Genomic DNA, 564,682 nt, shown 5'->3' with positions numbered 1-564,682 from the left:
CAGCTCTAAGGTCCCTTGGAGCCTTCTCCTCTCCAGGCTGAATACCCTCAGCTCCCTCAGCCTCTCTTCTCAGCAGAGGTGTTCCAGCCCTTGGACCATGCTTGTGGCCCTCCTCTAGCCACACTCCAACATCTCTGTGTCCTTCTGATGCTAGGGGCACCAGAGAAGAGGAGACGATCTGCCTCTGGTCTGTGTGTGCTGATGAAAGAGCTGGCACAAGCTGCATGGCTATTCAGTGCTGTCTCATTTCTGGTGCAGAGGTCAAATCACACTTGCCATGGCTGGGTGAGTGGGAGAAATCCCTCCCACCAGACTGGAAAGCTTGCACTTTGGGGTCACTTTGCCAGGCAACAGGATTTGTCACATCTTGATAAATAGAAATGGTGACAGGAGCTGCACAGCCCTGCTTTCTTACCGAGCTGTTTCACTTGAATTCTTGAACCATCTTAATTCCTGCATTTCATCTGTGCTCCATCTAAACAGATTGGCAAGACTTAGTTGCCTAATGAGGTAGAATCCTTTCATCTTATATCTCTGGAAGCTTCTATGGGCAGGGGGAAAAAGAAAGGCTTTTATGAGCAACTATTTAATACATTTTAATCATAATTTTATCTTAATGAAATACAGAAAACATGACAGTAGTTTAAAGATATTTACTTAAATCTCTTTAAATGAGGGATTTTCTTGTAACTGATACTCTTCAAACTGAAAATTGGAGGATTATGTCATTGTAATAGCAAGACAAATAACAGTGTCGTTCTGGGTACACCCAAGTGTGTATGTCTGAATGTTGAGCTGAACACTTTGGGTCTACATGAGAATGGCAACATTTCAAATGAAGGATTTAGGGCTGCAAAGTTTAGCAACCACTCCAATGGAGCTGAAACTTCAACATTAGCAAGATAGTGAAGAGTTTCAAATAAAGCCCAGCTTGTCTCAATCCATCTCTATAAAGCAACTGCTGTGCGTGTGTTAACAAACTAAACCTTTACAATGGAGCTCTCAGACTTGTGTCCAGTTCTGGGTCCCTCAGTTTAAGAAGGATATTGAGACACTTGAACATGTCCAGAGAAGGGCAACCAGGCTGGGGAGAGGTCTGGAGCACAGCCCTGTGAGGAGAGGCTGAGAGAGCTGGGATTGCTTAGCCTGGAGAAGAGGAGGCTCAGGGGAGACCTTATTGCTGTCTACAACTCCCTGAAGGGTGGTTGTAGCCAGGTGGGGGTTGGTCTCTTCTCCCAGGCAAGCAGCACCAGAACAAGAGGACACAGTCTCAAGCTGTGCCAGGGGAGGTTTTGGCTCGAGATGAGGAGAAAGTTCTTCCCAGAAAGAGTAATTGGCCATTGGAATGTGCTGCCCAGGGAGGTGGTGGAGTCACCGTTCCTGGAGGTGTTCAAGAGGAGATTGGATGTGGCACTTGAAGCCATGGTTTAGTTAGTCAGGAGGTGTTAGGTAATAGGTTGGACTTCACAGCCATTTTAAAATGAGAGATTATTTAGCTGTGGAGCTGCTGCTCAGTATGAGCAAGTTGGATGAACTGCCTGCAGAAAGCATACCTCACACTGCTTCTCCCTGCCTAAGGATCCAGAGGGGATTCAGGCTGTAAATATGGGGTTTGTTGTATTCCTGCACTGATGGGTGGGATTGGAAGGGAAGAGGGTTTGGTGTACTCAGTCATAGGTGCTGGGGCAGAACTGAAAGCCTGGACCCTTACGACACTTGGGTGAGAATCAGAAAGTGTTTCAGCTCAGGATACAAGTCTGGGCTCAAGTCTGTTTAGTGTGTCAGCTCTTCTGAAGCCTTTCCTCATTACATGATTTCTCGCCACTTATTCCAGTGCCACAGGAAGAAGATAAGTTACACTCCCCAAGTGTAATTTGGGACCATGTGAAGGCACACAGGCTGCTAAGGCAAGAACTTCAGCAATTATTAAGAAATCAAGGGCTTTTCTTCCAGAAAGAGCTAAATAACTGATTTCCTTCTTGCATGCACTTTCCAGAGTTTCTGCAGAAGTGACAATTATTCATTTGTCTCATGAAAAAAAAGAGAGAGAGAGAGAGAGAGAGCGCTACACTTCTGAGTAACTGAGAAAGTTATTCAATGTCAAATAAGAGCTGCATTCACTTTTTGTTGAGCAGGAATCAAGTCATTTTTATTTTATATTTTCTTTCAGACAAAGTAATGGATAACCCAGGTGAAGGGAAAAGAAATGCCCAATAAGCATGTCTGTCTCTGAGCTGTTTTGAAGGTAATCACTTCAACACCTGGCCGTTGCTTGGAAGAAAAGCTCCTTTTAATACATTCTGCCAACTCTCTTAAAAGTTTGGCTTCTCTTCTGAAGAGATGCAGGAGTGCAGGAAAATCCTTCTTACTTTGCAACTCCAGGCCATGTTTGCTTTGGATGTGATGATTAGTGGGTTTGATTGACTAATATGGCTTTATTAATGGGCTGTACACAGCAGTCCCACAAAGAACAGCCTGCAAAGCACAGAGAGGCAAGGATGTACCGCAGCAGAAAGTGGGACACAGGACCTGTGCAAGTTGTGTTTACCATGATGTAGTGAATTGGGGCCTTTTTAAAAAGAGGGATCTAAGTCAAGGGGAAAACAAGATTTGGTTTTTTCTCTACCACTCTCTGAGGCAGAAGGTAGAGGCAGATGGCAGCTGCTCCAATCAGGAACCTAGAGGTGCTTTCAGTCCCCATGTTTTTTTCTAGTCCTTCATAGTAGGCAGGTTCAAACCTGTCCTTTTTGTCCTTTTTACGCAGAGGAACTAAATAGTTCTGCCCCTGCACCACAAACTGTTTGTGACAATGCCTGCTTAAGGAGATGCTTTCTGCATCCATTTAATCTCAGAAAATATAGCTGTAATATATTTAAGCAGTGTAAGATAGCACTTTGTTCTCTGGTCTTAGAATCATAGAATTGTCAGGGCTGGAAGGGACCTCAAGGAGAGCCTGGAATCAGTGAGCAGTGCAGGGTGTGCATGAGGAGCATGTTATTTGGGATACCTCAAATTTCCTATCACTACAGGAGCATTTGATCCAGTTGCCTGAGTCTTTGCAATAAAATCATAGAATCATAGAATTGTTAGGGTTGGAAGGGATCTCAAGGATCATCTAGCTCCAACTCCCCTGCCATGGACAGGGACTCCTCACACTAGATCAGGTTGCTCATAGCCACATCCAGCCTGGCCTTAAAAACCTCCAGGGAAGAGGCTTCCACCACCTCCCTGGGCAACCTGTGCCAATGTCTCACCACCCTCATGGGGAAGAACTTCTTCCTAACATCCAATCTGAATCTACCCATTTCTAGTTTTGCTCCATTCCCTTTACTCCAGTCACTACCCCACACCCTAAAAGCAAGCAGATCTAACCATTGGTTGTACAACCATAATGATTTAATTATTTCAGAATGGAAAGGCATGTACAGTGTTTGTGTGAGCTAGAGCTATTCCACTTACCACAGTCAAATGTGGCTCACATCCACTGTTAGCTAAACTCAGCTCTTTTGTGCTTAGACAATAAAAACAGGATCATGAAAAGCATTATTTATATTTTTTTTCTCTCCTTTGTTTTAACTTAAAATCCTTTAATTGGACATATTACATCTGCTTTTGTTTGGGATTGAAAGGAGGGAGACAGAATTACCTGCTTGACCTCAAATAAACGAGTCTCTTCAGAAGGAAAAGCTGATTTTAACCTCTGGCTTTGAATTGGAGAGTGCTCTCAAGTTTTCCTCTGTGAAAGATCTAAACTCTTTGACTGTCACAGCTGGAGTTCCTTGCGCCCTTCCTGATAGAGTGAGGGGAAGTTTCACATCGGGTTAAGCCCCTTCGGGCTCTGTCCATCAGTGGCTGCAGCAGACTCTGTAAGGAAGGTGGCTTTGTGGCCACGGGAGGGGCACAGAACTTCATGCCAGGCAGATGCAGTTAGCAAGTAACCAAGCCAAAGCTCACTCTCTTGCCATAGGCAAACAAAACCCAGTGCCAAGTCTTTCTGAGCACAAAGGCATTGGACTGAGCGGGAAAATGTGAAGTGTTTACTGCAGTTGACACAGAAGAAATACTTTGCTTCTCTACTTGAAGCATATTGGTACTATTTTAATCAAGCAGTTAAAAGGAACCCAGACTGTTGACTCAAGGTAACACCAGTAAAGTGACCCTTGGACTTAATCTGAGATTATTACTTGTTTCTTTGCTCTTGCCATCAGAAGGCAGGCATTAGTCATTGCCCTTGAGCTTCCTTCTGTTTCCAGCGGCAAAGTAAACCTTGCTGATAGGAGTTCCCAGTTTGCTGCTCCTAGTAGTAATCCCTGTTTTCTCCTCTAGCTGGGAATGCATCTCCAGGACTGAGATAGCTCATTTGCTGCTCTTTCATGTTGTCTGTGACCCCTTTCTACTGTGAAGACAGAGGCTGACCTCGGGGAGGCTACAATGAAATAAACCTGCAAATCAAGGTATGTAGCTGTGCAACACCATAGAATCAATAAGGTTGGAAAAGACTTCAAAGATCATCAAGACCAACCTGTCACCCAAGACCAGGCCAAGCAAGATTAGAATCAGGCATTCACTGAAAGATTCAACCTTTCTTCACAGAGAAATTCACCAGACAAGAGAGCAAGGGAAGGAGACCAACACATTAGCATAACCCAGAAAGCCTTCGGGCAACCAGACTCCTGTCTCTGAGGGCTCAAAATTCCCCACCAGCACAACCAGCAAGCACTTCTGGGAGAGAGAACTGAAAAACCAGTGGCTCTGAAATCTGAGCTTCCACAAGAGCTTCTCTGGCTGATGCTCAGTGTTGCCTTCAGGGGAATGCAATGGCTGCAGCAGGATGTTGGGTGGCTGAGTTGGCTCCCAGGGCTGTGGCTGTTGCTTGGGCAATGCAGAATGGTACAGCTGAACTGAAACTAGTTTGTATCCAGGTTTTCCTCAGCCCATCTTGCCAAAATCACAGAAAAATTCAGGTTGGAAAAGTCCCTCAGGATCGCTAAGTCCAACCCAGAACCCTACTTTGTAAGGTTCACCCTTAAACCATATCCCCAAGCACCACATCCAAACCACCTTTAAACACATCCAGGGCTGGTGACTCCACCACCTCCCTGGGCAGCACATTCCAATGGCTGGCCACCCTTTCCCTGAAAAAGATTTTTCCTGATGTCTAGAAGCAAGAAGATTGTCTTGCTCTGAATGGAGTAGTGTTTTCCCTCACAAGTCTTTGTCTGAAGGCTGTAGCTGTCATACTGAGGGTATTTCCTTTTGCAGCAGTGACTGTCTGCGCTGGCAGTGGTGCAGACAGGTTCCATTTTACTTGCCTGTGGCAAATGAATTTTTCAGTGGCTCTTTTCTTCAAAGCATTTACAAATCTGAAAGAAACAAATAAGCCGTGGACATGTGAAGAATACCAAGCATAAACATTAAATCATCATTAAAAAGAAATGTTCAAAGTAAGACACATCTTTTCATGCCTGACATGGGCCTGAAGATTGCTTTTATACTTTTGGGCTTAAGCTGTATGACTGAAGCCCAAGTACTGGAGCCCCCATTACAGGAAGGATCTGGAGGTGCTGGAGTGTGTCCAGAGAAGGGCCACGAGGATGAGCAAAGGGCTGGAGCTGCTCTGCTCTGAGGACAGACTAAGGGTGTTGGGGCTGTTCAGTCTGGAGAAGAGAAGGCTCTGAGGAGACCTTATTGTGGCCTTCCAGTATCTGAAAGGGGCTACAAGAAAGCTGGGGAGGGACTTTTTCAGGTGTCAGGGAGTGATAGGACTAGGGGGAATGGAACAAAACTAGAAATGGGTAGATTTAGATTGGATGTTAGGAAGAAGTTCTTCCCCATGAGGGTGGTGAGACACTGGCACAGGTTGCCCAGGGAGGTGGTGGAAGCCTCATCCCTGGAGGTTTTTGCAGCCAGGCTGGATGTGGCTCTGGGCAACCTGCTTTAGTGTGAAGAGTCCCTGCCCATGGGAGGGGATTTGGAACTGGATGATCCTTGAGGTCCCTTCCAACCCTAACAGTTCCAGGATTCTGTGAAATCCTGAGTGGCACCACCCCACCAATCAGATGCCCTCCCACAAAGGGCAGTTCTAAAATGTGCTTTTTGAAGAAGGGTTTTCTCATCCATTTCAGGTTTTACTCAGAGAAAGGGGGACTGCATGATTTTCAAAGTCTGGTGGAGAGAAAGGAAAGGAAGCCTTTCTTTATAGCTGGGGGTAAGAACAGAGCCAAATGTCCTACGACTTAGAATTTAATATGGATTTGTTTTATTCCTTAGGCACAGGAGAGGGAAAGTGAATAAAACAAATTTATACAGAACAGCTAAGCCCATGTATGACAAACGAGCCTCAACTCATGCTTCTTGCAGTGTGTCTTCAATCATGAGGAAACATAAAATTGTCTTTTCCTCCCTCTTGCTTTGTTATTTCTATAGCTTTCTTCTTCCTGCCTGAATAACGCAGCGCTCCTACCTCTTTGCAGCACAGCTCAGCAGTGAGCCGTCGGTAGCAGTGAGTCAGCATCTTTTCCCACACGTTCAGCACCTGGGAATTTTCAGGGAAACACTGCCAGCTTGTTATGCCTCAGTGGGAGTTTTTTTGGAAAACACCTTGCATTTGGAACTTAACAAAAACCAAACAACACACCACCGCTGAGCATTGTGTAGAGGACCACCAAGGGCCCAGCTTCTCCCTAAACAATGCTTTACCAAGAGGGTGGTTAACTACTCAGGTGGTGAAGAAATTACTCCCAGCCTGCCTTCAGTGTTGGCAAGAGGTTCCCTCCAGGCATCTCTGAAATGAATATTGACTTACTCTGGAGCTGAGGGAGCTGGGGCTGCTTAGCCTGGAGAAGAAGAGGCTCAGAGGAGACCTTATTGCTCTCTACAGCTACCTGAAGGGAGGTTGTAGCCAGGTGAGGGTTGGTCTCTTCTCCCAGGCAACCACCAACAGAATAAGAGGACACAGTCTCAAGCTGTGCCAGGGGTGGTTCAGGCTGGATGTTAGGAAGAAGTTCTTCACAGAAAGAGTGATTGGCCATTGGAATGTGCTGCCCAGGGAGGTGGTGAAGTCACCATCACTGGAGGTGTTTAAAATAAGACTGGATGAAGCATTTAATGCCATGGTTTAGTTGATTAGATGGTGTTGGGTGATAGCTTGGACTCAATGATCTCGAAGGTCTTTTCCAACCTGGTTAATTCTGTATCTGTAAAGAGCAAATAGTGTCTCTTGGGATGAATTTGAAATCCAATGCTCTCCTACAAAAGAGAAATCCAGGTGGCTGTGAAAGAAGTGCAGACATTCTTATTCAGTTCATTACAATTATTGCAATTTACTGTTCAGCTAGCCAGCTCTTGAGGTGCACATTTATTCCTACAATTAAACTTTCTGTGGGAATGGTATTTCTGGGGCATAAGAGTAAGCCCAGGAAACTGCTGATGAAGTACTTCCTGTGCTGAATGAGCTTGTAGGTATTCTGGTCTCAGGCAAAGCTAACCAGGGAGCAGTACTGATGCTTTTTGCATGTGTGTCAGATTTATTATTGCTCCAGCAAAACCGAGGCATGTGTCTTATAATACCTGCACCATGGGAGCAATGGTGATTCTTCACAGCACTGTATTTTCCTAGCTTAAGGGTTTTCCTAGTCATTACCCTTCATACAATCCAGGCTTTTTGGCTGTCAAAGTCCTTTTGCTCTGCATTCTGTGGGTGTTGGAGTTTGTCCTATATTCTTCAGGATTACATTGGGGGATGTCACAGTAACTGCCCTCTCACTGTGGTGTCAGAGGGAGCAGGGACATTTGTGTGGGAATAGATGTAATTTCTGCCCTTCTAAAGCAGCTTGTAAACGCAGCGTTGCCCGGAGCAATGGCATGGTGCTTTGCCATTCCATTTGCTGCTGATGCAGCCTTTGCACTGCCAAAATATTTTTCCTAGGGTCAGTAGTTTGAGGTGGAGTGGCTCCAAGGCTTTCTGCATGGTTTTCTGCATGGTAACAGAAGGGTGGCAGCATGGCTGGACAGGGAAGGGGTGAAATGCAATGTAACAGCAGAGCCATTTGCTCTGCCAGAGCAGAGGAAGGAATTGCATCAATAAACTGTGAACACTAGGAAAGCTGAAACAGCAGTAACACAGGGCTGTTGTGTGATCAGAATGGTGTTAAGGAAATGGGAATGATAGGACATGAAGAGTCAGACCCGTGTGTGTCTCACCCAACATTCTTCTTCTTGAAGCGCCTCTCTTTGTGCACATAGAAATACTCTACAACTACTTTAATTGGAGAGAACCTGAATTAATGATAGCTGACTCAGAATTTGGATTCACAGTGCTGTACAGAGAGGTTTTTATTGAAACATAGAATTGTTTCAGTTGGAAAAGACCTCCAAGGTCATCAAGTCCAACTGTTGACCTAACACCACCATGGCTGTTAAACCATGTCCCAAAGTGCCATGTCTACCTTTAGCACCTCCAGGGATAGTAACTGTACCTCCTCCCTGGGCAGCTCACTCCAAAGCCTGACCACTCCTTCAGTAAAGAATTTTTTCCTACTATCCAAACCTCCCCTGGCACAACCTGAGGCCATTTCCTCTCATTCTGTAACTTGCTGCTAGGGAGAAGAGACCAACATCCACCTCACTCCCACCTCTGTTCAGCTTCACTGCTGATAAGTTTTGGTACTTCCCTGGGCAGAACTGCAGCACAAACTGAGATCTCATTACAATCTCTCCCAGTACTGCACGTTTGGTCCTTCAGACTACTCTGCAGATTGCACCAATAGAGGTTTGATGGGATGCATGATTGCAGGGAAAGATTTGCTGCTTCTAAGAACTTTCTGGAGTTATTTTGAGGTTATTGTGCTTAAAAAAGGTTTAGGTTGGACGCAATGATCTTGAAGGTCTCTTCCAACCTGGTCTGGTCTAGTCTGGTCTGGTCTATTCTATTCTATTCTATTCTATTCTATTCTATTCCATTCCATTCCATTCCATTCCATTCCATTCCATTCCATTCCATTCCATTCCAATAAAAGACATTTTTAATTCATCTTTGAGAGAAAAGAGCAAGCTTGCAGGCCTTAGAATCCTTCCAGGTCTGTACAGTGGGGTAAAATACAGAATTTGCTGCCCTGCTGCAAGCCCTAAGTTAGGACCTCAGAACTCTTCTTGTGGAAGTTGAGTAAAACTTCCCAGGCTCCTTTGAAGAGGCTGTGCCATATGTCAGGGAATTATTAATGCAAATTGACTGTCTGGGGTGGTTTTAGGTTTACTGTCATATTAAAGTTATAAAATTAGCTACAGAATCAACTGTTTGACTGATAAATGAATCCACTCCTCCTTGAGTGAAAGATACCTTTCCTGCTTCTGGAGAACCGCTGGCCACCTGGGCTCTCTGGGATAGAATTTCTGCTTCTCCTGCTTTTCTTTTTCCATTGACTTCTGGAGAGTCACTCCAAATTTGTACACATAGAAGCCATTGGGGAACCAGGCTCATGCCTCCAACAGCACCCAGGGGGTAAGTAATGTGGTCCTGGAGATGCAAAGTGGTTTGGGTGAGCACATGTCACCCCATGCACTTAGTGCCACTGCATGGACTTGCTCCATACCCACAAGCCCCATGGCTCAAGTCCATCCTTGCAGGAAGCTGCATCCTCATCACAGGGTCAATGGCCACAGCCCTCCAGCCCTCTTTTTGGAGGCTGAGACACTCTACAGGTGGTAAATGCCCAAGTGGTGGTTGTGTGGGGAGAGACATTTCATAGCCTGCAGTTTGCTTTCCTTGGAGGCTGAGGAAGAGGAGGGAGGGCATTGTGGGTCTTGGCCATCACTTTCTGTCTGAGCAGGCACTTTTTTCTATGGCTGTTTAATTCAAATGCAGTCACTGCCTGCCTGGATTTCTATGACTGTTTAATATGCCCTTGGCCGCTGCCATGGCCCCGTTCCAGGCTGGAGGCTGCATCCTGCCCTGTCTCCAGGCTGAGTCAGGGCCCCTTCCCGGCAGCCTGTGGGTAGGAGCCCCTGAGGCTAGGAAGGAGGAAGTCCATCCCTGCTGCCACCTCCCTACGTGTGTGTGCTGCTGGACAGGGAGAAGTGGGCAGTAGCAGCTTCTGGTGTGGCAGAAAAGTGAAGCCGTTCTCTGCACCAAAGGGATGACTTGGGTGGATCGCACCAAGAGGGAGAGCCACGGATGTGGTGGTGAGGAAGAGACCCAGTTTCAGCACACAGACTTTTGCAGCAGTCGCTTTGGCGTGGCTGAGCATCCTTTTGCTGAATTTAGTGTGTCCAAGTCCTTGCAGGGTACAGAGAGAGTCTGGGAGCATCTCCAGGTCACTGCTTCCGCAGCTGGGCGTTGAACTGCTTTGACGATGCTGTCACTTGTTTGTGACGATCTCTGTCAACACAAAATCACCAAAGACTCCTACGGGGCCTTGGCCATTAGATGCCAAAGAAAGTCTTTATTTGTTTGGTGTGGTTTTTTTCAATTCTTGGGGTTTGTGGCTGTTTCAAGAGAGGAAGTCTGATTTTGAGGTACAAAGCGTAAATAAATATCCTGCATTGTTTCTCTGGCTTCTTGAGGTTTCCTCATGTCAGTCTTCTTTAGGCTTTCAAGCACACATCTCGACAGCAGTAACTACCCCTTTCCATTTCTTGTATCTGCGTGCCGGGGCCCAGCCCACGTGGCGTGACCCAAGCTGCTCTTCCCTACCTCCCGCAGACGGGAATAGCCTGGTTTCCCGCTGGCCTCGCCGGCCTGCCAGCCACTCGCCCCTGATTCTGGTGCGCTCCAACAAACACAGCCTCCTGCAAGCGCTGACGAAGCTCCAGAGCGCGGACACCCTTCCCGACAGTGTGGCTCTGTGGTAGTCTTCCCTAACCCCTGCCGGGAGAGAGAGGCTTCTGCATGCCTGCTGCTATTTAGGTACCTGGGTTTTGGACATCTCTGTCTCTTCTCTTCAAAGAATGTAAAGGCCTGATCCATCCTGTGCTGGCACTGAGTTTCCATCCTGTACTGGCGCTGAGTTTCCAACCCATTCCATGGGACTAATCATCCTTCAGGATGTATCTCTTTGCTCGCTTTAAGTGCCATAGGCAGAGCTGAAGCACAAGACAAATACCAACCCATCGACACCATCGATAGACAGGAACCCTGTTTTGTGGGCTGAGTAAGTTCTGCACGTCCAAAATGGTTTATCTATTTAGAAGTGGATTAAGACTCTCCTTCTTAGATTAAAAAAAGAGGGAGAGAGAGAAATAGCCTCTAGAGAGTTCTGTCTTCACCCTTATTGAACCACACCCTGTTCTCCTCATATAAGAAATATTGCCAAAGCCACAATCTTTCATCCTGTGGTTCCTTTTAAATAACCTCCTAGGTGGTAAAGGTCAGGGTGATTTAAAACAAAAAAACAATAAAAATCAAAAATAGCCTGGTAGTATGAAAGGACTTTTTTTAAATGTGAAAAGACAAACAGAGGAATCCTACGCAAGCTTGCCATAAATACAAGGGGTGAGGATGATGAGGAGGGGAATAAACATTGCCTTCCCTTTGTGTTCACCTCTCTCACTTGGTTTGCTCAGCTCCAGACTCGAATCTATGAACAGCATTAGGCAATTCCTTGCAATTCGGAGTCCGTTCCTGCGGCCCTTCCCCATAGCCTTGCCCTTCAGCTATGGGCTACAGTCATTTATCTACAGCTTTAGCTATTCAGATGTTTGTAGCCCTCCTCACTACTGAGCTGATTGCCAATATTGGTTCTGTCACCTAATTAAGGTGAAGGAATAAAAATGGAAAACTCTTTTTTTGTTTGGTATTTTTTTGGTTGTGTGTTTGGGAGATTTTGGTTGTTTGGGGTTTTTTTCGGTTGTTGGTTTAGGTTTATTGTGTTTTGGGGTTTTCTGTTTATGTGTTTGGGGGTTTGGGGGTTGGGTTTTGTTTGGTTTTTGGTTGGTTTGGTTTTGTTGTGGTTTGGGGGTTTTTGTTTATGTGTTTGGGGGTTTGGGGGGGTTGGTTGGGGGATTTTTTGGTTGTTGGTTTGGTTTTGTTGTGTTTGGGGTTTTTTGTTTATGTTTTTGGGGGGGTTGGGGTTGTTTTTTGTTTAGTGGTTGGTTGGTTTGGTTTTGCTGGGTTTGGGGTTTTTTCTTTATGTGTTTGGGGTTGGTTTTTGTTTGGTTGTTGGTTGGTTTGGTTTTGCTGGGTTTTGGGGGTTTTCTTTATGTGTTTGGGGGGTTTGGGGGGTTTGGGGTTGGTTTTTGTTTGGTTGTTGGTTGGTTTGGTTTTGCTGGGTTTGGGGGGTTTTCTTTATGTGTTTGGGGATTTTGGGGTTGTTTTTTGTTTGGCTAGTGGTTGGTTTTGTTTTGTTTTGTTTTGGGAGGATTTTGTTTATGTGTTTGGGATTTTGGGGTTGGTTGGGTTGTTTTGGTTGTTGGCTGGTTTGGTTTTGTTCTGTTTTGGGGGGTGTTGTTTATGTGTTTGGGGGTTTGGGGGTTGGTTGGGTTTTTTTGTTTGGTGGTTTGGTTTTGTTGTGTTTGGGGTCTTTGTTTATGTGTTTGGGGGTTTGGGGGTTGGTTTGGTTGGTTTGGTTGTTGGCTGGGTTGGTTTTGTTGTGGTTTGGGGTTTTTTGTTTATGTGTTTGGGGGTTGGTTGAGGTTTTTTTGGCTGTTGATTTGTTTTTGTTGTGTTTGGGTTTGGGATTGTTTTTTGTTTGGTTGTTGGTTGGTTTGGTTTTGTTGGGTTTGGGGGCTTTTGTTTATGTGTTTGGGGGTTTGGGGGTTGGTTTGGGTTTTTTTGGTGGTTGGTTGGTTTTGTTTTGTTGTGTTTTGGGGCTTTTGTGTATGTGTTTGGGGGTTTTGGGGTTGGTTTTTGTTTGGTTGCTGGTTGGTTTGGTTTTTGAGGGGTTTTGTGTATGTGTTTGGGGGTTTTGGGGTTGGTTGGGGATTTTTTGGTTGTTGGTTTGGGTTTGTTGTGCTTTGGGGGGTTTTCTTTATGTGTTTGGGGGTTTTGGAGTTGGTGTTTTGGTTGTTGGTTGGTTTGGTTTTGTTGTGTTTTGTTTGTTTGGTTTTGTTTTTTGCTTTTCTTTTTTATTTCAGCCATTTTTTCCCTTTTTTTGTTATTTGAATCTTCATGTTATTTCAACAAAGAAATATTTTGGGAGGTGGATGTTTCCTGTATTTGGCATTTGACCCAAACTGAAGAGTTTCTGAGAGCCTGCAGAAATGGCTGGTCCTTTTTTTTCCCTATAAGTGTTTTCTTATTCCTGAGTCACCATTTTCAATCACTCTCAGGCTGACTATTTGGGCACATTTAAGATGGTTCACAAGCCAACCAAATAACTGTTTCTTGGAGGTGGCAATGCTGGCACATACTAGGACAGGCAAGATGGGTGTTTGAAGGGGAGGAAGGGTTTGGTTCAATTTAATTCATGACCACAGCCCATCAAAGCCCCCAGTACAAGTAATATTCATGGCATATGGTGTAGAGGGGGGGGGGGCAGGCAGAGGGTGTTTGGTTACAGAGATTTGTGCAATCCTAACTAATTCTTTGAACCTTCATTATATGGCTAGCTAATACCTGGCTTCATTTTTACCCCCTCTGGTCTACCTTGGTGAGGCCAATATTGTGTCCAGTTCTGGGCCCCTAGTTCAAGAAGGACCTCAGGAAACTACTTGAAAGAGTCCAGCACAGAGCCACAAAAATGCTGAAGAGAGTGGAACGTCTCCCTTATGAGGAGAGACTGAGGGGGCAGAGGAGGAGCCTGAGGGGTGAGTGCTGAGAAGATGGAGCCAGGCTCTGCTTGGTGATGCCCAATGACAGCACAAGGGCCAATGGGTGGAAGCTGAGGCATAGGAAGTTCCATGGAAACGTGAGGGTGATGGAACACTGGAACAGGCTGCCCAGGGGGGTTGTGTAGTCTCCCGCTCTGGAGATACTCAAAATCTGCCTGGATGCATTCCTGTGTGACCTGGTATAGGTGCCCCTGCTCTGGCAGGGGGATTGGACTGGATGATGTTTCAAGGTCTCTTCCAAGCCCCAACATTCTGTGATTCTGTGACTTTTTGAGATGTTCATTCTACAGCAGACTGTACTATCAGTTGGTGATTTCCCTATGAGAACATCCACGAGTCACAGTCAGGCACCATGAATCTGTAGTGCTTGGTGACGTAAACAGCATAAAAGGAGATGATTAAAAGGCTTAATATCTAGTTTCTTCTTTCATTTCCCTCCTACTCCAAAACAGGATGTATTTTCTGGGACACAAGAGACTGCTTCACTGGAGGACAAGTGTACACAAAAAAAAAGGATCTAAAACTCAGAGGTGCAGAAGATGTTGAAATTGTAAGTTCCTGCTTTAAACCCACGGGTTGGTTTTTCTGTGTGTGGGGGGTGGAGGGGTGGGGTGGGGGTGTTTGATAGCTGAGGGTTATTTCCACTCCTTGAGACCACAGCTGGGCAGGTGACAGCTGAAGAGTCTGTCTCACTCAAATATTCCTGCAGCTGCTTTATGCATTTTTGCAGCAGAGGAGAAGCCAACACGACAGGATAAACCCTGCCCCTGCCTGCTGGCAGCAGGAGCAGTGAAGGCAGCACACTTCTCTCTCCTCCCTGCTCCTCAAAGCAGGGCGAGCTGAAAAACTTGCCTGCCCCAAGTCTGGGCCACAGCCAGGCTGGGAGGAGGGTAGGCATTGGCAACCTGGCAGGTCAGAGTATCCTGAGCACAGCACCCCTCTTCCTGTCACTCCCAAAGGTCAGATCTGGCTGTCCCCAGCCCTTACACCTCCCTCCTTCTCCCCACCTCTGCCTCCCCATGGTGGCTTTTCCTCTGAGCCACAGACACGGGGACCCCTCTCCCACCTGCTGCCTGCAGCACATCTCTTTCGTCCTGCAACCTTCCCTGAAAAACAAACAACCACCCCCAAACCCACATATTTTTTTCCAAGCAACCCTCCCACTTTCTGTCTGCCTCACCCTCTCCCTCATTATCTTGGGTCTCGCTTTTGTTTGTCTTGGCTATTTTGGGCCCGAGGCTCGTTGGGGAAGGGAATATGGTTTAAGTGTCGACTGCTCAGGATGTGAAGTGTTCGATTCCTTCCAGCTGAGTGGAGGTGAATTGATAAATGAGGCGTAAACTGGCTGAGATGTGGCCACCTGAGCATGGGTACCTGGATAGCCGAATCAGCTTTACCAGGTAGAATTCACTAAACAGGTGTAACTTTATGTTTAGGAAAAATACCCTGTTTTAAAAGGCACAGGTAATAGCTTCCCAGGAGGTGTTTAGGAAGAGACTGGATGGGGTGCTTGGTGCCATGGTTTAGTTGATTAGATGGTGTTGGGTGATGGGTTGGACTTGATGATCTTAAAGATCTTTTCCAACCTGGTCTGGTCTGGTCTATTCTATTCTATTCTATTCTATTCTATTCTATTCTATTCTATTCTATTCTATTCTACTCTACTCTACTCTACTCTACTCTACTCTACTCTACTCTGTTCTATACAGCAGTGACGCATAACAAAGTCAGGTGCTAGCCATAGCATACACTATACTCTGTGGCTCCAAGCACCTTGTTCAGTATCATCATTTGTGAAGGACCACAAACATTTAGTGTTATTTATAATGAAAGCTGCATATAATGATCTGGAATGTAGAAGTATAAATATACACATTGGAAGCAGTAACATGTACTCGGAAGCAGCTGTGCTTTTCTCTAGCCAGCAGCTCTGCTGAAGTGATTCCACTGATGTGTGCTGTAAATCTAGTACTAGTTCATACTATAGCTACATTACCAGTTGCTAAACTGTTGTATTGGAAAGTGCCAACTTAAAGAGGATTAGGATGCAAATGTTTCCTTTGTTGCCAGTAAGATAATTATTCTCATTTTAATACCTCCAGCACCCTGGATCTACACACTCTGTGTCCAGTTCTGGGCCCCTCAGTTTTAAGAAAGATGTTGAGTTGCTGTAACGTGTCCAGAGGAGGGCAACAAAGCTGGGGAGGGGTTTGAAGCACAGCCCTGTGAGGAGAGGCTGAGGGAGCTGGGGTTGCTTAGCCTGGAGAAGAGGAGGCTCAGAGGAGACCTTGTTGCCATCTGCAACTACCTGAAGGGAGGTTGTAGCCAGGAGGGGGTTGGTCTCTTCTCCCAGGCAAGCAGCACCAGAACGAGAGGACACAGTCTCAAGCTGTGCCAGGGGAGGTTCAGGCTGGATGTTAGGAAGTTGTTCCCAGAAAGAGAGATTGACCATTGGAATGGACTGCCCAGGGAGGTGGTGGAGTCACCATCACTGGAGGTGTTTAAAAGAGACTGGATGAGGCACTTGGTGCCATGGGTTAGTTGATTAGATGGTGTTGGGTGATAGGTTGGACTTGATGATCTTGAAGGTCTTTTCCAACCTATTTAATTCTGTACCTGGTGGAATCATGGGAACATCTGGTTTCTGTTTTACAAATATGAGGCTGTTGTTATCATCTTCTAGTTATATGCAAAACCAGTTTCTGTTGTGAAAGTTTGTAAGCTGTTTCAAATGAATCAACTCCAAGCTAGGATTGTTTCCCATGCTCAGCACCATGTCTCAGCTACCCTGGTAAAGGAGATGCTTAATATATAGCATGTGAAATATAAAAGGGATATAAAAAAGGGAGGTAGGAATTCAGTGAGAAAATGACACCCAGTGTTTTAAAGGAATACTTTCTATTTGCACTCTCTGTAAGGACAGCACTTCTGATGAGCAGCTATCTACCAGGAATCTCTCTTTCACTCTTTGCTTAAAATCCTTTCATCTGTAATAGAGGAGTATTTGTCATGCAAGGCTAAATGCTGATAGCTTTTCCTTGCTTTGCATAAGGGTAAAGGATATGTTGAATTCTCAACAGCTGTTTGAACAGCTCTGAGACAAACAACAGTGCAGTCTCTCTCTGCAGCCACCCAAGCCTTTGGCTTGCACTGTGAATGATCACTGGTCCTTAAAATTATGTGGGCTTTTGATGACACCACTCCCACATGCCCTGTTCCCTGGTTTGGGGGCTCATCTCTCTATGAGTGCCTCCTTCTGTAGCTGAGGGCGATGATACTGTGGTGGTTCGTGGGTTTTTTTTAATGTGACCTCTCCATGCTCCCTTCCTTTAAACACAGTAGCAATATGTGAAGCTTTCCAAGCCCATCAGGGCTGTGCATCATCTTTCCTCCATGAAATTACAAGCTGTGGTTAGGGCAAAGGTTGTGAGCTCTCCAAGAATGACGCTGGGCAAAGAATGATGCCGGGCCAAATGTGTCTATGGAGTTGTGGCCAGTTGTATCCCAACCACTTGGGCCCTCTGCACTAGAACCTTTGATACCTTTTACCTTCTCTTACACCTGTACAGTGACCATGAAAATCTAGTGCTGGTCAATATCTGTTTGGCTCACATGCTGACTACTAGACCAGACAGGGTGCAGCAGAGACCCAAGCCCAAGGTAAGGCACGAAATACACATGGTCTTGTCTTTATTATTAGCTCCTCCTTCAGAGTCAGGAGTAAAACACCAGGCAAAGAGTAAACTGAAAAAAAAAAATGCAATGGTTTTATAAAACAAGGTTATGAAATTCTATATAAAAATCCAGCTTCTTAAATATGATACATTCACTTCCTCACAGGACATTTAAATACTCGGGTCACTTGCACTGTTATTTTCACCGTGATTGAGTGGAAAAAAATCATTGGATAAATTAAAACATCTCTACCAAAAAAAAAAACCCAAAACAGGAAGACACCACAACTTATACAAATAAAACTAAAGCAATAATACTTCTTTAAATACAAAATACAAAGGTAAAAGGATTCATAACTCTTCAGAGCATGCTATAAAAATTTGTTCTTGCCAGAAAAATATAAGGGGTCATTTCTGTTTAACTAGAAAATATACAGTGTGTGCTTTGCACTCCTCTTCCTAAAACTCACTCTCACCCAGTTCCCATTTAACTTAATAAATATATACAACAACACCACCAAAAATGTTTATTCCTCAAAGAACATAAATAGCAAAATACTGTAGTGGAGCCTGGGCTGGCCTTCTCCTCTCAGCTACTGACTATAGTGGGGCTTTTTCAACTCTGGATGTGCAAAAATGCAGGATCAGGCTCTTTAGTGTTACCAACAGGTTGATAGCTTTTACAGAAGTTATTTTTGTTTTGTTTTGTTTGTTTAAAAATAAAATAATAATTATTAATATTATTATTATTAATAATAATAATAAATCACTCCCAAAACATTGCAAAAGACTTAGAACTATTCCAGTCAGGCGGTTCTATAAATAGTTAAGGCGTAAGGCAGGGAAACGACGTTCCAATTTAATTACTGCTGGCAGTAATTAGGGGGAAAATAGTCAGTGGAGAATGGGAAATACCTTGACTTAGACATGTCTTACTTTCTCTGCTTTATTGTGGTTCCCTATCATCTCTAACAAGCGCTTCTGGTGCAATCTATACATTGCAAATCTGTGAAGGAACTTAGTCATCTTCTTCAGGCTTTGGATGGTTCGCTTTGGAAAGTGGTAGGTTTTCAAGTGCTTCAGTCCATATGTTAAACCTTTAATGGTGTCTTGGTCACCATTCTTCAATCTCCACAGACTGAGAAGCTTCAGAACTTGCTCTGCAGGCTGACATAGTTTCATTGTGTGCTCAATGTCTTCTTTTCCTACTTTCTTGCCTGGTAAGCTTGTCATCAGCGTGTTGAGATGTTCAAAGGTAAGGTTCAGGTGGCCAATGTGCTTTAAGACACTGTTTTCACAAAGATCAAGCTCTGTAGAAAGTGAAAGGAAGAAATAAATGAGTACAATGCATGACAACTCTACCCTGGCCCACACACAGAGTACAATGCATCACAACTCTACCATGACCCACACACAGAGTACAATGCATCACAACTCTGCCATGGCCCACACACAGAGTACAATGCATCACAACTCTGCTATGGCCCACACACAGAGTACAATGCATCACAACTCTACCATGGCCCACACACAGAGTACAATGCATCACAACTCTACCATGACCCACACGCAGAGTACAATGCATCACAACTCTACCACGGCCCACACACAGAGTACAATGCATCACAACTCTACCATGACCCACACACAGAGTACAATGCATCACAGCTCTACCATGACCCACACACAAAGAAAGAGTACAATGCATCACAACTCTACCATGACCCACACGCAGAGTACAATGCATCACAACTCTACCACGGCCCACACACAGAGTACAATGCATCACAACTCTACCATGACCCACACACAGAGTACAATGCGTCACAACTCTACCATGACCCACACACAAAGAAAGAGTACAATGCATCACAACTCTACCATGACTCACAAAAACCCCACCCCAAACCCTTCCAAAACTTCAAGGTTAATATTCCTTCTCCATTTTTTGCTTGATTTCAAATAATCTCTCAGCAGATGTTACTTTTAGACTCCAATTGTGAAAAGCACTTAAGAATTTTAATGAACTTTACAGATACTAACAGTCCCAAATTACAAACAAACCTCATAGCAAGTGTTTGCTGCTGTGCACTCATTTCACCTGGCTTGTGAGATGTTTTGTATATATATGACAGGATACCTATCATAGCACTTGACTCCAGGGAATGAAAATGTTGCTTTTCTTCCTCCAAACTGCCTAGGCAACATTTGCTAAAGTAGCCATTTTGGTTTGTGAAGTATTCTAGACCCTTGACAGTCTGACATAAGCATACCTAACTAAAAGGAAGAGGGGAAAGAAAACATTTCTGCAGTGTCTTTCAGCTCTGTTCTGAGTGGACAGAAGGTCATTCACATGTGGTGGTTGTTGACGGTGGCTTACATGGAAAGCGTTGGCCTGACTCTCACGAGAACCTTGCTGTTAACCCTGCAGCACTGATTCATGTTTGACACCTGTCTTGGCAGATTCAGCACAAAGCAAGCAGTGAATTGGCATGACAAATAAGTACTGGAAGGAAAAAAAGAAGGGAAAGCTTCCCTGTGCATTCCTCACTCCCATGTGTCCCCATTCGGGCAATAGAGGTCTGAGTCTGAGCTGTCAGTCTCCTCTTTACAGAAAAACTGCACTCTCAGTTGCAGGCATCTAGCTCCCTCTAACCTCAACAGCCACTGCTCAGATGTAACAGTGGAGGACACTGCTCCCACTTGAATGAAAAGTTTTCATACATTTTGCAGCCTCAGAAGCAGTTCTTGTCTGTGACACAAAGCATGCTCCCAAGGGCTGCCAGTCTGGGACTCAGCTAATCAGAAGCTGAATTCTCTTCCTGCTTTTCCTTGCCTTCACTGTGCTTACTGCAACAATACATCTCAGTCAGGCTCTGCAGCTCCTCCTCAGAGCATAATGTATCTCCAGAAGGTATTTGATCCCAAGTAATTTCCAAGATGCCCTTCAGAAGCTTGCTTTTAATATGCATGCTGTTAAAACTAGATACCTTGAATGATCTTTTTGCCCATATCCTGTTCCTTGTTTTGCTGCTTCCACAACTTCAAAAGCTGGAAGGTCTGCTCTTGAGAACCGTGCCGGCTTTTAATCCTTTCGAGATTTTCTGTGCTAACCTTTGTCCCAGGCAAGCTGTCTGCTAGGATGTTCAGCCAGTTAGGTGTGAGCTGGGTAGGAACAGCAAACCTGAACAAAGCCTCCTCACACAGGGTTACATCTGAAATGAGAAAAAGAACATGTCAGCTGCACAGATCTCTTACCTTGCTTGTCTCAGAGGACAAAAGAAAAAGAGCAAGCAGCAAGGATGATAAGAAACAATGTCTGAGAAACAAACTACAGAAGTGGTCTTTATAGTGCTGTGGCTCTTTGTGCTCCACTTCCACTTGGCCTGACCCACAATAATCAAACCTCTGCTATGGCCATCACCAGAGCAAGCAAATGGCTAACAAGCTGGATACCTTTACCATAAATACTGGCACACTAATTTAAAGTATAATCAAAAGCCTGTTCTCAGGGCACTATTCCACAACATGATACACACCTATGCCACATTTCTGAGGAAACCCTGCATCTGCATTCTCCTGACAGATGTTGTCACGAACTGTGTTTCCCTTCAAAGCTATTTTGAGGCCCAGTGCACTGCAGTTCCTGTGCTTCAGGCAGGCCGCTTTTGATGATGTTTCATTCGAGAAAAACCCTTCTGGACATCTCTTACAGACAGTGTCACTCTCAGGGGTGCCTGTGGAAACAGGGAAACAATGCATCTGGTTACAGATAACCTCAGCTCTGGGGGGAAGAAAAAGAAGAGGACAAGAGAGAAGACAAGACTACAACAATAAAATATTCCTCCCCAAATCATCGGGATTCTGTTGGGTTTTTTTTTTCCACGTTTCTTATTTATGAGTGAATTGGAGAACAAACAAACCAACAGCAAGCAAAAAAGAAAGCCACAAACAACAACAAAACCCACAAAAAAACAACAACAAAACCCACAAAAAACAACAACAAAAACCCACCCCAAAAGCCAACAAACAAAAACCCAACCACAACAAAAAATAATCAACCAAAAGACCACCACCACCACCACCCAAAAAACCCCTAAGCCTAGCCCTTTAAGTTGTAAAAGCAAAGAGAGTTATGTTCCTGCTGGAGTACCTTTACCTATATTTGTGACCAACTTTAAAATCAGGAATTGCTTATTGAATCAGCAATGTAGTAAAGTAATATCTTCAAATCAGGCATTACTTGAGTCTGTTCAGACCTCACACGGTGTCTAACCTTCCTTCTTTAACCTGTACAGGCGGCCTGTAACATTACTAAGTGGCAGAAGAAACCACTCTAAACTGTAGTCTGTAGTACCTGCCCAGAACCTTACCTGGATGGTTTACTTTAGCTCTAGCTAAAAATATAACCCAACTAAATATCATCTAAAGACCCTCTGAAAAGAACTTTCCCTACTCAAATATTAAACAGCACAGGAAAAGAGAATTTCAGTTGCATTTCTGATCTGTTTCTTTTCCTGGGGTTGAGTACAATGTTATTACAAGCACAAAGAAAGTAGAACACTGAGTACAGCACAAGCATTTAATGCACATAGATTTGTTTTGCTTGGTGTTTTGGAATGCACAGTTTGACTTCAGGATCAAATGTATGATACAACAACAGAATGGCAATATATGGTTCTATCACAGGAGGGAAATTAATCCAAGCAATGCAAACAGTCTAACCATCAGGGGCAGAAAAATAACAGCCCTGGCAACTCTTAATTCAGCTTTATTCAGTCAACATTTAAACAAGTCAAACATTTAAACAACTGAGCCCCTGTACTCAGCACTGGTTAGGCCACACCTTTTGTACTGTGTCCAGTTCTGGGCCCCTCAGTTTAAGAAGGATATTGAGACAGTTGACTGTGCCCAGAGAAGGGGAATGAGGCTGGGGAGAGGCCTGGAGCACAGCCCTGTGAGGAGGGAGATGTTGAGGGCATTGGGGTTGTTTAGCCTGGAGAAGAACAAGAGGACACAGTCTCAGGCTGTGCCAGAGGAAGTTTAGGCTAGAGGTGGGAAGAAAATTCTTCCCAGAAAGAGTAATTGGCCATTGGAATGTGCTGCCCAGGGAGGTGGTGGAGTCACCGTCCCTGGAGGTGTTCAAGAGGGGATTGGATGTGCCACTTGGTGCCATGGTTTAGTAGTCATGAGGTGCTGCGTGACAGGTTGGACTTGATGATCTTTGAGCCTTTTCCAACCTTGTTGATGCGATGCTATTCTATTCTATTCTATTCTATTCTATTCTATTCTATTCTATTCTATTCTATTCTATCCTATTCCATTCCATTCCATTCCATTCCATTCCATTCCATTCCATTCCATTCCATTCCATTCCCCCTAAAGTCTAATATAGGATTATTGAAAATGAACTTAAGCACATGTTTAGACTTTATGGTTATTATTATTTTAAATAATTGGAAACTCCATTTGACTAAGAAAATGCCTCCATCTAGTGTGCTTTGGAAGTGTTTACACTGGTGCTTATTTTATGTAGATGCTTATTTTAATGGCAGCTTTCAAGTAAATGTTATTTATTTGGGGCACCTCCTTACAGAAAAAGGGTACGGATTTCAACCAGCTGTGAAATAAAGGACTTGACACACTTGACCAAGCACTTCTTTCACCAGACAGCAAGTGAAATAAAGTTCTAGTTGTCATGTATCAGGAAAATTAGAGGCTCTGTCTGTTGCAACCCCGCCCAAAATCCTCTTATTTCTGCAGCCAGAACCCAGCCTCCAGCAGCAGTTTTCTTGCACAATGTGAGGTGCTTGCAGCTCTGGGCTGTATGGAACTCCAGCAACACCTGCACCTGAGCGGGCAGCAATTAGCTCTCCTGGGACGTCTGAATTTTTAGCAACTTTCCCTGCTACAGACACGCTGCTACTGCCTTCTGGCAGTGAGGAAGGTGGGGAAAGAGCATCCCTGCAATCGGTGCGCCGCTCTGCTCAGACCTTCCCCTCTAACCCTTGGGGCACAGGAGGGAAATAAAGCAGGTAATCTCTCAGCGTCTCAGGGTTGAGCCTGAAGTCACCTCTCAGCGTTGCCAGCTTTTCACTCTTGCTTATCCGGCTGCCCTCGCTCAGGGCACAAATCCCTGCAGCTCGGTCACCCTGCCGCCGCTCCCACCAATTTGCCCGGAATTGCTGCTTCCCCGGGGCACTGCTGCTACAAACTCTGCCGTGCACAGGGCAGACCGCAGCAAAGGAACAGTACCTTAATCTGCACTCTCAGAAGGGGAATACCGAAGCAAAGTGATCTGCCCAACTTAATCACGAGCATCTGGCAGCGAGGAAACAGATTTCTAACGCTTTAAGCTTTGGAGGAGACACCGGCCCACACCATCTCCCTGTGTGGCAGCCAAAGCATACTTTTCCACTCCTAGGAGGTTTTATTTCACCTGAATTTACATGGTGACACAGTTCAAGGCTATCACATGGCAGAAAGCAGGAACAGTGCGGTCCATGCTTATTAAATTCTTAGTCGATGCCTCACCTCAAAAATTGACTATTGACACAGGGGAATGCAATTATTTTTACAGTGTTTTCATGCCTTTCCTGAGGTCTGCTGTCGGGTTTAGCTGGTTCAGTCTGATGGTCTTCTGGAAACCAACTTTCCAATAAATGACACGATTCAACAATTTATCTTCTTCCAGACTGAGGGATTCGTGTTTGTTCGCCACAGCTTCACTGTGCTCCCAGCCATGCAGCAGGCTGGCTGCTCAGACAATTTGCACTCCATTGTTCATCTCCCAAATGGTCTTTCTGAGAGCCTTTTTTCTGGCCTCTTTTGACTTGCTGCCAAGGTATGGTAGAAACTCATTAACCCAAGCCCCTGGGTATAACGATTGAGGTTAATGAAGGTTTATAATATGGAAACAGGGTAGAAATGCTTCACATTGGCAAGGGCATCAGGATAATTCTTAGTTAAACGATTACTCAGGGACTAATGAGCAGCTACAGCAGCGACATTACTCCTTACGTCAAAGGAGTTCTCCAATGAGATGTTCATAGTCCAAGAAGGGACTTCCAACTTGTCATCCAGCATTGCTGTAGAATCTACAGCCCAGCCCTAGTGTTTCTCTCCCTATAGACATAGCTCCTAGAGAAGTAGTTCTGGAGTCTGGAGATCAGTTGCCTATGGATTCGTGTCTGAGACACTTTGATTTTCTATACTGGCTTTCTCAGTGCTCTTCTCTGAGCATTTATCAACCTCCAGTCAAATGACAGCTTAAAAATCTTTCAGACTGTATTAAATACTCGAGCTGAACTGGGCCATGAGATTTGCCAGATGATAAATCATGGAATCATAGAATGGTAAGGGCTGCAAGGAACCTCTGGACATCATTGAGTCCAAACCCCCTGCCAAAGCAGGACCACCTAGGGCAGGCCGTGCAGGAAACATATCCAGATGGATCTTGAAAGTCTCTAGAGAAGGAGACTCCAGCAACAACCTGGGTAGCCTGTTCCTGCTCTCCATCACCCTTACAAATGATATAGGTTGTTTTGAGAGAAGAGCTTCCTATTGCTTTAACCATTTCAGTTGTTTTAAATTAGGAACACACTGCACTGAGAAGCTCTGCTTCCCTCTGTATCCCCACCAGACATACAGCACAGTGCCAGCCTGCTCACCAGTGGTTGGTTGGTTGATAATAGTAGCAGTTTCCCAAAGAGCTCCACTTAGGATGCTGATAATTAATTATTGTCCCATATTGCCGTGATGGTAAAGCCATATTAATATTGTTGTAATTACACACTTGGTGTCAAAGACATAGTGCTCCTGGTGTTTGTCAAGATATACAGTTGCTTGAAACAGCAGATCTTAAAATGAAAAACATTATTATTTATCACACATACATATACTACACTCCAGATAATGCTCCTTTAAGAGAGGCAATCCATCATGTTGCTCATTAGAGTGCAATTGGCTACATTTGCTACTGCCATTAAGATATATATTACAGCAGGAGCTGGGTATTCCACTGAGAAAAGGTCCTTTGGCGACAATCCAAAGGACACAGACTGAGAGCAGGTGCAATTGGCTTTGCAATTTACTGTCCTGCAATTGCATCTGGACGAGCCTCCTTCCTACTCTTGTGACTGCCCCCAATCATCAATGCGCAGCAGAGCTCTAATTGAGTCTTTGCCTGTCGGTGTGTGGTACATACCTGGCTGTGCCACGCCGAACCCGGGAGGACACTCGGTGTGCTTCAAGCAGAACTCCAGCTCCAGGTACCTGCCCTCGACGCACTCGCAGAGGCGGTTCTGCCTGCTGGTGCACTCCTGCTTGACGAACTGCAGCTCCTTGCAGACGGTGCTGCAGTACTGGCATTCGTCATTGCTGTTCCACTCCTCGGCGTAGTACTGATCCGGGCACGGGGCACACTGCGTCGGGCTGCTGGCGGTGCAGTGCTTCTTGACGTAGCTTCCAGGAGGACACTGGTCACACAGCAGCTGACGAGATGTCCCTGGGTCGTAATGGGTGTACTTGGGGGGAGAGTCGTCCTGGATGGTCCACCCAACAGAAATGTCCAAAAGCTAGCAACGGGAAAATAAAACATTGCTTGCTTCAGTTCTGGGGAGCACCGTGGTCCCAAAGAAACCCACATTCTAGCAAGTTTATGAGTCCTACCATGTCTTCAAAAAGCATGTTTGTATTAGAAATTGATAAGACATTAGCCATCCTTTGGCGTCTCCCATGTCCATTTTCCAACGGGAAAATTTTAGGATGGTGTCCAGCAAATCTTCCCAAGTTAAGTACTTCCTCCTTCCAAAGGTGTAGATCCTACTCTCCTGTTCACACCCTTTTACTATCACTGAGCAATGGCCTTTTACTGCCAGGCACCAGAGAACGTGGGCTATTAGCTTCATTTGCAATGCATTTCACGGACAGCAAGGTGGAGATTATGCACTCACTGTGTTCTTAAGTATCAGGTAGTTCAGATGCAGCATACAAATCTGACCACCAGTGTGCCGCACCATTACCTCAGATACCTTCTAAAGGTGATTACCTATAATATTTCTTTTCACCACCAGTGGATGACAGAAGGATATAGGTTACTTTTTAATGCTTTGCATTTAATCTTGCACTGAAATGCAGGTCTGGGGCTAAAAAGTGGCAGCTACATTAAGTATGAAGATGCATCTTTGGACAGAGCTAAAGAGTGTTGCAGTTTATGAAGGGTACATTAAGAACTTAATGGCATGAGCTGGAACAGGCCGGGCTCATGCTTTGACTTTCCGTCTAAAACTGTGGCTTATGACTGTCGTGAGGACGTGGTTTAGTAGCGGCACATATGACAGCTGCACTCCTTCTGCTTCCTGCCACAGTTTGCTTTGATGGTGCAATTTAGGATCTAGCAGTCTGAGATGATCCTGCCTTTCTGCAGAGACAACCTCCATATCTTGTAACCAAAAATCTGGCACTGTACTTCACCAGCCTCTGAAGAAGTAACTCTCAGGTAGTCCTTGATTACTGCTGCCAGCCTCATGGGATCTGCGGGCAGCTCACTCGCACCACTGAGAACCAGGCTCTGTGCCACTTCTCTGCTAAAACTTGGACATTTCCTAAATATGGAGTAAACTGTCTCTGAATTAAGACTCCTTTTTATATTTAATGCATCCATTCAAATTATAGATCAAAGTGACTTGTCTTGGTTGCTATTTTAATCCCAGTCAGCTAGCACCGAGTTGTCAGGTCAATTTCAAGAACATATTTTCCCCTTTTCCAATGAGGAAGTCCCCAAAGTGTAAGTGGAGCTAGCTCCTCTTATTAATTCAGACTCCCTATTTCCTAAAGAGGCTTCATCTAAGGGCATTGCTTCTGCCACAGCATGGTACTTCTTAAGTCCCAGTCTTACTGAGGGTGGAAAAGACAATTTAATCATTCATTTGCATTAATACAAATGGCAGTCCTTTCCCCAAGCAATATTAGGTGCCTAAGCTAGGAACTCTTACAGCACAGGAAAATATTCTAAGGTTCATTCTCCTGTTGCCTGTCTATGAATACACTTTTTACAGCTATACTTAGACATGCTGAAGAATTAAATGCAGATAGTATGGATACTCCCCACAGCCTCTTCTAGCTACCTTTGATCCTATAACTTCTCCTACAACTGTGATCTCTGCAGGTGAAGGTCCCATTTGCTCTTGTGGTTTGAATGCACTGTCTCTGCCACTGTGAGAAATTCCACAGTCATTGACAGCCAGGTCCCACTCCAATTTTCTTAAATGCCTGAATCTGTTTTAAATTACCTATTTAGCAAGAGGGTGCAGCACCTTTTTTGATAGTGAATGGCTTTCCACCGATGAAAAATGCACCCACCCTTGGTAAATCTGCAGGTATTGCTCTAGCACTAAGGAAGTCCTGGTAATCCCATTAATTGTTGATGTGAACAGTCAGGTTTTCTCCTGCATCAGTGATAGCTGATGTAGCATTCCAGAGTCAAAGACTTCCCTGGATGTACATGTTACCTTAACCTAACAGACTGCAACACGTGGCACAGATATGACAAAGACAAGTGTCTACCCTGCAGATGTCTGTGGAAACCCGAGACAATGCACAACACAGATGAAAGTCTGACTCTGAAAATTATTAGGGACAGCAACCAGACATGTGGGCAGCACATCCTCATGCAGAAACTCCATCTCTGCTCCTCTGCAAAGCACAGCTCACAAGGAATCTCAGGCTTTCACTGCAGCAGAATTTGTGCTCTTGGTCATGTCTCTGCCCTTGGTGAAACATTTTCAGGCTGAATGGTTAGGTGGATCATTTAATGACTGCTCAAATCTGCTCTGCAACATGCAGGAGCAAGAACAAGATGTGCTCTATATTCCTTACTCAACCATTTACATGGGAAATTATAGATGAGGCAGGTGAGAAGTTTTGCTGCAGGGGATGATTCAGCATGTAAAGTCATTTAATTTCAATAATCGGGGTGTGGGAACGTGGGTTTCATCAGGAAAAAACGGAGGCACTTCCTTCAGGAAGAACCTACAGCTGTGTGAAGCAGGCCAGTAAAGAATGAAAGCCATTGAACACAATTTGAGAGGGATTGAATTTAAAAATTGAGCAAAATGAAATAATTATATAAAACACTTGAACAATATGCATGTGAGACCACGGGAAGTTTTGCCTTTGGAAGCTATGAGCTATTAATGACAACCAGAAGGCTATTCATCTAAATGAGCATAGCCAGCAACTGTACTAGGATTAACAAATCAGCATCCCTAAAAGGGCAACCACTCTTTGCATCTGATTTTTAGTTTGTGGGGATGTTTTTTAAAGCACATCACAGCTGTCTTGCCTTCTTTCCCAGAAGCACACATTATCTAGCTGCTGTGATGCATCAGCCAGTGGCTGAGCCATATGTCTGAGGGAGCCAACGCTTGCAACAGTTATGGCCAAAGATTATTCAGTAAAACTAAAGCTATAAATGCAATCAGCATCTCGGTACTTTATCAGAACATTTTGTATAACATTTTCAACATAGAGCTAGTTCAACATTACTAGGACATTGAGACTCCTGAATGTGTCCAGAGAAGGGCAACAAGGCTGGGGAGAGGCCTCCAGCACAAGCCCTGTGAGGAGAGGCTGAGGGAGCTGGAATTGTTTAGCCTGGAGAAGAGGAGGCTCAGGGGAGACCTTATTGCCCTCTACAACTACCTGAAGGGAGATTGTAGCCAGGTGGGGGTTGGTCTCTTCTCCCAGGCAACCAGCACCAGAGCAAGAGGACACAGTCTCAAGCTGTGCTAGGGGAAGTTTAGGCTGGAGGTGAGGAGAATGTTCTTCACAGAGAGCACAGAGAGCACCTCCCTGTGCTGCCCAGGGAGGTGGTAGAGTCCCTGTCCCTGGAGGTGTTCAAAAAGGGATTGGATGTGGCACTTGAAGCTATGGTTTAGTTGTCATGAAGTGTTGGGTGACAGGTTGGACTTGATGATCTCTGAGGTCTTTTCCAACCTTACTGATTCTATGATTCTATGATTACTATTACTGTTTGACTACTGTGGTCCTATCAGTATAGTGAGCTCATTGCCACAGGACACCGTAACTGCTTGAGTTCAAAATGTTACTTGAAATAGTAACAACAAACCCAAAACCAACCCAAACAAAACAAACCAAAAACCCAGCAAAAACCCAACCCAACCTCCCACCCCCCCAAAAAAAAAAAACATAACAAACAAGCTCTTAAGTATTTTAATAATACTTAAGAGATCTGCAAGGCTGTCTTCTATGCAGACTGAAAACACCCAGCACAGATAAGTAACTGAAATCATACAGTCTAAAAATCAGAAGTTATCTTAAAGCCTCCATCAAGTGCCAAAGTAAAACCAATCTGTTGCACCAAGATGTGCAAAAATGCAGGAAGAATCATGGAAAGCAATGAGAGGAGCACCTCTGCTATGGAGACAGACTGAAAGAGTTGGGGTTATTCAGTCTGGAGAAGAGAAGGCTCTGAGGAGACCTTATTGAGGCCTTCCAGTATCTGAAGGGGGCTACAAGAAAGCTGGGGAGGGACTTTTTAGGATGTCAGGTAGTGACAGGACTGGAGCAAAACTAGAAATGGGTTTATTCAGATTGGATGTTAGGAAGAAGTTCTTCCCCATGAGGGTGGTGAGACACTGGAAGAGGTTGCCCAGGGAAGGTGGTGGAAGCCTCATCCCTGAAGGTTTTTAAGACCATGCTGGATGTGGCTCTTGGAAACCTGCTCTAGTGTGAGGGGTCCCTGCCCATGGGAGGGGGGTTGGAACTGGATGATATTCGAGGTGCCTTCCAGCCCTGACAATTCTGTGAGTCTGTCTATTTTTTACTAGTTTTACTGCAGTAACTTGACACAAAAAGATTGTCCCCCAGTGCTGTCTGTATATATTATTCCAAAACATTCAGCCAGAGTATCCCAGCACTGTCCCTTTCTTCAAGGCACATCCTCAAACGGTCACAAGCCTCTTCTTCTCCCCCAGTAAACAGAATAAGCTAGAGGGGAGCACAACTAATTTGCCCTTTTTCCTGACCTAAACCACACTGAATTTGTGCTTACATGAGCAAGTTGGATCACCTGTTACAGCAGACTTGTAGAGCAAAACAGATGGAGCCAAACACCTGCCATTCACATTATGCATGATTCACAGGGCGGGTATTTTGGACTCCAGTCTGCTGTCAAGAGCTGAGCATGCATTAGTGTCACAGTGCACCTGGTGCACCTCTGGAGCCCCTGTCTGGATCTGCTTTCATCAATCCAGTTTACCTTTGTAAATCCACTTTGTGCACTCCAGGACTGCTCTGATATGCAAACTAAAATACAGTAAATTAAGACTGTCAGGAGAGGTCCTTCAAAAGTGTGCTCCCAAATCAAATTCAAATGGTAATTGAATGCATTTTATGTCATTCCTGACATTGCTCCTCCTAAACTTGGTAGCAGATTCTCAGCCACATAAAACTTATGATTGGCTTGAGTGCCCTTACTTAAATATGGGCTATGTACTAGACACCTGAATCTCTGCTGTAAGAAGTAGCACTATTTGAGCACATGAAAATGTCATGATCAGAACTTACTAGCTCTGAACATTGGTTTTCCCAAAAGCTTCACAGAAAGCAAGATTTCTCCTGTAATCATGCTGGCACTGGCTTGTTTTGCTCTTGCTAGAGAAGAAGGCATGCTCCAATTTTAAAGGAAAAAGTATACTGAAATCAGAAGTAGGGGTAATGAGCATGCTCACCCCTTAACCCCTCAGAAAGCAAAGCTGGAGCACTGACAGGTGCTACACTTGGCCAAAGTCATGGATTTGTCATTCAGAAGATGGTGTAAAATTCCCTTCATCTTTCTTTAGGAAAGGTTAATTAAGATCAGAAGAGGTACAGAGAAAGTTTAGAAGCAAATGGAGAGCTTCATCTTGAACATGATCTTGACTGGTTCAATAGCTTGGTGAGTCAACACAGTACCCACAGATTCAGTACAGATAGCGAACAGAGGGAGAACTTTCTCTGTTAAAGGATAATGCTGGCAAGTGAAAAGGGGATTCTCTCATTAGGGGAAGTTTAGGAGCAGCCTTTTACTGCAAAGCAGGTGCAAGAATCCAAGTAGTTTAAATATAGCTCCCAAGCATTTCTAAAAGCAAAGACACCATTTGGTTTCCTGGAAGAGATGGGGAACAGATGAAGAGACCTGGGCAGTTTCTTTCAGTTTTAAACCCTAAGTAAACCCTTTATATCCCAACACCAATGGAAGACAGTGATGCTCAAAATCTTATTTGTCTCAATGAAGTAACTGTTAGTCTGATCAGAGTGCAATCAATGATTTTCCTCAGGGTAGTGAAATGCAAGGCTTAATTACAAAACCCAAACAATCCCAGAGGCTGGGTTTTTTTTGTTCCACGAGTATGAAATGCAATCAGTAACAAAATAGCTACAACAAACCCGGAACCAAATAACTTATTAATCTCTTGAGTGAAATTCAGGTCTAGTGTCATGGGGTCCTTTCTGAAAAGACTGAAAAACTCAGTCCTCATCCACCTCCTTGGGCCAAATCCTGGGTGCCTTTCAGAACTGCTGTCTCTGTGTGAGGAATCTGGAGGAACTGTGGATTAGATGATCTCGAAGGTCTTTTCCAACTGGTTAATTCTATTCTATTCTATTCTATTCTATTCTATTCTATTCTATTCTATTCTATTCTATTCTATTCTATTCTATTCTATTCTATTCTATTCTATTCCATTCCATTCCATTCCATTCCATTCCATTCCACACTGAAATATGAATCTAACATAAATCAGTGTCATGCAAGTAAATACTGGGAGCTTATTCAAAACTAGTTACCCAAGGTTAAAAGGCAATTATTTGACTGTGTCACTCAACACATTAGGCCTGATAATATATTTTTTGTATACCATCTTTATGTCAGCACACACAATGCTTACATAAAAGGCCTGTGCAGTCCATTTATCTGAGTCCTTAGAAGATGCTGTTGAAAGAGGAACAACAAGAGTGTAAAATTTCATCTCAGATCTTGGGCATGAAACAAAAGTACACGCCCTTTTCTTTCATCTTTAAATGTAAGGCAAAGAACCACTTGCTTTTTCTTGTTGAATTAAAATGAATACAAAGCACATAAAGCACAAATCCTTCAAGCATCATCCCCTTAAATCACTGCTTTGAGAGAGAAAAGAAAGCGGCTTTTCAGCATATGAAAATATTATTATATAGCTTGGCTTTGTGGTTCTGGGATGTAGACCAAAGGAGAATGTTTAATTTGCTGAGAAAGATAAATCTGTTTCTGTTTTGCATTCCACAACTATTCCAAAGCATATTTTCCTGTGTGATAAATAATCGTTCAAGGCATCTGCCACATTGCTCCTAGTGTTTGCATTGGGTTCAAAGTGAAACCACACAACTCGCCCACTTTGTTCTCTACACAAAGTACTTGGACAAAGCTGAGGCAGAAGGCCTTCACTTACCTTCATCCTTTAGGCAGAATGCCTCACTGAAACTGTGCCCAGACCCCAGAGAAATCCCAGTGGCAGTATGTAGCACTGGATGATACTAAAGAAGTCCTCCTAACCAATACTGTCCTGAAGGGTCAACCCCCCAGATATGCTCTAGCCAAGACAATGGGCTAAGCACCTGTGAATGTGCAAAGCTGGACACTTCCTGGGGTGCAGATAAACATGTGCCATGTGTGATTGACTTTGTAACACAGCTGTGAACTGTGTGTGTGCCCCTGGACGTGTTTGGAGATGCCTCATAGGTCCAGTTATCAGGGTTCTGTGTTACTAAAGGGCATTAATTATCTTGGGACAGTATTTAAACCAGCCAAGAAGTCAGTGCCTTGTCCTCACCCAGACAGCAACAAGAGCCAAATGCTGCTGGAGTAGCCACTGTGGGCCTGCTTACCACAAAGAGACAAGAGCCAAATGATGGCTGAGTAGCAGCTGAAAACCTGCTCTAGCAGACCAACAACTTCACCCAGGCCTTGCACCTGGACCGAGGCAGAAAGGGGAAAAGCTCCAAGGGAATTAGATCCCAGAAGAGGCTGCAGTGATATAGCACACAAGAGAGAGGCTCCCTAGCCCTCTCTGAGCCAAGGACTGCTCGAAATATAGCCACAGCATCTGGGAAGATACCAGAGAGAGGAGCAAGTCCTGAGTCCCTAGCTAATCTGCCATGGAATCCCGTTTGTGGGAAACCCACAGATCACAGCACCTGCATTTCCAATTTCAATTGCTGTACTGGAAATGTTAGATCTGTCCTTAAATCATTCAACTGTCTTGATACGCGCAGTGTCAAACCCACAACCCAATACTTGAGCCTGTGAATACCTCTTGTAAACCAGTGAACGGTGGGGTTTGAAGATACCACTGCCAGGAAATACTAATTATAAAACACATTAAAAAATCACATTTTTGTTACAATAGCTTGCCAATTCAAAACAGCATCTCAAAATATTAATTATGAAATGTGTAAAACCACACATTTTTACTGCAATAGCTTGCCAATTCGAAACAGCATCTCAAAAATCCAGCACGTGACAGTGTCATGCTGAACCGGATCCATGGCCATCTATTGCAAACAACCAGCATAAACTATTTGTCATCTGGGAAGAAATTACTCCTCTCCATCTGGGTGGCTTAATTTTCATTCTCCTCATCTTGCTAGGGTGCCCCATGCAATCACCAAATTTAGTCTGTTTGGGCCAGCAGCTGTGCAGCACTTCTTATGCTGTGAGTAGCTGCAGGCAGATGAGCATCAGGTACACAGTGGAAGCTAAAACTGAGTCATTTTTGGTGGCTGGAGTTTAGCCTGTAAAGCTCTTTCAGCATTCTGCCAACTGCTTCAACACAGTCCACCCACTTGGGCATAATGGGACCTACCTTTGTATGGAAGATGCTTCACAAATTGGAGGCTACTCTTTTATATAAGGAATGTAAGCAGTGACTCTTCCAAGCCACCTGTGTGCAAAACCAATGCTATCAACCACTGTCTTCATTTCTCTGTCAGTACAGTAACATGACAACCATTCAGATATCACAGAGACTTTGGGAAGCACCATTAGCTGTCATTCACAAAGCAGTTTAGGGGGTCTAAACTACTGATTGGTTTTCAGTGGTAGGAAAATGATGTTCAGCTGCAGAGCAGCTTTACCTTGTATCAGCAAAGCGCTAAATTGAAAGTCTTCCTTTATATTAGTTACATTTGCTGTGAAGCCTGTGGAGTGAGGAAGCAGGAAAAGACTAGCAGGCTTCTCTCCCAAAGATGCATCTTATCCATAACTTATATTGTGAAACACTATTCACCAGAGTGGCAGCAGGATTTACAGGATCACAGGCTGTTAGGGGTTGGAAGGGACCTCTGGAGATCATCGAGTCCAGCCCCCGTGCCAGAACAGGGCCATAGACTCTAGTGCAGGTTGCACAGGAACACATCTAGATGGGTCTTGAAAGTCTCCAGAGAAGGAGATTTAGAGCTCATCCAAGCCTGGGATGTTACCACCATGAGTACAGTCTGCCTTTGCACCAAGAGAACTGCTAACAACTGACTGTCTGGCTAGAAAAACAGTATGTCCAGGACTGTGTGCAAACAGGTGCTTTTCTCCAGGAAGACCACGACAGCAGGAAACCTCCTAGCACAAACATTAAATACAGAAGGAGCCAAAATGAAGTTTCTGTGAGATTTGAGCAGTGGCTGCTACTTTAATTGCTACAATATATTTCAAAAGTTCTCCTGGTAGCCTTGGTGTTTTATTTTTAACCAAAAAACATGCAGACAGACAGAAAGAACGTCAGACAGAAAGATAACTCCTACCCTCATGGGCTGCAAAGCCACTGCTGCCTACACACAGCAAACCCAACAGGCAGGCCAGAAAAAGCGTGTCACATGCACCCAGAGATCAAAATAGAGAAAGGTCAAGTTTAAGGGTCGAGATAGTTACGTGACAAGTAACAACATCCAGCTCTGGGGAACTGCTTTCAATTCAGACCCATTTCATAATGCCGTGCTGTTTGTAAGCAGTTTCAATGTTCCAGCAATCAACACATACATGCATGCCCCACCACAGCAGGTCCCCTTTTCTTAAACTTTAGAAAGAGGCCAAGACTAAATGTACATCGTGTCCAAAGAGGCTTTTTTTAGCCATGGTGTCTTCAAACTAGGTTTAAGGTACGCGAGCCAAACGCGCACAACTTTGAACTGCCGTTGTGCCTCCTACAAGTGCTCCAATAGGTGCTGCAGCTACTCTTCTGAGCTCCAGCACATCTGACAGTAGCTCAACTTCACTGATACTGCTTAAACATCACTACTTTTAACCAATTGCTTTTAAATAGTAATAATTTGGAAAAGGGTGGAATGATGCAGCTCTCAAGTATATGCTCCTGCCACTGATGTGTTTCAGACCCAAGGCTCATCTACCAGGGGATCGGGGTGAAACTCGACCAAACACTATTACTTTGTGGGAGAACACGAACAAGGCACATTGCACGGAACAAAATCACAGTATCAAGGTGATTATTTAATGACAGCCACAGACAAGAAGCCAAGCTGGTAACAGTCTGCTGCTGAAATTCCCAGATTGACTGCCTGTGCTTCCATACGGACAAAGAAGGCGCAATATCCCCCATGCAATGAAAAACTTGTCCTGCATTTCAGTTTGCTGAACCACAAGCCTGGCAATTTTTGCTTCCCTTGCACTAATAATCTTTTTTCTTCCCCCTCTCCCCCTCAAAAGGCTCTTTCAGAAAGTTGCACAGAGAGCAATAAACATGCATTACTCATCAGATCCTGGAAATCTCGCATTTATAAAGAGCTTTCCGAATAAATGGAACTCAGTTCTACCCCTCTGCCACAACATTAATGCTACTGTACTCACCAAAACAACCCAGCAACAAGTTACTGTGCAGGCATGTACCACAGCCTGCTCTGAATATTATTTCAAATGCTTTTCTTCAAATGTTTTCTTATCCAGAGGATGAATAGCCTCCAAAGAGACTGTAACAGAGGTTTGAATTAATCTGGCATCATACCGAATTCAATACAGCTCAATGGCTTAAATGGCATTTGGAAAGATTTGCTGCACTGCTGACATCTGCATCTGGAAGCATCCTGCTAAATTATCAAGTAAACAAAAACTTACTAAAGCAGGGGCTTGTACCAGATTTAATAACACAGCATTTTCTGTAATAGCTACTGACACAGCTACTAATTCATCACTTTCTTGCATATGAAGTTGGATTTGTATAAGCCAAAACAAGCACCACACACTTCTGTCTTCCTTTTTCCCCCTCCTTCTTATTTTCTGGAGTTTCTAGTGGCTTTCACTGGTGAGAAAGCCAGCCCAATATCTGAGATACTGACCAGCTCCACTGCAGCAGAGATTACAGAAACAGGCAGGGTTGGGAGTTTTTGTACATTGAAACAAAACATCTCAGCCTCCAGTTTCTAAATTCATTCCTAGATACAGTGCTGTGCATCAGCCCAGCAACAAGGAGAGAGGAAGGTAATGTAAAAGGCAAAAAGCAAAGCAAATCATGACACTACCTTAAGAATGGGATGCCTCCTTGGAGCTGGATGTGTTCATCCCGCTCCAAACTTCACCAGGAAAGCCCGATGTGATGAAACAAAAAGGCTTTACCAAGAAAATGGAGAGAAGACAAAAAAAATCCCCAAACCCAAAACAATCACCAAAAAATCCAACGGGAAAAAACCGCCAAACAGCAAAACAAAGAAGACGCCGAAGAAAAGCCGTGTGTGTTTACAGCCTGATCTCTGAGGCTGGAGCGCATCTTAAAGCCTATCTACCTCTCTGAAGGGACTTACCACAAGCGTGCAGCACAGGAACTTGTTCATTGTGGTCGGTGGAAGAAACCTCAGCGAGCTGGGAAATCAGGCAGAGAGTCAGCTCCCGCTCCAGCCTCCTAGCAGCCTGCTTACATCCCCCAACATTAAAGACTCGATATATATATAGTCCCGGTGTAACAGGAAGCTTTGGCTCAGCTTTGATCACTCATTTTTTACCATGACCAAACTTTTCTCTCTCTCGCTCTCCCCCTGCCTTTTTTTTTTTTTAAAGGAACCTGTAAAACTTGATGACTTAATGGAACCCTTTGAGTGCTGTAACCACAGAATGGAAAAATGCAGAAGGGCGTATCAGGGGCTGGCCAGGGGAGGGTTTTATTTGGCTCTGGCTGGCTGTCGGCTCTCCCCTCCTCTCCCCTGAGCAGCTGGCTTGGAGGGGAGATTCACACCCCGGGGCTACAGCAGGTCCCTCGGCGTCCCAGGGGGCATGGTTAAAAATCACTGTTGGGCTGAGCCCAGGGCTCTGTGGCAACCAGCTCTGCCACCCTCGGCAACACCCGGGGCTGCCATTTCCCGGGGAGGGAGAGGGGACCGTTTGGCTCGCCAGGGGTCTCCAAAAGTGGGGCTGGCTGGGAAGCGCAGGCAAGGGAGGGGGAGGCTGAAGGGAAGGAGGATCCCTGTTGCTTTCTGCCGAGGCAGGAATGCAAGGAATGGATGCATTGTTGCTTGCCAAGGCTGGCCTGCATGATATGGGGGGGGGGGGTGGGGTGGGGGGGGTGTGTGTCTGGCTGCCCAGGCCACCTACCAGGCAGCATCAGCCAAGTGGGGCTTCGTGTGGAGGAGACCTGGGGGAATTCTGTGCATCTTCTGCATGTGTTGTTGTGAATTTCCAATGATGTTCAGCGTTTTTCTCCCATAGGACAAGCCCCACTCAGAGTCTGTTCTTCCTTCCCCAACTTCTAGATAGAAAAGGGCACTCTTCTACAGCCCTAAGGATCAAAGCCTGCTGGTCTTGTCTCTCTGAATTGCTCAGAGGGTTCCCCCAAAGTCCTGTGGGACCTGTGTGTAACAGGCATGGAGTCAAGCATGGCTTTCCAAGAAAAGGTGCAGAGAAAGGATTTCTTCTCCCAACATGCAGATATTCAGAAAGTAGTTATGGGAGGCTGTGGGATCCTAGGGTAGAAGCCAAACCCAAATCTGCCTCCAGTTTTCACAGATGGCTTTCTTTCCCTTTCCACAGGCCAGACCAAAACCTCAGCTCTGGTTATTCAGGCTCTCGAACATTAGAAATCTGGGGCCCACATTGGCTCTGGGTTGTGAAGTTTTGCCCCTTTGAGTCACAAGGCTGTGCAGGACTGGCAAAAGAGTGCAGTGGAAAATGTCTGTATATTGTTTCACAAAAATTCAGCTATGCTAAGTCAGGAAACCATCATCTTCAAGGATGGCTGACGGCCTGGCACATTCCTGCTTACACATCTGTAACCATTTGAACACCCATCAAGCACAATTTAGTATTGAAACAGATGCTGAATACACTCATAAGGACAATAAAACCTCCAGACAGTTGAACTTGTGATGAGTTCTTTGCAAAAGCTGATGTGAAAGCTGGCATGAGAACCCTAACACCTGAGGTAGTATTGCTGGCACATGTTGGGTAGCAGTATTGCACCCTGAATGGATGCTGTAACTGTTCCTGTAATCTGGTCAGAGCCTTTCACTACTTTAGCATCTGTTCTTATATATCTTTATGAACATACTACACAGGAAAAAGGACAGCAGTGCAGATAAACAGGATCTACCCCTGCATTTCTACATTTTCATTGTGGTACAGGGGGAAGGACTGTTGTGCAACTGGCCATCTTTGACCACGTCAGGGTAACTATGCACATCTAAGGTATTCATAGAATCATAGACTCAATAAAGTTGGAAAAGACCTCAGAGATCATCAAGTCCAACCTGTCACCCAACACTTCATGACAACTAAACCATGGCACCAAGTGCCACATCCAATCCTTTAATGAACACCTCCAGGGACGGTGACTCCATCACCTCCCTGGGGAGCCCGTTCCAATGGCCAACAACCCATTCTGTGAAGAACTTCCTCCTCACCTCAAGCCTAAACTTCCCCTGGCACAGTTTGAGACTGTGTCCTCTTGTTCACTCCATAGAGATGCCAACTTTGTCAACCTGAATGCTACAGCAGCTTCATTGGCAGAAGTTATTTAAGCCAAACTAGCTTTATCATCTCAGAGGCCAAAAACTGGACTTGGCAATGTGTCTCTTCTCCTGTTTGGGAACAGCAAGCTCCAGTGTTGGTTGACTCAGAGGTCCCTGGGAGGTGGTGAGGCTGATTTCTTCCCACTCAGATGCAGCAGAAAGAAAAGCACTGAAACAGTAGCAACTAACCCTATAGTTAATTGAAGTGTAACTGAATTTCAATGAGCTTTGGATTGGGCTGCATTTTCTGATTGCTTGTGCTAGCCATAAATATGCAACAGCTGGCTCTCCAGAGAAATAAAAATGTAGCTCATAAACCTGCATTTACGTGCATAGAGAATATTGTTCACATCAGAATTTTGTAGAGATTGAAATATGTCATGCCATTATACAGACCAGAAAACAAATTTACAAGCTATTAAAATGCTTTAGCTGAAAATGTGACTATGGTTAAGAAGTGGCATCCCCTTCAACAGATCAGTTTGCTGTGCCTTTGCGTTCAGAGTTAGATTTGCTGGTCTGCCTGCAAAGATGTTTTAGTCCCTTAAAGCAGTGAAAAGACTCATACAGGTTAATGAGAAGAAAGCATCCTCCTCGAGCTTGTTTGGCTAAATGAAAGGGGGGGGAGGTCAAGCTGTACCTGTTTCAGTGAGGACAGCAGGTTTGGGCAGATGCTAAGGAGACTATAATCTTAATCACAATGACTATGAAAGTTTCAACTCTCTGATCTCACCAGAGTCTGGGGAGCTGGCTGTGGGTGTTAGGAGGGAGCTATTTAGTTGTACTTAGCGTGTTTGATCTGGAAATCACAAATAGACAATAAATATAGAATCCCACCCTGTCATTTTTAGTGCCACTCTTCTGGGAAGAACTGTGCTTTAACAAGGTTTAAACTGTAGTTTGAGTGTTTTCACAAGTGCTTCACAGCATTGCCACTTTGCCTTTGGGAATTAGTTAAGATGTGCTTTGCAGAGCATGGGATCATAGGACAAGGCAGTAAACCCTGTAATAAACACTTGTCCATGCTACAACCAAGCTGTTCCCAGCAGTGTTTAAAAGAACCACGTTTGTGACTAGATGCCATAACAGGGAAAGGACACAGCCTGAGGTTATTATCTAAAAGTTAAGTCCTTTTAATTATTCCTAAATAGCAGGATACCTTCTTATACTTCCAAACCTTAACTGGTGAATATAGGCATTAAGTAGCCTGTTCCATGTTACAGGAATGTGTCTAGCTTGTTTTAAAAAGCATTAGTTAAGAATGATGCAGAAACAGCCTTCTAGTTAACAGAAATGGTGCACTGCAACTTGCAACAGTACCTAAAACTGGAGAAAAAAGGACCACTTTCATTGGGCAGACTGAAAGTTATTGATACCACATTGCTTTCAATCTGTAACGACATGCTTTTGGCAGGGCATCAGTTTATAGATTCAGCAGCAGTATTTCCAGACAGATATTTATCTTTCCCTGTTTTTTTATCCTCACTATTTGTATTGCTGTCCTCGATGTTATGATTGTTATAAATCTATTTTTGTTCCCATGCATCATTATAATCACCAGGTCTATAAATGGCTTTGCTCTTTCAGTCTGTCTGCTATCTGGAAAATCTCACAAATCCAGACCAGTAAGTTGGTACTGGCAGGTGAACGCTGTGTAGCTGAGTCATCTCAATACATCAGTGATGTTTATTGAGCCCAAGCAGCAAACAGTGGGAAGACTGTGGCTTCAGGCTTGGGACTCGGAGTTCACCACACATTGCACTTAGAGAACACTCAGAGCTTCGTCATTAACAGATTTCTCTCACACTGAGGGGAAGAGGGATTTCCAAAAGATCAGTTGCCTCTGAAAGCAAACATATTAGGAGCTGCAAGAAGGGAACAATCTGGCAATGCTGTTACAGCCCTGTCTTAGAAATTAATCTCTCTATTTAAATTGTAAGAGTTGATGATATGAACTACCCTGGGAAAACTTTGTAAGTGGAGGCTTAGAGAAACCTGCTAATCTGCAGGCAGCGTAGTGGCGCAGGGAGGAGGGAAGCATGTTTCAGATCTTGCCCGAGTAGGTGAAAACCCCCTGCAGACATTTCCCCAACCCTTTTCTCTCCTATAACTCAAGAAAGCCTCAGGAAAAGATTTCACACCAACGTATACTGAAGGAAGATAGAAGGTATTAAGCTCACAATGTTGTCAAAAGAAACTGCATCCCCAAGTGGTTATCTTTGTTTCAACCGTGTGGCTTGTTTGATCTTGTAAGTGACTTTGCCTCTTTTTTCTTTCTTATCTGATGGGGACCTTGGCTAATTTTGCAAATCTGAGGCATACACTTGTCAAACTGTGCATCCAGAGAAGGAAAGATGGAGCTTGTCCTGTCAAAGCAGGACTTGATTTGGATTATAGGATTTGAAGGCCACAACTAGAATCACAGAATGAGTATAGAGTTACTAGCCATAAACAATTAAATGCCAACATCTCCTCCAGCTTCAGTGTGAGCAGGCCACATATTCTTAGCTGTTCAGGCTTGCCTACCTAGGGAATTAAACTTGTGAATCTGTAAAGTACTTGTTCCCTGTGTAGGCACACCCTTAACCTGCAGATAACACTATTTTCTCTAGTGCCCTGTCAAAGTGGATTCATACCACACCACACATCTGGCTTTATGAATTTTTCAGGTTGTGTAAGCAACCTGAATCAGCTAGGGTCAGACTCCTAACTTTCACAGATGGCTGTACTTTTGTAAGCCCTGTACCTCTGCATGAGGATCACCAAACTGCTGCACTGTATATTCACACCCCAGCCTACTTCACAGTCACTCCAACCAACAGGAAAACAACCATGAGCATAAGGAATCATGGAGGGCTGGGAACTGAGAAATGGCAGTTTCATGTAGTGATTCATGCCCTGGCCATTTTTGGGCTTGATTGCTTCCTAGCTTGACCTCTGTGTCATCAGGAAGTACCTTGCAATGATTCAGACCCTTTAAGCACTCAAGAAGAGCTTAGGGCCTTCTGAAAAACTCATTCTGAACCCCAACCATTTGATAAGGAGGAATTGCTTGTTCCCAGAATCAACATTTCCAGTTAACACCAGTGCCAACCATGGAGACAGCACATTCTTTACCGAAAGCTATGGAAACTGGAACTGAAACAAGACAAGCTTCAGCCAGTACGATTTTCTGGCTAACAGGTTTTTCTTTTTTGTCTCTCCTAATTTGCTTGCTACTCTGTAATTGGAGGTCACTGGTTAAGGAAAATGGCCCTGTTAGCTCATGGGGAGCAGCTGTAATTTCACTGCTTCCAGTCTGACTTCATTGTGTATATTTGGGTGGTATTAACACAGCACCAATTTTCCCTCCTTCTGGTTTTCCATATACGCAAGGATGTCAGGCCAGGGATGATGCTGTGCTCGGCCTTCAGTGAATTTTGCATGGACATCTGAGAGGTTTTTGCAACATGCTCTGAATGTAAGCCTCTCGGACATGGGGTTCATTCAACTGTGAACCACCTATTGGCTTGTGCAGCTGCATGGACAGCCTATATAATTTACATCAAAATGGTTTTACCACCTGTGGGTTGCTAGGCTGTCCCCCTTCCAACCAGGAAAGTAGTTAAAGGCAGTCATCTATGAAAAGACCTTGGCTGCTTCTTGAGGCAGTGAACCTCTGCATTATGGCAGAGACTTTGAATGCTGAAGAATCTGAGACACAGGTAAGATAAGAGATGAGAACCACAAGTATAGACTTTACTGAGGCTGGTGAGAAAAATCACTGTGAGAGTGCAATCATTTAAGGAAATCAACCAACCACAGTAAGAATATTTGGTATAACACTTTTTTATCTTGCAGCTCAAATATCAAGCAATCTTTATGTCAGTCCTACAGGTGTGTTGATAGCATCACAAATCCAGTAATTTCAGACACCTACAGTATTGCTTTTCTCATGCCCTCTGGCATATGAGTGCCATGATCCTTTGAATTTCTCAAACAGCCTCTCCTTTTCCCATTGAATGGAGTTAAAGCATCTTGACTACACCTTTGAGAGAAACATGATCCTTTCCTTTCTAATTGGCCAATTTCCCTCCTAATTATCTTCATTTTTCTTTTCCCATGGGTTCTGTTTCCTTCACCATGCCACCCAGGCCAGCCTCAGCCTGCCCACTTTCCCCAAACCCTCCCTGTGTCTTTATGTCTTTCCTGGAGGTGTTCAAAAAGGGATTGGATGTGGCACTTGAAGCCATGGTTTAGTAGTCATGAGGTGTTGGGTGGCAGGTTGGACTTGATGATCTCTGAGGTCTTTTCCAACCTTATTGATTCTGTGATTCATCTGTACTGTCCTCTGCTGCCTGTGAGAAATGAGTCTGAAGGGCAGGCTCGGCTAGGAAGATTTTTTTTTGTGTAACATCTGTGTGTATAATTATTATAAAAATGGAATGTACTTCTCTGCTGCCTTCTTGCTGTACTTTCAAAAACGTTTTGAAGTTTGTTAAGAAAGCATCCTGCCTTCCTCAGACTTTGTGCAGCACCACCCACAAAAAGCCTTGCGTGTGACTATGGACAGAAACAAGCACAGGAAAGTAACCAAATCAATAATGAAGAGCCAGTGTTTCCTCCCCAAAATGGCCATAAGAATTCATTTGAAATTCTATGTACAATGTCAGCTCTTCAGCTTCTGGCTTCAAAGGAGGTGCAGTGGTGCAAGCAAAGAGAAAAAAGGAGATCTTCGTGAAGTAACACAGAAGAAATAAGCACTTTGTGGATGATGGCAAAAGTCACTCAGAAAGCTTGCCATAGTCCTGCAGAAATAGCACAAAGCGCTCTGAAGCACCTTTTAGGTTCTCTTGCTTGTGGCCAAACTTCAGGCATAATAAAGCTTTTGTCCTTTTCTTGGCAGAGAAGGTCGAAAACAAAAAAAGGCAGAGGGAGAAGGTGGAAGGAATTTCAGCCTCCTCAGGAGATGCATTCCAGCCGGTGTGGACTGCACTACATCCTCCTTGGATGCTCCAGCACATTCCTTTGTTCCCTCTGACCAGACATTTTCTTTTGTTTAGTCCCTCCTTGGCAAAGCAGAGTGCATTGCACAGTCTTTGTCTCCCAGCTCTGAAGTTTCCCCAGATTTAGCATTCTTACTGCATGCTGCTCTTAACTCTCTGTGTTAAAAGAACTATTAATTATTGCTATTAATTTCTCTTATTCAGGGCTGAGAAGTGAGCTAAATTAAGCTTTGGTGGAAGCCAAACTGTCGACTTCATGCTTATTTGCTCTCTATCACCAGATGCCCAGCAGGGTGGCACCCTGAGAGCACCAGCACAAATTCCAGCACTTCACCCAGCAGGGACCTGGCTGTGACAGAGATTGCCTAGAAACAAACGGCTATTGCCCACGAGGGAATGCTGCCGATTTAAAGACTTTGCATCTACCATACTGTGCCTCACTGAGCACCGTGTGTTTGCTATATTTCATGCAATGAGGATTCTAAACATTGAACAACTGACATGTGTGTGTGTGTGTGCAAGATGCAGCTCTTCCCTTATTCCATCTTTATTTGCTCCTCTAAAATATTCTAAGGTTCCCTCTCAGCTTTCTCCTAAGCTTGGCTGCTCCCAGTGTTTGGATGATTTTGTGTTTGATACTTCCCTTCAACTTTGTAGCTTCTGGGTTGTTTGTTTGGGGTTTTGTGGTTGTTTTGTTTTGTTTTGTTTTGCTTTGCTTTGCTTTGCTTTGCTTTGCTTTGCTTTGCTTTGTTTTGCTTTGCTTTGCTTCGTTTTGTTTTGTTTTGCTTTGCTTTGCTTCGCTTTGCTTCTGTTTTATGGAGATCTCCAGACACTGCTGTTTCTAGAGCTCCAAGAATTCTTCTGACCTGCTCTCAGAGTAGGCAATACATCTTTGTAGTGTGAGAAAAGCTTGTGTTTTACCATGCTCTTTTTTTTCTTAGATCAGAGTTCAAGAATATCAGTACTAGGACAAACACTGAGGAAGGACTCTAGAGCCAGCAGTGGTGGGCCATGAATCCTGCTTGTCTCAGTGAACAAGGAACTAAAGGCTCCTCCCTCCAAGCTATCAGTAAGAAGTAGGATTCTTTGTGTTTTTTTTGCAGGAGCAAAGCAACGCTTGCTTGATAATGTCATGTATTGCAGGTGGTCCTGTCCACTTGATCTTTCATGAAACTTTGCGATAAATGTTCCTGCAGCTATGATTTGAGCTTGAGGAGACAGCAACACGGCTCTTTGGCTAGGTCTGCTGTTGAACTGGCTTGGGGCTTGCAAAATTAGAGATAAAAAGGGAGGAAGTGAACGTTCATCCTATTAACAAGGATAAACAGAGAAGATTGAATGTGGCACTTGGTGCCATGGTCTAGTCATGAGGTCTGTGGTGAGAGGTTGGACTTGATGATCTTTGAGGTCTCTTCCAACCTTGGTGATCCTGTGATACTTTTGTCAATGTAAATGCAGGTAATGCCAATGTTAATAAAAACAACCACAAGAATAGAATAGAATAGACCAGACCAGGTTGGAAGAGACCTTCAAGACCATCGTGTCCAACCCATCAACCAATCCAACCCACCCAAACAGCTAACCCATGGCACCAAGCACCCCATCAAGTCTCCTCCTGAACACCTCCAATGGGCAATCACTCTCTCTGTGAAGAACTTTCTCCTAACCTCCAACCTAAACCTCCACTGGCGCAGCCTGAGACTGTGTCCTCTTGTTCTGGTACTGGCTGCCTGGGAGAAGAGACCAACATCCGCCTGTCTACAACCTCCCTTCAGGTAGTTGTAGAGAGCAATAAGGTCACCCCTGAGTCTCCTCTTCTCCAGGTTAAGAATAATAACAAGAATAGCAAAAGCAGTAACACTACCAATAATAAGAACTGAAAGTGTCATTTCAGTTAAAGAACTCAGTTATGCTGCTTTAAATTGTTGATGTTGCCTGCACAAGGAAAGCTCACAGCACTCTGAGTTGTTGTGAGAACTTCTCTCTGACATGTTACCCCCCTTTCTTATCAGAGGAAGCCTTTCCCTTCTCTGCTTCTGCCATCATTTTTTTGGTATTGCTATACAAAAGCTAATAGTCAATGTCAATGAAAGTGAAGGCCCTGTGGAAACACACACAAACTGCTGCTCTGGATAATTTTTGTTTCCCTGTGAATTCTTTGAAATAATTTTGATCTGCATCCAGAACAGTTTATGGAGGCAAAAAGCAGTGCATGTGGAAGAGCAGGCGAGAATGTGGAGTGAATACTAATGCACTCAAACACCCTCCCCTCCCAAGCTCTCTGAGCCTGAAAAATCCATCTGCAGCATAACTACCAGTTCCTGTAGGGCCTGCTTATATCCTCAAGGAGGAAAGGCCTTTAGCATTTAATGGAAAATTATTACCTTTTCATACCTTCTTTTTTTTTTTTGAGTTGTTAGAATTTAATACAAAGTTATATCCTTGCCATATAGTCATGTGGAAAGAAAAAGAAACCTCCAGACTATCAGGAATAAATTCTGGAAGGTTTTTAGGGCAGATTTTGCAGGAGAATGATACTTTTCTTCTTTTTTATAGGACCTGCCTGAATAGCGCTTGTTAAATTTGATGAAATTTCTTCACAATAGCAGAATCCTGAGCTAAACACATTTTTACAGGTAAATTTTTCAGGCCAAACTCGGACCATTTAATGCAGGAGGAGAACAGAAAAAGGCCACCTACAAAATACAACATAAAACTGAGGGGGAAAAGGGAAATTGGCTTTCCCACCCCCACAAATACAATACCCGCTCTGGAAGCCTAAAGGCATGAGATTTAACACATCCAAGTGCCGGGTTCTGCGCGTTGGCCACAACAACCCCATGCAGTGCTACAGGCTGGGGTCAGAGTGGCTGGAGAGCAGCCAGGCAGAGAGGGACCTGGGGGTGCTGGTTGATGGTAGGATGAACATGAGCCTGCAGTGTGCCCAGGCGGCCAGGAGGGCCAATGGCATCCTGGCCTGCATTAAGAACAGTGTGGCCAGCAGGAGCAGGGAGGTCATTCTGCCCCTGTACACTGCACTGGTTAGGCCACACCTCGAGTACTGTGTCCAGTTCTGGGCCCCTCAGTTTAGGAAGGATGTTGACTTGCTGGAACGAGTCCAGAGAAGGGCAACGAAGTTAGTGAGGGGCTTGGAACACAAGCCCTATGAGGAGAGACTGAGGGAGCTGGGGCTGCTTAGCCTGGAGAGGAGGAGACTCAGGGGTGACCTTATTGCTCTCTACAACTACCTGAAGGGGGGTTGTAAACAGGCAGATGATGGTCTCTTCTCCCAGGCAGCCAGTACCAGAACAAGAGGACACAGTCTCAGGCTGCGCCAGGGGAAGTTCAGGCTGGAGGTCAGGAGGAAGTTTTACACAGAGGGAGTGATTGCCCATTGGAATGGACTGCCCGGGGAGGTGGTGGAGTCGCCGTCACTGGAGGTGTTCAGGAGGAGACTTGACAGGGTGCTTGGTTACATGGGTTAGTTGATTAGGTGCTGTTGGATGATAGGTTGGACGCGATGATCTTGAAGGTCTCTTCCAACCTGGTCTGGTCTATTCTATTCTATTCTATTCGATTCGATTCGATTCGATTCGATTCGATTCGATTCGATTCGATTCTATTTAAACCTGTTGTGCACAGAATGCCATAAAGAACCTTTCTTGTCCTTCTCATTTCAGAAGAGATGCTGACTGAAGTCAGGGAGGTACACAGGACCCAGTTTGCAGCCCAGCTGGTCTCAGAACAATACGATTCTTGTCGGAATCACAGAATGGTCTGGGTTGGAAGGGACCTCCTCTGGCCTGCAATAGCAGAAGACTGCTATCAGGGACATCCCCTTTCTTGCTCCCCCCACTTCATATTTCTCATAAAATGAGAATTCATTTTTCCTCCCATCCTGCCTATAAAGTGAACCTACATCTTGAGAGTGGAAACACATTTTGGTAGACACCCAGGGCAGACACAAAATATCAGCATAAGTGCGCACTGGACACCTCTCTTCTGCAGGAGACTCGAGCAGCTCCAAGACAAAGTGGCTGCTGTTCCAGCTCTCATGCCAAGTTTGAAGTTGTAAAAGGGATGAAAAGCATCACAGTTCCGTAACTAAACTATTTCTAAGCCTCACATGTGGGTGGTAGGAGCTGTTTGCAAATGTTTGCTAAATCCAACGTTCGGCCTCATGCCCACGGGGGGACTGGGACTGTCTGGGAGTATGGACGTAATAGGAGAAGGGAGAAACTGCACGTTACTTCCCCAAGGCCATTTCTCCACAAAAGGATGAGTGGCCCTGTGTAAGGCTCTTGAAAGAGCTGACTTCAGTTCTCTGCTGTGGCACCGTCTCGCCTACGCACTCTCAGCACGACATCTCCAGTGATCTCCGAATTATTTTGGCTCTGCAAGCAGGGATGGGATGTGACTGTGCTGCAAGATGGAGCCTGTCATTTTTCTTTTGCCTTGCCTTTCTTCTTTTTAATTCTGCTTGGGTAAAAAGCCATAAACCAGGGCTGCTAACGGATTAATACCTCAAACTGGGATGCAGTCTGAGTCTGCAGAGAGAAGTGCTATATAATTACCTCGGGTAGGTAGCTAAGAAGTGGTGCTGACAGGCCTTGGCACTTAGTGCACTGACTGTGACAATGGAAAGATTTATTCAAAACTACTGCATCAGTTAGAGTCTGTCTTTTATTTCACTGCAATATGTTTCTTGGTGTTTTGCTCTGTAGCTTGTTTAGCAAAATAAGTTCCCTGCTGAATACATCAGCTGACTGTTAAAATGAGTCAAAATCTGTGATCTCCCAGAACAGCACAGAAAAGAAAACTAAAGCCAGACAGGCAGATGAGCAGGGTGGCAGAGGAGATCAGACACTCTGGCACCAACAAAAGCTGGCCACCATGCTTCTCTATCCATCTCCCCTTTTCCTGCCATGCAGCAATAGGGGCTGGATTCAGCAAGAAGGGGAGAATGAATCATGAAATCATAGAATTATAGAATGGCTTTGAGTTGGGAGGGACACTTCCCATTAGACCATGTTGCTCAAAGCTTCATCCAGCCTGGTCTTTAACACTTTCAGGGATGAGGCATCCACAGCTTCCCTAGGCAACTTGTTCCAGCATCTCCCCACTCTCCATTCTGCACTGTTTATATGGAGCAGAACCTAAATTAAGGACCTCTGAGCTCCCCTGGGTGTATTTCCTGCCTCATAGTGAAGAGCTGGGGTTCTTCCATACTTTTTCTCAAACTCCACATCTTCAAGCAGCCTTTCTACCTTTCTCTTACCTCACCCCTCTCTCCCCAGCCTTACCCCATCTTCCATGCAAAAAGGAAGAGGCATAAAGCTAAGATATTGCTTGCTGCTCCTACCTTATTAATTTTCCTTGCATGTTGTGACATTTCCTTTTGGAGCCTGTCTGGAGTATTTGCATCTTTTATTTCCCTGTTTTACACTACTCACAATGAGGCTATTTTACACTGCTCACAATGGGGCTGTGGCCTCATGATGGTTATTAGAATAATTAACAATAAATAAAATCAAGATGAGGTCAGGTATGAGGAAATGGCATCCCACACACCCCTCAAGAGTGGCAAGCACTATCTTAGACATCAAATCAAAACTTAGGTGAGACTTAAATCATGTGTTCCTCATTCCTGAGATATGTAAGCACATGTCCAGCTCTTAAGTGTGGTACTAGCACACTGCTTTGAATAGGGTTACTCACACTATGAAGTACTTGGAAAGGGACCTGGGGTTACTGGTTGACAGCCAGGTGAACATGAGCCAGCAGTGTGCCCAGGTGGCCAAGAAGGCCAATGGCATCCTGGCCTGAATCAGGAAGAGTGTGGCCAGCAGGAGCAGGGAAGTCATTCTGCCCTTGTACTCAGCACTGGTTAGGCCACAACTTGAGTACTGTGTCCAGTTCTGTGTCCCTCAATTTAAGAAGGATATTGACACACTTGAAGGTGTCCAGAGAAGGGCAACGAGGCTGGGGAGAGGTCTGGAGCCCTATGAGGAGAGGCTGAGGGAGCTGGGGTTGTTTAGCCTGAAGAAGAGTTGGCTCAGGGGAGACCTTCTTGCTCTCTACAACTCCCTGAAGGGAGGTTGTAGCCAGAAGGGGGTTGGTCTCTTCTCCCAGGCAAGCAGCACCAGAACAAGAGGACACAGTCTCAAGCTGTGCCAAGGGAAGCTTAGGCTGGAGGTGAGGAGAAAGTTCTTCCCAAAAAGAGTAATTGGCCATTGGAATGTGCTGCCCAGGGAGGTGGTTGGGTCATCGTCCCTGGAGGTGTTCAAGAGGAGATTGGATGTGGCACTTGAAGCCATGGTTTAGTTGTCATGAGGTGTTAGATAATAGGTTGGACTTGATGATCTCTGAGGTCTTTTCCAACCTTGTGGTTGATTCTATGATTCTACTTTCCCGAACTGGAGCTTCAGTATTGAGTTGAACAGCACAGAAAAGTTCCCAAGGTCCATTGAAAAGATGCTAATTGAACCCTCATGTGAAATGTGGACTATTCTAAACCAGTTACCTCATTTCTCAATAAAAATATACAGCCATCTGGGCAAGGCTCACTTGTTGCTGAATTCATTTTTACTCTGCAAGTTACGGGAAATGAAACAATGCCTCACATTTTTCTTTGTTACAGAAACGACATGAAAATATTTCAGGATAACAAATGCTCACACCCTTTACTAGTCTTCAAAACATAACTAGCAAATGAATATTTTTCTTTATGATGGTCCTAAGTAAATGTCTCATATAAACACAACTTCCTTCCCCCCCAAAACAATGATAAACCTTTTAAAGTAGGGTGTATCAAAGAAAGAAAATGGCCTGCATCAGGAACAGTGTGGCCAGCAGGAGCAGGGAGGTCATTCTGTCCCTGTACACTGCACTGGTTAGGACACACCTCGAGTACTGTGTCCAGTTCTGGGCCCCTCAGTTTAGGAAGGAGGTTGACTTGCTGGAACGAGTCCAGAGAAGAGCAACGAAGTTGGTGAGGGGTTTGGAACACAAGCCCTATGAGGAAAGACTGAGGGGGCTGGGGTTGCTCAGCCTGGAGAAGAGGAGACTCAGGGGTGACCTTATCACTCTCTACAACTACCTGAAGGGAGGTTGTAGACAGGCAGATGTTGGTCTCTTCTCCCAGGCAGCCAGTACCAGAACAAGAGGACACAGTCTCAGGCTGCACCAGGGGAGGTTTCGGTTGGATATTAGGAAGAAGTTCTATACAGAGAGAGTGATTGCCCATTGGAATGGGCTGCCTGGGGAGGTGGTGGAGTCGCCGTCATTGGAGGTGTTCAGGAGGAGACTTGATGGGGTGCTTGGTGCCATGGGTTAGTTGTTTAGGTGGGTGGATTGGTTGATGGGTTGGACACGATGATCTTGAAGGTCTCTTCCAACCTGGTTTGGTTTATTCTATTCTAAATAAAGTAGATGAGCACAAGTTATCCCTGGGGAGATTCCCATTGGACACAAGAGGAAGATTTTTTTCACAATGAGAACAATCACCCACAGGAGTAATCCCCAGAGGGAAGTGGTGGAATCCTTGGGCACTTTAAAGATTCAGCTGAGCAGGGGGCTGGGCCATCTCGTCTAGACTGTGCATTTCTCAGGAAAGGGTGATCCAGATGGTCCTTGAGGTCCTTTCCAGCTTCTGTGATTCTAGGTTGCAGCTCCAATAACATCTCTATGCAAGTTTTTGTTTCTTTTCCTGCCAAACCTTGTGGCAGTCCTTTGCTTTCTCACAGGCTGGCTGGTTGCTTGGGCTGTGTCACTCTTTCTGAGCTCTCTGTGTTTGTCCCCCGTTGCATTTGTCCCAATGGCTTTCCTGTGAAACCAGTTTGTGGCACCTCCTAAGGGTATTCACAGGGAAAACTTTGTGCATCATTTTAGGGATGTTGAAATGCCTGACATGCAGTGAGTAAGAGCCATACAGGAATTTCCCTCACCAGTGGGGATGAAGTAAACAAATAAGAAAGTACAATTTTACCACAAGCCCGTGGAGGTCGGAGTTGGGTCACTATGTCAAGCAGTATAGAAAGAATATCTTGTTTGCCATGTTCATTAAATTCTCCTCTCTGCTGAAACTGGAAGCAAGAATTCTAATTAGCACTTGCCACTGGCTGACATTGTGAGATATCTAAACATTCACCTGGCTACAAACCTGTAGTTTCTTGGGACCTCAGTCCTTTTTGAAGAAATTATTTGGAGGTAAACAATTCTGCCTCCCTTTTCCAGAACCTCTCTCTCCATCCTAGGCTGTTCCAACAAAAAAATGTTGCAGTTAATTCTTCTTAAACCCACAATCAGTCCTTGCTACAATAGTTGTATATTGGTCAAAGGATCACAAGACATATGTATAATTTTGCCCTGAAACTATTGTCTTGGCTAGGTTAATTCTGTTAGCCAGATGAATGGATTCCAGAGACAAAGATCACTTGGCTTAGCAAACCTGACTGCTTGTAACACAGATGATGCAAATGATCTGAATTTAGAGAGGATCATATGTAACTGAATCATAGAATCAGCCAGGTTAGAAGAGACCTCCAAGATCACCCAGTCCAACCTACCACCCAGCCCCATCCAATCAACTAGACCATGCACTAAGTGCCTCATCCAGGCTTTTCTTGAAGATCTCCAGGGATGGCAACTCCATCACCTCCCTGGGCAGCACATTCCAAAGGCAAATCACTCTCTCTGTTAAGAACTTCTTCCTAATATCCAGCCTGAACCTCCCCTGGCACAACTTGAGACTGTGTCCCCTCGTTCTGATGCTGGTTGCCTGGGAGAACAGACCGGCCCCCACCTGGCTACAACCTCCCTTCAGGTAGTTGTAGAGAGCAATGAGGTCTCCCCTGAGCCTCCTCTCCTCCATGCATCCCATTTGATTGTAGAACCACTCCCTGAAACCTTAAGGTATTTTTCCACTGATTTACTAGCAGCATAAAAAAAGCATGTGTGGCTTATCTTGACTTCTCTTTTATGCCATGCACTTCACAGAGCACCACTCTGCTACCTCAGTATTGAACTCAGCAGCTTTTGTCCACTTTTTGCAAAGCAGCATATTGAAAGACATCAAGAAGTGGAGAATACACCAGTATTCTTGGTATTTTGTTCCAATGGTTAACCACCACTAAAATTATTTCCTGACTGTTTATTTTCAGTATCTGCTGATTTAAATTACTCAGACAGTTCTTCCTGATGTCATTTTGAACAACTGAAGCCTCAGTCCAACACCTACTTAAATCAAGGGAAACATCCCTATTGATTGCAAAGAATATTGAACCAAGCTCTGAATTATATATAACACTGCTCTGTGCTTTATGAGATGAATGTTAAAGACAGTCTTTATTCATCTCCCATCAGAAAGAGAGCATGAATGCTAGAGAGAGTGCTGCCCTCTCATGGTGTTATGGATGGATGTGCTGGCATACATTAAAAATACAGAAATGCTATTTTTAGGCTGCTACATGCTGATCTGCTCTTTTTTGTTTATTCCACTGAGAGGCAAACTTGAAGCAGGCATCACTGCTGCCACAATAAATGATATAAAAGCACTAAAGCCACAAGACATTATTGGCAGATGTGGAGGTAATGAGGCACAAGGGAAAAAGGTGATGCAAGAGAAAAGTTTTGGATCACCGTTTCTCAACCAGCTTTCTAAGCTGCAGCTGGCTGGGATGCAGCTGGGTACTCATTTTGTTCCCCTGCCTGAAACTGTGGGACCTCCTATGCTTGCAGGACGATGGTTCATCCATTCTGCAGGTGAATTGTTTCACATACCATGCTCTCCCTGCTGGAGAGGTGGTGGTTACCACTGAGTAAGAGATACAGGAAGAACTTTGCTAGTTTAAGAGCAAGTCAGTTCAACAGTGTGCATCCAAATGACTGGAATCCTTTCCCCCTCCAAATGAGTAACCTCCTGTGCATGTATAAAGCAGCAGAAATAGGTACAAAAAAGCAAACTGGGGCTTCCTACATGTCCTTGGGAGCTGTTGAGCAGTATGGAATGTATCTAGCATTCCAAATATATCCAGCATATGCAGGGCCCAGGGCAGCTACAGGACTAACCACAAGATCAGGGCTGCCATTGGCCGTCTGTGCCCTCCATGAGCACTCTCTGCCCAGCTGAGACCTTTATTGTTTTCGTGAGCGGTTGAAATTTCACAATGAAAAACATGACATCAAAGGAGCAGGCCCTGTGTGGTGATCTCCCTGGAAAAAAGGACTCCTGCAGTCTATTCAAAGAAACCTTCTAGTTTTTGGTAAGAACTGGCCATCATACCATAAAACCGCAGACCATGAGCTCAGCTGTGTCCCACATTTTGCAGAGCCCTTCATGTGCAAAACCATGAAAGAAACCACATCAAAACGTGCAGACCATTGAAATCTTCAAGTAAACATTACCCAAATTTATCTATCACTTCCTCACTAGGAAGAGCCAAATTCTCTCTTGACTAACTGCTAAACTATATTGAACTGGGGGGGGAAAAAAATGCATAAACCAACCAGTTATATTTAAACAATTCATATGCCAGAATAGACCACTAGGTCATGTAGCCTTGTCTCCTGCATAACATGAGTTACTGAGTTTCACTTCATTCCTGCCAATAAGTGATGTCTGACTAGAACACAGTCCTCCAGGAAAGCACTGATGTGAAAATGTCAAGAAAAAGAACTTCTCTCTTCCTTTGGCAGTTTGTGAAGGCTAAATGTCTTCCATTTGTGTTTTGAGTATTTCCCCTTCACTTCTCACTGAAAGGTATCTGTCTGCCTTTCAATCATCATTTCACAGCCCTGTTGACAAAGTATATCTTAATTTTACAGATGGATCTTCCCAAGAGGTGTTGCTCAAAGGATTTGTTTTCTCTTCTACAAGATTTTTCCAAAAACTGAATGGCTTCATCTCCCTGACGGTATTTCTTACTAGTGAAGGGTGTAGGAATAACATTCATAGGATGAATAAGGTTGGAAAAGACCTCAGAGATCATCAAGTCCAACCTGTCACCCAACACCTCATGACTACAAAACCATGGCACCAAGTGCCACATCCAATCCCCTCTTGAACACCTTCAGGGACAATGACTTCACCACCTCCCTGGGCAGCACATTCCAACAGCTAACAACTCTCTGTGAAGAACTTTCTCCTCACCTCCAGCCTAAAGCTCCCCTGGTGCAGTTTGAGACTGTGTCCTCTTGTTCTGGTGCTGCTTGCCTGGGAGAAGAGACAACCCCCACCTAGCTACAACTTCCCTTCAGGTAGTTGTAGAGAGCAAGAAGGTCTCCCCTGAGCCTCCTCTTCTCCAGGCTAAACAATCCCAGCTCCCTCAGCCTAATCATGACAATGTAATGCAAAATAAGCTTCTGTTCCAATGTGGGGTGGTAAGCTCCTGAAATTATTGGACTGAATGGGGATAGCACACTTTGAATGATAACAGCTTCCCAATTTATTTAGCATAGCACTGGGGAGATTCAGTCTCGCACATCAAGGTTAGAAGATGTCTCGGATACCAAATGTGAGTATTCAGCACATTTCAAAGCAGCTCCGGGGAGGCCTAACAGCAGCCTTCCAGTACCTGAAGGGTGCCTACAAGAAAGATGGAGAGAGACTGTTTACAAAGGCCTGCAGTGATAGGGCAAGGGGCAATGGCTTCAAACTAGAAAAGAGCAGATTTAGATTGGATGTAAGGAATAGGTTCTTTGCTATTAGAGTGGTGGAACACCGGAACAGGTTGCCTGGGGAAATGGTGGGGGCCCAATGCCTGAAGATGTTCAAAGTGAGGCTTGACAGGGCTCTGGGCAACCTGATCTAATTGAGGAACTTCGGAGGTTCCTTCCAACCAGACCATTCTATGATTCTATGATTCTACAATTCAGGCTTCACCAGGTCCTTGTGTCTGTCTCTCCTTGGTGCCAACATCACATGTTATGCTAAGCAATTCTGAAATGGCAGAATAAAGGCAGAAGAAACACACACTGTAAATGTTTTTTCCCCTCTGTTTCTCTGTTATAGTTTGCTGGGCTTCAAAAGTCAACTCACATAGAACCATATTTCAAAGATCACTTGAATGTAAATCCCTGTGTCCCTCAACAAAGTAATTACATCAGAAAAAGAACCTAAACCCCCAAGAAAAAATGGGACAAGAAAAGCTTATGACTCTTAATGTTTCTGTATAGATCAAAACAGGGTAAATACCTGCTTGGTACATGTCTACATAAGAAGAAGATTCAGACTGGCTAAGCAAGCTTACCTCTTTAATCCCTCTCAAGAGACTCAAGTGGAATATGTGCCTGGCAAAGTTATCAAATAAGGTCCACTTTAGGGAAGATCAAGGACCTCAAATTTCCACTCCACAAAGAGATACTACGGTGGCAAAGAGAAAGAGATGCACCTGTAGGAAATCCACAGATCCAAAGGGGAATCTTCACAGACTTGCATCCTCTCTGATCTGTATGATGGTGTGAAGGGCTTGTAACTCATTCAGATGTGCAGCCTGCTAACAAGGCTATCTTGTTAGCCACGTTCTCTGGGGTGTTCATGTTTCCCTAACAGAGGGTTCTAGTGAAACATAACCAGTCTGCATTTCTCATACTATGTTGGAAATGCTTATAAGCAATGATGCAAGATAAATAATGGTTGTCCAAAACTACCCTGGCATTCTGATTCACCCAATCTGTTCATAAACATTCTTTCTTCTTCTCCACAGCTATGCTAAGTACAGCATGGCACATTTTAGATATTTGGGCTTGGAAAACATTTAATTGTTTACATTAGGCATCTTCAGAGCCTTAACCAGAAACATACCTTGCCAAATATGTATATTTATGCCAGTGACTAAACCTGATGTTGCAGGGAACAGCTTCAGAAGACCATGCAATCCTTGCAAATTATGCAGCCTGCAGCTTTGGAGAAGTGGCTTATGGGCAGTATTAAAGACTCTCCAACTTCCAACATTACGTGTAGCCAGGCACAACTGCTACTACCAAGCCCCCAGCTGACAAGGAAAACAAATGATGTTGCTCCAGAATGTATTTTCAGTCAGTCACTATTGTCAGAGGCCAACAAAGTTTCAGATCTGTTGCTCTAGAGGACACTGAGCTAGCCCTGAAGCAGCCAAAATTAGATGCCATAGAGCTATGCATCACTGTACATCAGTGTAAGCTCTGAGCTAAAATAAATGGCATTTACTTGTGGCTATCTTTGGGGACACTGATCCCCACTTTTTCCTCACTGTTGAGCCTGGTGAGGTGACGGAGAGCCTGCAGTAGAGAGCTGTAAAAGACTCTCATGCTCTTGATGTATTTCAGAGCTGCTGCTCTCCTCTGTGGAGATCTGTTTACTAACATAGCTGTACAGCTGAAACAGCTTCAGAGCTCCAGAACACTTATCATCTCCTTTACATGTGCTTTGTATTATCTGTGCCTTGGGCTTGGTTTTTTTTCACCCATGCCTCATCCTGCCTTGCTTATATGGATAAAGGAGATGATGACTACAAAGATTACTAGATTTTTATTCAGAATCCCTCAAGGGTAATTTTGAGTATTTTTATAGCTATTTCTCTGCTTAAAACAGAAACCAAATGGACAAATAGAAGAGAGAGGAATGAAGCATTATGCAAAGAAAGGACTGAAAGAACTGACTCTGAAATCACAAGAGCTGCAGCAGCTGTGAAAGCCTCAGGAAAGAACCAGGCAACATTTCCGTAAAGCCTAGGGAGAGGCTTTGCAAGCGCACCTGAAGTCTTTAGGTCCATTATGCCCACTGCCTCCACCCTGGGAGAGAGGGTTAGCAGAGGTGGAGGGATGAAGTCATGTGGTTAGAGGACATTGGCTATTGGATGTTTACACCAGCAGACAGGAAACCAAATGAAGGAAGTCTTGGCAGAGTTACCAGCGGAGAGCTTTTTATTTATCGCTCATGCTGTTTGCTGCCCCTCAGCCTGGGTGCTTTTTCCTCTGAACACAGCTCCAGCAGTGTCCTGTACATTTTCACACTTGGTGGCAAAGCTGTGTTGTGTCTTAGGGGTCCATCAGGAGGGCATACAGTCGGCAAGAGCTGGAGCTGGGGATGTTGGTTTGGAAGGGAGATCCACCCAGGAGCTATTTAAACCTGTCCCTTGTTTTTGCCAGCAACAACCAGGAAGACGACTTACACACAGAAAATCAGTCTCTCCTAATACTGGCCAGAGGCCTTTCTTTCAGGAAATAAAGGGAAAAAACCCTCTCCAAGTAGAGCATCTTTTCATGCCTCCTTGATAGTGCTTGCCTACCAGGTCTAAGAAGTAGCAAGTGGTGCAGAACAGGTTTGAAATGCTTGATTAGATATGGGGAAAGTAGTGAAGCCCAGATTTTCAAGGAGCTTAAAGTGCAGGGGTGAGTTTGAGACCTATTATCTGCAAGAAAGTAGGGAAGGTATCCATGTCAACCAGGTGAGGAAGTGCAGGGGAATACACCTATGGAGAGCTACAAAATTAATGTGTTTAAATCCTCTGAGCAGCTTTGCAGTGGCAGGGGAGCATCTTCCAATACACCGTTTGTTCAGGAGTGGCCTTGAGAGGCTGAGAGAAGACACCAATCCCTTATGGAGAATCAGGAAGCGAGATTACAGGTGGTTGAGGCTCTTAAATACGCCACAGTGCTTCTATCTAAGCATGGCACATCCTCTGTCCTTCCCCCAGGCACTATCAGGCACCAAATTCCCCAGCAGTCATGTAGTGTTCTATTATCAGCAGCACCCAGACAGCTGGGATTGCTTAGCCTAGAGAAGAGGAGGCTCAGGGGTGACCTCATTGCCCTCTACAACTACCTGAAGGGTGGTTGTAGCCAGGAAGGGGTTGGTCTCTTCTCCCAGGCAACCAGCATCAGAACAAGGGGACACAGTCTCAAGCTGTGCCAGGGGAAGTTTAGGCTCGAGGTGAGGAGAAAGTTCTTCACCGAGAGAGTCGTTCGTCATTGGAATGTGCTGCCCAGGGAGGTGGTGGAGTCACCGTCCCTGGAGGTGTTCAAGAGGGGATTGGACATGGCACTTGGTGCCATGGTCTAGTCATGGGTCTGTGGTGATAGGTTGGACTCGATGATCTTTGAGGTCTCTTCCAACCTTAGTGATACTGTGATACTGTGATTTTTCCTAGTGGGCCTTTTCATCCCTTCCAAGCACTTTAAAGTAAGACTCAGCCTTTCATTGCAGTCAGACATCCCTTCCAAACTTTTCTAGGATTTCTCTTGTGCACTGCAGACTTGCTGTAGGCTCTGCTCCAAATCATGTTTCAAGGATCATTTGTTTTAGTAATTTCTGGGTTAGCCTCTATCGCCCAGCACAGCCCAGTCCAGGCAGTTGCTCTCCCTACACAAAACCAACTCACTGTGCCAAGACACTGTATTCTCCACCCCTTCTCTCCTGGGTGAACTCACTGTCCCCACATCATTTAATCTTCCCATTTGGCTGTAGGATAGCAGCAGCTTCTTTCAATGAAACTAAAGCCACTGGCAACCAGAGCTTCATTCCTGGGAGGAAGACCAAGAACAGTCCATCCGTCTGTTTCTTGATCTCTTGGGACTATTTCTAGCAAGTAGTCAGAGGCAGGAGGTGGAAGGAAATACGGTTTTCAGTCACAGGAAATTCAGGGGGCAGGCTTGAGGAGAGAAGTAACTCAGGGAGGGAAACAGTAAAACATTAAAAAAAAATTGAAATGAGATGAAATGAAATGAAATAATGAAATGAAATGAAATGTTCAATGCCAGAGTCTGAGTGGCATTTATGAGTGTACAGGAAAACACCAGGACTAGCACCTGGATGCTCTCAATGTTTTGTGAGTGCAATAAAGCTAATATGGATACAGTAGGATCTCTAAAATTCTGCCACAGCATGTTATTGCTAATTCTTGAAGATTAAACCAGCCTCTGGCTCTCCCCCAGCGGCCCAGGCTGTATTTCCGGCTGCCAGAGCATAAGCAAGCTGCATTAATTGCCCTCTGTGGTGATGTTTCTTCCAAGAAAGGCTGGCAGCAGTGCTGTAGCCATTGTGAATTCTCCACAGGGGCCATGACTAAGAAGTGGATGGATAATTGTGGCCCCTTTTGTTTCTGGTTTCCTACATTTACCATGGGTATGTCACAGACAGTAAAAATGGTATGAAAGACTGTTCTACATCAAACATTTCTCTTCAGGCATTCATTACCTATAATAAAAGTATTGAACAAGGTATCCAAGATTAAACTTCACCAGCAACCAGCGAGGATTTAAATTCATCAAGTAGTGGAATTCACGCTGGAATCACAACAGCCTTCTCCTTTCCTGCACAGAATTTTGACTCATAACAGGTTTTCCAGTAAAGAAACTCAACATACCTTCAGTCTTTCCAGTTGAAGACTCTCTTAATTGTGAATCAGCTTACTCAGTGTCCTCCATAATAGATTCCTTACAGGAAAACCATAAGTGTAGACTTGGATGCAGACTTTTTAAATGCTTGTGCTCTTTCCAATACTCAGGGGAAAGAACACATTTCCAAAGCTCCTTCAATAAAAACATAAATAAAAAAGCCTGGAGAAGAGGAGACTCAGGGGAGACCTTATTGCTCTCTACAACTACCTGAAGGGAGGTTGTAGACAGGTGGAGGTTGGTCTCTTCTCCCAGGCAGCCAGCACCAGAACAAGGGGACACAGTCTCAGGCTGCACCAGGGGAGGTTTAGGCTAGATGTTAGGAAGAAGTTCTACACAGAGAAAGTGATTGCCCATTGGAATGGGCTGCCTGGGGAGGTGGTGGAGTCACCATCACTGGAGATGTTTAGGAAGAGACTTGATAGGGTGCTTGGTGCCATGATCTAGTTGATTATATGGTGTTGGATTGGTTGATGGGTTGGACGTGATGATCTTGAAGGTCTCTTCCAACCTGTTCTGTTCTGTTCTGTTCTGTTCTATTCTATTCTATTCTATTCTAATATTTATATTTTAGAGTTCATAACTGGTGTGTGAGATCATTGCACACACCCAGCCTTGCCACTCTTAGGATATTCGTGTAAGGCGTAACAAAGACAACACGTTTTGCAACCTGCATTGTTCCCAGGCCCAACAGGTACAATTTTTCACACTTTGGCTAGTACTTTATATATGGCATCAGGGGATGTGGAATATTGACATAATTTTCTGATGACAGAAGATGGAAGGCTTGTGAATGTAGTCTGACAGCTCTGAGAAATTACATGGGCAGAAGGGGGAATAAAGATCAGAATATTGTATTTCCATTGCATTTCATTTCAGATGCAAGGTGGGAAAAAAAGAAACTGCTGAGACATGGAAGCTGTTAATCATTGCTGACTACAGCACATACAAAAATATAAACCCAGTGCTTTGCATAAGATTAAAACCAGGTGCAGCATTTCTCCAATGTAATAAATAAAGTTGAGTAAATAACCTCTAGTGTACAAAGTTCCCAAGACGCTAGTGTTGAGTAGGCTCTGTGAGGATGAACAACATGGCAATACTATATTCCACTTACAAGATACCTGAGTATCCTGGACAAAGGTGAATCAGCTCCTGCCCCTGGGAATTTCAGCCTAATGTTATTCCATAGCTTCCCTGAGGGGGACAACAGACAGGGCAGATCCTGGTCCTTACATTCCAGTTTTGGCTGTGCTATTCTCTCATCATTACCACTGGAGCCAGGGTTTGAGCTGAGAGAATTTCTGGAATTCGGTGTTGATGAGCTGTGTACACACTCTCTTACTTTTCAGTAGTATGTCCTTTCCCTGATTCATGACTTGAGACCAGTGGTCTAAGTAGAGAGATGGGAAAAGGGAAGGTGTCATCCCTGCCTCACCAGGAGCTGTTGCCTCATACAGACACAGCATGGCAACGGTTCCCAGCTCTGACTGCATTCCTCTCACAGCTGAGCACGTTCTGGCTTTGGAGATGACAGTGGAGATCCGGCCCACTGGACATCACTGGCAGGACCACAGAGGCACAGCTTTGCTCACTCATATGCTGCTTCAGTGCAGAGTAGCCAACCTGGAAGGTGGTTAGTGTGCAGCCTGGAAGCCTTTGATGGCCAAGCCATTCATTCAGGCAGTGACACCCTGCTGTGCTCCGTGGACTTGGAGAGCGGATTGGGAAGATTATTCACAGTAGGAACGCAATGAGGATATTTGCAGCAACAACTGCTCTAATGAGTGCACTGTGGGAGGGCAGCCATAGGCTTCCTTGCAGCTGATTTTCTCCAAAAGGAAAAACAAATCTCCAAAGTCAGAGGAAATGGTTTCTGTTGTTCAGTTCTCAAACTCCCTCGAGATTTTGAAGAGAATTACCTAAAATGCTTCTTCTGCTTTGAAGATCCAGGTTCCGTACACATATTCACCTTTTCCCCACTAATTTTTTGTGGCTAAACCTTTGCTTTCATGGGCAGGCAACCAGAAGGTATGCTACATGTTCTCTCTTGTCTACATTGTTTATCATAATGGAGTCAATAGATATTGGCAGATCCTCAGATGCCCCAAGGCTCTTCCGTTAAATGATTTTGTGGGGGGGTTGTTTCTCTCTTTTCCCTCCCAGTGATAATGTGGTTGTATTGTGGGACCTAGACACAAAGGTTTGTTGCTGCAACATTTTCTCTGTATGACCTTGGGGAATGTAAGGAGGCACTGAGTCACCAAATAGTTCTTTCTTTTACTATTGGGGAAAAAACATCAAAACCCAAAGACCAATCCAAACCTTCCTTCTCCTAGATTTAATGAAATTTAGCAAAGGAGGATTTTATTCAGGCTCTTCTTGGGCCAAGAAAGACTTTTGGTTGGCCTGGTTTGGGGAATGAAAGTGGAATGCTTATGCAGGAAATTTGAAAAGGTTAAGATTGAAATATATTTGTTTTTAAATCACAAAGGTATAGACAGGCTCACATACACAGTGTCTAGCAAGAAATACTTATGGTCTGAAAAGTAAAAGCCTTTGAACTAACCCCAACTCTCTTGCAGCAGAAGTGAGAATAATTCCTGTGCTCAGCAAAGGAAATACTTTGTGCTTTTTTTCCTTAGTGGAAGCAGCACAAAGAACAACCCGTACCGGACTGAAATTTTGTGGTGTCTCAACTTTGTTTAAAACACTTTGCAGAGTCCAACTTTGCACTGTCTGGTAAAAAAATCTATTTTTTCAATCATTTAGCTGACATTGTGTGGTCTCCTTTGAAGCAGGCAGAGCAGCCAGACCAGTCAAGGAGCAATTGCCTTTCAGACAGGAGCAGGTTTGATTCTTTCTTGAAAGGCCTCATCCCTTGCTTATTGAAGCATGGAACATTTCTTTCTTAGATGATCCTTGGGCCTCAGAAGTTCTGTAAATAGTTTTGTGTTTTAATATCTAAACAAGACAAATTAATACAAATCACACATTCTGTGGCTAACCTCCTCTGCAATGAAAAGGAGTCCTAAAATTCAACTAAATACATGATTTTGACTTCAAGTGATGAAGGAAGGCTACATTTAATCTGTACACACACCTTCAGCTGGATGGGTACCTCACAAGAACCACCACCTTGGCTGAGCTTAGCTTGCAGAAGCTGTTCTCCTGCCTAGAGTGGTTTGAGGTTCATACAGAAGCCACAAATTGATTGATTCATTGGGTGGGCTCACAACGGGATTGTACCAAGACCTACAGCCACCTGAAGATAGTTCTTTACAATGAGGGCAGGCAAATACTAGAACAGGTTGCCCACTGAGATGGTGGAGGCTCCCCATTTGGAGTCATTCAGGTTCAAACTTGACGGGGCCCTGAGCAACCTATCTAGTTAAAGAGGTCCCTGCTCACTGCAGGGGGTTTGGACAAGATGACCTTGGTGGATGTTTTCCAACTTGATGCATTCTGTGATTCTATGACAGTGGGAAGAGGCAAGCTACATATAAACTTGGAGGTTAGGGTGCTTGCTTAGGTGGGAGGCTGGCTTGTGGACCTTCTATGATGATAGAACCCCAATCCATGGCTCCATCAAGTCACAGGACACTCTGGAGTAAGAGGTGTGCTATTTCTTCTTCTTGAAACTGGGACACTCTGCAACCTGAATTTGAGATCCATGAGTCCAGAGAGCCAACAGTGAGGAAACCTACAGCTGGTAACTCAGCAGTGAGGGAGCTCTACTTCTGAAGCTTTCAGGTGGCCAGTATTAAAACACTCAAATTTGGTTTTGTCTTTTGACCCTTTTACCTCATGAAAAGAGAATGAATCTTCCAGTAGTGCTATTTCTGTGTAACCAACCAAAGTGTGCATTGAATGGGACTGGACTGAAGTGAAGAGCCATTGCAAAGCACCCAAGTTAGGTTCATATAATTGTCCTTTGCCCAAAAAAAAAAAGTTTCCACCTCCTCCCCAGAAGAAGATTTGTGTTTCTCTTTATGTTTGTTAGGGGTATTACAAAATACTCAGAGACAGCTGCAGACTGCCTGTGATTTTCCTGCACTGGGTAGTTTAGCCACAGACATGTCAGCATGAAGTTTCTAACAATATAAACTTAGAAAGTTCATGGGTGTGTTGTTCACTTACCTTACAACATAGCCAAGCATTCTTCCCTGTTATTGCCATTTTATTACTGGGAAAATGCCTGATCCTTCTCGTTCTTACAACTCAGCAGGTTCTTTTAGGCCAAAAGAGTGTTTCAATGAGAGATGAGCTGGCAAATTTACTTCTAAGTTTTTGTTAACTAATTTCATATGATCTTGGCAACAACACACCTGCTAAATAATTTCACATGACTATAATGATCAACACAGGACCAAGATTTGCAGACAGTGAGCTGGCAGAAACTGCTGGACATAACATTGAAACAGACACTTATACTTCTGGGGGGCGGGGGGGGGGGGAAGGGAGACTACTTTGCCATCCCTCTGGTTTTGCAATAAACTTTTCCATTTGTGCTGTGCTGTTTGTGTCTTCTGCACTGGTGATGAGTTGAATTCCACAGACGACAACAACAACATGCTGAACATTTCAAGCGACATTTTACTTGTCTTTAAGTCTGTTGCAGTAGATAGTATTAAAGGTGAATGGAAGGAAAGGAATATAATACACTGAAGAAGCAACACCTTTGAAAGCAATGTGGAAACAGAAGCTGCTACTAGGCATGCTTTAACAGCAGGCTGGAGAGAGCATTACATAGACACACAGAACAAATGGAGAGTGCATCAGGGACTCACTGCAGTGAGGCAGGCAGATAGGCTGATTGGGTATTTCCAGCTCCTGAACTTTAGTCATTCAGGGTACTACCAGAAGAATGACTTTCCTGAAGCTGTGCTAAAGGATCAGCAAACTGAGCCAAATGAATTTAGCAGGAAGAAAGTCTGTAAGCAAATCCCCATTACGTGCACTCCTCCAATGAACCACTTGATAGAAACTGCCTTCACAAGAAGGTGACACCAGTTCTGCTATACAGCTTTCACCACAACGGTTATGACTACTTGATTTCACTGATAAGATAAGATAGGTAAGATAGAATTAACCAGGTTGGAAAAGACCTTTACATCAGTAGTTTCTCATTGGATTATGTCCACATCCATTCAGACCTTGTTGCTTCCCACAAGACAATAGTGACAGGGAAGTTCTTTCTAGTCTTGGGACTGTTTCAAAGACAGGAACTGGTCTGCACTGCCTGGGCAGAATTTGGGTATGGGATCTTGGCAATAAGAAATATCATAAACCCACAATACAGGTTTAGGTGATCTGTAAGTAAAAAAAAATGCATTTGACATCTAGTTTATTCACTTTAATGGTTGCTCAGGAAAGGGTATAGATTAAAACCACTCACTCCTTCCTCAGTTCCTCTTACTGGAGGCTGTTGTTTCTAATCTTGTGTAAAAAGTAAGCTTTCAGGCTAGAACTGATGTGTCTTGGTTTAGCTTCTCCCTGTTACATGTCAGGGTTAAGCCAGAGGTTGCAGGGAGTTCAGCTATAGCTCTCCTTTAGCCTTGGCACCAAAACATCCATCAAAACAGAATTCAGTGATGACAAACATAAAGAGAACCTGCCTTCTCAGCACCACAAAGAGGAATATGCTTTCCGGTATGTGTGACAGACCTTGGACCTCCCTGGTTTTCAAGATCTAGATGAAGGCTAAAACACATGGCAGGATATGAGGACATCATGTAGAATCATAGAATCATAGAATTGTTAGGGTTGGAAGGGACCTCAAGGATCATCCAGTTCCAACCCCACTGCCATGGGCAGGGACTCCCCACACTAGATCAGGTTGCCCAGAGCCACATCCAGCCTGGCTGCAAAACCCTCCAGGGATGAGGCTTCCACCACCTTCCTGGGCAACCTGTGCCAGTGTCTCACCACCCTCATGGTGAAGAACTTCTTCCTAACATCCAATCTGAATCTACCCATTTCTAGCTTTTGTTCCATTCCCCCCAGTCCTATCACTCCCTGACACCCTAAAAAGTCCCTCCCCAGCTTTCTTGTAGCCCCCTTTCAGATACTGGAAGGCCACAATAAGGTCTCCTTGAAGCCTTTTCTCTTCTCCAGTACTCCAAGCACTACTCAAATTCTCCATGTAGAATAGAATAAGAATAGAAATAGAAATAGAAATAGAAATAGAAATAGAAATTAGAATAGAATAGAATAGAATAGAATAGAATAGAATAGAATAGAATAGAATAGAATAGGAATGGAAATGGAATGGAATGGAATGGAATGGAATGGAATGGAATGGAATGGAATGGAATGGAATGGAATGGAATGGAATGGAATGGACCAGGTTGGAAGAGACTTTTGAGATCATCGAGTCCAACCTATCACCCATCACCATCTGATCAACTAAACCATGGCACCAAGCACCCCATCCAGTCTCTTCCTGAACACCTCCAATGATGGTGACTCCCCCACCTCCCTGGGCAGCACATTCCAATGGCAAATCTCTCTCTCTATGAAGAATTTCTTCCTAGCATCCAGCCTAAACCTCCCCTGGCGCAGCTTGAGACTGGGTCCTCTGATTGTAGCATTGAAGGAGATCTGAGGCTGTACCATTGTCTGCCAGCACCCTGGGCAGGTGTGCTTTCCACCCTGGCTAAAGGACATAACATTTGCTTAACTCCTGACAGTTGTGGAACGCATTGCTAACCTCACCACAGCCCGCCACGGACGCGAGCACCAACCTACGGCAGGGTGACGAACCTTCCTCCCTGTCTAGCTGGGAGCCTTTTCTTTTTTTTCCCTCCTGCCTGCCACATGCAGCCTGGCAATCATTCAGTCCCTTACTGTCCCTCACCTGCTTTTTGTGAAACCCATGTCGTTTTCATTCCTGGCATCCGAGCCCCAGCCGTTATAAATATAAAAGCCAGACGGCTATTCCCTCTTTCTTTATGGGATTTTCCAAGATTGTCTTGGCTATATTTAGTATTCATATGTCATGAGTCAGAGTGTCCACCTGTGGTCTCACAGAAACCACTTTTGTAAACAGCATTGACTGATGTGACTCAAAAAAAAAAAAAGGAAAAAAAAAAGGGGAAGGAAGAAAAAAAAAGGGGGGGGGGGAGAAGAAAAAGCAAAAAAGGGCAGTTTCTGTTTTCCTGTTTTAGTCTGAATTCAAACACTGTCTGCAGTTCCAAGAACTCTGTGGGTTTCATGCTCTGGGTCAGTGGGTGGGGAATACTGGAAAAGGCACACTCCATCCTGTCTCCCGGTTCCGGTGGGCTGCAGGCCTGCAGGGAGATGACTTTATTTTGTAGCACAGTAAACCACCTTTGCATTTAGAAACTGTTTAATATGCAACCTGCAGATGAGGCCCTGGCACACGTACTTTCCTGTGCCCATTCTTCCTGAAAAACACTGAGTTTTTGCATCCAGCACAAATGACTGCATCAAATGACCTGTGGTCTGGGTTTTATAGGTGCTGAAAAGCTTGGAAGGATGTAAGCCTCCCTGACTTTTCAGCAACAGTTTCACAGATCATAGAATCATAGAAGTGTTAGGGTGGGAAGGGACCTCAAGGATCATTCAGTTCCAACCCCCATGCCATGGGCAGGGACTCCCCACACTAGATCAGGTTGCTCATAGCCACATCCAGTCTGGCCTTAAAAACCTCCAGGGATGAGGCTTCCACCACCTCCCTGGGCAACCCATTCCAGTGTCTCACCACCCTCATGTGGAAGAACTTCTTCCTAACATCCAATCTCAATCTACCCATTTCTACTTTTTTCCATTCCCCCCAGTCCTATCACTCCCTGACACCTTAAAGAGTCCTTCCCCAGCTTTCTTGTAGGCCCCTTCAGATACTGGAAGGCCACAATTAGGTCTCCTCAGAGCCTTCTCTTCTGCAGACTGAACAGCCCCAACTCTTTCAGTCTGTCCTCATAGGAGAGGCACTCCAGCCCTCTGATCATCCTCGTGGCCCTTCTCAGTTTGAAGAATATAAGAGATCAAAGGCCTGTGGGGATAGGACAAGGGGCAATGGCTTCAAACTAGAAAAGAGAAGATTTAGATTGGATGTTAGGAACAGGTTCTTCACTGTGAGGGTGGTGGAGCACTGGAACAGCTTGCCCAGGAAGGTGGTTGGGACCCCATCCCTGGATATATTTGAAGTGAGGCTCAACAGGGCTCTGGACAACCTGATCTAATTGAGGATGTCCCTGCTGACTGCAGAGGGGTTTGGACTAGATGAGCTTTGGAGGTCCCATCCAACCCAGACCATTCTATGATTTTAGTGCTATCTAAACTTGATTTGGTCTCTTGCTAATGGAGATGGCTACACTGTGATGTAGCACCTGGACTGCTCACTTGTGACTGGAGTCACCTATGTATGGTAGAAATCCCTTTGGGGCTGCAGGACTTGTTATCGGTCTTCAAACAGCCAAACTGTGTGTCAGCAATGCTCCTGTGTGAATTGAGAGAGATTTCCAGGCCCTTTTGGTGCAAGGGAGAAGTTTTGGGCAGACAGTGAAAGACCAGCAGCAAAGGAGAGGAGGCAGCTTGTGTCCTGTTAATAACTCCAGAGCTGTGTTAGCTGAAGCTTAGATTAGCTGCTCTGGCCGATCAATATCTCACATTAAAAGCACCATTGTGCATAATGCAGGGATGATATATAGAACTGTAGTTAAAGTTAACTGTAAGAAGATAACTGAAACCAGCTCTGCAATGCACATAGGCCTCACCTCCATGGAAAATATACCCTGGAATGGGAATCCAGGTTCCATTTGAAAATCTGGCATTTCTTAAGACATTATCACTCTCTACAACTACCTGAAGGGAGGTTGTAGACAGGCGGATGATGGTCTCTTCTCCCAGGCAGCCAGTACCAGAACAAGAGGACACAGTCTCAGGCTGTGCCAGGGGAGGTTCAGGTTGGATGTTAGGAAGAAGTTCTATACAGAGAGAGTGATTGCCCATTGGAATGGGCTGCCCGGGGAGGTGGTGGAGTCGCCGTCATTGGAGGTGTTCAGGAGGAGACTTGATGGAGTGCTTGGTTGCATGGTTTAGTTGTTCAGGTGGGTTGGATTGGTTGATGGGTTGGATGTGATGATCTTGAAGGTCTCTTCCAACCTGGTTTGGTTTATTCTAAATAAAGGTTTATTCTTAAGGCTTGTCTTGTGTTAAGATCTAGTTTCATCTGCAATCATTGCACTAAATGAGCAACTAGACAGCTGCCCTGTGGATGCCAAAGCACAGCATAAACCCCGTTCAGTTTAAGGTATTGAAAGGACACAGACCATGCTGTAAATGTTCAAAAAGAATGACAGTTTAAAAAAGTAAAGAGGCTATGCTTGCTGACTGCTTAAACAGCCTGCTGCCTTTTAGGTTTGGCAAAAGCTGAAGGCGAGCTGGCCCCTTACTAAACAGAACTGAATGAAGTAGCTGCTGATTAGGGCAATATCAGCTGCGTTTCTCTTAGCTTTCACACAAAGTGTATTGTGTTTGGGGCTTTGAAAGAGATCCCTAACTCACAGCACATGTATCAAAAGGTCCAGTAAGGCTCACAGAGTGCTTGAACCTGCAACTTTACTAACACTGCCTCCTTTTCCTGCACCATAATGTTATTAAATATACAGCTAGAATGTTTTCACAACCACAGTTAGAAAATACAATACCTTGACGGATTCTTACGTTAATACTTTAGTAGCACTTGAATCTGGAGCTCAAAGCAAACTTCAAGGCTTGCAAAACCACTTAGGTTGGAATGTGTAATACAATAAAAGACAACAGTCTGCAGGACTCTGCCAGCTGAAACCACCGAGCGCCACACAGATCGATCAAGACATGGTTTTGCCAGGTGCCAGCGTGCTTTGTGAGTCACTGTGTACCCTCAGCTCTTTGAAATCAACAGAACCAAGTCAAAAAACACACAGTGCTTACCAAGATCAGGTTTCCAACAAACAGGCAAAAGACTGTTTTCTGCTGTATGCTTTGAATAGAAGAAGAAACTCAAAACACCCACTCTCAGACATGAAAATTAACAAAATTACCAGGAACCAGCATGTCTTATAATGAATTCAAGGCAAGCAGCTGAGCTGGTAGATAGCATGAGCTGGTGAGAGGCCTTGAGCACAAGCCCTATGATGAGAGGCTGAGGAAGCTGGGACTGTTTAGCCTGGAGAAGAGGAGGCTCAGGGGAGACCTTATTGCTGTCTACAACTACCTGAAGGGAGGTTGTAGCCAGGAAGGGGTTGGTCTCTTCTCTCTAGCAACCAGAACCAGAACAAGAAGACACAGTCTCAAGCTGTGCCAGGGGAAGTTTAGGCTGGAGGTGAGGAGAAAGTTCTTCACTGAGAGAGTTGTTCACCATTGGAATGTGCTGCCCAGGGAGGTGGTGGAGTCACCGTCCCTGGAGGTGTTCAAGAGGGGATTGGACGTGGCACTTGGTGCCATGGTCTAGTCATGAGGTCTGTGGTGACAGGTTGGACTTGATGATCTTTGAAGTCTCTTCCAACGTTGGTGATACTGTGATACTGTGATACATTAATTGGGAACGACAGCAGCATTTGATGGCAAGGTGATAGCTAAAGTTCTATCAGCTTTTCCATTATAAGCCACCATAAAAATCTACTGAAAGCAGGTATTTGGAGTGTGGTTGCTGAGCCTCAGAATCCTTCTAAAATTTGCATTTAAGTAAGCAGGGAGGTTTCCACTGAAATAAAATCAGTGATTATGATGGCATTCTAGACAAAAATTAAATGAAAGTTGAGGAGAATTAGGTTTATCTGTGCTTTTATTACCTAGGAAACTTTAGTCCTTAATATTCATTGCACTGCTTATTATTCCATAACTGTAAGAAAGAGCTCCCTTATTTTAACAATAACCTGCAAAGGAGTAGAGTAATTGCTCATTCTTTGTGAGTATGAGCTAAGTGCTCCAGATGTGCATACATGTGGCTGAAATTTTGGTAGTTGTGCTAAAATATTCACTAGAAACAAAATGTAATAACTGACTCGAGCCAACTATGTCTTCTATGTGGTGTCTTCTGCCTATTGTACTTTGTGCTTTCTGGTGCCTGTGATGCTGTGCCTGTAAGTTCATTTTAACTTACTGGCATAGCACAAATTTCCACTGCCCCTCAGGCTAACAGCATTCTTATTTGGGTATGAACCCCAGTAGATTAGGTAGGCACTTTCCAAACAGAAAAGGAAGGTCAGCTGTTGTTTCAGTGGTACCACAAGCTAAACAGGCATGACACAGAGGCAGCAAATCAGAAATCACTGAGATCCAGCCAGGTTCCCTTGGGCATCAGGCAAAGCCAGTGACCCATAGAAACACAGCAGCTATTTTAACAAGTGCCGGCAACATGACACAGACCAAGCGGAAGAAAGTACAGAAGAAAGAACCAGAGGCAGTTAAAGCAACCAGAAGTTTAAGGTAATTACCCAGTTTGCAGTATAGCCAAAAGCCAGGGCAGATGCTGCTATTATTGTGACTCCCATGTCATCCAGCATTTTACGTCATGGAGTGGTCAGGACTCAGAGCCTCAGTGCTGGGATTTACCCACAGGAGAACACCCCAGTAGGGGGTGAGTGGCTCAGGGTGAAGAATGTCATCTTCTGAATCACCATGGCCCTTCTTTTGGCACTTTGTTTTCCCTTCCAGGATTCCTCTGACTGCTTCATACTAGCTAGGTTGTGAGGTCTTGGAAAACTGAACATATCTAAAGCCTCAGACCAGACCTGTGCCCAGTGCAATACTGTTAGCTTTGCTGACTTTGACTCCAGGTTGAAGGTGAATCATTTCATTTCCTCCAGGTCTTATAAAGGTAGGAATGGTAGGCCTGGTTTTAAAATATCCTCTTGTTTTTGTTCAGTGTTGCCTAGACTTACAGTTCCATGGTCATTTAAGCAGCAGTCAGTGTTTCCATTACAACCTCTCCTTTCAAGGATTTATCATTGTAATAAAACCCATATTTGTATGGCAGAAGTACACAGATTCACTAGAGAGAAGAGGTGAGTTTAAGCATCAAAAATTTCTATACCAGAGCAAAACACAAGGACTAATGACTTGATTCTGAAAAGAATACCAAGTTCCAGAGCTTTGTTTACAGTACCACAGTAACACCAAGGTTGGAAGAGACCTCAAAGATCACCAAGTCCAACCTGTCACCACCAACCTCATGACTAGACCATGGCACCAAGTGCCACATCCAGTACCCTCTTGAACACCTCCCGTGGTGGTGACTCCACCACCTCCCTGGGCAGCACATTCCAATGGCGAACAACTCTCCCAGTGAAGAACTTTCTCCTCACCTTGAGCCTAAACTTTCCCTGGCACAGCTTAAGACTGTGTCCTCTTGTTCTGGTGCTGGTTGCTAGAGAGAAGAGACCAACCCCTTCCTGGTTACAACCACCCTTCAGGTAGCTGTAGAGAGCAATGAGGTCTCCCCTGAGCCTCCTCTTCTCCATTCAGAAGAGGGATCAGAGTAATTAATAGCTGTTAAAGGTGATCATAAACCAAACTAAATAAGCAAACACCATACACACAACTAACATTGACATAAGAGCCTGTAGAAGAAAGGCTGACAATCACAATTCTAATGCAGAATATAATGCCATCTCAGTTGTGTAATGAATTTCAGGTGTGCTTTTTAACCTCAGCTCTTGTTCAATTTGACTATAAGAAGCTCAGTCTAGGAAGAAAGAGGATTTTGAACACATTTATATAGTTTATTCATCTTAATTGAATTCTCTACTGCAGTTACCAAAACCCCCACATCAAATATTCAAAGAAACTATCATAACCAACAGATTTAATGAACTGTAGGTCTTCTACCCTCAGAAAAATATAGGTTTGATAATGCATCTTCCTTCTACCTGCTCATAATACCTGTCTGAAAAATTAATGTATAGGACATTAATATATAATAATATATACATTGAGGTGAGAGTTTATATTATATTGAAATAAGAGCAATGTGTGGCAGAGAAAAAATGAGTGATGTTTCTGTAGATAAGCAATTATTCTGCTGAGGCTAGAACTCAATCCAGCATTTCAGCAGTAGAAATTGTTCCTTCCCTCTGTAGTATCTCTTTCATCAAAAGTATTTCCCTACAGGAATCTAACAGAACCATATCTGCATGATTCTGTGACACAGCCTTAAAATGGGGACTGAAACTACTGCCTCGTGATGCAGAGAGCTACTTACCAGCACAAATTTTACTGTGCATATAGGATGTTAATGGAAGAGCTGAAACTCTTGCCTACTAAGAGAATACTTTCAATCCTAATTATATCCTTAATGGAGATAATAAAATACTGATTTTTTTATTTTGGTCTACTGTGCCTACAAAAATTGGATAAGGCATGCTACAAAAATCTAACCAGAACAGATGCACAGTATTACCTCAAGATGAAACTAAGAGATGGAATATGGAACTGATAGTGAATATATATTTCCTGAATATTAACATCATAACTACAGGCACTGCAAGAAGCAGAGATCAAGAGAAATTGATATAAAAGTGAACAGAAGCCAATGGAGAAAGAAAGATCCATAGACATTTTGAACATATTTGTGGAGTTTGTGTCTCCTAATTGAATTCTCTGCTGCAGTTACCACAACCCCACATCAAATATTGAAACTGTCATACTCAACAGATTTAGTGAAGTGTAGGTCAAAAGCATGCCTGTGGAAGTGAAAGAAAAAGGGGGTTTGGTGAGCAAGTGGTATCAACTTTTTATCATCTCCTTTCCTATTGAAATGACATGTAAGTACTGCTAAACAAAGTTGTAGCAGCTGTTGGCAAATAGCTTTGAATAAACTTATAAAAGACTCACAGTGTTTTTAACAAATAAAGAAAAAGAAAAGTAAAAAGAAAAATAAAAAGGAGAAAAAAGGAAAAGAAAGAGAAAAGAAAAAGAAGAAAAAAGGAAAAGAAAAAGAAGAGGAGAAGAAAAAGAAAAGAAAAAGAAAAAGAAAAAGAGAAAAAGAAAAAGAAAAAGAAAAAGAGAAAAAGAAAAAGAAAAAGAAAAAGAAAAAGAAAAAGAAAAAGAAAAAGAAAAAGAAAAAGAAAAAGAAAAAGAAAAAGAAAAAGAAGAAAAAAGGAAATGAGAAATAAAAGAAAAAGAAGAAGAAGAAGGAAAAGAAGAATAAAAAGAGGAAAAAGAAAAAGGAAAAGGAAAAGGAAAAGAAAAAGGAAAAGGAAAAGCAAAAGGAAAAGGAAAAGGAAAAGAAAAAGGAAAAGAAAAAAAAAGAAAAAGAAAAAGAAAAAGAAAAAGAAAAAGAAAAAGAAAAAGAAAAAGAAAAAGAAAAAGAAAAAGAAAAAGAAAAAGAAAAAGAAAAAGAAAAAGAAAAAGGAGAGAGTCACCTAAGAAATTTTATAGGAGCTCTTCAAGACAGAAAGAGACACCTTAATAACTAACCAATATTTTCAGCTCATCTTCTTTATTGCTAAGGGAAAACTGAAAGGAAGAGCAAAACAGATAATAAAGCTGACAGGGTAGGATTGTTCAAGGTTGAGCATGCCAATCCATCCTTGACAGGCTGTGAAATCAGGCAGCCTTTATTTCCCTCAGTTAGGTAGAATAAAGATGTTGGCTTTTCACCTGCACTTCCTAAAGGAATTTCACTTCAGAGCCAACTTCACTTTAAATGCTTGCTCAGTACAGTCCCTGCAGAGATTTCATGCATGCGGTACCTGTTACATGAACTGGAAGCAGTACCACCTCTCTTGCCATGGCATGTGTTTCTCCAAGTAAGAAAACTACCTGCACTTGTCTTGTCCCAAACATGATGAGGAAACTAAAGATGAAATTTGTAAGAGTTGCTTCGAAGCATAAGGCAAACCTGCCTGAGTGCTGTGTTCTGCACACAGTCTCAAGATGTATCCCCAAAATAACACAGGGGTGCAGCCATTCTGCTGCAACAACAAAGAAAGCAGTGAGGATAGTCTGGTGAACAGAAAAAGTCTGAACATTCTCCCCCACTGGGTACTAAGCTGCTTCTTTAATATCCAAAGTTATTAAAGTGGTGCTTAGGCACATTCAGTCTGAAGATGTTGTCAAGTGCCACAGTGCCTCAGTATAAGAAATATTCTACAGTAATAGCTTCTCAAAATTCATTTCACTTTTAACCAGTGGTTCATAATTACAAACAGCAGGAACTCACATGCCTTTGGGCACGCGCATCAAAAAGCTTTCACTGAGAAGGGGTCAACATACTGAGACCTGCAAAGCACCACTGATGCAGGAAACACTGTCATATTTAGTCCATGTGTAAGAATCAACTAGAGCTGTTTGGGAAGGGCTCTGTCTTAGCAATTCAGCTGCACCTTGGGGAAGGGATCTGTCTCAACAGTTCAGCTGCATCTGCTCACCTTCACTGACACCATGATACACAACACATCAGAAACAGATTCTTTGTAGAAACAAAAGAAATATTTATTTATATCAGTTTTATAACTATTAAAGATTATTATTAATAGTATAAATGTTTATAATGTTATATATATATAAAGGAGGGCTGAAAACTTGCAATATATTGTTATTATTTTGTAACCTTAGGAGTAGACATCCACAGGAAGGAAAGTTCATAGGAAAGCGACAATCTGTCATAAAAGCCTGCTCGGTCACCAAGCAAAACACTGAATGTCTGGCTCTGCTTGTGTTAAACAACAGGTTGATGGCAAAACCAAAAGCAAGGAGCAGGTTTGCCAAGCCTCAGCTCAGCAGCCTGGTGCAAGACCCAAAATAGTAATAATAATAGTAAAAAACAAGTGTCTACAATATTTAGTCTTCTTTATGGCCAAAGCAATGGCTTGGACTGGAAGGCCCTTTCATATGTTCATTCTTAAGTTCTTCTACACGTACTTGATTCCATTGTGAGTTGATGTCATGCCATTGAAGTGAGCATGGTGAAGGGGTGGACTAGGCTTTTCACATTTCAACATGTGATTTTCCATGCTGTACAATTCACGAAGAATTCGGTACAAGACCCAGGGAAGTTGATGGGACTTTTTCTATTCCTTCACCACAGATCTTTTATGCTTTGTTGCCTTTCTGAACATTCACCTGCAAAACTGCTTCCTTGAAGTCATGCTTCCTCATTTATTTACAATCAAAGACCCACTGAAGAAGCTCATTCCAGTTCTGTAGCTTGCCTTTATTTTTCTCTTTAGCCTACTTCCTCCTTTCAACAGAAAGACATCTTGGGATATTCTCTATTGCTCTCTTTTCTTTCCCAGTTGCATCATGCATCCTTTCTAAGCTCTTTATCATATGCCTCTCCAATATAACAAGGTGGGACTGGCTTTCTTAGTCTCATTCATGGTGGAATTTGTTTCCCCCACCTATGGGTACAAAATCAAATGTTTTTTGTTAATCCTTTAGCATAAACTCTCCACTCTCCACAGTTAAGAGATACCACAGCCAAAGGAAAAATACAGGCACAAATCCTTCTGGACCTAAACTGCTCTTGGACACCACTGCTTAAGTAATATTGTGGTATTCTGCCTGAACTCCTTAGCTTTGCTGGCCCTAAACTGACTCACACAGGATCATCTTAGTTCTCTGTAACCACTGCACTGGTTGATCTGCAAACCAAAGTCTTCCCATGCATAATGGAGAGATGACTCTGCTTTATCAAGCAAAGTGGTTGTCTCATCTAGAAGTTTATTCAGGGTAAATGTTGAGGTTTTGTGGGAAATATCTGAACTCAGGGTCTTGGGGTTTTTTCAAGAGAAATTTCAAGAGAAATGTCAAGGAGCTTCAAATGAGAGCAATCAAGGTCACTAAGGACAGCCAGGCAACATTTCAGCCACCTCCCTACATGAAAGACAGTGGCAAGACTAAAGCCTCTAACTTCAATAACTGGAGCTTGTCAAGAAAAACATGCTAAAACAGTGGACCCCAGGACTGCTTTCTAATGGAAAGCAAACCAAGAAACATGCATTGTGTGCTGAAAAGTCTCACTGGCAAGACTCCAGGATGAAAGGGGCTAACTGTGATAGACCATGCCATAAATCAGCTTTTAGGATACAGAACGTAGAACTAGTTAGCATTTGGGCTTAAGATTGATAGAAAGGTATAAATACTTCAAATGAAAATGTTTATTTACACAGATGCACATATTAAAGATACTTTACTATATATGCATGGCAGGAGAGCTAGCAGGTTATGGAAGCAGCCATTTGAATGGGGTACTTGTGCTTTCACTCACTTGAAGTAGTTAAAACAGAGCTGATAGGTCTTCCCATCACCACCAGCAGCTGTGAGCAGGAATCCTTCAGTGAAATTCCAAGGCTTGTGTTATGTAGGAGGCCAGCCAGGATCATCATAATGATTCCTTCTGCTTCTAAAAGCTCTGAACGCTATACATAATGCCCGTAATTAATCTAGCCCCACAGGCTTCTGGTTACGAGTCACTTATTTTGGCTGCCTGGATCAGGAGAAATAAGTAGTTGCAGGCAGTCAGGGTTTATTGAAAGTAGGGAATGACTATTTGGAGCAAGGTCTGTTTCTCAACAGCCTGCTGTGTAAGCCCATGCTCTTTGGAAATACCGAAGCTGATCTCTATGACACATCCTATTTGCCAAAAGTTTACGGTAGGTTGACTCATGCAGTTGTATGTTGTGCTCTGTTTAAAATGCTGGTTTTTTGCTTTTCTTGGTGGAGTGGTAGCTGTTTCAGTGGTTACCTTTTGGTTTGATAGTTTGTTTTTATAGGGCACAGAAAGTTTACCCAAATTACGAGCAGTTGCCAGTACTGCCCAAAGAGAAATGTCATCCTGACATTGATTTCTTTGGGGAGTGAATCATGTGGCTATGTAACTTTTACCAGTGCTGTCTGTCTAGATTTGTGATCTTTTCCCTTTCTTTTCAGTACAAGGTTTGTCACTTGAAACAATGCCTGATGTCTCGTCTTCAGCATATTTATAGTTTCCCCCGTGTTTACTAACAGTTCTGTTCTGTGTGTCACTCATGTCTGGCATATGCATCATCAGTAGTTCCATTTCAGTATAGAAACCCATAATTTCACTTCATATTTTGTCCATATGCATCACTTTTGCAGCTTTTTTGTTGTTTTTTTTTTCATCCATGATGGGGCATGACAAGGAGGCCTCCTTAATGGCAGAAACCATAATGTGTCCCAAATATAGCAGAGTGTGGGGAATTGCAGACAGGAGTTTAGGGGCGTTCTGGGGGCTGACAATTAATGGCTGTCTGCATGAAAGTTTTAAGGCATTGCATCACACAGAAAACCACCAACAGAAAACCAAAGGCACGTTCCTTTGGAGAGTTCCCTTAAACTCAGCTAATCCAAAGAAAATCAAACCACCTAGCTCTTTAAATCAGCACAAACAGAAAACCTAAAGAGGGAATACAGCTTTATGGATTTCTTCAAGCCGGATCGCACTCACTTGAAATGTTCCACTTAGGAGCAAAGGGCTGAGGAATCCCAGGAGCAGCAAAATGAAAGCAGCAGATGTTTCTATTCTGGTTCTAATCCCATGTAATTAGAATAACAGACAAATCATAACTTCTCATTTTCTCATCTCTGCTTTCTTCTTATGGTTGCTCAATTCCTTTGTTTCCTCGATCTATCACTGGGTGTCCTTGTTAGTTATCGTTTATTAACTGCTGGTTTGGAGATATAAAGCCAGCATGGTTGCCAGGATGTATAGGGGCTCTAGTCAATACAAGTCAGCTCTTGCCCTTTGCCTTCTTGAAAGAGGGCAGTTCAGCAATCATTTTGTGCCTCCATCATTCTCCCCCAACACAGCATGGACAGACACTCACTGAACATGCCCCTGTCCATGTGGAACATCCCGATAGTGGGCATGGTCAGCACATCTGTGACCGTCATCGCTGTGGTGTCCCCTGGCATTCACACACAGGGAAAGACTCACAGGTACTGACTCATTCCATGCCACAGATCCTCCTTAAAGGAAACCACGTGTCTGTGAAGCTCTTCCTAGTGCTAACAGGCAGTCATTCACTTGCAGATCCATTAAGTCTGTATTTTTAAAGTTATCATTGAAATGAGGCCACTTCCAGCTGGGGAACGGGTATAGGTAGCATCAGGAAGGCTGCCAGTTTAAATCCACTTCCAGTGCTCCTCTGTACCTTTGTGAAATTGACTTCCCACCTCTGTGGGCAGGCACCATGCCATCCTACTGCATGGGCGCTAGGGTGGTCAGCCAAGCAATTGTGCATGCACTGACTGTGGGCAAGAAAGGCATGAATCCAAGCCCAGGAATGTGGATGCAACAGCATGGCTGGAACCTCGGCACACATCCAACAGTTAATGGATTGTACCAACAGCATAAAGCAGGAATCACCTCCAAAATCAGCCAGTCTCCTCCACTGTGTGAAGCTATTTTTGTTGCCAAGGGATCATGACATCTATTGCACAAGAGAAAAAGAGGTAGGAGAGGAAGGAGAAGAGCAGTTGGAGATTTCTTAATGCTGGGTTGTATGTTCACAGAATGACAGGGGTTGGAAGGGACCTCTGGACATCATTCAGTCCAACCCCCCCCACACCAGAGCAGCTTCACCTACAGCAGGTTGCATAGGATGGCATTCAGGCAGGCTTTGAATCACTTCAAACATGGAGACTCCACCACCTCTCTGGGCAGCCTGTTCCAGTACTCCACTACCCTCAATGTAAAGAAGTTCTCCTCATATTTGGGTGGTTCAGTTTGTGTCCATTACCTCTTGTCTTGCCCTGGGCAACCTGATCCAGTGGCAGATGTGCCTGCTGACTGCGGGGAGGTCAGACTAGATGAACTTTGGAGGTCCCTTCCAGCCCAGACCATTCTATGATTCTATCAAAAGACTGCTTCCACCCTCCTGATACCTGCACTTTATAAGCATTGATAAGATTCCCTCTTAGTCTTCTCTTCTCTAGGCTAAAAAGTCCCTGATCAGAACTTCAGATTTATTCTTAACTGGTTGTGACCAGTTATGGGCTAAGGGGTGAGATCCTTCAACCACAGCAGAGCACAAAACCCTGCCAGATCTACTGTCTCCTCCCAGCACATGCTGCTCAGCCCAAACTGTAAGCACCTAGCATGTTCTAGCCATTTCCTGTCCCTTTGACTGGAAATGATTGTGAACTCCTTAATCAAGTTGGAATCACTAAAACCCTGGGAGCAATAACAACGAGACATTATGGTTTACTGACAGTGTCCAACACAGTCTGACATTGTCATTGGAAGTGATTTAATGCTAATTCTAAATTCACAAATTCTTTTGAATGCTGTCATGAAAGCCCACACATGAAACAAAAACATGAACCAGGTCTGGGTGATGAGAAATGCTGTGCTGATTTATGAACCTTTCTTCTATACCTGTGCCCACACTGCTGCAGCCACAGAGCAGGCAGACCAAAAAGCAAAGCATTCAAGACAGTGTCACCTCTTGTGTGGGGATGAGACAAACAAAAATTTGAAGTCTGGGGGAATCTGGCCTTAGGGAAAAACACTGAAAACTCAGTGGTTCCAAACAGTTCCTATCAATGGCAAAGTAATTACTATGCAGGAATTTTTTTATAAACCCTGTAGCTCTACTTTTTTCCCTGCCAGGAATGGCTCAGCAGTAGTTCCAAGTGATGTGAATTACTCCAAATGATAGAAGTCACAGCAGCCCTTTTATCCAGTCTGCTCTATCATACTATCATAGTATCATTCAGGGTTGGAAGGGACCACAAGGATCATCTAGTTCCAACCCCCCTGCCATGGGCAGGGACACCCCACACTAGATCAGGCTGGCCAGAGCCTCATCCAGCCTAGGCTTAGACACCTCCAGGGATGGGGCCTCAACCACCTCCCTGAACAACCCACTCCTGGGCTTCACCACTCTCATGGTGAAGAACCTCCTCCTCACATCTAGCCTGAATCTCCCCACCTCCAGCTTCATTCCATTCCCCCTAGTCCTATCACTACCTGACATCCTGAGAAGTCCCTCCCCAGCCTTCCTGTAGGCCCCCTTCAGATACTGGAAGGCCACAATTAGGTCACCTTGGAGCCTTCTCTTCTCCAGGCTGAACAGCCCCAACTCCTTCAGTCTGTCCTCACAGGAGAGGTGCTCCAGCCCTCTGCTCATCCTTGTGGCCCTTCTCTGGACACGTTCCAGCACCTCCACATCCCTCTTGTAATAGGGGCTCCAGAAATGGATGCAGTACTCCAGGTGGGGTCTCACCAGAGCTGAGTAGAGGGGGAGGATCACCTCCCTTGACCTGCTAGCCACACTTCTCCTGATGCAGCCCAGGATCTGATTGGCTTTGCGGGCTGCAAGTGCACATTGAGAGCTCATGTTGAGCTTCTTGTCCACCAGCACCCCCAAGTCTCTCTCCTCAGGGCTGCTTTCCAGCCAGTCACTGCCCAGCCTGTATTTGTGCCTTACTTTAAACTAAAACCCAGTGCTTTACTTTAAACTAAAACCCAACCATAATGACACTACATTATATAACTAAGCCAATATTCACAATTCAGAGACATGCATATGAATTAGAGACTGGAATTCAGCCTGCCGATTTCTGAATCACAGTTCAAAAGCTGCAGAGGTCCTAGCAATAATCAGAATTGAGCAGCATATATCTTCATTTTGTTATTTTTCTTCATCACACAAAGCTTGAAGTAACAAGAAGTCTCATTCATTAGTATGTTAAAAAGAAATCCAAACAAACAGCTTCCTGAGCATAAACCAAGTGAAGGGTTCTTTTCCTTTGCTTTTAGGCTGTCAAGAAGAAAATACACTACCACCATCACCCTGCATCCCCTCCACTAGCAAACAGTCTGGCAGAAAGGCACCCACACAGGTATGAAATCAGTGTTACCACATACATTATACAACACTCTGCATCCTCAAACACCAGGGAAATAACTCAAGAGATAAGATAGAGTTCACTGTGTGGTGCAGGTGTAGTAGCGGGGTTCAGGCAGTGACCAAGACCTCTCTCTCAGCTTCCTTGCACCCTTGCCTTCCCTTTTTGCTGGATAAGATCATAAATCTTCCAGGACATGCAGCTGCCTCCTAGTTTGTTGGGTTTTCTTTTGCAAAGTGCTGAAGGAAGTGCTAAAAGCTGTTTGGCTCTGGCTCTGGCTCTGTTTGGAAAGTGTGCATCAGAGTTTGAAAAAGAAGGAAAAAAGAGAAACTAAACAATTCTAAATCTATGTAATCTATAAATACATGTGTTCAACAAGAAGGTCAAATGGGTAATGTGAGCCACAGCAGCTGAATGATAGCATCAGGAGACTAAGATCCTGTAGGAGTGAGAGAGCTTGTGCTCTGAAGGTTTATCGCTGCTCTGCATGACAAACAGGTTTCATATAAAATCAGCACATCACCTAGGTGCCACTTACTCATTTCCATGCTTTATCTGTGGCACAAGCTTACTGTCTGCTGTCTCCTCTGACTGTCTTCCACCCATCACACAGCTTTCTCCAGAGTGTGGCACACAGTTCACCACTTCTTGGGAGGTTTGTGAGTGTGTTGGTAAGAAAAGCTCAGCTTTGCACAACTGAAGGGCTTTGTGCAAGATTCTGCCCATTTGTACTGCAAGATCAGTGACTTTTTTGCTCTGCTATCAAAAGTTCCAGAGAGAACGATCAACCTTTACTAGTCTGTCACAGCCAGGCAGAGAGGGACCTGGGGGTGCTGGTTGATGGTAGGATGAACATGCGCCTGCAGTGTGCCCAGGTGGCCAGGAGGGCCAATGGCATCCTGGCCTGCATTAAGAACAGTGTGGCCAGCAGGAGCAGGGAGGTCATTCTGCCCCTGTACACTGCACTGGTTAGGCCACACCTCGAGTACTGTGTCCAGTTCTGGGCCCCTCAGTTTAGGAAGGATGTTGACTTGCTGGAACGAGTCCAGAGAAGGGCAACGAAGTTAGTGAGGGGCTTGGAACACAAGCCCTATGAGGAGAGACTGAGGGAGCTGGGGCTGCTTAGCCTGGAGAGGAGGAGACTCAGGGGTGACCTTATTGCTCTCTACAACTACCTGAAGGGGGGTTGTAAACAGGCAGAGGTTGGTCTCTTCTCCCAGGCAGCCAGCACCAGAACAAGAGGACACAGTCTCAGGCTGCGCCAGGGGAAGTTCAGGCTGGAGGTCAGGAGGAAGTTTTACACAGAGAGAGTGATTGCCCATTGGAATGGACTGCCCGGGGAGGTGGTGGAGTTGCCGTCACTGGAGGTGTTCAGGAGGAGACTTGACAGGGTGCTTGGTTACATGGGTTAGTTGATTAGGTGGTGTTGGGTGATAGGTTGGACGCGATGATCTTGAAGGTCTCTTCCAACCTGGTTTATTCTATTCTATTCTATTCTATTCTATTCTATTTTCTTGGGCAACTTGTGCACAACCTTGCTGCTAGCCCCCACTATAAACTTAGAAAGCAAACTCAAAAGACTGCACAACAGTTCCATTTTGGTTCACAGCAGTGTATTTAGGTTGTTTCTAAAAATAAAGCTTTTCATCATCTCTGCTACCCTCTGTTTAATTATTTAGATGATTATTATGTTTTTTCAGAGAGGAACCTCAAACTGCAAAGGGGAAGAACATAACTGAGCAGGAGAGAAGTGTGATTCCAGGCAGAACATTATATTTGGTCCCTATTTCAGCAGCCCTAAATAACAACTCTCCAGAGAGCATCAGGGATGTTCAAATTCCAATGGCAGAGCTAAGCTCTGTGATCTCTAGGAGGAGGGTGAAGGAGAATTCTAAAAGACAGAAATGCCTGAGATGAGGATGTAGAAGTCTGAGGCTGGATGCTTGCCCATAATCTCTCATGTGTAAACAAACAGTTAAATTTGTGTCAGGGAGCAGCATGTTCAGTTTTCTGAAGAAGACATGTTTCCCAGAAGGAATTACATAAATATTTATGAAAATGAAGCAGGAAATATTTTCCCAGGGTAGGACACTCTTCAGCTCTGCATCAGGTCAGTAGAAGCCGTGGTTTATTTTGTCAGTCTTCCCCTGGAACTGAATCATTGCCCTCTTGTTTGCAAGAAATCTGTTCTGACACAGGAAGAGGCTGCACTTAGATAAACACAATTACAAACCACACTGAGTATTTCACTTTCTATCACAGCTCTGAATACATAGGTGAATGCCTTACTCTTTTGGACAGCTTCTCCAAATGATGGCATGGAAAACAATAGCAATAGGTATCTGTCTTAGGCCTCTCAGGAAAGCTGATGCTGTATGAGTAACGTCAAAAGTGTCTTCAGCAGAACTGAAGGCTGAAGGCTAAATGTCAGAGAATTATCCTCTGAGAAAGTGCTCACAATCAAAGTGCTTGTAACATATTCAGGCTAAGCTGCTCTCTTCTTGCAAAGCAAAAAGCTAGAAATGCAAAATCGCAGTGCAGAGTGGGAGTTACACACAACTGAGGTCTGCTGGAAAAATGGGCTATAGGGCTGAGTACTGCACCTCACAATGTGCCCTGCAGCTCTCTGAATCTGTGGTCTGCAGCTCAAGCTCCTTAGATTCTGGTGCTGACCGGCCACTCTGCTCCCTGGACACCAGCTGTCTCCAAATCCTTCCTGCTTTGCAGCAGACAATTCCATCTGGAATCTGGGTCAGCTTTTGTGTTTAAGGGCTCAGAACTGAGGGCATAAGAGCAGGAAAGGAGAGGCAGAGTAAGGTAAAAAGGGGTTTAAAGCTCTAATGCTGACCTAAGGTTCTCCTAGAGCACCATCTCTGTGTCAGATGTTCAAACCTCAAGGTACCCTAACTCAACAAAGAGTCAAACTCACTAGCAGGAAGCCAGGGAGATTATAATTGACAGGAGAACACACATTTCTACACTGCTGGGGCTGATTAAGCCACTCAAATATCCAACAAGAATTACTTAAAATCATTAGAGTCCTCCAAGCTGTTTACTGAATGTAGAAACAAAGAGATTTTGGAGAATTTGGTTTGTTGGGGGGGTGTTGGTCAGTTATTTGCAGGCACATCAAGGTCTAGCCGTTATTTGTATCTAACTCAGAGGAACAACAACGGGTGAAGACTGTGTTTAGAGCCTCCAGTAATCACTGCATGGTGTCAAACCCAAAAATTACATTTCACAAAAGAGCTCTGGGATTACTTTCCTCTCTACTCTTGGCAAACCACATTACTGCTTTTCCTCTTCTGCTTTGCCATTGTGATTGATGTATCCAGCACAACAGGATGAAACACTCCAAATCACCGTGACCTCTGGTACCTGGAGAGCTGAAACCATCTAGGCTCCCAAAGTGGACAATTCTTGCACTGCTTTTTTCTTCTTCTTTTTCTGATGTCTCCAGATTGATTCAGTACAGTAAAGGACCAAAGAGGAAAGTTCTCCTAAATACTACATTGGGGTTAGAAAGGATGCCAGTGGGCACTCAGCAGTTCTGGCTGAATCAGCCCATGGTTATAAGCAGGAAGGATTAACCTGGAGTCCAACCACAGGAGCTGGGACTCTACAAATTATTAAAATTGGCTGCACATCTGAGCACATTTTGATGAACACTATTTCAGGATGTGGCCTGTACTCCTTACAGTCTACTGACACTCAACTGCCAAAGTCTGAAGAACAAGTAAGTGAGGGTAACATAAATCACCAATGAAGCACTTGGGAGTCCAAAGAGGCAAAGGTTACCTTATTACTGCTTATCTCAAAGGAACAGAATCTCTCAGGATTTTCTTTTGTGTATTCCCAGGGTTTCCTTGTAAACCATTCAGGCCTTAGGAAATATTTGTTGGATGCCTTTTATGTCTGGACAACAGTACCTAGTTTGTTTTCCTCTCTTGCCTACAGCCATTTTCCTAAGCCTGATTCCATGAGAATTAACATGCACAATAGGCACTGCACCTTGTTAAATCTCCATCAGCAACGAAGCCGCTTGAAGAGTTTTCAATGAAACTGGTTTGCTACCTGCCAATTTGCCAAAACCCAAGCTTTTTGTGCTAGTGTATCACTTTTGATGGATTGCCTGTTAAGGCAGGTTTCCTAGCTCCAAGGCACATTTTTTGGTCCAACATACTGAAAGACATAACTTACTAGCAAACAGCCTTGTAATAAGGCAATATAACCTTAAGGCTCTAGTGCAAACACTGGTTTGATTTAGGTAGAGAAAGAATTTGAGTCTGGATCTCCTACATTTTAAGTAAGTGCCTTCATTACCAGATTCTTGGATATAGAATCATAGAATCACTCAGGGTTGGAAGGGACCACAAGGATCATCTAGTTCCAACCCTCCTGCCGTGGGCAGGGACACCTCACACTAGATCAGGCCGGCCAGAGCCTCATCCAGCCTGGTCTCAAACATATATTAAACTTCATTTCTCACTGTGTGTTTAGGGGGGTTGTGTCTGTCATGGAGCTAAAAGGAAAAATAAACAAAAAAAAAAAAAAAAAGGAATTAAAAAAAAAAAAACCCAGGGTCTTAATTTGTTTTCTAATGTGGGATTAGAATGCTTGTAAATTACCACAGCACTAGTCACACATATACAGCAATAATAGTATCAGGAAAAAAAACTGCTCCCCCCTTAGTCCTGGTCAGTAATGAAGTGGTTAAATAAATGGTTTCCTCTCTCACATTTACCCCTCCTCATCCCTGATAAATAACAAAGAAGTCACTGTAAGTCTCTCAGTACTGTGGAACAGATAGCATCACTGACATCAGTTTGGCAACCCTTCCCAAAGTGCCTCCTCCGAAGCTAGCTTCCCACTCCCATGTTCTGTATTCTTGCTCTTACATTGACCTTCTGCTCACAACATGGAAAGTGATGAGAAGAAAGAGATAAATAAAACAGGTTCACAGTGTACAAGTCATAGGCACAGTGCCCAATGCAAATCACAGAGGAACAAGTTTATTCCTGGTACCACTATCCATCTGTAATCCAGCTTTTTCTTTCCTCCCCCTCTAGCTGTGGCATATCTGCTATGAAGGCCACGTTTGAGGGTGTTAGATGACATCTTTAGGACAGAGACCACTGTTTATTTCTGAAAAATACTGTACGCACTTTAACAAAATAGAAAAGTGCTTTGAAAAGTGGGACAGGCTGTGACCAGGCTAGAAAAAAGGAGGGAGAGGAATGTCTTGACCCCTCTTGGGACTTTGGCCAGTATTTCATCCCAGATGAAAGCTTGAACTCAAAGCCCTCCTTCAGCCTTTAAGAAAAGGTATTCACTTTCACATTGGTGCTGCTACTTATTCTGTCTACCAAAAGGCTGAAAGATTGTAGGACTGAGGAAGCAATAGTCTTAAATAATGAGGAAAGCATCTGAAATGTTATTATTGTAGGAAAGACCTTTTTTTGCCTAGTACAAACATGCCCTCACATACTAGGCAGTTCAAAAGTATAGTTCAGCTTTTGAGTAGCTTTCTCCTTTGTTGTGTGAGGTACCAGGATTCAACACAATTCCTGGAAAGATTACAGATACTCATCTCCCCTTTTTCTTCCTGCCAGGCTACCTCAAGCAGTCTGCTGTCTTTGGTTACTGTGCTCTCCCTACAAGAAATCTAGAGGTTTTTTCCTAGGAATGGATTGCACATAGATGGATCTGTCACAGTTCCTTTCAAGAGGATATGCAGCAGTTTTGCATACTACCTTTCTTCACCCAAGAGATCTATGATACCTGTTTTCCAAGTCCCAGCACCCAGCTGCAAACCTGAGTGCTGCAGCATGCAGATTTGAACCACCAGCAGCTCCCTGCACAACCTAAAGAAGACATTCTGGTTGGATCTGTGTCATATCCCTGTCCTGATATATGGCCTCTTCCAGTGCTAGAGAAAGGTGACCTGGGAGGAGATACTGCAGTCATTCAAGCTCATCCTCTCAGTAGCTCTGTACTGTGCCTAGTGGCACAATCTGGGCTTTGAAGTAACTATTGTGGAGTAATTGCTAAACATAAAAACACCATTGGTGGCTTTTGGGCTCAAACACCCCTTGATAACATGAACTTTTCATTTGCTCCTATGTATGTATGACACCCAAAAGATGTGAAATGGCACCAGTGACTTCTACCCACAGCAGACTGGCGGATTGTCCCTGGCATTGTCACTAAGTCTCCTCAGAGGAGAGCTTTTGTGGAAAACTCTCTCCAAATGTTCTGTAGAGTCTGCATTACTCTGCCAGCACACAACTTGCCACAACTATCCTATAACTAATTAGATCTCACTTGGATACAATGAGGATCCCACTTGGATACAAGAGACTCAATGTCTCTTGAGTAAGTTAAAAGCTGTGTGTGAAGAATCAGTGGGGAAAGGGGAGGAGGGGAATGACAATAGAGATATTCCCATATATTGAAGAAATTTTCCATGGCAAAAGCAGCCAAGCATCTCACAGATAAGAGATAAATTGGAGTAAACAGCTGTCAGTGTTAAGTAAATATCCTGGACAATGTGCAGGACAGAAATAAGAACACCACTGCTCAACTCTTTTCTTCCCTTTATTTAGCTGTTCTTGCACGTGGCTCCCAATCTTTGCACTGCCTCAGTTAGAGGAGCATTTACTTGTAAGTCAGCTGCATTTGTTAAGACTGTAACAGCAAAAGGCATTTCCTGAGATTCTGCAAGGATGAGCAGCAAGAAAGAACAGCTATGAAAATCCAGGACCCTAGTAGTGACTTTTATCTTCCAAGTTCAGATTTTTGGGTTTGATGTTGGCAACCGACCTACAACAGATATCTGCTCGACACACACAATTTTACCTGGACCATAAGGTGAGAAAAATCAGGTTGCTAATGCTGAGAGCAGTACTGGTGAAGGCTGACTTTTTAAAAGAGAGATGTGGAGGGCGGGTGGTAGGGGCTGGGAGTGTATGATGTGAATTACTGCAGACTGTACCAACACCTAGAAAAGTGGAACTGTGATGGGGATAGTGATGAGCAAGGAGATTTGAATTTGCTTTTCTTCAGTTTCAGGAACTGTGTCACACAGTCTCATACTCTCTGCATTCAACAAATCCAAGTGCAGGGTGCTGCACTTTGGCCACAACAACCCCATGCAGAGCTACAGGCTGGGGTCAGAGTGGCTGGAGAGCTGCCAAACAGAGAGGGACCTGGGGGTACTGGCTGACAGCAGCTGAACGTGAGCCAGCAGTGTGCCCAGGTAGCCAAGAAGGCAAACGGCATCCTGGCCTGCATTAAGAATAGTGTGGCCAGCAGGAGCAGGGAGGTCATTCTGCCCCTGTACTCTGCATTGGTTAGGCCACACCTTGAATCCTGTGTCCAGTTCTGGGCCCCTCAATTTAAGAAGGACATTGAGACTCTTGAACGTGTCCAGAGAAGGGCAACAAGGCTGGGGAGAGGCCTCAAGCACAAGCCCTGTGAGGAGAGGCTGAGGGAGCTGGGATTGTTTAGCCTGGAGAAGAGGAGGCTCAGGGGAGACCTTATTGCTGTCTCTACAACTACCTGAAGGGGGGTTGTAGCCAGGTGGAGGTTGGTCTCTTCTCCCAGGCAACCAGCACCAGAACAAGAGGACACAGTCTCAAGAAGCACCAGGGGAAGTTTAGGCTGGAGGTGAGGAGAAAGTTCTTCACTGAGAGAGTAATTTGCCACTAGAATGTGCTGCCCAGGGAGTTGGTGGAGTCACTGTCCCTGGAGGTGCTCACGAGGGGATTGGATGTGGCACTTGGTGCCATGGTCTAGTCATGAGGTCTGTGGCGACAGGTTGGACTTGATGATCTTTGAGGTCTCTTCCAACCTTGGTAATACTGTGATACTGTGATACAAGCTAGGGTTGTCCTTTTGCACCATGTACATCATCTTTTACTTCTATTCACCACACAACCAGTGCAGCTAACAGCCACAAACTGAGTGACTTGGGTCTAAAAGCAGGTACCTACTGTGAACTGCTAATGGGTCGCCTTGCACCCACAGGTAGGTTTGTTTGAAATGACCCAACTGTCATAATTTCCAGTGCTTTGCTGCATTCATCAGACCTGATCCAGCAGCTCTTACTGCCCTGAACAGGATGTTAGCTACAGATTTCAACGAGAACTCGATGGGCTCTGGCATGTGCAAGTCTTTTATCTTCAAAGCATTTTGCAAGTATCTGAAACCGAATTTTCGGCATTAACTTACTTTTTGTACAACACAGAAAACGTCAGTGGAATTGCCTGGAGGCTGTAGCAGTCAAAAATGAGGTCCATGGCATCCAAATCTATCTTGCAGTGACAGATCTAACGTATCCCTTCCACACACTATATCTACTGCAGTTTGAACTGCTGCTTTCTTTGTAGCAATTCGTTGTATTTTTCTATGGGCTACAGACCGAGGGGAAAAAATGCAACTGGTTTAAATTTGAAGCAGCTAAAAAGATTATCAAGTCAAAAGCACTGCTACAAGCTCATTTGTTTTTATGATGGATTGCTCAAGTGCATGTTACTTAAAGGACCATTTTAAACAGCAAGTTAATTTCTTTATGATTACAATCCAAGGTCAAACTTTTGCTGCCGCAGCACAAATGCAGGCAGATATAATGATCCCCAAGGGAGCTGCTGGGAGTTTGTTTAGTTAGCATCTGAATAATGGCAGGCTGGGGAGCAAAGTTTGACAGAATTGTGTTTAACAAGTCACAAGGCTTATGAGGTGGTCTGGTGACAGCACAAGGCAGCTGGGACTCCAGCTGGTTTCTGTGGTCTAGGTTGTATATGGAGCACTTAAAGGTTAGATATTATGGTTCTTTGCAAAGGTGATACTGCAAAAGTCAGGATTTAGTCATCACCAGCACTCATCCTGCTGTCTCCTGGCTGACACCAAGACAAAAGAGGTGCCAAACAGTATATTGTCATGGTCCCCACTACCACTTGAAAATTAGACTACCATACCCTTGATCCATGACTGGTAAAAGCAGAATCAATTAAATCACCTCCAAGTTACTGGCTCATATCCACTGAAGGTCATCACATACATTTTGCCATCGATGTGATATGATCCTATAGACTAATTTCAGTTACCACCAGAGCTGAGCTCATCCAGGACAGTTACAACAGCTCTCAGTGGCACTGGATGTTTTGAATGGTGGTCAGCTGGGCAATCAAAGGCTGAGCAGGCTGGGTATGTGAATTATCCTGCTAACTCTCAGGCATACCTTGCAGTCTAGGTTGAAGTATCCTGACCTAATATGGCATAAGAAAGTCTATCCTGTTGCCAGTTTTTCTCTATCCACCTTAGATCCACAGACTCAGAGCAGAATACCCAGCTTAACCACCTCATAGCCACAGGAAACACATTGATGCTCAAACTTTAACCCTAATAATGGACAAGCCTCTGACTTTTGCTGCTGTAAATTTTCTGTGCCACATCTGTTGTTCCTCTTTGTCTAATGCTATCCCCAAATGGGTTTTGACCAACCCTGCACAAATTTCACCCCCTTATCTTCATCCCTCCACGTTTGTTTGGCTATGGTAGAACACAACAGTGGTCCCACAAGACAGAGGTGTTTAGGTCTATAACCAGAGGTTACATTCTTGTTATGGCAACTTCCTCCTTCCATGTGATGTAGGAGCTTCTGATGGGCCAAAGTAACTAGAATTGCAAGGAACTAAAAGGTATTTCTTGCACTGGTGAGGGCTGCATTACCCACTTCATCACCTAGGCATTTGCAACTGCTAGAGGAGCAAGGACCTGAGTCCCTGCATGCTCACTGTTAAAATCACCTGGTCAAAAGGGTCATTAGTGTTGTGAAAATTGACCACTTCTTGTCCAGGCCACGTGTAACTTGTTCAAGTTACTTGGTGCAAGGAGAATTCTTCCCTTTCAACTCTTTGTTGTGCTGATACCTGAGATGTCACAAGAGAAGTATGAGTGATGGGATGAAAAGAAAGGGTAATTCCAGGCTGCTTATCAGGAAAGTCTTTGAACTGGTTGTGACAGTTCCTCCAGTTCCCAAATAGCATCGGGCAAAACCAGAGGCAATTGTGTGTAACACCAAGAGCTAGAAAATACCCTGGAAGGATGCAGTCTCTCGGGAACAGAACTGCAGCAAATGTCCCGTAAGCTTTTCTGTTGCAATGATAGAAGTCAGCCTGAATTAAACTGCTCAACAATAGAAACGAAGAGGAGTTTAACTCTGACCTCTGGTGGCTTTGTGTGATGCAAACCAGACACCTGGCAATCTCCTCCATCTGTCTGCTGGTTTTCCATCACTAGTGCAAGCAAAGAAAGGATGAAGTCTGGAAAGAATGATGCAAAGAAATTTTCTAAACAAGCACTCCAGGAGAAGGGGGGAAATGACTAGGAGAAAAGCAGGAGCTGGCAAACCAAACAAAAAACCAACCAGAAAACCCCCAAATCCACCACAACCAAACATTATTTGTAATTAGTGACTTCTGGTGTGTAGGAACAACTTTGTCTTATCTAGACTGCTGTGGCACAGCACCTCTGAAAACTTCCATTAGGTAATGCTGATCCACAGCTCAGTAACTAGGGCAATAAAGGCCAAGTTCTGTACTCCATCAGCTTCTTGGGTCCACAGAGACTCAGACCAAGCCTAAACAAGACAACAGATTTACCAGGACAGACAACTGCTTGGCCTAACAAAATTAGTCATGGTCCTTATTGCTTACTTTCCACACATCCAAGCCTGGAGGCAGGCTGACTTTTGCTGCTGCTGAAAGGAGACCTGGGACTGTGGAGAGGCAGCAGTTAATGTAGTAAGAGCAAAAGAATAAGTTGTTGGTCTCTGCCACTGCCAGGGGCACCAGGCTCTGCTCCCCTAAGCTGCTCCCCTCAACTAGTGTCCTGGCTCTGTCCTTTCTTTTAGCTTACTCTTACTGGGAGACTGCAAGCTCAGTTTTGTCTAACCTGCAAAGGAAATTTTAAGTAGGCTGTTGGCAGAGATTATATGGGATCTGATTTCCTCTGAGTAAATCAATAAGCAGCAAAATGAGGGCATAAATAAGTAGATGACCAAAACCTCTGACTCCTAAACCCCCATTAGAAGTTCTGAGGCACAGGGGGGAAAAGATTAGGGTAGGAGCTGGTTTCAGGTGGACTTGTGGGAACTCAGTGCTTCAGAAAGTTGGCTCTGGATCTCGCTATCTGTCCCAGGTCACTTCCTTTGAAATTCAGACACAGAAACTTCAAAGGTCCTGAATCAGATCCAGGTTGAGAAACTGGAATGAGCTGAAATCAGGAGGATACCGGGAGTTTCCCATAGCAATTCAGATGCAAAATGCTTCCTCCTTATTTGTGAGGAGCCATTGAGGCTTATGAACTCCCTGACACCGGCCGGGGCCTCGAAATAGCCTTTCCTGTGGGCCCCACAGCTGTCCACCTCTCAGCTTTAATTGTGCTTACGCAATTCCACTCCTGGAAAATCTCGAGCTCACTCAGAAACCAGATATGCTGTTATCCACATTTCCTTCCAAAAATACAAAATGCCTTACCACATCCTATAGGCTGTTCAAACCTATAACTAAACTTCCCTCTCAGCGCCTCACATCTGACCCGAGGAGCCCTTTCATTTCCATGTATAACCCTAATTTCCCTGCACTTTTCACTTCCTCATTTTAAGTGTAGGATAAGTTTCTGCAAAGCCTGTATGTAGGGACAGAGTGGTTGGAGAGCAGCCAAACAAAAAAGGACCTGGGGTACTGGCTGACAGCAGCTGAACATGAGCCAGCAGTGTGCCCAGGTGGCCAAGAAGGCCAATGGCATCCTGGCCTGCATCAGGAACAGTGTGGCCAGCAGGAGCAGGGAAGTCATTCTGCCCTGTACTCAGCACTGGTCAGGCCGCACCTTGAGTCCTGTGTCCAGTTCTGGGCTCCTCAATTTAAGAAGGACATTGAGACTCTGGAACGTGTCCAGAGAAGGGCAATGAGGCTGGGGAGAGGCCTTGAGCACAGCCCTGTGAGGAGAGGCTGAGGGAGCTGGGGTTGTTTAGCCTGGAGAAGAGGAGGCTCAGGGGAGACCTTCTTGCTCTCTACACCTACCTGAAGGGAGGTTGTAGCCAGGAGGGGGCTGGTCTCTTCTCCCAGGCAAGCAGCACCAGAACAAGAGGACACAGTCTCAAACTGTGCCAGGGGAAGTTTAGGATGGCGGTGAGGAGAAAGTTCTTCCCAGAAAGAGAAATTGGCCATTGGAATGTGCTGCCCAGGGAGGTGATCGAGTCCCTGTCCCTGGAGGTGTTCAAAAAGGTATTGGACATGGCACTTGAAGCCATGGTTTAGTTAGTCATGAGGTGTTGGATGATAGGTTGGACCTGATGGTCTCTAAGGTCTTTTCCAACCTTATTGATTCTATGATTCTATGACTTAAACACATAAATTCAAAAGATATTTATTGGGGTCTCTATTTCTTACCAGTGTCAGTCTGATTCCTCACTGAAGCCAACCTAATTCATGGGTCTCCAAGATCATATTAAAATGCAGGGAGATGAGTCTGGGAATATTCAATTGGGCAGACCATGTGCAAAGAGAAACAAGAATAATTTAAAGAGTGTCTGTGTCATGAAAGAAATAATATGTGCCCCAGACAGGCACAAAGGCTCACACAGGTCAGCAGCTCTTCAGTGAGCCTGCTGATGGCTTGGGTCTGGCTCATGCCATGCAATAGAAGAGAGTATTCCCACTGAAATCAGTGGATGTTTCTAAATGGAAGGCAGAAAATCGAGTCTGTTCTTGAAGATTCTTTCTGTTTCACCAGCAAAGGGCCCCTCTTGTCTAATTTGGAGCTGAGTGAAACCAGACAAGTTTGAGAACTTGAATCTGGATATGGAATCTGTGGAAGCCCTGAATGTTCCTGTAGGACACCTGGGAGAGTGACTACAGGTGCAGCTGCACACTACCTATGCACTCATCTGTCAAAATCTTATTCTTCCCCAGCTCTGACCTTCACCTTGTGCTGGCTCAGCTGTTTACTTGTCAGACCTCTCACTGAACTGATTCAGCTCACTCCTACAAATGGCTACCACTTGCTGTATTGATATTCCTCCGTTTGGTGAGTGGAATTCCTTCAACACAGGGTCAGAAGAGTGCTCCACACCAGGCAGAGGAGAGGGAGGCATGTAGGCTGGGGACTGAAGGTAGGAGAAAGGTCAGGGAAGAGGACATCATGTCAGACAGGCAGAAGACGTCAAGAAATCCTGTCCTCACTAGCCAAGTACAGTTTGAAAGCAAGAATTCCCACTGCTATGAGAAATTTGCTAAGGATCTAAGACAGTGGAATTAGAGGAAATCTTGAGGCTTTCCATTGACGTGGCTGTGACGTGCTCTCACACTGGAAAGACAAACTGGGCTGCGTTTGCTTACTGCCGGGAGTCTGCGACTCCCTCTGCTGACAAAACCTTGCATAGAGATTGTGCATGTACAAGTGCTGCACAGGTTCACTGCACGGTCAGGGTCACTCAGTGTCCCTAGGCTGCAGACTGAATGATGCTGAGAGCCAATTCTGGGCTCTCTGCATGGCTTTTCAGAGGGCAAGGCATTGAGTGGCTCCTGCAGGCTCAAGGCTTCAGAACGATACACATCTTGTTGTCCCTTTAGTTTAACACTCAGGGCAGGCATACATCGCCTGTGCTCTTCATACTCTGGAGGAGAGGAGGGTCAGGTGGGACTGTTGAGCATGAAGCATGGAACTCAGCAGAACACTGTCTCACGTGACTGAAGGGTAAAACCACAAAGCAGATTCCATTCAAAGCCCTTGCGGTGGGATGCTGCCTGTGCCTAGAAATGCTGAGTGCGTCCAAGACAAGCAGTGAAGCCATGCCCAGACTAATCATGGTTAACCATCCTTCCCCTCCTCACAGCACATCAGTCATGCCCTCACAGTGTTTCAAGGACTTTTTGGCTGGTGGTAGACTTTTTTTGATTCAGAGCATCTGATGTAGGAGGACAATTGTGCAAAAGTTGTGTTTCTGTCGAGTGGAAGGGTGAGCATGTCCTTGGTGTATGGGTATAAGAAGGTACATGGGGCTGTGGTGTGTGCTGATCCCACAGGGGTGGTGGTAAAGCGTGGAGTATTCACTATTAAGCCTGAAAGCATCCTCTGTTTGTGAATAAAAACCTGATAAACTGACTACTGAAGACTCAGCAGGAAATTTTAAGCCATTTAAAGGTCAGCAAATTCTTGCTAGTTAAATCATAGAATCAAAGATTCTGATACAGGCCAGGATGCTGTTGGCCATCTGAGCACACTGCTGGATCATGTTCACCTGCCTGCCAGTCAACACCCCCAGGTCCTTCTCTGCTGCCACCTTTCCAGCCATTATTCCTCAAGCCTGTAGCATTGCTTGGGATTGTTGTGACCCAAATGCAGGACCCAGCACTTGGCCTTGTTGAATCTCATGCAACTGGCATTGGCCTATCAATCCAGCCTGTAGAGCCTTCCTCCCCCAAGCAAATCAACACTTCCTCCCAGTTTAGTGTCATCTGCACCTCAGGGTGCACTCAATCCCCTTGTTCAGATCATTAATAAAGATATTAAAGAGAACTGGCCCAAATACTGAGCCCTGGAAAACACCACTTGTGACTGCTTGCCAACTGGACTTAACTCCATTCACCACCAGTCTTGGGGCCTGACCATCCAGCCAGTTTTTAACCCAATGAGGTGTCTACCCATCCAAGCCAGGAGCAGCCAGTTTCTCCAGGAGGATGCTGCAGGAGGCAGTGTCAAATGCTTTATTAAACTCCAAATGTAACCTTGCAACATTGTGTTATTTAGTGAAGCTGCTAAGGAGGCAGACACCCTTTCAATTGCCTAAAACTCCTGCTGTTTTAGGCAGCTCCAACATTTTCCTGAGTTTCTTTGCAGGGAAAGGAAGGACTGGGATTCCCTTTCAATTACGATTTTTTAACGGCTGCAAGTGATTTACTGCTCACAGCCTCTGCTGTCCTTCTGTCCCACGCAATGACAAGCTGGTAGAGTCTAATAATTTATTGTTTCATGTGTTCAGTTTAATTGTCTGGTGTTTTAAATCCATGAAAGAAGAAATTTACCAGCTTGAGGGAATGCTAACAAGGATGAGGAATGGTCTTGTTTCAGCTGCTGGCTCCAAGTACTTCACCCATGCTTCAGAAGCCAGTGCAGCGCTTCATCTGGCATACTTGCAACCGCAGTTTTAAGGTGACAATCAACTGATTAGGTTAAAATTCAGTGTGACATTGCCCCAAGCATAGGCAGCACAAAGGAGAGTTTAAACTCCAGGTATAAACTACAAGCATGTGACGAGAGGGATCAGAATTGGATTTTTTTCCTGCAAGAAAACTCACCTTGCACAAAGCACAGTAGTACAAATTCCCACGACCTAGTCCAGAATACTGGCAAGATTTAGATTCAGTTTTCTAGCCACAAAAATCAGCTAAACAGTGGGGTGGCCTGTCCACGTTAAGACCAGAGGAAAGGGGGAAAGATGCTTATTATAAATTAGAGAGAAAGCCAGCACGACGGCGCCCGAAACGAGGCCATCCGACCTCTCACAACGCCTCCTATCTGGCTGCAGATCAAAGAGCGACCACAAGAGGGGAGCAGAATCCAGGAGTTGGCATGCTCCTGCCCAGACTCTTGAGATCACTGCACACAACATCTGGAGGAGGACACAAACCATTTATAACACTGTATTATAAAGCACTGGGCGTATTCCAGTCTTAAATCAACGATGAGATGGTTCCACAAATTAATACTGTTTGCTTTTGCACTTGCTTTATAATGGCCTACCTATCCTGAGCTGTAATGTGAGGAGAGAACCAGGATTTCCCTCCCTTACAGAAAGGCAAATTCTTCTTCTTCCCGTTTTCCCAGGCTGCAAAACTAAGTTTGTAGGCTGTTTAGTGCCAAGATGAAACAGGTGAGAGATTTTGCTTCCCTCTCCCTTAGGCTTTTAGAGGGCTTGCACAAAAAGTGGGACCACATGCGAAGTCAGTCAGCCTTCAATTTGAGACACTTCCTAACCTCTCAAAATGTTCAGGCCAAACTTTCCCATACTTTTTACTCCCTTCATCTGCTGTCTCTCAGTCTGACAGCCCACATAAAGCAACCTAACTTCAGCTCCAGTAACCTGCGGTGTGAAAAGCTTGGCCCAAAGACTCTCGGTAAGAAATGTTTCAGCCTTTAATGGTCCAAAAGTTGAAAATGAGACCATCAGAAAGTGATCACAGCTTCTGCACTGGTATATTTGACTTTCTTTCCTGGGCTCTCTTTCTGTCTTTCTAAGATCAACTAAATAATGACTCTTACAAAACAAAACAAGTCCTGTGTTTCATTCTGGGCCCCTCAATTGAAGAAGGACATTGAGACTTGAAAGTGTCCAGAGAAGGGCAATGAGGCTGGGAAGAGGCCTTGACCACAAGCCCTATGAGGAGAGGCTGATGGAGCTGGGATTGTTTAGCCTGGAGGCTCAGGGGAAGCCTTATTGCTCTCTAGAACTACCTGAAGGAAGGTTGTAGCCACAAGCAGATTGGATGCTTCTCCCAGGCAATCAGCACCAGAACATGAGGACACAGTCTCAAGCTGTGCCAGGGGAAGTTCATACTGGAGGTGAGGAGAAAGTTCTTCACAGAGAGAACTGTTAGCCATCAATACAATCAATAAGGTTGGAAGAGACTGCAAAGATCATCAAGTCCAACCTGTCACCCAAGACCTCATGACTACTAAACTATGGCACCAAGTGCCACATCCAATCCCCTCTTGAACACCTCCAGGGACGGTGACTCCACCACCTCCCTGGGCAGCACATTCCAACAGCTAAAAGGCTGGACAAGCCCAACTCTCTCAGCTTGGCCTCATCTTCTTGGCCTCCTCTTGATCCACTCCAACACCTCCTTGTTCTTCCTGGCCTGGGAGCCCCACAGCTCAACCCCACACTGCAGCTGAGGTCTCATGACAGTTGACTAACCATGGAGCATCACCTCCCTTGACCTGCTGCTCATGCAGCATCTCATCCCTTCAGCCTGTCAGCCACACCACACAGCTTGCTGTCATCCACAGACTTGCTGAGGGTGCCTTGATCCCATGTCACCAACAAAGACCTTAATTGATCCTGCTCCCAAGGTGCACCTCTGAGGGACACCACTCGTTACTGGTCTCCACTTGTACATCAAACCTTGGACCACAACTCTTGGAGTGTGGCCATCCAGACTATTCCTTATCCACCAACCTGTCCACCCAGCAAGCCCACAGCTCTTCAGTTTAGAGACTTGGCTGTTGTGCAGGACACTGACAAATGCTTTGCACAAGTCCAGGTAGGTGACATCAGATGCTCTGCCCTTACCCACCAACACTCCAACCCTCTTGCAGAAGGCCAACAAATTTGTCAGGCACACTGAGACCTCCGTCAAGCCATGCTGCTTGTCACTGAGCACCTCTCTGTTCTCTGCTCATCTTGCCACAGTCTCCAGGAAGATCTTCTCCATCGTCTTGCTGGCCACAGCGCTGACACTGTCAGGCCTGTAGTCAAGCTCAGTCTTCCTCTACAGCCTCCTCACGTGGCCATCACCTGCTGCCACCTGGCTGCTGGGCACTCTTTCACATTACCCAGGGGATGGAGGAGGATGTCCAACACTGGGCCCCACAAATACGAGTTCTGGGCTACGCCACTTGAGACTTGCCCCAGCCAGATTTGGGGGCACTCATCAGAAGCCTCTGGACCCAGAGCTTAAGCCCTTTGCAGTCCACCTCACTGGCCACTCACACAGCATGCTCCTGGCCAGCTTCTGTAGGAGCATGCACTGCAGAAAGTGTCTCAGCTTTCCAGAGTGGAACATCAGCCACAGCTCTCTGTCCATCCACAAAGCCACTCAGTTCAATGGAGACGATGTGGAGGATGGCCAAGGACAGCATCCCTTCTAGAATCCAGGCTGACCACTCCCCATCCCCTTCTTGGATTTCAGGAGCCTGGCAGAACTTTCCAGGAGGATTTTCTGGAGAACCTGCCCTAGAGACAATGTCAGGGTATAATAGCTCAGATCTTCCTACTGAAGGCTCAAACACAGGAGGGCTCTGAAATTTCTCACACTCCTCAAGAACAGCTCCAAGGCACCATGGTCATCCCAAGCTAAGGCACAGTGACCTCCCAAGGTCAGCAGTCAGCTCCCTCAGCATTCCTGCCCACACCCAGTCCCACACCACTCCTTCCAACCTCCCTTCATCTTCCTCAGCATCCACCACTGCTTGCCTGACAAACAGCCTGGAAATGCTCACCTGGGCTCATGGCCATTGCCCAACCCTTGGCAGGAAGCCCCCAGCACCAGGGCCTGGGCTCTGCAGCCACATGCTGCATGCTGGCCACCAGGGAGAAACACCAGGCCTACACACAGGCTCAGCTGCACCTGAGCCTGGCTAAGTCTCATTCTCTCTGTTCAGCTAGGCTGCTCTTCTTCAGAACCTGCTTCTCTTCAGGAGCATGGGGACAGCCTGCACTTGAATCCCCAGCACTTCCAACGCACAGGTTGCTTGCCCTTCCGGGCACTTTGACACTCATGTCTGACTCCAAAGGGACTCTTGTACACCAGGCTCCTCAAAAGGCCATCATCTGTGTTCTGAAAGTGCAGGGTGGCAGAGCTGCTGACCTCACTGCTTACTCCTCTCAGAACACAAGGCTCCACCACTGAGGAGCTGCTGTGCCCAAGATGGCCTCCAGGCTCCAGCTCACACACAGGTGATCACAACCAACAGGGCCAGAGGAGCCATTGCAGGGCCACCAGGAAATGAGACCCCCCGGCCACAGGGCACCCACAAACCACAGCACCCCAGTGCCACGCCATGACCTCACTGCTGACACCCCACCTCTGCTGGGCTGGGCTCACCTCTGCTGACAGCCCTGCCAGCATAAAGCCGGCCCAGCGCCTCTCTCCCTCACAGTTGCCTCCTGACGCCTTCTCCTGCGCTCTGCTCCCTCCACCAGGTCAGCCTCCAGACCCTCACCCTCCTGCTCCTGCCCCAGGGAGCCCCCCTCTCTCACACCCCCTGCCATTCTGCGCTCCCTCCACGTCCTCTCTCTCTTCCAGGGCCCCTCCACCCCACAGCCATGGCCTGCTACGACCGCTGCCGCCCCTGCGGACCCACCCCGCTGGCCAACAGCTGCAACGAGCCCTGCGTCAGGCAGTGCCAGGACTCCCGCGTCTTCATCCAGCCTTCCCCCGTGCTGGTCACCCTGCCAGGACCCATCCTCACCTCCTTCCCCCAGAGCACCGCCGTCGGATCCTCCTCAGGGGCTGCCCTGGGCACCGAGCTCAACGCCCAGGGAGTGCCCATCTCCTCCGGCGCCTTCGGCTACGGCTACGGCTTGGCTGGCCTGGGCGATGGCTGCGGCGCCGCAAGAGGCTGCTTCCCCTGCTGAGGGCCCTGCACACCGCTCCTGACCCCACACACAGCCTGCAACAGCTCCTGCAACACAAGCCCCTGGCCTCATGCTCGCCCTGCTTGCCCCTCGCACCGCCTCCTTCCCCTTGCTGCTCCTGCCTCTGCCCTCTGCTTTGCCCTCAATAAACTTCTCCTGCACACCAGACCCAGAAGCCTCCTCTGAATTTCTTCTCAAGCCTCTGCCAGCCTCACAGGGGACAATGTCTGAGCTCAAGAGGCCATGGGGGTGGGTGGGAAAGGGCCAGAAGACCTCTCACAGGAAGGAGTGACCATTATTACCACTCGACACTCAGTCTACCACCTGGACGCTTCCAGAATGTGCCACAAGTCCACCACTTGCTCACAGCCTTCAAGCACTCTCCTGCTCCAGGGACTCTTGGCTGAATCTCCTCCCACCAGCCAGGCTGGAGAAGCCCAACTCTCTCAGCTTGGCCTCATCTTCCTGGCCTCCTCTCAATCCACTCCAACACCTCCCTGTCCTTCCTGGCCTGGGAGCCCCACAGCTCAACCCCACACTGCAGCTGAGGTCTCATGACAATTGACTAACCATGGAGCATCACCTCCCTTGACCTGCTGCTCATGCAGCATCTCATCCCTTCAGCCTGTCAGCCACACCACACAGCTTGCTGTCATCCACAGACTTGCTGAGGGTGCCTTGATCCCATGTCACCAACAAAGACCTTAATTGATCCTGCTCCCAAGGTGCACCTCTGAGGGACACCACTCGTTACTGGTCTCCACTTATACATCAAACCTTGGACCACAACTCTTGGAGTGTGGCCATCCAGACTATTCCTTATCCACCAACCTGTCCACCCAGCAAGCCCACCGCTCTTCAGTTTAGAGACTTGGCTGTTGTGCAGGACACTGACAAATGCTTTGCACAAGTCCAGGTAGGTGACATCAGATGCTCTGCCCTTACCCACCAACACTCCAACCCTCTTGCAGAAGGCCAACAAATTTGTCAGGCACACTGAGACCTTCTTCAAGCCATGCTGCTTGTCACTGAGCACCTCTCTGTTCTCTGCTCATCTTGCCACAGTCTCCAGGAAGATCTTCTCCATTGTCTTGCTTGCCACAGCGCTGACACTGTCAGGCCTGTAGTCAAGCTCAGTCCCCCTCTTCAGCCTCCTCACGTGGCCATCACCTGCTGCCACCTGGCTGCTGGGCACTCTTTCACATTACCCAGGGGATGGAGGAGGATGTCCAACACTGGGCCCCACAAATACGAGTTCTGGGCTACACCACTTGAGACTTGCCCCAGCCGGATTTGGGGGCACTCATCAGAAGCCTCTGGGCCCAGAGCTTAAGCCCTTTGCAGTCCACCTCACTGGCCACTCACATAGCATGCTCCTGGCCAGCTTCTGTAGGATCATGCACTGCAGAAAGTGTCACAGCTTTCCAGAGTGGAACATCAGCCACAGCTCTCTGTCCATCCACAAAGCCACTCAGTTCAATGGAGACGATGTGGAGGATGGCCAAGGACAGCTTCCCTTCTAGAATCCAGGCTGACCACTCCCCATCCTCTTCTGGGATTTCAGGAGCCTGGCAGAGCTTTCCAGGAGGATTTTCTGGAGAACCTGCCCTAGAGACAATGTTAGGCTTACCAGGGTCTAATATCTCAGATCTTCCTACTGAAGACTCAAACACAGGAGGGCTCTGAGATTTCTCACTCTCCTCAAGAACAGCTCCAGGGCACCATGGTCATCCCAAGCTAAGGCACAGTGACCTCCCAAGGTCAGCAGTCAGCTCCCTCAGCATTCCTGCCCACACCCAGTCCCACACCACTCCTTCCAACCTCCCTTCATCTTCCTCAGCATCCACCACTGCTTGCCTGACAAACAGCCTGGAAATGCTCACCTGGGCTCATGGCCATTGCCCAACCCTTGGCAGGAAGCCCCCAGCACCAGGGCCTGGGCTCTGCAGCCACATGCTGCATGCTGGCCACCAGGGAGAAACACCAGGCCTACACACAGGCTCAGCTGCACCTGAGCCTGGCTAAGTCTCATTCTCTCTGTTCAGCTAGGCTGCTCTTCTTCAGAACCTGCTTCTCTTTAGGAGCATGGGGCAGTCTGCACTTGAATCCCCAGCACTTCCAACGCACAGGTTGCTCGCCCTTCCGGGCACTTTGACCCTCATGTCTGACTCCAAAGGGACTCTTGTACACCAGGCTCCTCAAAAGGCCATCATCTGTGTTCTGAAAGTGCAGGGTGGCAGAGCTGCTGACCTCACTGCTCACTCCTCTCAGAACACAAGACTCCACCACTGAGGAGCTGCTGTGCTCAAGATGGCCTCCAAGCTCCAGCTCACACACATGTCCCTCTTTGATCACAACCAACAGGGCCAGAGGAGCCGCCAGGAAATGAGACCCCCCGGCCACAGGGCACCCACAAACCACAGCACCCCAGTGCCACGCCATGACCTCACTGCTGACACCCCACCTCTGCTGGGCTGGGCTCACCTCTGCTGCCAGCCCTGCCAGCATAAAGCCTGCCCAGCGCCTCTCTCCCTCACAGACGCCTCCTGACGCCTTCTCCTGCGCTCTGCTCCCTCCACCAGGTCAGCCTCCAGACCCTCACCCTCCTGCTCCTGCCCCAGGGAGCCCCCTTCTCTCACACCCCCTGGCATTCTGCGCTCCCTCCACGTCCTCTCTCTCTTCCAGGGCCCCTCCACCCCACAGCCATGGCCTGCTACGACCGCTGCCGCCCCTGCGGACCCACCCCGCTGGCCAACAGCTGCAACGAGCCCTGCGTCAGGCAGTGCCAGGACTCCCGCGTCTTCATCCAGCCTTCCCCCGTGCTGGTCACCCTGCCAGGACCCATCCTCACCTCCTTCCCCCAGAGCACCGCCGTCGGATCCTCCTCAGGGGCTGCCCTGGGCACCGAGCTCAACGCCCAGGGAGTGCCCATCTCCTCCGGCGCCTTCGGCTACGGCTACGGCTTGGCTGGCCTGGGCGATGGCTGCGGCGCCGCAAGAGGCTGCTTCCCCTGCTGAGGGCCCTGCACACCGCCCCTGACCCCACACACAGCCTGCAACAGCTCCTGCAACACAAGCCCCTGGCCTCATGCTCGCCCTGCTTGCCCCTCGCACCGCCTCCTTCCCCTTGCTGCTCCTGCCTCTGCCCTCTGCTTTGCCCTCAATAAACTTCTCCTGCACACCAGACCCAGAAGCCTCCTCTGAATTTCTTCTCAAGCCTCTGCCAGTCTCATAGGGGACAATGTCTCAGCTCAAGAGGCCATGAGATTGTGTGCACAAAGGGCCACAAGGTCTCTCTTAGGTGTTCTGTCCTGAACAACAGCTCCACAGGATAGCACAGCAGGGCTGACATGAGGAGACTAAAGCTCTTCCCTCACCCGTAGCAATGCCTGGCCTCACACCATCAACGCAGCCTGCGCTGACCCCTCTGTAGAACCTTCCTACTCTCATGCTGCTCAGCATTCCTACTGATGTTGGTGTTGTCTGCAGACTCACAGAGGGTGCCCTCGATGCCTGCACTCCAAAAAGTATAGAGATACCAAAGAGCTCTGCCCCCATGTCTGAGCTCTGCAGAACACCGCTTGTCAGCGGCCACCAACTGGAATCACCTCCATCCACCACCACCCTTTGCGCTGGGCCATGCTGCCAGTTTGTTACCCAGTGCTGAGGAGGCACGTCCAAGGCAGCAGCAGCCTGGTTCTCCAGGAGGGTTCTGTGGCTAATGGTGTCAGAGGCTTTGCTGAAATTCAGATGAAAACCATCCGCAGCTGCTCCCTTTTTCACTCTGTGGATCACTTTCTCACACAAAGGATCTGGTCACCCATGCCGGACTTGACTTTCAAGACACCCTGCTGAACAGGGCCTGGTCTCCTCCTTGTCCTCTACATTGCCTTCCATAAAGTTCTCCTGCACACCAGCCTTAGATGTCTGCTCTGCCTTTCTTTTACCAAGCCTCTGCTAGGCTCAGCCAGCACAAAGCTAGGCTTACCAAAGGACATTGGTATGGCTGAGAAAGGGCCACAAGGTCTCTCCTAGACAATATGTCCTAGCAGACCAAAAGGGGCTTCCATGATGCCCTTCACTTGCCCACAGAGCAGCTCGACCATGCCCATGAGCTTCTACACAGGCATCTGACACAAGCTGCCAGGGCAGCAGACACCTGGAATCACAAAGTCACTTTGGTTGGAAAAGTTCCTTTTCATTCTCAAGGCCAACCCTCAAGCCAACACTAACAAGCCCAGCACTAAGCCACGGCCCCAAACTCCAGAAACAGGAAAGGGTCTGCTTGAACCTCTTCCCGTTGGCCTCAGCTCACCAATCCAGTCTGCCCACAGCCCTCTGTAGAGCCTCCCTACATTCAGCACATCCACACTCTGCCCTCGTGGCATCATCTGCACACTGAAGGAGGGTGCCTCGATCCTCTTGTCCTGAACAACAAGAAAAGAGGTTAAAGAGAGCAGGCCCCAGCACTCAGCCCTGCACAACACCTATTGAGACTGGCCACCAACTGCATTGAACTCCACTCCCCACCACTCACTCACCCCAGCCACACAGCCATTTCTTTAACCTGCTCAGAGTACTCGAGCCCAAGCCAAGAGCAGCAGCCACTTCCTCCAGGAGAATCCTGTGGACACAGTGGCAAAGAGTTGACTAAAGCCCACGTAGAGGACATCCAAAGCTTCTCCCTCATCCACTAACTGGGTCACCTTGTCACACAAAGAGATCAGGTCAGGCAGGCAGCACTTGGCTTTCAGAGAGCCTTGCTGGGTGAGACGGATTGCCAGTTGTGCTGTGTGCTCAGTGGTGGCACTCAGGATGATCTGCTGCATGCCCTTCCATGGATCCAGGGTCAGACCAACAGCCCTGTAGCTCCCCAGATGCTCACTCCAGCCCTTCTTCTACGTAGGCACCACATTTATTCACCTCCAGTCAGCTGGGACCTCCTCAGTCACTGAATTGCTGAGAAATGATGGAGAGTGCCTTGGAGAGAACTGCTGCCAGCTCTGTCAGGAGTCCCCTGGGGGGCACTCCAGGAGGTCCGACAGACTTGTGTGTGTCTAACTGTGTCAGGAGGGTACTGAGCATTTCCTCTTCAACTCTGGGGGATTCATTCTGCTCCCATCCCTGTCTTCCAGCTCCAGGAACTGGGTACCCACAGGACAACCCCTCTATTGTTACAGCCTGAGGCAAGGAAGGCATCAAGTGCCTCAGCCTCTTCCTCATCCGTGGTCATGGTCTTCCCCACAGATCCAACAAAGGAAACAGATCCTTAGTGCTGCTTTGGCTGTTATGGCAGCAGAGAAGGATTTTGTATTGCCCTTTACAACAGCAGCCAGATTCCGTCCTAGCTGCGCTTTGGCCCTGCTCATTTGCTCCCTGCACAGCCTCACAACATCTTTGTAGGCCCCCTGAGTCGCCTGTCCTGTCATCCCAAGGTCACCAACTCTGCTTTTCTCCATCACTCTGTTCAGCCAGACCAGGCTTCTTCTGCAGCAGCTCCCCTGAAGGCACAAAGAGGAGTCCTTGCTGCAGAGCCATCAAGTGTTGTTTGTGAAGCACATCCAACCTTTGGAGTCCTTTGTCCTTCAGGAGGGACTCTGCCAGCCAGTCCCAAGGGACTCTGTCAGACAGGCTGCTACAGAGGGCAAGGCCTGTCCACTGGATGTCCAGCTCTGCCACTCCCAAATTCCCTATGAAGTGAAAACACCATCCCTGTGTGATTGTTGTACCCAAGATGGCCTCCAGGCTCCAGCTCACACACAGGTGATCACAACCAACAGGGCCAGAGGAGGCATTGCAGGGCTGCCAGGAAACGAGACCCCCCGGCCACAGGGCACCCACAAACCACAGCACCCCAGTGCCACGCCATGACCTCACTGCTGACACCCCACCTCTGCTGGGCTGGGCTCACCTCTGCTGCCAGCCCTGCCAGTATAAAGCCTGCCCAGCGCCTCTCTCCCTCACAGACGCCTCCTGACGCCTTCTCCTGCGCTCTGCTCCCTCCACCAGGTCAGCCTCCAGACCCTCACCCTCCTGCCCCTGCCCCAGGGAGCCCCCCTCTCTCACACCCCCTGGCATTCTGCGCTCCCTCCACGTCCTCTCTCTCTTCCAGGGCCCCTCCACCCCACAGCCATGGCCTGCTACGACCGCTGCCGCCCCTGCGGACCCACCCCGCTGGCCAACAGCTGCAACGAGCCCTGCGTCAGGCAGTGCCAGGACTCCCGCGTCTTCATCCAGCCTTCCCCCGTGCTGGTCACCCTGCCAGGACCCATCCTCACCTCCTTCCCCCAGAGCACCGCCGTCGGATCCTCCTCAGGGGCTGCCCTGGGCACCGAGCTCAACGCCCAGGGAGTGCCCATCTCCTCCGGCGCCTTCGGCTACGGCTACGGCTTGGCTGGCCTGGGCGATGGCTGCGGCGCCGCAAGAGGCTGCTTCCCCTGCTGAGGGCCCTGCACACCACCCCTGACCCCACACACAGCCTGCAACAGCTCCTGCAACACAAGCCCCTGGCCTCATGCTCGCCCTGCTTGCCCCTCGCACCGCCTCCTTCCCCTTGCTGCTCCTGCCTCTGCCCTCTGCTTTGCCCTCAATAAACTTCTCCTGCACACCAGACCCAGAAGCCTCCTCTGAATTTCTTCTCCCAAGCCTCTGCCAGACTCACAGGGGACAGTGTCTGAGCTCAAGTGACCAGGAGGGTGGGTGGGAAAGGGCCACATGATCTCTCTCATATACTAGAGCCTCCCAGCAACAACAGAGAGCAGTAGAGGGAGGCTTCTAACTGTAACCACTCCTATGGTCAAAGTCCAGCTTGGACACACCAAGGCCCTTCTGCCAGCACCTCTCCCACAAGCTCTCCATGGCACCACACTCCTCACCAACTCTTCCCCACCACCACCCCCTGCCCATCACACCAAACAGAATCTTTAGCAGACGGCCAGCCTCTGCACATCTCCTTCAGCACAAAATGCTCAGCCAGGCCCAGCTCAAGCAGGCCATCCATGACCATCTCCAGTTAGGTTTTCAGTATCTCCAGGATGGATTCCCCAACACCTCCCTGTGCAGCTGGTGCCGCCCTCGCACTGCAAAGCTGTTGCCTTCTTTGCCAAGGCAATGGCATTTCTTGGCAGCTTTCTCCATGCCTGTCCATGTGCACTCATGAATACAGTCTGGCTCCTCTCTTCCCATGCCCTCCCATCAGGCACTTTAGACACATTGATGACATCTCCCTGGCGTGGCCTTTCCTCCTGCCTGAAAAGCCTCCCAGCTGTCTCAGCTTCCCCTCACAGGAAGGACTCTCCAGTCCCTTTAGTGCCTTGTGGCCCTGCACTGGACTCTCTCTGCTGAGTCTGTGGCCTCCTGCCATGGGGGAGTGCACACAGGACTCCACACAGCTCTTCCAGTGCAAATCCACTGGGCCACACAGCTCTGGCAGGGCCACCCAACATTGTCTTCTGGTTCTGGCTACAAGCGCACTGAGGTGGCACCTCTGGGACTGTCTTGTCCTGCTCATGGGGATGGGAGAGACTCCCTAATTGTTCCTGGAACTGCTGTTGCCTGGGGACTGCAGCTGCTGCTGCCTGGATCCTGGCCCTCCAAGGTCTCAGAATCACTCAACATGAATGGTGGCCACAATAGAAATGCACTGACCACAGGCAATCACCTCCTGGTCCTCAAAACACCAGTCCCAAGGCAGGGGTTCCTTGCCCTCACCATTGATTCCAGCAGACCTAAAGCACTGACTAGGCTTGGGACTCCATTTGCATCCAGTCCCACCAGGATTCCTGAGAAGTTCAGAAGCAGGAGGCTCCATTCTGAACCTCCTGCCTCAATGGCACGCTCTTCCTTAACCTTTGTATCCCTTCCATTAGGCATTATCCCTTGGCCGAGTCAGGGACTAGGAGTGGATCTAGCAGCACCTGAGCACCATCAGGAGCTTAGAGAGCAACGAGGTCCCCTTGGAACCTCGTGGCTCAGCAGGAGGCTCTGCAGTAGCTTTTGTGTCTCTGCTCTCTGTGGGAATCATCCTAAATCAGCTCCAACTCCATGTCCCTTGTTGTGTTCCCTACATGTAGTCAGGAACAGACAGACCCTTCCACGACCTTGCTTCAGGGGCACCTTGCTAAAGTCACATTCATACCTCTTGTTGCTAAACCCTTTGGCAGGGATTCTCTATGTGGCTGGAAGTGCTCCTGTGGCATATGGGGCTCTCACCAGTGCAGCAGAGAGAATAAGATCACCTCCCACAGCCTGCTGGCAGCTCTCCTCGACTGGACTTTGGGCAACTCATCACAAACCTCCAGGCCCAGACCTTCAACTGCTTTGCAGTCATCTCACTGGACACTGACACACCCCACACATGATGGACTGCCCAGGGGCATGCAGTGGAGGCAGCATCAAAGGCTTTATCATAACTCAGGGTGAACATCAACCTTGGTTTATCCTCTTCCACGGAATGAATCGCTCCAATGCAGCAGACAGAATAGTTGCTCAAACCTCATTTCTTCTTCCTAAGCCCCCACCAAGCACTCCCCATCACCTTCTTGTCCTCCTGAGGCTGGCACTGCTTGTCTGCGTGAACCATTCCATCCTCTATCCTGACAACAAGGTCAGGCTCACCATCCATTCGGCCCTGAAACCTCAAGACTCATCTTCAAAACACAAGAGCTATGAGCACACTTCAAGTCCTCAAGAACAGCTCCAAGGCACCATGGCTATCCCAAGCTAAGGCACAGTGGCCTCCCAAGGTCAGCAGTCAGCTCTCTCAGAATTCCTACCCACACCCAGTCCCACACCACTCCTTCCAACCTCCCTTCATCTTCCTCAGCATCCACCACTGCTTGCCTGACAAACAGCCTGGAAATGCTCACCTGGGCTCATGGCCATTGCTCAGCCCCTGGCAGGAAGCCCCCAGCACCAGGGCCTGGGCTCTGCAGCCACATGCTGCACGCTGGCCACCAGGGAGAAACACCAGGCCTACACACAGGCTCATTTTCTCCCTGCAGAATTCATAACACCCTTGGAGTCCTCCTGAGTTGCCCACCCCATATTCCAAAGATCATAAACTCTTCTTTTTCTGCTGAGGTCCAGATAAAGCTCTCTGCTCAGGCAGGTTGCTCTTCTTCCCTCCTGCTAGTCTGACGGCAGATGCACACAGTCTGCTCTTGAGCCTATACAAGTTCAGGGCACTCTACAAAGCGGCTTTGTGTTCCAGGCACATCTAAAGGTCAAAATCTATCCTCCCAAAGTGCAGGGTGGCAGAGCTGCTGACCTCACTGCTTACTCCTCTCAGAACACAAGGCTCCACCACTGAGGAGCTGCTGTGCCCAAGATGGCCTCCAGGCTCCAGCTCACACACAGGTGATCACAACCAACAGGGCCAGAGGAGCCATTGCAGGGCCACCAGGAAATGAGACCCCCCGGCCACAGGGCACCCACAAACCACAGCACCCCAGTGCCACGCCATGACCTCACTGCTGACACCCCACCTCTGCTGGGCTGGGCTCACCTCTGCTGCCAGCCCTGCCAGCATAAAGCCGGCCCAGCGCCTCTCTCCCTCACAGTTGCCTCCTGACGCCTTCTCCTGCGCTCTGCTCCCTCCACCAGGTTAGCCTCCAGACCCTCACCCTCCTGCTCCTGCCCCAGGGAGCCCCCTTCTCTCACACCCCCTGGCATTCTGCGCTCCCTCCACGTCCTCTCTCTCTTCCAGGGCCCCTCCACCCCACAGCCATGGCCTGCTACGACCGCTGCCGCCCCTGCGGACCCACCCCGCTGGCCAACAGCTGCAACGAGCCCTGCGTCAGGCAGTGCCAGGACTCCCGCGTCTTCATCCAGCCTTCCCCCGTGCTGGTCACCCTGCCAGGACCCATCCTCACCTCCTTCCCCCAGAGCACCGCCGTCGGATCCTCCTCAGGGGCTGCCCTGGGCACCGAGCTCAACGCCCAGGGAGTGCCCATCTCCTCCGGCGCCTTCGGCTACGGCTACGGCTTGGCTGGCCTGGCCGATGGCTGCGGCGCCGCAAGAGGCTGCTTCCCCTGCTGAGGGCCCTGCACACCGCCCCTGACCCCACACACAGCCTGCAACAGCTCCTGCAACACAAGCCCCTGGCCTCATGCTCGCCCTGCTTGCCCCTCGCACCGCCTCCTTCCCCTTGCTGCTCCTGCCTCTGACCTCTGCTTTGCCCTCAATAAACTTCTCCTGCACACCAGACCCAGAAGCCTCCTCTGAATTTCTTCTCAAGGCCAGGGCTCTCCAGGCCTTTGTGGTGCATGAAAAATGTCCACAAGCACTCTCCTCAGAAATATACCACCAGCAACACCTCACAGTGGTACCTGGGGATGTCAGGGTTGTGATGCAGCCCCAGTAGTGCCTCACACAAAGGCTCCCACACCACAACGTTCCTCTGCTGCGCCTCTGGCCAAGTCTCTCTACAGGCTGTCCAGCTGACCACCAGGCTTGCTGTGGAACCCTCAGTTGATGTAGTGCTGCATCCTTGTTGGACCATCTGCCTGGCCAGTGTCCCCATTCCACGCAGGTGGCTGTCCCAGGCCATGCTCTTGCCTTCCTATGGCATCCTCAACTCATTCCCTGGGGAGTAGCCTCAGGACACCATCTCCTCTTCACTGCAGGGTCTGGACTAGCATCCTCCTAGCTGCAAGGTCCCTAGAGCACCTGTGAGGGGTCTCCAAGCAACCATCTCTCTGATCTGAGGTCACACAGAAAGCTGCCTGTTCAGTGTGGGCTCCCAGAGGTCCTGAGGACCAGAAGCAGGAGCAGGCTCTTGGCCCTGCTTGGCTGGGCTGGCGAGGCTCCTGTGGGGCTGTGTGGCCAAGAAGGTGGCAGTTTGGGCACATTCCCCTCTGCCACCCTTTTACCTCTCTGCCTTCTCAGGCTGGGCACTTAAACCTTGACTGAAGATCTTTGGTTGCCTCCCACTTGCTTATCACCAAGGAAAAGGACCTAGAGATGTTGGTCAATATCCAGCTGGAGATCAGTCAGCTTGTGCTCAGGTTGCCAAGGCATCCTCCAGCCTCCTGGCTTGGATCAGCAAGAGTGTGACCAGCAGGACCAGGACAGTGACCATGCCCCCACACTGTGGGGCACTGTGGAGGCCACACCTCCCATCCTGTGTTCACTTTTCAGACCTCTCACTCCCAGAAGGACATTGAGGTGCTGGAGCAGGTTCAGAGAAGGGCAATGAAGCTGGTGAGGGGTTTGGAGCACAGGTCTGGTCAGGAGCAGCTGGGGGACCTGGGCTTGTTCAGCCTGGAAAATGGGAGGCTGAGAGAAGACCTTTTGAGTGTGTGCAAATCTCAGAAAGGAGGTTGGAGACTGGTAGAGGTTGGTCTCTTCTGCCAAGGAACAAGGCATAGAGCAAGAGCAAATGGCCTCAGTGTGCACCAGAGGAGGTTTAAGTTGGATATGAGGAAGAATTTCTTAATGGAAAGGGTTGTCGAGCCCTGGACCAGGCTGTCCAGGGCTGGAGAGATGGAGAAGCTGTGCAGATGTGGTGCTAAGGGACTTGCTTTAGTGGTGGCCTTGGCACCACGAGGATGCTTCTTCTCAATGTTTCTCATCAGCAAGCAACCATTCTGTTGGCCAGGTGAGTGGTAGAGAAAGCTCTCCCAGGGCTTGCCTTTAAGGGCATGCCCATATCTCCATGCAAGCCCTGGCTGCTCCCAGAACATCTCAACACACTTCAACACCATGTTTGACAAGGAGATGGCAGCACTCTTGTATCACAGAGTCACTTGAGATGGAAAACTCCATCAAAATAACCGAGCCCAAGCTTTAACCAACACTCCAAATCCAACACCAAACCATGTCCCGAGGCACCACAGATAGGGCAGCATTTCAGTGACCCTCATAACCTTGTCATACCATTGCCAGCTTGGTACCCAGGGCAGAGTCTGCAGGTCCCAGCTGTGAGCAGCCACTTTCTCCAGGAGGAGGCTGAGTGGCACACTGGCAAAGAGCTTCCTAAAGCCCAGGTGAAAACCACCCAAAGTTTCTCCCTCATCCACCACGTGGGGCACTTCTTATGAAAGGAGATCTGCTCAAGCAGGCAGGACCTGCCTTTCAAACCCCTTGCTGACTGGGCCTGATGGCCCAGTTCTCCACCTGTGTGATGGCACTTAAGATCATCTGCTCCACGACCTTCCCTGGCACCAAAGTCACACCAACAGCCCTGTAGCTTTCAACATTCTTGTTCTGGCTCTTTGGTGCCACAGGCAACACCTTGACAAATGTTCATTCAGCTGGGCCAACCAGGACTGCAGCTAAACAATGGAAAGGGTCTTGGTGAGCTCCTCCACCAGCTCCCTCAGTAGCCTTGCCTGTCTCCATCCAGCCCCACAGACCTGTGTGTGTCTCACAGGTGCTCCTCACTGACCATTTCCCCTTGGAGAAGACAAAGGCACTTCTGCTGTGCAGAAGCAGGAGCAATTCTAGTTGGTTTTGCTCTCTCTAATTTTCTCCCTTCAGAACCTCACAAAGGCCTTGGAGTCCTCCTGTGTTCCCTGCTTTGGCATCCACAGGTCAGGAACTCTTCTTGTGAGGAGCTCCAGCCAAAGCCCTCTGTGCAGCCAGCCTGCCCTATCCCAATGCCTTCTCTTTCTCCAGGAAGTTTTCCAGAAACCTGTGCACATGACACTTTGGGACGTGGTTCAATGCCCATGGTGGGGCTAGGTCAGTGGTTGGACTTGATGCTCTTAGAGGTCCTTTCCAATCAAAATAATTCCCTGATTCTGTGACTCTATGACCTGCTGCTGAGCCACCAAGAGGTCCTGCTTGAAGAATGTCTGGTCATGCCTGGTCATGCCTGGTCATCCTGGACTCCTGTGCCCTTCAGGACGGCCTCCCAACATACTTTGTCACACAGGTTACTAAACAAGGCCAAGTGTGTCCTCTGCAACTCTAGGGTGGCAGAGCTGCTGACCTCACTGCTTACTCCTCTCAGAACACAAGGCTCCACCACTGAGGAGCTGCTGTGCCCAAGATGGCCTCCAAGCTCCAGCTCACACACAGGTGATCACAACCAACAGGGCCAGAGGAGCCATTGCAGGGCCACCAGGAAATGAGACCCCCCGGCCACAGGGCACCCACAAACCACAGCACCCCAGTGCCACGCCATGACCTCACTGCTGACACCCCACCACTGCTGGGCTGGGCTCACCTCTGCTGCCAGCCCTGCCAGCATAAAGCCTGCCCAGCGCCTCTCTCCCTCACAGACGCCTCCTGACGCCTTCTCCTGCGCTCTGCTCCCTCCACCAGGTCAGCCTCCAGACCCTCACCCTCCTGCTCCTGCCCCAGGGAGCCCCCCTCTCTCACACCCCCTGCCATTCTGCGCTCCCTCCACGTCCTCTCTCTCTTCCAGGGCCCCTCCACCCCACAGCCATGGCCTGCTACGACCGCTGCCGCCCCTGCGGACCCACCCCGCTGGCCAACAGCTGCAACGAGCCCTGCGTCAGGCAGTGCCAGGACTCCCGCGTCTTCATCCAGCCTTCCCCCGTGCTGGTCACCCTGCCAGGACCCATCCTCACCTCCTTCCCCCAGAGCACCGCCGTCGGATCCTCCTCAGGGGCTGCCCTGGGCACCGAGCTCAACGCCCAGGGAGTGCCCATCTCCTCCGGCGCCTTCGGCTACGGCTACGGCTTGGCTGGCCTGGGCGATGGCTGCGGCGCCGCAAGAGGCTGCTTCCCCTGCTGAGGGCCCTGCACACCACCCCTGACCCCACACACACAGCCTGCAACAGCTCCTGCAACACAAGCCCCTGGCCTCATGCTCGCCCTGCTTGCCCCTCGCACTGCCTCCTTCCCCTTGCTGCTCCTGCCTCTGACCTCTGCTTTGCCCTCAATAAACTTCTCCTGCACACCAGACCCAGAAGCCTCCTCTGAATTTCTTCTCAAGCCTCTGCCAGCCTCACAGGGGACAATGTCTCAGCTCAAGAGGCCATGGGGGTGGGTGGGAAAGGGCCAGAAGACCTCCCACAGGAAGGAGTGACCATTATTACCACTGGACACTCAGTCTACCGCTTGGACGCTTCCAGAATGTGCCACAAGTCCACCACTTGCTCACAGCCTTCAAGCACTCTCCTGCTCCAGGGACTCTTGGCTGAATCTCCTCCCACCAGCCAGGCTGGAGAAGCCCAACTCTCTCAGCTTGGCCTCATCTTCCTGGCCTCCTCTCAATCCACTCCAACACCTCCCTGTCCTTCCTGGCCTGGGAGCCCCACAGCTCAACCCCACACTGCAGCTGAGGTCTCATGACAATTGACTAACCATGGAGCATCACCTCCCTTGACCTGCTGCTCATGCAGCATCTCATCCCTTCAGCCTGTCAGCCACACCACACAGCTTGCTGTCATCCACAGACTTGCTGAGGGTGCCTTGATCCCATGTCACCAACAAAGACCTTAATTAATCCTGCTCCCAAGGTGCACCTCTGAGGGACACCACTCGTTACTGGTCTCCACTTATACATCAAACCTTGGACCACAACTCTTGGAGTGTGGCCATCCAGACTATTCCTTATCCACCAACCTGTCCACCCAGCAAGCCCACAGCTCTTCAGTTTAGAGACTTGGCTGTTGTGCAGGACACTGACAAATGCTTTGCACAAGTCCAGGTAGGTGACATCAGATGCTCTGCCCTTACCCACCAACACTCCAACCCTCTTGCAGAAGGCCAACAAATTTGTCAGGCACACTGATACCTCCGTCAAGCCATGCTGCTTGTCACTGAGCACCTCTCTGTTCTCTGCTCATCTTGCCGCAGTCTCCAGGAAGATCTTCTCCATCGTCTTGCTGGCCTCAGCGCTGACACTGTCAGGCCTGTAGTCAAGCTCAGTCTTCCTCTTTAGCCTCCTCACGTGGCCATCACCTGCTGCCACCTGGCTGCTGGGCACTCTTTCACATTACCCAGGGGATGGAGGAGGATGTCCAACACTGGGCCCCACAAATACGAGTTCTGGGCTACGCCACTTGAGACTTGCCCCAGCCAGATTTGGAGGCACTCATCAGAAGCCTCTGGGCCCAGAGCTTAAGCCCTTTGCAGTCCACCTCACTGGCCACTCACACAGCATGCTCCTGGCCAGCCTCTGTAGGAGCATGCACTGCAGAAAGTGTCTCAGCTTTCCAGAGTGGAACATCAGCCACAGCTCTCTGTCCATCCACAAAGCCACTCAGTTCAACGGAGACGATGTGGAGGATGGCCAAGGACAGCATCCCTTCTAGAATCCAGGCTGACCACTCCCCATCCCCTTCTTGGATTTCAGAAGCCTGGCAGAGCTTTACAGGAGGATTTTCTGGAGAACCTGCCCTAGAGACAATGTCAGGGTATAATAGCTCAGATCTTCCTACTGAAGGCTCAAACACAGGAGGGCTCTGAAATTTCTCACACTCCTCAAGAACAGCTCCAAGGCACCATGGTCATCCCAAGCTAAGGCACAGTGACCTCCCAAGGTCAGCAGTCAGCTCCCTCAGCATTCCTGCCCACACCCAGTCCCACACCCAGTCCTTCCCACCTCCCTTCATCTTCCTCAGCATCCACCACTGCTTGCCTGACAAACAGCCTGGAAATGCTCACCTGGGCTCATTGCTATTGCCCAACCCTTGGCAGGAAGCCCCCAGCACCAGGGCCTGGGCTCTGCAGCCACATGCTGCATGCTGGCCACCAGGGAGAAACACCAGGCCTACACACAGGCTCAGCTGCACCTGAGCCTGGCTAAGTCTCATTCTCTCTGTTCAGCTAGGCTGCTCTTCAGAACCTGCTTCTCTTCAGGAGCATGGGGACAGCCTGCACTTGAATCCCCAGCACTTCCAACGCACAGGTTGCTTGCCCTTCCGGGCACTTTGACACTCATGTCTGACTCCAAAGGGACTCTTGTACACCAGGCTCCTCAAAAGGCCATCATCTGTGTTCTGAAAGTGCAGGGTGGCAGAGCTGCTGACCTCACTGCTTACTCCTCTCAGAACACAAGGCTCCACCACTGAGGAGCTGCTGTGCCCAAGATGGCCTCCAAGCTCCAGCTCACACACATGTCCCTCTTTGATCACAACCAACAGGGCCAGAGGAGCCATTGCAGGGCCACCAGGAAATGAGACCCCCCGGCCACAGGGCACCCACAAACCACAGCACCCCAGTGCCACGCCATGACCTCACTGCTGACACCCCACCTCTGCTGGGCTGGGCTCACCTCTGCTGACAGCCCTGCCAGCATAAAGCCGGCCCAGCGCCTCTCTCCCTCACAGTTGCCTCCTGACGCCTTCTCCTGCGCTCTGCTCCCTCCACCAGGTCAGCCTCCAGACCCTCACCCTCCTGCTCCTGCCCCAGGGAGCCCCCCTCTCTCACACCCCCTGCCATTCTGCGCTCCCTCCACGTCCTCTCTCTCTTCCAGGGCCCCTCCACCCCACAGCCATGGCCTGCTACGACCGCTGCCGCCCCTGCGGACCCACCCCGCTGGCCAACAGCTGCAACGAGCCCTGCGTCAGGCAGTGCCAGGACTCCCGCGTCTTCATCCAGCCTTCCCCCGTGCTGGTCACCCTGCCAGGACCCATCCTCACCTCCTTCCCCCAGAGCACCGCCGTCGGATCCTCCTCAGGGGCTGCCCTGGGCACCGAGCTCAACGCCCAGGGAGTGCCCATCTCCTCCGGCGCCTTCGGCTACGGCTACGGCTTGGCTGGCCTGGCCGATGGCTGCGGCGCCGCAAGAGGCTGCTTCCCCTGCTGAGGGCCCTGCACACCGCTCCTGACCCCACACACAGCCTGCAACAGCTCCTGCAACACAAGCCCCTGGCCTCATGCTCGCCCTGCTTGCCCCTCGCACCGCCTCCTTCCCCTTGCTGCTCCTGCCTCTGCCCTCTGCTTTGCCCTCAATAAACTTCTCCTGCACACCAGACCCAGAAGCCTCCTCTGAATTTCTTCTCAAGGCCAGGGCTCTCCAGGCCTTTGTGGTGCGTGAAAAATGTCCACAAGCACTCTCCTCAGAAATACGCCACCAGCAACACCTCACAGTGGTACCTGGGGATGTCAGGGTTGTGATGCAGCCCCAGTAGTGCCTCACACAAAGGCTCCCACACAACAACGTTCCTCTGCTGCGCCTCTGGCCAAGTCTCTCTACAGGCTGCCCAGCTGACCACCAGGCTTGCTGTGGAACCCTCAGTTGATGTAGTGCTGCATCCTTGTTGGACCATCTGCCTGGCCAGTGTCCCCATTCCACGCAGGTGGCTGTCCCAGGCCATGCTCTTGCCTTCCTATGGCATCCTCAACTCATTCCCTGGGGAGTAGCCTCAGGACACCATCTCCTCTTCACTGCAGGGTCTGGACTAGCATCCTCCTAGCTGCAAGGTCCCTAGAGCACCTGTGAGGGGTCTCCAAGCAACCATCTCTCTGATCTGAGGTCACACAGAAAGCTGCCTGTTCAGTGTGGGCTCCCAGAGGTCCTGAGGACCAGAAGCAGGAGCAGGCCCTTGGCCCTGCTTGGCTGGGCTGGTGAGGCTCCTGTGGGGCTGTGTGGCCAAGAAGGTGGCAGTTTGGGCACACTCCTTTGTGCTCCCTCCTCTTTCATCTCTGACTTCCAATCTTCCAATGTTTAAGCCTTGACCTTTGGTTACTGAAGGTGTTTGGCTGCCCTGCAATTGCTTATCACCAGGTCCAGTCACTCTCTCTTCTCTTTTGTATTTATTTCTCACGCTCTGTGAGATGTCTGCTGCAAACCAAGTGAGACAGGAGCTCAGTGTCCCCAGGGCTGTTGGAACCACCTAAATATTCATCAAAAGAGATAAGATAACATCTCCAGAGCAGCTGGAGTTCAGAGAGCCACAGAGCTCAGTGCACAGCTGGAGTCGGCTTCCCTTCAAAGAGGAGCCTTTTGCCTAGGAACAAAATTCTTCTCTGAAATCAATACCAAACATAACCTGCCTTGAAGCTTCCAAGGAGAGGAGGGGAAGGGCTTTGGAGCTTTTGTGCTTTTCTTTCAGTTATTTAGTGCAAAGAAGACATCTCCCAGACATGCTTCATTGGCCTTGAGGGGCTTCAACTCCTCTTCATCTGTCATCAAAGGATGGTTGGACTCAGGTGTTTGAGAAATGTATGGACATGGCACTTTGGGGCATGGTTTCATGGCTGTGGCAGTGTCAGGTTGACGCTTGCACTTGATGATCCTAGAGGGCTTTTGCAACCAAAACGGTTCTATGAAGACAAACTCAATTAGTACCTGCTCTTCTGAGGCATGGTTGCTCACCTTGAAGCTCAGATAGCTTGATCCCATCCTTAGGAGACTGCAAGCCAGGGATGTGCTGGTGAGCTGCAGGTGAAATGGGTGGCATCTCACCCACTGCCTGACTCCCAGTGGGACTCTCAGTCACCCAGTCAGGACCCCACTGCATTCAGAGCAGTTCCAAACTCTATGGAGCAGTCACATTTTGCAGCCCCTCTGTCACAGAATCCCAGCATGGTGAGGGCTGGAAGGGACCTCTGCAGATCATCCAGTCCAACCCCTCAGCTAAAGCAGAGTCATGACGAGAACAGAGACAGGGACGACAGCACTCAATGTGAGTGATAGTAATCATCTGCTTTATTGTTCCACACTTCATTATTTATAGTCTTATCTTATGCACAGTTAATTCTATTCTAATTTAACACATAATATTGGTTTCTCTCTAAAAGGTTACATCATTGTTTTCACAACTCTGTGGAATTTTTCTACTCAGTCTATTTGCTCTTTTTCCCAGATCTCGCCTCCTCCTTATCTTGCTTGCCTCCCTTCTCAGGGGCAGCTGGACTTCAGCATGCCAAGCAATCAGCACTTTCCCACATCTCCTACTCCATTGCTGTATTATCAACAGAGAATTCTTCAAGGCCTGAATTGCACAGGTGTTCCTGGGACCCATGTCCCCTCTTGCTCAAAACAATCCCTAACAGGGTAACCCACAGCAGAGTCCCCAGGATCACAATCTCCTTGTGGGTTTGGAAGCTCTCCAGAGAACGACACTCCACAACCTCTCTGGACAGCCTGCTCCAGAGCTCTGAACCCTTCAAGCCAAGAGGTTTCTCCTGATGAACTTCCTGAGTTCCAATTTGTGCTCATTGCCCCTTGTCCTGTTACTGGGCACCACTGGCCCCATCCTCTTGCCTCCCACCTTTCAAATCTTGTTGAGCATTGATCAGATCCCCTCTCAGGCTGCTCTTCTCCAGGCTCAACAGCCCCAGGGCTCTCACCCTTTCCTCCTCACAGAGATGCCCCAGACCCCTCAGCATCTTCAGAGCCTCCACTGAACTCTCCCCAGTAGTTCCCTGTCTCTCTGGAACTGAGGAGCCCAGAACTGGACCCAGGACTTCAGATGTGGCATCACCAGGACATCATAGAGGGGGAGAAGAACCTCCCTCCACCTGCTGACCGCATTCGACTTCATGCACCCCATTGTCTCCCTCCTTCAGGAGGTCTGCCTTCAGCCAAAAGCCAAATGTTCACAGAATCATAGAAACATTCATGTTGGAAAAGACCCTTGGGATCACCAAGTCCAACTGGTAACCCTACTCTACAAAGTTCACCTCTAAACCATATCCCCCAGCACCACATCCAAATGACCTTGAAACACATCTAGGGTTGGTGACTCAACCACCTCCCTGGGCAGCCCATTCCAATGCCTGATTGATGACAAGGATGTACCAGAGCAGCAGCTCCTCCTGATCCCATGAACCAGGACTCTGCAGAGGGTCCAATTCCTTCCTGTCCCACTCCAAGTCAGAAGTTTTCCATTCCAACTGCTCCTGCTTTATAATTCCCGTGATAGAACACCCCCCATTGTTAGGATGAACAAAGCATCTAGAAGCCATGGCTGTTGGTCCTACTCCCATCCCAGTCTCCACTCTCTGTGGCTGTTCCAGATTGTCTCATGATTTTGGACCACATTAGTGAGAGGACCTCCCATCCCCTATGGAATCCGGTGGGAGTTGAGTGTCGTGGAACAAAATGAACCTTAGCTGGCCAAAGTCACACATGGAGGGAGGACATGACCTGGAAAGGGACCCACTGCGGGTGTATGGTCTACCTAGAAGCATAAAAAAGGGACCACAAACCTGAAGTCTAAGTGGGAGAAGGATGTGTAGAGATGGTGTGTCCTCACCTGGGTTCCTAGAGCTTGGCCACAGCCATGCAGCATCATCACAAGCTAGCTTCTATGCTGGGATGGGCTGCTTGAAGTTGCTGTATCCTCATCTGGGCTTCTGAAGCTTGGCCACAGCCATGCAGCATCATCACAAGCTGGCTTCCATGCTGGGATGGGCTTCTTAGAGGTGGTGTGTCCTCATGTGGGCTCCTGGAGCCTGGCCACAGCCATGCAGCATCATCACAAGCTGGCTTCTATGCTGGGATGGGCTTCTTAGAGGTGGTGTGTCCTCATGTGGGCTCCTGGAGCCTGGCCACAGCCATGCAGCATCATCACAGGCTGGCTTCCACACTGCATTCAGGCAGCTTGTGCCCATCTGCCCCACTTTCCTTCCCAGCTGACCTAATGGGTCTCCTGCAGGCTTTCATCCTTAACTCAGAAGGTCTTGCCAGATAATATCAAAAGCCTGGGTGATATTTCATTAAAAAGAAAGTCCTGCCACATCCATGTGGTCACCACAAGTTTACTCCTCGCCCTTGTGATCTTCCCTCATGCTCTAGCGTGTCTCTGCTAATTAGCTCCACAATTAACATATTTTAATCTGGCACCATCATTATTCAGCTGCTGTCACAGCAGCTCTGGCTGCAACACTTCCCAGTGATTCCCCAGCTGAAACAGGGCCAAAGGAAGACTCCAAAGTTCACAAGATGCAGAAAGCAGCTTTTGTGCTCCTACCAGCTCCTGGAAAATCATCCTTCTTCGTACTTCTGTACATCTAATGGTTGTCCCATTGCTGGAAGCGTTCAGTGTCCCATTAGGTGAGGCTCTGAGCAACCTGGTCTAGTTGAAGATGTTCCTGCACATGGCAAGATGGTTGGACTAGTTATCCTTGAAGTTTTCTTCCAACCCAAACCCTTCTACTCTCTAATTTTACCAGGTGAGCTGGAAGCGTGGATGCAACTGGACATGGTGGGGGTGTATTTCATGAGGAGTTAGCCTGCATGGAGAAGGATCTTCAGTGCTTCATCCCTGGCTCCACATGTGAGATCAGCCAGGACATCCTACATCATGGCAGAAGAAATGGAATCTGATCAGGCTGGATCAAAGAGTCAAGGCCACTGGGGAGAGGTTCAACTAGACCAAGGGCTGGGTCCTGCACTTGGGTCACAACAATTCCGTGAACATTTCAGGCTTGGGGCAGAGTGGCTGGAAAGGACCTGGAGATGTCGGTCTACAGCAGATGGAGATGAGCCAGAGTGTGCCCAGGTGGGCAAGAAGGGCACCAGCATTCTGACTTGGATCAGTACAAGTGTGGTGAGCGATCATCTCCCTGCACTGGTGAAGCCACACCTTGAGTACTGGGTAGCTTTGGGCCACTCACTCCAAAAAGGACATGGAGGGGCTGGAGCATGTGGAGAGAGGGCAACAAAGCTGGGGAAGGGTCTGGAGAACTTGTGAGGAGCAGCTTAAAGGCCTGGGGTTGTTCAGCCTGGAGCAAAGGAGGCTGAGGGGAGGCCTCTTTACAGCTCCCTGAAAGGAGGCTGGAGACAGGTGGGGCTTGGTCTCTTCTCTGAAGGAACAAGCAGTAGCACAAGAGGAAACAGCCTCAAGTGTGCGACATGAGGGACAATTTCTTCACGGGGAACAAATTGCTGCTCTGGTGGAGTCCCCATCCCTGGAGGGGTTTCAAAGACGTGGTGCTGAGGGCCACCGTTCGGGGGTGCCCTGGCAGTGCTGGATTAAGGGTTGGACTTGAAGACTGTAAAGGTCTTTCCCACCCCGAGGACTCGGTGAATCTGTGCTTTTAGGACTCCTGCACACCGGGGCCATCTCTCTCTTGGGGGCAGAGCAGGAACTCCTGCGGGGCTGTCCGTGAATGCCATGGAACTTCGGGGTAGTGCAGTAGCCTCACTGCAATCCCGATGGAAATCCAGCTGGAGGGGGGATGTCTTTGAACGCCCCCGGCCATCAAGCCCTGCTCATTTTTAATCTCATGTTCCTTGCCCCAGAGGTGACTGAACCCTGTCGCAGCCAAATCCGCTGTGAGGAGGCTTTTGCCTTGGGGAGGAGGGGCAAGACCCTGCACGCCCCTTTCCCCTGCACCCCCTTCCCATGCGCCGCTGCTCAGGCTTGCAGCAGCACGCCGGGTGCGAGCGATGGGTGTAAGCGATGGGTGGCGGCGGCCCCGCTGCTGCGGCAGCTCCCGCAGAGGCCCGGCCGCGGACTCCATTTCCCGAGGAGCCGAGCGGCGGCGCCTAGGAATGGCGGCGGCGGGGGCGGCGGGAAGCGAGGCCGAGCCCCGCCGAGCCCGAGCCCTGCCGAGCCCCGCCGGGCTCAGACGAGTCCGACCGAGCCCTGCCGAGCAGAGACGAGCCCCGCGACCGAGCCGTGCCCCGAGCCCGAGCCGAGCTCCGCCGAGCCTCCGTGGGTCTGCCCGAGCTCCGCAGAACCGAGCCGAACCCAGGCGAGCCCCGAGGAGGGGTGAGAAGGGAGCCCCCAGACGCGGCGGTGCTCGGAGGGGGTTGTGGGTGGGAGGGAGGGTGCCTAAAGAGGGAGGACAGTACGGGGGGGCTGGACCCAGGGCGTTTGAGAGGCATGGGAGTGCCTGCAGTGTGTGGCGGGGGAGGGGGAGGGGGGTCAGGCTTGGGGTTTGGGGTGCAGGAGAGGTGTGGGGTGCAGACCTGGGTGCAGGCCTGAGATTTAGGGTGCGGGAGGTGGATGGGGTGCAGGAGATCTAGCGTGCAGACCTGGGGTCCAAGGGGAGATTTGGGGTGCGGGAGGTTTGGGGTGCAGAGCTGGGGCTTGGGGTACAGGGAGAGGCATGAAGTGCAGGCCTGGGATTTGGCGTAGGAAAGGTGTGGATGCAGCCCTGAGATGCAGGTACAGATTTGGGGCACAGACCCAGGAAGATAGGGGGTGAACCTCTGTTTCCAGAGGCTGGGCTGTGCCACGTGGTGCCACGTGGCAGGATCTGGCCCTAGCCCAGGTGCCACCTGGCCACCAGCCAGTTTCATTTAGTAGAAGCTGCTCCTGCCAAGTTCCTGCTGCTGTGGCCAGGCTGTGTCACCTCCAAACACATCCGTGCCACTTTACTTTTTGGGTAAAAGCCCCCCCAGGTGACCCCACCAGCCTGGCACATGAGTGATGCTCATGGGTGCCCAGGCCCAGGGGTGAGGCTGAGTTTGGTGGTTCCTAGCAGGGTGCACCCCAGCTTGGCTCTTGACTCTCCACAGGGTTTTGGCCATGACGGAGGTGACAGGGCTGGTGGCCAAGCGCATCTTGGTGACAGGTGGCAGCGGTTTGGTGGGAAAAGCCATTGAGAAGGTGGTGGCTGATGGAGAGGGGCGGCCGGATGAGGAGTGGATCTTCGTGTCCTCCAGAGATGCTGACTTGACGTGAGTTGACTGCTCGGGTTTTCATTTGGGAACCCTCCCCAGGCTGCTCCCTCAAGAGCACTGAACCCCAAACATTTCCCATCCCAGGAATGCTGCAGAGACCAAAGCCCTGTTTGAACTGCACAAGCCCACCCACGTCATCCATCTGGCTGCCATGGTTGGAGGCCTCTTCAAGAACATCCGCTACAACCTGGATTTCTGGGTGAGCTCCTGGCAAAGGGGCAGTATGGGGGTTCCTGAGGATGCTGCAACTCCCCTGCCCCTCCCCTGGTGGCATATGAGGACATGGTTTGCTCTTCTCCTGGGGTCAAACCAGGGTTCCCTAGGTTTCTGGAGTTCTTAGCCATAGTAGGAAAGAACTTGTGAGTGTCTCCCCTGCTGACAACTCTCTCCATCCCCAGAGGAAAAACATGCATATCAATGACAATGTCCTGCACTCAGCCTATGAGACAGGGGTGCAGAAGGTGGTCTCCTGCCTCTCCACCTGCATCTTCCCAGACAAGACAGCCTACCCCATTGATGAGACCATGGTGAGCATCTGCATCCCCATGCTCAAATTCAGGAGAAGTCCCTGGTCCCCTAACTCTGCTTTCCTGCCCCCCAGGTTCACAATGGGCCACCTCACAGCTCCAACTTTGGCTACTCCTATGCCAAGAGGATGATTGACATCCAGAACAGGTGTGTGAAGGACATGGGAACATCCTTGGAGGCTGTGAGCACCCTCTAGTTACCAGGGCAAAAAGATTCCTCTGGAGCTCCCAGGAATAAAATGAAGCTGGGAAGATCCCCAGCCTCAGCAGATGGAGACGCTGCTGGCTAGGGTCTTCTGGGGAGAGCTCTGTGCTGGAGGGGTGGGTGATTGGAGCTGGTGGGTGATTGGAGCTGGTGGACAGCCTATTTGCAAGCTCCTGCTTTCACCCAGGGGTTACTTCGAGCAGCACGGCTGCCGCTTCACTGCCGTCATCCCCACCAACGTCTTCGGGCCCCACGACAACTTCAACATCGAGGACGGTCACGTCTTGCCAGGGCTCATCCACAAGGTCTACCTGGCCAAACGTGAGCGTGGCAGAAACTTCTTAGAGCTTTTCTTGGAAGGGTTGGGTTGCCTTTTTCTTTCCCTGCCTGCTCCATGAGCTGCTGTGCTGGTGGAGGTGGCTCCTGTGCTCAAGGATGTGATGTTCTTCCTGCAGAGAGTGGCTCCGCGCTGACCGTGTGGGGCACGGGCAAGCCCAGGAGACAATTCATCTACTCCCTGGTATGTGTGGCCTTGGGGACCACTCCCCTCCCACAGCTTTGGGAGGGCAGGGGATGGGGCTGGGAGGGTCTTTGCCTGGACCCCAGCAGCTTCTGAGCCCACCTGGGTTGTCCTGGGCAGCATTGGTCATCCTCAGGGTTGGGTCCCCTTGTGATGGGAGGGCAGGGGGACAGCAGCTGCCCCCCAAGAGTCATCTGCCCCTCTGCAGGACCTGGCCCGGCTCTTCCTTTGGGTCCTGCGGGAATATGATGAGGTGGAGCCCATCATTTTGTCAGGTAGGTCCTGTCCCCCCACCTCAACTACAACAAGGGGTTCCAGCCCCTTCCCAAGAAGACAGAAGAATGGTCACCATCATGCCCTTCTCCACAGTGGGAGAAGAAGAAGAAGTCTCCATCAAGGAGGCAGCAGAGGCGATTGTGGAGGCCATGGACTTCAAGGGAGAGCTTCTTGTATCCTTCACCACAGGCTGGGCCACTCACTCATGAGGCTTTCTGGGGGGGTCACCCCACTTTCCACCAGCAGCCATGGGGCTGTAGGGAAGATGGTATGGTCCAGAGCATCCCTTCTATTGTGCCAGCTTTAGTTTCCCTTAATCCTTGCTTGCCCAGTTTGACACCTCCAAAGCAGATGGGCAGTTCAAGAAGACAGCCAGCAACGCCAAGCTGCGGCGCTACTTGCCCAGCTTCCAGTTCACACCCTTCAGGCAAGGTGAGATTGGGGGGGACTCCATGGCACAGAGGTCCTACCCACTGTGATTAGCCTTGGTGGCATCAGGGTAGTCCATCCATCATGAAACTCTTGGAGCAGGTCCAGGGGAGGCCACAAAAGTGATGAGAAGTGCTGGAGCACCTCTATTGTAAGGGATAGGCTGAGGGAGGTGGGGCTGTTCATTATGGAGAAGGCTCTAAAGAGACCTTCTGGTGGCCTTCCAGGACTTAAAAGGGGCTTATTAAAAAGATGGGGATGGTCGTAGTTAGAACCTGGTGGGACAGGACAAGGGGTGATGGTTTGAAACTAAACCCAGGGAAATTTAGGATGGATCTAAGGTGGAAAATTTCCATGAAGAGTGTAACAAGCCCCTGGCCCAGGCTGCCCAGAGAGGTGGAAGATATCCCATCCCTGAAACCATTCCAGGTCAGGTTGTATGGGGCTCCGAACAACCTGCTTTAGTTGCAGGTGTCCATGCTGATGGCAGGGAGGGTGGACTAAATGACCTTCAGAAGGTCCTTCCCAACCCAAACCATTTGATAACTATCAACAAATTCCAGTCCCAACCCTCATCCCATCTTCTCCCTCCCCAGCTGTGAAGGAGACCTGTGCCTGGTTCAGTGCCAACTACAGCAACGCCAGGAAGTGATGGGCCAAGGCAGAGCTGGGACCAGCAGCATCTTCTTCATCTCAGGGTTGTCCTTTGCTGGGGCAGAGGACATGGCCGGGCGGGTGGTAACAGTGACATTTCCAAAGCAAAATGGGGATGAGAGCCCAGTGAGGAGCCTCCAAGTTCCTGCACACTGCTGGGAGCAGGGTTGGGGGGGAAAGCATTGGGCCACCCCCAAAAGGGTTCCCAGACCAGGTAGTGCAGTCAACTGGAGCCACCACCATCACCCTGACCATGTCCAAGATTGTGGGGATGGTCCTGAAGCTCCTCCCAGCAAGGCCTCAGCTTCAGGATGGAGGGGACCAGAATGGGAAAAGCTCCAGCTGTCAATTGAGCATTTATTGAAATATATGCAAATGGAGTAAAAGTGGTGGGACAAGGAACATCTGCCCAGCAGCACCAGACCATGCCCATGGTGAGTGGCACCCTTAGGGTTTGGGCACTGCCATGTATTCTCCTCCAGGATCTGGAAGGGCCAAAGAAAGGGTTTAAAACCCCTCTGGGAGGGGGTATAAGGTCAAATATGAAGTGAAAGAGTCCACAGCCAGGCTGCTGCATGAGGTTCAGCTGGTGGCATGGATGTGGCAGAAGCCCTGCCTGGGGGTGGCTTTGTTCCAGCATTGCTGCCCAGCCCTGGTGAGCCCCTGGCATGAGGACTGTGGGAACAACAAAGACCTGCAGAGGAAAGAGACCCATCAGCACCTCAGGAAGCCCCCAGTGGTGCTGTCCGCATGCTGTCAGAGCACTTTGCCCCCTGAGGTGACACCAAGCCCCTGTTGGGATGTTCTCTGTGGTTGGTATTCACAGGTCACTGGCCAGAGACCTATTTGGGCTGCAGGGTTTGGGCTCCTAGTGCTTTCCAGTGCCCGTGGCTGGCTCCAGCATCACCTGGTTGGAGAGAAGGGCATGCCCCATCTCCAATGACCCTCCTGTCATGCAGGAGATTTCCCCAGTTGGTGTCCATCCTGTCCCAAGGTGGGTGCCTTGGCCATCCATCCTTGAAGGACACCCAAAAATCTTCCTTGGGCATCACATCCCCAATCCTGGCCCTTCTCTCAAGAGGGTGTCCAGCACCTAGAGGTGCAGCCACAATGTGGACACCTCAGCCCTAGAAGGCCTGACCCTCAGAGGGACCCAGCTGGTCCCCAGGAGCAAGGTGTGGCCCAACCTGTAGACATCCCACCCAGCACCTATCTCCAAGCTCAGGTTTACCTCACCACTCTGCTTTGTCCTCCATCTACCAGAGATGGGTGACTTCTGCCTTTCAAAGCCAGGAAGGTCTCTTGGCATCACTGGGGACCGCTGCCGCCATGAAATGAGAGCTCTGCAAGAACATGACCTCAAGGTGGTGGCACTCCCAGCACTGCTGTCCCCAGGGGCTGGATGGGGACATCCTGGCTTGCTGCACATGTCCTTGCACATGGGAATAACACATGGGACCCATCACAGGTTGGGGACATGCTAGGGTCCCAAACCCTTGTCCTGAAGCCACCACACCTCCCACCTCTCATGTTCTGCTGCCTGGCCAGCTCTCACCTTGCAGGCAGCTCATCTCCATCCTGCCCAGCTCCTGCAACAACTCCAGTTCATCCTTCTTATGTGGAAATAAGGAAACCTGAAGTTCCATCACCTTGGTGACTCCTTCCTCACTCCCATAATGATGGCTGCCCCATCTCCAATCTTCCCACACCCTCCTCTGGGCAGAAATAGGGCAGGGAGCTGGGAGGAGGTGCCCAAAAGCCGCAGGCAAACCTTCAAGATGTGCTGCACCTTCCTGAGGGCCAGCAGCCCACCCTGGGACCCTCTGCCATGGCCCCACAGTTGCTCATGTTCCCTGTGGGGAGGCACAAAAGATTGGGTTGGTCACCAAAGTGGGACATGAGGACGCAGCAGGAACGCGGTAGGTGGTTCTTAACCCATTGCCTGGATGATGTCCTCCCATGAGCTGGGCCACTTGGGTGTTGGCTCATGGGATCAACAAGAATGTGGCCAGCAGGACTAGGGCAGGGATTGTCCGCCTGTACTGGGCACTGATGATGCCACACCTTGAGTACTGTGTTCAGTTTTGGACCCCACAGTACAAGGACATGGGAAGAACAATTTCCTCATGGAAAGGGTTGTCAAGGACTGGCCCAGGCGGCCCAGGGCAGTGTTGGAGTCCCCATCCCTGGAGAGGTTTGAAAGCAGTGTAAATGTGGTGCTGAGGGCCATGGTTTGGTGGTGACCTGGCAGTGCTGAGTTAAGGGTTAGACTTGATGACCTTAAAGGTCTCTCCCAAGCCAAACTATTCCATGATTACTGCAGAAATTTGGGGTGTAAATAGAGAAAATAGGATTTGGGGTGCCCTGTCCCAGCACCTTACCATGTCTAGGGTGCAGGGGTGACCCTCAATGCTGGCCTGGCAGTTGAAGAGGTCCACCCTTAGCTTAGTTGCCTTCTCCTCCTCTTCCTCACTCAGGTCGATGCCCAATGAGTGGAGCCCCATCACAATCTGATGGCAGCACCAGTGTCACCAGCACCCACGGGTGCTCCCACCACCACAGTTGGGGGTATAGAGGGTTTGGTTTGAGTGTGAAATAAGGAGAACAGTGAGAACCTACCCCAGCAGTTGACCTTCACCCCCAAGACCATCCCATGCCATCATCCCACCTCAGACAAAGCTGCTGCCCAGGGTAAGGGGTCCTGGGAACCTCCATTTTGCAGCTGGGGAGGAGGAACTCCGTGGCCACCCATGATGGTGGTTGGAATCTCAGGGTAACAGCTCCCAGCATGTGGCTTCAGCCTGGAACTAGTCATCTCAAAGAGGATGTGTAGGAAGGTGCCCAACTCTGGGGCAGGTGGGCATCTAGCTCTTGGGACCTCCATCTCCAGGGGGGTCCCCAGCTCCATGAGGGGTCCTCACCTCCATGAGAGCCCCCAGCTCTAGGAAAGTCCCAATCTCCAGGGGGTTCTCACCTCCTCCAAGGGGTTTCCCAGTTCCTTTGTAGAGGTGCCAAGGCCTAGCCACCCAAAAAAACCCCACCAGTGTTGCCCACCAGCTCCAGGTCATCATTATGTGATAGTGGTGGAATGCCCTGTGGGGACAAAAGTGAGTGGGAGATCGCCCCAACGTTGGAACCACCTCCCAAAGCCCAGCATGAAGTTTGGGAGGGAGATCAAGGGGGTTGACCCAATGGTGAAAGGAGGTCACCTCAAGGTTGTAAGCACCCCACCAAAATCCAGGGAAAGGCTGGAGTGACACACATGCACACACACACACCAGGGAGTTCCACCCGATGTGGGGGTCACCCCAAAGTTGGGACCACCCCCCAACAGCCAAGGAGAGGTTTTTGGGGTGGTGGGGACCCCCTTATTGAAGGGACCCGCCCGATGGGGAACGACAAAAATACACCAGAGGGGCGGAGGTGGCTCAGTCACATCCCTGGGACCCCTCAATGCTCCCCATTCATGCAGGATCCCCCCAGACCCAGGTCCCCTCCCCGGCACATCCGCCGCCCCCCACATGGTGCGGCCGCACCTGCGCTGACTCCGCCCCCGTGGGAACCACGCCCCCTTCTGTCCATATCAACCAATAGTAGGGTGGGGGCGGGCATGGCGCAGCCAGTGAGGGCTTTGGGGCGGGGTTTGGGGGTCAGGGGGCGTGGCCGGGCGGCGATGGAGGCGGCGGAATCTCGAGAGCTGCGGGTCGGGTTCGTGGGGGCCGGGAGAATGGCGGCGGGCTTGGCCCGGGGGCTGCTGCGGGCAGGTAGGGGCTGGGGGGGACACTGGGATGTGGAGGGGGGTGGGGACAGACCTGTGCTGTCACCCGCTTCCGGGTGCCGGCTATGACCCCGTGGAGCGGTGTGGGGACATTTCTGTCCTGCCCCCCTATCCAGGGTCCCTGCCCTCCACAGGGTTCGTGTCCCATAGAACAGTGTGGGGACATGGGGGCAACTCTGTCCTGTCCCCTTCCCAAGGGTCCCTCTCCCACAGAACAGTGTGGGGAGATGGGGACAACCTGTCCTGTCCTGCTCTCCATGACCCCGTGGAGTGGTGCGGGGACATGAAGACAATCCTACCCCGTCTCCCTCCCCAGGGTCTCTTGCCCTACAGGTCGTGCAGCCACATCACTGTCCCTCTGCTCTGAATGTCTCTGATTGTCCTTGCCCCACAGCTTGGGGACAGCCCACACTTAGAAGCTGGGAGATGGATCTTGCTTTTGGGGTCCCCTTGTCACTGCACCTTGGCACAAGTGGGTGCCCACAGCTGACCCCAGCGGGGTGTCACCCTGATGGTGCTGGGGTTGGAGGAGAGAACAATCCTAGCTTAGCTTGGGGTGTCTCTGCTGCCCTGGGGCCACCCCAGCCTCTCACCCCTGTGTCCATGTTCCTTAAGGGAAGGTGCCAGCCAGCAACATCTTGGCCAGTGCTCCCTCGGACAAAAACCTGGATGCTTGGCGGGTGAGTGGGGACACAGGGTGACAAGTCACTCTGCTTGGTGGTGGCCGTGGTGGTAGGAGTCAAGTTGGGGTTCTCTTCACCATGATTTTTGGGCACCCTTTCACCCCATAAAGGGCTTTGGCTCATCCTTCCCAGGTCTGGGTGAAATCCAAGTGAAGTCTTGGTGGCTTTGTGATGGGAACGTATCCGCAAGCCATGACTGTGTGTGGAGATGTTCCTGGGGCTGGTGGGTGCCAGGGGTGGGTGGCATTGGGTTGTGACACCTCTCCCTGCCCATGGGCAGGAGTCGGGCTGCCGGACTACACACTGCAACCTGGAAGTGCTTCAGGACACCACCTTGGTCTTCCTGGCCACCAAACCCCACATCCTGCCAGGTGTTCTGCAGGAGATCCGTCCTGCTGTGGGACCCCACCACATCGTTGTCTCGATGGCAGCTGGTGTCTCGCTCCAGACACTGCAGAGGGTGAGCCTTCTCCTTCTTCTCCATTCTCTTTATCCTGCTCTTGGTCCTGTTCTTCCTCCTCCTTCTCCTCCGTCCTCCTCCTCTCTCTCTCTTCCTCCTTCTCCACCTTGTCCTCCTTGACCCCTTCTTCCTCTTTCTCATCCCTTTTGCACCCATGGAGAGGGACACACTGCTGTAGCTCTTTCCCCATCTGGGTTGCACCCCCAGGTGCTTCCCCATGGACCGTACTTCTCCTCCAATTCCAATGGTTGTCTCAGGGCATCCATGGGTGTAGCCTGGAGCTGGTATCTCTTTCCCACCCCCATCTCTCCCCAGCTTCTCCCTGCTGGGACCAAGGTGCTGCGGATGATGCCAAACCTGCCATGTGTGGTGCAGGCAGGGGCCGTGGTCTTCGCCCGGGGCAGTGCTGCTGGTGATGGAGAAGCTGCCCTACTGAAGAACTTGCTGTCCTCCTGTGGGCTCTGTGAGGAGGTCCCCGAATCCTACATCAACATCCACACTGGCCTCAGTGGCAGTGGGGTGGCCTATGTAAGCACCCATGCCTGTTGGGACACAGGGTGCCATCAGACATCTCACCCATGTGGGGTTGAGGTTTGGGGTCCTCATCTTTGGCCATGCTCATCCTTGATGTTCTCCTCCCTCAGGTCTACCTGTTTGCTGAAGCTCTGGCTGAGGGAGCAGTGAAGATGGGCATGCCAGTTGGCTTGGCCAGTAGGATTGCAGCTCAGACACTGCTGGTGAGTTGGTGGCATCACCTGGGGAAATCCATCATTGCTTCTCTCCCTCCTGAACCTCCCATATGACTTGAGTGCCTCCTCACCGTCCTTCCCTGGGCTCTGAAGCACCTGGCAAGATTGCAGAGTGAGGGAGGAGAAGCTGGATGATGTTCCAAGAATCATGGACTGGTTTGGGTTGGAAGGGACCTTAAAGATCATCTAGTTTCAATCCCCTGCAGTCAGCAGAGACATCTCCAACCACAGCAGGTTGCTTGGAGCCCCAAACAACCTGATGTGGAATGGTTCCAGGGATGAGACATCTACCACCTGCCTGGGCAACTGGTTGCATTGTCTCAGCATCTTTATGGTGAAGAACTTCTTTGTTGTATCCAGTCTAAATCTCCTTCTTCCATTTTTAAACCATCACCCCTTGTCACTACATCCCCTGATCAAGAGTCCCTGCCCAGCTTTGCTTGGGAATCAGTCATCAGAGTCCCCAGCACTGGACACTTGTAAGGTTCAGATGGACAAGGTGCTGGGTCAGCTTGCCTAGACTGTGCTTTTGCCAAGAAAGTTCAGACCAGATGATCCTTGAGGTCTCTTGCAACCTGAGATTCTATGGTTCTGTCATTCCTGTAGTTACCTTTAAGTCCTGAAAGGCTACCAGAAGGTCTCCCTGGGGCCTTCTCTTCAGGCTGAACAACCCCAACCAACTCAAAGCAGAGGTGCTCCAGCCCTTTGATCATCTTCATGGCCTCTTACAGACCTGCTCAAGCAGGGCCTTCTTGTGTAGGGAACCCAAAGCTGGCCCCAGCACTGCAGGTGAGGTCTCAGCAGAGTGCAGCAGGGGGGCAGAATCTCCTCCCTCCACCTGCTGCCCACACAGCTGGGGATCAGCCCAGGACAGGGCTGGCTCTGGGCTGGCAGTGCATGGTGCTGGCTCATGTCCAGCTTTCCACCCACCAGCACCCCCAGGTCCTTCTCCACAGGGCTGCTCTCCAGCCCTTCATCCCCCAGCCTGGATTTGTGCTTGGGGTTGCCCCAACCCAAGTGCAGCACCGTGCTCTTGGCCTCATTTCTCCTCTTGAAGCCAAGAATGAGGCCACCAGAAGACAGCCAAGAGCATCACGGTGGAACAGATGCTTTGGCACCATGGGCAATGGGAGGTCGCTGCCATACAACATCTGGATAAGGCGAAGGGAGGTTTGGGAGGTCCCCTTTCCCCTGGCCCACTCTGGTCTCTTGTAGGGTGCAGCTAAGATGATGCTGGAGACGGGGGAGCACCCGGCGAAGCTGCGAGGAGATGTCTGCACGCCCGGAGGCACCACCATCCACGCGCTGCACCAGCTGGAGAAGGGTGCGCTGAGGGCCACCGTCATGAACGCCGTGGAGGCGGCCACCAACCGCGCCTGCGATGTGGCCAAGGACTAGCAGCCTGGCTGGGGATGAGCCCTTCTCCAGCCTGTCCCCACCCCATGGGGCAGGAGGGACAGTGAGGGACCAGACTAAAGCGCTTCAGGGACCCCGACAGCCCCAGCAGACGCACGGTGGGAGGCAGTGTGGAGACGGGTCTATGCCTTGTGCTACCTCTGAAGGGCTGGGACTAAATAAATGCGCATAGCACCATGCTAGGCTTGGCTCTTTCTGGTCCCTTCACTCCTGAGTGGGCTGCTGTACCCAACATGAGGTCACCTCCATGAAGAAGTGACAGCCATGGGTCCCTGGGTCAGCAGGGATGGAGATGAGACCATGTTGGCTCTGCACTCACCATGGATGTAGCTGGTGCCGCATTTGCTCTGAGCTCACCAGGGATGGAGCTGATGTCATGCTGGCCCTCTGCTCACCATGGATGTAGCTGGTGCCACTTTGCTTTGAGCTCTCCAGAGGTGGAGCTGATGCCATGCTAGCCCTGTGCTCACTGTGGATGGAACTGAGACCACAATGGCTCTGAGCTGTCCAGGGATGGAGCTGCTGCCATGCTGGCTCTGCTCACCAGGGATGGAGTGGAGGCCACACTGGGTCTAAGCTCACCAGGGATGGAGGTAAGGCCACCCCTGGTCTGCACTCATCAGTGCTGTGCCAGGATGTATGACACTGGGGGCAGGGATGGCATGGGGTTTTGGGGATGGTGTGACCCCAAACCAAGTCTGTTGGGTCTGGGCAGAGCAGCCACATCCCTGTGGCAGGAGGTGAGGCCAGCATGAAGATGCCAAAAGGTCTCAAGATGTGCTGAGCCATCAGGATGAAGTTCTGGGAGTGAGCATAAAGGAAGCCTTTGGTTTCCCAACTCGGTGCCAAGCAGGGGTGGCTTGGTGCTTGGGTTACAGCTCAGTGGTCACTTCTCTGCTTGGCATGAACACAGAGCTGCTGTCCACATCTCAGAACCATGTCAACCAAGCAAAAACCCTCCATCTGCCACCCTGGCCAGACGCTAGCGCAGCAACACAGGTCCTTCTCCAGCATGGGAGAGGTGAAATAGAAACTCAGGCTCACTCTTGGACCCACAGTGCTGCACATCAAGGGAGAAGAACCTCTAAGCTTGTCTGGAGAGGATCTGTGCCTTTTCATGCCCTAATTAAGCTTCATTCACCTCCAGGCACCTGCGTGGCTGAAGTTAGTGGTGATTTGTGGAGCACTTTGAAGATCAAAGGCTTTTTTTGCAGGCAGAACACAGTTGGTGGAACAGCTGGATGCTGACCCTCAAAGCGCTTGTGGCTTTGATCTGGTCTTCAGGGATGTTATCACTACAGATGCTGGTGGCACCAAGCTGCAACCCAAAGGAACTCCCAGGTCACACCAAGGCATGGCCTTCTTGGGCCTGCCCATCTCTATGCTTCATGATAGGGAAGGAGCTCATGGCACCTACACTGTGGAAAGAAGCAGTGGTTCTCAAGCTTTCCAAGCCACCTGGTAGCTCCTTTGTCCTTCTGCTTTCATTCTGACCCTGTCCCCAGCTGTCCCCCCAAAGTGATCTCCGCAGCCTCTGGTATCATTCTTAGGCTCCTCTATCACTTCTGTGTCCTCCACACTGTTTAACGTATCTGGCTGAAAATCCTTGGCCAAATCAAGCTCCACCACCTGTGCTGTGGCTGACTCCAGCTCTTGTTCATTCCCCATCTCCATGTGTCCTCCTAGAGGCTTCTGAGCCTTGGGGTTTCAGCTCATCTTTCAGAGCCGTGGCACATTCAGCTCCAAAGACATGTCAGAACTTAGAGAAGGCAGGGAGGTGTTTGGTGACAGCCAAAGTGCCTTCACTAAGGACAAATCCTGCCTGACCAACCCCGTGGCCGTCCACAGTGGAGTGACTGCATTGGTGGACAAGGGGAGAGCTGTAGATGTCATCTTCTTAGACTTTGATATGGTCCTACACAACATTCCTGATGCAAACCAGGGGAGGTTCAGGTTGGATGTCAGGAAGAAGTTCTATACAGAAAGAGTGATTGCGCTATGGAATGGGTTGCCCGGGGAGGTGGTGGAGTCGCCGTCATTGAAGGTGTTCAGAAGGAGACTTGACGGGGTGCTTGGTGCCATGGGTTAGCTGTTTGGGTGGGTTGGATTGGTTGATGGGTTGGACACGATGATCTTGAAGGTCTCTTCCAACCTGGTTTGGTTTATTCTAATAAAGTTTATTCAAAATCGGAAAGAAGGTGTTAGAGGGCACTCCAAATCCCCCTTCCCCCACCTCCCATCAGCGGAGATTTGGTGGGAGAAGACAAAGGCGTGAAATTGCCTTCCCCCGGGGGACAGGTAAAAGGCGCCCATTCTGCGTGCCGGGAGCTGAAGCCCTTCACATCTATTCACCGCGGGGGAAGCCCGCGCTGCGCTTTGGAGCTGTGATTGGCTGGGTTCCTTGCGCTCAGCATCTGGAGCGGTGAGGGGCCGGGCTCTTCGCGGCCGGTGTACGGAGCGGGGAGGGGCCGGGCTCTTCGAGCTGTGATTGGCCGGGCTCTTCGCGGCCGGTGTGCGGAGCGGTGAGGGGCCGGGCTCTTCGAGCTGTGATTGGCCGGGCTCTTCGCGGCCGGTGTGCGGAGCGGTGAGGGGCCGGGCTCTTCGAGCTGTGATTGGCCGGGCTCTTCGCGGCCGGTGTGCGGAGCGGTGAGGGGCCGGGCTCTTCGAGCTATGATTGGCCGGGCTCTTCGCGGCCGGTGTGCGGAGCGGTGAGGGGCCGGGCTCTTCGCGCCCGGTGTCTATTGGCACTGGACACATTGTCTAGGAAAGTCTTGAACAGAGTGACCAGGAGGTGGTCTGCGCTCTGATTTGGGGATTATTCTGGTGCTCATTTTGGACTCGCGGCAGAAGTGGAGAGGTCAGCACTCGGACCTGGCCTCCCCCGTACCTGCCTACCCCGGGGCCCTGCTCGCTGCCCGCTGGGGGCGTGCCCCTGCGGCTGTTGGCTGGCACAGGCCGGCACTGCGGCTCTCTCGCACTGCTCGGGCAGTGCTGCTGCACAAGTTTTGCCTCACGGCAGCTGTGTCTAAGTCCACTTTAACTTTGGCGGGTGCCTTTCCCTTTGGATTGTGCCGCGTTATCCACACACCGGATTATAAACTTGCGTTCTGCAGCCTGCCACCGGAGAGAGACCTGGGGACTGTCTCCAAGTTCCTGCTTCGCCCTGGTGAGTACAACTGGCGTTCTCATCGGCTTTCCTAGGCTCCTGCCTTGCCTCCGTTTTAGCAGGGGGGGTTTATTTTGTGGCTTATCCTTTTCCACGTTCTGAACTGTCTAAATTGTACTAAAGTTGCCCATAAGCATCCTGGTAGAATTTGCCACCGAACCTGTAACTAAAATCTATCTGCTTGGTACAGAATTCCGGGGTGGGGTTTGGGGGAAAATAAAGATAACTAATTCCTGCCTCGTTAAGTTAATCCCAATTAAAACAGATGGGTTTGATGGGTGAACTGTTACACGGATCAGCATCAATCCAGGCTGGGGATGAAGGGCTGGAGAGCAGCCCTGAGAAGGACTTGGGGGTGCTGGTGGGTGAGAAGCTGGACATGAGCCAGCACCGTGTGCTTCCAGCCCTGTCCCGGGCTGATCCCCAGCAGTGTGGGCAGCGGGGGGGGGGGGAGAAGATTCTGCCCCTCTGCTGCACTCTCCTGAGACCCCACCTGCAGTGCTGGGGCCAGCTCTGGAGTCCTCAGCACAGCAGAGACATGGACCTGTTGGAACAGGGCCAGAGGAGGCCACAGCAGTGAGGGGAGGACTGGAAGCCCTCTGCTGTGAGGCCAGGCTGAGACAGTTGGGGTTGTTCAGTCTGGAGAAGGCTCCAGGGAGACCTTCTGGTAGCCTTCCTATACACAAAGGGATTGATAAGAAAGCTGATGACAGACTTTTGAACAGGGCCTGTTGTGACAGGACTACAGGTGATGGGTTGAAACCAAAAGAGGGAGATTTATACTGAAGGGAGAAATTGTGCTATGCTGAGGGTGGTGAGCCCCTGGCCCAGGTTGCTCAGAAAGGTGGGATATGCCCCATCCCTGTGACCATTCCAGACCAGGGGTTTTGGGGCTCTGAGAAACCTGCTCTAGTTGGGAATGTCCCTGTTCATTGCAGGGGTCTTGGACTGATCTCTGAAGGCCTTTCCAACCCAACCCCAAATCAATGATTCAATTTTCTCACCTTCCAAACCAAACAGTGCCACGAGCCTACCTAGGCTGAACTACACAAGAAGCAAAGAGCTTCAGCCTGGTTCTTCTGCTGAGCTTGGTAGTGTACTTCTCAAACAAGCCAAGTCTCCTTTAATTGACAAACTCCTGCTTGAAGTGAGCCACATCCAAAGCTATTAAATGTTTATATTTAGGATTTTTTGAGATGCAAAAGATGATAAAAAACAAACAGAAATGTGCTCTCGAGGATGACATCCCCTTGGTGGATAAAAGCTGAGGAGAAGCCTGCAATGAGTGAGACACCAAAACACGTGCTGGCTGTGAGCATGGCAGCCAACCAGCAGAAACTGAGCTTGGTTGGGTTTGGGAGAAGGGAAAAAAGGACATTTCTCCTCTAAACCAAAGCTTTTCTGGATGTTTTTTTTGGTGGAGTTTCACAAGCTGTAAGGACAACCTTCAGCTCCAAATGGGACTTTTGGAGTGTTTTTTTCCCCTTCTTATTCCTCCCTGAACTCCCCAACAGACTAATTTACCAGGAAATTCATCCAACTAATAAAGTTAAAACTCAATTTGGGGAGCAGCCAAGGTAGCTCCAACACCTGCAGTGGAGAAACCCTACCAAGAGGATATAACCACATGGAGATCTCTTTTCTGCCACACATAACCACGGGTGGGATGGCACTGTGTGACCATTTAGAGAAGACAACCCCAAAGTGGGAATACAACTCCATTTAATTTCCATAAACTCTGAAGGGATGAGACAAAGATGTGACAAGTAAAAGCCACCTTATGGGGCACAGCAGTGCTGAGGAGCTGATGATATTCCCCCCCACCTTCTTTCAATAATTTGGCTGAAAAGGCTAAAATTGAACCCAAAATCAGGTCAAGAGTTTCTAAATTCACATCTGATGTCTCCAGTATTTCAAGGCAGAGCCAGGAGCTGCTCCCATCTTAACTCGTGATGTGCATCATTCCACCAACCATCTCCCCAGCTCCACAAAGATGTGTCCTCCAGCCCCAGCCACCCCACAAACCCCAGAGAAGATACCTCAGCCTTCATCCCTGAAGCCTTCAGCTTCATGAAGATGCTCAGATGATGGTACCCGTTTCAGGAGGTCTCTGTAGTCCCACGTGTTGTTATGGGAATGATGGAGGTGATCCCCTGCGAGAAGCTACAGCTTGGCACCCAAGTGCCCTTGTCCCAGTCCAGTGCATGAAGAAAGTTGTCTCAAACAAGCACCAAACCTTCCCAGTTTAACTGGACTCTATTTTGGCAGTGGAAAGGGTATCACCAGCCTCTTCCAGGGCAGGATCTTTGCCATGAAGCACCTCAGGTGTGGACCCTGTCCCCAGTCTGAGATGCAGGGAGTCACTTCTTGTGACTTCCCCCATCAACCCAGCTCCTCATGGTGACACCAAGAATGTGCCTCCTTTGTCCCTTCTCCACATGGGGTCAGGGGGGACCAGGTGGCCAATCCCAGCTCAGGCTCATGGGATTTAAAATATAGCACCTTCAAATTATACCCAAGGGTGAGGAAAGGTCCTCAGATACACAGCAGATGGGAGGGGTTGTCCCTCCATTAGCCCTAAACTGTGACACCACCCCCTCAGCAGCAGTACCTCAGGGGCATTCAGGCCTCCTGAGCCTGTGACAAAGGGGTGAGGAGAGCTGGCACCTCCACCACCAGCCCCATGCGACAACCAACGTGTCCCCAACCCCACATTCCATCCTCCCCAACCCCAAGCGAGGCGATTGGTAGCCAAGAGGTCACGGGTGGCCTTGGCCTAGGAGTGGGGGCTGCTGGCACCACGGTGCAGCCGCTGGGCCATGCTGATGAGGGAGCGGAGCTGCACCAGCTTCAGCGGCCCCACTTGCCTGGGGTCTTGACCCTCCAACCACCGCAACGCTGTCTCCAGACCTTTGATGGCTTCCCGAGCTGTGGGTAGCAAAGCATCTCCTCCTTCCCCACCCCTTCTGCCACCCCCATCTCCAGATGCTGCCTCCTCCTCCTCCTCCTCCTCCTCTGTTTTGCAGACCCCGAGGCCTTCCTCCTCAGTGTCCTCTTTCCCATCGTCCTCCTCCATACCTGGGGCTGCATCGTCCAAGTGCAACCAGCTGGCCACCTCCTCGGGGGCCAAGCGCTTGTAGGCTAATGCAGCCAAGTGGGTCAGGTCACTAAAGACCTTGCTGTCCCCACCACCTTCCTCCCCGTGTTGGGGATCTCCATGCTCTTCCTCCCCAGGCTGGGGCTCAAAGGCAGCGCGCAACCCCAAGAGCCAGCACTTCTCAATGGAACCGGCTGGGATGAGGTCCCAGGAAAGGCCAGTCAGGTACAACATGTCCTTGAGGAGGAAGGACCTCACAAAGTCCATGGGGCCACCTGAGCCACTGCCACCACCAGCCGCACAAGAGACGGCCAAGCGCAGCAACTCCCTCTTGTAGAGCTGCTTGAAGGTGGACACCACCCCCTGCTCCAGTGGGGCTGGGATTCGGCCGCCTCCTCCAGCTGAGCCGCTACCGGCGGGTCCTTTCGAGAGGAAGAGGGCACGGATGGAGCCATCAGGCGTCTGCAGTGGAGAGTGGGAGTCCTCGGGGCTTGTCCCAGAGTGGGGTGGCGGGGAGCTGAGCAGCAGCACGGCTTTCTGCTGCAGGCAGCTCCGACGCAGGTACCGTTTGACACCTGGCACAAAGTCCTCAAAGAACCAAGCCTGGAGAAGCGCTGGTCCCAGCCTGGCTTCGGGGCTGTAGCGGTAGCAAGCAGGGAACTTGTCCTGGTTGTGATGGCGGAGGCTGGGGGGATCATGAAGACACCCAACCACCAGCGGTTTGAGTTTGTGGGAGCCGGTCAAGTTGGCGGCCAGCAGCACGGTGACCCGCTCGCGGACAGCTGGTCGCCGTCGTGCGGCCGTCGTGGGGCCACCAGTCTGTCCCGGCAGGAGCTTCCAGTAGAGCCCGGTGATGTTGGCATTGTAGATCTGCTCGTCGCTGTAGCCTCCGGCGTCGGCAGCGGGCACGGCCAGCAGGGTCTCAGAGCTGGCCACGGGAGCCCGCTCGGGCTCGGCGGGGAGGCCACCCTCACCGTAGATACGCTGGCTGGAGATGCCGTGACGCTTCTGCCAGCGCCAGAACCAGCCGTGGCTGGCCTTGAAGGTGCACTCGGGGCCGTAGATCTGCCGTGCGAAGGCCTCGGCCTGGGCTTGGATGAGGGGCCCGGAGAGGGGGATTCCGTGCTGACGTAGAGCGAGGAACCAGGCGTAGACAGCTCGGTCAATCTCCTCCTCGTTGGCCAAACGCATCTTCTTACGTTGGGTGCCCACCTCACCCCCAAGCTGTTCCAGGAACCACCGCAGCTTGGCTTCATCCTTTAACCAACCCCTCAACGTGCCCCCGGGGACCCCGAAAGCCCGACACACCGACGCTTGCCTCTCGCCCTTCTTCACCCTCTCGATGGCCTGAAGTTTATCCTTGATAGAGTAGGCTCTTCTCAGCGCCATCTTCACCGACACCCCCCCGCCTGAATTATTCCCACCCACACCCCCTTGTCGCCCTCCCGCCATACCCACCGGTCCCCCACCATGCTCCGGGCACGGAGCAGTCCCCGCAGCCATAGATCGGAGAGATAACGGGATAAAGAAAGGGCGGGAGGGGGGAAGCGCGTTATAACCGGGGCTGGAGGTGGGAAAGAGTGAAAGGGGGAGGGGGGTCGCGGCGCCTTTGTCTCCAGCCCCGGAGCCGGCCGGCAGGGCGGGACGGAGCCTAGTGTGCATGCGCGACACCCCCCCATGATCCCCATTAGTTTAAGCTGATTCCTCCCCGTCCTGTTACTCACTTGGACTCATCCATGCGGCTCCGCCACGGCCCCTGGGTTGTACCAATTTTAAAAGAGGGGGAACCTCCTTGCTTCCCCCCACTCTTCTCCCCTTCCTCCTTTTCACCTCATTCCACCATGCTGTGTCGTTCCGCTGTAGAAAAGCCAAGAAGAAGAGTAGGGGGAGGAGGTTGGTATTGTGAGTGCAGCGCCTTGTGTCTCTCCCCACACGTTTTTTCCTCCACTTTTCCCCCACCCCGTGTCCGTGGCGCGTGGTTCGTGCCGCTCCCACAACCCCCTGCGCGCGGCGCGCCGCCTCCCTTTGCCTGGTGGAGGCTGAGCGGAGCGGCGAGGCCTGAGGCCTGTCCCGGGCCCAGCGCTGCCGGTGAGTGCGGCTGCCCCTTCACCGAGCTCACCCTCCCTGCGCTCCCCCACACCTTCCTAAAGGCGTTTCGGACGTCTCTCGGGTCCATTGTTCCTCTCACAGGCCTGGGGAGGGCCCCTCGTGGTCTGCGGTTCTTTCCCGCTCTGGAAAAAGGGGCTGGGGGGCTCCCAACTCCCATAGGCTCTGTTTTTGCTCTCACAGGCCGCAGGAAGGGGGTTATGACCGTTCCCTTTGGGGTTCCTTCGTGCTTATCGGCTGTGGAAGGAGGATTTGGGGGTCTACCTTAGCGCGGTGGTGGGAAGAGGGGGAGTGTGAGAAAGCTTCGTTATGTGTGGAAGTCCCTTCCCCTCTCAACAAAGGAATGGAGGTTGTGGGGGGTTCCCCCATCGTCTGTGTTGCCCCTCCTTCACCGGCTGCTACCTCCCCATCATCTGTGTCTCTTCCACTCAGAATCCTGAGGGAGAGGGCTTAGCGTGCCCTTGGCCTTTGGAATGATTTTCCTCCCTCAAAACTCTCAAAGAATAGTGGGGTGACCCCCTCCTTCCATGCACCCCATCATCTCTTGGGTCCCTTTCTGCTTAATAGGTGCAGGAAGGGGGTTGTGGGAGGTCATCTCCATTCCCTGTGGGATTTCTTCTCCCTTTACACCCCAAGAAAGGAGGTGTGGAGGGACCCCTCATTAAGTGGGAGATCCCTTTTCCCCTCCCAAGCATGGGAAAGGGGGGTTGTAGGGATCTCCTCTGTCTGTGGCGTTGGATCTCCTCTGTCTGTGGCATTGCTTCCCCTTTGCAGGCTCTAAGTAGGTGGCTGCAAGAGCCCCTGGTTACTGGTGTAAGAACTGGATGGGCTGATGCTAGAAGTCTCCTTCTGGGAGGGGGACAAGTTCCTTCTATATTTGGGGTGCTGGTTTTGGGGATGCTCTTGCTACATGGAGTCTCACCCTTTCAAATCTGGAGGTCTGTGTGATTCTTGCCATGGTGGGGAGGGGAATTTAGGGGACCCAGTAGCTCAGGATGCCTCAGGGGATCTGCTCTTGTTCCCATTCCTCATCTTGGCAAGGGTTTCTTGTCGAGTCACCTGCTGCAAAAGGGAGCTCCTGGCACAGAGCCCTCTGTAACTAAAGCAGTAGCCTCATCCAGCCCATGGCTCAGCACCTTTAGCTGCCTCTCTGCAAGTTTGGTGTGGAGCTGGGAGCCCTTTGAGCCTCCCTTGTTATTCTGTCCTTCCACTGTAGGTGCACCTGAGCTCTGCTCATCTCACTTCTCCACATCCCGGTGTTCCCAGCCTCCTTTAACCTTGCAGCCTGTCCTCCTCTTCCTTTCTTCTTTATGTTTCTAGCTGGCTCAGGAGGTGTCTGCTTCACAACTGTATTTGGGAAATGGGGGGCGGGGAGGGGGGCGGCTAGGTGGAGGCTGCAGATATGCTCTCTGGGTGTGTGTGTGTAGGATTCCAGTGCTCCCTGAAGTTTGTGAGGGCACTGCAGGCTGTCATCACCTCCCTTTCTGGTGTTCCTATTGATTTATGGATTTGTTCTTTTGCATCTAGATGGTGGATGTTTTGGGATTGATTGTAATCTGATGTTCACAGGCCTGTCGTGCAGAGGAGAAAATAACTTTGCTGGGTTGTGTGGCTGTAATTCTCTCCTCTCCTTTTCTAGGTGTGCCCTCTTTTCTCCCTGACCTTGCAGGTAATGCCTTTTTTTGTTTTGTTTCTTGTCCTCTTCACCTATTCTATTTGTTCTCAACCACTTTGCTTTTTCTCCTGAAGGTGACTTCTTTCCTGTCTTTCCCAGCTGCTGATTCCCCATCCCCCCGCCCCGTCCTTGGTTATTTATCATTAGCAAGCAGCAGAATTGTTGCTTGGAACAAAAAAAGAAAAGTCTTGTTTGAGGTGGGGAGTTGTTGTTTTCCCTGGCTAAAGATTAGTGTGGAGCTTTGTGATGAAGGTTGTCCCTTTTCTGCCTATGTCCTCCACCATCTCATGAGCTGGGGGAAAGCCAAACCAGCAGAAAGGCAACACTACATCAGCATTAATATTTTCTTTGGCTTTAGCTGCCTGTCTTGACTCAGTGTTGAGGAGGAGGAGGTGGATTTGCTCCCTTCAGCTTCATCAGACCCTCTGGTGTGAAACCAGTCTTGCTTCTCATTCTGAATCACCAAAAAGAGAAAAAAGGAGGAGGCAGGGAGGAGTTTGATGCCTTTTCTTTGTTGTTGAGAAGGTGGGAATGAGGCAGCTGTGTCTAACAAAACTCCTAGATAAAATGGGTCTTGCTTTTGTTTAAGATTCTGGCAGCAGCAGTTTGGGGAAGAGAAGCTCCTTTTTGCCCCTGGGAGAAGCTTGTTCACTAGGGGAGGCCTTTTTTCCTTAGGAGAAACATTTCTTGAGTGTGGCATAACCTAGGTACCAGTCTTTAGGCTGGTGCCTTTGAGTCTTTCTCCTCTTTTTGACATGAAATGGGCCCTTTCTGTGTGTTCTGCTGTTTACTTTTCTGGCTGCTGCTGTTCAGGAGCTTCTGGTGAGGAGGGTGGCATGACATGAGGGGACAAGAGTACTAAATATAAAATCAGGTTGGCCCGGTCACACTCAGCTGTTCCAGGGCTTGTAAGCAAACAGTCAGATGGAGAATTGAGATAGAATCTCTCATAGTGAGAACCCAGTGTTGGTTTAATTGCTGCAGAAATCAGGATTTGCCTGCCTGGCCTTTGGGAGGTCAAACCAAAACAAGCTGCCCCAGGACACTACCACCCCATGTCCCCCAGTGCCACCCAATTTTTGATGCTTCTTCTGAAGAAAGGAGTTTGAACCATGACCATAGTTCTGTCCTCTTGGTTATGGCTTGCAGAAAGCAGCTGTCAAATCCCTTCAGAAATCCCTGATGGATGAGATCTGCTGCTTTCCCTCATCTGAGGAGACTTTTCAAGCCTACTGGAAATATGTAAAGCCACATCAAACTTCAAATGCTATCTAGGAGAGCTGCTTTCAAACTGGTGCTTCCTGACTTGTTGGGGGCTGACAGGTCAGCCTGGCATGAGGCTGAGGTGAAAAATCACAGTTCCAGTGTGGGGACTGATGGCATTTAGGTCTTTGGGAGGCTGTGACAAACATTTACAACCTGATTCCCGCCTAGATTTTAAAGTTTTTTTGTTTTGTTTTCCAGCCCTCTCCATTCAGTCATGGGCAGAATTGTCCCTTCCATTAAACCAATATAGGGAATTAACTTGCTTTTGGTTGGCTGTAGCCTTGGGCGATGTCACTCTTTTGTTTTATGGCCTTGAGGGGATAAAGAGGCCTAAACGGCTTATTTGTGGATTTCCAGCCCAACAGCAGAGACCTTTTCCCTGTCTATTTTTAACTTGGTGCATTTCCCTGCAGTGCTGGAAGTGTTTAGTTCTGGCTTGAATTAGCCAGGATGTGGTCATGAGACCACCAGCAAAGCTCTGAAGCAGTAGCCACCATTAAAAATGACTTTTTTTTCCAGGCTTTTCTGAACCCTTTTAAACAGTCCATGGGAAGCCTAAACATCAACCTGTGATTCTTTAATTGATTCTTTGGCATCAGTAATTATTAATAACACCTTCTGCTTTTCCAGTGGCTTCATGCTTGGGCAAACACCCAGTAGATTGTCTTCACTGCCACTGGAAAAGCAAAATTGTCCTGGGGACACATGAACCAGTCTCTGGATGCAGCAAAAGCTCTTGCATTATTTTCTGCTCCAGTCACAGATTTGTGGGCTTTAAAGTCTTGGTTTTTTTACAAGGTTTTCTGCCTCTGTCTCCAAATATTAATGTATCTTTGTGCTAGAAAGACTTGGTGATTGAATGAAAAACTGCCTCACTTCCACAAGTTAACTGGGCAGAGGGTGAGAGTGGCCTCAGGAGTGGTTTGAGGGAAAGAAATGAGTCTCTTGATGTCACCTTCATTTTGAGCTCAGACTGAAAGGTGTCTGAGTTCAGCTCCAGTTTCTATGCTCTAATTTTTGCCAGCTCTGCAAAGTAGAGCAGGTTCAACTCGGTCTAAGTCCCTCCCAGAACCTCTCAAGAGGTGAATTTGTCCCTCCAAACTTTGTCAGATCAGGTAAATTCCCCTTCTCTCATCATACTTGAAAGCTTGTGTCTTGTCTGGAGTGATACTAGGAGAACTGGTGGTGCTCTGCTATGAATGGTTTGCATTATCTCCTGATTTGTGTAATAAAAATCCTTCTGAAAGCCTTTTCCCTGCTTCTTCTGGGACTACTTAGGAACACAGAGTGGAAATAACCTTTTTATTTCATGTTTTGTTTGTGTACTTCAGTGAAAATCTGCTCCTCAGCATAATAATTGGGCCTCAAATTTGGCCCCTCATGGGAACAAAAAGGTGCTGGAAGTATCTTGGGCTTCTGGGAAGGTGATATTGGTAAACTCTTGGGGTGAAGTCCTTTTACTGGTGAATTCTTAGGGTAAAATCCCTTTATGATGATTTTTCTCTGGTTATAATCTTTGTTAAAACAACACTTTGAGTTCCCCTGAGCTGGGCTGGATGGCAGGAACATTTGTAGCTGCTTTGGCTTTGGGGATTTGTGTTGCTTCCTGAAATGCCCTTTTTTGGTGTGTAATGGTCGGTTGGTGACCTGAGAAGCTGCATCTCATCAGGCTTCACAGGTACAGCTCTTGAGTCCTAAATTCTCCTGGGAGAGAGAATTTCACATCTTGTATTGCTGCTTCTCCTGAAAAGTCAGTGGGCTGACTATTTAGTGGTTTATTTCTGTTTCCTTCACAGCATGTTGTACAAATCAATCTGTGAATTAATTATTTCACCTCATAATTGTTACACTTCAAGAGTTCTTTCTGCTTTTGCTCTTTGATTACCTGAAACTGGGCAACCTGAGCCTTGCTTTTTCACCCCCAGTGTTGCTACAGCAGGTTTGGAGCCACATGGGCTGGCTCCCTGCCCTGATGGGTCAATCCTTTTTTTGGAGCTGTATCTTTGTATTGCTTTTTATTTAATAGTAAAAGTAAAATTGAGCATCTGTGGTGCTGGCTGGTGAAGATAAGGTTGTTCTGAAGAGGTGTAAGTGTAATTAAATGTATTATGCATGGGAGGGGAGTTAATTATCTGATAACAGATGGCTGTTGGTCTCTAGAACTGGAAACTTATCTCTCACTGTCTCTCTTTTCTTAATGCTGTCATAGGAGATCAAAAAGTAAGTACTCCTTAGTTGTTGTGGGTGGGTTTTGGAAGGTCAGAGGTCACTGATCTGACACGTGGTAGACAGATCGTTGCAGAGCTTTCTGATTTCCACTGGAAATAAGTCTAACTTGACAGCTTCATCTGTTCAGTCCAGCTCTGTCTCACTTGGAGTCAAGACAATGGTTTGACCTGGGAGAACCTCCTGATACCAGGAGCCCTCAGTGGTAGATCTTTGATCTGGGAGAACCTCCTGATACCAGGAGCCCTCAGTGGTAGATCTTTGATCTGGGAGAACCTCCTGATACCAGGAACCCTCAGTGGTAGATCTTTGATCTGGGAGAACCTCCTGATAACAGGAACCCTCAGTGGTAGATCTTTGATCTAGGAGAACCTCCTGATAACAGGAGCTCTCAGTGATGTACCTCACTGAGAGATGAGCAGCATTGAAACTCCAGCTACAGCTCTAGAAGGTGTTTGCTTAAAGACTTGAGCACAATCACCTCTAAAGTGTGTGGGGGGAAAACCCAACAAACCACAAACCCAATTAAATCCCAAAATGTAGGGGTTTCTGGTCAAAGTCCTGCTTTTTCTATTTGAACTGTGACTAGAAAGTGAACTCAAATTGCAGAGTTAATGTTTAATGCAAATGAAATATTTAAAGGTGTGAGAGCTTGAGCTGTGTTGAGTCATGTCCAGGTTTCTTGTAACACCTTCCAGAGATTCTTCCTGAAGTAGCTGAAGTTGTAACCTCAGAGTCTAATGCCACCAGTGCTGGGTTAAGGAGGTTTCCTCAGGAAAGGATCTCCTCAAAGCCTGTGAACTGATTTTTCCTTGGAATAACTCAAACCAAGGTAAATGTGGAGCCAAGCAGAGCATGTCAGGCAAATGGCGAACTCCAGTCTTCTGTTCAGGAGTCCTTAGTGACCTAAATAACCTAAAAAATCTTAACTTTACTCTGACCTGTGCAGCTCCAGTTGTGTATTTTGCTTTCCCCAAGGATTTTGTGCTGCCAGGTTAGTCTTCCAGATCCAAGTGGCCACTACAAGTCATCTTGAAATGTCTAAAAGTACTTCATCCTGGGGGACAGATTGTGGCCAGCAGGTCAAGGGAGGTTTGCCTTCCCCTCAGCCCTAATTGAGGCCACATCTGGAGCCCTGTGTCCAGTTCTGGGCCCTCTAGTTCAAAAAGGACAATGAATTACTGAAGAGACTTCAGTGGAGGCTACTAAGGTGCTGAGGGTCCTGGAGCATCTATCTGTGTGAGGAGGAAAGGCTGAGAGCCCTGGGGCTGCTGAGCCTGGAGAAGAGCAGCCTGAGAGGGGATCTGATCAATGCTCAGCAAGAGCTGAAGGGTGGGGCGGCAAGAGGCTGGGGCCAGACTCTTGTCAGTGGTGCCCAGCAGAAGGGCAAGGGACAGGAGAAACCTCTTGGCTTGGAGGGTGCTGGAGCCCTGGAGCAGGCTGCCCACACAAGTTGAGGAGGCTCCTTCTCTGGAGAGATTGTAAACCCACCTGGTCATTGTGATGCTGGGCAACCTGCTGTGGGTGACCCCACATTAGTGGAGGAGTTGGACTGGATGATCTGCAGAGGTGCCTTCCATGCTGGGATTCTGTAATAAGCAGGATGAAGCTGCCTTGAGCACTGTGTGGTTTTTACAGCAGGAAGTTCTCTTTGTATCTCAAAACTCAAGCAGGCTCTTCAGTGGCACTGGCATGCCGTAGGTGATGTCATCGTCCACCTCTGGGTGATAACACCGTGGAAGCTGTGTAGCAGAGCTTATCCTGAGGAGCAAACTTGAGTTCCTGCTTGCTGGTGTGCTTCCAGCTGAGGTGATTTTGATGTGGATGGTAAAAACTAGATGAATATTGCAAGCACTGAGTTGCCTGTGGTGAGAAGAGTTTTCTTGCTTCACAGCTGCTGTAAAACACGAGAGAAGACTGTAAACTAGAGCAAAGACTTCAAAATCTGTTAATTTTTTTGCTGGTTTACAGTATTTTTAGCCCTCTCCCAATGTTTTCAGCAGCTGGAGGAGCAATTTCACAACTCCAGGAAGAGAAAGAAAAATCTAGTTTTGCTTTTCCTAGTGACTTTTAGACTCAAAAGGCAATTTCATGTTGCTTTGATGGTTCAGATCCTACAAAGTTGTATTGAAAACTTAAAGTAGCCATGCTAATGTTTGTATGAAATCCTTTCACATATTCATGTGAATATTTTGTCTGTATGAAAGAGTGCTGACTCAATAATTTATTGATCTTAAGCCCCAAACTTGAAGCTTGTTGGAAGTGGAAGCCATCACCTGAAGTCTGGAAGCTGTTTTACCTGCACGGGGATTTTACTTAGCAGCTTCATTTGGTTATCTATGACCTTTTATTGGGTCAGATTAATTTGCAGCTGGAAAACTCACAGGTACTTCATTTTTGGAGCTAGTTTTGATCTGCCCATGTGAGTTTTGGCAGAAAGGAGCACCTGCTCATTAGACATTTGAATAATTTCTCTGCTTGGAAAGGTGTTTCCTGACCACCTCCAATAATCCACATCCCAAGACCTGCTTGATTGATTTTTCTTTCTGATAAAGGTCCAACTAGAGCAGGAAAACACAGAGCAGGAGCAGAATGTTTCACTTCAGTGGAAGGTGGGGTTTTTTTGATAAACTCTATTAATCATTGGGTTCTCCAGCTCTTGGTCAATTTTGATTTGACTATCACTGAGGATTTTAAGTGAACATGGAGCCATAGTTTTTCAGTCAGCTCCCTCTGCTGGCATCACAGCACTGAAACACAAATAGGTGCAAGCAGTGACCTCAAAAATAGTCCAGAACTGGGCCATCTTTCTTCTTTTAGCTTCTCTTCCCAAATCATGGCCTACTTGAGAACATCTAACAAGTAATTAAGGACTAATCTGGTAATGAGGAGGAAAATCTTACACATTGCAGGGGGTTGAACATAACCTGTTGAATTTTTTTTTCTGCCAGTTTTCAGAAGGGAAATTCAAAGGGATTTCAGCCAGGGCCTTGAGTATTAAATAGAAGTGAGCAGAATGCTTGTCAGAACAGAAGGAGCATGTTGTGACAGGACAAGAGGTGATGGTTTCAAACTACAACAGAAAGATTTAGACTGGAGAGAAGGAAGAAATTCTTCACTGTGAGGGTCATAAGGCCCTGGCCCAGGCTGCCCAGAACAGTGATAGATGCCCCATCCCTGGAACCATTCCAAGTGAGGTTGTTTGTGGCTCTGAGCAACCTGATCTAGTTGCAGATCACAGAATCCCAGCATGGCTGGGGTTGGAAGGGACCTCACCCAGACCAACACTGCCTGCTCAAGTAAGGTTGCCTACAGCAGGTTGCCCAGCATCACAATGCCCAGGTGGGTTTGGAATCTCCAGAGAAGGAGATTCCACAACATCTCTGGGCAGTCTGCTCCAACGCTCCAGCACACTCACATCAAAGAGGTTTCTCCTGATGGAACCTTCTGGGTTCCAGTTTGTGCCCATTTCCCCTTGTCCTGTTGCTGGGCACCACTGGGAAGAGTCTGGCCCCATCCTCTCACCCCCCACCCTTTAGCTCTTGCAGAGCATTGAGAGGGTCCCCTCTGGGCTGCTCTTCTCCAGGTTAGACAGCCCCAGGGCTCTCAGCCTTTCCTCCTCAAATTTATGCTTCAGGCCCCTCAAAATCTTCAGTGTCCACTGGACTCTCTCCAGTAGTTCCCTGTCTCTTGACCTGGGGAGCCCAGAACTGGATGCTGTTTTGCAGTGGTGGGCTCACTAGGGCAGAGAAGAGTGGGAGGAGAACTTTTCTTATCCTGCTGGCCACACTCTTCTTCATGCACCCCAAGAGACCATTGGCCTCCTTGGCCACTAGGGCACATTGCTGGCTTATGGTGAATTTGTGCACCGGCACTCCCAGGTCTTTCTCTGTGGAGCTGCATTCCAGGACGTCACCCCTCACCTGTACTGGTGCAGGTGGTTGTTGTTCTTTTCCAGCTGCTGGACCCTGCACTTGGGTTTGTTGAACTTTATGATGTCCCTGCTGACTGCAGAGGCATTGGACTAGACCTTTAAAGGTCTCTTCCAAGCCAATTGACAATTGTGCTTACTTTAGGAAGGCTATTCTGCCTTCAGAAATTGGACATTTTTAGGCAGCTTAACTTCTTTGAATTAAAATGTATAAAAAAGAAGAGTCTGGGGAGAGCTTTGGCTCTTTTCTGTGATGAACAATAGCTTCTGACTCTCTCAAATGAAGGATGGTTTGGTGGTGGCCTGGCAGGGGTGGGTTAATGGTTGGACTTGATCTCGAAGGTCTTTTCCAACCAAGATGCTTCTGTGATGTCTACTGCATGCCCTTGCTGTCTTGAGTCCTGCTGCAACTACATTGCTGTGCTTATCTCTTAATGCTGCCACTCTTTGGAGGATGAGGACCAGGAAGCCTCCCTGCCCTGCAGAAAAGGTGTGGGCAGACAGCCACAAATACACCGAAGTCGAGCGTCTGCATTGTGAGAGGGAAGCCACTATGGCTGCCATGGCCCCTGAGGAGTGTCCAGAGGTTGAGGCTGTCAATGGGGTCTGCAATGATGACTCTGGTGAAAGTGAGTCCAAAGGAGACCTGAAAAGAGCAAGGAATGGGAAGAAACAAAGGAAACGGAAGCGTTCTCCCAAGGCCAAACCCCTGGCCTCCAAGTTAGACTCTGTTCTGAGTGGGTTGTTAGCTGACCACGTGTGGTTTGACAAACCTTTCTATGACCGTGCTGAGACCCTCTACAGGACAAAAATAGCTGAGTGTCAGCTCCAGGAGGCACCTGAGACTGCACCAACTCCTCAGCAGTCTCCTTTAGTGGCCAGGTCAAAAGCTGTCCAAGATGTTCCCAAGCCCAGGATGGTTTCGTCAACCCTGCTGTGCTCCCATGGTACTTTGTCTGCGTGCCACCATCTCATCCAGGGGGTCTGGGTCAACAAGCTTGACTTTGATAAGGCTGAAGAGATGTTTATTGAGAAGTCCCAGTTCTTTCTTCCTCCAAATGTCCTCACCATCCCCTCGGTGTGCTCAAAGGGTGGCAGCGTTGGGCTGAGGACACCAGATGAGGGCTACGTCACAGCCCTGCCAACTCCTGCTACGCCGAGCGTGGCTGCAGAGGCCGTTGCTGATTCTGCCGTTCCCTTTGTTCCCAGCTTGCCTGGCTCTGTCCACCAGACAGTAAATGGTAAACCCCAGATTTCAAGCTTGCAGGCTCTCATGTCCGAGGTCTGGTTGGAGAAACCTCTCTATGATGATGCTGAGAAGAGCTTCTACGAGAACATGTTTGATGGTCACCCATCGGGCAAAGGCAGGCAGCAGCAGCTCAGCTACCCTGAAGCACTGAAGAGCCACCCCGAGGACAAGAAGAGCCATGGTGCTGGGAAGCAAACAAGCGTCAAACCCATGGAGATGGCCACCAACATGTTTCCTGGTGTTGAGCAACCTTCACCCACCTGCTTTTTTCTGCATGAGGGCAGTGAGACTGTGTGGCTTAATAAGATGACATACGACAGTGCTGAGTCACGATACTATGCAGCCGAAGCTCTGAAGATGTCCAGAGCAGGAGAGAGTTTGGAGAAGCAGGAGTCTGCAGTAGGAAACCCTTCCCAGCCAGCTACTGATGCTTCAAGCATCCCTGCACCAGAAATGAAGTAGGAGAGGTTTATTCTTCTTTAAACCCTGCTGGGTCAGGATTGAGCTGAAGGAATTTTGTGTGTGTAGGAGACAGGAGCCAGCATCTCATTGTAGGGAGAGGTTGCTCCAGAGCTGAGGAGCCTGATTGTGGACAGAGAAAGAGAGAAGCTCCTTCCCCTGAGGAGTCATGGTGGTTTAAAGTTGGTGCTGGAAAGTGAGCTGAGGTTTGACCTTCTCTTTGCATGGGGGGAACCTGCCCCTTTTGTCTTGGAGAAGACAACAATGGTGCCACTGGGTCATTCTCTTAAAAGACATGAGGTCCTTCAGAGAACTGATTCTCTGAAGGAATTTCTCCCCATTTCTGCCAAGCATTGAGGCTGGTTGTTGAGCTCCATGCCAGAGGTGACTACATTCAGCATTACCCCCAGCATTCGTCTTGAGGAAGGCGTGGAGATGCTGGTGCAGATGCAAGTCCATTTTGGGGCAGGGTAATGATGCTGACCTAATTAGATCATTTGGTCTGGAAGCTGCTGTTGATTGGGGGACAAGACACTTCTGATCCTTTAGGGGTCCTGGAATTTGTTGGGGAAGGTTTTAAGATCCTTCTAGAGAAGCTTTAGAGGACACATGTCTTTCACCTTGTCCTGCCTGGGATAATCTCCTCTTGAGTTGGACAGAACTTAGATACTGGGTCACCCCTCCCCAGCAAAGTCCTTGTGGTGTTGTCAGATGCTTGGCCTAAGTTTGTCTGTAAGTGGGATTCTCCATTAATGGTGCTGGTTGGCAGCTCAAGCAAGGTTTGGAGGGTTGGGTGCTGGGAATGGCTTCAGTGTGGAGGACCTGTGGTGGCCTCTGCTCTCTTGTGGATGAGACGGTGCTTGTTTTGCAATGGATTCATCTGCTCGTCTCTGTGGAAGTGTTTTACTGCAGAGCTGTGGGGTTTGGAGCTGGTAAAGGAGGGGTTTGTGGGTTGCTGATGCTCTCTCCATGTTGGGTGGTGGTGGTTTCATATCCCTGCTCTCCTCAGCTCCTCAGCCAGATGTGGGCTCTGTAGTTGTCCCCTGGCTTGAAACAAGAGCACGTTCTCTTTTCCCGTGATGGTTGTGAGGCCTTCAAGCTAAGAAATGAAACCTTTGAGAGCTGCTGCACTGAAGAGCAATGTGGACCATTTCACAAGGTGGTTTGTGCTGTTTCTTGGTGACATGACATGTGTCTGTCCCTTGCAGGCATCACATTGCTGATACTTTTGATCTCCAGCAGTTGCTGCAGCTTCTTAAAGGGCATCTGGACAGTTGTTGGGGGTGCTGTTGTAAGTTGGGTGTGTATCTGGACTCCTGGAGGCCTCATCTTTCTTAGCAGTGGAAGAAGTTGTGGAAGAAGGTGCAGAGGAGGTGATTTATCCCATCCTCACTTGGTGTGGGGTCAGGCTGGGCAGATGGGTGGGTGATTAGACTCGTCCTGCTTTCTTAAGAGGATCCTCTTGACTTAAAGCTTTCCTCTGGAGGGGGAAACCAGGCAGAGAGCTGCAGGCAGAGCTCTGCGGGCAAAAAAAGCTCTTCTGAGGAGCTCATTACAAACTCCTCACCTTCTAGGACCTCACTTTGGGTGGTTTTTGTTCTTCCTTTCTGCAGAAAGATGGCAGTTGAGTACTTCATGCAGGAGAAGATCTGGTTTGAGAAGTACAAGTACGATGATGCTGAGAGGAGGTTCTACGAGCAGATGAATGGGCCGGTCGGGGGCTCCTCACGCCAGCAGGTAAATGCTGCTTCTCAGGTGGGTGTTAGCAGGGGGCTGGACCTTTAGGAGCTGGTACAGAGCAGGTTGAAGGACATGATCCACCTGGACATGCACTCTTCCCCTCATGGTGCTGCTTTTCCAAGTGTGGGAGTCCTCACGTGAGAGCTTTCTCTGGAGCTCTCCCCTTACTTCTGACCCTTTTTGCCTTTTAAAAGGCCATTTTTGACCTGTGGAGAACCCTCTCCTGTGTTCAGGAGAGATCAGATGCCCTTCTAACAATGAGATTAGGTTGCAGCAGCTACTCTTAATCTTTTCAGGCTGCTGTAGGAGGGCACCATGCTCTCTGTGGTCTAACAGGAGCCCTGTTTGAGCTGAAAAACCCTGAAGTCTGTGGTTTTGCTGACTGGGCTGAGCAAAGACTCCACCCAGCCCCAAGGAAGATGATGTCTTGCTGCCACTTTGGAGCAGTTAAGCTTTCCTTGAGGGATGTACATGACGTGGTGCTTGAAGAGATGCACCATGGTTCCAAAAATCCCACAGGAATGATGTTCTCCTCTTTGTACCCCTGAAGTCATCAGTGTGCTCCTGCAGATGATTGCACCACAGCAGTGGTGAGTTGTGGGGAGCTGCTGAAGTCATTCAAGATTTACTTTCAGCCCCTAATGATGATGATTGAAAGCTTCAGAGCTCTGATGACCTCTTCCTGCCCTGTCAAGAGCTGTTAACTGCTGCTTTGTCTGGCTGCTTGTTTAAAAAGCTGCTTAGAGTTTGAAATGGCTGTGGTGCAAGTGTTGAAGGAGAAGCTTTTTGCTGAAGTCAGAGCTCCTAGGCACACTCTTGGCTGTTCCTGCTGCCTGCCAACATCACCTGGGACACCTGCTTAAAAATTAGTGCTTGAAGTAGATGTTGAAGTGCAAACCTCTGTGGTGCTCTTAGAAGAACAGTGTAGACTATTTCACTGTACATCAGGAGCTTCCACTGAAGTTCTGCTTTTGAGAGGTGGTGTGAAGGCTCTTGGAGGGGAGATTCTGCAGCAGTTTCTCAGCCAATTCTCCAAGGGGAAAAAGAAATCCAAGCTCCTTAGAACCTTTCCTGCGACTCAGAAGTGAATGTGGGCAGGTTGTTGATCTGTAGTCTGTTTGAGATGGGGGTTTGATGTCTCAGATACTGCTTGTAGGGTGGCAGTCTGGGAGAGGCAAGGAGTGAATGGATGATGGCAGTGGGGAATTTGTGCCCTGGGAAGGGAATCTTCCAATCCAGGCTAAAGAACCCACCTTATGCTCTATCCTCTGGGTCAAGAAGCCTTCAGTCAGGGCTGCTGCTCCTCACCTGAGTAGAATGACAACCCTAAAGAGCTACTTCACGCTAGATCTTGAGGGAACACTGATATGAGTCCAACCCTCTGCTTGCCTGGCAGCTTTCTAAACCCCTTCAGACTGATCAGAAAGAGAATTTCAGAGCTCCTTGACTTGGGTGATCTCAGGCACACGTGACCCTGATCTCCCCAGGGGCTGCGCTCGCTGTTGCTTGATTTAGAACCAATCCTTCCAGCAGGAAGGATTCCCCCTCCCCCCTTATCTTCTTTTTTTTTTTTTTTTTTAAGTAGTTTCATCTGTTTCCTATTTTTAAACCTTTTTTTTTACCCAAATCTTGGTTCTTTCTGCACTGTTTGCAGGAGAACGGAGCCAGCACCATCCTCCGCGACATTGCCAGAGCCAGGGAGAATATCCAGAAATCGCTGGCCGGAGTGAGTACCCAAGCTCTCTCACCAGCTGGCTGCCTTGCAACCATTTTTAGCTCTGATGGCATCTCACAGAAACCAAACCCGAGCCAAGCCCTGCTTGTCGGTTGCCCGCCACCACCTGGAGAGATCTGACCCGTGTTGGCTTCTGGGTTTTGTGGCCAGGAGCAGATGGAGGTGCGCGGCGCCGCGCCTGCCAGCAGGGCTCCATCCCCTCACCAGCATGCTGGGGCTTTGCACACTCACTGCCTTTGCCCTGCAGATCCCTCCAGCTCTACATTCCTTTGGGCCTTTGGCCTTTACTTTTATTTTCTCTTTTTTTTTTTTTTCCCCCCTACCCTCATTATTTTTCTCTCTTTATTTTTTTGCCTTTTTTTCCCTTTTTGCTTATTTTTTCCTCTTTTGTGTTTTAAACATTTGGCTGCTTTGGGTTTTTTTTAATTATTTGTATTTTAATTTTTTTTTTCAATTTTTGTTGTGTTTCTGTCTGGTGCTTCTCTGTCTCCCCCCCCCCCCCTCCCCTTTGGGTGCTTCTCTGTCTCCCCCCCCCCCCTTTGGGTGCTTCTCTGTCTCCCCCCCCCCTCCCTTTGGGTGCTTCTCTGTCTCCCCCCCCCCTCCCTTTGGGTGCTTCTCTGTCTCCCCCCCCCCCTCCCTTTGGGTGCTTCTCTGTCTCCCCCCCCCTCCCCCTTTGGGTGCTTCTCTGTCTCCCCCCCCCTTTGGGTGCTTCTCTGTCTCCCCCCCCCCCCTTTGGGTGCTTCTCTGTCTCCCCCCCTTTTTGTTTTTCTCTTTTTTTTATTCCTCCTGGTGAAATCGGAATGCTTTGGGTTGGAAGGGACCTTAAAGATGTCACATTCCAGCCCTCTCACCATGGGCAGGGACACCTTCCACTGGAGCAGTTTGCTGAAGGCCTCACTCAGCCTGGCCTTGCATGTTCCCCCAGATAACCTCCCCGGGGCAGCAAAGCCCCCGAGCTGCCAGCAGGGGAGGATCTCTCTGTTGGGGAACACTCAGCTGCCACTTCCTCTTTCCTGGGGATGCCTTCAGTTTTAGGAGATGTGCAAAAAAATGGTGCCTCCCATCTGCTGCACCCAGGGAATTCAGCCTGGCTGCTTGCTCCAGGTCCTTCCCCATCCTCTGCAAGTTGAGGAGTGGGCTGTTTTGAGCTGGTTTTCCTGCAGCCCAAATGTGTCACTCTTCCAAAGTGGGTTTATGGGTGAGGAAAATTCACAGAATCTAGCCCATGTGTCTTGGTTTCCCAACTCTGCAGTGAGACTGCTGCACAGATCTTCCACCTGAGGGCCTCCATCCTTCACCTGGAGTGGTTTGGTTCCTTTTGGGGCATTTAACGCCCTCGTTTCTATCTAGAGCAGGACAAAACTAGGGGATGGAGGCTTTCTCAAGGGGAACATTTCATCCTCCTCCTTAACAGCAGCAGAAGGGGCTAACACAGTACTTTGGGGATGAATGGGAAGGAGTTTGGTTCATTTCTTTCCCCCTGGTGGCCTCACTGAACTTGACACAAACTTCTGCAGCTGCTCCAGTCAGTGATCTGAGAAGAAATGTGGAGTGGGTGCAGGGAGGTGAGGGTACATTTGACCAAAGGGAAGTGGGAGAGGATTAAGTTTGCTTTGGTGGTCCCAGAATTACAGCAGAGGAATCAGGGAAAGGTTGGGACAACTAAATAACAGGAAAACCAACCCAAGATACTGTTGAGGAGGAAAACATCTGGAAGCTTTCTAATCCTGGTTCCTTATTTCAGCCAACAACCCAAGGTTTTCCTGAACTGGCTCATTTTAAGCTGAAATGTGAACTCCTTGGGCTCTCAGGAGGGGACCAGCAGCTTCTCAAAGACTTTGAGTAAGGCAAAAATATGTAGGGAAATTAATCCCCATCCCAAAGAGGGCTAGAAAACTCTTGGCACAAAAGTTAATGTGCTGGGGTTTGTTTTGGTCCTGTGAGGACAGCTTGGTGGGCTTGAGGATTGAAAACCTCAGTGAACCATGATCAGATCTTCTGTATCAAGTTAGGACAGAGGTGTTGAGAAATAAGCTGGAAGCATCAGTTTGTAGCTTGTGTTTCTGAAGGATCATTGTTACCTTGGACAACCCTATCATAGACTCCTTTAGGTTGGCAAAGACCTTGAAGGTGATTGAGTCCAACAGTTCACCCAGCACTGCCAGGTCACCACTAAACCATGGCCCTCAGCACCACATCTCCATGGCTTTGAAAGCCCTCCGGGGGTGGGGACTCCACCACTGCCTCAGGCAGCCTGGGCCAGGCCTTGACAACCCTCTCCATGAAGAAATTGTTCCTCGTGTCCAACATAACCCTTCCCTGCTGCAACTTGAGGCCATTTTCTCTTGTCCTATCATTTGTTCCTTGATGGAAGAGACCAAGCTCCACCTGGCTCCAGCCTCCTTTCAGGGAGTTGTAGAGAGCCAGAAGGTTTCCCCTCAGCCTCCTTTTCTCCAAGCTGAATAACCCCAGGTCCCTCAGTTGCTCCTCACCAGACCTATTCTCCAGACCCTTCACCAGCTCTCTTATACTTCTCTGGACCTGCTCCAGCACCTTAATGCTTGGAATGAGGGCCCCAAAACTGAGCCCAGGATTTGAGGTGTGGCCTCCCCATTGCCTGGCCCAGGGGAACAATGCCTGCCCTGGTCCTGTGGTCAAGCTATTGCTGATCCCAAGCCAGGATGCTGGTGGCCTCCTTGGCCACCTGGGTGCATACTGGGTCATCATCAGCCAGCACTCCCAGGTCCTTTTCTGATGGGCAATGTAGAGCAGGCTTGACTTGAGAACATGCTTGAGTTTGGGTCTTTTGCTTCAGAAAGGCAAATTTGTGCTGTCTGATGGACAGAAAAATGGAGAAGCATGTTTTTGGAGCCAGGACTTAGTCTTTCCTTCCACCTGAATAGGCTCTGTCAGGAGCCTAAAGACCTAAGATGTGAAGAAGTGACTCTTAAGAAGATGGGGAGATAGAAGATTGCTACCTTTATTTGCTCTGGAATTCATCCAGGGCTGGTTTCAGATCTGCTTTGTTCTTTTGAAACCTGTGTAGGAGCCTAGAGAAGGGTTGAGGAGATGGCTTGGACCTCCTGAAGGAGGTTACAAAGCTGTGATGCTGGAAACATTTGTTTGCACATACCTTCCATCTTGCTTTGCATGGTCATCTCTGCTTCAGCCAGCCTCTCCAGTTGACATCTGCTTGATGATGAATGCTTCCTTGGAGCTAAGGTTGTTAACATGTGGGATTGGATCCATCCAGAGGGACCTGGACAAGTTGGGAGAAGTGTGCCTATGAAGGCTAAGAGCAAGGTCCTGCACATGGGTTGGGGTGATCCTTGGTCCTCATCCAGGCTGGGGAATGAAGGCCTGGAGAGCAGCCCTGTGGAAAAGGACCTGGGGATGCTGGTGGGTGAAAAGCTGGAGCTGAGCCAGCACTGTGCACTCCCAGCCCAGAGCCAGCCCTGTCTGGGGCTGATCCCCAGCAGTGTGGGCAGCAGGTGGAGGCAGGAGATTCTGCCCCTCTGTTGCACTCTGCTGAGACCTCACCTACAGTGCTGGGGCCAGCTTTGGGTTCCCCACACAAAGACATGCTTGAGCAGGTCTGGAAGAGGCCATGAAGATGATTAGGGGGCTGGAAGCCCTCTGTTGTAGGGCTAGGCTGAGCAAGTTGGAGTTTTTCAGCCTGGAGAAAAGAAGGCTCTGTGGAGACCTGGTGGCCTTTCAGGACTTAAAGGGGGCTATGAGAAAGATGGAGACAGACTTCTGAGCAGGTCCTGATGTGGGAGGACCAAGGGTGATGGCTTGAATCCAAAGAAAGGAGATTATACTGGAGAGAAGGAAGAAATTTTTCATGATGGGGGTGGTGAGACCCTGGCCCAGGTTGCCCAGAGAGGTGGGAGATGCCCCATCCCTGGAACCATTCTAGGTCAGATTGTTTGTGGCTCTGAGCCCTGCTCAGTGCAGAGGGGTTGGGCTAGGTGAGCTGTGAAGGTCCCTTCCAGCCCAAACCTTTTGACGACTCCATGACCAGGACTCACTTCTCCCTGAATTAACTTAGTCCTGATGATGTAACTGGAAGAAGAGGAGGTCAGGCACCCAGTTCATCTGAGCTTTCATTCTTCCCTTCCGGTGTCCTGAGGGACAGTCCTGGTGGTGCTGGCAGCCTCTGGTGGTGCCAGTGAGGATGGAAGCCCATGTAAGAGGTTTCACCAAGTTCTCAGTGCAGACCAGTGCTTTGCTCCTCCAGCAGGTGGCAATTTGGGCTTGTTAAGGGCTTGGCAACCTTGTGTGTGTTTCTTCATCTGTCAGGTGTTAGATCATCTCAGTGCTCATCACTGTCTAAAGGGTGGACATCACTAGGAGAGGGCCAGGCTCTTCTCAGTGGTGCCCAGTGACAGGACAAAGGGGCAGTGGGCACATAGTGGAACCCAGGAGGCTTCATGAGGAGAAACATCTTGGCTTTGAGGGTTGAGAGCCTTGGAAGCTGTCCAGAGAGGTGGAGTCTCCTCTGAAGATTGCAATTTTGGCCACCTGCTTTAGCCAGGAAGGTTGGACTGGATGATCTCCAGAGGCCCCTTCCACCTCTGCTGTTTTAGGGTTCTGGGATTACAGGAGAACCATCCGAGAGCACGGTTGGTGCCACAGGAACGCAAGAATCTGCTTCACCTCAGGTTTTACAGATGAGGAGGTGGCTGAGACCATGGTCTAGCTATCTCCCTGTGCTCCTGCTGTGTGACCTTTCTGCAGGCACCGAGCCGTGCCCCGAGCGGACGGCCCAGGTCACGCCTAGCTGTTGCTGTGCAGGCTGTGGTTGCTGTGTGGTTGGTGTGGAGCTGCATCTCATTGCTTGACAACTCGTCCTGCATGCGGATCTGCTGCCTGAACTTGAGCTCTTCCAGCATGAGTGGAACCCTTTGCTGTCTTCCCTGTTGACCCAGACGCCCCCCACCCTCTTGCCCTTTGCAGCAGAAGACAGGTGCTCCTCGTAGCAAGGAAGCTCCTTCTGCCCGTCAGAAGAGGCAGTCAGGAGGCCGCCCAACTGTAAGTCGACGACGCGTGGATGGAGCTGCTTGTGTGCTTGGAGAGGGTGGTGCAGAGCCAGGCAGCCCTGCCCTGGAGAGGGGGACCAAGTTCTCCTTCCCTTTGATGAGAACTCCTGTGGCACATGGCTGAGACTCACCCTATGTAATGGAATCATAGAGTCATTTTGGTTAGAGAAGACCTTTAAGATCATCAAATCCAGCCATTCTCCACCAAGGCTGGTGCTAAGCCCTGTCCCTTAGGATCATCTAGCAGGACACTTACATCTCCCAGCTTGTCCAAGAGCTGCAGATCTGCACTCACATCCCTGAGCCTGCTCTACCTCAGTGGGTGCATTGGAGGTTGATCTCATGCTGCTTCTGACCTCTGCCCCTTGCCACTTTTTGAGTGGGTGGAGAAGGGTCTCTTTGACCTTCTTGCTCTGTGTGTGCTCCTGTGGCTCTTCCAACCTTCTTTCCATGTGCCATATATTTTTCCTCACCCTCATCTTCCATCTTGAGTGACTGCTGAGATCTTCAAAGCCAAGGACCACCTTATGATTCCATCCACTGACAGGGTGTTAATTATTTCTTGGCACCTCACCAGTTCCTCCATTGTCTTCAGGTCACACCCTGAAGACCTCTTTTTTTCCCCTTTTCTTTTTTTCCCCCCTTGGCCAATCTGAAGCCTCCTTTGAAACCAACCACACCCCCCCCACACACACCCTTTTTATTGACTGTTAAGGTGCATCTCTAGAATTTCTCCTTCAGGATGTCTGGAAGCAGGGTTGAGCTGTTCTGAGAGAACTTAAACCTGGGCTGGGGGAAGTGGAAGTGTAGAGATGTTGGGATCTCCTCCCAGCTTCCATAGTGAGGTTAGGTGGGTCACTTCTGTGCTCTGTCCCTCAGCTTGTCTCTGGAGGAGAGCAGTTGTCACACTTAAGAGGTTTAGGGTCACACTTTGTGTTGTTTAGTTGCAGTCTCTGACCTGAGCCTTCAAAGAATGACTTTATCCTTTTTCATTCTGTAGAGCTTTTTATACAGCCTTTATTGCTGTAGATGTCCTATTGTCTTCACTCCTGTGGGTGATTGTCCTCTAGCTTCTCCGTGTTTAGATTGCCTCTCAAATGTTTTCCTTCCCTGGAGGCATGACTCAGCTTCACTAAACCTCACCAAGCTTTGGCCAGCAGGTGAAGAGATGATGAGTTTCATCTTGGTTTTCCTTGTTGCAGAGCACCAACACAACCTCTCCGGGGTCTGCTGGTGACCATAATGAACTCCTGGCCAGAATTTCCCACCTGGAGGCAGAAAACCAGAGCCTTCGCAGCGGTAAGTCGGAGAATCTTGGTCTGTTGGCAGGTGAGACCACGGCGGGGGGAGGGCTGATCAGACTTCTAGGCTTCTAATTGGAGCAACCGGTGGTTTTAAAGCCCACTGTTGAGCAGGAGCAGCTTTGTCCTGATGTTAAAGCCGGTGCAGTGCCCACAAGATAAGGTTGCCCTTCCCCTCGTCTCTTCTCACAGTTGTTTCAGACCTTCAGATGGCCATGCTCAAGTTGGAAAGTCGCCTGAACGCGCTGGAGAAGTCATCTACCTCCCACCAACCCTCACCAGTTCCTCCAACCCAGGTAAGCCTTGGCAAGATGCTGTTCTTGAATGCTTCACCAAGTGCCAGGTCTCCTGAGGTCTCTGGCTGGCTGAAGGTGGAGAGCTGCTCACAGACAGGATGAGTTTGTAGGTTCTCCAGCAGTTTTGGCAGCTGCCTTCTCATCTTTCCTTTCTGCACACAATGCTGGGAGTTTTCTGCCCTGAGACCAGCAAAGTTGGAGACTTCTGCACCAGCTCTCCCCACCTGATCTGCAGAAGTTCAGGGTCTGATTCTTGTAGGTTAGGAGATGGTGATCTTGGCAGTGAGCCTCCAGAATGTGTAAGCTCCTCTGCATGCTGGGGCAGACACTTGGTTGTGTTCTCAACTGCTGTCCTGCTCAGATTTCTGATCTGGATGTCCTGAGCCCTGTAGAGAAGGATCAGCTCTTGGCGGCGTGGTGGATGGTGTTCACTCTAGGATTATAAGTATGGCCATGGTGGGCCACTTAAAAGGTCCATCTGGTCAAGTGTCTTACTTTGATGGTCAGTAGATGCTGCTTCACCCAAACCACATGGTGTGGGCCATACTCAGTGCCTTGAGCAGTGTAGACTTTGAGCTTGAGTTCTGCTCTGATTGAGGTTCATCTTCTCTTTTTTCTCCATGTGAACTTGAATCCATCTCACCCTGCTGAAGAAAGTGGAACCCTTCAGTGTTCCCTCCAAGAAAGTGGAGCTCCCATCAGCTTCACCTGCAAAGAAAGCTGAGCCAGCTGCTGCAGAGGAAGATGGTGATGATGACATTGACCTTTTTGGTAGCGATGATGAAGAGGAAGACCAAGAGGCTGCCAAAGTCCGGGAGGAGAGACTGCGTCAGTATGCAGAGAAGAAGGCCAAGAAACCTGGTCTGATTGCCAAGTCTTCTATCCTTCTGGATGTCAAACCAGTGAGTGGATCAAGTGGGGGCAGCTCCTGAGGGAGGCTGAAGGGGCTGCTGGAGGTAGGACCTCCAGAATTAGAATCATGGTTTGGGCTGGGAGGGACCTTCAAAGATCATCTAGTCCAACGCCCCTGCAGTGAGCAACTAGAGCAGGTTGGTCAGAGCTCTGTCCAGCAGGACTTGGAATGGTTCCAGGGCCTCAGCTTCCTCCACTTCCCTGGACAACCTGTTCTGGTGTCTCCTCACCCTCATAGTGAAGAATTTTTTCTGAGTCTCATCCAAATCTCCCTCTCCCAGTTTAAAACCATCACCCCTTGTCTTAGCACTACACCCCCTGGACCAAGAGTCCCCTCCCATCTTTCCTGTAGCCATCTTTAAGTTCTGGAAGGCCACAATAAGGTTTCCCTAGAGCCTTCTCTTCTTCAGGCAGAACAACTCCAACTCATTCTGTCCTCACAGCAGAGGACAGCCTTCCCATCCTTTCCATGTCCTCTGGCCCCACTCCAACCGGTCCATGTCTCTGCTGAGGACTCCAGAGCTATCCCCAGCACTGCAGGTGGGGCCTCAGCAGAGCAGAGGAGCAGAATCAGAGCTGAAAGAGGAGGAATGTTGAGTTATGAGTCACTAGGAATCTCTTGGGGCTGGTGGGGCCCTCCAGGACACCTCTGAAGGTCACACTTGCTCCTTTTGCAGTGGGATGACGAGACTGACATGGCCAAGATGGAAGAGTGTGTCCGGTCTGTCCAGATGGACGGGCTGGTGTGGGGAGCCTCCAAACTGGTGCCTGTGGGTTATGGCATTAAGAAGCTCCAAATCCAGTGTGTGGTGGAGGATGATAAAGTGGGGACAGACATCCTGGAGGAGGAGATCACCAAGTTTGAAGACTATGTAAGTTTCGGGGCACGCTGGGTGACGCCTGACCCGTGGGGTTGTTTCTAACTACGTACTGGTTTTGGTACACTTGGGAGTTGTAGATGATGCTGTCTGCTGAGACAAAGGTTTCACCCTGAGTTTTCTCCATCTCCATCCTTCCTCTTTCCATGGAGCTCTCCAGCCCTGTGCCAGTAACACTCCCAGTCTTGTTGGGAGAGTAGGGGGCCAGAGACTTATTGTTCCTGACCTTCTTTGCCTGATCTTTGGTTACATTTGGAGTAAAACAGGAACTCTCAATGTTCCTGCAAGTTCCTTAGATGTTCTTCATAGGGTGGACTGAGAAGGCTTCACAGAATCATGGAATTGTTTTGGTTGGCAAAGACCTGTAAGATGATTGAGTCCAACAGTTCACCCAGCACTGCCATGTCACCACTAAACCATGGCCCTCAGCACCACATCTCCATGGCTTTGAAAGCCCTCTAGGGGTGGGGATTCCACCAATGCCTCAGGCAGCCTGGGCCAGGCCTTGACAACCCTCTCCATGAAGAAATTGTTCCTCGTGTCCAACCTAAGCCTCCCCTGGTGCAACTTGAGGCCATTTCCTCTTGTCCTATCACTTCTTCCTTGATGGAAGAGACCAAGCCCCACCTGGCTCCAACCTCCTTTCAGGGAGTTGTAGAGAGCCAGAAAGTATCACAGTATAACCCAGGTTGGAAAGGACCTCGAGGATCATAGAGTCCAACCTATCACCACAGACCCCATGACTAGACCATGGCACCAAGTGCCACGTCCAATCCCCTCTTGAACGCCTCCAGGGACGGCGACTCCACCACCTCCCTGGGCAGCACATTCCAATGATGAACGACTCGCTTGGTGAAGAACTTCCTCCTCACCTTGAGTCCAAACCTCCCCTTGTGCAGCTTGAGACTGTGTCCCCTTGTTCTGGTGCTGGTTGCCTGGGAGAAGAGACCAACCCCCTCCCAGCTACAACCACCTTTCAGGTAGTTGTAGAGAGCAATAAGGTCTCCCCTGAGCCTCCTCTTCTCCAGGCTAAACAATCCCAGCTCCCTCAGCCTCTCCTCATAGGGCTGTGTTCAAGGCCTCTCCCCAGCCTTGTTGCCCTTCTCTGGACACGTTCAAGTGTTTCGATGTCCTTCCTAAACTGAGGGGCCCAGAACTGGACACAGGACTCAAGGTGCAGCCTAACCAAAGCAGAGTACAGGGCACAATGACCTCCCTGCTCCTGCTGGCCACACCATTCCTAATGCAGGCCAGGATGCCATTGGCCCTCCTGGCCACCTGGGCACACTGCTGGCTCATATTCAGGTGGCTGTCGATCAGCACCCCCAGGTCCCTCTCTGTTTGGGAGCTCTCCAGCCACTCCGACCCCAGCCTGTAGCTCTGCATGGGATTGCCGTAGCCAAAGTGCAGCTCCTGGCACTTGGACTTGTTGAATGCCATCCCATTGGACTCTGCCCATCTGTCCAGTTGGTCAAGGTCCCTCTGCAGAGCCTTTCTACCCTCTAACTGACCAACATCTGCTCCTAACTTGGTGTCATCTGCAAACTTGCTGGTGACTGACTCGACCCCCTCATCCAGATCATCGATGAAGATGTTAAAGAGGACGGGGCCCAGCCTCCTTCTCCTCTCAGCCTCCTTCTTTCCAGACTGAATAACCCTAGGTCCCTCAGCTCCTCCTCACAAGCTCTCCAGACCCATCACCAGCTTTATTGCCCTTCTTTGCCCATGTTCCAGCCCCTCAATGTACTTCTTGGAGTGAGGGCACCCAATGCTGCACCCAGGACCTGGGCCATGCTCAGTCCCTTTGAGCATGGTTTTGAAGACATCCCTGATGTGTTTTCTCTGGTTTTAAATGTCCAAAGCCACCTTGATGACCTCTGTCTGCTGCTTTTTTTTCCCATGCAGGTGCAGAGTGTGGACATTGCTGCTTTCAACAAGATCTAGAAGTGTTAACAGTGTCTCCTCAAACTCTAACTAATAAAGATCAAGATTGGACCTGCAGATGGGCTGATGGTTTTCTCTGACAGGTCCAGCTTCTCCAGGGGGTGTGGTTGTCAGAGTTTGGGATATTTCTTGTCCTGCTTCCTTTCATGGAAAGGCCTTGAGATGCCTTTCTCTGAGTTGGATTGAAGGTCTGAGGGGCCTGTTGAGGGTGTCTCTCACCTTTTCCAAGGTGGGACCTCAAGGTAGGCTTTACACAAAACCCCTGGGATGAATCAGCAGGAAGCACCCAGGAGCTGCTGGATTTGGGCTGGATGTCCTCCCCCTTCCTGTTCCTGAAACCCTCTTTTGGAGCTGAAATGTGAAGGGGTGGTGACATTTCTAACCACAGGTTGGCCAGGGTGGCAGAGTCCAAGGTCCAGGCTCAAGTTACACAGTGCCAGCACCAGGAAGAGGTTGGGCTGCAAGCTGTGAAATGCTGCTGTGGTTGGTGTCCACCGTGCCAGTTGTCCCTGCTGGCACTTGTCCCAGTGTTGGTGTGGTCAGTGTTTTGTCGTGGTGGGTGTGTGGCACGTCTCCTGCTCCATCTTGGGATCCTGGTGGTGGTGAATGACCTTGTTGGTGATGTGGACAAGAGGGATCAAGTGAACCCTCAGTGTTAGATGTGACATTAAGCTGAGTGGTGGGGTTGACACACCTGAGAGATGCAGGAGGAGGGACTTGGACAGGCTGCAGCTGTGGGCCTGTGTGAGCATTGTGAGGTTGGACCAGGCCAAGCACAAGGTCCTGAACACGGGTGGAGGCAACCTCGAGCCCAAATCCAGGCTGGGGATGAAAGGCTGGAGAGCAGTGGGGTGGAGCAGGACACGGAGGGTAAGATGCTGCCACCTCCTTTCTGCCGTGGCCCTTCTGTGTTGCCAAGTGTGGTGCCCTGCATCCCTTGTACTGCCCATGCCCAGTGCACCCCTGTCCCTTCTGTGGTCCATGTCCTGCACCCAGGTGTCCTTTGTGCTGTCCTCAGCCCTGTGCCACGTGTCCCTTCGGCCACCAGTGTCCCATCTGCTGCCATCACCCCAAGGTCTTCCCTTGTCCCCTGTGTGCCACACTCCCTGGTGTCCTGTGTCCCGCACGTCCACTGTGTGCTGGGTCCTGTGTGCCGTTCCCGTGCCCAGCAGCGCCCGTGCTACCCTGCCTATCTCCGCTGCCCCCCTCCCTCTCCACATGCCCCCGCTGTCCCACCCTCGCCCTTCCTCCCCTCCGCTCTCCCCTCTCCCGCGTCCCTGCCGGTCCCTCCCCCCGGGCGCCGCCCCTCCCGCGCTCCGCCTTTCCCCGCTCCCGTCCCGTCTCCATGTGCCCGAGTGCGGCTCGGGCTGCGGCTGGGGGTGCCGGGGGCGCGGATGGCGGCGCTGACAGACCTGTACCAGCTCTCCATGGCCTGCGGGCACTGGCGCAGCGGCCGGGCCCGCCTGCCCGCCTCGGCAGAGCTCTTCTTCCGCCGCGGGCCCTTCGGCGGCGCCTTCGCGCTGGGCGCCGGCCTGGCGCAGGGGCTGCGCGGCCTCCGCGCCTTCCGCTTCTCGGCTGCCGGTGAGGGACGGGGCACAACGCGGGCAGCCTGGGCAGGAAGGAGGCGCCCGAGGCTGCCTCCAAGCGGGCTGGAGGGCACCACGGTGGCCTTTTCAAGCAGGACTTGGGGCAAGGGGAACAGGCGGGGGCCCTCGGAGCGGCACTGGGAGGGAGTCCTTCAGGGGAGACCCGAGAAGGAGAGGGGAAGTTGGAAGTGGCTGCTCGAAGGGAGACTTGGAGCCAGCGGGGAGCCAAGAGGGTGTTTGAAGGAGGACATGGGGCCAAGGGTCACCCATGGAGCTGGGTGAGAGGGGAAAACCCCGGGAGACTTTTGAGGGGCACCTGGGGACAAGGAGGACCCCAAGAGACCCTTTGGGGGAACCTGGAGCACAAGGGGGATCCTCAGAACAGAGGGGCACCTCCGGAGGCCTTCACGGGGGACCTGAAGACAAGGCAGAACCCTTGGGGTCCTTCAGGGAGCACTTGGGAGACACGGGGGATCTGTACTGGGGGAAGGGGACCCCTCAGGGTGTCCTACAGGGCACAGGGACATGGGGGATAAAGGTACCTCCCCGTGGGACCCACGAGGGGACAGAGACAGCCCTCACTGTGACCCTCCAGTGGGACCAGCAGGGAACAAGGACATCTGAGAGGGATCTGGGGCCCAGGGCAACCCTTCAGAGGGACGTAAGGGGGACAGGGACATCTCTCAGAGGGATCTAGGGGTCACAGACAGTCCTCAGAGAGATAGGAACATCTCAGAGGAACCTGGGTGACAGGGACAGAGGAGGGAGTGGATGTGGCCAGCCCTTAGAGAAACTTGGAGCACACTGGGACACCCTTTAGGAGGACAGTGCTCCCATAGACTGTCCCTCAGAAGAGACTTGGTGGACCATGGCACCCTTAAATCTGTGTTGGTGGGTGTGTGAGGTGTCCCTTGGCCACAAGCTGTCACCCACCCCCAGCACAAGAGGCTTGGCCCCTCCTGTGTGCCCAGGTGGCTTGGGGGGTCACCAGCTTTGGTCACCACTGTGCTCTGCCCCGCAGACATTGCCTACCTGCGCTCTGTCCTGCCCAGCACCACTGAGGAGGCCTTCTTCGACTACCTGGCCACGCTGGACACCTCGGAGGTGACCGTCTCTGCTGTGCCTGAGGGCTCCGTCGTCTTTGCCAGGGTGGGACATGCTTGGTCCCTGCCCCTGCTCTGGCAGTGTTATGGGGCCATCAGTTCTGATGGTCCTGAGGAGGATGAGGACATAACCTTCCTGTTGTCCCCTGCAGGTCCCATTCCTACAGGTGAAGGGGCCGCTGCTGGTGGTGCAGCTGCTGGAGACCACCTTGCTGTGCCTGATCAACTATGCCAGGTAGGACAGATCCTGATGTGGTCCACCGGAGTCCCCTGCTGGTCCCATCCACGTCCCCACACAGCTTTTGAGCTGAGGATCCTGGAGCTCCTTTCACCCTCGGCTGCGTGCTGGCGTGACCCTGGTTGGTTGGTGTGACCCATCCCTTCCTCCCCCCAGCCTGGTGGCCACCAATGCCTCCCGCTTCCGACTCCTTGCTGGTCCAGACGTGAAGCTGATGGAGATGGGGCTCCGTCGTGCCCAGGGGCCAGACGGTGCCCTCTCAGCCTCCAAGTACTCCTACATCGGGGGTGAGTGGCGGCCTGCAGTGTCCCCTGGCACCGTGGCCACCCCGTCACCGGCGTGTCCCCCCTTGCAGGCTTCGACTGCACCAGCAACGTGCTGGCAGGGAAGCTGTACGGCATCCCGGTGCGCGGCACCATCGCCCACTCCTTCATCATGTCCTTCACCACGCTGGAGGAGGTGCAGCCCCGGGTGAGCATCTCCACGGGGCGGGGGACGAGGGGCCAGGGAGGGTGCCACAGGTGTCAAAGTCTGTGTCCTGCCACGCAGGAGCTGGCGCCGCTGGCGGGAGGGGAAGCGGTGGACCTCCCCAGCCTGGCCGAGTCGTGGCTGCAGCAGGTGTGTGAGCTGCTCCAGACGCCCCTGGAGAAGACAAACCGGGGCGAGCTGGCCGCCTTCGTGGCCTACGCTGTCACCTTCCCACGAGACTTCCAGGGGCTGCTGGACACCTACTGTGTCAGGAGGTGAGGACACCGGCTTCTCACTGCTAGGCTGGCACTGCCACCGTGGTGCAGGGGGTGACCAGGTGCCCCTTCACTTGGTGGCCTTGAAGCAGAGAAATTTCCGCCTGGGAGCATTCTTGTGCTTCACTGTACCTTGTCAAAGGGCTTGGATCCATCCTGGGTCCTTGTCCCACCATGCAAGGGACACTAACCTTCTCCTCACCCCCACCAGGAGCGGCTTGCCCAACTTCTGCGCTGTGGCCCTGGCCCTGCACCAGCTGGGCTACCGGGCCATCGGCGTGCGGCTGGACAGCGGGGACCTGTCCCAGCAGTCCAAGGAGATCCGCCAGGTGCTGCGAGCCTGCGGTGCTCGGTAAGTCCAGCTACGTCCATCACCAAACCTGGGCCGGTTGCCACTGGTCACCAGCTTCTGCACCTTGGGCACCTTGCCCTGCCGGGGTGGGAGCCCTCACAGCTCGGGAGGGTGCCGAGCGCTCCAACCCCACATCCTCACCAGCTTCCAGGTGCCCTGGTTTGAGACCATCCCCATTGCTGTCAGCAATGACATCAGTGAGCAGAGCCTGGAGAAGTTCATCGAGGAGGTGAGGTGGCTGCTGCTGGGGCTGTGAGTCACTTTGGCTTTCGCTGGCTGTGGGTGGGACACCTTCAGACAGAGCACAAGCAGGGCTGTGGTCATGACACTGGTGGCAGGGCTGGGCCATTGGTGGCCTCCATCTTCTCTTCCGCACCAGGGGAGTGAGATCGACATGATCGGCATCGGGACACACCTGGTGACGTGTCCCCTGCAGCCATCGCTGGGCTGCGTTTACAAGGTCAGTGGTGGCAGCAGCTCTGGCCTGCTCAGCTTTGGGCACCACCTGATTTCTCCCAGGCTTTGGGTGGCTGGGGCTGTGCAGTAAAGGGGACCTGGCCCTGAGAGATCACACTCTGAGGGCAAGGGCATCAAATGGTTTATGTTGGAAAGGACCTTCAAAGGTCTCCTGGTCCAACCCCCCTGCAGTCAGCAGAGACACCTGAGGTTGCTCAGAGCTCCAGACAACATCACTTAACTCATGTCCGGCTTTTCACCCACCAGCAACTCCAAGTCCTTCTCACCAGGGCTGCTCTCCAGCCCTTCAGCACCCAGACTGTACTGGTCCTGGAGGTTGCACCAGCCCTGGTGCAGGGCCTTGCACTGGGCCCTGTTGAACCTCCTGAAATTCACATGGGTCCACCTCTCAGGCCTGTCCACGTCCCTCCCCTCTCTTAAGAGACTCAACAGGTGACGTCTGTGAATTACCTCGTGGCTGCACCACCATCTGTGTTGTCCTTGGCAATAATGTTGATGAAAAGCTTGCAGGCAGGGGTTGGTGGGATGTCCAGCTTTGGGGTTTGTACTGATTTCTTCAGCTGCTTTGTGTTGGTGGCTTCCCCACCATGTGGGGAGACACAGAGGACAGAGCTTAGCAGCAGCAAGTGACAAAACCCGAGGTGCCCATCTCCTGCAGCTGGTGGAGGTCAATGGCTCACCGTGCCTGAAGCTCACAGAAGATGAGGAGAAGATGACAATCCCAGGGACCAAGACTGTCTATCGGCTCTATGACACTGCTGGTGAGTTGGCAGAGCCTTGCCACGGTGCTGTGGACCTGCTCCATAGCCCTGTCCTTGACGTCCCTCATACCTGCTGACCCCTAACCCGGCATTCCTGCAGGTCACCCCTTCATGGACCTCATGGCCTTGGAGGAGGAGCCTTCACCCAGGGCAGGGCAAGAGCTGGAGATCCGTGTCCTGGGGCGGCTTGGTGAGACCTGCAAGGTCGTGGCCAGCGCCGTGGAGCCCCTCCATCGCACGTACTTCAAGGATGGTCAGGTCAGGGGCAGCTCTGCCTTCTGGTATCCTCCCCTGTGCTGGGTGAAGGACCAAGGGTAACATCAGCACCAAAGGGCTAAACCTCAGCGTTCCCCTGCATCTGAGGTGTCCCTTGTCCCAGTGACTTGCCTGCCACCCTGGACATGGTGGCCTCAAAGTCCAGGTTAAAGCTGGTTCACTGGGGCTTTGGGGTGGGTGGAACTCACATGGACCTGGTTATCTCCTTCCCTGCAGCTGTGTGAACCACTGCCCAGCCTGCCAGAGGTTAGGGCCCACGCTCAGGTGTCCCTCAGCCAGCTCAACCCTGCTCACCGCCAGCTCCATGACCCTCAGCCCTACCCAGTACGTCTACCTCTGCTGGGCACCACCAGTACACACCTGAGAGCCTGGCCCTGGTGGCCTGAGCAACGCCAGCGTGGCTCCACCGTGGAGCTGCAGGGAGACAGGGCAGTGGAGAGCAGACACTCACTGTCCCCTCTTGCTCCTGTGCCAGGTGGCCATGACGGAGAGGCTCCACCAGCTCCTCACCAAGCTGCAGGAGGCCAGCCAGTGAGGAGGTCCACACCTCATGTTGTGCCAGCCTGGGGCCAGCTTTTCCTCCATGTTCTTCTGAAGACCAAGTGACTAAGTGGGAAGTGATGGTTGTGAGGTTGCTGCTGCATGGTGCTCGTATGAGGATCATGCAAGAACTGGAGGAGCACCCTGAGGGCCCAGTAGCAAAGCTGGGCACGGAGGGCTGGGGCTGAGTGAGGTGGGAGGCAGCTGTCCCCACAGCTTCTGGAAGCAGTGGTCCCTTCTTGCCCTCCTTGATGGTCCTACCAACCCTGTGCCTTCTGCTGTGGCAGCCCTTGCCCGCCTTGGTCTCTGCCAACCCTGCACTTTCCGTGATGGTAGGCCATGCTGAAGCTCTGAGACCAAGAGCTTGACCAGGACCAAACCTTGAGTGCCTAGGTTGAGGTCCTACCGTGGAAAGAGCTGGCCTGTACCACTTAGGTCCTGTGGAACATCTGTGGCAAAAGGACTTTGCCTGTCCTCTGGCTTCATCTTGCCACCTTCCACTTTGTATGCAAGTCCTTAGGGTATGGAGGCCAGCTCCAGGTTGATACCTGCACATTAGCTTCATCCTAAACAAAAACAATCCCAAAATAAAGGTCTTGACCTGCTACAACCCCACCCCATGGCTGCCCTGCTCCTTCAAAAGCCTTGCTGCCTTCAGCTTAAACTTCAACATCCCTCACTTGATGGATGAAAAATCAAGAGGTGATCCATGAGAGCAGCTGGGGGTGGCTCCAGTAGGCACCAGGTGGCATCAGATGACCTTTACTTGTTGGACTTGATGACCTTAAAGGCCCTTTCCAAGCCTAACAGTTCTCTGACCCTCATTCCAGGGGACAATCCCAGGGTAGCTCCATGTCCAGACAATGCCTGTTTGAAGGCTCTGTCAAGAGCCTGTCAGTCAATCTTTTCTCCTGAGCCCCGGAGCCTGAGGCACAGGGAGGAAAGCCCCTGTGAGATGCACCTCAACAGCCCCAGGAACAGACTCCCAGCACTGTGGGAGATGATCCAGTCCCACCCCCTGCTAAAGCAGTCACCCATAGTAGGGTGCTCAGGATCAAAGTCCAGGTGGGTTTGGAAGCTCTCCAGAGAAGGACACTCCACAACCTCTCTGGGCAGCCTACTCCAGGGCTCTGTTGTCTTCAAAGCCAAGAAGTTTCTGTACATGTTCAGGTGGAACCTCCTGGGTTCCAGTTTGTGCCCATTGCCCTTTGTCCTGTCACTGGGCACCACTGATAAGAGTCTGGCCCCAGCCTCCTGCCCCCCACCCTTCAGCTCTTGCTGAGCATTGATCAGATCCCCTCTCAGGCTGCTCTTCTCCAGGCTCAGCAGCCCCAGGGCTCTCAGCCTTTCCTTCTCACAGAGATGCTTCAGGCCCCTCAGCATCCCTGGGGCCTCCACTGGACTCCAGCAGTTCCCTGGGAGTCCAGAACTGGACCCAGGACTCCAGATGTCACCTCATCAGGGCAGAGTAGAGCTGGGAGGAGAGCTTCCCTCCACCTGCTGGCCACACTCTTCTCCATGCATCCCAACATACCATTTGCCTTCTTGGCCCCAAGGGCACGTTGCTGGCTCATGCTGAACTTGTCCACCAGCACTCCCAGGGCCACCAGGCCTGCAGCAGCTTTTCACACCCCACATTGTGACCATTGGAAGTTTACTACTCAAGGGAACATTTTTAGAGCAGGAGCACCAGAGATACAAAAGCCCAACCCATAGCATACTTGAGGGGACATTGTCCTGAGCTCTTAGGGAAGGAAGAACAACTTTGGGTAGACAAGGAAAGACAGCAACACCCTCCAACCCTCTCCATGGCCACAGAGGACCAGCCAGAGGTCAATAAGTCCCTAAGCAGGAACAGAGTTAACCTTCAGATGATCCACTGCTGGATCTGCCACCATCTCCTACCCCTAGGAAGGTTTGTCAACCACTTGAGCTTTGATTTGGTCCAAAACCACTTTGAGTATTCTAAGGATGGAGACTCCACTACCTCTTCTGTGCTGTTGCTTGTCATCCTCACAAAGAGGTCCATCCTGATGGTCAGAGGAAACCTCCTGCGTTGTGCCCAGAGCTTCTGGTCCTGTCATGAGACCATGGAGAAGACCCTGGATGTCTTCTTTGCACACTCCCTTCAGGTATTTATGAGGTCCCCCCATGAGCCTTCTTCAGGTTGAACAGTCCCAGCTCTCAGCAGTCCTTTCCTTATTTTCATGGCCCTCTGTTGGACTCTCTCCACCTCTCTTGTACTGGGGAGCTCAAAACTGGAACCACTACCCTAGCTGTGGCCTTCCCTATGAGAGGAAGGATCCTCTCCTTTGACCAGGCCATTGTTCACCTTCTGTACCATGAGGAGAACTTGGTGTTGAGGCTCAAATGTTCATCAAGGACAGCTGGAAACTGGACAGCAGTGTTCTCAAACCTTAACAGTCTGGGTGTTTCAGACACCAGCTGTCCTTTGTGGCCACTATGTACCAAGATAAGGGACACACCAGAAAGCTGATAGTACCATCAAGCTGATGAGATCCCAGTTGGCCTCACAACCCTCCAGCAATGATCCCACACCACATCCTTCATGTGGGCCAAGCCAATGGGTCTGAGGCAAAGCTGCACGTGACAGAGGGGAAAAAAAGAGCAAGAAGATTTGAGCTGCACATTTGGAGCTCTTGGAGGTGTACCTCAAAGTTTTAGTGTCCTATCAGTGCAACACGGAATGTGGGCAACTCAGTTCGTCACATTGACTTCTCTGAGGCTAAGGGCAGAGAACCCCCAGCTGGACAATTTAAACTTCACCCATTCCAACCCAGAGACCCCAGACCACAGCTGAGAAGCCCAAAGTGCTCATTTTTAACATTTTGGCCTCAAAATTCAGGTTTTGGTCTCCAAAGTGGCTTCAGAGATGGGACAGGAAGTGCTGAAAGTGAGGTTCAACCACCCCATCACGTAGCAACAGTGCAAGCAAGAGGAGGCACCATGAGGTCATCTGCTGTTCCTCTGACCCATCTGTCTGCCAGTTTTGTTCCTACCCAGAAAAGGTGGTCTTGAAGCATCTTCAAATTTCAAGATGCCCAATTCATCTCATGGTTAAAATTGAGAGAGGGTGCTTGAAAGTTCTGAAGAAGGGGAGGCAAATCAAGGGCCCAACTTCATGTGGGTCCTAAAGACCACAAGGCAAACCCTTGTCCTGACTGTGGTGGGTTTAGGTTGAAGGTTGGACTGGATGATCTTGGAGGTCTCTTCCAACTGAAATAATTCTATGATTCCATGACCCACCTCTTAACCACACCACAGGGTCTTGGTTTTCTCATTCCACAAGTCCATGTGAAGGTGTCTTAACCAGGTGAGGTGGTGGTTTCCTTGTGCTCTTTGACATTTGAGGAGGATGAACAAGCTTTTGGTGAGATGCTGCTCCTCAGCTTTGGAGAAAAGAGCTGGCAGAGAGAAAAGGATGTTGAGGAGGACTCTGAGGTAGGACAGAGCTTCCTGGGGAGGAAGGAGGGTGGAAGTTATGGAATGAGAATGAAGATGAGTGGAAAGAAGTGAGAGTCCAGGTCTGCTGGAAGTACAAAGCATCACTTGGGAAGACCAAGAACGCTTCCAGACAGGCTGATGTGGACCACTTGATAGCAGATGCTGGAGGAGGTAGGAAGAACCAAACTTGATGCACCTCAACTTGGCTGCTTTCACCAGTGATGATATGTGGGGGTGGATCCAAGCTCAAGTTTCTGCTGTCTCACTGCTTGGTGGCAGCAGCCCCAGGCAGTGTCACTTGTACAGGGCCATCTTCTTGCTCTGGTACATGTACATGTAGGCGTCGCAGAAGAGGCGCTTGGCCACTCCATCCATGTCCCGAGGTTGCTCCAGGGCCAGCACGGCCAGAGGCAAGTCCAGGTACTTGGCCACTTCAGGGCAGAGAGTCACAGTGGGAATGTTGAAGCCATTTTCATCACCTAAGACAGAAGAGAGAAAAGTCCAAGTGAGTAACAAAGAGATCATAACTTTCAGCTCAAGTGAGACCTGGGGCTGTTCAGCTTGAACTGATGATGACTGTGAAGGGATCTTCTCAATACTCATCAGTATCTAATGGGCAAGTGTCAAAAGGATGGGGCCAGACTCTTCTTAGTGGTGCCCAGTGGCAGGACAAGGAGCAGTGAGCACAAACTGGAACCCAGAAAGTTCCATCATGAGAAACCTCTTGGCTTGCAGGGTTCAGTGACCTGGCGCAGGCTGCCTGGAGAGGTTGTGGAGTCTCCCTCTCTGGAGAGCTTTCAAACTCACCTGGACATTGTGATGTTGGGCAATTGGCTCTAGCAGGGGTTGGACTGGATGATGTCCAGAGGTCCCCTCCAATCCCCACCATACTAGGATTCTGTGGTACCATCACTCAACAGTAACACAGCTGAGATCTGGAGGCCAGTGAAGTAGGGAAGGTCCAGAAGAATGGTCCTTGCCCACGCAGCAACCAGTCCCAGCCAGATGACAGCACCAGGGGGAACTCACATGTGCTTGGCACAGCCATAGTCTTCCCTAGGGTATACTTAAATGGTCACTGTTGGAAGTAGGGTCCAGACAGAGCCTAAACTGTGCAGGGGGCTTCAAGGAAAAGACCTGGCCCAGGTGTGCGTTGCAAACCCACCAGACAGCAGCCAGCTACGGCCAGGGCTCCCGCTGCCACCAGAGGCGCGCTCACCGTGCCTGTCGGCCATGCTGTCGAAGAACATCCAGTGCTGGCTGCCGGGGCCGTACTTGACGAAGGAGACGTAGTGGCTGGTCTCGATGCAGAGCACGGCGAACAGCTCCAGCTTCTCGCGAGGCACCTGCCGGCCGCCGCGCACGAACGCCTCCGGCACCTGCAGCCGCCTCGGCTGGTGCGAGGCGCGGCGGTGGTGGGAGTGCACCTGGGGAGAGGGTGATGGGGGCACCGCTGGGCGGGCGGCACGGAACCTGGCCGTGTCCCGGCAGGGCCTGGCGGGACAGGACAAGGGCTTGGAACTAAAAGAGGGGAGACCTCGGCAGGCTGCAGAGTTGTGGGAGAAGAACCTCATGAAGCACAACAAGGGCAAGTGCAGGGTCCTGCAGCCAGGAAGGAACAGCCCCCTGCACCAGTACAGATGAGGGGTGACCTGCTGGAAAGAAGCTTCAAGGAGAAGGACCTGGGAGTGCTGGTGGGGAACAAGTTCACTATGAGCCAACCACATGCCCTTGTGGCCAAGAAAACCGATGGTATCCTGGGGTGACTGAAGGAGAGTGTGGCCAGCAGGTGGAGCAATGTTCTTCTCCTCCTCTACTCTGCCCTTGTGAGGTCACGGCTTGAGTTCTGGGTCTAGTTCTGGGCTCCCCAGTCCAAGAGAGACGGGGAACTACTGGAGAGAGTCCTGCAGAGCTGCTGAGGGGCCTGGAGGATCTCTGTGAGGAAGAAAGGCTGAGAGCCCTGGGGCTGCTTAAACTGGAGAAGAGCAGCCTGAGAGGGGATCTTCACAGTGCTCAGCAAGAACTAAAGGGTGGGGGGCATGAGGCTGGGGCCAGACTCTTCCCAGTGGTGCCCAATGACTGGACAAGGGGCAATGAGCATAAACTGGAACCCAAGAGGTTCCATCAGGAGAAACCTCTTTGCCTGGAGGGTTCAGAGACCTGGAGCAGGCTGCCTAGAGATGTTCTGGAGTCTCCTTCTCTGAAAACCTTCCAAAGCCACCTGGACACTGTGATCCTGGGCAGCCTGGGGTGGGTGACTCTGCTGGAGCAGAAGGGTTGGACTGGATGACTTCCAGAGGTCCCTTCCAACCCCTACTATGCAGGGATTCTGACTTTGACTAAATCTAAGGACAAAATTTTGTACACTGAGGTTGGTGAAACACCAGCCCAAGTTGCCCAGAGAGGTGGGAGATGTCCCATCCCTGGAACCATTCCAGGTCAGGTTGGATGGGGCTCTGAGCAAGACAAGATCTGAGGGGCAGCCAAAGGAAATACCTGTCTGGAGCAGGAGCTGCAGAACTGCTTCAGGCCTGTAGCTGAGAACATCTTGTCCTTGAAACACTCTGAACACTCCAGGGTGGCAACGTCACCGCACACGCAGCACTCCCTGGGACCTGCAGGGACAACAGGGGCTGAGAGGATGGAACTTCTCCAGGTCTCACCTGAAATCCAACTCACTGTGCCAAGACTGCCATTCAAAGAAGAACCACATCCTGATCCCACCTCACACCTGCTCACAACTCAAAGAGGTGAGAGCTATCACCTGGTGGCTGACAGTCCCAGACAGAAGCTTTACCAGAGCCCAAGAACTTACTGTCAAGCAGCAGATCTGTTATGTCCAGCTCCAGGGAAGGAATGATTTTGCTGAACATCTTGTACTCCTTCCCAAAACGTGGCATCTGGATAATGAAGCAAGATGGGATCTGGGAAAACAAAGACAAACAAGTCATCCTGCCAGAAGAGACAACCTCCAGAGACTCTTCTGTCTCCATGGGACTAAAGGCCTTCTGCTCTGGTCATTCCCAAGACACAATGGCAGCAGGAAAAGCAAAGGCCTCATCCCAATCCCCCGCAGATTCCTCATGACCTCTCTCTTGTGGTTGCCTCCTAATGTGTTCTTAGGCTGATGGTTGGACTTAATGATCTTAGAGGTCTTTTCCAACCCAAACAGTCTATGATTCTATGAGTCTAATGGTTAGGAGGGTTGGATGCAAGAGCAGACCCACCACCACCTCACTGGCAGGAAGAGGACCGTTGGAGGAAGCGAGAAGAGGCAGCAGAAAGCAGGAAGGTGGTAGCTGGGCTCACCTCCACTAGCTTCAGCTCGGAGGATAGGAAGGAACGTTCCACTAACTGCTGCACATCAGGCACCACCAGATCCTCCTGTTTGTCCATAAAGATCTGGTAACAGTAACAGTCCTGCTCCTGGCCTCCTGACCTGCAAGGAGTTGGGTCATGGGGCTTGTTTATGTGGTGGAACAAATGTCTTGGCTCCCAGAGGACACACTGCATTTGTCCTGCAAGAAGCTTCTGGGCCCAAGGCATCAAGGGCTGCTTGGTGGAACACAAAGCACTTCTTCCACCTAGAACTACTGTGTGCCACGAGGGCAGACTGCATCTTCAGTCTCCTTACCCCTCAAACAAAACTCAGATTTCTCCTTCTTGATGTAAATTTTGAAGGCCACTTCAATGTTTTTGAAGCAGACTCCTTCTCAGCTGGAAGCTCTACTCATAACTGCACCCACAAAGGCCACCAAGCAGAACTGGCTGCCTTCAGGAGGTGAACTGTGTGCAGAAGACCTCCCACAACCCTGCAGAGAAAGGATTTCCTTCAGCTGACCCTCTGCAGGGGAGCTGGAGGACAGAGCCCTCTTTGTGCTGGAGGCTTTTGGAGCACTCCACAATCTACCAGCTTGGCTGATGTCCCAGCAAAGACCCACAGAAACCCAACAATCCCCTTCTATGCTCCTCAACAGTGAGGTTATTTTTGGCTGCCTTCAGCCTCTCGTCCTCTTTGTAGAGTCCTAAAAAACTGGGACTGCATCCATGGACTGCCTGGTTGAGAGGCTGCAGGATCTGAGCCAGCCTGAATGTCTGGACACCACCCAAAAGCATCTAAAGGCTGTCAGATTCTGCTGGCTCCACACTGAAGTTGGGATGCTACGTTTCTCAAACCATTTCTGGCTCTCCCTGAAGATGAGACAAGGTTTTTATCACCATTTTATCACTTTCAGGGAGAGCTTAGAAGTGTCCTGAAGGTGTCACTTGGGAGATGATGACAACAAGCAAGATCACATGGACAGCAGAGAGGAGCTGTGGCTCCAAAGCCTGTATGAGAAGGTCCAAGTCACACACAGTGTGAGTGACCAACGAGGTAAATTGGGTCACCTTGAGGTGGGAACTTACTGGAGTCTCAGGAGTGGTTCTATTCCTAGGAGCTGGTGCATTATGAGAGTGAGGAACTCCTCAGGATCTGGAATGGTGACAGAGAAGCACAAGTCACACACCACCAGGAGGGGGTCACAGCACACCAGTGCCCTCTTACAGAATCCCAGCATGGTGGGCTTAGAAGAGACCTCTGGAGATCATCCAGTCTAACCCCTCTGCTAAAGCAGGCTGCCCAAGATCACAATGTCCAGGTGGGTTTGGAAGGTCTTCAGAGAAGGAGACTCCAGAGGTAGCCTGGAGCAGCCTGCTCCAGGTCTCTGAACCCTCCAGGCAAAGAGATTTCTCCTGCTGGAACCTCTTGGCTTCCAGTTTGTGCCTGGAGCCCCTTGGCCTGTCCCTGGCACCACTGACAAGGGTGTGGCCCCAGCCTCTTGCTCTCCACCTTTAGCTCTTGCTGAGCATTGATCAGATCCCCTCTCAGGCTGCTCTTCTCCAGACTCAACAGCCCCAGGTCTCTCAGCCTTTCCTCCTCGCAGAGATCCTCCAGGCCCCTCAGCATCTTCAGAGCCTCCACTGAATTCTCTCCAGTAGTTCCCTGTCCCTCTTGAACTGGGGAGCCCAGAACTGGATCCAGAATTCCAGATTTGGCCTCACTAGGGCAGAGAGGAAGGAGAACCTCTCTCCACCTGCTGGCCACACTCTTCTCCACGCACCCCAAGACACCATTTGCCTTCTTGGCCACAAGGGCACATTGATAGCTCATGGTGAACTACTTGTCCACCAGCACTCCCAAGTCATTCTGTGCAGAGCTGCACCCCCTGACCTGTACTGGTGCAGGGAGTTGTTCCTCCCCAGCTGCAGGACTCTACACTTGTCTTTGGTGACCTTCATGAAGTTCCCCTTCCCCATCTCTCCATCCTGCCCAGGTCTGGCTGAACAGCAGCACAGCCTGGTGGAGTGTCAGCCACTCCTCCCAGGTTGGTGTCACTGTTACAATCCCAGCACCACCTCAGAGACCTTACTGGACACTAACAGCCAACACCAAAAGTGAAAACTCAAAGAGGAACTGGGGACAACCATGGAAATTCAAGAAACTGCAAATCCCCTCCCAGTGACAGCTGCCATCAGGTAGAGCCCCCCCCAAATTCCCAGCTTTCCATCAGACTTTGGGACAAATCCCAGCTGAGAGCAGAGTTTGATAAGCTGAGATGATGGAAAATGTGTCAGTGAGGTGCTTGGATGAAGCAACCCAAAGTGAAGCAGCTTGAGGAAGACCCCACAAAGCACCTTACCTTTCTCAGCATTGGTGAAGCTGGAGCATTGCCCCTTCTCTGTCAGCTGCTCCCTCAGGTGCATCATGCTGCCAGCATGGACAAAGCCAGTCCTAGGAGGAAGCAGCTGCAGATGACCTCTCCAGGGATCAAAACATTATGGAATCACAGAATGGTTTGGAAGAGACCTTTGAAGGTAATCTTATTCAACCCTCCTGCAGCCAGCAGGGGCATCTGCAACTACAGCAGGTTGCTCAAAGTACTGAATAACATGACCTGGCATGGTTCCAGGGATGGGACATCTCCCACCTCTCTGGGCAACCTGGGACAGGGTCTCCTTACCCTCACAGTGAAAAATTTCTTCCTAATAGCCCATCCTAATCTCCCTTCTTCCATCACTCATTGTCCTATCACCACAATCCCTGATGGAAGGTTCCTCCCCAGCTTTCCTGCAGTCCCCTTTAAGTCCTGAAATGCCACCAGGTTCTGGAGCCTTCTCTGCTCCAGACTGAACAACCTCAACTCTCTTAACCTGGCCTCACAGCAGAGGGCTTCCAGGGTTCCCTGTCTCTTGAATGGGGGAGCCCAGAACTGGACCCCTGAGAGCAGATGTGGCCTCACTAGGGCAGAGTAGAGCAGGCAGGAGAACCTCCCTCCACCTGCTGGCCACACTTAATGCACTCCTCACCATTGGCCTTCTTGGCCACTAGGGCACATTGCTGGCTCTGGTGAGCTTGTCCACCAGCACTCCCAGGTCCTTCTCTGCAGAGCAGCAGGCCACCCCTCACCTGTACTGGTGCAGGGGGCTATTCCTCAGCAGCTGCAGGACCCTACACTTGCCCTTTTTGAACTTCCTGAGGTTCCTGTCCCCTGGCTCTCACTCAAGAGCAGCAGCAGCAGCAGCTCCTGTGGCCCACACTCACGTCCGCAGCGGGGTGACGATCTCATCCCGCAGGATGCTCTGCACGTTGCGGTCACACAGTGGGAAGGGCTTGAAGAGCATGGAGTCCACCACGGATGTACAGGAGAAGAGGCTGTGAAAAGAGCAGGATGGGTCTAAGCCTGATGGGTCTGCAGCAAGTTAGAGCCAAACATTTGTGCCTGGTGACGTTTGGTGGCTTCTGCTTCCACCAGTCCATGCATGCGGTTAAGAGAGAGGTGAGTGGCCAGGTGTCTCCACAGCGAGAGCAACCACATCTGCTCCAACCAACACTGGTGCTAAGCAAGGACACAGCTCAGAGAGAACTACATCTTGTACTCTGCAGCTAAAACTGCTCATGGAGGAGGCACCAGAGTCTTCTCCTCTCCCAGTAAGTGCTGCAGAGTGAAGCTGGGACCTCCTGTGTGCTTTCTGTGAAAGGTTTGCAGCCATTACCTCTACTGTCAGTCATCGTGGTCCAAGTGCAGAGGGACTACCATCGCTCAGCATCCTGCATGACAGACACAGGGCTACCTCAGGTACTCATGAGCATGTTTCAGGGCTTCAGAACCTCAACCATACTAGGAAGGAGATCACAAAGCAGCCAAGTGTTGAGGCTGCATCTCCAGGACTCTACACTGGGTAGGTTTCCAGCCAGCTTGGAGGTTCAGGGGAACACTGGACTCTTCATGAGGGCATTTAGGAACTAGACAAAGGCAGCACCCAAGCAGGTCCTTGCCTGAAGAGAGCTGCATCCATGTAGCAGGAATTACAGTGGCCTTGGATCCCCTTCATCCGCCCCCGCAGGACACGTACTGCTGCCTCGTTCCTCAGAGGAGGAGAAGTGTCTGGAGCCTGGGGAAGAACCTCTTGGCCTCCTGCAAGAGAACAAACAGAAGCAAATCCCTTTAGCTTCCCAACTTTGCCCTTCCCTGATGCCCCAAAAGTCTGCTCAGAGGTCACCACCTGCTGCTGCTGAGACCCAACCATTCTGGAATGAGTGTTTGTCTCTAGTAATTCATCTGATGAAAATGGAGACCAAACCTAACCAGGCTCTTCCAGGCTGGACCAACAGGCCAAGGCCAATAGGATGAGGTTCAACAAGGCCAAGTGACAGATCAGGCACTTGGGTCACAACAACACTGTGACAGCTCCAGGCTTGGAGCAGTGTGGCTGTAAACTGCCTGGTAGAACAGACCTTGGGGGTGCTGGGTGACAGCAGCTGGAGATTAGCCAGAGTATGTGCAGGTGGCCAAGAAGGCCACCAGCAGCCTGGCTTGGATCAGCAATAGTGTGGCCAGCAGGAGTAGGGCTGGGCTTGTCCCCTACATTGGGCAGTGGTGAGGCCATATCTCCTATCTTGGGATCAGTTTTGGGTCCCTCACTCCAAGAAGGACATTGAGATATTGGAGCAGGTCCAGAGAAGGGCAACGAAGCTGGGGAAGGGTCTGGAGAATAGGTCTGGTGAGGAGCAACTGAGGGAGCCAAGGTTGTTCAGTCTGGAGAAAATGAGGCTGAGGGGAGACCTTCTGGCTCCCTACAACTGCCTGAAAGGAGGCTGGAGTCGGGTGGGGGTTGGTCTCTTCTCCCAAGGAACAAATGACAGGACAAGAGGAAATGGTCTCAAGTTGCACCAGGGTGGGTTTAGGTAGGACAGAAAGAACAATTCCTTCATGGAAATGGTTGTGAAGGCCTGGCCCAGGCTGCCTGAGGCAGTGGTGGAGTCTCCACACCCCTGGAGGGCTTTGAAAGCTGTGGTGTTGTGGTGCTGAGGGACATGGTTTGGTGGTGTACTGGGTTAAGGGTTGGACTCAATGATCTTGGAGCATTTTCCAACCTTTTTGATCCCATGCCAGTGTTCCCATGTCCCCCCTCGGCTCCATCTCCTCAGAGAGCTCACCATAATCCACCAGGCTCAGCTCGCTGTCACGCGGCCACTGGAAGCGGACGTCAGGCTGGCAGGACTGGAGCTTCACGAAGAGGCCACGCTTTGGAGCGCACTGGAAGTAGTATTGGCCCAGCCACTCACCATCAGTCACCCCCTTGTCTTCATCCTGGGCAAAGAGCAGCAAGGAATAACATCAGAGCAGGCTTTCCATGAGCGAGGTGTCATCTCCAGCAGGGCCATTGCATAGCTGAAGAGCGGTGTAGAGGCTTGGTCCTGTTTCATCGAGTGTTTTCCCTTACTCTGGTGGTGTTTTGAGCCTCCTGATGATTGTTACACCTCAAGTGCCAATAACATCACTCTAGAAGAGACCATGCCAACCCTCATCATGGAGTCTAACAGAACTGTTTAGGTTGGAACAGATCTTCAAGATCATAGACTCAAACCAGTAACCCAACATTGCCAAGTCCAGCACCAGACCGTGTCCCTCAGCACCACATCTCCGTGGCTTTTAAATGCCTCCAGAGATGGGGACTCCCACCACTGCCCTTGGCAGCCTGGGCCAGGCCTTCACAACCATTTCCATGAAGAAATTGTTCATCATGCCCAACCTTAACCCACCCTGGTGCAACCTGAAGCCATTTCCTCTTGTCTTATCACTTGTTCTTTGGGAGAAGAGACCAACCCCCACTTAACTCCAACCTCCTTTCAGGGAGTTGTAGGGAGCCAAAAGATCTCCCCTCAGCCTCCTTTTCTCCAGGTTCAACAACCCCAAGTCCCTCAGCTGTTCCTCAGAGGACCTCCACAGCTTCACTGCATCATCATTCCACACTCTCCTCCCCAGCTTCAGGAAGGGCACATCTCACAGTTCAGCCCTTACCTCTCAGAGGCCCAGGCCAAGCTGTGAGATAAAAGCTGAAGGTCTTCAAAGAGAAGAGCAGCCAAGACCTGCCCATTCTGATGCATGATCTCCCGTGGGTTGCTCCTTACCAGTTCCACTCCTGCCATTTTGTGCTTAATCTGAGGCAGGTAGCCCAACCAGCGGATGATGCCTGACACCTGATTTCCCTTATCCAAGGTGATCTGGACCATGGAGTTGACCTCCAGGGATGAATTCCCACTTGGACACTCCGCACTGCTCTCGCTCATCTCATGTTTCAATTGGTTTGGGTGTCCCAAGCCCATGTTGGACTCCAATGGTGGAAATAAACCTAGGGGGTGACACAAAACGATGGGTGAGGGAGGAAGTCAAGGCCTGATGACATGACACGTTTGGATGTCATCTCACACCAGGTCTGCTTCAAATTATAGACCACATGGACAAGGAAGCTGGGCACCAGAGACACAAGGTGTAATTCCCAGTAATATGACCAAACTGGTCTACCAGGACAATCCTGCTCCTTGATTTCCTGCCCACTCCAGCTTCTCATTGGCCATGGAGGTAATCCAACCCTTCTCAGAGCCATGTTGGGCTCCTGAAACGACAGCAGTGGGGAGTTGTTCCCCAATTATTCCCCTCAGGCCCTGAAAGCTCTGTGGTGTCCTCTGAAGGCATCAGAAAGGTTCCACTAATTTCTTGTCTCAGAATCATAGAATCATTTTGGTTGGAAAAGATCTTCAAGATCATCGAGTCCAACCATTCTCTTACCTCTGCCAAGGCTGGTGGCCCTCAGCACCACATCTCTGCCTCCCTTCAACACCTCCAGGGATGGAGATTCAACCCCTTCCCCAGGGAGCCTGTCCAAACTTGAATTTCTCTTGAGTAGACCAAATGTTGAGTATGCACTGTCTTAAAGAGGCCATGGTCTTGTCCAATGACTCAAACCATCCTCTCCAAGTTTGTTTGGCTTCTGCTCCACCTTCTACAGCTAAATTAAAGACTCTTAAACCAGTGGTGCCTTCTCCTCTAGGAAATGTCTCTGCCCTTCAATGAGACTCTCTCTTCTTCTGCCTTATGACTGGGCAGACTCAGCTTTAGTTGCCTAACACAAAGAAGGTGAGACATGGAGCTTCTCTTCCTCCTGATCAACTAAGCTGGGACTAGCTGAAGCTTTTGTGGGACTTTCAGCTTTGTAATAGCTCTGCAGAGATGAAACACAAGTGAGCCCTCCCAGAGATGTCTGGTGCCGAACCTACTTTGCAAACTTTCCTTCATGATGGAGTCCATGGGGATGTCCCGGAAGATGTCCGTTGTTCCTTCTTCTTCCTGAAAGGGGAGGAAGAGCTATCAGCTCCATCTATGAGACACAGGACAAGCCCTGGAGTATCAACTGGTATTTCAAGGTCTGGCAAGTGTTGGTCCCTTTGATGTCCCACCACAAGACAGTTTGGTTTGAAATCCTCCCCAAAGCCCAAGCTGCTCTTACCGGGCAGACTGTAACGAACCATTGGGTTCCCTCCTTGTAAACTGCCATGGCTACTCCTTTGGTGAGGACATCATCCACATAGAAGCTAACTGCATCTCCCACTTTCACAGGAACCTCCTCCTCTGTGTCCAGTTTTGGTTTCTGTTTCATGTAGTCATCATCCACTACAGGACTAAACTGGATTCTGCTGAAGGGTAGGAAAACCCCACAGTTCCTCTTGCACTTGAAATACTCGGTGCCGTGGTACGATCCATCGCTACGTCCTCTGTTTTCACCCTCACCCTGAAAAAATACCAAAGGAAGCACTGTATAGACACAGGAGTGAAGGGAAAACCAGCAACTTACTGGCCTCAACAGCACACCACAGCTTTCAAAGCCCTCCAGAAATGGGGACTCCTCCACTGCCCTGGGCAGCCTTGGCCAGGCCTTCTAAGCCTCTCCAGGAAGAAATTATTCCTTATGTCCTACCTAAACCCACCCTGGTGCAACTTGAGACCATTTCCTTTTGTCCTGTCATTTGTTCCTTGGGAGAAGAGACCAACCCCCACCTGGCTCCAACCTCCTTTCAGGCAGTTGTAGAGAGCCAGAAGGTCTTCCCTCAGCCTCCTTTGCTCCAGGCTGAAAGACCTCAGCTTCCTCAGTTGCTCCTCACCAGCCCTGTTCTCCAGACCCTTCCCCAGCTTTGTTGCCCTTCTCTGGCTCTGCTCCAGCATCTCAATGTCCTTCTTGGAGTGAGGGTCCCAAAACTGATCCCAAGATTCAAGGTGTGGCCTCACCGGTGCCCCATCCAAGTGGACAATCCCTGCCCAGCTCCTGCTGGCCACACTATTGCTGATCCAAGCCAGGCTGCTTGTGGCCTCCTTGGCCACCTGGGCACGCTCTGGCTAGCCTCCAGCTGCTGTCACCCAGCACCCCCAGGGCCTGTCTCACCAGGCAGTTTCCAGCCACTCTGTCCTAAACCCGGAGCCTTCATGTGTTTGTTGTGACCCAAGTCCCATATCCACCCCTTGGCCTTGTCCCACCTCATCCCACTGACCTTGTCCCATTGATCCGGCCTGGCCAGATCCCTCTGTAGAACCTTCCTACCCTCACCATTGACTTCTCCCAAGCCAAGTGGCCAAGCATCACCTGCAGCTCCACCCCGAAGAAGCACGGCGCCAGCGCGGCAGAGCTCTTCCCGCAGACGCTGCCGATGTAGCGGACGACCCCGGGCAGGCGCTGCCGGTCCACCTCCACCGTCACTTTCTGGCCGGGCACCGCCCGCAGCGCCGCTTCCAGGCTCAGCCTCTCCAGGAAGTAGTTGAGGCGCTCGGTGTGGCTGCTGACGGCCAGCAGGAGGGCAGCGGTCTCCTGGCGCAGCGGCTGCAGGAGCTCGATGTTGACGGTGACGGTGGAGCTGTCGTCCAGCATGACCACCCTCAGGAAGCAGGCCGGGGGCCCCTCGCTGGAGAAGTTGCGCAGGTAGCTCCTCTCGCTGCAGAAGCACATGTTGCCGGCTTGGAAGTACTTGCTGCCGTAGGTGCAGTCCTCTGTCAGGATGTAATAGCAGTTCCCATCTCCTGCGGAAGGCAGGAGGCTGCTCAGCATCATTCCCCTGCCTGTGAGAAAGCAGAGAGGCACGACTGTGAGGAGGTGACCGGGGCTGTGGACATCAAGGTGCCCATGAGATAGCAACGTGCCCCTGTGGCCAAGAAGGGCAGTGGGGTCCTGGGTGCATGGAGAAGCATGTGGCCAGCAGGTCAAGGGAGGTTCTCCTGCCCCTCTAACTATGCCCTAGTGAGGCCACATAGCTGGAGAACTGAGTCCAGTTGTGGGCTCCCCAGTTCAAGAGACACAGGGAACTGCTGGAGAGAATCCAGTGGAGGCTACGAAGACACTGAGGGGCCTGGAGCATCTCTGTGAGGAGAAAAGGCTGAGAGACCTGGGGCTGTTGAGTCTGGAGAAAAGCAGCCTGAGAGGGGAGCTCATCAGTGCTCAGCAACAGCTAAAGGTTGGGGGGCAAGAGGCTGGGGCCAGACACCTCTCAGTGGTGCCCAGTGACAGGACAAGGGGCAGTGGCATAAACTAGAACCCATGAAGCTCCACCTAAACCTGAGAAACTTCTTGATTTTGAGGACAACAAAGCCCTGGAGCAGGCTGACCAGAGAGGTTGTGGAGTCTCCTTCTCTGGAGAGATTCCAAACCCACCTGGCCATTGTGATCCTGGGCACCCTGCTGTGGGTGACCCTGCTTTAGCAGGGGGTTGTACTGGATGATCTCCAGAGGTTCCTTCCAGCCTCCACCTTTCTGGGACTCTGTGATATCACAGGATCTCAGAAGAATTCAAGCTGGAAGAGGTCTCAAGCCCAACCCTGCACCCTCTCAAATCCTCATGCAGTTGAGTTTTCAGCATCTGCAATAACAGAGATCCCACAGCCTCCCTGCTCCCTTGTTCCTGGTTGGTCACCTTCGTGGTAGAAAACAAAACATTAATCTAACCAAAGTTTCCCACATTCTTTCTTGTTCCCATTGCCTCCTGTCCCCCCACTGTGCACTCAAAGGATGAGTCCAGCTTCTACTAAGCCCTTCCAGTAAGAAGTTGCCCCCAGCAGGAGCTTGTCTGTCCTGTTCTCTACAAGACTAGAAAGGCCTCATTAAATTCCACCCTCTTCCTTCTTCTCACAGAAGTAGGACAAAGACTCAATTCTCCTGTTTAACTTCTCCTGGACCCAGATGTTTTGTTCCAACCCAAACCCAGGGGTGAACATAGAAACTTCCTCCTGCAGGTGGACAGAACCTGGCCACTATTCAGGTAACAAGAGACATGCTTGCTCTTGCTTCTAGGTCATGGAGGAAATCAAGGAAGCAATAATGATGCCTCCACTGTGGGCCACCTGGTAGAAGTTTGTTAGAAGACTGGAGAGGTCAAAAGAGGAATTGAAAGGATGCAGTTAAGGGAAGTAGAAACATGCTCGAAGCTTTGAGGCAGGAAACCCAAATGCAGCTGGGGTGGGTCCAGAGGAGAATGTAGGCAGAGCTTGGGCAGAAAGGCTGCAGGGAGCTCCACATGGAGGAGGGTGGTGTTCCTGGGGGCTTCACTGGAGGTTCTCACTGGGAGAGCTCACTTTATAAACTATTAGGAAAGAACCTGAAGGTCTGGTCTCCAAACCCCACAAAATCCCCTGGATCTCCTCAAGTAGGGTCTGCCAGTGTGGCTGACTCCACCATAGCCACAGAGGCAGAGATCCAACACCCAAACACCCTACCATGGTGGCTCAGACCACACTCTTCTCCTTCAGCAACATTCACTCTGGGATGACCACCTCAAAGTCACGAGGGAGCAACCCTGACAGGGCTTTGCAATGAGCTGGGAGGTGACAGTGGAAGTGGAAAAATCCCGTGGTAAGCAGCACTTCCCTCATTTCCCATCCACACAATTGGCTGCTGAGGTTTGGTAACTCGGCTGTCAGAGCAAAACCTTCAAATTCTGTGAATGTAAGGGACAGAACTAAAGGGTAACACTCTGTGTCCCAACCCCACCCTGCTCAATCTTCTCTTTTTAGGACCTTGGGTTTATTTTACTTGCTGCTTTAAAGTTCTGTATCCACAAGGAATAAAATAAACCTCACTCTGCTTTAAATGCCCCCAAAAAGAGGAAAACCAGAAGAAATCATTTTCCTCAGCAAAACAAATAAACCCTGCTCTTCAGCAAAACCCCCCAAATAAACCATTTTCCTCACCACCCCCCAAGAACAGTTTTCCTCATTAAAACCCATGAATAAAGCTATTTCCTCATCAATCCCCCCCGTGAATAAACTGTTTTCCTCATCAAACCTGAAGAACAAACTGCTTGCCTCACCAAAACCCCAGAATAAAGCATTTCCCTCATTAAAACTCCAAGAATAAACCTTTTCATAGTTTCATTCAGGGTTGGAAGGGACCACAAGGATCATCTAGTTCCAACCCCTCTGCCATGGGCAGGGACACCCCACACTAGATCAGGCTGGCCAGAGCCTCATCCAGCCTGGGCTTAAACACCCCCAGGGACGGGGCCTCGACCACCTCCCTGGAGAACCCATTCCAGGGCTTCACCACTCTCAGGGTGAAGAACCTCCTCCTCACATCCAGCCTGAATCTCCCCACCTCCAGCTTCATTCCATTCCCCCTAGTCCTATCACTACCTGAGATCCTGAGAAGTCCTTCCCCAGCCTTCCTGTAGGCCCCCTTCAGATACTGGAAGGCCACAATTAGGTCACCTCGGAGCCTTCTCTTCTGCAGACTGAACAGCCCCAACTCCTTCAGTCTGTCCTCATAGGAGAGGTGCTCCAGCCCTCTGATCATCCTCGTGGCCCTTCTCTGGACACGCTCCAGCACCTCCACATCCCTCTTGTAACAGGGGCTCCAGAACTGGACACAGTACCCAGTATAAGGCAATTTCATCATCAAAACCCCAAGAACAAACTATTTTCCTCATATAGAATGGAATAGAATAGAATAGAATAGACCAGACCAGGTTGGAAGAGACCTCCGAGATCATTGTGTCCCAACACCATCTAATCAACTAAACCCCCAGAACGAACCATGGTCCTCATCAAACCCCAAGAATAACCCCCTCTCCTTATCACAACTCACGAATAAACAGCTTTGGTGTTTTTTTTTTTTCTCATTAAACAAAATGAAAATCAGTCATAAACCATCTCTTGAACGCACGATATCCCAAACTCCCTCCCACTTGAACAGAAATAAAGGCACATCCCAGCCAGCCTGCGCTAGTTGGGCTTGTGGTGTTTTAACTATCGCTGAAAGCTGATGGACTGTGCTGAGGGGAACCTGCAACGCGCCGGATAATTAAAATGAAAGCCCGATCGAAGCAGTAAAGTGAGGCCAGGCTACAGGTAGGGTCTCCAGGGGCTTAGCCCTGAGGTAATGGGGGGCTGAGATGACCCCCAGAGGAGTCGTGGGGCGCCAAAGTCGGGGTAAAGGCCCCGCTGTGGGGCGATGGAGAAAGCGCAAGGGGAGGCAGAGGTGAGGGGGACCCCGACCAGGCCACCCCCGTCCCCCCCCTCCCCCCGATCTCACCGTCTCCTGCCGCGGCCCCGGCCCCGCCGCTCCCCCAACACAGAGTCACGGGGGGGGGCAACCCCGAGCGGCGTAGCCACAGCGCCCGGCACTTCCGGCCCGCCTCGCTACCGCCGGCTCGTCGGCCAATGGGGAGAGGCGGAGGGTCAGGAGAAGAGCCAATGAAAGGGAAGGGGGCGGGCGCGGGGTGATGGGGTGGGGGGGGGGCAGATGGCGGGTGTGGGGCGGGGATCTGCCGCCTGCTGTGCGCCGTGCTGGGGGCAGGGCTTCTGCGGGCTGCGGCGCGGCTTCGTCTGCGTGGGCCTGTGCTTGTGCCCCCATGGCTCCGTGTCCCTGTGGTCCTGTGTCTCCACAGCCTTGTGTCCCCTAGTCTCCATGAGTTACTGCTATGTCTCCATGGCCCCGTGTCCCCACGGACCCGTATTCCCCCAGCCCTGTGTCCCTGGGTCCTCGTAGCCTTGTGCCCCCATGTCCCCGCAGCCCTGTGTTTCCAGAGCCCTGTGTCCCATGTACTTACAGCTCTGTCCCCACAGCCCTGTGTCTCCAAACCCCGGACCTCAATGGCCCCCTGTCCCCATCACCCACTGTTCTGCATCCCCACAGTGTGCTATCCATTGTCCCTGTGTCCCCTTGGCCCTCTGCCTCGTGGACTGTGTCCTCTGGCCCTGTGCCCTGTGTCCCATGTTCTATGTTCCCTCCTTGGGTGGCCCTGCCTCACACACTCCTCATGAGGCAGCACACCCTCACACACTGCCCAAGTGTCCCCATCCCTGTTGGGACAGGTGATGGGGTCAAGGCTGACACACTGGATCCACCAAGGCACCACCCTGGGGGGACAGTGGTGTTGGGGATGTGACACCAGACTGTGGCAGCAGGGTATAAATATTGGCTAAATAGATTTATTTTCATACAAAGAATACACAGATCCCACCCTGCCGGGACCCCTCGACCCCAGGGAACACCCTGAGATGTCCTCAGCCACCACCCCACCAGGCACCCCCCTCCACTGACAGGATCCGGGGACTCCATTCCCAGGGTTTGGGGCCAACACTGGTGTCACCTCAGGGACATCTTTGTCCCCTTTGGGACCACCTCGTTGACTGCGTGTGCTTGCTCAGGGCACCCTGTCACTAGCCACGCTGCTCCATGGGACACTGCCATACCTTGTCCCCTTCTCCCTGGTGACCATGATGGGGACATCTCAAGACATTTTGGGGTCCTCACCATGCCCTAATACTGCAGCTGGTGCAGACCCCCACCCCACCCCAGGCCGTATGTACAGGCTGGATAAAAGAAGAAAATACAGATATTTATAGCAGGGGGACAAAACGTCCCCCTTGCCCCACGCAGTGTCCCCTTGTGTCCCCATCCTGCTACCTCACTGCCAGCTGCTCCTGACCCCAGGATGGAGGTGGCTGGTTTTTGCCCCATCCTGGGCTGGTTGTGCCTCAGTTTCCCCATAAGTCGTAGGGCTTGTGGTAGGAGATGGAGGACACAGGATTAAGAGGAGCTGTGGTGGCCAACCCATGGGGACAGGGATGTGACCATGAACCCCAGGGGACAAAGGATGAAGCTGGAGGCACTCAAGATCTACAACCGGAGCGTCCCACCTCCTACCTCACCCAGACAGAGAAACATCACAGGCAGAGCTACCCAAAGTCCCCTTTTGTCCTCAAATTTGTCACGCTGCTGTCACCCAGCCGTGGGTGCGGTAGGGGTGGTCCGGATCCAGCCACCCCACCTCCAAAGGTGGTTGCAGACGAAGAGGAGGCAGTGGGGAAGATCCACAGCAGGCTGGTGGGCTCGTATCCATCCAGCTCAGCTGCGTTTGGTGACCATCTGCCGGTCCCTCTTCTTCTTCTCCATCAACCTGGTGGGAAGCAGAGTGGTGGCCTTAGGGACCCTGTCGAGATGGACCTCCCAGAGGCACAGAGAGGGGACGGACACTCACTTGCGGTTGCGGACTTCGGTGAGCTCCATGAGGCGCTCCTGGGCTGCCCGCAGCTCGTCGAGGCGCTGCTGATAGCGCGAGTCGCAGCCGTTGGTGCGCTCGTAGCTGGAGACCTGGCTGGAGAGCTCGCTGGCGCGGTCCCGGAGCTGCTGGATGGAGGAGTAGAGGTTCTCCTCATCTTCCTCCTGCTCCAACACAAGGGTATGAGCCTGGTTAGGTGGAAGGACACCCCAGGGTGCTGTTTTCCCTTGCTTCAGCTGGGGAAACTGAGGTACAAGGTTCTCCCAGCTGCCTGGGCCACCTGCCTTGGCGTTGATGATCTCAATGTGGATGAGGAGGGAGGCGAGCTCCAGGTCCTCGGTGTAGCTGTTCTTCAATGGCACCGAGCGGTAGCCTGGACACAACACCACAACATGAGCTCACGTCAGGGGCCAAGCCCCTCACCACAGCCAGATCCCCAAGGAGATCGTGATGATTGTCAGAGGGCTGGATTAGATAACCTTTGAAGATCTATTCCAACCCAAACCATTCTAGGGTTCTATGAGTCCATGATCACAATCCTGATGTTGATAATGGTGCAGATGGAAGGACTGTACCTGTTTTGAGGCCTTTGACAGGGAAGGTGGCTTGTGCCAAGAAATTGGGGTCACTGAACATGTCCTCCTCGTACACCACGAAGCGGAGGAAGGCAAATTCAGGGTTGTTGATGTCAAAGACAAATTGCTTGAAGATCCAGACGGGGTTGAAGCCATTGTCAGCTTGGGGGACAAGGAGAGAGCAAGGAGGTCAGAGTGGGGCTAGACACATGGACATCACCAGCATGGCACCAGCTCATTAGGGAGATGCTTGTCCTCTTCACCACCCCACAAAGCCCATCCCCATCACCTACATGACCAAGAGGACTACAAAAGACACAGCTGGGGTTGTCCTGGTGTCCCCACCTGTCCCCAAGGCACAGGGGACATATGGAAACATCACCCATATGGATCCTCACCTACAACGTCTGTCTTGTTCTTGCTGTTGTCATACTCAGAGCCACAGACCTCCACCTCCACGAAGGGACACACAATGCTCCTCCCATTCTTGGGCAAGTGCCGGGCACCAAGGATCTGTGGGAGGAAGAGGAGGAGGAAGAGGATGAGTTCCAACCATGCTAAGCAATAAAAGACTTCTCAAACCAGCCCAGTGGCTCAGTTGGCTTGGGCTTGCCTACTTGGCCATCATTAGCCGCATCACACCTTCTGCCCTCCACCTTGATCTCACTCATGTTAGGCTTGGCTTTGTGCCATTGTGGGGTTTGCCTCCACAAAAAATGATGCCACATGTGGAGAAGGAGCCACAAACCAAAGAGATCATGGGGTCAGAAACTCCAGGGGGCAAATTTCTGGCTGGAACATGTCAAAACCACCCCTAGCTGACCCAAAAACTAAGCTCCCATTTTGATGGTGACCACCTCAAGGTGGACCTGCTGTCCTTGCCCACTTGCCTGCAGCTGGACTGTGATGGGCTCCACGATCTTCAGGCTGTTCTTGTCAAAGGGGTCAAAAGTCTCATCCCTCATGATGTCAGGCTGCAGGACGTAGCCGCTGCGACCACCGAGCATGAAGAGTGCCTGGTTCAGCTGCATCGGCTTGTCTGTGGCCACGAAGACAGAGAAGCTCTGAGCTATAGGGCTGTGGGTCCTGCCCTGGCAAACCCCCAGCTAAGAGTCCCTAACCCTGGTTGTAGAAAAGATGCAGGTGGGTTTTGTATGAAGCACCCAAGAACTGCATGGAGATGTCCCCATGAGGATGAGAACAAAGGCTGGAGAGATCATCCACACCACCTCTAGCGACAGGACCCTGGGCAGAGCCACTGGGGATGGTGATATTGAGGCCACCTGTAGGGACAAGCTCAGAAACCAGCGCAGGAGCAGGACTTACCGGGTGTCTGGAAGTTGAGGGCCACGAGCTGGCTCCCGCAGATCCACATGGGCAAGGGGTCATAGTTGGAGGAGTCCAGGCGCTGCCCTTTGGGGTAGATGCGGCTGAGCTGGCGCCGGTTGTACTGCAGGAACTTCTTGCCCTTGCTGCGGTTGGCGTACTTCTCCGCCTTGGTCTCCGGGAAGGAGGACATGTCCCTGTAGCACGCCTTATCCGTGCCGATCTCTGAAAGCACCCAGTGACCATTAGTGGACAGCAGGGAGCTGTGTGGTGGCCTGCAGGTGGCTCACCAGGACTGCTTGGTTCCCTCCCCCCATCCCTTCCCATGCTCATCCCACCATCCCGTTTCTCCAGCTCTTACTGTCCTCGTCGAACGGCACCGGGCGACAATACACCACCAGCTCGGAGAGCTCCAGCGCAATCTTCTTCCTCCGCTCCATGATCTTCCCCTCTTGCATCTACACAAGGGTTAAGAGGAGCTGAAGGTCTTCCTCCAGTCTCATCCTTTGGAGACGTTGAAGACCATCCGTGGAGGAATGGAACCATTCAGCCCCTTTCTGAGACACTAGAACAGGTTGCCCAGGGAGGCTGTAGATGCCCCTTCCCTGGAGGTGTTCGAGGCCAAGGTGCTCAAGGATGAGGCCTTGAGCAACCTGGTCTAGTGGAAGGTGTCCCCACCTATGGCAGAGGGGTTGGAACTAGATGATCTTCAAGGTCCCTTCCAACCCAAACCATTCTATGATTCTATGACTCTATGAATCCTCTTCACCCTGGCGCCCCTCACCCTGGCGTCGGCGTTCTGCGTGGCCTCTCGGATCTTGGCCACCCACTCGCTGAGTTCCTCCTGGGTGTCCGCGGCCACGTCCAGCGACTGGGCTGCGTGGGACATCTGCTGGGAATGGATGGTGAAGACAAATGGTTTGGAGCTCCTCCCGTCTTTGGAGATAACTATAAGGACATCAGAGGGGGGCTTTACTTGAAGACATTCCCAATGGATGGCTCTGTGGAGCAAACGAAACCTCAGCGGTCCCGCTCCCGGGCCCCCACCAGCCCCTCCTGGCACCCCACCACGCACATCCCTCCAAGCCCAGCTCCATGGTGCTCCCCACCACACTGTGCCAAGCACAAGCCCAGCTGGCAACTGCCTGGTATGTTTGAGGAGCCTCAACTCATGGCTGAGCTTCAGCAGAGGCTCCCATAACTGCAGTGAGGATGTGGTTGGGACACTCACCAACGTGGCAGGATGGCACATCGATGAAGCCCTTCAGGAAGTTCCCCAGGGGGCTGTTTTCTGATGACTGCAAGAGAAGAAGGAAGAGAGGGTGGTGGAGGAGGTATGTGAGGCCAAGCCTGGTGCCTATGCCATTTGAAAGCCTCCCTCCAGCCCACCAAACTGGTCAAGCCTAAGCAAAAGTGGGGAACATGATCTGTTCTGCTCTGCAGGTGTGCATCCTCCAGCCTCTGGAGAAGCTTCTGAGCTAGTCTAGGCTGGTAGCATCAACCAGCTTCTGGAGAAGGATCTGGGCTCAAATAGGACCATGAGCATTCCCCAGAATTCAGATAAGGGTCCAAGCTGTAGCAGGACCATGAGTATTTCCCAGCCTCTGGAGAAGGATCTGGGCTGCAGCAGGGCCATGAGCATCTTCCAGCCTCCAGAGAAGACCTGGGCTAGCACAGGGCCAGGAACATGCCCCAGCCTCTGTATTGCCCAGATTGACACAAAGCTGGGAGCATCTCAGGTGACCTCAGTCCACTGCACTCACAGCCTCATCCTGCTCCTGTGCCTGTGTGCTGACGATCTCCTCCACGTAGTTGGCCGGGAACCACAGCTGCTTCTTGCCCCCATAGTCCCCTCGCCACCTGCAAGGGGTGAGAGGATCAAGGCAAACGGAGCGATTTGGGGCGGAAGGACAGGGGTCACCATGCTGCATGCCATGTCAGGGGGTGGCTGGAGAAGGGGTTGGCAGGGTGGGGGGGGTGGGGTGGGACAGAAAAGGAGGCAGTTAAAACCACCACGGGCTGAGAGCTCAAGGTGTCCCCTCCACCTTCCCCCCGCAGCGATGTCCATGCCAAGGGCCCCAGCCGCCCTCACCAGCCGCCGTCCTGCTTGTCGACGTTGTGGATGATGGCTTGCTTGCAGAACGACAGCTCGTCCTCCCGCTGCGCTTTGTAGTCGTACAGAGCCTTCACCGTGCACTGCCACACCCACAGAGGGACAGGTGTCACCACCCAGCGCTTGGAGACATTGGTGGGGAGTGTGCCCCACTCAGCCTAGCTTCTCAAGCCCCCACAGTGGAAGATGGAGGCTCCCAAGGGTCCAAAATCCTAAACAAGGTCCCTAAGTCTCTCATGGCAGCAGGAGGGTGTGTTAGAGGGGACAAGAGGTCTGGAGGTGTTTGTGGTCCTATGGACCACCATGTTCAGAGCAAAGCGGGTTCTTCTGAGCCCCTGAGCAGCCAAGTCTAGTTAAGAGGCGTCCCTGCCCGTGGCAAGAAGGTAGGAGCAGATGATCTCAGAGGTCCCTTCCAACCTAAGCCATTCTATGACTCTTCTGGGTCCTCCAGTGGTTTCTCCTGGTGCACTGAAAGGATTAATCTCATGATGCCACCATCCCTTTAGGTTAAGCTTTCCCATGTTTGGTCTTAGCCTGAATACTGCTCTGCTGCACAAGGGACCTTGAAGGCTGGACAGATGCTGGGTGATGGCATTGCAGGATCACGGTGGAGGGACCTTGAGCCTCCACAGTCCAGCCTCCTCCAGGGTTAGCTCTAAGATCAGCCCAATCTGAAAACCCTCTGAGGACACAGACTAAGTCAAGTCCAAGGCCATGCTGGTACCAAAAATTTCCAAGGATGAAGGCTGGGTAAGTTGCAAGACCACCTCAGTCCCCAAAACCTTGGAATATGGAGACTGCACCACCGGGGAACTGACCCTAAAGCTGCTCTCCTTGGGGTTCTCCAGTGCAAAAGGGTCCATGGGGCTTTCCTTGCTGCTGAAACTAACTTGGGCCAGGTCCTTACTCCAGGCTGGGCTCTCACCAGACCTGTCCTACCCACCACATTGTGGCAGTGCTGTCACTGGGGCTTGGATTGTCTCCAAGTGATGGTGATATGGGGTCCAGCATTGCTTGAAGGCCAGAAAAACACCACAAAACATCATCACTTCTCAGGTCAGTGGTGGGAGATGTGGGGGGTCTGTGGGGGGATCACCCAGCACCTCCAGCACTAGAATGGTCATGTCCCATCCACCCTCCACCACCTAGGGACACCATCTCAGCCCTCCTTACCCTGGCCATTGGCATCTTGTTGGCTTCTACATAGAAGTGGGGGGTCCGCACCTCATACAGAGCTCCATAGTCCAGCTCCTGCAAGGAGAAATGCCTGAATGGGTCACTAGGATGTGGACAGGGCCAGCAAGGGGATGTGGTGGGAGCTGGGCTACCAGAGCAGGTTAAGAGGGACCTAATGTCCCATTGCAACTTGGAAGGGAATTATGGTGCAGCTATAACCATGGACAATGGCTGTGGAATGAGCTTGGCCAGTTCTGGCTGGGCTTCAACTAGGAGGAAGAAGGAGACCTTCCAACCATGATGGAACTGGGGATGGGTCTTGGTTGCCTGTGCCACAGAGGCCCTGTTCCCACCATCCCCACCACTGGGAGCACTCACAGTGGTGCCCATCTTCTCCAGAGTCTCCTCATTGATGGGGTAGCGTAGCTTCATCTTGCGGTAGAGTGGATGCTTCTCATAGTAGCTGATGAGGTCCACCAGGCTCTCAAACTCAGCCGAGCTGCCCAGCATGAAGAGACGACCCTCCTGCTGGATGCGGCAGTGCTTGATCTTCCCCTCTGCCCTGGGACCACGAGAGACAAGGAGGGGACATGTGAGCAGTGGCTGGACCTTGGCTCCATGATGGGGACAGGCCAAGCATTGGAACAGGTTGTTCAGGAAGATGGTGGAGTCACCACCCCTGATGGTCTTCAAAAAATGTGTAGACATGGCACTTAGGGACATGGTTTAGCGGACATGGTGCTGTTGGACTCGGTGGTCCAATGTGGTTAGTCTTGATGAACTTAAGAGGCCTTTTCCAACCTTAATGATGCTACAATTCTGTTCTATGGCTCTATGTGATGCCACTAAGGATGTAGCTTTCCCATCACTGCTGCCATGAGATTCCACCATGACAGCACCACGCACCCCAGCATGTCACCTTATTGACCCAGAGTAGATCCTTTCCACCCACCAGGGACTCACGACAGACATGAGCCAGGCAGTTCTCAGCTCGGTTGGCAGCCGTGCCTGAGTCCCGCCAGGCTCGTGGTGGTGCCGAGGTGGCCATGCTCACCGGAAGGAGATGGCGTAGGAGTTGGGCTCGCTGCGCTTGCGCACCAGGAAGGCTCCGTCTCGTGGGACCCTCATCAGCATGTGCTCGGCCTGCAGGCGCGTCAGGCTGGCGTGGTACCACCTAGCGAAGCAGAACACGGAGGTGGTGGCTGAACATCGGCGTCTCTGTGCCCCGGCAGGCACCCACATCTGACAGCGGGGACAGAAGAGGCTGGCGAACCCAAGGGACCACCGGGGTGGGGTTGGGGAGCATCCTCACTCTTTGCTCTCATGGGCATTGGGCTGGGGGACAGGGTCGGTGAGGCGCATCTCAAACTCATTGCAGCGGAGGGGCACCTCGCGGTAGTGGCAGATGAGGCTGTAGAGGCTGTCAAAGACCAGGTTGTCCGTCAGGTAGAACTTGGTGGCACCAGCTTCTTGCCGTGAGTGGATCCGGCAGTGCTGCACCCGGCTGGACCTCCTGCCGTGGTGGTGGAGAGAAGCTGAGTCAGTTCAGGGCCACGTTCCCACCATCCCCTGCTCAGGGCTCAACAGTGTGGCAATGCCCTCCCCCAGAAGCCGTTCCAGCCTCCACACTGGGGACTGACTGGTGGGCCAGCCCTTGGTGGGGTGCCCAGACCAGCCTGGGGAGGGTGGGATCCGGTTTCCACCACGGAGGCCCTACCAGAAGGAGAGGGTGTAGTCGCCCACAAAGGTCTCGCTCTCGCGCACCAGGAAGGTGCCATCCTTGCCGCCCGTCTCGGTGCAGTACTCGTGGAGCAGCTTCTCGGCGATCTGGCGCCCGTCACGGCCACCTCCCAGCTTCCCATGGAACCACTTCTCGGTGAAGTGCAGCTCGTTGTTGTTGAACTCCTACAAGTTCACCCAAAATGGGTGTCACCAACCTCTAGCACTCCCCATGGTGTCCTCCCTAAATCCCCCTGCCCCATGGCAGGCATCCTGCCCCTCACCCACCTCCTTCTGCTCCACCTCCTCTTCATCCTCATTGAACTGGTAGCGGGATGTCTCCTCTGAGTAGTAGATCTTGTTGCTTGTCAGGACAAAATAATGAGGGCTCCAGGTCTGCGAGGGAGGAAGAGCACCACCAGGGTTGGGAGGTTGATGGCAGAGGAAGAGCAACACCAAGGTTAGGTTGATAGCATAGAGGGATGGGACTTTGAGGTGCTTGTTTCTGCTCCCTCCTGTCTCTCACAGCATTGCAATGGTCTAGCCCATAACCCATGTCCAACCCAAACCCCAATGCTCATCCCCTTCTGACCCCTGGCTGCCCTTGGCAGGGAGTGCCTTACGTGGTCGATAGGGTCTTCAAGGTAGAGAATGCCATTCTTGATGGAGTTGCTGATGTCATTCTCTGAGTAACTGGCAGTGGAGACCTCCTCGTACAGGTTCCCTTCGACCAGCTTCTTGTGCTGGGGACAAGAGAAGGGAGCTCTTCATGGTGTCCAACACACTGATCTCCTAACCCTCAGGCCGTTTGTGGGTTCCCACAGATTGCTTTCCACCACCCCATGATCCCCTTGACTATCTCTTGCAGGAGAACGTTGAAGATGCCCTACTTCTACACAGAGGGATATTGCTCTTGGGTCCCAAGATTTGGGAGAATCGCCATCCCACCCAGCCCACTGTGGTCTTTGTGCCTCCTGCAAAGGCAGGCTTTGGGGTGGTGTCCACTCCATACCTTGATTAGGATCTTCTTCTTGAGCTGTGTGGGTGAGGGCAACTCATCAGCATTGATGTCCACTGGCTTGGTGAGCAGCATGTCCCCAAAGACCTTCTTGAAGTGGGAGGCCATGTTCCTCTGCTGCACAATGCTGCAGTGATCTTCAATGGAGAGGATGATGGGGAACCTGGAAGAAGTAGGTGGGAATGGTGACCTCAGATGAAGGTGAGGGGGAGGTTGCCTGTTGGGCCCAGAACTGGGGGGCTGCTGGGGGGCTGGACCCTACTCAGAGGTGACGAACGCGTGCTCCTTGATGGTGTGCAGCACATCCAGAAACTTGATCTTGGAGGTGAGCGTGTGGCCATGGTAGATGATGGGGAGATCATCTGGACCATCCCAGCAGTCCACTGAGTGAGGAGACACCTTGGTTAACACATTATGGTCACCAACCATACACATTCTGGTCAACAACCATGCACTGGGGACCATGTTTTTGGGCCCCTAAACATGGAAGACCCCTCTCAACCCCAGTGCCATGGCATGGCTGCAGAGGATGGTCTGTCTGATGCACCATGAAATTCTGGGGGAGACTGAGCATCACCAAAGGGTCTGGTGGGACTCACACTCAATGCAGCGACAGCCCATGCGCAGGCAGCGGGCGTACGCCTCCAGGGAGGACTCACTGGAGAACTGGTCCCCTGTTAGGTACCTGCAGAGGAGTGAGAAGGACCATCAGTGGCCAAGGCTACCTTGATGAAGGTGATGAGATGCTCAGAGGACCCCAAGGAGAGCCCACCCTGCCCTTACGTGTTGTGGGAGGAGGAGATCCAGTACTGGGACAAGGGGTGGTTCATCTCCTCAGGCACCACGCGCTCATACTTGGAGTCCATCACCATGTTCTCCTTGGAGAAGAGGTACGTGAGGAACTGGGGAGGGAAGCAGAGAGGTCAGAGCCTGATGGGGACAAGAAGACACCCTTGGGTGGGTGCTGTGTGAAGCTACCCACCTCATCCAGCTGGAAGGAGGGGTCTGTCGCTTCATTGCAGCCCTCCTTGAGGTAGCTGCACATGTAGTCCCTCACCATGCCCACGTCGCTGGCCCAGGCTTCCTTGGGTGGAAACATGGCCATTGTTACAGGAGGAACAGACTGAAGCTAAGGGTGATGCCATGGAGGTGTCTCAGAGCACCTACCTTCTGATCATGCAGCAGGAACTTCTGGAAGTCATAGAGGGAGATTTGGCACAGCTCAGGGCGGTCCACGTTCCTGGGACATGGAGCAGCCATCAGTGGGGACCAGGACCAGGAGTTGGGATAGACCCCATGAAGAGGTTGAGGCCACCAATGTCCACCTGAAGCTCAGCCCCATGATGCCCCCCAGTCCTGCCAGCTGCACAGGGGGCCTGGGGAGAGTGCAGGTGACGTGTTCCTACATCCCTAGCACCCATCCCTGCTCCCATCTCCACACGCATTCCTGCTCAGATCCCTGCTCCCATCTCCACTCCCGTCCTTGTTCATCCCTGCTCCCATCCTCACTCCCATCTCCACTCTCATCTTTTGCCATTCCTGCTCCTGTCCCTGCTCTCAACCTCACTCCTGTCCCAGCTCCCATCCCTATTCCTATTCCCCACTTCCATATCTGCTCATGCCTTCTCCCATCCCTGATCATCTTCTCTCCCATCCTTGCTCCCATCTCCACCCCCATTGCCACTTCCTTTCCTGCTTCCATCTCTGCTCTGATCCCTACTTCTATTCCCATACCCATTCCCATTCCCTTTCCCTCTCCCTTCTCCCATTCCCACTGCCATCCCTGCTCATCTCTGCTTTTGTTTTTGCTTCCATCTCCACTCCCATCCCTTCTCCCATCTCCTTTCCCATCTCCACTCCCATCCCTGCTCATCCCTGCTACTATTCTTGCTCTCATTGTTAATTCCCATTCCCCCTCTCACCCCTTCTTCTATCCCTGCTCCCATTCCTGCTCTCATCCCCACTCCCATCCCCAGCTCTGTCCCACCACTCGGCTGCATTGCCCACCCAACAGACCCAACTCCTGGAATGTTGTTTGGAATGGAAGCCATGGAATTCCCTGGATATTCACCTCAAAGGGAAGGAGAGCTCCAGCTGCTCAATGACCTGCAAGACAAGGGAGAGGGCCAGGCTTAGCTGGTGAGGGACACGTCGCACTGGGGGGAGATGCTTTAGAGGACAAGTCACGGCTCTTACCGACTTCTGTGCGTCAAACATCAGGTTCTTGTAGAACTGGATGAAATGGGAGAAGGTCATCTCGTTCCTGGCTTCCACCTCCTGTGGGAGATGGTGCTTCATGTGAGTGGAGCCACCCAACCAGAGCTGGTGACACCAGGGATGGCTTGAAGGCCATCTCCTTGCATAGCTAGGAAGTCCTTACCACGAGTTTGTCCCTCAAGAACCTCATGTTTGGGACCCGGTAGTTCACCTGGGGCAGCATGGCCTTCAGGTCCTTCACTGTGATGCTGCAGGAGGGTGTACATGGTGTCAGGGTGCTGCCCAGACCCCATAGAGAATGGACAACCCCTGAACGGGTCTCAGCTCCCAACACCAAGGGTCTCACCCTAAAAGCTGGTACAGTGTGGTCTTTGGTGTGGGGCTCCCACCCTAACCAGGCTCTAGCCTGCCACTGTGGTACAGCACACAATTACATGGGTCCTGGCATTAGGCTGGGGAGAAGGAGCTTGTCTGAAAACCATGTGGAGATGATGCCCACCCCCATAATAATTTTGGACCAAATTCATTTGATTTGGGGGTTTTGCTGTCCTGGGGAGATGTTTATGGGCTGCACTGACGGTCCACCCCGTCCTGGCACTGGTGGAAATGCAACAGCAGGCATGAGGACATTGGGGTCCAGATTTCTTGGCATGAGGTGGTGCTCACCTGCCTTCCCGTGACCGGTCCATCCCATCAAACTGTTTCCGTAGCCACCTGGGAAGGAAGGGATGGCAGACGGTGCTCAGCCCCATGAGGAACCAAGCCCAGGGTGGGCTTTGTCCTCCGTATGCTGACCATGAAAGGGCACCTGCTGGTCCTTCCTCACCTCTCGATCTGCAGCGGGGTCTGGGCTTTCTGGGTGTCCACCACCAGCCAGTTGAGACCTGTTATCCACAAGTTGATGTCCTCCTCGCAGAAAGCTGGAGGAGAAAGGGGAGGGTGGTGAGATGAGGGTGGGGGAGATGGGGTCAGCAAGGGGATGAGAGCCCAGGGGCGGCCGGGTGGGAGGAGGCCGGAGCCCACGCACCGGCCACGCTGAGCGTCCTCAGCCTGAAGTCCATGCCGTAGAGGATGATGAAGCACATGCTGAAGTCCAGCTTGCGAGCGTCCTCGGGGTAGCGCTCGAAGTCCCGCGAGTTCTTCCCCAGGCGGATCTCCTTGATCTCCCGGATGTCGACTGTGGGCAGACAGCAACACGGGATTGTCCCCTGCCCTCACCCCCTGCCACCACCCGCTTGGGCAGCAGCCGGTGGCACTGCCAGCGGACCATGGGGCATCTAAGAGCCTTGTCCCCGGGATGGGGCATCCCCCTGGCACTGCCCATTAGTGGGTGATGTTCTTGTGGGTGCTGTGGCCATGAATCCTCCAGGAAGACATGTCCCTACTGCCATCCAGTGATGTGGCACCATGGCTAATACATGTTCTTCATGGAACTGTGTCTCCAGAATGGGGCATCCCCATGGCACTGCCTGTTGGTGCATGATGGCCATGGCCAGTGATCCACATCCCCAGGACAGGTTGGCCCTGCAGCACGGTTGCCCTTGCATGACAGAACCATGGCTGCTGTGGCCATGTGTCCTCCAGGGACCCAGGTCCCTAGCATGAGGTGTCTCTGCAGCACTGTCTCCATGTATGCATCCACTGCCTCCACTCCTATGTGTCCTCCACAGACTCACATCCCCAGGACATGGCACCCCAGCAGTGCTGCCCACTGCTTTCCCAGCTTTGTGGGTGCCACGTGTCCTCCGGGCTCAGCCTGCCCTGTCCCAACCACCTCATCTCCAGCCGTTTCTCCTCCCCAGCTCTGGGGCAGGCTGAGCTCATCCTTTAATTGAAGACATCTACTCAAAGGTGCCAATTTGGAGCTCCAGCAGCCTGGACCACAGGGTGGTTCTTTCCTGCCACACTGCTCTCTCATTATCCCGCTATATAAAGCCCCATTGGCAGCAGGAGGGTTGGGTTTCCGGACCGTGGTCTTCCTCACCACTACACTACCAGGGGACATTTTCAGCCCCTCCTTGGCCAGGTGGACACATTCCACAAGGAGCAGAATAGCAATATGATGAGATGATTAACAACATCCAAAGCTGATCACTGTACCGTGAGCATCAACCCTTTGGGCAGCTTCACGATCTGGAGCTGAACCATCGGCACCGGAAAGGACCTTTGTATGGGCAAGAGTGGCCGGATCCCGGCGCCGGGGTATTGTCCTGCCAGGAAATGGCTCATTTCCTGGAGAATGTCCAGCCCAGCCGTGCTTCCGAAGCTGTGCTGCTGGTGGGGAAGGGCTGCTGGTGCCTTGACTGTAGAATCGTGGAATCGTTGTGGTGGGAAAAGACCTCTGAGATCATCAGAGAACCATCAACCCAACACCACCGTGGCCATTAAAACATGCCCTGAAGTGCCATCATGTCCACGTGTTTCTTGAACACCTCCAGAGAGGGTGACTCCACCCTAATCCTAAATGCAGAGTCAATCACAGAATTGTTTTGGTTGGAAAAGATCTGTAAGATGATCTAAGAACCATCAACCCAACACCACCGAGGCCATTGAACCATGTCCTTAAGGGCCATGTCCACACACCTTTTTTAACACCTCCAGGGGTGGTGACTCCAGCCTCATCCTAAACCCAGAGCAAAGCTGGACAAGGAATATGGGATGGGGGGAGAAGCTGGGCTCATGAAGCAAGAAAAGAGGAGGGGTAAAAAGGAGTCTGGAAAACACTGGAGGCTTCATCCAGCCTGGATGACCACAAGCCAGATTTCATGGATCTGGGTGGGGTTTTAGCATAAGCTGGACACAGGAGGTCTGTACCCTTGTACAAGCTTTTATTTAGGACTAGAGCCTCAGAAATGAAACTGCAGTGATGACTCTCTGCAGCCTCCGTGGCTTGGAGCAAACACTCCTTGGGACAAACAGGGAGTATCTGGGGGGAAAGAGAGCTTTACTGGTTAAGAAACAGCTGCTTGGCCCCAAACCTGCCCATCCAGAGGGTGACAGGGAGAAGCAAGAAACCAGTGGCTACCAATGTTCCACCAACAATGTAGATGCCCCCCAGCTCAATATCTTCACGATCCAGCTTCAGACCTGACATCTGGGTGCTGACAATTATCACAGGATCATCAAATCATCAAATGTTTCCGAAGGGACCTTCAAAGGTCATCTCATGCAACCCCCTGCAGCCAGCAGGGACATCTGCAACTAGAGCAGATTACTCAGAGCCCCAAACAAACTGACCTGGAATGGTTCCAGGGATGGGACACCTCCCATTGCTCTGGGCAATCTGGGACAGGGTCTCACCACCCTCACAGTGAAGAATTTCTTCTTTAGATCTAGTCTCAATCTCCCTCTTTCAGTCTCAAACCATCACCCCTTGTCCTGTCACAACAGGCCCCTGATAAAAGATTGTCTCCATCTTACAGATCCCCTTGAAATGCCACCAGAAGTTCTCTTTATAGTATCATAGCATCAGTCAGGGTTGGAAGGGACCACAAGGATCAGCTAGTTCCAACTCCCCTGCCATGGGCAGGGACACCCCACACTAGATCAGGCTGGCCAGAGCCTCATCCAGCCTGGTCTTAAACACTTCCAGGGATGGGGCCTCAACCACCTCCCTGGACAACCCATTCCAGGGCTTCACCACTCTCATGGTGAAGAACCTCCTCCTCACATCCAGTCTGAATCTCCCCACCTCCAGCTTCATTCCATTCCCCCTAGTCCTATCACTACCTGACATCCTGAGCAGTCCCTCCCCAGCCTTCTTGTAGGCCTCCTTCAGATACTGGAAGGCCACAATTAGGTCACCTCGGAGCCTTCTTTGGAGCCTTCTCTTCTCCAGGCTGAACAACATCAACTCTGGCTGCACAGCAGAGTTGCTCCAGCCCTCTGATCATTTTCATGGTCTCCACTGGACCTGCTCAAGCAGTTCCTGCTTGTGTTGGGACTCCAGAGCTGGCCCCAGCACTGCAGGTGAGGTCTCAGCACAGCACAGCAGAGGGGCAGAATCCCCTCCCTCCACCTGCTGCCCACACTGCTGGGGGATCATGAGCTCTGGGTGGCTCATGTCCAGCTTTTCACCCACCAGGACCCCCAAGCCCTTCTCTTCAGGACAAACATCCCAGCTCCACAAAGAGCTGAAGGAAGAGGGAGCGGCGCAGGGCTGCACAATGCACCAGGGCTGGTGGCTTCCTGGAAACCACATCTGCAGCGGATTTGCAGCCATCATGTCACAACTATGTCTCCAAACTCCTCCCCGCATTGTCTCAGGGGTCCCGGGTGATTAAAAACACTCTGGAAGTTGGTTCCAGCTGTGAAAATCCCTCTATTTTTTTGCCCCCTTCCTCTTCTAATGCAAAGAAGATTTGCTGCAAAGAAGATTTGAAACGGTTGGGAGATGACAGAGAAGCAGGTTCTGCCCGGTGGCTTTTAGGGATGTTGAGAGCCTGGGAGTGCTCTTCGCCCATGAGGAGAAAAACAAAGTGAAGTGGCTGGAGGGAATGGCTGTGCTGGGAAATCCCAGCCCTGCTGGCTCAAGCCATGCCCCCTCATCTTCACCTTGCTCAGCCTTTCTGGTAGGACATGTGACAGCTCAGATTCTCTTCTATGGGGGGAAATTTCTTGGAGTTTCCCCCCAGATTTTCTCCTTGTGCTGGGGTCTGCTGAGGGTGATGAGTTGGAAACCCCTCATGATGAGGTTGATTTTGGAGGTGATACTCCAGGTGAGCCCATCAGCATGGACATGCTTCCACTGGCTGTGTGATGAAGCGTGGGATTATCCTGCATGGACTGAGCAGAGCCAGCCTCTGTCCTGTCAGGCCATAACAGAGACATCAGAGCTGCCACTTGTCCCCACTAATCCCTCTGCAAGTGGGAGGTCTGGATGAAGAAGGGATTTGAAATGGTCTGGACAGGCGTGAGGTTGGACACGGGCTTGGAGCAAGACCCTGAGGATGAACCAGAGTTCCCTGCACTTCCACATCATGGCTAGTGGGAGGAAGTGTGAGCATGGAGCAGGGCTGGAGCAGGGGGTGAAGATGCTCCATCTCACCACCAGGACAGAGGAATGAGTCCCATCCAGGGCTGAGCAGTGGGGATGGATGGCAGGATTGTCCCATTTCCAGGGGGATGCCCCTGGAGCATGGTTAGTTGTATATTTCCATGGTGGGTTTTGGGCTGTCAAATGGAGAAGCCAGAACACTGGTGGGGAAACTGAGGCAGGACATCAGAAGCAGCCCAGCTGCTGAACGTGTTATTTCCATAAGTGGAGAATGAGCTCTTCCACATGAGGACCACTCCAAAATTGGATGCCCTTCCTCCTCTTGCCTATCCCTCCTCCTCTTCTTCCTCCCACAAATCTGCTCCTGCACTCAGCAGGTCCAGACAAGCATGGATTCTGCTCATGGCAGTGCTCATCTCCAGGTGCCACCCTCCTGCTTCCCCGTGGCTGTCAGCCTGGCTCAGGGTTGTCCCCTCTTCAGTGGGAGCAGATCTTGCTTCATCTCATACAAAACAAGTGGTGGGTGGTGATTTTTAGGTGGGCAATTTTTAAAGACACCCCCCAAGACCCCAAGGGAAATGGCACCTGTCAGCTCTCAAATCTCCCTGATGGGCTTTGCCATCATCCAGGTGAGGTGATACCCTAAAACGGGGTTCCTCCTCATACAGGGAGGGTGGATGAGGTGATGGTATGGATCCACAACACCCCAACTTCATGCCTTCATCCACTGGCTCTTTTTAGCTCAATTTAAGGGGAGGTGCAAGGCCTGAGGTAACGAGCAACCAGGTAGCAAGGACCAAGGCATGGCCCTCCACCGATGACAGGTGGTGGGAATATGGCCCAACAGCCACTGGTGAACCCACAAAGAAGGGTGACCCTGGATGCTCCAGTGGGAGCATCTCCTGTGCTGGATCCCAGGGCCACCAAACTTTGCACTGATGTTCTTAACACACATGGGTCAAAGCCCAGCTGGCCAAGTTCTCTCTGGGCTGCATGGGTTCACCACCACATTCCACTTCATGCTGCTGCCTGCCCCAGCAGCCTGAGCTCCCCAGTTTTGGGGTTAAAAGAACCATGAGCAGGCAAAGTGGTAGCCAGCTCCTTTATTTCCTTGCCAGGAAGGACCTAAAACCTCAGGGATGAAATGGCAGCAGCTTGACCGCCATGGCAACTTATGGACTGCATGAGCTGGGATGGAGGAGGTGAGGGTTGCTCAGCCCAGCAGCTCCTACATTTGTATCTCTGGACACCCCATCATGGTTGGACATCCCACCACAGTAGAACATCCCTTTGGAACTGGCCATCCTGCTACAGCAGGGCACCCCATCATGGCCAGGGGTCTCAATATGATTGGGCACCCTACCATGTCCAGGCCTCCCACCATATCTGGACATCTCATCACAGCTGGGCACCCCACCATGGCCAGGCACTCCACCACAGTGGGCACCCTACCACAGCCAGTCAACTCATCACCACCAGGTCCTTCACTGAGGTTGGGCATCCCACTACATCCAGGAATTCCACCACCGTAGGACATCTCACCATGGCAGGGCACCCCATGACAGCCAGGCACCCACCCCTTGACCAGATACCCCACTGCAGCTCAACATCTCACCACAGTAGGGCATTCAACCATAGCCAGACACCTCACAGGCAGTCCCCCCAGCATGGCTGGGCATCCCAACATGTCCAAGCATCCCATAACCAGTCACCCAACCACGGCAGCATGGTAGGGCACCCCATCACATCCAGGTATCCCACCTCATTCAAGTACCCTATTCAAGTATCCCACAGCAAGGCACTCCACCACAGTAGGACTTCCTAACATGGGTCACCCCAGCATGGTCAAGCGTCCTAATACATCTAGGCATCCCATACCTGGTCATCCCACCACAGGAGGACTTCCCACCATGGCCAAGCACCCCATGACCAGGCACCCCATCACAGTGGGACATCATACCACAGCCAGTCACCCCAGCAAGTCTAGGTACCCCACAGCCTGTCACTCCACCACAGCAGGACTTCCCAGCACGGCCACACACCCCACAGTCATCCCACCATGGAAGGGGACCCCACCACAGCCAGACACCAAGTAGCCAGTCACCTCACCATGGTAGGACATCCCAGCGTGGCCAGGAATCCCATAGCCAGGCATCCCACCATGGAAAGGGGACCCCACCACGGCCAGGCACCCCATGGCCAGTCACCCCAGCACAGCAGGCCATCCCAGCACGACCAGGAACTCCACAGCCAGCTACCCCCACCATAGGTGGACATCCCGCCAGCACGTCCCCAGTCCCCAGTGCCGCAGCCATCGATACTCACTGTCCCCCTCCACCTTCTCGGGCGTCCGGCTCCAGATGATCTGCCGGGTCTCCAGTTTCACCTGGAAGGTCCTTCTCTCCGGCCTCTGCGACTTCTTCTGATAGAACAAGGTGAGGACGGTACCCATCTCCAGGCAGCGCAGAATCCTGCCCATGTCCCCTGCCTCCATCCTGCTGTCCTCCAGAAAGCCATTGACGCTGTTGAGCCTGGCCATGGACATCTTCAGTGCGCGGCCATCGCCCGGCGGAGCCGCAGAGCCGAGGTTGTCTCATGCAGGAGAGGACAAACCCAAGAGCCGAGAGCTCCCTGGGGATCTTCTCCGCTCGCCCCGGGCGTGGGTTTCCTTTACGGCCGACGTCCCCACCGCCACACCGCGGCCACCACGCAGGCTTGGTGACAGCAGGGAGGAAAAGGGTGGGCTGGAGGTGCCGTGACCTTCTCGCCGAGGTTGAATCCGGCCCCGGCGTTGGCATCCAGCGATGGGGGGAGAGGAGACGTTGGGCAGCTCCGCTCGTGTTGGCCTTGTGGTTGAGAGCTGGGGGGGAGAAAAACCATCCGGCCGCCGTAGAGAGATGGTGGAAACACCTCTGTGGGTGAAAGAAGGTGGTGTGGGGAGCTGGGGAAAAAGCAACAAAAAAAGCCAAGTCACCCCGAAAGTGTCTGCGCGGAGGCGGTGAATCCCCCCCACCCCGGCCGCCGGGCCAAGCGGGGCCGGGGGCGGAACTGGGGAGCGACGAGGGGGGTGTCGAGGGGGTTGTTCGGCCAAGCTGAGGAAGCGGTGAGAGATCCTGGTGGGATAGGATGTGGGATGGTGGAGAGCGGTGGTGGTAGATGAGAAGGAGGAGGAGGTGGAGGAAGAGGAGGAGGAGGAGGAGGAGGAGGTGAAGGAGGAGGAGGAGGGGGCCTCCCAAGCAGCCGCCCGCCACCCCTCTCTCCTCCGCTGCTTCTTAATTTTCGGGCTGATGAAATGGACGCCCAGAGGAAACGGCAATCACACATGGCCGGAAAGGGATCAGAAAGGGATCGGAAAAAAAATGCAAGATCTTGGAGAAAGGAAAATCCCGGCCAGGGGGGAAAAAACGGCTGAGGGTGACATCTAGAGGCACTCAAAACGGGGACCGGCTTTTGGAGAGGGGCTGCCGCCACCATCCCGGGGGGCACCGTGGGATCGGGTTGTCTGGGTGGAAAAGTTGGGCTAAAAGAGGGTTAAAGATGAGGAAAGTATCTGCTGTGGATTTAACTCCTGCTTGTCCTCGCCGTGTCAGGACAAAACTCATGACACCAGTGAGTCCAGTCCTGGTCACTCGTGGAGCTTCCTGCCTCAAATGTACGGGGAGAAAGGGGTAGGGGCTGCAGTGAGGGAGCTGAAATTCATCTGGAGAGAGGGGGAAAGGCATCACAGGGCAGGGTTTGGTGTTACAGCTCCTGTTCGGTCACTCTGATGGGTGCTGGATGGGCAAAGACCTAACAGTGCTGTGGGGACAGGTGCTTTGTGGAGGAATTTGGGAGGGTCTTGGAGAAAGGGAAATCCAAACTTGGGAAAAAATACGTGAGGATGAGGTAGAGAGGAACTCAAGGTCCCATCCATGTGCACACCCACGTGAATTTCAGCCAAAAAAGCTGAGGAGCAGTCATGATCCCAACAGCAGTGGCAGATGTGAACTCATGGAAACCAAGCCCAGTGTCAGGGGGTGTACCCACACATCGTGATGCTCACACATGTGAGGGGCTGCAAATTAAAACAGTTTGGACCTTCATCTCTCCAAAAATACAATGGTGAGTCTGGAGCTTCAGAGCAAAGCGCAGAGCAAAGCATCTTATTGGGTTTTGCTGCAGCTGTCTCCAAAGGCTGTTGCTGGGATGTTTGGCCCATGTGAATCTCATGAGGTGCAAGAAGGCTGAGAGCAAGGTCCTGCACATGGGTTGGGACACTTTTCAGTAACAAAACAGGCTGGGGGATGAAGGGCTGGAGAGCAGCTCTGTGGAGAAGGACTTGGGGGTGCTGGTGGGTGAAAAGCTGGACATGAACCAGCACCCTGTATGCCAGCTGTGTGCTGGGCTGATCCCCAGCAGTGTGGGCAGCAGGTGGAGGGAGGGGATTCTGTCTCTCTGCTGCACTCTGCTGAGACCCCACCTGCAGTGCTGGGGCCAGCTCTGGAGTCCTCAGCACAGCAGAGACATGGACCTGTTGGAATGGGGCCAGAGGAGGCCACAGCAGTGATGGCAGGGCTGGAATGGTGTGAGGACAGTTTGAGAGAGCTGGGGTTGTTTGTACTGGAGAAGAGAAGGCTCCAGGGAGACCTTCTGGTGGGCTTTCAGTACTTGAAGGGGGTCTGTAAGATTGGGACAATCTTTTATCAGGGCCTGTTGTGACAGGACAGTGGGTGATGGTTTGAAACTGAAAGGGAGATCTAGTCTAGATAGAAGGAAGACATCCTTTACTAAGAGGATGGTGGGACACTGGCCCAGGTTGCCCAGAGTGGTTGTAGAAGCCTCATCCCTGCAACCATTCCAGATCAAGCTGTTTGGGGTTCTGAGCAACCCACATCTTATTCCCAATGTCCCTGCTGACTGTAGGGGTTTGTATTAGATGACCTTCAACAAGGCACTTCCAACCCAACCCATTCTATGATTCTGACTCCAGCATGGCTCTGTGTTCAGAGAGCCACCTGGCAATGGCTCTGTGAGGGCTGAGACGTTGAGGCTTTTATCTCCATGGTGGTTGGTCCTACACTAAGGGTCTTGATTGGAGAGCAGGGAGAGGTCTTCACAGTGAGGGTGGTGAGACACTGAATGAGGTTGCCCAGGGAGGTTGTGGATGCTCCCTTCCTGGAGGTGTTCAAGGCCAGGATTGATGAGCCCTTGAGCAACCTGTTCTAGCAGAGGGTGTCCCTGCCCAGGGAAGCAGGGTTGGAACTAGATGATTTTCAGGGCCTCTTCCAACCTAAACCTTTCTCTGAATCTCTGAATCTTTGCCCTGGCCCTTTCCCAAAGAATTAGGGGACAGATGGGGTTGGAATGAGATCCTGAAGGATTCTTTTTTCCTTCTTTCTTTATCCATGAATTAACTTCTGTTTTCATTCTCCTCTGGAGCAGAATCAGCTTTTGTTGAGGGCAACAAGGCTGCTGAGATACTGGCTCCTTGTGTTTATGTTTTCCATTTCCAGGCAAATCCCATTTTGGAGGCCCCCCCCCCCCCCCGCCCCGTTCCCGACCACGAGTTTGGGAACTGAACATCCCGACCGCAGCGAGCCGCGGTGCACCGAGGAGCAGAACAGAAGATTGTTTTCACACAGGGGATTTAACAGCCTGGGGTTGGCTTCTGATGTCCATCCAAAGCGCGCGGGCGGAGAAGGAATGCTCCCTTTGCAGCCCCAAAAGGGCTCACTGCTTTAATTTTAGCTTCTCCAGAGCAAAGCCTTAAGCAGGGCGGCACCAAAGCAAAGCATCCCACAGAGGCTGGAAGGGAGAGAAGAACTGGAGCCTCCTGCTCACCTGCCCCATCAAGCTGGTAATGATGAGTACCCAAAATCTATGTGTTCCTCTTAACACCCCTCATGTGACCTGTCTGTGTGGGTTAGAGGAGGTGCTGGGATATGGTAGAGCTGCTGGGAGGGCAGAGCAGTGCTCACTGTTTACTGTGGGGGTGGTGAGACACTGCAACAGGTTGCCCAGGGAAGTTATGGATGCCCCCTCCCTGGAGGTGTTCAAGGCCAGCTTGTGACAAGGCCTTGAGCAATCTCTTCTAGTGTAAGGTGTCCCTGCCCGTGGCAGGGGGTTGAAACTAGGTGACCTTTAAGGTGGGTTCCAACCCAAACCATTCTACGATTCAGTGAATCAGAGAGAAGCCATGAACCCAAAGGCCAAGAACAAAACTCCACCAAGAGGTGCCAACAAACTTCTAACAGAATATTGAGGAGCTTCAGTGCAATTTATGTGTGTGGCAGGAAATAATTCATCCCAGGAGGAATCAGGCAAGCTTAATTTCCTCTGTGGCTTTCTATGCTTGATAGTTGATAGGGATTGTCCCCCTGTACTCAGCACTGGTGAGGCCACATATTGAATCCTGGGATCGGTTTTGGGCTTCTCACTCCAAGAAGGATATTGTGGTGCTGTAGCAGGTCCAGAGAAGGGCACCAAAGCTGATGAAAGTTCAGGAGAAGAAGGAGAAGGGTCTGGAGAACTTGTGAGGAGTGGCTGAGGGAATTGGGGTTGTTCAGCCTGGAGGCTGGGGGAAGACCTTCTCTACAGCTCCCTGAAAGGAGGATGGAGCCAGATGGGGGTTGGTCTCTTCTCCCTAGTAAGAAGTGATGGGACATGAGAAAACAGTCTCAAGATGTGCCAGGGGATATTTAGGTTGGATATGAAGAACAATTTCTTCATGGAAAGAGTTGTCAAGCCCTGGTCCAGGTTGCCCAGGGCAGTGGTGGAGTCCCCATCCCTGGAGGGCCTTCAAAGCCCTGGAGATGTGGTGCTGAGGGCCATGGTTTAGTGGGTGCTGGGTTAATTGTTGAACTTTGTGATCTTAAAGTCTCTTCCAACCAAATTGATTCTATGACTATGGACTCTGTAGTTACTGCTGGACATGAATATCAACCTTTGCTTTGCTCACAGCCCACTGATGTCCTATCAGGTCAGTGCTACCCACAGAGCTCCTAGAAAAGCATCCAGATCCAAACAAACCCAGAAACATCTCAACATTTCACCACCTTCTTCCTGAGCATCCTTTCCTCCTCACCAGGGCTCGTGGAGAAATAGCTGATGCCTTTTTTTCCTTCAACAGCTGCTGTAAGATCCAGCAGATGCCACCACTCAGTCACTAACTCACAAGTCAGGGTTTGAGGAGAGCAGATTTTTTCCCCCCCCCTGTTTGGTGGTGTTGTGAAAGTCCCAAGCCCTCGTTATGTTGGCAGGATTTGCAAATGTTTTGAGCAATGAACCCCTGAGCAGCAGGTCGGGCAGCGTGGGGATGTTGAAACAGCAGCTGGTGTTGCAACGGTGCTGGCTGAGGACAAGCAGGGATCTCCAGCTGGGAGTGCTCTCCATCCAAATTCCACCACACCACAGTGGTCAGCAGAGCAGGTTGAAGCTCAGCTAACTGAGCTTCTAACTCAAACATCTACAAATGGCAATGTATGGATTTCTTTCACAACCTTTCCCTGTAGGGAACAGTCCAATGCCCAAGTGCTTGAGGAGCAAAGTCCTCTGCAAGGTCAAGCAGTAGAGCAGAATTTACTCCCAGGCTTCCCCCCCCGCCCCCAAGAGGTTTAGGCTGGACTTGAGGAAAACTTTCTTTCTTGCAAGAGTGGTCAGGCATTGGAACAGGCTGCCCAAGTCAGTGGTGAAGTCACCATCCCTGGAGGTACTTAAAAGATGCATGAACGTGGTGCTGAGGGACATGACTTAGTAGCAGTAGCTTAGCAGTAGTGGTGGGACTGTGAGCTCTAGGTGAGCAGCTGGACTTGATGATCTCAGGGGCCTCTTCCCACCTCAACAGTTCTGTGAGATTCTATGAAAATAATCACCCCAGCTGGGAATGACAGTGATGTGGAAGCACACAGAGCATTGCTCTGAGTTCTCCAGAGAGGTCTGGGTGCAACTCCTGCACCAGCAGTGAGACTGAAGGCAAGAAAGAGGGCCAACAAAAGAGACAAGACAGCAGAAAAGTGATGCCCACTTGATACATGACAGAAGCTTTCCCTTTAGGATCATGCAGCACTTTCTTTTAGTCTCTGTTTTCCATCTAACCCAGGAGACATCTCCTTCCCTTGAGCCCTGCGCTCCTGAGTCTTGCTATTATCAGCAAAAATGAGATTTTAGAGGGTTTTTGCCCTTGGGAAGCAGGGTTTTTTTTCTCCCTCAAGTTAAAACAGCAAAAAGTTACTGGAAAAGAAACTTTCTTCAGTGTTAAAGAGCTGCTGAAGCTCTTCTTGCTGCTGGAGGCTGAGCGTGTCCATGGGTTTGGAGTATGCTCTGAATTCCAGCAGCACACAGAGCCTAAGATGATGTCAGGAAGGGCTGAGACTCTGATCAACTTGCTCTAGTTGCAGATGTCCCTGCTGACTGCAGGGGGGTTGGACTAGATGACCTTCAAGGGTCCCTTCCAATGCAAAACAGTCTATGACTCTGTGATCCTCCTCTCATGCTCATTAGGGTTTCCCTGAGTGCTCACCACCAGAAGAAATGTGCTGAGGTGGGGGCATCCAGTAGAGCAGGGACACCATTTGAAGCATGAACTGGGACTTGTGAGGAGCATCTAGCCTTGGGGCAAGCTGTCCTTGCCTGTATCTCCCCTGAGATGTGTGCAGAGGGCAAAGGAGGGCCAAAGATGCTGCCATTCAGCTGCTTCACCACTCCATGCCCCTTGCAAGCCACACATCAAAGAGGTGCAGGAATCCACAGTGCAGGTTGTTTGTTGGCAGCACCACACTCATGTGGCACTTGTTTGTGAGTCTAATTTAAGTAAAAAGCCAGTAAAAGGTAAGTGCAGGGTTTTGGTGCTGCACTGGCAGGGTGAGAAAATGCCTGAGGGAGACTGAAACATGTAAAAGAAATTAAATTGCCTGATTCAGCCCAAAATAAACATGGAGCTAATCCCTCTAATGGCCTTCAACAGCCCCCATAATGATGTATCCAGTGACAAGGCTGTGACAGGACCCAATTAAGGCACTCATATGTTCAAAATCGTGGCCTCATCATCTTTGGTTTCATCTGGAGTCTCTCAGTGGCTTGCTGAGACAAGGTTAAACCATCAAACTTCATCACTGCACCAGCAGATTGAAGAGACCTGATGACAGGCTGAGTGGGAGGCACTGGTGTTTCTGCTGCCTGCTCCTATGAGTGGGTTTAGAAGGCACAGGGATCTCCTGGGATCCCCAGATCCTCCAGCACTGCCTGGGATCCATTTGTAGGAGCATCTTGTATAGGGCAGCAGAGTGATTCTTCTCTCTGAGGGTACCTGGGAGTTTCAGTTGGAGCATTGCATTGCATGAAGCTCTGGGGAGGGCTGAGAGGTTACCTGGGGATGATGGGAAGTTTTAAGGTAAGCTTTAAGGTAAGGTATTCACCATGAGGGTGGTGAGGCACTGGAACAGGTTGCCCTGAGAAGCTGTGAAGGCTCCAACCCTGGGAATGTTCAAAGCCAGGTTGAATGGAGTTTTGAGCTACCTGTTCTAATAGGAGGTGTCCCTACCCATGGTGGGGGGTGGTGGAACTAGATGATCTCCTTAAGGTCCCTTCCAACCCAGACCATTCCATGAATCTGAGTCTATGACTCCATGATTCTAAGTGTGTTCCTGAGGGGTCAAGAAGTGTGAAGCTCTAATGTGGGTGTGCTCATTTTGTTTTCAACCTCTGTTTCTGCAGCCTTATCATCTCCATGACAGTCCAAATTTTTAGTGGTTGTGTCCTAAATCCTTTTGCTGAAGCATTATGAAAAAGATATGGAGGTAGATTGCCCAGGGAGGTCATGGATGCTCCCTCCCTGGAGGTGTTTAAGGTCAGGTTGGATAAGGCCTTGAGAAATCAGGTGGGGATGGTGTTCCTGGCAGGGAAGGTGTCGCTGCCCATGGCAGGGGGGTTGGAACTAGGTGATCTTCAAGGTCCCTTCCAACCCAACCCATTCTATGAATCTATGGATGCCCAATTACTGCATCAGTGCCTGTACAGCCGTGGCAAGGACTCCTGAGCTGTGGATCTGAAGTTGGAATTTAGGTTGAGGAAGCCACGACGTTGCTCAGCCTCCAGCAGCAAGAGGAGCTCAGTGGCTATTTAATTTTTCCCCCCCTATGCTTTGCTTTTTTCTAGTTAGTTATTTTGGGGCAGATTGGCAAAAGAGGACCCTCTGCTTTTAGCTCGCTCTTTCCCAAATCTGGGCTTTGTGGGAGTGCTGGATTCATGGCTTCCCTACGTTAAAAATTAGCTTCTCTTCTGCGTGCCTGGAATTAATTTTAATTCAGAGCAGCTCGCTCTGGCTCATTTATGCAAACCACTCAAATCTTTGTGCCAGCACAAGGGAGGGAACGAGCAGCTGGGAGCGGAGGAGGATTCTTTTTGGCAGAAGTGCCAATTTCTGCCAGTTTAAAGAGGTTACAAAACTTGGGGGTGGGGCTTTTGTGATCAATTGAAACTGATCTGAGGCCACCCAAAGGGAGGAGATCTGCTTTCCTTGCCTGCCTTGTCCCCCATCCTGTTCTTTTACATGCAGGATTTTGCAATAAGAGAGGATGTGAGGGTTAGGGAGGGTTTTTTGTTTTGTTTTGTTTTCTCAGTCGTAGGGCTTGAGGGGAAGCTAGTAAGGACCACACTCCCCAACTGCTTTGTATTTTGAAGCCTTTGCTACCGTCCATGCAAAGTGGTTTACTCCTGTGGCGTGGCTCTTCCCCATATTCCACCTCTGAGTCCCTTTAAAAGGCCACTAACATGTTGTAAATAATTTACTAAATCTACCTTGCCAAGCAGGCAAATCATGAGCTGCCCCCAAGGACATCATCTGATCAGCGCTGGGACAGGCAGTACTCCCCTAACTGCAACGGGAAGTGAGATGTCCCAGGGGACAGCTTCTGTTTCAGATGATTCGAGGTTGATGATGGGTTGCTTTTGTGAAGTTCTCATCATGGGAGTGTTCAGGAGGAAATTGGGTTGTGCTGGGACAGCTTCTTGGCTCAGCCTTTTCTTTCCCCCCAAATTGTTTCAAAGAGCCTGGGTTTTTATCTCCTTTGCAGATGTGAGGTTCAGATATGAGCTTTGTTTAAGGTTATGGAGTTTGGTCTGAAATTACTCAGAAACCAAACTCCTTCAGGATTAGAGCCCATGGAAGTTATGTTCTCTTGATTGGATGTATACACTTCAGGGACACTCCTGATTTGCACTGGTAACATGGGGCCATCTGACTTTCTGGCATCATAAAATTGTTGAGGATGGATAAGAACTTTAAGACCATTGAGTCCAATCATTACCCCAACACAGCCACCCCAAATCTGCCACTAAGACATGTCCCTCAGCATCACATCTACACAGCTTTTCAATCCCTCCAGGGGTAGGGACTCTAGCACTTTCCTGAGCAGTAGTTCCAGGGGTACAGTTCAGGCCAAAGAAAGTCTTTTAGGGGGTGGGGGCTTAGATCAAGCCAAAGAAAAATGCCTTCTGTGCACAATTTGCTCCTGCTTTCTGGGAGGAATTGAGAAATTGGGGGGGGGGGGGGGGGGGGGGGAGGGGGACATGAACTGCTCTGAGAGTTGCCCATGAAATGTGTCACAAAACATGACTAAGAGTCACTTAACTCATTTTCTTGCTTAATTAGAAGGTGCAAACTCTAATGAACCTTTGCAGCTTCAGGACTGGTTCATTTGCAAAACATTTCAAACAATTAAGTACGAGAAATAAGGACTCACAAAGCTAATGTGTGAAATGAAATATTCTTGCTGGAGATAGCCCTATGGGGCCAGCAGGAAATCCTTCTCCTCACACCTGCAGGCATAGGCTGGGGTGTTGGCAGTGGGCTGTGGGGAGGCACTGGTGGTGGGAGAGGGCAGAGATGGGCAAGGGACAGGGAATGGGGACATGACAGCTGGATGGGATTGACATGGGACAGAGGGTGGAGACTGTTGGACCAAGCTGAGATGGGGACAGGAGATGCAGACAGGTTGACCAGGCTGGGCTGGGGACAGGACATGGGGACAGCTGGACCAGGCTCATTGCAAGACAAGAGGCAGATGGGACAGCATATACTAGGGAGAGAGGATGGAAACAGCTGGACCAGGCTGAACTGAGGACAAGAAACAAGACAGTCCAGACTGGGGAGAGAGGATGGGGAGAGCCAGACTAGGCTGTGCTGTGGACAAAAGACACCTGGGATATTCTAGGCTGGGGACAAGGGCTGAGGACAGCTGGAGCAGGCTAGGATGAGGACAAGGGATGGCTGGATGAAGCTGGGCTGGGTAGAGGTGATGAGGACAGCCAGATCATGCTCGGCTGGGGGAAAGGGTATGGGGAACGACTAGACTGAGCTAGTCTGGGGCCAGGGAACAGACAAGAGAGCCCAGGCAGGGGCTGAGGACAGCTGCACTGGGCTGGGCTTGGAGACAGGAAATGGGAACAGGAAATGGGGACAGCTGGAGCAGGCTGGGCAAGGGACAGAGGCTGGGGACATCCGGGTTACTCCGGGCTGGGGACAGCGCGGGGACAGAGGCGGAGAGAGCCGCAGCCCGCCAGGCTCGGCGGTGGGCATTCGGCCCGGGTCCAGGCTCAGGCTCAGGCCACTGCGGCGCGCGGGCCTCAGGAGCCTCTGTTGCTGAGCAACGGACGCCACGGGATCACGTGGGGGTTGGGACCACATGACCGACCACACGTGCCGTCGCAGAGTGATGACGTCAGCGGATGCGGGCGGTGACGCGGAGCCGTTGCGGGGATGGCGGAGAGGGAGCGGCTGTGGCGGCAGATCCGCCTGCTGCAGGGTATGTCTCGGCCGGGCAGTGGCTGCTGAAAGGAGACCACGGGGGGCTGGGGCCGAGGGGAGAGGGTTGTGAGGCGCATTCCGGGGTCCTGGGGGTTAGGGGCGGGTTGTGAGGGGACCCGGAGGTCCGGGGCGGTGGCGGTTGAGGAGGGTTGTGAGTGGAACGCAGAGTCTGAGAGGGAGCGAGGGGGCGTAGGAGGGACTCTGGATCCCGGAGCGGGGGATGTGAGTGATCCCGGAGACTTCGGGTGGTGGTGGGGCATCCCAGGGTCTGAGAGAGTGAGGGTCGGGTTGTAAGGGGGCCCTGGGGTCCGGGCAGGGGGTGTGAAGGTATTCCAGAATCTGTGGCTTGTGAGGGGACCTAGGATTCAATGAGGAGAAGTAGCTGGTGAGAGGCTTCCTGGGAGTTCTGAGAATGTTTGGGGCTCCCCTTGTGAGGTAAGCCCCCCACTGTGGGTCCCTACAGGTCTCGTGAGCCTCCTGGCTGGTGGGGGGAAGTGGTATTCTCTGCTCCACAGCCCCTGGGGCTGGTGGCACAGGGGTGGGATGTGCCCCGTGACAGAGGAGTGTGGTGGAGGGATGTTTGTCATGCTCTTTCATAGCTCTGGGCAGCTTCAGTATTGCTGCTAACACCAACTTCTCTGTTTATATGCCCCAAGATAATTTTTCCTCATTAGGAAGGCCACACACTCCCCAGGATGAGGCTTAGAGCACCTTGGTCTAGTGGGAGGTGTCCGTGCCCATGGCACAGGGGTTGGAACTGGCTGATCTTTAAGGTCCCTTCCAGCTCAAGCCATTGTGTGGTTAAGAGCCATCCACTTCTTCTCCTCAGGTCTCATCAATGACCATAAAAACGCCCATGGGGACGCCCCACGGCCACCTCCTTCTGCAGCCCCACGGCCACCTCCTTCCACAGCCCCACGATGGAGCAACCCTCACCAACCTTCCTTCACCAGGAGGGGCACATTTTCCACCAGGTACCCCCAGCAAGCTCCCAGGGATTTCCAACCCCAGCAGAGTCACTCCTGGAGGAAAAAATATTCCCTTGTCAATCATCCACCAGGATCAATGTGCGACGGTGGAAGTGGTGGAAGAGCCAGCACCTCTCAGGTGTTTGGAAGCCTTGAGGACAACCAAGGACCTGAGCTACCAGAGCCCTCATCTCCAGAGAGACATGTGGACTTAACCAGGGATGGCAACATCGTTGTGGGGATCCAGCTGCCCCAGAGGGCCGGTCCTTTTGTGAAGGCAGGGGCTTTTGGCGACGGGGGCTCCTGCTGCGAGTTTGCTGGGCTGCAGACGGCGGTTGGTGCCGACGGGGGGTGACGGCAGAAACACGCCCAAATCTCAGTCCAGGAGCCAAAACGAGGAGAGAAGAGCTTCTCTCTCCGTTTCCTTCAGCTCCTCTCACCGCTTCGTGAGCTCGACGCGCGTGAGCCTGTCGGAGAGGCCTCAGAAGGTTCACCTGGCTGGCGACCGCTCCTTTGTCCCCTGCGGCGGCAGCAGCGAGAGCGCTGTCACGCTCAGATCCCAGCCGCAGCAGCATCCTTTGGTCCTGCCGGGTCACGCTCCACCATCTGGACACCTGGGCAGGAGAAAGGCAGAGCCTCCAGCCCCTGCTCAGCCCGGTTGTGAGCAGGCCGGGGATGGTTTCAGAGATCCGGAGCTCTGTGGAAGCGGTGAGATGGGCGCCAGAGGTCCTCGGGCTGCCAGTTTGGTGGTGGGGATGACTGCAGCTAAGAGCAGGTTTTCTGTAGCCCCCAAAGCCACCAGTCTCCAAAGAGCTGCCTCAACATCCATCTCCAGCAAATCTCCAAAGTTCAAGAAAACTAATTACACCTGGGTTGCCAGCCCTGGGAAGGGCTCTCGTGCTGTGAAGAGGTGGGCCAGCCCTAGGGCTTTGGAAAGCACAAAGAAGGTTGTTGGTGGAGCTGACAGAGGTGCTAAGGTGTCACCAAAAGCAGATTTGGGGACAAAGCTGAAGAAAGCGGGGCTGCAGTCCAAAGTGGGTGTTTCTCCCAGCAAATACAAGTGGAAAGCCTCCAGCCTGCAGACCTTGCCCTCCACCTCCAAGTCTGCATTCAGGTGGAGATCTGAGGATCAGAAAAAGCCTCCAGCTCCCAACCTCCCTCGAGCTGGGGCTGCTCCACCACCTCCCAGTGCAGCAGCTGGTGGTCTTGGTGGGCCCAAGTCCTTTGGTGATGCCACACTCTCCAGTTACAAAGTGAAGAGTCGGACCAAAATCATCAAGAAGAAAGGGAACTTGGGGTAAGTTGGTGGTGTTCTCAGAGTGCTGTCATTGCTGGTCACATTTTGTGTCCTGTCACCTGTGCCATGGCTAGAAGTGAAATTTATAGTCATAGAATGGTCTGGGTTGGAAGGGACCTCAAAGATCATCTAGTCCAACCCCGCCCTGCAGTAAGCAGGGGCATCTTGGCTCTGGGCAACCTGATCTAGTTGATGATGACCCTGCTTACGGCAGAGGGGGTTTGACTAGATGGTCTTTGGAGGTCCTTTCCAAGCCAGACCATTCTATGATTCTATCCTTGGCCAGATCAGGTTGCCCAGACCCCCACTGGGCCTCACTTTGCATATCTCCAGGGATGGGGCCTCAACCACCTCCCTGGGCAACCTGTTTCAGTGTTCCACTACATTCATGGTAAAGAACTTGTTCCAAGAGGGTTGTTATATTCTGGAAGATGTGTTTACCTTTGTCTTTCCAAGCGTGGTGACTTTGTTTTGTCTGGAGGCCACTTTCCAGGGTTGGAAGGTCTGAAGTTTTAATTGTTGACCAGTCTATGTAACTCTGGACTTCAGCCTTTCACACAGAGCTCTCCCATCCCTGTTCTCCAAAGGCTTTGCTTCAGCACTGAGGAGAATCCTCCCTGACCTGAATAACAGCAAAATATTCAAAGGAAAGGAAGAAGCTGTTTTGATTGATTTCCAGACTCTACCACCTCTCTCTGTTGGGGGATGGGGAAAGGAGAAGTGTCTTAAACTGCTGGAGAAAGCGTGGACCTTGATGATCCACCTTCCATCTCAGCTCTGGGCAAAGGGACCAAGTGTGTTTTGGTCAACTCTACTATATACTAACCCTGTGGTGTGCTCCTTCCCAGCTCTCCAACAGATAAGAAGAACATCTCTTCCACCACACCTCTGAAAGGTCACTTCCACCTCAGGAAGAAGAACTCCTTGAAGGGGAAAACTTCTGTGACACCAAAACGTTCCTCACCCAAGGGCCTGGTGCAGATTACCAAGCACAGGCTCTGCAGGCTGCCTGCCACCAGGATGCAGGGCTCCACCAGGGAAGGTAGGAACAACCAACCCATGGTGCTTATTGGCTGTGTGCTGGTTCCAAGGGAGACTGTTGGATTTGGAAATGGTTTTGTGGGTCCTCCAGGAGGGGAATCTGTTGTTGTTGGTCCTGGAGGAAACATTGAGGAGTTTGTTTGGAGTAAGGCTTCTACCTTACCCCAGAGCTGTCCTGTGCTTGGTCACCTCCATTTTAAAGCTGTGGCTTGGTTTTATTGTGGTTTTGCTGGACTTGCTCAAGAATGGAAGAGGTGGGAATCCATGTGTGAGACACATTGAGGAGAACTTTGGTTGGAATAAGGCTTCTGCCTTACCCCACAGCTGTCCTGTGCTTGGTCACCTCCATTGGTTTTATTGTGGTTTTATTGGACTTCCTCAAGGAAGAAAGAGGATGGCAGAGGTAGGAATACATCTCTAAGACCAGTCTGTCTTGTGGTGCCACAAAAGCTGCCATGAGATGTTCCTCTAGCAGCTACAGGCCTACCTAATGGACCTGTGCAGCAGCTGCAGGTGTCCATGGAATTTGCTTTCAGCCACTGTAATTAGAGGAATGTGAGATCCATCATATTTGTGAACAGGTTGGTTGTGTCCATGTCCTGCTGGTTTGGGTTGGCAACAGTCAGAGCAGAAACCACCTGGGTTTGGTGCTTTAGCAGGTGGTCAGTGCCTCATGGAAGAGGCCGTTGATTAAGAGACGGGATGCAGCCTGATGCAGGCCAGGTGTCCACTTTATTATGCAGAATCCTTCTTTACAAAACTAATACAACACAAAAGCAGTTTACAACAGGAACCAGGGACTCTGTTATATCAGTCTGCTGTATGCCTGAAGTCTTACCCTCTCAGGTCATAGCAACCACTTCTAATCAAATATCTGCCCTCCTCCAACAGCACTGCTGCACTGAGTTCCCATAGTTCACAAGCCATCAAGGCCAGCACTGTCTCCTTATCAGTCCAGCAGTGCTTGGAGCTCAGCTCTCCACGATTTAACCCTTCATTTCCCCCTTCTGTTATATTACAAGAATCCCCTTAACAAAGCAATTAATCAACCTCTCTAAGCATTACAATAAACAAGGTAAAAAAGGATAGCAGAAAGAATAAAGCAGTAAAAGCATGCATAATTGTTCTAAGAAAACTACAAAGCCAGAGAGAAAGTCCCCAGTTACCAAGCAATTTAAAAGATGAAGGCACTGGCCACTTAGCCAAAGTGTTTTCACATGTACATTGATCTGTAAAGACTGTGGAACAATTGTTTGGGTCTGAATTCTCCACCCTAAGTATTTCCAAGGTGGTACATTGTGAATTTTCTCAGATGCTACACAAAACCCCACTTGAGTCACAGTGGATACAATAAGGGCTATGGCTTTCTCCATGAGCTTGGGGCTTTGTGCTGCCACTAGGATGTCATCCATGTAATGATATATCAGAGCATCAGGAAGTGCCTCTCGAACAGGACAAAGAATTTTTGCTACATACCACTGACAAATTGTAGGACTATTTTCCATTCCCTGTGGAAGCACAACCCAATGATATCTCTGCAAAGGTTGTTGTATGTTGATGTCTGGAACTGAAAAAGCAAATTTAGGAGCATCATTTGGATGTAAAGGAATGCTAAAGAAGCAGTCTTTCAGGTCAATAACAGTTAAATGCCAATATCCTGGTATCATTGTGGGTGAGGGTAGCCCTGGTTGGAGGTTCCCCATATCTTCCGTAACACCATTAATCTTTCTGAGATCATGGAGTAAGCGCCACTTGCCTGTTTGTTTTTTGATGACAAAACCAGGAGAGTTCCATGGACTCGTGGAGGGAACAATATGCCCTTTCCCCAGTTGCTCTGTGACTAGTTCTTGGAGTGCATGAAGCTTTTCCAATGGTAGGGGCCATTGATCCACCCAGACAGGGGGATTTGTTTGCCATGTTAACTGGAGGGTGTCGCGCACCGCCATGGCCCCCTCCAAAAATGGGTGTTCATGGTCACTCCCCATTGTGAAAGCACATCACGACCCCATAGCACCATAGGCACAGATAAAACAAAAGGTTTCACAGAAGCTATATGTCCCTCTGGTCCCTGAATCTGAATGAAATTTAGGCTCTGATGACTTTCTCCAGCTCCCCCTATGCCTACCAGCGCCTGAGATGCAGTAGCTACAGGCCAGCGGGGGGGCCATTTAGCTTTGGAAATCACTGTGATGTCTGCTCCAGTGTGGTGGTTTGAGAGAGAAGGCCTAAGCTTTCTCTCCCCCACAAAGAGGAAAGAAAAACCACAGCTAACTCAGCCGGAGAAGTGGAAGGGATGCTGTATTTTACAAGCAATGTGGAAAATGCAAGATATGTACACAATATACATTACTTACAATATACATACAGAAATATACAGCAAAGTAAAAAAAAAGCAAGACTACAGGAATGAAATTCCCTCCTCTGGAGGAGGGTTCCCCCCCATACCCCCTTCTCTCCCCCCACCTCCCTTTTTTCCCAAAGAGGGTTAGAAAGAGAGAAAAAGGCAGTTATTAAGAAAGCAGAATCTTAGTAGGCCTCATGCGAATTAGTTGCTTGTCTGTTCAAGGTCACTCTGGCAAGGAGCCCAGAAGCAGGCAAGCTGGAAGAAGGAAGGAAGGAGACAAACTGAGAAAAAGTTCCAGCGCTGCTAAAACTTAAAACTACCTTCTACCAATCTACCAATGAAATTCGTTTAGAATATCTGATTGTTTTCCTTATTATTCCAAAACATTCAGCCAGAGTGTCCCAGCACTGTCCCTTTCTTAAAGGCACAGTGTCGTAGTTTGGGCTGGGTGCCCTCTGCTACAGGGGTGTTTCCTGTGTCCAGAAGTCCAGCCCAGTGGGTGGACACAGGAAATTAGGTTATTTCCTACCATGATCCCTTGCACCACTGTAAGTTTCACAGTGGGGTCTGGCACTTCCTCCTTCCTTCCTCTCTGCCACCTGGTAACTGGGGGAGAGATCTCCCGGCCATGGGTCTGGTTAGGCCCAAGGCCACGGGGGGATGGGCAGTCTCAGATCTGGCCAGCTGAGGCTAGCCTAGCAGTAGGGGGGGAAGGAGGAGCCCTGGGGGTTTTGGGTGCACCCTCAGGTGGGGATGGGATCTCTCTGGGTCTGTTTTGGGGTTTCTTCTTGTCACTGTATTTCTAGTTCTCTGCACGCACTCACTGTTCTATTTAAACTTTCCATCACTTTTGCAATCTGTTTGTCTGAGTCGTCATTTCTGCGAGTGGTGGGGAGGGGGTTTGCCCCAACCCATTACACACAGCCTCAAACGGTCACATACAGTATCAATAATACCACTAAGCACTATTTTCTGCTGACAATACATCAGGACACATTGACAGATAGGATGTTTTTGAGAGATAGTCTGTACCCACAGAATCTGTGGATCCCCAGTAGACCCGAATCCTCCTTTATTTCTTAAAGGTCCCTTTGCAGCGGGATGTTCCGATCCCAAGGGAAGCAATAATAGCTGTGCAATACGACTTCCCTTCGGTACCGTGCAGGGAGGAAACAGAGTCCATGCCATGATCTGAATTTTATCTGTGCTGTCAGAATCGACAACCCCAGGAAGCACAAAAAGCCCTGATATCATTGGTGATGATTTACCGAATATTAATGCCTGAGTTTTAACTGGAAGAGGACCTGACACACCTGTTGGCAATAAATGTACCATGGTATCAAGTAAAGTTACGGTGTCGGAGGTTGCCAGGTCCAGCCCTGCGCTGCCTGCTGTTGCTGGGCGGAGGTCAGAGATGCGTGTGCTGCAGCATCTGGCTGGCCAGTGGCAGCTGGATGATTTGTGTCTGTGTGCGGCGCCGTCCCGCGCTCCACATTCAGTTTCCCTGCGCAGGCTGCCCTTGAAACTTATACTCGGATCAACATTGGTTAGCATAGTGCCTCCCCTTCTGGCACTTAGGGCAAGTCCCAGGTGCCTTAGGTTTGGCTCCAGTATTAGCTACCAAACAATTCTTTCTGAGATGACCTGGTTTCCCACAGCCGTAAAAAACTGTAATGGGTTGGGGCAAACCCCCTCCCCACCACAGGCAGAAACAACGACTCAGACAAAGGGATTGCAAAAGTGATGGAAAGTTTAAATAGAAAAACAATAAAAAAACCAACAATGAAAGTTTTACAGAGAACCACAAGCACCGTGACAAAAGAGAGAGATCCCACAACATACCCAAGAACATCCCATCCCCACCTGGGGGTACACCCAAACCCCCAGGGCTCTTTCCTCCCCCCCCCCCCCCGCCCCCGCCAGCCTTGGGCTGGACTGGGCCCACCCCTTGGCACCTCCAGGTGTGGTCTGTGCAGTGGCATCCGGGCCAGCACTCAGCCTAAACCACCACACAAACTCCTGTATTCATTGGAGCATTCATAGCTGCAAAAGCTGCAGCCATAGCTTCATACTTATATTCCATCGTACCTATCTTATTACGTGCCTCAATCATTTCTAGCAAGGTGGGGTTTTGATTAGGCAAAGATTTTAACCACTTCTTACAATCTGCATTTGCATTTGCCACAGCTAATTTCAACAGTAATATTTCCCTGGCCTCCCCATTATCGATTTGGCGTTCTAAGACCAGTTTAAACCTGTCTATGAATTGCATATAAGGTTCCTGTGGTTCCTGAACGATATTCATAAGAACTTTTTGTGACTTTTGAGAGTCTGGGACTTTAAGAAAAGCCTTTCGTGCCTCTTCTCGTGATGCTTCCAGGGCTTCCCGCGGGCGGTCGCAGGCTTGCACTGCCGGGTTGGTGTGTTGACCCATGCCCGTGAGGTGATCCAATGTGAGTGCCGCTACGGCCTGATTGTTATGTCCCACATATGTAAGTAAGAGCGCTTGGAGCCCTTTTCTCCACTGGAACTCCCATAGAGTATACTGAGACGGAGTTAGCAACAGTTGTGCTAGAGATTTTAAGTTGTATGGTGTCATTACGTGATTGTTGAGTATAGATGTTAAAAGATTAGTGAAACAAGGAGAAGAGAGCCCATGCTCAGCAGCAGTACGATGGAGTTCTTTAATCACTGGGAAGGACAAAGCCTCCCATTGAGGGTTACCGCCTCTTCCCGCAGACAGTACAGGAGCCACGATTCTTGCGGCAACCTCAGTGTCTCCATTCCGCAAAGCTTGGTGCTTAATAGCAGCCCACACATCGTGAGGATCCCGGAGATAAAGGTCTGGTTCCCGTTCAGGATAGACAGGACCTGGATCTAGGAGGTCGTTGTCGGGGTGTGTGTGTGTGGGGGTATTCTGCTGCGTATGTACCCGAAGTCTCAGTCCGCAGCTTCGGCTTTGGTGGCAGCTTAGAGGGTAACGGAGGAGGAGTCTGAGCTCCCTCAATACTTTGTTCCGAGTTCCCTTCTTGTGCTTTAAGCATCTCAAATATAATCCGCCACCATGAAAGCATACGCTACGCCTCAGCATTCCCTGTGGTAGCAGCATCCCATAACTTCACCCCTACTTGATCCCAGATTTCACTCGTAAACATGCTAGATATTGTAACTGTCGGGATGTTCTCCTGCACCCACTCCAGCATCTCCTTAAGATCAGGGCCACAGATAACCTTGCCATGCTTTTTAAGGAGTTCTTGCATTAATTCATGAGCGTCTCCTTCTGAGGAGCTCTCCTGGTTCCCCATGTTTCCCACGGCTCACCTCTCGTCCAGCAGGAGGGATTGCTCTGGCTGGCCGGCTTTTCCTGCTTCCTTTCAGCAGCTCATTCAAAGTTCCGAGGGAATACGCGGCAGGACGCAGCTTAGTGTTTCATCGCCCCTATCACGTCGGGGTCACCATTCGCTGTGACTAAGAGACGGGACGCAGCCTGATGCAGGCCGGGTGCCCACAACACAAAAGCAGCTTACAACAGGAACCGGGGACTCTGTTACATCAATCTGCTGTGTGCCTGAAGTCTGACCCTCTCAGGTCATAACAACCACTCGTAATCAAATATCTGCCCTCCTCCAACAGCACTGCTGCACCGAGTTCCCATAGTTCACAAGCCATCAAGGCCAGCACTGGCTCCTTCTTATCAGTCCAGCAGTGCTTGGAGCTCGGCTCTCCAAGATTTAACCCTTCATTTGACGTTGCCTTGATAATCCAGTATTCTGGTGGTAGCCTGGTTTTGGGGCTGAATTTTGCTCCGTTTCTGGATGTCAAGAAACTCTTTGGTGTGTGGAGAAATGTAAGGAGAAGCTTCTTGACTTTGAGGGTGCTGGAGCAGGTTGCCCAGGGAGGTTGTGGAGTCTCCTCTGGAGAGACTCCAAACCTACCTGGACATTGATCATCCTGCTGTGGGTGACCCTGCTTTAGCAGGGGGGTTGGACTGGATGGTTTCCAGAGGAAAATGGTCTAGCACTGGGGTCCATTCACCTGCAGCTTTGGTGGACTCTTTCAGGCTGCTCTTCTCCTCTGCAGGGTGGGGGGCAGGAGGTTGTTGCTGCTTTGTCCAGTCTCTCCACAGTGCTGAATTAAACATCTTTATGCTAGGAGGACCTTGTGTAGTTGAGATCTCTTGCTGGGTCTGTTGTTTCTTGACATGGGGACTTTGAGGACTTGGGTGTGTGTCCTCTTCTGGAGATGCTCTCCATGACAGAGTGCAGTGGTGTAAGTTGGACAGTTCTTGCCAGCTTCACCTCACCTCCAGGCTGTCTCCTTGCTGCTGGGACATGGAATGCTCAATGCTGACATCACACGAGTAGCTGATCGCTGGTAATCCAAGCTGTTTTACCATCATCCAGGGGATCCCAGAGGGCTTGCTTTCCTTCTCTTTGTGCTGCTGGCAGCTGCTGAGCGATGCATGGCTGCTTTCCTTCTCCACTTAGCAGAGAAATTCAGTCTGAGAGAGTCCTGACTGCTTTAAAATGAATTTTGGCAGGGTTGGTGCTGCGTGCTGGGCATCTGGCTGTGGTTGGGGACCACCCAAGGTGCCTGCCCTACATGTTCCTGCTTTTCCTTGGGCAAGCAGCATCCTTGAGATGTAGGCCAAACAACCAACTCCAGCAGAGCTTGACCCTTCATAACTAGCTGTGCATTTGGTTCCTTTGTGTAGAATTGAGCTTTTGGGCTTGAATCCTTGGGACCTGTAGGCTTTTCTAGGGTTTAGTCCAAGGTGGTGTGGTGTTGTTATCCTAGGTGTATCCTGGGGTGACCAGCAGCTCGAGGGAGGTTCATCTTCCCCTCTACTCTGGTGAGGCCATAGCTCGAGTCCTGGGTCCAGTTCTGGGCTTCCCAATTTGGGAAGATTTGCTGCAGAGGATACAGAAAAGGGCTACAAAGATGCTGAGGGGACTGCAACATCTCTCTACTGAGGAGAGACACAGGGGACTGGAGCTTTTTAGTCTGGAGAAGACTGGGGAGGGATCTCATCAATACTTATAAATATTTAAAGGGTGGGAGTCAGGAGGATGGACCAAGCTTATCTCAGTAGCACCCAGTGGCAGGACAAGAGGTAACAAGAGCAATCTTGAAGACAAGAAGTTCCATCTAAATGTGAGGAGGAACTCCTTTTAATTTAATGATGAGAGAACACTGGAACAGGCTGCCCAGAGAGGTGGTGGAGTCTCTCTCTCTGGAGATATTCAAAACCCATCTAGACATGCTCCTGTGTGACCTTCTCTAGGTGAACCTGCCCTGGCAGTGGGGTTGCACTTCATGATCTCCAGAGGTCCCTTCACAGAGTGTTAGGGGTGGGATATGTAGCTTAATGTGTTGGACTCTGGGCTTTTACAGCTCTTTAATTATTCCTGGAGTATTCCTACACTTTTTGCTCTAGGAGGTGTGTGTGATCTGGGACAAAAAGGTTGTTAGATGCTGAATGGGGCAGGGATGGTTTTGCAGCAGTAGCTCAAGGTCTGCTGAGAGAATTCAGCCACTGGTAGGGCTTGGAGCAGCTCTGACATCACTTGTGTTTGGTGCCTCTGAATGTCTGGCTATGTATGTAGCAGTAGGTGTCTTCTGGTTTCCCTACAGCAAGATGGGCAGGTTTGTGGGTTCAATTCTTGGCTCTCAGGATTCAAGAGGGTTGGTTTTATTTGACTTTCCTCTGCATAAGTGTGAGGTTTCATCCTGTGCATGGGGTTTAAGTGCTGCCATTTCTCACAAAACAAGTGTGTGAGGGAAGTAGATGGGGTGTGGAGATGTTACTGGGGGCATCTGGGAGCAGTGCAGGGCTTGTGAGACTAGGAACTCCAATTTGTCCTTCCCTCCAAAAGAGCCCAAGAAGTTAAATGGATAGAGAGAAGAGAGGAGGGGGAAGAGGGGGGATTAGAGGAGAGGAGCAGAAGCTGGGAGCTTTCTGGGGCTAGACTGGTGACTGTCCTGGGATGACTGAGTGGTTTACCACCAGTTAGTGTGAGTCAGGGCTAAAGACAGAAGGACAGCTGGGGAGGAGCATGTCCTGCTTGGTGCTCCGCAGTGTGGGTGTAAAAAGCCAGGTCAGTCCCTTCTGTGGTGACACAGCTTTGCTCTCTCCTGCTGGTCCTGTTCAACAGGCTTTGGGGATATGTGGCATGACTGAAAATGTTGCTGCTGCTATTCCCAGGGATGCACACAATGGTCTCTCCATCTCCTGACTCTCCAGTTCCCCTTGTGGACCCAAATGGACCTGCTTGATCTCCTGTAGTGGGGCAGCTCTTCAGCAGTTAAATCCAAAACACCCATGTGATGAAGTGGAACATTTAATAACCACTCAGAAATCAGGGCATGTCCCACATGGAAGCTGTTCTGATGGGACAGGAGAATGATGAAACATTTCTGGCACAGTTTGTACTCTCTCCATCATCCAGGTACTTCCACACCAAGCAGCATGTGTGTGTAGGAGGAGCTCAAGTGCTTGGCCAAAGCAGAGGAATAGAAAATGTTCTGATGCTTAGCAGAGACAAATTAATGTTGATGAAACATCCTTCAGATGTTGGACTTCTTGACCACTTAGTATTTAATATTGATGTGCCATTAATATTAAAGAATTCTTTAGTTTTTGTGTTCTTCCCTCCCTCCTCTTCCCTCCCTCCTCTTCCCTCCCTCCTCTTCCCTCCCTCCTCTTCCCTCCCTCCTCTTCCCTCCCTCCTCTTCCCTCCCTCCTCTTCCCTCCCTCCTCTTCCCTCCCTCCTCTTCCCTCCCTCCTCTTCCCTCCCTCCTCTTCCCTCCCTCCCCTTCCCTCCCTCCCCTCTCTATCCTCTTCTCTCTCATATAACTTCTTGGGCGCTTTTGGAGGGAAAGAGAAGTTGGAGAAAATGACTTTGGGAGTTGTGACTGCACTCAGGTGCTGCTTTGGGCCCACTCCTGAGCCTGATGAAGCCTTCCCCATGTCTGACTTGGTTTCACTGGATTTGTTTCATTGGGCACCTGCATTTTTTAAGCCTTCTGGTGGAATTTCAAGGTTCATAGTGACCTTATCTACTGAACTGGAAAATTCAGGCTTGAAGCTGGACTATTTAAATCTGAATCAGGGAGCTGGATCTGGTCCAAGAGGGATAAAGGGCAGTGGTTGCAGGAAAAAGCTGGAGGATCAGCAGGGGATCATCAGGATGCTCCTCCGGCCACTGGCACCACAGTGTTGCATCAGAATGATTGAGTGCAAGTTACCTCTGTGATTTCTGTTCCTTTTCTGTTTCAAAGGAACTCTTTAGGTATTGTTAACTAGATAAAACACTGGCAACACTAGAATGAGGTAATTAAGGGATATCTTATATGTTTATTGTTTTATTGTGATTTGCCATAGTTGGAAGAGCTCTTAGGGGTAAGAATTGGAGGTTCAGGCTCTAACTGTGTGGGAGTCATGCTGGGGATGGTTCCTGGGCTCTGCCCTCATTTTGCAATTCCTTCTTGGATGCAAGAAACAGGTAATTAAGGATGGGAAACCCCTCAACCATCTGGTTTTGGCTTTGGTTTTTTTTTGGCCTCTGAGAACCAAAGGATTTGATTTGGAGGCTAAACACCAAGCTCCTGCTCTGTCATTTCTGAAGTGACTTTTCTACTTTAGCCTGGAGAAGAGGAGGCTCAGGGCAGATCTTATTGCTGTCTACAACTACCTGAAGGGAGGTTGTAGCCAGGTGGGGGTTGGTCTCTTCTCCTAGGCAACCAGAACAAGAGGACACAGTCTCAAACTGCACCAGGGGAGGTTTAGGCTGGATGTTAGGAAGAAGTTCTTCATGGAAAGAGAGATTGGCCATTGGAATGTGCTAGCCAGGGAGGTGGTGGAGCCACCATCACTGGAGGTGTTTAGGAAGAGACTGGATGGGGTGCTTGGTGCCATGGTTGAGTTGATTAGATGGTGCTGGATGATAGGTTGGACTTGATGATCTCAAAGGTCCCTTCCAACCTGTTCTGTTCTACCAATAAGGGGTTGTGGCAGTTTTGTTGTCTACATGGCAAAAGTCTGCCCTGAACTGGCTTTTCTTTGGTTGCTTTTGTCACAGAAACCAGCTAATGCAATACAAAATACAAGAAACTGGTGGTGATATGTTGGGCCAACACCACCTTTTGGCCCTGTCCTGGCTTGGGCTGCCTTTGTCTGTTTTCTCCATGCTGGAACTGGGGTTGTGCCCAAAAGCACAAGGGCGAGACCTTTTTCTCACCAATTTGAAGGGAAACTAGCACTTCTGAGTGAGGTTTGATCTAGATCTGATGGGAGAGGGATGTGCTTGCTCCTCCTGTCCTACAGGTCCTGTGTGAGCAGTGTGGATGTGGAAATCCCCACCTCTTTCTCAACAGCTTGTTTGGCGTCTTGCAGGCTGAAGCCCTTTCTTGTTTTGGGTGGAAAGCAGGTGAGTGCCTGCAGGCATGGACCTTTAACAGATCACAGAATCATTTAGGCTGGAAAAGACCTTTAAGATCGACCATTAACTGGACTCTACCAAGGGTGCTGCTAAACCATGTCCCTCAGCACCACATCCACACAGATTTTCAGTTGCTCTGAGGATGTGACTCCACCACTGCGCTGGGCAGCCTGGGCCAACCTTGACAACCCTTTTGTGGAAGAAATTGTTCTTTGTGTGCAACCTAAACCTCCCCTGGCAACCTGAGGACATGTCTTCTCCTGTCACTTGTTTCTGGAGAGAAGAGACTGACCACCTGGCTCCAACCTCCTTTCAGGGAGTCGTAGAGACCCAGGAGGTCTCCCCTCAGCCTCCTTTTCTCCAGGCTGAACAATCCCAGTTCCCTCAGCTGCTCTTCACAAGATTTCCAGACTCTTTACCAGCTTTGTTGCCTTTCTCTGGACATGCTCCAGCCCCTCAATGTCCTTCTTGTAGTGAGGGACCCAAACCTGAACCCAGGGTTTGAGGTGAGGCCTCACCAGTGCCTCGTCCAGGGGTACAATCCCTGCTCTAGTGTGGCAATACCAGTGAAGAGCAGTGTGATCAATCTGGCAGTGCAAGCCTAGAGCCTGGCATGGTGGTAGGCTGTGCTCAGCATAAATGCAGAGCCAGCTAGCAGTGTAGCAAAACAGTGCTGTGCCTGCAGCATGTAACTAAAACAGGGCACTGGTAGCTATAAACATGGAAAGTTATCTTGGGACAACAGGACATGCACCTGCATCAACAACCTCACGTGTCGTTAGTAGCTGGGCCAATAATCTGTAATAGTGCAATGTGTGGTCACTCATAGGGAACCAATGGAGCCATGCCAACAAGGCACTCCGAGTTTAGATAAGTTGTAGAAGTTCCCTTGCTACACACTCCTGCCTTTCCTTTCCCTTCTTCTTCTGTGCTTTACTTTACTGTGCTATACTTGCACCACAGGCCTGCACCATAGGCCTGCAACACTGGAACAAGAAAGGAACAATACTCGATCATATTGGTCAGCTGTATTGACTCCAATCTCCACACCATTACTCTAGTCCTGGCCACCCTGCGGCTGATAGCTTAGGTAGCTTCAGTGGCTCAGTTGGTAGGGGGTAGAACTAGGAGTGTTGAGGTCATGGGCTCAAACCCTGGAGGAGTAATTGGAGTTATCATTTTCTCAAGGGAGACCTCATTGCCCTCTACAACTACCTGAAAGGTGATTGTAGCCAGGAAGGGGTTGGTCTCTTCTCCCAGGCACCCAGCACCAGAACAAGGGGACACAGTCTCAAGCTGCGCCAGGGGAGGTTCAGGTTGGATGTTAGGAAGAAGTTCTATACAGAAAGAGTGATTGCGCTATGGAATGGGTTGCCCGGGGAGGTGGTGGAGTCGCCATCATTGAAGGTGTTCAGAAGGAGACTTGATGGGGTGCTTGGTGCCATGGGTTAGCTGTTTGGGTGGGTTGGATTGGTTGATGGGTTGGACACGATGATCTTGAAGGTCTCTTCCAACCTGGTTTGGTTTATTCTAATAAAGGTTTATTCTAATAAAGGTTTGGACTCGAGGTGAGGAGAAAGTTCTTCACTGAGCGAGTCATTCGTCATTGGAATGTGCTGCCCAGGGAGGTGGTGGAGTCACCGTCCCTGGAGGCGTTCAAGAGGGGATTGGACGTAGCACTTGGTGCCATGGTCTAGTCATGGGGTCTATGTTGATAGGTTGGACTCGATGATCCTCGAGGTCTCTTCCAACCTTAGTGATACTGTGATACTGTGATACTGTGATCCAAGCCAGGATGCTGTTGGCTTTCTTGGCCGCCTGGGCACACTCTGGCTCCTCTTCAGCCAGCTGTTAACTTCACCCTTCCAAAACATCTGTGTTGTGTCCCTCCTTGGCAGCCTCAGTGCCACTGAGGATGTGTTCACCCTGCTGGGGCACAGCAGCTCTGTCAGTTCTTATCCCCTCAGCTTTTCCTTCAGGAATAACTGGAATGAAGTGCTAAGAATTAAGATTATTTTAACTGTGTTTAACTACTTCTTCTAATGCCAAAGCTATGGCCTATCCATGGATGAGGAGCTGCCCACCCCTGTTTGCTGTGGGTCTGGTGCTCCAAAAAGAAAGGAAATTGGGAATTTGGGGGAATCTCTCCCTGCCTTTCCTCACAGGGAGGGCAGGATTGGGAATTAGCCTGGAGAAGAGGAGGCTCAGGGCAGACCTTATTGCTGTCTACAACTACCTGAAGGGAGGTTGTAGCCAGGTGGAGGTTGGTCTCTTCTCCCAGGCAACCAGCAGCAGAACAAGAGGACACAGTCTCAAGCTGTGCCAGGGGACGTTTAGGTTGGAAGTTAGGAAGAAATTCTTCATGGAAAGAGAGATTGGCCATTGGAATGTGCTGCCCAGGGAGGTGGTGGAGTCACCATCCCTGGAGGTGTTTAGGAAGAGACTGGATGGGCTGCTTCTTGGTGCCATGGTTTGGTCAATTAGATGCTGTTGGGTGATAGGTTGGACTCAATGATCTCTGAGGTCTCTTCCAACCTGGTTAATTCTGTTCTATTTTCTGGCTTTTTTTTTTTTTTTTTTTCCAGGGAGGGCAGTAGTGGGAATTTTGTTCCCTTCTTTGCAGGGAGGACAGAACAGGAGTTTTGGGAGATTTATTCCTTTCAGTGTGGGCAGAATGTGGAATTTTGGGGAAGAGAGCAGAATTGGGAATTTCAGGGTATCTCTCCCGGCCCTTATTTGCAGGGAGGGCAGAACTGGGAATTTTGGGGATCTCTTCTTCCAGGGAGGGCAGAATTGGCAGGTGTTGGGATCTCTTTATTTAAACCTTTATTTAGAATAAACCAAACCAGGTTGGAAGAGACCTTCAAGATCATCACGTCCAACCCATCAACCAATCCAACCCACCCAAACAGCTAACACATGGCATCTCTTCTTTGCAGGGAGAGCAGAATTGGGACGTTTGGAGAATCTGGCTTTGCAGGGAGGGCTGAACTGGGACGTTTGGGGAATCTCTTTGCAGGGAGGGCTGAATTGGGACGTTTGGGGAATCATTCTTTGCAGGGAGGGCAGAATTGGGACGTTTGGGGAATCTGGCTTTGCAGGGAGGGCTGAACTGGGACGTTTGGGGAACCTCTCTTTGCAGGGAGGGCTGAATTGGGACGTTTGGGGAATCTCTTTGCAGGGAGGGCAGAATTGGGACGTTTGGGGAGTCTCTTTGCAGGGAGGGCAGAATTGGGACGTTTGGGGAATCATTCTTTGCAGGGAGGGCAGAATTGGGACGTTTGGGGAATCTCTTTGCAGGGAGGGCAGAATTGGGACGTTTGGGGAATCTCTCTTTGCAGGGAGGGCTGAATTGGGACGTTTGGGGAATCTCTCTTTGCAGGGAGGGCTGAATTGGGACGTTTGGGGAATCTCTCTTTGCAGGGAGGGCTGAATTGGGACGTTTGGGGAATCTCTCTTTGCAGGGAGGGCTGAATTGGGACGTTTGGGGAATCTCTCTTTGCAGGGAGGGCTGAATTGGGACGTTTGGGGAATCTCTCTTTGCAGGGAGGGCTGAATTGGGACGTTTGGGGAATCTCTCTTTGCAGGGAGGGCTGAATTGGGACGTTTGGGGAATCTCTCTTTGCAGGGAGGGCTGAATTGGGACGTTTGGGGAATCTCTCTTTGCAGGGAGGGCAGAATTGGGACGTTTGGGGAATCTCTCTTTGCAGGGAGAGCTGAATTGGGACGTTTGGGGAATCTCTCTTTGCAGGGAGGGCTGAATTGGGACGTTTGGGGAATCTCTCTTTGCAGGGAGGGCTGAATTGGGACGTTTGGGGAATCTCTCTTTGCAGGGAGAGCTGAATTGGGACGTTTGGGGAATCTCTCTTTGCAGGGAGGGCAGAATTGGGACGTTTGGGGAATCTCTCTTTGCAGGGAGGGCAGAATTGGGACGTTTGGGGAATCTCTCTTTGCAGGGAGGGCTGAATTGGGACGTTTGGGGAATCTCTCTTTGCAGGGAGGGCTGAATTGGGACGTTTGGGGAATCTCTTCTTTGCAGGGAGGGCAGAATTGGGACGTTTGGGGAATCTCTCTTTGCAGGGAGGGCAGAATTGGGACGTTTGCAGGCTCTGTCTTGCAGGCAGCCCTGCAGAGGGCACTCGTGCCCCTCTCATCTCCTCGGTCCACCTTTTTCTGGTTATTGATGGCCTAATTTCTTCTTTTATGTGAAAGAAAGCAGATATCAAGTAATTTGCAGCAATAACCTGCTAATGCCGGGCCAGTATCAAAACTCCCATGTTCATTTCAAGTGGCAGATAAAACACTAATATATAATTATCCTTGCAAATTGGATTGTTTTAAATAACCAAAAGGGCTATGGCCAAAGGAGAAAACTATTCCCATTTCCCTTGAGTTACTATTGAGGTGTAATTGCTGCGCTCAATCAATTTCCCTGGCATTAGAAATTCCATCACAATCAACATTAAGCTTTATTCATTGTGATGGTTAAGAGCTGGGCTATTTCTTCTCCTTCTTCTTCTCCTTCTTCTTCTTCTTTTTTTTTTTTTCTTCTTCTTTTTATTTTTTCCTCCCTCCTCCCCCCCCCCCCCCTCCCCCCTTTCCTTAACTGGCAAAATTAATCAGGAGAAAGATTTTAAACATTTACCCATGTGAAAGAGGTCAGCTCTGCCACTGTATTGCTCAGCAGATAAGGGGGCTAATAAAAAGAAAATTGAATTACTAATGATCACCAGGAACTGAGTATATAAAACCTGGCAATCACCTCCTCCCCCTCCCCCCACCCCCCCACCTTCACTCCCCCCTCCCTTCCTTCTTCCTCCTCTCCAGGAGGGGAGGGTGAGGGGGGGTAAGAAAGGGGGGGGGGAAGAAAAGAGAATCAATTTTCTTCAGACAAGGTGTGCTCATTTTTTTTTTATCTCTTTCTTCCCTGGATATTTTTTTGTTTTGTTGCTTTTGGGGCCCTCATATTATCAGCAATTTAAGTTGAAAGCAGCATAAACAGGAGGAAACAGTTAGAAAATAATGAGGCTAAAAGGTGTAAAAACTGCTGCAGGATAGATGCTGGACACAATTTGTGGGTGGTTTTTTTTTTTTTACCACAACAGATAATCACTTTAATTGAATTTCAAACTGCATTGTTCAGCAGCAGCAGCAGCAGCAGGGTGAGGAGAGGAAGGGGGGGGTTGGAATTTAGAGGATATTACAAAGATGCTGCTGAGAGGTTCCTCTTGGTGGCTTTTCCCCTCTGTAATGTTCCCCTTGCAGGCAGGACTCCTCAGCTGTGTGCTGAGGGTTGCTGAGGCACAGTCACAGCTGGCTGGAAGGAGGAGGTGGACAAAGCAAGAGGTGGATTTCTCTAGGGAGCTTTTTTTGTGGTCTTGGCTCTGGTCCTGAGATAACTTGGTGTTCACCAGGTTTGATGGTTCAAGATCACCCTGAAAATGGGTTGTGCCATCTTGAGATGAACTTCTTTCAGAGAATCAGAGAACTGGTCTGGAAAAACCCTCTAGGATCATCAAGTGCAGCCATTGACTGAACGCCACCATGGCCACTAAACCATGTCCCAAAGTGCCATGTCCACAGGTTTCTTCAACATCTCCATGGATGGTGACTCCACCACCTTCTGGGCAGCCTGTTCCAGTGCCTGACTGTTCTTTCAGTAAAGGAATTGTTCCTCGTGTCCAACCTAAACATCCCCTGGTACAACTTGAGGCCATTTCCTCTCCTTCTGTCACCTGATGCTAGAGGGAGGAGACCAACCCCCACCTCACTGCAGCTGACTTAATAGAATTGGAGAACTCTAGGGGTTGGAAGGGACCTCTGGAGATCATCCAGTCCAATCCCTCTGCCAAAGCAGGATCCCCTAGGGCAGGTCACACAGGGGCACATCCAGATGGGTGTTGAAAGCCTCCAGAGAAGGAGACTCCACAACCTCTTGGGCAGCCTGCTCCAGGGCTCCATCACCCTCGCAGCAGAGAAGTTTTCCCTCGTGTTGAGGTGGAACTTCCTGGATTCCAGTTTGTATCCATTGCCCCTTGTTCTGTCACAAGGCACCTTTGAAAACAGACTGCCCCCCTTCTGCTTACAAGGGGCAGCTGAGGGAGCTGGGGTGGTTTAGTCTGGAGAAGAGGAGGCTGGGGAGAGACCTTCTGGCTCTCTACAGCTCCCAGGAAGGAGATTGAAGTGAGGTGGGGGTCAGTCTCCTCCCTCTAGTATCAGTTGATAGAATGAGAACAAATGGCCTTAGGTTGCCCCAGGGGAGGTTTAAGTTGGACATGAGGGAAAATTTCTTAATGGAAAGGGTTGTCAAGACCTGGCCCAGGCTGCCCAGGGAAGAGGTGGAGGCCCCAGACCTGGAGGAATTGAAAAGCTGTGTAGATGTGCTGCTGAGGGCCATGGTTTAGTGGTGAGCTGGCAGAGCTGGGTTAATGGTTGGGCTTGATGATCTCAGAGGTCTTTTGCAACCAAAATGTTTCTGTGATTGCCATGCTGCCAGGGATGTCTCTCTGGCTGTGCCATGCAGCTTCATCCTTTGATTTCTTTTGCTCCCTGGGTTTGGAGGGTGGTGTGGACTTGTGGTGGGGTGGAGGAAGCACCATGACTCAGCACACTGCCTGTTGAGAGAGCTTTGCAGGCTTTGACTGGTGAACTGGTACTTTGGTGAGGTGACAGAGCTGTCACACTGCCATCACCATCCACAACATGCCTTGGCAAAGGAAACCAGATTGATGAGAGTCACAGTTAGGAGAGATGCACAGCTGTGAGTCTTTAAAATCAGAGACTGGGTTGAGTTGGAAGGGACCTTAAAGACCATCTAGTTCCAGCCCCCCTGCCTTTGGCAGGGATGCCTTCCACTAGACCAGGTGCTCAAGGCCACATCCAAGCTGGCTTTGAACACCTCCAGGGATGGAGCCTTCACAGCTTCTCTGGGCAGTTTGTTCCAGTGCCTCACCCCTCCCGCTCAAGGGGAAGACTTGCTTCTTAAATCCAGCTTCTTCCAGTCTGAAGCCTTCACCCCTGGTCCTGTCACTCCATGCCTTTGTAAAATGTCCTTTTCCAGCTCTGCTGTAGCTGTAGGAAGATTGAAGTAAGGTCTCCCTGGAGCCTTCTCTTCTCCAAGCTGAGCAGCCCCAACTGTCCCAGCCTGTCCTCACAGCAGAGGAGTTCCAGCAGCTTGCATCGTTGCTGTGCCCTCCTCTGTTCCTTCTCCAACAGGCCCATATCTTTGTTTTGCTGAGGTGGAGCATCAACCACATTGGAGTGGTGCTCTAGCCCTTGTATGGGTCCCTTCTCTGGACCCCCACTAACAGTTCATAGATTCATAGAATGGTTTTGGTTGGAAGGGACCTTGAAAATCACCTAGTTCCACCCCCCTTGCCATGGGCAGGGACACCTTCCACTAGACCACCTTGCTCAAGGCCTCATCCAACCTGGCTTTGAATGCCCCTAGGGAGGGGGCATCCACAACTTCCCTGGGCAATATGTTCCAGTGTCCTCCTTGTGTTGGATACTTGTGGAGGCTCCAAAGCTGGACACACTACTCCAGATGGGAGAGCAAGTAGAGAAAGAGAATCACCTCCTTTCCTATTTATCTTTGCTTTCCTCCTGACTCAGTCTGAGATAAGACAGGGCTTTGTGTTGCCAGCTTCCTGCTTGTCTTCTGCCATCACCAGCACTGAAGTTGCCTTCTGTGAAGCTGCTGAACAGGAGGAAATCCTGTTTGTATTTCCTTCTTCCCAGAGAGAAATTCCACTGGGATTTTTAAGACCTCTTTCACCCTGCCACCTGGAATTCTCACCTTCTAAAAAGTCCCTAACCCCCAATTTCTCATTTTCCTTGCCCAACACTGCAAGGGTGGTGGGATGGGCCAAGGAATGCTGGCTTGGCAAAAGGCTGGTAGCAGAAGTTAGTAGAAGGAGCTGGTTTGTGTTACTGATGCCCAGGCATGAGTAAATGGGGTGTAAATGGTGAGGAGTAAGTTATGGCTGGCAGCTGAATGCTCAGCTGCTGTTAATTTTATTGCCACTGCCTGCTTGGATCCTTCTGGCAGCTTTGAAAACCTCAGTGGTGGATTTTTGCTCTCCTTCTAGAGTGGTGGCCAGCCAGAAAATGTTCCTCATGGAGAAGTTCCTGGTGGGGTTTTGTTTGGGTGTGTGTTTTACTTCCAGCTGGGTTGCTTGCTGCTTGTTTTTCTGTTCCTTTTTGTGACTTGGCCATAGTGCTGGTGCTGCCTGGGAGGTGACAGATCATGTTACAGGTGAGCTAAGCTGCTGTGATATCTCTCTTATGTCTTATTAGAAAGAGTCAGAGGTGATGATCCACTGCCCTAGGAAGAGGTCCTTGTGCCCCAGATAGCACAGCTCAGGACCCCTTGGAGCTCATCATGCATTTTCTTCTCTCCTCCATCATAAATGTTGTCTTTCTAAGATTCCTAGGTAATTCCTAGGGCCTTTCTGGGTCCTTGACCTGGACAAGCTGGAGAGTTGAACCTCTCATAAGGTGCAAGAACCTCATGAAGGTCAAGAAGGGCAACAAGGGCAAGTGTAGAGTTCTGCATCTGTGGAGGAGCAACTCCCTGCAGCAGTACAGGTGAGAGGTAACCTGCTGGAAAGCAACTCTGCAGAGACAGACCTGGGAGTGCTGGTGGACAGCAGGGTCACCAGCAATGTGCCCTTGTGGCCAAGCAGGCCAGTAGTCTCCTGAGGCACACAAAGAAGAGTCTGGCCAGCAGGTAGAGGGGAGGTTCTTCTCCTCTACTCTGCCCTAGTGAGGCCATATCTGGAGTCCTGGGTCCAGTTCTGGGCTCCCCAGTTCAAGACAGGGAACTACTGGAGAGAGTTGAGTGTAGTCTCTGAAGATGCTGAGGGGCCTGGAGCAGCTCTGCGAGGAGGAAAGGCTGAGAGCCCTGGGTCTGCATAGCCTGGAGAAGAGCAGCCTGAGAGGGGATCTGATCAATGCTCAGCAAGACCTAAAGGGTGCAGGGCAAGAGGCTGGAGCCAGACTCTTGTCAGTGGTGCCCAGTGACAGGATAAGGAGCATAACCTGGAATACAGGAGGTTCCACCTGAACATGAAGAAAAACTTCTTTGCTGTGAGGGTTCAGAGCTCTGGAAGCTGCCCAGAGAGTTTGTGGAATCTCCTCTGGAGAGATTCCAAACCCACCTGGACATTACAATCCTGGGCACCCTGCTGTGGGTGCCCTGCTTTAGCAGGTGGGTTGGACTGAATGATCTCCAGAGGTCCCTTCCAACCCTGACCATGCGGAGATTCTGGGATTCCTATCTTGTTCCTAGCTCAGATGAACCCTTCCCAGGCTCAGCAGGCCAGCCAGCCTCCTGTCCTTGTGCTCTCACACAGAGGTTTGACCTTGCCCATAGATCATTGTGTTGTCAGGCCTCTCTTCCCTCTGTTGCTGGGCTTGTCCTTGGGGGCCAGGGGTGGAGCATGGGTGGCCCAGTGGCTCCTCTCCCTCGCAGTAATTGGGAAAAGTTCACATAGTTGGCTGCTTGCCCTCCAGGGTGACGTCAGTCTTCGTAAGTAACGGTTTTGGGTTTCTGCCTCTGCTTGGCATTTACAGGTGACTTGTCCCGAGCTGCCAGAGGAGCTGCAGGCAGCCAGCAGTGGGGATTCTGCTGTCAGAGCCCTCTGTTAAAAATAACAGGCTGCTTCCAGCCAGGGAAGTCGGCCTTGCTCAATGAGGAGGTGTCACCACCTAGAGAAACCTTCTCCTCGGCGCTCAGCTCCAGCTCCGCAGCGTTTGTAGAGTCACAGAATTGCTTCAGGTGGAAGAGACCCTTAAGATCAAGTCCAACCTTCAGCCAACTTCACCATGGCCATTAAACCATGCCCCAAAGTGCCATGTTGGTATGTTTCTTAAACACCTCCAGGGATGGTGACTCCATCACCTCCCTGGGCAGCCTGTTCCAATGCCTGACCACTCTTGCAGTGAAGTTTTTCCTAACGTCCAACCTCAGCGTCCTCTGGTGCAACTTGAGCACATTTCCTCTTCTATTACTTACTACTTGGGAGAAAAGACCAACTCCAGCCTCCTTTGAGGGAGTTGTAGAGAGCCAGAAGGTCTCCCCCCAGCTTCCCTTTCTCCAGGCTGAACAACCTCAGGTCCCTCAGCTGCTCCTCACCAGTCCTGTTCTCCAAACCCTTCCCCGGCTTTGTTCCCCTTCTCAGGACCTGCTGCAGCACCTCAGTGTCTAAGCTGAACACCGAGTCTCTCATTCCTTTTTTCCCTCCTTTTCTGTTGTCTTTCTCCTCATGCACAAACTGACTGCAGGTACTCCTGGCATGGTCACAGCTGAAGTCTCTGATGCTTCCCATGCTGTGAGTTGATGATGGGAACACTCTCCACAGAGCTGTCAGGCCTCCCTAATTCCCACCTCAGCAGGTGCTCAGCTCCTGGTAAAACCTGAGTAGGTTTCTCCGTTCTGCTCTCTGCTTTCTGTTCACCAAATCCCTCTGTGCAAGCCTTTGCATTTTCTTTTCCAGACACTTCCCATTCTCTCTACTCTGTCCAATGGAGGCCACATCTGAAGTATTTGGGCCAGTTCTGGGCTCCCCAGTTCAAGAGAGACAGGTAGCTAGCGAAGAGGGTCCAGGGGAGGCTCTGAAGATGCTGAGGGGCCTGGAGCAGCTCTGTAAGGAGGAAAGGCTGAGAGCCCTGGGGCTGTTGAGCCTGGAGAAGAGCAGCCTGAGAGGGGATCTGATCAATGCTCAGCAAGAGCTGAAGGGTGGGGGGCAAGGGGATGGGACTGGGCTCTTCTCAGTGGTGCTCAGTAACAGAACAAGGGGCAATGGATACAAACTGGAATGCAGGAGGTTAGCTCTGAAGATGAGGAGAAACGTCTTTGCTGTGAGGGTGCTGGAGCCCTGGAGTAGGCTGCCCATAGAGGTTGTGGAGTTGTTTTCTCTGGAGGCTTTCAACACCCATCTGGATGCATTCCTGTGTGACCTGCCCTAGGGGATCCTGCTTTAGCAGGTGTGTTGAGCTGAATGACCTCCAGAGGTCCCTTGCAACCCCTATCCTTCTGTGATTCTATGATTACCCCAGTGACAACCCACAACCTTCGTATGTTGGTTCCTCTCCATTGCTGCTGAGCCAAGTCAAAGCAGGACTTCTCCTGAGTCCTGCAAAACTTGTGCTGTGGCAGCAGCTTTTGTGGTTTTGAGTTTCTTCTTCAGCTGAAGGAAAACCTGTTTGGCAGCAGGGACTTTGTGCTTGCCCCCAGGAACTGGGGGTTGGAGGAACATTTCCCCCTCCCTCGTCCCTCTGCACCATCCCCACGCCCGCGGCTTTCAGCAGGCTTCTCTTTTGGATCCTGCCTGGGGTTGTTTTGAGTTGTATGAAGGAAGGGTGCTGTGTGGGTGTACCCTCATGGCTGGTGAACTCTAGGTCCAGATCCATTCCTGGAGCTGGTCCCAGGTGTTATTACCCCTTAAGCCTGTCCTCAGGGGCTCTCCAGGGGAAGGGCATGAGCATACTTGGAACCTCAGCGCCGGTTGTGAGCCCCAGCGCCAGTTGTGATGCTGAAGCACATGTTGTTGCTCAGTGCACCAGCAAAGGTCCTGGGACATCTTGTTTTTGGATAGGACAGAGAGTGCCCAGGCAAAGCACCTGTCTGGGGCTGGGACATGCCACAGAGCTTTAGTTTTTCCTTGAAGAACCTTCCAGAACTTGCCTTGTGAGGTCTCTGTGTTGAAACAATCAAGCTGGTGTGTGTCAGCATTACTTCTGTCTTCTGGGGATAAGCAAAGAACTCTCATGGCAAAAGCAATCACTAACTGCTGGGATTCATGGAATCCCAGCATATTTGGGGTTGGAAGGGACCTCTGGAGATCATTCAGTCCAACCACCCCTGCTAAAGCAGGGCACCCACAGCAGGGTGCCCAGGATCGCAATGTCCAGGTAGGTTCGAAATCTCTCCAGAGACAGAAACTCTACAGCCTCTCTGAGCAGTCTCCAGAGCTCTGAACCCTCACAGCAAAGAAGTTTTTCTTCATGTTCAGGTGGAACCTCCTGGGTTCCAGGTTGTGCCAGTTGATCCTTGTCCTGTCACTGAGCACCACTGACAAGAGTCTGGCTCCAGCCTCTTGCCCTGCACCCTTTAGCTCTTGGCTGAGTATTGATGAGATCCCCTCTCAAGCTGCTCTTCTCCAGGCTAAACAGTCCCACATCTCTCAACCTTTCCTCCTCACAGAGAAGCTCCAGGCCTCTCAGCATCTTTGGAGCCCTCCACCAGACTTTCTCCATTAGTTACCTTTCTCTTGAACTGGGGAGCCCAGAACTGGACCCAGCACCCCAGATGTGGTCTCACCAGGGCAGAATAGAGGGGAAGATTGTTGGAAGGCTCAACACTGTGGTATAATGAACACCTTCTGGTTGTAGGAGGGAAGCACCCATGCTTTATGGAGAAGCAAGAGAAGGTCCAGCTCAGGAACCACTTTCAAAAGGTACAGATGTATGAGAAAGACATAGATCTGCTTGTGCAAGTCCAGAGGGGACCACAAAGGTAATCAGGTGGCTGGAGCACTGTGAGGGCATGCTGAGAGAGGTGGGGTTGTTCACGCTGGAGAGGAGAAGGCTCCTGGGAGACCACCTGGTGGCCTTTCAGTGCTTGAAGGGGGCTACAGGAAAGATGGAGAGGGACTCTTCATCAGGAAGTGGGGTGATAGGCTGAGGGGGGATGGTTTTAAACTGAAAGAGGGGGATTTCGAGCAGATCTTAGGAAGAAATTCGTCGCTGGGGGCAGGGGAGACACACACAGACACAGGACCAGGTTGCCCAGAGAAGCTGTGGATATCCCATCCCTGGAACCATTCTGGGTCAGGTTGTTTGGTGCTCTGAGCAGTGTGCTCTAGTTGCAGATGTCCCTGCTGACTGCAGGGGGGTTCAACTGGATGACCTTTCCTTCAACCCTTCCAACCCAAAGCATTCTATGAGAAGGCCCAGCGTGGTGCCAATCATCCTGAGGAGCTGTAGAGCTGCTTAAACCACAGAATGCTCTGGTCCATCTCGTGGTAGCTTCAACTCTGAGGTTTTTGGGGTGAAAAGGACACAGTTAAGCCCAAGGGCCCAGATAGAACAACTTCAAATACTGCTTTTGGAAAACTGAAGAGATGAAATCTTTTGAAGAAGAGACCAACTTCTCACCCAAATGATGTTTCTGCTTGGCTGGATCCTGGTGATTGGTGAGCTTAATCTAGGGATGATGACTGTGAAATGGTTTCCTTCTTTGCTTGGTTATTAGGAAGGTGCTTGGTGTGGAAATGCCCCTTATCACCACTCAGATCAGAAGGGGCTTTGATAGGATGGAAGAAGTTCATCAGAGATATCACTTTAAAACAAGATTTACTCCACCATCTCCAGCTTAACTGGGGCATTTTACAGCGCTCCACCATCTCCCAGGCTTCCACCATCCATCCATCATTTCCCTGCCTGGAGTTTTACTACCCCCAGCCCTGTGAGAGGGCACTGGAGCAGTTAAATCTGGAGGCTTTGCTTTCCTAAGGAAAAAAGAAAATGCTGAAGGAGGCAAGGGAAAAGGCAACCACAGCGATCCTTTAATCTTGCATAAATTATTAGGAGAGGCAGGCTGGTGATTTTCTCTGTTGTTAGAGCTCTGTTAATTAATGACTCCAGACTAATCAATGCTTAGAAGAACCAAAGTTTCTTCGTGATGTTTCCTTTTAGTGATGTGATGGATCCTTTTCCCCCCCAAATGCTCAGTGCTAATGGAAGCAGGAGGTGAACCAGTGTGCATGAGGCTCTGCAGCTCCTCAGGATGACTGGCACCATGGTGGACCTTCTCATAGAATGGTTGGGCTTGGAGGGGAGTTCAAAGGCCATCTAGTCCAGCCCCATTGCAGTCAGCAGGGACTCTGCAAGGTGGCTCCTCTATTTTTATATATCTGAGGTGCCAGCACTTTAATTTCACCCCCCCTCCCCCATGGGGTGAGTGAAGGAGCTTTCCCAAATACCTCCAGAGCTTGCATGAGAACCAAGCATGGAGATGTCACTCCTCCAGTTGTGGCTCTGGCCCACTGCCTTGGCTTTGGATGTCCAGGGAAAGTTGAGCCTCCACCATAAATACCTGAAGGATGAGGTGCTCTGAAGAAGCAGAGGAATTATTTAAGAGGGAGGGGATTCTGCCCCTCTGCTCAGCTGAGACCTCACCTGCAGTGCTGGGGCCAGCTCTGGGGTCCTCAGCAGAGACAGGGACCTGTTGGAGTGGGGACAGAGGAGGGCACAGTGATGATGAGAGAGGCAGAAGCCCTCTGCTGTGAGGCCAGGCTGAGAGAGTTGGGATTGTTCAGCCTGGAGAAGAGAAGGCTCCAGGGAGATCTTCTTGTGGCCTCTCAGGACTGAAAGGGGGCTGCAGGAAAGATGGAGAGGGACTTTTGAGCAGGACCTGTTGCAACAGGACAGGGGGTGATGGTTTGAACCTAAAAGAGGGAGACTTAGACTGGAGAGAAGGGAGAAATTTGGTATGAGGATGGTGGTGAGTCCCTGGCCCAGGCTGCACAGAGCAGCAGTAGAATGCCCTAGCCCTTGAACCATGCCAGGTCAGGTTGTCTGGGGCTCTGAGCACCCTGCTCTCATTGCAGGTGTCTCTGCTGCCTGCAGGAGGGTTGGATTAGATGACCTTCCAACTCAAACCATTCCATGCTTCCCTTCAGAATCAGTGTTTTCCTGTTCCCTGTCATTAGAAGTTTTGACCTCCAAGGTTCCTCTGTTTGATGAAGGCTGGTCCTCACTGAACCCTGGTGTATCACAAACCAGTGAGGATCCCTCCCCTTGCTGCTGCCTGTGGATGCTGCTGAGATCAGTGATCTCAGGTGGATCCACACAGGCCAACTGGGCTTGGACATTTCTTCCCAGAGCTGGGGAAGCATCTGCTTTAGCTGGGTTTAATTTCTCCTAGGACAGCTTTTCCCCCAGCAAATTTCAGGGCTGATGAGGACATGTGCTGCAGACAACAGGGCAGAATCATCAAATCATTAGGCTGGAGAAGAAATTTAAGCCAATCAGCTATAGGTGAACAAACACTTGTTGAGCCAAAGGGATTCAGAAAAGCCTGGACAGAAAAAGCTCAGCCCCAGTGACTGTCACCACATCCTTGTGGGGCCAGGCAGGCTGTGGGGGACATGGCATCTCCTGGGCATGGGGTGGGGAAAGCAGCTTTGTTGAAAACCACCCATCATTTGATACCCTTGTTTATCTCCTCCCAGGCCTTGCCTGGCCCCTCTAGATAAACAGGTGCTGGTGTGTGTGAGTCCCACCAAGAGCCACTTGTGTCTGTGTGGGGAGCTATTTCTGCCTCCCCTCAGGGCTGGAGCATCCCCATGGCTAATGGGCTGTGACTCAGGACCTGGATTTGGCTCAGGGAGGTTGGTCCTGGAGGTCTCCTTGATGTAAGAGCTTGTGGGCTGTTTATTTTGGAATGGTTGGAGCTGGGGGAGGCAGCTTTCTGCTGAGGATAAAAGCTCTGCTGGAAAGGTCTTGTGTGTGACTCGAAAGGGTGCCCCGAGTGACAGCCCCAAGGGTTTTCTGGGACAGCAGAAAATGATCTGCAGTTGTTGGTCAACAGCTGCCTGAAGATGAGCCAAGGTGTGCCCAGGTGGCCAAGAAGGCCATCAGCATCCTGGCTTGGATCAGGAAGTGTGTGGCCAGCAGGAGCTGGGTGGGGATTGTCCACCTGGACTGGGCACTGGTGAGGCCACACCTTGAGTAAAGGGTTTAGTTTTGGGCCCCTTGCTCCAAGAAGGACATTGAAATGCTAGAGAGTGTCCAGAGAAGAGCAACAGAGCTGGTGGAGGGTCTGGAGAACTTGTGAGGAGTGACTGAGGAACCTTGGGCTGTTCAGCCTGGAGAAGAGGAGGCTCTGAGGAGATCTTGTGGCCTTGCAGTACCTGAAGGGAGCCTATAGGGAAGCTGGAGAAGGACTGCTAGTAGGGCTTGTAGCAGTAGAACAGGGGGCAATGGCTTTGAACTTGAGAAGAGGAGCTGTAGGTTGAATATCAGGAGGAAGTTCTTCACTGTAAGGGTAGTGAAATACTGAACGGGTTACTCGGAGAGGTGGTGGAGGCCCCATCCCTGGAGGCATTCAAGGTCAAACTTGATGGGACCCTGAGCAGCCTGGTCTGGTTGGGGCTGTCCTTGCTGTCTGCTGGGTGGCAGGGGCAGGTTGGACAAGATGACCTATGAGGATCCCTTCCAACCTAAACCATTCTAGGATTCTGTGGGAGCTCAGTGCCCTGCTGCCAGGCTGTTTAATGTCTCTACTTGAAGACATTCCTGACTGAAACCTCCTTGAGCTCCCACCTGAAGGCTGTGGTAGCCACATAAAGCCCAGCAATAAAACCCTAATGAAGAGGAGCAGTGTGAAATGGAGATGTTAAAGGTCCTCTGGTGCCAGGCAGTAAATCTGCAGCCTGGGGTTTCCCTTTGCTTTTAAATAGAAATTAAAGTCAACAGCTTGGTTTATGTCTGCTTGTCTCAGGGGCTCTGAGCAGAACAGAGCTCAGCCTTGGCTGAGCAGGTTGGTTGATGTTCCCTGTTCCTTGTGCTGTACCTTGCAGCTTTGGTCTCCTCCTTCAAAGGCTTTTTCTTTCTTTTTTTCCCCCCAGCCTAGGGACTTGTGGCTTTCAGAAGAGCTGCTCTCTGGCCCCAGGGTGTTTTAGTGGCTGTGGTGTGTAGGAGCTTTCATTGTTGCTGCAATTTTATGGTATGGTTTAATGACCTTGGTGGTGTTAGGTTGATGGCTGGACTTGATGACAACCATAGGATTGTTTTGGTTGGAAAAGGTGTCCAAGGTCATCAGTTATCATCAATGATCTTGGAGGTCTTTTCCAACCAAACCAATTCTATGATTCTCTTAAGTTTCTTCTTGGAAAATTAGAGAGGCCATGTTGAGAGAGCTGGGGTTGTTAAGCCTGGAGAAGAGAAGGCTCCAGGGAGACCTTCTGGTGGCCTTTCAGTACTAGGCACTAGAGTTGTGGGCTTTTCCCTGTCCCTGCAGAAGTGGTTTGGAAAGCTGAGGAGAGGGCAGCTATCTCTCCATGGATTGCATGTACTTGCTGTAGGATGCCTACCAGAGAAAGAACCCATTTCTCCTGCCATCCAAGTCCACATGTCTGGCAGAGCTGCATGGACACCATCTCCAGGTTACCCTCCCTACCCTTTATGTCTCATCAGGGGGAAAAGGAGAAGATAGCCTACCTGGAGCACTGCATCTAGTTGTGGAGTCCTCAGCACAGCAGAGACAGAGACCTGTTGGAATGGGGTCAGAGGAGGCCACAGCAGTGATGGGAGGACTGGAAACCCTCTGCTGTGAGGCCAGGCTGAGGGAGTTGGGGTTGCTCAGCCTGGAGAAGAGAAGGCTCCAGAGAGACCTTCTTGTGGCCTTTCAGGACTTAAAGGAGGCTGCAGGAAAACTGGGGAGGGACTTCTGAGCAGGGCTTGTTGTGACAGGACAAAGGGTGATGGTTTGAAACTAAAAGAGGGAGATTAGACTGGAGAGAAGGAAGAAGGACTCCATGAGCACATGGAGTTTACCTTCCAGCCCAAAGGACATTTTCCTCTTTGTTATGCCTCCCTTGATGCTGGATCCACTTCCCGTGGCGTGTCACCAGCTGCACGGGCCCAGGCCTGGTTTCATACTAAGTGGTGCAGGAGAAGACTTTGCCTTTCCCACTCCATCCTCTTAATAAAGCCTCAGCAGCTGGACATCACACCAGCCACTTTGTGTCTCCTGACACTTCCTTTGTGCTGCTCTGAGTGCACATCCCCAGGTGATGCTTTGCTCTTTCTCTTTTAAATATTCATGGCAGCAGAGTGGTTGCTTCCCTTAATGGAGCAGCATGGTGTTTGGGATCCAGAGCAGAAGTGGACTTGTTGTCAAGAGCTTTTAAGAACCTCTCACTAATCCTGTCACTTTGACAGATTGTCCTTCTTTTGAAGCTGAGAGGAGTCCTGCTGCAGGGAATGTCACAAAGATGGCCTTGATGTGCTATGTTGGAGACAACCTCTGTAAAGGAGAGGAAGGCACTGATCCTCGCCACCCAAGGAGATGATCCACCATTGAGAGGATCCCTTCTTTGGAAGTCTTGTTTTAACATTCGTTCTTGGTGACATGGACAGTGGGATTGAGGGACCCCTCAGCAAGCTGGTACCAAGCTGACTGGTGCAGTTGACACGCCTGAGGGATGGGATCCATCCAGAGGCATCTGGAGAAGCGGGCCTGAGAACCTCATGAGGTTCAACAAGGCTAAGTGCAAGGTCTTGCACACGTGTTGGGGCAATCCCTGCTATCCCCCAGGCTGGGGATGAAGGGCTGGAGAGCAGCCCTGAGGAGGAGGACTTGGGGGTGGTGGGTGAAAAGCTGGAGATGAACCAGCACTGTGTGCTGCCAACCCAGAGCCAGCCCTGTCCTGGGCTGATCCTCAGCACTGTGGGCAGCAGGTGGAGGGAGGAGATTCTGCCCCTCTACTGTGCTCTGCTGAGACCCCACCTGCAGTGCTGAGGCCAGCTCTGGAGTCCTCAGCACAGCAGAGACGTGGACCTGTTGGAGTGAGGCCAGAGGAGTCCACAGCAGTGATGGCAGGGCTGGAATTTTGTGCAACCTCCTGATTTTGTCCAAGGCTGAGCCAATGCTGAATGACAATTGCAGAGGGTTTTCACTTGCACTTCCCCAGGGAAAACTTTGGGGAATGGCTCACTGTTGATGCAAGGATTGAGAATGAAACAGGTTCTATTAGTAGAATCATAGAATGGTTTGGGTTGGAAGGAACCTTTTAGATCCTCAGCTTGGAGAAAGGATGGTGAGAGGTGAAGTTATAGGGAGGGATAGTGATGAATGCTAAGAGGAGTTGGAGTCTCATTGTCCAGATGTTTCAAGCCCATTTCTTAGAATCATGTAATCATTAAGATCCTCAAGTCCAACTGCTGGGGGCCACCTCCTGTGCCTCCAGGCTACAGAATTACTGTGGTGCCACTGCTGATCAGCATGTGCCTGTGTGGACATGGCACTCTGGGACATGGTTTCATGGCCATGGTGGTGTTGGGTTGATGGTTGGACTTGATGATCACAGAAGCCTTTTCCAACCAAAATGATTCCATGATTCTCCTTCTCAGAAGGGATAGAGGTCAGAGCTCATGAGCCTAGAAGGAAGGATGCTGAAGGAAGAGCCATCTCTCCTTGTTGGACAGGACCTTCTCATGCAGGAGCAGACTTTGCTTCTGGCTCTGTAACTTTGGCTGAATTAATTAATCTTGATGTTTTAATTGCTTTTTCTCCTCTCTGTGGAGACCTGAATCACCTTTCCAGGGGCCTTGAGCTCAATCCTGTGATTTGAGGAGCTCTAGAACATCCCTTGGCTTATTCCTGAATAAAACAACAGGCTGAAGGAATGTCCCAAATTATTCAGGGAATGTTTTTGTTTCTTCCAGCTCCTGCCACCCAGTCCTACTCCCACTGCATTCAGGTCACTGGTGGAATGAGAGCTGGGGAGCCTGACTCTCCTGCTATTAGAGCAGCTCATAGATTTAGGAGATCTTGCTTGACACATGGCCTGGAGAACATAATTTGAGGTGGCAGCTGAGTGAAAAGTGCTGGATGTGATTTTTATTTCAGCGCCTGCAGATGCATGGAGTTGATTGAATGAAATAAATAAAACAAACTAAAAGGAGACAAACAAACAAAAAACAGGAAAAAAAAACCCCACCCAACAGCCACAACCAGCTACAGCAACAGCAAAACTTTGATGTTGTCACGGGTTAGGGGTGGCCTAGTCACTAAAGCGGTGACAGAAGGATCAGTGCTGGGCCCTGTGCTCTTTAACATCTTTATTGATGATCTGGATGAGGGCACTGAGTCCATCATCAGTAGATTTGCTGACAACACCAAGCTGGGGGCAGGAGTTGATCTGCTGGAGGGTAGAGAGGCTCTGCAGAGGGACCTGGACAGGCTGGACAGATGGGCAGAATCCAACGGCATGAGATTTAACACATCCAAGTGCCGGGTTCTGCACATTGGCCACAACAACCCCATGCAGTGCTACAGGCTGGGGTCAGAGTGGCTGGAGAGCAGCCAGGCAGAGAGGGACCTGGGGGTGCTGGTTGATGGTAGGCTGAACATGAGCCTGCAGTGTGCCCAGGCAGCCAAGAGGGCCAATGGCATCCTGGCCTGCATCAGGAACAGTGTGGCCAGCAGGAGCAGGGAGGTCATTCTGCCCCTGTACACTGCACTGGTTAGGCCACACCTCGAGTACTGTGTCCAGTTCTGGGCCCCTCAGTTTAGGAAGGAGGTTGACTTGCTGGAACGAGTCCAGAGAAGGGCAACGAAGTTGGTGAGGGGTTTGGAACACAAGCCCTATGAGGAGAGGCTGAGGGAGCTGGGGTTGCTTAGCCTGGAGAGGAGGAGACTCAGGGGTGACCTTATCACTCTCTACAACTACCTGAAGGGAGGTTGTAGACAGGTGGATGATGGTCTCTTCTCCCAGGCACCCAGTTCCAGAACAAGAGGACACAGACTCAGGCTGTGCCAGGGGAGGTTCAGGTTGGATGTTAGGAAGAAGTTCTATACAGAGAGAGTGATTGCCCATTGGAATGGGCTGCCTGGGGAGGTGGTGGAGTCACCGTCATTGGAGGTGTTCAGGAGGAGACTTGATGGGGTGCTTGGTGCCATGGGTTAGCTGTTTGGGTGGGTTGGATTGGTTGATGGGTTGGACACGATGATCTTGAAGGTCTCTTCCAACCTGGTTTGGTTTATTCTAAATATTGTTTAAATATGTTTACCTTACGTGAATCATGACAACTTGATTAAAACCCAAGCCATATATTTTTGTGGGACTCAAATAGTAAATACCAGAGGCTCCCTGTGAACTTCTCTCCATTCCCAAAGGGAACGAGGAAGAGAGTCTACTAGGTTGGGAGAGAAACCAAACCATGTGGGATGGGCCTGAGAACAAGCTGCTGGAATAGGTTACCCAGAGAGCAATTTTTAAGCCAATTCCAAGCTAATTTTCAAGGACAGCAGAAGACATTTCAATTACCTCAATAACTGGAGTGGGGAGGACACACTTGTGTGGGGAAAGGGGCTTGGTGAGGTGGGGCTGTTCCTGTCCCTCTGATGAAGATGCTTGGGGTGGCTTTGCTTGGTGTGTGGCCTGGAATGCACACAAGGCTGTGGATGTGTCTCCAAGCTCAGCTCTGTCTGTTAAACAGCTTAATGTTCCCCTGCTGGTTTTTGGACTTGGCTGATCTCAGACAGCATCAACAGATGGGCAGAGGTGGTGGAGATGATGTCTAAAGATTTAGTGGAAATCTGCTGGGCATAGATAAGTAGCCTGTAAAAGCAAAGAGCTGGTGCCCTTCTCAGAGATGTGGTGGAGTCTTCATCTGTGGAATCACTCACAATCTGCCTGGATGCTGTCCTGTGCAGGGTGACCCTGCTCTGGCAGGGGTTTGGACTAGATAATCTCCAGAGGTCCCTTACACCCCTTCTCATTCTGTGATTCTGTGGTGTCCCTGCCCATGGCAGGGGGGTTGGAACTAGATGATCCTTGTGGTCCCTTCCAACCCTGACTGATACTATGATACTATTCTGTGGTTCTATGACCTTCTCTGGCCATGCCCTATTATGACAACAGGCCCTGCTGAAAAGTCTGTCCCCATCTTTCTTATCAAACCTCTTTAAATCCTGAAAGGCCACCGGAAGGTTTCCCTGGAGCCAGGACACAGCTGGCTTCTGAACTGCAAGCTGCAATTGTATCCAGCTTTTCACCTTCCAGCACCTCCAAGTCTTTCTCCACAGAGCTGCTTTCCAGCCTGTCCTGATCCCTCTGCAGGGATCCTGCCCCTCAGGTACTTCAGCTGCACCACTCAGCTCAGTGTCATCTGCAGCCTTGCCGAGGTTCCTTGGAGCAGACCTCCTTCTTGAGAGTCCTCTGGGGCTTTTCTTGCCTGTGCCATGTGGCCCCGTGGCCGGGTTGTGTTCAGCTCTGGGAAGCTTGCTGCCTGCATCCAGCATGTTCCTCAGGAATGTGGTAACCCCATTCCTTGGGAATACAATTTGAGCTATGACATAATCCCTGGAGCAAGTGAGGAGCCATTAGCAGCTTCTTCCTTACGGCAGTTGGTGGAGCGGAGCTGTGCGTCTTGGGATTCTGCTCATTCCTGGGTATTTTCTCATGCTCCAAACACTGACAGGTGGCAGCCTTCATGGGGGCATGGGTGGGGGTGAGTGATGGTTTCAATCATTCAACACCTCGGTGTGGCTTCCCCTGTTTGTCTGAATTATGGCTTTGACCTCTAGAATTTGTGAGGAACATGCCCTGAACCTCAGCTCAGATGGGAGACCAAAGTGCAACGTGAGAGCCTCATCCTGGAGCATGACATTACCTGTGTCCCATCTGTCCAAAATGGCTTGGCTTGGGAAAGAGGGAATGGGGGAAAATGTGAAAGGTGAAGGTGGGTGAAAAGCTGGGCATGAGCCAGCAGCAGAGCCCAGAGCCAGCCCTGTCCTGGGCTGATCCCCAGCAGTGTGGGCAGCAGGTGGAGGGAGGGGATTCTGCCTCTGTGCTGCACTCTGCTGAGACCCCACCTGCAGTGCTGGGGCCAGCTCTGGAGTCCTCTGCACAGCAGAGACATGGACCTGTTGGAGTGAGGCCAGAGGAGGCCACAGCAATGATCAGAGGTCTGGAAGCCTTCTGCTGTGAGGCCAGGCTGAGTGAGCTGGGGGTGTTCATCCTGGAGAAGAGAAGGCTCCAGGGAGACATTCTGGTGCCCTTTCAGTACTTGAAGGAGGTGTGTAAGATGGGGACAGTCTTTTATCAGGACCAGTTTTGACAGGACAAGGGGTGATGGTTTGAAACTAAAGAGAGAGATTTAGACTGCAGAGAAAGAAGAAATGTTTGGCCCTGAGGGTGGTGAGACCTTGGCCCAGGTTGCCCAGAGCAGTGGTAGGTGCTCGTCCCTGGAATCATTCCAGGTCAGATTGTTTGGGGCTCTGAGCAACCTGCTCTAGTTGCAGATGTCCCTGCTGGCTGCAGTGAGGTTGGACTTGATGACCTTTAAATGACCCCTTCCAACTCAAACTATTCTGTGAGGTTAAGGTAAAGGAGAAGAGGACAGTGAGGTATCCACCCATAGTTTGTTGCTTGCCTGGGATTGCTGCCTGCAGGCAGCACCCTGGTAGTGGAGCATCTCTTGGAGCTGGTGTAGACCACGGGAGGTGGAAAGCAGCAGAAGCACCTTTGCTAATAACCCTTCCCTAGCTATCTCTTGGAGCTGATTCCATGGGTGAAAGGAGGGGGAGTGGATTAAAAAGGAGGTAATTAGTGCAGATAGAGCTCTGTGTTAATTAGCTGTCCTGGTAATTATTGCATTGTTAGGAGGAATAAACTCATTACAAGCTCTTTGTTTGGGTTTTGTTTGGCACTTGCTGTGATGAGATCCTGGACAATGAGTCCATAATTCCTCTGCTGCTTTCCTTCATCAGAAAGCCCTGGTGAAGGCAGCATCCTGAGTGATCCCTTGGAAGTAGATCTAGAAACCTTGCAGCCAGGGGCAGTGTGATTGGTGTGGGTTCAGGTTTTAGAGTGTGGCAGAGCGGCTGAAAAGTGCCCAGCAGAAAATGACCTGGGAGCGTTGGTCAACAGGTGGCTGAAGATGAGTCAGCAGATGCCCAGGTGGCCAAGGCAGCCACCAGCGTCCTGGCTTGGATCAGCAAGGTCCAGGGCAGGGATAATCCCCCTGGACTAGGCACTGGTAAGGCCACATCTCAAATCCTGGGTTAAATTTTGGGCCCTTTGCTCCCAGAAGGACATAGAGGTGCTGGAGAAGGTCCAGAGAAGGGCAATGAAGCTGGTGAGGGGTCTGGAGAACAGGTCTGGCGAGGAGCAGCTGAGGAAACTGAGGTTGTTCAGCCTGGATAAAAGGAGGCATCTTCAGCATCATCCTAGGAGAGTTGCTGGCAGTGCCACAGCTCTGCATGGGTGTGCTCATCTGTGGTCACCCATGGTGTCCCTCCCTGTGGCACGGGAATTGTTACTAGATGATCTCTAAGGTCTCTTCCAACCCAAACCATTCTAGGATTCTGTGAACTCTGGTGTTGGAAAATGAATGAGGAATGTCCTGAGCTGGGCTGTGTCTTGGGTTTGTCTCCTGCAAGGTGGCTTCTCTGGGTTGGGGAAACATTTCAGCTGAAATCCTTAGGGGAAGCACCTGCTGCAGCTCCATCCCCTTTTCCCTCTTTCATCTCCTGTGTCCATATTTACCAGCAACTGCTCCCAGCAGGTGATGAAAATTCCCAATTAGCTGCCTGTGAGAACGCCAGGCAGCACCAGCTGTGAGCAAGCCCCAGCTCCCCAAGTAACCCTATCCCCTTCCCAGTGTGCTTCCCAGCATCCCAGCCCGCTCTGCCTGACCCAGGTGGGCAGAACAGGGTGGTAGCACACCAGCAAGAAGGGAGATGTGGAATGAGAGAAACCTCAACTGAAAGTTGATTCTGCTGTGCAAAAGCTATCTTTACCCATCTTGGCTGGTGAGGACACTTCCACGTGTGAAGTCCCTCCAGAAGCATCCTGCTTGGCATCCCACTCATGCCAGGCATCTCCACCCTGGCTTGGCCTCCTTGCCGCAGCTTCAGGAGGCTTCTCGCTCCCCTCGCAGGTGCCCTCCGCCGCGACCGCTCGATGGAATTTGGAATCACAAACCCTGGGCAGATGCAATTCCACCAAAAGTCAAGAAGCATCCAGGGGCTGCACAGAGAGCTGTTGGCTTTGGGGTGGCAGGGCTGGAGATCAGGGCTTTTGAGGCCAGTGGTGCATGGTGTGGCTTGGAAAAGGGATTCGATGCTTCACACCTCCCTGGGTAATTTTTGCTGTGATGATCTCACCCAGATCCTCTTGTTGATTTGTCACTTGGCTCATCTGATTCCTTGGCTCTTGACACCTCCCCACCCTTGTCTGTCAGTCTCCATGGGCTGTGAAGGTTAATTAGTTGCAGGAGCTGATGGAGGACACTGTGTTATTGCTGCAACCGTGCTCCCTTCTCCTCCTCCCTGGATAAAATCCCTGCCTGTTGGTAGCACTTCCTGCACGTCTTCCTCAAGGTACATCTCATAAGGTCATGCCACCAGGGCTGGCTTGGGTGCAGATGTCTCCTCATGGTGCTCAGAGCTCCTCTTGGGCTGCTGAGCTTCCAGGTGAGTCTGCTCCATGTCTAGAGGCAGAGGAATTTCTCCTTGGGTTTGGAACTTTATCTGCTCTGTGGTGGATGTCTTAAGGAGTGGCCTGAGGGGCTCTGCTCCCTTTTCCAGATGTCTGCTTCTGCTTACTCTCAAGTGATCCCTCAAGATCAGCTCCTAAATCCTTCTTTTGAGGTAGGAGTGGGCTGTATCCATAGGATCATGGAATTGTGTAGCTAGGAAAAGACCTTTGATGTTGTTGAGTTGAGCTGTTAAACGGGACTGCCAAGTCCACCACTAGACCATGTCCTTCAGCACCACATCTCTGTGGCTTTGAATCCCCTCCGGGGATGGAGACTTCACCACTGCCCTGGGCAGCCTGGACCAGGGCTTGAAAACCCTTTCCACGAAGAGATTTTTCCTCATGTCCAACCTAAACCTTCCCTGGGGCAACTTCAGGTCATTTCCTCTTGTCCTATCTCTTGTTTCTTGAGAGAAGAGAGCAGCTCCTACCTGGCTTCACCTCCTTTCAAGGAATTGTAGAGAGCCAGAAGGTCTCCCACTTGGCTCCTTTTCTCCAGGCTGAACAACCCCAGGCCCCTGAGCTGCTCCTGGTTCCAACCCCCTTGCAGCAAGCATCTTCAACTAGATCAGGTTGCTCAGAACTGCATCCAGCCTGACCTAGAATGTTTCCAGAAGGAAGCATCCACAAGGTCTCTGGCCAACCTGGTCCATTGTCTCCCCACCCTCACAGTGAAGAATTTTCTCCAGGCATTTAATCTAAATCTCCCTCTCCCAGTTAGAAGTCTATAATGTAGCATGAGATCAGCCTCACCATAAGAAAAGATGCTATGGAAAGGCTCCTGTTTCCTTTCTTCAGCCTCAATGTGTCCATCAATGACCATTTAGTATTTCTTTACTGCAGGAGAGGTCAGGCATTGGAGCAGGCTGCCCAGGGAGGTGGTGGAGTCACCATCCCTAGAGGTGTTCAAGAAACCTATGGACATGGCACTTGGGGACAGGGTTTAATGGACATGGAGCTGTTGGGCTGATGGTTGGGCTCATTGAGCTTAAAGGCATTTTCCAACCAATGCAATTCTATGAGTCTATGGTCTAGTGGTCATGGAGGTGTTGGGTAGAAGGTTGGACTTGATGATCTTAGAGGTGTTTTCCAACCTTAGTAACTCTCTGATTCCGTGATTTGAAGGCCATTTTGGTCCAATTTGGGTACCGCCTGCTCAAGGCTGGTGCCCCTTGCTCCCATGGTGTCAGGAGCTGCCCAGCTGCCCTCTCCCAAACACAGGTTATTGTCCCCCAAGATGGAGCTCTCCCCATTTGTCATGTACCTGCAGATCTCCCAGCTTTTGGGACCAATCCAAAAGTGGAGCAAATGGGAAGCTCTGGCTCCTCTGCACCCGCAGCTGTCTGTGTGCTATGCCTGGCAGCTTGTGATGAGCTGCAGCTTGCAGGAGGCCCAACAAGTGGTGTGGGGTTGTGTGGGGGGGGGGTGGGTGGGGATTGGTTATTTCTCCCCCTTTTCCTCTTGGGAATGCAACAGGGCTGGAGAAATCTGAGTGTCTGATTAGCCACACTTAATTAAAAGCCTGATACTCTGGAGTGAGGCTGAGGGACTTGCTGCAGAAGGGAGCCTGGAGGTCAAGGTTCAGTTTTATTCCCACTCAGATCCAGGCTGTTCAACCTATCAGGAGTGCTCTGTCCCAACTCTTCCCAGTGGGAATAAAGCAAGCTGGGAGGAAATTCCTTTATGGAAGGTAATGTTCCCATGGTAAATCTTTTTTGTAAAACCTTAAACAAGGCTGCAAATAAGGAGATGGAGCAGAAGTGTGGCTCCTGGCTTTGTCCAAAGTCAAGTTGGCAAGTAAAGAAGCTTGGGGAAAGGGGAAAAAAACAAGGAGTTGTGGTGACTTGGCAGAGGGATGAATCTGGAGCCACCTCAGAGTCTCTTGGTTGCTGCTTTGAAGAGCCACAAAGCTGGTGGAGGGTCTAGAGAACAAGTCCTATGAGGAGAGGCTGAGGGAGCTTGGGGTGTTTAGTCTGGATGGGGTGGTGATCTTCTTGAGGGTAGGAAGAGGGATCTGGCCAGGCTGGATCAATGGGCCAAGGCCAAAGGCGTGAGGTTTGACAAAGGCAAGGTTTAGGTTGTATTGAGGAAATATTTCTGACCTGAAAGAGATCTCTGGCACTGGAACAGGCTGCCCAGGAAGGTGGTGGAGCCACTGTCCCTGGAGGTGTTCAAGGAATGTGTGGACATGGCATTTTGGGACTGCTTTAATGGCCATGGTGGTGTTGGGTCGATGGCTGGACTTGATCATCTTAGAGGCCTTTCCCAACCCAAATGATTCTCTGTTTCTCTAAGCTGTCCCTGGAAGTGACCAAGCAGCTTCTTTCTGCTCCCTGTGGGAAGTGTGGCTGTGCCCTGGGTTGTGATTTGGGATGAAGGAGGATTTATCCTCTGCAAGCACAGCAATTTTTGGCTCCTCAAATGGCACCAGGAAAACCCCATGGCCCTGCCAGATGCATCTAAGTGGAAGCAAAATCTCTCTCCCCCTCTCTGGCTCACTGTCACATCAGGATACTGGGATGCCATCCCTGGTGCTCTTCATCCCAAGGCTGGGATCCTTCACCTTGGCAGCTCCTTCAAGCAGGAGCAGCCTTTCTGCCTTTTCTCTTTCTGCCTCATTGCCTCCCCAGCTGTTTGCAGTTGCTGCCTCCAAACCTACCTTTATTCCTTTTGGCTTTTCCCTCTTTTTCCCCCTCCTCTTCCCAGTTTTCCATTTAATTGTAGCTGTGTTGTTTAACTCAGCATCTTTCCAGCAGCCAGGAAAAAGCTTTGCCAAGGGGAAGATGTCAATGAATTAACCCACTCTTGAGGTTTGCTTGCTGGGAGATGCCCCTAAAGGCAGAGGAGCTGCTGGTGTGGGGGTGTATGAGAGTGTAGCCAAGAGGCCAATGAGGGTGTAGCCCAAACCCATCATTTGGGGGATGATTTTGGGGAATACCAGGGCTCAGCCCACCCCTACTAGCTTCTAGAATGGCTTTGGGGTAGGAACTTCACTCCCTGTGTGTTAAACAAGAAAGTAGGGGTTAACAAGAAGGGATCCTTCTCTTAATTCAGGATCAAGCAGAGGTTTAATCACACATCTCCTAATTGGAATGAACTTTCTCTTTCCTCTTCAAAGTTTTCTCACACCTTGTTGCCCCCACCCTGGCCTTGACCTCCCACCTCCTGCCTTGTTCCCCCCATCTAACCTAACCCTTCCCCTCTTTCTCCATCTTTTCCCCTTCCCCCCCCCCCCCATCTTTCCCTCTTTTTCCTCTCTTTTCCCCATTTTCCCTTTCTTTTTTTCCACGTTTCCCCCTATATTTTCCCCTTTTTTCACACCTTCTCCCTTTTCATCTGTTGTCTCCCTTTCCCCCATCTTTTCTCCTTTCCCCCCTTTTTGCTCTTTACTTCCCATTTTCCCCCCATCTTTGCCCTCATTCCCCCCTTCCCCACATCATTCCCCCCCTTCCCCACATCATTCCCCCCTTCCCCACATCATTCCCCCCCTTCCCCACATCATTCCCCCCTTCCCCACATCATTCCCCCCCTTCCCCACATCATTCCCCCCTTCCCCCATCATTCCCCCCTTCCCCCATCATTCCCCCTTCCCCCCATCATTCCCCCTTCCCCCCATCATTCCCCCCTTTCCCCCCATCATTCCCCCCTTCCCCCCATCATTCCCCCCTTCCCCCGTCATTCCCCCCTTCCCCCCATCATTCCCCCCTTCCCCCCATCATTCCCCCCTTCCCCCATCATTCCCCCCCTTCCCCCCCATCATTCCCCCCTTCCCCCCCATCATTCCCCCCTTCCCCCCATCATTCCCCCCTTCCCCCCATCATTCCCCCCTTCTCCCCATCATTCCCCCCTTCCCCCCACCTTTCCTCCCCCCCTCAATTCTCCCCCCCCGCCCCGTCTTTCCCCTGCCTTTTCCCCTGCTGAGCAGAGCAGCGCCCAGGGCGCGCAGAGGATTCACCTCCAGGCCCCTCTAGGTGGCACGATGCTCCTGCCTTCCCATCCTCTCCGTTTGGTTTTGGTGGTGCTTTTTGTTTTTTCTTTTTTCTTCAGGGAATTGCTTTTTATTTCCCTTTCCCCAGGAAAACCACGGCAGGGAAATGAGCTGAGAGTTACAAGGAGCAGCAAAATATCCGTGTGTTCAGCAGGAATAGAGCAACCTGGGCAGAGCTGGGTGGGCTTTTTTTTGCCCATCAGGGATGTCCTCTGCTTTCAATTTTGGCAGGGATTTAAGACCTGAGGGCTTGCAAATGCTCCTGTGCTGGTGGTTTTTGTAGCTCGGGGCGGGGGTGGGGGTGTGGAAAATCACCCAGATTTTAAAAGGTGGCCCACAAAACAGCTGGGTTTTGAAGCATGGGTGTTTGAAAGCAGCAGAAGTAAAAAGGGGCAACTTGGTCTCTTCTCCCAGGCAACCAGCACCAGAACAAGAGGACACAGTCTCAAGCTGAGCCAGGAGAGGTTTAGGCTGGAGGTTAGGAAGAAATTCTATAGAGAGAGAGTGATTGCCCGTTGGAGTGGGCTGCCCAGGGAGGTGGTGGAGTCACCATCACTGGAGGTGTTTAGGAGGAGACTGGATGGGGTGCTTGGTGCCATGGTTTAGTTGATTAGGTAGTGTTGGATGATAGGTTGCACTTGATGATCTCAAAGGTCTCTTCCAACCTGGTCTGGTCTGGTCTGGTCTTTTCTGGTCTGTTATTCTATTCTATTCTATTCTATTCTATTCTATTCTATTCTATTCTATTCTATTCTATTCTATTCTATTCTATTCTATTCTATTCTATTCTATTCTATGGAGATGATCTGGCTCTCTGCAGCTATGTGAAAGGAGGTAGGAGCCAGGTGGGGGTTGGTCTCTTCTCCCTAGGATCAGGTGATAGAATGAGAGGAAAGGGCCTCAAGCTGAACCAGGGGAGGTTTGTGTTGGAGATGACAACTTCTGTCCTGAAAGAGTGGTGAGGCTCAGCCTAAATCTACCACAAAAGCCCCTCCAAAGTATTGGAAAAAAAAAACCCAGACCAAACAAACCACAACAAAAACAACCAAATGATTAAAAGCCCCCAAAATGGCTTTAAAAAACATCCAATATAACATAAGGAAAACCCCCAACGATTGACCCCAGATTGATTAACCTCCCCCCAATTATTAAAGACAACAAAACAAAACAAAATGATTAAAAACCTGCCAAAATAATGAAAAAAAGCACCCTAAACACATGATTAACAGGACCCCAAAATGATCAAAACCCCCAAATAATTCACCCTCCCCCAAACCAGTTTGGCAGCCCAGTTGTAGCAAGCAGGAGAATTCTGTTTTTCTAACATAAAACTCCTTCACCTTCAACACCACTCCCCCAACCCCCAAACCTCCTCCAAACCTTCACTTTTCCAGGATTGATCCTGTTGTATTTTCCCCTCCACTTTCTCTTTTACACTTTGCCTGTGAGGATTTTGTTTTGAAGAGGCACAGTCCCCCCCCCAGCTCGAGCCTGACGCTGCTGCAGCTGCCTCCTCCCCATCGCGTCCTTCTCCACTTCTTTTCTGCTGGTTCAGTTTTTCTCCTGCGGGTAATGGATGGAGCAGATGGTGGGATAAAGTGATGCTGACCAGGAAATTCCCTGTGAACTGGGAGCCTTTATCCATCACAGAGCACCAGAACTTACTTTTTTTGGCACTGCTTCACTCGTCCAAGGAGTTAAAATCCTGGGATCATGGAGTTGTTCTGGTCGGGAAAGAGCTTTAAGAGCATTAAGACCAATTATTAAGCCAGCCCTGCCAGGTCACCGCTAAGCCACGGCCCTCAGCACCACATCTACCCTGCTTTGAAACCCCTCCAGGGATGGGGACTCCACCTGGGCAGCCTGGGCCAGGGTTCTGCAACCCATTTGGGGATGAAATTGTTCCTCACATCCAGCCTAAACCTCCTCTGGGGCAACTTGAGGCTGTGTCATCTTGTCCCATTGCTTGTTCCTAGCTCCAACCTCCTTTGAGGGAGTTGGAGACAGCCAGAAGATCTCCCTTCAGCCTCCTCTGGGCTGAAGAACCCCAGGTTCAGCCTCAGCTAGACAACCCTTTCCATAAAGAAATTTTTCCAACCTAAATGATTGTGTGAGCCTGATTCTGTGATTTCTCCCATGCTTATAGCATCCAAAAGTGAGGTGGGGGGTGAGAGATGAGATTATTGCATTTGAGTAACCTCTTCCTGTCTTGTGGTGAGACCCTGGCTGAGGCCACCCAAAGAGACAGTAGATGCACCATCCCTGGAACAGTTCCAGGTCAGGTTGTTTGGGGCTCTAGCTGAAGATCTCTGTACTTACTGCAGTGAGGTCGGAGTAGGTCACATTTAAAGGTCCCTTCCAACCCAAACCATTCTGTGATTTTATGAGTCTAAGGTCAAGGAGAAGAGGACAATGGTGTATCCACCCATAGGCTGGTGCTTGCCTGGGATTGCTCCCTGCAGGACACTTCCCTTAGTAGCACCCTGGTAGTGGAGCATTGCTTGGAGCTGGTGTAGACCACAGGTGGTAGAAAGCAGAAGCATCTCTGCAGGTCAGGTTGTCTGGAGCTCTGAGCAACCTGAAATGACTTCAGGCTGCGCTAGGGGAGGTTCAGGCTGGATGTTAGGATATGTTTCTTCCAACTAGATGTATTCTGTGATTTTGTGATCTCATTGAAGATACATTGAATGGTTTGGGTTGGAAGGGACACCTTAAAGATCATCTGGTTCCAACCCCCCTGCCAGTGGCAGGAACACCTCCCCCTAGACCAGGTTGCTCAAGGCTCTGGCCTGCAACACCTCCAGGAAGAGGGCATCCATAGCTTCCCTGGGCAACCTGTTCCAGTGTCTCACCACCCTCGCTTTGAGGGTGCAGGGCAGGGGGGTTGGATGAGATAACCTTTAAAGGTCCTGCCAAGCCAAGGCAAGGCATTCCACAATTCCATGCCATCAGGCGGGGAGCCGGAGCTGGGCTCCCAGCTTGGCAGCGTGGCAGAGGCAGCGCTGGGCAGGGTGGCAGTGCGGAGAGGGAGGCGCTGGGCGGCTCGGTGCATTGTGAAGTAATGAAGTGGAAATGAAGTCCCTGCCTGGTGAGCAGGGGCTGGGGGGGGATTAACTCCCGACAGCGGCACTCGGCTGCCGAGATTGATGGGATGTGCTGACGTCGGGGACCAAACACGACCATCTCACTTTGGAGAGCAATTAATCTCAAGGTTCGGTGATCTGTCATCTGCTGCCGCTGCCGAAGAGCCGGGAAATTTGTTAGGAGGGCTTGAAAAGAGCTTCCACAGAGCAGGCTTTGGGCTGCTCGCTCCTTTGCCTCTCTATGAGGCCGCTGGAAGGAGCTGGGAGCGAGGTGCGGGTCGCTCTCTTCTCCCTATAGTATCAGGTGATAGAATGAGAGGAAATGGCAGTCTGGGGGGATTTGGGCACTCACTCCAAGAAGGACATTGAAATGCTGAGGCAGGTCCAGAGAAGGGCAATGAGCCTGGTGAGGGGTCTGGAGAACAGGTCTGGTGAGGAGCAGCTGAGGCACCTGGGGTTGAGCCTGGAGAAGAGGAGGCTGAGAGGAGACCTTCGGTCTCTCTGCAACTCCCTGAAAGGGGGTTGAAGCCAGGAGCAAGCAATGGGACAAGATGAAACAGCCTCAAGTTGTCCCAGGGGAGGTTTAAGTTGGACATGAGGAACAATTTCTTCTCCAAGTGGGTTGCAGAACCCTGGCCCAGGCTGCCCAGGTGGAGTCCCCACATTGCCAGGTGAGGGTTGGTCTCTTCTTGCAAGGAGCAAGTGATCGGACAAGAGGAAATGGCTACAAGCTGCACCAGGAGAGGTTTAGGTTGAACACGAGGAACAGTTTCTTCATGGGAAGGGTTTTCAAGCCCTGGACCAAGCAGCCCAGGGCAAAGGTCAAGCCCCCACCCCCGGTTTGGGTTGGTTTTGTGGAGTTTTGTCCTTGTTTCTTTGGTTGATCCGTTTCTCTGGTGCAGAGGAGTCTGTCTGTCTTTCATCCCCCCAGTTTACTTCTCTTTTAAGTGAGGAAAAAGCTTCTGGGAGGTTGAGAAGCGATGTTAAACAATTCCTCTGAGGACAAAGTGTCCTCCATTGGGCTCATCCCTGAAAGATTTAGCACCTTGAGGCAGGAAAAGCTTGGAAGATAATGTGCAGATGGGGAAGAGTGCTTCAAAATGTGCAAAATAATTAAGGAGGGCGGGGGAAAAGGAGGAGAACTCAGTAAGGGTCAAGGAGAACCCCTTTTTGTGGGCAAAGCCTGGTTGTTGGAGGGCAGAGTGGTCCCTGGAGGCTGGGACTGGGGCTAAAACACCTTTAAATATCAACTAGATGTTGTTCTGTGTGAGTTTGCAGCAGCATTAACTCCAAGCACTGAGTAAGGCTTCAAATTAAGCATGTTTTATGGGTGCAAAGCTTGAGTTATGGAGAGCAGAGAAGTCCCTAGACTTCTATGACAGTGTTTGAAGGACCTTTAAACCTCATCTAGATGTTGTTCTGTGTGGGTTTGCAGCAGAATTAGCCCCAAACAGTGAGTGAAGATCCAGATGAACCATGTTTTATGGGCCAAGCTTCAGCTATAGAGGGCAGGGAGGTGCCTAGAACCTGAGACCTAGCCTTGGGCTGGTACAGGTGTGACTCGCAGACTAACAGGGCCACAGGTCCAGGCTGCCTGCTCAGAGTTGGTACAAATCCCATGGCACAAGTGGCATGCCACGTTAATATCCTGGTGTTTAACCTCCCCCTGAGTATTAATAGCTGGACAGTTTGTGAATTGCTGCACTGGAACCTGACACTGGCCTCTTGCCCACGTGGCACCCAGCAGATGGACAGAGTGACACTGCCGAGAGTCACCACCAGCCTGAAAGCCCAGTGTGGGGAGGGAAAAGTGCAGCTCTGCTGTTTACATCCCACTTGAATCCTCTCTTGTTTCAGTCCAGTGTGTGGAGGAGGGGATGGATGTGAAAGTAAAGCAAGGTGGGTCCCAGAGATTAGGGTATCAGTGATGTTCTCTGCTAGTTTTCCACATTGGTTCTCACCAATTGCTGCCTCAGTTTCCCCAGGCTGTCACCTTAATGCTGCTGTGAGGTCCTCAGAGGCTCTGGATTGAAAGACAAAGGAACCTGTTGGGGTGGAAGAGCAGCATCATAGAATTCTTTGGTTGGAAAAGACCTTCAAGATCATCCAGTCCCTGACTGCCAAGGCTGTTGCTAAATCATGTTCCTCAGCACCACCTCTCTGTGTGTTTGAAACACCTCCAGAGGTGTGTGATTCAACCACCTCCCTGGGCAGCCTGTTCCAGTTTAGGAACCCTTTCAGAGAAGTTTCTTCTAATATCCAACTTAGAGATCTCCTGGGGCAACTTGAGGCCATCTCCTCTTGTCCCTTGGAAGAAGAGACCAACCCCTACCTGGCTTCAACCTCCTTCCAGGGAGTTGTAGAGAGCTGGAAGGTCTCCCCTCATCCACGTTTTTTTCAGGCTGAACAACCTTAGTTCCCTCAGCTGCTCCTCAAAAGATTTGTTCTTCAGACCCTTCACCAACTCTGTTGCCCTTCTCTGGACCAGCTCCACTGCCTCAATGTCCTTCTTGAAGTGAGAGTCCCAAAACTGAACGCAGAATTCAGGGTGCAGCTTCACCAGTGCTGAGTGCAGGGGGACAGAAGTTGGCTACTGGGATGGCTGGTTGGTGAGGACTCACTTGGAGCATGCTGAGGAAGCTGAGGAGCCTGATTTGCCATGTTTTCCCTTTAACTTGGCAAAGTGAGGGCCAAGCTCTGCTTTTATTTTGCTCCTTTGTATAGAAACAAATAGGCTGGAGTTTTACCAGTGGTGTTATTCAAACCAAATATGGTGCAAGCTAGATGATCTTCAAGGTCCCTTCCAACCCAAACCATTCTATGAATCTATGAAATTGTTAATACTGAGCATTATGAATTGCTTCCCAGGTTGTTCTAAATTTCCATGCAGCCAAATACTGATTTTCCACTCTGTTTCTAATGAGAGGTGTCCTCCTGGACTGTCATATAGGTCCAAACAAAAAATCAGAGGTGGTTCATTGGTTTAAAAGCCTTTGAGCTGTGTTGTGTGGGTTTGCATCCCAAAATCCTTTACAGTGAGGGCAGTGAGACACTAAAACAGGTTGCCCAGGAAGGTCATCGATGCCTGGTGGTGTTCAAGGCCAGTTTGGATGAGGCCTTGAGCACCCTGCTTTAGTGTTAGGTGTCTCTGCTCATGGCAGGGGGGTTGGAACTAGATGATCTTTAAGGTCCCTTCCAAAAAACCACTTGGGTTTCTCAAGGGAGACGTTCAGGATTTATTGCTCTGGAGACTGAGAGTGTTCATGGAATCACAGAATGGTGGGGGTTGGAAATGACCTCCAGAGATCATTGAGTTCAACCCCCCTGCCAAGGCAGGTTCACCTAGAGAGGTCACACAGGAACATGTCCAGGTGGTTTTTGAATGCCTCCAGAGATGGAGACTCCACCACCTCTCTGAGCGGCCTGTTCCAGTGCTCTCTTGCCCTCAAAGTCAAGAGGTTCCTCCTCGTGTTTAGATGGAACTTATGTTCAAATCTGTGCCCTTTATTCCTTGTCCTGTCACTGGGCACCACTGAAAAGATCCTGGTCCCATCCTCCTGACATTTACCCTTTATATACTGATCAGCATTAAGAAGATCCTCAGACTTCCTTTATCCAGATCAAAAGCCCCAGATCTCTTGGTCTTTCTCTACCTGATGTTACCAAGTGGAAGAGAGGTGCTGAAGTCACTCATTAATTCACTCAATCAGTGGATGGTGTTACCCATGAGTAGCTAAGGAGTTTGCAGGCTCTGGATATCTTCACCCACCTGAGAGCAGCACTGACAACTGCTTGGGAGCCTGCAGGCACTGCAGAGCGTTTTGTCTCATCCTTGTTTCAAATCTGGAGGAGCTGCTGGAGGCGCTGGTGGATCCCCAGGTGCAGATGTAGCTCCACATGGAAGGTGCTGCTCCCTGGGTACCTCTTCACATGTACCTTGAGGCTTCTCAGTGAAGCAGCTGGTGATCCTGAGGGCAGTGAGATGTTCTCCCTTCTCATATCTGCACCCAGCAGGAAGGGAAAGACCTAAGAAGCAGAGGATAAGAAGAAGAATCTGCCTTGTGCTGCTCTGCTTGCTCTTCCCAGCCTCTAATTGCTTGAAGAGATGTCACCAGCAGTGTCTGTTCCTGGGAGCCACTGCCCTGAAGGAAGCTCGTTGCTTCCCCAAAGAGCCAGCCAGTGTCTAGGGACCTCTGTGCTGCAGCTGGGACTTGCACAGGTACATCAAGAGCAGAAAATTCATCCCCAGGAACCATCTTTGCAAGGTTTTGCTGAGCTTGTAAGAGGTTCTGCTTAATTGATTGTCTTCAGTTCTTTTCCAGCTCCTGCTGGTTTGTTGGACTGGAGCAGGGCAGGTGCTGGGGACAGCATGGTTTTAGCTTCTGGAGGAGTCACCAGGAATGTGCCATCCCAGTGCTACAGCTCCAGGGGGGTTGGCCTTGTCTGCAGTGGAAGGTGCAGCCTGCAGTTACTGGGCAGATCTTTCTCCAAATGTTGCCCCAGGTCTGGTCTAACAGCAGTTCTGCTTTGCTCTAAGGTCACACCTGCTTGGCAGGACGTCCTGGGGTCTTTGGCTGCCCTCAGTTCATTTTGATGCTCTTATCCATCTACCATGAGGGGTGAGTGTTGAGAGGGTGGGGAAGCTCTCAGCTCTGCAGAGGAGGACCTGGGGTGCTGGTGGACAACAAGTTCACCAAGAGCCAGCAATATGCCCTCATGGCCAAGGAGGCCAGTGGTCTTCTGCAGTGCATGAAGGAGTGTGTGTACAGCAAGAAGAGGGAGGTTTGGGTGACAGGTTGGACTTGATAATCTTTGAGGCCTTTTCCAACCTTATTGGTTCTATGATGCTGTGATTCTACTGCCACTCTACCCTGCCCTAGTGAGGCCACCTGGAGTATTGTGTCCAGCTCTAGGCTCTCCAGTTCAAGAGACACTGGGAACTACTGGAGACAGTCCAGTGGAGGCTACAAAGAGGAGCCTGGAGCATCTTTGTGAAAAGGAAAGGCTGAGAGACATGGGGTTGTTTAGTTTGGAGATGAGCAACCTGAGAGGGGATGTCCTCAATGCTCAGCAAGAGCTAAAGGGCCTGTGGGGGCAAGAGGCTGTGCCAGACTCTTGTCAGTGGTTCCCAGTGACAGGACAAGAGTCAATGGGTACATACGGGAGACTGGGAGGTTCCATCTGAACATGAGGAGAAACTTTCTGCTGTGATGGTGCAGGAGCCCTGCTACAGGCTGCCCAACAAGTTTATGGGGTCTCCTCTGGAGAGCTTCCAAACCCACCTGGGCAACCTGCTGTGCGTGACCCTGCTTTGGGTTGGACTGCATGTTCCAGAGGTCTTTTGCAATCCCCACCATGCTGGGGTGCCCAAGGCTGGTTCCTTCCTTTAAAGCCCTAATGCTGGTAGTAAAGTTATCATGGAATCATTAATATTGGAAAAGACCTTTAAGATCATCAAGTCCTACCTTAACCCAATTACAGTGACGATGCACTTGGTTATTTCATCTCAAGCCAATCTTCGCAGCCAGCTCTGGGTCTGCTTTGCAAGCACAGCAGCAGCAGCAGCAGCAGCTCCTCCAGCTCCTTTTGCAGCCACCAAGTTGTAATTCTCAGCTTTTTTTTTGCTTTTCTTTTTTCTCCTTTCCTTGTTAATTGTTAATTGTTTTAATTACTTCTCAAACCTGGCCCCTGATAAGGGGGCGAGGTAGACACAGTGCCTGGCTTTTATTACTGAACCTGCTCTTACTCAAGAAGTGATTTCTGCTGAAGGCTTCCATCAAACTGCTGAGTCAAGACAACTGCTTGATGGGATAACATCTTCCCTGCTCCCTTCTGTTCAGACCCTTGAGCCCCATTTGCCTGGGTTGTGTTTCTTGGAAGGCAGCTCCTGTTAAAGGAGCCCTCGAGCAAACATGCCAAGCTCTTGCTGGAGGAGCCAGAGTCTGTGTCTATACTTTGAGGGTTCACTCCAGATCCCTGCATGATGTACCCCAAAGCTGGGGGTGCTGTCAGGCTGCTGAAAGTTGATTCCTCATGTTGACCATTCCTTGGGGTGCAGCAAGTGGTTTCACTTAAGAGAATCACAGAACCCCAGCATGGCGGGGGTTGGAAGCAACTTCTGGAGATCATTCAGTCCAACCCCTCTGCTAAAGCAGGGCACTCACAGGAGGGTGCTCAGAATCACAGTGTCCAGGTGGGGTTGAAATCTCTCCAGAGAAGGAAACTCCACAATCCCTCTGGACAGCCTGCTCAGGGCTCTGAATCATCACAGCAAAGTTTCTCCTCATGCTCTGATAGAATCTCCTGGGTTCCAGTATATGCTTCTTGCTCCTTGTCCTGTCCCAGAACACCACTGACAAGAGTCTTGCCCCAGCCTCTTGCCCCCCACAGGCCTTTTAGCTCTTGCTGAGCATTGATCAGATCCCCTCTCAGGCTGCTCTTCTCCAGGCTCAACAGCCCCAGGGCTCTCGGCCTTTCCTCCTCCCAGAGATGCTCCAGCCCCCTCTTTGTAGCCTCCACTGGACTCTCTCCAGTAGTTCCCTGTGTCTCTTGAACTGGGGAACCCAGAACTGGACCCAGTTCTCCAAGTTTGGCCTCACTAGGGCAGAGTAGAAGCTGCAGAGAATGGACCTTAAAGATCATTTAGTGGCAGCCCCCCTGCCATGGACAGGACACCTTCCACTAGACCAGGCTGCTCATGGTGTCATCCAACCTGCCCCTTCTCTTGGAGCTGCTCAGTGCTTTGCTTCTCTAGGTGACACCACCTTGGACCTCATGCCCCTGATTCAGCTGCTCTGAACTTGACTTTATAAGCAGAGAAGATTGGCCTAGAGGTTTCTCAGCTGAATGGAACCATCCAGGAAGGGCTTGCAGAGAGGCTTGGAGGGGGTAGGGGAGTGGTGGGGCTGCCACCGAAGGAGTTACTCATCAGCCTGGCATCATTAATGCCCGTTGCCTGTAGAGACTAATTAAGGAGAGCTGCAGCTGGTTCTGGAAGTACTTTGTGGGGATTACACTCGGAGCCTGTGCTGGAGGAGCTCTTGGAGTGTGACACATTAGGCAAGGCGAGTGCTGAGCCCCTAGAAGCTGGTTCTTTGGTGGGGGGGTGGGACACATGGGGAGAGAACAAGGCAGGATTTCCCAAACTGTTTGCGTGGAGACAGTTTGGTTTTGGTCAAACAAGAGTCTGGGAGTGGTGACAACCTGGCTTAGGCAGTGACATGTTGTGATATGTGGGCAGCTGGTGGAGAAGGCTAAGAAGGTTCTCCCACCCCCCCTACCCCCCCCACTCCAAACCTCCTGCCTTTTCCTCAAGATAACTAAAGAAAGGTTATTGCAGGAGTGCAGCTTCCCAAATTCAAGAGGTTATGGGATATAGATTAGAAATTGTGGCCAGCAGGACCAGGGCAGGGACCCTCCTCCTTGTACTGGGTGTTGGTGAGGCCACACCTTGAATCCTGGCACTGAGGTGCTGGAGCATGTCCAGGGCAGTGAAGCTGGTGAAGGGTCTGAAGAACAGCTCTGGTAAAGGAACAGCTGAGGGAACTGGGGTTATTCAGCCTGGAGAAGAGGAGAATGAGGGGAGACCTTCTGGCTCTCTACAACTCCCTGAAAGGAGGTCAGAGTGAGATGGGGTTGGTCTCTGTGCAAGGAAGAAGTGATAGGACAAGAGGAAATGTGCTCGAGTTGTAACCAGGGGAGGTTTAAATTGGATATGAGGAACAATTTCTTCCCTGAAAGGGTCATCAAGACCTGACCCAGGCTGCCTAGGGCAGCAGTGTAGTCTCCATCCCTGGAGGGGTTTCAAAGCCATGGAGATGTGGTTTAGACATGGTTTAGTGAAGACCTGGCAGCAGGTTTCATGTTTGGGCTTGATGATCTCAAAGGTCCCTTTCAACCTAAAGCAGTCAGTACTTGTATGATTTGCCTTGTGTGAGCAGCAGAACCAGCAGCACTGCACACGTGGTGGGGGCATCTCAGGGCGTTGCTGCTTTGCTCTACATCCCTTGTGTCTGTAAACAGCCCAGGGGAAAGACCTCAGGTTTGATGTGGCCCTTGGTTACCAGCCCATCTGTGTTAGGACAGTGCCAAAATATCTGTGTGCTCAAAGTGGAGGGGCAACAAGTCTTCCTAAGATGGTTGTGCACCTGCAGCAGCAACGCCTCATGCCTGGGGGCAAATCCTGCTTGCATCTTCACTGTACTGGCTGAAGCTCAAAGGCTCTGCTGCGTGTCATCACGCGCAGCTGCATCTCTGCAGGGCTCAGCCGCCATCTCAGGAGAGTCCAGCACCATGCTGAAGCGGCAGACCTGCCTGCTGGTCCTTTCACTCCTCTATCCTCCTGCCAGCGGGCGGCTTTACCGCTTGTAAACCGCGAAGAAGGCTCCCGAGATGCGTGTGCGAGGAGCAGTCCGTGCCGGTGCTTGAGGACAAGGAGTATGGAAGCTGCCTTCCTAATCCCTGCAGTTTCTAATTTCAGTCACTTTATTTTAGAGCTGCAGTAATGCGAGTGCCCTGCAGATCCCTCCGGCGTGCTTTCGAGGGGGATCTGCCTCCCAGCCCACCCCTGGCTCCTTGTTGGCGTTGCTCAGCTGCTGTGTGGGGCTGCAGAGGTCCCCTTCGCGCATCGTTCATCTCGGCAGCGTTGGCAGCTCTTGGAGCTCTGCCCCGGCGGCACGTGGCCGTCCTTCCCCCAGCCCCTCTCCCAGCCTGCAGCTCCTGATGAATTTAGCCAGAGCAGGACTCGGCCTCGTTTCCAAGGCTTGTGTTGGCTGGACACCCTCAGCCCCATTATGATTAAACTGGGTTGGGACAAGTCGCCCAAGAAACGTGGGGACGTGGCACTTCAGGACATGATTTGATGGCCATGCTGGTCTTGGGTTGACAGTTGGATGTGATGATCTGTGAGGGCTTCTCCAACCAAAGCAATTCTATGGTTCTAAGATTTCCTGTATTCTTCCTTCTGATAATTTTCTCTTCTCATCTGCCTTGGCCTGCAGAAGGTTGTGCTTTCTGTGTTGTTCTCCACATCCACGGGTCACAGTGGGTTATTGTGAAAGAAATCATGGAAGCATAGAATGGTTTTGGTTGGAATGGACCTTTGAAGAGCACAGATATCTGCAACTAGAGCAGGTTGCTCAGAGCTGCAAACAACCTGACCTGGAATGGTTACAGGGGTGGGGCATCTGCCATTGCTCTGAGCAGACTGGGCCAGGATCTCACCACCATCATCATACCAAATTTCTTTCTTCTCTCCAGTCTAAATCTTCCTCCTTCAGTTTCAAACCTCAACCCCTTGCCTTGTCCTGTCACAACAGGCCCTGCTAAACAGACTGTTCCTATTTTTCCTGTAGCCCTCTTTTAAGTCTTGAAAGGCTACCAGAAGCTCTCTCTTCTCCCTCTCCCCTTCCTCTCTTCTCCCTCTCCCTCTCCTTTCCCTCTCCTCTCCCTCTCCTCCTCTCCAGGCTGAACAGCACCAACTCTCTCAGCCTGTCCTCACGGCAGAGGGGTTCCACTCTTTGGATCATTGTTTCCTCTGGTCCCACTCCAAAAGGTCCATGTGCCTCCTGTGCTGAGGACCCCAGAGCTGGCCCTGGCCATGCAGGTGGGGTCTCAGCAGAGCTAGAATCCTGATACTGATGAGGATCCTTGGAAAGATCTTGCACCAAGTTGTGTGGGACTCCAGATCCTCACCTGAAATTGTCATTCCTTTATCTTAAACCCTCTCAAAGCAGTGTGGGGTTCATTGTACTGGAGCAGACCCAAGTCCACATCACCTGGCCCCGTGCCCAAGCAATAACCAGGTCAGGGTCCTTCTGGGAGCTATTGTGAAAAGTTTGGGAGGTGTTAGTGAAGTTGAGAGTCAGGTTTGGGCTCCAGCTATTCACACGCCTTTGGTGAGCTGTCTGGTGGCATGTGCAGAATCCCAGCATGCTGGGGGCTGCTGCTTTATGGACTGCATGTGAGCTTTGCCCTGAGCTCCTGGGGCTTTTTATAGAGAGTCTATGCCAGGGGTATTCCAGTGAGGGGATTTCTGACCTTTGAGTGTGGAGCAGTGGACAGCATCCAAAGAGTCTTTGCTCAATGGCCCTTGTGATGATTCATCCCTTTCATGGTCTTGGATGTAGCTTATTGGGGTGATTTGACATTGCCATGTGTTTGGAGCTGTGCCCTCATGGTTTGCTGCATCTTGGTGTTGGCAGAGCGAGTGGAATAGCCCTGACATGAGATTGTTCTCCTGGAGCTTGCCCAGAGAAGCACCTCCAGGTGAGCTGAAATTGGTAAAAGCCCTTGGCAGAGCAGAGTTGTGGGACAGGGCAGGAATTTGGAGGTGTGGAATTGGCTATTGATCCAAAAGGGCTGGTGATCACAGAATCCCAGCATGGGGGGGTTGGAAGGGACCTCTGGAGATCATCTAGTCCAACCCTCCTGCTAAAACAGGATCACCCACAGTAGGGTGCCCAGGATCACAATGTACAGATGGGTTTGGAATCTCTTCAGAGGGGGAGATTCCACAACCTCTCTGGCCTCATCTGGTTCAGATGGAACTTCCTGGGTTCTAATTTGTGCTAATTGTCCCTTGTCCTGTGACTGGGCACCACTGACAAGAGTCTGGCCCCAGCCTCTTGCTCCCCACCCTTTAGCTCTTGCTGAGCACTGATCCCCTCAAGCTGCTTTTTTCCATGCTAAACAGTCTCTCAGCCTTTCCTCCTCACAGAGATGCTCCAAGCCTCTCAGCATCTTCAGAGCCTCCACTGGACTGTCTCCAGTACTTCCTTGTCTCTCTTGAACTGTGGAGCCCAGAACTGGGCCCAGGACTGCAGATGTTGATGAAGAGCCCAGCCAAAAGCCCTACAAGCGGCCCAGACTTGAGTATCCTCATTGCCTCTCCTGCACATCAAGCTGAACATTCCTCCTCAGCCACTTCACAGGTGGTAGCAGCTTAATTAATGTTTGCAGAGTCTCCTGAAGACAATTAGTGCTGAGTGGTGGTAGTTAATAAACTATCGCTCAGCTCCCTTCATATTTGCATAACCCTCTCTGAGCGTTTTATGCCTGCCTCATCTTCTGTCATCTCCTTTAGAATGATTGTCCCAGTGAGGCTACAGCTGGAGTCCTGGGTCCAGTTCTGGCCTCCGCAGTTCAAAAGAGACAGAGAACTACTGGAGAGAGCTCAGTGGAGGCTACAAAGTTGCTGGGGGGCCTGGAGCCTCCCCGTAAGGAGGAAAGGCTGAGAGCCCTGGGGCTGTATAGCCTGGAGAAGAGCAGCCTGAGAGGGGATCTGATCAATGCTCAGCAAGAGCTGAAGGGTGGGGTGTGAGAGGATGGGTTCAACCTCTTGACAGTGGTGCCCAGTGACAGGACAAGGGACAATGGGCACAAACTGGAATCCAGGAGGTTCTGTCTGAGCCTGAGGAGGAACTTCACTGTGTGAGGGTTCAGAGCCCTGTGGCAGGCTGACCAGAGAGGTTGTGGAGTCTCCTTCTCTGGAGACATTCCAAACCCACCTGACCGTTGTGATCCTGGGCACCCTGCTGTGGGTGACCCTGCTTTAGCAGGGGGGTTTGGACTGGATGATCTCGAGGTCCCTTCCAACCCCCACCATGCTGGGATTTTGTGAAAGTGGAGAGAAGACCTGAATGGTCTGTCGTGGTCATCCTGACCATTATGGTGTGCCAGTGCTGCAGGGACACACACACAAGGGAGGATCAGCAGCGCTGCTTGCACGCCATGGTGATCTTTAAGGCTCTGTGATTGTGGGACACCGCTCTGCAGCAGGCAGGCAGGCTGTGGTAGAACCGCTTGGCCTGAGGAGCCGAAACCACCTGTCACATGCTCGCTGAATGTCAGGAGGCCAAGGATGCAAAGCTGGCCTGATAGATATGAGGGAGAGAGCAGCCAGTTTTCATTGAAAGATCTGGAGAAGGGGAGACCCGAAATAACTCTGCGGTGAACTGGGACAGTTGCTGTTACTGGAACGGGAGACTGGTCTGGGAATGTGGAGCATGGCACTCCTGCCGTGGTGTCAGCTTCTCATTTGTTAGTGTTCCCCTTTGCAGCCAAGTTTCTCCTCTGACTTTCTGGATGAACTTGGTGGATGGGGTTTTCAAAATTGCATCTCTGGGGGGGTTTGCTGATCTGCCTCTCACAAGCTCTTCAGGAAACCATGGCTGTCCTCACTGGATGTCAGTCATCTTAGCCTATGTCTCTAGTGTCCTGCTTGTCTTCACAAGCTGAAAACATCTAACAGTCAGGAAATGGAAAAATAATATCTAGCAGGGCTTCAGCTGAGCCCATGCTGGGGAGAAGGTGGCTGTCCTGGATCTGCTGCTTTAAGTGCTGGTGGCTGGGGTAATTCCACACTGATTTCTGTTTCCGGGTTGTCCATGTCAAACCTGCTTCTCTTCAAATGCTCTGGACAAAACAACTTGCTAAAAGTGATGAAACTGAACAGTCCTACCCAAGGTGGGCAGCAGATTGCAAAGGTGGTTATGCTCACACATCTCTGGAGTCATGCTCTAGTTAGGCTCTGTCTCTGGAGACTTTCAAAACCTGCCTGGGCAACTTGCTGGATGGGATGATCTCCAGAGGTCCTTTCTAACCCTCATTCATTCTGCTGGGATTCTGTGATCTGTGCAAATTAGCCGTAGCAATGTCATAATGATGGTGAGATGCAGTCAGTGCATCTATCTCACCATGTCCCATGCTGTCAGCCTCACCACTGAACAAAGCCTGGTAGCTCCAGAAACAGATCCTGCTGCTCCAAACTGCACTGAGGAGGCAATTTTCTCCCCCAAAGCTATAAAAAGGGCAGTTCTGCTGCTTTCAGTATGGAGTTTGGGTGGTGTAAGGTCCTTCCCGACCTTCCTCTTGTAAATAATTGTCAAAGGCAGAGGTCTGAAGGTGTTGTCTAATGATGTAATGGAGGCCTGACAGTTTCATGTCAGGTTCTTGCAGGTGTTTTCTCACTGGCACTGTTATTGGTGGTATTTCTGGCCCTGCTATAGTGTCTTTCACTGGATCAAAAGTTCATCGTACTGGGAAGTTGGCACCTTGGGCTTCTCTCCATGTGACCTTCCTCCAAGTGTGGTAATGGAATAGCAGGGAAAGAAGGGCTTTAAGGGAAGAGTCCTGCAACTTCCATGATCTTCATTTATCAATTCAACCAATAGAGAGCTAGAATAGGTTGCCCAGGGAGGTGGTGGAGTCACCACCCCTGGAAGTGTTCAAGAAATGTGAGGACATGGCACTTTGGGGCATGGTTTAATGGCCCTGGTGGTGTTAGGTTGAGAGTTGAACTCAGTGATCTTGGAGATCTTTTCCAACTGAAACAACTCTGATTCTACAAAAGAGAAACTATTTGCCCTGTCCCTCTAAAATGGGTCAGTATTTCCTGACCTGCTTCCCCTCTGCAGGGGGACACTGACAGTGTGGTGGGAACATCACTGCCCTTTGGAAATACTTCTTTCTTTTCCCTTTTTGATAGTTCTTCCTTTTGTCAGTGGGGTTCTTCAGCAGGGCCTGGAAGTGTTCAAGGACAGGCTGGACAAAACCCTGAGCAACCTGGTCTGGTGGGAGGTGTCCCTGTCTATGGCAGGAGGGTTGGAACTAGATGATTTTTAAGGTCCCTTCCATTGCATCCCAAACCATTCTATGAATCTGTGCTTCTGTGGTGGAGCTGGGTACATTGGGACAGGGGCTACCACATGCTTGACTGCCTGCTGCATTTCCTCTGAGGAAGGCAGAGGGGCTTGGTACCAGGATGGAGCCTGACTCAGACCTATAGAAATCATGGGAGGATGGGTGTTTGGTTTAGCAGGACTTGCCTTCACCCAGCCCTTTGGGCTTGTGCAGAGGCTTTACTCCTTGCAATGTGGAATGTTGTTTTTTTGGCTGGCACAGGGTGCAAAGAAGTAATATCCCTCTTGAGAAGCAGAAGTCGTGCCCCTTTGTGGACTTGTTTGCAGAATCACAGAGTGGTGGGGGTTGGAAGGGACCTCTGGAGATCACTGAGTCCAACTGCCCTGCAAGGCAGGTTCACCTAAAGAAGGTCACACAGGAACATGTCCAGGTGGGTTTTGGATGTCTCTGGGCAGCCTGTTCCAGTGCTCCCTCACCCTTAAAATAAAGAAGTTCCTCCTTATGTTTAGATGGAACTTCTTGTGTTCAAGTTTGTGCCTGTTAGTCCTTGTCCTGTTACTGGGCACCTCTGAAAAAAGTCTGGTCCCATCCTCCTGCCTGTCTTGCTTCTGGGGGAAATTGAGTGTTGTCCTGGCCTCCTTCTACCTCATCCTTTAGTGGAGAAGCAGGAGGAGAAAGCTGGTTGGCCTTCACCCCAGGTTTGCCTTCCCTCCATCATCAGGATCTGGTGGTAGCAGCTGTCCTGGGTCAGGACAGGAGCTCTTCATCCGTTGCAGACAAGTGTTGTGCTTGAGGACGAGGGCTGGTGGGACTCCTTGCATGGCTGGGAGCTCAATCCAATGGCCTCACATGGTAGTTTGGGAACCACCAGTGAGCTGTGACTCTGGTGGGTATTATTAGATATGATGTGGTCACGCTTCAGCCACAGAAACATCTCCTGGCATTTGAGTTCTACTCACTGTAAAATTATCCTACTAAGAGAGGGGGAAGCACAGGTGCTTGGATGGTGAGTGGAGACCCACATCTCACCCTGCTTTCAGCTCTCTCTGTGTGCTGGGGAGTTTCCAAGTGTGTTGTGTGGTGGACCAGGCTTCGATGCATCTTCTGTGGTGGTGCCAGAAATTCAAGAGAGGTGATTCTTCCCCTTTGCTCTGCTCTTGTGAGACCCCACCGTGAATACCGTGCTCACTTCTGGTGTCCTCATCATAAGAAGGACACAGAGCTGTTGGAGTGGGTCCAGAAGAGTGCCACAAAGATGATCCAAGGGCTGGAGCACCTCTGCTATGAGGATAGGCTGAGGGAGCTGGGGTTGTTCAGCCTGGAGAGGACTCTGGTGGGGTACATTATAGCTGCCTTCAATACCTGAAGAGAACCTACAGGAAGGCTGGAGAGGGACTTTTCTTAAGGGTACCTAGTGACAGGACAAGTAGGAATGGTTCCAAGCTGAGGGAGGTAGGTTTAGACTGGACCTTAGGAAGACATCTTCAGTACGAGTCTGGTGAGACTCTGGAACAGGCTGCCTGGAGAAATTGTGGATGCCTCCTCCCTGGCAGTGTTCAAGGCCAGGTTGGATGAGGCCTTGAGCACCCAAGTTGAGAGGTGTTCCTGCCCATGGCATGAAGGTTGGAGTAGATGATCATGAGGTCTGTGGTGACAGGTTGGACTTGATGATCTTTGAGGTCTCTGCCAACCTTGGTGATTCTGTGATCTCTTAGGTCCTTTCCAACCTAAGCCATTCTATGATTGATTCTACGATGTCTGGAGTTACTGAAGACCCATACCCAGGGGATTTATTTGTAGGTGGAGGTGGCTAGAAGCTGTTTCTCCATCCCAAATCTGTCTTTGGTTTGCTAACGAGCAGGAGCACGTGTCCTTTTCCCTGAGACGACAGAAAAAGCCCTGCAGAGCTGTCAATAAAAAGATTACCTGACAGCCTCGGGTGGGAAATGAAAATGTATCAAATATTAGCACCCCCCTGGCTGGGCTGGCTTGTCAAATGCAGAGGCAGGAGAAGCGAGATGTCTTGTTCTTGTCTCCCTCTCCCAGGCTGACATCCATGGGTGATCCCGAGGGCGGCGCTCGGCTCGCCTGTCACTCAGGGCTTAGAAAATCAGCTTTATGGAAAGCAGAATCCAGAGGTTTGGTGTCTCAGAATCCTAGAATCCCAGCATGGTGTGGGGGTTGGAAGGGGCCTCTGGAGATCATCCAGTCCAACCCCCCTGCAAGGTCACCCACAGGAGGCTGCCCAGGATCATAGTGGCCAGGTGGGTTTGGAATCCCTCCAGTGAAGGAGGCTCCACAACCTTTCTGGGCAGCCTGCTGCAGGGCTCCAGCACACTTACAGCAAAGAAGTTTTCCTTCATGTTCAGATGGAATCTCCTGGGTTCCAGTTTGTGCCCGGTGCCCCTTGTCCTGTCACTAGGCACTGCTGACAAGAGCATGGCCTCATTCTCTTGACACCTGCCCTTTAGGTATTGATCAGCACTGGGAAGTTCCACAGAGTTCCCCAGAAGAAGTTGCAGAGGCAGATGCTGGTGTGATGTCAGTGAGACCAGGGTGACTTTTCTGGGCTGTAGGGATGGAAACCTGACCATAAGTGTATCTCAGTGAGAAGACAGGGATAAGATCTTTGACTCATCAGGTAAATCAGCATGCACTTTAAACCATGTATGGAAATCTTCCTTCTCAATTTTGCTTCCTTCTTCACTAGAAACCTTGAGTACAGCAAAATTGATTGGATCCAACTGACTTGGAGGTCTGAGCTTTCCTTATTGTGATGTCTCTGTCATTGACTTCATGAGCAAAGAAGCCACCAAAAGCCAAAGGTTTCCTCTTGCCTCTCTTGTCTAAAAAGGTGGTGTGGGGTCATGTGGCTTCTCACTCATGGCTGGAAAGGCCTTGAGTCATGATCAGTGCAGAATCTCATTTTGGTGCAGTCCTTATTTCAGATTTCCAGTGAGAAATGGTTTGCTTCAGCCATCTAGGTCACCAATGGAAACATCCTTCTTGTAATCCTCTCTTGTTTTCAACACCACAGATGACCTTAAGTCCCATGTGGACTTTGACCAAGTGAAGGTCTGGCCATCATGTTTCCATGGTTTGAGCTTTCTCTCACTGCCTTCACCCCAAAAAGGATCATTTATTTGGATCAGACCCATCAGATTTCATCTCTGCTGCAGGAGCAGTGATTTTGGCTATTTGGGTTCCACTTATGACCTACTGGTGTCAGTTCCTGCAGCTCTAACCATGGGTTGGGATGGTGGGGTAGAGCTTTGGTGCCTTTCAGTGCCACCTAGCCCCACACTGAGCATCCAGGGCTGCCTGTCAGTGTAATGCCAGGGGGTCCCTTCTCTTTTAGCACAGATGGCTTCATCTTTGGGGTCTTTGGGGAGGTGGAAGAGGTGGATGTGTGCCAAACTCACCCAACTGTATCACCCAGATGGGCAATCCAAGCAAATCAACCACATGCTCTGATGCTCCTGCCTAGCTTAGGCTGTGAAAAGTCTTATTTATAGCAACTTTAATGGATCCTGTTGCTGCTCCAAGCAAATGAGGACATTTTAAAGCAGCAGTGATCTTCTTTCTTGTCCCTCAAGTTGCACCGAAGGAGGTTTGGATTGGACATTAGGAGAAGCTTCTTTCCTGAAAGAGTGGCCAGGCATTGGAACAGGCTGCCCAGGGAGGTGGTGGAGTCACCATCCCTGGGGGTGTTGACAAAATGTGTAGACATGGCACTTTGGGAAATGCTTTAGTGGCCATGGTAGTGTTGGGTTGATGGTTGGAGCAGATGATCTTGGAGGTCTTTTCCAACCTTAATGATTCTATTCCTGTGTATGTCAGGCATGGTCAGGCATTGGAACAGGCTGCCCAGGCAGGTGGTGGAGTCCTCATCCCTGGACATGTTCAAAAAACACATAGAGATGGCACTTTGGGACATGGTTTAATGGCCATGGTGGTGTTGGGTCAACGATTGGAGTGGATGATCCTAGAGGTCTTTTCCAGCCAAAAGAATTCAATGATTCTGGGCTTTGTAGAGCAATGTATAAAACAAGTGGTGGTGAGGGGGGGTAGGAAAAGAAAAAATCCACTCCCTGACCTGCCCCCCCCCCCAACCCCAATAATCTATAGCAAGTGTCAGGCAGCAAACTACTCCCATTTGGTAGGGCTGGGTTGGGTGTCAGCGGGCGATCGATGGCTCCCCTACCATAATTATAAAACCTGGCGGGTTGTGTTGCTTGAGTGAGTTTCAGAAGAGGAGGGTCTCAATCTTCCCTCTAATAGGCCTTTGACAGTCGGCGGCGCGAGAGGCTTCGTCTTAGTCTTGACAGTGTTGTCATTAACCGCCAAGGTAGCGTGGAGCGGCGGAGAACACGAGTTGGGAGCGCCGGGGAACACGCGGCCTTGACAGCAGTGATTTGTCACGGAGGAGCTGCCCAAACTCCTCAGCCTCCACAGCACGGGCGGCTGCTTCAGGTGACTTATGGCCCCTGTCTGAGGCTGCAGTTGTGATTTGATAATCGGTAAATGTTTGTCAAAGATGGATTCCCTCCTTGATTCAGGGCTCTGCTGGAGAAGCAAATGAAAAGCTATGTGAGGAAAAAACGCCCAGAGTGAATGGATTAAAGGCTGGAGCAGAAGGAAGGTGATGGGAACAACAGGTTACCCCTCTGAGTTGTTCTCTGTTCCTTGGGGAAGTGGATCGTGGAGTCACACTTTATTCTGCTCTTGTGAGATCCCACCTTGAACAGCACGTCCAGTTCACAAGAAGGACACAGAGCTGTTGGAGCGAGTCCAGAGGAGGGCCAGAAAGATGATCCATGGAGCACCTCTACAAGGATAGACAGGGGGAGCTGAGCTTGTGCAGACTGGAGAAGAGAAGATTCTGGGGGCACCTTATAGCTGCCTTCCAATACCTGAAGGGATTCTACAGGAAGGCTGGAGAGGGATTTCTCATAAGGGTGTCTAGTGACAGGACAAGGGGAATGATTTCAAGCTGAGGGAGAGCAGGTTTAGACTGGATCTTAGGAAGAAGTTCTTCAGTACAAGGCTGGTGAGACTCTGGAATAGGTTGCCTGGAGAAGTTGTGGATGCCTCCTCCCTGGCAGTGTTCAAGGCCAGGTTGGATGAGGCCTTGAGCACCCAAGTGTAGTTGGAAGGCATTCCAGCCCATGGGATGGAGGTTGGAGTAGATGATCTCTAAGGTCCCTTCCAACCTAAGCCATTTTATGATTCTATGATCATAGAATAGCTTGAGTTGAAGCATCAAGGCTTGGGAAGTGGCTGCTTTGTATGACCTTGTCTAGGTGAACCTCTCTTGGCAGGGGGGTTGGACTCAGTGATTGCCAGATGTCTCTTCCAATCCTACTATTCTGTGATTCTGTGTGCTTTGGTGATGTGGTGGGATGGAGGTTCATTCATTCAGTATTCATTCAGTATCACTAAGGTTGGAAGAGACCTCAAAGATCAGTTGTCATCAGCATGGCTGAATGAAAGCTTTCCCTTGGCATGGTGGGATGGAGGTTGTTGTTGGCGAGGTGGGATGGAAATTTGTACTTGGCGTGGTGGGACAGCAGCTTAATGCCATCATGGTGGGATGGAGGTAGCTATTGGCATGGTGGGATGGCAGTTGTCATTGGCATAATGGGTTAGAGATCATTGTTGTCATGCCCTTCTTGGGTTGAGGTCCCCAATTCTTCCTTGTTAAATGATTAATAAGAATGAAGTCAGTCCTGAATCCATGGCAGGGGGCAGGAACTAGATTCATAGAATGGTTTGAGTTAGAAGGGACCTTAGAGGTTGTCTGGTTTCACCCCTGGCATTGTGAGGGACACCCTCCTTTAGACCAGGCTGCTCAAGGCCTCATCCAGCCTGGCCTTGAACACCTCCAGGGAGTGCTCCAACCCTCTGATCATCTTTGTGGCTCTCTTCTGGACCTGCTTCAGCAGTTCAGTGTCCTTCTTATGCTGGGGCACCACAACTGGAGGCAGTACTCCAGGTGGCATGTGCATCATGCGGATGAGCTTCAAGGTCCCTTCCAACCCAACCCATTCTGTGAATCTATGAATCTGAAACCCAAATGCAAATTGACTTCCAGCCCGCTTCCCACCGCAGAGCCACCTCTCTCTGTGCCACCGGCGCCACCAGACGTTAACAGGAGATCCCTGAACCCCTTTGATTAGAAGTGGGGTGGGGTTTCTTTCCCCTCCTCGTTGTGTCTGAAGTGCTGCAAACGATGAAGAGCAGGAAAAGTGGAGTGATTTATTAGACTCATAAAAATTCATACTTTGTTATTCTAGTCGTCTTCCATCTGCAGCTTGTTAGAACCAGAACCCCTGGCAGCTCCTGCCGCGAGGCCGGTGGGGGGAGGAGGACATTTATCAGCCTTCCTCCTGCCATCCTGCTCTCATTTAGAGAAATGGACCCAGCTCCTGGAAGAACATTAATAATCATTCCTGGATGGAAGCGGGGGGAGAAGACAAAAGAAAGCCCACCGCCCTCTTCTGTTATAATAATAAGGGTTGTGTTTGAACAAGGTCCCAAGCTCCAGAGACCCATTCAGGCTCTTTAGCTGCAACAGTGTGTTTAGCACGTGAAGCGTGACCGCCTCTTGCTGGCCCCGGGGGAGGGCTGGATAAACGTGGTGTCTCCCCATCCTTAGCAGGCTTGGCTGCTCCTGTCATGGTTAGATAATTGTAGAACGGTAGGGGCTGGAAGGGACCTCTGGAGATCACCCAGTCCAACCCCCTCTTGCTCAAGCAGGGGCACCCACAACAGGTTGCCCAGGATCACAATGGCCAGGTGGGTTTGGAATGTCCAGAGAAGGGCAACAAAGCTGATGAAGGGTTTGGAGAACACCTCTGGTGAGGAACAGCTGAGGGACCTGGGCTTGCTCAGTTTGGAGAAGAAGAGGCTGAGGGGAGACCTTCTGGTTACCTATAGCTCCCTGAAAGGAGACTGAAGGCAGGTTGGGGTCGGTTTCCCTAGTATCAGGCCGTAGAACAGGAGGAAATGGCCTCAGGTTGCACCAGGGGTGGTTTAGGTCAAATATTAGGAAAAATTTCTTTCCTGAGACAGTGGTCAGGAATTGGAACAGGCTGCCTAGGGAGATGGTGCAGTCACCATCCCTGGAGGTGAGGTAGAGACATGTGGACACGGCACTTTGGGACATGGTTTAGGGGCCATGGTGGTGTGGATTTGACATTTGGACTGGATGATCTTAGAGGTCTCTTCCAAGAGAGAGAATTCTGTGATTCCATAATTGTCTGATTCTATGATTCCATGGTTCTGTCATTTTAATACCTTTGCCTGCTCAAATGGGTAGCTCCTCACAGTTGATCTCCAGCCAGTGCCACCACATGGTGCATGGTCCGTGATGGGTTACCTCATCATCCGTGCCACGGGAAGGAATTAGTGAAGCTGACTTGGCTTTAATTCCCCAAATGTTTCCAATTGAAAGCCTCTAAGCAAGTACCACCTTGGGTTTGGAAGCCTTTAAAATGTTTCAGTTCCAAATCTGGCGCTTCTCTTGTCCTTTGTGAATATTCCAGCAGCTTCACAGGAGGTCACAGGTAGAAGGCTTTTGATCAATTGAATTTATTTGCTATTAAGCAGCGGTTGATGATCATAACCCACCGTTTCCATGCTGGCATAAATATCTGTTGCTCTTCAAAGACCTCAGGAGGGAATGAGTGTGGAAAATTAAATTCTCCTCTTCAACTCAAGGATGGTCCTTTTGGAAGCTGCTTCCAGCAGCAATATCATTAACCTCTTGCTGTGCCATTCTGTGGGAGCAGATTGAACGTGCTGGGTGATGATCCATCCTGTAACGCTGGTGTCTGCTTCCACATTGCATCCCTGATGGCATCACACCCAGCCCAAAGCTTTTCGTTAGCTCCAGGGACCTGGCTAACTTGGTAGCCAGAATAAAATGCATTGGAGCCACCTGCCTGAGGGCTGAGATCTTGCAGGTGGCTCCTGCTGTGATGGGAAACACCATAGTTGGTTACTTTGGGGTGTAGGAGCTGTGAGGGAACTTTATTCAGGTTCATACAATGAGGGTGGTGAATTATGGGATGAGGTTGCCCAGAGAGGTGGTAGATCACAGAATCTTGGCATGATGGGGTTGGAAATGACCTCTAGCCAGCAGGTGGAAGGAAGGGATTCTGCCCCTCTGTTCCCCTCTGCTGAGACCCCACCTGCAGTGCTGGGGCCAGCTCTGGAGTCCTCAGCACTGCAGAGACAGGGACCTGTTGGAGTGGGGCCAGAGGAGGCCACAGCAGCGATGGGAGTGCTCGAAGCACTTCTGCTGTGAGGCCAGTCTGAGAGAGTTGGGGGTGTTCAGCTTGAAGAGAGAGTTTTGAGCAGGGCCTGTTGTGACAGGACAATGGATGATGGTTTGAAACTAAAAGAGGGAGATTTAGATGAAGAGAGGGAAGAAATTCTTCACTGTGAGGGTGGGGAGAGCCTGGCCCAGGTTGCCTAGATAAGTGGTAGATGCCCTATCCCTGGAACCATTCCAGGTCAGGTTGTTTGGGGCTCTGAGCAACCTGCTCCAGTTGCCAGTGTCCCTGCTGACTTCAGGGGTGTTGGATGGGTGACATTTGAAGGTCCCTTCCAACCCAAACCATTCCATGATTCTCTGATTCCCAACGTGTGTTAGAAGTGTGGTCACAAGCAAGGATGCTCCTCAGCTCTGGGTGTGCAGGGACACCAAGGTAAGCTGGCATCCAAGTGATCTGTGGCTAGAGGTGACTTTCTGTGTGGAAAGGAGGGAAATTTGGTCCTGTGCTGTCTCAGAGCACCACCTCCTGTGGGTAATTTTCCTTCTGGTGCAGCATGGGCTGGCTTTGGGGGATAGATGAGAGGCAGCTTCATGCTTGGACTCAGTAATCTTAGAGGTCTTTTCCAACAAAAAAATTCCGTGGTTCTATGACATGGTCTAAGAGTTGTGTACCAGAGATATTAGATTATGGTTGGACTTGATGATCTTGAGGTCTTTTCCAAACCAAACAGTTCTCTGATCTTCTGGTCCCTTCCCAGCAGGCTCTTCAGTGCCTGTGTGCAAGCTCCAAGCTCAGCAGTGTTCCCCGCATGGCGCTGGGCGCAGGCTGATAAATGGAGCTCATATCGCCATTCAGAGATGATGGCAGCAGTTTGGGGCTGGTATGGGTTTGGTGGGGGGTTTTGTGTGTGTGTGTGTGTGTGTGTTGCAGTTTGTCTTCCATTGCAGTAGTAAAGTTTTTAATTAGGCAAGCTAATGAGATCGATTAGTCATTAGAAGTGACCTCTGGATCTCGACGAGGAGCTCGGCGTGTGTGCGGCTGGCTGATAACAGGGGGGACGCCAGGGTATTGTTTGTAATAAAAGCAGCAAAGTGTTTGAGTTGAGTGAAATGTGCCACAGGGAATACATCATGAGGAGAGGAGAGGGAGGGGGAAAAAAAAAAAAACACCCAACCCAACAAAAATTACAACCTTGGGAGGCTGTAATGAAGGGAATTAAACCAACCTTCCTATCTAAATAACATGATTAGCTACACAAAACCCCTCGGCTAGCAAAGTCATAATAGAAAGCTGCCAGCTTTTTGCAGAAGCTCTTTCAGGAGGTGGTTAATGCTGGAGCCCCCACATCTCCTAGGCTTTCAGAAGAATACACCATCCAATTACCACTGGGGAATAGAGTTTACCAGGTGCCAGCTTGTTTGGGTAAAGAAAGGAGGGGGGACACATCAACAAGCCACGATAATTTGGGACCTCGATGTCTTGTGCGAGAGTGAGGCGGGGGGGGGAGATGTTGTCAAGCAGGAGTTTGATGAGGTTCTGGGTTGATTAGTGGCAGCTAGAGCTTGGGTGAGGGCAAAAAAATAATCATGTTCATTATGTAGTCAGTGAATTCCCAGCTTAATAATTGTGTGAGGGTGGAGCGGCAGAGGGAAAGGTCAGCTCCTGCTTGTTTCTGTCAGGGGAGGATGTGAAGTTGTGGATCTCATTCCATTCCTGGTGGGAAAGAGCTGCTTTGGGTCTCTTCTCTCTAGTATCAGGTGATAGAACGAGAGGAAATGGCCTGAAGTTGTGCCAGCAAAGGTTTAGGTTGGATATTAGGAAACACTGCTTCACTGAAAGAGTGGTCAGGCATTGGAACAGGCTGCCCAGGGAGGTGGTGGAGGCCCCATCCCTGGAGGTGTTCATGTGGACATGGCACTCTGGGACATGGTTTAATGGCCATGGTGGTGTTAGGTTGGCAGTTGGACTCGATTATCTTACAGGGCTTTTCTGTGATGTGGTGGATGCTGTATCTTGGCAAAAGAAAGACACGGACCTGATGATTTTCAGAGGTCACTTCCAACCCCTACCATCCTCTGGTTCTGTGATTCTGTGACCTCTTGGAGCAGGACCAGAGGAGGTCACAAAGATGATGTGAGGGCTGGAACCATTCTGCCGTGAGACTGAGAGAGTTGGAGTTGTTCATCCTGGAGAAGAGAAGGCCCTAGGGAGACCTTCTGGTGGCCTTTTGGTACATAAAGGGGATGGATGCAGGAAAGCTAGGGACAGACTCTTGGTTAGGAAGCATAGTGAGAGGATGAGAGATGATAGGACTTGATTTCAAGTTTCCAGAAGCTCCTTAAGTTTGTTCAACATTTACCAGTGCACAGAATCACAGAATCCTAGAATGGTTTAGGTTGGAAGGGACCTTGAAGATCATCTAGGTCCAACCCTCCTGCCATGGACAGGAAAACCTCCCACCAGACCAGGTTGTTCAAGGTCCTGTCCAGCCTGGCCTTCAACACCTCCAGGGAGGGTGAGTTAAGTTGACTTAAGTCACTCCTACTTTGCATGTACTTTGCAGCATTGCTGGTTTTATGGTTGTTCACTGGGCACTGCTGGTTTTATGGGTGCTTGATGGTTGTGAACAGCCTCCTGGTCTGGAGAGCATCATCAAAACTTGCTTACTGCAACTCCACAGGAAATAATTTGCATGGAGGCGTAATTTTGATGGTTAATGAAGCAGAGGTCCCATACTGGAGTCTCTTAACACTTTGGTGGGAGGATCTGGCTTCATACATGGTGGTGTTGGGTAGAAGGTTGGCCTTGATGATATTAGAGGTAATTTCCCACTTTAATCATTCTGTGATGCAAGGAGGGATCGGAGGTCCCACACGTTGTGTTGTAGGCAGACACAATGTCACATTAGAGCTGTCTGGGCTCTTGACACCCAACACCTTCCAGATTTGATTGCAGCTGTAGAAAAGACATCATTTGTGGGATGTCAGGAGTCTACTTGGGGCTGTAGAGGTGCTGGTGGATCCTTCCAGATGCTCTGTGCTCAGTGATCATTTGTCTTACCGTGGAGTATCAGAGAGTCCTGTGATCATCATCTTCATTAAGAACAATTCCAGTGATTTATCTGTTGTGGCACAGGCTGCTTTTCTCCTTCCCATCTGAAGTGGTAATTATCTGGCTGAGTCTGGGAGTGGAAGTTCCTGCTGCTGGATTCTTCTGGACCCAACAGTAGATGCTAGCTCACTTTGGAATGCAGAAGGAGGAAAATATTCTCTGTTTGAAACTAAAGCAGAATCCCAGCATGGTAGTGGGTGGAGATCATCCAGTCCAACCCCCCTGCTACAGCAAGTCCCTGAGAGCATGTTGCCCAGGATCGTAATGTCCGGGTGTGATCTCACTACTCTGCTCAAGTTAGGCCACATATGGACTCCTGGATCCAGTTCTGGGCTCCCCAGTTCACAGTATCACAGTATCACAGTATCACCCAGGTTGGAAAGGACCTCGAGGATCATCGAGTCCAACCTGACACCACAGACCCCATGACTAGACCATGGCACCAAGTGCCACGTCCAATCTGCCCTTGAACGCCTCCAGGGTCGATGACTCAACCACCTCCCTGGGCAACCCATTCCAATGCCGAATGACTCGCTCGGTGAAGAACTTCCTCCTCACCTCGAGTCTGAACCTCCCCTGGCGCAGCTTGAGACTGTGTCCCCTTGTTCTGGTGCTGGTTGCCTGGGAGAAGAGGCCAACTCCCTCCTGGCTACAACCACCCTTCAGGTAGTTGTAGAGGGCAATAAGGTCACCCCTGAGCCTCCTCTTCTCCAGGCTAAACAATCCCAGCTCCCTCAGCCTCTCCTCATAGGGCTTGTGTTCAAGGCCTCTCACCAGCCTTTTTGCCCTTCTCTGGACACGCTCAAGTGTCTCAATGTCCTTCTTAAACTGAGGAGCCCAGAACTGGACACAGGACTCAAGGTGCGGCCTAACCAGAGCAGAGTACAGGGGCACTATGACCTCCCTGCTCCTGCTGGCCACACTATTCCTAATGCAGGCCAGAATGCTATTGGCCCTCCTGGCCACCTGAGCACACTGCTGGCTCATATTCAGGTGGCTGTCGATCAGCACACCCAGGTCCCTCTCTGTCTGGGAGCTCTCCAGCCACTCCGACCCCAGCCTATAGCTCTGCATGGGATTGCCATAGCCAAAGTGCAGCACTCGGCACTTGGACTTGTTGAATGCCATCCCATTGGACTCTGCCCATCTTTCCAGTCGGTCGAGGTCCCTCTGCAGAGCCTTTCTACCCTCTAATTGACTAACATCTGCCCCTAACTTTGTGTCATCTGCAAACTTGCTGATGACTGACTCTACCCCTTCATCCAGATCATCAACGAATATGTTGAAGAGGACAGGGCCCAGCACTGATCCCTGGGGGACACCACTGGTGACTGGCCTCCAGCTGGATGCGGCACCGTTCACGACCACTCTCTGGGCCCGGCCCTCCAGCCAGTTCCTAACCCAGCACAGAGTGTAGTGGTCCAATCCACAGGCTGACAGCTTAGTCAGCAGTTTGCTGTGGGGGACGGTGTCAAAGGCCTTGCTGAAGTCTAGGTAGACCACATCCACAGGCCTCCCCACATCCACCAGGCGGGTCACCTGATCATAGAAAGAGATCAGGTTGGAGAGGCAGGATCTGCCCTTCCTGAATCCATGTTGGCTGGACCTGAGCCCTTGGCCATCCTTCAGGTGCGCAGTTATTGCTGCCAGGATAATCTGCTCCATCACTTTCCCTGGCACTGAGGTCAGGCTGACTGGCCTGTAGTTTCCAGGTTCCTCCATCCGACCCTTCTTGTGGATGGGGACCACGTTGGCCAGTTTCCAGTCATCTGGGACCTCACCAGTGAGCCAGGACTGGAGGAAAATGATGGAGAGTGGCCTAGCTAGCACATCCGCCAGCTCTCTCAGCACCCTAGGATGGATCCCATCTGGTCCCATGGACTTGTGGATATCCAAGTGGCTCAGCAGGTCCCGAACTAACTCCTCATGGATTTCCAGGGTATTACTCTGCTCCCCGACCCCAACGCCCAGCTCCGGAGACCACTCGTCCTGAACTCCTGCCTTGCTGTTAAACATTGAGGTAAAGAAGGTGTTCAGGACCTCAGCTTTATCCTCATCCTCAGTAACTGTGTTCCCCTCCAGGTCCACTAGGGAGTTCAGGTTCTTCCTGCCCTAGTTCAGGTTCTTCCTGCCAGGGAAATACTGTGAGGAGGAAAGGCTGAGAGACCTGGGGCTGTTTAGCCTGGAAAAGAGCAGCCTAAGAGAGGATCTCCTCAGTGCTCAGCAAGAGCTAAAGCGTGGGGGCAAGCGGCTGGGGCCAGACTCTTGTCAGCGCTGCCCAGTGACAGGACAGGAGTCAGTGGCCACAAACTGGAACCCAGGAGGTTCCACCTAAACATGAGGAGGTGCCTGATGCACACCAGTGGGTTTTTTTTTTACCCCTTTTGCAGGTGCTAAAGAGTTGGATATAGGACCTACACTGATGAGACCCCTTCTTATTCATAGGTTCATAGAATGTTTTGGGTCAGAAGGGACCTTGAAGATCTTCTAGTTCCAACCCCTTGGCACTGGCAGGGACACCTTCCCCTAGACCAGATTGCTCAAGGCCTCATCTAGCCTGACCTTGAACACCTCCAGGGTGTCCTTGAATACCTCCAGGATCCTATTTCAAGCCCTTTTTTCCCCCATTTGCTTTCTCCTAGGAGCCAACCTGAACTTCATCAGGAGCCCCAAGGTGATAAAGACACGCTACAGGATAGTGAAGAAGAACGTGGTGTCTCCAGCCTTATCATCCTTCAGCAGCCCTGTTCCCAACTGGAAGATGAGGCGCCCTTTGTCACCCAGGTAACTCTTCCATCCCTCAAAGCCAGCTGGGGGGGGAGGCAGGAGCTGAGGGAGCTCCTATGTTGGCTCCATGGTCGTTGCTTAATTTTTCTCTTTGTTTAGGTTCTTCTTCTCAGGGTTTATTGACTTAAAGTGTAAAATCCTGTTAGTAATCACGTTAACCCGAGGCAGCCAAGAGCTTACTGCAGCTGCTGGCTTCATATTTATCCCCTGGTTGAATGAATTGTCTTTGTGAAGCTGTAAAGAAGATGAATAGTCCCACACAGGGCTACAGCAGACCTGAGGAAGCTCAACGTTGCAGAGATAGAGATGGCTTCTTAGTTAGGGGTTCATAGATTCATGGTATGGTTTGGGTTGGAAGGGACCTTGAAGATCACCTAGTTCCAGGCCCCCCTGCCCTGGGCAAGGACATCTTCCACTAGACCTGGTTCTCAAGGCCTCATCCAAACTGGCCTTGAACACCTCCAGGGAGGGGGCATCCACAGCCTTCCTGGGCAACCTGTTCCAGTGTCTCACCGTGCTCACTGTGAGGAATTTTCTTCCTAATCTCCAGTCTAAGTCTTCCCTCTTCCAAGTCAAAGCCATTGCCCCTTGTCCTATTACAACAAGCCCCAGTACAAAGTCCCTTCCTGGCTTTCAGGTACTGGATGGTCAAGCTGTTAATGAGGCCAGACCTTTCCTCTGCTTTATCACATCATGGTGCACCCTTGGTGCTCTGGAGGAGCTTTTTGGAAAGGTGTTGAAGGTAGATGCCCCAAACCTACACCAGGAGGTAGGTGCAGGCCCAAACATGCTTTTTTATGGGCTGTTACCTAGATGAGTGGAACATCATCCTAGCCTTGCAGGTGTGCCAGCAGCCATCTGAAGGTGTCACCAATGGATGGTGCCATACCTTTGAGTCTGAGTCTTCCTAAAACCACTGTGCTGGTATCTGTATTTCAGCTACAAGCAGTGTGCAGCCACCTTGGCTGGTGGAGATGTTACTTCTGAGTACACCTGCAGTGCTGGGTTCAGCCTTGGAGTCCTCAGCACATGAGAGACATGGACATGGTGAAGTGGCCTGAGCTAGCAAAGGCTACAAAAATGCTGTGAGGGCTGAAAGCAATCTGCTGTGAGGTCAGGGTGAGAGAGTTGGGGTTGTTCAGAAGGGAGAAGAGATGTCTCCAGAGAGATCTTCTGGTGGCCTTTCAGTAGTTAAATAGGGCTCCAGGAAAGCTGGAGAGGGACTCTTGATGAGGTGACAGAACAAGGAGAGGTGGTTTGAAACTAACAGAGGGAGACTTAGATCAAATATGAGGAAGAAATTCTTCACCATGAGGATGGTGAGGCCCTGGCCCAGGTTGCCCAGAGCAGTTGTAGATGCCCCATCCTGAAACTATTCCAGGTCAGGTTGTTTGGGGCTCTGAGCAGCCTACTCTAGCTGCAGATGTCCCTGCCCATGGGAAAGGGTTGGACTAGATGATCTTTAAAGATCCCTTCCAACCCAAACCATTCTACAATTCCATGACCTTATAGAGGCCATGATAAAGTCTAGAACTTGCTGATTAGCAGAAAGCTTGTTAGGGTAATTGATACTCTAAAAAAAGGGCCTGTTAGAACTGATGGTGTTGTTTGTAACCCAGGTTTTGGATATTCTTAGGTTTAGAATGTCTTCTCCTCCCTGTCAGATGCTGGTTTCTCACTGTCTCAGGCAGTGTTTTGGGCCAGGAGAAGCCTCACTCTGGGCTTGCTCATTCTATTACTTATTCCAGCATAGCAACCTTCAGGATCTGGGGGATGCTATGGGGCTGTCCTCATCATCAGCTCCTCCCATAGTGCCTTGGTCCAGGTGGTTTCTTCCACAGGTTATTTCCTCCAGCAGTGCCCCAAAGGTTGGTGGCTTTGATGGTGGGTGCCATGTAGAGACCAAGTTTGTGGTGATTATTTTTATAGCCTGACTCTGTCTGATTTTTTCCCTGTCCTAAGTGAAATCTGGCTTTGAGTTTCACAGATATTGGGGGCTGAAGGCTTTGGAAGGTCTTCAGGGGGATGAGTCCAAGCAGCAGGTGAACAGAGAGAATTAAGAGAGGTGTTAAATCATGTTTTAAAATAGCAAATTCAGGCTCTTATTTTGTCTTGGTTGAGAAACTCCTCATCTCATGTTCTACACTGGCCTCAGTTTCAAAGTGCTGCTTCTCCTGTGGGGACTGCTGGACCCTTTTGGGCTAGTGTCTGATTTCCACCCACATTTTTTGTGGTCAGTCTTAACCTTTCCCACCTTCTCCTTTTTCATCACCTTCTACTTTTGCCTTCGGTATCTTCCCACCTGCACATCATGTCCTGAGATCCACACATCTCCTTTTACTCCCCTCCAAAAGCAGTTTGTGTCTGTCCTCCAGTCCAATTACTGCTCTGCTTGTGGGTGCCACTGCCATTTGCACATCCTTGGGGCCATCTTCATGCATCTCTCTCACCACAAACAAATCCCATCTTGTTTTTTTTGCTCATTCATCCTAAGTTTTCCCTGAATCAAGGAGATGTTTCTGCATCTTCCCTGCCCCTCAGTGCTCTTGCCTGCTCACTGCTATGATAGAATCAGAGAATTGTTTCATTTGGAAGAGACTTTTAAGTCCAATGTTCAACCTAACACCACCACAGCCATTGAACCACATCCCCAAGTGCCATGTCCACACATTTCTGAACCTCTCCAGGGAGGGTGACTCCACCTCTTCCCCCCAGGCAACCTGTTCAATTCCTGACTGCTCTTTCAGGAAAGAAATTTTTCCCAATGTCCAACCTAATCCTTCCCTAGCACAATTTCAGGCCATTTCCTCTCTTTCTGTCACTTGTTCCTTGGGAGAAGAGACCAGCTGGCTTCAACTTCTTTTCAGGGATTTATAGAGAGCAATGAGGTCTCCTCTCAGCCTCCTCTTCTCCAAACTAAACAGCCCAGGTGCCTCAGCTGCTCCTTACAAGGCTTGTTCTCCAGACCTTTCACCAGCTTTGTTGCCCTCCTCTACTGCTGATTCAGCACCTCAGTATCCTTCTTGGAGTGAAAGGCCCCAAACTGAACCTGGGATTCCAGGTGTGGCCTAACCAGTGCCCAGCCGAGGGGCACAATCACTTCTCTGGTCATGTTTGCCATGTTAATTACTGATGCAGCTCAGATTGCTGGTGGCCTTCTTGACCACCTGGGCACACACTGGCTCATGTTCAGCTGGCTGTCCTTTTCCACTGGGCAGTCTCTGGCCACTCTGCCCCTAGCCTGGAGCCTTCATGGGGTTGTTGTGATCCAAGTGCAGCACCCAGCACTTGGCCTTGTTGAACCTCATCCCATTGACCTCAGCCCATCAATCCAGCCTGGCCAGAGCCTTCCTACCTTGAAACAGCTCAGCATTCCCACCCCATTTAGTGTCATCTGCAAACTTACTGAGGGTGTGCTCAATTCCCTCATCCAGAAAGCTTAGAGCATCAAATCATTAATTCTTCTGAGTCCTATTTGGCCCCAAAAGCAGCTTTTTAAACAAGGTTATTGTTAATTTTTTCACAGAGTGGCTTTTGCATTGTGAGGGCTCAAATGGGTTACAGGAAAATCTTCCATTGTTTGGCTTCTTAGAGATTCCTCATTTGCTGCTGCTAATTATGGTGCCCTGCAAATGAAGATTTCTTTCTGGTGGCTTTTTAATCTCCTGTTTTCTCTCCTGCTGTGTTGAGCTAAAGCTGACTCTGGTTCTGGTCACTCCTAAAGCTCCAGCTGCTGATGTGCAACTTCAGCTGTCCCACATCAACATGCAAGTGTAAAGTCGTGGCATCTGGGGAAGAGCAACCCCATGGATCAGTACAGGTTGGGGGCTGGTCTGTTGGGGAGCAGCTCTTGGGACAAGGACCTGGGAACAGGTTGCCCAGGGGGTTTCTGGATGCCCACTCCTTGGAGGTGTTCAAGGCCAGGTTGGATGAGGCCTTGAATAACTTGGTCTAGTGGATGGTGTCCCTGCCCTTGTTGAGGAGGCTGGAACTAGATGATCTTTAAGATCCCTTCCGACCCCAACTGTTCTATGAATCCAGGTGGGCAACAGGATGAACATGAGCCAGCAGTGTGCCCTTGTGGCCAAGAATGCCAGGTGTCTCCTGGGGTGTACCAAGAAGAGTGTGGCCAGCACATTGAGATCCCCCCTCTCTTTTTGGGTGTTTATCAACCAAGAAACCTCACTGGGGCAACCAGAACATTGCCTTCACTGCCAACAAACTCTCTCAAATCATGAAAAAAGATGTTTAGGAGATCCCTTCTCTCTCTTTGGGTGTCTGTCAACCAAGAAACCTCACTGAGGCAAGCAGAATGTTGCCTTCACTGCCAACAAACTCCCCCAGATCATCAAGTAAGATGAAGAGGGATGTGGCTTTGGGTAATGAGCGACAGAGAGCGTTGCTGCAGGTCTGGAGTCGCCAGTCCTGTGCTGATGAGTTGTCTTCTCCCCTTTCTTGCGAGGTTGCATTAAACTTCACCCTGCTGCTGACTTTTCTTGGGAGACTTTAGGTGGGAGTATATTTGAAATTAATTTTTCTTCCCCTTTTTTTGGGGCAATATTTTTGTTTCAGAGAGATTTATAAGCAGCTTGGGGGCTGTTCCTCCCAAATTTATGAAGATAATTTTGCCTCTCTTGATAAGGTGAAATTTACACCTGCTATTTCCATATTAATTCACCTTGCTAAGTGGATCTAATTTTCTTCCCTTCTTCTATCTAGTGAGGGTGGCCTTTCCTAATGCAATTTCCCCCTCACTAAATCACTGTGATCAGGAGTCATGATCGAGTTAAATTAACTTAAATTAATTTACTTAATAAGAGCTCCAGATCATTGTGAATGAGCTGAAGATTTATTGATCCTCCTCTGTTCACTCCTCCCCCTTATCTCTCTCTCTCTCTCTCTGCTTTTGCCAGAGTGTGGCTCAGACGAGCTGTGATTTGCTTTGCCTTCACTTTTGTTTGCTCTTCTTGACATTGTGGTTGGTCATCGCTTTAGAACTTGTCAGGGAGGTGTCCTCTCCTCAGGCAGCTTCTCACCACTGGGAGAGGTCATGCAGGAGTTGGGATGAGTGGGTGTCAGGAAGAAAGGGGCTTGTCTCTTCAGTGGTGCCCTGTGATAGGGTGAGGGGCAATGGATACAAACTGGAACCCAGGGAGTTTCACCTCAGCATGAGGAAAAACTTCTTTACTGTAAGGATGATGGAGCCCTGGATTCATAGAATAGTTTCTGTTGGAAAAGACCTCCAAGATCATTGAGTCCAACTGTCAACCCAACACTGCCATGGCTATTAAACCATGTCCCAAGGTGCCATGTCTACAAGTTTTTGAACACCTCCAGGGGTGGTGACTCCACCACCTCCCTGGGCAGCCTGCTCCGATGCCTGACGACTCTTTCAGTAAAGAAATCTTTCCAAATATCCAGTCTAAAGGGATGGATATGAGTGGCCCAGTCTCTTTTCAGTGGTGCCCTGTGATTGGATGAGGGGCAATGGGCACAAACTGGAAAACAGGAATTTCCACCACAACATGAGGAAAAACTTATGATGGGGCACTTGGTGCCATGGTTTAGCTGATTAGATAGTGTTGGATGGTAGGTTGGACTTGATGATCTCAAAGGTCTCTTCCAACCTGGTCTGGTCTGGTCTGGTCTGTTCTATTCTATTCTATTCTATTCTATTCTATTCTATTCTATTCTATTCTATTCTATTCTATTCTATTCTATTCTACTCCACTCTACTCTACTCCACTCCGCTCTACTCTACTCTACTCCGCTCTACTCTACTCTACTCCGCTCTACTCTACTCCGCTCTGCTCTACTCTACTCCGCTCTGCTCTACTCCGCTCTGCTCTACTCCGCTCTGCTCTACTCCGCTCCACTCCGCTCCACTCCGCTCCACTCCATTCCATTCCATTCCATTCCATTCCATTCCACTCCACTCCACTCCACTCCATTCCATTCCATTCCATTCCATTCCATTCCACTCCACTCCACTCCAAAAACTTCTTTACTGCGAGGACCACTGGATCGGGCTTCCTGGAGAGGCTATGGAGACTTTCATTGACCCATCTAGATGTGTTCCTCTGTGACCTGCCCAAGGTGCTCCTGCTTGATACCTCTCCTTCAGATCTTTGTAAACACTAGCAAGCTCTCCTCTCAGTCTGTGGTAGTTTTAGGCTATGCCTTTTAAATTTTTTCACAGATCTTGAACAGAAAGTAGTAAAAGGTAAGTAAATCATTATTGGGTGTAAAAAAGGTAAATAATGATCATTCTAAACAATCCCATTAGAGAGAGAATGGACTTCAGCTAGTCATGAAAACAATTTCTCTCTCTTCTTGCTTCCTTGGGCTGGGAGAGACTAACTTGGTGCTTCTGCTGGCTACTGCTTGACCTTGGCTGCATTGTTTTGGCCAAGTCAAACATGTCTCTGCTCCTTTCTCTTGTCTGTTTTGTACAGAGGGGTAAGGGGAAGGCGGGGTGGGGAAGCTGATGCAGTTCCCCTGGTCTTTGACTAGAGGGTCCTTGTGTTGTTTCTTAATTGTAAATACCTGTAGGTGTTGTAAATATTGTATGTTTGGTATATATTCCTTGCCTTCCATTGTAGATTGTAGTTTTGTTTGTAAATACAGCTTCCATTTGCTTCCAGCTGAGCTGCTCTGGCAAATTTCATGTTTGGGTGGGAATTTTCAACTCACCACACAGTCTTCCCTTCTCCAGGCTAAACAGCCCCAGGTCTCTCAGCCTTTCCTCATAAAACAGACGTTCCAGTCCATCACCCTCCTAACTTCTGCTGGACACTCTCTCGTAGTTCTTTGTCCCTCGTGAACTGGGGAGCCCAGAACTGGACACAATACTCCAGATGTGGCCTCACTATAGCAGAGTAAAGGGAGAGGAGAACCATCCTTGCCCTGCTGGCCACACTCTTCTTCATGCACCCCAGGTGACCAATGGCCTTCTTGGCCACAAGATCACTTTGCTGTCCTGTGGAGAGCTTCCTGTGTACCAGGACTCCAAGGTCCTTCTCCAGCACTGACTGGGAGAAGGAGGGGGCACCAGTACCCTCAGGAGACACCTCTCATGGAGAAACAAAGCCACTTTAAGACACATTTTTGGGAGCAGAGAGACTTTTATGCAGCTGCTGCTGTTGTGTTGAGAGCCCCTCGATGGGGAGGAGTTCAAGCAGTGACCCACTTTGAAGAGTTTTCTTCTAAAACCACTGATGCAGGCATTTAAAAGTAACCTGTCTGCAAATAATTGCCTGGCACCAATGGAGAAGCTCAGATATTTCCTTCAAAAAAAAACCCAAAACAACCCAAACTTTGTGGTGCCTCTTGAGGGACAATCCTACCCCTCCAGCACTATAAATAAGTAAAGAACCAGAAAATACAACATTTGTCAGAGAAATGCCAGCTCAGTAGAAAAGGGTTTTGTCAGCAGAGGATACTCTTGTGTGCTTTACTTTTGTTTTCTTCTTCCTTTCTTCTCTTCTTTGGCCTCCAGCACGTTGAATGGCCTAAGACAGAAATGGGCCTTCTGGGCTTGACTTTCGGTCCTCAGCACGTTTCTTCCCTGCAAAGCTGTCAGGGGTTGGGGCGATGCTGGTTGAGAAACAGGCTGCTGCTCAGCCACAGTGGTGGGTGTGAGTGTGGGGGAGTCTCTATCTCTGGAGACATTTAAAACCTGCCTGGTTGTGTTCCTGTGTGATCTTCTGTAGATGAACCTGCCTTGGTTGATGATCTGCAGAGATCACTTCCAACCCCTGCCATTCTGTGAAGTGCCACTTCTCCAGGGCAAAGGCACATATGGCCAAGACGTGGCGCTCTGAGACATGGTTTAGTGGGCATGGTGGTGTTGGGTTGATGGTTGGACATGATGATCTTGGGGGTCTTTTCCAACCAGAACAATTCCATTATCCCATGATTCTTTGCTCCTATGAGTCTGTGATTCTAAGATTCTTTGTTTCTACCATTCTGTGATTCTGTGATGGTGTTAAAAAAACATGTGGACATGGTCCTTAGGGAGGGACATGGTTAAGTGGGCATGGTGGTGTTGGGTTGATGGTTGGACTTGGTAGTCTTGGAGATCTCCAACTTTAATCACAGAATCACCAAGGTTGGAAGAGACCTCAAAGATCATCAAGTGATTCTAGAGATAATAAATCACTGTGGGCTGTGATTTTTGATATCATAACTGATTGTGATCTTTTGATTCTGTGATTCTGATTCTATGATTCTGACTGTGGTTCTACTGTTCTCTGATTTTATGGCTGGACTGCATGACCTTGGAGGTCTTTTGTAACATTAATGATTCTAGAGATAACAAATCACTGCTGTCTATACAGAATAAAGAATTAACCAGGTTGGAAAAGACCTTTGAGATTGAGTCCAACCTATCACCCAACACCATCTAATCAACTAAACTATGGCACTTAGTGCCTCATCCAGTCTTTTTAAACACTTCCAGTGATGGTGACTCCACCACCTCCCTGGGCAGCACATTCCAATGGCCTATCTCTCTTTCTGTGAAGAATTTCTTCCTAACATCCTCCCCTGGCACAGCTTGAGACTGTGTCCTCTTGTTCTGGTGCTGGTTGCAAGGGAGTAGAGACCAACCCCCACCTGGCTACAACCTCTCTTCAGGTAGTTGTAGAGAGCAATAAGGTCTCCCCTGAGCCTCCTCTTCTGCAGGCTAAACAACCCCAGCTCCTTCAGCCGCTCCTCACAGGGCTCAGAACAAGAGGACACAGTCTCAAGCTGCGCCAGGGGAGGTTTAGGCTGCATGTTAGGAAAAATTTCTTCATAGAGTGATTGGCCATTGGAATGTGCTGCCCAGGGAGGTGGTGGAGTCACCACCATTGGAGGTGTTTAGGAGGAGACTTGATGGGGTGCTTGGTGCCATGGTTTAGTTGATTAGATGGTGTTGGGTGATAGGTTGGACTTGATGATCTTGAAGGTCTTTTCCAACCGGGCCTGGTCTATTCCTATTCCTATTCCTATTCCTATTCCTATTCCTATTCCTATTCCTATTCCTATTCCTATTCCTATTCCTATTCCTATTCCTATTCCTATTCCTATCCCATCCTATCCTATGCTATTCTGTGCTATTCCTATTCTATTCTATTCCTATTCTATTCTATTCCTATTCTATTCTATTCCTATTCTATTCTATTCTGCTCCAAACCCCTCACCAACTTTGTTGCCCTTCTCTGGACCCGTTTGAGCAATTCAACATCTTCCCTAAACTGGGGGGCCCAGAACTACGACCTGTGAGATCAGCAATCACCGTTGTAGGATGATTCTACGATTCCACTATCATGTCTCTGTGGCTTAATGATTCTGTTGCTTTATGATTCTATGATTCCATGCACATCATAACCCTATGAGCAGAGGTTGGGGCACCAGGAGTTAACTCTCTTTTATCAAGATGATAAAATCCACCAGCTCCCCCCCTCCCCGCCCCGCCTCCCCATCCTCCACTTCTCCGCCGTTCGAGCCGCGTTAATCTGCAGAAGGAGCCCAAATGTGACTAATGCCCTTAAAGTTGCTGTCAATTTGTATTTTATTTTATTATTATTATTTTTTCTTTTTTGCCTTCCCTTCTCCCCAAATTCATTTGACATGAAAGTGAGAAGTAAACAGAAAGCTCTGTGGTTAAGCAGATAACTCGGAAAGGCTTTTCCATCACATTTAAAAACGGCCGTGTCATGGATTCTGCGAATTGGAGCCTTTCTCTTTGGCTTGAGTTTTGTTTCGTCTGGGTGGTAAATTTGCTTCTAATAATCCCCAACCTGCTTTGAGGGGGCTCAGGCTTTTTTTTTTTTTTTCCCTCTCCTTTCTTTCTTATTTTATTTTTTTTTTAAAATATATATTTGAAGGGATGTTAAACCATTCTCCAAAGTGACATCTCATTAATGTGAAATTCATCTGCTCTGGGATTGGAGGCGTCGCGGGCGGGGGGGGAAAACCAGGCTCCCGTTCGGAAATAGCGGAGATTTGATTTGATTTGACTTTTCTCTCTCCCCCCACCCCCCACCTCTCTTTCTATAGGAAATACTTTTAATCTCTTTAATGAGATACACAACCCTCCTATTGTTTCGGAGAAGCCCTGACATCTGGCCCAGAATAATCCAGTTTCTCTTCAGGAGGAGTTTAGAGGCTTTGCAAAACAATGTCCCCACGTTGGGGCAAAGCTTGGGATTAATCTGCCGCTCGCTCCCTGCTCCCCCTGTAGAAAGGAGCCTCACTCTGCCCTGCTCTCTTTTTTCTCTTTTTGTTATTTTTAGTTCCTCTTCCCCCATCTCTTCCTCTTTCTCTCTGCTTCTTTTTTCCCTTTCTTTTTTAGCCCTTTCCCCCTATTTTTTCCCTTTTTTCCTTTTGTCTTTTTTCCTTTCTTGCCTTTTTCCATTCCCCCATTTTTCCTTTTTTGGCCATTTTCCCCCTTTCCCTTTCCCCCTTTTCTCCTTTTCCCCCTTTATTCATTTTCTTCTTTTTATTCCTTTTATCCTATTTTCCCTTTTCCCTTTTTTTTGACCTTTGTCCCTTTTGCCATTTTCCCCTTTTCTCCCTTTTCCTTGTTTATCTGCTTTTCCCCTTTTCTCCTTTTCCCCTTTTATTCCTTTTCTTCTTTTTATTCCTTTTATCCTTTTTTCCCTTCTTCCTTTTTTTCAAACCTTTGTCCCTTTTGCCATTTTTCCCTTTTCCTTTTTTCTCTGCTTTTCCCCTTTTTTACTTTCCCCCTCATTTTACATTTCCTCCTTTTTCTCTTTTTCCTCTTTCCCTGTTTCTTTTTTTCCTTCCCCCCCTTTTCCTATTTTTCTTTTTCACCCTTTTCCATTTTTTATGTTGTCTCTTTCCCCCTTTTCCCTCTGTCCCTTTTTCCCCACTCCCCCTTTTCCTTATTTTCACCTTTCCCCCTTTTTCCCTTTTCTGTTTTCTACTTTGTCTGTTTCCATTTTCCCCCTTTTCCATTTTCCCCCTTTTCCATTTTCCCCCTTTTCCATTTTCCCCCTTTTCCATTTTCCCCCTTTTCCATTTTCCCCCTTTATTCTTCTCTGTAAGCTTCCCCCCCTTTTTTCTCCTTTTCTTCATTTTTCCTTCCCCCCTGCCATTTCTCCTTTTTTTCTATTTTTCCCCTTTTTCCCCTTTTTCCCTTTTCTAGTTTTATTTTTCCCTGTTTCCTTTTTTCCTTTCCTCCTTTTTAGCATTTATTCTCATTTTTCATCATTTCCCCTCTCCTTTTTCCCATTTTTCTGTTGCACCCCAATTTTCTTGTTACCTTTTCCCTATTTTTCTGGTTTTCACTTTTCCCCTTGTTTCCCCTTTTCCCCTTTCCACCTTCTTACTCTTTTACTGGCTTTAGATCTGTAGTCCCACAAACATCTCATTGTCTGGATTTAGGGGAAGAAATCCCTGTTTGGGATCTCCCCAGAGCTGCACCCTGAATACATTTGCAAACAAGACCCAGATGGAGGGAGTGTTGAGCTGCTGTGGGAAACCTTACAGAGGCACCTGGCCAGGCTGGATCGACGGGCCAAGGCCAGTGGGATGAGTGAGGTTCAGCAAGGCCAGGTGCTGGGTGCTGCACTTGGGTCACAACAACCCCATAAAGGCTTCAGACTTGGGGCAGAATGGTTGGAAACTGTCTGGTGGGAGAGGACTGGGCAGATTGGTTGACAGTGGCTGGAGATGAGCCAGTGTGTGCCCAGGTGGCCAAGACGGCCACTGGCAGCCTGGGTTGGATCAGGAAGAGTGTGGCCAGCTGGACCAGGGCAGGGATTGGCCTTCTGGACTGGGCACTGGTGAGGCTGCACCTCAGATTCTGGGTTGTTTTGGGCCCCTCACTCCAAGAAGGACATTGGAGTGCTGGAGCAGGTCCAGAGAAGGGCAACAAAGCTGGTGAAGGGTCTGAAGAACAGGTCTGGTGAGGAGCAGTTGAAGGAGCTGAAATTGTTCATCCTGGAGGAAAGGAGACTGTGGGGAGACCTTCTGGCTTTCTACAACTCCCTTAAAAGACTCTGGGTTGAGGCTCCAGGAGCCAACATGTAAAGTCAACCATGTGAAAGGGCAGCAAACCATTCCAAAGTAATGGCATGGGGAGGATCATCTCAGCACCTGAATATAAGCTCCCTAATGCTGGAGATGATCTCTGTAATTACAAAGGGCTGTCACCCCAAAGCATTGTTGCAAGAGCTGATGGGCTGAGGCTCCAGGAGATGACATGGGGAGCCAAGCATGCAGAATCACAGAAAGGCAGGTTGGAAGGGACCCCAGGGTTTGTCTGGTCCAACCTTTAGCAGGGACTCAACCATGCAAAGGGGCAGCAAATCCTCACAAAGCCACAGCATGAAGAAAACCATCTCAGATCTGGTCTCCCAGCACCTGAACATTGTAGAATCACAGAATGGTTTGGGTTGGAAGGGACCTTAAACATCATCTAGTTTCAACCCCTTGCCATGGGCCAGACACTTCTACTAGACCAGGCTCCTCAAAGTCCCATCCAGCCTGGCCTTGATGGGCTCCCCAGAGCTGGAGATGACCTCTCTGGTTGCCAGGGCACAAAGTTTCACATTTCTCACCCAAGTTCCTGTACCAGATGATTCAGGATTCACCAGGGCTGACTCAAAACTGCTGATCCACAGCTGAAAAATCCCAACTTTTAATCTGTCTAAACCTTCTTGCTAAGGATCTTCTCTTCTTTGACAGCTCCATGCTCTGAAAGCAAGGAGAGGCCTTCACAAAAGAAGGGAAAAAAATCCCAGCTAATGAATTGCTGCTCATCAGCAAATCCTCCACTCCCCGACTGTGCTTCTGCTCCCAGGCTATTGTAACCACTAAGTAAACCATTATTAGCTTAATACTCCACAGGGTGGGAGCAGCCAGTCAGCAGGACCTCGCTGATGAGCAGCAGCTCATTGAGAAGCGATGCAACCAATTGCGAGCACGTCCGCACCGTTACACAACCCAGGTGATGCTCGAAGTGCTGGGGTTTGGCCCTGTGGGTTCCTTCCACTTGATTTGTCCAACCCTGGGAGCTGGTGATGCTTGTGGAGCACCATGATGCAGTTGGGAGATGGTGGGTTTGGTGTGAAAAGCCCCCAGTCCCCTGTTACTCCCTCAAAACAACGCTTCTTGAAGCCTTGCTGAAGTGCAGAGGGGGTTTTAGCTCCATTCTGTAGAACCATGGTATTGTTTGGGTTGGAAAAGGCGTTTAAGATCATCAGGTCCAGCCACTGACCAAATACTGACATGTCTATTGCTAAACCATGTCCCTCAACACCACACCTACATGGCTTTGAAATCCCCCCAGGGATGAGGACTCCACCTCTGCCCTGAGCATTCTGGACCAGGCTGGGACAGCCCTTTCCATGAAGAAAATGTTCCTCATGTCCAACCTAAACCACTCCTGGTGCAACTTGAAGTCATTCTCTCTTGTCCTGTCACTTGCTCCTTGGAAGAAACCAACCTACACCTGTCTCTGACCTCCTTTCAGGTAGTTGTAAAGAGCCAGAAGGTCTCCCTTCAGCCTCCTTTTCTCCAAGCTGAGCAACTCCAGTTCCCTCAGCTGATCCTCACCAAACTTGTTCTCCAGACCCTTCTCCACCTTCGTTTCCAAACCTCTGGGCCTTTATATATTTCTGTTTAACTGAAAAGCCACCAAAAAAAGGAGGAAGGAGGGGAGCAGAAGGTCTGAATGACAGCTCCACACTGCAAAACAGCCCTGAATCTCTCCTGAGCAGCTCCTAGTGATGGCACAGTTGTGGTACCTTTGTTCAAACCCCATCATGAGCTGCTGTGCTGAGCCCAGTCCAACTGCTGCTGGCATCTGGGCTGTGCCCAGGCAGGTCTCGGGGCTGGGGAAAGAGCAAACCGGTTTGTGAGGGCATAGGGGTCACTTGGCAGGTACTGGAGCTTCATTTTCAAAGGTTGAAATCATTCCAAGCTAAGTAAATATTCAGTCCTCGTGCAGGATGGATGAAGGGTGGAGCCATCTGTTTCTTCCTGCAATGAGAAAAGGAGAAAATACTCTAAAAAGGCTGGGAAAAACTCTTGGAGTAGGGGTTGAGGTGCTTGAAGAAAAGTGTGACCAGCAGGTTGAGGGAGGTTCTCCTCCCCCTCTGCTTTGCCCTAGTGATACTACAGCTGGAGTGCTGGGTCCAGTTCTGGGCTCCTTGGTTCAGGAGGGACAGAATACCACTGGAGAGAGACTCTGGAGATGCTGAGGGGCCTGGGGCATCTCTGTGAGGAGGAAAGGCTGAGAGCCCTGGGCTGTTGAGCCTGGAGAAGAGCAGCCTGAGAGGAGATCTTCTCAATGCTCAGGTTGGGGGAGAAGAGGCTGGGGCCAGACCCTTGTGAGTGGTGCCCAGTGACAGGACAGGGGGCAGTTGGCACAAACTGGAATCCAGGAGGTTCCATTTGAAGATGATGAGAAACTTCTTTGAGGGCAACAAAGCCCTGGAGCAGGCTGCCCAGAGATGTGGGATCTCCTCCACTGGAGAGCTTCTGAACCCACCAGGCCATTGTGATCCTGGGCATGCTGCCGTGGGTGCCCCTGCTTTAGTAGGGGGGTTGGACTGGATGGTCTCCAGAGGAGTATATGAGGGAGCTGGGGTTGTTCAGCCTAGAGAAAAGGAAGCTTATGGGAGACCTTCTGGCTCTCTACAACTCCCTGAAAGGAGGTTGGAGCCAGGTGGGGTTGGTCTGCTTCAAAGGAGCAAGGAATATGAGGAAACAGCCTCAAGTTGCACTGGGGTGGGGTTAGGTTGGACATTAGGAAAAGTTACCCCACTGAAAGAGTTGTCAAGCCTGGAAGAGGCTGCCCAGGGCAGAAGTGTAGAGTCTGAAGGTGTTTCATAGCCTTGTAGATGTGGTACTGAGGGATGTGGTTTAGTGGTGCCCTGGCAGCGCTGGGTTAAAAGTTGGACTCCTTGATCTTAAAGGTCTCTTCCAACACAAGTGCTGCTGGGATTCTGTTCCATCATTCTGATTCACCAAGAAACAAAACCATCTGCACCCGGCAGCTTCCCTGCTCCCTGTCCCTCATCCATCCCCAGGCTCTGGCCAAACTCCACAGCATCTGCAGCTTTTGCTGCCCACCAGGCTCTCCTGGAAGGAGGATTTGTTGAAGGGTATGGGGAGGTCTGCAAGGTCACAGCTGTCAAAGCTGGGAAAGTGGGAAAAGAAGGGCAGAGGGGTTCCTGAGCTTGGCACGAGTGCCACAGCCACCTGTCCACAAGCATTTCTGGTTTTCCAAGCTGAAAGATGTTTTGATTGCAAATATTTTCCTCTAACTACCCCCTCTCCCCAGCATCCCCTAAATTTCATAATTCCTTCTTAAATGATTGCCATTGAATTCAGATGGGCATTGCCACGGGTGGTCCTGCCACCCTCTGACATGGAAATGGAGGTGACGAAGGAGCAGTCTCCAGAGAAAGCCCAAGGTTGTTCCAGCTCAGAATATTTTATATGGAATAAAGAAAAGATCTTGAAAAGGAGGAGCAGAGAGAGCAGGAGACAGCATCTGGAAGAGGATAAATGTGGATTGGACATTAGGAAGACATTCTTTACAGCAAGGGTGGTGAGATGCTGGAGCAGGCTGCCCAGAGAGGTTGTAGGTGCCCCTGCCTTCAAGACATTAAGCAACCTGGTCTGGTGGAAGGTGTCCCTGCCCATTTCTGGGGTGTTGAAACTAGATGATCTTTCAGGTCCCTTCCAACCCAACCCATTCAATGATCCTAATGATTAAGTTCCAAAAGGCCACCAGAAAGTCTCATGGAGCCTTCTCTTCTCCAGACTGAACCCCAACTCTCTCAACGTGGCCTCATAGCAGAGGGCTTTCAGCCCTCAAATCATTGTTGTGTCCCTCCTCTGGCCTCACTCCAACAGGTCCATGTCTCTCCTGTACTGAGGGCTCCAGAGCTGGCCCAAATATGGCAGGTGGGATCTCAGCAGAGCACAACAGGGGCAGAATCTCAGTGATGATGTTTTTGTGTTGTCCATCTCCAGAGCTGTGATATTCCCTGACTCAAAACGCTCTGGAGGCTGGGCTGTTTGGGAGGGTTTCTCAACAAAGCACAGGTTTAGGTTGGATATTAGGAGAAGTTTCTTTCCTGAAGGAGTGGTCAGGCATTGGAACAGGCTGCCCAGGGAAGTGGTGGAATCACCATCCCTGGAGGTGTTCAAAAATGTGTGGGTATAACATGTTGGGACATGGTTTAGTGGGCATGGTGGTGTTGGGTTGATGGTTGGACTTGATCTTGATCTTCCTACTGAAACAATTCTGTGAGTCTCTGATTCTGTGATTCCATGATTCTGTGGTTTTATGATTCCATGATGTTGTGATTCTGTGACTGTATGATTCCATAATTTCATGCTCTTATGATTCCATGATTCTTTGGTTCTATGATTCCAGGATAGTATGGTCCTATTAGATCCTGTGTTTCTTTAAGGAACAGGTTCTTTAGCATGAGGCTAGTGGAACACTGGAACAGGTTGCCCAGGAAGGTGGTTGAGACCCCATCCCTGGAGATATCCAAGGTGAGGCACAACAAGGCTCTGGACAACCTGATCTAGTTGAGGATGTCCCTGCTGACCACAGGGGGGGTTGCACTGGATGACCTTGGGAGGTCCATTCCAACCCAGACAATTCTATGATCATAGTAGCATAGTATCATAGCATCAGTCAGGGTTGGAAGGGACCACAAGGATCATCTAGTTCCAACCCCCCTGCCATGGGCAGGGACACCCCACACTAGATCAGGCTGGCCAGAGCCTCATCCTGATCCTATGGTTCTATGATTCCATGTTGTATGATTCTAAGATTCTCTGATTCCATGATCCTCTGATTTTATGATCCTTTGATTCTAAGTCAGCTCATGAAGAGCTTCAGCAAGCAGCTGCCTGCCAGGGGGAGCAACACTCGGAGCTGCTGGGAGCCTTTTTGCCTGCGTTTGTGAAACTCTCAGCTCCTATTTTGCTGCTTTTTTTTTTTTCCCCCCCCTTCCTGTTGGTGCTGCTGAAGCAAGGTTCCCTGCAGCAGGTTCTGTTAGACAGTTTTTATTTGATGAGAAGAGTCAGGTTACGAGTCCCCAAGTGCCGTAAAAGTTAATGCGATGGTCGCTCTGCGCCCGGGCTCATTTTTATAATTTTTTATTTTATGAAACAGGACAGGGGGAGCTTTAGTGACTTATTACTATTCATTTCGTTTCAATGCAGTAAATATTGATTCAGTTGGGGGTTTTCAATTTAAACCACTCGACGATTATATAAAATATTACCGGCCTCTGAAATTATGCTTACCGATCCCTTCGGCTGCTCATTAACCAAGGAGTGCAATTTTTAGATCCCTTTGCTTTCATCATTCTAATAAATGGGTTAAGCTTCCCTCTTGGAGCAGAAGGTGCTGGGGACTCAGCTAGCAGGAGCTTGACAGCCTCAGCGCAGCTCTTAATTTGGAGCCTCTTTCAAAGCATTTTGTGGCTGATTTTCTTTTCTTTATTTATTTTTTGCACTGGGGGGGAGATGCTGTAGGGTTCTTCCTCTGAGTCTTTAGCTGGGTTGGAGCCCTGGAGTCACAGGATCATAGATTTATAAAATCATAGCATAGCATAGCATAGCATAGCATAGAATAATATAGAAGAGAGTAGAATAGAATAGAGTAACAGAATAGAATTGAATAATATAGAACAGAATAGAGTAGAATAGAGTAGAATAGAATAGAATAGAATAGAATAGAATAGAATAGAATAGAATAGAATAGAATAGAATAGAATAGAATAGAATAGAATAGAATAGAATAATTCAGAATGGAATAATTCAGAATGGAATAATTCAGAATGGAATAATTCAGAATAGAATAATTCAGAATAGAATAGAGTGGAATAGAATGGAATAGAATGGAATGGAATAGAGTAGAATAGAATAGAATAGAATAGAATAGAATAGACCAGGTTGGAAAAGATCATCAAGTCCAACCTATCACCCAACACTATCTAATCAACCAAACCATGGCACCAAGCACCCCATCCAGTCTTTTCCTAAACACCTCCAGTGATGGTGACTCCACCACCTCCCTGGGCAGCACATTCCAATGGTCAATAACTCTTTCTGGGAAGAACTTCTTCCTAACCTCCAGCCTAAACCTCCCCTGGTGCCGCTTGAGACTGTGTCCTCTTGTTCTGTTGGTGGTTGCCTGGGAGAAGAGACCAACCCCCACCTGGCTACAACCTCTCTTCAGGTAGTTGTAGACAGCAATAAGGTCTCCCCTGAGCCTCATCTTCTCCAGGCTAAGCAACCCCAGCTCCCTCAGCCTCTCCTCATAGGGCTGTGCTCCAAACCCCTCCCCAGCTTTGTTGCCCTTCTCTGGACACGTTCCAGCAACTCAACATCTTTCCTAAACTGAGGGGCCCAGAACTGGACACAGGACTCAAGGTGTGGTCTAACCAGTGCTGAGTACAGGGGCAGTACAGGAACATGAAACTGTGATGTCCATGTTGGACCAGGCCAGTGGTGGAGTCTCCATCCCTGGAGGGGTTTAAAAAATATGCAGATGTGGTGGTGAGGGACATGTTTTTGTGGTGGACTTTGCAGTGTTGGGTTAATGGTTGAACTCGATAATCTTCAAGGTCAAATGGTGGAATCTCCATCCCTGGAGAGGTTGACTTAGTAGTGTTGGGTTAAGGGTTGGACTTCATGATCTTAAAGATCTTTTCCAAGCAAAATAATTCAAATTTGGGGGTGAAGCAGCTTGGTTGGAAGATGGAGAGTGTTAATTAATGGGGAAAAAGCCTTCTGTGTATTGCAAAGTGCCTTCAGGATGAGAAGAGGGAAAAGCTGAGCCTGACCTCAAGTTGTCTGCCTCTTTTAAATGGAACCAAGAGTATTCAACAGGCAAGAGGAGAGTCAGAAATCATCTGGTTTAGCAAGAGTTGCATTAATTGGATCAATGTTAATATGTGATTTAAAAGACATTGTCAAATGAGCAGATTCTTGGGGTCAGAACCTGATGTGATGAGAGAGTTAGGACATTGTTTGTCTTGGGGCAGAGACATCCTTTGCCTTGTGCTTTAGAATCATAGAATCAATAAGGTTGGAAAAGACCTCAAAGATCATCAAGTCCAACCTATCACCCAACACCATCTGATCAACTAAACCATGGCTCCAAGTGCTACATTCAAGCCATTTTTTAACATCTCCAGGAACAAGGCCTCCACCACCTCCCTGGGCAGCACATCCCAGTGGCCAATTTTGGGAAGAACTTTCTCCTTACCTCCAGCCTGAACTTTCCCTGGCACAGCTTGAGACTGTGTCCTCTTGTTCTGGTGCTGCTTGCCTGGGAGAGGAGACCAACCCCCACCTAGCTACAACCTCCCTTTAGGGAGTTGGAGAGAGCAAGAAGGTCTCCCCTGAGCCTCCTCTTCTCCAGGCTAAGCAACCCCAGCTCCCTCAGCCTCTCCTCACAGGGCTGTACTCCAGACCCCTCCTCAGCCTCGTTGCCCTTCTCTGGACACCTTTCAGTGTCTCAATGTCCTTCTTAACCTGAGGAGCCCAGAACTGGACACAGGACACACTTCGTGCAGCACTTAACCCTTGGAGGACTTTAGGTGTTAGGTATTAGGTAATAGGTTGGACTTGATAATCTCTGAGGTCTTTTCCAACCTGGTTGGTTCTGTGATTCTATGATTCTATGACTTCTGAAAAAGAAGTGATGATGTGACCAAAAAGATCCTGGATGATACTGGCGTAAGAATGAAGTATCATGTCATAGAATCATATCAGAGAATGGTTGAAGTTGAAAGGAGCCTTAAAGATCATCTAGTCCCCATCCCCCCAGCCCGCCATAGGGACAGCTTCCACTAGACTGGGTTGCTCAAGGCCTTATCCAATCTGGCCTCAAACACCTCCAGGGAGGGGGCATCCATGACCTCTCTGGGCAACCTGTTCCAGTGTCTCACCATAGAATTGTAGAATCAACAAGGTTGGAAAATACTTCAAAGATCATCAAGTCCAACCTGTCGTCCAAGACCTCATGACTAGACCATGGCACCAAGTGTCACGTCCAATCCCCTGTTGAACACCTTCAGGGATGGTGACTCCACCACCTCCCTGGGCAGCACATTCCAATGGCTAGCAACTCTCTCTGTGACGAACTTTCCCCTCACCTTGAGCCTAAACTTCCCCTGGCACAGCTTGAGACTGTGTCCTCTTGTTCTCGTGGTGGTTGCCTGGGAGAAGAGACCAACCCCCTCCTGGCCCATCTTCATGGTAAAGAATTTCTTTCTAATCTCCAGCCTAAATCTGCCCTCCCCAGGTTTCAATCCATTCCCTTTCATCCTATCATTACAAGCCTTTGTGAAATGTCCCTCCCCAGCTTTCTTGTAGGCCCCCTTCAGGTACTGAAAGGCCACCAGAAAGTCTCCCTAGAGCCGCCTTCTCTCCAGGCTGAACAGCCCCACCTCTCACAGCCTGTCCCCATATGGGAGGTTCTCCACCCCTCTGATCATCTTTGTGGCCTCCTTTGGACCTTCTCAAATAGTTCCATGTCCTTCTTGTCCTTGATGGTGCAAAAAAAATCCTGGATGAGACTTCAGATGGGAAAAGAATGAAGTAAAACTCCACTGCCACACGTGCTGCCGTGGAGTCAATGTACATCATTAACCACTGATTTAAATACCACTTTTAGGCCAGTTTTAAGGGTGGTAGTAAACTCCTTCTACGATAATCAATAGATTTTTCAGACTAGCTGCATATTTCAGCCTTGCCAGCCCAATCTTCTCAAGATTTTAGTAGCTAATCTCACCAATTTGTTGCAGCGTGATCAAGAGCATTGCAGTGAAGGTGACCGCCAGTGGCTTTGCCAGAGGTCCTTTGTGTGAGTGGATTTGACTCTGCTGAATTCCAGCCATTTATCTTTTTTTTTTAATGAGTAAGGTACTCATCAGATTGTTGGGTTACCTACTGTGGGGGGTGAAGGCAAATTATCTTAATACCGAGCGTGAAAATACCTAGCCTTGTTCTTGGCCCCCTTCAGGTACTGAAAGGCCACTAGAAGGTCTCTCTGGAGCCTTCTCTTCTCCAGGCTGAACAACTCCAACGCTCTCAGCCTGGCCTCACAGCAGAGTGCTTTGAGCCATCCCATCATTGCTGTGGCCTCCTGTGGCCTCACTCCAACAAGTCAGTGTCACTGCTGTGCTGAGGGCTCCAGAGCTGGCAGAGGTGCAGAATCTCTTCCTTTCACTTGCTGGTCACCCTTGTTTGGATGAAGCCCAGAATGTGGTGGGAGATCTGGAGTGGCAGCACATGCTACCAAATACTTTGACCTCTTGCAAAGATGATAGATAATTGTAGAATCCTAAAATGGTTTGGGTTGGAAGGGACTTAAAGCATCATACAGACAATTTGTGTTCTGCTGATGCAGTTTATCTTGGATGTTGAGGAACCAACTTGGGCTTCCTAAAGCAAGCAGGAGATTTCCCCCTTCATCCTGCAAAACCAGGTGGTGGCTCTCATTTGTGCCACTCAGGAAACCAATCCTTCTGATTGCAGCAGAAGCTCATGAAGTCAGTTTGTGTTTGTTGATGGGCTGTTTATAATGGGAGCTCTGGATGGTGCTTCCCTTAGATGGAATTTCAGCAGCTCTCAGGAATTGCTCCAGTCCTCCCAGTAGGTCACCTTTTGCCCTGTGGGATACATAGCAGCATCTTGTTCATGGAATCATAGAATGGTTTGGGTTGGGAGGGACTGACCTTCAAGATCATCTAGTTCCAGCCCCACTGCCACGGGCAGGGACACCTTCCACTAGACTGGGTTGCTCAAGGCCTCAACCAACCTGGCCTTGAACACCTCCATGGAGGGGCATCCGCAACATCCCTGGGCAACCTGTTCCAGTGTCTCACCACCCTCACTGTAAGGATGTGATTCTGCTTGGATTTTTTTAGCACCTGCTCAATATTCAAGGACCATCCAAATATTCCCCACTCATCATGAGCAGTTATCACAACAGCTCTTCCTGGTCATTAATAACAGCTCTTAGCTTTGTGTCTTGCTTCTCATTACAGCTCTCAAGGCACTTGATAAATGCAGGGAAGTCTTGCTAATGGTCAGGTTGCTGGTTGGGAAGCATCAGAGCTGTCGTTGACTCTTCAGGAGAGCAGGTTTAAAGCTAGTTCTGTGGTGCCTGGTGGTCACCTAGCAAAAGGAAACCTCTTGGACTTGCTCCTCTGCACTGTGCTGTTTTCCTTACAGGCCATAACCCCCATGAATCAGAATCAGATAATTGTTTTGGTTGAAAAAGACCTCTAAGACTGAATGATCTCCAGAGCTCACTTCCAACCCCCACCATGCTGGGATTTTGGGATTCTGGGATTCTGTGCCCTTCTCTGCTCCTCTTCCCTGCTAGGTGGTGGTTGTCTTAAGTCCAGAAAGCAGCAGGCTTTGGTTGATGTCCCAAGGTTTTGTTGAACACCACCATGCCTCTGTAATAGCCAACTTGTTTCTTTTCTTCTCCAAGCTGTCTACATTGGGGTTTTACCTTTTCCTCTGTGTTTTAAGGGCTGGTTTTACTGTCTCCCCCCCCGCCCTGAAATCATTTTTCTTCTCCAAGTTAGCTGTGTTTGATTTTTATCCTTTCCACATTGTTTGTGTTGCCTCTTTTCCCTCAGAAGTTGTTTCTTTTCTTCTCCAAGCTGTCCACATTGGGGTTTTACCTTTTCCTCTTTGTTTCAAGGACTGTTTTTACTGTCTCCCCACCCTCCAAGTTAGTTGTGTTTGATTTTTATCCTTTCCACATTGTTTGTGTTGCCTCTTTTCCCTCAGAAGTTGTTTCTTTTCTTATCCAAGCTGGCCATGTTGGGATTTTTATCTTTTCCTTGCTGTTTTTATTGTCTCTTTTCCCCCAGAACTTGTCCCTTTTCATCTCTGACTTGGCTGTGTTGGGTTTTTACCTTTTCCACTTAGTTTTTTTGGGGGGTGTGTGTGTGTTGTTTTTATTGTCTCTTTTCCCCCAGAATCTGTCTCTTTTCATCTCTGACTTGGCTGCATTGGGTTTTTACCTTTTCCTCTTAGTTTTGTGTGTGTGTGTGTTGTTGTCTCTTTTCCCCCAGAACTTGTCTCTTTTCATCTCTGACTTGGCTGTGTTGGGTTTTTACCTTTTCCTCTTAGCTTTTTTTGGGGGGTGGGGTGTGTGTTGTTGTCTCTTTTCCCCCAGAACTTGTCTCTTTTCATCTCTGAGTTGGCTGCGTTGGGTTCTTACCTTTTCCTCTTAGTTTGGGGGGGGTGTTGTTTTTATTGTCTCTTTTCCCCCAGCTCAGCAGGGTTCAGCAGTTTGGCCTCTCGCACTGCACACCACGTCAAGCTAAGAGGTGGTTTTAATTTGCGGTGAGATGTCTGTTAGGATTGCATCCACTTCCCCCAGTCAGCACTTAATTGGCAAGTCGCTTGATTTAACAGCGTGGGAGCCGGCACCGGAAAAATGGCTTGGAATAAATCACCTCCTGACGCCAGAAAATAGATATAATCTCAACATTAACTACATTAATAGTAGCAGGAGCCGAATTAAGAAAGCCATAAAGTATAGGCAGGAGAGTATAAATTAGAGTCATCGCCCTGTCTTCTTCTCCAGGCTCTGCTTTCCTCCCTTCCCTGGAGCCCAGGATGGCACAGGGTCATGGAGTCATAGATCCACAGAACGGTTTGGGTTGGAAGGGGCCTTAAAGATCATCTAGTTCCTGCCGTGGGCAGGGACACTTTCCACTAGACCAGATTGCTCAAGGCCCCATCCAAGCTGCTCTTGAACAGCTCCAGGGAAGAGGCATCTATGACCTCTCTGGGCAACCTGTTCCAGTGTCTCACCACCCTCGCTGTAAAGAATTGCTTCCTAATGTCCAGTCTGAATCTAGACTCCCGTTGGGGAGAGACTGTGTTTGCCTCTCTAAGGGGGAAGCAGAAGAGCAATGCCCCCAGCTCATCCCATTCCAAATTTGTGTCACCTCTTTAGCGGCATCACCAGACTGGTCTAATCAATTTTAGGCTGATTTTGAAGTATTATAGAGTAGCCTGGGTTGGAAGGAACCTTAGGGATCATCTATATATGGAGGGACTTCTCAGGATCTCAGGTAGTGATAGGACTAGGTGGAATGGAGTGAAGCTGGAGGTGGGGAGATTCAGGCTGGATGTGAGGAGGAGGTTCTTCACCATGAGAGTGGTGAAGCCCCAGAATGGGTTGTCCAGGGAGGTGCTTGAGGCCCCATCCCTGGAGGTGTTTAAGGCCAGGCTGGCTGAGGCTCTGTCCAGCCTGATCTAGTGTGGGGTGTCCCTGCCCATGGCAGGGGGGTTGGAACTAGCTGATCCTTGTGGTCCCTTCCAACCCTGACTGATACTATGATACTATTCCAACCCTCTTCCATGGATCTACCAAATCTCAACTAGAATTGGTTGCTTAAGGCCTCACACAACTTGGCCTTCAGTCACAGAGTCACAGAATGATAGGTGTTGGAAGGGACTTCTGGACCTGCTGGCAAGCTGGGGAGAGAGGTTTTTGAACCAGGAGGAACCCAAGTAGGAAATGGCCTCAAGTTGTACCATGCTGGGATTCTGGAATTCTGTGGATTAGAGGGGACCTAAAGATTGGACTTGATGATCTTAAAGGTCCTTTGTCAACCTGACTAATGGTAGGATTCTCTGATCCTCTCTCTCTAAGTGCTGACTTTATAAATCCATGTACAGAAAGGGTTCAGATCTTCCATAGAGTCATAGTATGGTTTCAATACACCCTGGAGGTGCTCAAGCACCGTGTGGACCTGCCACTTAGAGACATAGTTTAGTGTTGACCCTTCAGTGCTGTGTTGAGGGTTGGACTGGATGATCTTGAAGGCCTCTTCCAACTAGATATATTGTGTAATTCTGGGATTTGGAAGGAACCTTGAAGATCATCTAGTTCCAACCCCTCTGGCATTGGCAAGGACACCCACCTGTAGACCAGGTTGCTCAAGTGATTCTTCCAGGTGTAAAAAGAAAAGGTCTGACACTTCTGAGAGTGTTGATACATGAGAGGAAGTCTTGGACTTGGTGTACACCATGATGTCTCCAAACGAATCAGCAGCCCCCATGCAGGGGCTGTGTTCTTAGTTCTCCTTGCTAATTGCACTGCCTCCATTACAGCTGCTGTTGCTCCATTATTAAAGGGTTGGGACTATTTGATGTGCTCCCATCTCTTCAACTGGTGTTTGGATCAATGGCTGCATTAAAGCTTTGCCTTTAAGAGCCCAATAAACAAGGAGATGGAAAGGGAAATTCACCCCAAGATGATGCTGTTAAAAATCCATTTCAAGGAGGGAGAGCAGCTTGCAACTGAACCAAGAAAGATGGATGTGGAGAAGCTGAGGATCACAGAATCATGCAGTACAATCACAGCAAATCATCAAGTGCAACCATTAAACCAGCACTGTTGGGTCCCACTAAACCCTGTCCCTCAGCACCATATCTCTAAGGCTTTGAAAGTTGTGTTTGCCCCACAGAGAAGGACCTGGGCATGCTGGTGGGTGAAAAGCTGGAGCTGAGCCAGCACTGTGTGCTGCCAGCCCACAGCCAGCCCTGTGCTGGGCTGATCCCCAACAGCGTGAGCAGCAGGTGGAGGGAGGGGATTCTGCCCCTTTGCTGCACTCTGCTGAGACCTCACCTGCAGTGCTGGGGCCAGCTCTGGAATCCTCAGCACAGTAGAGACATGGACCTGTTGGAGTGGGGCCAGAGGAGGCCACAGCAATGATGGGAGGGCTGGAAATCCTCTGCTGTGAGGCCAAGCTGAGAGTTGAGGTTGTTCATCATGGAGAAGAGAAGGCTCCAGAAAGACCTTCTGGTGGTCTTTCAGGTTGTAAAGGGGCTGAGGATAAAGCTAGGGAGAGACTTTTAAACAGAGCCTATTGTGACAGGACAAGGGGTGGCGGTTTCAAATTAGCAGAGGGAGATTCAAACTGTAGAGAGGAAGAAATTCTTCACCATGAGGGTGGTGAGACCTTGGTAAAATTAAGGTTAGTTTTAATTAGTGCATTGCCATGGATTTATATATATCCTTAGTCCAAGCCCCTCTAGCCATGGACATGTGGCTTTCTGGATCCCACAAGGAGCTGCTGGTGTTTTCTCAGCAGCTAATTCCCTTAAACTCAGCCCTGCTGAACACTTTTAACCTCTTCCATGCTGAGTCAGTGTCTGAGTCAGCATTTTCCACCCAGCCCAAGAATTTAGTTTGCTTTGATTAAAATTTCTCAGCTGTTCCTGCTCTTCTTGGGATCATTGGTATTTCCTGCCTGAGAAGAAGAGCATCCAGCAAGGAATCATCTCTGGAAAAGGCAATGATGGCAGAGATTTTGGGAAAGCAGGATAGAGAGAAAGCCTTGAGTGGGATTTGGTTGATTATCTTGGACAAGAGTCAAAGCTGAGGCTGATTTGGGATCGGTTTGGTGGTTAGGAGTCAATCATCAATCCCCTTGCTGAATGGAACCATGCAACTTTTCATCCCAAGTAGTGCTTGGCCTTTGCTTGATGCTTCCTATGGCTCTGCACTGAAGGCGGAGTATTGCAGTGCTTGGAGAGCATCCAGAGATCTGAAATCCCTTTTCCCTCTTCTGTAGGGAGCACGTCACCAAGGTCCATAACCTGCTCTTGCTTGCCTTCTTCTGTAGGGAGCCCATCACCAGGGATGGTAGGACACCATCTCAGAGGAATGAAACATTAATATCCTATTCCAGATAGTTGTGGGACCTGACACTCCCCACAGCGTGTCGACACTCAGCATGGAGCATGACTTAGGGGCTGAGGCTGGTCACACCTGCCTTGTCTCATCCCTTGACAGAGATCCATTTCAGCTAGTCACAATTAAACCCTAATGAACTTTGTCCACTCATCTGAGCTAATGGGGGTAAAAGGAATCTAATTAATGGGACAATGGTTGCTGGTCTTCCTGGGCTAATTACTGATCTGCTGCAGCATTAGAGCGGCAGGCCTGGAAAGCTGAGTATTAGGGGATGTCAGCATTTCCATTCTCAGTCTTCGCTTAAGCGGTTTAAGGGGATGCTGTCATGGGTTTTAGGCTGAAAGTTGACCTACCTTGAAAACACCTTCATGTGGGCAATCACATCTTTTAAAACAGGTCTTTTGTCTTGGCCAATGTTGCAGTGCTGGAGATGTTTTTATGGTGCAGACTTTGCTGGAGAACTTGAGTCACTTTAAAATGTTTTAGAAGATGCTTTAATAGCTCTTCATGGGTGGGATCAGACCCTTTGCTGGAGAGAAGCATAGTAAGGTGGTTCTGAGTTGGGCTGTCAGAAGAGATGATCCTTCCATGGCTTTTCATAAATGGAACCAGATCCCTTGCTGGAGAGAAGCCAAGTAAGGTGGTTCTGAGATGAGCTGGGAGTGAGGAAAGCTGCTTTAGGCTGGAGTTGGAGGGATGATAAACTTCTGAAAGATGGGGAGGAGATAAATAACCACCTGGAAGCTTTGGAGAAGAGGCATGCAGGAGCTGACACATAAGAAATGGAAACATGTAGGCTGAAGGGGAAACTGAAGAAAGGGATGTGTAGAGATCAGGGGAGCAATCATAGAATTGTTAGGGTTGGAAGGGACCTCAAGGATCATCCAGTTCCAACCCCCCTGCCATGGACAGGGACACCTCACACTAGATCAGGTTGCTCAGAGCCACATCCAGCCTGGCATAAAAAACTTCCAGGGATGAGGCTTCCACCACCTCCTGGGCAACCTGTGCCAGTATCTCACCACCCTCATGGGGAAGAACTTCTTCCTAACATCCAATCTGAATCTACCCATTTCTATTTCTTTTCCATTCCCCCCAGTCCTATCATTACCTGACACCCTAAAAAGTCCCTCCCCAGCTTTCTTGTAGCCCCCTTCAGATACTGGAAGGCCACAAGAAGGTGTCCTCAGAGCCTTCTCTTCTCCAGTCTGAATAGCCCCTACTCTTTCAGTCTGTCCTCAGAGCAGAGGTTCTCCAGCCCTCTGCTCGTCCTCATGGCCCTTCTCTGGACACACTCCAGCACTTCCAGATCCTTCCTTTAGTAGGGTCCCAGGACTGGCTGCAGTACTCCAGGTGAGGTCTCACCAGAGTGGAGTAGAGGAGGAGTCTCCTCCCACCCCAGGTGTGGCCACTTTGCCCTCCCCACTCACTCCCCTATTTAATCCCTGCCAGGAAAGGCAGAAGCCCCAAGCTGAGCCCACCTGGGCTGAGGATCCTCCTCTCATCACTGGTGAGTGCCCATGGAGCACACTGGGTGATGGTGGTGGTGACAACAAAGGCCGGGGGGCCTAGTGGCCCCCCGGTTAGGTAGGGAAACTGTTGATGACTTCTCCAGTATAGAGTCACAGAATTGTTAGGGTTGGAAGGGACCTCCAGGATCATCTAGTTCCAACTGTCCTGCTGGTAGCTCAGCATTTAGCTGGTGGAGCTGGGCACCTCTGTGCAATTCAGGTTGATGTGGTGTGGGGGTTGAAGGTGCAGAAGGAGAAGCTAATGTGTGGCTGTGGGTCTAGGCAAGGAATGAGGAGGGTGGTGTAGCCTCTCTCACAGGGTCCAGGTAATATGGAGATATCCCCAGCATGTTAGGGTGGCTTTGCCTGGTTTGTGATCCTGAAAGTCCTACTGCCCTTAGTTGAGGGCAGCAGAGTGCTTCTCCAGGCTCCTGGTTGGGGTTCTTGTGGCTATGAACACACGTGCTGGCTCCTGCCATGCTCCTGGACAATGTGTAGTCCCAAGTGTATCTTTTCTTGCAGATTAACTATTTTTTTATAGACCTCATGGTTTTAATCCCCAGCTCATAGGAGGATTTGTGACACTGGGGACACTTCTGTTTCTGACTCTTCTCCCAAGCTGTGTGGGTGGTGAGTAGAAAGACTCCTGTGCTGAGCAGAACCATCACATCTTTAAAACCATAGCCCAAATTGGGGGTGTTGAATGAATCATACAGCCCAGAGGGGTCTACTGATAGATTCTGGGGGTTGTTTGGGGTGGGTGTGGGCTGCTATTCAGGGTCTTAAGAAAGTCCTCAGGTGAGCTATGGGGTGATCTCATGGCTATGCACCAGCATCTGAGCATGCACCCCATAGGGTGAGCCTACCTTGGAGAGCTATCACTGACCGGGGAAAACTGATGGCCTTGGAGACCTGTTAAATCTCACCTGTCAAAACCTAAAGTTGTGCCTTATGCAGGTGTCCTCCTGTGTGCTGGGCATGAAGACTCTGTGTGGATCTTGTCCCTTTCCTGGCTCTTCATCTTCAAAGGAGGAAAATGGCCTAGAGGAAAGGGTGAGAAGAAATCTCAGTAAAGGCTGATCTTAGAAGCAGGTCAGGAACCCCAAGTGATTTCTGCTGGCGGAAGGGTCTGGAGAAGAGGTCTTGTGTGGAGTATTTGAGGCAACTTGGGTTGTTTAGCCTTGAGAAAAAGAGCCTGAGGGGAGACCTAATTGCTCTCTACAACTCCCTGAAAGGAGGTTTGAATGAGGTGGGGTTTGGCCTCTTCCCATTCTATCACCTGATACTAGGGGGGGAGGAAATGGCCTCAAGTTGCCCCAGAGGAGGTTTAGGTTGGAAATTAGAGAGCATTTCTTTCCTAAAAGAGTGGTCAGGCATTGGAAGATCCTGCCTGAGGAGGTGGTGGAGTCACCATCCCTGGAGGTGTTCCAGAAATGTGTGAACCTGGCACTTAGGGGCATGGTTTAATGGCCATGGTGGTGTTAAGTGGATGGTTGGGCTTGATGGTCTTGGAGGTCTTTTCCAACCCAAGCAATTCTCTTGTTCTATGATTAATGTAAAGGGATTCTCTGGATTTAGGTGTGCCTGTTGGAAGAAGACATGCACTTGTCTATTTTGCACTTTCCCATAGCTTTCTTCCACCTCAAAGACCACAGTCAGTGCCCTGAATTGGTTCAATAATCCAAATAAGGTTCTTCAGGTAAACTAGATGTAAAGTAGGGAGAGTCTAGTTGAGACCTGAAGAGGTTGAAGAGCTGGGTGAAGGGGAACCCCATGAAATTCAACAGGGATGTGTGTAGAGTCCTTGGGAGGAATAACCCTCTGAAACAGTATGGGTGAGAGATTAATCTGTTGGAAGGCAGCTCTGCAGAGGAGGAACTGGGAGTGCTCATGGACAGTAGCTTCACCATGAGCCAGCAATTTGCCTATGTGGCCAAGAAGGGCCATGGTCTCAAGACATTAAGTGTCATTAAGTGCATTAGCTGTGGCCATCAGGTTGAGGGAAGTTCTCAATGCTCAGCAAGAGCTGAAGTATCGGGGGGTAGAGACTGGGGCCAGATTCTTGTCAGCAGTGCCAAGTGACAGGACAGGGGACACCAGGCAGAAACTGGGACCCAGGAGCTCTCACCTGAACATGAGGAGAAACTCCTTTGCTGTAAGGGAGCTGGAGCCCTGGAAAAGGCTGCCTAGAAACGTTGTGGAGTCTCCTCTGGAAAGCTTCCAAACCCACCTGGACATTGTGATCCTGGGCAAGCTGCTGTGGGTGGCCCTGCTTTAGCAGGGTGATAAGACTGAATGATCTCCAGAGGTCATTTCCAACCTCTGCCATGCTCCAATGCAGTGATCTTTTTATTTTGAAGAAGAAAACCCTAATCTTGATCTAAATTCCATCAGTCAAACACTTAAACAGAATTACTTCCCCTTTTTCTGTGGATTTGGGTGCCTCAAGCAGGTTGTGGGTGGGGATAGAGACTTGCAGAGATCAGAGTGACTTCCAAGGGGAGCTTGAAGGACTTTTGACATGTTTGAGGAGCTCTTTTAAGCCTAAACCCTCTGTTTTGTTTTGCTGCATGCTAAGCAATGAAGACACTGAGATTTTTTGTTGTTACTATTTTTCCCAGCTCAGGGTTTTGCTTTGCCACTTGGGAGGCTCAAGGTAGACGAGGTCCCTCCTTCCTCGCCGCTTCCTTCTGCTGTCCATAACCCCCTGTTACGATCTGCCTTTTTTTCCTCGGGAATCAAATGCCAGCATGCAAATGTGATTTCTTACTATGTAAGGATTACTTGAAGTAAAATAAGCTAAGCCTAAAGAAGATATCCAGAAGTGAAAACCCCAGCCTTTCAGAGTCACTCGTATCGCCGTCAGCGCCGAGAAATCCCCAATCCTCTCCGTTTCAGCTGCCTGACACCGCCAGTGGGATGCTCTTGCTCTGCTCTTGGGTTTGAGTTTCATTTATATCCCTCAGAGACTCCCAACAGTTCACAGAATAGTCTGGCTTGGAAGGGACCTTAAAGATCATCTGGTTGCAGTATTTCAAATATTAGTGCTTTTGTCCATGTATTTTGGGTTGGGTTTGGTTTCCTTTTTTATCAGATGGTCCATTGAGGAGGTGTCACATTAAAGTAGCTGGAGAAAGCCTGGAGAAAAGGAGGCTTAGGGGAGATCTTCTGTCTCTCTGCAACTCCCTGAAGGGAGGCTGGAACCAAGTGGGGATTGGTTTCTTCTCCCAAGAGACAAGTGCCAGGACAAGGGGAAATGCCTTGAAGTTGCATCGGGGTGGTTTGGGTTGGACATGAGGAACAACTTTGTTACTGAAAGAGTGGTCAGGCATTGGAACAGGCTGCTCATGGAGGTGATGGAGTCACCATCCCTAGAGGTGTTGAAAAAACATGTAGACATGGCACTTTGTGACATGGTTGAATGGCTGTGGTGATCTTAGGTCAACAGTTGCACTGGGTGATCTTGGAGGCCTTTTCCAATTGGAACAATTTTACGATTCTGAGTATCTCCTACTGCTCTTGGTGCACTCTGGGGCAACTTGTCCTTGTTGCTAACCCTCTCTTTTCACATGGAAATCTGCCTTGTTTTGCTGTTTTGGATCTTTAAGAGGGGAGCATGTTTTGGTAGCAGTATTTGAAACAGAAGAAAACCACCCAAACTTCAGGCAGCTTTGCTTTGTTTGGAGGTAGTGAAGGTGTGTTGAAGTGGGCATCAACTGACTGTTGGCTCTGTGTTGTCTGAGTCCTTTTCTTCCTCTTGGACCAGTTTTGGGTTTACTGATCTGTTGAAGGAAACATTTCCATTTCTGAAGTGAAGTTGGTCTTGCAGAAGAGGCTGGAGGAAGAACTCAGCATTGCCCCTTTCCAAGTGATGTGAAGTCAGTCAAGAAGAGAAGACTGGAGGAAGGACTCAACAGCTTGATGTCTGGCCATGGGAAAGAGAAGAAAAATCAGACTTGATTGACACAAACATCTATGAAGCACCAACCTGAAACCACTAGACTTGAGCAGAGTTTTTGCTGCTTTGAGGGATGCAAGGAGAAAGCCAAAATCTCATCCTGTGGAGTGGTTTCTGACCAGGGCCTCCATCTGTAGTGTTTTTACCAAAAGATGCTCTGATTTTCATAGGACATCTCTTTGGTTGGAAAAAGATCTTTAAAGTCAAGTCCAACCATTGTGGCATGTTATTTGTTACAGTATTTGAATAAATTGTAATCATGGAATCAGCTCTCCTGCTGAAGAGACTTTTGTGCCTGCACAGAGCCCCTTCCCTTCCTAATCCCTCTTCTTTCTGGTTTTAAAGCCACCCAGGACACCCCACCACACTCACATGAGCAAGGGCTGCACATCTTAAAGACACCACCCAACCTGCACCATTCTTCATCCACTTCCCCACCTGGCACAGAACAACATTGGCATGAAATTGCCTCATTGATAGCATCATCCACAGACAGAAGGAGAGTACCACAGAATTGTTTGGGTTGAAAGAGACCTTCAGAGTCATCAGTGCTAAACATTAACCTGTCACTGCCAGGTCACCACTAAACCTGGTCCCTCAGCACTACATCTACACAGCTTTGAAACCCCTCCAGGGATGGAGACTCCACCACTGCCCTGAGCAGCCTCTCCCAGGCCTTGTCAACCCTTTCTATGAAGAAATTGTTCCTTAAGTCCAACCTAAACTTCCCATGGCATAATCTGAGGCCACCTCCTCTTGCCCTGTTGCCTGTTACTTGATGGACCTGCACAGCCCCAGGCACAGAATCCCAGCCTGGTAGGGACCTCTGGCGATTATCCAGTCTAACCTCCCTGCTCAAACAGGGTCACTCACAGCAGCTTGCCCAGCATCACAATGCCCAGGAGGGTTTGGAATGCTTCTAGGGAAGGAGACTCCATAGCCTCTCTGGGCAGCCTGCTCCAGGGCTTGACAACCCTTTTAGGGAAGAGGTTGTTCCTCATGTTCAACCAAACTGGTGGAAGTTGAGTCATTCCCTCTTGTCCTGTTGCTGTACCGCGTCCCTCGCTGTCCCATCCCACTCCACCCTGCTCTTGAACCTCCAACACCTCCAATGCGGTTTTAAAACATTTTTTTAGTGCTCGTTTACTCTCTTTTCATTAAAATTTTTTTCTTCCTTGTGTCCACCTTGGGAGGTGGGAGGGGGGCAAGACAACCCTCAACCTTGTGTAGTCAAGGTTATGGCGATAAATTCTGTAGCATTGTCACTTCTCTTCGGAGTAAATTGGCTGGCCGCTTTCGGGCTGAAGGGGAAGATAATTTGCTGTAGTATTTCAAATGGATTAGAAATGGATTTGAAGGGAAAGTTCATGCCTCCCATTACAAAGGCTCCAAAGAAGACTATCTTAAGGCACTGTTCACACTCTGGCCTTCATTATCCACACTTAATACCTTTCCTATTTTCCAGCCTTAATGAAATTTCCTGCTGGAGCGGGGCCGTCTGGATGGACGGGAGGACTCTTTAGATCCACAGGCTTGTGTGGTAGAAAGGGAATTACAAGCTCCTGGTGTTGAGGGGGGTTGGTGTATTCTTCAGGTCCTTGGCCCTGCTATTATCTCATTAATTTTATCCTCCCTTCTCAATAGGGTTGGTTTCCAAAGGCCATCGTTTCCATTAGGGTGACAATTCACCGGCAGAGCAGTGACACAGCCACCAATGAAAAGCGACAGGGTGTTCGGTGCCTCTTCTTGCCCTCCAGCCTTCCTCTCCCTGGTGGCTTGTTCCCTGTAGCCACCAAGCTGTCCCTAATTGAAAAAAAGACACATGGCAGTGGTTGTGTTTGGGCTACAAAGCCCTTGGAGCTATAGAACTCCTTGTGGTTACAGACCCCCGTGGGGTCACAAAACCCCCAGGGGCTAGGAAAACTCATGGGTCTACAAAACCCTTTAAAGCTTGAGGAAGGCAGATGTAGACTGGATATTAGGAAGCAATTCTTTACAGTGAGGGTGGTGAGACACTGGAACATGTTGCCCAGGGAGGCTGTGGCTGCCCCCTCCCTGGAGGTGTTCAAGGCCAGGTTGGGTGAGGCCTTGAGCAACATGGTCTAAGTGGAATGGGTCCCTGCCCATGGCAGTGGGACTGGAAACTAGATAATCTTGAAGGTCCCTTCCATTCCAAACCATTCTATGGACAATGTGGCTTAAAAAGGAAATAAAGATGTTCTATGAGTGAAGGTTGGGCAATTCCATTCCTCTCCTGCTCTTCTGTAGTTGAATTTCCACCATCGGTTTTTGATACTGAAGATTTTACCTTCAATCTGAAATCACCTACTGATCCTCTAATACACCTAATGGCCTCAGGCTGCACCAGGGGAGGTTTGGGTTGGATATTAGGTAAAGATTGATTATTGAAAGGGTGGTCAGGCATTGAAACAGGTTGCCCCGGGGAGTGGAGTCACCATCCCTGCAGGTCTTCAAACACATGTAGATGTGGCACTTTGAGACATGGTTTAGTGGACATGGTGGTGGTGGGTTGATGGTTGGACTTGATGATCTTAGACATCTTTTCATTCTGTAAACGAAAGATGTGGCCAAACCTGAATCCAGTGTGTGTGTTCAGCTATTGAAGTTCCCCCCAAGGCTGAGGGTTTCTGGGTACATCCCTGCTTGGACACCAAGAAGGTAGAAATGGAGATGGTCCAGCTTCCACTGAGCTTAAGCTGGGCCTTTGGTTGAGATTTTGGTCTGGTGACGCTCGGGAGTTCGGCAGCCTGAACAGGTGTTCTGGCGAAGCTTTGCATGGAGGTCACCTTGCTGGTCTCGTTCTTAACTCAAAGATGCAACAGTCACAAGTTGCAGGAGGTCCAGCACCACTCTCCTCATGGTGTAAGATGCTTTTTGATGTTCTCTATAAAAATCCTTATAAAATCACAACAGGATGATCTCTAATTGGGAGCAATGAGATCCCTGGGGCCTCATGGTTGGGTTGTGACCATCCCCAAAGTCTACTACAGAGGAGGGCATGCTGCTGTGTCCATTACTTCTCCACTCTTCTTCTCCTGGATTTTCCTTTCCACTGTTTATTTATGAAAGTCTGAAGTGGTTTGTAACCAGCAGCTGCTCCCTGCTCACACACCAGGGGTCGGATGCCACTAGGTGATAACTCTTGATAAATGGAGACTCTCCAGTGCAGAGCGTCAGAGTGTGCAGCCACTTCAGCAGGTTGGATGAGCTCAGCAAGACAGGAAAATAAATATCCTGAGGGTTTGGAGGGATTCAACCAGCCCAGGCTCTTGAACTGGTGCTTGAACCAATGAGGTGTAGGGTCAACCAGCATGAAGATCCTCCACGGCTCGACATGATGTGGGTTTGGTTGGATTTTATTGATACTGGAACAGGTTTCCTAGGGTGGTGGTGGAGGTCCCATACCTGGAGACACTCAGGGTCAGGCTTGCTGGGGCTCTGAGCAACCTGATATAGTTGGGGATGTCTCTGCTGACTGCAGTCCCTTTTACCATCCATACCTTCACACAACACAACCCCCACTACAAAACTTTGCAGATAACCTAATTTTGAGGCAATCAAACCTGGAGCAATCCCCTGGGGACCAATCCCTTGAATAGGGGGGTTGCAGTCCTCATCTCCTCAACACCCAAGGAGTGCTTCTCTCAGCTTGGTAGCCAGTGGTAACAACCCTGAAGAACCTTCAAGGAATGTGGAGCCTGTCATGTGAAGCACCCAGAAATGCAGCTGTTATCTTTTAGAGTTGTCCTTTTCTCTCTCCCAGCACATCTTCATTCCAAGGTAAAGCTCTCCAGGGCTTGCATTCCGCTGATAGGATCCTGGGAATCTTAATTTACAGATCCTCGCCCATAATGCGCCGTTTAGAGACGTTGTGCTAATAGCATTACCAGCCTCAGTTGGGCTAATACCAAATTAGAGCCCTTCATTTGCATAAACAAATTACTGTTTGGATTAGCACTAAATGAGGAAGGCGACTGATGTTGGAGGAGATTGGATTGGGCTGCAGCGACTCGAGTTTGGGTAGCGGAGGACGGAGGGAAATGAGCTGGGTGGGAATCATGGAATCACTGAGTCATGGAAACATGGAATCACCAGGTCATTCAATCCTGGAATCTCTGACTCATGGAAACAGTCACTGAATCATTGGGTAATGGAATCCTGTCATTGAATCATGAAATCGTGGAGTCATTGAGTCTTTGAATCAATGAGTCATGCAATCATAGAATCATGGAGTCATTGAATCTTGGAATCAACTAATCATTGTTCATGATCTTGAAGGTCTCTTCCAACCTGGTCTGGTCTATTCTATTCTATTCTATTCTGGTTGGAAGAGAACTCTGAGATCATCAAGTCCAACCATCAGACCAACACTGCCGTGATGAGAGGCAGGATGGTGCATGAGATACCAGGGTGTGAACTAAAAGGGTTTTGGTGGCAGCTTAGCCACTGTAGGACATATTTGTCCCCAGGGTGTCATTTCAGATCCTATTAATCCTTCAAAATAACCTTATGGACAGCACTGACTTTGACTGGAGGAAAAGGACCTGGGTAAGATGAGCCAGTGTGTACCCAGGTGGCCAAGAAGGCCACCAGCATCTTGGCTTGGATCAGCAAGAGTGTGGCCAGCAGGACCAGGGCAGGGATTGTGCCCCTGGACTGGGCACTGGTGAGGTCACACCTTGAGTCCTGTGTTTGGTTTTGGGCCCTTCACCACAAGAAGGATGCAGAGAGGCTGGAGCATATCCAGAGAAGGGCAATGAAACTGGCAAAGGGTCTGGAGAACTTCTGAGGAGCAGCTGAGGGACCTGGGGTTGTTCAGCCTGGAGCAAAGGAAGCTGAGGGGAGCCCTTCTGGCTCTCTACAACTCCCTGAAAGGAGATTGGAGTGAGGTGGAGGTTGGTCTCTTCCGAGGACCAAACAAGAGGAAACAGCCTCTCGTTGCACCAGGGGACATTTAGGTTGGACATGAGGAACAATTTCTTCATAGAAAGGGTTGTCTTAGGCCAAGCCCAGGCTGTGCAGGGAGTGGTCGAGTCCCCATTCCCAGAGGTATTGCAAAGCTGCAGAGATGTGTTGCTGAGGGCCATGGTTTCATGGTTACCTAACAGAGTTGGGTTAATGGTTGGACTTAATCACCTTAAATGTCTTTTCCAACCTAAATGATTCCATGACTTTACGAAATATCACCAGGGTTTTGGCACAAGCACCTTTGGTGTGTCCTAGAAGTTTACAGTTGGTTGGGTATCTGACCTTCAGCAGGTGCTCTTTTCACCTGTGACACAGTCATGGACGAGCTCCAAGGGAAAAAAGGCTTTTTGTTGCATGGGGGAGTGGTACCAGGAGGAGAGACTTTGAAGGTTGGGGTTTTTTTCAGTGTAAATCACAGGGAATCAGAGCTTTTCCTCTATCCACAGCAAGAGGACCCCTGGTTCTTCTCTTCATCACCTCCACCTTCAGGCAGTCAAAGGTTTGCTCATCAAGAGGCAGCTCCTTGTGTTATCTCCCCTAGTCTGGGTTCATCTTGACTTTATCACCTTCTTGCAGGTCCCTGCTCTTGAGCCAAGCACGCCCATCACCTCAAGGTGGCAAGTCCCAGCATGTGCAGCAGAGATGGAGGAGCAAAGGCTACCGCTGCATCGGGGGGGTGATGTACAGAGTGTCAGCAAACAAACTCTCCAAGACGTCCAGCACCCCGGGTCGGGCCAGAGACCTGAGCACCAAGAGCCCTGGCAGAGCAGGTGAGCACCCAGAACTTGTCCTGATCTGTGTCCACATTGCTTTTGTGTCCCAGATTCAGTGTTGGGGTTGGCTTTTAGCTGCTTAATCCCAGTCCACATGTTGCAGCTCATCTTCTTTGAGGGGAAACTCATGAAGTTCTACAAAGCCAGGTCTAGAGTCCTGCAGCTGGGGAGAAATAAACCCCTGCATCAGAACAGGTGAGGTGTTGAGCTACTGGAAAGCAGCTCTGTGGAGAAGGACTTGGGAGTGCTGGTGGACAGCAAGTTCACCAACAGCAAGCGATGTGCTCATGTGGCCAAAAAGGGAAATGGGATCCTTGGGTACATTAAGAAGAGTTTGGCCAGGAGGTGGAGGGAGGTTCTCCTTTCCCCCTGCTGTGCCCTAGTGAGGTCACATCTGGAGTCCTGTGTCCCATTCTGGGCTCCTCAGTTCCAGAGAGATAGGGAACTACTGCAGAGAGTCCAGTGGAGGCTGAGAAGCTGCTGAGGAACCTGGGGAATCTGTGAGGAGGAAAGGCTGAGAGACCTGGGGCTGACAGCATCTTCTGAGTGTTCAGCAAGAGCTGAAGAGTGGGGCACGGGAAGATGGGGCCAGGCTCTTCCTAGTGGTGCCCAGTGAGAGGACAAAGGGAACCAGGCACAAACTCAAACCCAGGAGGTTTCATCTCAGCTTGGAGGGTCCAAAGCCCTGGAGCAAGCTGCCCAGAGAGGTTGTGGAGTCTCCTTCTCTGGAGCAATTCCAAAACCTCCTGGGCATTGTGGTCCTGAGCACCCTGCTGTGGGTGACTCTGCATTAGCAGGGGGGGTTGGACTTTATGATCTCCAGAGCTCCCTTCCAACCCCCACCATGCTGGGATTCTGTGTCTGTGTAGGTGCATCAAGTAACAAGCAAGAGGACAAAAGGAAATGGCCTTAAATTGCACCATGGGAGGTTTAAACTGGACATAAGGAACAATTTCTTCATGAAAAGGGTTTTCAAGGCCTGGGAGAGGCTGCCCAGGGCAGTGGTGGAGTCTCCATCCCTGGAGGGGTTTCAAAGCTGTGTAGAGGTGATACAGAAGGCCATGGTTTAGTGACAAACTGGCAGTAATATGTTGATTGTTGGACTTGATCCTAAAGATCTCTTCCAGCCCAAACAATTCCCTGGTACTCTCCTTCTCTGTCTGTAGATGATGGTATCAATGAGGCAATTTCATGCCAAAGTTGTTCTGTGCTAGGTGGGGAAGTGGATGAAGAATGGCGCAGGTTGGGTGGTGTCTTTAAGTTGTACAGCCCTCAGTCAAGTGAGCGTGATGGGGTGTCCTGGGTGGCTTTAAACCCAGAAAGAAGAGGGATTAAGGAGGGAAGGAGCTTTGTGCAGGCACAAAAATCCCCTCAGCAGGAGAGCTGAGCAGTTCCAGGAGGTTTGAAAAGCCTGAGGAAAATTAGGAGCTTACAAAAACGTCTCAATAAAGAGTCAAGAATCCTCCTCGTGATGCTCTCACCCAGCTGAGAAGAGACGTTGGTGTGGAAATGGAGAAGGGGAAATGAGATGAGGTAGGAATGGGACAACCAGGGATGAGAAATCCTTACTGCAAATGGTTGCTGGTAGGGGAGGAGGGCATAGATTTAGCTTCAGTCATGGATTAGCTGCCTGGGCACCTGGGGATGGGAAATGAAGATGCCTGCAGATGATGGCTGAGAGGAAGATGCTGTGGTGACCAAGGGGGCATGGGGCTGATGGAGCATCACTTTCAGGTAATCTGCCTACTGAGACCATTCAAGGAATACTCAGCAGTGGTTTTGGGACAATTTACTGGTGTTGGTTTTGCAACTCAGCACTGCTCAGGATGGATTTTTGGTGGTTGACTGACCTGCAACATCCTCCTGCCTGCTGGCTCTGCAGATAGGTTATGTGCACGCTCATGGATGTGTGTCCATATGGCTTCCTTAGAAGTCTTTGTGATTCTACCTGCAAGCTGTTAAGTGCTTGGCTTTGGTGGTGCTTCTGGAGGAGGATGGGCAAGGATCAGCCTTTGCAGATGTTAAAAAATGTCCATATAGTGATCTCCAAGGTTTGTGGACCAAGGAAGTCCTGGTGTCAGCGATGCTGGGTTTTCTCTGGAGGACAGTGGGATTTTCTGAAGGTCCTGAATCAGGAGAATCAGCTGCCCAAAACCAACTCAAGGGTGGTTCTGCTATAAGGACTATCCCTAGGTGCTAAAGTTGTCACCAAACCCAGAATACATCTTTCTGGAGTGCAAGAAAAGGGCTGAAACCCCCAAAATGTGGTCAGGGAAGATGTTAGCTGGAGCAGGTTTGGTTTTGGGGCCAGATTTCAGGACAGAGTTGGACCGTTGGGAAGGGTTCAGGGAACAAATGAGGGCTGGAGGGATTTCAAAAGTGGAGGACTTGGGTCTGTGCAATCTGAAGAGGAGGAGGTGGAGGGGCTGCAGATCCCTGAGTTCAAGAAGAGCTGCCATGTAAAGAAAAAAGTTAAAGATAAAAGGTCTCCTCCATGGTCGAATGGAGCAGCCAAGAACCAGTTACTTGAACTTCTGTATGGGGAGGACACAGGTGGAATAGGTCCTGCTGTTCACCAAGGAGGTAGATTTGACTCAGGCTGCTGTCTAATTTCCTGTCCATGCATTGGTGGCTTTAATGTAGGTGCTGGGAGAGGATGGGAGAACTTCACTGTCCACCACTGTATTTAAATCTCTATTTCTGCTGCTGGAGCAGCACCAGTGTTTCCCAGACAGCTTTTGCCAAGCCCTGATCTTGCACATTGTCCTGGTTTGGGTTGGACAGTAGGGAAAATTTCTTCTCCAAAAGGATTGTCAAGGCTTGGACAAGGCTGGCCAGGGCAGTGGTGGAGTCCCCATTTCTGAAGGGATTTAAAAGTCATGGAGATGTGGTGCTGAGGGACATGCTTTAGTGGTGGACTTGCCAGTGCTGGGTTAAGGAGTGGATTTGTTGATGTTAAAGGTCTTTCCCAACCTAAATGATTTGATAGTTCCAGGGTTATTGTCTATACAATACAAACCTGTTGTGTCTGTTTGGGTGAGAGGTGGGAAGTGGTGGAGTCAGCATCCCTGGAGGTGTTCCAGAAATGTGTGGACATGGCACAGTGGGACATAGTTTAATGTCCATGGTGGTGTTGGGTTGATGGTTGGACTTGATCTTGGAGGTCTTTTCCAACTCAAAAAGATCTGTGATTCTATGTTGTTTTGATTCCATGTTTCTGTTTTGTTGAGGATATTCCTTGTTTAGCTGCAGTCTCTTTCCCCATCATGCAGCATGGTGGGCTCATAACCATAAATCCCTGGCAACTGGTGTGTGTCACTAGCTTGATGTCATCTTTCAACATCCACCATAACTCATCCTCCTTCACAAGGCTGGGTTCAGCAGATCCTGGCAGCTCTGCCTTTACAATAACTGAGGCTGGCAGGGTGGAAGATTTGTTTGCTCATCGAGTCTGAGCCTTCAAACCTTGACTCAACGCTGCTGTGCCTTCAACACTTGACAAAGTTTATTTAGAAGATGGAAACCCCCAGCTTTGCCTTTCCCCTCCAGTGCCACTCTGCGTGTTCAGGGTGGTGGAGAGATGGGTAATGCTCCTGACAGTTTCATAGCTTGGACTTTACTGATGGTGGGTGATAATTCTGCTCTTTGCCTGAATTTATTGGGTTGGTGTTTAGTCTTTTCATGGCTCAACAATAAGAACCATGCTGGTGGTTGCTTCAGCTGATCCATCAGTGCCATCCTATCGTCCCTGTCACACAACCTGGCTGAGTTAAAGTTTGATCCTGGGGATGCACCTCCTGCAGCCCTCTGATGTATCAGAGTCAATGCTTGGGCTGCCTGGAGTGATAAAACAACTCATTCACCTCCTGAAGGAGAAGATCCCTCTGGCTCTGCCCTCCCAGGTGGAGAACTCAAAGAGGTGAAGGATGGGCTCTCCCCCTTGCCTCAAACACGGACACCTGCCTCTCATCCCTGTGCAGGACAAAGAAGCCATGCCAAGCGTGGCAGAGCCCTTCACCCCTGGGAGAAGTGGGATTTGTGCTGGGATCTGTATTTCACTTTGCAGAAGTGTTGGGAAATAGGCAGGGGGACAGTGTGGAAAGCATTCCTATGTTGCAGTTAATTCAGTGAGCATAATAATTGGGTTTTCTTCACTCACAATGAGCCATTTCCCTCATTTCTTTCCAACAGCTGCTAAAATGTTATTCAGACACTTGAGGAATTTCCATGAAATTGGGGAAAGAAGCAAAAGGTCCTGGCACAAAAGAAATTCGAAAGGGGAAAATCAAAAAAAGCTCAGCTCTGAAGATTGAAAGCAGCAGAAACCAAATTAAGGTTTGACACTGGCCGGAAAACAGCCCTGACCCCAATCTAGGAGTTGAGCACCAAGAGCTGCAGCTGCCTCTGGTGGGGTTTTGATGGTGGCCAGGCTGTTTTCCATGAGCAAATCCTCACCTGAATGATTTCCTCATCCTCTACTGAGGTTTTGCCTCTTGGGAAAGATGAAGGAACCCCAGTAGGAGGAAAGGCTGCTGGTTGTGGGGATACTGGGCTTCACCTGATGGAAGGATGCTCATGAGTGGCAGCCAGCCCCATAGTGACAAGCATGCTTTGATTTATTGGTGGTTCTCAGTTCACCCCCACAGCCACAGGATCTGAGGAAACTGGAGTTTATGAGTCTAGAGGGAAGTGTGACCAGCAGGAGCAGGGCAGGGGTTGTTCCCCTGCACTTTACGCTGGCGAGGCCACACCTGGAATCGTGGGTTCAGTTTTGGGGCCCTCATTCCAAGAAGGACATTGAGGTGCTGGAGTGGGTCCAGTGCAGGGCAGCAAAGCAGATGAAGGGTCTTCAGAACAGGTCTGGTGAGGAGTGGCTGAGGGTGCTGGGATTGTTGAGTCTGGAGAAAAGGAGGCTGAGGGGAGACCCCAGGAGTCTGTGAGCTCTTCCACTGCATCCTTCTGAAGACAGTTGAGCAATGCTCATGAACACCACTTCAGATGTGGTGGGAGAGGGCCAGGCTGGGCAGAAGGAGGAGGCAGAGAAGCAGGGAGCTGTGTGCAGGGAGAAAGTGCTCGCTCTGCTCCTTGTTTACCAACTAATTTTAGAAGTGCTGAGCACCACAGAAATGCTCTTTCTGCCTTCCCAGGGATGATGAAGTGCTCAGCACCGACATCGGGTCGGTCGAGGGCTTCTGTGAGCAATGTTCTGCTCTGAGCTGCTCGGCTTGGCGAAAATATCAGGGAATCACAGAATGGATTGGATTGGATTGGATTGGAAGGGGATCAGGGAGTCCAACACCCCTGCCATGGGAAGGGGCACCATGTATCTCAGAGCCCCATCCAACCTAACTTGGAATGGTTCCATGGATGGGGCATCTACCACCTCTCTGGGCAAGCTGGGCCAGGGTCTCATCACCCTCCTTGTAAAAAAATTCTTCCTTCTCTCCAGTCTAAATTTCTCTCTTTTAGTTATGAACATCACCCTTTGAGCTGTCCTGCTGTCCCTCCCCATCTTTCCCTTGACCCTCTTTAAGTACTGAAAGGCCACCAGAAGCTCTCCCAGGAGCCTTCTCTTCTCCAGGATGAACAATCCCAATTCTCTCATCCTGGTCTCACAGCAGAGGTGCTCCATCCCTCTGATCATCTTCATGGCCTCCTGTGGACCCACTTGAGCAAGTCTGTGTCTTTCTTCACTAGCAGCTCTAGAGCTGGACTTAGTCCTCCACATAGGGCAAGAAGATTTAAGACTGGACACCTTGAGCATGTTAGGACTGAGTAACCAAGGGTTAAGGAAGAAGCTGGTGGAGGAGAAGCCAAGCACATGCACCAAGGTGTGAGAACAGTGAAAACTGGAGTGTGGCTTTCCTTGTTTCAGCTGGGTTTGGTGGCGTTGCTCAGCCCCTTCGAGCTCAGTTCCTTAGGTTTGGGATTACTTCGTTCTTTGCTCCTCTTCAAGATCCATCCCTTTCTGATTGTTCAATCCCTTGGCCCCTTTTGAGTGCAATCCCTTGGCCCCTTTTGAGTTCAGTCTCTTGGCCCCTTTTTGACACCCATCCCTTGGCCCCTTTTTGAGATCCATCCCTTGGCCCATTTTGAGTTCCATTCTTTGGCCCCTTTTGATCTCCATTCTTTGGCCCCTTTTGAGTTCAGTCTCTTGGCCCTTTTTGAGCTCCATCCCTTGGCCCCTTTTGAATTCCATTCTTTGACCCCTTTTGAGCTCCATCCTTTATCCCCTTCTGAGTTCTGTCTCTTGGCCCCTTTTGAGCTCCATCCCTTGGCCCCTTTTGAGTTCCATTCTTTGACCCCTTTTGAGCTCCATCCTTTATCCCCTTTTGAGTTCTGTCTCTTGGCCCTTTTTGAGATCCATCCCTTGGCCCCTTTTGAGTTCTGCCTCTTGTCCCCTTTTGAGCTCCATCCCTTGGCCCCTTTCGAGTTCCATTCTTTGGCCCCTTTTGAGATCCATCCCTTGGCCCCTTTTGAGTTTTGTCTCTTGGATGCTTTTGCACTCCATCCCTTGGCCCCTTTTGAGATCCATCCCTTATCCCCTTTTGAGTTCTGCCTCTTGGCTCCTTATGAGCTCCATCCCTTGGCCCCTTTTGAGTTCCATTTTTTGGCACCTTTTGATCTCCATCCCTTATCCCCTTTTGAGTTCTGTCTTTTGGCCTATTTTGATCTCCATCCCTTGGCCCCTTTTGGTCTCCATCCCTTGGCCCCTCTTGAGCTCCATCCCTTGGCCCCTCTTGAGCTCCATCCCTTGGCCCCTCTTGAGCTCCATCACATGGCCCCTTTTGAGCTCCATCCTTTGGCTCCTTTTGAATTCTGCCTCTTGGCTCCTTTTGAGCTCCATCCCTTGGCTGTTTTTGAGCTCCATCCCTTGGCCCCTTTTGAGTTCCATCCCTTGGCCCCTTTTGAGTTCCATTTTTTGGTGCCTTTTGATCTCCATCCCTTATCCCCTTTTGAGTTCTGTCTTTTGGCCCCTTTTGAGCTCCATCCCTTGGCCCCTTTTGAGCTCTATCTCTTGGCTCCTTTTGACCTCCATCCCTTGGCCCCTTTCAAGTCGCATCCCTTGGCCCCTTTTTGAGTTCCATCTCTTGGGTCCTCTGTGAGCTCCATCTCTTGGCCCCTTTTTGAGTTCCATCTCTTGGGTCCTCTGTGAGCTCCATCTCTTGGCCCCTTTTGAGCTAATTATCTTGGCCCCTTTCTAAGCTCAAACTCTTGGCCCCCTTTGAGCTCTATTCTTTAATTTGGGGATTTCTCAATCCCTGCACCACTTCAGTCCCAGTCTCTTGGGTTCAGGATTACTCAATGCCATAGCTCTTTTTAGCTCAGTCTTTTGGCCCCTTTTTGAGCTCAGTCTTTTGTCTTTGGAATTGGTCAGTCTCTTGGCCCCTTCATGCTCAGTCCTTTGGCTCTGAGATTTGTCAGTACCTCTACCCCTTTTGATTGTAATTTCTTAGCCCCTTTTGAGCTGAGTCCCTCGGTTTTGGAATTGCTTCATCCTTTGGTTTTGGACTTGTTGAATCCCTGACCCCGCTTGAGCTCAATCCCTTGGGCACCTTTGAACTCAGTCCCTTGATTCTGGGATTACTCAGTCCCTTGGTCCTTTTTGAACTCAGTCCTTTGTCCCCTTGTCTTTGGGATTACTTTGGGGTTACCCTTGCCCCCTTTTGGTCTTAGTCCCTTGGTGCTTTTTGGTTTTAGTCTCTTGGCCCCTTTTGAACTCAATCCCTTGTCTTTGGGATTGCTCAATCCTTTGGCCCCTTTTGAGGTCAATTCCATGACCCCTTCACTCAGTGCCTTGTCTTTGGACTGAGGAATCCTTTGGCCACTTTTAAGGTCAATCATAGAATAGAATCATAGAATAGAATCAATAAGGTTGGAAAAGACCTCAAAGAGCCTTCAACTCCAGGACTGCAGATGCTGACGGGTAGGGATCCGGTCACCTTGAGGGCCACTTCTAGATCCAGCACTGGTGTGGAGCTTGCGGAGCTGGAGAGATGCTCCACAGCAGTCTCTCTGCTTGCAGGCTGCTCATACCCCATCAAACCCAAAGCGTTTCATTAATTGAGGTTTACTCATTAATAAACCACTTGTGAGTGCCTGACCCAGGGCCATCCACGCTGTTGTTGTGCGCAGCCAAGCAAGAGAATGCAAGGAAAAAAGCTCTGCTGATACAGTGGCAGCTTTTTGTTACCTTGTGGAGAGTGAGGGCTTCTGCCGTCGGTCCGGTGAGTGAAATAAATTACCCCCAGCAGCTGCTAGTGCTGATCGCCTGAAACAGCGGAACCCACTTAAATGAATAATAATTAAAGAAATAAATTTCCCCGAGTGCCAGCCTCAAAACTTTTTGTTCAGCAATAAAGCTGAAGGAGAAGCTTCGCAAAATGAATCGCTCGGCTGCTGCCGACGGAGGGCGAAGCAGGCTGCAGTGGCACCTCTTAAAGGAGCCAGCCTACGTTTTGTTGCCTGTCAAGGTCATAGAATTGTTTTGGTTGGAAAAGACTTCCAGGATCATCAAACCCAGCCTTCAACCTAAGACCGCCATGGCCTTTAAACCATGTCCCAGAGTGCTATGTCCATGTTTCTTGAACACCTCCAGAGATGGTGGTTCCACCGCCTCTCTGAGTAACAGAGCGGAACTCTCACAGCCAAACTTCCCTTGATGAGCCAAAAATAATGGGAAGTTGGGGAGACCCTGTTGTGGAACATTAATAGAATATAACCAGGTTAGGAAGAGACCTCCAAGATCATCGCATCCAACCTATCAACCAATCCAACCCACCGAAACAACTAACCCATGGCACCAAGCACCTCATCAAGTCTCCTCCTGAACACCTCCAATGATGGTGACTCCACCACCTCCCTGGGCAGAGCTGGTTATCTGCTGGTTGTGGTTACTTGAGCAAAGTCCTGGTTGTTTCTCACCTTCTGTAAGACTTCCAGAAACTGTCTTTGATTTGGGGCTGTTACAGAATCAGAATCGTTTGGGATGGAAGAGTCCATTAAGATCACCAAGCCCAACCATTAACCCAACACTACCAGGTCACCACTAAACCATGTCCCCCAGCACCACATCTTCATGGCTTTGAAACCCCTCCAGGGATGGGGACTAGACCACTGCCCTAGGCAGCCTGCGCCAGGCCTTGACAACCGTTTTGGGGAAGAAATTGTTCCTCATGTCCCACCTAAGCCTCCCCTGGTGCAATTTCCTCTTGTCCTGTTGCTTGTTCCTTGTGAGAAGAGACCAACCCCAGCGTGGCTCCAACTTCCTTTCAGGGAGCTATAGAGAGCAATGAGGTCTCCCTACAACTTCCTTTTCTCCAGACTAAACAATCCCAGTTCCCTCAGCTGCCCCTCCCAAGACTTGTTCTCTAGACCCAGCTTTTTTGCCCTTCTCTAGACACACTCCAGCCCCTCAATGTCCTTCTTGGAGTGAGGGGCCCTAAACTGAGGGCAAGAAGGTCTCCAGAGAGTGAGAAGGTCTCCAGTTGAAGCAAAAGGGCAGAAATGAGCTTGACAGTTTCTTCTGTCCCCAAGGAGGGTGACCTGGCTGCCTGGCACTGGCCATCACCCCAGCGTGACATTCTCACCCTCTTGCACGTCCCTTGGCCTTGACACATTCCACCTCTGCACCTTCTCTTTTTGTGGGGCTACTTCAATTTTCTTCAACCTTTCCACCACATCAGGAATAAATTACTGACTAAGGTGTGCAAGCTAAGGATGAGGTCCACACAAGGAGGTCCTGTTCCTTCTGCTGTGCCCTAGGAGCAGTAAGGCCCTTCCTAATTAATTATTAAATTATTATTAACCATGCTCCCTGCCTGCAAGTGTTGCAGCTAGCTTTGAATGCAAAGGAAAATCTCCAACATCCTTTTCTGAGTGGGGTTGATGTCTCCCAACCCCTTGGGTGACGGGGAGCTGAGTGAAGATGGTGGAGCTGGATGGAGGCATCCTGCTCCTCTGTGCTGGAATCATGGGAAAGCACCAACTGTTGCTCCTGAGCATGCTTCTGGCCTGCCAAGGCAAATCTCTGCCAACCTTTCTCTAGAGGAGAAGGACTAGGTTGAAGGTGAGGGACACCTCAAACCTTGAGGTATAGGATTATGGAACCCCCTTAAGCCTTGAGATATGTTCTAAAGATTATGGAGCCCCTCTCGCCGGAACCCCTCAGGCACTTAGATGTGCTTTGGGGGGCTATGGAACCCCTCTAGCCCTGGGATGTTTCAGAGGTTTTGTAACCCCTCAAGCCCTGAGATGATTCTATGTATGATTTTGGAGTTTATAGAACCCCTCAAGCCCTAAGTTTTAGTGTTATGGAAGAAAACAAAAGGTCCTAATTTAATGTATGGTGTTGGTGGAGGGGTGCAGCACCCAACCACTTCCTTTCAAACCAATGTTGTGGTTGTGGAGCTTTCAGCAGGATAAATTGTGGCTTTGGGGGGATAGATTGTGGATTTGGGGGATAAATTGTGGCTTTTGGGGGAGATAAATTGAGGCTTTTGGGGGATGAATTGTGGATTTGGGGGATGAATTGTGGATTTGGGGGGATAAATTGTGGTTTGGGGGGATAGTTGCAGCTTTTTAGGGATAGATCGTGGCTTTTGGGGGATAAATTGTGGCATTTTGGGGATTGATCGTGGCTTTTGGGTGATTGTGTTTTTGGGGGCATAATTGTGGCTTTTTGGGAATAGATTGTGGTTTTGGGGGGAATAGATTGGCTTTTGGGGGATAGATTGTGGTTTTGGGGGGATAGATTGTGGTTTTGGGGGGATGATAGATCGTGGCTTTTGGGGGAATAGATTGTGATTTTGGGGGGATAGATTGTGGCTTTTGGGGGATAGATTGTAGTTTTGGGGGGATAGATTGTGGTTTTTGGGGGATAGATTGTGGTTTTGGGGGGATGGATTGTGGTTTGGGGGGGATAGATTGTGGCTTTTGGGGGGATAGATTGTGGCTTTGGGGGGATAGGTTGTGGTTTTTGGGGGATAGATTGTGGTTTTGGGGGATAGGTTGTGGTTTTGGGGGGAATAGATTGTGGTTTTGGGGGGATAGATTGTGGCTTTTGGGGGGATAGATTGTGGTTTTGGGGGATAGATTGTGGCTTTTGGGGGATAGGTTGTGGCTTTCTGTTCTTTTCCATCGAAATCTGGAATTTTGCGTGGGAAGCGAACGCGGTGGCTCCATGGGACCACTCAGCTGTGGATTCCTTCAGAGGAGCAAGGAATAAAACCCACCCAGGAGTTAGGCTGTAGCCCCTGCTATTAATCATGGCTGTAATCATGCATTTAATGAACATGACAGCTCTTGCTCCCTCCGGAGAGACGCCTCGAGTCTCCTGCTTGGGTTGGGGACAACAATCACTTCTCGGTGCTCGGCGCTTGAGGACGCCGAGAGCCGCCAGCCTTGGGCTGGGATGATACATGAAGAGAAACAACCCTCCCCCCCGCCTATTGCAACGGGCTGTGGATTTCCTTATGGATGATGTACTTCAACCCAACTAAATCATTAAGAAAGAAGCAAGGAAATAAAAGGAAAAAAGAAGTGGATAGAGAAAGCCACCTGTCCCTTACGCGGGGTATAAAATATCCAGGCTGCAGCAGCGGCGGCGGCGCTGCGTGTCATCGGTTAAAAAGCCCTTAATCTGCACTTCTTGGTGCTCTCCACAGCAGCTTTCCCTTTTTTGTTGTTTTGGGTTTGGTTTTTTTTCCCCCTCTCTCCCCTCTCCCTCTCTCCTCATTGTTGCTGCTGCTTTTGAGTGTGCACAGGTGAGGAACTTGCTGTGCTGCTTATTGAAACCTCCACAGCCTGGGACTGGTGGAGAATAGTGGGAAAGGGAATGTGGGATCATAGAATTGTTTGGGTTGAAGGAGATCTTTAAAATCCAGTCCAAGCATTAACTCAGCACCACCATGGTCATTAAACCGTGTTCACATGTTTCTTGAGCACCTCCAGGGTTAGGGACTCCATGACCTCTCTGGGCAGCCTATTCCAATGCCTGACCACTCTTGCTGTAAAGAAATTTTTCCTCATGTCCAGCCTAAACCTCTCCAGGTGCAGTTTCAGGCCATAAGTGTGTGGGTTTATCTCCTGATTCCACAGCAGCGCTACTGTATCCTGATCCTGAAGTTTTTCCCAGGTTAGGGAGAAAAATGGAATAGATTTGGGACTGGGAAAAAAAATGTCTTACAATAGACCGAAGAGTTCTGTCTCATAGGTGTGTTAGCAGAGAATCATGGAATCATCACATGGCTTGGGTTAGAAGAGACCCTTAAAGGTCATGTAGTCCAGCCCCCTGCAGTCAGCAGGGATACCTGCAACACAAGCAGGTTGCTCACAGTATCATCCAGCCTGAGCTGCAGTGGATCTAAGGTTGGGGCATCTATCACCTCTCTGGGCAATCTGGGCCAGGGTATCGCCACCCTCACGGTGAAGCATTTTTTTCTCTCTGTAGTCTGAATCTCTGTCTTTGATTTTCACCTTCAGCCTGAGAAGGATCTTCTCAGTGCTCAGCAGGAGCTAAGGGGTGGAGGGCAAGAGGATGGGGCCAGTGGTGCCCATTGACAGCACAAGGGGCAGTGGGCACAAACTGGAAGACAGAACTTGAGAAAATTCTTCGCCATGAAGGTTCAGAGCCCTGGAGCAGGCTGCTCAGAGGTTGTGGAGTCTCCATCTCTGAGAGATTCCAGACCCACTTGGACATTGTGATCCTGGGCAACCTGCTGTGGGTGACCTTGTTTTAGCAAGTGTATTGGACTGGACGAACTCCAGAGGTCTCTTCCATCCCTCACCATGCTGGGATTCTGTGTGACTTCTTGCCAGAAGACAAAAGCTGGGCCCAGTGCCCCCACCCAACCAATACACCATGGATGTATAGTTGCTCTCTGTATAAATCATGTCCCCAAGTGCCATGTGCACATGTACTTTGAACCAGGGATGGTGACTCCAGCACCTCCCTGGGCAGCCTGTGCAGTGCCTGGACACTACTCTTTCAGCTGTTGCATTCTTTATTTCTTTTCTTGTCTATTTCTTTCTTTTGTGATTTCTCCTTTCTGGCCCAGATGTGGTTGTCAGGCTGCTTTAACTAGAAGAATGACCCACAAGCACTTGGGGAGTGGCTTCATCCTCTAGAGTCCCCTTTCTACTCCTGAGTATTAAATATTTACAGCCACTGTCTGCTGCCCTGGGGAGATGGCTCCTTCTGTAGCCATCCTGCTGAGCTTGCTTTAAGGAGCATTAAACATCATTGCAGAGCATTGAGGGATGCTCCATCCCTCCCCTAATGGTGGCACTTTTAAGTTGGGTCTTTCTCCCAGCATCAGCTGGGAGGTCAACCTTGCTGGAGCATACCAGCTTCTTAACCCATGTCCTCACTGAGTATCTGTGACCTTCTGAGCAGCCCAGACCTGGCTTGTGATGATTTCAGTGCCAAAAAATGAGTTGACAAGAAGCTTCTCATGAACCTCATGAAGTTCAACAAGGGCAAGTGTAGGGTCCTGCATCTGACAAGGAATAACCCCAGCACCAGTGCAGGTGCAGGGGTGACCTGCTGGAAAGAAGCTCCACAGAGAAAGGCCTGGGAGTGCTGGTAGATAGCAGGTTCCCTGGGACCCAGCAATGTGCCCTTGTGGCCAAGAAGGCAAACGATCTCTGGGGTGCATGAAGAAGTCTGTATCCAGCAGGTGGAGGGAGGTTCTTCTCCCTTGCTACTCTGCCCTAGTGAATCAACACTTGCATTTCTGGGTCCAGTTCTGGGCTCCCCAGTTCAAGGGAGACAGGGAACTACTGGAGAGAGTCCAGTGGAGAGTCTGAAGATGCTGAGGGGCCTGAAGCATCTCTGTGAGGAGGAAAGGCTGAGAGCCCTAGGGCTGTTGAGCCTGGAGAAGAGCAGCCTGAGAGGGGATCTGATCAGTGCTCAGCAAGAGCTTAAAGGGTGGGGGGCAAAAGGCTGGGGCCAGACTCTTGTCAGTGGTGCTCAGTGACAGGACAAGGGGCTCCGGGTGCAAACAGGAACCCAGGAGGCTCCATCTGAACATGAGAAGGAACTTTTGCCTTTAGGGTGCTGGAGCCCTGGAGCAGGCTTCCCAGAAATGCTGTCTCCTTCTCTGTAGGGCTTCCAAAGCCACCTGGCTACTGTCATCCTGGGCAGCCTGCTGTGGGCGACTCTGCTTTAGCAGTGGGAGTTGGACTGCATGATCTCCCACGGTCCCCTCCCCATAATTCTCTGATTACTGGAGCCAGGCAGCTCTGCAGCGAGGTGGAAACCTAAAACCCAGGCCGAAAAACCCCTCAGCAGCAACTCGAGAGTCCTGGTGCTGCTCCACGCGCTGGCGGCAAGCTGCAGCGAGCTCGCAGCGAGCTTCGGGGTGTGCTGTGCAGAGGCTGCTCCATCTGAGGGAGCATCACGCCTGTGCTTGTGGTTTCACTTGGAGAGGGAACAGATGGAGCTGCTCCGAGGCCGGCAGCCCGAGTGACAGCTCGCGCGCGGGGACAGCGCTGCTGCCGCGCTATCAAATTCCACTCCTTCACTTCCCAGCACGCCTGGGCTGGCAGGTGAGTGACTGAGCTTCAGTCCCACCACCTGGAAAGCTGGGATGCAGCCTTTATTTTCCATTCAATTCTTCTCCTCTGCCAGTCAAGGACAATTTAATTATGTGTCTGGGCTTCCCCAGCTGGCCGAATCACAGCGTGGTGGGGGTTGGAAGGGGCCTCTGGAGAGCATCGAGTCCAACCCCTGCTGCCAAGGCAGGGTCACCTAGACAAGGTCACACAGGAACAGGGCCAGGCAGGTTTTCAGTGTCTTCAGAAATGGAGACTTCCTTCACATCTCTGGGCATCCTGTCCCAGTGTTCTGTCATCCTTGAAGAAGTTCCTCCTCATGTTTAGATGGAACGTCTTGTGTCCCAATTTGTGTGTCCTGTCAGTGAGTACCACTGAGAAAAGCCTCGTCCTATCCTCCTGACACCCATCCTTTAATCACTCGTAAGCATTGAGAATATCCCTGCCCAGCTTTCTCTTCTCCAGTCCTCCTCTCAGTCTTTCCTCACAAGAGAGATGGAAATTTACAGCACAAGCTTGGGATTTGCCTGGAGGGGTTTTGGTACAGTCTGGTGCCTAAGGGAAAGGTCCTTGTTGAGTTTGGAGCTAATAAGGAGCCTTCTAGCTGGGATCACTCCAGAGGTGCTGGCAACATGGAGGTCCACAAGAACATGCTCATCAGTCTGGGCTCTGGGAGCTGCTTGTTTTGGGTTAACCAACCAGATCATGGGATGGTTGGGGGGGAAATGGACCTGTAAAGGTTATCTAGTCCAACCCTGCTGCCATGGGCAGGGACATGCTCAGAGCCTCAAATAAACTGACCTGGAATGGCTCCAGGCATGGGGCACCTACCACCTCTCTGGACAAGCAGAGCCAGAGTCTCACCACCCTCAGTGTAACAAATTTCTTCCTTCTCTCCAGTCTAAATCTCCCTCTTTTAGTCTGAAATGTCACCCCTGGTCCTGTTCCAACAAGACCTGCTAAACAGATTATCTCCATCATTATCACAGCTCTTCTTTAAGCACTGAAAGACCACCGGAAGGTCTCCTCAGAGCCTTCTCTTCTCCAGGCTGAACATCCCTAACTCTTTTGTCCTGTCCTCACAGCAGAGATGTTCCACCCCTGTGATCACTTTTGTGGACCTAAGATGTTAGGAGGTGTGTGAGTTTCTGTACAGTGTCTTGATTCTGAGCAACGTTTCCATGTTTTTCCTGTGTTTCCAGCAGGGAGGTCACACTGCGTGCCCAGTCCTGGCTTCTCTCCATCCAGCTGCCTGAACAGATCAGCTACAAGCCGGTACATCGCCAGGTCAGTAGTCACAGGGAGGAGCAGGGTGGTTGGTGCTCAGGAGGGCGTCAGAAGCATGAGAAGCAGTTGTTTAAGTGGCTGTGGTGGAGCTCTGGGTGCTGTTTTTCATAGAATCATGGAATTGTTTTGATTGGGAGAGACCTCCAAGATCTTTGAGTCCGGCATTGACCTAAGACCACCGTGGCTATTAACCCATGTCCCCAAGTGCCATGTCCATACATTTCTTGAACACCTCCAGGGGTGGTGACTCCACCACCTCTCTGTGCAGCCTGTTCCACTGCCTTGCAGTAAAGAAATTTTTCCTGATTTCCAGCCTAAACCTCTGCTGGAGCAACTTGAGGCTGTTTCCTCTTGTCTGTCACCTGATACCAGGGAGAAGAGACCCACTCCCACTTCACTGCAACCTCTTTCAGGGAGTTGTAGAGAGCAATGAGGTTCCCAGTCTCAACTAGGAGATGGTTGTGAACTCAGCAGAAAGCTGCAGGTTCTAGTTGGAAAGGGTTTGAACCACCAAGGGTTTCTGTGAACAGGGAATGCCCAATCCAGTTTGAAAAGTCCCTTTTTAAATCAACCATATTGTTCTCAAGGGGTATTTTGGGGTTTTTCCACCAACCCTAATGGAGGAGCCCATCCCAACCTGCAGGTCTTTCTTCTCACTGTCCCACCCACAAAGAGGGAATTTAGCATTGCAGAATCATGGAATGTTTTGGGTTGGAAGGGAACTTTGAAGGACATCTAGTCAGCTCTTAAAATCAAAGTTGAGAATCACAGTCATGGAGGTGAGACCTTCCTTTCCTGCTGCCCCAAAGGTCGTTCTCCTTGAGAAGGTCTGGTTCCACCTTCTCTACACCATCCCGCTAAGCACTCAGAGGGGACAATAAGATCTCCCTTGGCCTTCTCTTTGCTGAGCAACAATTGTCCAGGTGACCTCCATTGGACACACTGCCATCCATCACTGTGTTGTACTGAGAGCTCTAAACTAGATTCAGTGCCCAGCTGTGGGCTAAAGAGAAGGGACAGATCCCCTCCTTCATCCTCATGGCTACATCCCTGCTCCTGCAGCCCAGGATGCAGTTGGTGTCACCACCACAACAGCACCTGGCTGACTCATGGGTGCTTTGTGGTTCCCCAGGGTTCTTCTGCGGAGGGGCATTCCAGGAAGCTGAGCACAGCTGCTGCACGGGGTGGTTGGTCATTTCCAGGGTGATTGGCCTCATCTTGTAGCTTTTTCAAGATTCAGGCTAAGGTTGGCCAAAAAGCAGAAAGACCTAAGACCCAGCATGAACTTCCTGAAAGTCAGACTTGGGCTGCTCTCCGGCCTCTCTTCTGTGTGTCGGTGCGGTGCGGTCGGTGGTGCTGCCTGACGCTGTGTGTCTCTCTGGTGTAGCCGCGCGGTGCAGCGGAGCTTGGCCATCATCCGCCAGGCCAAGCAGAAGAAGAAGAAGAAGGAGTACTGCATGTACTACAACCGCTTCGGCAAGTGCAACCGCGGCGACAGCTGCCCCTACATCCACGACCCAGAGAAGGTGGCCGTCTGCACCAGGTACGCGTGGGCGCAGCAGCTCCGGCCCGCCGCAGCACACTGGGCTTGGGTTGGCTTTGGGGCTTGCCCCTGTGATATTCCTCGGGGAAACAGCCTGAGGACAGAGCTGCAAGACCGTGATCACAGCTGGATCACACCTAAGGTCTACCCAGCGCTGTTGGGCTGGGAGGTACCTACAGGAGGAAAGCTCATCACAGGATCACAGAAACATCCAGGTTGGAAAAGACCCTCAGGATCACCAAGTCCAACCGACAACCCTGCTCTACAAGGTTCACCCCTAAACCATATCCCCAAGCACCACATCCAAACCACCTTTAAACAGCCAGGCTTGGTGACTCTACCGCCTCCCTGGGCAGCACATTCCAATGCCTGACCCCTCTTTCCATCTTTCCATGAAAATTTTTTCCTAATGTCCCAGTCACAGCTTGAGGCCATTCCCTCTTGTTCTATCGCTAACTACCTGTGAGAAGAGACCAGCACCAGCCCCTCCACAACATCCTTTCAGGAAGTTGTAGAGAGCAATGAGGTCTCCCCTCAGCCTTCTCTTTTCCAAACTAAACAGCCCCAGCTCCTTCAGTCATTCTTTGTAACATTTATTCTCTGATGAGGCACAAAGGGTTTTTTTCTCCTGGCTGGGACCTCTCAGCTTCTTGCAATGAAGTTCTGCAGCCTGGTAGGGTTTGGTTGTCAAAGGCTAGAGGCTGCCACCCAACCATCATCAGTCAACCATTGGGTTTGTTGGATCAATTTCTTTAGTCCTTCTCTTGCTATATATGGCAATGGGATACATACCTGAATTATGAACTGTCAGTAGTGTGTCCTCAGCTGGCTGCTTAACTCTACTGCTGGTGCCACCCCACTCATGGTTCTTAAAAAAGATGGAAAAATTGTTCCCTGATCACCTTGAGGCACTGCTTAGACCTCTATAGTCACAGAATCACAGGGTCCCAGCATGGTGGGAGTTGGAAGGGACCTCTGAAGATCATCCAGTTCAACCCCTCTGCTAAGACAGGGGCACCCACAGCAGCGTGCCCAGGATCACAATGCCTGGGAGGGTTTGGAATCTCTCCAAAGAAGGAAGCTTCACAGCCTCTCTGGGCAGTATGGTTCCAGTGCTCCAGCACCCTCATGGAGCCTCCAGGGTTCCAGTGTGTGCCTGGTGTCCCTTGTCCTGTCACTGGGCAATACCAAAAAGGTTCTGGCCCCATCCTCTTGCCCTCAGCCCTTCAGCTGTTGCTGAGCATCTTACAGAGATGCCCCAGGCCCCTCAGCAGCTTTGGAGCCTCTGCTGGACTCTCCAGTAGTTCCCTGTCTCTCTTGAACTGGGGAGCCCAGAATCGGACCCAGTAATCCACATGTGGCCACACTAGGGCCAGTCCCTTCTCAGTGGTGCCCAGTGACAGGACAAGGGACAGTGGGCACAAACTGGAACCCAGGAGGTTCCATCTGAACATGAGGAGAAGCTTCTTGACTTTGAGGGCAACAAAGTATAGGACCAGCCTGCCCGGAGAGATTGCAGAGTCTCCTCCTCTCAGGAGATTCCAAACCCACCTGCATGTTGTGATCCTGAGCAACCTTCTGTGGGTGACCCTACTTTAGCAGGGGATTTGGACTGGATGATCTCCAGGGGTCCCTTCCAATCTCCACCACGCTGGGATTCTGTGTTTCTGCAACTTGAGAGCCTGCCCTGCCCACACACCAGGTGATTTCTTCCTGCAGCTTTTCTCAGATCCATGTGACAGGTTTGAATCCTCTGGCTTGTGACATCATGAAGCACTGAGACTTGGTAATTTACCACAGGAGGACTGATTCATGTCACCAGCTCGTTAGACCTGCCCAACAGTTGATTAAACTCCATTCTTAGTCGTTTAAAAAGCGTGGAGAAGCCAACTCCATTGATGAACTCCTGCAGTAATTTCTCCATAAAATTGCTGCTGTGCTAGTAATTATTTGGAGGTTGCCCAAAGCTTGATGGGAGACCACAGAGGAGGACAAGGTGATTTACTGGGGTTTTAATTGATGTCACTGGTTCTCAGTCATTCTCCCATAACACCTCCTCGTGATGTGTCCAAGGTGTCTGGTCTGGACTACTTCTGGTGACATAAAGGACAAAGGATTCCAGTTGGGAAGTCCTTGGTTCTTCTAATGTTGATGGCCAGGTCTGAGTCTGGGCTGTGCTCCCTGGGAGAAGAGACCAACCCCCACCTGGCTCCAGCCTCCTTTCACGTAGAAAAAGGCCTTACACCATGAAATGAGCTTCAACAGCAAGATCCACAGCAGCCATGTTTATTTGTGGCCTTGGGGCAAACACAGCAATGGGGCAAGATGTGCTTGGTGGTTAAAACCCCTTGTTTTGCAACCTACATCATACTCAATCTTCTCCTTCTGGTGTATCTACAGGTTTCTCCGTGGCACATGCAAGAAGACAGATGGGACCTGTTCATTTTCACACAAGGTGTCCAAAGACAAGGTCTGTATGGCTTCCCAATGAGAGCAGTGCAGCTCTGTGTGTGAGCAGATCTCCACTGGTGGTTGTAAGGAGGTCTGCCTCATTGAGTGCTTCCAATAGAGTACCTTAGTTTGCTTACCAAGCTCTTCAGGCACTTGACAGTGTTGTGATGACAAAGTGTGTCTTCAACCAGCATGGTGAATCAGCAGATGAATGTGGTAAGCAGCAGGTTGAAACCAGAAAACCTGGGGTGTGTTGGATGACATGTGTTGGGTTAAGGAATGGTCAGACTCCAGGAATGGGAGAATAAGAGCATGGCAGTTCAGCAAGGGAAGTGTAGATCCTGCATGTGGAGAAGAGTAGTTTTCTGCATCAGTGCAGGTGAAGGGTGACCTGCTGGGAAGAAGCTCCGCAGACCTGGGAGTGCTGGTGGACAACAAATTGACCATGAAAAAGCAATATGCCCTCATGGCCAAAAAGGCCAATGGCTTCCTGGGGTGCCAGAGAGGTTGTGGAGTCTCCTTCTCTAGACAGATTCCAAACTTACCTGGACACTGTGATCCTGGGCAACCTGCTGTGGGTGACCCTGCTTCAGCAGAGGGGTTGGATGGGGTCCAGAGCTCCCTTCCAACTCCCACCATGCCTGGAGCCTGTGTGATTTTCTGAAAGCAGCATTTAGTTGCATCCAGTCCTTAGCTGTCTCCATCCCCTTGAGCTGGGCTCAGAGGAGGAGGAGGAGGATATTTTGATATGGAAGAGCTTGGAGGTTTAAATTAACCCTTCTAAAAAGCCAGGCAGTGAAAGCAGCTGGCAAAGCTCATCATCATTTTCAGCCTTCTTGATGGATTTGGAGCTCTATGGTTTCATTACACAGAGCAAGGTGGAAAAATAATTAGATTTTCTTGTAGTGATTATCAGGTGACAATTTAGCAAATTAACCTCCAGTCAGCGGGGAGGATCTGTGCTTGGACGTAGCTTTGGAGACCTCAAGCGTCGAAGCCGAGGTGAAGTCAGTGCTGAAGGCTAAGTGTAGCTGTGGGTTTTTCACTGAGCTGGGATGTGCTTCAAACCCATATTTACATTTCAGCTCTGGTGGATGGGATTTGGAGGATCACAAAGGATCACCCAGAGAACAGCAGGAAGGTTAATCCCACCAGGGTACTGGAGCACCACCTGGGGAGGTGTCTGCATGGGGAGAAGTTTCACATCAGCTCTGGTGTCAAGGCTCTGCTGTTGGGATAGAGATGCCAGAAAGTAGGATGTGAGTTGGGACCTCGTTTCCTGGAGAAGCCCATGAAGCTCAGTCACAGAGTCTGCTGCCCCCCATGGCTGTACTTCTGGGATGGTCTTTATCAAAAGCAGCTTTGTTAAGCTTTCTCAGCTGAGCCTGGAGCATGGCAGGGCTCAGAGCTCAACTAGAAGATTTGGATGAGGGGATCAAGGCACCCTCAGTATATCTACAAAAGACACCGAGTTGGGTGGCAGAGCTGACTTGCTTGAGCAGGGAGAGGCATTACAGAGGTATTTGGCCAGGCTGGCTGGGATGGCCAAGGCTACTGGGATGAGGGTCAACAGCACCAAGTGTCAGGTTGTGCACTTTCGGTTACAACAGTCCCATGAAAGCTCCGGACTGGGAGCAGAGTGGCTGGAGACTGCCCAGTGGGAAAGGACCTGGGGGTATTGGTGTGGCTGGAAATGAGCCAGGAATGTACCCAGATAGCCAAGGAAACCACCAGCATCCTGGCTTGGATCTGCAAGAGCGTGGCCAGCAGGACCAGGGAAGTGACTGTGCCCTGAGACTGGGCACTGCTGAGGTCACACCTCGAATTGTATGTTTAGTTTTGGGCCTCTTACTCCAAGAAGGACACTGAGGGGCTGGAATGTGTCCGGAGAAGGGCACCAAAGCTGGTGAAGGGTCTGGAGCACAAGTCTTGTGAGGAGCAGCTGAGGGAAATGGGGTTGTTTAGTCTGGAGAAACAAAGGGGAGACCTTCTGGCTCTCTATGGAACACCTCAGAAGGAGTTTGGAGGCAGGTTGGGATTAGTCTCTTCTTCCAAGGAGCAAGCGCAAGAGGAAATGGCCTCAGGTTGCACTAGGGGAGGTTGGGGTTAGACATGAGGAAAAATTTCTTCTTGGTAAGGCTTGTGAAAGCCTGGACCAGGCTGCCCAGGGCAGGGATGGATTCTCCATCCCTGGAGGGGTTGAGAAGCCATCTAGATGTGGTGCTGAGGGCCATGGTGTGGTGGTGGTCTGCCATTGCTGGGGTAGCATTTGGGCTTGATGATCTTAAAGGTCTCTTCCAACCCAAACGATTCTGTGATTCTGTGCTTCTGCAGTGCAGTTACTGACCTGTAAAGGATTTAACCCATGGGACACTGTGTCTCATTACTGTCTGGGAGAAGACCTTCCTCAACATGATTTGCCTTTGGGCTCAGAGTTTTCCTTGTCTCCCTTCCCCTCTGTGTGCCTGAGGCATGCTTGTTGTCAGCAGGGAGCTTGTAAGTTCTGGCGGCGCCGAGCGGAGTCGCGGCGCGAGGCACAGAGCGCCAGATGTTTGGTACATGGAGCTCCCTTCTGAGTCACTTCATCACCAGTAGATAAAATAGAGAAGATAGACGGGGGACAGCTGCTCTCCTGCCTCCTGGCACGTCAGCGCAGGGCTGGGGATGAGGATTGATAGGAGGAAAAAAGGCTGGATTGGGGCTTTTTATTTATTTCCTATGAAAAGTCAAAAGCAGTGTGGGCAGCAGGTGGGGGAGGGGATTCTGCTCCTCTGCTCCAGTCTGCTGAGACCCCACCTGCAGTGCTGGGGCCAGATCTGGGGTCTTCAGCACAGCAGAGACATGGACCTGTTGGAGTGGGGCCAGAGGAGGCCACAGCAGTGATGGGAGGGCTGGAAGCCCTCTGCTGTGAGGTCAGGCTGAGAGAGCAGGGGTTGTTCAGTCTGAAGAAGAGAGGGCTCCAGGGGACCTTCTCATGGCCTTCCAGTACTTACAGGGGGCAAGAGATACTGGAACAGATTGCCCAGGGAGGTTGGGGATGCTCTCTCTCTGGGAAGCAGAGGTTGGATGAGGCCTTGAGCAACCTGCTCTGTTGGTCTAGTGGAATGTGTCGCTGCCCATGGCAGGGGAGTTGAAACTGGATGATCTTGAAGGTCCCTTCCAACCCAAGCCACTCCATGAACCCACAGCACTCTGACTTGAGAGGAGGCAGTAAATCAGAATGAATGGTTTTGTGAGCGAAGGTTAGCGAGAGGCTAAGACTCGGGCAGCCGCCCCCGTTGCTGCTACAACAGCTTTTCCCCTTGAGGAACTCCCAAAGAATCAGCATTTTTTCTCCTTAATAGAGCTTCAAAAAACTCTGTTGTGAGCAATTTGGACAAAAATTTCACGTTGAGTTTCGGGTTCATTAGCTGCTGGCTCCGGAGCTTGTACCATCGTCAGGAGCTGTCTAATACGGAGGCGCCGCACCAGCGCCTTGAATTAATGTTATTGTTATTTGTGTGGACGTGGTGGGGTGCAAACAAGGTTAATTGAAATGAGAGTGCTGCTTCCTCTTGATAATGGCTCAGGGCTTGACAGCGAGGAGGGGGTTTGCTGGTTGTTTTTTTTTTTGTGCAGAAGAGCTGCCTTTATTATCCCTTTTTATTAGAGCTAATTTGGGCTCTATATCAAAAACTACATTAAGGGAATCATTTACGGTCACACCACCAGCACCAAAAGAAGATAGCCCCAGAGCCCTGTCCTTTATGTTAATGTCTGCAGTTAAAAGACAATTAAAAATAAACTCTTCTCTTTTAAAGCACCCTTTGTTTTCTTTCTGCTTTCCCCCCCCTACACCCCTCCTTCCCTCTGTTTAGAATCACAGAATCTTGTTGGTTGGAAGAGACCTTTAAGACCAGCCATTAACCCAACAATTTCTCTTAAGTGAGGCAATTTAGCTAAAACCCTGATGTGTCCTTCAGGACAAGGGGTAAGAGGCACAAAGTTGACTGTAAGAAGTTCCATCTAAACATGAGGACGAATTTCTTTAATTGAAGGGTGCCCTGGAAGGTGCTGGAGTCTCCACCTCTGGAGACATTAAAAACCCAGCTGGATGTGTTCCTTTGTGACCTTCTTTATGTTCCTATGTGTTCCTGTGTGACCTGCCCTACATGATCCTGCTCTGCCAGGGAGGTTAGACTTGATGACCTCAAGAGGTCCCTTCCAATCCCTATCATTCTGTCACAAAAAGGATTTTTTTTTCCACACAGCCTCACCTGTGCTTATCATTGAGTCACAGAATGATAGAAGGGACCTCTGGAGATCATCCAGAGATCCAACCCCCTGCCAAAGCAGGATCATCTAGGACAGGTCACACGGCAATGCATCTGGATGGGTCTTGAAAGTCTCCAGAGAAGGAGACTCCACAACCTCTGGGCACCATGCTCCAGGCCTCCAGCACCCTCACAGTACATAAGTTCTTCCTCATGTTGAGGTAGAACTTCCTGGGTTCCAGTTTGTGTCCATCGCCCCTTGACCTATCACAGGGCACCACTGAGAAGAGCTGGCACCTTTTTCTTGACACCCACTCCTAAGGTATTTATAAACATTAGTAAGATCTTCTCTCAGTCTTCTCCAGACAAGAGCCCCAGGTCTCTCAGCCCTGTTCAATACTAGTTTGGGGATGCTCAGACTGGTGGGAGACCTCTCTTTATTTAACTCATGTCATGGTTTTATTTCAGGTCTGGCGTCGAAGTGGCTCCTAATCATGACTTGAGGAGGGCACTAACAAATTTGTCATCTTCTGCTCTTGCAGATGCCAGTGTGCTCCTACTTCCTGAAGGGCATCTGCAGCAACAGCAACTGCCCCTACAGCCATGTCTATGTCTCCAGAAAGGCAGAAGTGTGCCAAGATTTCCTCAAAGGCTACTGTCCCATGGGTGAGAAGGTAAAGAGGGAACCAGCTTTTGGGTTCTTGGGGTGAATGTGTCTTTGCTGAGGGCACCAGCTGTACAAATTGGGCAGAGTTGAACCTCATGAAGTTCAAGAAGGATGAATGTGGGGTCCTGCACCTGGGGAGGAATAACTCCCTGCACCAGTACAGGTGAGGGGTGACCTGCTGGAAGGGAGCTCTGTGGAGGAGGACCTGGGAGTCCTGCTGGACAAGTTCACCATGAGCCAGTAATGTGGTCTCGTGGATGAGAAGGTCTCCTGGGCTGCATGAAGAACAGTGTGACTAGCAGGTGGAGGGAGGTTCTCCTGCCCCTACGCTCTGCCCTAATGAGGCCACCGATGGAATATTGTATCCAGTTTTGGTGTCCCCAGTTCAAGAGGGACAGGGAACTACTGGAGAAAGTCCACTGGAGTGCCACAAGAATACTGAGGGGCCTGGAGCATCTCTGTGAGGAGGAAAGGCTGAGAGGTCTTAAACCAAAAGAGGGAGATTGAGACTGGAGAGAAGGAAGAAATTTGTTGCAGTGAGGGTGGTGAGGCCCTGGCCTAGGTTGCCCAGAGAGGTGGTAGCTGCCCCATCCCTGGAACCATTCCAAGTCAGGTTGTGTGGGGCTCTTAGCAACCTGCTCTAGTTGCAGATGTCCCTGCTAACTGCAGGGGGGTTGGACTAGGTGAGCTTTAAATATCCCTTCCAACACAAACTAACAGATCTATCATTTGCTGTGCAATGTTGGCCCATCTTTAGGACAGGGCAGGGATTATCACTGGTGAGACTGCACCTTGAATTTTGTTTCAATTGTGGGGCTGCAGTACCTCCAGAGAAGGGCAACAATGCTGGTGAAGGGTCTGGAGAAAAGATTGGTGAGGAGCTACTGAAGCAATTGGGATTGTCAAGCCTGGAGAAAAGGAAGCTCAGGGGAGACCTTCTGGCTCTCTCCAGCTCCCTGAAAGGAGGCTGGAGCCATGTGGGGATTGGTCTTTTCTCCTAAGGAACAAGTGACAGGACAACAGGAAATGGCCTCAAGTTGCACCAGGAGAGGTTTAGTTTGGAGCTATTTCTTCACAGAAGGGGTTGTCAAGGCCTGGACCAGGCTGTGCAGGGCAGTGGTGGAATCTCCATCCCTGGAGGGATTTCAGAGCGATGTAGATGCAGTGCTGAGGGACATGGCTAAGTGGTGACCTGGCAGTGCTGGGCTGGTGGTTGAACTTGATGATCTTAAAGGTCAGCCCAACCAAAACTATTCTCTGATTCTTCAAAGGGCCAAACCCATTCTTTCCCCAGGAGAAACCACCGAGGAAGAAAAACCACTAAGGAATTAGAACCAAAGGGAAAAGGAAGGAGTAAAAAGCCAAAAGTGAGAACTTGAAGGAAAGGAGGACACCAGCAGCAGTGGAAGGAACCACTAATAAATTAGCTGGTGCCTAATTAATTTCTCTGGCCGCACGTGGAGGGCTCTGCAAGCAGGGGGAACATTTCTTTGGAAGGAAAGCACAAGCATCCAGCCACCTCCCTCCAACCTCCCCTTTGCAACTGGCCACGGAGGCAAAGTCCCTACAATTATTTTTAAGAGATTCCAATTTAAATGAAAATACAAAGGAGATATTTAGAATATTTATTCTATTAGTAAAAGTGCTTACCGTGTCACTTTGAGAGTGTCACCAAAGCATTCTCCTCCAGATGATGGATAGCAGCCTGTAATTATGTATGGGGAGAAGTTGCTGAGCAGGCCATATTTAACTGGGGAGAGGAGAAATACCAGCTTGGACCATTAAGGGTTAATTTTCTTCTCTAAATAACATCCAAAAGTGCTGAGTTTGTGCCTTTGACTCCAACTAGAAAGTCCTCAAATGGACCCCGGAGAGTTTCTGATATTCTACTGAATCAAGGAAAAAAATGTGAGCCTTGCTTCATAAAATGATGGCTTGTTAAAGATGAGCAGTCCCTGCTCTTCTGAATAATTCAGGGTGGGAGGTGAATCTTCCCTCCTTCTGCCTTTGCCTGTCCATCTGTCTGGGGTTTGAACCACAAAGAGCGCAGCCGGCAAAGCCCCCGACACATGAGGTGAGCCTCGTGAAGTTCAGCAAGGGCAAGTGTAGGGTCCTGCACCTGGGCAAGAATAGCCTCCATGGCCTGTTCCAAGTGTTTTGGGATATCAAAGGAGGAACAGTCCTCTGCTCCAGTACAGGTTAGGGGGTCACCTGCTGGAAAGCAGCTTCATGGAGAAGGACCTAGGAGTGGTGGTCGACAATGAGTTGACCATGAGACAGCAATAGGCCCTCATGGCCAAGAAGGTCAAGGTTCTTCTGGGGTCCAGGAAGAAGAGTGTGGCCAGTAGGGAGGTTCTTCTTCCCCTCCACTCTGCCCTGGTGAGGCCTCATTTGGAATGTTGTGTCCAGTTCTGGGCTCCCCAATTCAAGAAGGACAGGGAACTACTGGAGAGAGTCCAGTGGAGGCTCTGAAGATGCTGAGGGGCCTGGAGCTTCTCTGTGAGGAGGAAAGGCTGAGAGCCCTGGGGCTGTTGAGCCTGAGGGGTTCTTAATGTTTGCAAATACCTTAAGGGCCAGCCTTCCTTTACTGGTACCCAGTGACAGGACAAGGGGCAATGGGCACAAACTGGATCCCAGGAGTTCCATCTGAACATGAAGAAAAACTTTTTACTGCAAGGGTGACAGAGCCCTGAAGCAGGCTGTCCAGAGAACTTGTGGAATCTCCTTCTCTGGAAACTTTCAAAACCCACCTGGGCACATTCCTGTGTGGCCTGCACTAGGTGATCCTGCCCTGGCAGGGGGGTTGGACTAGATAATCTCCAGTCATCCTTTCCAACCCCATTCTGTGATTTTGTGACACCATTTTAGTGTCCTCAGTGGATAAACTCCAACAAGGACAGGTGCTAATTAAGAATTTAGGTTCTTTTGTGATGGATGTTGCCACACTGGGTTCTTCCCCCAGTTGTGTTCTCTGCCCCCCTGCAGAAGCACAGTTCTGGGTTTTATCAGACCTTCATAAAAAATGGCCATTATTATCCATAATTGATGACGTGGCATTGCCTGTATTGCCTCTTAAGTGCTTTCTAGGATGTCATGTACAACACTCAGGCCAAACTGATTGGGCTTTGACCCGTCCCCTGGGCTTTGACTCCAACTCCTTGACTCTTCCTAAAATGATGCCAGGACCAGCCCATTCCACCTTCATCAGGAGCTTAGAATTAAGTGAAGAAAGCCAAGAGGTCCAAGGGAGGCTATCCCCACCCTCCCCCTGCCCCAAGGAGTCTACATCTGTAATCCTGGGTCCAGTTCTGGGCTCTCCAGTTTAAGAGAGGTAACTAGTGAAGAGAGTCCAGGGGAGGCTCTGAAGATGCTGAGGGGCCTGGAGCATCTCATTTGCAGTAGCAGTTATTTGAAACCTACTGTCATGGCAGGACAGGGGACAGAGACAGGCTGAGAAACTTGGGGCTGTTCAAACTGGAGAAGAGAAGGGAGACCTTAGAGCAGCCTACCCAGTACCTGAAGTGGGCTACAAGAAAGCTGGGGAGGGAATTTTTACAAGGGCTTGTAGTAATAGGATGAGGGGGAAATGGATTGAAGCTGGCAGAGGAGAGATTTAGACTGGAGATTAGAAAGAAATTCTTTCCAGTGAGGGTGGTGAGACACTGGAACAGGTTGCCCAGAGGAGTTGTGGATGCCCCCTCCCTGGAGGTGTTCAAGGCCAGGTTGGATGAGGTGTTGAGCAACCTGGGATGGTGGGAGGTGTCCCTGCCCATGGCAGGGGGTTTGGAACTAGATGATCTCTAAGGTCCCTTCCAACCCAAACCATTCTGTGTTTCTATCTCTGTGAGGGGGAAAGGCTGAGAGCCCTGGGGCTGTTGAGCCTGGAGAAGAGCAGCCTGAGAACAGGTCTTCTCAATGCTCAACAAGAGCCAAAGGACTGGGGGTAAGAGCCTAGGGCCAGACTCTTGTCAGTGGTGCCCAGTGACAGGACAAGAGGCACTGGGCACAAACAGGAACCCAGGAGGTTCCATTTGAATATGAAGAGAAACTTATTTGCTATGATAGTGCTGGAGCCCTGGAGCAGGCTCTTGTGCAATCTCCTTCTCTAAAGGGATTCCAAACCTACCTGGGTGTTGTGATCCTGGGCAAGCTGCTGTGGGTAACCCTGCTAAGAAGTCTGTCCCCATTTTACACACCCCTATTAAGTACTGAAAGGCCACCAGAAGATCTCCCTGGAGCATATTCTTCTCCAGGCTGACCACCCCCATCTCTCTCAGCCTGGCCTCACAGCAGATGTGCTCCAACCTTTGGATCATTTTTGTGACCTCCTCTGGCCCCACTACAATAAACTGTATTTGGAGGATTTGTGGCCAGGCCAGGTGTTGATGCTGGTGTCCTCCAACCTTCACAAGGTGTCAGATGAAAGACAAGTGAGTCAGCTGGGTCCTCTCTAGCTGCTGCATCTGTCAGATGGGTTTGGATTAAATAAACTTTCCCCCCGTGGTGTGCGTTAGCGAGCGCGCCGCCTTAATACCCAGCTTCAGATGGTTTCCATCAGCTGTCTCCAAGCCTGTGGGTAAATGCTTGTCCTGTGGGAGCTGTTAAGCAGCGAGACACAGTCAGCTGAAACAAGGAGGCTACACGTGAAAAGGAACAGAGGGAGATGTGCTGGAGTAAATCATGGGTAAGCTGGAGAGCTATGCTCTGGCGTTTCACAGAATCACAGGATGCTTTGGGTGGGAAGGTCAGCTAGTCTGGAGATCAGCTAGTGCAACCCACACTGCTAGGGCAGGATCATCTTGCTCAGAGCCTCAAACAATCTGACCTAGAATGGTTATGGCGATGGGGCAGCTACCACCGCCCTGGGCAACTTGGGCCAGGGTCTCACCTCACTCAGCATAACAAATTTCTCCCTTCTCTCCAGTCTAAGTCTTCCTCTTTTAGTCCCAAACCATCACCCATTGTCCTGTCACAACAGGCCCTGCTGAAAAGCCTGTCTCCAGCTTTCTTCTTGGCCCCTTTAAGTACAGAAAGGCCACCAGAATGTCTCCCTGGAGCTTGTTCTTCCCCAGAGTGAACAACCCTCAGCCTGGCCTCACAGCAGAGGAGTTCCAGCCTTCCCATCATTGTTGTGTCCTGTTGGGACAGGACAAGGGGTGATAATTTGAAACTAAAAGAGGGAAATTTAGACTGGAGGGAAGGAAGAAATTTTTGACACCAAGGGTAGTGAGACCCTGGCCCAGGTTGCCCAGAGAGGTGGTAGAGGCCCCATCCCTGGAACATTCCAGGTCAGGTTGTTTGGGACTCTGAGTAGCATGCTCTAGTTGAAGATGTCCTTGCTCACTGTAGGGGTGGTGAACTAAATGGGCTTGAAAGGTCTGTTCCAACTCAAAGCATTCTATGATGCTGTGATCTGCCATCATGTTGGAGATGCTTATGGTTGACCTGCTCTGTGACTGCCCATTTGTCCGCTAAAATCCAGCTCTTTGGTCCTGGATCAGCCAAGAGCCTTTCAACAGAGCTCTGATTTGCACCTTCTTATGTAAGAGAGCTCACGCTCTCAGGGGTAGGTTGGGTCAACAAAGGCTGCTCAAGGAAGTGCCTGCTTCCTTGAGGACATCATTTCCCTCTCCCAGGTGGAGCACAGTGCTTTTCACCGTGGCAGCTGCTTGCTTTTTCTGTAGCAAATTCAAATTCAGGGGCTTTTGCTTAGCTGACACCTTCTTCTCCTTTGGGTTTCTCTGGTCTGATGACCTGAGTTGGTTCTTTTCTTCTCTTCTGGTGGAAGTTTAGCAAGTTTCCACCATAAACTTATTAAATTTAATGCATTTCATTAGGAGAAGCCACATGAGCTCTGTTAGCAGCAGTTAAATGTCTTTGGGGTTTTCTCTTCATTATCCAATTCTTGGTTGACAATGGAGAGCAGCAACCTGAGGTCCTTGCTCTCCTTAATCTCTTCTTACAGAGAGGTGAAGATCAACACTCTCCATATTGCGTGTTCTCAGCTGTTTTTTGCAGCCTGCTAGGTAAAACAGCATTTTTCGTCTCTCACAGCCAACAGTCATCAAATATTGATCTTTCTGGGTCATTTCCCTCCTTTATTTGGTCTCAGGTTGACCCTCAGCCAGTTTACCTTTTCCTTGAGCACATAGAAGCATGGAATGGTTTGGGTTGGAAGGACCCTGAAAGATCATCTAGTCCCACCCCACTGCCCCCTGGCCTATTTAAAGATCCCTTCCAAGCCAAACCATTCAGTGATTCCATCACTCTATAAATCTTGGTAATGGAGATGGCAGCTCCCTGTTGAAAACCCTTTGTAGCCTGCAAGGGAGATTTCAAACCAACCACTTTGGCACGTGGTTTAATGGCCACAGTGGGCTTGGGTTAGCCCTTGGACCCCATGATCTTAGAGGTCTTTTCCAACTGAAACAGTTCTGTGATTCTAAGTTTCTTCCATGGCCAATCCTACCAGTCTATGGCTGCAGAGATGTTGCATCTTATTTCCTGTAGTCAGTAAGGGCCTAACGAGGGCTCTTATTGCCTCTGTAATTTAACTGTTGTATCCTCAGCAGCATTCAGATGCTTCCATTAAAGATCTCATTATCAGGGCAAACTCAAACTGCTTAATAGCCTGGACTAGTTGATAATAGAGCTTAGATAAATATCTCCTTGTGATTTCTTTGTAGGAGAAGGTGCATCACAAAACATGAAAATTAGGAGGTTTAGAGGAAAGCTATTGGTGAATCATGGCTCTAAAGTGGGAATATCCTGGTGAGGCAGAGAGTTCTTGATTGCAACCTGAACTTCTCTAGGGGTGAACACCAGGAGGAGCAGATTTCATCTTTGCTTTCCATATTGCAGAGTCCCTTCATTCTGATCTGATCTGTGATTCAACAGAAACAGAGAAGCATTGTGGTTGGAGAAGACCTTTAAGATCATCCAGTCCAACCATTCTCTAACTCTCCCCAGGCTGATGCTAAACTATGGCCCTCAGCACCACATCTCTGCCTCTTTGAAACACCTCCAGGGATGGGGATGGGGATTCAATCACCTCCCTGGGGAGCCTGTTTCAGGGTTTGAGAACACTTTCCGTCAAGAAGTTTCTTCTAATGTCCAACCTAAACCTCTCCTGGGGCAACTTGAGGTCATTTCCTCTCATCGGGTCACTTGTTACTGGGGAGAAGAAACTGACCCCCACATGGCTCCAACCTTCTCTCAGGGAGTTCTAGAGAGCTAGAAGGTCTCTTCTCAGCCTCCTTTTCTCTTGTTGGACAATCTCTATGTGATACCTTCCTTGAGCCACCTGCATGGTGGAGCCTATGTCATCCTCAATGCTGATGACACTGTGTGGAGGGTGTCTGGTGTGCTCCATCCCCAGTAGTGATTCTTTGTGGTAAGTAATTACCATTGATGGTTTCCTCACATGAAATGGACTCCGTTGTGGCTTTGGAGTGTGATGGAGGAGCTTCTGAAGGTCTCTGATGGAAACTGGGTTCCTCAAGAATGCAGTGCAGGGAGTGATTGAGTGCTGTAGATTTAGCCACACAATGGTGAATGCCAGCTTTGGGCTTATAGATGGCTTTTCCTTCCTTCCTTCCATCTTTCCTCCCTGAATTCCTTCTTTCTGAGTTCCTTCTGAATTCCTCCTTTCCTTCTCTCCTTCCTTCCCTCCCTCCTTCCCTCCCTCTTTGCTTCCCTTGTTCCCTCCTTCCAAGAGCCCCTTAACTCTGAGATGTAGTGTGTAAGAGAGACAACAGAGTAAGCTGAAACCATTCCACCTACTTAATCCTGCTGCTCAGTGGTGGGGCTACCTGCGGGAGCTCCATCAAAGCCCTGTGGACATGCAGAGGGCTTTAAAAGATAGGAAGCACTTGAGTGGAGGAACTTGAGTTTTGGGGATTAACTCATGCTTTTAGTGCACCCTAGAAGATCTGCTTGGTGCTTTTATCTGCACAGTGCTCCAGGTTGCCAGTCAGGAGCTGGACTTGTGTCCATCACAGAGAGTGGAAAGATAGACTCAAGTCCAAGGAGTTGTCTATCTTCTGGTCCCTTGTCACATGCTGTCCCACAGTGCTGGGAAAGGAGTGATCAAGCAGGAGGGTGAGCCAAGCTTGGAGATACTTGAGAAGTTCAACCTGGGAATGCCAGGCTGTGTGGGACCTCTTATTCCATACTGACCCCTGTAAGGTCAGTGGGTGGTTGCTGGTCGGCCCAGTAACCCAGCTTCAGCTTCCTCCCTCCCTCCACCTCCTTGTGCCAAACTCCTTCCTGGAAAATGTTAATTAAAGTCATTCCCATAGCTGAGCCAGGACTTTCTACCACTTGCTGCCTCCTTCTTTGCCAGGTCCATGCTAAAGAAGGTTGTGCCCTGCAAACCCCCTGGACCCCATCCTGCTCCCTGTGCGTGCTGGGGCCAGTTGGGCCATTTAAGGCTTTGTGAGTCGTTAGCAGCACCTTGAATTTCACCCAGAGCTGCTTTGCCAGCCAGGAAGGAGTCCTGGGTGCCAACTAGGTATCATCCCAGCACTGAGGCACTGCTGCCAGTCTGGGCTAGGAGGGGAACCCCAGAGTGAGGAGACTGGGATGGGGACAACATCACTGGGATGATGATGGTGATTGCCTCATCCTCACCAGCACCTGATGGAGCTGAAGGGTTTCTCCTCAGGATTTTTTTTTTCAGGGGTGCTGTGGGTTATCTCTGTTGGAAGGAACCAGAGGGTTCTCTTTCTGTTTCATGGTCCAACCTGTGGGCTGGCGGGGGTCCCATGGGGGTATAATTAGCCACCCCAACAGGTGGAAGAGATCAGATGGCCCCCAGCACCAGGGTGCACCCACAGCCCCTCAACTGTGCCCTGGTTGACACAGGGTGAGCAGCAACGCAGCCCGGGCATGTTCTCTTTAGCATGTGGGGGCAAGAGCAGAAGAGCTGCCATAAATAAACAGAAGGGGCTTTTCCTGCCACCAGGGAGGAGATCCCAGCCTCATCATCCCAACCCTGAAACAGCAGTGATGGACGGGGCAGCAGCGGCAGAAAGGACTGTGGCATGGGAAAGCCATTAGAAACCTGAGCTGGGGACATGGCCCTGGCATTAGTCACACATGGTTTGTTTTCTTTATGAGGTATCTTCTTGCCATGGAGCCAATAAAGGTGGTCTGGTGCAATGATTGACATGGAGGTCAGTGCTGGTGAGATGACTGAGGAGGTGGAACATACCAATCCCGGCAGCTAGATGGGACAGTGGCACCGTCCGCTCCATGGGGATTTGGAACTAGTCCCATGGGTGCCTCCCTGGGAAGAAACAGCCACTTTTCTTGGCTTTTCCCCACAAACCCCATCATTGCTGTGTTCTATCCATGAGACTTTTTTGAGGGCTCTTTTTGCCTCCTTCTCCCCTTCCCGAGTCCATTGTGTGCCAGGAACTGCCATCTCCCAGCCTGAACGGGTGCCACTATGACAATAATTGGCAGTAATTGACTTAAGACAGGGCCATTGTTACTAGGAGGTTTGCAGGGTGTCACCATCATTGCATGGATGGAGATCTGGAGGTGGTGGTGGACTAGAAACCCTCCAGCATGCAAATGATCTGGCCTACCATTAGGTGAACTTGCTGTCACGTGAGAGAGATTGTGTTGACTCCAGTTAGTTTGGGTCGGAAGGGACCTTAAAGATCATCTAGTTAACTCTCCTGCCATGGGCAGGGGCACCGTCCTCTACACCAGGTTGCCTCATCCAGCCTGGCCTTGAACACTTCCAGGAAGGGGGTATCCATAACACACCTGGGCAACCTCCCTAGTGAAGAAGAATATTGATGCCAATCAGAAAAGTAACTTTTGACAGTCCATCCCTCCCTGGTTGCTGCCTGATGTTGTATGAAACGTGAGCTTCTGAGGATTTGCTCTTGCTTCCCTTGGGATCCACTTGTCCTGCCAAATCAGGCTCAACACCTCCTCACATGCTTCACCATGGGAGTTGGGCACCATCCAGTCATCAGCTTGGGACAGGCAGGAGCCATCTGTGCCTGCATGGCTGGGATGCTCTAGTCTCTAGGGATGCTCTTCCAGTGCTGGTCCAGGAGAGGAAGAAGACAAGCCATCTTCTTGGCTGCATCCAGAGCAGAGGTGACTGCCCCTCTGCTCCGCTGTGGTGACACCCCTCCGTATCCAGCTTTGGAGTCCTCAGCACAGGAGAGATGTGGACCTGCTGGAGCAGGGCCAGAGGAGGACAGAGAAGTGGTCAGAGGGCTGGAAGCCCTCTGCTGTGAGGACAGACTGAAAGAGTTGGGTTTGTTCAACCTGGAGAAGAAAAGGCATCAGGGAGAGCTTGTGGTGGCCTCAGGGCTTAGAGGGGCCAATAAGAAAAGGGGGGATGAACCTTTATGAGGGCCTGTTGTGACAGGACGAGAGGACTGAAACTGAAAACAGGAGATTTAGACTGGAGAAGGAAGGAATTTCTTGTGATGATGTTAGTGAGAACCTGACCCAGGTTGCCCAGAGAGGTGGAGCTATTCCAAGTCAGGCTGTCTGGGGCTCTGAGCAACCTGCTGTAGTTGAAGATGTCCCTGCTGACTGCAGTGGAGCTGGACTAGATGACTTTGAAGGTCTATTCCAACTCAAACCAGTCTGTGATTGAAGATAGGACTTTGGAGTAATGGCAGAGCCTGGGCACTGTTTGGAGATGACTCTACTTTCAGGTTGTCCATTGTCCTGTAGACTTCCTTGCCTTGTCCTTTCAAACAGTCATAGGAACTGGTTTTTAATGACTTTTCAGTCAAAAAGCAGCTCTGTGGCTGCAGGGTCCCCCCCCCTGTTGAGTCAATGTCCGTGTGTCCATCTGCTTTCCCAGCCCTCCTGCTGCTCAGTGACATCTCCAACCTCCAGCAGATGAGCTCCTTGCTCTGCTTCCAATTTCAGCGATCGGCCCGGGGCAGCAGAGCTGCTGAATTCTTCTGCCCTTTTGAAGAGAGAGCTCCCAGGGCTCAGCAGGGCTCCTGCTCAATCCCAAAGGTCACCACAGGAGACTGCTCCTCTGCCCCCAAAGTCAAGCTGCATTTAAAGGGCAGCAGCTCCCCTACATCCTGCCTTGGTGGGAAGATGCACTTTTATAAACAGCATGGTCAAAGAATCCCAGCGTGGGGGAGGTTGGAAGGGATCATCCAATGGAGATCATTCAGTCCAAGCCCCCTGCTAAAGCAGGGCACCCACAGCAGGTTGCCCAGGATCATAATGTGCAGGTGGGTTTGGAATCTCTTCAGAGGAGACTCTACAACCTCTCTGGGCAGGCTGGTCCTATATTTTGTTGCCCTCAAAGACAAGAAGCTTCTCCTCGTGTTCAGATGGAACCTCTCTGGGCAGCCTGCTCCAAGGCTCTGGACCTTCCAAGCCAAGAGGTTTCTCCTCATGGAACTTCTTGGGTTCTGGTTTGCACCCAGTACTACTCGGCCTGTCACTGGGCATCGCTGACAAGAGTCTGGCCCCAGCCTCTTGCCTCGAGTCCTTCAGCTCTTGCTGAGCATTGATCAGATCCTCTCTCAGGCTGCTCTTCTCCAAGCTAAACAGCCCCAAGGCTCTCAGCCTTGCATCCTCACAGAGATTCTCCAGGTTCATCAGCAGCTTCCCAGCCTCCACTGGACTCTCTCCAGTAGTTCCCTGTCTCTTCTTGAACTGGTTAGACCAGAACTGGACCCAGGACTTCAGATGTGGCATCACCAGGACATCGTAGAGGGGGAGAAGAACCTCCCTGGGAAGAACCTGGCTCCTGGGAAACCTGCCCCTCAGCACTTCCAGGTCCTTCTCTATAGAGCTGCTTTCTAGCAGGTCACCCTCACCTGTACTGGTGCAGGGGGTTGTTCCTCCCCAGGTGCATGATTCTATGTTTTCCTTCACTGAACTTCATGAGGTCCTCTCCACACGGTTCTCCAACCTGTCCAGATCAAGGTTGGTGTGGTGAAGCAAGCACCAACACATCCTTCTCTTCCTGTGCTCTCCGTGGGGCTGTCCCTGCCATTCCCAACATTCCTCTCTTTCCTCCCTTGCAGTGCAAGAAGAAGCACACGCTGGTGTGCCCTGACTTTGCCAAGAAAGGTGTCTGCCCCAGAGGTGCCAAGTGCAAGCTGCTGCACCCGCAGAAGAAGCGCCACCCAAGAGAGGCAGAGGATGGAGAGCGCGGTGACCCTCCCTCCAAGTCGAGACGGGTCTCGGAGGAGACAGGCAGGTAGGAAAGACCAGATGAACTTCACTCTTCTGCTCTTCTAGGTATTTTCTCCTCCAGATATGTGTCTGTGTGCTGGTTTCTCCCAGGGTGGTGACAGTGTGGGTTACTGTGTTGTCTTCTTGTCTACTGTGAGCAGTAGGTTTGGGCAGGGTCTGTGCTTGAGGGAGAGGTCTCCAAGCAGAGCTGTTTGTGAGGAGAGAATATTCACCTCATGCTTCCTGGTGTGTGCTGTACAAGTGTATCTTTGCCCTCAGAAATGTGCTGCACAGCATCTCTGGGTATCTAGACCTTCTTCCTGGGAGGTGGAGGAGGCCTGATGGAGATTATGTCACCAAAAGTGGTAACAGCTTATCCATAGCTGTGTGGGAAACTGGAAAGTGTCATCCCTCTTCCCCTCTATGGTGAATTGTGGAGCTGAGCCCTCAGTGTGGCATGGAGAGGCTTACCATCAGAGCTAGACTCACTGCCTGAAGAAGCAGAGCTGGGCCTGGGCCTGGAGATACAACAGGCTTTGTAAAACTCTCATACTGGGCTGGGCCCTTGGTTAATCCTTGGGAGCTCTCTGAGCTCTCTGATGCTTTTAGTGTTGGGATGGAGCTCTCAGGGTGATGGACACATATCCTCATCCTTATAGGGAGATGAATTGTCTTGAGCTTGGCACATCATTGTTGTCTTCTGCTCTCATCCCCGAGTTCTGCCTGCAGAACAACTTCATCCCAACATCATTAAAGACACAAAGGCAAAACCTGAAGACCTTGGTTAGTGAGAGAAAAAAATGAGTGCTTGGATGGTCAGCTCCTCCCTGACTCTTTGCAGAGGGACATGGGGGTGAGGATGGGGTGGAAATGGAGGGATCTGGAAGCTTTCCTGGTCCATACTCTTGCTTGGTCCTGGGCCTCATCCTGTCCCTGCCTTGTAAGGTAGCAGAGGGGCACAAGTGCTCAACGGGCTCTCCCAACTTATCCCGGGTGACAGAAGAGCCTTGGAATGACACCCAGCTCACGTCCCGGTGTGAACGAGGTGTAAAATAGCTCCTTGCTCTTTTTAGGGAAGAAGGCATGAGCTCAGGGCTGGGTGGAGAGGACTCATTCCCCTCCTCTCCTGGAGACAGCTCCTGTCATCCTCCACCAGGACCAGAGCACGCCCCAGCTTGGAAGCTTCTCAGGAGGGTTTTTTTTGCCTTTATTAGCACTGTCACCAGAGATGTGGAAAGAGCTGAAGTGTCACATTAGCTGGACTCAGAGCAGGGTGGCAGGGCTGGGGCTGAGCCAAGCCCAGCAGGACATCTCCAAGCCATCCCTACTCCTCATGCCTTCCATCTCTCTTCTCCTCTGTTTGCTCAGCCCAGCCATCACCCAGACGGGGTCACAGCACCTCCACAAGCTGGAAACATCTGAACATGAGGAGGAACTTCTTTAACTTAAGGGTGGTGGAGCACTGGTCCAGGCTGCCCAGAGAGGTGGTGCAGTTTCCATCTCTGGAGACATTCAGAACCCACCTAGACATGTTACTGTGTGACCTAGGCAAACCTGCCTTGGAAGGGGGCATTCAAGTCGATGATCTCCAGAAGTCCAGTCCAACCCCCACCATCCTGTGATCCTGTGAAATCCTGCAGGGAAGCACAGGACGAGGAAACCAGCTGGGCAGTGAGAAATTCTGGATGAATCCAAGATGACTTCTGGGAAATGGGAGATGTGGAGCAGGCTGGGATAGAGCTTGGAGAGACTCTGGAACAGGTTGCCCAGAGAAGCTGTGGACGCCTCATCCCTGGAAGTGTTTAAGATCAGTCTGGATGAGGCTTTGAGCAACCTGGTTTAGTGGAAGGTGTCCCTGCCCATGGCAAGGGGATTGGAGCTGGATGATCTTTAAGGTCCCTTCTGACTCAAACCATTCCATGATTATTTTTACCTCATCCAGGGATGATCCAGCTCAGCTCCATGATGATGGGGAAGTTCCTGGACCCTCCAGCACGGAGCAAGAAGTGAAGTTTTGGAAGGCAGCCAACACCTCACCAACCAGCTGGCTGCGAAAGCTGCCATCCTTCATCTCCCTCCAGTCCCCAGCGTCCTCCGGTGACCAGGGCTGCAAACTGGAGGACGAGGAAGACTCTGAGGATGAACCAGGTAGGAAGCACTTGCTCTGAAGCTGCTCTAATTCACTGAGTGGGAGAGTTCACCTCCTGCTGCTCTCCATGGGTTTGGGTGGGATTGGTGTTCCTTGTGAATCGCTAAGCCAGTTAACCCTGGGAGCTCAAACCGGGATGGCACTCAGGACTTACTCAGGGGTGCAAAGCCCTGGCTCTGCTCCTGAAACCACAAGGTAGGGAGTTGTCCTCATATTTTATTACCAGCTCCTTCCTCATCCTCTGAATCATGCCAAGGTGAATCCTTTGTCCTGGGCACTGGTGAGGCTGCACTTTGAATCCTGGGTTCAGTTATGGGCCCCTCGCTCCAGGAGCTGATCTGTTCAAATGTAGGAAGGTTTTACACAGTGATCTAGCCAGGCTAAAGGGCTGGGGGCAGGAGGATGGGGCCAGACTCATGTCAGTGGTGCCCAGTGACAGGACAAGGGACAGTGGGCACAAAGTGGAACCCAGAAGGTTCCAACTGAGGATGAAAAGAAACTTCTTTGGTGTGAGGGTGCTGGAGCCCTGTAGCAGGCTGCCCACAGAGGACACGGAGTCTCCTTCTCTGGAGAGCTTCCAAACCCACCCGGACACGTTTCTGTGCAACCCGATCTAGGTGACCGTGGGGTTGGACTGGATGGTCTCCAGAGGTCCCTTCCAACCCCTCCTATGATTCTATGAAAGCAGATGCTGGAGCATCCATAGGAGAGGAGAATGGGGCAGGAGCTGCAGATGGCTGGTAAAGTCATCTGATGATGAAACAGGTCCCATGCCAAAGGGATGTGGCCATGGCACATGATGAGTCTGGCCATGAGGATGCTGTTTAGTGCCAGTGCTGAGGTGCACTTGGTAATTAAATCTCATCTCAACACAAATGAAGCAGGTTTGGGGCATAGCAGGAGCTGGGGACCACATAACCTAACGGGAGAAAAGGAGCCCCAGCCAGTATGGAACCATCATCTCCAAGGGCTGCAGGATGAGGCCATTGATGCTGAAGGACCAAGTGCTTCTTGAGGACCACATCCTTCATGGTGGTCAGATCACCAGGGATGGTGCTTATGAGTTTGAGATGCTGTTTTGAGCTGGGCAGGTGGTCAGGATGAGTCCTTGCATAAGTCTAGCTAGTAGCTGGTGTCTGCAGTTTGGGTTTGGGGGTGTGAGACAGGATTTGTGGATCTGTGATGGAGTTTGGGGGTCTTCAGTGGGATTTGGAGGTCTGTGATGGGGTTTGGAGGTCTGTGAGGGGGAATTGAACATCTGTGGTGGGGTTTGGGGTGTCTACAGTCAGGTTTGGGCATGTGTGATGGCATTTGGGAGTCTGTTATGAGGTTTGGAGAGAGGTCTGTGATAGGCTTTAGGAGTCTGTAATGGGGTTTGGAAGTCTGATGGGCTTTGAGGATGAGGTTTAGGGGTTTGCAATGGGGTTTGGGGGTCTACAGTGAGGTTTGTGGGGATACAATGGGGTTTGGAGGTCTGAAGTGGGGTTGGATATCTGTGGTGGCATTTGGAGGCCTGTGATGGTTCAGGGGATCTGTGTTAGGGTTTGAGGGTCTGTGACTGGATTTGGATGTCAGTGATGAGGTTTGGGGGTCTGCAGTGAGGTTTGGGGGGTCTGTGAGAAGAGTTAGGCATCTGTGATGGGATTTAGGGGTCTGTGATGGGGATTGAGGGGAGATCTTAAATGAGGGCTATAGGGCTTGGGGGTCTCCAGTGGGGTTTGGAGACCTGTGACAGAATTCAAGGATATGCAGAGGGGTTTGGGGGTCTGTGATAGGGTTTGAGGGTCTGCACCTTCCCAGCTTCAGCCTTTGTATCAGGAATAATGTTTGGTTTGTGTTTGTAAAGCCTGAAGGTGACACACAAATTGGTGGGGTAGTCAGTAAGGAGGAGGACAGGTTGTTATTACAGACTGAGCCCAATTGCTTGGTTAAACAGCCACAACTGGAGAAGATGCCCTTTGAATCCTGGGACAGGCAGGAGAAACAGAGCAAAACACAAGCTCCATGTGTGGGAGGGATGGAGTGGGGGTCTAGAGATGACCCTTTAAGGACCAGCATGGGCAAAAGCATCATTTTGCAGGGTCTTGATGGGTGTCTGCAGCTTCTGGCCTTCAGAGGAAAGCAAGGATCGAGGAGTGATGTGTGGAGCCTCCTGGTGTTCTTCCATGGGGGATCTCCAAGCTTGGAAGAGGACCCCTGTAATTTGGGGTGGGTGGAGTTGTTTGAGGGCTCCAAAAAGCCCATTCATGCTGCAGGAGGGGAGCAAACTGCTCCCAGCTGAGCAGCCCAGCTGGGAAGGTTGAGCTTGGTGACATCCCATCCTCTGCCTCTTGTGTTGTCCATCTGGGAGAAAATAGCCAGAGAAATATCATAGAATCAAAGGATGGTTTTGGTTGGTAAAGACCTCTAAGATCAAATCCAACCATCAACCTAACACCACCATGGCCACTCAACCGTGTCCCAAAGTGCCATGTCTATATATTTGTTGAGCCCCTCCAGGCACTAGTGACTCCACCACCTCCTTGGGCAGCCTGTTCCAGTGCCTGACCACAAAGAAATCATTTCTCATGTCCAACCTAAATCTCCCCTGTTGCAGCTTGAGGCCATTTCCTCTTGTCCTATCTTTTGATACTAGGAAGAGACCAACCCCCAATGCACTCCAACATCCTTTCAGGGAGCTGTAGAGAGACAGAAGGTCTTCTCTCAGCCTCCTCTTGTCCAGGCTGAACAACCCCAGCTACTCCTCACCAGACCTGTTCTCCAGACCCGTCACCTGTTGTCGCCCTTCTCTGGACACGTTCCAGTACCTCGATGTCCTTCTTGGAGTGAGGGGCCCAAAGCTGAACCCAGGATTCCAGGTGTGCCCTCACCAGTGCCCAGTCCAGGAAGACAGTCACTTCCCAGCTCCATCTGGTCACAGTCTTGCTGGTCCAAGCCAGGATGTTGTTAGCCTTCTTGGTCACTGGACACGTGCAACCAGCACCCCCAGATCTTTCTCTGATAGGCAGTTTCCAGCCACTCTGCCCCAAACTTGGAGTGTTCATGGGGTGGTTGTGACCCAAGTGCAGGAACCAGCACTTGGCTTTGTTGGAGCTCATCTCATTGCCCTTGGCCCATTGATCCAACCTGGCAGATCCCTCTGTAAAATCTTCCTACATTTGAACAGATCAGCTTTTGAGTGAGGGGCCCAGAACTGAACCCAGGATTCAAGGTGCAGCCTCAGCAGTGCCCAGTCCATGTGGACAATCACATCCCTGCTCCTGCTGGTCAGGCTGTTGCTGATCATTGGAAGAACACTGAGAGGTTGTGGAATCTGCCCCTCTGGAGACATTCAAAACCCACCTGGGCACATCTCTGTGTGACCTACTGTGGGGGATCCTGCTCTGACAGGGGGATTGGACTGGATGATCGTTCAAGGTCCCTTCCAACCCCTAAGGTTCTGTGATTCTGTGATCCAAGTGGCCTTCTTGGCCACCTGGGTACACCCTGGCTCACATTCAGATGCGCTCCTCTGCCCCTCCAAGACCCATTTCTAGGCAGTGGTCTTTTCCCTATTCCACCTCCCGGTTGCTCAGCCTGGCACCGGAGCCTAACTGGCCTCCTCGTACTGATTGTAAACAAGCTCACCAAGGCAAACCCTTCCAATGGAGTGCTAATTTAATTAGAAAGCACCCATTTTTAGTTAATTTGTTCGAGAAGATCACTGCAAACTCCTGGAGAGAACAGATGTTTCCTCCTTCTCCCTCGCTGAACATTCAGGGCTTTGTAAATGGCTCCGCTCAGCCTTGTTTAGGAGAGAAAAGAGGATTTTATAGCCTCCAACGACCCTTTTCTGTAAACATTTTACAGCTCTCTGCACGTCTGAGTGACGATAAAGCCCGAGCAGCTCGGCAGGCTGCAGCTCTGCCACCATAAGGCCATCATTTTATTGTCATATTTCACGGCCGTAACGTTAATGGAAGATGCTCGCTCCACTCTTTTTGTTTTAACAGCTCCACTGAGCACCTTCCAAACCCTTCCAGCTCTGGAGAGGTGCAGCTCACCAGGGTTTGTTTACAGCTCTGGCTGCTGGAGGAATCACTTTGCAAATCGTAGAGGCATGGAATGTTAGAGGTTGGAAGGGACCCCTGGAGATCGCTGAGTCCAGCACCCCCTGCCGAAGCGGGATCCCCTAGGGCAGGTCACTCAGCGATGCATCCAGATGGGTCTTGAGAGGCTCCAGAGAAGGAGACCCCACAACCTCTCTGGGCAGCCTGCACCAGGGCTCTGTCACCCTCAAAGTAAAGAAATTTCTCCTCCTGCTGAGGTCAAACTTCCTGGGTTACAGTTTCTGTCTATTGCCCCTTGTCCTATTCCAGGGCACTACTGAGAAGACCCTGGCCCCTTCTTCTTGGCCCCCACCCTTCAGACACTTACAAACATTAAATACATCTCTCTTAGGTTGCTCTTCTCCAGGCTAAGGAGACCCAGGTCTCTGAGCCTGTCCTCCTCAGACAAATGTTTCAGTCCCTTCATCATCTTCATAGCCTCCATTGGGCCCTCTGCAGTAGAATATTCACAGAATCACTAAGGTTGGAAGAAACCTCAAAGGTCATTGTCCCTTTTGAACTGGGGAGTCCAGAACTGGACACAATACTCCAAATGTGGTCTCACCAGGGCAAAGTAGAGGGGGAGAACTTCCCTTGACTCGCTGGCCACACTCTTAGTGCACCCCAGGACAGCGTTGGCCTGCTTGCCCAGAAGGGGTTGGGAGGGAGCCATGGAGATCATCTGGTCCCACTTCCCCACTGAAGCAGGGTCACTTAGATCAGGTTGCATCAGAGTGCCTCCACCATGGGAGCAGGACACCAAGCCCTGAAGTGTGGAGAAAAAAGGAGAAGGGAGCTGGGCACATCCTTGATGTGTCTTGTCCTTAGCTCAGCTTTCCCACCACTTCCTTACCCTGGGGGCTTTTGCTCTCATGGGGTAATTTAGCAGGAGGAGGAAATCTCCACCTTCTTTCCTGCTGGTACCCATGAACCCTCCCTGTCTCATGGCCCATCAGCCCGGAGGGCTCCAGGGCAGCATGAACCTTGGTGGTCCTTTCTTCACTCTTCTCCTGGCACTTGGCAGATCTTTCTTGCCTTGGAGACTGTGATGCACCCACTGGGCAGGTGGTGATGGGATGCTCCCATGGACACCCTGATCTTGCTGTGTGATCCTGCTGCAGGTAGATGCTTCCCTCCCCAGCTCCTTGGCCAACACACGCTCTGTTGGGCATGGAAGGAGACTTTAATTAAGAGAGTGTCCAAACTCTTTCCTAACTGAATTAACCAACTTCTAATAGAATTGCTGCTTCTAATGCAAAGATCTATTGAGCTGCATGTAGTGGTGGGCTGGTGGAGCAGGACCATCCCTTGGGCAGGACACCACCTATCAGGCTAATTGGTTTCCTGTTGATGGGTTGCATTGCTTGGGTCATTAGCAATTGCATCTTCTCCTCCTGAGTCAGCAGGTCCTTAGGGGTTTGGTGGGGGGCCCTGCAGCGGGGGAGGTTTTGGTTGCTTTCATACACCCTGGATAGTGGATCCAGACATCTTCTGTTTGGTCATCAGTGATTCCTTCCCAGCCTGGAGAGGCAGGTGGACTGCTATTCAAGCTGGTGGACCTCACCAGGAGGACTCCATGGTGGACTTGCCCATCCCTCTGCAGCAATGCTGTGTGTCTCACAACCCTTGCCTTCATCCCTCTATCCTTCCATCTTCATTCCTCCATCTCCAGCCATTCATCTTTCAATCCTTCCATTTCACAGAATCACAGAATCACCAAGGTTAGAAGAGACCTCAAAGATCATTAAGTCCAACCTGTCACCACAGGCCTCATGACTAAACCATGGCACCAAGTGCCACATCCAGTCCCCTCTTGAACACCTCCAAGGATGGTGACTCCACCACCTCCCTGGGCAGCCCATCCCCATCCCTCCATTCTTCCATCTCCATCCCTCCATCTTCAATCCTTACATCTCCATCCCTCCATTCTTCCATCTCTATCCCTTACTAAAGCCCTAATCCTGTTGCAGGACACTCTCAGGCTTGGGGTACCATCACGGTTTGGGGTGCTGCAGATAACCTGGCTGTTGAAGGCTGGGTTTGAATCTCCTCCTGTCTTGGTGGCTCTGAGAGGGTCCCAAAGTCAGAAACTTCATTAGCATTTAATTTCCTTATTGCAAAGTGGCCAATTTAGTTGAAACTTCCAATAGACCAGTTGAGTGTGGTGACTTCTTCTAATTGGGCTCTTGCTCTGAATCAAAATCATCATTTCTTTGCCCACAAAAAGGCTGTCAAAAATACTGCTTGATTAACTCTCCACCTGGACCAAGCCTCCTGCACGTTTCCAATCCTCTTCCCTGATTGAACTACAGAAGACATTCAGACCTGCCAAGTCTCACTCCTTTGCCAGGACTGAAATTTGCTTCTTCCATATAATTTTTTCCCCAATTTTTTAGAGTCTTGTCCATTTCTGGAGTTGCAGAGAGCCAGAAGATCTCCCCTCATGCTGCTTTTCTCCAGGCTCAACAATCCCAGTGTCCCTAACCACACCTCACCAGACTTGTCTCCAGAGCCTTCACCAGCTGCTTTGGACCCACTCCAGTCCCTCAATGTCCTTGGAGTGAGTGGCCCAAAACTGAACCCAGGATTCCAGGTGTGGTCTCACCTGTGCTCAGTCCAGGGAGACAATCCCTGCTCTAGTCTTGCCAGCCACACTTTTGCTGATCCAAGCCAGGATGCTGAAGGCCTTCTTGGCTACCTGAGCACACACAGGCTGTCTATCAACACTCCCACTTCTTTCACCCTCACTTGTGAGGCAGAAGCTTAAGGTGTTTTTGGTGCAGGATCTCTTACCAGATGAATTCAAAGCAGGATCAAACCAAGGAGATCCATCCCCTCAAGCTGCTTTCTCTGCCCCTCTGCTCTGCCTAGACCCCACCTGCAGTCCTGAGACCAGCTCTGGAGTGCTCAGCACAGGAGAGACATGGACCTGTTGGAGCAGGGACAGAAGAGGCCACAGCAATGATGGCAGGGCTGAAAGCCCTCTGCTGTGAGGCCAGGCTGAGAGAGTTGGGTTGTTTACCCTGGGGAAGAGAAGGCTCCAGGAGACATTCTTGTGGCCTTCCAGTACTTAAAAGGGCCAACAAGAAAGAGGGGGACAGACTTTTTAGGAGGACCTGTTGTGACAGGACATGGGGTGATGATTTGAAACTTAAGAGAGATTTAGACTGGAGAGAAGGGAGACATTTTTTACATTGAGGCTGGTGAGACTGTGGTCCAGGTTGCCCAGAGGGATGGTAGATGCCCCATCCTTGAAACCAGGTCAGGTTGTTCTGGGCTCTGAGAAACCTTATCTAATTGCAGATGTTGCTGATGACTGTGGGAGGGTTGGACTAGATGACCTCTAAAGGTCCCTTCCAACCCAAGCCATTTGATGATTCCATACTTCCCAGCCACTTTCCCTCTCCCCATCTTCCTTCCAGCCTCAAAGCAGTAGAAGAAAAGCAATTTTCTAACCCCTCAGCAATGAGGAGTGGTGGGCAGAGAGGATTTGGGCTTGACGATCCTACAGGTCTCTTCCAACCGAAGCAATTCTATGATCTGGGGACAAGGACCAGACCCAGCTCCTTTCATCCCCCATCTGAAGGGGATTCCCCACCTTAAAATGTCTTTTCAGTTCCCCTGGAAGCAGCATCTGGATGAAAGAAATCTGGTTTGATCTTCCCTGTTGGGTGCAGCTGGAGCCTCTCAGCAGCGTCTGGGGGACAGCCAAGTTCTATCAACAAATCTAATGGTACCACCTGAAGCTTGATTTACTGCTCTGTCCTCCCCTTGGACTTGATAATATATTTCTATTAGATTCCCTTCTTCTCCTTCCCTTCTCCTCCTCAAGAGTGGCAAGTTTCTCCATCTGCCTGACACCTTCTTAGGCTTAGGCAGAATAAATGTTGATTTTCATCAAGAGGAAGAAGGTTGGAAGTCCTAATTCTCCAGTGAGGTTGACAAGCTCAGCAGAAGCCACCCAGCTTTGGATGGGGAGCTCATGATCCAAGCCTGGCTCTTCTCTTTTGGAAGCAGTTCCATCATCGTAATGAAAAAGGAGTTTCTTAGCCCGGCTCTCACTAACTAGAAATGATTTACCTGGTTCCTAGAAGATGGATTGGGAGGCTGTGGAGATGCAGAGGAGAAAGGAGAGGTGGGGGTGGAAGGAGGAGGGGGAGAATGAAGGCACTTTGAGATGCAACCCAAGATTGATCACGCCATTTGCAGGATCTCCCATGCACAGAAGCAGAAAATGTATTTTCCTTTGCTAGGGAGTGAGTGCAGTGACACCACCCCCACCTCTCTCTACAGGCTTGCCCCCTCCCTGATTCTTTTGGGCTCTGACATTTGCCCATCCCCAGCTTTTCCCTCTTTTCCAGGAGCAGCATCTCCCTCCATGCATGGTGAGAACCTGGGCCTTTTTACTCCTTTAACAAGCATTTTTGGGGTTCCTTTCCTTGTTGCCCTCCTTGATTTTGTGAGGAACGAGTTTCACAGCAAGCACGGATGCTCTGGAAGCTTCTCAGCTCTGTGCAATATGGAACCAAAGTCAGGCAGCTAATTTGAGTTCCAAATCATCTTCCCCCCCCCCCCCCCCCCCCCTTTTCTATCCAAAGGAGAGGAGAATTTTATGTTTCTACTTCTTGAATCACTTTTGCTCTGAGTTACAAAGCACAGGTTTTGTATCACTGTCTGGATATTAGCTCATGAAGTTTCCTCAGGAGAAAGGGAGCCATTTCCACTGCTGTGGGACCAAGACCATGGGTGCTGGTGGGTCAGGAATGAGTTGGTGCCCATTTTGACCCCTTGGGGTTGATGGGGAACAGCTCTGCTGGATCTTGATCACAGCAATCAAGGTGGGATTTAGCAATCCCAAGTTGGAGAAACCCCATCTGGTTCCTGGAGAATCAGGAGGGTGGTCAGAGGCTGAGTGAGGTGTGATGAGGGTCTGCTCAGGGTGTAAGCATAGTCATGGAATCATGGAAGCATAGACTGGTTTGGGTGGAAGGGACCTTAAGTTCCCTTGGATCTAGTTCCAAGCCCTTGCTATGGCCATCAGCACCTTCCACCAGACCAAGCTGCTCAAAGCCTCATCCAACCTGGCTTTGAATCTGGGCCAAGTTGGACCAGGTTGACATCTGGGACCCTCTTTGAGTTAGGCACAGTGCTTCAGCAAGCAGAAGTCATCTTGGGAGCATGCTAGTGGTGGCCAGAGCACCCAGCATGAGTGCTCTGCTTGCTGCTGCTCTGCTCTTCCTTGCTCCAACCCAGACCTTAATTGCAGTGACCAAGGTAGGATTTGGAAATCCCAAGTTGAGAAAACCATTCTGGCTCCATGCAAAAGGACTACTGGAAGATCAGGAGAGGGGTCAGTGGCCCTCAGGTGCAAGGAGGGTCTGCTCAGAGTGTGATGAGGGTCTGCTCAGAGTGTGATGAGGGTCTGCTCAGGGTACAATGAGGGTCTGCTCAAGGTGTGCTGAGGGTCTGCTCAGGGTATGATGAGGATCTGCTCAGGGTATGATGAGGGTTTGCTCAGGGTATGATGAGGGTCTGCTCAGGGTATGATGAGAGTCTGCTCAAGGTGTACTGAGGATCTGCTCAGGGTATGATGAGCATTTGCTCAGGGTATGATGAGAGTCTGCTCAAGGTGTGCTGAGGATCTGCTCAGGGTATGATGAGGGTCTGCTCAAGGTGTGCTGAGGATCTGCTCAGGGTATGATGAGAGTCTGCTCAAGGTGTGCTGAGGATCTGCTCAGGGTATGATGAGAGTCTGCTCAAGGTGTGCTGAGGATCTGCTCAGGGTATGATGAGAGTCTGCGCAAGGTGTGCTGAGGGTCTGCTCAGGGTATGATGAGAGTCTGCGCAAGGTGTGCTGAGGGTCTGCTCAGGGTATGATGAGGGTTTGCTCAGGGTATGATGAAGGTCTGCTGAAGGTGTGCTGAGGGTCTGCTCAGGGTATGATGAGGGTCTGCTCAGGGTATGATGAGGGTCTGCTCAGAGTATAATGAGGGTTTGCTCAGGGTATGATGAAGGTCTGCTGAAGGTGTGCTGAGGGTTTGCTCAGGGTATGATGAGGGTCTGCTCAGGGTATGATGAGCATTTGCTCAGGGTATGATGAGGGTCTGCTCAAAGTGTGCTGAGGGTTTGCTCAGGGTATGATGAGCATTTGCTCAGGGTATGATGAGGGTCTGCTCAAGGTGTGCTGAGGGTCTGCTCAGGGTATGATGAGGGTCTGCTCAAGGTGTGCTGAGAGTCTGCTCAGGGTATGATGAGAGTCTGCTCAAGGTGTGCTGAGGGTCTGCTCAGGGTATGATGAGAGTTTGCTCAGGGTATGATGAGGGTCTGCTCAGGGTATGATGAGCATTTGCTCAGGGTATGATGAGAGTCTGCTCAAGGTGTGCTGAGGATCTGCTCAGGGTATGATGAGGGTTTGCTCAGGGTATGATGAGGGTCTGCTCAAGGTGTGCTGAGGATCTGCTCAGGGTATGATGAGGGTTTGCTCAGGGTATGATGAGGGTCTGCTCAGGGTATGATGAGGGTCTGCTCAGGGTATGATGAGCATTTGCTCAGGGTATGATGAGGGTCTGCTCAGGGTATGATGAGGGTTTGCTCAGGGTATGATGAGGGTCTGCTCAAGGTGTGCTGAGGGTCTGCTCAGTGTTGCTGTTCCTCAAAGCCAAACTGGGCTGTGTCGTTGTTGACTAATGGCCAAGTGTGTGGTGGCTGCTGTGCAGCCTCTGATGTATGGGTGTTATATTAAGGGTGGAAAGGTGCTAAATGAGCCCTCTTTATTCTACATAAATTAGCTCCAAAGCCCATGTATCACTGCCACCACCACGCAGACACCGGGGAAGTTTGTTTATCCAAGTTTAAAAGCAAAGCTAAGCTCTTGGTGACTTCTCAGGTTTGGATGTTGCCCGAGGTTCTCACCTCTCCTAACTTCCCTGCCCCATACCTTTCTCCTTTGTCTTTTTTAAGGCTGCTAGAAAGTGTCCATGATCTCACCTTCATGTTGGGCATCACTGTACTGTGTCCAGCCCTGGAGTTCTCAGCACAGAAAAGATGTGGACCTCCTGGAGAAGGTCCATAGGAAGCCACAACAAAGATGGGAGGGCTGGAGCACCTCTGCTGTGAGGACAGGCTGAGGGAGTTGGGGTTGTTCAGTCTGGAGAGCAGGATAGACCTTCTTGTGTCCTTTCAGTACTTTAAGGGGCCAGTAGGGACAGACTTTATCAGAGACTGGGCAAGGGATGGATGCTCCTGCACCCACATCTCAAGGGATTTCCAGGGCAAACCAAGCCAACCTCACTGACTTTTCTCCTTTTCTGCCTCTCCACTCCCAGGTAACAGTAAAAAGAAGAGGACTTTGCCACCAGAATCCTCCCAGGACTCTGAAAACCCCCGTCTGGAAGAGGGTGGCAGAGGTGGGTGCTAGCAGGGTTGGGTGCTGCCGTGGTGGAACTTTACTTTGAGGGTGGTAGAGCACTGGAGCAGGCTGCCCAGAGAGGTGGTGGAGTCTCCATCTCTGGAGTCATTTAAAACTCACCTGGACACCATCCTGTGGAGCCTGCTCTAGGTGTCAGAAGGCTTGGACTAGATGAACTTCCAAGGTCCCTTCCAACCCCTGTCACTCTGTGATTCTGTGGAGGGTCACCCTCATTTCCAGTGCCCATGCTCATCTCTGGAGTGTGAATCCACCATGAGCAGGCAAGGAGAAGCCTGAGGGTGTCCAGATGAGCCCATCTCCCACCATCACCTTCTCCTTTCCTCCCTCCAGGCAAACAACTGCAGATCAAGCCCCGGCTGTGAGCGAGACCCAACTGCACGGCAGCCAAAGCAGCTCAGGAAGTGCAGAGCTGGGCATGGACCTGGCACCTACCTCAGGACACCACACCCAGACATGACACCACATTCTCTGCTTGTTTTTCTGGGCACATCGTTTTGGCACAGAGCCAGGTGACATCGCTGAGGAGCCATCACCCCTTCCCACATGGAAGCAGCCTTGAAAGGTTTTAATTTGCCAATAAATTGTCTTTTCAGCCTGTTTCTTGAAGGCAAGACCTACCACCAGCCTCCTTGGTTGCTTGTGGGGCTGAGAAGAAGCTTCCATCCCCATTGATCCTCTCTCAGATTGTGGCTCTGCTGCTGTCCTGGACATGAGGTGACACAGGGACCTGAGGAGTTTAATGCCACCACTCAGTGTGCCCGCATTCAGGTCAGCCACTATGATGGAGACAAGCATGGCTGGTGGTCACAAGCCACCATGCTGGGATGCGATGGGGTGGAAAGCCCCAACATGGCTCAGCCCTGATCTCCCCATGCTCAGATCCCACCTGCATCCATCCTGCTCCATCTCCTTGCTCCTGGAAGGAGATTTCTGGGAGCAGAGGCATGTTCCAAGAGCACCTCTCGCAGAAACGTGTGCTGGGAGCAGGGCTGAGCTCACACCAGATGCTTCTGCAGCATGTTGAGATGTCCCATATCTGGTTGCACCCTAACTCCCACCTCTCCTCCTCCCAAGAGGGGTTTGGTCTCCTTTGGAAGACCCAGACCAGCTCTTTTGGGTTTTTTTTTTGGGGATCCCTCCAAATCCAACCAGGACCAAAGCACAAGGGGAGCATTGTACCAAGTGCTGTTGGCCATGTGGCTGCTGCTTTGCATTCATGGCTACAACTTCCAAGGGGATTTTAGGGTGGTGGATGCTGTTTCCCTACATGGATGGGATTTTGGGTCAGCTCTGGGATTTCTGGCAAGAGCTGGTAGCAGCCATGTGAGGTGGCCAGGTTTGTCTGTCCTCTGCCCTTCGATCCCAGGTCCTGCAAGGAAAACACATCAGTAGGCCATGGGTGAATGCTGGCGCTCCTTGAGAGCCCAGCAACCAGCTGCATTCACGGGGGGGTGAGTGATGGAACCACCACGATGGTGTGGGCTCAGATGTGGCTTGACTGTGGTGAGAGGCTGATGGCTGCAGTTCCACCCCCTGGTGAAGGGCCCCATGGGGGTTTTTCCTGCCCTGGGTGAGCACCCATGGGTGCACACACCCCATGGAAGGGCCTTATTATCACTCCACATGGACGTTCTCCCCATCCCACCTTGTGATGAAGCCTTGGGTGACCTGAGTGACCAAAGCTCAACACTTGTCACCTCCCTGAGCTCCTGGTTAAGGATGTTGCTCAACTGGGAAAAGGGAGGTTTAGTGCCACTTGGAGAGCAGTTTCAGGTGGCTGTGTCCCCCCCAGCCATGGTGGGGACCACTCATACCCCAGTGTGTGTAACAGTTTCTTGGGTAAATCCTTGGTTGTCTCCACTGCTCTTCAATGTCTTTTATTAACCCCTTGTGGTTTGATTTGGAAATAAAAAGGTTCTGCCCCAGGATTGCTGGTCAGAGCGTGGCTTTGCTCAGTGTTTCATCACCAACATCTTGAGAAGCTGCTGGAGAGGCCTCTCTGCTCCCTGAGTCTGTCAAGGCTTTTAATTCTCATCACTTTTCCCTCCCTTCCCCCCAAAATACTGAATCATGGAATAGTTTTGGTTGGAAAAGACCTTTAGGATCATCCAGTCCAACCATTCTCTGACTCTCCCAAGGCTGATGCTAAACCATGGCCCTCAGCATCACATCTCTGTGGCTTTTAAACACCTCCAGGGATGAAGAATCAACCACTTCCTTTCAGGGAATAGGTTTCTTCTGATATCCAACCTAAACCTCCCCTGGGGCAACCTGAGGCCATTTCCTTTTGTGGTATCCCTTGTTCCTTTTGAGAAGATGGCAACCCCCACCCGGCTTCAGCTTCCTCTCAGGCAGTGGTAGAGAGCCAGAAGGTCTCCCCTCAGCCTCCCTTTCTCCAAGCTGAACAATCCCGGGTCCCTCAGCTGTTCTCCGCCAGACCTGTTCTCCAGACCCTGCACCAGCTTGGTTGCCCTTCTCTGGACATGCTCCAGCACCTCAGTGTTCTTGGCCATGAGGGGCCCAAAACTGAACCCAGGATTCCAGGTGTGGCCTCACCTGTGCCCCCAGTACGGGAGGACAATGGCTGCTCTATTCTTGCTGGCCACACTGTTGCTGATCCAAGCCAGGATGCTTGGTGGCCTTCTTGGCCACCTGGGCACACACTGCCTCATCTTCATCTGCTGCTGACCAGCTCCCCAAGGTCCTTTTCCACTGGGCAGTTTCCAGCCACTGCCCCAGGCTGAAGTGTTCATGGGGGCTGGTGTGACCCAAGTGCAGGGCCCAGCACTTGGCCTTGCTGAACCTCATCCCACTGGCCTTGTACCACTGATCCAGCCTGGCCAGATCCCTCTTTAGAACCTCCCTATGCTCCAGCAGCTCAGCACTCCCACCCAGCTTAGTGTCATCTGCAGACTTACTGAGGGTGCCCTCAGTAAGTGATGCCCTCATCCAGATCACTGATGAAGATACTAAGGAGGCCTGGTCCCAGTGCTGAGCTCTGGAATCACCACTGGTCACTTAGTTTCTTCACATGATGGTTTCCTATAAAAAAACTCCCTGAACTTGCTCAAAATCACCCTGCAAATCCCCAAGGATGGCCAGTGCTGTCTCATGGTGACCAGAAGCTTCAATGCTTGGTGGCCACAGCTCATTGACAAACAGGCTAATGAGGATTAAGGCTCATTCTGCACCAGTTAAGCAAAGCAAAACCCGGAGCTCATGGAGAGCTTGGCCATCCACTGCTGTCACTGCTCTCTTCCCAGGAAGGATTGGAATTTATCTCCATACTGCTTGAGGGGTGATAAATTTCCAAGCCAGGATCAATGTGGTCCCTGGAGAGTTAGCTCTCAGCCCTGGTGGGTTCCACCACCAGCCAAGACACCTCGATGATGGGTCCTGGTCAGGGGGTTTATCCATTGTATCCAACCTCCCTGTGAAGATGGGCAGGTTGCGGTGGTGGGGACATCGCTGGGTCGTCCTGAAAGCCCAGCAAGGACATGTCCTGAGGGTGTCTTGGCTGGAAAAGTGGCCCAGGGCAGTGTTTCTGGAGAGCACCATAAACAGTTCCTGGAAAAGCCCTCTTGGCACAGCTCTCGGTCTGCTGCCGCGGAGGCAGCTGCCCAGCTAACGTCAACCCCCAGCCACCCCTGCGCACTTATCTGCCTGTCCTCAGGGTGGCTGTCCCCTGCCCTCCTCCTCCTTCTCCTCCTCCTTCTCCTCCTCCTCCTTCTCCTCCTCCTTCTCTTCCTCCTTCTCCTCCTCCTTCTCTTCCTTATCCTCCTCCTCCTTCTCCTCCTTCTCCTCCTTCGCCTCTTTTTCCTTCTCTTCCTTCTCCTCCTTCTCCACCTTCTCCTCCTTCTCCTCCTTCTCTTCCTTCTCATTTTCATCCTCTCCTTTTCCTCCTTGGTGCCTGTAGGTGCTCTCACCATGGACACCAGTTTCTGCATGACCTTCCCCCCTCCCAAAATCACTTCAGTCCTCCTCCAGGATTGGTGCTGTGGATGCTGGTGGAGCATGACCAACACGATACCATAGTGAGACGTGGTTTAATGGCCAGGTGGTGTTAGGCTGACAGTGGCACTCGTTGGTCTTAGAGGTCTTTTCCAACCAAAACAATTCTATGGTTCTCAGGTGCACACCACCCTCTCCATGAGGTGATGTCCCCTATGAGGGCTTCCCCAAACCAACACCACCTCAGACTGGGTGTGATGATGGCCTGGGGTCATCATCACCCAAGTGGGCAGAGAGCCCCCCGGGAGCCATCCCTGCTGGAAGGGTTAAAGGGGCAGAGGAGCTGCCCGTTCTAAAAGCGAAGGGTGACGCCATCCCGCCGCCATCCCGTGGCCTCCAACCTGGTTATGTCACTCGACCTCCTGTGAGTAAACTTAGAGGACGGGTTCAGTGTGGTGGGGAGGGCTGGGGACATGCCATGGGGCGGGGGGGGCCAGCCACCCTGCTAAAAATACCCAAGCTGGGGGTGTCGTGGGCCGGCACCGGCCCCGTTGGAGCCCAGCCCGTTCCTAATTCCTTGGTGGCTCCCGGCCCATGGGGGTTGGTGGCAGCTGCTAAGGGGGGCCAGGTGCTCCCCAGGGCTCTGTGTTCCTCTCTGGAATGTGGTGCCCCACATCCCACCACTGCACTGGGACATTTGGGGTCCTGCAGTTCAACACATCGAGGTTCAGAACACTCCCATGAAAAGGGCTTTTCATCCGGATGGTCCTGTTTGGTCCCCTCCCCTGTGGTGGGGCTCATCCCATTTTCACCTGCTCAATTTGGAGTCTCCAAGATGGCATAGCTGTGTCCTAGGTTTTCCAGTGTGGGATAACCTCTGGTATCACTGAAGTTCTGGGGCTTTCCCTGCATCCACAACCCCCAGCAAGGGGGACACCACACCCCAATCAGCTCAAGACCTCCAAAGCCTCCAGAGGTCAGATCCAGTAAAATCAATTATCCTGGGGGTTAATTACTGGGATAAGGGTTTTCACCCCCCACAAAAAAGCCTTTTGTGCATTAATTCAACCCAATTTGAACAGCACACCCCAGCACCCCAGCTCACTTTTCTGTTATCAGGATGGTTGTTCCCTGCCCTCCTCCACCTTCTCCCTGTTCTCCTCATCTTCTTCTCCCCCTCATTTTCCTCCCGGGTGCCCATAGCTGGTCCCAGCAGGGACACCAACTTCTACAGGACTTTTCTCCTTCCCAAAATCCCTCCCAGTGGTGAAACTGGTCCCAGTGTGGCTGCTCCTGGAGCTAATATAACAACAGCAGCAACAAAAATAAAAATCAATAAAAATGAGTATGTGCCTCTCCACAAGTGTTCCCTGTGTCCTAGGAAGGATTCTGAGCAGCTCCCAGACGTTGGGATGGAAGGGAGATGCCTGGGGGATGGCCAAGGGATGCAGGAGGGATGTCTAGGGATGCGGAGGGGAGATACAGGGGGGATGCAGGAGGATGCCTGGCGGATGCAGAGAGGGATACCCAGGGATGCAGAAGAAGGCAGGGGCGACACCCCTCCTCAGGAGTTGGGATGCCCAGGTCACGACCGCTTCACCCCTCTCCTCCAGACCTACCGCGGGTAGCACCGAGTCCCCCGGAGACTGACAGCCACCCCGGGGGCGTTACTATAGGGATATGCAAACACAACGGGCTAGCGGCGCTCTGATAGGCTGGGAGAGGGCAGACCCCGCCCCGGGGGCCGGCTTCGAGGTGTTGGGGAGGTGTAGAGGGGATGGGGGTGGGGGGTGGGTGTCTCCCTTTTCCCCCATATATAAAGCGGAGGGTCCCATTCAGCTGCCCGGCGGCGGCGGCAGCGCCGAGCAAGGGGCAGGGTGCGGGCAGGGGTCCGGACCCCGCCCCCGGGCACCGTGCCCGTGGGGAGGAGGAGGAAGAAGAAAAAGAGGAGGAGGGCAGAGGAAGGCTCCCGGTCTGGGGAGGTGGGGCTAGGGCAGGTGCCAGGGGAGGCAGGAAGGGGCGGGCAGGGCTTTGCCTGCTCCTCGCCATTGGGGAACCGACCGCAAGCAGCGGCGGAGCCTGCCCCGGGATTTAGCTGAAGAGTCCGGGCTGGAGAAGGGAGCGGATCCCGCACCCACGGGGCTGCGCTTCCCGGAGCAAGCAAAGTGAAAGAGACCAGCTCAGAGCTCACCGAGCTCGGCCGCAGCCCGCAGCGGAGACCCGAAGCCGGCAAAGCCCCATCGGAGGGTCCCGGAGTCGGGGTGAACCCCGCAGCAGCGTCCCGGAGCCGGAAAAGTCCCATCGGAGGGTCCGGGAGCCCTGTTAAACCTCGCAGCAGGGTCCCTGAGCCGACAAAGCCCCGTCGGAGGCTCCCAGTGCCGGGCTGCACCTCACAGCAAAGTCCCATTGGAAAGTCCCACTTGAACCCTGCAGAATATCCCCGTCGGAAGCGCCCGGAGCCCGGCAGCAGAATCCCATTGGAGCGTTCCAGCGGAAAAGCTCCACAGCAGAGTCCCGGAGCCAGCAGAGTCCCGGAGCCGGCAAAGCCCCGTCGGAGGGTCTCAGAACCCGCCTAAATCGCGCAGCAGAGTCTTGGAACCCGGCTGAACTCCGCCGCAAAGTCCTGTCAGGGGGCCCCGACAGCAGAGCACCGTCGGGGGGTCCCATAGCCTGGCTGAACACACAGAAAAAACTGTCGGAGGCTCCCGGAGCCCAGTGAAACCCCGCAGCAGAGTCCCGGAGCCCGTAAAGCCCCGTTGGAGGCTTCTGGAGCCCGGCTGAACCCCGCAGAAGAGCCCCGGCGCCGGCAAAGCCCCGTCGCGGAGTCCCGAAACGCGGCTGATCCTCCCAGGAAAGCCTCATCGGAGGGTCCTGGAACGCGGTTCAACCCCCAGCAGAGTGCCGGTGCCGGCAAAGTCCCGTCCGAGGCTCCCGGAGCCGGGCAGCACCGAGAAGCCGAGCCCCGCCAGGGGCAGCAGGTCTCGCCGATCTCCCGGGGACCCGCGCTGGGAAGAATCTCCGGAATCCCATTTGGGTGAACGGTGGTGGTGGTGCCCCCGGGGGCTCAAACTGCCCCCCGGTTCCCTCTCCATGGACTGAGATGGCCTCGGAGCTGGCCATGAGCGCGGAGCTGCCCACCAGCCCCCTCGCCATCGAGTACGTGAACGATTTCGACTTGATGAAGTTCGAAGTGAAGAAGGAACCGGCGGAGGCGGAGAGGCTGTGCCACCGTCTGCCGGCCGGGTCCCTCTCCTCCACCCCACTCAGCACGCCCTGCTCCTCCGTGCCTTCCTCGCCCAGTTTCTGCGCTCCAAGTCCTGGTGGACAACCAGCACCAGGTCCTCCAACTACTACAGCTGCTTCCCTGGGCTCCAAACCTCAGCTAGAGGAGCTGTATTGGATGTCGGGTTACCAGCATCACCTGAATCCCGAAGCTCTCAACCTGACACCGGAGGATGCGGTGGAAGCGTTGATCGGAGCGCCACACCACCATCACCATCACCATCAAGGTTACGAGCCTTTCCGACCTCAACCTTTTGGAGGTGAGGAGCTTCCACCGGCAGCTCATCATCATTCCGGTCACCACCATCACCACCATCACCATCTGCGTTTGGAGGACCGCTTCTCCGACGACCAGTTGGTGAGTATGTCGGTACGAGAGCTCAACCGGCAGCTGCGGGGCTTCAGCAAGGAGGAGGTCATCCGCCTCAAGCAGAAGAGGAGGACCTTGAAGAACCGAGGCTACGCTCAATCCTGCCGTTACAAGCGGGTCCAGCAGCGGCACATCCTGGAGAACGAGAAATGTCAGCTCCAAAGTCAAGTGGAACAGCTCAAGCAAGAGGTGACCCGCTTGGCCAAGGAAAGGGATCTGTACAAAGAAAAATACGAGAAGTTAGCCGGCCGGGGGGGCTTCCCGAGGGACCCCTCCCCATCCACAGCCCCCAAACCCACCGCCGACTTCTTTATGTGAGCCACAAACCCATGGGTGGTGGAGGTGGTGGTGAGGGGTGCCCCCTTTTTTGTCCTCATGTAGGGTGAGAAACCCCTCTGCTTGTATAAAAGTTAATATTATTATGCCCCCCACAACCCCTCGAAGTTTTTGGGAGGGATCCCGGGGTTGGGGGCCGGGGGGGGGGAGGGAGGGCGGTATCCTGGAGCCAACCTGCATGCGGGACGTGTATGGTGCGCTGCCCCCCCCTCCCCTCCCCAATTTTCCCCCTTCCCTGGGAGCATCCAGGAGCTCCCCCCCCAAGTCCCTGCTTATCCTGCCTGTTTTTAATCCCTTCATTTTCATTTTGGGATGGGGGTCTCCGAGCCGGGGCGCGGGGGGGGGGGGGGGGGGGGGGGGAAGGGGTCCCAGCAGCGCTGCACCCTACCCAGCCCTACCATATCCACCTAAAGCCCTCCCCAAGCCCCAACACCCCCCCACTCCCCCCCCCCCCCCCACGCCCCCCCCCTCCCCGGCTGGCAAATCTGAGCCACGTTTAACTTATTCACCCTTTGTAAATATGTAGAAATTAGTTTAGGTTTTTCTGCCTTTTTTGTGTTCTATTTTTTTTTTTTGGGTCTTTTTTTTTTTTTTGAGCCTATATTTTGCTTGGTGGTTTATGACGGGAAAAGAAAAAAAACAACGACAGAAAAAAACCACACACACACAAACACAAAAAAAAAAAAAGAAAATAACCAAAACCTTTAGGGGGAAAAAAAAAACAACAAATGGACAAAAAAAAAACCAAACAGAAGAAGAATTTAAGACAAGTCTTAAAAACACAACAAAAAAGTTTGTATGTAATAGCATGCAAATAATATCCAAGTTAATTTAATGATGTTGGGAAGAAGCTGAATGCACTATATACAGGAGTCAAACATTGGGTTAAATGATTGTTTTATAGAGATTTAAAGTTATCTATGCTCTTAAAAATAGTGGGGGGGAGAGAGGGAGGGAAGGGAGGGCGAATTGGGGGGGGGGGTGGGGAAGGGAGGGAAGGGTGGGCAAACAATTTTAGGGTGACCTAAAATGGTGGGGGGGGGGAAGAAAGGAATAAAAAAAAGGCAATATAGTAAAAGACAAAAAAAAAAATCTATGGACTGCAAAAACAAACTAAGGGTTGGCTGCTATCTCACTATGCACCAGAGTTATTTATTGAACCCTCGGAGTGTTTTGAAACCTCGATGCGGGCTGGAGGGGAAGGAGGTGGGGGGGCGGGGAGGAGGAGGGGGGAAATAAAGGAGAATAATAATGCACATTATTTCTGGAGGGGGAAAGAAAAGAGGGAAGGGGGGGAAAAGGGGGGGGGAAGGAAAGGAAAAAAAGAAGGAAGGGAAAAAAGGGAGGGAGAAAAAGGGAAGAAAAAAGAGGCAAGGAAAAAAGGGAAGGGGAAAAAAGGAAGGGGAAAAAAGAGGGAAGGGGAAAAAAAGGAAGGGAAAAAAGCGGGAGGGGAAAAAGGAAAGAAAAAAGAGGCAAGGAAAAAAGAGGGAAGGGAAAAAAAGAGAAAAAAGAAGGAAGGGGGAAAAAGAAGAGGAAAAAAGGAAGGGAAAAAAGAGGGAAGGGGAAAAAAAGGAAGGGAAAAAAGAGGGAGGGGAAAAAGGAAAGAAAAAAGAGGCAAGGAAAAAAGAGGGAAGGGAAAAAAAGAGAAAAAAGAAGGAAGGGGGAAAAAGAAGAGGAAAAAAGGAAGGGAAAAAAGAGGGAAGGGGAAAAAAGGAAGGGGAAAAAAGGAAGGGAAAAAAGAGGGAGGGGAAAAAAGGAAAGAAAAAAGAGGCAAGGAAAAAAAAAGACAGAAGGGAAAAAAAGGAAGGAAAAAAGAGGGAAGGGGAGAAAAGGAAGGGAAAAAAGAGGGAAGGAGAAAACAGGAAAGGAAAAAAGGAAGGGAATAAAGAGGGAAGGGGAAAACAGGAAAGGGAAAAAAGAGGGTAGGGGAAAACAGGAAAGGAAAAAGAGGGAAGGGAAAAAGGGAAGAGAAAAAAAAAAGGGGAAAGAAACAAAAAAGAGGAAAGAAAAAGAAGACTTTTGTGAGATGGGAAATGAAAGCAGAGCTGCTCCTGCGCCCCTGAAAACGGGGTTGGGTTTGTTTTGGTTTTTTTTAATGGAGTTGCTTATTTAAATATGAAAAATGGAAGAAAAAAAAAGTTAAAAAAAAAAAAAGAAAATGAGATTTTGGGTTTTTTGTCTTTTTTTTTTTTTGGGGGGGGGGGTGGGGGTGGTGGTGTGGAAATGTAAACATTTTGGGAGAGAGGGAGTTTGGGAGCCTGGTGCATTTTAGGGACCGAGGGAGCGAAGCGTTTTTAATGACCTGTTGTTTCGATTTGTGATGGTTTTAATGATGTTGCATCAAGATGAAATGACTAAAAGCAAACAAAACTTATATTCAACTACAGCTTGGGTTGGGTTTTTCCTCTCCATCTTCCAACATTTTCCCTTTGAGTTTTCCCTCTTCTTTCTGCGGGGCACGGCGTTGGGGTGGGGAACAAATGCAAGCCTCGAGCATCACCCACGAGCCACCAGCAGCTCGGAAGTTTTCCCTTTTTCACTTGTTCTGCTTTCTCCCCCCTTTTTATTGCCTTTTATTTTTCTCTCCCCCTGGCTGGAGGGTCTCAACTCGCCCTGAAAGACCTTCACCCACTGAAAAAAAAGTCACCTTCAGCCCAGCTTGGATCCAGTTTGATCCCAGTCTGACACCATCCCGCTGAGCCTGATTTTCAACGGTAATAAATGCTTTTTAATTTCCCCTCTTCGCTTCTCCCTTTTGAGTTTTTAATTAAGGAGGAGAAAAACCTCCTCCCCTCCATTTCTTCCTAAAGGCAAACTTGAGGATTGGAATTTTCACCAATATCCCGGGGTTTTTTTTTGGGGGGGGAACTGGTTACAGGCGTTTGCGTCCTCGGCAGCCCTGATCTGCGCTGCTGGGAAGCGCAAAGGCGGCTGCCCCGCTCGCTCTTCTCCTGCCTGCGCTGGGCTTACTGGAGCGATTGGCAGCACAAGCCCTGCTCCCACACAGTCCAGAGCATTTTGTCTATATTTTTAATATCTATATTTAATTTTTTTTCTCCTGTCTTTTTCTTGTTGTTGTTTCCCCCCACCCCAGGCTCAGCTGTGGCAGGTCTGCAGCCCAGCATGTTGGCTGCAGTGTGATTTCCTTCATAAATCACCTCCCAGCTGATGCAACCCCCTGGCACCAGCTGTCCCTGGAATTTTGGGGGGAGTGTGACCCCAGGACCTTCTGTTCTTGTTTCCTCTGCTCCCCAAAACCTCCTCCTTCTGTTGTTTGGGGTTTTTTTTTCCGCCACGTTGGGCTTGCTGGTGGCTAATTTTGCACCCAGAGTGGGGTTTTGAGCAGCCTGAGCTCGACTTGCTCCCAGGCTCGCTTTCTGGGATGGGAGCTGGGATGTGTGGTGGGAGTTCTGCAACAAGGTTGGAAAGGAATGGGGGGCTTATGGTGGGGCTTCACACCCTGTTTCTAATTTTATTTTGAACTGGGGAAGCTTTGCAAACCTGGCTGGAAATGAAAGAACCCATCCTGCTGCCCAGGCAGCATCTTGCAGGATGTTGCCTCCTCTCCCTCGGTTTTCCAGGGGGTGAATTGCAGCTCCCTGGGGGCTTACCCCAAATTTTCCTCCCGATGTTCTCCCTGCTTGGGCTTATTTTTGGGGAGAGCTTCCAGCCACCTACTCCATGACTAAATAAGGAGAGTTTTGGGAGGAAGAGAAGGGATAGAAGGGATTTGGGGCCACCACCTTCCCCCAAACTGTTCTGGAGATCTCAGACCCCTCCATTTATTTCCTCACCCCTGGATCTGACCATGATCCACTTCCTTCATGGACACATCCCGTCTGTCACCAGGAGCTGGTGCCCCATTTCCCAGTCATAGTGGGGCTCAGTGGAGGAGCAGAGCAGAGAGGATTTGGGGCTCTGCAGGGTTTGTAGGGGGGGTGGGGGTGGGTGGGTCTCACCTTGGTGTTCAGCATGGTGCTGGTGGGGTGGTTGCGATCATCTTTGACTCCACGACGCCTTTTCCCACCGCCGCGACAGAGCCAAGCCAGCATTTTGGGGCTGGGGTTGCTGGAATTTGCCCTGTTCCTTCTTTTCAAGCCCTACTTGCCCCCACCATCCTCCTCCTCCTCCTCTTCCATTTCTATTTGTTTATTTAATGGGATACATCGAGCTGGGGATGACATAACCTGGATCTCTCACCACGTTGCTGCCCTCAGAGCAGAGTATTTTGGTGATCAGGGTGTTACCCCTTTATTCCTGATCCTCCAAGAGCAGCCTTGGGTAGGGGGACAGAGATGTGACCCTTAATTCCTTGCCCACCTCCTTTTTTGTTTCCCACTGATTATTTTTTTCTATGATTTTTTTTTCTTGCAGCCACCCCCACGCAGGGCAGTCACTGGAGCAGGGCACAGGGTGGTCATCCATGGGGGAACTCATCACATTGCAGCTCCCCAGGGTGATTTTGGGGGACACCAAAGTGGCATTGGGGTGCAGTTAGGGACCCCCCAGTGATCCCCATTTGCTGATTTGCTTCTAGGGGAAGGTTGTCCTGGATTTGTCCATGGTCCCATTGATAAACTAAATAAACTCACGTGGTTGATGCCTAAATGGGGCTTTTTTGATGCCTTGTGTCCTTGCTGGGGTTGACCCCTCCCCTGCACCATGGGCTTGGGGAGGGTATCTGGGGGCTCCTGTTTGGCTTTTCACTGTTTTCTTGGGGGGGAGGGAGGGACTGCAATATATTGACCTTCACTGCAGGACCCTATTCATTGCAGGGCTGCACGTCCATGCTCCATGGTGGAACATGTTTTGGGAGGGAGCTGTTGGCATGTGCTGCCCATGCCGCAAGGCTGCGGATGTTCGTGGGTGCCATGGCTGCCTGTCAGAGGAGGGTGTGTCGATTTGGGGGTTGCTCTGATCTCTTTTTAAAGCTTTCTCTCCCTGATTTCTACACATCTTTGAGCTGGGCTGAAGCTCCTTTCCCTGAAACAGGGCTGGAACCCTCTTACCCGAGAGGCTGCTGCTTTTTTGGGGTCGTTGGACCTCAGAACATTGCACACTCCCTCCTGTGAGGTTCTTCAGCCTCTACATCCATCCCTGGCCATCTCCTGCACTGTGCTCTTACAGCTTCAGGCAGATGTAAGCAGAAGCCCCACAGACCCACCCCAACCCCAGGGGGTGCACTAAAGGGTGGTTGGTTCTTGGGGTGGGAGTGTGGGGACAAACCCTAAGGGTTTGCAGGTGCTCCTCTTTATCCCACTCCCCTGTGGAGCTTTTAACCCCCATTTCCAAGCTTTACTTGCTCCTTGACATGGGCTTGAAGGCACCACAAACAACTGAAGCTTCTCCAGATGTCCCTGCTGATGGGCTTCACACTCCTTTTCCACAGGGAAAAAAGGTGATTTTGGGAGAGGAGGGGATGGGATGCTCAATCCCAAACCCCACAGCACCCCACGGAACCTTGCCCAAGCCCACATGGGTGCTGGGAACCAGTTTAAACCCACTCACTGACTGGTGTGCTGTGCTCTTTGGCATTCCCAAATAGGGATCCACTGGATCCTTGTGGTTTCTGCAGAGGCAGAACACGGCAGGGGGCTGACCACTGCAACATCACCCAGCCCCCCTCTTCAAAGGCTTTTCTCCTCAATGATTGATGCTAAAATCTGAGGATTTTCCCCCAGAACTACTGCAGCCTGCCCCAGAATCTTGGCAATGAGATAATTCTGGCCCTGGGATGTTCAGTTGTGGTTAAGGAAGCAGGGTGGGCTGCTGGATGTGTATGAATCTGGGGTTATTTGCTGGGGAAGAAAAAAAAAGGAATTAATTCAATTCATCCCAAAAATTCATCCCCTCCAATTAAACAAAAATCCTGATGGTGGCTCCCAGAGGGATGAGGCTCCTCGGGGGTGATATTTTTTGACTGGATCTGATCTGGCTCAGCTGAAGTTTGGCTTTTGTGCATTCCCTCCTTCCCATGTTCTGGGTCTAGTTTCCTCCTGGATGCTCCCAGCTAAATGCTGCCCTGTCACCATATATAAACTCAGGTATCCATGCCAATCCCTATACAGCCATATACCTCCTTGGCAAAGCAGTGCTGGCTTGCCTCTGCCAGCTCATGGAGCTTCCCAGCTGATCCCTACAGCTGGGATTTATTCTCAGTGAGTTCCCTCTGTCTTTTCCCAGCCGTCACAGCCCCGTTGCAGCAGCATCTCCTTTGATCTCAGCAGGAGCTGAGGTCCTTCCTGACAGCTGGAATATGGGGAAAAGCCCCACATACAGGAGGTGGATGGGACCACAGCTGGGTTTGGATCCCAAACTCCCTGCTGCTGGGTAGGTCTGAATTATGGGATGCAAGAGGTGGGATGCAGAATTCAAGGATACAGGGCATTGAATGTGGGATGCAGACAGTGGGATGCAGAGTATGGAAGGCAGGATACAGGAGATGTGATGCAGGAGATAGGATGCATGAAGACAAGACACTGAATGTGGGATGCAGGTAGTGGGATGCAGGTAGTGGGATACAGGATGTGAGATATGGAGTACAAGAGGTGAGATGGAGCAAGTGGGATATGGGATTTAGGAAGTGGGATGTAGGGTGCAAGGATACAGGACATGGGATGTGGGATGAAGGTAGTGAGATATGGGATGCTAGATGCAGCCTATGGGATGTGGGATGACGGGTGTGGGATAAGAGATGCAACAAATAGGATATGGGAACTGGGATTCAGGATAGGGGGCATAGGAAATGGGATATGGGGTGTGGGATGCTCCCCTGCAGCAGGCACCAGTGGCTGTGTGACAGCGACATGGCACAGCATTGGCTGTCAGTGCTGCTGTGCTAGGAGGGAAGCAGGATGCAGGAGGTGGGATATGGGATGCAGGATGAATATCCTTGTGTGTGCATAGGGAAACCTGCGGCATTGTCAATGCAATGACAGCGTCAGTCCTCAGGTCTGGCGTGATCAGGTCCCATCAATCATGACCCTTTGTTGTCCCAGCTGGGCATCATCATCTCCACTCCTGGAATCACGGAATGATTTGGGTTTGAAGGGCCCTTTCAAGGTCATCTAGTCCAACCTTTGTGAAGTCAACAGGGACACCTGCAATTAGAGCAGGTTGCTTGGAGCCCCAAATAACCTGACCTGGAATGGTTCCAGGAATGGAACACTTACCACCTGCCTGGGCAACCTGGGTCGGGGTCTCACGGTGCTCCTTGTGAAAAAATCTCTTCCTTCTCTCCAGTCTAAATCTCCCTCTGTTAGTTTCTAACCATCACTCCTTCTCCTGTAACAACAGGCCCTGATAGAAAGTCCCTCCCCAGCTTTCTTGTAGTCTCCTTTAAGCACTGAAGGGACTTAAGAAGGACCTCTGAAGCCTTTTCTTCTCCAGGCTGAACAACCCCAAGTCTCTCAGCCTGTTTTCACAGCAGAGGGCTTCCACCCCCCTGTGTCCCCCTATCCCTGACGCTGGCTCCACAACTACTCACCCCTGCCTAGCTCCCCAGTTAGCACCTAAACCACCCACTTAATACAACCCTAAAGGTTCTTGGGATTCCTTTCCCCTTCTTCCTCCCTTTCCATGAAAGAGCTGTAGGGAAGGAAGTGGGACAGGTAGAACATCCTCTCCCCCTCCACCACCGGCAGTTTATTTATTCATGTGAGAGGCCGAGGCTGGAGCGCAGCTCAGCTCAGTGCAGCGCTGGCAGCTGTCTGCTCCCTGGGAGCTCGAGCTGTAATTTGCACAAGCAAAAATAAACTAATTGTTATTTTCAATTAACATAAAGGAAAGGGAAGAGGATGAGGGGGAGGAGGTGGCTGGGAGGGTGAGGGAGACCAGCTCTTCTTCTTGCTCCCATGGGTCTCGTGCTGACTGTCTGAGAGGTGATGTTGGTAGCTGGCAGGTACAGAGATGGAGGGGTTGGACCATCATAGCATTCTTTTGCTTGGCAAACACCTTTAAGACCATCAAGTCCAACCAAGGCTGGTGCTAAATTATGTCTCCACTGCTCTTCAATGTCTTTTATTAACCCCTTATGGTTTGATTTGGAAATAAAAAGGTTCTGCCCCAGGATTGCTGGTCAGAGCGTGGCTTTGCTCAGTGTTTCATCACCAACATCTTGAGAAGCTGCTGGAGAGGCCTCTCTGCTCCCTGACTCTGTCAAGGCTTTTAATTCTCATCACCTTTCCCTCCCTTCCCTCCAAAATACTGAATCATGGAATAGTTTTGGTTGGAAAAGACCTTTAGGATCATCCAGTCCAACCATTCTCTGCCTCTCCCAAGGCTGATGCTAAACCATGGCCCTCAGCACCACATCTCTGTGGCTTTTAAACACCTCCAGGGATGGGGATTCAGTCCCTTCCCTGGGCAGCCTGTTCCAGTGTTTGAGAACACTTTCAGTGAAGAGGTTTCTTCTAATATCCAACCTAAACCTCCCCTGGCGCAACCTGAGGCCATTTTCTCTTGTCATTGTCCTCCTTGCCACGGGGACAGGGCTGCTGGTCCATGTCCAGCTGCGAGGTGTGAAGTCCATCTGGATGCAGGTGCAACCCAAAGGAAGAGGACATCAGCTGGCTGAAAGGAAAGAGATGTCATCATCAGGCCACTTTTGGGGAGCTGAGGTAGGTATATTTTCCACTTTGGGCATGGTGTGTGTGGATCAAAAAGAAAGTCCTGGTCAATGGCACCCACAAGAGACAAAGCAGGAACCTGAGCTGGGGGTCACCCACAGAATCACAGAACGACAGGGGTTGGAGGGAACCTCTGGAGACCATCTAGTCCACAGCCCCCCATAAGAGCAGCTTCACCTAAAGCAGGTTGCATGGGATCATGTCTAGGCAGGTTTGGAATGACTCTGGAAGTGGAGACTCCACCATCTCTCTGGGCAGCCTGTTCCATTGCTCCACCATCTCCAGCATAAAGAAGTCCCTCCTCATGTTTCGGTGGAATTTCCTATGTTCCACTTTGTGCCCACTACCTCTTGTCCTGTCACTGGCCATCACTGACAAGTCTCTGGCCCCATCCTCGTGACACCTCACCCTTTAAGTATTGATAACAATTGAGAAGATCCCCTCTCAGTCTTCCCTATTCTAGGCTAAAAAGCTCCAAGTCCCTCAGCCTTTCTTCAAAAGATAGGTCTTTGACTCCCCTCAGCATCTTTGTAGCCTCTACTGGACTCTCTCCAGCAGTTCCTGTCTCTCTTGAACTTGAGAGCCCAGAACTGGACCCAAGACTCCAGCTGTGGCCTTAGTAGAACAGAGTAGAGGGGGAGGAGAACCTCCCTCAGCCTGCTGGCCACACCCCTTTTAATGCACCCCAGGACACCTTTGGCTTTCTTGGCACATTGCTGGCTCTTGGTGAACTTGCTGTCCACCAGCACTCCCAGGTCCTTATCTGCCTAGCTGCTATAGAGTAGAATAGAATAGAATAGAATAGACCAGACCAAGTTGGAAGAGACCTTCAAGATCATCGTGTCCAACCCATCACCCAACACCACCTAATCAACTAAACCATGGCACCAAGCACTCCATCAAGTCTCCTCCTAAACACCTCCAATGATGGTGACTCCACCACCTCCCTGGGCAGCCCATTCCAATGGGCAATCACTCTCTCTGTGAAGAATTTCTTCCTAACATCCAGTCTGAACCTCCCCTGGCACAGCTTGAGACTGTGTCCTCTTGTTCTGGTGCTGCTTGCCTGGGAGAAGAAACCAACCCCCTCCTGGCTACAACCTCCCTTCAGGTAGTTGTAGAGAGCAATGAGGTCTCCCCTGAGCCTCCTCTTCTCCAGGCTAAGCAACCCCAGCTCCCTCAGCCTCTCCTCATAGGGCTTGTGTTCCAAACCCCTCCCCAGCTTTGTTGCCCTTCTCTGGACTCGTTCCAGCAACTCAACATCTTTCCTAAACTGAGGAGCCCAGAACTGGACACAGGACTCAAGGTGTGGCCTGACCAATGCTGAGCACAGGGGCAGAATGACCTCCCTGCTCCTGCTGGCCACACTGTTCCTGATACAGGCTGAGTACAGGCTGAGGGCTGGTCACCCTCTTCCCTGTCCGGGTGCAGGGTGGGGTTATTCCTCTTGAGGTGTCCCAAGAACTTCTGTCCTGCCACTGGGCAGGCACTGTGGTGGGCCTTGCATGCCGCTTTACGCCGCCAGGTTCCGTCCCTTAATTAAATATCAATTGATTGTTGGGAGAACACTTCCTTGGGTTTATCGCTTTGCTCCGCGAACAAATCACATTGCCACGTCATTAACTTTGCAGCTACACAATCCATACATAATTACTGCCTTATTAATACCGCCGCAGCCACGAGGAAGTTGGAGGCAATTAATATTTGCAGGCTTACTTTGTAGCGAGTTAATTCCGTCAGGGTTATGTTAATAACGCGGACACCTAATAAGCTGGGTAATTAACGCCCTGCTCGTTAGCGGCGTCCGAGGTGCCAGCTAAGCATCAGGCCGGCTTTTGTGGCCGGCCTGGGTGGAAGGAAATGTCTTCTTACAGAAGACCTCAACCTCAGGTTTGAAGGAGCTGCGGTTGCTCAGCCTGGAATCATAGAATCAATAAGGTTGGAAAAGACCTCAGAGATCATCAAGTCCAACCTGCCGCCCAAGACCTCGTGACTGCTAAACCGTGGCACCAAGAGCAGGCTCCGTGGAGACCTAATAGCAGCCTGCCAGTACCTGGAGGGGGCCTGTGAGAAGGATGGGGAGAGTCTGTCTACAGAGGCACACAGTGATAGGACAAGGGGCAATGGCTTTTAGCTTGAGAAGATTGGATTTAGATTGGATGTTAGGAACAAGGTCTTCACAATGAGGGTGGTTGAGGGTCCATCCCTGGAGATATTGAGGGCCCATCCATGGAGTTATTAAGGTGAGGCTTGACAGGGCTCTGGGCAACCTGATCTAGTAGATTATGTCCCTGCTGACTGCAGAGGGGGTTGGACTAGGTGACCTTTAGAGGTCACTTCCAACCCAAACCATTTGTTGTCTACAACTACCTGAAGAGAGGTTATAGCCAGGTGGGGGTCGGTCTCTTCTCCCAGGCAACCAGCACCAGAACAAGAGGACACAGTCTTAAGCTGCACCAGGGGAGGTTTAGGATGGATGTTAGGAAGAAGTTCTTCACAGAAAGAGTAATTTGCCATTGGAATGTGCTGCCCAGGGAGGTGGTGGAGTCACCATCACTGGAGGTGTTTAGGAAGAGATTGGATGGGGTGCTTGGTGCCATGGTTTAGTTGATTAAATGGTGTTGGGTGATGGGATGGACTTGATGATCTTGAAGGTCTTTTCCAACCTGGTTAATTCTAATTCTAATTCTAATTCTAATTCTAATTCTAATTCTAATTCTAATTCTAATTCTAATTCTAATTCTAATTCTAATTCATTCTAATTCATTCTAATTTCTATGATTCTATGAACCTCTGTTACATGTGACCAGAGCCTGGTTGAAGCAACAGCTCTGCATGGGTTGGGGATGTCCAAACATCACTGATGATACCAAACTGGAATATTGAACTTGATGATCTTGAAAGGTGGTGAAGAAACGTGTGGATAGGGCACTTTGGGACCTGGTTTAATGGCTGTGGTGGTCTTAGATTGATGGGGTTTTCATGTCCTCTCATCTCTTGAGCTTGTGACATGGGGAAAATCAGAAGGAGAACATGTGTGTCCCCATGACATAGACTGGTAGGACACCTTCATCTCCTTTCCTGGATACTGCTACTATCCCCTCAGGACAAGGATGTGCATCAGCCATACAAGAGGTATCAGCCATGAGACCTTCACTGGAAGATGGCCATGACCTGACTGAGCCTGGATCTCTCTGCCCACATCCTTCCCTTCCCCGAAGCTCATGAATAAAATATTGACCTTATCTACCTGGCCTCTTTGTCTTCATGAAATATTCATCAGCTGCTGATTAAGTTTTAAGGAAGGGACATGTTGCCCAGGTGGGTTGCCATGCTCCAGCTGACCAGAAGAAGCAGATCAGGGGTGGGAAGCCATGAGGTTGAGGTTTGCTCCCTTTGACTGCTTCAGGAGAGGGATGAGGAAAGTTTTACTCCTCCTTTTCTCATGTCTGGGTTCTGTGCAGAAAATCCTCATGGGATAGTGAAAGGAGGAGGACCAGGCTGGGCCTGCCTCCCATTTCAGGTGTCTTGATGACCAGCACCTCCAGAGCACAGCAGAAAGAGCTGAAATCAAGAGAGGAGACTCAAGCTCAGGGAAGTAGTGGAGTCACCATCCCTGGAGGTGTTCAAGAAATGCATGGAATGGTTGTTTGGGACATGTTTTAATGGCCATGGTGGTCTTAGCTTGATGGTTGGACTCAGTGATCTTAGAGGTCTTTTCCAACCAAAGCAATTGTATGAGTCTATGATTCTAAGCCTTGATACCATGACCACAAAGGACAAAAAGGCCACAGGTGACCTGACCTTTATCCTTGATCCCTGGCAAACATGGTGAACTGAATGAATGCTCACTGTGGGACATGGCTTAATGGCCATGGTTGTGTTAGGTCAATTGTTTGACCTGAGGTCTTCTCCAACTGGAAAGGGTCTATGATTCCATGATTCTGAGTCTTCACAGAATCACCAAGGCTGGAACTTCCATTCAACCTACAGAGACACTGTCTCCTCATCATTGAAGCCCTCCCAGGACAGCACTGCTGTTGGGAAAAAGTGGAGATAAACACAAACTGAAGAAGTTTTCCCTTGTGGTCATCCATAATTCCTAAAATAAGGACTCTGATAATCATTTCTTGCCTGCTCCCTTCTTGTGTCATTTCAAGGGTGGACAAGAGACATCTAGGAGCTTGTTTTTAAGTGTGATTAGAAGGTCAGCCAACTCTCTTCCCAAAGAGTTCTTGCTGGGAGTGGTTCTTCCCATCCTGTTCTGGGACAAGAAGAGGAAAGGATGCTTCTCCACCTGAAGTGCTGGAGGTCATGATCACACTGTCATCACAGGCAAGGTTGCCCCATGCAGCCTCCCTGGCCAGAGGTTCCTGCTTCATGAATATTTCAGAAGCTAACGTGGGGGTCTTGAGTGTCTCCTGGGATGGAACATTAGTGCAGGTTGAGGAGGCACCAGACAGACAGCAGAAGAGTGAAGAAAATTGCAATGAAAATCAAGCAAAAGGCTGCCAAAGCCACAAGGTCAGGTATGAAACATTGATGGGGCCGTGCTGCACTGGAGGGGAGGTGTGGAGGTCTTGGCGAGGCCATGGAACCCCAGGTCTGGTTTCCCTCTCATTCAACACAAATGCAGAGCCAGCAGCCTGGCCCAGGCCTTGACAACCATTCTGGGGAAAGAAATTGTTTCTTATGTCCAACTTAAACCTCCTCTGACAAAACCTGTGGCTGCATCCTCTTGTCCTGTTACTTCTTACTAGGGAGAAGAGGCAAGCACCCACCTGGCTCCAACCTCCTTTCAGAGGGCTGCAGAGAGCCAGAAGGTTTTCCCTCAAGCCTCCTTTTCTCCAGGCTGAACAACCTCAGTTCCCTCAGCTGCTCCTCACCAGACCTGCTCTTCAGACCCTTCCCCAGCTTCTTTGTCCTTCTTTGGACACGCTCCAGCATCTCAATGCCCTTCTTGGAGTGATAGCCTCAAAACTGAACCCGGTACTCACAGCGTGGTCTCAGGTTGCTGAGGTGGTGTTGAATCAACTCTTCCTGGTGATAACACCCATCAAGAGCTGTGTTTTCCTCCATCAATGCTCTCCTTTCCCTGCCATGGTAGCTCATTAGCATTCCCAGCCATAGCCACCCTGGGTCGATGTGGTGCTGGACCAACGTGCAGCAGTCGATTCCTGCTTGCCAGGAGACTCCTTCCACGGCTAATCAGGCGAAGCTCAGCTGACGGCAACGTCTTTTCTCCTTGCTCTCTGCTCTGCTATTGGTCATCCCCTAATTAATTTCCAATGGGTTAGTTCATCAGAGAGGGAAGCTCTCCACTTTAATTAGGATTATGGGAATTATGAGTGAACATTGGTGACTTTGCAGTGCTGGGTTAATGGTCGGACTTGATATTCTTGAGGGTCTCTTCCAACCCCAAATGGCTCTGTGATATTGTCACACAGCTTTCCAGAGGTGAGTTATTGCAGACTTTCAGCTTCTCTTGAAATAAAACTTCAGGTGCTCTTCATGTGGCCAAGAAAGCCAAAGGTCTCCTGGGGTGCATGAAGAAGAGTATGGCCAGCAGGTCAAAGCAGGTTCTCCTTCCCCTCTTCTCTGCCCTAATGAGTCCACATCTGGAGCACCGCGTCCAGTTCTGGGCTCCACAGATGAAGAGGAACAGGGAACTACTGGAGAGAGTCCAGTGGAGGCTGGGAAGCTGCTGAGGGGCCTGGAACATCTCTGTGAGCAGGAAAGGCTGAGAGCCCTGGGGCTGTTTAGCCTAGAGAGGAGCAGCCTGAGAAGGGATGTTCTCAATGCTCAGCAGGAACTATAGGGCTGGAGGCAAGAGGCTGGGGCCAGATTCTTGTCAGTGGTACCCAGTGACAGGACAGGGGCAGTGGGCACACACTGGAACCCAGGAGGTTTGATGAGGAGAAACATCTTGGCTTTGAGGGTTCAAGACCCTGAAGCAGGCTGCCCAGAGAGGCTTGTACTAGATGACCTGTGGGGGAACCTTCCAACCCGACCCATGCTATGATTCCATGGTGTGCAGCATGCATGCACACATCCTGGCTCCTGTTGGCTCTGTGTCTCCTTGCGAGAAGGTGCTGAGTCAGCAGGCTGCACATCTGCAGCGCAGGATCCACCAGAGGACCACATTAATCAGTGGTTTGCTCCCAGACTGGCAGCTTCCCTCAGGTCACAGCTGTGCCTGCGCCCTGGGAAATCAGCTCCAGTGGCTTCCTCGCCGCCTGCTGAGGTTCACACCCTGTCCCCAGGTGCTTCTGGGGCCGTGGGGACAGATGTGTCCCCTTCTGGCAGGCAAGCTGGAAACAGGAGAGATGCTGCTAAAGCCTCTAGTGATGGAGGGTGCTACCTTGGCACCCCTCCCCAGGTTTAAAGCATCTTAGTCTTTATCCCTTCTTATACATGTTGGTGCTCTTTAGATCATCCTTGGACACTGTGGACATATTTGGACCATTCTTTGATTATCTCCATCAAGAAGATAGTTGAACTCAATGATCTCAGTGGTCAGGCATTGGAACAGGATGCCCAGAGAGGTGGTGGAGTCACCATCCCTGGAGGGGTTCAAGAAACATGTGAGTGGGGCACTTTGGGACATGTTTTAATGGTCATGGTGGTGTTGGGTTGGTTGTTGGACTTGACCTTAGAGGTCTTTTCCAGCCAATGCAATTCTGTGATTATCTCCACCAAGAACCTCTTGCACAGCACACAGTGCTGTACCAAGTATCATTATCAAGGTCCCAAATCCTCCCCACAATGCTTGGGGGTGTCAATAAGGAGCTATGGGACATGGGAGATTCATCTGGATGGGGGTACCCATGCTGCTGGCTGCACCCAGCTCCAAGCATGGGGTCACATGTGGCATGTCTCACTCAAGCATGCTCTTGTGCCCTCAAACCATCATCATCCAGAATATGGATAAGGTCAAAGGGATAATTAGGATGATACACTGTAAGAAGACAATGCTTCCCCACCAAAGCAGTGCTGAGCTCTTCATAGGCACTAATTTAACCTTGATGGGAAGGGATGGAGGAGAATCTTCTCCTACTAAGGATCTCCAACCCCATTTTTGGAGAAGAACCTTCCCTAGTGCCTCAGTTTCCCTGGATGTAAATGTTGAGGGTGGGATATGGCTTGGCACATCTAGCTGAGCATTAACTTCTAGGACAGGGACTCCCATGTGCATGTTCTTCTGAACCTGTTTTCCATTAGCTGGATTTCCAACCCCCTTTCCCACCCCTTCATCACAGTGACTGTGGTTGGGTGGGGGAGAAGATGGGGAAAATGGGATGTGGGAGCTGGGAAACTGCCACCCAGTGAATACAGGAACTGCAGGTGAGGACAGGATAGGTTTGTTCAGCCTTTGCTGTCCCTATCCATATTTGGTTCTGCTCTCTGCTCCCTTTCCCATGGGCATTGACTCTCCATGGGGGTTGGAAGCTGGAGGGGTGCAAGGAAAAGGGGGGCTGGGGGGGAGCTCAGCACAGGCTGTGGCTTGCCTGTGATTGCTTTGTGTTGTGGTGCCATCACTCACTTATTCTCTTTGATAGTTATTATTTTATGGTTTTTTTTTGTCCTTTGTGTTGTTGTTTTTCATGTTTCCACCGAGTCTGCAGTTTTCTCACTCATTCAACACCTCCCCCCCTCCTAATCCCTTCCCAGCTCCCCTTTCTCTTGTGATGCACCAGAAACCTGAGACTGGGTTCCAAAGGACCGTTAGCAGGCCACTGGTCTCCTGCTGTGGCATCTTCCAAACTGTTAACCCTACCCAAGCTGCAGGAGCAATCCTTCACCCATCCCCCTTGGCCCCAAACAGCCTCTCTTACAGCAAATCACAGAATGATGGAGGTTGGTGGGGGTTAGGGTCACCTAAAGCACAGGATGGCATCCAGAAGGGTTTGGAATGACTCCAGAGATGGAGACTCCACCTCCTCTCTGGGCAGCCTGCTCCAGTGCTCTACCACCCTCAAAGTAAAGTTCCACCACGGCAGCACCCAACCCTGCTAGCACCCACCTCTGCCACCCTCCTCCAGAGAGGTGTTTTTTGAATCCTGGGAGGATGCTGGTGGCAAAGTCCTCTTCCTTTTGGTGCTACCTGGGGGTGGAGAGAAAGAAAAGAGGAGAAAGTCAATGAGGTTGGCTTGGTTTGCCCTAAGAACCCCTGAGGATGTGGGTGCAAGAGCCTGCTCCAGTGCTCTACCACTCTCAAAGTAAAGAAGTTCCTTTTCCTGTTTAGATGGAATGTCCTCTGTTCAGGTTAGTGCCCCTTACCTCTCGTCCTGCCACTGGACACCACTGAAAAAAGGCTGGTCCCATCCTCCTGACACCCACCCTAGAAGTATTGATCAGCACTAAGTCTTCTCTTCTCCAGCTAAAAAAGCCCCAGGCCCCTCAACCTTTCTTCATGAGAGGTAAATCCTGAAATCTCACAGAAGAAGGGACAGAAAAGACTGAGTCAAAGCCCTCTGGGCTGGAGAAAATGACTTTGCAACCTTTGAGTGGTCAAACTGAGGATGCCAAATGCTCTGCTGGGAGGTGACCAGGGGTTTTATTGACCTGTTAGGGATTTGGGATAAAGTGCTTGCAGCAGATGTGGTGGGAAGAGTGGTGGCATGCAGCAGTGGAAGATGTTTAAGTAGGTTTGTGGGCATCATGGCACTCTGGGCAAAGCCAGAACAGCAGAGAACCAAGGCATGGTGGGGCTTTGGGTAGGATTTTAAGCACTGAGATACTCCAGGATGCTCATAGAACTGTAGAATTGGTTCAGTTGGAAGAGATCTTAGAGGTCATTGAGTCCAACCTTCAACCTAAGGCCACCATGGCCATTAAACCTTCTCCTGAAGTGCCATGTTTGGGACACTGAGGCTTTCATGGCAGCAAGGTGGGATTGTCTTATGGAGACACAGTGAAGTTGTGAGCAGCAGATCCTCCTGGGACTTGTGGCCATCAAACCCGGGGTGATGTTGGAGTAGGACTTGGGACAGAGACTTTTCAGGGATGAAGTGGAGGTGAGAACCTTGGGTGGGGATTGTTTGGGGGTAACAGGATCAGACCTATTGGCCCATGGTTATAGTGGGACAGTGGCTGGGCTGTGGGACACCATGGCAATCTGGGATAAGGAGTGGGAAGGACGGTGTGCTGATACCACCAGAGATAGGAGGTGAAGGACTAGGAAAGAGATCCACATTCTTTTCCAAGGGGGTGAGGTGAAAATACAGAATACTAGGAAACAAACAAAGGAATGAAAATGCAGTCTTGTCTTCTTGATGGTGAGTCCCAGACAAGGGCCATAGTTGACCTTTTCAGAGCAGGGCAGAGGCAGAAGGATGCTTCCCTGCTAGACCCTGCATGAAGGGGCTGCATCACGCCCAACACAAGGCCAAAAGTGGCCTCGGCAGCACTGGGAGGTTCTCTTCCAATTGCGTCCTACCTGGGTACTGCTATGGGAGAACAAGGTGTTTCACTGCTCCCTGGAGAAGAAAGAGTGATCCATTTGCTCCTCATACCTGATCAAGAGATCACAACTTCTACATGACAGCTTGTGTTTTCTCATTGGTGTTACTGGCTTTGTTCTCTTGGTTTGCATTTCCTTCAGAGACCATCTCACAGGGAGAGTCTGGACACCTCCACTGTGCCCCTTAGTCCTTTCCCAGGTGCAGGAAGACATGCCTCACACTAAAGGCTGCTCCAGCTGCACAGAGCAGGTTTTGGGTAGAACCTATGTAGGAGCACACTCTGGCTCCTGGAAGATCTTTGCTGTGAAGGGTGCTGGAGTTCCACAGCAGGCAGTCCAGGCTGGTTGTGGACTCTCCTTCCCTGGAGAGACTCCAAACTCATCTGAGCATTGTGTTGCTGGGCAGCCTCCTGGGAGCTTTAGCAAGAGTTTGGACTAAATGATCCCCAGATGTCCCCTCCAACCCTCACTGTGCTGGGATTCCATGGAATCACTGGCTCTCCTGTGCTCCTTGATGCCTTCTTTCCCTTTAGCATGACCCATGGTTAATCACCACTGCTGCTAGAAGTTCAGATCATCCCCAGAAGTCTAGAATGATTAGAGATATGAGAAGAAATGGGATTACAATGATGTGAGATGAGTTTCTTTAGCCCAAGTTGTGAAGCAAGCAGAGGTGTGGGGACAATCCTCATGACTACTTGCTGATGGTTTTAAAAGCAGCCTCTGTTTACACAGAAGAGTCCTCTGCACCTCATGATGACACGTGCCTCATGTGGCTGAAGAGTCCCTGGTGGCCAGGGTTGTCAGTCAGGCATCTTCTAATGATACTAAATTCACCTTGAAAAAGAGGGGGGAGAAAAAATACCCACAAAGAAGAAATAAAGCAACCCCCCCAAAAAAAAACCCCAAACCAAAAAACCCCAACAAAACCAACCTACAGAAAGCCCAAACCACAAAACTTGGCCAAGATCCATAAGCAAAAAGCTGAACAAATCGGGGCAATTGTCAAGGGAGGTCAAATCTGTTGCCTGTCAAGGCTGGCAGTTTCCTCTAGAAAGGACTTGATGCAAACCATCTCCCTGTAACACGTGTGGTGTCCAGGGGCAGCTCTGGTTTCCTAATGTGCAGCGTTGCTGGGGGATGAGTTTTTGCCTACGCAGCCGAGGTCGATTTTACATCACACTGAACACTGAGCAGCAACTCCAGGCTGCTCCTCTCCTGCTTGCCTCTCCTGGTTGTGTTTTGAGTTGGTTTCCTTGCACTGGCTTTGAGGTTTGGGTGATCCTTCCTGATAGTGTTCAGTCTGGAGAAGAGAAGGCTCCGAGGTGACCTCATTGTGGCCTTCCAGTATCTGAAGAGGGCCGACAGGAAGGCTGGGGAGGGACTGCTCAGGATCTCAGGTAGTGATAGGACTAAGAGGAATGGAATGAAGCTGGAGGTGGGGAGATTCAGGCTAGATGTGAGGAGGAGGTTCTTCACCATGAGAGTGGTGAAGCCCTGGAATGGGTTGTCCAGGGAGGTGTTTGGGGCCCTGTCCCTGGAGGTGTTTAAGAGCAGGCTGGATGAGGCTCTGTCCAGCCTGATCTAGTGTGGGGTGTCCCTGCCCATGGCAGGGGGGTTGGAACTAGCTGATCCTTGTGATCCCTTCCAACCTTGACTGATACTATGATACTATGATACTAGATAGAAGGAAGGCATTTTTTTTTACAGTGAAGGTGGTGGAACACTGGCCCAGGTTGCCCAGGGAGGTGGTAGATGCCCTGTCCCTTGAACATTCCAGATCAGGTTGGATGTGGCTCTGAGCAACCTGCTCTAGTTGAAGATTGCACAGTTGTGGTGCTGAGGGACATGGTTTAGCACCAGATTTGGTAGTTAGATAACAGTTGGACTTGGTGATCTTAAAGGTCTATTTTAACCCAAATGGTTCTGTGATTCTGCAATGCCCCTGCTGACTGCAGGGGTGTTGAACTAGATGACCTTAAAAGGTCCTTTCCAATCCAAACCATTCCATGACTTTATGATTCTATGACTCTATAATTCTATGACTCTATGGTCCTGTGCTTCTGTGACCTGAGTTCAACATCTTGCTCTGCACCCATGTTGTAAGACAGAGAACAAGTTCCCTCAAAGGCAGCTGAGAGAACTGGGATTGCTCAGTCTAGAGAAAAGGAGGATGTGGGGAGACCTCATTGCTCTCTACAGCTGCCTGGAAGGAGGTTGGAGCCAGGTAGGGGTCAGTCTCCCAAGTAGTAAGTGACAAAATGAGAGGAAACAGCCACAGTTTGTACCAGGGGAGTTTTATCTTGAACATGGGGAACAATTTCTCCATGGAAAGGGTTGTCAAGGCCAGTCCCAGGCTGCCAAGGGCAGTGGTGGAGTCTCCATTCCTGGAGGGATTGAAAAGCTGTGGAGATGTGGTACTGAGGGACATGGTTTAGTGGTGAACTTGGTATACAAAGGCATGATGGTGGGAGCAGCACCAGGCTGAGGTCACCATGCTGGTTCCTTCTCCATCCTGATTATTTCATAAGGCCACACAAGGTACCAGGATTCAAAATGCTCAGGAGCGGTGGCTCAGGAGCTCTGAAGCATTAACACCAGTGAGAGCTTCATCTTGATTAATTCTTTATTATTGTCTCTCAGGCCAGCAGTGGATCTGGAGTGACAGCCAAGAGGGAGCTGAGGTCAGTTGAGTGCCAAGGAGACTGACGTGCTGGACAAGTCCCTGAAGGCCTTGTGCTGTTCATGTGGAGGAAACATCTCCAACAGTTCTGGCATTGTTTGTTTCCTGCTCCTCTCTCAACCCCTCTGCTGAGGTTACCAACAAGGACTGGTTTTCATGATCTGCCCCAGAACATCAGGAGGGCCTGGTGTTGAGTGTGGGGTGTCATGCTTCAGCAAAATTGTGATGACAGTGTCTTAAAAGGTCTCCCATACTTTCTAGCCCAGCTATGTGATCCTGTCCTGTCCCATGGACTAGCACAGATCATGTTCTGAGCCCATGGAGAGCGGGTTCAGGGATGTTCTCCAACAGAAAGTGCCTCACTTCTGTTCCAATAAGTTTGTCTGATGTTTTAGCTCCTTTTGTGGGACTGGATGAACTTTGGGACCAGGCTACATGGGTGAGTTTGGGTAGAGGGACTGCTTCTTTGAGTGGCATCCACCTATTTGACTGAGTCCTCTTCATTGCAAAGCTGCCTCCAGGAACTGGGATCACAAAAAACCCAAACCAAAACCAAACCAAAAATCTGGTTGGAAGAGACCTCAAAGATCATCCAGTCCAACCTTCAACCCAGTTTAGGGTCAGTCCTAAACCTTGTCCCTAAGTGCCAAGCTGCTTAAACACCTCCAAGGACAGTGGCTCCACCACTGCCCTGGGCAAACCATTCCAAGGTTTGATAGCCCTCGCTGTGAATAAGTATTTCCTAGCATCCAGTCTGAACCTCCCCTGGAACAGCTTGAAATCATTTCCTCTAGTCCTGTCTCTTGCCACCAAGGAGAAGAAGCTGGCCCCTCCTTGCTCCAGCCTCCCTTCAGGTAGTTGCAGAGAGCGATAAGGTCTCCCCTCACTGGATCACAGGATGTCAGGGGTTGGAAGGGACCCAAAGAGATCATCAAATCCAAGGCCCCTGCCAGAGCAGGACCATACAATCCAGCTCAGGTCACAGAAGAATGCATCCAGATGGGTCTTGAAAGTCTTCAGAGGAGACTCCACAAGCTCTCTGGGGAGCCTGTTCCAGTGGTCCAGTGTCCAGCCTCCTTGATGATGACTTTTGGATCAGGCTGTACCCTCAGAAATGCCAATGCTCCACACAAGCTTGGGGAGCCTTTAGAGCTGCAACTGCTGGTGGGAACAGGTAGCACAAAAGAAGCTGCAAGAAATTCCATGGGACATTATGAAATAAGTTGGGCTTGGGGGCATTTCTCAGTCCCCTTCCTCCCTCAAAGGCTGGATTTTGCCTTCTCCATCACTCAGGAGAAAGAAGCCCTGACTGCTGCTGGCTTGGGATAAGACTAGGAGCCAGAGCCTGGTCTCTGGATGCAAGCTTAGCCTTGAGGGGATGAAACTGAGAGCTGAAAAAAAATGCTAAAGACCCATTAGATCATTTGCTCCGTCCTCAGGAGGACCATCAGGATTGTCCCCTGGAGGTGATGGGGATGGAAATATCTGCAGACTGTTACTGGGTTTTCATGGTGATCCTCTGGGAACAGCAGCAGCCTGGGTGTGAAACTCTGTGAAATTTCTACCTTTGTTTCTAGTTAGTGCAGCTTAAGCATCTCCTTTCTCCCAGAGGATCCCTGCCCTCCAGGTACAGGAGACCCTTCTTCCATCTGTCTACCCATCTGTCTACATAGCTGTCTGTCTTCTGAGGTCCCTGCAGCATTACTGCCTACCTGCAAAGGGATGCTGCTGGGCCTTTGAGTCCTAGCAGTCCCCAGGGTAGCACAAGAGGCAGCAACAACAGCTCAGTGATGGGGAGGGTGCAGACAAAGAGAAGGGGTGTCCAAGGAGGGCTGTCCTCACTTAGAAATTCCCCTGCTGAAGCACATCACGCAACTTCATCTCTCCATACCTGCAAGAAGGTGCTGGCAACACCTTCCCAAGTGTGTGAGCTGAAAGCCAGCACTGTGTCTTTCCCTGTGGAACAAGAGAGACTTCTATGTCTTTGCTTCTAAAGGGTCAAGATGTAGAGAGTGTGTCCAGCTAGAGGCTTGAGAACAGGGACTGAGGCATGGTGGGGGATGGTTCTACTCAACAGCCTGGTGGATTGAAAGCTGGGGGCAAACTGAGTCATAGAATCATTGAGTGGTTTAGGTTGGAAGAGGCCTTTGAAGGTCATCTAGGGCAAATGTCCTGCAGTGAACAAGGACATCTCCAGCTAGAGCAGGCTGCTCAGAGCCTCGTCCAGCCTGGCTCATTGTTGTGGCTTCTTGAGCTTCTGCTTGCTCTTGCTGCACCTTAGCCTCTAAACCTGCAGATACAGCCTGCTGTGGTCCCAAAGTCATGCAGACATCGTCCACCTGCTTAATTTGGGTCCTGCTTCCATCACTTCTGGCATTGTTCTCACTGCTCCCCAGCACCTTGCAGATCTGTTGCAAGCAGTAGGAGGTTAGGTGAGGCCAGGACCAAGTGGTTGAAGGCTCCTTATGTCTCAAAATTCCTTGATCAATGAAATCCATCTTGTCCCTTGAGCCTAGATCAAGGAAGTTTTGGGCCATATCTGCTGATCTTATGCTGTTGGGATTATGTTGCTGATGAAGCAGCAAGACCATAGAATTACAGAATGCATTGGGTTGGAATGGACCCTGGGAGGTCATCCAGTCCAACTACCTTACAGTGAGCAGGGACATCCCAAACTAGATCAAGTTGCTCTGGACCCCATTAAGTTTGACCTTGAATGATTCCAGAGGTGAGGAATCCACCACCTCTTGGGAAACCTGTTCCAGTGTTTCATTGCCCTCATTGGGAAGAAGCTCCTCCTAATGGGACAGCCCACGAAAAGGATAATGCAAGATCTTCCTCCCCTACAAATACATCTTGCATTGAGCATCTTTGGGGTGCTTGCTTGTTTCCAGTCCACAGGATGAATTCCCTCTGGCTTCCACTATCACACCTCAGTATCTGCACCTTGCAGCCCTTTATTGTGTGGCCAGCAGGAGTAGGGAAGTGGTTGTGCCCCTGTACTGTGCACTGGTGAGGCCACACCTTGAATCCTGGGTTCAGTTTTGGGCCCCTCACTCCAAGAAGGACATTGAGGGGCTGTAGTACATCCAGAGAAGGGCAACAAAACTGGTGAAGGAGGTGGAGAACAAGGCTGGTGAGGAGTGGCTGAGGGAACTGGGATTGCTCAGCCTGTAGAAAAGGAGGCTGAGGGGAAACGTTCTGGAAGGAGGTTGGATTGAAGTGGGGGCTAGTGTCTTCTCTCTGGTGTCAGGTGATAGGACAAGAGGAAATGGCCTCAAGTTGCACCAGGAAAGATTTAGGTGGGATATTAGGAAAAATTTATTTCCTGCAAGAGTGGTCAGGTGCTGGAACAGGCTGCCCAGGGAGGTGGTGGAGTCACCATCCCTGGAGGTGTTCAATGAAAGTGTGGGCATGGCACTTAGGGACAGGGTTTAATGGCTGGGGGGGGGGGGGGAGGGGGGGTGGTTGATGATTGAACCTGATGATCCTAGAGGTCTTTTCCAACCAAAACAATCCTCTGATTCTATAATATTCCCTGGTTAACCCAATGACATCCTCCTCCCTCCGCTCCTCACCCTCCCTTCCTCTCCCCATCTCAGGGAGCTTCTTTCAGGTTCCCTTGGAGCTTTAATTGAAAGCCGGCGCCGCTGCGCGCAGGCGGCACACAAACCGCGCCGAGACCCGGGAGCCACTCTGAAGCCTGACTCAGGTTGAGGAACCTGCCGGCACGTCACGGGGCCGACAGATAATTAAAGTGACAATCGATCACGAGGGAGGAAGGCGGGGGGGGAGGAAGGGAACGAGGTGGCAGCGGCAGCACAACGCGGCAGCGATGCCTCTCCCGGGGAAGTCACGGCCGTGCTGAGCAGATGGCCCAGATGAAACCCATTTTTTGGGCCACCTTCAAACCTGGCTACCTGATGCAGAGGGGGCTGAAGTCCTTTGGGTGCTGCTGGTGTGGTCCAACGCTCCCTCCTCCCCAAAAAAAACCCCAAACAAAACCCCCCAAACCCCAAACAAAACCGAAGCAGAAAAAAACCCCGCAGTCAGGGTTGGATGATTGGAGTGTTTTGGTGTTGAAAGGACTTGTGTGTGTGCACGTAAAGACAGCTGGGCTAAAGCTCCTGAACGCTCATGAAAGATTCAGGGGCGTCACTTGTTAAATTTAATTGGGAGAAAACTCCACTCAGTGCCTGCCTGCACGGTTTGCTGCCTCCTGCTTAAGAAGTCAAGTGACAAGCTTGTCGGACCAGGTTTGTGCTGGGGTTATTATGTTATTTTATTTCATTTTTTACTTCTCTCCTTCCTTCCCTCTCTCCCTCCCTCCCTCCCTCCCACCTCCTTTCATGGGTTGTGGTGTGAATAATTTGAAGAACATCATCTCCTGACTGTCGTTGGGATGAGGGATGCTCCTGGAGTGCTAGATACACAGGAAGGAGTGTGGTGGGGTTTGGTTTCGGCTACAAAAATGCTGCAAAGGCTGAAACCCCTCTGCTGTGAGGCCAGGCTGAGGGACTTGTGGTTGTTCAGCCTGGAGAAGAGGAGGCTCCAAGGAGACCTTCTGGTGGCCTTTCAGGGCTTGAAGGGGGCTATGAGAACGCTGGGGACAGACTTCTTAGCAGGTCCTGGTATGGCAGGACAAGGGAGGATGGCTGGCTAGAGAGTTTGTGGAATCTTCTTCTGTGGGGAGATTCAAAGTCCTCCTTGCCAAGATCCTGTGCAGCCTGCTCTGGAAGACCCTGATTTAGCAGGGAAGTTGAACTAGATGATCTCCAGAGGTCCCTTCCAACCCCCACCATGCTGGGATTTTGTGAGTGACAGTGATTAGGACTTAAGTGAAACCACACAGTGGTAGGTGAGAAGTACACAGAGCTGAACTCATGGTGGGTAGCTCACTAAGCTCCTATAACTCAGTTTTCTTGGTCATCTACTCTTACCATGAGCTCTCCTTTGAAACCATAACTGCTGACTGAGCAGACCCATCTCACTTACAGCAGGATCCTCAAAGGCTGAAGGGACAGTGATGAAAGCATTGCTTTCTTCTTGCCATGGTTAATTGTCCTCTTCATTACCAACTTGCTGCACGTCTCCACTTTGCTTTGGTCAAACCATGCCTTTGGCTGTCAGATCTTGCAGCCTTTGTCTGCTCTAAGAGAAGTTGTCTAACCCCCCAGGTGAGAGCACATAGCCAGGTTCCCACAGCTCCATGATGACTCAGTTGCAGTTTCACACCAGCTTGGGTTCTGGCTTTGAATTTCTCAGGCTAGAGGCACACATTTGAAGAAAAGTTAAGAAAAAAAAGGAAAAGGGTGAAATTTGCTCATCACCAAAACTGCCTTCTGGGGGAGATTGTTGCCTGCAAACCCAGAACTTCTGGTAAACTTTTGTTGCTCTTGGAATTATTAAATCATCAAATGGTTCGGGTTGGAAGGGGCCTTTGAAGCTCACCTAGTTCAACCCACCCTGCAGTCAGCAGGGGCATCTTCAATTGGAGCAGGTTGCTCAGAGTCCCAACCAACCTGACCTGGGATGTTTTAATAGATGGGGCAATGTGGGCCGGGGTCTCACCACCCTTGGTGTCCACAGTACGTTTCTCTCTCTGGTCTAAATCTCCCTCATTTAGTTTCAAACCATCACCCTTGCTAAAAATTCTATCCCCACCTTTCTTGTTGGCCCCTTTAAGTACCGAAAGGCCACCAGAAGGTCTCTGTGAAACCTTCTCTTCTCCAGCCTGAGCAGCCACAACTCTCCCAGCCTGGTCTCACAGCAGATGGCTTCCAGCCCTTGGATCACTGCTGTGCCCTCCTTTGTTTCTGCTCCAACAGGTCCATGTCTCTCCTGTGCTGAGGACTCCAGAGCTGCCCCCAGCACTGCAGGTGAGGTCTCAGCAGAGTCCAGCAGTGGGGCAGAATTCCCTTCCTCTGCCTGCTGCCCACACTGCTGGGGATCAGCCCAGGACAAGGCTGGCTCTGGGCTGGGAATGCACAGTGCCAGGTCATGTTCAGCCTTTCACCAACCATCCACACTTGAGATGTCCAAGGGACTAAGAGACAAGCTTCCTGACTGATTACCTGAGGGGATGCAAAGTGGATAGTGACAGAGCAGCAGGAGGTTGAATCTCTGCAGGTCCTAAACTCATTGGTGACTCCTGATGATTTCACTGAGGGCTGGAGGAGACCAAAACAGCTCAGCAATAGCAATAAAGATGTGCTCACCCTGCCATCACCCTTCTGTCTCTTGTGGGACTTCCAAGGAGCTTCCTACTCAACTCCTTGGAGGCACGAAGCCCCTCAGTTTCTATTCAGAGGGGAAAACACTTTCTTGTACAAAACCAAAAAGCTATTGCAGTCCAAGGCACACCAAGCAGCTTTTGGAGACAATCTCAGCAGCCACCAGAGATACTAGGTGTGGGTTCTGCTGCAGAAAGGGAACCAGTTTTTATGGAGCATCTCAAAAGGCAGAGCAACTGGTGGTCTTCTGACTGCACTTGCATTCTTTATATTCATCTTTTGGTTTCTGGGCTGTGGGGTTTTTCACCTTTTCCTCCTTAAAAAAATTAGTCAACCCAACCCCTCCTTCCTTTTTCTCCACTTGCAAAGCACAAATAATTATTATGAATTTCCACAATAAAAAGTTGCTCCCTGGAAGTTTTGGTGTCAAAAATGAGATCTCCCCAAATCCCCTACTTTGCTTTGATGCTGAATAAAAGAAGTCTGAATGACACAGAGGTTTTTTTGTATCGTTCTGAACTCCATTTTTCACTTAAAAACTGCAGCAGCCTTTTGATTACGGAGCCTCAAACAGATTCTATCCATCTGACAGTCAAGCCCATCCTGAGATGTCACAGGAGGACACCATGACAATGCCTTGCTGTCAGCAACTGCTCTGAATCAGGTTCCTACACCACTAGGATCTGCTATGGGAGCACACCCTGCAAGATCTCTTGTGTCAGCACGGTCACAGGTCCAGCTCTCTGACTTTGACATGGAGGCTGCTGGAAGGAGCAGGAGATGAGGCCTGGAGGATGATAGAGACTTCTTATGGGGGTCTTTGGCAATGTTTGATAGAGCTCCAGCTCTTCTGTCAGGAACAATATGCTGCCAACATCCTGTAGAGTCACTGCACAGGGTTGCAAGCACTGTGACTCCCATCTAGGCTATAGAGACCTACAGTGGAAGAGAAGGAGTCAGCATGGAGCTCGACCTCTGGTTGTAAAAGAATCATTGCCTAAGGAGCTGCTTCCAGCATGGATGGTGCTGCTCAGAGCCAAGTTCCTCTGCTTGTCTTCTAGATCCTTCATCTGCTAATTCAAAGGGTGTTTGGTCAGGCCTTGATGCAGGCCAGGATGCCATTTACCTTCTTGGCCACCTGGGCGCACTGCTGGCTCATGTTCAGCTAGCTGTCAATCAGTACCCCCAGGTCCCTTTCTGCTGGGCTGCTTTCCAGCCACTCTGACCCCAGCCTGTAGCTCTGCATGGGGTTGTTGTGACCAAAGTGCAGCACCTGGCACTTGGACTTGTTGAATGTCATCATGTTGGACTCTGCCCATCTGTCCAGCCTGTCAAGGTCCCTCTGGAGAGCCCTTCTACTCTCTAACTGATCAACATCTGCTCCCAACTTGGTGTCATCTGCAAATTTACTGATGACTGACTCAATCCCCTCATCCAGATCATCAATAAAGATATTGAACAGATATTGAATGTGTGTAGACATGGCATTTTGAGACACAGTTTAATGACCATGGTGATGTTGGGTTGATGGTTGGACTTGATGATCTTAGAGTTTGCTTCCAACTAAAACAATTCCATGATTCTATAAAAAGTGAGTAGATGTTCCTGCTGACTGAGAAGGGGGGTTGGACTAGATGAGATTTAAAGATCCCTTCCAACTGAAACCAGTCCATGGTTCTGTGGTGATGGTGGAAGAAGACAGACAGTGAGAGGGGCTCTGAGCTTGAAGGGCTTCTTTTTTCCAACTTAAAGGATTCTATATGTGTAGACCTGGCACTTTGGGCATGGTCTAGTGGTCATGGTGGTATTGGGTAGAAGGTTGGACTTGATTATCCTAAAGGCCTTTTGCAACCTTAATGATTCTTTGACAAATGAGTAGATGTGGCATTTAGGGACATGGTCTAGTGGCCATAGTGGTGTTGAGTTGATGGCTGGACTGGACAATCAACAGTCTTGGAGGCCTTTTTGCTACCTTAATGATTCTATGATTCTATGAGAAATGAGTAGATGTGGCACTTAGGGACATGGTCTAGTGGCCATGGTGGCGTTGGGTTGATGGCTGGGTTGGACTGAACAATCAACAATCTTGGAGGCCTTTTGCAACCTTAATGATTCTATGACCCTATAAAACATGAGTAGATGTGGCACACAGGGACATGGCCTAGTGGCCATGGTGGTGTTGGGTTGATGGTTGGATTGAACAATCTTGGAGGCCTTTTACAACCTTCATGATTCTATGACCCTATAAAACATGAGTAGATGTGGCACATAGGGATGTGGCCTAGTGGCCATGGTGGTGTTAGGTTGATGGCTGGACTGAACAATCTTGGAGGCCTTTTTGCTACCTTAATGATTCTATGATTCTATGAGAAATGAGTAGATGTGGCACTTAGGGACATGGTCAAGTGGCCATGATGGTGTTGGGTAGAAGGTTGGACTGAACAATCTTGGAGGCCTTTTTGCTACCTTAATGATTCTATGATTCTGTGAGAAATGAGTAGGTGTGGCACTTAGGGACATGGCCTAGTGGCCATGGTGGTGTTGAGTTGATGGTTGGATTGAACAATCTTGGAGGCCTTTTTGCAGCCTTAATGATTCTATGACCCTATAAAACATGAGTAGATGTGGCACTTAGGGACATGACCTAGTGGCCATGGTGGTGTTAGGTTGATGGTTGGACTGAACAATCTTGGAGGCCTTTTGCAACCTTAATGATTCTATGACCCTATAAAACATAAGTAGATGTGGCATTTAGGGACATGGTCAAGTGGCCATGGTGGTGTTGGGTTGATGGTTGGACTGAACAATCTTGAAGGCTTTTTGCAGCCTTAATGATTCTATGACCCTATAAAACATGAGTAGATGTGGCACTTAGGGACATGACCTAGTGGCCATGGTGGTGTTAGGTTGATGGTTGGACTGAACAATCTTGGAGGCCTTTTTGCTACCTTAATGATTCTATGAGAAATGAGTAGGTGTGGCACTTAGGGACATGGTCAAGTGGCCATGGTGGTGTTGGGTAGAAGGTTGGACTGAACAATCTTGGAGGCCTTTTTGCTACCTTAATGCTTCTATGATTCTATGAGAAATGAGTAGGTGTGGCACTTAGGGACATGGCCTAGTGGCCATGGTGGTGTTGAGTTGATGGTTGGATTGAACAATCTTGGAGGCCTTTTGCAACCCTAACGATTCTCCAATATCTCTATGATCCCACAGTTCTCCTCCCAGCGTCCTCCAGGCCCTTGTATCCTCTCAGGGTGCAGCAGAGACAATGGTTAGTGTTGCACCATCCCCTTTCCTTTCCCCCTTTGCCTTCCAAAGTGATTTTTTCTCACTCGCGCGCGGCGTGCGGGGTGAATTTTAGCACCCGTAAACACTTTGCGCTGCTGGCTCCCGGCTAATTGACTCTGACAGTTAGTGTAGTCAGCAGCTGAATGGTGTCACTGGGAATTAGACTGCCGTGATAGACTGCCAGGAGCAAATTACTTTGTCACTTCTCAGCTGACTCTAAAATATGGAGCTTTTTCCCCCCTATCTTTCTTTTTAATTCTTCTTTTTTTACTTCTTATTATATTTCCCCCCACACCCCCTTCAGGTTTTGTTTTGGTTTTGTTTTGCTTTTTCTTTCCCTTGATCTTTTTTGTGTGTGTGTCTTCTTGCACACAATAAACCCAACCTGATTTATTTAAAGATCGTTTTCTCTTCAAGACAACCTGGAGAGCTGGGAACAGAATTCCTCTATCTCCACCCTACCACCTCCTGAGCTTTCTTATCACCACTTCCCCCCGCCTCCCCCCGCCTCCCTCCCCCTCCCCCCAGTCCCATATGTATGAGGCAGGTTCTGGAAATGTTCTTTTAAAGAGGACCCAAGTGATTCATACACAAGAAAAGAGACTGCAAACACACATCTCTTCTCCTCCTGCCTGCGGTCCTGAGAGGTCTTTTCCAGCTGAAACAATGCTGTAATTTGAAGATTCGATGATTCTATGGTGTGTGTCCCCCCCAACACATATCCCTTCTCCTCCTGTCTATGGTCCTTAGAGGTATTTTCCAACAAAAGCAGTTCTATGATTCTATGGTGTGTGTCCCAAACACACATCTCTTCTCTTCCTGTCTATAGTTCTTAGAGATCTTTCCCAGTTGAAACAGTTCTATAATTCTATGATTCTCTGGTGTTCCCTCCCCAACCCTGATATCCAGGACCCATCTAGAAGTGCCGTGGATCATAGAATCATACAATGGTTTGGGCTGGAATGAAAATTCAGAAGACATCTAGTTCAACCCTTCTGCAGTCAGAAGGGACATATTCAACTAGAGCACGCTACTCACAGCCCCATCAATCCTGAATGTCTCCAGGCATAGGACCTCTACCACCTCCCTGGGCAACCTGTTGCAATGTCTCGCCACCCTCACAGCAGAGAACTTCTTCCTGATGTCCAATCTAAATCTGTCACTCATCCATCCCCCTACAGCAGGCATCTTCCATTTGCTTATTCATATCCCTGTCTCATTTATTTTGCCAGACAGGACTTTAGGACTGCATCCATCTGCTGACTGTACCTCTCCATCATCTGCCTGTGCATCCACCCTTTGATCTGTCCCGTGGCTGGTTTTATCTCCTTACCCACTCCCAGATGTCTCCCGTGGTACTGGGCCCCTCTAAGCCAGTAGGCAGTGCTGGGATAGTTGTTGGCTTAGAATCACAGAATGGTTTGGGTTGGAAGGGACCTTTAAAGATCATCTAGTCCAATCCCTTTGCAGTAAGCAGGGACATAGTTAAGCTGTCCATTCTTCAAGCCCTTTTGAGGTCCTTCTGTTGGCCACTTTCATAATGTTTGTTGAAAGACTGGTGTGAAAAGCTGCTGGTTGGATGTTCTGAATGTGCTGGTATTGATCTGCTTCAAAAAACAGGAGGAGTGGGATTTTAACCAGGGAAAAGGAAGCAATTAACAGGAGGTGATGGAGCCAAGCCCTGTTTAAATGTCATACCGATGCCAACTCATCATGGCTGTCCTTATCTGGGAAGACCTAGGCTCTAACAAAAACTACCACCTCTGACACTCATGTGCATTAAGGTGAGAAGAGGGTTATCCCTCTGATGATGTTCCTCTGCCTCCACACAGAACCTTGGAGTGTCACCCAGGCCGCCTAAAAGTCAGAGGCTCCACGCTCAGTGACTTAGGCCTGGAAGTGAAGAAGAGCTATCAACCTCTTCCATTCAGCTGAAATACTCATCTAGGGATGCTCCAGGTGCTAGGAATTTAACCCTGCCCTGGAAGGTCTTTTCATACATGTGGGAATGAGAGGGATGGGCTGGTGCTCCTGAGCACTGGGCTGGAGTAGTTTTGGTGATGTCACTTGATTTAATGAAAGCCTTTTCCACCCCCTGCTGTGCCTGCCTCCTTAGACCAGTGCCTTGTGCAAGGCTGCTACTATCGCACTTTGCATCTTCCCAAGTGTGATTCCACCCCATAAAAAGAGTGACTTCAGGCTGACAAAACCATACATTTTTAGTTTTCTTTTTTTTTTAACAGTTTACCACCAGTGCAGCTTCTCCCTCCTACTCTCCATTCACATCACTCTGGTCCTGAGGGGTGAAGAACAATGTCCCTGGCCAGTCTCTCTGACTGGACTCACTTTTTCTACTCAACACAGGCCCTGGGCATCCTGGCTAACCTTTGTCAGAGTGAGATGATTGCCACTTGCTTTGGTCTAGGAGTTGCAGGGATCTCCCAGGGTTAGCTCCAAGACCATGGATTGGCAGCTGGGCACCAGAAATGGGAGGTTATAGCTTGAGTATGGGCAGCTTTATGGCTGCTCTTGAAGAGCTCTGTTCTTCTGACTTGAGATGGGAGTCCTGACACTCAGGGGAGAGGATCATCTAAACATGAAGCCCATGGCCACATCTCTTTGCTGCAGGAAAAAGAGGTGAAGACACATAAGTGGCACTTCAGACACTGGAGGACAAGTAAAAAGTTCTACAAATGCATCAGAGTTATTCGGGATTTATACCTGGGAGCACCTGGCTGGCCTGTATGTGAAACAGGTTTTGTTGAGTTGTGGTGCTGGAGATATTCATTCTTCACAGAAGTCCTCCATGAGATGATTTCCTAGCACTCAGTTTCAACAAGGCTGCTAACTTCCCAGCCTCTCCAAAGCTTAAAGCACCTGGACAGCAATTGTCTTCACCAAAGAGGAAGCCAGTGGCCAGGACCGTGTAGCCAGGGTGGCTTCCTTGCTTCAAGGCCAGCAGAAATGGGACAACCCCACCTGGAAGAGACTTTGGACACCCAGGCTCACCCCTTGGTCTCTGGACACATGGCAGAGATACCATAACGCATAACCCTCATGAAAATACCACCTTTGATTCTGCTTCCCACCAATAAACCCAACAGTGCTCAATTCTTGAGCTGCCTGCGCCTCCCTCTTGCCAGCCTCTGGCTGTGACACAAGATGTGTATCAACCTTAAGCAGCTCTACTTTGGCCATGCAGAGGCACTACAGGAAGAGGTCACAGTAGGAGAGAGAGATGCAGGGCTTGAAGCTCACTGGAGGAGCTGGTAGGGGTGAGATGGCAAGATGGGGCTTCTGGGGTCCTTTCTGCATGGCTTCATCCAGGTGCTTCCTCATGGATGGATCAAGTGCTTGGCTTTGTGCTGGGGAAGAGGTGATGCTCTACACACACCTCTCAGTGCCCATCCTGCCTGTGCAACCCTCTGGTCTCATTTGGCTGGGGCAGGCAACTGCCATCTTTATTTCAGAGAAGAAAACACAATTTCTGTCCATTTTCAGTGGTCTGTGGGCTCTTGGTAGGTTGGCTGGTTAGCTGGGTGGTCTGCATATGTCTCCTGAGCCACAGTTTCATTGGAGGCTTTAAAGAGCCAGGAAGTTCCACAGAGCCCTCCCGCTGTTTCTTCAGTCTTTTCTGGACTGCTATGAGCTGGCAAGCTCCTGGAACATCTCCCTGTCTGAAACAGGGACCTTTTTTCCATTCACTGCCTCTTCAGGCAGCAAGATCATGTTGATCTGACCCTTGGGCACTTGGCAAGGTGGATGGTCCTCCTGACACCACTTGTCTGAGCCACCTGATGAACCTGTTGGTGTCAGACATCAGGCTGCGCGAGTGATGAGTGGTGTGATGAGCAGTGGTGACGTGATGAGTGGCAGTGATGTGACGAGCAGTGGTGATGCTGACACATGTCTCCTTGTCACTCTCAGAGCTCCTTCCTCTCCTCAGAGGAGCATTTGAGAAACAGATGGAAGGAGGAGCCTGGTGGTTCTGAAAAGGAGAAGACATCTCTGCAAAGTAGCAAGCATCCAAAGAGGGTTTATGGGCATTCACATGGGACCTGTAGACAAAATCAGTGTCATGTGGAATTTTAGTGGCATTAAATGTGTTCAAAGCTAGGCTGGGTGGGGACTTGAGGAACTTGGTCTAATAGGAGGTGTCTCTATCCATGGCAGGGTGTTTAAAATAGATAATCTTTGAGGTCTCTTTCAACCCAAACCATCCTATGAGTGCTCTAGTTCCTCTAGACAAGGATTGAGAGAGATGGGGACAGCAGAAGATGTGTCACCTTAGCACGAATCTGCTAAGGTCTGAGCTGTGCACCAGCTTCTCTTGCATAGCAGAAACTTTCATGTTTCAAAAACAGCTTCTTACTTTGGTGGCCTCCTTCTTCCTTCAGACGCTCTGTGGCTCCAGGGAATGCTGACGTGAGCCATGGGTGCTCAGAACTGCAGCGCTCAAAGTGACCCATGGCAGGGATGATTTGGAGGGGGGATGACTTTTGGAGGGGAAGGAGAGCACATCCAGCCTGTCAAGAGGAGAACTGTGTCTACTGGGGAAGAGCCAAAGGAAAACTGATCAACAGAGCACGGGAGAGAAAATGAGATGCCCAGAATAGCTCATTGCTTGGACCTGCGCCTTGCGATGAAAGCTTGTCCATCTACAGGGCCTGACCTTCTGCCCTGTCCCACTGAGGTGTTCTACCCATGTCCTAGGGTCCTGCAGAAGCTGCAGCATGGCCATGGAGGCTCCATGGGTCTGAAGACATGTGTAGATAGGACACTTAGGGACAGGCTTTAATGGCAGTGGTGGTGTTAGACTGATGATTGGACTTGATGATCTTAGAGGTCTTTTCCAACCAAAACAATTCTGTGATTCTGTGAAGATGTCATCTCTGGCAGATGCAGAGCCTGGGAGAGGAGGTCCTGAGCTTAGCCCAAGGGATGTCTTTTAAATGGGATTTATGAGGAGGATTTATCCTACTGAATTTGGAAGGAATACATCTGAGCCATGCTTGTAGTTTAAACGTGCCCATCATCATAGTCCCCTGTCCTTCAAAGCACTTTCTCTTCCCTTTTTGGACTATATTCCCCATTTTCCCACGTTCTGGTGGACTCAGAGGTACATTTTTAGCGGTTTCTCTGGGTTCTGGTACACTCAGAGGTACTTTTTTAGCAGTTTCTCCATGTTCTGCTGGACTCAGAGGCCTTTGTTGTTCCCCCCACCCCCAGTTTCTCCATGTTCTGCTGGACTCAGAGGCCTTTGTTGTTCCCCCCCACCCCCAGTTTCTCTATGTTCTGGTGGACTCAGAGCCACTATTTTACAGTTTACACCAGGAAGCCAAGTGAATTGAAAGACTTTATGGAACAGAGCAGTACCAAAATCAACCAGAGATGAAAAGTCCTACCCAGAAAGGAACAGAATGTTTTGGTGAAGGATTAGAGGAGAAAAAGAAGAGGAGCAAACCTGCCTCAAAGCAGAAACACTGAGCACTGCACAGCCTATTGGCTTTGCCCATTTCTGGGACTCTCCTGGCTGTGGCCTCCAGGTGATGAGTTTCTCACTTCACAGTTCTGGAAGAACATGTCCCTCTGGCCTGTGAGCTGTCATGGTTCCAGTACATTCATCTCCTCCCACCAAAATCCTGTGATGAGTGGTTTTAATTTTGCTGGCTCTCGGGTTACACTGAGCTATGGGCATAGTTAAAAACATCCAGGGTTGGGACATTTGGACTTTCCCATTCTAGGATTGAAGTGCAATGTCTATGTTGGATCCTGCTCCTTCATTATGCAGTTGTGATGACAGCATCAGATCCCATATGATGCCTGAGCATTTTGGATTTAATGGCCTGTATCAGGAACAGTGTGGCCAGCAGGAGCAGGGAGGTCATTCTGCCCCTGTGCTCAGCACTGGTCAGGCCACACCTTGAGTCCTGTGTCCAGTTCTGGGCCCCTCAGTTTAGGAAAGATGTTTAGCTGCTGGAAGGTGTCCAGAGAAGGGCAACAAAGCTGGGGAGGGGTTTGGAGCACAGCCCTGTGAGGAGAGGCTGAGGGAGCTGGGGTTGCTTAGCCTGGAGAAGAGGAGGCTCAGGGGAGACATTATCACTCTCTACAGCTACCTGAAGAGAGGTTGTAGCCAGGTGGGGGTTGGTCTCTTCTCTCAGGCAACCAGCACCAGAACAAGAGGACACAGTCTCAAGCTGCACCATGGGAGGTTTAAGCTTGGTGTTAGGAACAAGTTCTTCAAAGAAAGAGAGATTGGCCATTGGAATGTGCTGCCCAGGGAGGTGGTGGAGTCAGCATTACTGGAAGTATTTAAGAAGAGACTGGATGGGGTGCTTGGTGCCATGGTTTAGTTGATTAGATGGTGTTGGGTGATGGGTTGGACTTGATGATCTTGAAGGTCTTTTCCAACCTGGTTAATTCTATTCTATTCTATTCTATTCTATTCTATTCTATTCTATTCTATTCTATTCTATTCTATTCTATTCTATTCTATTCTATTCTATTCTATTCTATTCTATTCTATCCTATCCTATCCTATCCTATCCTATCCTATCCTATCCTACCCTATCCTATCCTACCCTATCCTATCCTATTCTATTCTAGACATGATCATCAAGGTCTCCTCCAACCAAGATGACTCTATGATTCTACAGTTTTGCAGGAGAGCACACAGCAGCTCCATGCCCTTCTTCAAGACATGCAGGGTTTGGAGTCACATCCATCTTGTGGCCACTAGGTTGAGGGACATGATTCTGCCCCTCTGCTCCACTGTGCTGAGATCCTGCCCTCAGTGCTGGGACCATCTCTGGAGTCCTCAGCACAGCAGAGACGTGGATCTGTTTGTCGGAGTGGGTCCAGTGGAGGACACAGAAAAGATGGGAGGGCTGTCGTCTGCTGTGAGGACAGAATGAAGAAAATCCCTCTCTTTGCATTTCTTCCAGCTTCACAGACTTTAGGGGTCACTCTGAGCAAGATTGTCATCATTTCCCTGCAGCCTCACAAGGTGGACATGTCCTGTGAGAGCTCTTGGTGCCATCAGGATATCTCCTTTCCCAATGAGTTTCATGCTAATGGTCCCCAGCTTGTAGTAGGGCTAGGGATACTTAATGGTGGCTTTACCTGGGCTTGATCCTTCCCTTCTCTTTGGTGATGGATCTCTCCCTCCTGCCATGACAACGTGCTTTCCTGACTTGGGTAGGAATGTCACATCAGTGATGAGGGAAGAGGCAGATGGTGTTGTGCTAGAAGCTACATCACCTCCAGACTCCAGAAGCTGGGTCTGAAAGATGAACAATCCAGGATGTGAGATGCAGCTATGGGTGTGGGCTGCAAACCCTTGCAGTGCTTCTCTGAGAACATCTCTCCCAACCTCCATCTCTGCCCTTTGTTGCCTGTCCAGCTTGATATAGGCCCAGTAAAACTGGTTGTGCTGGGGAATGCCAGCATGGATCATGAACCCTTCTGCCTTTCCTCATGTGCTATGAGAGATTCACCTGCTATATGCACTCTAAATCTCCCTCTTTTAGTTTAAAACCATTACCCCTTGTCCTGTCACCACACTCCTTGACTAAGAGTCCCTCCTCAGCTTTCCTGTAGCCCTCTTTAAGTACTGAAAGGCCACTGGAAGGTCTCCTCAAAATCTTCTCTTCTCCAGCATGAACAACCCCAATTCTCTCAGCCTGGCCTTATACAAGAGAGGAGGAGAAACTGGTGTTGCCTTCCCACCCTGAGAAGGGAACATCCCTACCAGCATGACCCTCAGTGATGACCAGACAATCAGGGATCCCCTCCAGCTTCAAAACCTTTGGCTCCAGCCATGCCAGTGGGGTGTTTGGGTACAGTAGGACAACAGATTCCTTTGGGGAAAAGAGGAGGGCACAAAGCCTGTGTTCTCCTCAGGAAACTCTATTGATCTGAATTCCTGGACAAACCAAAAAGCCCAATAAAGGGAATTGTTGAATAAAAATAGACAATTGGAATCTATGAAGTGACTGTGACAGCAGCCAACCTGAGTGCATCAAGGACCCTTCTTGACCTCAGAGAAGAAATAGCTATGGAGAAAGAGATGGCTAGGAGACCTGGTGCTGGTTCCAGCTTGCCAAGGACATCCTGGGCTGCTCCATGCCCTGGAAGTGAGGTAGTGGCTCCTGGCAAAGCTCCAAGGCTGGAAGTGGGGTGTAAAAGTTCTGACAGGAAGAATGAGGCTTGGGATGATCCAAGGGCTGACCACCCAACCTCGATAGGTGTTCTATGGGATGGTGCAACCACATGGTAGGTGTTGGAACAATACAATGGGGTGTGAGGTCTAACAGCTTGAGAGAGGGAGTGTGGGGAAAGGCAGGGATCAAAGACAGAAGGATAGGAAGGGGGACATGCTGATGAGTGGCTTGCTTGCTCCCACCCCCAGTGCTGAGGGTAGATTGACCATCCCCTGTGGGTGGGCGATTGCCCTGAGTCTGTGTCCAACAGGCTAGCTGTGGTCCTTGGCCCACCTGTCCTTTCAGGATGAAACCTTAGCCTGGTGTTGGGACCTCTGGCCGTGTCAGTTTAGAGTCTGCTATATTTTGTCCCCTTGCATGAGAAGATATCTTCTGCTGGAGCCTCACACATTCTGCTGCCAGGTTCTCGGCCCTGTTGGTGTAAGAAGATCCCTGCAGCTTGTGGCTTGTTATGTTTCCTAGCACAGTCTGTGCCGGTTAGAATATACCTCCAGGAATGTGGAGATGCTCCTGCCCACAGGGAGGCCCCTGGGTAAGAGGTGGCATCTTCTCTCCGTGACGTAAACCCTTGTTGAGCCAAATAGCTCCGTGCCCTGGTGCCCTGCAAAGGCCTTGTCCCAGCACGTATCTCAACGGTAAACCTGATTGAACCATACACCATCCCTCTTCCCCAAGTGGGACCTTCTGGAGATGACTTCACTATGCTTGAGTGTGCAGTGGTGGGGCTGGTCTGAGCAGCATGCACCTTGTGGCTGGGGTGCTGCTTATAGGGCAGCACCGTGCACCACTGAGTCTCATGCTGCAGGGCTAGTGGTGGCGACCCTGGGGGAAGCCCGTGGGTGGGGACTGCGCTCAGTGTCTCCTCAGCAGGAGGTGGTGATGCATCAAGTGTCAGCCCTGGGTGCCAGCCAGGGTGTCTTCTAACAGTGACTGGGGACCTGGTGCTGCTCTCAGGGTGAGGAAGCCAAGTGGCCCCCCGTGGCAGGTGCCCTATAGGAGGGGAAGGCTGGGGAACAGAGTGGGGGACATCTGAGAACCAAATGTGGCTTTCATCCAGCTCTGTGCACCCCAGTAGTGGAGGGCAGTGCCCAGCTGAGAGGTACCTGCCAACCAGGCCAGAAAGGATGGACACCTCCTCTTCTCAGCTCAAGGAAATGGCTCAGAGGGCTTGTCTGTGGCTTGACTGCATCTCCAGCTGGGCTTTGGAGGATGTTCTGGATCAATTTTCCTCCTTGGGTCAATGACATATCAGGATTGGAGCCTGGGATTCCCTGCAAACTCCCTCTCTTATCATTGCTGGACACCAGGAGCTCCTACAAGAGTGCTTTTTGGGATCCTTCCCTGCTCTCTGTGACAATCCTCATTCCTTGGCTCATGCCTGGCTGGTTTGGGGTACAATTCCCATGTGTTGGGGAGCTGGCAAGCTCTTCCCAGAGCACCTCCAGGCCATGCCACCCAGGCTTGTTCCTGGCACATCTTTTCAGCATTCACTTTGCTCACCTGATTTTCCCATTTTCTCAGTGCTCAGACAGACCCAATCCTGATTCAAACCATAGCCTAATCTTGGGGACAGACTTTGGTGGCTTCTTTGTTGTTGTGGGTTAACACCCATTCTGAAAACAAATTGGGGAGGGCTTTCAAGTGCTTTGCCCTCCCTGCAGGGTGTTTTCCCCCTGGGAAGCTGTGTTGGGTACAGACCTTGGTGGCTTCTTTATTTTTAAAAGCAGATATTTTCCCCAACTTCAGCAACATTTAGGCTAACTTATAGAAGCTGACCTGCCATAAAGGTCTCTCTGAACTAGAATAAGGAATAGAAGCTTCCTCTTTTCACTCTTTTCTCCTCCTCCTCATCCCTGACTTGTTTATGCTCAACATGGCCCAGGTGAGACACTGATGTTCTTCTGCAAAGATCTTCCTTCTCACTAAGAAGATTTTTATCCTCATCACAGACTTTGCTTTCCTTCCTTGCTATTTCTTTTCTGTGTTCTAGAAGAGGTCCCTCTCCCATGAGATATGGTTATGGTTTTTGCAGAATCATTGAATAGTTTAGGTTGGAAGGGACCTTTAAAGGGCATCTAACCCAATCTCCAAACACACACTTTAGGTAAATTAGTCTTTAAGAAAAAGCTCTTCATAAGTCTCCATCTTTCTCATGTTAATCTCCAGGAACACCAGACACAGATTACTAGGGGGTCATCAGGGTTAAACTGACCACCAAATGAATTGCTCCTGCCTCCCAGAGGAGAAATATGAGTGCCCAGATCGCTTCCCACTGCTACTCTGCTCTAGTGATGCCATGCCTGGAGTCCTGAGTCCAGTTCTGGGATCCCCTGCTCAAAAGAGACAGGGAGCTACTGAAGAGAGTCCAGTGAAGGCTCTGAAGAGGCTGAGGGGCCTGGAGCATCTCTGTGAGGATGAAAGGCTGAGAGACCTGGGGCTGTTTAGCCTGGAGAAGAGCAGCCTGAGAGGGGATCTGATCTTTTAGCAAGAGCTAAAAGGCAGGAGTCAAGAGACTGGAGCCAGGCACTTTTCACTGACGTCCAGTGACAGGACAAGGGGAAATGGCCATGAAGTGGAACACAGAAGATTCCATCTGAACATGAGGGAAAAGTTCTTTGCTGTGAGGGTGCTGGAACCCTGGAGCAGGCTGCCCAGAGAGTTTGTGGGGTCCTCTCCACTGGGGAGATTCCAAACTTGTCTGGACACTGTGATACTGGGTGACCCTGCTTTAGCAGGGGGGGTTGGACTTGATGATCTCTGGAGGTCCCTTCCAACCCCCACCATGCTGGGATTCCACGATTCTTTGGTTTTATGATCCCATCCTCAGCCCTGAATCACAGGTCTGAGGAGATTGTTAACTGCAGGGATGAGCAGCACAGCCTTTTCCTTCTGGAGCAACAACTTTTTCAGTAGTGGCCTGTCCTCTCAGCCAGTCCTTTGTCTTCCCACACAGCCCTCCCCCAAGCAGCAGGCAGGTGCATTTCTATCCAACACATGGAGAAATCTAAAATCCAGGTCCCCTAAAGAAGGTGTAATCACAAGGGTCATTTTCAACTCTGCAGATGCTAAATCGTGCTCTGCTGACGGCTGGAAAACCTCTCCCTCTCCCTCCCAATCCATGCAGAAGTTTTGCAAACAGCAGCAAATCCCTTGATAACCCTCCTGTGCTGGAAGCAAAGCCCCCCCCAACTCAACTCACCAATAAGTGTGTGCAGCCAGCTCTGCAGAACATCAGCTTTCAGTTGATATCCCTCCATTTCCCTCTCTGCTTGGGAGCTCCAGGCAAGGGCCGTGCTTCTGAGGCAGCCTCTTTCTTCAGGTCCCAATTCAGGGCAGTTTGCAAAAGGATTAGTTTCTGTTTGAAGGGTTTTTTCATGCTCCAGGATAATATCTAGGCAAAAGAAGTAGGCTGAGGGAGAAAGGAGTCTTGCAGGGTCCCTTCCTACAACCAGTCAAGCTGGAAGGTCCTGATGGTGTCAGTGGGACCAGGTCTAGTGGGCTTGATAAATCACAGCCCAAAACCAGCTCTATATGGGAACACTTTAGGTCTCTTGTCATAGAATTGTAGAAGGGTTGAAGCTGGAAAAGACCTTTAAGATCACCAAGGACACCTCCCACTAGATCATGTTGCTTAATGTCTCATCCAGCTTGGTCTGAAACACTTTCAGATGTCCATAACTTCTCTGGGCAACCCACTCCAGTGTCCTGCCACCCTCACAGTAAAGAACTTCTTCCTTAATGCCCAATGTAAATCTCCCCTGCTCTAGTTTAAAACCATTGCCCCTTTTCCTATCACCTCATCATGCAGCAGCTGCAGACACATGTTATCCAACTGGAGCTTCACAAGGGCCAGGAGGTGCCAGCAGGATGGAGGTAGAGCCTCTCCTCACTTAGTATAGCCCATTTACCTTCTTGCAGTGCTGCTTAGTCTCACATCCTCCATAGCTCATGCCCCGCTGAGCAGCTTCATCCTCCTCTCCAGCTCAGACACCAGAGTGAGGGCAGCTTTGGGTCAAGTGTAATCATTTTCAGAGAGTTGGGGATCAATAGATGCTTGAGATAGATGCTGCTTGTCAGTGTCCTCCTCAGATCCTGGAAAGCCCAAGCAACACTACATGAAAGAGCACTCCCAATACTGCTGCCGTGGGTGGGTGGAGTGGCCAGAGCTCCACGCTTAGCAGAACTTTTGGAGTGGGGGTAGAAGGCGGCATCCCAACTGCTGCATCACCCTTCTGTCCATCTTTTCCTGGTCTCTAGTTACATCCCTGTTCTACCCAGTACAAACCTCAGCTGCAAGGACATCCAAGGGCTGGTGGCTTCATCCCAAGTTGATAGGTAAGGCAAGGAGGGAGGTTTAAGGAGAGTTTTAAGCTCACTAAAAGGGTTGCCAAACCCTGGCCCAGGCTGCCCAGGGCAGTGGTGCATTCACCATCCCTGGAGGGGTTAAAAAGCCATGCAGATGTGGTGCTGAGGGACATGCTTTAGTGATGTATTTAGCAGTGCTGGGTTAAATGGTTGGACTTGATCCAATCTCTTCCAATCAAAACCATTCTATGATTCTAAGGAAAACATCATATAGATACATACAGATTTAACACCATTCTGCTCCAAAAGCTCTTTTTGGTGAGTTCTCTCATGGTGTCTAGACTTTACAACCTGTTTGACTTTGTTGTGTTGCTGCTAGAAGATCTGTGGTGCCCCCTCAGCTGAGATAGTCAGGGTCAGATGCCTAGATCCAACCCCTGCAAGGCACCCTGGGACAAGGTGTTGGATAAGTGTCAAGAGGAGCACTCTGGAAATATTCCAAGCTTATTAAGTGTTCTCTGGAGATAGAACCCAATTTACTTTGGGCAGATGATGGGTTGTAGAGGAAATTGTGGAGATGTGATGGAGGTAGCTGGGTGGGCACATCTTGTGACAGACATCCTTTCATTCTCATGTGATGCTTTCTGTGGGACAGTGTGGTAGGTCTGTGGCCTCTTATGAATGTGTGGTGTTTGGCAAAGTGGACCAAGAACCTTGTCATCTGAGCCTTTGCCTCTTTCCTTTTCCATCTCTGTCTCTGGCACCTCTGTTGTGATGGACTTGAGCTCAAAGTGAGGAATTCCTAAGTGCTTGGAGATATCTGTTCTGGAGAGCAAGAGCTTGTATCGCCTTCCCCATCATGTTCATGGATGTCCTACCCAGACTGTGCTGAGATAGATTTCAGCCTTAGTCCTCCATAGCCTGGTCCATCTTAGCTTGGGAAATTAAAATGGATGCTTGTCCTCGTGTGATGCAGCAATAAAGCTGGTGCAGGAGCCCATGGAATAGACAAGCAGTGGATCTTAGAGTCATAGAATCCATCGAATTGTTTTGGTTGTAAAAGACCTCTAAGATCATAGAGTCCAGCCATCAACCCAAGACCACCAAAGCCACTAAACCACGTCCCGAAGTGTCATGTCCTAACATTTCCTGAACGCCTCCAGGGATGGTGACTCCCTCACCTCTCTGGGCAATCTATTCCCTGAGGATGTTTCTCCATCCAGTACACATCTCTCATATTGGTTTCCTGTGATGGTGGTTGTGGGTGTGTCACTGCATTGAGAGTAGAAGATCGGGAGGAGAGCTGGAGAAGCAGAGAGCTTCTCCAGGGACATTTAGTCTCTTTGGGTGGGACACCATATGGTCATGTAGGTCTGCAAGAGAGGCATTTTATAGCAGCATCCTTCTGAAAGAGATGTTCTTCTCCACTGCAGCAGAAATCAGTTCTCAGGGGGGGCTTTGCTCTGGGGAAAGTGACCCCTAACAACCAGCAACAGAGTGGGGATGTGGGGGAGCAAGGTCAGGTTCATGAATCAGAGCCATGAGAACGAGTGAGCAAAGTTATACCTGCTGAGCAGCTACCCTTGGAGCCACCTTTGAAAGCAGAAAAGCTTTCAGCAGCCTGAGTGTTTTAGGTCTGTAAAATTGAGAAGTGAAACACACTGACAAGAGGCATCTCCCCTCCATCCACTTCTGGTTGCTTCATCCCTTCACCCATCCATACATCAAACCATTTCTAATCCATCCTCTCGGCACTGCGGAGGAAGCTTTGACAGGCGGGGAGGGAAACTGCCAGGTCATCACTTCTCTTATTGTTGCAAATGAATTTTATGCATGTATATTTAGATACCTATAGAGGATCTGCTGCTATTTACTCCAGCAAGACATTTAAATCCTGAGGAGGCATCACTGGGGCCAAGATCTTATCAAACAAAGAAGGGATACAGAGCACAACCCTGGAACAGAATCACAGACTGATGTGGGAAAGACCTCGAAGGTCGTCAGGTCCAACCATTGACCCAACACCACCACAACCACAAAACCATTTCCTGAAGCACCAGGTCTACACATATAGAAAGACAGAATCACTAAGCTTGGAAAAGAAGCTCTTCAAGCACAGAGGCCTTTTCACTGCCTGCGTTATTGCCATCGTAGAGTGATAGAATGGTTTGGGCTGGAAGGCAGCTTCAGAAGTTGTCTAGTCCAGCCCCCTGCAGTCAGCAGCGACATCTGCAACTAGAGCAGGTTTCTCAGAGCCCCAGACAAACTGACCTGGAATGGTTCCAGGCATGGGGCACCTACCACCTCTCTGGGCAACCTGGGCCAGGGTCTCTCCCCCCTCACAGTGAAGAAATTCTTCCTAATATCCAGGCTAAATTTCCCTCTTTTTGCCACCACTGCTTCTCCTGGCACAGCAGGACCTGATAAAAAGTATCTCCCCAGCTTTCCTGTAGCCCCCTTTAAGTCCTGAAAGGCCACCAGAAGGTCTCCATGGAGCCTTCTCTTCTCCAGGCTGAACAACCCCAACTCCCTCAGCCTGGCCTCACAGCTTCCAGCCCTTACATATTTTTTTGTGGCCTCCTCTGAACCTGCTCCAACAGGTTCATGTTGGGGTTGTTCAGCCTGGAGAAGAAAATGTTCCAGGGAGACCTTATAGTGGCCTTCCAGTATTTAAAGAGGGCTACAGGAAACATGACAAGGGACTTTTTACCAGGGCACATAGTGACAGGATGAGGGGTGGTGGCTTTAAACTAAAAGAGGGAAGATTTAGACTGGATATTAGGAAGAATTGCTTCACTGGTGAGACAATGGACCACGCTTCCCAGAGAAGCTGTGAATGCTCTGCCCCAGAAGTGTTCAAAGCCAGGCTGGATGGGGCTCTGAGTAGTAGATTCTGTGATCCTATGAAACATCAAATTTTGCAGAAGGGGAAGGTGACCAAAGGGGTTTGCTGCTGGGGAACACTCCAGCATCTAGCACAAGCTGGCATTCACGCCACCATGAGTGGTTTTGTGACTCATGATGGAGTTCCTAACTGGGATGGAAAGCCAAAGCTGGGAGAGGGCTGTGCAACTCCCCTCAGGCAACCTTCTCAGCAGCCTTTTGAAGCAGCAGGAAGCTGGGCCTGGCCTCTCCCCCTCGCAGCAGCCTGCCGTTAAATATCGACAAGGGAGGGATGTTTTGAAGGGATGGCTAATTTTATGAGCAATCATCAAGGAACGCTGGGGATGCCACTATCTCGTCCAATATCCTGTCTCTGAGAGCATCTCCTCCCATCTGCCTGGGAGGAAGGAGTCAGGCCCTGTAATGGACACTTATCCAATAATATGCCAATGGGGGCAGTTTCTTGCTAACCTCAAGTGGTTAGTGTTTGGCGTGTGTCCTGAAACCCAACACTGACATCCCTCATAAATATTTATCCCAGCTGCTGGGGCCATGTAGGAGATGTTTGAGTAGCTACAGCCTATGTGGGAGGAGGTTTCAAAGTGCTTGTTCCAAAGAGACCCCATGTCCTGGTGTGCTCAGGGCAAAGTGAACTCCTGAGTCAGCTCTGATCTGCTGCCAGGAAAGCCTCCAGGGAGAGAACACACCCAGGAACATCTTGAGGTGCAGTCATTGTCATCTGGATTTGCACACTAACCAGGACCACAGCATGGACCTTCAGTCACCATCCCTAACTGTCAGCACTGGACTTAACACCCTTTCCACCCAGACTCATGCTGTGATCCTGGGTGGCTTGTGGACACGGCTAGGGGCTGTTGAGACCAGAAGGGTTCACCCATAAGCTCTATGAATGTGACCTCTATTCTTACCTGCCAGTGGAGACAATCAAGTATCATGCTCCAGTGCCTCACTTGTGTCTCCAGAGCTCAGGAAGGGTTTGCCCACTGGGACTGGGAGGGAAGGGAGCAGAAGTGAGGTCAGGGCTCCAGAGATCTTGTTTCTTCCTGTGTGATAAGCTCTTCTGGCACAGTGTATAAACACACCAGCCTCCTTGGCCATGCTCTGAGTTGTCCCAAGGGACTCTGCTGCTTGCGGTGATAGCCAGGCTGTTGGCTGGGGTATGCAGGGACATGAGGCAGTCCTTCCACCTGCCTCTTCTCATGCTTTAGGGGAATAGCATTTTGATTTCTGCTAGTGGACAAACTCTTCACTCCTCTGCTCTTTGTCCTTGGGGTGCTCTGAGCCTCCCCAATGGGAAACACTGCTGGGAGTCACAGCAGAATTCAAGAGGACCATGGGAACCCACCAGACCTATTCATTCCTCCAGGCTGGACCCTCTCCACTCCTGCTTTTTGACACAAGCAGGCTCCTTCACAGCACGGGGGTGCAAGGGTTAAGCCACCCCGCTTGCCCTTGTCCTTTTGGAGCGATGGATTAATCTCATCACTCACTCCAAGACCTCCACTCAACCAAACCCTCCCTCCCCCAGCTCCTGGGGGCAGCCAAGCCTGAAACCCCTCTCCCTTCCCACCAGCTCCAACGCTGTTATTCTGCACCGAGGCAATTACCTCCACCTAATTAAAACCATGGCGCGTGCCATCCCTCAATGACACCGGGGTGGAGCTGGTGGGGGAGCAGGGAAGGTTGTTGCCTGCCTGCCTTATCCTTCCTCTTTCCAACCTTCCTCCACCTCCGTCCTTGACCCACCCCCACCCCTAATTCCCTGTGGGACTTTTTGCTATGGGCTTGCTCCTCAGAAAGCCCCAGAAAGCTCAGCAAAATGGGCAGGGTGGAAGAAGGGATGGGAAGGGGGCGGGGGTGTGGTGTCAGAGAGTAGATTGCTGTTAATGATTTTGCAGAAGATGTGTGTGTACATCAGCTAGGGGAGGGGGGGTCTTTGTCCCATCCTTTCCTCCCACCCCTCCCCTACAAGCCCTCTAACAACCACTCAGCTCCAGAAGCTCTTGATTGACTTTAAATGTAATTAAATTGTAAGCATGCCGAGTGGGATAATTCAGGGAGGTTTCATTGCCCATCAGAGAGTGGGAGGGAGTGGAGAGATGTGTGTGTGGGGGTGGGGGGGTGGGTGTTATTAATGCACTTTTCACTGGTGTGCAGCTGGAAAAGGTTCAGGGGATTTGTGGGGAAGGAGGTGTTTCAGGAAAAGACTTGGACCAGGCAGGCTGGGGTCAGGGTGGGTGAAGCTGGAATTTTTAGGAATAGAAGAATAGAATAGAATAGAATAGAATAGAATAGAATAGAATAGAATAGAATAGAATAGAATAGAATAGAATAGAATAGAATTAACCAGGTTGGGAGAGACCTTTGAGATCATCAAGTCCAACCTATCATCCAACACTATCTAATCAACTAAACCGTGGCACCAAGTGCCTCATCCAGTCTCTTCTTAAACACTTCCAGTGATGGTGACTCCACCACCTTCCTAGGCAGCCCATTCCAATGGCCAATCACTCTCTCTGTGAAGAACTTCTTCCTAACATCCAGTCTAAACCTCCACTGGCATAGATCAAGTCTGTGTCCTCTTGTTCTGTTGGTGGTTGCCTGGGAGAAAAGACCAACCCCCACCTGGCTACAACCTCCCTTCAGGTACTTGTAGACCACAATTCCGAAGGCTCTGAGAAGGATGGTGGTTGTCTCATGGTGAATCAGGTGGGATGTCACTGAGGAATTGTTGCATGGGAGCTCTGTGTCTTTGGGTCATTCCCTGAGACATGCAAAGAATCAGACCAGCCTGGTGCTGTGTATAGGAATCCTCAGCCCAGTGCTTCTCTGTGGCTCATCTACCTGCCTCTGGGTGTTTTCCAGATGCTGGGTGTTTTTTTTTCCAGATGCTGGGTGTTTCCTGATCTCTGGGTGTTTTCCAATGCACCAGGTCTGGTCTGGGGAGACCTTCTTGTGGCCTTCACTACTTAGAGGGGGTCTATAAGAAAGATGAGGACAACTGTTTTAGCAGAGTCAGTTGTGACAGGACCAGGGGTGATGGTTTGAAACAAAAAGAGGGAGATTTAGGCTGGAGAGAAGGAAGAGAATTTTTTGTGATGAGGGTGGTTAAGACCCTGGCCCAGGTTGCCCAGAGAGGTAGTAGTTGCCCCATCTCTGGAACTATCCCTGGTCACCTTGTTTGGGGCTCTGAGAAACCTGCCTCACATTCAGCAGGTGTGCTGGGTGAGTCGTGGATGTAGTTGAGCTCTTCTCAGCACAGGAATGAAAACTGGGACAGTGTTATGCCTCTGGTATACTGGGGCACTCTGCTGTAAGCAAGTTCTACCATGCCATGGCATGACTTGAATAGTCATAGTAGACTGGCATTTTAAATGGGATATTTATACATAAACAGGCTAGTTGAATATGTCCCTGCTGACTGCAGGGAGGTTGGACTAGATAACCTTTCTTCAGTCAGTGCTATGAGTCATTTGTGTTTGCTGTACTGATGGGATTTGGTGGGCTGATCTGTACACCTTCTACATTGGTTTAACCTTGTACTGGGCTTCAGGCTGCCCTTAGTCCCAAGTACTGACAGCTTCATACTTGGCTTGATCCAGGAAAGCCCTGAAGAACTTCAACACTGCAAGGAAAATCCTTGCAGAGGGTCACTTGGTATAATGTAAGGTAACTTGGAGGCACATCCTAGCTCTTTGCTGGAGAAACAGGATGCAAAATGTACAGATATCAACACCAAAAGATCCCAAGCAGAACCTGAGTAGGTTGAAGGTGACTTCAAGGTTCATAAATGTTGATGTTTTTGAGGCTCTGTTGTCATCACCTTGTTTGCAGGTGCTGTTTGACACAAGGAAAAAATCAGAGTTATGATGGCACCCTCCTGTCTCCAACCTGTTGTACACAAGCCTAGATGAGTTTTGCTGAGCTGTGCTTAAGGCTAGAATCAGTCTGCAACGGTCTACAGCAGCAGCTGGAAGTCACAGAATCATAGAATGACTTCAGTTAGATGGGAACTTAAAGATCATCTTGTTCTGACTCCCCTGCCATGGGCAGGAAGCACCTCCCACTGGACCAGGTTGCTCAAAGTCTGATCCAGCCTGGTCTTAAACATCCTGCCTGATGACCTTGAAGGTTCAGAACCAAAACCTTTGGGTTCTTCTTTGGGCTCAGACTCTGCACTTCAGCTCCAGCTTCAGAGTCTACCAGTTGTGTGACAAGTGGCAAGTCAGAGCCTCTTCTTCCACCTTATTTTTGTCATCTGGCATGTTGGTCCATGATGTTTGGCTCTCAGTGCCATGGCACGTTGGGACATGGTTTAATGGCCATGGTGACGGTAGGTCAAAGGCTGGACTTGACGATCTTAGAGGTCTTTTCCAACTGCAACAATTGCATGGTTCTATGAAAATGGGGCTGTGGATCAGTATTTCCTTAGGAGGTAAGGCATGGTTGAAATGTTTGGGAGTGAAGGTGGTCTGGCTTTTCGAATGGAAGTATCTCAAGTGGCATTTATTGTGGTGGAAGACGGTTTAGGGACTGTGTTCCCAGAGGAAGGAAGACATCTCTGAGTTTGTTGCATGTGCTTTGAGAGACTGATACTGCCTGGATGGTGAGCTCTGACCCCTCTGCAGAATGCAAAGGGAGAGCCACAAGGTGTTGAGACCTAGACACTCTGTCTTCTGTTACTTGTCCTCTTCCTAAATTACCAGGTCTGGAGGTCTGTCTTGGCCAATGTGGCACTTTGCATGGTGCTTTGCTGTTTGCTGCAGAAACACCACCTCTCCACTGCTGTCTTTCTCAGGTTCAAAGAGGATCCTTAGAACAACCCAACTCATACCCCAAAGCTGTCAGTTGAAGCCCCTCAAGATGTATTTACCCTTGATTCTCTCAGTGGTTTGTTACCATGGCCAACCAAGAACTTGGGGTTGAGTGGGACCACCAACAGCCCAGTTCAACCCCTGGAGCAGAGGATGGGAGCTGCAACTAAGATGCCACCACTTCCCTCTCCCAGAAGACCAGTCAAGGGGGTTGGGGCAAGCAATGCCAGGCACGAAGTGGGTCCCCATGCCTGGTTAGGCCAGGCAGATCTCACTGGAGCAGCTGATGGGGTGGAGGGGGGGCTGGGGGGCTGGGGAGTGGATTAAAATTCTCGTTTCTTCACGCTGGGTGAGAATGATACAGTGGATTAGGCTGGGAGCTGCTCCTGGCTGCGGTGCTCTGCTGAATTAGCAACATGTTTGAATGAGATAAAAGGGGCAGCTTACCCCAGCGCCCTCGTTCCACTAATCCCACTACAGCTGTGAAATGAATAGCAGCAGATCCGCTTTACTCCCTTCACTGACTATTTTCTGCACTTGAGACCGATGGCAGCTCCGAGATGCTTCACCAAACCTGGACCCGCAGGCGGATTCCTGCTCCGGCCGGACGCTCACTCTTCTCTGAAGGCTACCTAGCCTGGATCTTCTTGGCACAGGGAACTCTTGGTAAAGCATGAAGAGCTAAATAGTGGCCTTGGCTGACCTGGATGGAACTCATCTACTGTAAGGGCCATCACAAAGGTCCTTATCACCCTGGTATCATGGAATTGGTTTGGTTGGGCTCAATGAGCTTAGAGGCCAACCAAAACTGTTCTGTGGTTCTGAGTTCATTTAGTCCAATCGCCAGCCTGACACCACCATGGCTGCTAAACCTCATCCCAAAATGCCCTGTCTACACTTATTTTGGACACTTCTAAGGATGGTGACTCTGCCACCTTCCTGGGTGGCCTGTTCCAATGTCTGACTGCTCACCCTTTCAGTAAAGAAATCTCATAGAATCATAGAATTGGCTTGGTTGGAAAAGACCTCTAAGATTGTCAGGTCCAACCATTGACCAGACACCACAATGACCACTAAACAATGTCCCAAAGTGCCATGTCTGCACATTTTTGTAACAACTCTGTGGATGTTGACTCCACCACCTCCCTGGGAGCCTGTTCCAATGCCTGACCACCTTTCCAGTAAAGAATTTTTTTCCCTATTATCCAACCTAAACCTCCCCTGACACAACTTCAGGCCATTTCCTCTGGTTCTGTCATTTGATAGTAGGGAGAAGAGATCACTGTGTCTGGCCACTGCTATGTTGGGGAAGGGAAAAGGCAGCCCTGTTGTAGCAGGTCATTTGATTATGTCCAATTAATTAGCATAACTTCAGTGGCTGCAGGAGCTCCACTGCCCATATTGGTGAGGGTGAAAGGTTTTGATCTCTGTGCTGGAAAAGACTTCTGGAATTTCCTTAGCCTTCATGGCCTGAAGGTCCTAGGTGGAAGACCTCTGTCTTAATGTGTGAAACGAGATTTGACTTTTCCTGCACTGTTCCTCTACTTCAGTAACTATTCAAAGCCCAGATAGGTTTGCAGTGTGTCCCACAGCTCTGGAAAGACCCTGTTGTCTTCAGTCCTTCAAAACTGCTCTCTGACTTTTGGTCACAGTTTTGAAGGTCTGAAGAGACTTTTTAAGCCATGACACTGAGTGTTACCCCTCCCATCCCTTAAAGCTTGGATTTTCCAGCAAGATAATTAGGCTGTGTCTTGCAGAGAGACTTTATTCAGGTGGTCTGAGCACCCAGGACATCTCTTGGTGACCCATCAGAGTCAGATCTCATCTAATGGTCTCCTTGCTTTTCTCATTTTGCAGGATACTTCATACTATTCTGGACATGGATCATTCATGGGGGTGGAACTTCATGATTAAGATCCCTTCCAACCCCAAATATTCTATGATTCATTCATCCAGCATCAGTGTTCCCAAATCTCTGCCTCCATAACACCAGTTCCCAGCTGTGAAGGTGGTAGTTGAGGTTCCTAGAGCTATTTGACACTGAGAGCCCAACAGTAAATGAAAACTATAATTTCAGTATTCAGTATTCAGTATCACTAAGGTTGGAAGAGACCTCAAAGATCATCAAGTCCAACCTGTCACCACAGACCTCACGACTGTTGATCCAGAACTCCAATTAGTTGATACCTTTCTGAAGTTTGGGCCAAATGTCAGCATGATGAGTTCTAAAGTTTTGTCACGAAGTGCAGCTCTGATCCCCTCATGTCCAAGTGCAGCTGTGGAGGAAAAGGTTTCCTTTTCTGGCTTGGAGTCTTCTCCCTTAAACTTTGCTGACACTGAGTTTAAAGCAGCATCTGCAGAAGGAGATGTCAAGAAGTGTCAGAAGGGTGGAGTCATAATCTTTTCAGTGGTGCTCACTGATAGCACAGGGGGCAGTGGGCATAAATTCAAACACAAGAAGTTTCTGTTTAAATTTAAGAAGAAACTTCCTCACTTTGAGGGTGCTGAAGGCCTGGAGCAGGCTGCCCAGAGAGGCTGTGGAGTTTCCTTTGCTGTAAAGACTCCAAATCCACCTGGACATTATGATCCTGGACAACCTGCTGTGGGTGATCCTGCTTTGATGGGGTGGTTGGACTGGATGATCTCCAGAGGTTCCTTCCAACCTCTATGATTCTGTGATTCTGCAAAGGTGATTCTGGATCCCTTGGGCAGAAGGCACAGTGGTGTGAGGGTGTCCTGAACCAAGCTGACACCTTGCCCAAGAGTCCAGATCTATTCTCACCATCTACTGCTTGGAGAGTTAGTTGAAGGTGCATGGTTTAGTGTTCATGGTAGTGCTGGGTTAACAGTTGGACTTGATAATCTTAGAGGTCCTTTCCAACCTTAATGATTGGTCAGGTGTTGCAATAGTTTGCTCCTGAAGGTGGTGGAGTCACCATCCCTGGAGGTCTTCAAAGAACATGTAGGCCATGGCACTTTGGGACATGGTTTAGTGGGCATGGTGTTATTGGGTTGATGGCTGACCCTGATGTTCTTAAAGGTCTTTTCCAACCAAACCATTCTGTGATTCCATGGTTTAGTTGGCTTGGTGGTGTTGGGTTGATGGTTGACCCTGATGATCTTAGAGGTCTTTTCCAACCAAACCATTCTGTGATTCGATGGTTTAGTGGGTTTGGTGTTACTGGGTTGATGGCTGACCTTGATGATCTTAGAGGTCTTTTCCAACCAAACCATTCTGTGATTTGATGGTTAAGTGGGCTTGGTGGTGTTGGGTTGATGGTTGGCCTCAATGATCTTAGAGGTCTTTTCCAACCAAAACAATTCTCTGAGTCCAACTGAAACAACCGATTCTCTGATTCACATACTCTCTGATCCTATGATTCTGTGATTCTGTGATTCCATGATCCTGTTTTTCCATGCTCTACATCTGCACCTCGATCCATTATTGAGGCACAGACTCATAGAATTGGTTTTGGTTGGAAAAGACCTCCAAGATCATTGAGGCCAGCCATCAACCCAACACCACCATGGCCATTAAACCGTGTCCACACTTTCCTTGAACACTTTGTCAGGTCCTGGTTGGGTGTCAGTCCCCAAGTGAGGTGGCATCCTTCACATGATCAATTTCAAAGACGTCTCCATTACCAGGACAATGGAGGAATAAGCACTTTCCTTTATTCATTTACCCGCTGTCTGATAATATCATATTGATGATAATTTTCCTTTAATGGACCATTTGCAGTAATTATGATGCAGTGGGTGACTAATTGTAGCTGACGCCCGATGCCTCCTACGGAACTCTGCAAACTTAATTCTCTTGATTGTCTGAGAGGGAGGGAGGGAGAGACAGAGAGAGGACTTCTGTCATAGGCCTCTCTATCCTTCCAAATGTTCAACAGAGCAAATTACTGCTTCTTACACCTCTGCAGCCCACAGAACTCTGAAGAATTCTTGGTTTGGGTTGGAAGGGAACTTGAAGATCATGTAGTTCCAACTCTCTGCCACTGGCTGACACACCCTCCACTAGATCAGACTGCTCAAAGCCTCATCCAGCCTGGCTTTGAACACCTTCTGGGGGAGCAGAGCATCCATGAAGTGGCTTCATTGTCTCTTGCTTTATGTCCCTTTCCCCTTTATTCCCTTTCTACCAATTCTAGAATTTGGTTTCTCTGTCAGTGTCTCCTATGCAAACTCACATTCCACATTTCCACCTTCTAGCATGAGTTTCTACCTTGCCTGATGGGTGTTTTTTCCCATTGCCCACCAGCATGCTTTCCACTTGGCAGATGCAGATGAATGAAGGTTGTCTGTTCTGTAAGTATCAGTCTCTTTGCACTCTATATCTTGTTTCTGGACGGTCCATGATCTGTGTCCTTCATGGGAGTTGCCCTGTAGGAACCCCAGGCAGGTCTGCTCAACCATTAACACCTTTGGGTGCACAATGTGGAGATGTCCCAGCCAGCGAACTGCTGGAAGAGGCAAATGGCCATGGAGCAGCTACCACAGGCTGTGTTCACAGGAGTGAGTGAAGTTTGGACCAGACTCTCATGTTGCCCTCCCCTGCCCAGGATGCAGTGGACATTCACCCTTGAGTTCCTTCCCAACTTTTCTGATGCTTGCATAAGGTAACATCCGGAGCTGGTGAGGTGGTGTGACTTCTACAGATGAGCAGCTGTGGGAGAGCTGGCATGGGGCTTCCAGGTGAAATGATATCAGTAAAGAACACCCCAACTAAATAAAAATAAGGTAAAAATAGAATTGGTTCCCTTCCAATTTCCAAGCTGCCCAAGTCCCTCCAGTTGCCAAGCAGTCAATAGCAGTTTGTTTGAACACCTTGGGTAGGGCAGGAGGATGGGCTTGTAGGGGACAGTTGCTCACACCCCTGTTGGTGCTGGGTAGATGCAGCTGCAGAGAAATCCTTGACTCCATCCACACCTTTCCATGCAAACTATCCATCAGAAAGAGCCTGAGTGGGTTGCATCATTCACTTGACACTGACCCAGACCAGTCTTGATGAGATTTTACAATCATAGGATGTTTGGGGTCGGAAGGGACCTGTACATGTAATCTAGTCCACCCACCCTGCTGTAAGCAGGGACATCTTCAACTAGATCAGTTTGCCCAGAGCCCCAAGCTGACCTGGAATGTTTCCAGAGATGGGGTCATCTGCTACCTCTCATTTAAGCAGATGAAAGTCCTTCCTTGTGTGTCCTTCTCTGTGAACAAGAGGGGTTACATGGAATGACCTTCTGAGAAGCTGCATGTTCAGAGCGCCTCTGTGGATAAACATGTTTTTCTGGTGTGGTCCAACCCTAATGTTCATGGGGAAAGTTCCATTTGTGGCTGAACTCAGTGTCAGAATGAGCAGGTGTCCTCATGGGGACAATAGGCCATAGCACGATCTGATTATCTGCAAGGAGGAAGCAGCTAGCAATATATCCTTGCTTGAGAGAAGGGAAGAGTGCATCCCAGATTTGAAGCTGTTGGCCCAAATCTCTTTGGAAGCCACGTCAGAGCCAGCACCACATGAGAACAAGGGATTGAAGAGAGACTGAAGTTGGGAATGGAGTGAAGTTGTGGAAGGATCAACACAGATACTGGTACATGGTGTTCCTGGCAGTGATGCAGCCACCCTGGTCAAATCTGTGGCGGGCTTCAGAGAGTAGCAGAACATCAGAAGAGAAGTATGGACAGGGAAGCTTGATGTGTGCTTACAGAAAGGCAGATAAAAACCTATCAGGTTCATCATTGCTCTTGGAATTGGATTGGAATGGAAATGATTATTTCTTTCTGCACTTCAGCAGATTGACTATTTGGGGAAAAAATTGACTTTGGTCAATTGAGATGTTTGGCCATGAGCTGGCAGCAATATTTTGTTTCACTTAGGAACTCTCCAAGTTGGATGCAAGTTTTGCCCCTTTTCCTTTTCCTTTTCCTTTTCCTTTTCCTTTTCCTTTTCCTTTTCCTTTTCCTTTTCCTTTTCCTTTTCCTTTTCCTTTTCCTTTTCCTTTTCCTTTTCCCCTTTTCCTTTCATTTTTCTTTTTCATTTTCTTCCTCTTCCTCTTCCTCTTCCTCTTCCTCTTCCTCTTCCTCTTCCTCTTCCTCTTCCTCTTCCTCTTCCTCTTCCTCTTCCTCTTCCTCTTCCTCTTCCTCTTCCTCTTCCTCTTCCTCTTCCTCTTCCTCTTCCTGATGGATTTGAATAGTTGTTCCCAGCTGCAAAATGAAAATGTCTCTTGTAATGCATTTAATTCTGGGCTTAATTTCTTGGAATTGGGAAGAGAATTTGAGCACTGAAAATCCAAGGAAATTGAAATGTATCTGAGAAATGCTTCAATATCATTAAATACCCCTCTGCCTTGTTTTTTTCAGGGGGAGGAGGGGGAGCTATAAGAGACTTGCAGGAGAAAACTTCTCCCCACTCCTTGCACTCTTGGAGATCAGTGAATAATAGAATCATACAATTGTTTGGGTTGGAAAAGAACCCTAAGATCATTGAGTCCAACCACCAAAGTGAGCAATAAACTCTACAGCTCCATATTTCCAGCAGAGATCTGGGGAGAAGAGCAAACCTTCACCTCCTCTTTCCTGATTTGCGTCTCATCCTCACTGAAGGATTGTCTCCAAGTTCAGCATTTTCTCCTGGGCTTAATTTCTGCAAATTAGCTCTTAAGAGAAAGGAAGGTCTTAAATTTTCTCATGTGCCTGACTCTATCTACTCATCCATCTCCCTCCCTCTCACGAAGCTAAAGCAGAAATTTGGTGCAACTTTCCATACCTGCGGGTGAATGTTCATGGGCCCATGTGGTTGAGTTTTACCTGTTTCCTGGGGATAGAGTGCTGGAACAAAACATTCTGGGACTTATGATGTCTCTATGATTCAGACAGTTCCTAGAAGTGCCAAACACAGATCAACTTGAGCAAATGTCCTCTTCATCTGGGACAAGCATTTGCAATGAGCCAGCTGAACGTAAAGACAGTGCAACCCATGCGTGAGGAGCATGTGGATCCATACCTGATGGGAGAGGCAGCAGCCTAAAAGAAATCCTTGCTCTATGGGAACCAGTGAGGCTCTACAAGAATTATCAGGAGCCCTCTTCATGAGCCCAGGAAAGTGACAACCATTTACACTGATGTTGGGTGCTGATTTTTTTTGTGCTTTGCCCTAGGTGATCTTGAGAGCAGAAGAAGGTAGGTCAGGACCCTGTGTATGGCTGAACCTCCACCGAGAGCTAGGCATGCACTGTGTTGAGCAGGCTTTCTTCAGGATTAATGGTTATTCCTCCTCTTCTCCATTACTCTTTATAACTGAAAGATTCTCCTTCAGTGAAGGTTGAAGGATACAGCCATTTGCTAGGAAGGAGACCTCCCTCTCTCTAATGTGTTGGTCTCCTTGTTGTTTCTGATAGGACTGAAGCTGGCATTGTCATTAATCTGGAGTCCTTTTGAGACAATTATGGGTGCCCTTTATTTTTCTGAATGGGACTAGACCATTCACAAGGTGAGGGACCACCACCCTCTCTCATGAGGCTGTGGCATCCATCCTAAAACACAGTTAAAGCTGGCAGCACAAGTCAGTAATTATGAAAAAATAAATTACTGGGATGGTTACAATTATCCTGGAGCCAAGGGCAATAAACCTAGACATGCACAGTTAATGTTAGACCTGAAGGAAAGTGTAGAGCTTCCCAGTATCCAAAGAGCCTTAACTCTGCCCTTGGCCAACCCATCTGGACTTACAGTCACATTTCAAGTCATTCAAAATTGGTACAGAATCCATATTTATTTTGGGAGCCAATATGAATATTTTATTCCTACACCCTTTGACACCCTTTTTGCTTCATCAAAAGATGTGTTGCCAGCAGATCCAGAGAGGTGATTCAGCCACTTTACTGTGCTCTGGTGAGACCTCACCTGGAGTATTGTGTACAGATCTGGAGCCATCAATACAGGAAGGACATGCACCTGATGGAGAGAGTCCAGAGGAGGGCCATGAAGATGATCAAGGGGCTGGAGCACCTCTGATAGAAGGACAGGCTGAGGGAGCTGGGGTTGTTCAGCCTGGAGAAGAGAAGGCTCTGGGGAGACCTAATAGCAGCCTTCCAGGGCTGAAGGAGGCTACAAGAAGGATGGAGAGAGAGTGTTTACAAAGGCCTGCAGTGACAGGACAAGGGGCAATGGCTTTAAGCTGGAGAAGAGCAGATTTAGGCTGGATGTTAGGAACAAGTTCTTTACTATGAGGGTAGTGGAACACTGGAACAGGTTGCCCAGGGAGGTGGTGGAGGCCCCTTCCCCAGAAATATTCAAGGTGAGGCTCAATGAAGCCCTAGGCAGCCTGTCCTAGTTGGGGATGTCCCTGCTGACTGTGGGGAGGTTGCACTAGATGACCTTTGGGGGTCCCTTCTGGCCTGGACTATTCTATGATTCTATGAATATTTTATCTCTACACTCTTTCACACAGAGAAGCCTTCTAAAAACCATAGGATCATGGAATCATAGAAAGGATTGGGCTGGAAGGGACCTTTCCCAATGAAAGGATTAGGGACAATGGGCATGAACTTGAACACAGGGGCTCACAATTTGACAGTCTGAACTGATAAATTCAAGTCAACATGAATACAAAGCTCCAGAGCAGAATCACAGAATGGTTTGTGTTGGAAAAGACCTTAAGGATTGTCTAGTTCCAACTGGCCTGCTGTGAGCAGGGACATCTCTGACTAGACTAGACTAGGTTGCTCAAAGCTCCCATAAACTAAGTTCATTTTCTTCTCTGATTCCTAGGTTCTTGATGAGGGAGAAATATGTACTGTCTGAAAGAAGGTTGTACAGAGGTGGGGGTTGGCCTCTTCTTCCAAGAAATAAGGCACATGGCAAGAGAAAACAGCTTCAAGCTGCACCAGGGGAAGTTTGGGCTGGACATGAGGAGCGTTTTTTTCACTGGAAGAGTTGTCAAGCCCTGAACCAGGCTGTCCAGGGCAGGGGTGGAGTCTCCATGCTTGGAAGGACTGAAAAGACATGGAGATGTGGTGCTGAGAGATTCTATGTTTCTACAGGACAGGAAAAAGTTTGTGGCAAATAATGATTAAAAAGAATACTAAGAAGCTTCTAATAATGATGGCTTCTACTTCATCAAAGTAAATATAACCCCAGATTTTAAACTCTGGGAGGAAGAACTAGCTGGGGGAAGCTGTGCAGCAGGGCCAGTCTTCTTGGAAACTCTCCTCAGATATGGATGATTCATTATCCTGTGGAAAGCTTCCACCCTGCACGTGCCAGGCCGAGAGATCTGGATGGGGCTTTGAGCAACTTGGTCTAATGAAAGATTTGCCTCTCTGTGACAGGAGGTTTGAAACTAGGTGGTCTTTAAAGTCCCAGCAGAAACCATTCTGTTTTTGTACTTCAACTTTGTACTCATGTTGACTTGAATTCTTCAGTTTAAGCTGCTCAGGTGGAACCTTCTGGGCTCCACTTTGTGTCCACTGTCACTTGTCCTGTCACTGAACACCTCTGAGAAGAGTCTGACCCCTTCCTCTTGCCCCTTATCCTTAAGATACTGATAAGCATTGAGAAGACCTCCTCTCAGGCTGCTCTTCTCCAGGCTCAACAGCCCCAGGGCTCTCAGCCTTTCCTCCTCACAGAGATGCTTCAGGCCCCTCAGCAGCTTCCTAGCCTCCACTGGACTCTCTCCAGTAGTTCCTTGTCCTTCTTGAACTGGGGAGTCCACAAATGGACCCAGTATTGCAAATGTGGCCTCACTAGAGTGGAGTTGAGGAGGAGGACCTTCTTCAACTTGCTGGTCACAATCTTCCTTATTCACCACAGGAAACCATTGCTCTTTCTGGCCATGAGGGCATACTGTTGAATCGTGGGCAACTTGTTCTCTGCAGAGCTGCTTTCCAAGATAAGCAAGAAGAGAAAGAAGAAAGAGGGAAAGAGAAAGAAAAGAGAGGAAAATAGAAGAAAGAGGAAAAGAGAAAGAAGACAAAAAGAGAAGAAAGAGGAAGGGGGAAAGAAGAGAGAGGAAAATAGAAAGAAGAAATAGGAAAATAGAAGAGGAAAAGAGAAAGAAGAGGAAAAGGGAAAGAAGGGGGAAAGAGAAAGAAGAAAGAAGAAAAGAGAAAGAAAAAAGAAGAAAAGAGAAAGAAGCAAGAGAAGTAAAACCAAACCCACCATCCTGCATCTTATTTGAGATCCTCTTGTAGCTTGGCTGCCTCTTCCTTCCCACTCTGCCAATATCTTTCCATTTATGTGGTGGCTCTTAATGAGAATGAAGCGACTCATTTGGCCATCTTCGATGTCTTTATAACCCATGCCCACAGCTACCACAAGCCAATAGCACTGAGCTAGTTCTACTGATTATTTTAATCTCATCATATGTCTTTTCTGGTCAATAAACTCCCTCTCAAATCAAATTGTTACTGAACATAACCTGACGCTAATGTCCGTTGGACTCTGGGCTAGAGCGAAGAATGTAGTTTGTCATAATTAAGTGTACTGCCTAATTAATTGAGTGGTCAGGATGCTAATTAGCCAGGTTTATTGAGACTGGAGGAGTATGAAGGGCAATACTGCAGCTCATCAACAGCACAGGGACTAGAAATAAATACAGCTCCCTTCCTTCTCCCCTGATGAGAAGACAAATCTGTGCCTAGGTAGATTGATGGACTTTGAGCAGCACTCAGAGATGGAGATGAAACAGGTCATGATGGTCTTGCTGACTTCTCAGTGGAGAAGAAGGTGCAGTTTCTCAGCCTTTGCTCCCATTTCCCCTCCCATTCCTCTTGGCTCATCCATCACTGCAACCTAACTCAGCTGTCTCCTCACTCTTCATCTGATGGTGCCTGCTCAGATTAAGGACGCTAGCACTGCCATACATTATTTGTGCTAAGGGGGATTCAGGTTGGATATCAGGAAAAAAATCTTCACAGAAAGAGTCATAAAGCATTGGAACAGGCAGCCCAGAAAAGTGGTGAAGTCACCATCCCTGGAGGTGTTTAAAAGATGTGTTGATGTGGTGCTGAGGATATGGTTTAGTGGTAGCAGCTTAGCAGTAGCAGTGGAATTGTGAGCTCTAGGATGTCTGCTGGACTTCATGATCTCAAAAGTCTCTTCCAACCTCAATAGTTCTCAGATTCTGTGATTTTCCTTCAGGGCTGCCAATAGATATCTGGGACACATAATGAATCATATATATGCAATAATTTTCCTGGGAGCAGCAGTTCATCAGCTTCTCCACCCAAAGAGTTTTTCAGTTCTGAAGTGATGGAGTGTCTTAAGTACCAGTGCTCAAACATTCTTAGAAAGCATTTCCTGGACTGGAAGACTTCTTCTGTGCTTCAAAATGAAGAACTTGTTGGTGTATCTTCTTGATGTTTCTATTCCCTTTCTGGTTTGAGGAGCCTTTCACAAAGGAGCCAAGAAAAGAAAAGGGATTCTGCAGCTGAAGGAAGGTCTTCAGCTGAGGTCTGGACTCTAGATTTGGCTCTGCCACTAGGTTTTATCATAGGGAAATTTGCTTCAGGAAACTTGAGTGTTGTATTATCTCAGTTCTTCAACCAGCTAATGCCCAAGAGATCCTTCAGGACTTCTCATATTTGCTTCCCTGCAGAACTAAGAACAGAGGGGAGGACACTTAAGAACTGAAGGAATATTTGGTATGGATTTGCAATTCCACTTTTGCAGCATGATCTGAGCATGCCTGGAGAAGAGAAGGCTCGGGGGAGACCTTATTGCTCTCTACAACTACCTGAAAGGAGGTTGTGGACAGGTGGGGGATGGTCTCTTCTCCCAGGCAACCAGCACCAGAACAAGAAGACACAGTCTCAAGCTGTGCCAGGGAAAGTTTAGGCTTGAGATGAGGAGACAGTTCCTCACAGAAAGAGAGAGTTCTTTGCCATTGGAATGGGATGCCCAGGGAGGTGGTGGAGTCACCATCCCTGGAGGTGTTCAAAAAAGGATTGGACATGGCACTTGAAGCCATGGTTTGGTTAGTCATGAGGTGTTAGGTATTAGGTAATAGGTTGGACTGGATGATTTCTGAGATATTTTCCAAACTGGTTCATTCCATGATTCTATGATTCTAGTGTAGAGACACTCAAAAAGATGAAGTCCAAGCCCAGTACCTGGCTATGGAGAAATAAGTCTTGATTTCAACTTCACTTCTGTTTGGAGATCTTGTGAGACCAGAAAACTACCAATGACCCTGGTGTCAGAGAACAAAAATGGACTGCTTGGACTGGAGGTGCTAATTTAGAAATAATCCAGGAATTTCATCTTGTTGAGGATGTAAGTGTGCCTCAGGATTACAGCCTTCCATGTGATGGAGGTGGACTTTGACATTCCCCTGGGAGGATTGCTGAATAATTCCTCCAAAGGCCTTTCTTGGATTACTGTGTCCAGTTCTCAGCAGTAGAAGGACATGGACCTGTTCAAGTGAGCACAGAGGAGGCCAGAAAAGTAATCAGGGGGATGAAAGCCTTCTGCAGTGAGGACAGGCTGAGAAAGTTGGGGTTGTTCAGCCTGGAGAAGGGAAGGCTCCAGGGACACCTTCTGGTGGCATTTCAGTACTTAAAAGGGGCTACAGAAGAGTCAGAGAGGGACATTCTACCAGGGCCTATTGTGACAGGACAAGGGGTGTTGGTTTGAAACTAAAAGAGGGAGATTCAGACTAGAAAGAAGGAAGAATATTTTTATGATGCAGGTGATAAGACCCTAACCCAGATTGCCCATAGATGTGGCAGATGCCCCATCCATGGAGATATTCAAGGTCAGGTTATTTGGGGCTCAAAGCAACTTGCCTTCATTGCAGACGTCCCTGCTGACTTCAGGTTGGATTAGATGACCTTTAAAAGTCCCTTCCAACCCAAACCATTCCATGATTCTATGACATTTCTGGCCTCAAGAGCATGCGGGACACAGACTGAAGTGTTCCTTCTCCCCTCTTTCTTCTCTCATCCCTTGTACATTTATAACCACTGACCATGCACAATCTAATCTCTCTGATACCACATTTCTACACAAGGTGACGAGAGCCTCCCCCTTCCCCCCCCCACCATTAAACATCCTAACAAGAAAGATGCATCCATCCATCCCACCACCACCTTCATTTTGTGGGCAGCATCCACCAGCTCTGCCCTCCTGTATTCCTCTTAGTGTTTGAGTTTCATAAATGGTATCACACATTCTCCTCTCCTCTAAATCCTCTGCACTCAGCCAAAGCCTTTGACCTTGCTTTCAATGTGGCCAGACCTCTTGTTTTCCTTCCGATTGCTTTTGGTTCCAAACAAATCCTGCCGCTGTGGGTAAAGCTCAGCCCACATTCCAATATCTCACCACATAGTTGCACTGAATTTCACCAGCAGCTAATAAGTAGAAACTGTTCTGCAGTCAGGGGCTCAGATTCTGCTCTGTGAAATGACCTCAATGAGATTTATCTTGATGGAGTTAATTCCAGTTGGAGGTTGGTCACAAGCTGTGTTCCTGGATGCTCAGTTTCAGGTCAGTTCTCTTTAATATCTTTATCACTTACATAGAATCATAGAGTTGTTAGGGTTGGAAGGGACCTCAAGGATCATCCAGTTCCAACCCCCCTGCCATGGGCAGGGACTCCTCACACTAGATCAGGTTGCTCACAGCCACATCCAGCCTGGCCTTAAAAACCTCCAGGGATGAGGCTTCCACCACCTCCCTGGGCAATCTGTGCCAGTGTCTCACCACCCTCATGGGGAAGAACTTCTTCCTAACAGCCAATCTGAATCTACCCACTTCTATTTTTTTTCCATTTCTCCCAGTCCTATCACTCCCTGACACCCTAAAAAGTCTCTCCCCAGTTTTCTTGGAGGACCCTTAATATACTGGAAGGCCACAAGAAGGTGTCCTTAGAGCCTTCTCTTCTCCAGTCTGAATAGCCCCAACTTTCTCAGTCTGTCCTCAGAGCAGAGGTTCTCCAGCCCTCTGCTCATTCTCATGGTCCTTCATTGGACACATTTCAGCACCTCCAGATCCTTCCTTTAGTAGGGGCCCCAGAACTGGCTGCAATACTCCAGGTGAGGTCTCACCAGAGTGGAGTAGAGGAGGAGTCTCCTCCCACCCCAGGTGTGGCCACTTTGCCCTCCCCACTCACTCCCCTATTTAATCCCTGCCAGGAAAGGCAGAAGCCCCAAGCTGAGCCCATCTGGGCTGAGGATCCTCCTCTCATCACTGGTGAGTGCCCATGGAGCACACTGGGTGATGGTGGTGGTGACAACAAAGGCCGGGGGGCCTGGTGGCCCCCCGGTTAGGTAGGGAAACTGTTGATGACTTCTCCAATATAGAGTCACAGAATTGTTAGGGTTGGAAGGGACCTCCAGGATCATCTAGTTCCAACTGTCCTGTTGGTAGCTTAGCGAAGATCCATTTAGCTGGTGGAGCTGGGCACCTCTGTGCAATTCAGGTTGATGTGGTGTGGGGGTTGAAGGTGTAGGAGGAGAAGCTAATGTGTGGCTGTGGGTCTAGGCTAGGAATGAGGAGGGTGGTGTAGCCTCTCTCACAGGGTCCAGGTAATATGGAGATATCCCCAGCATGTTAGGGTGGCTTTGCCTGGTTTGTGATCCTGAAAGTCCTACTCCCCTTAGTTGAGGGCAGCAGAGTGCTTCTCCGGGCTCCTGGTTGGGGCTCTTGTGGCCACGAAGACATGAGCTGACTCCTGCCATGCTCTTGAACTATGTGTAGCCCCAAGTGTATCTTTTCCTGCAGCTTAATGATTTCTTTATAGACCTCATGTTCATGGTTTTAATCCCCAGCTCATAGGAGGATTTGTGACACTGGGGATGCTTCTGTTTCTGACTCTTCTCCCAAGCTGTGTGGGTGGTGAGTAGAAAGACTCCTGTGCTGAGCAGAACCATCACACCTGGACATAAGACCTATGTGTGGATCTTGTTCCTTTCCTGGTTCTTTGTCTAAAAAGGAGGAAAAAGCTGAGAAGAAATCTCAGCAAAGGCTGACTTTAGAAGTAGGTCAGGAACCCCAAGTGATTTCTGCTGGTGGAGGGGTCTGGAGAAAAAAATCTTATGTGGAGTATTTGAGGCAACTGGGGTTGTTTAGCCTTGAGGGGAGACCTCATTGTTCTCTATAGCTCCCTAAAAGGTTTGAGTGAGGTGGGGTTTGGTCTCTTCCTCCATAGTATCAGGTGATAGAATGAGTGAGCCTTAAAAACCTCCAGGGATGAGGCTTCTACCACCTCCTGGACAACCTGTGCCAGTGTCTCACGACCCTCATGGCGAAGAACTTCTTCCTCACATCCAATCTGAATCTACCCATTTGTAGTTTTGTTCCATTCTCCCTAGTCCTTCACTACCTGACACCCTAAAAATTCCCTCCCCAGCTTTCTTGTAGCCCCCTTCAGATGCTGGAAGCCCACAATAAGGTCTCCTCAGAGCCTTGTCTTCTCCAGACTGAATAGCCCCAACTTCTGAGAGAGGTGCTCCAGCCCTCTGCTTGTCCTCATGGCCCTTCTGTGGACAGGTTTCAGCATGTCCAGATCCTTCCTGTAATAGGGGCTTCCAGGTATGAAGAAGGGATTGAGGCCATCTTCAGTAAATGTGCAGATGACACCAAATTGGATGGGGGTATTGATCTGTTTGAAGGTAAGAAGCTTCTGCAGAGGGATCTGGACAGGCTGGCTGGCTGGGTAGAGGACAATGGGATGAGATTCAACAAGACAAAGTGTCAGGTCCTGCACTTGGGTCACAACAACTCCAGACTGGGGACAGAGTGATAGGAAACTGCCCAGAGGAAAAGGACCTGGGAGTGTTGGCCAACAGCAGCTGGAAACGAGCCTGTATGTTCCCAGGTGGCCAAGGCGGCCACCAGCATCCTGGCTTGGATCAGCAATATCGTGGCCAGCAGGAGTACAGCAGGGATTGTTCCCATCTACTGGGCAATGGTGAGGACATACAGAGGATCTGGGGTTCAGTTTTGGGCCCCTCACTCCAAGAAGGATACTCAGGGGCTGGAGTATATCCAGAGAAGAGCAACGAAGCTGGTGAAGGGTCTGGAGCAGAGGTTTTGTGGAGAGTGGCTGAGGGACCTGGGGTTGTTCAGCCTGGAGGAAAGGAGGCTGTCTTTCTACAGCTCCCTGAAAGGAGGTTGGAGTGAGGCGGGGATCAATCTCTTCTTGCAAGGAATAAGCACTGGGACAAGAGGGAATGGCCTCAAGTTGTGCCAGTCACCATGCCTGGAGGTCTTCCAAAAACTGTGTAGAGATAGCAGATTGGGTTGTGGTTTAATGGATGTAGTGGTGTCCTCCTTTAGTTTTGCCTTGTGAAAAAACATTGTTGAACAGCTAAAAGAAATACTAGCTTTTTGTATCATTTGCATTAAGATATTTTCATACATGGTCAGACCTTCAAAGGTCTCTTCCAACCTAAAGCCTTCTATGAGTCTGATTGCCTGCAAGAAACCTGGGAAGGGGCTTTTTACAAGGGGTTGTAGTGATAGGGTATGGGGTGATGGCTTTGAGCTGCAGGAGGGGAGATTTAGACTAGAGATTAGGAAGAAATTCTTTACAGTGAAAGTGGTGAGGCACTGGAACAGGTTGCCCAGGAAAGTTGTGGATGCCCCCTTCATGGAGGTGCTCAAGGCCAGGTTGGAATGACCTGGTTTAGTGGAAGGTGTCCCTGCCCATGGCAGAGGGTTTGAACAGGTGAGGGTTGGTCTCTTCTCCCAGGCAACCAGCACCAGAACAAGAGGACACAGTCTCAAGCTGTGCCAGGGGAGGTTAAGGCTGGAGGTTAGGAAGAAATTTTACACAGAGAGAGTGATTGCCCATTGGAATGTGCTGCCCAGGGAGGTGGTGGAGTCACCATCACTGGAGGTGTTTAGGAGACTTGACAGGGTGCTTGGTTGCATGGGTTAGTTGACTAGGTGGAGTTGGATGATAGGTCGGATGCGATGATCTCGACGGTCTCTTCCAACCTGGTTTATTCTATTTTAAGGTGGATTCCATCCCAAACTATTCTATGATTCCATGAATTCCAGATGGGAGATTTCAGCTGGGAAAAGCCAGTTGCACACAAACTGGGAATTCCATCTGAAGCTTTTGCAAGGACACATGGATTTGCATCCCTGTGTCTGTAGGCAATGGTGATGGCGTTTCAATTAAGTCAGAGAGGCTCATTTTGATTTTAGAATTTCTGGTGTCTTTTAACATGCAGAAAAATTAAAGCAAGGATGACTCAAGAAATAGTTTTATCCCAAGAACAGTCCCAAAACTTCTTATATATGTGTGTGCATATATACACACACGAATGTAGGTAGAAATAATATCTCCATGTACCTGTGCCTGTCTTTTATAGGGATAAATAACTAAATCTTGATTTGGGATGAAGCAGGAGAGGAAATTTGAAGCTGTGACCCAGTCTAATACCAGCAGTATTGCTCAGCTGATATATTTTCAGGCATAGATTTAGTAAAACAGCTTATTCCCCCTCAATTTCCTGATGTGGTACATTTTGGGATTTTCTTTTATGTGCTCTGCAATGGGGACTAGCATTCATCTCCTGACAAATAGGTTATACCTGTATGCAGAAGGCTGGTGGAAACCCAGTTTTGCTAGTCTTAGAAACTGAAATATTCACTTTTTTTAGGGGGGAGGAGGGAATTGCAATCTTTGTTACTGTCTTAAAACTAAAATATTCCCTTTTTTCCCATTTCAATTTTATTACTCTCATAAATTAGTCAAATTTTTTTTTGGGGGGGGTGGAAATTGTGATTTTGTTACTGTCTTTAAAGCAAAATAGTCTCCATTTTTGGGGAGGGGAGATGCAATTTTGGCATAGTTTAAATAAAATAGTCCCCCTTTTAAATCTTTCATTTTTGGGGGGATTGCAATTTTGTTGCAGTCTTCAAATTAAAATAACTTTTTTTCTTAACTGGAATTTTGTTACTGCCTCAAACAAAAAACCATTCACTTTCTGCAATCCTAGAATCTGGTTTGATTGCCCCAAATCAACTTCCATCTGTATTAACACATCATTATATAGCATAATGCAAAATGTCTTTCCCTTCCTCTCCAAATTCATGCCTCATTTGAAATAAGAGGGGCTCTAACAAGGGCTTTCTGATGTTCTCCACTTTCCATGCCAGCTGGTGGGACTAGATCCTGGTCCATTTGAGGGATAACTTTGCCCTCTGATGGATGCTTTTTCTCCTAGACAAACAGATGATCAACAGCTGATGGCAATGCCTCTCCCCACCCCGGACAGCTCCTCTGGATGGTTTGGTTTAAAAATAAATCTTGGGATGACCAGGGGATCCCAGGGTGGAAGGAAGGTGGTATGGAGTCCTCAGGAGACATGCTGAGGAAGGAATGCCCACCACTGTGCTCCTCCCTGGTGGGACAGGGAGAACTGCCCTCCTTGTTTGCAAAGGCATCTTTATGGGAAGGAAGCCAAAGTTCTCCGCGTGCCCCGGCTGGCGTGGAGGAATGTCCTTAAGGAATGTCCCTCCACTCCTGCCAGCATCCGGGCTGGGGTCCTGACCTGTCTCCTCCCTTTGCAGGGGGGATGTTTCTTGGGCACCGTGCTTCTCAGCCGAGCAGCCCCATCCGAAGCAGCTGTGCGGGGACCTGCCATCTCCCTCCAATCCATCTGCCCTGGAATCGCTGCATGGCAACCAAACAGGATTTGTTCCACTACAATTTGTCAAGATTGGACGAGGCCTCAAAGTTGGCAGAGACACATATTAAAGGTTTCTCAGGGATTGGAGAGGCAGGCAATTACCTTCTTGGGCTCCCATTGCTGTTCTATAGCACAGGAGGGCTGAAGGAGTTTCTCGTCATTCCCTGCCAATGAAGAAACAAAAGATCAAGACCCCCTCTTGCCGTCTCAAACCACCACATGCTTTGGGTGGAAATGTAAAACAACAGCTGTGGGTCTGCTAGCACCATGGTCCCCTGCATTCAGCCCAATGGTGGCTGTCCCAAACCGCAGAAGTACCTCAAGACCTGACCTGAAGAAAGCATCCCTAAAGAAGTCCAACATTTGCCATACTCCTCCTTCAGTTGTGTCTGGTCCATCCATGACAACTGGAAGGGCTGGAGACTTTGCAGCATGTTGAGGGATGAGATGGGGATGTGTTGGAGTTGCCAAACGAGATTCATAGAATCATTGCATGGTGCGGGGTGGAAGAGACCTTAAAGATCATCTGGTTCCAACCCCCCTGCCATGGGCAGAGACACCTCCCCCTAAGACCAGGTAGCTCAAGGCTCTGTCCAACCCAGCCTTGAACACCTCTGGGAAGGGGACATTCACAACCTCTACAAACAACCTATTCCTGTGTCTCAATAAAGATGTTTGGTTGCAACCACCAACCCCTTGAAGGCTTTAATTTCGGGGAAGAGGGCTGGCTCACAGGGAGGGAGATGTCTGTCTACATGAACCCTGGCAGGAGAAGGAGTGGAAGAAGCAAACAGTTGTGATTGGGGCACTTCTGGGAAGGTGGGAGGAATGAGATCACGTCTCTGGAGGGATGCCAGCCTACCCGAGATGGGGAGATGGCGCTTTGTGCCAACCAAACCACTCTGTTCCAGCTGATGTAACATCTTGCTTTCTACAACTCCCTGAAAGGAAGCTATAGTGAGGTGGGGATCGGTGTCTTCTCCCCAGTATTAGGTGACAGGACAAGAGGAAATGACCTCAAGTTGTGCCAGGGGAGGTTTAGGTTAGATATTAGGAAAGAAAACATTGCTGAAAGAGTGGCCAGGCATTGGAGCAGGCTGCCCAGGGAAGTGGTGGAGTCACCATACCTGGAGGTGTTCAAGCGATGCATGGACATGACACTTTGGGACGTCAATGGGTGGACTTGATGGTCTTGGAGGCCTTTTCCAACTGAAATGATCCCATGATCTTCAGGGGACCTTTTCTGCTTAGAGCTCATCTAACTTCCTCATTATTTGCCCCCCAAAGTAATTTCCAGGGCTTTCCTGGGGAGCAAGGGAAAAAATACTCCCGGAAAGAGATTGTCTCTGAGGGAGGTTGTCTTTGAAAGTACCTCCTCTGCACAGCCAGGTGCCTGTTCCTGAGTCTGGCTTGTGTCAGCCTTCATTTTGGCTAAGCTGGAATAACTCCAGTGAAATCACTGGGGACTGCAGTGGAGCAGACCCAGCATGAGCTGAAGCAGAAATTAACCCTTGGCACATGCCCATGGATTTATCTGAAGGCCCTTTGTAGGCAAAAGATTTTATTACACTGGCTTAAGTGGGCTTTGGATGGAGCCTCTAGAAAATGCAGTGGGAGGGTTGTTAGGAAACCTGCCTAGCTAATTAATCAAATAAATCACCCGTGTTCAACCATCTGAAGTGGAGGTGGCACGGCTGTAAGCACTGCTCCAGGATTCCCAGCTTTGTATCTCTGGGATGATTATTATTTAATTACACTGAGGCTGCAGTTGGGAGGCTGCAGTTGGCAGGTGAGAACTCCCCGCTTTCGTATGAGCGGTGGGGAGAGCTGAGCTTTCTGTTCTGATGGGGAATTGTCACTCAGGATATTGAGCTGAGTTCAAAACAGTGGCGTTCAGAAAGGAAGGGAGAAAGAGAGAAACAGAAAGAGAGGAGGGAAGGAATTCAGGAGGAAGGAAGGAGGGAAGGGAAGGAGGGAGAAATGAGGGAAGAAATGGAGGGAGGGAATAAAAAAGGAGGAAAGGAAGGAATTTGGAAGGAATTTGGAAGAAATTTGGGTGGAAGGAAGGAAAGAAGGGGAAGGAAGGAAGTAAATGAAAGAGAGAAAGAGAAAGAAAGAAAAAGCAAGCAAGAAAGTGAGAAAGAAAGAGAAAGTGTTTTCTACTTTGAGCTGAAAGGGAAGCAAAGAAATAACTCCCTACTGAGAGTAATTCTTATCGTTTTGAGATATGATGACAGATGAAAAGGAACTTCAGAGCTGAGCTAAAAAGAGATTCCTAGCATTGCAGGGGGAAAAGGGCCAATATTTTGTGGGGAATTTTCGTGGCAAATGCAGTCATTTATTTCTGTTGCCAAAACATTGATTTGAGATGCTTTGATTGTCCCCCTCCCGCCTGACAATAATTGTATATCTTGTGGTGTTAATTTCTTAGGGCTTGTCAAAGAGAACTGAAAGCCAAACACATCACAGGTACAACAGGGAGAAGGATGGCTTTAACTTCCCCTTTCATTTGGTTTATTAACACAGAATATTTCCCTACTCTAGTTTCTGGCTGGAGGTTGCAGTTTCTTTCTTAAAGGCTCAGCCGTGCTGGCACTGAACTCCTGCTGATTTCCCTGCTGAACCTCATCTGGCTTCATATTAGAATCATTGGGTGTTGGGAAGGGAGGATTATAGTATGAGTTGCTGTGAGGATTTTGCTTTTTGGGGTGTTGGTGGTTGTTCATGATGTACCTTCATCTGGTCTTCATCCTTGAGCATCCTCTGCCTCATGCTTCCTCAAGTCCCATCTGATTTGCAGGGTGTTACGGGTCCAGGGTCTCTGCCCAGACCAGACTGCTGACCACATTGCAAACTCCTAACAGTTTAAATTCCTCGATGCTGCTGGGTGACCTGCTAATGGATGAGGGCTTGTCCCACACTTAGGGCACCACGGTGCATGGAGGGCTGCAGGACAAAGGCTGAGATGATCTAGAGAACAAGTCTTGTAAGGAGAAGCTGAGGGAACTGGAGTGGTTCAGTCAGGAGAAAAGGGTGCTAAGAGGAGAGCTCCTGGGTCTCTAAATTTGCCTGAAAAGAGGTTGGAGCCAGGTGGGGTCTTGGTCTTTTCCCTCTAGTGCTGGGTGACAGAATGAGAGGAAATGACCTGAAATTGTGCCTGAAATTGTGAGGAGGTTTAGGTTGGATACGAGGGGAAAAATCTGTACTGGAAGAGTGGTCAGGCATTGGAACAGGCTGCCCAGGGAGGTGGTGGAGTCACCATCTCTGGAGGTGTTTGAGAAATGTGTGGACATGGCACTTCAGGACATGGTTTAATGGCCAAGGTGGTGTTAGGTTGATAGTTGGTCTCAATGATCTTAGAGACCTTTTCTAACAGAAACAATTCTATGATTATGTGATTCTATGATGTGATGGTGAGTAGAGGAGCCACAACCAGGAGGTGTTGGCATGACTGAGGGTGAGACACACTCCAAGAGAAGATGGCACTTGGACTCACCATCTGCTTGTTGTTCTTGCCTCCTTTTGTTTTTATTGCTGTTGCTTTCAGCTCCTTGTGCTCCTTTCTGAGCTCCTTTCTGAGCTCCCTTCAGCTCCTTTTTGAGCCTTCCTGGCTGCTGGTGTCCAGCTCTGGCCAGATTAGGTCAGGGGGCTGGAGAGACAAACAGGAAGGACGAGGAACCATACCAATTTGTCCCGCTTGTCCCCGTCTCCCTATCTATCATCCCCAGTCCAGATCCGCTTGCCCTCTTTAAACAAGATCTCAACTTGACCGTAAGGCTTCTGTCACTCCGGCTACCCAAATCAAACCCCTTCCCTCATCAAATCCCTAATCAGCCGGAACGGCACCGTAAGCCGTGCTAAATTGACTCCTCTTCACTCCTTCTGCTGACCGCTGCCCTTCAACCAGCCAGCCCCCGTCTCTGACTCCGAGGGCAACATCTCCTCTAATTATATTTCTCCAGCCTCTCCAAATCCTCTCAGGCGCCCGGACGAGCACAGGTATTGAGGAGGGTGGGAGGATTAGTGGAGGACCCAGGCACGTAGCGCAGCAGGAAACGTCTTGTGCCTTTGCATGCTTGGGAGGGATGGCTGTGGGGACAGGCATGGGAGAGCTTCTGCGTGTAGGGATGGTGTAGCAGGGTGGACGTGGTGGCATAGGGAGACCTTGTGGGTGAAGGCGGTAAAACTGTGCAACCACATCCACCCCTTTCCAGGAGCAACTGGCTCTCTTCTGGTAGCTCAGGAGGGAGGAGAAAGAGATGGAGGGAGGTTGGGGAAAGTTTTGTACATTGGTGGCACTCGAGCTTCCTCCAGGATTGTCCTGTCCCTTTTCTTTTTCCCCAGGAGAAAATAAACATGCCTGCATCCACAAGCAGGAGCTGGAAACATCCTTGCAAATGGCTTCATGTTGATTGACCTCAGAGTCTGAAAGCTTATTCAGAAGGAGGGACAGAAGCTGAGGAACAACCATACATAGTGGTTTAAAATGCTCTAGAGATCTGCCTTTCTGAGAGAACAAGATTGGTGAAGGGTCCTGTGCTGCTGGGCAAAGCTGATCAAGAGAGGCCACAGTTTCTGTGACCATTAGAAGACATAGGAGGGTGGACAGCCATCAAGATTTGCAGCTGGGGTGGTATGTTTGAAGCTGGTGAAGGGTCTGGAGCACAAGCCTTGTGAGGAGTGGCTGAGGGAACTGGAGTTGTTCAGTTTGGAGAAAAGGAGGCTGAGAGGGAGATTGGATTAGGGAGAGGGAGGGGAGCAGAAGGTACTTAAAAGGAAACTCTACAGGAAGTGGAGAGAAGGACAGGTAGAACAGGGGGTATACAAGGAAGCTGCCCGAGCAGCAAGAGTCCTGGTTAGGAAAGCCAAAGCAGAGTTTGAATTGAATCTAGCCAGGGAGATTAAAGGGAACACTAAGAACTTTTACAGGTATATTAATGGGAAGAAGAAGACTAGGGAAGGTGTGGGCCCCCTCAGAAAGGAAAATGGTGACATGGTCACAAGTGATGAGGAAAAGGCTGAGGTACTTAATAACTTCTTTACCTCAGTCTTCACTGCAAGGGCCTCCAGCCACACTCCTGATGTTATGGAAGTCAAAGCCAGGGACGGGGAGGAAGAACTGCCCATTGTAAGTGCAGATCAGGTTCATGATCACCTGAAGAACCTGAAAGTGTTCAAGTCCATGGGACCCAACGGGATACACCCACGGGTACTGAGAGAACTGGCAGATGAGGTTGCTAAACCCCTCTCTATTATAGTTCAAAAGTCCTGGCAGTCTGGTGAAGTCCCCACAGACTGGAAAAGGGGAAACATTGCCCCCATCTTCAAAAAGGGCAAGAAGGAGGGAACCAGGGAACTACAGGCCAGTCAGTCTCACCTCTGTGCCTGGAAAGATCATGGAGCAGATCCTCCTGGAGTCACTACTCGCTCAAAAGAATAGTGAAGAGGTGATTGGGAACAGTCAGCATGGCTTTGCCAAGGGCAAATCCTGCCTGACCAACCTGGTGGCCTTCTATGAGCAGGTGACAAAATTAATAGATGAGGGGCGAGCAACTGATGTCATTTACCTGGACCTGAGCAAAGCCTTTGACACTGTCCCGCACCACATCCTGGTCTCCAAACTGGTGACACATGGGTTTGATGGGTGGACCACTAGATGGATAAGGAACTGGCTTGATGGCCGCACCCAAAGAGTGGCTGTCAATGGCTCCATGTCCCAGTGGAGGCCAGGGACAAGCGGAGTCCCTCAGGGATCAGTCCTGGGACCTGTCTTATTCAACATCTTTGTCAGTGACATGGACAGTGGCATTGAGTGCACCCTCAGCAAGTTTGCTGATGACACCAAGCTGTGTGGTGCAGCAGACACGCTGGAGGGAAGGGAGGCCATCCAGAGGGACCTTGACAGGCTGGAGAGGTGGGCACAAGCCAACCTCATGAAGTTCAATAAGAGCAAGGGCAGGGTCCTGCATCTGGGTCGAGGCAATCCCAGGCACAAATACAGGCTGGGCAGTGACTGGCTGGAAAGTAGCCCTGAGGAGAGAGACTTGGGGGTGCTGGTGGACAAAAAGCTCAACATGAGCTCTCAGTGTGCACTTGCAGCCCGCAAAGCCAATCAGATCCTGGGCTGCATCAGGAGAAGTGTGGCTAGCAGGTCGAGGGAGGTGATCCTCCCCCTCTACTCAGCCCTGGTGAGACCCCACCTGGAGTACTGTGTCCAGTTCTGGAGCCCCTATTACAAGAGGGATGTGGAGGTGCTGGAAGGTGTCCAGAGAAGGGCCACAAGGATGATCAGAGGGCTGGAGCACCTCTCCTATGAGGACAGACTGAAGGAGTTGGGGCTGTTCAGTCTGCAGAAGAGAAGGCTCCGAGGTGACCTAATTGTGGCCTTCCAGTATCTGAAGGGGGCCTACAGGAAGGCTGGGGAGGGACTTCTCAGGATCTCAGGTAGTGACAGGACTAGGGGGAATGGAATGAAGCTGGAGGTGGGGAGATTCAGGCTGGATGTGAGGAGGAGGTTCTTCACCATGAGAGTGGTGAAGCCCTGCAGTGGGTTGTCCAGGGAGGTGGTTGAGGCCCCATCCCTGGAGGTGTTTAAGCCCAGGCTGGATGAGGCTCTGTCCAGCCTGGTCTAGTGTGGGGTGTCCCTGCCCATGGCAGGGGGGTTGGAACTAGATGATCCTTGTGGTCCCTTCCAACCCTGAATGAAACTATGAAACTATGAGGTCCAGAGGTTGGTCTCTTTGACCAAGTGACAGCTGACAGGACTAGAGGAAATACCCTCAAGTTATGCCAGGAGAGATTTAGGCTGGGCATGAGGAACAATTTCTTCATGGAAGTGGTTATCAAGTGCTGGACCAGGCTGCCCGGGGCAGTGACAGAGTTCCCATCATCCCACCTCTGGAGGGATTTAGAAGCCATGGAGATGTGGTGCTGAGGTACATGCTCAGTGGTGACCTGGAAGTGTAGGGTTAATGATTGAACTTGATGGTCTTTTCCAACCAAATCAGTTCTGTGTTTCAAATTGGCACTGATGCCCTTAGCCACAATAGCAGCACAGGGACTAAAGCCCCCCTCAAACCGGCATGAGAAGGTCAGAGGAGGAGGTCATAATGTGAGAGGGTAACATCCATCTTAGCCAAGTCACCAGTGAAAACCTTTTCCCAAGAATGGTGGAGTAAAGATGGATGGTGGAGTAAGGATGGGATTTATTCCATTTCCCCTGAGATGCCACATTGCTGCTGGGAGTATCTCAGTGTCAAATCTTGGGGTTTCATCTTCATCCAGGAGATGTGAATGGATTAGTGTGTGAGGGGATGTAATTAATTTAACTGTGTGCAAATAAACTCAGGCTTTGGAAATAGAATTATCGTGGGATGTTTTAATCAAAGGAGAGGATGAGCAGGCAATGGTCACAGAGTCAATTTGGGTTTCATTTCATTCCATTGCTCAAGTTTTCCTTTATGGCATCTCTCTCTGATGGAAGTTGGGGGATGAAACACATCTGGGGTTTTTTTGGTGGTTTTAGAAGTTGAGGGTTATGCTTGCCTGAGGTATTCTGGGGGGATTCTGCCCCTCTGCTCCACTCTGGTGAGACCCCACTTGCAGCGCTGGGTCCAGCTCTGGAGCTGTCATCACAAGAAGGATGTGGACCTATAAGGAACGTCTGAGGGAGCTGGGGTTGTTCAGTCTGGAGAAGAGGAGGCTGCAGGAAGACCTTATTGCTCTCTACAACTACCTGAAGAGAGGTTAGAGTGAGGAGGGGGCAGCCTCTTCTCCTTGGTGGCAAGAGACAGGACTAAAGGAAATAGTTTCAAGCTGTGCCAGGGGAGGTCTGGCTGGATGTTAGGAAATATTTCTTTTCTTCACTGAAAGGGTTCTCAAGAAATGGAATGGTCCTCCTGGGGCAGGGGAGGAGTCAGCATCCCTGGAGGTGTTCAAGCAGTGTGTGGAGCTGGTGCTCAGAGACATACTTTAGTGTTGACCCTTCAGGGCTGGGTTGAATGTTGGACTGGATGATCTTTGAGGTTTCTTCAACTGGATGTTTTCTGTGATTCTGTGTGATTCTGTAACCTGTTGGAGTGGGCCAGAGGAGCACATGGAAATGATCAAGAGGCTGGAAGCCCTGTTGTGAGGCCAGGCCCAGGTTGCCCAGAGAGGACTTCAGATGTGGTCTCACCAGGGCAGAGTAGAGGGGGAGAAGAACCTCCTTCCACCTGCTGGTCACACTCTTCATTGTTCATCCCAGTGGACCATTTGCCTTCTTGAGCACATTGTTACCTCATGGGCAACTTGTTCCCACCAAAACTCCCAGGTCCTTCACTGCAGAGCTGCTCTCCAGCAGGTCACCCCATCACCTGTACTGATGCAGGGGGTTATTCTTCACCAGGTAGAGGACTCTACACTTGCCCTTCTTGAACTTCATGATGTTCCTCTCCCCCAGCTCTCCAGCCTGTCCAAGTTCAACTGAATGGCAGCACAACCATCCAATCTTGCAAGTACCAAGTCCTTGCTCATCTGAATTCATCTCAAGCCATCTCTGGGCCCAGGATGGGAAGTTCACAGTATCACAGTATCACTTAGGTTGGAAAGGACCTCGGGGATCATTGAGTCCAACCTATCAACACAGACCCCATGACTAGACCATGGCACCAAGTGCCACGTCCAATCTCCCCTTGAACACCTCCAGGGTCGATGACTCAACCACCTCCCTGGGCAGCCCGTTCCAATGCTGAATGACTCGCTCGGTGAAGAACTTCCTCCTCACCTCGAGTCTGAACCTCCCCTGGCGCAGCTTGAGACTGTGTCCCCTCGTTCTGGTGCTGGTTGCCTGGGAGAAGAGGCCAACCCCCTTCTGGCTACAACCACCCTTCAGGTAGTTGTAGAGGGCAATGAGGTCTCCCCTGAGCCTCCTCTTCTCCAGGCTAAACAATCCCAGCTCCCTCAGCCTCTCCTCATAGGGCTTGTGCTCAAGGCCTCTCACCAGCCTTGTTGCCCTTCTCTGGACACATTCAAGTGTTTCGATGTCCTTCTTAAACTGAGGGGCCCAGAACTGGACACAGGACTCAAGGTGCGGCCTAACCAGAGCAGAGTACAGGGGCACTATGACCTCCCTGCTCCTGCTGGCCACACTATTCTTGATGCAGGCCAGGATGCTATTGGCCCTCCTGCTGGCTCATATTCAGGTGGCTGTCGATCAGCACCCCCAGGTCCCTCTCTGTTTGGGAGCTCTCCAGCCACTCCGACCCCAGCCTGTAGCTCTGCATGGGATTGCCGTAGCCAAAGTGCAGCACTCGGCACTTGGACTTGTTGAAAGCCATCCCATTGGACTCTGCCCATCTGTTGAGTCGGTCGAGGTCCCTCTGCAGAGCCTTTCTACTCTCTAACTGACTAACATCTGCCCCTAACTTGGTGTCATCTGCAAACTTGCTGATGACTGACTCTACCCCTTCATCCAGATCATCAATGAAGATGTTGAAGAGGACAGGGCCCAGCACTGATCCCTGGGGGACACCACTGGTGACTGGCCTCCAGCTGGATGTGGCACCGTTCACGACCACTCTCTGGGCCCGGCCCTCCAGCCAGTTCCTAACCCAGCACAGAGTGTAATGGTCCAATCCACGGGCTGACAGCTTAGTCAGCAGTTTGCTGTGGGGGACGGTGTCAAAGGCCTTGCTGAAGTCTAGTTCTAGGCACCAGACTCATCAGAAGAAATCCTTGTCTTCACTAAGTACAATTTTCTGCCCCACCCCACCAATAATTTAGTTAAATAAATATTATTTTTTGTTAAACCCACCCCCTTTTTCATAACTATCAAATATTTATCACCTCCTGAGCTGAAATTTCCAACTCTGCTCTGGGCCCAATAGAAATGCTCCAGACAGTTCAAAGACAAATGGTATTTTCAGTACAATCACACACACACAACCCCCCAAATATTGTTCAACCTCTTTCAAAATGCCTGTCAAAAATGGTGAATTTATCTCCAAGAAGCTGCAGTGTAATACTGGATGTTGGAAGCTGTTGTTCTAGGACATCAAAACATGGCATGGGTTGTGCCTTCTAGGGGAAGAATTTAATCAGTAAGCTTTGAGCCTGGGAAAATAGGACATTCGTTGGAGATATGTAGAAGCCAGCACATGAGGTTGGCCTTTTTCTTTCCCCCCCCACCCCATGTTTTGCATGTGAGGAGAGATTCTTTCATCTGGATGATTCCCTCATTAAAACTAAGGGCTGTCAGATTGGCTGCCACGATCAGGGCTTGCCTTCCCAAAGTGCTCACACAGGTAGGTCTTCGTTTGTGAGGCTTGTAAAAGGGTTGTGCTGGGATTTGTGACATCGGGGGAACAAACCCCGTTATTCATGCAGATTTGAAGTCCTACTTCCCAATCTGCCTGAGCTTCTACTGAGAGCAACCCTGCAGAGAAGAACTTGGAGGTGCTGGCTGATGAGGTGCTTGACATGAGCTGTCAATGTGCTGTCACAGCCCCAAAAAGCCAACTGTATCCTGGGCTGCATCAAAAGATGGGTGGCCAACAGGTCAAGGGAAGTGATTCTGCCCCTCTATTCTGCTCTGGTGAGACTCCACATGGAGTACTACACTCAGTTCTGAAGTCACCAACACATGAAGGACATGGAGCTGTTGCAGAGAGAGTTCAGAGGAGGACCACAAAAATTGTCAGAGAGCTGGAGCACCTCTCCTCCAAGAACAGGCTGAGAGAGTTTAGTCTGTTCAGCTTGCAGAAGAGGAGGCTCTGTGGAGACCTCATAGTGCCCTTCCTATATCTGAAGTTGGCTACAAGAGATCTGGAGAAGGACTTTTTATAAGGGTCTGTAGTAATGGGACAAGGGGTAGTGGTTTCAAATTAGACAAGGGTAGAGGAAGATGAGAGGTAATGGCTTTAAGTTGCACCACAGGAGGTTTAAGTTGGACACGAGGAACAATTTCTTCCCCAAAAGGGTTGTCAAGGCCTGGCCCAGCCTGCCCAGGGCACTGATGTGGTCACTATCCCTGGAGGGGTTTCAAAGCAGTGTAAATGTGGTGCTGAGGGACATGATTTAGTGGTGACCTAGCAGTGCTGGGTTAATGGTGGACTTGGTCTCAAAGACCTCTTCCAACATAAATGATTCTGTAATTCCATGATTCTGTGGTGTGATCACCAGTGAAATGGGCAGAGTGAGGCCACTTGACAGGTTATGTGAAGAAAGACACTAGCAAAGCATACCTGAAGGACTCATGGTGGAAATCTGGGGTGCTGTTTCTTCCCATCCATACCTTTCAGAGTTGCTTGGAGCCTGGACACTGACTCCTAGCCTGCTCAATCCAGAAATCACTCAAGAACACAGAGTAGGGGTGAAGACTCTTAAGCTTCAAAGGACCATTTAATTTGCTGCTCTTCTCCAGATCTTCAAAGAGAACCCCTAGATTTTGTCCCACCCAAATGACACGGTAGGGAGATGAGCCAAGAGTCTTGCAGTGCTGGCCCATCACTGCTCACAGCTCCATCACTGCCTGCAGTTGCTCCCTGCTAAACTCTTTTTTCCTAACTAATGTGAGCAGTTGGCAGATTTTGTGTCTAATGGGCTGCAGAGGACACGGGTAGTTAACTGTTCCCAAATGACCTGGTGATACCAATCATCAGAGCCACCAAGAGATTAAGGCTCCAATTAAAAAGAGACAGGGCAGTGGCCAACCGTGAGCTGCCTGGGCTCCCAAAGAGCCAATTTAGGGATTGATTAAGACAGTGGTGGGAGCAAGACTGGGGCTGTGGGGTCCCTGGAAGGCAGTGGATGTTTCTAAGTGGGGGCACAGTCTTTCCAGGACTGCTTAAGCAAGGGTTTTCAAGAGGCGCTGTTGGGCAAAGAGTGGGAAGAAAAACTGCTGCAAATGTGTTTGTGTTGGTCAAGAGTTAAGGTTGGGTTGGTCACTAAATGGATGACAGACTCTCTATGAACCCCTCTCCATTCCTGAAGGCAAGAGAAAGGGAATAAGGGAGAGGGACTGATGGGGTGAGAAAGAAACTAAACCAGCTGGGATTGAAATGAGAACAATCACATGAAATAGAGACAAATAGATACCCAGTTTTGAATCTGATCCTCCCGATGGCAATGATGTTGCTGTCATCACTGATGCTGGGGGCAGGCACTAGGGAAGTCCCAGGCTCAGCAGCAGATGGGAACTGGATTCAGAAGCTGGATTCTGGAACTGGATTCAGGAACACATGGATTAGGATTGAAGGCAGAACAGAGGTTCAAAAGATAGAACAAGAGAAAAGGACCTCAAGTTACACCAGGGAGGTTTAGGCCACACATGAGGAACAATTTGCTCCCAAAAGAGTTGTCAAGCCCTGTTCTAGGCTGCTCAGAGCAGAGGTGGAATCACCAACTCTGGAGGGATTTAATAGCCATGGAGGTGTGCTGCTGAGGGAGACAATTTAGTGATGATTTGGCAGTGCTGAGTTAGTGCTTGGGTTTGATGATCTTAAGTCCTCTTCCAACCAAAAATACTCTATAAAGGGTGTTCAATCATGTGCAGACTTTTCCCCTTGCCTTTGTCATGAGTGCAGACCATCACACTCTCTCTCCTCTTCTCCTTCTTCACTATCATCACTCTGTCCACAACACTCACCTACAAGGGCCAATCCTCTCCCCTCTGCCACTTTGCCCCTCTCTCTTTAACCTCTTTCCAGCTTTCTTCCTGAGCACTTCTACATCTTACATTTCCACCAGGGTGTGGGCTCCCTTCTGAGATCAGAACATCTCCCTGGACACGTGATCCTGGTCAATAACTATTGACTGATAAACCAACAATGCATATCAGCCCAAGCTTGTTGATTGGTGGGATTGATTTATCTGCTCCTCTTTCTCCAAAGAGTCGACTCCTCTGACAGTTCCCTGATTTACAGTTAGAGATGGGAAGGGCAGCACAGTTGGGTAGCTGCTCTCCATCCTCCATCACTCATGGATCAGCTGCTGAGTCTCTTGGCTTCTCAGAGAGGGACAGCAGAAGAGATTGTGGTTGGAGTGTGTCCAGAAGGTGAGACGGGTTCAGAGATCCAAATCCTACAACAAGGTCTGCAGTTAGGTCTCTGGTATCTCCAAGTTAGTTTTGTTCAAGGTGCTTTGGATTCAACAGGTAGAAGATGGGTCTTTACACCTCCCAGTCTGACAAAGAATCATGGAACTGCTACCAACCTTATCCTCAAGCAGCTTTCCCCGGTTTAGGATGAGGTAAAGCACAGACAGATGAAATGATTTAAAGAGGCATGATTGGGTGCAAGAGACTTACCTTCACTCCTTCAGCTATCTGCACTGTCCAGTCTGTCAGAGGTCATGAATGATCCCACCACAGGTTTCAGAAAATGACAGAATGGTGGGAGTTGGAAAGGAACTCTGGACAGTGAGGAAAACTGACCTTCCTAGTGAGCTGTTCTTGCAGGTAACAGCTATGAATTGCAGAATGATAGAGGCTAGAAAAGTCCTCTCAAGATCCTCTTGTCCAAGGAAGGTTGCCCAGGACCACAATGTCCAGGTGGGTTTGGAATCTCTCAGAGAAGGACGCTCTGCAACCTCTCAGGACATCCTGCTCCAGGGTTCCAGCACCCTCACACCAAACAATTTTTCCTCGGGTTCAGATGGAAACTCCTGGGTTTGTGCCTGGTGCCCCTTGTCCTGTGGGCACCACTGAAAAGAATCTGGCTCCACTTTCTTGACTCTCACCCTTAAGACTGATCAGCATTGAGAAGATGTCTTCTCAGTCTTCTCCAGGCTAACCTGATCCCTTCTTCAGATTCAGCCACGTGAGTAGCTCTTCTAGGAATTAGTTTTCTCTCTCCTTCAGGAGACTCTTTGTCTTGTGGGGGTGTGAAAGTGTGGTAAGAAGTCAAGAGGATAGTGATAGATCATAATTCCATCCATTGGCAGAGACTTCTTATGTGAGCTGAAGATGCAGTCAGTTCCTCTGGCAGCTGTTACTGATCCTCCTTCCCATTCTCCAAGGTTTAAGAGACATTTCAACCTGGAAATGTCATAGTGTCTTACTGGACAAGAACAATATGGAGCTTTTAAAGACCTAGAAGTCAAAATAGGGGTGAAGCTGAAGGCTTCTACAGCTGGAACATGGTGGACTTCTCATGGCAAATCATCAGTTGGGATTCCTGCAACCTTAGTCTCTGCTGTTGAAGTATTTGCTGGACAAATGTCACAGGAGCTGTCCCAACACTTGCAAGGAATCTTGAAGACAAGCAAAGAAAAGCTTCTTACAGGTCCATCCATCTCTAGTATGTCTTCAGTGATGAATTGTGAAGGACAGGTCAAGTAGACATCTATCCCCAACATGTTTTAGTGAAAGACTTGTCATAATATGGCCATAAAAGCCATCCAGAACTCAGTGAGGGAAGAGCGTCTCACTCATTGCTGTTGAACTTGTTCAGCACCATAGCTCTGTGAGGTGTGCACTCCAGAGGGCAGGAACTGGGAAATCTATCTCATAGCAATCTAGAGCATCCATAGCTTCTGTGTTTAGCACCTCATCTTGCTGGGGAGAGGAGATCTCACATTCTTCTTGTTCATGTCTTTTGAAGGTCCCCTTGCTAGGCAAGGATGGATGTACCTTGTCAAGAGGGACTCATTGCTCAGGGCCAATGGTTGATACCTTCTAGGACTGGTGGTATTTCCAGGGCAAACAGAGTGATTTTGATCCTACTGAAAGTTGTTAGTACCATGAGGGCAGAATTCCCTGCCCTGTGCCATTTCCATCCTGGTTGGGAATGGAAGAGAACTCAGTTTGAAATGAACTTCCTGCTCTGATAGCCTTGGAGCAGTAGTGATGGATGAAGTCTCTGAACTACTGTGATGTTCTTTCCTCCCTCCCCTCCCCTTTCTCTCTTCAGAAAAAGAAGCAAGAAAAACTGAAACGGGAGGGGGCTGAGGGTCTGTCATGTTGAGCTACACATCCACACGCCACGTTCACCTTGGCAGATGGCAGAAGAGTTGATAGCTTAGCGCTGCATGTTTGACATCTCACAGAAATAGCAAGGCTGAAGCGGTAGACTTGTAGCCATTGGCAGCTGCTCTGGTACCTACACCAGGAGAGGGAGGTGGTGCAGGCTTCATTTCACACTTCCTGACGCAAAACAAAATGCTTTCGGGGAGCAACTCGTGGTACATCTGCTTGCCCCCCTCCCACCCCCTCTTCCCCTCCCCTGTTGGGTCGTGGTGGTGGTTGGCGGCTTGCTCGCTGCTGCTTGCCTTGTTGCCAGCTTGTGTGACAGGTGAGGTGACACGGAGCCTGCCGAGCTGCACAGGAGGTTGCTCCGGGGCTTTCCCACACTGGGGAGGTGAGCGGGGAGTTGGGGGGGAGATAGGTGGGAAAGCAGACAAACATCTGTTCGCTTCTCCACTTTGCAAAGAACAAGAAGGCATACGGGGAGGAGGTGTTTGGAGAGGCTGTATTTCTGGCCAGCAAACCAGGCAAACAAGCCCACTGAACCCTCCCAGGGGCGAGGTTCAACCAAGCAAAGGGTGACTTCTGCATCTCCTCTGAGTGTGTGGAATAAGGAATGACCCAAGGGCGTCCTTTGCCCCGGGAAGTTTGGACATCCAGGTGTTTCAGTTGTATGTGCTGTTGCATGAGTTGAGCTGTTAGATGACCACCTGACAATGTATTACAAGCTGTGACCGCTTGTGCCAAGTCTCTTGCCTGAAGCTCTGGTAGTGGGGCTCCTGCTAGTTGGTCTTCTTTAATTTGCTTTTGTGGAGGGCGAATTGTTGTGTAAGCAGGAAAGCATATATGCAAGGAAGTCAGAAATGTGGAAGGAAAGTGAAGGTGGCTCAGACAGCATTATCAGTCCATGGGCTACTCTCCTCCACCATGCAAAACTACAAGAACCTTCCTCCTGTCACCTGTTGCTGCAGGGAAAACTCTAGGAAAAAGTCAAATTCAGAGTTGTAGGCTGGACTGCAATCACATCTACCTCTGTACCTGAGCACGTTGGGGAAGCTGGAATACATGGAACATAACTGACCCCACCATGGTCTCTCCTGATAACAGCATCTGTGAAGTTTCTAACTTCTGAAAGGCCACACCCACAAGTCATGAAATATACACTGTCCTAGACCAAGAATTAGGGAAAAAGCCTGAATCAAAGACCTCCAGTTAGAACTCCCCATCTCCAGATCAAATCAGTCCCAAGCCGGAGTTATAACTTGAGTGCCTCAACTAGGGACGACCTGGACATTGTTTCTCTAACTCATTGCAGCTATTTCCTACATCTTTACATGTTGTAGGTCAAAGCAATGCTTAGAAGTGCAGCGAGGAGCAGTTGGATTAATTTGCATGATAGAAACCATGAGAAGAAAGCACAATGGTGATGGTCTGATGCAAGATGAGGCAGTGCTAAAGCACTGAGTGTTGATCACCTTCAACCATCTGTAGAACCAAAGTAGTCATCAAATGTCAGTTTTGACAAATTCCCCTGGAATTACCAGAGCTTCATCCTAAAGGGTTGTTCTTTAGATAGCTCTTGGGTAAAGATGGGTAAAGATGGCGCCTACTGGCATCTGAGGTACCCAATAGCATGCAAGATGTTTGCATGGGATTGGAGGATTTCACAACCCATGGGAGACCTGAGCCTTTTCAGACTGGCAACTGAAAATCAGCCAGGATACCCTTAAAGGTATTGCCAAAGGTGCCTGTGTGGACTACTGGATGGAGTCCCTGGAGATGAAAGGCATGGCTTCTCAGGAGATCCAAAGGATGCAGTGGGAATATCTTCTCTTTCTGAACACAACTTGGCTCTGGTCTGGAGCACAGGATTTGTTAGAGCTTTAGTAGATTTGAATCAATCTTCTGATGGCTGGACCCGAAAACTGGTGAAACAGTGCAGTTCCTAAGCAGTCCCCAACATGTCACCCCTTAATTGTCCCTTGTGATGGTGATCTCTGCGCCATGAGTCCATCATTAACTCCTTTTGAGAGAGGAAGAAGGCCCGTGAGAGGATTGTGTGGCTGGTATTTCAGCATCTCTCAATAGCTCAGCATGTGAGGAGGAGGATAAGGGAGGGATTTGCAAAGTGCATTGAGTTCCCTCTTTGTCCATGTGTGACATGAGGAAAATTCCCTTTCAGGCAACAGCTTCTGCCTGTGATCCAAGCACTGTAGAGCCCTTTTCTTCACCCAGCCTTCTCAACAGCTTGCACTTCCAGTCAGCCTGCAGTTTAGTCAATGAACGGCACAGAGGTCCCCCCAAAAGCAATCCTGAAGCTCTAACTCGTGGGAGAGCAGAACGAGGGAAGGATGGTGCTAGATGGAGGTCCTGTTTTTCACAGCTGGTGGGCTGCATGCTTTATGTCTCCAAACGTAGACCTGGCTGCCACTGCTGGTTGCCCTAGTGCTTGGTGGCACCGCTGGCCAATGCCTGCGTGGAGGTCACCGTGTGAAGGGGTTGAGGTCACCGAGCAGCGCCTCACTCCCGGAGCAGCTGTCGGTGTTATTCTGTTTGGCAGCTTCTTCTTCTCACAGCCGGAAAAGCTGAAACCTAACCCCTCAATGCACACTTTGTTTTGGAATAAGCTGCTGGAATTGGTGGTTCCTGGGTCCAGCGTGGGATATAAGCTCCTGTCCATCAGGATGATGGGGTTGGGTGACAGCTTGCCTCTCACACATGCACAGGTTGGCAGGGCAGGAAAGTTGTTAGCCAAGCATTTTGTTACCTACATCAGGGACGAAGGATGGTCCCATGGCTGAGACACTAGGTCTCCAGAGGTCTAGAGAAGATGCAGGATAATGCAGAAGACTTAATCTCCTTGGTTGTGCAATGCCCCTTCCTTCTTTCTGGACTATTTAGGTCATAGTTCTTTTTCACAGGTGATTTGAGTTTGGACAGAGCCAGAAAAGCAGGGGCTGGCCATATGCAGTCCATGGTCAGATAGTTAAACTGCTAGTTAACCATAGAAGCCCAGCATGGTAGGGGTTACAATGGACCTCTGGAAATATCTAGTCCAACTCCCCTGCTAAAGCAGCATCACCCACAACAGGTTTCCCAGGATCACAATGTTCAGGGGAGTTTAGACTCTCTCCAGAGAAGGAAACTCCACAGACTCTCTGTGCAGCCTGCTCCAGGGCTCTGACACCCTCACAGGGAAAGAAGTTTGTCCTTACATTTAGGTGGAGCTTGCTGTGTTCTAGTTTGTGCCTGTTGCCCCTTGTCCTATCACTGATCTTTGTTGTGTATCTTATTGCATATAATGCTCTTCTGTAGCTCTCTAGAATGTAGAGTGTGGCTAGACGACTTTGCTTTCTGCATGCTTTTTGATTACACATCATCTCCCAGCTCCATTTCTAGCTACAAACATGTTGCAATGTAGAAAAGCTTCACACTTGCTTCTGTCTTTTTGTAAGGGCACCCCTTGTCTCAAATGCCTTGATGGCCAAGAAGGAAGGTAAGACTCTTCTGGCAAAATGAGCATAATTCCAGAACTTCAGCTTGTCACTCGAAAGCTACTTGTCAGTGAGCTGGTTTGGCCTGTGAGTATCAGATTAACCCACAGAAGAGTCTTGAAACCAACTGGTCCCAATACTCTATGTGGTTTAGCTCTACTGTAGCCTTCACTCACAAGACCTATTGTAGGTACCAGTGGCATAGGGTAAGTCCAAACCTTCTGAGTGCCTCTTAAGAATGCATTGGCACTGGGGAACCTGATCTAGTTGGAAGTGTCCTGCTCACCGTAAGGAGGTTGGGCAAGATGACCTTTAAGGATCTATTCCAACCTGATGCAAGCTGTGAGTCTGTGAATTTAAAGCAAGTGCTTCAAAAATCCCTGGACAGTAACAATGCCTCGTCTTTGCAATCAGTAGATAATGATCTCATATTCCCATGACATGAATATGATTTCCTCCTACTCTTTGGATGAAAACCCAGTGGGTTTATGTCACTGACCTGTCACTGGACGTGGGTCAATGCAAAGACAAAGCATTGACCAGCAAGCACCAGATGTCATAGAATCATAGCATGGTGGGAGTTGGAAGGGACCAACCCCCCTGCTTGGTGAGTTTGGATTCATTGCAGAGAGGAGGCTCCATAACCTCTCTGGGCAGCCTGCTCCAACACATCATGACCTCACAGGAAAGAGGTTTCTCCTCAGGTTCAGACGGAACCTCCTGGGTTCCAGTTTGTGCTCATTGCCCTGTTACTGAGCACCACTAAAAAGGGGCTGGCCCCATCCTCTTGTCCTGCACCTCTTAGCTATTGATGAGTGTTGAGAAGATCTCCTCCCAGAGTTCTCCAGGCTAAACAAATATTCTGGTGGCTTTCTCCAAATGGATCTTTTGTGAGAGGTGTAAAAAATTTCATAGTCTATCCATCTGTTTCTTCTCTTGTCCACCAGTGTTCAGAGCAGGTCCTCTGAGATCATCCATTGCTTCATGCTAATTTTCTCACTTATTGGACTTGAGTTTATCAGAGATTTTATCTAAAAATGCTTTTAATTTATCCCCTAGGCTTACAAATTATTTAAACTCTTCCCATAATGGCCAGAACCAGACCTTTAAAGTTGAGATGTGACCTACCTGGGACTCATCAAACATTCAAGCAGCACTGGAAAACTCCAAGTGCACTTTTTGGACTAGAAGGAGTATTGGTCCTGGGAGAGTTTTTACTTCTCAACTCAAGGTGGTAAATTTTGGAATTCAGTGAACAGTCAACTCTGACTGCATGGCTTCCCTGGACATTTTCTAGCAGGAGCTTGGCTTCTCCAGTGTTGCAGTTTGACTCCTCCAGTGTTACATCTTGATTCTCCACAGCCACAACCTGTCTTCTCTTTTTTTCCCTGCACACTAACCATCGATGTTCTGAGATCTGGAAAGGGATTTAGATCCATATGGATGGCAGCAGTATGTGCTTTGTCCATGCTTCTCCCCATAGCCCTCATTTCTTCTTCATGCTTATTTAAAGTCTCACACCATGTGTGTTTGGACAGCTGCTCGCTGCATGGCTCAGTCCTTCACCCCGAGGAATTCCTGGGAAATTGCAGGAATCACTAATTCATTCTGTTTTTTGTTATTACTTTTTTCCCCCTACCAAATACCAGTTTCAAGTAACTTTTGTTTCCAGTGTGATCTTTCCACTGAAGAAATCTGCAACATAACCAAGTCCTGCTGTACAGAATCCTAGCATGATAAGGGTTGGAAGGGACCTCTGAAGATTATTTAGTCCAATCCCCTTGCTGAAGCAGGTTGCACAAAATCACTGTGTCCAATTGTGTTTGGAATCTCTCCAGAGAAGGAGAGTCCACAACCTGGAAGTGCTCAAGGACAGGCTGGATGTGCCTTTGAGCAACATGGTCTAGTTGAAGATATCGCTGCCCATAACATTGGGGTTGGAAGTAGATGATCTTGGAGGTCTCTTCCAACCCAAACTAGTCTATGATTCTATGATAGTGGCTAAAGCACAGATGTTCAGAGACAGACAAGGTTAATCCCATCCCAGCACACAGGCAGTGCAACCTGAACTAGACACCTGAAATCCATTGTCAATGGAGAGGAGGTTCCACTGTATGGACCCCTCCATTGGCACTCATTGTTTTCCTCTTTGTCTCACTCCACTCAGTAGGCTGTTCCCAAGTGTCTAACTTCATCCTGACTTTGTTCCTTCCTCAATGAGCCAGGCCCATCCACTCCATCAAGGAAACGGTGCTTCTTTCCATGTTGACTGATTTCAACCAAAACCTGGCTGAATCTTCACCTTGGAAGAAATGCCTGGGTGTGACATGGTAGATCATCATTCACTCAGCCAGAGACTGTTGAAGATTTCAAGATGAGCCCCCACCTTCACCATTTAGCACCCTAAATTGTTTTCCTATGCATCTGTTTGAACCTATTTGTTGGAGTCTCCTGCACAGAAGATAGGACATTGTGTGGACCTTCATTCCCTATGACACAGGCCTGTGCCACAAATTACTACAACAGCAAAAGAAAAGGGGCCAAGGGTTCTCAAACACTGGCTCAGGTTAACAAGGAAGGTGGTTGAATCCCTGACCCTGGAGATGTTTCAAAACTGCATAGAAGTGCTGCTGAGGGATATAGTTTAACACCAGACTTGGTCAAGTTAGATGATGATTTGACTTGATGATCTTAGAGGTCTTTTCCAACAAAACCAATTCCATGATCCTAAGAGTGATCTGCACATAGATCTTGTCTGCAGCATCATAGAATCCTAGAATGCACTGGGTTGGAAGGGACCTCTAGAGGTCCACTTAATTCATCCCCCCCTGCAGTAAGCCATGAGTGACCCTTTTTCATTTCCATGATCCTCATGGCTCTCATCTGGTTGTCCCCATCTAGCTGCCCACCAAGCTGCCTGGCTCCCCTTCAGCTTAGCCTTGTTGTCCCACCCCACCTGACACCACAGCAAGCTGCTGGGGCTGTACACAAGGGCTCCAGCTCCTCTGGTCTTGGTTTTATTTTTCACTTTTTTATTTTTATTCATCTTTTTGTCTTCTTTCCATCTTGGAGCTGTTGCCAATTAAGAGCAAGTCATTTGATCATGTCACCATCCTGCTGCCAGCAGGCAGACCCTGTTTGAGGGTGGGAAGGCAGAGAGGGAAGAAGAGAGAGAGGAGGGAATAATAATAAAAATAATAATAATATAGAGGAGGGGAAAAGGATAAAAAAAAAATTAAATCAGCCTTTTCTTTCCATCTTGCCTCTCACAAGGTAAAGAATCAAAAAGTCATTTGATGCATAATTGATCGCTTTGGAGTGAGTCACAAATTGCTCAGGAGCCTGGATTCTCTGGGTAATAAGCTCACGGAAAACGCAGGGAGGTTTTGACCGCGGGGTTGTGTGGCAGGGGGCGCGGGTTGGGGGTTGAGGGAGGGTCTAGGGGGGAAAGCAAAATAAATAATAATAACAAAAAGAAGCAGAGCAGCGACTCACTGAGCCAGAGGATGATGGAACTGTTTTAATGAGCAGCAAGAACAAGGGATTTCAAGAAGCAGGAGCTCGGGACAAAACAATACATTAGCAAACAACAACAACAACAAAGGAAACAAAACCAAAAAGAGTTGGTTTTTTTTTTTCCCCCTATTACTATTCTTTTATTATTATTATTCCTTGCCAAGATAAAAAGCAGGAAAGCGCTGAGCTGGCAGGGTTGGGGCTGCAGGTTTCTCCCCCCTCTTCCCTACTTCGCCAAAGCATGTGGATGGGCAGGGGGGTGATGATAGAATGGTTTGGGTTGGAAGCGATCTTCATGGCCATCTAGATCCAACCTCCTTCCAGGAATAGGGACACCTTCCACTAGACTGGTTTGCTCAAGGCTTTGTCCAGCCTGGCCTAAAACACCTACAGGGAGGGGGCATTCACAGCCTCCCTGGGCAACTTGTTCCAGTGTCTCACCACCTTCACTGTAAGGAATTTCTTTTTAATCTCCAGTCTAAATCTGTCCCACCCAAGCTGCAGACCATCTCTTCTTGTCCTATCACTACAAGTCCTTGTAAAAAGTCCCCTCCTGGCTGTTCTCTAGACCCCTTTTTAGGTAACTGGAAGGCTTCTATAAGGTGTCCCTGAAGCCTTCTCTTCTCCAGGCTGAACAGCCCCAGCTCTCTCAGCCTGTCCCCATAGGGGAGGTGCTTCAGCCCCCTGATCATCTTTGTGGCTTCCTCTGTACCTGCTCCACTAGTACAATGTCCTTATGCTGGGGACACCAGAACTGGACACAGTACTCCAGGTGGGATGTCATGACAGCTTTGTGTGGTCCATCCCATCCTGGGTTACTCTGCCACCAATTGCCACCAGCTTCCAAAAGACTGAGGGAATCTTCGACTCATTTCTGATGTCTCAGTGAACAGATGGTGGTGTGGGGCCACTTGAATTTGACAGCCCTGGTGTTGGGACCCTTAGATTTGAGACCCCTGGTGTAGGAACAATTGCATTTGTTAGTCCTGGTGTTGGAACACTTGGATTTGACAGCTGTGGAGATTTACCTCCAGAAAAAGGAGTGAGGGGAAGATTTGGATTCCTTCTGGTCTCCCGATGTGGTTCTTTTCTGAGGGGGAGTTGTAGTGACCCAAAGTTGCTGGACACAGTTAGCAGTGGGTGAAATCTATTGTCACACTTCATCAGATGTCCCCAGAGCTCCCGGGCAGCAGTGCCGAGCGTGTAACATGCCACGGCATCACACTTTGCTCCCTTAACGTTTCAATGTCCCATGGCCCCGAGCACCACCTTAGAAGGCCTGGCAAGAACCGTGTCTGCTCCAGCCACCGGGTGCCTTCACTGGGCTCAGAAGGTGGGAACTGATGACAGCAGCACCATAGTCCAAATTGGATTAAAAACCCTGAAAGGACTATCTGGCTCTAAGAGCTACAGACAATCCCCTCCTTGGGTGTTTTTGGGAATCTGCTCCCCCTTCCATCATCAGCTGCTTGTTCCCCATGGACATTGTGACTGTCGCTCTTGGGTCTGATCTCCCCTTTCTTCTCCAGCCTTCCTGAGAGCCAGACCTCCCTGATTCTGTGCTGCAAGGGATGAGTCCCTGAGTGCGGAGTTGTATAATTCAAGACCTGTCATGGAATCATCAAAGAGTGGTGGGGGGCTGGAAAGGACCGCGGGAGATCATCTAGTTCAAATTCCCTGCTACAGCAGGGTCACCCACAGAAGGTTGCCCAGCATCACAATGCCCAGGTGAGTTTGAAATCTCTGAAATCTCTCCAGGGAAGGAGACTCCACAATCTCTCAGGGCAGCCTGCTCCAGGGTTCTGTCATCCTCAAAGTGAAGAAACTTTTCCTTCTATTTAGGTGGAATCTCCTGGGTTCCAGTTTGTGCCAGTTTCCCCTTGTCCTGTCACTGGGCACCACTGAGAAGAGTCTGGCCTCATCCTTTTGTCTCCCACCCTTAAGCTCTTGCTGAGCATTGAGAAGATCTCCTCTCAGGCTGCTCTTCTCCAGGCTCAGCAGCCCCAGGGCTTTCAGTCTTTCCCCTTCACATAGATACTCCAGGCCCCTCAGCAGCTTCCTAGCCTCCACTGGACTCTTTCCAGTACTTCCCTGTATCTCTTGGACTGGGGAGCCCAGAACTGGACCTAGGACTCCAGATGTATCCTCACTAGGGCACAGTAGAGGAGGAGAACCTCTTTTGGCCTGCTGGTCAAATTCTTTTTCATGCACTCTGGGAGGTCATTGACTTTCTTACCCACATCTGAGATATCAGAAGTACCTACCTCTAAATCCTCAACAGAGACCTCCAATCATCTGTCAGCTTACAACCTCCTTCCCTGCCGGGGGACCAGCATTGGGCAGCAGATACACAGCAGTTTGGTGTCTCCCAGCATTGACTTGTGTAACAGCTCAGTGCTCCAAGGAGTCTGCAATCCTTTTAGGGGAAAGCCTGTTTCCCAGTATGCAAGGAGAGGACTGGCATCCCTGCAGGAGCTGGTGGGGCGAATCCATCTCCAACATGTAGATAAGTGCCTTTTCCTGCTTCCTTGCAGCCTTTCATGTTGGCAGCCAGTTGCTGAATGCAATTAGCCCAGCTGGAGGTTGGCTTTCAGCTTTTGTGTAGAGCTCTGATTGTGCTGGCAGCATGAGGAAGGAGGTGGCCCATGGGCTTCCTTGGTGCTTGTGCCCAGCATAGGCACAACACTTAGCAGTCTTTATGACCTGGAGCCATGCAATGATGGAGGGCGTTGCAGGCTCTTGAGCAGCTCAAGAGACTTGGAAACATGGCTCTGCATAGACACTTAGCCCTGGTATTTTTCTCTTGAAATTCGTCAGGTGAGGTGAAGCAGATCCTTGGAGTCAGGCAAGGGATCTGAGTGCTCCCAGTGGAGAATTCAGATGTGCTTTGGGAAGAGCCTGGCTGAATTTAACAGGGGCAAAGTGGTGGGGTGGAAGAAATAGCTTCTGGAGAGAGTGATCATCCAGGTTATAGTGCAGGAGACAACATCCCTGCTGTGTAACTTTTTGTGCTATAAGCTGTTATATTAACAGGACCACTAATAATGACATTGAAAGTTTCTCTTGCCTCCCCTTCCCTTCCCTTCCCTTCCCTTCCCTTCCCTTCCCTTCCCTTCCCTTCCCTTCCCTTCCCTTCCCTTCCCTTCCCTTCCCTTCCCTTCCCTTCCCTTCCCTTCCCTTCCCTTCCCTTCCCTTCCCTTCCCTTCCCTTCCCTTCCCTTCCCTTCCCTTCCCTTCCCTTCCCTTCCCTTCCCTTCCCTTCCCTTCCCTTCCCTTCCCTTCCCTTCCCTTCCCTTCCCTTCCCTTCCCTTCCCTTCCCTTCCCTTCCCTTCCCTTCCCTTCCCTTCCCTCCCCTCCCCTCCCCTCCCCTCCCCTCCCCTCCCCTCCCCTCCCCTCCCCTCCCCTCCCCTCCCCTCCCCTCCCCTCCCCTCCCCTTCCCTTCCCTTCCCTTCCCTTCCCTTCCCTTCCCTTCCCTTCCCTTCCCTTCCCTTCCCTTCCCTTCCCTTCCCTTCCCTTCCCTTCCCTTCCCTTCCCTTCCCTTCCCTTCCCTTCCCTTCCCTTCCCTTCCCTTCCCTTCCCTTCCCTTCCCTTCCCTTCCCTTCCCTTCCCTCCCCTCCCCTCCCCTCCCCTCCCCTCCCCTCCCCTTCCCTTCCCTTTCCAAAACCCTCTAGCCTCTATGACCTCAATTTTCTGCTCCAGGGTTCTGCCCATCCAAGGATCCATCACACTGCTTCAAACACTGGGTATCCTGGTGGAAGAAAAGCCAGTGAGACCAGATGATCGCCATGGACCCGATGATCTCTTGGTCTTGGTCCAGTGTTCAACATTTTCATCATGAGCAATCCAGGCTTCAGAGCTGTTCTGTGCCAGGTGTTATGGATTTAGGAACATCCTGGGTTTAACTTGATGGATTATGAAGGATGTGGGTTTTGTTTTATGGGTGTATGAACAACATGGGTTTAACTTTGGGCTACAGCTTTCCCATACCTCCTCAAGTGTTAACTCCACAGCGATCCATGGGCTCTGTGGGCATCTCTTTCCTCCCTGTGTCCCAAGGGCCTCATATCCACCCTGCCTGCACATACAGCTTGCCCTTTCCTCTCAGACTCTCCAGCAGATCAACAAAAATCAACATAAACTTCACTCAATGTAATTATTTTTTTTTACCAAGCTGACAATTTCTTCCTCTCTTGAAGATCTGAAGCCCTCATCTGCTGAAAATCCACCTGTTTTCTCTGCTGAAGGGCTGATAAAAGCCTTATCTATGCCACCATACCTCCCCAGTCTCTATGTGCTTGGCTATTAAATTCTGCTGTGCTGTGCTCGTTAGTCTTACGAGCTTCCAGCCCTTGGACCCTTGGTGGACTTCCTTGATTCTTCTCATTGGATCCTTGTTGCTGAGGAGAATTTCATGTTCATTTTAGGCATGCTTTGTTATTTGTGATGGAACTGAAACTCTTTCCACTGTGGCTGTTGCTATTTGGGTTCTTGGGTGGCTTGTAGCTCTGACCACCACTAGCAGAGTTCTTGGGTGTTCTGCATCTCCTCCCCACAGCACCTCTTCTCCACAGTCATATTCTTCTACCAGGAGATGAGATATATTTTTGGGTGCAGGCACTGAGGATTCAAGTAAAAGAATTTAAGTGGGTCTCCATGGACAGTCCCCTGAATCCCCCCTGCCTTTGTCCCTGTACGTGTCTTAAGTGGGAAGCAGAGGAGGAACTTTGTAGGTGGACAATAGGTGACAGATGTGACTTGAGATTCTCATGTTGGGTAGGGGCTTCATGAATTCACACTTCTCTGGACTCCCAGGTCTATGTAGATGCATAGACATTCCTCTGTCCCTGTCACTGTCAGGCCTGTGGTTGTGTGTGTGCAGGGTCATGAGTACCTACTTAGGCATGTGGTGGCTTGCGTGTGTTGTGGACATGACTGGTTGGATGCATGCATCTGTGCGATGCTGACAACAGTTCCATGTGCGTGCTGTCATTTAGCCTTATGTGTTTTCCAGCAAGGTTGTGTTGTAGGTGGACACAGAATCATGGAATTGCAGAGTAATTTTTGCTGGAAAAGATCTTTAAGATCAAGTCTAACCATTAACCCAGCACCGCCAGGTCACCACCAAAGCACGTCTCTCAGCACCACATCTATACGATCCTATGATTCTACACAGTCTCCAGGGATGGAGACTCCACCACTACCCTGGACAGCCTTTTCCACTGCTTGACCACCCTTTTGGAGGAGAAATTGATCCTAATGTCCAACTTAGATCTCCCCTGGTGCAACTTGAGGCTGTTTCCTCTCCTTTTATCACTTATTGCTAGGGAGAAGAGACCAACAGTCACCTCACTCCAACCTCCTTTCAGGGAGTTGTAGAGAGCCAGGTCTTCCCTCAGCCTCCTTTTCTCCCAGCTGAACAACCCCAGTTCCCTCAGCTGCTCCTCACAAGAGCTTTTCACCACGCCCTTTACCAGTTTGCTTGCCCTTCTTTGGACATGCTCCAGGAAACAGGGGAGACCTTTCCAGACCCACCTCTTGTCTTATTTCCCTCTGAGGCTTTATTTGGCTTTGGATCCAATCCTTGTGATCATTCACAGCAATACTGGGTGATCATCTGTCCAGGGAGACCACATAACCACTTTATTAGAATCACAAAATCATTTTGGCTGGAAAAGCCAGTTAAGATCATCAAGTCCAACCATTAATCCAGTGCTGCTGAATCTCCCATTAAACCATGTCCCTCAGCACCACATCTACATGTCCTTTACCTCCAGGGATGAAGATTTTGATGCTGATTGTAAAAAAAAAATAAAAATCCTCTCCCTTCTGGAAGGATGATGGAAGGTGGTGGGACAATGGCTCTCCAGCACTGTGGAAAGCCCTATAGCTCCCAGGGAACAAGCCTCAAGGCTCCCTTGAGAGCTGGCAATGCAACAGCTCTTGCCTGCTCTAAGCATAAGACCATGCTGCCTCCCCATGGCTGGGTGATGCCTGGAGAAGTGGGGTGGTGAACCATTTGCCCAGGGAGGTTGTGGATATCCCTTCCCTAGAGGTGTTCAAGGCCATGTTGGACAAGGCCTTGAGCAACCTGAGCTAGTGGAAGGTGTCCCTGCCCATGGTGGCAGGGGTTGGAACTAGATGATCTTTAAGGTTCCTTTCACTGTGGTCCATAGTGGACACCCACAAATCATAGAATCATTTCAGTTGGAAAAGATCTGCAAGATGATTGAGTGAGCTGCTGAGCTGACACCAGCATGGACATTAAACCATATCCTGAAGTGAATCCATCCAATCTGGTTGGAATAAGTTGGTTTACTGGACACCATGCCTGGCACACCACCTCCTCCAACCCTAGAAGCTCTTTGCCTAAGGCATCACCCTGGTCTGGTTCATGGATCCCACCAGCTCACACACCTCCCCAGTGCCAGTGTGTAGCTGCTGGATGTCAGAGCCACCAGCAAGAGCTCGTTAATATTCCGACAGCTCCAATCTCGGTCTCTGAATGAGGGCTGGTCTCAAAGAGGGGGTTGGTAATTGGGCCCCAGCTCCTCTGCGTGTGGCCTCATCAAGTTGTTGTACAGCAACACCTCAGTGGCACATCTCTGAGAGGAAATAAAATGTGGGGAAAAAAAGGAGAGGAGGAGAGGAAGGCAAAAAGATGAGAAGGAGTGAAATGAGAGGGAGAAAAGGAAAAGGATGGGAGAAAGGGAAAAGGAAGGCAGAAAGAGAAAATGCTGAGAAGAAATGAAAAGGAAAGGAGGGGAAAGGAAGAAGGGAAAAGGTAGAGAGGCAAGGAAGGAAGGGGAAAAGAAGGGAGTAAAAAGGAAGGAAGGAAGCAAGCAAGGAAGGGAAAAAGAAGGGAGGAAAATGGATGGGAAGAAGGGAAAAGGAAGGGAGGAAGGGAAAAGGAAGGGAGGAAGGGAAAAGGAAAGGAGGAAGGGAAAAGGATGGGAGAAAGGGAAAAGGATGGGAGAAAGGAAAGGGGACCCTGAACCTCTCTTTGAAAAGGAAGCAAAGAGAAGAGAGCTGTCAGTAGGATCAGGCTGGTGGTGGTCGTGAGAAGCCTGGCAGCTCCGTGCTCAGTGATGCTGGGGAGGGGAAGCGGTGGGGAACCACGGGGTCGATCCGCTGAGATGAAGGCGAAATGACAGCCCCTGAGGCTGGCAGGGTTTTGAAAGGAGAACACACAGGAGCCAAAACCTGCAGAGAGACACTTGCAACTTTTCACTTATTCCCTTTGACAAGACAATGGAGGTTTTTTTTCCTGCTCCCCACCACCTCCCCCTAGCCCTCATCCCCCCCTCTCTTTTTTTTAAAGTGAGTCCCATAGGGAGAAGCAGAGAAGTTCTCAGAGGATGAAACAGCTGGTGTGATGGAGGAGGGAGGAGAGAAAAGGGGGAGAAAGGGGAGAAGAGCAGAGCTCATTTCCAAAGAGAACTCTGCTTTACTCAGGAGGAGTGCATTGAGAGGGACATCACTTTCCCATCACCACAGGATGCCCAGAAGCACCTGCTTGCTGCCAGCGTAGTAGCTCAAGAGGGGGCCACAGACTTTTGGCAGGGGGGACACACATGCCAGAGCAGGATGCAAGCACAGAGCTGAGTCCATGGTGATGGGAGTTTCCCTGATTGCTGAAGGGGTGGGAGTAGGGATGGCAGGATAGCAGACTAAAAGGACCAAGTCCTTCTCCTGAGCTGCTTCTGTGACTGTTGGTACTGGTGGGTGAGGGAAGGGAGGTTGAATTCTGTGCTTGAAGTAGACATGGGGGTCAGGGTGCTCAGCAGTCACCTGCTTCCTCTCAGTCTTCATGCTGTGAAACTGGGGAGACAGGAAAAAAGCCAGTAAGGATCAATGGGCTGTACTCACTCTGTCCAAACCCTGCAGGGACATGAGGTATGGACAGCCCAGAGTGAATCACACCTCTAAGGCTGCTCCAGGATTTACTTAGTCTGTGGGGAAACCTTCTGTCACTCCTTTCATCTTATCCATATGTACCTGGTGATATTCAACCCAGGAAAGGCTTCAGTGGGACTGAGTGGACCTAATATTTGCCAATAGAGAAGAACATTTTGGGGGAAGATTTTTCCTATGACTTTGCTCAAGCAGAGGAACTGATTGTGCGTTGGAGATGGTGAGGGGAAGGGTGGGGCAGAGCCATGACCAAACTGGGATTAGAAAGCTGCAATCTTGGAGGATGTCAAGGGAAAATAAAGTTTGGAAAATCTTGATTGTCCCACATGTAGGAAAAACCCTGTGTCCTTTCCCAAAAGGGACACAGGAGAGGCTCACAGCTTGGAAAATAAAAACCAAGCAACCAAGAAAAAAAAAAACAACACACCCCAACCAACCAAAAAAAGTCCTAGGAATGACAAGGAGATGTTTTCTGGACAGTTAATTTAGCTGCAGAATGACAGAAGTTGGCCTCTCTGGAGTCAGTGAGGTCTCTCTGGAGTCATCTTTCCCATGCAGACATGGATGTGGATTGAGATGTGTGGTGGGGATGTGCACCCACAGTGCATGTGATGCTGATCTGATCCTCCCAAAAGAGATCTGGTGGCTAATTCAAGGCCATGCCAGGTGCTTGCTCTTCCTTCAGGGACCTTTTGTGCCATCTGCCCAAAACTCTACGTGTCCTGGACCCTGTCTGCAGGAGCTCCTTCACTTTGTCTTGCACAAGATTTGTTTGGAAGAGGTCCACTTTAGGATGAGATGAACTCCAAGCTTCACTCTTTGGGCAAGTTATGAGGCAAAAGGGACCTCAGGAGGCCTAGCTCAGATGAAGATACTGCAGAAGCAATCTTCAAGGGTGTGAGATGAATCCCATGCAGAAGCTTTGGTGTTTCTGTTCAATGGCTCCTCTTCTCTAAGTTGTCCCCAAGTGCTGCTTTGGCAACATCCTGTGATCTGACCTATGTTATGCTCCTTCCTTATCACTCAGAGGCGAGAGACTGGTGCCTGATACAGGTGCTGACCTTATAATTGGGAGCTTCAAAGTGTTCCCTCTACATTATCACAACTCCTGCTGTGTTGTCCAGCCACCCACAGATACATCCAGTTTGCACCATGCCATCAGCTTGTTTTCACTAGCATATGGCTCCTGGCTCTAAATCTCACCCCCTTTCTAGCTTTGGCTTAATCCTTGAGGCCCTTGACTCTTGTTGCTTGCAGAGATTCATCCTGCTTCTAAATCTCATCATCTCTTCCTCAATACCTTCACCTCTCCAGCCCCTACTTGTGACTTTGTGTTACAGCCATGAATCTCTTTTGTGATGTTCCATAAAGGTCTACCTTAGCTTTTTTCACTAGTGAGACAATGGGTGTGGAGAGGAGAATGAGGGAGGATGTTCTCCTTGGATAGGTGACATATCAATCATCATCATGGCCTCATGCACAGCTGGGAGGTTGCCCTTGAGTCTTGTCTTTATCTGTAGAGCATCTCAGGCGTCTGGGGCCATCAGCTGTGTCAGCTTGTGTGTTGTGCATGATGTTGCTGCGACACGTCCTGCTGTCCACTGAGCTGACACGAGGAAAGAGGAACATGCAATCCCCCAGGACAAGCCATCCACTCATCAGAGGAGACAGGCAGCACAGTCAGACTGGCTGCAGGGTGCTTCTCCCCCGGGAGGGAGTCGGAGCAACCCAGGCTGCCCAGTTCAGGAGAGACAGGGAACTACTGGAGAGAGTCCAATGGAGGCTACAAAGATGCTGAGGGGCCTGGAGCATCTCTGTGAGGAGAAAAAGCTGAGAGACCTGGGGCTGTTGAGCCTGGAGAAGAACAGCCTGAGAGGGATTCTTCTCAGTGCTCAGACAAGAGCTAAAGGGTGGGGGACAAGAAGCTGGGGCCAGACTCTTCAGTGGCACCCAGAGACAGGATAAGGGGCAACTGGCACAAACTGGAACCCAGGAGGTTACATCTGAACATGAGGAGAAACTTTGCTGTGAGGGTGCTGGAGCCCTGGAGCAGGCTGCCCAGAGAGGTTGTGGTGTCTCCTCTGGACAAATTCCAAACCCACCTGGACACTGTGATCCTGGGAAACCTGCTGTGGGTGACCCTGTTTTAGCAGGGTGGAGTTGGACTGGATGATGTCTAGAGGTTTCTTCCAAACCCCACCATGCTGGGATTCTGTGGCAGTATCCTCCATCCTAACCCTCATCTTCAGTTCAGCTTCCCCCTTTCTCTCTTTTTCTTTGCCTCTTCTCTACCCCCCCATTCACCTTGCTTTGAGTCTCATCTTTTTCTCTCTTTTCCCCTTCCTTATCCCTTTAATCTGCCCCTGGCATTTTGGAGCACCTTTGGGCTCGCCGTGACCATAGGCAGCAGGTTAATGGGATCTACTGAAGAACTTTTTGTCTTCTCTGCCTGTGATGTGGCTGTGCTAATACCTGGCCTGCAGCATCACCACGGAAGATTGGAAATGCTCCTGCCATGGACCTTTACACGGCGCATTTTAGGATCCCTGCTGTGTTTTCTTTCCAATAAGAAGAAAGGACCTGTCAGCATTAAGCAAATCAGCCTCACGTCTCACCTCCCTCAGCTGTGTCACACATGAATATCTGAGGGCTTCTTTTTTCTTTCCCCTCCCCACCCCCCTTCTCCCACCTTCTCTTTCCCTTCTCCCTTCTCCTTTCCCATTCCTGTCCTCTGGCTTTTTAACAAAAGTTTTAATGCCCTCACAAAGGAGACAGAGAGAGGAATATCCACAAACCTCCAATTTAAACCTCTTTTAACCCATTCCTCCTCTTTCCCTTTCAACCTTTTTTTCTTCCTAATAGGAAGAAGGTTTGAATTTCTCAAGCATCTGGGGGATGAAGAGAGGAGGAGGAGGAGTGTGGAGGGAACGGAAGAGTTTCTGCATGTTCATGGCTGGTATGAGCAGGGCCTGTGGAGGTTTAGGGGGCTGGAAAAGCAAGGATGAAGCAGGCACAGGCACAGGAGCTGCCATGAGAAGGGCAGGATTTTCTTCTCATCACATTGTCTTCTCTTGCCTTGTCCATTTCACACATTTCTCCCCTGTGCTCTCATGAGACCCCACCTCTGTCCAGTTCTGGTGCTGCCAGCATAAGGAGGACACCGAACTGCTGGAGCAGGTGCTGAGGAGGTCATGAAGATAATCAGAGAGCTGGAGCACCTCCCCTCTGAGGACACACTGATAGAGCTGGGACTGTTGAGAGAGGAGAAGGCTCAAGGGAGACCTTAAAGTGGCCTTCCAGTACCTGAAAGGGACCTACAAGAAAGCTGGGGAGGGACTTTCACAGGGGCTTGTAGTGATAGGATGGGAGGCAATGGATTGAAGATGGGAGAGGGCAGATTTAGACTGGAGGTTAGGAAGAAATTCTTTACAGTGAGGGTGGTGAGACACTGGAACAGGTTGCCAAGGGAGGTTGTGTATACCCCCTCCCTGTAGGTGTTCAAGGGCAGTTTGTACAAGGCTTTGAGCTACCTGCTCTAGTGGAAGGTGTCCCTGCCCATGGCAGGGGGGGTGGAACTAGAGGATCTCTAAGATCCCTTCCAACACAAACCACTCTATGATTCTATGATTGTCAGTGTTGAGACACCTCCAACCAAGGCAGAGCTAGAGCCAAATGCAGTACATAAACTCATAAAATCTTAAGAATCAGGGATCTTTTACATCCTCTCTATCTTGAGAAGAAATTTGAGATCAAATTTGGGACCAAATTTGAGACCTCTTAAGAAAAACTTGATGGGGCTTAACCTGGTCTAGGCTGGTGAGAGGCCTTGAACACAAGCCCTATGAGGAGAGGCTGAGGGAGCTGGGATTGTTTAGCCTGGAGAAGAGGAGGCTCAGGGGTGACCTTATTGCCCTCTACAACTACCTGAAAGGTGGTTGTAGCCAGGAGGGAGTTGGCCTCTTCTCCCAGGCAACCAGCACCAGAACAAGGGGACACAGTCTCAAGCTGCGCCAGGGGAGGTTCAGACTCGAGGTGAGGAGGAAGTTCTTCACCGAGCGAGTCATTCGGCATTGGAACCGGTTGCCCAGGGAGGTGGTTGAGTCATCGACCCTGGAGGCGTTCAAGGGGAGATTGGACGTGGCACTTGGTGCCATGGTCTAGTCATGGGGTCTGTGTTGATAGGTTGGACTCGATGATCCTCGAGGTCCTTTCCAACCTAAGTGATACTGATACTGTGAAAATATCCCTGCTCACTGCAGGGGGTTTGGACAAGATGACCTTCAAGGGTCCCTTCTGGCCTGATGCATTCTGTGATTCTAGGAAAGAAAAACATGATCTGAAATTGCTCCAGCTCAGAAACTGGTGAGGCCACCCCCCTGAAATAGTCCCTGACAAGGACACTTTGTTGGAAGAGATGAATCTTAGTTCTGGGGTCACGAGAGCTATAAAATTTGCCCCCACAAGGTTTTGTGAAATGATATCCCCATCCCATTCATCTTTTTTTTTACTTAGCAAAGCTTTTTCCTAATCAAAAATGGGTACTGGAGCATCTCTGTGAGGAGGAAAGGCTGGGAGACCTGGGGCTGTTTAGCCTGGAGAGCTAAAGGGTGCAAGAGCTAAAGGGTGAGGGGCAAGAGGTTGGGGCCAGAGTTTTTTCAGTGGTGCACAGTGAAGGACAAGGGGCAACAGGGACAAACTGGGAGCCAAGAAGTTCCACCTCAACATAAACAATAACTTTCCTGTGAGTGTGCCAAAGCCCTAAATCAAGCTGCCCAGAGGGGCTGCAGAGTCTCCTTCTCTAGAGAGATTCCAAACCCACCTGGGCACTGTGATTCTGGGCACCCTGTGGTGGGTGATGCTGCTTTAGCAATAGGCTTGGACTAGATGACCTCCAGAGGCCCCTTCCAAACCCCACCATGCTGTGATTATGTGAAAAAAACTTCTGGGAATGTGTTGGGGAGGATGAATGGGAAGGAATCAAGCACACTCCACGAGTGTGTCTCCATGAGCAATCTCAGTGACACATCTAAAGGGAAAACCAGCCCTGCTGCAGACTCTGTGGCACCTCCTACCCCTGCAAGGCCTCGTTGTGATTGCTGAAAGAGCATCTGGCCAGGCCTGAAAAAGAGGAGAATCCACATGAATCAACACCAGGGAATTTTCCCTTCTGGACCTTGGGATTGCCCATTTGTGTAATTTATCTTCTTTGCCTGTTAATGCTTAATTGATCTGTGGCTCTAATTGACTGCACTTGAGATGCACCATGTAGAAAGTGCCAGAAAATGAGGCAGGGTCCAAGGAAATTTGGCTGTTTCCTGGATGTGCTGTGGGGAGCTTGGTTGGGGGTGTGAGATGCAGTCATGTGCAGGGCAGCTGAGGTGGTTTCTGGGGCTTGGGGATTTTCATCCACTGCCAGAAGAAAAGCTCTTGTGCTTTCATCTACCTGGCCTTGTGCTGGTGATTCACCCTGACCCTCAAACCATCACTATCCCCCGGCTCTTAGGTCAGTCCATCCTCCACCAGTTCTGCTTCCTTACCCCATTTGTAGCTCCTTGGGGTTCCTCCAGACACACAAAGTGGGCTGTCATGACTTTGGTGTAGGATCTTATTCCAACATAGACAGTGCTGACATGGGTTCCTCCCTGCAGCTTCCCTCTCTGCCAAGAAGAAGAGGGTGATGTCAGTTAGGTAGAAGATGACTCTCCCCACTTTGCTGCTCAAAATACAGGAAGGAGGAAGAACATCTACTCCAAATTCAGAAGGGTTCCTCTAGAGTTCCTCTTGATATTGCTTGGAGGTCTTGATTTTCAGTTTAGGCAAAAGATAATTCCATGGCACTTGTGACTGAGAAATGAACATTGGTCCTTTTCTCCTGCAGCAACAGAAATTATTTCCAAGCATGGGATGTTTATTGAGAGGAGTAGATGCAGCTGGAGATTTCTGCAGAGCTTATATCACAACTTTACCTCTCTCAGTTTCCAGGGACAGCTCCTGGGATCCTTGGGGTCCTCCTAAAGCAAGGTGCCCAGGCAGCCAAGAAGGCCACCAGCGTCCTTGGAACAGAAATAATGTGGTCAGAAGGACCTGGGTAAGGACTGTCCGCCAGTACTTGCCGCTGGTGAGGCCACACCTTGAATCCTGGGTTCAGTTTTGAGCCCCTCACTACAAGAAAGACACTAAGATGCTGGAGCATGTCCAGAGAAGGTCAATGAAGGTGCTGAGAGGTCTGAAGAACAGGTCTTTTTTTGAGGAGCTACTGAAGGAACTCAGGTTGTTTAGCCTGCAGAAGAGGAGACTGAGGGGAGACCTCCTGGTACTCTACCTGAAAGGAGGCTGGAGAGAGATGGGGGTTTGTCTCTTCTTCCAAAGAAAATGTGATAGGACAAGAAGGAATGTCCTCAAGTTGCACCAGAAGAGTTTTAGCCTGGACATGAGGAACAACTTCTTCTTGGAAAGGGTTGTCAAGGGCTGGTCCAGGATGCCCAGGGCAGTGATGGAGTCCCTATCCCTGGAGGGAGTGAAAAGCTATGCAGATGTGGTGCTGAGGAGCATAGTTTAGTGGTGATCTGGCAGTGCTGGGTTAATGGCTGGGTATTAAGAGTCTTTTCCGACCTAAGTGACTTGAGAACTCAGTGACTATTTGGGATGACCTCTTGACCCACAGTGAACTTTCAGAACATGAAGAACTGTCCTTGTGAATATTCTGGGAGGCAGCTAATTGGGGTGGTCCATGAATGCCCAGGGACTGCACTGGTAATTTAACAGTGACAGGACTCCAGGTCCTGAGCACATTCCCCACCACTGCTGAATTCTAATACAGTCATAACCCCAGTGACTCAGGAGGACTGGTCAGGCAATGGAATAGCTTGCCCAGAGAGGTGGTAGAGTCACCATCCCTGCAAGTGTTTAAGAAATGTGTGGACATGGCACTTTGGGATGTGCTTTAATGGCCTAAGGTTGAAGGTTGGACTTAATTCTCTTTGTGACCGTTTGAAGCCTCCAAACCTCAACACTCTTAAAGGTCTCTTCCAAGAGAAAAAATTCTATGATTCTGTGACTGGTGGATTTGCTTTCAAAAGGGAGAGTCTGAAGCATGTGCAAGGCCTTGCATGAAGTCAAGTGAGTGAGCTTCACCATCAGTCCCAAACCCCTGAACGGCTGGAGCTGCATCACATAATCCCAGCTTCCTACTGTGCCCTTCCTGACTCCTGGTGACTTACTGCCTCTTGGTTCTGGTTCATCTGTGCTCCACCTCATGCTGGCTGCCTACAGCTCTCAACACACCCATCTGCCCCTGGCAGTCTGCTGATTTCATCCCTGCACTGCCTGGGACATGAGCCAGGGCATGGGAATAAAGGATCTCACCATCCCCAGGGTGCACTCCTCTTAACGCATCCAAACTGCTGAGCTGAACAGAACCATCCAGAGCGATCAACCTTTTACCTTGAAAACCCAAATTTGATGACATGAGGCATTGGAACAGGCTGCCCAGGGATGTGGTAGAGTCACCACCCCTGGAGGTGTTAAAAGACGTAGATATGGCACTTCAGGACATGGTTTAGTGGTCATGGTCGTGGTGGGTTGATGTTTGGACTTGATCTTAGAGGTCTTCTTCATCTTTAATGTTTGTGTGATTCTAGACACTGTGAGAGATTTGCTGGTGTTGAGTTGTGATGGAGGTGCTCAAAAAAGCCATGAAGACATGGCTCTTCAGAACATGGTTTAGTGGGCATGGTGCTGTCAGGATAACAGTTGGACTTGATGATCTTAGAGGGCTTTTCCAACCTTTATGATTCTGTGATTCTAGACACTCTCAGAGTTGTGCTGCCACTGAGTTACACTGGAGCTCATGCTGCCTTCCTGCACCCCATGATGCTGAGAACTGGTGTTCAAGGGCCCAACACACCATGTCTGAAGCAAGCAGATGTGTTTGACACCAATACACAGATGACTTAATGGTTTAGGGATGTGATGCTTCCTTGGAATGCAACAGGTCCCAACGGATGCCTTGATGAGCCCTGCAGCAGAACAAACTCCTCTAAACCAACAGACGAGCTCATTTATTATTGATAGTACCACACACTTCATTCATCAGCTCTTGACTGGTGCAGCAGCAGCATTCTGCAATCACTTGGGGTGGGAAATGATGCATTGGCTCCTTTAAAGTTGGAGCTGAGGGTCTAGGATAAAGTGGATCCGGGATAGTTCACCTAGACTTTCACCCCAGAAACAGAGACACCATAGAATCATAGAATGGTGTTTGAAGAGCTTTAGATGGAAGAGCTCTTTAAAGGTCTTCTACTGCATCCCCCATGTTGCCCATCCAAGAGGGTGTTGGCCTCTCTTATATGTGGCTGGAGATGGTGGTAAACCAAGAACTGAAACAGGCAAAACTCAGTGAAGAAAGAGACTTGGAAGGGCATTGCCTTATGATGCCCCTTGGTTGCCAGCTGATTCTGTTTCCCAGAGGTGGCAAGAAGAGCTGGTTTGGGGCTAGAAGCCACAAAATCTCTCACTCTGTTAAACATCCTCAGTTCCTGGTCGTAAGACTGATGGACATGAAATGGATAGGTTTGCACCCTCTTACCCTGTAAAGCAGGGCAACTGTAGCAAAATGCACTGCCTGGATACACTTGAATATCCAACCTAACCCCCTCTATGATTCCGTGCTTCTATAAAAATTGATGGAGCTGCTGGGAACTGACCCATGTCTCCTTTAAGGAGTGTGTCCAAAGAAGAGCAGTGAAGCTGGTAAAAGGTCTAGAGAGCAAATTTTGTGAACAGCAGATGAGTCTCAGAGGAGATTTTCTTGCTCCTTTGAGAGGAGGGGTGGGGATCACTTTCTTCTCCCAAATAACAAATGATGACACACAAGCTAATAGTCTCAAGTTGCCCCAGGGGAGGTTTATGTTGTACATGAGGAACAACCCCAGAAGAGTTGTCAAACCCGGGACCAGACTGCCCAAGGCAGTGGTGGAGTCCCTACCCCTGGAGGGATTTAAAGGCCAAGGAGATGTGGTGCTGAAGGGTGTGGTTTAGTGGTGAACTTGGCAGTGTTGGGCTAATGGTTGGACTCAATGGTCTTAAAAACATTTTCCAACCAAAATGACTCCAAGACGTGGCTACGCCTCATGTCCTATGGCAAAATCATCCTGATGCACCTTAGAAACCTAACAAAGTGGAATCAAGTCCTCAACAACCACAAATCAGAGAGGGCATGAGTGGGAGGAATGAGCCAAACCACTCCAGGTGCTCCTCAGAGCATCTTCTGAGCTGCTTGGTCTCCAGAGGGGAGTGTAAGGGTGGGAGTAGAGAGGGGGGTGGGAGGACAGGTGAAGAGGTTGAGCTGTACTTCTGAGAGCTTCCTACAAAGGGCTTTAATGCATCTGAAAGGAGAAGGTTTCACGTCCGCTTCTTGTCAGGGGTGGCAGGACTAATCGCCTCGATGCCATTTCCAGGGGGAAGGAAGGGCCCCAGCAGTGGGCAAACCACTTTGCTCAGAGGGGTTGCTGGGCTTAAGAGGCTTTTATTGCAGCGACTTGGTGACTTGGCAGAGAAGTGTGCTGTCATTAGAGTGACACTAAAAGAGTCCAAAGATTAGCAGTGAGGCACTGACTGACCTGTCCCTGTCAAGCTTGGAGCAGATGATAAAGAGCTGGAGGAGAAAAGAGGAGGGAGAAACAACCTCTTTCTCCCCAAAGGATGATTCTCCCCCTCTACTCTACACTGGTGAGACCCTACCTGGAGTACTGCATCCAGTTCTGGTGCCCCCAGCACAAGAAGGACGTTGAACTGTTGGAGCAGGTCCAGAGGAGAGCTACAAAGATGATCAGAAGGATGGAGCACCTCTCCTATGGGGACAGGCTGAGAGAGTTGGGGTTGCTCAGCCTGGAGAAGAGAAAGCTCCAGAGAGAACTTATAGGGGCCTTCCAGTACTTGAAAGGGGGAGTACAGGAAAGCTGGAGGGGAGGAGGCACTTTTCACAAGGGTTTGAGTGAACAAAGGAGAATGGATTGAAGCTTGAGAAGGGCAGATTTAGTTTGGATTTTAGGAAGAAGTTCTTTACAGTGAGTGTGGTGAGACGCTGGAACAGGTTGCCCAGTGAGGTTGTGGATGCCCCCTCCCTGCAGGTGTTGAAGGCCAGGTTGGACAAGGCCTTGAATAACCTGGTCTAGTGGAAGGCATCCCTGTCCATGGCAGGGAGATTGGAACTAGGTGATCTCCAAGGTCCCTTCCAGCCCAAACCATTCTAGGATTCCTCAACCATCAAGCTCTGATTTTAGAATCATAGTACCACAGAATTGTTTGGTTGCAAAAGATCTTTGAGGTCACCAAGCCCAACCATTAAGCCAGCACTGACAGGTCACCAGTAAACCACATCCCTCAGCACCACATTTCCATGGTTTTGAAACCCCTCCATGGATGGGGTGTCCACCTCTTCCCTGGGCAGCCTCTTACAAGCTTTGATAGCCCTTTGCATGAAGAAATTGTTCCTCATGTCCAACCTAAACCTCCTCTACAGGAACTTGAGTCTATTTCCTCTGTTCTGTTGGAGATGCTGCTCTTGCTCCTCTCCAGAGAGAGCCAAAAGTGTCCCCTCCAGTGACAGCAGAGTTATGCTAGAGGAGAACAACCAGTTTGGATAAAATCATGTCTCTTATACTCACCATTTCACAGAAACCTCATCTCCTGACCTTGGAACAGGACTAGCCATTCCAGATACAGATTGTGACCCTCTCTATGGGAAGAGTTCATCCTGCTTCCCAAATGAATTACAGAATGGCTTGAATTGGAAGGGACCTTAAAGATCATCTAGTTCCAACCTCCTGCCATGGGTAGGGACACCTTCTATTATTAGACCAAGGTGCTCAGACAGTGGGAAACAGAAGAAACTAGCTTTTTAATATCATTGTGATTAAATCCCTCCCATATTTCTCCAGCCCCCTGTCAGGAAACTCTAACACAGCCTCCCACTTGGACCTTTGGCTTTTGACCTTGGCTGGGGATGACCTGAGCAGGATGCTCCTGGAGTCATCCCGCAGCTGCCACCATCTCTCACGTGGCTGCTCCCCACGGTTCCTCTCCTCACTGCTCCATCACACCAGGACATTTCCCAGACACAGCTCCATTATTCCGTTGCTAAGCTGAATTTTTTTCCTTTTAATTCTTCTTCTTGCAGAAAAAAAGATCTAATTTCTTTTCCCTTCCACCTCCCCTCCTCCTCCTAAGCCCCCTTCCCGGCTGCTCGCAAAGAAAGGTTTCAAGACTAATTTCAAGGTGGATTCAGCACTGGGAGATTGGGGAATTTAACATCAAGAAGTTGTTTGAGACTGTGGCGTGGTCTGAGCTCCCTCCTGAGCTGGAGGAGTCCAAGGAGGCTCTGGGAAATGCAACTCTAGCTAATCAAGCCTGTGGAGAGCCAGAAGGACACCTGGGGGTGGTTTTTCTGAACAAGCTTCTTAAAACACAGATCTCCAGGAAAGACAAGGAGGCTCAGGGGACAGGACAGGGACCCAAAACTGAACCCAGGATTCTATGTGTGACCTCACCATTGCCCAGTCCAGAAGGCAATCACTGCTCTACTCCTGCTAGCCGCAGTCTTCCTGATCCAAACCAGGATGCTGCTGGCTTTCTTGGCCATCTGGGCACACTTGGGGTCATCTTCAGCTGCTGTCAACCAACACCTAAGGTCCTTTTGCACCAGGCAGTTTCCAGCCATTCTGCCCCAAGCCTGGAACATTCATGGGGTTGTGACCCAAGTGTAGGACCCAGCACTTGGTCTTGTTGAGCCTCACCTTACTGGCCTTGGCCCATGGATCCAGCCTGGGCAGATCCCTCTTTAGAGCACTCATACCTTTGAACAGATTGACATACCCACCTATCTCTGGAACACTGGAATATTCCATTCCATTCCATTCCATTCCATTCCATTCCATTCCATTCCATTCCATTCCATTCCATTCCATTCCATTCCATTCCATTCCATTCCATTCCAGCTTGACAGGGGCTCTGTCCAGCCCGGTCTAGTTGTGGATGTCTCTGCTTACAGCAGGGAGGTTTAACAAGGTGACTTTTAAAGCTCCCTTCCAACCCAGGGCATGTTTTGATTCATTCTGTCATTCCATCACTCTAAGCTGGTGTCACCTGCAAACTTACCGAGGGTGGCCTTGATCCTGTTATCCACACCATTGCTAAGGCTACTAATAAGGAGCAGCCCTCACCCTGAGGAACACCACATTCCCCAAATCTGGGAAATCTGCAGAATCTGTGAACATGGGGGGGCAGCCTGATGCCTCCTGAGAACAGGTAGGTTTTCTGTCTCAAAGCCAGATGTGAATCCTGTTTGCACCCTTGTTTACCGCTGTGATAACAAAGAATCCCACCCCAGACTTCCCAGTTTACCTGCAAGCTTCTGAAGAGTTTTCCTTCGCAAGTTCTCTGCTGCTCCCTGCTCCCTGGAAGCATTTGGAGTTTGCCCAAACAGCATTTTTCTGATGCTCCATGAAAAATATTTGCTCAGCTCTTCTGGCAAACATGAGCTCCGAGGAAGTCGAAGGCAAGAGATTCACCTTGCCCTGGGCTGGTGAAAACTGCTTTGCTCCACAGCTCTTGCTGGAGCTGAAGAGGAGATCAGTGTGGTGGAAGGCCAGCAACGGTCACAGGGGATGATGGCATCTAGGACATGTGTAACTGTGGACAGGAGTCTCCCTCCCATGGTCTGACCCCAGCATCTTTCATGCTTAACTCTGTGCTGGAGGGATTTAGGGGATGGAGAGGAAAAAGGAGAGACATTTATCAGCAAGTGGATGAAAGGAGCTGGAGTGCTCTTGAATTGATTTCAGACTGTGCTGAGAGTGGTGGTCAGAGGTCAAGGTGAGTTGCTATACCCTCTTGGAGCATCTTACCTGTTTGTACCACAGACTTGCATAGGACATCCCTTGTGCCCTAAGGGAATAGCACCAGCCTGGTTACAGCTTTTTGAGAGGTGGATAAGGCCAGCACAGAGAAAGCTCACCTTGACTGGAGACTTCTCTAGCAGACATCCCATCCTGAGCTGCTCCCTCGAACAATAAATCCTTCCTGCAAGTGATACCTGCTCTATCTAAGAACTCTTGGCTGCAGGATTTGGGGGATTCTTACTGCTGGTGGGAGGGTCCTTTCCTGCAACAACCATTGCAGATTCCACAGAATCACAGAATGGTGTGGGCTGGAAGGAACCTCTGGAGATCACCCAGTCCAATCCCACCTTGCTAAAGCAGGGTCACCCACAGCAGGTTGCCCGGAGTCACAATGTCTGGGTGGGTTTGGAATCCCTCTGGGCAGCCTGTCCCAGGGCTCCAGCACCCTCACAGCAAAGAATTTTCTTCTCATGTTCTGGGTTCCAGTTTGTGCCTGTTCCCCCCTTTTCCTGTCACTGGGCACCACTGACAAGAGTCTGGGCCTGCCTCTTGCCCTGCCTTCCCCTTCTTTTAGCTCTTTCTGAGCATTGATCAGATTCCCTATCAGGCTGCTCTTCTCCAGGATAAAAACAGCCCCAGGTCTCTCAGCCTTTCCTCCTAACAGAGATGCTCCAGGCCCCTCAGCAGCTTCCCAGACTCCACTGGACTCTTTCCAGTAGTTCTTTGTGTCACTTGAACTGGGGACATCATAACTGGACACAGGACTCCATCTGTGGCCTTACTATTGCAGAGTAGAGGGAGAGGAGAACCTCCCTTCACCTGCTGGCCACACTCCATGAACCCCAGGACACCATTGGCCTTCATGGCCACAAAAGCACGTTGCTGGCTAATGGTGAACTTGTTCACCAGCACTCCAAGGTCTTTCTCTGAAGAGCTGCTTTCCAGCAGGTCAGCCCCTGACCTGCACTGGTGCAGGGAGTTATTCCTCTCCACCTGCAAGACTCTACACTTGCCCTTGCTGGCTTCATGAGGTTCCTCTCCACCAAACTCTTTGGTCTGTCCAGATCTTGCTGAAGAGCAGCACATCCTGGTGGTGTGTCAGCCAATTTCCCGGTTGCTGATGTGCCCTGTAGCCTCCCCAAACCAGCTGGTGAAGGGCAATTTAGGGATTCTCAGGCTTTTGGGGGCAAGAGATGGGGAACTGATGCAAAACCAGAGGAAAGGGGGAGGAAATGTTTCTCAGTCCCTTTCCTGGAGCAGCTGTGATCCGCTGATTTGCAGGATGCTCCCCAGCCTTGATGGCTCCTTCTGGGCCATGATGGATGAGCCTGCACCTCTGTCCTCCTTCCTGGAACTGCTTTGCAATCGGTAGCAGTGGCCAAGAGGTCTCCCAGGGGGTCGGTGAGGATGGGGAGGGGGGTTACTGGTGGAGGAAAGAAGGGGGGTGAGCTGAGGGAAGTACTGGTGTGCAGGGCTGTGGTGGATGTCAGTTAATGGAGCCGGGTGATGGAAGTACCAAGGGATGCTTTACGCCTTGGTGCTGCTGGCAGGAACATCCTGGAGGCTCCTCAGCACATAAGTAACTACAATGGGTGATTGTTTAATAATTAAAGAGATGTAGCGCTTGGATTGTCTCCCAGAGCCGGACCAGAATGGAGAGAGCAGGGCACAGTGGGAGGGAAACTTCCTGTCTTACAGGAAATCTTCCCCTGCCCAACCTTCTCTTCAGTGCCTGAGTCGGCCGGGGGGACTTGGTTGGAATCAGCTCTCCTCCAGAGGAGTTGTTGAGCTGCTCTTGGGATCCTGCCACTGAGTAGCTAGGTGACCTTGGTGTGTTGCTTCCCTTCCTGCTGCACTTTGGTTTCCCCTCTCAGAGTTGGGATGGTGTCTGGAGTGATTGGAGGACCTTGTGGATGAGGTTAGACTTAATTGGACACTTTGAGGGGAAGGTGGAGTGATCCCACTAAGCAGGTGGACTTGATGATCTCAAAGGTCTCTTCCAACCTCAGCAGTTCTATGATTCTTTGATCCTGGGGCCGAGGTCTTTGCCTTTGAGACAATAAGTCTGCCTGTTTCCAGATGTTCTGCTGTTTCCATGTCCAGAGATGTCCTAGATTTGAAGAGAACAAGTTTTAATTGTCCTTAGACCATTTGGACCTTGATCCAACATAGAAGAAAACAATATTACAACCCTGGGAAGGGAAGCTCATAGTGACCCTGGAATGCAGAATGGGTAGATGGAGCTGGATATTTCACTCTGCTCCTCGTGGTGAGGACAGCAGCAACATGAGACCCCAGAGCTGGTGGCATAATGAGGCGTTTGGCAGAATGCTGAGGAGCCAAATAGGATGGTGAGGAGCCAAGTGGGATGGTGGGGTTCTTGGCAGGATGATGAGGAACCTGGTGGGATGATGAACTCAGCAGAAAGGTGAGGAGATTGGTGGGATAGTGAGAATGCCAGTGGGACAATGAGGAGACCAGTGGGATAGCAAAGAGCTTGGTAGGACAATGCAGAGCCCATAGGATTCATGAGGAGCCTGATGGGATGGTGAAGGGCTTGGTGGAACGATGAGGGTTCTGGTGGGACAACAAGTTTGGCAGCATGGTGAGGAGCTTAGCAAGAAGATGATGAGTCTGATGGGATGGTGAAGAGCTTGGTGAGATTGTGAGGGGCCCAGAGGGATGGTGAGGAGCCCAGCTGGATGGTGAGGAGCTCAGTGGTATGGTGAAGATCCTGGTGAAATGCTTAGGAGCCTGATGGGATGGTGAGGGGCCTGTTAGGATGGCAAAGAGTCCAGTGGGACAGCGAGGAGCCTGATGGGACGATGAAGGACCTTGTGGGATGATGAGTTCGTCAGGATAGTGAGGGGCTTGGCAGGATGGTGAGGAACCTGATGGGACAGTGAGGAGCACAGTGGGATTCTGAGGAGCCTGGTGTGATGCTGGGAGCACAGCAGCATGGGCCACTGCTCCCTGACAGCTCCACTTTATTTACAGACCTGATTGCAGGCGACACATGAGCAGATTTATTAACTCTGCTCTCTTGCTCTTTGCAGCCTTGTAGATAAATGGCAGAGCCTGGGGCCAGCACTAGAACTCAGCTAGCATTAAAGTGAAGGATCTGCTGGTGCTTCTGCTGGTGCTTCCCTTGGTGCTTCTGCCAGGGGCAAATGGGAGTGGATGTGCTTTTCTTTGCAGTCAGATGAGTGTGGGTTGAGCAGGAGGTTTTTCAGTCTCTTCCCCAAGGTGGATGTCACACACAGGGCAGGACTGGGATGCTGACTCAGCACCCACTGCTCACTGGCTGGTGAGACCTTACAATGGCCTTCCAGTATTTAAAGTGGCTGATAAGAAAGGTGAGGACAGACTTTTAAGCAGGGCATGTTGCTTTAGGACAAGTGGTGATGTGGCCTCTCAGTCAGCACAGACATCTTCACCTAGATGAGGTTTCTACTACCTCTCTGGGCAAGCTGGGCCAGGGTCTTACTACGCTCACACAAAATGAAATTTGAGAGGTGCAGGTGAGTCCACAGACACCTTGGAAGTGAGCAACAAGCCCCTAAGAAGCTGGGAAATAAAAATCATATCATCAGAATCATAGAATCATGGAATCATAGAATGGCTTAGGTTGGAAGGGTCCCTCGAAAAGTCATCTTGTCTAACTTCCCTGCAGTAGACAGGGACATCTTTAACTAGATCAGGTTTCTCATGACCCCATCTAGTTTGACCTTGAATGTCTTCAGGGTTTGGGTTGAAATGGTTCTTAAAGATCATGCACTTCCAACCCCCCTGCCATGGGCAGGGACACCCTTCACTAGATCAAATTGCTCAAGGCCTCATCCAGCCTGGCCTTGAATTCCTCCAGGGAGGGGTCACCCACACCCTCATTCTATTACTGCCATTGTGAAGAATTTCCTCCTAAGGTCCAGACCCTCCTGCTTTCCATGCCTCAGTTTCCTCAACAGCGAAGCAGAGCTAGTTTCTCCTTCCCTGCTGTCAGGAAGAGGGGAGGTGCTTGAGCATTGCTTTTTCCACCAGGGTTGGATTTTCTGAGGGCTCAGCACTTCCGTAAAGCTGGTCCTTGCTGCTCCTAAAGTGCTGTGAGTGTAAGGCTGTGCCTGATACCCGAGCTGGGTGGAAGCAGGTTCTGCAGACAGCTATCTCCATGGAGGGGCTGATACTGCAGACGGGTGGGGAAGGGATCGATAACGCAGATACGGAGAGAGCTGGCCCCAGCACGACTAAACCCAGCTTTGTAAATGAACCCTGAGCTCTCAGGGCTCCCCAGTTGAGGCTGTTATCTCCAGACACTCTGGCTGTCTGGGGCTTTGCACAACACAGAGACGTGCCGACCCGGAGATGAGTCAGCGACCGTGGCTGATCGCTGACCCAGTGCCCAACCCAACGGCTCTGCAGTGTTGGCTGATGGCTGCCTGCTGGGGGGACTGTGGGGTGCTTCATATCTCCTCCAAGGGCAAGGACTGGCCCAGGAGCCAGCCCTCTGGAGAAGGACTTAAGGGTGCTGGTTGATGAGAAGTTTGAGGTGAGCTAACAATGTGCATTGCAGGCCAGAAGACCAATGGCATCCTGGGTGCGTCAAAAGAAGGGTGGCCAGCAGGTCGAGAGAGGTGATTCTGCCATTCTGCTCTGGGGAGATCCCACCTGGAGTGCTGCATCCAGTGCTGGGGCCCTCAACACAAGGACATGGACCTGATGGAGCAGGTCCAGAGGAGGGCCACAAAGATGGTCAGAGGGCTGAAGCACCTCTCCTAGGAGGACAGGCTGAGAAAGTTGAGACTGTTCAGCCTGGAGAAGAGAAGGCTCTGGGGAGGTCTTCCAATGGCCTTCCAGTACCTGAAGGGGGCTACAAGAAAGGTGGGGAAGTGCTATTAGAATGGCTTGTAGTGATGGAACAAGGGCCAGTGGTTTCAAACTAGAGCAGGGTTGATTTAGATTGGATGTTAGGAAGAAGTTCTTTACTATGAGGGTGGTAAGACACTGGAATGGGTTGCCCAGGGAGCTGATGAAGGCCCCATCCCTGGTGACATTCAAGGTCAGGCTTGATGGGGCTCTGAGCCACCTGCTCTAGTTTGGAATGTCCCTGCTTTCTTCAGGGGGAATGGACTAGATGACTTCAAGAAGTCCCTTCTAACCCAGTGAGTACATTCTATGATTCTGTCTCTTGTCCATCCTATCTGATTTCCCTTGAAGCCTTCCCTTGATGCCTGCAGCCCATCCATAACAGCAGCCATTGATGAGCTGTCTGGTCATCAAGGCAGTATGCTCATCCTGAGGTTTTGAGAAGAAAAGCCAGGCAAAAGGCACATGGATTTATTCAAAGAATCATGGAATGGTTTTGGCTGGAAACAACCTCTAAGGGCCATCTAATCCAATCCCATTGTAATCAGCAGGGACATCTTCAATTACAGCAAGCTGCTCAGAGCCCCAGACAACCAGGAATGGTTCCAGGGATGGAGCATCTCCCACCTCTCTGGACAAGCTGGGCCAGGGTCCCACCATCCTCAGTGAAGAATTTCTTCCTTCTCTCCAGTCTAATCTCCCTCTTTTAGTTTTAAACCATCACCCCTTGTCCTGTCCTCTTCTTTCACTGCTGGACTCTGAAGGTCATACAAGCATCTCTTCCAGGTCTTCAGGGCTTCTGTTTTTACCCATGAAGTCCATACAACAGGAAAAGCAACAAAGAAGACCCCACCAGAACAGCTGGCTTTTGCACCAATGGATTCTAGCTACAAGAGCATCTCAAGGAAGGCTGGAAAAGTTGTGTGTGTTCCCCAACTAAGCCACATCCAACTCTCTCTGATGGTTGGACTTGATCTAATGGTTGGACTTGATGATCTTAAAGATGTCTTCCAACCAAAATGATTCTATGAGTCTATGATTCTATGGTTCCTTGCCATGTCCTTCTGCCTCCCAGTGAGTCCAGTTTGGGTACAAGCCTTAGCCCATTCTTGTCAGTCCAAGGCTGGGAGCAGGAGAAGAAAATAGCAAGGTTATTCTCTCTAGGACCAGTCTCATTCCATGCCTTCTCCCTGACAACAACCTACAGCTGACACCTGGAGAAATGCAGAGCAGGACGAACAAGAGGAGCATTCCCAGAGTGTTCTCCTTGCCGACAACAATTTGTGCTCAGGGACCTCTTAAACCAGATTTGTTGCCTCTGGATGATGGGTAAGGGATGGATTTTTTTTTGCTCTGAATGTGCCCATTATCCATACAAACCTCTAACACTGAATCATGGAATGCTTTGGGTTAGAAGGAACCATTAATGATCATGTAGTCTAACCTTCCCCCTGTAGTGAGCCAAATCCTGGGCTTTTAGGACACTAACCCAACAGCCAAATCCAGTTCAATTGATATTCCACATGGAATCAAAGATTCATAGTTTCATTCAGGGTTGGAAGGGACCACAAGGATCATCTAGTTCCAACCCCCCTGCCATGGGCAGGGACACCCCACACTAGATCAGGCTGGACAGAGCCTCATCCAGCCTGCTCTTAAACACCCCCAGGGACGGGGCCTCGACCACCTCCCTGGACAACCCATTCCAGGGTTTCACCACTCTCATGGTGAAGAACCTCCTCCTCACATCCAGCCTGAATCTCCCCACCTCCAGCTTCATTCCATTCCCCCTAGTCCTATCACTACCTGATATCCTGAGAAGTCCTTCCCCTGCCTTCCTGTAGGCCCCCTTCAGATACTGGAAGGCGACAATTAGGTCACCTCGGAGCCTTCTCTTCTGCAGACTGAACAGCCCCAACTCCTTCAGTCTGTCCTCATAGGAGAGGTGCTCCAGCCCTCTGATCATCCTCGTGGCCCTTCTCTGGACACGTTCCAGCACCTCCACATCCCTCTTGTAATAGGGGCTCCAGAACTGGACACAGTACTCCAGGTGGGGTCTCACCAGGGCTGAGTAGAGGGGGAGGATCACCTCCCTCGACCTGCTAGCCACACTTCTCCTGATGCAGCCCAGGATCTGATTGGCTTTGCGGGCTGCAAGTGCACACTGAGAGCTCATGTTGAGCTTTTTGTCCACCAGCACCCCCAAGTCTCTCTCCTCAGGGCTATCCTCCAGCCAGTCACTGCCTAGCCTGTATTTGTGCCTGGGATTGCCTCGACCCAGATGCAGGACCCTGCACTTGCTCTTATTGAACTTCATGAGGTTGGCTTGTGCCCACCTCTCCAGCCTGTCAAGGTCCCTCTGGATGGCCTCCCTTCCCTCCAGCGTGTCTGCTGCACCACACAGCTTGGTGTCATCAGCAAACTTGCTGAGGGTGCACTCAATGCCACTGTCCATGTCCCCCACAAAGATGTTGAATAAGACAGGTCCCAGGACTGGTCCCTGAGGGACTCCACTTGTCACTGGCCTCCACTGGGACATGGAGCCATTGACAGCCACTCTTTGGGTGCGGCCATCAAGCCAGTTCCTTATCCATCTAGTGGTCCACCAATCAAACCCATGTGTCACCAGTTTGGAGACCAGGATGTGGTGCGGGACAGTGTCGAAGGCTTTGCTCAGGTCCAGGTAAACGACATCAGTTGCTCGCCCCTCATCTATTAATTTTGTCACCTAAAACATACAGAGGTGAATGAACACAGAAAGATGCAGTGAACAGGAACTAGCCCTCAAGGCTTTTGACCTGGTATTTTATTCCAGGGCAGAAATATGTTTTGGTGCCAAATTCTTGGTTTTAGGCCTGGCTACCTGATGTTTCTCCCCTTGAAGATCAAAATCTCAATTACCACCGTTTTACACCAGCAGCAAGAAGTTTCTTGGCTCAACTAGAGACAGCAACAACTTGGCAGGGGGCATCTTGGCCCAGAGAGGTTGTGGAGTCTCCTTCTCTAGAGACTTTCAAGACCCATCTGGATGCATTCCTGTGTGACCTGCCCTGGGTGATCCTGCTTTGGCATGGGGGTTGGACTTGATCTCAGGAGGTCCCTTCCAATGCCTACCATTCTTTGATTATGTGATTCTGTATGATCTTTGCTACTTCTGTGCTGCACAGAGCTGGGAAACTCAGTTCAGCTGTGTGTGAAGAGGGGAAAATTGGAAAGCAGTCTGTGAGCAGCAAACCTGTCAACACATGGTATTCCCAAACAAGAAGCTCTGGACCTTAACTCTTCCCTTATTTCTTCTGTCCTAGAGGCTGGTTTTAGAATCATAGACTCAAAGGTGCATAGAATGCCTCCATTCTCCATGGAATCATAGAATGGAGTTGGGACAGACCTTAAATATCACCTAGTTCAACCCCACCCCCTGCCATGGGCAGAGATGCATCCCTCTAGACTAGGCTGCTCAAAACCTCATCCAGCCTGGTTTTAAACACTTCCAAAGGTGAAGGTTTGAGGGTCTTTTATGAACTATTTGTTAATAAAGTCAAATCTGGGCCAGAGAATCTCTTTGGGATATTAATAAAGATACTTCCCTGCTTCCCCACTCCCTGCTCCTCCTTTCTCCCCCCTTTGCCATCTCATTTCCTCTTGAGCCAAAGAAATCTGTCTGCCTGATAGATGGCTCCTGACAAGCTGAGCAGCTAAAGATCACATGTCAATAGGGCTATAATTAGGAGAATTGAGCCCTGTCAGGGCCGGATGGATATTTATCTGAAATCAATGGCCAATAGGGTGGAAGGAATGAAGATGTGGGAGTGTTTGCTTTGGAGCTGCCATGGCTTTTTACACCCCTGTCTGCACAGGGATCCTGCCGGATGGGGCTTTCCTGCTGCCTGAAAAGAGGGAAGGATTAAAGCATTAGACATGGAGATCTGCCCTGGCTTCTGAGCTGACCCCTCTCTCGATGGTCACAGTCCCCCCCCAAGGTGGGGACAGGAAGAAAAAGCGAGGTGGGGGTGGGGGGTGGGGAGGCTGTTTGGAGGCAGGCTGTGATTCTACCTTTTGTTCTTCCTCCCAGTGAGAAAGAGAATGTTAACAACCGATGAGAGTCCCAGGGGATACTGGCCTCAAGAGTTTGGTGGGGAAAAGAACATTGTCACCTTCCATCCTGAGATGAGATGAAGCTGAGATTTCATCTAGACTAGATTTAGGCTAGATATAAGGAAGAAAGGGTGATGGTTTAAAATGTAAGAGGGAGATATGTTAAATATGAGGAGGAATTTTTTAACACTTGAAGTGGTGAGACTAGCTCAGGTTGCTCAGAGAGGTGGGAGATGCCCCATCCCTGGAACCATTCCAGTCAGGCTGCTTGGGGCTCTAAGCACCCTGCTCTACTTGAAGACATTCCTGTGGACTGCAGGGGGTTGGACTAGAGGACCTTTAAAAGATCCCCTCCAACCCAAATCCTTCTATGATTCCATGATATTAAATCTGGCCTAAATCTCCAAGTGGAAACTATTCCTTCATGTGTGCCACAGCTCTGCCAGGGGTCGTAGAATCATTAAGGATGGGAAAGACCTCTAAGATCATCCAGTCCAGCCATCAACCCAGCAGCACCATGCCCGCTAAACCATGTCCCAGAGTGCCATGCCTACACATGTTTTGAACAGCTGCCGGGATAGGGTCCCCACCAATACCTTGGGCAGTCTCTTCCAGGGCTTGACAACATTTTGGGGCAAGAAATTGTTCCTCATGTCCAAATTAAACCTGCCACAACTTGAGGCTATTGCCTTTCATCTTATCACTAGTTACTAAGGAGGAAAAACTACCCCCACCTATTTCCAACCTGCTTTCAGGGACCTGTAGAGAGAAAGGTCTCCTCTCAGTCTCCTCCAGAATAAACAACCTCAGTTCCCTCAGCTTCTTCTCACAAAACTTGTTCTCCAAACCCTTCCCCAGCTTTGTTGCCCTTCTCTGGACCTGCTTCCATCCAGTGAAAAGTTTGTAAGGCCTCAGGCCCTGGGAAATCCTTAAGTATTTACTTTAATGCTCTGTTGATGCGGGGGTCAGGGGCCCAGCCTCAAAGCTGTTCAGCTATGAAAGAGGTTGAGGTTAAAGACTGAAATAATTTGGGACTGCTTTTGGGCAGCAGTAAGGATGGAGCTTAGAGTCACACAAACAAGGAGAAGGCAGGAGGAAAGAAATGCCCTCTTCCCTGCTTGGGGAATGATGCTCTGAGTGGGATACCACAGCCCATTGTGGAGTTTCAACCAAAGGACTGAAGTGAGCTGAAGGAAATCTTAATTCCAGTCTTGTTCAGCTTTGTACTTCCCATCGAGGAGCTAGCAGAAGGTTCATTCCACTCCATCTCCAGCTGCTCATGAGCCTCACCCCTGAGGATCCAGCAGGATAATGCACTGTTGGCAGCAGGCAATGGTTTCTGGACTGAGCATGTGGAGCTTCCTCATTCCACAAAATCTCCTCCTCTTTGTTCACCCAGCATTTGAATCTAAAGCTCTTAAAACCTGCCAGGGATTAGTACTTAGAATTAGTGAAACCATCGATTCCTCATTGGGGCATTAGGGATCAGAAAGGTTGTCCCAGCTTGCTTTTCTCATGACAACATCCTCATGCTCCCTGCATGGCCCAAATCACAGATTCATAGAATGCTTTGGGTTGGAAGGGATGTAAAGACCATCTAAATCCAACTCCCACACCATGGGCAGGGACATCTTCCACTGGATCAGGCCTTTTCCAGCCTGGCCTTCAACATCTCCAGAAGAAGGGAATCCACAACCTCCCTGGGCAACCTGTTCCAGTGTCTCACCATCCTCATTGTAAAGAATTGCTTCCTAATATCCTGTCTGATATCCTCAAGCTTCAATCCATTCCTCCTTATCCTATCACTACAAGCTCTTGTGAACAGTCCCAATCCAGCTTTCCACAGGCCTCCTTCAGGTGCTGGAAGGCTGCTATGAGGTCTCCCCAGAGCCTTCTCTTCTTCAGGCTGAAAAGCCCCAACTCTCTCAGACTGTCCACATAGGGGAGTTCCTCCAATCCTCTGATCATCTTTGTGTCCTCCTCTGGACCCACTCCACCAGTTCCATATCTTTCTATTTTGGAGGAGCTAGAATTGGTCTCAGTACTGCAGATGGGCTCTCAAGAGAGCAGAGTAGAAGGGGAGAGTCACCTCATTTGTCCTGCCAGCTAAAATCACAACCTCTTCCCATTTGTCCCATCCCAATGTGTATTCACCAGTCCCCACAGCCCATCTCTGGATTCATTTCACTTCTGAAAGCCCCACAGAAGAAATCAAGAAAGAAAGGACCCAGGGCCCTCCTCATAGCTCAGATCACAGCGGATACCATGTAGCCTGGGATGCTCCTAATTTATTGCTTCTGTAATTGGGGTTAATTAGTGGTGACCAAATTTATCTTCTTGCCTCTCATTAATCCCAAACACAAAAGAATCCTGTTTGCAATCAATTGTTGTTTAATTACAGCACAATAGCTGCCTCCTGAGATCGAAATCCCTGCTGGCTTGAGATCTTGACAGCAAAGATGGGAGTGGAAAGATGGAGCTTTGGGGGAGCTGGAGGATGAGGATGCCATATGCAACTGGCATCATCTACTCCAGGGACTGGAAAGGTTCATGAATTGCATCATAAAGTCTGTTTGTGCTGGCTAAAGGGTCAAGCAGTGGGTTGCAACTGGGGAGAGAGAGTTGGGATTTTAAACTGCTCCTCATGCAATGGAAGGACCACTCAGTTCAGGGTGATGGAGATGCTGGACAGACTTGGGATATCTTTTGACTGGAACACATGATCATGGCTTGTAGAAAGAATTGACCAGGTTTTCCCAAGTAACAAGTAATAGGACAACAGGAAATATCCCCAAATGGTGCCAAGGAGGTTAAAATTGGAGAATAGGGGAAAATTCATCACTGAAAGGGCTGTCAAGGCCTTGATCAGGCTGCTCAGTGGTGGAGTCTGCACATCCTGATGTCTGGCCTTGGAGAATCATTGGCAGGATATTTGGTCCACTCTCGATCTGAAGGAAATGGAAATGCAAACTCCATCAGTTAGGAGAGCAAGAAAGCAAGGTCCCACTACTGTCCAGGGCTTTGTTGTTGAGACTGAAGGCATCTGAGGTGAGCAGATGATTACCCACAAGGTCAGGAAAAGCGAGGGAGAAGGGAAAAAAGTGAGCTCTGAGAAAATTCTTATTTGTACCCCTCCCTGGAGGGGAAGATGTGGTGTTGAGCGACATGGTTTGATGGTGGGCTTGTTTGTGCTGGGTTAATGGTTGGACTTGATGATCTTAAAGATTTTTCCAACCTAAATGATTGATTCTATGATTTCTGGAAGCAACCGTCGGTTTCCTCTCCACTTCCTGAGTCATTTCTGGGGACAGGCTGACTCACCAAGACCCCACCTGAGATCCCCAGATGCCTTTTGCCAGGAGAAACATTTTATACCTGTTCTGCCCCCTCATTTACCCAGATAAATGGATGCTCACTTAATGCCCTGAGTATTAAATAAACTCCCTGCCCACCTCTCCCTCCCTCCTCTTTAGGTGCCATCAATCTCCAGGATTATTGAGCCTGGTTTTGGAGTTAGTGGTGTGTTGAAAATGCTCTGGTTTTCCCTTTATCACTTTCAGATCAGCTCATCAGACGGGAATCCATCAGGGAAAGTAATGGGAGAAGCTGTGCTGATATATGGCTCTGAGTTCCTGGATCAATTGGGTTTTTGCCTCCTTTACAATACTGGGGCTGTGCAGGTCCAGGGTTGGTCCTTCTCTGAAAGCATCAGATTAGTCAATGCTTCCCATTCCAAGGAGGATTTCATCCTGGTGAGTGCTGGAGGTGCCCTGGATGTGATAAAGTATCAGCTCAGTCAGAAAGAAGGTCAAGGGCACAATTCCTCTTGGGATCTCAACCCTTGACTGAAGGCATTTATTGCATTTAGTATTTGGGTGGATTTAAAGTTTGGGAAGCAGACAGTAGCCAAATGTTGTGCCTTAAAACCATCACAGGCCAAAGCACAGCTGGTATTAGAATCATAGAGTCATTAAGGTTGGAAAAGACCTCTAAGATCATCCAATCCAACTGTCAACCCAACACTGCCATGTCCAATAAACCATGTACCAAAGTGTCATGCCTACACTGTTTTTGAAACCTCCAAGGATAGTGACTCCACCACCTCCCTGGGCAGCCTACTCAGGGCTTGACCACTCTTTTGGAGAAGAAATTGTTCCCAATGTCCAACCTAAACCTCCCTTGCTGCAACTTGAGGCCATTTCCTCTTGTCCAATCTCTAGGGAGAAGAGACCAGCCCCCTCCTGGCTCCAATCTTCTTTCTGGGATTTGTAGAGAGCCAGAAAGTTTCCCTTCAGCCTCCTTTTCTCCAGGCTGGACAACCCTAGCTCCCTCAGCCCCTCCTCACAAGACTTGTGCTCTAGACCCTTCACCAGCTTTCTTGCCCTTTTCTGGGCAACCTTAGTGTGCAGCACAGTGGGTGCTGAGGTGATACATCTACCACCAGGGCCAGAAGCCAGGACCAGGAGGTGGCTTTTGAACTGGTTTTCTACTTGGGCATCACCAACCACCCTCTCCCCAGCCCCCGTGCCGATTCAGAGGGAAGAGCACCATCTACTGAGTCTCCCTCATCTATTTCTTCCCCTTTCTTCTATTTTTATTATTTTTTTTCCCTGCTTGTGTTCTCAGAGAGTCTCTGCTTCACTCTGGGAAAGGCAAGAGCACATTCAGCTCTGAGCAACCCTCCTGATCTCTCCAGACATTTCTGCTTGCATTGTTTTTCTTGCTAAGCTGCTTGTGCTAATGAGACTTGTCTTCCTTGGGATCTTTCTGCTTCCTGTCTTCATGAACTAACAGCCCTCATGGCTCCTCCCAGACCCAGGTGAGATTTCTCTTGGAGCATGTGTGGGTAGAGGGAGGCTTGGGAAATGAAATATCTTAGACAAGTTTGGACTCCAATTCTAAATGTAGGCTAAATATTGCAGAGATGAATTTAGGAAGCACCAAAAGATGTGGCAATATAGGATCACAGAATCATTGAATGATTTGGGTGGGAAGGGAGCTTTTAAAGCTCATCTAGTCCAAGCCACCTGCAGTCTGCAGGGGACATCTGCAACTAGAGCAGGTTGATCAGAGCCTCATCCAAGATGACCTGGAATAGTTCCAGGGGCAGAGCCACCTACCACTTCTCCACAGCGCAGCTTAGCATGCTTTCAGGTCTAGGGGCTGCAGAAATATCTTCTGCCAATAACTCACCAGCCTTGTGTGCACCCTCAACAGCTTACAGCACTCTGCATGTTGAGCATTCACCTGAAGAAAGGGAGAAAATGCAGCTGAGGAGCTGAGGTTGGAGAAGCCTGGTTTCAGAGAATCATAGAATTGTCTGGTTGGAAAAGACTTTAAGATGATGAAGTCCAACCATAACCTAACATCTCCGTGTTAGACCGTGTTAGACCATGGCCCTGAGCACCTTATCCAAGCATCTTTTAAATACCTCTGGGGATGGTGACTCCACCACTTCCCTGGGCAACCTGGTCCAGGTCATGACAACCCTTTTTGGGAAAGAAATTGTTCCTTCTGTCCAAGAACCACCTTTTGGGCCTTTGACAAGAGGCTAGTGAGCAGTTAACCATCCAGCTTGTGTAGGAGGCTGGGTTTCTGTGGCAAACCTCCCCAAAACGTGACAAAACATGGTGTTTGAGGAAGTGCTGGGAAGATTGTTTAGTCCAGAGGCTGAAGGGAGATGGAGTAAGTGTCTGCAATTATGTAAAAGGCTTCTGCAAGAAGGGGAGGGACACATGTTTCCCTGTGGATAGGACAAGTCATAAGGAGCTTAAAAACCAGCAAAGGAGATTTAGAGCTGTGGGGATAGAGAAGGGCTGGGATTAATTGCTGGGAAGGGGGGTGAGGAAGGGTGGTGTCACCAGCAATGGAGGATTGGAGGGCAAATGTGTCAAGAGGGCTTAAAGAGAGTGGATCCTGCCATGGAACAGGGCACAGGGAACACAAATGCCCACCTGGATGCTTTTCCCAGTGCTTTGGCTGACTCAAAAGTGAGTGCTGGGATAGATACCTTGGGCTAGTGGGTTTGACAGTACTGAGGTTTCTCTTCCACAATACTCATGCTCAATCCTTGATGTGAGCTACATTGTCCCCCGTGTGATGCAAAGCTGCCTTTTTAACCATTTCCATGGCCAACACTTTGATCGAGTCCACAGGGCCCAAGATGATGTGGCAAGGTGTGCTTGTGGGTGTTGCATCTCAGCCTTGTCCACACTTCCACCTTGATCTGCACCAGGACAAGGGGCAACAGGCACAAATCAGAACATAGGAGGTTCCATCTGAGCATGAGGAAAAACTTCACTGTGAAGGTGCTTGAGCCTCAGAGCAGGCTGCACAGGGAGGTTATGGAGTTGTCTTCTCTGAGGCTTGCCTCTGTGCCTGGCAAGATCATGGAGCAGATCCTCCTGAAGGCTTTGTTAAGGCATATGGAAGATGAATATGAGGTGCTTGGGGGTAATCAGCATTACTTCACGAAGGGCAAATCATGCCTGATGAATTTGGTGGCCTTTTCTGATGGAGTTACAGCATCAGTGAATAAGGGAAGCGCAACGGATGTCATCTACCTGGTCTAGTAGAAGGTGTCCCTGCCCAAGGGCAGGGGTGTTGGAGATAGATGACCTTTAAGCTCCCTTCCAACCCAAACCATTCTATACTCCCTACATATATTCCAAACACACCTGAATATAATGATCCTGGACAACCTCCTATGGGTGACCCTGCTTTAGCAGAAGTGCTGGACCAGATGATCTCCAGAGGTCCCTTCCAACCTGCACCATGCTGGGATTCTTTGCTTGGGAGCTGGAGGTAGCTTTGTGGTGGAATGCACTCAAGCCAGGTAGTGTTGATCGGATGAAGCCGAGGACACGAATGTGCTGAGTGGACACAAGTTGGAAATAAAAGAGAAAAAGTTGAGAAAGCTCTTGCTTCCAGTAATTCCAGGGAGAGGTGTCAGCCATGATTTCTGGAAGCCACACGCAGCAGAAAGTAGGGGACTGCTGGCAGCACTAATGAAGTTACTGCCATCCCACGATTAGGTTAGGAGATCCTCCGGGACTGGCCCGCGAGGTGATGGACTGAAAGCAGAACGGGAACTAAATTGCATTTCATTTCAATTTGGCCATAAATTTGATGATTTCGTCAGATAAAGGAGGAAGGGAGGGGGGGAAGAGGAGAGGGAGGACTTTTTGCCTTCGGCATGGCCAGGGCAGGGATGGAGCAGGGGAGAGAGAGCGCGACACGAGAAATTACATAGTTGTGGTTGGTCCTGTTGTAGATCATCCATCAGAAGTGTCAAAGGCTTTATGGATGGGATGTGTATCTACTCCTGCCTGCAGACTGTGCTGAAGCTATAAAGGCTAGGGATAAAGGCTACTGAACTGCCCTGCAATTTATGGGTGAGGATGAGGTGGGTGAAGAGAGGAGATGGGCCAGCGCTCCCACTTTCATGGGATGCTCCACTTGGCAACCTGGAATTGCAGAATCACAGTATCGTTTTTGTTGGAAGGGACCTTTAAAGGTCATCTAGTCCAAACATGCTGCAGTCAGCAGGGACATCTGCAACTACAGCAGGAGGCTCAGAGCCCCAGACAACCTGGCCTGGAATGGTTCCAGGGATGGGGCATCTACCACCACTCTGGGCAACACGGGCCAGGGTCTCACCATCCACAGTGAAGAATTTCTTCCTTATATTGAGTCTAAGTCTCTCTCTTTTGGTTTCAAATCATCACTTGTCCTGTCACAACAGGCCCTGCTAAAAACTCTATTCCCAGCTTTCTTCTTGGCCATTTTAAGTCTTGAAAGGCCACAAGAAGGTCTGCATGGAGACTTCTCTTCTCCAGGCTGAGCAATCCTGGCTCTTTCAGCCTGGCCTTATAGCAGAGGGCTTCCATCTCGCAGATCATTGCTGTGGCCTCCTCTGGCCCCACTTCAACAGGTCCATGTTTCTCCTGTGCTGTGGGCTCCAGATCTGGCCCCAGCACTGCAGGTGGGGTCTCAGCAGAGTGCAGCAGAGGGGCAGAATCTCCTCCCTCCACCTGCTGCCCACACAGCTGGGGATCAGCCTGGTACAGGGCTGGCTCTGAGTTGCACATTGCTTTTCATCCACCATGTTTACACCTTCCACCTCCACCCAGCTGCCATGGGGAAGGGACATTGAGGTTCTCCTGGACTAGGTCTACCGAGTTTAGGAACTGTTTTGTGCTGGTACAGAAATGCAGAATGTGACAGGAGTTTGGCCAGCATTTGAGGGGAAAGCTTTTAAACTGATGTGAGGGAGGGGAGAGAGATATTACCCATAACTCTTAACTCAGGGGCAGAAAGGTGAACTCTGCTCATGGCAGGAATCTGAAGACATGTGGCTATCAGACTACCAGAGGAGTTTGGCAGGTAGTTTTGTGATCATAATTAATACATGTGGCTGCCAGGAATGCAGCTGTAGAAATTTTGCTGGTCTAGAGGAGTGTGACCTGCTGCTTCTGTGTCTGATTTCTCTCTTGTGAGTTCCTGGTACAACCTGTGACGGTAAACATGAACACACATTGCTGTGTATGCATTGGATGACTCCATCTCTTCATCTTCTTGCTTAGAAAGTAATCCATGAGTACAGGATAGAATAAAATCTGTCCTGTTTAGTTTGAAAGAGACTTTATTATCATCAAGTCCATTCATTAACCCAGCACTGCCTGGTCACCACTAAACCATGTCCCTCAGCTCCACATGTCCATGGCTTTTCAATCCCTCCAGGGATGGGGACTCTACCACTTCCCTAGGCAGCCTGTTCCAGGCCTTGACAACCTTTCTCATGAATAAATTGTTCCTAATATTCACCCTGAGCCTCCTCTGGTACAATCTGAGGTCATTTCCTCTTGTCCTATTACTCGTTACTTGGAAGAACAAAGTGACACCCATCTCCCTCCAACCTCCTTTCAGGTCTCAAGAAGTTGGAAGTAGATCTCAGGTCTCTGCACTGGGCCTTCCACAACCTCTACAGGAGTTTCTCCCAGGCTTATCTCACAATATTAGATGTTGGAAAGGCCCCCTGGTGATCATATAGTTCAGAATCTCTGTTGCTTTGAGGTCTACGGACTGTTCAGGATTTTTATGCTGCTTTTGCAATTACTCAGCTCCACTGACTGAAAATCCCACCAAGATGTACAAGATGACTACAAAAGAGCATATGGGATCCTCCTGCAGCTGAGGGCTTGTAAGATTTCATCCCATCAAGAGCATCAGCTGGAGAGTTGTAAAGCACTGGCCCTTTGAGAAAGGCAAAAAGGAGATGGAGATGCAGCTGAGAGACCTGTCACCTCAGCTGGTCAATGGGGCATAGTTTGTCAAGTAACCCAAGAGTTTTCTCACATCTGCCTGCTGGGACTCATGTTCTTTCCACAGATGCATGTATGGAGACATGGAGACTGCCCAGAATGGAGAAAAGCAGATGATAACCAAGGTCCCTCTTACTCTTGCATTCCCTCCCAACAGCCCATGGGTCTGCTCCTGCCTCCCATGGGGGGTGAACTGGAACAGAACTAGACACATTGCAAGGAGGCAGTAAAAACCAACTGCAAAACAAGTGATAATATAGCAGAGAGTTGCTGCCACACATGAGTGAAGTTGTGCACCAAAACAAAGGCAGTGAGGATTGGTTGGAGATGTGTTGGTTGGAGATGTGCTCAGCATCCAGGCTTTTCATTGGTCAGCTTTCACACATAAAAATGAATTACTACCCATGTTAAAACATCATTGCACATGTAAAAGTAAATTATTGTGCATATAAAAACTTTACTGCGCATCTAAAAGTAAATTATTGTGCATGTGAAATAGATTTCTACATGTTATTTTTTCCCCTCTCGTACCTCCCCCTGATTATTTTCTTAACACTCGGAATCTCTCGTCTTCAACACCTTGAAGCTCCACTGAAGATTCTTCCTCTCTCTCCTTTAGCAGTTTTAAAGTGGTTTCACAGATGCTCTTTGAAGAGGGGTAGCCAAAATATGGTTAAGTAAAGTCTTAAGTAAAGTCTTTCTCACCATTTCTCATGGCATCCTCGTGGAGGAAATGGCTGCTCTTGGCTTGGGTGGGTGTACTCTGCACCAGGTTAAAAACTGCCTGGATGTTCAGGCCCAGAGAGTGGTGGGGAATGGAGTTAAACGCAGCTGGTGGCCAGGCACAAGTGGTGTTCTCTAGAACTCCACACTGGGGCCAGTTCTCCTTAAAATATTTCTCAACTATCTGGAAAAGAGAATTGAGGCACACTCAGTAAGTCACTCACCACCAAGTTGAGTGGGGGTATTGATCTGCTCAAGGATAGGGGACTTTACAGAGGAATCTGGTCAGGCTGGATCAATGGGCCAAAGCCAACGGGATGAGGGTCAGCAAGGTCAAGTGCTAAGTCCTGCACTTGGGATACACCATCCCCATACAACGGTACCAGGTGGGGCAGAGAGGCCAGAAAATTCCCAGTAGAGGGCTGGTTGACAGCCAGCTGAAGATGAGCCAGTGTGCCCCAGTGGCCAAGCAGGGCAGCAGCATTCTGGCTTGGATCAGCAAGAGTGTGGCCAGAAGGATTAGGGCAGAGATTGTCCACCCTGTACTTGGCACTGGTGAGGCCACACCTTGAATCCTGGGTTCAGTTTTGTGGCCCTCATGCCAAGAAGGAGGTGCTGGAACATGTCCTAAGAAGGGCAACAAAGCTGGTGAAGGGTCTGGAGAACGAGTCTTCTGTGGAGTGCCTGAGAAAATTGGGGTTGCTTAGCCTGGAGAAAAGGCTCTCTACAAGTCCCTGAAAGGAGGTTGGAGCCATGTAGTGGTTGGTGTCCTCTCCCAAGGAACAACTGACAGGACAAGAGGAAATGTCCTGAAGTTGCACCAGGGGAGTTTTAGGCTGGACGTGAGGAACAATTTCTTCATGGGAAGGGTTGTCAAAGCCTAGATCAGGATGCCCCAGGCAGTCATGGAGTCCCTATCCCTGGAAGGAATGAAAAGCTGTGTAGGGGTGGTGCTGAGGGACATGGTTTAATGGCAACCTGGCAATCAGGTAACAGTTAGATTCAGTGATCTTAAAGGTCTCTTACAATTCTATGGTTCCATGATGCTATGATTCTGCCATTCTTTTTCACCAGTCATTTCACTTGGCTGAATCAGTCATATGGGCTTTGAGCCTCCCTCAGATGAGTACCCTGAGCAGACAGCACAAGCTCCTTCAATTTCTTCTGCTTATGTTATTCCACATTTAAATAAAGCACACCTTGGTGCCCTCCATCCAGGAGAGATGTGCTAACCTCCAGGATGCTGACTAGAAAGTGAAATGTCTTTGAGATTTCATCTCCATGGGAAATCACCTGCTGCACTAAACTGGCAAACCCACCTGCCATGGATAATTTCAGAAAGATCTGAAGGAAAGAAGGGACTAAAGAAGTAAAGGAATGTCTCTCTATCTGCTGGCATCTCCCAGATTCAATGCACCAGCTTAGGCCAGAGGGTCACCTCCAAGCACAGCTGTCCTGGCCACGCAGAGTCTTTGCCACATTAGTGGCGACTCAGTTACTTTGAGTGTGAGTCTCAAATTACTGCAAGCTTGGTGGATTCAAGGGAAGAAGCAGTAGAAGGGACTGGAAATAAAAGTAACAGTCACTAGGATAGTGAGGGGTGGAAAAAAGGGGGTTCACAGAATCTTTATTTTTTGGGGGGGACAATCTAGGAGAGACAAGCAAAAGCAGAGGGTTAGACGGTCAAGTGTGACAAAGCAATGTGAGCTGGAAGGCTTTCTCTTGAAGAAAACCCAAGCCTGAGAATTAAACTGGTTTTGAGTTCAGAAATGCTTTGTGGAAGCCTGATGTAAGTGGGAAAATTCCTTTGCATCCAAAATTTCTATTTTTGCAAGACATCAAAATGCTTCCGTGGAAAGTTTATTGAGGATACAGTTCCACCGGCTTTAACCACTGGCATGTTTAAGTCTCTGGTTACCACGTACTTTGAGCAAACAAGAGGAGAATGGTTAAAGTGTCAACACAAAAAGCTGCAAGCCATGGGAAGCCTGGAACACTCTGGATTGATGTCCTAAGAGGCAGGGCAGGAGCTGTGTTAGATGGTGATGTCTGCACATTATCAACACTTCCTACCACAAAGTGGGTTGACCTTAAACACTTCCCTCCAGTGTATAGGTGAGAAGAAGGTGGCTGCTAAAGCATTTCATCTGGACCAGTGTGTGCTGGAGTTGTCAAACTGTCAACCACCAGACAGTGCTGGGATTTTCCAAAGGTTACAAATGACAGCTACAAATCTCAGGTCTGGTTGCAATCAAGGTGTGGAATCCTCCATTGGATGTTGTCTTGGCATGCAAAGGGGTATTGGCTGGCCAGAACACCATCTGTGGCTGATTTTTGGGTGGCAACAGCCATCTTTTTTTGTATCTATCATATTGAAACACAATTAGCTGAAAACACCTCATTCATCATCTTGGAGGTGCTGGTGGGTGAAAAGCTGGACATGAGCCGGCATCATGGACTCTCTGCCCAGAGCCAGCCCTGTCCTGGGCTGATCCCTGACAATGTGGGCAGCAGGTGGAGGCAGGGGATTTTGCCACTCTGCTGAGACCCCACCTGCAGTGCTGGGGTCAGCTCTGGAATCCTCAGCATAGCAGAGATATGGAGCCATTGGAGCAGGGCCAGAGGAAGATGTGGAAATTATCCAAGAATTGGAACACCTCTGCTGTGAGGCCAGTCTGAGAGAGTTGGGGTTGTTCATCCTGGAGAGAAGGCTCAAGGGAGACCTTCTGGTGGCCTTTCAGTACTTAAAGGGGGCTACAGGAAAGCTGAGAAGGGACTCTTCATCAGGGAGTATGGGGATAGAACAAGGGGTGATGATTTTAAACTGAAAGAGAAAAGATTTAGACTAGATACTAGGATGAAACTCTTCACTGTGAAGGTGGTAAGACTCTGTCTCTGGTTGCCCAGAGAGGTGGAAGACCTCCCACCCCTGGAACCATTCCAGATCACATTGGGACTCTGAGAAACCTGCTCTTGTTGAAGATGTCCCTGCCACGGGCAGGGATCTTTAAGGTCTCTTCCAGCCCAAACCATCCTATGATTATTTTACAAGGCTCAGGTTCACGGAAAACTAAAATCTCCTAAAGGACAATTTACCTGGTTAGAAAATAAGTAAATAAATAAAGAGAAAGAAATGGGATGGAAAAGGGTGAATGATGATAGAGGATGGTTTAAAATACCTAACAAACAACAAAATGCCCCCAAAAGCAATAATCCCTCCACCAAGAGTGACACCAGTTTGACAAACTGGCTTGGCTTAGAGGCGAAGGGAAAGTGGCAAGAGACACATCAAATAAAATATAAAAAAGGGGGGAAAAAAAGAGATTAGAGGACATTGAATTTGCACTAGAAATGTGGAAAATCAGTAAGATGAGCGAACAGACATGAGATGTCTCTGGCCAGTAGAGCTGAGGCCAGCAAAGAGTTTAAATAGTTTGGGAACAGAAAGAGCTATAATAACCACAGTATTGATTCCTCCTTGGAAGGGAAATGTGCACAGCCTGCATTTTCAATAGATATTTGTTTTGTATTTTGGGAGGGGGAAAAGCAGATTTGTGGCTGATTAAAGGGAAGGGATGGTTTACAGGCCAGTATTAACTGTGCAACATAGCAAATAGCCCCTCTTAAAACCACTAAACCTTCTGAAAACGCCTCTGAACTTCAGCCAAGTGTGTTGTAGGAAGTGGCCAAGGAGTGTTGCTGGTGGTTTTCAAGTTGCTTTGGTGGGTTGGGCAATCCAGGGAACTAGAAGAGACAGAATCATAGAATCATGGAATCATTGATTCATTGAATCACAGAGTCGTAGAGTCATACGATCACAGAATGGTGGGGATTGGAATGGACCTCTAGAGATCATCCAGTCCAACCATGATGTTAAAGCAGCAGGCTGCTTAGGACCACAATGGCCAGGTGGGTTTGGAATCTCTCCAGAGAAGGTGACTCTACAACCTTTCTGGGCACCCTGCTTCAGGGCTCCAGCACCCTCACAGAAAAGATATTTACATAGAATTACATAGAATAAACCAGGTTGGAAGAGACTTTCAAGATCATCACATCCAACCCATCAACCAATCCAACCCACCTAAACAACTAACCCATGGCACCAAGCACCCCATCAAGTCTCCTCCTGAACACCTCCAATGATGGTGACTCCACCACCTCCCCAGGCAGCCCATTCCAATGGGCAATCACTCTCTCTGTATAGAACTTCTTCCTAACATCCAACCTAAACCTCCCCCGGCGCAGCCTGAGACTGTGTCCTCTTGTTCTGGTACTCTTTAAGCTCAAGTGAAACTTCCTGGGTTCCAGTTTGTGCCTGTTGCTCCTTGTCCTGTCACTGGGCACCACTGAAATGAGTATAGCTGCACCCTTATGGCCTCCTCCCTTTAGTTCTTGCTGAGCATTGATCAGATCCCCTCTTGGGCTGCTCTTCTCCAGGCTAAACAGCCCTAGGCTCTCAGCCTTTCCTCCTCACAGAGGTGCTCCAGGCCTCTCAACAGTTTCAGAGTCTCCACTGGACTCTCTCCAGTAGTTCCCTGTGTCTTTCAAACTGGGAAGCCCAGAACTGGACCCACAGCTGCACACGTGGCCTCACTAGGGCAGAATAGAAAGGCAGGAGAACCTCCCTCAACCTGCTGGCCACACTCTTCTTCATGTACCCCAGGAGATCATTTGCCTTCTTGGCCACAAAATCACATTGCTGGCTCATGCTGAACTTGCTGTCCAGCAACACTCCTGGGTCCTCTCTAGAGCTGCCTTCCCGCAGGTGACCCCCTGACCTCCACTGGTGCTGAGAGTTATTCCTCCTCAGGCACAGTGCTCTACATTTGCCCTTGTGAACTTCATGAAGTTTACTTCCACCCAGCTCCATCCAACCTGTCCAGATCTGGCTGAATGGCAGCACAGCTTCATGGGGTGTCAGCCACTGCTCCCAGTTTGGTATCACCAGCAAACTGGCTGAGGGTCCCCTCTGTCTCCTCATACAGGTTGTTGATGAATATGTTGAAGAAGACTGGACCCAGTTCTGACCCTTGGGGAGCACCACTAGTGACAGACCTTCAATCAGAGCCTGCACCATTGATCACAACCTTCTGAACTCTGTCCTTCAGCCTGTTCTCCGTCCATTAAAGATCTCAGTCCACCACCGAAGAACACTAATGTCATGCCGGTTAAGAAGTTATAAAGGGGATGGCTTGGATAATTATTGCCTGCCATTGATTCCAGACAAGATGAAGGAGGACCTCACAAGGACTCGATTAATAAAGAATTACGGGAACATGATGCTAATCAGCAGGGGGTTATGGGAAATCGGTCCTGTCAAATTAAGTAGCTTTTATAAATGCAATCACAAGGGGGAGGATAATTAACCGTGGGAGGAGCTTGCAGAGGGTTGTGGTAGAGTCTCTTGGGTAGATGTTTACATCAAGAAGCATTGTTTAAAACAGAAATGATTAGTGTGGTGTGCAAGACAAGCTGGGGTTTTGTCCATTCTTGGAGGGACTGGAGGCAAACCCGGGCTGCAAGCGCAGCCACCACAGCTGCAGAGGGTGTTCATCCAGGACAGCAATGTCCATTCAAGGTGTGGTGTCCAAGAACGTGGAAAAGTGGATCACAGGAGTGATTTTGGGGTCCTTAGACTCAAATGTTGATGAAGAATTAACTTCAACATGGCTTCTGGTGGCTTCTCATGATGAAGATAGAAGATGGAGGGAGGAGATCCTGCCCTTTTAAATAAATAGAATAAACAGAATAGAATAAACCAGGTTGGAAGAGACCTTCAAGATCATCGTGTCCAATTTTGCTATGCTCTACTCTGCTGAGACCCCATCATCTGCAGTGCTCAGGCCAGCTCTGGAGTCCTCAGCAGAGCAGAGACATAGACCTGTTGGAGCTGACACAGAGGAGGACATGGCAATGATGTAACAGCTGGAAGGTATCAGTGCAGCACCAACCTTGCCCACTAAACTATGTCCTGAAGTGCCATGTCTAGGCATTTCCAATGGAGAGAACTCCTTTCCATAGGCTGCAGGCTGCACATTTCATGCCAGGCTTTCTGAATTTGAACCTAGGACCTTGTTATGGTGCAGAAGTAGCTGCTGACTGTGCTGCCTCATTACTCTTAGAGTTGACTGAGATCACTGGACCACATCCTGGGTCTAAGGCTGAAGGGCCAAGCAGGAATGTCAAGCCATGCCACTGATTTCTTATTGACCTGCTTGATGTCCTCTCACATCTCCATGCATCTTCCCCTCCTGCACTCCATAAAACAGCCACATGAGATGTCTCCTCTCAGTTGAGATGCTCTGTTTTATTTGGGCTGAGAAATCCACTTTAAACCTTTTTAATTTGTCTTGTTTGGATATGGGCATAATTTTGGTTGTGTTTTATGGGTGCCTGGTTCATTTTACTTCCTGTAAATCGTCCTTTTAGTTACTGGAGCTTCTGGGAAGTTGTAAATTCTCCCCCCTCCAGTTTACGTTGTTTTACAGTTTCATTAATAGGTTCTCTCCCAGCTAGGTTGATGAAAGTTATTGACCTAATCATAACCTATTAATTATGACAGTAAATCCCACCCTTGGAAATGTTTTACTGAGCAAATGTTACTTGGGAAATCTGCAGGTTAAACTGGAGATCCAAGAACTTTAAATCTGCTCTTCAGTGCTCCAGTCACAGATCCACAAGTCCTCCTTGGGAGAACCTTGTGCAGGCCTGCTGGCTTGGGACAGAGGGGAACGCATGTTGAAAATCCTCCACCTCTGCTCTGGGTTGAAGGGCTGAGCATTGTGAAGAAGTCTGTTGGATGTTGGACTGTAAGTGGTATGGAGGATTGGTGGAGTATTCAATCCCATGCAAAAAAAAACAAAAGGAACAACCCCCCAGAATTTCATAGAATCTTCACACAGAATCACACAGAAGCGATCCAGGTTGGAAAAGACCCTCAGGATCACCGAGCCCAACTGATCCAATAACCCTACTCTACAAGGAGCATTCCCAGGGTCTGTGATGATCTTGAAAGTCTCTTCCAACCTGGTCTGGTCTATTCTATTCTATTCTATTCTATTCTATTCTATTCTATTCTATTCTATTCTATTCTATTCTATTCTATTCTATTCTATTCTATAGATGCTTTCAGCATCTAGGACAGAATTTTTTTTCCTGGATAAATGCAGCTCTGAAAGACAAGATACTGGTTTTGAGATGGACAGCTTGCCCTTGAAGCCAGGGGAGAAAGGTGTCTCTTTCCTAATCTCTTCCAGGAACAGGTTCTGCCCCATCGACCCTGTTCCATGTGTCCCGTTAGGAAACACTCCCTGTAGCACAGCTGCTGAATGAGCAGATCCCTTCTGCATCCTCAAACCCCTTGGGAAAGTCACTGTGTTTATGAGGCAGGGAGAGAGAGGTCTCCAAGGAATGCAAGTGCTTGCATCAGCTGTTCTGAGTAACCATCCATGGCAGGAGCTGCAGGAGGTCTCAGCTGGGTTTTAGGGCCTGGTTTAAATAAGCATGAGGTATTCACACATATGCACATACAGAGCGATGCACATGGGTGTCTCCTCATGCAGACATCTCCATCTATACCTACCTAACTATACCTCCATGTGCACACACACAGTGTTCATGCCCTAAACACACCCTTGAATACAATGAAAATGCCATCAGAGCTTTTTCTTGTTGGGGACACCAAATTCACTGGTGGTCATCTCATTGCTCTGATACAGGTAGAGAAGTTGCAAGGAATGGTCTCAAAAGGAGGAGGTGGCAGGAGTAATGGAATAGCTATTCTCCCCCAGTCTCATGGCAATTTTAGATCATCCCCAAGGTTCTCTTTCTCTGCAGTGATCATAGAATCATAGAATCTTATGGGTTGGAAGAGACCTTTAAGATCACCAAGTCCAACCATTAACCCCACAGTGCCAGGTCACCACTAAACCATTTCCCTCACCATCACACCTACACTGCTCTAAAATCCCTCCAGGGATGGGCTCTCCATCACTGCCCTGAGCAACCTGGGCCAAGTCTTGACAATCCGTTTAGTGCCAACATTTTTCCTCATGTCCAACCTAAACCTCCCCTGGTGCAACTTGAGGCCATTTCCTCTTGTCCTGTCACTTGTTCCTTGGGAGAAGAGACCAATTCCCACCTTGTTGCAATCTCCTTTTCATAGAATTCACAGATTCATAGAATGGTTTGGGTTGGAAGGGACCTTAAATATCATCTAGTTCCAACAGCCCTGGCATGGGCAGGGACACCTCTTACTAGACCACATTGCTCAAGGCCTCATCCAGTCTGCCTTTGAACACCTCCAGGGAAGGGACATCCACAACCTCCCTGAGGTCTAAGACTTGTGCAGCTCATTGCACATAGATCACCAAAGAATAGCTGCATAGCAGGGGGATGAAGAAAACTCTTGGTGTATCCATAAGTAATGTGTTCCCAGTGCCTATGACAGATAGGGACCATTCTCTTAACCCCATGGGGTGGGATACCTCCACCAAGCCTCATTCATACCAAGAGACCTTGGTGGGCAGCAGTGTAGGGAGCAAGTCTTCCATCTTCCTCCTCCCACCACCTGGGAGGGGCTGCAGACGTGTCTGGAGGTCGTGACTGATGTAAGTGCTGATGTAATGGAGAGAGGTGTCCGTGTTGTCCCCCACTGGCACATTCCTCTCCGCCCGACTGTCCCTGTGAGACACCTTCCCTTCCGGAAGCGGCACCGCTCGGCGCGGCCAAGCGCCAGGCCTGTCAAGAGATGAAATCAGATCCAGCCTGGCTTGGGTTGCAGGTTTCTGATTAATAATTCAGGATTCCCACGGGGTTGAGGAGATGACATCACATCCCACCCTGTTCCCATCCCTTTCTCCTCGTTTCTCCGCACCCAAAACTCCGTGTAGTAAAATGAGGTGGGGGACGCCTCGGCACTACAATGTGGTTTCTACCACATCTGGTAGAAACAGACTTTCCAGCCAGGAGGTTGGTCACCTTCAGTCATCCAGAGAAGAAGAACAAAAAAATAAGTGGACATGATTTTTCTGTCTCCAGTCTTTCCCCTGTGAGTTTGATCATCCTGTGCTGTTTTTGTCAAGTTGGTGAGAGCATCTTGCTGTTGCCTCTTCTTGGAAAGGACGGTAGGGGGAAAATGGGTAAAGGTCCTAGCAGCCTTCATGGTAGAAAGCAAGACCTGAGTCTCACAGGCAGATGACAGCAGGTCGGTAAGGAAGGATCCTCCTGTGTGGAGCGGTGCTGGAAGTGTTTCTGATGGCTCATATATGGGTTGTGGCTGAGGTTCTAGAGGTGCAGGTTGTCACTGTGCAGAATACAGAGAAGTACAAGCATCCTGAGACCTGCAGCATGGCTGTGACCAATGGATAGATCATTTCCTTCAGGTCCTCCAGCTGCTGCCTCCAGATTATGCAGACCAAGTGCTGGTGTCCCTGCCCATGGCAGGGGGGTTGGAACTAGATGATCCTTGTGGTCCCTTCCAACCCTGAATGATACTATGATACTATGATACCAGTTTCAGATCCCAACCATCCTCAGGCCATGCAATTGAACTTCAGGGAACACCACTTTCTTGGGAGCAGATGAGTGCCTTCCCAGTGCTGTCAACCAAGACATCCCTCCATAGCTCTTCTTCCACAAGTTCAGTGAAACTCATGGCCTCTGGTGCCAAAGTCCGCACTTCTGGTGGCTTTGGCAGCATATGAAGGAGACCATGGGAAGCTGAGTTTGCCTACACAGTACAGTGTGGATGCCACAACTTGCCCAGCCCGGGAGAGATGGTGACAGGGCTCCTTGCTGTATCACACATGGGTCAGAACAAATCTTAGCAAGTTCCAGAGGGACCAATACAACTGTCAGTCCCTTCTGAATACCTTGTCAGGATTGTGTGAGACACACAGTAAGGAGTGAACAACTTTTCTTGCGGGAAGACCAAAAGACCTCTAGTATGTGACCAGCTGAATACTTCCTACACTTTGAGACACTCAGATACCCCAACGTTACTGAACTTATCACTTTTTTCCCTTTATTACTCCTGCAGAATGCATTTCTCAGGTGGTATCAAGTTCTGTGGGAATTTGGGACCAACTTGGATAAATTCAGTGCCCTCCTAACCACTTCACACTATCTCCAGCCATGGTCAGGGGTATGGAAGGGCACTAGGTACCATCTAACTCCCTTAGGTACTGGGTCTGCACCAAGAGATGGGCCTGAGCCAACCTTTTCAAGTCCATGTGTGCAGCTTGATGCAGTCCTGTGTCTCAAGAAGGTGGCTGAGGAACTGCTCTGGACTTGCTAAAGGGTTTTGAGTTACTGGTAAACAGATCCTCATCCTTTCCTCCCACAAAGTCCTTTCTTTTTCCTCAGGAAATAAAAGGCTTTTGCTGGACCTCTACAATGAAGTGCCTTTACCCCATAGAATCATAGAATTGTTTCACTTGGAAAAGACCTCTAAGGTAAATCAGAATAGAATAGAATAGAATAGAATAGAATAGAATAGAATAGAATAGAATAGAATAGAATAGACCAGGTTGGAAGAGGCCTCCGAGATCATTGCGTCCAACCCATCAACCAATCCAACCCACCTAAACAACTAACCCATGGCACCAAGCACCCCATCAAGTCTCCTCCTGAACACCTCCAGTGATGGTGAGTCCAACAACAGAATAGCATAGCACAGCATAGCATAGCATAGCATAGCATAGCATAGCATAGCATAGCATAGCATAGCATAGAATTAACCAAGTTGGAAGAGACCTTTGAGATCATCAAGTCCAACCCATCACCCAGCACCATCTAATCAACTAAACCATGGCACCAAGCACCCCATCCAGTCTCTTTTTAAACACCTCCAGTGATGGTGACTCCACCACCTCCCTGGTCAGCACATTCCAATGGCCAATCTCTCTTTCTATGAAGAACTTCTTCCTAACATCCAGCCTAAACTTCCCCTGGTGCAGCTTGAGACTGTGTCCTCTTGTTCTGTTGGTGGTTGCCTGGGAGAAGAGACCAACCCCCACCTGTCTGCAACCTCCCTTCAGGTAGCAATAAGGTCTCCTCTGAGCCTCCTCTTCTCCAGGACTCCATGGAGCTGCTTGCCAGCAGATCAACCCCTAATCTCTACCGATAGGTAATTTTTGCACCAGGCTTAGTTTCTCCATCTGGTCCTTGTTCCTCCTGCTCTGGGGATTTCAGGTGTTCAGGCGAAGCAGCTCTTGCTGAGCTGACTGATTTATCCATCTCCCTAACCTTGCCTTCATTTCATGGTCAGGATTCTAATGGCTAATGTGACGTTACTGCTTTCAGCTGCCCGATTCCTCCCCGCTCACCTCACACATGACTTCACGCTAGGGGCTTGAAATGTTAATTTGAATCATAAAAGTTTTACGCCCCCGGCGCTCCCGGCGGGCGGCGCGTGGACACGGGGACGTTATTTCATCAGCCGTGGGTTTTAAAAGCTAATGTCATAATGCAGGTTTAATTGTTGGATTTATTCCTGGGAAAGCTGCTTCCGGACTCGTGCAGGGGCAGGAGGCAATCGGTGGCTGCTGGCAATGTCTTGCCCGGGGGTTCAGTGGGAAGAGGAGATTCCTGCGCCTGGTTTGAGGCGGGGAAGCGCTGGGCTTGCTAAGGAGGTATCACAAAATAACATGGTGCATCTAATTGAGGGGTGACTTGTCACAGAGGGGTCCTGCTGATGGGAACATGATGAAGCTCAACAATGGCAAATGTGGAGTCCAGCACCTGAGAAAGAATAACCCCCTGCACCAGTACAGGAGAGGATTACATAGAATAAACCAGGTTGGAAGAGTCCTTCAAGATCGTCGCATCCAACCCATCAACCAATCCAACCCACCTAAACAGCTAACCCATGGCACCATGGGGGTGACCTGCTGGAAAGCAGCTCCCAGGAGAGTGATCTGGGAGTTGAGGTGGGCAATAAGTTGCTCCCCAGTTCAAGAGAGACAGGGAACTACTGAAGAGAGTGCAGCAGAGGCTGTGATGATGCTGAGGGGCCTGTAGCATCTCTGTGAGGAGGAAAGGCTGAGAGCCTGGGGCTGTTTTGGGTGGAGAAATGAAGGCTGAGAGGGGATCTGATCAGTGCTCAGTGAGATGTAAAGGGCCTGTGGGGGACAAGAGGAAGGGACCAGGCTCTTGTCAGTGGTTCCCAGCAACAGGACAAGGGTCAATGGCCACAAACTGGAATCCTGGAGGTTCTGTCTGAACATAAGGATAAACTTCCTGACTTTGAAGGTGCAAAAGCCCTGAAGAAGGCTGCCCAGAGAGGTTGTGGAGTCTCCTCTAGAGGGATTTCAAACCCAGCTGGACATTGTGATGCTGGGCAACATGGTGTGGATGAGCCTGCTTTAGCAGAAGGATTGAACTAGATGATCTCCAGAGGTTAAATTTCAAGCCCCACCATGCTGGGATTCTGTGGTTTTGATGCAAGCCCAGCTCTCCCTCTGTCTTTCTTGATCTCTTCCCACCTCTCCCAGGGGATGATGGCTCCAGGGACCTCAGCATCAACCCAGGGGTGTCACCCAGGCTTGCAAAGTGGTGTGTGGAGACAGGAATGTCAAAAGCACGTGTAGGATGTGAGGGGAAGCACATGCTCACTGCATGTGTCTGAGCTCAGTACCAGTGAGGTTGGCCCCATGGGCACATACCATGCAGGAGGGCAGGGACAGGGTTCTCCAGGGACAGCAAATGCTGCATGGTTGAGATGGGGTAGGGCTGTGGGTGGGCAGCCTGCCAAGCATGAGGTATGCAAAACACTTGGGAAATGGAGGGTCTTTCCCAGCTCTTCCAGTGTCAGATTTAAGAGATGCAATCAGAGTCTGTCTTCATGGCCAGGCTCATGGCAAAGGAGTGACCAGCACAGATCTGGTAGGGTCTGGTCTATGTGGCCAGGACCATGGTAAAGGGCAGATCAGCACAAGCCAGCAGGACTTGGAGGGGCCTGGCCTTCATGGCCAGGGTCATGGCAGAGGAGGGACCAGTACAGGCATACAGGACCTGGTAGGGTCTGGTCTCCCTGTAGTGCAGGTGGGATTAGGGGAACAAATGTTCCTGGGTATTCTGCACCACCCAATGTCAGAAGGGAAACCTGAGGGTGGCAGGTCAAATAGAAAGCCCACATCCAATGGCAGTTGAGCTGCACATCACTATCCATCCACCTGGATCTGCAGGTGAGCTGGTGAGAGCTAAACATGGGGTTTGAGGGAAAGCTGGGGCAAAGCATGGAGTTTCTGGGCTAGTGGCACCAAGTCACATTCACCTACGGTGGCTTGACCCAATGGTCTTCTCCTGAACTGCTGTCAAGGATGATCAGATTGCTCTGACAGGAATTGGGGAGTTGCTGATGCAGAGTACAAGAGTCCTAAACCTGCACTGCCAGCAAAAAGCCATCCTGATGTGTCAGAGAGACAGACCCAGTGGCAAGGAGAACTTCTGCTTCACCCTTTTCACCCAGGCTGTAGATCAGGCTGAGGATGACCTTTCAGTGCCTCCAAAGTTTTGTTTTGTTTTTCTTCCACCACTGAGGACCCAGGCTTAGTGTCTGTCCCATGGGGATGGATGATTGCAGTACCTACACGGGGATGGGCAGTACCTAGCCCAACCCACCATGACCTTCAGTGGAGTGAGAAGATGTGTGTGTACCATCACCAGGGCTCAAGCATGGTTGTCCACTGTCTGCCTGCTCCTTCACTTCAGAGAGCAACAGCACTGAGCTGCCTGGATAAGACCTACACCTGGTTTTAAACTAGACCAGGCTAGATTTATCTAGACTTGAGGAAGAAGTTCTTACTGTGAGGGTGGTGAAACGGAGGAACAGGTTGCCCAGGGAGGTGGTAGAAATCCCATCTCTGGAGGCAAAGTCTGGCTTGATGGGGCTCTGAGCAACCATCTCTAGTTGGGAATGTCCTTGCTGACTGCAAGGGAGCTGGACTAGATGACTGTTAAAGGTCCTTTCCAACCCAAACCATGTGATGATTCTATGAGTCTATGATTCTCTGTGACCAAAATTCTGAGACACCAAAAAAAAAAGGACATTTCACCCATTTTTCTGATGGCACAGCTGGACCTTATGCCCAAAACACCCACCTGGGCATGGAAATAGCATGGAAATAACAACATGGAGCCTTTTGCCTTCCTGTGGACTTCATGTGTTTGCTGTCAACATCAGGAATGGGCAGCTTTGCTTTGGAGGCTCCTTCTCTTTCTTTTCCTGTGCAAAAAGCTGCTTATCGTGGAAGGGAAGAGTGAGGAGAGAGGAGAGGAGAGGAGAGGAGAGGAGAGGAGAGGAGAGGAGAGGAGAGGAGAGGAGAGGAGAGGAGAGGAGAGGAGAGGAGAGGAGAGGAGAGGAGAGGAGAGGAGAGGAGAGGAGAGGAGAGGAGAGGAGAGGAGAGGAGAGGAGAGGAGAGGAGAGGAGAGGAGAGGAGAGGAGAGGAGAGGAGAGGAGAGGAGAGGAGAGGAGAGGAGAGGAGAGGAGAGGAGAGGAGAGGAGAGGAGAGGAGAGGAGAGGAGAGGAGACTCAAGGAGAGGAGACTCAAGGAGAGGAGACTCGAGGAGAGGAGACTCGAGGAGAGGAGACTCGAGGAGAGGAGAGGAGAGGAGACTCAAGGAGAGGAGACTCGAGGAGAGGAGACTCGAGGAGAGGAGAGGAGAGGAGAGGAGAGGAGAGGAGAGGAGAGGAGAGGAGAGGAGAGGAGAGGAGAGGAGAGGAGAGGAGAGGAGAGGAGAGGAGAGGAGAGGAGAGGAGAGAAATTAATCAGGTTGGAAAAGATCTTTGAGATTTTGGCTGTCTCAAATTCCCTCAAAGGAGGTTGGAATGAGGTGAGGGTCAGACTTTTTTCCCTAGTATCAGGTGATAGAATGAGAGGAAACGGCCTGAAATTGTGCCAGAAGAGATTTATGCTAGGTATTAGGAAACAGTTCTGAAAGAGTGGTCAGGCATCAGAACAGGCTGCCCAGAGAGGTGGTGGAGTCACCACCCCTGGAGGTGTTCCAGAAACTTGTGGACATGGCATGTCAGGACATGGTTTAATGGCCATGGTGGTCTTAAGTTTACAGTTGGACTTGATCTTAAATGTGTTTTCCAACTAAAACATTTCTATGGTTCCTTGATTTTATGTAAAGAAATGGTAATTCAACGGAATAAACAACTTGGGGCACTTCTTTGATGCTCTCTGTAGTAAAGAGCATGAAAGTAAAGGCAGAGAAAAAAAATGAAGAAGCAAACCAGCAGCAGAGAAGGTTCAACTGAGTCAATCCCAGTAACACCCCTTTCCATAGTATCATAGTATCATTCAGGGTTGGGAGGGACCACAAGGATCAGCTAGTTCCAACCCCCCCGCCATGGGCAGGGACACCCCACACTAGATCAGGCTGGCCAGAGCCTCATCCAGCCTGCTCTTAAACACCTCCAGGGACGGGGCCTCAACCACCTCCCTGGACAACCCATTCCAGGGTTTCACCACTCTCATGGGGAAGAACCTCCTCCTCACCTCCAGCCTGAATCTCCCCACCTCCAGCTTCATTCCATTCCCCCTAGTCCTATCACTACCTGAGATCCTGAGAAGTCCCTCCCCAGGCTTCCTGTAGGCCCCCTTCAGATACTGGAAGGCCACAATTAGGTCACCTCGGAGCCTTCTCTTCTGCAGACTGAACAGCCCCAACTCCTTCAGTCTGTCCTCATAGGAGAGGTGCTCCTTTCTCCTTTGGAAATGAAGGTGCAGACATAGTGAGAATCCAATAGAACTATTCATAAGTGTGGTTCCTATCCCCCCCCTCCCCTCCCCAAAAACAACACCACAACCAAAAAAGCAAGTAGGAAACCCTGACTTAAAATCAATGGCAGAGAAGATAGGCAACATCATCAAAATTATATTAGCCTTAATAGTCAATCAATTAATTAAATCTCCCAGTTATATAAAAAAAAAACCCACAACCACAACCTTGGAGGAGGCTTTTGGATTTTTTTCTTTCTCTTCCCTGATGAAGTTTTCCAGCAGGATCAGGAAGGTTTTGGTTGCTTTTTTTTTCCCCTTTGTCCCACCCCTGGCCCCAGCTCCCACCTTCACCACCCAACCATTAGAGGCCGTTTATCGAAGTGACAGTTGCCTTTGTATGGGAGCGGTGGGGAAGGGTGGAGAGGTGGTGGCAGAGTGCTGAGGCCACTGGGAATGAAATGTTGCAGAGATATGAATTTTGATAGCTAGTCGATACCCTCTGTCTGCTTCAATTAAAAAAGAGCAGCCTACACCCAGGGCAGATGGGCAACATTTCAGAGCCCATAAAATCAAACGGGGGGTTGTAGAGCAGAGGTCCAGCTGGACTTCAATCTCCTCTTCCCTTGCCTTCATCTAGCTCTTACTGAATGTATTTCACCAGGGTGGTTTCTCTTAACACTTTGTCTGCTGGTCTATTCCTTCTCTGTCTGAGATGCTCTTCTCCACCAATAACCTGTTGGATGTAGGCTTCTGGATAGCTGGACCTCAAGTCTGTCTCCAAGACCTTTGAGGGCTCAGACAAGGAAGATGTAAAAGGAGGAGCTGGCAGGAGAGAAGGGACAGTTATTGTCCCCCAATCTCATGGCAAGCTTAGATAATCCCCAAGGCTCTGTTTCTCTGCTGTGATCATAGAATCGTTTTGGTTGGAAGAGACCTTTAAGATCTCTTAAAGCCCAACCTTTAACCCTACACTGCCAGTTCACCACTAAACATGTCCCTCAGCACCACATCTACATGGCTTTCAAATCTCTCCAGGGATGGGGATTCCACCACTGCCCTGGACAGCCTGGGCCAGGTCTCAACAATCATTTTGGTGAAGAAAATGTTCCTCATATCAAACCTAAACTTCTCTTGGTTCAACTTGAGGCCATTTCCTCTTGTTCTAGCACTTACGACTTGGGAGAAGAAACCAACATCCATCTGGCTCCAGCCTCCTTTCAGGGAGTTGTAGACATCGAGAAGGTCTCCCCTCAGCCTCCTTTTCTCCAGGCTGAACAACTCCAGTTCCCTCAGCTGCTCCACAGAAGATTTGTTCTCCAGACCTTTCGCCAGCTTTGTTGCCCATCTCTGGATGTGCTTCACCCTCTCAATGTCCTTCTTGGAGTGAGGGGCCCAAAACTGAACTCAGGGTTGAAGGTATGACCTCACCAGTGACAAGTACAGGGGGACAATCCGTGCCCTGGTCCTACTGGCCACACACTTGCTCATCCAAGCCAGGATGCTAGTGGACTTGGTCACCTGGACACATACTAGCCCATCTTCAGCTGGCTGTCAACCATCACCTTCAGGCTGTTTTCTGTCAGACAGTTTCCAGCTATTCTCCCCCAAGCCTGGAGCTTCCATGGGGTTGCTGTGACCCGAACACAGTACACAGCACTTGGCCTTGTTGAATACTGTACCACTGTCCTTGGCCCACCCATCCAGTCACTCCAGATCCCTCTGTAGAACCATTCTACTCTTGAGCAGACCAAGACTCCTGCTCAACTTGGTGTTATCCACAAGTGTATTGAGGGCACAGCAGAGGTCTGCCCTTGGATGTCCTCTTTCCGTGCACTGCACTGATTCAGCTCATTGCACCCACAGCTGGAAGCACATTCTCTTCACCCCTTCCTGCACCTCCTGTCAGAGGACTGGCTTAAAGAAAGGTGGAGGTTTCTTCTTCATGCCATGCTTATTGCCAGCAAAGGATTTAACCCATGCTTACCTCACGGGAGAAATGACAGCAACAGGCCAACCACAGGGAGTAACTGGCTAGAGGTCATCTGAGTGGGACAGATGCCACCTTCTTCCTCCCAGTCCTTCGTACCCACCTTCTCCTTGGGCTGCTCCTCACCCCCTCCTCCCCCAGAAGAAACCTTATCTCCTCTCCTCAGTGTCACCTGAAAGCAGGGATCTACTTTCAGCCCCATCCCATCACCGCCGCTCTGTTACCGTCAGCGGCGCGTACTAAGTGGTTCTGTCGCCCGGCCGAGATCCTCAGCAGTATTCCTGGCTCCAGGGAGATGTGCCCAGGAACTGTGGAGATGTCCCTGGATAACCATTGAAGAGAATTAACTCTTTGGGGGTCCTCTCTGCTAGGTCCTACTCTCAAATCAAGGGAGCAGGAGATCTGGGAGGGAGATGTGGTGAACAAGCTGGAGAGATAATTGAAAGAGGTGGGAAAATATCCCATGGATCAGAATGCTCTAGCCTGTGAGGCACAAAGGAGTGGAGAGGACACCTCAAAACCAGAGATAAGGGGTTTCACTAGATGATCTCCAGAGGTCCCTTCCAACCCCTACCCTCCTGTGGTTCTGTGTCATAAAGATGGGCAAGAGTTGCATGGTTTGAGAAAGACAACAAGAAATGCAATTTGACTCTGGAAGAAAACATTCAAGTTAAGAAGGTGAGGACAAATTTTACCTCCATCTGTCTGAAGAAAGACTCTGTGAAGCTCTGAAATACCTCATTTGTGGATTCCTGAGAATGTCTTCCTTTCTTAGACTCATGGAATCATAGAGTGGCTGGAGCTGGAAGGGACTTTGAACAGCCCCCTGCCATGGGTAGAGATGTCTGCTACTAGACCAGGCTGCTCAAAGCCTCATCCAAGCTGATCTTCAGCACTTCCAGGGATGAGGTGTCCACAGCTTCTCTGGGCAACCCATTCCAGTGTCACACCACCCTCACAGTAAAGACTTTCTTGCTACTGCCCTATCTAAATCCCCCCTGCTCTAGTTTAAAACCACTGCCCCTTGTCCTACCACCACAAGCCCTTTTAAATAGTCCCTCTCCAGCTCCTCTGTAGGCCCCCTTGACTTCATCAAAGGATTCTAGTTAGCATGGTGCTGTAAGTGAAAGTTGACCTAGGAGTCTCAAAGCAGGATTTGTATCCATCTTCTTGCAGACCAGGCAGGAACCTTAGTCAGAGTGCACTCCAAAAGCTGATGGTGATTGGACAAGTGAGTCCTTAGGCAGTCACAGAAGAACTCATCCTCTGGTTAACGTGTCTCCTACCACCCTCTCTGTGCCACGTACATGTCACTAACACCCAGGTCCAACAGCTTTTCTAATTCACCCTAAGGAACAAATCAAGAGGGTCTGTATACCTGCCTGGACTGTCTCTACCTAGGAGATGATGTGAGGAGCCCAAGCTTTGAGTCATGATGTATGGACATCAGTCTCCATATCCACCCAAGCACAGGGAAAGAATAAAGAGCTTGTCACTCACAAAAAGTGAGTGAAACACTGGACAGTTCTCAAGATCTATTGAAGACCCTCCTTGCTGTCATATCAGCTGTACAGAGGATTTTCAGTGGCTTCCAAGCTTTGTGGTCCAAACTCAGCCAAGATCCCCTTCAGTGTCCAGATTGGCTTGCAAAAAGCTGAAGCATGAGCAAAAGAAGCCTCACGTTATGCCGAGGAGTTTTGGGCTGGACATGAAGAATAATTTCTTCACCAGAAAGTTGTCAAACCCTGGACCAGGCTGCCCAGGGGAGTGGTGGAGTCCCCATACTTGGAAGGATTAAAAAGCTGTGGAGATGTGCTGCTGAGGGATATGGTTTAGTGGTGACTTAGCAGTGTTGAGTTAATGGTTGGACTTGATGATCTGAAAGGATTCTTCCAACAAAAATAGATCTATGATTCTGTGAACTAGATGAGTGCAGTGCTCATTCTGCAACCATTTTCAAACAAACACTCCAAGGACCAGAGGGAAACCAGTTCTGCAAAGATCTGCCTTGGCTTTTGGCCTGGAAATGAAGAAGAGCATTAACTTTAATGTGTTGGAAGTGGGGGAGGGCACAAAAAAATTTTGTTAAGTAGTTAATGGACACAGAATTTGGTCCAGCTTTGTGGCACCAACTCTTGCTAACTCGGGGATTTTAGCAACCCCATGGGATGCAGGCTTGGAGAGAAGTGCTCTGAAAGCAGATACCCTCTGGCTCTGCACTGGGATGGCTGTGGGGAAAACCTGGCTGCTGGAGGGATATTAACTCAGAGTCCTTTACCTGGGAACTGTGTCCTCCTCATGGGCAGCACTGTGGCCATTAACATGGACAAGATGACCTGGGCAGATCTGAGAAGTGGATCTGTGTGTACCTCATGGGGTTCAATAAGGCAAAGTCTAAGGTAATCCAGGCTGGGGCATGAAGGAATGGAGGGCAGTGTTGAGGTGGACTTGGGGGTGCTGGTGGGTGAAAAGCTGGAACCATGCACTGCCAGCCCAGAGCCAGCCCTGTCCTGGGCTGATCCCCAGCAGTGGGGGCAGCAGGTGGAGGGAGGAGATTCTGCCCCTCTGCTGTGCTCTGGCTGAAACCCCACCTGCAGTGCTGGGACCAGCTCTGGAGTCCTCAGCGCAGGGAGACATGGACCTGTTGAAGTGGGGCCAGAGGAGGCCACAGCTATGATCTGAGGGCTGGAAGCCTTCTGCTGTGAGGCCAGGCTGAGAGAGGATTTGTTCAGCCTGGAGAAGAGAAGGCTTCATGGACACCTTCTTATGGCCTTTCAGTAGTTAAAGGGGCTACAAGAAAGCTGGGGATGGACATTTTAGCAGAGCCTGTTGTGACAGGACAAGGGGTGATGGTTTTACACTTACAGAGGGAAATTTAGACTGGAGGTAAGGAAGAAATGTTGCAAAATGAGGTGGTGGGACCCTGGCCCAGGTTGCCTAAGGAATTGGTTGATGCTGCATCCCTGGAACCATTCCAGGTCAGGTTGTCTGGGGCTCTGAGCAACCTTCTCTAGTTGCAGATGACCCTGCTGACTGCAGGAGGTTGGACAAGATCACCTTTAAGGTCTCTTCCAACCCAAACCATTCTATGATTCTCTAAAGAAATTCCTTGATTCTCAGTTCAGTAGAGGCTGACATCACTGGGTGGAACAGGATCTAAAGAAAAGCCCCTATGTTGTCAAGATCTTTAAGGAATCCCCCATCCTGCTTTGCTTCCCTCCTTATCTTGTTCTTGCCCCAAGATTTCCATTGCGGAGCAGCTGGGGAGTAAAACATGAACCACTCTGCTTCGGTCTCCTAGGATCTGCTGGAGGCTAAGTGAGGTTAATAACCCAACACGCCAGGAAGTATTGAGGAGGGAGACAGGGGGAAAAAGCTCCATCCCTGATCTGATAGTGATAAATGATTGGAGATAGGATATCTGATTTCTTCTCTCTGGTGGTCTCTGCAGCAAGAGCTTCCAGGCGAGCGTGTCAGCCGTTCATTGCAGGGAAACGGCGAAAGATTATCACTAATATCTTGGAGATTAGTTAGATAAATAGAAGAATATGCTGAGGGCCAGGGCTTGGAGCTGCTGCGAGATTCTCCAGGCTTCATTGACTCAAGCTAAAGCAATTTGCATCCGTTGCTGTGCAAGGAGCTCATCAAGCTGATCCGGGGTGTCGGGATGTGTTTGTAAACACACAGCGTGCAGGCGCTGCAACGTGGACCTGCTGCCTCCTGTTGTGGTGGGAAGCACAAAGGGAGCAGATGGTAAAGGCAAAAATCTTAGAATCATAGAATGCTAGGGGTTGGAAGGAACCTCTGGAGATCAGAGCCTTCACTCCCCCCTGCTAAAGCAGGGTCACCCAAGACAGAGTGCCCACAAACACATTTGTGTGAGTTTGGGATCTCTCCAGAGAAGGACTACAACAACCTCCCTGGGGGTCTTAGCCCTCACATCAGGGAAGTTTTTCTTCATGTTTAGAGGGAACCTCCTTGGTTCCAGTTTGTGCCCACTGTCCCTTGTTGTATTGCTGGGTACCACTGACAAGAGTCTGCCCCCATTCTCTTGCTCCAGACCCACCTGGACATTGTGATCCTGAACAAACTGCTGGAGGTTACCCTGTTTAAGAAGGGGGAGTTGGGCTGGAAGATCTTCAGAGGTCACTTCCAAATGCCACCATGCTAAGATTCTGCATGAGGACTGACTGGATTTGGGGAGTGACCTCAGTCACAGCCAGCGGAAAGGAAAATGAGAGGTGGGTGGAAAAATAAGAAAGGGGTGGAAAAGAACAGGAGGATGGAAAAGAAGAGAAGTTTGGAAAAGAGATGGGTGGAAAAGGAGAGAAGAATGTAAAATAGCAGACGAGTGGAAAAGCAGCGGTGTCTGGAAGGTAAAAGAATGGATGGAACAGAGATGAGTGGAAAGAGATGAGTGGAAAATAATAGAAGGTGGAAAAGAGAGGATGGATGGAAAACAAAGAGCTGCTTTTTCTTCCTTTTTTTTTTTTTTTTTCTTTCTGTTTTTGCCACCTCTGCATTCTGCTGGAGGTGGGATGCTCCGCTCCATGCAGTACGTGTGTCTGTGTGTGTGTGTGTGTCTGTGTGTGTGTGTGTGATGAAATTCAGGCCAAGCAGGCAGTGTGTGCAATTCAGCCACCCTCAGCAGTAAATACTCGCAGGAGCAGCAGGATTGCAAGAGCTGGAGGAGATGAGAAAAGCAAAGGATGTGCGGAGCTGCGGGCTCCAAATGCCACCTTCAATTCTTGCGGCTGCAGATAAGCTCAGCCTGGTCCTTGCCGCAGCCCTGCAGAGCCCTGCCAGGCAAACACCTGCCTCGGGCAATGAGGCCATCCCCAAATATTCCACAATAAAATCAGCTTTGATAATCTTCTCCTTCTCTTCTCTTCTCTTCTCTTCTCTTCTCTTCTCTTCTCTTCTCTTCTCTTCTCTTCTCTTCTCTTCTCTTCTCTTCTCTTCTCTTCTCTTCTCTTCTCTTCTCTTCTCTTCTCTTCTCTTCTCTTCTCTTCTCTTCTCTTCTCTTCTCTTCTCTTCTCTTCTCTTCTCTTCTCTCTTCTCTTCTCTTCTCTTCTCTTCTCTTCTCTTCTCTTCTCTTCTCTTCTCTTCTCTTCTCTTCTCTTCTCTTCTCTTCTCTTCTCTTCTCTTCTCTTCTCTTCTCTTCTCTTCTCTTCTCCTTCTCTCCTCTTCTCTTCTCTTATTCTCTTCTCTTCTCTTCTCTTCTCTCTCTTCTCTTCTCTTCTCTTCTTTCTCTTCTTTCTCTTCTTTCTCTCTTCTCTTTTCTCTCTTGCCTTTTCTTGCCTTCTCCCTGCCTTCTATTGCCTTCTCTTTTATCTTTTTTGGGGTTTTGTTTTTAGTTTTCCTTTCACTTAGCTTATTTGTTTGTTTGTGTTTTTCTTTTCACTTTTGTTTTCTTTCTCCTCTTTTCACACAGAGGAAGCTCTAGCTTCTGGAATCTTGAGATTTCACTTTTCTGTCTCTGCATTCCTGCCCCAGGGTATAAGGCCACCCCCCAAATTTCCACAGAAAAAACAGTCTGCATATTTTTGTGATTATGACTATGATGATACTATGACTCTGACTATGATTATCACCAAAGGAAGATCCAGCTTCTTGAATCCTGGGATTTCACTTTTCTTTCCTTAAGTTCCTAGCTCAGGTTATGATGCTATGTCCCAAAAAAATCAATAGTAAAATCAGCCGATATATTCTTATTCTCTTTCCCTGAACTCCTAACCAGTGGTATGATGCCATGAGAAACAATATTCCATAACAAAATCAGCAGTATCAGTATTAGTGTATTAGTATTAGTGTTAGTGTTAGCATTTATTGGTATTATCATAACAACAACAGTAATAATAGTTGGGTTTTTTTTTATCCCAGAGGAAGCTTCAGCTTCTGAAATCCTGGCATTTTAGTTTTGTTTCCCTGACCCTGATCTCCTGCCTCAAGATATGACACCACACATCCATAATAAAATCAGTCTGTATATTATTTTTATCAGTGTTTAATTAATTAGGTTTTTTTTTAATCCTGGAGGAAGCTGCAGTGTCTGGAATCCTGAGATTTCACTTTTCTGTCCCTGAACTGGTAACTCAGGGGATGATGCCACTGAAAAAATGCTATGCTATGGAATGGAATGGAATGGAATGGAATGGAATGGAATGGAATGGAATGGAATGGAATGGAATGGAATGGAAGAGAAAAGGAAGAGAAGAGAAGAGAAGAGAAGAGAAGAGAAGAGAAGAGAAGAGAAGAGAAGAGAAGAGAAGAGAAGAGAAGAGAAGAGAAGAGAAGAGAAGAGAAGAGAAGAGAAGAGAAGAGAAGAGAAGAGAAGAGACGAGACGAGACGAGACGAGACGAGACCAGGTTGGAAATCAGCCTGTCCAGTTCTGGGCTCCCCAGTTGAAGAAGGACAAGGAGCTGTTTGAGAGGGAACAGCAAAGGGCAATGAAAATGGTGAGGAGCCTGAAGCATCTCTAAGAGGAGAAAAGGCTGAGAGACCCGAGGCTGTTTAGCCTGGAGGAAAGCATCCTGAGCAGGAATCTTCTCAATGCCCAGCAAAAGGTGGGGAGCAAGAAGATGGGGCCAGACTCCTGTCAGTGGTGCCCAGGTACAGGACAAGAGGTAATGGGCACAAACTGGAACCCAGGAGGCTCCACCTAAATATAAGAAAATGCTTCTTCCCTGTGAGGATGACAATCCAGGATCAGGCTGCCCTGAGAGATTGTGGAGTCTCCTTTTCTGGAGAGATTCCAAACCCACCTGGACATTGTGATCCTGGACAGCCTGCTGTGGGTGACCCTGCTTTAATGGGGTGGTTGGAGTGGCTGACGTCCAGAGGTCCCTTCCAGCTGCCATCACGCTGGGATCCTGTGACAATTTTGCATTCCACAGAGATGCAGCTTAAACCCCTTTCAGCATTATTTGAAGCTGCATTTTTGTGATAATGCCACAAGATGCTGGCCATTACTTTCTGAGGGTGGAATTTTCTTCCTGGGGAAATCTTCTTGTCAAAAATCATCTCAGGATCAGGTTGATCATGGTGATGCTGGGGTTTTTATGCTTGGGGTTTTTTTTTTGTTTGTTTGTTTTGTAGGGTTTTGTTGTTTGGTTGTTTTTGTGTGTGTGTGTGTGTGTTTGTTTGCTTGTTGGATGTTGTGTTTGGGGTTTTTTTTCCTATTAAGAATATTGAGGTTAATTTTTGCCTGCCTCACTTCACTTTCAAAGCAGCAAAACCATTTTGTAGTGCCAGGGGAAAAGATTGTCCTCCAGCTCTGCTGAAGCATCCTGGGTTCCTCAAGTTTTCATAGTTAAAGCTTGGGTTTAACAGGAAATTGGATTACAAAGTTGAGACTTCTGCTCTGTTTTGTTCCTAGTAAGATGGAACATTTTTCAGTCAGCCCAACTAAAGCAGTCTAACCTCAGAACAAAATACAGCCAGGTTGGGTTTTGTTCTGAGGATAAATTTCCAGTTCTTGTCTCTATTTGTGGCTTTCAAATGCCAAACCCTTTCCAGATGCCAGGATTTTCAAGCAGAGTAAAATGTCATTTTCCAGCAAAATGATTTTGCTGCACACTTAGACAACTGCTTCAAAACCCCATCCCATGTTACCATGTGGGGTTTTCCCTCTTCTTCTCTTCATAGAGTCGTAGAATTGTTTCAGTTGGAAAAGCCTTCCAAGATCATGGAGTCCAACCATCAAACCAACACTACCATGGCCCTTAGACCATGTTCTGAACTGTCATGTCTACACATTTCTTCAACACCTCCAGGTTTGGTGACTCCACCTGGGCAGCCAGTTCCAATGCCAAGCCACTCTTTCAGGAAAGAAATTGTTTCTAACATTCAACCTAAACCTTCCCTGGTGGAACTTGAGGCCATAAACGAAGCCTTTAAAAGTGCTTCAGAAGGATCATCAGTGCTTTTCTACCCTATGCTACCTATATCCCAGGAGTTTCCCAGGTGTGTGATGGTTATTGCTGCTAAATGAGAACATTTGCCCAGGGCAGCGGTGGAGTCCCCATCCAGGGGCTTCAAAGCCACGCAGATGTGGTGCTGTGGGACATGGTTTAGCACTGACTTGGTAGTGCTAGGTTAAGGGCTAGACTTGATGATCTGAAAAGGCTCTTCTCACTGAGAGAACTCTGTGACTTGGAGCCACAGTATCAGAAAACAGCCCAGCACTGAGTGAGAGCTGAGATAACCCTTGGTAAGAAAATAGTGTCTTCCTGCCACCTAAATGATGGACCTTAAAGAAGGGAGCACCAGCAGATGATACAGGCTGTGTCTCACTCTGTGATGTTAACCCCCACCCTTGCTGGATTCCTCTGAAGCCAAAAGAGCTGAGGCAACAGAAAAGAAGAGCCTGTACCCCACCTCAGTGTTCAATAATTGATTTGTGCTGCAATTATTGACCTCCTCGGCAAGAACAAACCCCAAGGCCCTTCCCAGGACGGCGAAGCTCATGTCAGGGTGCCCTCAGCTGTGGGTGGGAGAAGAGCTTGGAGGGCTTGATGACATGAACCCCACACATTACACTGAAAATTTTATTCAAGTGTTGACAGAAATGGAACAGAAAAATCCCTTGGAAAGGGCTGGATGTGGTGAAGTGCCAGAGCACAGAATGACTTTGGAAGGAATTTTTTTTTGGGGGGGTGGGGGGGAGTGGGGTGTGAAATGTGAGTTTGTTCTTCTGGCAGTTCATAACTTCATTATTTTTGTGCAGGGTGAAGGAAGGGCCATTTCCTGTCCTCCTTCCTTAAGAACAAGGAAGAGGCACAGATTTGTAACAGATTTTCTTTCTCCTATGATACACAGAATTCATTTTTCATTTTGACTCATACTGTGGAGGGAATGGGGGTGCAAATCAGGATTTCTCTGCACAAAATTGGCTGGTTTTATTCTTAAATTGTGGGGTGTTTGTTTGTTTGTTTGTTTGTGTGGGGCTTTTTTACTTAGATTTTCTTCCAGTGGCAGCAGAGGTGTTAAAGGAAATCCTTTTTCTGGTGGGCTGAGAACGAAGCCCCTGTTCCTACAAACATTTCTGCACAAGTGTGGCTTTGCTGGACTTGTGGAGAGAGGTAGCAAGGCAAGCACCCATGATGGGCAGGGATACTGGATGCCCACACTGGGAGAGGGTATAAGGCACCCATAACTAGCACCCATGATAGACAGGGATGCTGGGTGCCCGTGCCAAGCACCCACACTGAGCAAGGATGCTGGGTGTCCACACTGGGAAGGGATACTCGGTGCATATGCAAGGCAGGGGTCCTGGCCATTTTACAGTCCCTTCTGGCTTGTTTTTGTTCCCAGCCACAAAATCTCCCACGATTTAAAAAGGCAGGAGCCCTGAACATCTGCATCAGGCACACTCATGCCTGTTTCTGCCTCTCAGTCCAGCGAGAGGCACCCAGCGACACCAGTGTAAAATCAGGAACGAATCCATCAACGTCAGCACTTTCCCATCGCTATTGAAATGATCTAGCCGAGCTGGAGCCCAGCCCCCTTCCCCCAGCTCCATCTGGATGTGGCCCCTCCAAGGAAACGAGGCAGCCAGAGTTTTAAATCATCATTTAGGGGATCTCAAGCCTCATCAGCTCTAAAGTGGTCCCACTTCATCCAAACCCAACATCATCCCTTTCAGATTCCAACTCCCTGAGAAGTTTATTTAAAGACCAAGCCCCGTGTGTTGCAACTGGAGCTTTTTTTTTCCTTCCCCAGGTGTCCACAGCCGCAGCATCTCTCTCCAAGCCCCTACGTCCCTCTTGACGTGCTGATCAATTACTCATCAAATCTTAATGTGAGCTTTAACTCAACTGTGGCATCTTAATCAGAGCGTTGACTGCCGAGTGTCAGCCCCATCGACTTGGGGGAGCTGGGACAAATGAGTCCATCGACTCAGCCTGCTTCGGAAGAGCCTTTCTGTGAGCCTGACCTGCCGTCTAGTGGTTGCATGAGAAGAGGACAAATGAAGATATATGTTGAGGGATGGAAGCCTCTTTGCGAAGCTGAGGTGGTGGTGAGTGAGTAAAGGCTGGGTGCAGGCTGTGGGGTGGGTTTTTCAACCCCTTGGTGCTTCTTAGGAGCAGGTCCTAGGGCGAGAAGCAGATCTTAGCAGCAGGTCCTAGGTTAAGGAGCAGGGCTTAGGGTAAGAAGCAGGTCTTAGGATCAGGCCTTAGGAGTGGGTCTTAGGGTCAGGAGCAAGTCTTGGAAGCTGATCTCCAAGTGAGGAGCAAGTCTTAGAGTGAGGAGGCTGCCCAAGAGTTTGGCATCACTGGGACAACTGGTAGAGCTAGGGGTGCATGACACAAGATAGAGGGAGCTTGTGGGGCACTGGACTCCCCTGAGTAGCTTTCCACACACAGAGTCATAGAATGGTGGGTGTTGTAAAGGACTGTTGGAGATATCCAGGCCAACTTCCTTGCTAAAGCAGCGTCTCACAGAGCAGACATGTGGGGCTGGGTTAACAGCATACACATGGGGTTGGGTCAGCAGAGCACAGGGTGGGTGCTGGGGGATGAGTGGGTGGGTTCTGGAGGATGTGTGGGTGAACAGGGTGGAAAAGCATTTTGTTGGACATCAGGGTGTCTATGTGCATGGATGTAGGGAGTGTGTAGGGTCTGTCCAAACCTGTGTGATGTCTGCACGGGGGTGGCAATCTGTTCATGTGTGGTGGTACAGATATGTGGGAGCCCAGGAGAGGAGAAATCTCAGGAGAATCACTGGCTGGGGTTGAGGACATAAGGTAGGGATGGGTATATGGGACAGAGTGCTATGGGGCTTCAGCCCTGAGCTGAGACCTTGTGGCAAACCACAGCACAGAGCCCAGCCTGGTTTGGGTCAGTCCCCACCACACAGTGCAAGCCTTTTCTGAGGTTTTTGAGACCTTTCTTCCTCTTTTTTTTTTCTCTTTTTTTCTCTTTTTTTCTTCATCATCATCAATTTGCAAAGCTGCTTAAAGGAACAACAAAGGAAAAGCTGACACAGACCTGAGCTGGTGAGACAGAGCAGGTCAGGATCACCACACTCCTCTGGGGTGGCAACTACATTTGCATTCAAGCTTCTATCTTGTTTTGACAAGCCCTGTGTCCCCCAGACACCTTTCCTACAAACCTGGGTGTGTCTCAGGGCATGCTTTCAAAGCTACTATGAAGGGGTGACCTGCAGGGAAGCAGCTCCATGGAGAAGGACCTTGGAGTCCTGGTGCCATGAGCCAGAAATGTGCCCTTTTTGCCAAGAAAATCAATGGTCTCTTGGGGTGCATTAGGAAGAGTGTGGCCAGCAGGTCAAGGGAGGTTCTCCTGCCCCACAGCTGCAGAGCTGGGGTCCAGTTCTGGGCTTCCCAGTTCAAGAGAGGAGGCAACTACTGAAGAGAGTCCAGCTGAGGGCTGTGAAGATGCTGAGGGGCCTGGAGGATCTCTGTGAGAAGCAAAGGCTGAGAGACCTGGGGCTGTTCAGCCTGGAGAGGACCAACCTGAGAAGAGCATCTTCTCAACACTGCGTAAGAGCTAAAGGGTGGGGGGGCAAGAGGATAGGGCCAGACTCTTTTGAGTGGTGTCCAGTGGCAGGATGAGGGTTAATGGACACAAACCCAGGAGGTTCCATCTGAACAGGACGAAAAAGTTCATTGTTTTGAGTGTGCTGGAGCCCTGGAACAGGCTGCCCAGAGAAGTTGTAGAGTCTCCTTCTCTGGAGAGATTCCAAACCCACTTGGCCATTGTGTTCCTGAGCAACCTGCTATGGATGACCCTGTTTCAGCCCAAGGTTAGACTAGATGATGTCCAGAGGTCCCTTTCAAACCCCAGCATGTTGTGATTCTGTGATCAGATAGCAGAGCCAGCCCGTAGAAAGGATCTGAGAGCACATTGTCTAACCGGGAAGCGTCTGGGTCTCTGCTTGCCCCTCTCTGCTGGATACAGAATTAGCTGAGGGCAAAAAGTCAGGTACTTCATCTAAGCACAAGGGATGTGTCTGGGATCCTGGGGTAGGTAATGCCTGGAAGAAGGATTTTTACTTTTTTTTTAAAGGCTAATATGATCCCTGCAGCATGCTCTGGAGAGATCACAAGGGCTCTGCAGCTGCTGTTGTGGTTCAGAAGGGTTTATGGGATTGGGACACCATATGTGTGTCATTGTCTCCTGTCTGGAGCCAAGCTAACCTTGCAGGATTATTGTGGCTTGTATAGAATCATAGAATCATTCAGGTTGGAAAACACCTCCAAGATCATCGAGTCTAACTGTCAACCCAACATCACCATGCTCACTAAGGCATGTCTCCAAGTGCCATATCCACACATTTTCTGAACACCTCCAGGGATGGTGAGTCCCCACCTCCCTGAGCAGCCTGTTCCAATGCCTGACCACTCTTTCAGGACAGAAGCTTTTCCTAATATGCAACCTAAACCTCCCCTGGTGCAATTTGAGGTTGTTTTCTTTTATTCTTTCACTACTTACTTGGGAGAACCAATACCTTTCTTTCAGGGAGTAGTAGAGAGACAGAAGGTTTCTCCTCAGCCTCGTTTTCTCCAGGCTGAACAACCCCAGTTCCCTCAGCTGCTCCTCTTGTTCTCCAGACCCTTCACTGGCTTCATTGCCCATCCCTGGACACATTCCAGCACCTCAATGTCCTTATTGGAGTGAGGTGCTGAACCCAGTATTCGAGGTGAGAAGGAACATGTAGTATTTCCTCCAACCACCTCCTGAGCTCCAGCTGTTCTTAGCACAGGGGATTTCCTGACCTTGCTGTCACTTGCCTATTTCATATCACCCAGAAGATCTCTTTTCCAAGGCATTCAGCCTCCTCTTGAAACCATTAAGTGCATCCGTGACATTACCTGGTAAATAGTGCCACAGCTTTGTCATCTGACGTGTGAGGAGCACCTGCCTGTAGTTGAAGCTCCAGCTTCTAGGTCATGTTTATATCTAATTTTTTTTTTAATGATAATATTCTTATTTTGATAAGGTCTCACTCCAGATCTAATTGTCTAACTGACCTGAGCAGAAACAGATTAAAATATGGCTCTCACAGACTCAAAGAGGAGTCATTGAAACATCTCAACGTTTATTTCTGTCTTGAAGAGGTTGTGGGTTTTTCAGATGGCTTCTTGGTGTGGATGACTCAGTCACAGATTTGGGGGCTGTTGGTAGGGTTGTCAGGGCTGCAGGAGGCTGGGTGGTGATGTTTTAGCTTCATCCCAAACTGCCAGACCCATCAGACTGGCTAAATACACATGATGCTGATTCAGGATTTAAGTGAAGGGGAAGAGGAGGGGAGAAGGAACTGTCACTCAGTGTGGTGTCATCTCAAGAAAATGTAAAGAACAATCCTCCAGATCTGGAAAGACTCTAAATAGAGCCTGCCACGTTGTCAGTGAGCCTTTACAACCTCTTGAGGCACCCCTGGGACAGGGACTTAGTGTTAAAAGCTTTCCAGTCCAGATTGCAGGAGATCCATGCACTTGGTGGAAGAGAAGTTGGTGAGATGCCTGCTTGGGAAACTGAGGCACTGAGCTATGAACTGACAGACCTGTGTTCTGGGCTACCTTGGCAGGTCAGTTTCCTCCTCTGTTTAAAGGTCATCATTACCCCAAACTCCTTCACCCGCAGATTCATGGTGGTCTTCACATTCATGATACAATGTGAGAGCAGAAGATGAGAGCAACTCCAGCCTATACTTGGAACATCCCATAGAGCAGAGGAGAAGTCAAGATGTAGACTCTGTTGTTCAGGTGGTGGTTGCACATGGACCAGGGAAAAAACTACAGTGATACTGCCCATAATGTCCTAGGCTGACACTTAGGCACCATTTAAATCATGCATAAGAACTGGGCAGGCTGGAGAGCTGCACAGAAGGGATCCAGAGTAGTGGTAGAACCTTAGTCTCTGGTGAACTGTCCTGACCAGGGCTTCAAGGATCTCTTTTCAGCCTCCTGTGTACTTCATTTGGCTCCTGGCCCAGAATATGTAGATTCAGGAGGAAAGGCTCCAATTTTCTTCCAGAGATGTCATCATGCATAAAGAAGTTCTGAGACTCTACTTCATGGCTCATCTCAATGTCTGAAGATGAGACATTAAGAAAAAAGGTGGAGAAGAATATTAGGAGGGGAAGAAAACCTCCTTCCTCCTTCATGAAGGACTTCAGTCTTCCTTGGTGAGTGTATATGGAGACCCTTCTCATGGGGTGGGGTGAGATGCAGCTGAAAAAACGGCAGGACAGAACTGAGGAAATGGCAGAAGGGTCTGTTCCTTGGGACAACAGCTTGAACAGAGAAGAGACAAAGCAGTCTTTCTGCTGAAGAGACTGGTCCTGTTCAAAATAAATCCAAGATGTAGGGGGAAAACACAAAGCCCAGAGCAAGAGAAGTCCATCACATGACGAGCTGCCCCCTAACAGCCCCACAGCTCTCCAGCTCCCCCATAAATGAGCCCCTCAGACTCTGCTTGACCAGAGATCTGTAGACAGATGAATGCCTCCCAATTCCAGCCAAAGAGCTAATCTCCTCTTACTATAGATCTGGAGACTCCTGGCAGCTGTGAAGGTTAAGTGCACTCAGCAGGGTCCCAGGCTGGATGATGTGGAGGTGAGGCACTCAGGATGGCCCTGTGGGAAAGCAGCAATGGATTTGGAAAAAGTCCAAATGGTCAACATGGAAAGGTTTTCCCCACAGGAATGGACCCATGTGCTTCAACCATCCTCACCCAAGCAGATATCCTTGCTTCAAAGTAGGAAAGCAGACAGGTAGAGGCTGGTGAAATGCTGTCTTCATGAGGATCTGTGTAGCTGAGCTATTCATACCTATAAACTATAACACAGGAGGTTCCACCTCAACATGAGGAGGAACTTCTTCACTGTGGGGGTCACAGAACACTGGAACAGGCTGCCCAGAGAGGCTGTGGAGTCTCCTTCTCTGGAGACTTTCAAGCCCCATCAGGATGTGTTTCTGTGTGACCTATGCTAGATTCTATGGTCCTGCTCTGGCAGGGGGGTTGGACTCAATGACCTACAGAGGTCCCTTCCAACCCCTAACATCCTATGATCCTGTGATGATCCTATAATACCTCTTTAAGTGATGAGGTTTAAACAGCCATGGTGTTTTAGTGACCTCTCTATCCCCACCCATGCTATCCTTGTCTTGGACAAGGAGAGCAGTGAAGTTTTCCAGGAGACACATTTCACATCTCTCCTGGTTTGAGCTAGAGCAGGATTCACTCAGGGATGACTTCCCAGCATCAGTGGTGATGGTGACACTATTGCCATAGAGGGCTGGGTTCAATATTGGGTTTGAATCTAATTCATTAGATTGTTCTTTCCCCATTAAAATCCTTTTAGCTTCTTTCCCAACCCATCAGTCTCTCTTCCTTATTCCTTTTCTCTTCCCTTTGGGAAGGGAGAGAGCCTCTGCCATTCATTTGGCCAACACAGCCCTAACCCTTGATAGATTTATTGATGCCCAATTCAAACCAGGACAGTATCTTGAGTGGCCTTGTTCTTTTAACTACAGCTAGCTGAGAACATGGAACACTTCAAGGAAGATACTCCAAGCCTTTTGCCATTGTCTGCTGCTTCTTCTTGTCCTTCTGATAACGTTGACATGAAACCTCTGTGGAAATCTTGAACTTAAGCAAGCTTGGCCTAAATCTGTGTAAATATGGTCTCAAATAAGCTTGACCCAATTCTTTGTGCAAACCTGAGCTTAGGAAACATGCCCAGCCTCAAATAAAGGGTTTGTGGCAGAGCAGGCAAAAGAACCTGAGTGTTTGAATGTTGGTTTTTAGCAGACTAAGTCCCTACCCAAAAATGTGTCCATGTTTCTGTTTTCACTCATGGCAGAGTCGATGAGGGGCACTGTCACGTGGAATGGGACAGCCAAACATCTGCTTCACACAGGTCTAAACAGTTGCAGAGCAGTGGGAATCCAGGGCTTCCAAGGGATTTGTGGAGACAAGCTGTCATTCTGCAGAGAGTTCAAAAGCACCTTGTTCCTGTAAAAAACAAAACAACCAAACAACAAACCCCCCCAGATTATTTCTTCTCTCTTGCCTTTGCAAGAAAGTACTCCATTTTCTCCCCTCTCTTCAGGTGTTTTCCTCTCACTGAAGCTGAAAAGTCCTCCAGGATGACAGTGTGAGTCTGCCTGGGCTGGACAAGCACTGTGCTGGAAGTTAGGGAGGGGTGATAAATTATCAGCTCTTGCTCGTTAAGGCATGAGCTGAGTTAGTAAATCTGCGAGCTCTCTCTCCTAGCTTTCCTCCAGCGTCCATCAAGCTCACCCTCTGGACTGTTGGTAGTTCAGATGGTTCCTCCTGTTTGCTTTGCCACCAGATTCTCCCCCTTCATCCTCCTCTTCTGCCTTTTAGCTGGTTCATTACCTTGAACAGGCCAGAGGGACCTTCTGGGTGAGGTTTCTGCAGCAGTGAAGTCCACAAGATGCTGGCTGTTCCCAAGTTCATCTCCTCACGGGTACACCATCAATTTCAGCAGCAGAAGCTTGAGGAACCCACGTGCCCACATGAATGCACACTCAAACCTTCAAGCTGCTGCAATTAACAGGACAGCTTTTAATTGGCAATTACAATTCCATTAAGCTGGGTCTGGCAGATCATTTGCTCTGTCAGGAGAGCCCTGAGGCAGAGAAGATTAGTGGTTGGCAGCATCCAAGCTCCTGCTCCAGAGCTGTGGAGGAAAAGGCGACAGGTACCAGCTGTGCTTTCTCAGCTGGAGAAGGTGGGAGGGAGAATTACACTTGAAACCCCTTTGTCTTCCTCCCCCAGGAGGGGCTGCATCCCACCTGAAACCTTGGAAGAAAAGCTCTGGAGCATCAGGGATGGGAGAGGCAGAGATCAGACTAGGATCCCTGAAGTAGAATGGACTTCAAGCCTGAGAGCATCTGTGGAACAAAGCCTGGAGCTTCTGGTTGGAAGGGGAAAAGCACTTGGGGTTGGCTGCAAACTGAGGCTCTAAGGGAAATCCATCACTTGAAGGTTTATGAGGTCTCAGTATAATATCTGGGAGATGCTGGGCCATGGGCACCTTCAGAATGTAGACAGTTTATCAAAGGAGGTTGCTTAAGAACTTTCCAAGTTCTGTTTCTGGCTCTTCAGAAGACCATGGGTGTAATGTTTAACCTCTCTGTGCAGCCACCTACACTGATGGAAATGTCAGACATCAAAAGCAGTGTGGAAACCAGGTGGTGCTGAGACCCTGCCTGCAGTGCTGGGAGAGATATGGACCTGCTGGAGTGGGGCCAGGGGAGGACATGCAAACAATCCAAGGGCTGGAAGTCCTCTGCTCTGAGATCAGGCTGAGAGAGTTGGAGTTGTTCAGCCTGGAGAAGAGGAGGCTCCAGCAACACCTTCTTGCGGCCTTCTAGTACTTCAAATGTCTCTCCAGGGAGATGGGAGCAATCTTTTCACAGGGCCTGTCATGACAGGACAAGGGGTGATGGTTTTAAACTGAAAGGGGGAAATTTTGAGTAGATCTGAGTAAGAATTTAGGACATATTGGGAAAAATGTATTCCCCCAAAGGGTTGTTGAGCTCTGGACCAGGCTGCTCAGGGCAGTGGTGGAGGTCCCATCCCTGGAGGGGTTTCAAAGCTGTGGAAATGTGGTGCTTAGGGACATGGTTTACCGGTGACCTAGCTGTGCTGGGGTAATGCACTTTATGATCTTAAAGGTCTCTCCTAACCAAAATGATTCTATGATTCTATGACAATGGCCATCTTCATGTGACTCAAGCAGGTTCATAGCATGGTTGGAGGGAGGGAATAGTTTCATTCCCAGCAGAAATCGTTTGCTGTTTGTAAGAAGCAGGCAGGAACTTGTGTGGTAGTTTGTCTGTCCATTGGCCATCCCCAGCTTCTGCAAGCTCTGAATTCCCAGCCCACTTTTGATCAGTTTTGACACAAAAAAGTCTTGCCAAAGAATCCATTCCCTGAAAAAAATATTGGTGAGAATACATAGCTGGGTAGAAGAATCTATAGAGTCCATGTGGAGGTAATGTCACAGACTTTGCACAAAGAGTTATCATAGAGTCATAGAATGCATAGGCTTGGAAGGGATCCTCAAAAGTCATCTAGTCCAACCCCTCATCAGTGAGCAGGGACATCTCCATTTAGATCAGGTATCTCAAGGCTCCAACAAGTTTGATCTTGAATGTCTTCAGGGATGGGGCCTCTACCACCTCTCTGGGCAGCTTGTTCCAGTACTTCACTACCCTCATTGTGAAGAACTTCCTCCTAATGTCCAGCCTAAATCTACCTGGCTCCAGTTTCAAACCATTGCCCCTTGTCCTATTGCTACATGCTCCTCTAAAAGTGGACGTGGAGAGAGCATCCATGGGCACTTGGATACTTCAGACATCCATGAATCCCAGCAGGAGGTGAGAGACCAGAGGAATCTTTTGCCACATTGTTCTGGGGCCATACATCAGGAAGTGACTCACTCCAGAAAGGTCCTGGAGCCTCTGGGCACAGTTTGCCAGCTTGTGTCCAGCACTGCTTTGACAGATGGAAGATCCATTTAGTGCATCAGCTGCTTGTTTTCTCTGTCTGAGCTCTCAGCAGTTTGTCTCCATCCTGCCTCTTATCTCACATTCACAGCCAGAAGACCAGTTCTCATCTCCAATCTACCCAAGAGTGCAGATGCTATTGCTCCCTTAGCAGATTTTCCTGCAGACAGATTGATGTTTTCCTTGACTTGGAAGAAACTTCCCATGAACTTCTACAAAGTGAGCCCTTCATTTTCTTTTCAGTCCCAGCACAAGATTCTCCTTTGATGAGATATTAAGAGACTCCTCTGGTTACTTCTGAGATATTGAGAGTCATAGAATGGTTTTGGGGTGGAAGGGACCTTTAAAGGCCATCTAGTCCAACCTCAGTACAGTGATCAGGGTCATCCTCAACTAGATCAGGTTGCTTATCCCACATGATTTCAAATTTCCCAGGGAATGTGGATTCTACATCATTTTATGCCATTGCTTTGAACTGTCCAACCTGTCCATACCCAATGGAAGCTTTGTAGGACTTGCAGCCCAGAAGGCAAATCAGATCCTGGGCTGCATCAAGAGAAGTGTGGCCAGCAGGGCAAGCAGGGGAAGTGGTTCTCCCTCTCTACTCAGCTCTGGTGAGACCCCATCTGGAGTACTGTCTCCAGTTCTGGAGCCCCTACTACCAGAGGGATATGGAGGTGCTGGAACGTGTCCAGAGAAGGGTCATGAGGATGAGCAGAGGGCTGGAGCACCTCTTCTGTGAGGACAGACTGAAGGAGCTGGGGCTGTTCAGTCTGGAGAAGAGAAGGCTCTGAGGTGACCTTATTGTGGCCTTCCAGTATCTGAAGGGGGCCTACAGGAAGGCTGGGGAAGGACTTCTCAGGATCTCAGGTAGTGATAGGACTAGGGGGAATGGAATGAAGCTGGAGGTGGGGAGATTCAGGCTGGATGTGAGGAGGAAATTCTTCACTGTGAGAGTGGTGAAACCCTGGAATGGGTTGTCCAGGGAGGTGGTTGAGGCCCCATCCCTGGAGGTGTTTAAGAGCAGGCTGGATGAGGCTCTGTCCAGCCTGCTCTAGTGTGGGGTGTCCCTGCCCATGGCAGGGGGGTTGGAACTAGCTGATCCTCGTGGTCCCTTCCAACCCTGCCTGATTCTATGATTCTATGATTCCAGGACCAGTATCCCCCATCCCCCCATTCTTGGTCGTTCTCAGCACAGATGTCTCTGTGGTGGGATGCTCACATGCTTAGACACAAATAAATAACGGGCACAACGATTTTCTCTGCTGCTGGCAGATCTAACTCTCTAGATGGATGGGAAGGAGAGCTATTGAGCAAAAATTCCATTTTCATACCTCATTCAATAGTTCTTGGTGTCTCTCATGCTTCCTCACCTCTCAGACACACAATTGGATGTTACCAACCCTCTGACAATATAAGAATATGCAGATATTATTGACTTCTGCTACGGTCAGTTTGAAGATTTATTGACCTGTGAAGGGAATATTGACCTGAGATGAAACTGAGGTCAGTGTGTGGATCTCAGGGGAGCATAAATTTCCAAATTGACCCACCCAACAGAAGTCAATAAATGAATGGTTAATATAAACATTGTCTTACCAAAATTAATTCTCGGTGACATGGGTTCATGTGCAACTTTTATTGTGAAATATGGAAGGTGAGATTGGTTGCTGTGTCTGAAGGATGTGAGGCAGTGTCTGGTTATGGAGAGTGATGAAGCTGCTGAGAATTGGCAGGGGGAAGGAATTGGATGTGATTTTAGTTTCATCTCCAGGCAGTAGTGGAGGAGTCTTTTGTTAAACAGAAGGAGTTAAGAGTGGTGAGACACTGGGACAGGTTGCCCATGGAGTCTGTGGGTGTTCCCTCCCTGGAGGTGTTCAAGGCCAGGCTGGATGAGGCCTTGAGCAACCTGCTCTAGTGGAAGGTGTCCCTGCCAATGGCAGGAGGGCTGGAACTAGATGATCTTTAAGGTCCCTTCCATCCCAAACCATTCTGTGATGAAGACAACTCTTCAGTGTGCTTGGCAGGATGATGTTTAAACTTCAGGGAGAGAGTTTGCAGAAGGTGACAGCTCATGACATCAGTTCTCCTGTGTTGGGACTCTTCAAAGATCTCAACAAAGCTAATGGAGGATCCTTTACTCCTCCCACTGGACTGGGAATGAGATTTTCATTTGCAATCAGGTGTTTTTCAATTTATAGTCTTCAGCTGAGGTGCACCATGGAGGGAAAAAAAACATATTTCAGCTGTCTTGATATAATCCATGATGTCTGGGGACAAGAGGAGTCAATGTGCTGAGGCCTCATGGACACTCCTGCAGTCCTTTGTTTCTGTGCACAGCAGAATAGATACCTACAGAGTAGGCATTTCAGGTGTTTGGCTCAAAAGGAACTTGTTTCATTTCTCTGTGTAGTTAATGGAAAGGAAATTACCATTTTGGTGAGGTGGCTCACCCCACTTGAGCAATGCAATAAATTATCCCTCAGATGTGCTTCTTAACCACTAAAACCCCACTGGTTTACAAAACCACAAGGTCATTTTTCACAGCACAGAATGCTGAGAGTTAGTCAGAAGTACACTCTGATTTGGATCCAAGTCTCACTGTATCCAGAGGTGCCTCTCCATGGACTGATTTTAGGTCAGACTGACCTGAAAAATCAGAAACTATAGTAGCACCTTCTAGCCTCTGCTTCACCCTGTTGGAGTTGTCCTGGCAGTGTCTCTGCTTCCCAGTCCACACTTGGCCATCCACCTAATCACTATTTCATAGGGCCATCTCTGGAGACTCTCAGTGCAAAGTGATGTCAGGTCCGTGGCCTTCCAGGTCTGCAGTGCGCAGCCAAATTGAACTCATCTATCTTGGCTTTAAATCACTGTCCAGATTGAACTTCTTTCAAATCTTTAAACCACTCCAAGGATTTGAATGGCTGGGCATATTTAAGAGGAACTTAAATTATTAAAGCTCTTAATGTTTGGGGTTTGGTTGTTGGGGATTTTTTTTAGATGCATTTTGGAGCTGTCAAGCGAACAATCTTAAATGACAGATTGATGAATTCATTGTCCCTTACAACATCTCCAGGAGGAGGGAGGAA

The 564,682-nt window shown here is 49.7% G+C and overlaps 15 protein-coding genes and 2 long non-coding RNA genes across 27 annotated transcripts; 12 read left to right on the top strand and 5 right to left on the bottom strand.

Annotated features, from left to right (window-relative positions):
• Nucleotides 1-17,437: 17,437 nt before the first annotated feature.
• TNFRSF11B (TNF receptor superfamily member 11b) lies at nt 17,438-37,621 on the bottom strand. The gene is made up of 5 exons (XM_068163226.1): nt 37,278-37,621; nt 25,645-26,014; nt 20,978-21,175; nt 20,429-20,653; nt 17,438-18,748 (listed from the first exon to the last, which is right to left on the bottom strand). The coding sequence occupies exons 1-5, from the start codon at nt 37,305-37,307 to the stop codon at nt 18,360-18,362; spliced, it is 1,212 nt and encodes a 403-aa protein (XP_068019327.1). The 5' UTR covers nt 37,308-37,621; the 3' UTR covers nt 17,438-18,359.
• A 51,651-nt stretch (nt 37,622-89,272) lies between these two features.
• LOC137453733 (feather beta keratin-like) lies at nt 89,273-105,271 on the top strand. 4 transcript variants are annotated; one of them, XM_068163230.1, is made up of 4 exons: nt 89,273-89,530; nt 95,638-95,752; nt 104,451-104,668; nt 104,772-105,271. In XM_068163230.1, exons 3-4 carry the CDS (start codon nt 104,527-104,529, stop codon nt 105,101-105,103), a joined length of 474 nt encoding a protein of 157 aa, XP_068019331.1. In that variant the 5' UTR covers nt 89,273-89,530; nt 95,638-95,752; nt 104,451-104,526; the 3' UTR covers nt 105,104-105,271. The 4 variants fall into 4 exon arrangements, with proteins under 4 accessions (XP_068019331.1, XP_068019330.1, XP_068019333.1 ...); XM_068163229.1 differs by lacking the exon at nt 95,638-95,752; XM_068163232.1 differs by lacking the exons at nt 104,451-104,668; nt 104,772-105,271 and adding an exon at nt 101,755-102,254.
• Nucleotides 105,272-106,078: 807 nt separating this feature from the next.
• LOC137453734 (feather beta keratin-like) lies at nt 106,079-108,697 on the top strand. The gene is made up of 2 exons (XM_068163233.1): nt 106,079-108,094; nt 108,198-108,697. The coding sequence occupies exons 1-2, from the start codon at nt 107,953-107,955 to the stop codon at nt 108,527-108,529; spliced, it is 474 nt and encodes a 157-aa protein (XP_068019334.1). The 5' UTR covers nt 106,079-107,952; the 3' UTR covers nt 108,530-108,697.
• A 2,668-nt stretch (nt 108,698-111,365) lies between these two features.
• LOC137453706 (feather beta keratin-like) lies at nt 111,366-112,268 on the top strand. The gene is made up of 2 exons (XM_068163179.1): nt 111,366-111,688; nt 111,792-112,268. The coding sequence occupies exons 1-2, from the start codon at nt 111,547-111,549 to the stop codon at nt 112,121-112,123; spliced, it is 474 nt and encodes a 157-aa protein (XP_068019280.1). The 5' UTR covers nt 111,366-111,546; the 3' UTR covers nt 112,124-112,268.
• A 3,004-nt stretch (nt 112,269-115,272) lies between these two features.
• LOC137453705 (feather beta keratin-like) lies at nt 115,273-115,811 on the top strand. The gene is made up of 2 exons (XM_068163178.1): nt 115,273-115,354; nt 115,458-115,811. Exon 2 carries the CDS (start codon nt 115,478-115,480, stop codon nt 115,787-115,789), a length of 312 nt encoding a protein of 103 aa, XP_068019279.1. The 5' UTR covers nt 115,273-115,354; nt 115,458-115,477; the 3' UTR covers nt 115,790-115,811.
• Nucleotides 115,812-118,343: 2,532 nt separating this feature from the next.
• Nucleotides 118,344-118,977, top strand: LOC137453704 (feather beta keratin-like). The gene is made up of 2 exons (XM_068163177.1): nt 118,344-118,374; nt 118,478-118,977. Exon 2 carries the CDS (start codon nt 118,498-118,500, stop codon nt 118,807-118,809), a length of 312 nt encoding a protein of 103 aa, XP_068019278.1. The 5' UTR covers nt 118,344-118,374; nt 118,478-118,497; the 3' UTR covers nt 118,810-118,977.
• Nucleotides 118,978-124,430: 5,453 nt separating this feature from the next.
• GFUS (GDP-L-fucose synthase) lies at nt 124,431-128,864 on the top strand. Its single transcript, XM_068163224.1, has 11 exons — nt 124,431-124,669; nt 125,422-125,583; nt 125,671-125,785; nt 125,985-126,113; nt 126,188-126,261; nt 126,506-126,639; nt 126,774-126,838; nt 127,047-127,113; nt 127,208-127,287; nt 127,447-127,546; nt 128,140-128,864. Exons 2-11 carry the CDS (start codon nt 125,432-125,434, stop codon nt 128,193-128,195), a joined length of 972 nt encoding a protein of 323 aa, XP_068019325.1. The 5' UTR covers nt 124,431-124,669; nt 125,422-125,431; the 3' UTR covers nt 128,196-128,864.
• A 3,000-nt stretch (nt 128,865-131,864) lies between these two features.
• On the top strand, nt 131,865-135,465 carry PYCR3 (pyrroline-5-carboxylate reductase 3). The gene is made up of 6 exons (XM_068163176.1): nt 131,865-131,961; nt 132,591-132,655; nt 132,939-133,118; nt 133,434-133,646; nt 133,763-133,855; nt 135,083-135,465. The coding sequence occupies exons 1-6, from the start codon at nt 131,871-131,873 to the stop codon at nt 135,263-135,265; spliced, it is 825 nt and encodes a 274-aa protein (XP_068019277.1). The 5' UTR covers nt 131,865-131,870; the 3' UTR covers nt 135,266-135,465.
• Nucleotides 135,466-139,623: 4,158 nt separating this feature from the next.
• Nucleotides 139,624-143,010, bottom strand: TIGD5 (tigger transposable element derived 5). Its single transcript, XM_068163175.1, has one exon. The coding sequence runs from the start codon at nt 142,996-142,998 to the stop codon at nt 141,226-141,228; it is 1,773 nt and encodes a 590-aa protein (XP_068019276.1). The 5' UTR covers nt 142,999-143,010; the 3' UTR covers nt 139,624-141,225.
• A 536-nt stretch (nt 143,011-143,546) lies between these two features.
• EEF1D (eukaryotic translation elongation factor 1 delta) lies at nt 143,547-168,363 on the top strand. 6 transcript variants are annotated; one of them, XM_068163221.1, is made up of 10 exons: nt 143,563-143,634; nt 145,292-145,321; nt 156,072-156,195; nt 157,853-157,924; nt 162,893-162,967; nt 164,178-164,274; nt 164,469-164,572; nt 165,226-165,474; nt 166,162-166,356; nt 168,268-168,363. In XM_068163221.1, the coding sequence occupies exons 3-10, from the start codon at nt 156,076-156,078 to the stop codon at nt 168,304-168,306; spliced, it is 951 nt and encodes a 316-aa protein (XP_068019322.1). In that variant the 5' UTR covers nt 143,563-143,634; nt 145,292-145,321; nt 156,072-156,075; the 3' UTR covers nt 168,307-168,363. The 6 variants fall into 6 exon arrangements, with proteins under 6 accessions (XP_068019321.1, XP_068019322.1, XP_068019316.1 ...); XM_068163220.1 differs by lacking the exon at nt 145,292-145,321 and having other exon boundaries at nt 143,547-143,634; XM_068163215.1 differs by lacking the exons at nt 143,563-143,634; nt 145,292-145,321 and adding an exon at nt 153,289-154,457.
• Nucleotides 149,423-162,899, bottom strand: LOC137453728 (uncharacterized). The gene is made up of 2 exons (XR_010990448.1): nt 161,067-162,899; nt 149,423-150,713 (listed from the first exon to the last, which is right to left on the bottom strand). It is a non-coding gene; the product is annotated as an uncharacterized lncRNA (long non-coding RNA).
• A 1,265-nt stretch (nt 168,364-169,628) lies between the features above and the next one.
• On the top strand, nt 169,629-174,997 carry NAPRT (nicotinate phosphoribosyltransferase). Of its 2 annotated transcripts, XM_068163222.1 has the most exons (13): nt 169,629-169,887; nt 170,914-171,041; nt 171,148-171,230; nt 171,390-171,520; nt 171,589-171,704; nt 171,783-171,976; nt 172,188-172,328; nt 172,473-172,557; nt 172,708-172,788; nt 173,464-173,566; nt 173,667-173,824; nt 174,059-174,166; nt 174,318-174,997. In XM_068163222.1, the coding sequence occupies exons 1-13, from the start codon at nt 169,701-169,703 to the stop codon at nt 174,375-174,377; spliced, it is 1,575 nt and encodes a 524-aa protein (XP_068019323.1). In that variant the 5' UTR covers nt 169,629-169,700; the 3' UTR covers nt 174,378-174,997. The 2 variants fall into 2 exon arrangements, with proteins under 2 accessions (XP_068019323.1, XP_068019324.1); XM_068163223.1 differs by lacking the exon at nt 172,708-172,788.
• Nucleotides 174,998-176,019: 1,022 nt separating this feature from the next.
• LOC137453725 (ubiquitin carboxyl-terminal hydrolase CYLD-like) lies at nt 176,020-193,825 on the bottom strand. Its single transcript, XM_068163214.1, has 15 exons — nt 193,736-193,825; nt 189,806-190,275; nt 188,678-188,959; nt 188,448-188,517; nt 187,302-187,522; nt 186,327-186,480; nt 185,166-185,304; nt 184,431-184,541; nt 183,529-183,620; nt 182,255-182,321; nt 181,157-181,286; nt 180,663-180,771; nt 180,344-180,462; nt 179,067-179,274; nt 176,020-178,326 (listed from the first exon to the last, which is right to left on the bottom strand). Exons 2-15 carry the CDS (start codon nt 190,265-190,267, stop codon nt 178,142-178,144), a joined length of 2,349 nt encoding a protein of 782 aa, XP_068019315.1. The 5' UTR covers nt 190,268-190,275; nt 193,736-193,825; the 3' UTR covers nt 176,020-178,141.
• Nucleotides 193,826-194,624: 799 nt separating this feature from the next.
• On the bottom strand, nt 194,625-214,156 carry LOC137453723 (1-phosphatidylinositol 4,5-bisphosphate phosphodiesterase gamma-1-like). Of its 2 annotated transcripts, XM_068163213.1 has the most exons (33): nt 213,822-214,156; nt 213,173-213,707; nt 206,879-207,028; nt 206,678-206,771; nt 206,518-206,565; nt 206,015-206,099; nt 205,831-205,911; nt 205,706-205,740; nt 204,802-204,874; nt 204,617-204,718; nt 204,418-204,536; nt 204,234-204,319; nt 203,897-204,017; nt 203,629-203,797; nt 203,240-203,359; nt 202,905-203,012; nt 202,615-202,802; nt 202,210-202,410; nt 201,952-202,071; nt 201,276-201,459; nt 200,895-200,972; nt 199,701-199,804; nt 199,372-199,468; nt 198,840-198,906; nt 198,393-198,556; nt 197,970-198,066; nt 197,609-197,833; nt 197,173-197,321; nt 196,681-196,795; nt 196,283-196,444; nt 195,992-196,080; nt 195,687-195,871; nt 194,625-195,605 (listed from the first exon to the last, which is right to left on the bottom strand). In XM_068163213.1, the coding sequence occupies exons 2-33, from the start codon at nt 213,390-213,392 to the stop codon at nt 195,554-195,556; spliced, it is 3,888 nt and encodes a 1,295-aa protein (XP_068019314.1). In that variant the 5' UTR covers nt 213,393-213,707; nt 213,822-214,156; the 3' UTR covers nt 194,625-195,553. The 2 variants fall into 2 exon arrangements, with proteins under 2 accessions (XP_068019314.1, XP_068019313.1); XM_068163212.1 differs by having other exon boundaries at nt 213,173-214,156.
• Nucleotides 214,157-223,478: 9,322 nt separating this feature from the next.
• Nucleotides 223,479-388,396, top strand: ZC3H3 (zinc finger CCCH-type containing 3). Its single transcript, XM_068163211.1, is given in 14 exon segments — nt 223,479-223,626; nt 224,458-224,929; nt 224,931-225,893; nt 226,742-226,935; nt 297,747-297,888; nt 335,663-335,856; nt 351,618-351,702; nt 353,090-353,245; nt 355,646-355,715; nt 360,492-360,623; nt 372,652-372,827; nt 374,745-374,950; nt 386,365-386,445; nt 386,799-388,396. Coding segments are annotated over 14 exon segments (2,949 nt in total). The 5' UTR covers nt 223,479-223,580; the 3' UTR covers nt 386,831-388,396.
• Nucleotides 388,397-392,382: 3,986 nt separating this feature from the next.
• Nucleotides 392,383-395,345, top strand: MAFA (MAF bZIP transcription factor A). Its single transcript, XM_068163210.1, has one exon. The coding sequence runs from the start codon at nt 393,520-393,522 to the stop codon at nt 394,387-394,389; it is 870 nt and encodes a 289-aa protein (XP_068019311.1). The 5' UTR covers nt 392,383-393,519; the 3' UTR covers nt 394,390-395,345.
• A 63,707-nt stretch (nt 395,346-459,052) lies between these two features.
• LOC137453708 (uncharacterized) lies at nt 459,053-464,294 on the top strand. Its single transcript, XR_010990445.1, has 2 exons — nt 459,053-459,148; nt 463,484-464,294. It is a non-coding gene; the product is annotated as an uncharacterized lncRNA (long non-coding RNA).
• The last annotated feature ends 100,388 nt before the right edge of the window (nt 464,295-564,682 follow it).

Source organism: Melanerpes formicivorus, unplaced genomic scaffold (genome assembly GCF_026170545.1).
Source record: "Melanerpes formicivorus ecotype bairdi unplaced genomic scaffold, bMelFor1.0.p_v2 SCAF_71, whole genome shotgun sequence".
In the NCBI taxonomy this organism is placed as follows: domain Eukaryota; kingdom Metazoa; phylum Chordata; class Aves; order Piciformes; family Picidae; genus Melanerpes; species Melanerpes formicivorus.
The sequence above is the reverse complement of the archived record's forward strand: the minus strand, read 5'-3'. Positions and strand labels throughout refer to the sequence as shown.

Excerpts from the sequence above, each read along its gene's own strand:
- TNFRSF11B (XM_068163226.1), bottom strand. The coding sequence starts at position 37,307 with ATGAACAAGTTCCTGTGCTGCACGCTTGTG. Across the intron at positions 26,015-37,277 it reads TCCTGTGCTGCACGCTTGTG|CTTTTGGACATTTCTGTTGG; the intron begins GTAAGTCCCTTC and ends TCCCGTTGCTAG. Across the intron at positions 20,654-20,977 it reads TCCTCAGAAATGTGGCATAG|ATGTAACCCTGTGTGAGGAG; the intron begins GTGTGTATCATG and ends TTCTCATTTCAG.
- LOC137453733 (XM_068163229.1), top strand. The coding sequence starts at position 104,527 with ATGACCTCACTGCTGACACCCCACCTCTGCTGGGCTGGGCTCACCTCT. Across the intron at positions 104,669-104,771 it reads CGCTCTGCTCCCTCCACCAG|GGCCCCTCCACCCCACAGCC; the intron begins GTCAGCCTCCAG and ends TCTCTCTTCCAG.
- LOC137453734 (XM_068163233.1), top strand. The coding sequence starts at position 107,953 with ATGACCTCACTGCTGACACCCCACCTCTGCTGGGCTGGGCTCACCTCT. Across the intron at positions 108,095-108,197 it reads CGCTCTGCTCCCTCCACCAG|GGCCCCTCCACCCCACAGCC; the intron begins GTCAGCCTCCAG and ends TCTCTCTTCCAG.
- LOC137453706 (XM_068163179.1), top strand. The coding sequence starts at position 111,547 with ATGACCTCACTGCTGACACCCCACCTCTGCTGGGCTGGGCTCACCTCT. Across the intron at positions 111,689-111,791 it reads CGCTCTGCTCCCTCCACCAG|GGCCCCTCCACCCCACAGCC; the intron begins GTTAGCCTCCAG and ends TCTCTCTTCCAG.
- LOC137453705 (XM_068163178.1), top strand. The coding sequence starts at position 115,478 with ATGGCCTGCTACGACCGCTGCCGCCCCTGCGGACCCACCCCGCTGGCC.
- LOC137453704 (XM_068163177.1), top strand. The coding sequence starts at position 118,498 with ATGGCCTGCTACGACCGCTGCCGCCCCTGCGGACCCACCCCGCTGGCC.
- GFUS (XM_068163224.1), top strand. The coding sequence starts at position 125,432 with ATGACGGAGGTGACAGGGCTGGTGGCCAAGCGCATCTTGGTGACAGGT. Across the intron at positions 125,786-125,984 it reads GCTACAACCTGGATTTCTGG|AGGAAAAACATGCATATCAA; the intron begins GTGAGCTCCTGG and ends CTCCATCCCCAG. Across the intron at positions 127,114-127,207 it reads GGAGCCCATCATTTTGTCAG|TGGGAGAAGAAGAAGAAGTC; the intron begins GTAGGTCCTGTC and ends CCTTCTCCACAG.
- PYCR3 (XM_068163176.1), top strand. The coding sequence starts at position 131,871 with ATGGAGGCGGCGGAATCTCGAGAGCTGCGGGTCGGGTTCGTGGGGGCC. Across the intron at positions 133,119-133,433 it reads CGCTCCAGACACTGCAGAGG|CTTCTCCCTGCTGGGACCAA; the intron begins GTGAGCCTTCTC and ends ATCTCTCCCCAG. Across the intron at positions 133,647-133,762 it reads GTGGCAGTGGGGTGGCCTAT|GTCTACCTGTTTGCTGAAGC; the intron begins GTAAGCACCCAT and ends CTCCTCCCTCAG.
- TIGD5 (XM_068163175.1), bottom strand. The coding sequence starts at position 142,998 with ATGGCGGGAGGGCGACAAGGGGGTGTGGGTGGGAATAATTCAGGCGGG.
- EEF1D (XM_068163215.1), top strand. The coding sequence starts at position 153,304 with ATGGCTGCCATGGCCCCTGAGGAGTGTCCAGAGGTTGAGGCTGTCAAT. Across the intron at positions 156,196-157,852 it reads GGGGCTCCTCACGCCAGCAG|GAGAACGGAGCCAGCACCAT; the intron begins GTAAATGCTGCT and ends CACTGTTTGCAG. Across the intron at positions 162,968-164,177 it reads AGTCAGGAGGCCGCCCAACT|AGCACCAACACAACCTCTCC; the intron begins GTAAGTCGACGA and ends TCCTTGTTGCAG.
- NAPRT (XM_068163222.1), top strand. The coding sequence starts at position 169,701 with ATGGCGGCGCTGACAGACCTGTACCAGCTCTCCATGGCCTGCGGGCAC. Across the intron at positions 171,705-171,782 it reads TGGAGGAGGTGCAGCCCCGG|GAGCTGGCGCCGCTGGCGGG; the intron begins GTGAGCATCTCC and ends CCTGCCACGCAG. Across the intron at positions 174,167-174,317 it reads ATGACCCTCAGCCCTACCCA|GTGGCCATGACGGAGAGGCT; the intron begins GTACGTCTACCT and ends CTCCTGTGCCAG.
- LOC137453725 (XM_068163214.1), bottom strand. The coding sequence starts at position 190,267 with ATGATGCTGAGCAGCCTCCTGCCTTCCGCAGGAGATGGGAACTGCTAT. Across the intron at positions 182,322-183,528 it reads CTTCACCAATGCTGAGAAAG|ATCCTGAGGAGTTCCTCACT; the intron begins GTAAGGTGCTTT and ends TCACCATTCCAG. Across the intron at positions 180,772-181,156 it reads CCGAGCTGAAGCTAGTGGAG|ATCCCATCTTGCTTCATTAT; the intron begins GTGAGCCCAGCT and ends TTGTTTTCCCAG.
- LOC137453723 (XM_068163212.1), bottom strand. The coding sequence starts at position 213,392 with ATGTCCATGGCCAGGCTCAACAGCGTCAATGGCTTTCTGGAGGACAGC. Across the intron at positions 196,081-196,282 it reads TGTCAAAGGCCTCAAAACAG|GCTACCGCTCGGTGCCATTG; the intron begins GTACAGTCCTTC and ends TGTTGTGTCCAG. Across the intron at positions 195,872-195,991 it reads TTGAGATCATCAACGCCAAG|GAGGAAGATGAGGAGAACCT; the intron begins GCAGGTGGCCCA and ends GTGTTGGAGCAG.
- MAFA (XM_068163210.1), top strand. The coding sequence starts at position 393,520 with ATGGCCTCGGAGCTGGCCATGAGCGCGGAGCTGCCCACCAGCCCCCTC.